Source organism: Nyctereutes procyonoides, unplaced genomic scaffold, assembly GCF_905146905.1.
Source record: "Nyctereutes procyonoides isolate TBG_1078 unplaced genomic scaffold, NYPRO_anot_genome, whole genome shotgun sequence".
NCBI lineage: Eukaryota > Metazoa > Chordata > Mammalia > Carnivora > Canidae > Nyctereutes > Nyctereutes procyonoides.
Window position 1 is genome coordinate 71,927,011 of NW_026575052.1, and position 576,716 is coordinate 72,503,726.

General features: G+C 38.0%; 4 protein-coding genes, 1 non-coding gene and 1 pseudogene across 17 annotated transcripts; 4 read left to right on the forward strand and 2 right to left on the reverse strand.

Annotated features, from left to right (window-relative positions):
• Positions 1–1,134: 1,134 nt before the first annotated feature.
• On the forward strand, positions 1,135–204,040 carry DNAJC1 (DnaJ heat shock protein family (Hsp40) member C1). Its single transcript, XM_055332364.1, has 12 exons — positions 1,135–1,638; positions 72,873–72,974; positions 73,458–73,504; positions 79,793–79,958; positions 80,836–80,933; positions 81,909–82,002; positions 92,026–92,116; positions 107,824–107,987; positions 176,748–176,867; positions 199,250–199,298; positions 200,889–201,349; positions 203,843–204,040. The coding sequence occupies exons 1-12, from the start codon at positions 1,426–1,428 to the stop codon at positions 203,909–203,911; spliced, it is 1,674 nt and encodes a 557-aa protein (XP_055188339.1). The 5' UTR covers positions 1,135–1,425; the 3' UTR covers positions 203,912–204,040.
• Positions 162,646–168,043, forward strand: LOC129513562 (Y-box-binding protein 1-like; annotated as a pseudogene).
• A 16,638-nt stretch (positions 204,041–220,678) lies between the features above and the next one.
• On the reverse strand, positions 220,679–470,445 carry MLLT10 (MLLT10 histone lysine methyltransferase DOT1L cofactor). Of its 13 annotated transcripts, none has more exons than XM_055331277.1 (24): positions 470,377–470,445; positions 469,396–469,555; positions 464,713–464,792; positions 406,351–406,405; positions 370,630–370,739; positions 341,660–341,763; positions 339,793–339,886; positions 337,845–337,940; positions 312,355–312,450; positions 292,775–293,027; positions 289,108–289,677; positions 282,745–282,789; positions 281,863–281,895; positions 266,880–266,927; positions 248,717–248,895; positions 237,792–237,909; positions 236,349–236,421; positions 233,641–233,795; positions 231,484–231,672; positions 230,645–230,733; positions 230,147–230,508; positions 229,037–229,133; positions 224,163–224,372; positions 220,679–221,426 (listed from the first exon to the last, which is right to left on the reverse strand). In XM_055331277.1, exons 2-24 carry the CDS (start codon positions 469,553–469,555, stop codon positions 221,382–221,384), a joined length of 3,261 nt encoding a protein of 1,086 aa, XP_055187252.1. In that variant the 5' UTR covers positions 470,377–470,445; the 3' UTR covers positions 220,679–221,381. The 13 variants fall into 13 exon arrangements, with proteins under 13 accessions (XP_055187252.1, XP_055187253.1, XP_055187251.1 ...); XM_055331278.1 differs by lacking the exon at positions 470,377–470,445 and adding an exon at positions 469,824–470,133; XM_055331276.1 differs by lacking the exon at positions 470,377–470,445 and adding an exon at positions 469,713–469,799.
• Positions 350,963–351,247, reverse strand: LOC129513410 (NADH dehydrogenase [ubiquinone] 1 alpha subcomplex subunit 5-like). Its single transcript, XM_055331288.1, has one exon. The coding sequence runs from the start codon at positions 351,245–351,247 to the stop codon at positions 350,963–350,965; it is 285 nt and encodes a 94-aa protein (XP_055187263.1).
• Positions 433,613–433,677, forward strand: LOC129514312 (small nucleolar RNA SNORD42). Its single transcript, XR_008665384.1, has one exon. It is a non-coding gene; the product is annotated as a small nucleolar RNA SNORD42 (small nucleolar RNA).
• A 16,088-nt stretch (positions 470,446–486,533) lies between the features above and the next one.
• On the forward strand, positions 486,534–489,678 carry SKIDA1 (SKI/DACH domain containing 1). Its single transcript, XM_055332239.1, is given in 3 exon segments — positions 486,534–486,546; positions 486,662–488,034; positions 488,036–489,678. Coding segments are annotated over 2 exon segments (2,751 nt in total). The 5' UTR covers positions 486,534–486,546; positions 486,662–486,771; the 3' UTR covers positions 489,524–489,678.
• The last annotated feature ends 87,038 nt before the right edge of the window (positions 489,679–576,716 follow it).

Consider the following 576,716-nt stretch of genomic DNA (forward strand, 5'->3'; position numbering starts at 1 on the left):
GATTTAAGATTTACTTCCTAGTTACTTTCCTAACCTTGATCAAATGTATGCTTTTATAATAAGAGTGAAAGTAGTTTTATCCCCTATTAAGCTTAATTTAACTGGCAAGGTCCAAGATGGGAAAAGCATAATGCAAAATTTTCAAAACTGGGCAAGCACCCTGAGTTAATACAAATATATATATATATATATATATATATGGTATATGTATGTGTATGTATATATTCCCTTCTACTTCCTCAACAAGAGTAGGGGGTCGGGGGGGGAGAAGTGTGAGAAGCATACAAAGAAAATTAAGTTTATGCAAGAGAAAGCAACAGTGGTAGAGGAAAAAAACTTAGAAGGTACTGCACAGAAGCAATGCAGGAGTAGGAGGTAAGACATCGGTGGGAAAGAGAAAGGAGGTTTTAAGCCTGTATATTTCTTTAAAAACATCTCACTTGGGAAAGGAGCCCCAATTAGAAATGGGTTAAGGAAAAGAAAGAAAGAAAGAAAGAAAGAAAGAAAGAAAGAAAGAAAGAAAGAAAGAATGGGTTAAGGTGGATAAACTGCACTTCCCTTGAGACTGTGACTGAGTCACCATTATTCATTCTACCAGGCTGCCTATGGCATGTGGTATTATATCTATAAATCTTATTTATACTTATACTTTTTGTGTTGGTCCGAATTCCATTTCTGCTTCACCTCGGCCACAAAGGACGCTCTATTCACTAGAACTGCCCCCCCCCCCCCCCCGCTTTCAGGCCGTGGGTTCAATTTCTCCCGTATCTTCATGCAGACAGTATAATGAAACGTCTGTTAAACAGAGGCCATAATCAAATCAGTCTTCAAATACGCTGGTTTTCCAAACGGCGGGCGGGGAAGATCGTAAGAAGGTAGACGTTTCCGAGGAAGATTTATACGTGGGCTGTTCAGGTACACGTGTGCTTCCATGTGCCTTAATCTGTGTAAATAAACGCACAGCTTCTCAGGGTGCGCGAGCGAGCGACAAAAAAGGCGTTTCTCAGAGGCCCGGATCCCCGCCGCCCGACTGCCCTACTTCCGGCCCCGCCCACGGCCCCGCGGTTGCTAGGAGACGTGATGTCACCGGAAGCGGGGACTGGGATAGGCTGAGGCGAAGGGAAGCCGCTCCCCCTCTGCAACCTCAGCGCCCGGCGCTGGCTGTGCAGCTGTTTGTAGGCCTGGGGGTGAGGGTCTGCGGAAGGTAGAGCCGCTGCGGCCCCGCCCGGCCACCCACCCGCCGCTGCGTCCTCCCGCTCCCGCCCGCTCCCGCCGCCCTCGCCCTGCCGCCGGCGCGGGCGCCTCCCGTGCGGCTGTCGGTGCTTCTGACTGACAGGCGCTGTTCGCACAGCCCGCGCTGCCCGCCACGTCCCCGGTCGCGGCCGACGGCACAGCGTGGCGGCTGACCTTTCCGAGCCCAGTGCGATGACGGCTACCTGCTCCCGGCCGGCCCGGCCACCTCGGCCACCTCGGCGCCGCTGGCGTCGGCTTGTGCGGTTCCCGCCGCCGCCGCTGCTGTTGCTGCTGCTCCTGGCGGCGGTGGGGCCGGCGCACGGCTGGGAGAGCGGGGACCTGGAGTTATTTGACTTGGTGGAGGAGGTGCAGCTCAACTTCTACCAGTTCCTCGGGGTGCAGCAGGTAAGCGGGGCCGCCGGCCGCCCGAGGGCTGCGCCTCTTCGGCGACTCCCGGGGCCGAAACGTACGGCTCCCGGCAGAAAGGAGGGGGTGGGGCGGGCTTGCACCCGGTTTCCTCGGAGGGAGCCGGCGCCGCGGCCCGGACGTGGGCATCCTGGGCTCTGGCGGCGCTGCTCCCCGGGGCCCGCCGGGGTCTCCTGGTCACCCCAGCCTCAGGGTTGGTCCCCCTCCCCGCGCTCCTCGCCGCTGTGCTCCCCTTCTCCGGTTCCGGTCTCGGTGACAGGTCGGACGGTGCCTCCAGCATGGGGTGTCGATACCTCGCCTTCCCTCAGCCATTCTGGGGGCGATCCCTGCACCCAGCTGAGCTGGGGGAAGAAGGAGAAGAGTAGCGTGGGCAGACCTTTTACATCTTCGCTTTGCTGCCTCCTGAGTGTGGAGAGAATAGTCATGGCTTCCCCTAAATTTTCACCTACCCGGTTACACTTGCCATTTTAGCTGCTTTCTTGCCTCTCTTCCTTTCCGGGAAGATAGGCGTTTTGGTCGGCGTCTGTGTTGCAGAAGTTTTCCTCTCGGTGTACCTTGGACTTGTTAGCCTGTTGGATAGGGCTTCGTATCACAGTTTTGAAATCTGGAGGATCTTGAAGCCTCCACCGTATTGGTCCTGGAATTAAAAATAGAAGTTTTCTGGGTAGGGGAGGCACTTGGGGGTGTTACAGGAAGAGAAGCCCAACCAGTAGCACAGGAGAGTTTTCTTTCTTTTTGTTTTCCTTCCATTTCTTTTCTTTAACTTTCTTTTCTGAGCTTGAGGCTAACTTGTAATGTCAGTTTGTTGCTCTTTACTCCTACTTCGGGAGCGGTACCGGAGGGTAGATATCCAGTCCATCTGCTGCCTCGGAAAAGATGACATTTCACTGATTTAAGGATTATGGGATAAAGACAGAATTTCACACGATCCGATTCAGCCCTTCAGAAAATGCTTTGAATAGTTATGTGGGTAAAAAAAAAAAAAAAATTAAGGTTTACCAACAATTGTCATCCTAGACAAGATATGAATATGGTATGTCGTTCATGACTAGATATGAAATGAAATGTACATTTCCCCCCATAGGTTATCATAAATTTGTACAAACTATTGAGTTTAACACTAAATGGAAATTTACATTCAGCGAAAAAGAATGGAATATAAAATTGCTTTTGCCCCGGCCCCATGATTTTAACAATTTCATTTTTGTAAGAGTTATACAGTGTAAGCATTTCACACTTAAGATTCTTACATGCAAACAATTGTGTGGTATCTGTCTATATTCATTATCTTCACCTGGTGCCACTTGCTACTCATGGAGACAAAATATACCTCATTTTTGGAGTAAATGATATAAATGTGTAAAAATCATTAGTGAAGGGGCAGCCCCCGTGGCCCAGCAGCTTAGCGCCGCCTGCAGCCCGGGGTCTGATCCTGGAGACCTGGAATCGAGTCCCACGTCCGGCTCCCTGCATGGAGCCTGCTTCTCTCTCTGCCTCTTTCTCTCTATGAATAAATAAATAAAATCTCTAAAAATATAAAAATAAAAAAATAAAAATCATTAGTGAAAATATAACTCTGAGGACACTTAAGAATGCCTTTAATATATAGAATTTATCATGATTGAATAAACTCTGTAGCTAGAAAGTCCTTTAAAAAAAGATTTAAAAAAATAAAAATAAAAAAGATTTTATTTATTTGAGAGAGATTGAGAGCATGGGGAAGGACAGAGGGAGAGGGAGAAGCAGACTCCCTGCCCAGCAGGGACCCGGATACAGGCTTGATCCCAGGAGCCCAGGATCATGACCTGAGCTGAAGGCAGATGCTTAGCCGACTGAGCCACCCAGGTGCTCCTGGTAAAAGCCTATACATAACCTGTCCAAAGATCTTGAAGATACTTTCCAGTTATTCATGGAATTTTAAGGTCCTTTAAAGGAATATAGAAATTTAGTAGCAGTAGTTTAAAATTTCGATTATGTAGTCTGGCTTGCATGAGAACCCTCATAAAATTTTCATTTATAATTTCACGCAGTTTAATTTCAGAGTTAATTAGGCAGTAAAACAATCAGAGCACTTAACTGTAGGAGCAAAGATAGAGAATAAAGAAGCATAATTGAGAAGATTCTATGTCAAAGAATTTGAAAAGAAGGATCCAGAAAATTATTTTAATCTGTGTTTCTCTACCTAGCAGTGTTGAAATTGGAAGGAATCCAGAAGCAATTTTATTCTACCCAAGCAGAGACACTGAATGGAACAAGGTCTTCACATTACATCGAAACTTAACTTTTTGGAACACTTTCAGGGGACCAGAAATTTGGTAGAGACAAATGTAGCCTCTTTCCGTTTCTTAATGTTTAATTTTCAGGCCAGAGCCAATAATCTTTTGGTGACTAGCCAGACATGAGGGACTAGGACAAATTAGATAGGTTATTCAGAGTTGTAAATTGGCTCTATGCATCCATCAGTTTTGTTGTTAATTTAGCAGAGATTTATTTTGTGCCTGCTGAAGTTTAAGCACTGGGAATTGGCTGGCATATAAAACAAACCCCCTAGCCTTGTGAAACTCGCATTTTACTTGGGGGAGGTAATAGGAAACAATCAAACAAGTAAATATAAATGTCAGGTGGTCAGAAAAGACCTCCAAAGGAAGTATGTGAGTCATGTGGACAAGTTGGGGAAGGTATTCAAGAAAGGCAGACAGTAAATACTAAGGCCTTGAGGCAAGAGTTTGCTTAATGTTTGAGGAATAGCAGGGCAGCTAGTGGGGCTGGAGAAGGGTGAACCAGGAGGACGGTAATAGATGAGATCAGAGTCATGGACTTTGGCTATTACGTATGTGTAAGTTGGGATCCATGTTGGGTTAAACTGAAGAGGTACCTGATTTGACTTAAATTTCAGAATGATTATTGTGTTGAGGACTGTATGTATGTCCTTAGTTACTTAGTGGGATAATTGTGTAAAATGTAGAGTGGATCTGGTCAAATTCTGGATATAATTGAAACAAAAGCTGACAGAATTTTACTGTTTGTTTGAATGTATCATATGAGGGGGGTGAGGTTGAGAATAATTCTAAAGCTTTTGGCCTCGGTAATTAAATACTTGTTTAATTGCAGTTGTTACCTAATGAGATGGAGAAGCTAGTATAGACGCAGGTCTGGTTGGGGGAAAATCAGAAATTTGGCTTTGGTTGTGCCGAATTTAAGTATCTGTTAAACATTCAAGTGGATCTGGCATATCGACATTGATTATATAATTCTGGAGTTACAAGGAGAAAGATTTGAGCTGTAGATATAAATTTGGGAGTCCTTGGCACTTAGAAGGCAATTTAAGACCACAAAACTGGATAAGTTCACCTGGAGGGGTGGATGGTGAAAGTAAGAGGGAAAACAGAGGCCTGGGAGGTAAGCCATGGGCATTCCAAACTTCCAGAGAAAGGGAGATGTGGAAGAACCAGCAAAGGAAATGGAGAAGGAGCAGCCAGTGAAGTAGGAGGCAAACCAAGAGAAAGTTGGTCTCTTTCAAGTCAAGAAAGAATTTTATTTTATTTTATTTTATTTTATTTTATTTATTTTTTTAAGAAAGAATTTTAAAGAGGAGAAAGTGATCAGGTGGGGAAAATGCTGATGATAACTAAAATGAAGGTTCTGAGAATTGACTGTTGAATATAACAACGTGGAGGTCATTGATTACCTAAGCAGGAGCTGTTTCGGGGGTGGTGAGATCAATGGTCTGGTTAGATTGGGCTCAGGAGAGAAGGGGAAGAATTAGAGACAATATAAAATTTTTTTTGTGATATCCTTATGCTAAACTAGAAACCAGGGATGATGGAGACTGAACGTAGCATCCATTTTATCCTTTTCCACTTGATCTAAAATAATTAGGTTGGTCACTCTCTAAACACTTTAATTGGAATGATCGATGACCTTTAGAACTTGGACCAGGCCATCTTCTGACTTATAATTTTGGGCAAGTTAGTTGCCTCATTTTTTGGACAAATAGTATCTTTATTTACTTCATTGTTAAGTACATTGCAGATATTTAAATATTATCTTGTATAGACATGTGAGCAGAGATGGAAGGAGAGGAGCTATAGTGAAGAGAGGGACTTTTGATTAGGAGAACCAGGACCCTGGCCCCATTTTATAATGAAAGTATAGTCATAAATATCTTTTAAAACCTTTATTTTCATCAAAGCACTTATTTGTGAAAGTGGGTTCTATATTAATGAATGTAAGACATCATTACTATGTTTTTTTTAAGTTTTTATTTAAATTCCAGATTAACATACACTGTAATATTTATTTCAGGTATACAGTTTAGTGATTGGACACTTCCATACAACACCCTGTGTTCATCACAAGTGCTCTCAATCCCCATCACCTGTTTAACCCATCCCTCCACCCACCTCCCTTCTATAACCATCAGTTTGTTCTATATAGTTAAGAGTCTTTTTCTTAAATTACCCCTCTATGTTCCCCCCTGAACAATTGTTTCTTAAATTCCACATATGTGAAATCATATGGCATTTGTCTTTCTGACTTATTTCATTTTGCATGATGCTCACTAGCTCCATCCACATTATTGGAAATGGTAAGATTTAATTCTTTTTTGATGCAAGATTTAATTCTTTTTTTGATGACTGAGTAATATTCCACTGTATATATATCACATCTTCTTTATCCATTCCTCAGTCAATAGACATTTGGGCTCTTTCCATATTTAGGCTATTATAGATAATGCTGAGATAAACATTAGGGTGCACATATCCCTTTGAATTAGGATTTTTGTATCTTTGGATAAATACCTAGTAGTACAATTGCTGGATCATAGGGTAGTTCTATTTATAACTTTTTGAGAAAACTCCATACTGTTTTCCAGAGTGACTGTACCAGTTTGCATTCCCACCAATAGTATAGGAGAGAGAATTCCCCATTCTCTATATCCTCACCAACACCCGTTTTTTCTTGTGTTGTTAATTTTAGCCATTCTGACAGGTGTGAGGTGATATATCTAATTGTAGTTTTGATTTGTACTTCACTGATGAATAGTGATGTTAAGCATCTTTTCATGTGTCTCTTGGCCATCTGTATGTCTTTTTTTGAAAAGTGTCTGTTCATGTCTTCTGACCATTTTTAATTGGATTATTTGTTTTTGGATGTAGAGTTTGGTAATAAGTTCTTTATAGATTTTGGATACTAGTCCTTTATCAGACATGTCATTTGCAAATATCTTCTCCCATTTGGTAGGCTGCTTTTTAGTTTTATGGATTGTTTCCTTTACTATGTAGAAGCTTTTTATCTTGATGAAGTTCCAGTAATTTATTTTTGCTTTTATTTCCCTTCCTCAGGAGACATATCTAGTAAGAAGTTGCTACAGCCAATGTCAGAGGTTACTGCCTGTGTTCTGCTCTACGATTTTAATGGTTTCAGGCCTCATATTTAGGTCTTTAATCCATTTTGAGTTTATGTTTGTGTATGGTGAAAGAAAGTGGTCAAGTTTCATTCATCTGCATGTTGCTGTCCAGTTTTCCCAACACCATTTGTTGAAACGATTGTCTTTTTTCCATTGGATATTCTTTCCTGCTCTTTTGATGATTTGCCCATATGGTTGTGGATTCATTCCTGGGATTTCTGTTCTGTTTCATAAATCTATGTGTTTATTTTTGTGCCGGTACTATACTGTCTTGATTACTGCAGCTTTGTAATATAACTTGAAGCCCAGAATTCTGATGCCTCCAGCTTTGCTTTTTCAAGTTTGCTTTGGCTATTCAAGGTTTTTTTTGTGTGTGTGTGTGGTTCCATACAAATTTTAGGATTGTTTGTTCTAGTTCTGTGAAAAATGCTGTCAATATTTTTTTAAATATTTTATTTATTCATGAGACAGAGGCAGAGACATAGGCAGAAGGAGAAGTAGGCTCCCTGTGGGAGCCTGATACAGGACTCAGTTGCAGAACCCCAGGATCACAACCTGAGCCAAAGGCACATGCTCAGCCACTGAGCCACCCAGGTGCCCCTGCTGTTGGTATTCCAAAAGAGATTACATTAAATATGTAGATTGCTTTGAGTTGTATAGACATTTTAACAATATTTGTTCTTCCAGTCCATGAGCATGGTATGTCTTTCCATTTCTTTTTTTTTTTTTAAGATTATTTATCTATTCATGATAGACACAGACTGAGAGAGAGAGAGAGGCAGAGACACAGGCAGAGGGAGAAGCAGGCTCCTCGCAGGGAGTCTGATGTGGGACTCGATCCCGTATCCTGGGATCAGACCTGAACCAAAGGCAGGTGCCCAACCACTGAGCCACCCAGGCATCCTTGTCTTTCCATTTCTTTGTGTCATCTTCAGTTTCTTTCATCAGTATTTTATAGGTTTCAGGATATAGGTCTTTCACCTCTTTGCTTAGATTTAGTTCTAGGTATCTTATGGTTTTTGGTGCAGTTGTAATTGAGGTTTGATTCCTTGTTATTTCTTTCTGCTGCTTCATTATTGGTGTATAGAAATGCAACTGATTTTTGTATGTTGATTTTGTTTACTGTTGACTTTACTGAATTCATGTATTGGTTCTAGCAGTTTTTTGGTGGAGTCTTTTGGATTTTCTACAGAGTCATGTTGTCAGCAAATAGTGAAAATTCTACTTCTTTCTTACCGATTTGGATGCTTTTTCTTTTTGTCGTCTGATTGCTGTGGTTAGAATTTCCAATACTGTGTTAAATAACAGTGGTGAGAGTGGACATTCTTGTCTTTTTCCTGACCATAGAGGAAAGCTCTCAGTTTTTCCCCATTGAGAATGATATTAGGTGTAGGTTCTTCATGTATGGCCTTTATTATGTTGAGGTATGTTTCCTCTAAACCTACTTTGTTGACGGTTTTTATCATGAATAGATGTACTTTGTCAGATGCTTTTTCTGCATTTACTGAAAGGATCATAGGGTTCTTGTCCTTTCTTTTATGAATGTAGTGTATCATGTTGATTGATTTGAGGATATTGAACTCAGTGATTCCATCAAACATAATAACATTCATATCAGAGAAGTCCCAGAAGAAGGAGACAAAGGGGGCAGAAAATTTACTTGAGGAAATAATAGTTGAAAAATTCCCTAAGCTGGAGAAGGAAACTGATATCAAGATCCATGAGGCACAGAGAACTCACATCAAAATCAAACAAAAGTAGGCCAACACCAAGACATATTGTAATTACATTTGCAAAATATAATGATATGGAAAAAAAAACTTAAAAAGAGCAAACAAAGTCCTTAACTCACAAAGGAAGACCCATAAGGCTAGCTGCAGATTTCTCAACAGAAATTTGGCAAGCCAGAAGGGAGTAGCATGATATATTCAAAGTGCTGAGTGTGAGAAATCTGCAGCCAAGAACACTCTATCCAGCAAGGCTATTCTTATGTTCCATGATTTTTCTTTCTTTTGTTCAACTTCATGATTGTCCATTTTTTTTTGTCATCTGTGTCACATATTTGTTCTCTGCTTCTTCCAACTTTGTGTTCATTGCATCAAGCCTGTTTTCAATCTCAGTTACTGCGTTTTTCATTTCAGTTTTTTAACTCTTTTATCTCCATGGTAAGGGTCTCTCAGAAGTCTTCCATTCTTTTCTCAAGCCCAGCTGAAATGATTACAGTGTTTTAAGTAACATCACAGTATTTTATTTTAGGAGCTAAATATTTTGTTTTTGTTTTTTTTTTTTTACTTATATTTACTGAAATTTTTGTTGAAGAGTGTCATTAGGACATAATTAGAAATTTAATATAGAATTTGGGTCTCCGTTCCCATCCTTGTTAATACTAAAGTAAGGTTAGGATTCATTCACTTAGTGTTTCTGATTAATGTCATCAACCAACTGAAATCTCATATGTAATTGGGCATGTTGCAAAAGCAAGGGTATGCCATAGTCTACATTTCTGGTTGGAGAGAATGTGTTTAAAACAATGTTTCATTATTAGATAGACACCCATTTTAGTGCCAGTGAGGCAGTAAACATAAAGCCCTGTGCAGGTACACAGCTAATAGAATTTGAATTATTAAAGATTAATTGTTGAAGATCAGAGCCTAAAATCAAGAATTAAGTGTATGTCATAGTCTAAATAGCAGTATTAAAATGTCACTGAAAGCAAACACTAGAATTCTAAAAGGAATAATTTCCTTAGTTAGACAACTCCTGGTTTTAGAAGGCACAAGAATTTTTAAAAGCTACATGAGACTCTACTGTCGGACGTGTAATGAATGAGTAGTAGTCAAAACAAGTTAAGATCAGAAAGATCATTGTCATTTACTGGGAAGATCTGAACAGATCTTAGGGAAATCATGGGGCCCATATGCATGCGACTAAGGAAGGTAGAGACTTCTTATTTCTAGTCAGTTTTTGAGGACTTTATTCATACCACATCAAAATGGGTCAAGTTAAGTAGGCTATCCCATGACCAATTGAAGTTATACATTACCAAGAAGCCTCTGACTTTTTGAAATAAGAAAAAAATTGCAAATCTTATTAGTTATTTTCAATGACCTTTTAGTTAAGAGATAAAAGATTAGTACTTAGGTTATTTTCTGACTTTAAGTGGTGTTTTGTGTTAATAGTTTCTAAATTTGATTTAAGAAAGTTAACATGTATGTATAATGTAGGATAGCTAAAAATTGTGATTTTACTTGTAGTTGATTATATACTATCTTGTATTTTTAGTGGGTGTTTTATCTATGGTAGGAAATAGACTTCTTGTGTTTAAAGAATTTTGGTTCAGACATTTAATAAAGTTCAAATGATTGCCATGCTGTACAATTCTATAGTAGTTATATAGAATTAATGTGTGCCTTTTGTATCACACCTTTCAAAGTAGTATGAGGTTCAACTTAGTGTAAATTAGATTGATCTTGAAATTAGTTATTGTGGAAAGTGTCAGAGGTTTTCAACAATACTGACATCTCTCAAACTGTTGTTGAAACTTATTATTTTGAATCACCTTCAAAGCCTGCAGCATATTTGGCAGATTATTCTTATTAATAGTAAATCTTTAAGATGGATTTTATTTTCAGTTTAGCTAATAGTCATTTGGAGCTAAATTTGGTGACTAAATTGGGTTAGTAAGCTTGGGTAAATACAGTGGGAACTGATAAAGTGACCTGAATATAAATTTAATGTAAGGTTCATAAACTGGTTTAAGACCTGTTCTTAAGAGTTCTGGAGAAGTTTAGAGCAATATCAACATGAAGTAAATCTATAGCCTTACAAAGTAATGTATACTAGTAAACGACTTTTGGAATGCTTATTACATTGTGGGTAGCAAATTTTTAAAAGATTTTTTACCTACAGGGGAACAATATATAAAGATTATCTTAATTTGAGAGAGGTAGAAAAATACTGAGCTAGAATAAAATAATTAATTTGCTTGCTTTAATATTAAAAACAAGCATTCAGGGGATCCCTGGGTGGCGCAGCGGTTTGGCGCCTGCCTTTGGCCCAGGGCGCGATCCTGGAGACCCAGGATCGAATCCCATGTCGGGCTCCCGGTGCATGGAGCCTGCTTCTCCCTCTGCCTGTGTCTCTGCCTCTCTCTCTCTCATTCTGTGTGACTATCATAAATAAATAAAAATTAAAAAAAAAAAACAAGCATTCATTATATAATACTTTTATAATAAAGCTGGTTAAAGCAGAGTGGGAGAGGAATCAGTCTGTTTGTGATAGGGACAGTAGCTGAGAATACCACTGAGAGGCAAAAATAGGAAATATGTAAGGAGAGGGGAAATGTGGAAAAATGCATCAATTACAAATAAAAATGGTAATAGAGTAATATCTCCATCTTGTGGCCTTCTTTGGATATTGTCTTTAAAAATGTTGAGGGGTTGTATTTTCACAACTGTAGGCATAAGTAAAAATAAATATATATCAGGTAAAAATAAAATATGGGTCAGGGATTTTTGCAGTATTTTGTATTTGGACCTTTAAAACCAAGCTTCCCAATTGGTGTGCTACAAGTAAGTGTGCTTAAATAGTGATGTCCTTTCTTGGGTGGACTTAACCATTTATTCCAGTGTGTCTTTTCAAATACAATTCTCTATGAAATGCCATAGTATGAAAAAGGTTGGAAAAACACTATAAAGGCGTACAGGTCTGATATTTTTCTTCCAGGGAAAATTTTATAAGCATATATATATATATATGCCTGCAGATACACACATATATATAGATATAATTGTCTTAAAATTAGTCTTAATAAAATTTTTGCTATAGTAATGATCTTGTTTAGCTCTTATATATGAAAAAGCATTATTTACCATATCAGTGGGAGAATCTGAATATAAAAAGAGTCAATAAGTCTTTTTTTTTTTTAATTTTTTTATTTACTTATGATAGTGAGAGAGAGAGAGAGAGAGAGAGGCAGAGACACAGGCTCCATGCACCGGGAGCCCGATGTGGGATTCGATCCCGGGTCTCCAGGATCGCGCCCCGGGCCAAAGACAGGCGCCAAACCGCTGCGCCACCCAGGGATCCCCAGAGTCAATAAGTCTTTGATGAATCAGTGTCCTTCAGATACTTGATTATTCATTCTGGTTGAAATAACCATTAAACATTACCATAGTTCGGACCTCAGAGGACTGCCTTAATGATTTGTACCAATCTTCTGTGTGAAGAGTATACAAATGACTTTGGAATATATAAATATACAAATTCTGAGTAGCCTAAAGTAATATTTGTGACATTAGGAGATAGATAATATTTTACTTAGAAATCCTGACTGACATAGATTTCAAATTTGGGGCATTTAACACTTTTTCAACCCATTGATCCCTTAGAGCAACACTGTGCAATAGATGTATAATACAAGCCACAAACATAATTTTAAATTTTCTAAAAGCTACATTTAAAAAGTAAAAAAGGAAGATTAAATTAATTTTAATAATATATTTAATCCAGTGTATCAAAAGTATTTCAACATTTAATCACATTTTAAATAATTATTAATGGTTCACATTCTAGCTTTTACTGTCATTAAAATCTGGTATGTATTTTACATTTATACTTCTAGTATACTTTGATTCAGAAGTACAATTAATGTAAATTAATCAAATACAATTAAAAAATTGGTTTCTGAATTGTATTAGCACATTTCAAGTGCTCAAATATGGCAGATGGCTACGACTTTAGAAAGCACAGGTTTAGGAAATCAACATTTCTGTGTTGTATACATATACCTAAATATTTTTGGGTAAAATCACTAACTGCTATTTCCATTTTGTCAGGGATCATTGCCATCTTTTTTTTGCCTTTTGTATTTTAACTCAGCATAGTTTTTGTTGCTTTTTTTTTTGTTTTTAGATTGTTTCAGTTATGCTAGATATCATCTTCCTAGTTATCTGTACATTTTCCATTCTTTTCTTTGACCTATAAAAGCTGTTAGTATAGTGCATGCTACTCTTCTAGGGACAGTGGGTCTCAATGTCCATGCATACAGAGCTCAACGTCCATGCATACAGAGCTAATAAGGGTGTTTTCAGATAATCAGCTTAATTTAAATGGGTTATTTGCTTTTGCTGACTTGACTGTTATATTTGATAATTCTTAAAGTCTTATTAATATGTTAAGTTTTCAGTGTTGCTTCAGTGTTGTGTATCAGTGTTCCTAGTTTGTAATTTTAACTTTGAGGTTTTCCATTCTTTCTATTTATTTTGAAACTCATCCATCAAATATATTGCTAGCTATGAAATAGTTGCTATATTCTTTACTGTCATCTATTTTGAGTATTATATATTTAAATGACTTTATTGTTTTATGATTTTTTTTATTTGAGAGACAGAGAGAGAAGCATGAGGAGTGGGCAGAGGGAGAAGCAGACTCCCTGCTTAGCAGGGAGTCCATGCTGGGCTCTATCCCAGGACACTGGGATCATGACCTGAGTTGAAGGCAGACACTTAACTGACTGATCCACCCAGGAGCCCCTAATTAAATGATTTTAAGGGAGATTTCTATGTCCATTTCTATTTGTGTGCCAGTATTTTAGCTCTTAATCAGGGGTACCAAGTCATCCATTTTTACTAGTTGTCTCTGCCACCTCTATATAGCTCCTAGTAAGTATTGCTTTCCTTTAGACTCAATAATTAATTGCTGATCTTTTTGACTCTACCTTTTGTAATTTCATACACAACTGAGGAAAAGAAGTAGATATTAATGATGATTTTTATATGTAGCTATTGTTGTTTTAAGTAATCTTGGTACAGGGGCACCTGGGTGGCTTAGTCAGTTGAGTGTCCCAACTCTTGATTTCAGCTCAGGTCATGATTTCAGGATTGTGAGATGGACTCTGGTGTCAGGCTCCCTGCCTAGTGCAGAGTCTGCTTGAGATTCTCTCTCCCTTTCCTTTACCCTTTACCCTGCATGTTCTCTCTCTCCCTCTCTCTCTCTCCCTCTCTCAAGTAAATAAATAAATTAACTAAAAAAAAAAAAATCCTGGTACAAGAAAGAAATTGCACTGGGGTCAGAAATGTAAAAAATTCTATGTTGAGTGAAAAAAAGAAACAAAACAAAAATTTAAAAACCAGTAATAGAATCCTGAAGTTGGAAAAGATCTCACCAATATCTAACCTATTTTCTCATATAGGAATCCTGAATCTCTCTATAGTTCTTTGGCAGATGGTCATCCACTCTGTTTTATTTACCTCTAACAATGAGTTTATGAAGCAGCCTATTGAGTTTTTGGATTGTAGTACTCAGTGGAAATGTTATTCTTATGTAAAGCTAAAATCATAGTTCTTATCTACTTCCAGCTTCATTTGCAATCTTATTTTGGAGTACCCCTAAATATATATTCCCTAAAATTATTGCTCTGAAATGCCTTAAAATAAAATGCACAAAGGAAATAGTTACTTGTTGATTCTCTCTACGGTAGTAGGGTTACTTAAAAACAACAACTACAACCCACAATTCTTTGTGTATCAGTTATACCTCAATAAAGCTATTAAAAATAAAATATACAGGCAACTTGAGAGGCCTTCTTGTTTTCATGGTCTTTAGAAATGTACTAAATCCACCCTAGAGAAGACCCAAGCCACCGTAGTTACAGTTGTCTTAGAATTACACTGAGCATGATTTGAGATTACTATAAATGATTCCCTGAGGTCATCAAAGTCAGCAACAGGAAATTTCTAGGAAATGAAAACAAGATGATTTGGGGTATATCAGCTTTGATAATATGGGCCACAAGAGTAATTTAATTAAAATTGTACCCAGAAGTTGTTATAGACTCTTAAAGCAGAATGCACGTGTGCAGTTGTACAGGTTGTGTGTCTACTAAAAACCTCTTTTCATTATACTATGAAAATATCGTAGACTTTGAGATTATTAAAGAACTGCACATAGGTGTTTCAACTTAAAGGAAATAATTACTCCTTTATAACTAAAATGTCAGTAAAATTTTAGTTCACAAGTTCATCTTGAGTTGGAGTTTCTCTACCCCCTTTTATGCAGCCCTCCCTAGAGACTTCACAGTGGCTTTTACTCATATAGGCAGCTTAGGGCTCCCTCCTGAGGTTATATTGGGGCCACTGCAGATCCAGCTACCAAGCCTGCAGATCCCTTGGCCTGGTCTCAGCTGTGGGGCTGAAACCATGGCCTCTTACCATCCCGGATACATAATATTTTATAAGCTATAGCCTCAGGTAGTGAGTGGCATTTTTGCTTTATATGTTTTTCCCTCCCCTGCAGGTGGTAGAGTCCTACTTCAACTGTTGGTTTCAAGCACTTAGTCTGGCTCTGATCCCAGGCCTTTTGTAGAGTACTTTTAGCCCTCATTACTTTGTGAGAGTCATACTTCTCAATTACTGCCTACTTGTAGGTGTAGAGTCCAGTAGGCCTATACCTTAAGCTCTAATTAGGGCTACAAGTTTCCTTTTTTTTTTTTGTCTACTGAGATACTTAACTAGTGTTTTTCATAGCTAGGTGTTTGTGATTTTTCTCTTTAAATTTTATCTTTGGTATGTGTTTGGAGGAGGTTAGGGAGGAAGTCCCTCAGTGCTTGCAGTGCTACTGTAACCCTAGAATGTTTTTAAAAGCTGCATTTTTTAATAATAATTATTATTTTTAATCCTAGTTTTCCTGTTATCTAAGAACATTTTACCATTTATCATCGAGAAATATATTTAGGCCTATTATTCACAGCAATATAAGAGATTAATTAGGTATTAAAAGGGACAGTAGGCCATCCACTTTCTGACCACTATTCCTAGACTTTATCCAGGTCTGGGTGCTAAAACAGTCAAGTAACATTTCTGAAATAATTGGATCCCGCAAAGTTTTGAATATGAATGTAATAAGTAGATCCTCTTACCTCAGAGTGATGTATATGGCCCCATTGTTGGAGACCCACAGAGGAGGGTTTTGATTTTTGTCTTGAACCTAGTTAGAAAAATATGGTAGGTGGGGAGAAAGACAGTGAAACTCAAGATACATGTCATAAAAACCATTGCTGGGGGAAATTAATGGTCCTAACATTAAGTTCTATGCAGGTAGTGTCATGTCAGCTGTAAATATATGCTATACTTGCAAACCTCTTAAAAATACCTTCTCTTTCTGAGCCTAAATAACATTATGTTCTCTCATATTCAGTCTTTAAAGATGTACAAAACAAAACATAGTACAGTGAAGGTTAACCTCACTGAAAACTGTTTTAGTAATAAACTTGATGACACTACTAAAATCCTAGAATTTCAATGGATATTAGCTTCATGGAATTGGATGATCCTTAATTGAAGCTTCAACAAATGATTTAAAGAAAGAAGTATACACTTCAGATTTATAAGGAAAGATAAAAAGTTCTTTCATTCTAGATTTGTAGGAATTAAATATCAGTTTACATACAATCTGAGGAACATATTTGTTTTGTAACAAATTTAATATTTAAATATTTACATTTAATTTACATTTTATATTTAGTTGTTACATTTAATATTTAATGTACATTTAATATTTAGTTGTTAATCTCTGGAAAGTCTTTAAAGATACTAACATGGAAGAGAACAGTGGTATAATCTTTTTAAAAGACATTTCACGGGAATCCCTGGGTGGCTCAGGGGTTTAGCGTCTGCCTTCAGCCCAGGGTGTGATCCTGGAGTCCTGGGATCAAGTCCTGAGTCAGGCTCCCTCATGGAGCCTGCTTCTCCCTCTGCCTGTGTCTCTGCGTGTCTCTCTGTGTCTTTCATGAATAAATAAGTAAAATCGTTTAAAAAAAAAAAAAGACACTTCACTTGCAGATAGTCATTGTTGGTTTTCTAATGTGGATAACAATACTATCTCTGCAGCAGTTCTCTCCAGTAATGTTTCTAACCTTTGTTTTTGTGACAGAATAGAATTGCAAAGCTATCTAGATTGTTATGAAACTTATAACAAAGCCTGTTTTTCATAGTTGTTAATTCATTAGTTCTTTTGATAATACTACTAATAATAAAGAATTAGAAACAAATTTTAACAGGGGACTTTCAGTAAATTATGACATATCCTTGGCCTGATGTGTAATCATTAATAATACTGTATGGGAAAGTATACAGCAACATGGAAAAATATTTACGATGTAAGTGAAAAAAGCCAAATATCAAGTTGTATTCACATTGGTTATAATTTTGTATGAGTTTTATATGTGCACAAAGGTAAAAAAGTAACATGGAGTAATGGGAACAGTTTGAATTGTGGGATTAGTAGAATTATTTTATTTAGCAGTGAATGTTTCCTTTTAGAGTTCTGTTAGTATTAATAATACATATTCATGTAAATTCTTTTATTTTGGGAAAAAGAATGTCATATAATTAAATCACAATTTATTGTGTTTTATTAGATAAATTGAACAGATATTTAAGTTGCCTTTAACTTATAACTTATAGAGTTGTAAATGGGAAATTAGACAAACAACTTTAGACTTAAAAAACCCATCTATATATTTTGTTATTGTAAAAATATTAAGTAACTTCTAATAATTATTTCAGTGAATCAGAACCTATTTTATCAAATTCCAGATGTTAATCACTTGAGAAATTAATAGCATAGGTCAAATGAAGTAGCTTTATGGTTGTAAATATACTTAGGATATGCTATAGATATAATTTTTCTTTCCGGCAAACAAACACAATGGTATCCTGGCCAAGAAAGCCAACTAATAGGTCTTGAGGGTAAGACCATACTTCAGTGCTTCTTAACTTTGTATTATTTTTCTGAAATTTTTAATATATGTATATAGTGTATTATAGATTCAACTGAACAACCAGCTACATTATAGGCTTATTTATAACTTCTTCAGTCCTCGCAGTGCATATATAGTTTAGAGGTGTGCTGTCCAGTATTGTAGCTTCTAGCCACATATGACTGACTGTCAGGCAACTGAAAAGTGGCTGGACTAAGAACATTAATTTTACATTTTATTTGATTTTAATTAACTTAAAATTTTAAAACTGAAGGAGTACAAAATACTTTTCCATTGAATACAACTTTACTCTTTGGTTAGGACTACATTTCACTTTAACCATAAAAAATTTGGCTTATTCATTGAGATTTGTTGTACATATAAAACATACACTAGATTTTGAAGACTTTGTATAAAAAATAGTGTAAAATATCTCAGTAACTTTTAATATTACATGCTGAAAATATTTTTATAAGTTGATTTAAATAAAATATTAAAATTAATTTTACATATTTTTCCTTTTTTATAATGTGACTACTAGAAAATGTAGTTACACATGTGGCTTGCATTATATTGTATTGGACAGTGCTGGCTTACAGCAGGCATCAGCAAAGTATGACCTGTCCCTGGTTTAGATTTCTGGGTAGAGGAGCAAGTACTTACTTTGCCTAGGGTGCAAAAGATAATTGTTGGGCTCAGGAAAAATGTTTATAACATACCATATATTAGTACAGTAATAGGCTACATATGAGTTAATGAAGAAAGAGATATCTAAAATCCAAATATAAATACAAAAAATTTAAAAAAATTTTTAAGATTTATTTATTTATTCATGGGGGGATGGGTGGGAGCAGAGACACAGATAGAGGGAGAAGCAGGCTCCATGCCGGGAGCCCGACGTGGGACTCGATCCCGGGACTCCAGGATCGCGCCCCGGGCCAAAGGCAGGCGCCAAACTGCTGAGCCACCCAGGGATCCCCCAAAATTTAAAAATTTTTAATGAATAGTTTATACAATCAAAAATATTTGGAAGTCATAATATAGAAGGTGCTATAAAAGAGAAAGAGAGTGAAAGACAAGGCTTTTCGACTAATGGAGTAAGGAGCTCAGTAAATCTGCTCCTCCTCCCCCAAAATGATGAAACTTCACAAAATTGTCAAAACAACTATTTCAGGGTAACATCCTACATGTCCATTATAATCTAGAAGGCTATGGAGGGAATGGAGAAAACCCTAGGTATTCACACATTCCTGGCTGAACAAGAGGTCTTGTGTATGTACAGATGAGACCCAAGAGGGTTGAACAGAAAATAAGAGCCTCAAAAGACTTATAAAATGCCTAAACTGTGAATATGTACCCCTGCTGGCACACAGACCCATCATCACAAAGTAGAAGCTTTACTGGCCCAAGATATTTGAGCACAATCTCTAGCTAATGATTGACTAATCATTAAACTATGCAGAGCAAGTTTAAAGATAAAAACGAAGGAAAAAAAAAATACCTGAGCACAGATTTCAGCAGCTACACAACACACAGAAGACAGACTCCATAGACTAATCCCTGTCAGGTCATTAAACAAACAAAAACAGAAGAGTAAGCTCCAGTGCAAGGAAGCAATTAGAATACTAAGGTTGCTCCAATATATTATCAAATATCCAGTGTTCAACAAAATCTGTGATACATACAAAGGAACAAGAATGTGGTCTGTACTCAGGGAAAAAATGGAAATCGATAGAAATTTTGTTTAAATGGGCCCAGCTGTTATATTTAGCAGGCAAACTTTGAAGTTCAAAAAAAAAAAAAAAACTTTGAAGTTCAAAGAAATAAAGGAAGTCATTTTAAAGAAAAATATGATAATTGATTCAACAAATAGAGAACATAAAAAAATAGAAATTTAAAAAATAAAACCAAATCAAAATTCTGGAGTTGAAAAAGGTATTAACTTTTTACTAAATGGGATCAACTGCATAATTGAGATGACAAAAGAATCCACAAACTTGAAGACAGATTAGTAGAAATGATTCAGTTTGTAAAATAGAAAAAAGAATAAGAAAAATGAATAGACTCAAAAACCTGGGGGACACAATCAAGCATATCATCATGCATGTAATGAAAATCTCAGAAGGACAAGAGAAAGAAAAAGAGGGAAAAAAAATATTAATCTATACATCCAGGAAGTTCAAGAAACTCCAAGTAGAATCAACACAAAGATATCCTTACCTAAGCAAATCACAAATTGTAAAATTTTAAAAATAAAGAGAAAATCTTGAAAGTAAAATTTAAAAATCATATAGGATGGTGACATGATTAAAAACTGACCTCTCATCAGAAACAATGGAAGCTAGAAAATACTGGGCTTGCATATTCAAAGTTTTGAAAGAAAAAATTGTAACCAGGAATTTAATGTCCTACAAACTTACCTTTCAAGAAGAAGGTAAAATAAAGACATTTCCAGATAAGCAGAGATTAAAGAAATTCATTGCTGGTAGACCTGTCTTACAAGAAATACTAAAGGAAGGGGTACCTGGGTGGCTCAGTTGGTTAAGCAACTGCCTTTAGCTCCAGTCATGATATCAGGGTCCTGGGATTGAGCCCAACATCCCCGCTGAGCAGGGAGCCCACTTCTCCCTCTGTCCTTTTCCCTGCTTGTGCTTCTTCTCTCTCTCAAATAAATAAATCTTAAAAAAAAAAAATACTAAAGTTCTTTAAACTGAAAGAAAATGATACCAGAGAGTAATTCAAATCTATGTAAAGGAGGGAAAAAAAAAAGAAAAAAGAAAATATGTAGGAAAAAAAACAGAAAAAAAATTACATAAAACAATGATAAAACTCTTTTGTTGAACTTATAACATATAAAGATTACTATATATGATGATAACACAAAGAGGGAAGAAATGGAGCTGTAATAGAATAGTGTTTATTTTTTCAGTAAAAGGTGAATATTAATCTGAAGTACATCTTGATAAGTTATATATTATAATCCTTAGAGCAACCACTAAGAAAATAAACAATTTATGTGGTGAAAATTCTAACAAAGTAAAATGGAACACTAAAATATATCTGAAGCTATGTAACTAAAAAGAGAGCAATAAAGGAGAAATGGAGGGGAGGATACAAGATGCATAGAAAACAAATAGCAAAATGGCAGACATAAATCTAACCATATCAGTAACTAAATTAAATATGAGTAGATTAAACATTCCAATAAAGGAGTAGAGAATGTCAGACTGGATTTTAAAAAGATCCAACTGTATTCTTTCTATAAGAGACACTTTAGATTCAAAGACACAAATAGGTTGAATGTAAAAGGATGGTACAAGCATTATACTATATTGGCAATATAATAATATTAGGCAGTATACCAATATACTAATAAATATACTGTTATGCAAATATCCTGTTAGGCAAAATTGACGTGAAGAATTTACTATAGAAAATGAGGGACATTTCATAGTGATAAGAAGGATAATTCATCAAGAATATACAACAGTTATATACATCTAACAATAGGACTCCAAGATACATGAAGCAAAAACACAGAATTGAAAGGAGAAATAGATAATCAGCAATAATAATTTAATACATAGCTCTCAATAAATGATGGAATACTTAGACTGAAAATCAAGAAGAATATACAGGACCAGAATAACTCTGTCAACCAACTTGACATTACTAACATCTATAGAACACACCACCTAAGAACAATGGAATACACTTTTTTTTTCAAGTTCACATAGAACATTTGCAGGATAGTTCATATACCAGGTCATAAATCAAGCCTCAGTATATTTAAAAGTATTAAAATCATACAAAGTATGTTCTCTTATTACAATGGAGTTAAATTAGAAATGGACAACAGAAACAAATCTGGGAATCCCCAAATATTTGGACCTTAACACATTTCTTTTTTTTTTTTTCTTAACACATTTCTAAATTGCCCATGAGTCAAAGAAAAAAATCACAAGGGAAATTAGAAAATATTTTGAACTGAATGAAAATGAAAACAGAACATATCACATTTAGAGAATGCAGTTAAAACAATACCTAAGTGGAATTTGTAGCTTTAAATACCTATTATCAGCAAAGAAGACAGATTTCACATCAATAGCCTTAAGCATTTACCTTAAGACACAAAGAAGGAAAAAAGAGCAAATTAAACTTAAAGCAAGAAAAATGAAGGAAATTATAAGATTAGAGCAGAAACCGATGAAATAAAAACAGGAAAACAATGGAAGAACCAAATGAAACCAAAAGTTTGCCCTTTGAAAAGATTACTACTCTTTTTCAGGACACTTTTTAATTTTCTGGCACCATAAGATGTTCCAGACTTATCATGTAATTCTCACTGCCCCAGCTCTGAAATCAGTCATTTCTGCAAGTAGCATTGGTTCTTTTCATTGAAGTATAGCATTTAGAAACCAAAATATGTGTGCCTGTTACTTCTGTGGTATCATTGCATGTAGTATTTCCCAATGGAAAGAACTAGAAAATATGTTTATATAGTTTCTTTAGTATTTGGATTTTTATCTTTTGTTGTTTGCTGCCACGTTTCTTTCATATATCTAGCACAATGTTTAGCATTTGACTCTCCAAACATGTAAGTCTGTTACGTTTTGATTCTGAGAAAGAATGATTAGCTGGGGAACTAGACAAAACATCAGAATGAAGAAAATCGAAAACCATGGGAGAATAAAGTTTTGATTATTACTAAAAACAGTGAAGGCATTGAAGGCCTAGAACAGATTGCTCGGAGTAGGTAAGCAAGAAAAGATTGATAGTCTTTTTATTCATTATAACTTAATCTGACTGACTTGAAAGTTTTACCAGTAAGCCATGGTGAAAGAAGTAAATAAGGATATCTCTCCTACTGGAATTCTGTCTTTAATTTGCTTTCCATTATTTTCTACTTTATCTAGATAGACCAGATCCAAGAACAGTTATTTCTGCTATAACTCAATGTGTGACTTTCTTGTTCCTCAAAATAACACTGTCAAGAAAAATAGAATTTATAGGAGAAAAGGATTTAATGCAACCCTCTGTGGAATTTTATAAGCATTGACTGAAACAATACTTTAAAAATTTTAATTAAACGTCCGTCAGCATTTTTACCTGGCATTGTAGTCAGTCAATTCTTAGAATCCTTTAAACTCGTGCTCATGCTTCCTTATTTGAGATAATAGGTTTTTAAGGTCATTTGAATAAAAATTTTAAGTATGAATCAGAGTAGAACCCATTTCACTGATCTGTAAGTTTAAAAATGGAGGAAATGTTTTTGCTGTGACTTTAGCTGTATTCATGGCTTCAACAGATAACTTTGCATAATGGAAACCATAGATGTTCTTGATGTCTGTAAACCAGCTACTACTTACATTGAACGAAGAAATTTCTGTAGATTTTTAACTGTTTTCTAAGGTCTTCATATATTGCTAAGACTTTCTTTAATTGTGAGAAATCTTGTCTAGTAGGATCCCTTACTAAAATGAGTGTGCTGGGAGAAAACCATGTTGTGCTAACACAACTTTTGCATTATAAGGACCTCATTCCTTTGTTTACTAATCACATACAAGATAGTTCAAGTTAAGGAAGTACATGTCGCAGCACTAATTAAGCTGCAATATGCTGAGTAACTGATTGCTATTATGTGTGGGCCTCACGAGAGTGGTTAACCAGAGTTGATATTGGTATTTTTTATAGGCTTAGATGTTTCTGATAACATCAAACGAACATATACATGCTGAAGTTACCGAGAGCCTTGTGATATAGTTTTGTTTTGTTTTGTTTTTAGTTTTTTAAAAGTATTTTAGCCTTTGGATCCTTGGGTCTTGTAGGGGCCCCTTTGGGTAGTGATTTTGCATAGGTTTCAATTGTCTTAAAATCTTTGCCTTTTTTCCTGTGCCTCTTTATATTCCTTCATCTATTCTATAGTTAGTCTCCAGCACCGTGTTAGGTTTTATGAATCCTTGAAGGCAGTATATGATATGATTCCTGTTCTTTATAGATAGGAAATATTTTGGTAGCACTGCATGACAAAATCAAGTCAATTGATAGACTGCTATGTGAATCCTTGAAGGCAGTATATGATATGATTCCTGTTCTTTATAGATAGGAAATATTTTGGTAGCACTGCATGACAAAATCAAGTCAATTGATAGACTGCTATGTGTTGTCTGTAAACAGTCCACCTGTCTGTGCCTTAATATTGCCTAGTTCTGCTGAATGCACTTGAAGCTTAAGAAGTTGCTGACCCCAGGCAGCCCTTCCTGCCCACTGCTCCAGTCCTCTTGCTTTAATTAAACCACCTTTAAAAAAAGAAGTTGCTGACCCCAGTCTCACCAGATTCTGAGCCAATCTTTTCACTTGCTAATTGACTTTCTCACTTTACTTCAAGGCTGGTTTTCTGAATTGTATACATTACTTTATCAGTATACAAGTACTACAAAATCTTGCTTCAAGAAATAATGAAAATTCTTTCACAGTTTGCATTTGTGTTTCTCTCTTGCTCTTTCTCTCCTTCCCTTGTTAAGATTTCCCTCTTGTTGTTGTTGTGTGTGCTTATTTTAAGATACTTATTTTTAAGCCATCTCTACACCCAATGTGGGGCCTGAATTTACAAACCGGAGATCAAGAGTCACTTGCTCCACTGGCAGAGCCAATCAGGTGCGCCAAGATTTCCCTCTCTTGATGGAGATGTGCTTGCAAGTGGCTAGTGCTGTTTATGTTTTATATTCTTTAGTACTTCTTAAATACTATATTAAATATTAAAAGAGTTAATCAAGAAAAATCTGACTATCAATATGTATTTTGTTGATGAGGAGAGAGAAAGGTGGGAGGACTTTTGAAGAGAAGATCTTTAAGAAAAAAACTACTGAAGCTAATTCAAATTACAAAGTAAGCCAATTGTTCCTATATACAAACTAGACATCCTCATTTAAAATTTAAAAAAAAAAGTTTTTGCAGTTAAATATCATCTAACTGTTGGCTTAATGTACAGAATGTACCAAAATAATTTGGGAATGGGTTTTTCCCCTTGTTACTTTGAAATTTTTTTTATTTATTACTTTTTTAAAAAAGATTTTATTTATTTATTTATTCATGAAAGACACAGAGAGGCAGACACAAGCAGAGGGAGAAGCAGGCTCCATGCAGGGAGCCTGTTGCGGGACTCGATTCCTGGTCTTCAGGATCACGCCCTGGGCTGAAGGCAGCCCTAAGCCGCAGAGCTACCCGGGCTGCCCTATTTATTACTTTATTGTAGACTTTTCAAAGAATGTTTATATTAGACAATCTAATCAGCTTTCCAAAAGAGAAAAAAGACCTATTATCAACTTTTATTATCCAGAGTGATCTATGATGATTTATGTAGGGTCAGCATGAGAACATAAGCCTCTTGACTTTTAACTTAAATGTTATGTTAGATATATTAGGATGTATTTGTTTTATTTAATGTAAAAAGAATCATGGCAATTGACTGCTTGCTCTTGGGCATGTGTATTTTGGTGCTCTGCACTGGGATTCAATTCTAAACTCAATTCTAAACTTCAACTCTAAACTTAGTCCAAAATTGGCTGTAGGACTAGAATGTTCAGAAGGGAACTAGGAAGAAATATCTGTACTTATATACATCCTTACTTGGGTTAAATTAATAATCATTACTTTTAGAAATTATTTCTCCTTTAGAATGATTTTGATTTGTATTATGGTTGGTAAACACATCTACAAAAAAAGGCAGTGAATTCCTAAAGAAGACCTTGTAATAAGTGCTTTAGAGAAACTGAGCTTTGTAAATTAATTAATTGCACTATTTATATTGTAACTTTTAGGTAAATAACCTATGTTTACTTGTCATAGTCTATCATTGTATTTGTCTTTATATTTTTGAAATTCAGTAGTTTTCTTTTTTAAAACTCACTTAGATAAAATCTTAAGTTTTGGGAGGCATTTAAGTAGTAAGTGCTGAGATTTGCTTTTGTGCTTGAGTGTCCACAGTACTCTATCACTTACAAAGAAGCATCAATACTATCCTCAGGCTCATTCATGAGAGCAGATTTGGAATTATCACTGTTTCTTCTGTTGCTCATTGGTCCTACCATTGGTCTTCACTGATGCTGCTTGTTTTGATTGGTTGCTTTTGCAGTGGTTTTGCTGATGTTATTATGGAGGAAAAGAGTAATAGGGGAACCTAGTGGGTGACCTGCATTCAAAAAGAGACTTCAATAAAGGCAGAAGCTATCTCCTTCTCTTCATCCACTGATTTTAATTTACCTGTAGAGGTCAATAAACATAATCTCTGTAGCATGATGTAAGCCAAATTCTCCATCTCTCTTGTCTTTTGTTAACCATTGGGAAGAACTGAGAAAAGCCAAAACTAGGAAAAGTCCCTTGCTCCTAAAAGCAAGTGTTACTTTTTCAGACTGGGATTAATCTTTATTAGGTTAGGAAATACAAGGTGTATTCCTTTAAAACCCACCTCAAAAAAGTCTGTTGGCATTTTCCCCAGTATTTGATTAGCATTTTAACAAGTGTTGCTATTGGAGTATCTGGGTGGCTCAGTTGGTTAAGCAGCTGCCTTTGGCTTAGGTCATGATCTCAGGGTTCTGGGATAGAGCCCTGTGTTGGGTTCCCTGCTCCATAGGAAGTCTACTTCTCCTTCTCCCACTGCCCCTCCCCCCCTCTTGTGCTTGTTCTCACTCTCAAATCAGTGAAATCTTTTAAAAAAAAAAAAAGGAAGTATTGCTATTAAGATTAAATGATGGCCAGAAGAAGATTTGACATGGAATTTTAGCCAATAATGGAATGATACTGGAAAACTTTGGGAGCTGTGGATAGTAGGGAAAAGAGTGTTAGGATTAAAGAATAATAAAAAAAAGGATTAAGGAATAAATGTTTATGTGGATTGCCTTAATTTACTATTGAACAATACAAGCTTTTATTATTGGCCCTCCTGCATCACAGAAACAAGCCTTTCATATATGCCACCATTTCTCATTGGTTATTACCAATTATTTTCATGCCTATATATAAAGTGTATGATACTTTTTTAGGTTTGATAGAATGCATGTAACGTGTGATCCTTGCTCTCAAATATAGATGGTTCTAATAAGATACATGACTATATTTTGGAATCAAGACAATGAATACAATTTTCAACAATAAATGTATTTACTGTCTTTTTTTAAAAATTGTATTATATAGCCTTCAAGATGCAAAGTTCTCAGAAGTAGTAAATCATGAGTATAGACATAACTGCTTATACAGCAGCTAGTTGGTTTACAGACCTCTTCAATGCATTTTAGGATTTCCCTATTATATTTTTGTTCATTCAAATGTGTTTTTCTTTCCCTAATTTTCCCCTGACTATCTAGAAGAAATTTGAGGTGAATTTAACTGGAAAAAAAAAATCCTTTAGGCCAGAAAACTTGAGTAGTAATCAATTCATAGTTTAATAAAGGACATGTGTAGTTTGAGTTTTTGGATAACCTTTCTTCCTTTCAAAGCATTCTTAATTAAAACCAGATGAGAGGAGCAAAGAAGGTATTCAGAACACTAAATAAAATAGATATGCTTCATGGAATTTGCAGAATTCATCAGTACATGTAACAATGATTTATAATTACATTTGGTTCTAACACATCAGTGTAGATCTAACAGAGGCACATTAAGTAAGATAGCTAGTATAAAACACTAAGGTGAAAGGGTTAATTGGCCTTGCACAGTTCAATTTGCCACTCTAGTGGCACTTTCTGTTGTCTGTGTAAACAGAGTTGCTAAGTACTTTCCCACTAAGCTGCCACCCTTTTATTTATACAGTTGAACCACCAATGAGGAATGGATCAGTTTACCAGTTGTTAGGCCTTTTCTTCCTGTCTTTTCAATCCACTTCATGCTTTTTGCCCCCAGCTGTTGCTACATACCTCCCTAATCTTCCCTTAGTCCTTATGATTTTGGTCCTCCCACACCACCACCCCCAGCTTTTTTCTCTCTTACTCATTGATGTAAGTGTATGGAAATGTACACCTAGTCCTACTCTTCTATACCTTATTCTTTCTCACATCCACTTCCATTCATTCATTCTACTCCTATTCCTATCTCAAAACTTGCTGCAACTATTTCCAAATATTTTTCAAGTAACATTTAAATATTCTTTAAAGGGATCCCTGGGTGGCGCAGTGGTTTAGCGCCTGCCTTTGGCCCAGGGCACGATCCTGGAGACCCAGGATCAGATCCCACGTCGGGCTCCCGGTGCATGGAGCCTGCTTCTCCCTCTGCCTATGTCTCTGCTTCTCTCTCTCACTGTGTGCCTATCATAAATAAATAAAAATTTAAAAAAAAATTATAAATATTCTTTAAAAATTAAAACATGACTTATATCACTAAAGGTCTCTCAAACCTGTCTTTACTACTGTCTGAGAACCTCCTACTTCTCTGTGAATTGATATATTTATGTTTATATATATATATATACACACACGCGTGCACACACATATACACACGTACATACATACACACTGGCCATTTTAATAATTTTATATATGTATGTATGTATAAACATATTCGTAATCATAATATATTGCTGGAAATCTATATAATTCTGAAACTATTGTTCTTTTTTCACTATATTTTTAAGATCTGTGTATATTATATAGCTAAACTGTTAACTGCTTCATAATATTACATTGTATTTTACATTTTAATTATCTACATATCAATGGACATATAAATTGTATCTAGCTTTTTCTCTATTTTAAACAATGCCACAGTTAACAGTCTTACAGATATTGTCTTGTACGTATTGCTATAGTTTCTTAGGGCAGTGTTTTTCATGAAGCAGGTGGTGAAATAAATTTAGATAGGTTGGAATCTGCATATTAAAAAAATAATAGAATGTAGTAGAAAGAGTCAGAGTAAAGGGCATTTATTTTTTTCATGAGACATCACAACTCCAGAACACAATTACATAAAATGTATTTCCTACTGCACATCTCAATCAAAAATTTTATAGTTTGATACAGAATATATTTTGTACTTTATATCTAAATCTGTTTTGGATTTTATACCCAGATGTGGATTAACTAGATCATAGGCTACATAATATTTTGAAGTTTGTTGTACACAGCCAAATTACCTTCCATAGTGACTACATTACTAATTTACCTTCCCTATGCTCTACTCAATATTTGATATTCTAGTCAGACTTTATTGTTTTCTATGTTCTTAGGGTGAAAATTTCCATTTTATTTTAATTTTCATTAACTAGTGACGTTGAGCATAATTTCCTTTTACTAAAAAGAAAGTTGTCAGGAACATCTGGTTGGTGGAATTGCTGTTGTTGCAAATCCTGCTTCACTAGAGAAAACTTTACTTCTACAATCTTTGCCAATAATACATTGCTTTTTTTTTTAATAGCATACAATTGTGTGGCCTTATGAAATAATTACTAAAAATAACTTTGTTAACCATGCCACATTATATTATATTTAGGTTTGTGTCAAATTTGTTTTTAAACACAATTTTCAGGACACCTGGGTGGCTCAGCGGTTTAGAGCCTGCCTTAAGCCCAGGGTGTGATCTTGGGGTCCTGGGATCGGGTCCCACATCGGGCTCCCTGAATGGAGCCTGATTCTCCCTCTGCCTGTGTCTCTGCCTCTCTCTCTGTGTCTCTCATGAATAAATAAATTAAAAATATTAAAAAAAACCAAACAATTTTCTTACTGTAAATAACTTTAGGTACAATAGCACATTTGAGGAATACTGACATCCCTCAATATATGAATTTAGATTCATTTCAGCAGAATCCCATCTATCATGCCTATTTCTTCTATTGTAGGGAAGGAGTTCTAACCATATGTGAGGAAATGTTTCATTCTGTTGTTACGACCATTATGTATGGATAGAATCTTAGTATTGAGCAGGACATTAGAAAATAATTTTGGCTTAATTATTGGTTATCTACCATTAAAAAAAAAGACATAAGAAATATATACTTAGTTATTTAGGGATCCCTGGGTGGCGCAGCGGTTTGACGCCTGCCTTTGGCCCAGGGCGCGATCCTGGAGACCTGGGATCGAATCCCACGTCGGGCTCCTGGTGCATGGAGCCTGCTTCTCCCTCTGCCTATGTCTCTGCCTCTCTCTCTCTCTCTGTGACTGTCATAAATAAAAACAAACAAAAATTAAAAAATAAGATTTAAAAAAAATATACTTAGTTATTTAAATGACCAAAATAGGGACGCCTGAGTGGCTTAGTGGTTGAGCGTCTACTTCGGCTCAGGGCGTGATCAGGTTCGTGATCGGGTGTCCTGGGTTCCAGTCCCTCAACAGGCTCCCCATAGGGAGCCTGCTTCTCCCTCTGGCTATGTCTCTGCCTCTCTCTGTGTGTCTCTCATGAATAAATTAAAGTTTTAAAAAGAAAAAGGATAAATTAATAACCAAAATATATTTCTCAGTTATATTTAGTCTTTATCCACAGCCCCTGAAAATACTCTGGAGCCATAAAGGTGACATGGGTATCTTTTTTTTTTTTTAAGATTTATTTAGGGATCCCTGGGTGGCGCAGTGGTTTGGCGCCTGCCTTTGGCCCAGGGCGCGATCCTGGAGACCCGGGATCGAATCCCATGTCCGGCTCCTGGTGCATGGAGCCTGCTTCTCCCTCTGCCTATGTCTCTGCCTCTCTCTCTCTCTCTCTCTCTCTCTCTCTGACTATCATAAATTAAAAAAAATTAAGATTTATTTATTCATTCATTCATTCATTCATTCATGATAGACATAGAGAGAGACAGAGGCAGAGACACAGGCGGGGGGAGAAGCAGACTCCATGCAGGGAGCCCGACGTGGGACTTGATCCGGGGACTCCAGGATCGTGCCCTGGGCCAAAGTCAGGCACTAAACCGCTGAGCCACCCAGGGATCCCCAGTATCTTTTTATTAATGAAGGTGACTCTTGGACCCTGCCCATAGGTAGGACCTGGTTGCCAAGAGGACTGACCATGTGATTAGAAGGTTGGAACTTGGGACGCCTGGGTGACTTAGTTGTTGAGCCTCTGCCTTCTGCTCAGGGCATGATCCTGGGGTCCAGGATCGAGTCCTACAACAGGCTCCTTGCAGGGATCCTGCTTCTCCCTCTGCCTATGTCTCTGTCTCTGTATCTCTGTATCTCTCATGAATAAATAAATAGAATCTTTAAAAAAAAGAAGGTTGGAACTTTCAGTCCCACCCCCTGACTAGAGAAGGGAGAGGAACTATAGGTTGAATCAGCAATGGCCAATGACTTAGTAAATCATGATGTCAGTGAAGCCCCCAATAAAAACCCAAAAGGATTGGATTTAGGGAGATTCTTGGTTGGCGAATAGTACATGAAGGTGCTGGGAGGGTAGAGTGCATGAAGAAGGCATGGAAGCCCTGCCTCCTTTCCCCACACTTTGCTCTATGTACCTCTTCATCTGACTGTGTTGATTCATATCCTTTATCAAATTATAATCTGGTAAACAAATATGTTTCCCTGAATTCTATGAGTCACTATAGCAAATTAAAAGAACATAAGGAGGAGGTGGTTGGGACCTCCAATCTGAGGCTGGTAGGCTAGAAGCACAGTTAACAGCCTGGGCTGTGACTGGTATCTGAAGTGAGGGATTGGAAGACAGTCTTATAGGACTGAGCCCTTAACCTGTGGAATCTATTTACTATCTTCCAGTAGATAGTGTCAGAATAGAGTTGAATTCTTAGACACCAGTGAGGTGTCCAAGAATTGCCTGGTGTTATGGCAGGAGGAACCCCACTCCACCCCCGCCAACACATTGAAATTAGATCTGGGAAGTTGCTGCCCATATATTTGCCTTCTGTTTGATTTTCTCTGGTAATAGAGATATAGTCACTTTTTTCCCTAATCTTTATCATTATTAGTGTCGATTATTAACATTTAACCTGATAAATTTTAATAATAATTTATTTCATTGATGTTATATTTGCCTTCAGAAGTCACATAGGAAAGAGTATACTTCTTTAATTATGGCAGTTTAGTATTGGAAAGAACAAGACTTCCTTGTTATGGGAATTTTTATTTTTAGAGAACTGAGAAAGCAGAACACATACGCAGTAATACAGCCAACAACAAATAGCCCAAATAGATTATGCATACTAATAATTTCTGGATTTATTACTTTGTAAGGCTTATTCTATAAGTTGCCAGGTTTTAATATTACCTTCAATTAACTATATGGTTTATAAAGCTGTTAACAAAGTTGGAAGCTAACTTGAAAAATGACATCATCTTTTGAAGAGCCTTTCAGCTTTCTATTTTATTGAAGCAAAGACTTTCTACTGGAATGATCATGATATTTAGGCACTGTGTTTCTGTTTTCAGCCTAAAATTACCCTATTTCCATTTTCTTGATGTAGAACGTGAATTATACCAGCAACTATTCTCAAGTAGTAGAAATAGAGCAGAAGTAGTTCTGGATTAAAACCAGTGGATGATCATTAGTCCAGTTTATGCTGCCTGTAGCTATCCTCCAGACCTCTCATTTATTAAGTAATATTTTATACCAGACAAGTAGGAATTTGTTACAGGACTGCTTTGACAACCAGTGTTACTCTTGAGGAAAAATAGATTAAATTAACTTGTAGTTTCTTTTATTTTCAAGATCCAAGTTTTTTTTTTTTTTTAATTTAAATTAATTGCATACTCAGATGTCAAGCTCTGAACTTGACTTCAAATGTGATAAAGCTGGGTGGCCCCGGTGGCTCAGCAGTTTAGCGCTGCCTTTGGCCTGGGGCCTGATCCTGGAGACCCAGGATCAGGTCCCAGGTCGGGCTCCCTATGTGGAGCCTGCTTCTCCTTCTGCCTCTCTCTCTCTCTCTCTCTCTCTGTGTGTGTCTCTCATAAATGAATAAATACAAAATCTTAAAAAAAAAGTTTAATTATAAAAAAATGTGATAAAGCTACTTCTTAACAAAGAAGGAAGTTCTATTTAGCACGTTTATTTTAGATTTAAATACATATTCTTCAACATCAAACTTGCTAAGTACTTAGCACTTGAATAAAGCTTTAGCCACTAATTTCTAATTATTATTTTTGTGTGTGTTATGTTCTTTCTTGGTCTCTGAGATAATGCTACTCAAAGTGTGATCTGGGGACTGGTGCTTATTTGCAAATTGTTAACCTGTTTGTAGTGTGATAAACACAGAAAATTTAGAAATTTTATGGCAGTTTGGCAAAGATATATATGCCTCTTGAACCTAATAACAAATTTGGGAGTTATATTTGGTATGTCCTTGTTTCAAAACTTATTTTTCCAATAATTCATTTATATTGCATTTTACATAAGTCTCCTTGAAAGCAAAACAAAGACTGGGTCATGCTCCATATTAGTAAACGGCTACATCAAAGTTGAGTTCCTAATTTTATATAAGATTAAGGGAAAACAGAAGATGGTGAACTTAAATTATAGAGTCCAATTCTTGGAAGTTCTTTGGAGAACAGATTTTTTGTATTTGAAATCTGTTTACATGACATAATTATTCCTGTTGTTTTGTCTTCCCTCAGTATGCTCTTGTTACTCTATGCAGTTACAATACTATCCAGGTTGCTCTAAAATTCTAAAGTTCTGTCAATGACAAGTATCTTTTATGCTATACATTTATCTGTACCATTTCCTCTTTAGTTTTATTTATTTTTTTTAATTTTTTTTAATTTATTTATGATAGTCACAGAGAGAGAGAGAGAGAGAGGCAGAGACACAGGCAGAGGGAGAAGCAGGCTCCATGCACTGGGAGCCCGATGTGGGATTCGATCCCGGGTCTCCAGGATCGCGCCCTGGGCCAAAGGCAGGCGCCAAACCGCTGCGCCACCCAGGGATCCCTTCCTCTTTAGTTTTAATGATTAATTTCAGTAGAAGTAATTTGAACTATGATGTCAAACTCTTCAAGACATAAATTTTAGAGTTTTGTCTTGAGCAGAGTTTCTGACATGAGAAGTCGGTTGTGACAAGTTATTAAAAAAAAAAGTACAGCGTATCTTATGTTTCTCAAGGAAGAGGCTATAAAAACAACTCATGTTTTTCTTTTAGTTTTTTTTTTTAAGATTTCATTTATTTATTTGACAGAAAAAGAAAGCATAAGCAGAGGAAGTGCAAGAGGGAGAAAGCAGGTTTCCCACTGAGCAGGGAGCCTGATGCAGGGCTCGATCCCAGGACCCTGGGATCATGACCTGAGCCAAAAAAAGAAGCTTAACCAACTGAGCCATCCAGGCACCCTGGGCTAGTATTTCTTATTTAAAAGTTCATATTGTATTTTCAGATGTCCTTTTCTTTTGATTTCTACTAGAACTTAAAAATTTCTCTTAAGCTGGTCCTTATAAATACATAGCAAAGAGGAAGACAAAATGTAAATCACCGAGATGATTTTAGCTTCTGAAAGTGAAATATATTAAAATAACTCATTGTTTGACATTAACAAAAGATATTCAAATAAATTATTTCTTTCACCCCTAGTTATTATTGAATTATTAATGAGTCAAATCTAATGTTTAAAGGGAAACATTTATTAGTAGTTGTTGATTTTCTGCATATATCTAAATAAATTATAAAACTGATGACATATCACATGTATGTTATGACAGGTATTATGTATACTTGCATGTATTATATGTGGTATAGTATATATTATATGTAGTATGTATACAATACATGCTATATATACATAATACATATACTATAGAGTCCTATCAAGACAAACTTAAATACCCTAATAGGTATAGAATAAAAGTTTAGAAGCTATTTTTCAAAATTTTACTGTGATATGAAATGTAAATGAGAGATTAACAATATAGAAACATTTGGATATGATTGGAAAAACATCTTGAAATATTCAGGATAAGATACCAGACTCTTGATAATTTTATCTCTTTTTCCTACCATAACCAGTGATCACTAACCATCTCTGAGAATATTAGGAATAGTTTTGTGGCAGTAGCACAGCAGAAATCAAATCAACTTCAATTTATTGTGGTCCATGTTTAAAAATAAATCTTAGGTCTATCAACTTAAAAAAGAAATGCTGACACAGGAGGGAGTCTTGTCAAGCTCTACAAAGGAAAGCATTCATTATGGAAGGACAGGAACAAATATTTGAATAGAATCACGAGTATTTACTCCCCTCTTGATAAATTTCAAGTCTTTTATTTTAAAGTGTTTATTAGCGTATTTTGTTACTCAGAATTTCCTGCTTCTATTTGTTTTCTTGCTCCACTGCTATTTCTCCATTTTCCTTTTTAAAAATTTTTATATTTTAATACCTACTAAGAAATGGGGAATTTTTTGTTTTTTTATACTGACCTCCTTTAAAGAACTTAGTATGAGAGGAAAAGGAGACTTAATTAGTTAACTGTCAGAATAATAAAATTTGGAGAGCACGCAAAAAAAAAGAATTTGCCTAATAATTCATAGTGTTCATCACATTTTTATTTGATAGTATAAAATTACACTTACGTAGCTTTGAATTACATTAATTTTTACTCTGAATCTGTAATAAATTTGCCCAATTAGGAAAACGTAGAAGCATCACAATGTTGAGTAGCCCAAAGTACTAACAAAATCAATGAATTTGTTAATAATTTTTCATGGTAATGATAATTTAAGAAAGTAGCTTACATGCCTAAAATACTTTTAGTTGTTACCCCAGCCTTAAAATTTATATGTAGGCTAAAATATAAAGAAAATCAGGAACTGAATAAATTGGAAACTCAGTGGAAAAATATTATATTTTATGAACCTGAAAAAACTGAGAAAGTGTCAGTGCTATGATATTGATTAATTATCAGATTATCAGATTTTTGTCCTATGTGGTGCATAAGCTCCTGGTCAGAAGGTGAAGTTGGGACAAAGGGACATGATTTCATTGGTGTTATATCTGAAGCTCTGTTAAGATGTCCTGTAGTAAATTATATAGTAAACACTCTTTTTTGCTATCATAGCAAATTGTACCATGATTTTATATACTACTTAAAAGGAAACGTACTGTTGAGGCTTTTTACCATTTAGAATTTTTCACATTTATCAAAATAACTCTATCAGAATTAATGAGACATAGATTTTATTTATAACTTTTGCACATACCTGAAAATAAAAATAGATATGAAATAAATTGGTTAAAGAATTGCTAAAGTTCTTTACATTCAGACTCCCAATTCTTGAATCACTTTTTGACTCAGTAATGTTCTGTTTTTTTCACATGGAATCTTTGGGCAGCATTTCTAAAAAAGAATCAAGAACCACTGCTGCTCAGTTCTTAAACCAGTTTTGCAATTATGTGGAGCTAACTTACTTTTGATTCCCACTTTGGAAATGTTGCTTGGAAGTATTGCTAAATAGATCTTCTTACCTCTTTCCACAGCAATTTTTTGGTTCTTAAGAATTAAAAAAAATGTTCCAGTATCATCTCTAGGATTTTCTTTCAATTCAAATTCTGCAGGTTTGGCACTAGTGTTGTGGAGATTTGTGCGTGCACAGGGAGTGACAGCTGCCACATTATTGTTGCTTCAATAGCAATCATAGTACATCAACAATTTTAAGATGCATCTTGAAGTTAAAGAACTTAAAGTATGGGGAAAATGTTCATTTTAAAGCATAGTGACTAGGATCTCAGAGATAGGTTGCTGTAATACTTGCTCATTGTATCATGTTGGATAAGTGCATTAAGATCTTTATTTATTTATTTTTAAGATTTTATTTATTTATTCGTGAGAGAGAGAGAGAGAGAGAGAGAGAGGCAGAGACACAGAGGGAGAAGCAGGTTCCATGCAGGCAGCCCAGTACGGGACTCGATCCGGGGACCGTGGGATCAAGCCCTGAGCCAAAGGCAGATGCTCAACCGCTGAGCCACCCAGACGTTCCGCATTGAGATTTTTAAATCTTCATTTCCTCAAGTGTGAGATAAGCAGTCCTTACCTTTTAAGACGACTGTGAGGCTTCTATATTACGATACATGTAAAATATACTGCCTAATAAACATCAGCTATTTATCTTAGTTTTCTATAAGAATATACTTTTATTGGGCATCTTGGGTTTTTTTTTTTTTTATGTATGCTTTTTTTCTTTAAAGATAGCTGTAACCTGTAGGGGAAAAAATACAAATTTAGGAGTCAAATGGCTGAGTGAAAATTCTGGAAAAATGTTTTAACTGAACTTTAATTACTGATGCAATGTAAATATCCATTTACAGTTAGAGGATGGTGTTGTATATCATGGAAATTTGACACTAAATTATTTATGTTGTTTAGAAGGTAATTTTTTTTTCAGATTTTTATTTATTTGTTCATGAGAGACACACAGAGAGAGAGAGGCAGAGACACAGGCAAAGGAAGAAGCAGGCTCCATGCAGGGAGCCTGACGTGGGACTCGATCCTGGGTCTCCAGCATCATGTCCCGGGCTGAAGGTGGCGCTAAACCACTGAGCCACCCAATTAATTGGCAGCCCGCCCAATTAATTATTTTTAATTGATAATTTTAAATTGTAGATTCTGAAATGATATATTCAGATATTGTAACCATTATAAGAAATAAAGATTAGAGCTTTGGCATATTTTGTGATCTTTGTTTTGGTTCTTGAACTGTGATCATTCAGTGAATTATTGCCACCTTGCACAGCTTAAAAGAGGAAGAGAGCATATCGTTCGTATGTGGTGGGATGATCCTCTCAATTGAAACAATTAAAATACTGATTGCCATACGAAAGAGGAAAGTTAAATGCATTAGTCAGCTAGCATAAATGTTAGCATTTCATAGAACATCAGAACTTGGCTGTCTCAACCTGTTGCTCTGTAAACAGGCAAAAACATCTCCCCAGAGATTTTGCATGTATAAGTAAGTCTTCAGGTAAGTTGGTCCTGCATTATGTTACTTATATAAGACAAAACCTCAAGTAGGGAATTTAATTTGAAGTGGACTCTAATTGGCACGAGTCACTAGTGCTAGTTATCCACCAAGATTACGTAGGTTATAAATGAATATGTACTGCTTATGGCTGCCAAACTGAAAACTACATTTAACTGACTTCTCTTCAAAGTTGGTGTGGCCAAGGCTAATTTTGGTGGTGGATTATGAATGGAGGTCATGTGTGGCACTTCTCTGTCTTGCCTTAAGAAGGAATGTCTATGTATACCCCCTTCTTGCATACTGGCAATTAATGAACTCTAGTCAGCAGGATTTGGACACGGAGATTGAAGAAGTATATGTTGAGCTGCCCTGCCAGCCAACTTATATTTAGACTATGACATGAGAAGGAAACGATCTTCTATCTTATATAAGCCACTGTTTTAGAATCTCTTTGTTATGGAGCTTAGACTATATCCTAATTAATGCCCTTTAAAAAAAAAACCAAGCATAAAAGACAAAAAAAATAAAATAAAATAGCCAAGCAGATTTGAAAAGGACCAATTAGGTACTAATATAAATGAAAAAGAAAATTGAAATAAAAACTCAATGAGTGAATAAAAAGAATCAAGGCTACATGAAATTATTGTTTGCAGGACTGAGACGAGGAAAATAGATGAACCTAGAATACTATGTGTGAGAAAATAAGGAAGTGCCAGGGCACCTGGGTGGCTCAGTCAGTTAAGCATCCTACTCTTGATTTCAGCTCAGGTCTCCATCTCGGAGTTATGAGTTCAAGCCCCAAGTTGGGCTCCATGCTGGACGTAGAGCCTACTTAAAAAATAATAATAATAAAGAAGTGCTTAAAATATATTGTTGGAATACTGCTCAGTAATTTTTTTAAAAATGAAAAAAATGGTACATGTAACTACATGTATGAGCCTCTAAAACATTGTGCGAAGTGAATGAAACCCGCCAGATACATAAGACTACATATTGGATGATTCTGTTTGTATGAAATTTCCAGAGAAGATAAAATTAAAGAAATGGAAAGTGAATTGGTGATTGTAATAATTTACTATGCATTCACCCAGCAATGATTTATTGTCTGCTTCCTATGTGCCTAGCACTATTTTAGGGACACAGAACTGAATAAAACAGACAAAATTCTGCCCTTAAGGCATTTACATTCTGGTGGAACAGAATGACAATAAATAAATGATATATAATATACTAGATACCATAAACGCTATGTAGAAAAATAAAGCAGAGGAGGCAGGAAGTGTCAGGGAAGAGGTTGCAGTTTTAGGTGGAGTGGCCAGCGAAGCCCTTACTTAAAGGATGATGTTTAAGCAAAGAACTGAAAGAGGAAGGATGTGAGCCATGAAGATGAGGAGGAAGTCCATTTCAGGCAGAGGGATCAGCAGGTGCAAAGGCTCTGAGCAGGATTGTGCCCTGTGTGCATTTAAGGAACATCAAGGAGGCATGAATGTGGAAAAGCCAGAGGAAAAATGGAGATGAGATCAGAGAGATAATGAGACAGCTGGTCATGGTGAGTTGGTAGGCCATTTTGAAGGACTTTGGAAATTTTAATATGATTGTGAAGACTTTGGCTTTTTTTTTTAAAGTGTGGTAAAATATATATGATGAAAAGCTTGCTATTTTAACTATTTTTAGGTTTACAATTCAGTAGCATGAGGTACCTTCACAATGTTCTAAACCCCTAATCACCGTATGTTTTCTTTTTTTTTTTTTAAAGATTCATTTATTTATTTATTGAGAGAGAGACAGAGAGAGAGAGAGAGAGAGAGGCACAGGGAGAAGCAGGCTCCATGGAGGAAGCCCGACGTGGAACTCGATCCCAGGTCTCCAGGATCACACCCCGGGCTTCAGGCGGTGCTAAACCGCTGCGTCACTGGGGTTGCCCTCACCGTATGTTTTCAAATATTTTTCGTCATTCCAAACTAAAACTCTGTACCCTTTAGGCAATAACTTCATGTCCATCCTTCCCTCAGCCCCTGGTAACCTCTAATCTGTTTCCTGTCTAATGCATTTGCCTCTCCCAGGTACCTCATATAAATGGAATCATACATTATTTGTGCTTCTGTAGCTGGCTTATTTCATTTTAGCTTAATGTTTTTTCAAGGTTCATTCATGCCGTAGCATGTATCATTACCTCATTGGGTTTTTTTGGCTGAATAATATTCCTCTGTATATGGTTTCATCTGTTGGTGAACTTGTGTTGATTCTACCTCTTGGCTATTGTGAATAATCTTGCTATGGACATTGGTGTACAAGTATCTGTTTGCATCCATTTTCAATTCTTTGGGGGATATACTGAGAAGTGGAATTGCTAATCATTATCATGTGACACCTAACTTCTTGAGAAACTGTCATACTGTTTTCCATGCTGACTGTACCATTTTACTTTTTCATGAGCAATGTACAAGGGTTCCAATTTCTCTACAGTGTTTTCTATACTTACTGTTTTCCATTTTTTAAAAACTATATCCAGTAGTTCTGAAGTGGTATCTATTATGGTTTTGATTTACCCTTCCCTAATTATTAGTGATGTTGAGCATCTTTTCATGTACTTATTGGCCATGTCATCTTTAAGGAAATATGTCTGTTCAAATCCTTTGCCCATATTTTAACAGTATTGTTTGTCTTTTTGCTGTTGACTTCTTTATGTATTCTGGATTTTTCACCTCTTATCAGATATATAATTTGCTAATATTTTTCCTCTTCTGTCTTTTCACACTTTTGATAGTGTCCTTTGAAGCTATTTGCTTCTATATCCTGTATGTTTTTTTTGTTCCTCACTTTCTCCCTTATTGCCTTTATTTTGTATTTAGTTGATTCTTTGTACTATACTGTTTCTACTCTATTTCCTTTTATAAAACTTCTTTTTTAGTTATTTCTTGATAGCTACATAGGTTGTTACAAGTTCAAGCATTAATTGTAATTCCTGAGATAACCATTAAGGACTTTGACTTTTGATCTGAGTAAAATGGAAAGCTGTTGAATGAAGGTTTTCGACTAGATCTGCTTTTTGTTTTAATCTGGCTGCTGTGCTGAAAACAGACAGTTCAGGGAAGGGGCCAGGCAAGGGCTGAAGTCAGACAGTATGTTAGCTGATTTTGTAATGATCCAAGCAAAAAGAGGTAGTAGCTTGGCCATTGTGGTAATGATAGAGATGTTAAGATTCAGATATTGATACAGTTTTGATAGTAGAAACAGGACTTGCTAGTGAATTGGATCTGGACTGTGAGAAAAAGAGCGGTCAAGGGTGACACCAGAAGTTTTTGAAAGGTGGAATTCTACTTGGCAATAAAATTGCATTTGGAGACAATTCCAAATTTTAGAAGACCTGTGTTAAATGGCTTTCTAAACAGTGTTGTTTTTTGTCTTGTTTTGGTTTTGGGTTTGGGAGTTTTTTTGCAAAAGTATTTCATGTTTAGGAGAAACTAAAATATCTCAAGGATATACGTGCTGTTTTCTTTGGCTTTTCTCTCAGCTATCAAGATACATAATGGATTCAAAATAAAAAGGTCCATTCCTTATACCTCCCATGTATACAATACTAAAAAATTGTGGCTTTTTGAGAGTGATGATCATTAGATACTACAGAGTAAAAATTGTTAAAAGGAAGAAAGGAAGGAAAGAAGAGGGGGAGGGAAATAAAGCAAAGGAGTTCAGTTAAGTTATGTACTGTCCTTACCAAATAAGCAACACATGTTTATAACTTTTAGAAAGAACTTCAAGGGCAGCTCTGGTGGCTCAGCAGGTTAGTGCCACCTTCAGCCCAGGGCTTGATCCTGGAGACCCACATCGAGTCCCACAACGGGCTCCCTGCATGGAGCCTGCTTCTCCCTCTGCCTGTGTCTCTGCCTCTCTCGCTCTCTCTCTCTCTTTCTGTGTGTCTCATGAATAAATACATTTTAAAAAAATCTTTAAAAAAAAAAAAAGAACTTCAAGTGCAAAATCTTTATGCAAAAAAAATTTTTTTTTTTTGCTACTAAATCTGATATTTAAATTTATCAGAAAAACTTCATCCCTTCCATATAAATGAAATTTCCAGAAGAGGCCAGTAAATTCATAGAGATGGGTAGGAGAGATCTTTATGGGGTGTTGGAAATATTTTAAAACTAGATTGTGATAATGTTACACAACTCTATAAATTTACTAAAAAATCATTGTATACTTAAAACAGGTGACTTTTATGGTTTGTAAATTATATTTAAATAAAAATGTTACAAACATAAGTGTACCAGAAAGAAAGAAGAAATTATATTTAAATAAAAATGTTACAAACATAAGTGTACCAGAAAGAAAGAAAATAAAACTCTCATTCTTCCATCATTCTCATTAATATTTTAGTACTTAAATGGACAATATTTTGGTTAAACTTTAATCCAATTAGAGTTTTAGTTTCCCATCCCTATATTTTATGTGTTAAAATAACTATGTTTTTCATAATGTATTCTCAATTAAATGTTTCTAATAATAAATCCTTGGTAAGACTAGTATTAAGTAGCATAACTTGTATGAAATGAAGAATACAACAAAGCCCAGCCAAGGAATATGTGAATGGACAGAAGCAGGTGTTAATTATGAATTTTCTCTTTTTTTTATTATAAGAAAAATCCTTTGCATAATGATGGTATAGTATAAAGTGGACTTTTCCTACAGGTACACATGTATGGAAGTAAATACATTAAGAAAAAAAAAAAGGTACAGAAGTATATGTACCAAACTGGTAGCCATAGTTATTTCTGTTGGAGTAGGCTTAGGTGGGGAGGATAATTAGTAGGATGTTTTACTCTGTTATTTAAATTTTAATAAGATGTATGAATTTGTTTCATCAGTATTACTAATTTAGCTAATAGAAAACAAAAGTATAAAGGGACTAAAAACTAGAGAAAAGGGCAAAGGGCAGCTTGGGTGGCTCAGAAGTTTGGCACCGCCTCCAGTCCAGGGTGTGGTCCTGGAGATCTGGGATCGAGTCCCATGTCAGGTTCCCTGCATGGAGCCTGCTTCTCCCTCTGCCTGTGTCTCTGCCTCTCTCTCTGTGTGCGTCTCTCATGAGTAAACAAATAAAATCTTTAAAAAAAAAGGTGGGGGGGACAAAAGGTCAGAGCCTAAAGTAAAGGCAGTGAGGATAGAGAAAAAGGTAAAAATATGAAAAATATTTAGTTGCCAAAGCGATATAATACAAAATCATTGCAGAGATCAACAGAGAATTGATACGTGGATTATATGAAATTAACTAAATGGTGCAATATTGCTTGAACATAAACATTATAAACATTGCTTTATTAAATTTATGGAACAAAATGGAAAATTGTTACACATACCAACTAAAAGATAAGGATGCAATGTAATATGTACAATTTAGTTTACAACAGTAAAAATAAGTACCAAAATTGAGAAGAAATAAAGATGACAATGAGAGTATTTAAAGTTAAACCAACAGAAGAGCCCTTATTAATCTTTCTTTAAAGGATTTTTGAACAATCAGAAATAATTGGGAAGAAACTTTGCTCTAATTGAGGATTGGCAAAATGCATATGGTTAAAGTTATTGCAAAAATTTTTGGAAATAATTGTTTGAAAAGAAAAATTTATACACACTTTCATACACATCTTTAAGCAGCTGTTTTGAAATCTTATATCTCTAGAGTTCTTAATTATTATTCAGTTTTGCTAGTTTTCAAATCTATGGTTGACTAATTTATATTTTTTGCCTGGTTAGGTAAAAATTTTTATGATGAATTTTATCATGAATATGTTATATTTCCTACATTCACATATAAGATAGAACATAACAGGAGCAAATATGGGAAAATGAATGAAAACAGCTTAAATAAGCATAACTAAAATGCTAATTTTAGAAAGTTTTTCCTAAATCTAGTTTCAAAAAAACTTCATAAAAAAACAGTATGTTGTTTGAAAAAATTTAATGCACTACAAAAATATATAAAGTAAAAGGTGATATTTCCATACTTTGTCCCTTATTAGTTCCATTTGCCAGAGGGTAGCTACTTATATATATTTGGATGAAATTTATAACTCTCCACTATTTTCATGTTTGCCTCTACGAGTCTTGCATTATGAGGTTTGCCCTTCATATTATGGCTTTTAATTATATAACGTTATTCTCTACACTGTAAGAGTATTACTATCCTAACCCATCTATAGATTTAAAATTTTCTGTATTGTGATAAATAATTTAAAATTAGGGAAAACTAATTTCAGATAAATTGGTCATCATTTGTATCTGCAATGTTATAACAGATTAAATTATCATCTTATGTCAGTGATTCTCAACTGGAGTAATCTCCCAGTCTCTCTCCCCTAGACATTTGGCATTGTCATTTTAGATTATTGCAACTTGGGGGGTGAAGTGATGCTAATGGCATCTGGTGGTAGAGGTCAGAGGTGCTGCTAAACATCCTGCAATGCACCAAACAGCCTCCCCCGCCATAAAGAATTATTTTAGGGATGCCTGGTGGCTCAGTCAATTGAGGATCCAACTCTTGATTTCAGCTCAGGTCTTGATCCTGCGGTCATGGGTACAGGCCCCACATTGGGCTCAGTGCTAGACATGGAGCCTACTTTAAAAATAATAGTAAATAAAGAATTACCTAGTCCAAAATGTCAGTAGTGCTAAGATTGAGAAAACCCTGCCTTATATGAAAGTGGGTAAGAATAAGGACCCAGGGAGACTGATTAGGTTCATATCCTCTTCCCACCACTTAAACTGTGTGACTTTAAACTGTGTGACTGGGGATGGTTATTTAACCTCTCTGGGCTTCAATTTCCTTATCTCTATAATATTCATAGTGTCTATGATAAGATTGTTGAGAAATTATTTAATACATGTGAAACATTTAGAATAGTGGAAAATCCAAAAATATTGTCTGCTATTGTTTTTTGTTAAATAGGAATTCATACCCACAATCAAAGTTACAGATTTTTCCAGTTCTCTTTGATTTTAAGCAGTGTCATGGTAAAAATTAAAATATAATCAAAAAAATAAAATCCAAGCATTCAGCAATTTTCATGTTACAAATATATAAGACAAAAAGAGTGGCTCATTAATACATATTTTAACAATTTGGAGGGATTTCTAAACATGATTATAAGACTAAGTTAACTATTCTCTTTCATACACAATTTTTTTTTAATATTTTAAAGTTATGCACAAGTGATGGTGCATTTCACAGAGCAGTATCCCTTGAACTGAGACATTATTTCATTGGTCTTTTCTCTTAGATTCTGTAGTTTTGTTTCTTTCAAAATCCTAAGTCCTGTAATGTAATTTAGGGAGTATGTGTTCATAAAAGGAAGGAAAGATATTAAATAATTTTGATTTGAATTGAATCGTTGACTTGTTTCCTCATTGGTAATTTTTTTTTTTGTCTTTTCTTAGTATTGAATCCCTTATTCTGATCTTTCTCTTTTCATAGGCAGTAAATGATATTTTGGGAGGTAGGTAGTGTCATGAGCACATCTTGAGAGTACAATGAGAGTGTTCAATTTTTTAAAATCTAGATTATTTTTATTTTTAGATTATTTTTAGAGATAATAGAAAATGCTTATTTTAGTTACATCATGGTTTTGTTCTTTTCATAACTGTTATACAACAAAATCATTATTCACAATTTTTTTGTTTTTCACTGCTATCCCTATTGGTGAAGTAACTTATGAACTCCACTTATATTAAATATATCATTAAATTACCTAATGATTTAATTCAAAGTATTTTTATATATCTTGCAAATAGAATATCCAGAAAAGTTCAGATTCACAGGGAATGTATAGTGCTGCTATTTTCTGGAAACAGATGGCAAATTAATTTTCTCCTTAATTTGACCAAGACTATAAACGGCACAGGAAAAAAACACAGACTCATTTCTTGAACCAAAAAAGAAGGTGTGTAAGTGGTATAAGAGGACATACATTTTTTTTGTCTTTTTTTTTTCTTTCTTTATTCCTTCCCCCTACCCCCCCCCCCCAGTTCAATTTTAGTTTTTTACCACTTGATGGCAGTGATGGAGCTAGAGCTACCCTAAGAAGGTTAGGGCAAGAACTCATTATGAATAACAAGAAGGTAGATACAAAAGAAATCTCTGACATTTTAATATTATTCATATTTCTAGGTGATATTACTTATATTGCAAGTGACAGTAATAGGGGGAAAAGCCTCTAGATGGAGCTTCAGTACTTTCTAAGGGAGAATATATTCTGTATCTTTCCAAATATATGCTTTATATTTTAGATAATATGTTGAATCCAGAATGGATTTTTAAAAATAATATTTAAGAATTAATATATCACTTGTAATAGAGAAATTAGGTCACCAAGTCCACCAATAATTTGAAAAAATGACTATTTAGGTATCTTAGAATTTTATTTCATTGTTAATATGTGTTGAAAAAAGTATGTTAAAAGTGTTCATCAAATGTTCCTAACCTAGTATTAATTAGAATGATTTTACAAGTTACTAAAAGACACTTTATTAGTAGGAAATCAGATCCTTACAATCAATATTGCACCTTAATTAAACATTACTATCTATACTGTTGTTATAGTCTTTTAACAAAACATTTTTTCCAATTCAATTCCTCAAGTTTTAAAAAGCTAAAATTAATTTAACCAAAATTTAGTACATTTTATGTTAAATATTCCTACTCTCATCAGAAATGTTTTCCTTCTAGAGTCAAATAAAAAATCCATTATCACTGTATATATCTTGAACTGAAACATTATATGGGAGTAAATTTGTCATTTTTATTAGGGAAAAAAACATGTCTGTTCTCAGTACACTGTTGTTTTAGTGTCTAATTCTTTTAAAATAACAAGAAAACTTGACAAGAATAGTAAGTTTTCTTACTTTCCTGCTGTTAAACCATTACTTAGTAATTTTAATGTCTTATAAAGCGTTTTAGTAAGTATGTACCATTGGTTTACAATTGGTATTTTTATCATTCAAAATATTAGAGGGAAACTATGAGTAATATTTGGTCTGGCATTAACTTGAGATAATAGTTTTGTGTTGAAAGAGAATGTGTAATTGGAAAATCATAGGAGAAGCATGAAAAATGGTTTGCAGTGGTTATACTTTTCTTGTTTCTCGATGAAATACTTATTCTCGATGAAATACTTTATCGAGATAAAAAAGAAAACTCACCAGTAACTTTTTATAATTACATTTAATGTTATAGTTTGTAAAAGGTTGGTTTCTGTTTTGTTCTATTTTGTTTGGCAAAATATGGTATACATTCATTTCAGGTTGTGTATAAAATCATCTAAATTTGTAACATAATTTGCTTATTAATCACCTTAATGGCAACAATCTTCCAGAAAGACATGAATTGCTTTGTTTATCTTACTAAGTTTTGGGACTCTAGTAAGAAGGAAACACATTTCAGAAACATCTCATAATTTTTCAAGCATCTCCATTTATTAGTAATGCCTTCTAAACCAATAAAATTGCATTAAATGAGTTCTCAATTGTGTAATAAAATGAACTTTGAAAGATATAGTCTGTTTCTCAGAGATAGGAAAACTCCAAGAAATTGTTAAGCTACTACAAATATCTATAAATGGTATCTTATAATTGTAGTTACTAACAAAAAAGATCCATTTAAAATAGTTATGTTTAAATTTAAACTTAAATTTTAGCTCGAGCAATCTCTCTTGACAAAAGGTAACTGAAATATTCTCCGTTTCTCTGAAGCTCTTGCCCTGTGAAAGAAATCAGTTATGTATCAATTTCACAGTTAAACCTTTTTAAAGGGAAAAAGAATAAAGGTGTACTGTCATTATTTGCTACAGTCCAACAAGTTTAAAATTATCTTTAATTTGGTGGAAGAAAAGTTCCTTTATTTTACATTGAGGTCGCAGAGTTGCATTTTCTCCTTTTGAACCAGTATGTTGGCATTATGTAGCATCATCTTTAGTGTTTGAAGTTAATTATATTACTTTTTAATCTTGCTGGTTATAGTGCCAAAACCTACAGGTTAGCATTCTTTTTGACTAACACTTAGCATTATATCTAGAGTATTCCACCCACTTTCAATGTTAGTACTATACACATTGTTAACAGTAAATTTTATCAACGTCAGTAAAATAAAAATTAACCAAGTAGAAAAGGATAATCAAACTTCTCATTTCTTTTTGTAAACTGTTTTTTTTAATAAATTTTCCTGAAATATGGAATACTTAACATATTTTTATTAAACTATATGTTGCAAGTATAATTAGCACAAATAAATCTGTAACTGTTACTGTAGTGCTTAATAAAAATCTTTTGATTTGTCAAAACATTATATTAATATAACAACAAAAACATATATCTCCTGCTATTAATACAGACTGAAAAATATAGCTTATGTTTGACAGTTCTTAAAATGTGTCTGGACAACTCTGTATTCTGTTAGATATGTGTTCTAATATTGTTTGTCTTCACTCTGTGTTCAAGTTTTGATTTTACATTAATATTTGATAGCTCTGTTACCTAAAATATCAAACCACAGCTAGAAAAACTGACTCTCCAGTTGTTACTTAATTTTAATTAAAATTTTATTTATCCTTCTCATTCTGACATTAAATAATTCCTATTTTATTTTACTTTTTAAAATAAATTATATATACAATGAAATAATTTGATTCATTTTATCTTGTATCATCAGACTACCTAAATAGCTATTGAAATACTTGCCAGGGATCCCTGGGTGGCGCAGCGGTTTGGCGCCTGCCTTTGGCCCAGGGAGCGATCCTGGAGACCCAGGATCAAATCCCACGTCAGGCTCCCGGTGCATGGAGCCTGCTTCTCCCTCTGCCTGCCTGCCTCTCTCTCTCTCTCTCTCTCTCTCTCTCTCTCTCTCTCTCTGTGACTATCATAAAAAAATTAAAAGAAAAAAAAAGAAATACTTTCCAAAGCTCACTATCTTCTGAAAAAAGTTCTTTAATGAAGCTGTACTACAAAAATGATTTATTTGGGTTGTCCCTCACCCTGTATCCATTCTCTTACCCTAAAATTTTCATTGTTAAGCAGGAAAAAAAAGATATGATTGCTTATGTAATAGCACCATGACTTTTTATTTAAACTAAAAAGCAAAAGAAATCAATAAGCAAACCCTCTGAATTTAGTCTTTTCTCTCCTTTAAATATTTATGAAGGGAAATAATACTGAGGGAAAGGCCATATTAATGTAATTATATATAATTTTTGTACTAAAGGTATTATTTTAACTTCTTTAAAATATTTTATTTATTTGAGAGAGAGCATGAGTGGAGGGGGAGGGGCAGAGGGAAAGGGAGAAGCGGGCTCCCCACTGAGCAGGGAGCCAGACGTGGGGTTTGATCCCAGGACCCCAAGATCGTGACCTGAGCCAAAGGCAGACTTAACCAACCAAGCCAACCAGGCACTCCTTAATTTACTTTTAAATAGAAATCTTTTGTTAATACTCTTAAATAAAAGTAGCCCTGATTTATGAATAAATTTATTTGCATCCAAATACTGGTGTGATGGTATGTAAAACTTGTAGCCTTATATTTCCAAATTCATTGATACTTAAAAAAAATTAGTTGATATCTAGAAAAGAAACTACACTATGAATTAGCTTACTGATGAAGGTGAATAAAGTCATGACATGTGACACAAAGTGTATATAAAGTCTGTAGAGTGGATTATATATTATATAATTATAATATGTATGTTTGTAAGATATATTTTATAGCATACTGATAATAAAATAATTAGTTATTGATGAGAAATAATAGTAAACATTAGGAACTGCATAGAAAATTTGTGCCTTTTCTATTTGTTCTATAAATGTCAGCTAGATAATATTTTAATTTTTAAAATATTTTGATAATTTAAATCCGTGTTTTTAGTCCTCTTGGTAACATTAATTAAATAGAATAAAAATAATAATAACTAACTTAAGTCATGTAACTAAAGACCTGTGAACAGAAAATTTTAATAGACACAATGGTATATGTGTGTTAGACTGTTGTATTATGAAAATGCATGATATTTTATTATTTAAATTTTCATCCCATTTTATTATTGGGATTATTGTATTATTAATATTAATAATATAATATATTATTATATCCCAATTTATTATTTAAATTTCAGACCTGATACATAGACTGATTTAACAAAATATTGAAGTTGAAATATTTAATTTGTTTTTTAAGTATCATCTTAAATTTTATGTTAGACATTTGAATCGACAATGGATTTTTAATTTTTTTTATGTTTTTTAATTCTTTCTTTTGTTTCCAATACTCATCAGTTCATTGGGAATGTATCTTTGTGTGTAAAATAAATTTCTAAGTTTACTTTGAATGTCACCTATTTTAGGATAAAAAATATGTCTATTTTTAAAACTTTCTTAGCCTTATAATGTTTGCTAATATTTTCTCAATTTTGAAAATATAATTAACGAGGAGGAGTATTTTATATATTGAATGGACATGTATGTATGTAAAGTAATGAAATAACTTTTAGGGTCATTTCATAAAGTTAACTTTTTTATAGGTTAGCCTAAATACTGCATTTAAAAGTAAATTTTATCCTAGTCAGTGTAATATTTTGATTTGAAAAGCTGTAAAAATTTTAATATGTCAAAGTGTATGAATTAATTTGAGTAATTAATCAGTTATAATTATTTGAATAACTCACAACATTACATAAAATTATTAGTTCCAGAATTATAATTTAAAAATATAATGAAACTTAAATTAGCCAGTAAATTTAAGAATATGGGGTACCTTGGGTATAAATTTTGACATTCAGCTTTTGTTCATGGGCTTAAGAATTTGGAGAGGATATTTAAATTTGGATATCCTTTTATTTAACATAGACCTAAGTGGCTAAATGTCTTTAATTAATATGTACTTTTTAGAAAGTTTGTTTGATATGCTTTTTTTTTGTATTTAGAATAGTCACGATTGTTAAAAGACCTTGAAAGAGTAGTAGAGGATTAAGGAAAAGTTTTCATCTGAATTCCTGACTTCTTGATCATGGGTAGTTTTCTTTGTAAATACTAGTTTCTTTTGATTATTACATATATATGAACATTTTGAGGTTTTAGAAGAAGAGTGTTTTGATACCAATGTAAGTTATTTATCTTTAAAAAATCTATTTGATTTGACTTAAAAAATTTTTTTTAAATTTATTTATTAATGAGACAGAGAGAGGCAGAGACACAGGCAGAGGGAGAAGCAGGCTCCATTCAGGGAGCCCGATGCAGGACTCGATCCTGGAACTCCAGGATCAAGCCCTGGGCCAAAGGCAGGCACTAAAATGCTGAGCCACCCAGGGATACCCAGACTTAAAAATTTTTGATTCAAATTATTTAATGAAGTTCCCTGCAAAACCATGTGGCCTCACAGAGCTGGATATGTTACAGTTAACAAAGTCTAAATTATTCAGATAGAGAACTGTGAATGTAATTAATTATGGTCATTCATAGTTTGGTTAGCTTATCAATTAAGTTGTTTTCCAGGTAACATTGTTTTAATCCATAATAATATCCAAAGATATGTTTTGTTTGTTTTTAAGTACAACGTTTTAAATCTATTCTGTGTTGGAGTGGAAGTGTGTTTACCTTTTGAAGACTAGTTTGATTTCTTAGATACCGCTAATGTTGTAGTTCAAAGAAATGGGATGTAATACACATGATAATACTAACCAGTCTTTATTTCCTTACCAGCTTGAGGTCTTTGATGTTTAAGAAAAACCGTGAACATTTTAAGTTTTGCATATTTACTGCTTTTCAAAAATATCAGAAACCATTGCATATAATAATTTTGGGAACAAAATAAATGGCAGACTACTCACTCAAAGAAGCACTCGTAGTATCCCAGTGATTTCCAAGTCAGTACTGATGGACTCAACATGGAAGATTTCTAATTCCAGGCAGATCGTGTTTGGTGACCTGTAGTGTACATTGGAATCAGTTCAAAAGAAACTTAGGGGCAGCCTGGGTGGCTCAGCAGTTTAGCGTCGCCTTGTGCCCAGAGCCTGATCCTGGAGACCGGGGATTGAGTCCCAAGTCAGGCTCCCTGCATGGAGCCTGCTTCTCCCTCTGCCTGTGTCTCTGCCTCTCTCTCTCTTTCTCTCTCTCTGTCTCTCATGAATAAGTAAATAAAATCTTTAAAAACAAAAGAAACTTAGGACAAGCTAAGAGCACCTCTTTAAAATGCTTGCCACAGGGTGCCTGAGTAGGTCAATCAGTTAAGCAGTTAAATGTCTCTCTTTGGCTCAGGTCCTGATCCCAGGGTCCTCGGATGGAGCCCCGCATCAGGCTCCCTGATTCTACTCCCAGGCCCCTTGCTTGTGCACTTTCTCTCTCTCTCTTTTTCTCTCTCTCTGTATTAGATAGATGATAGATAGATAGATAGATAGATAGATAGATAGATAGATAGATAAAAATGCTTACCATTTGGAGTGCCTCTGTTGGGCATCTGCCTTCAGCTTAGGTCATGATCCCAGAGTCCTGGAATTGAGTCCTACGTCAGGCTCTCCGCTTACTGAGGAGCCTGCTTCTCCCTCTCCACAGTCCCCCTCCCAACAGCCGCTCAGTGCTTGCTCTCTCTAGTGTTGTCTCTCTCTCTCTCTCTCTCTCTCTCAAATAAATAAATAAAATCTTAAAAAAAAATACTTGCCACTTATCCACAGCTTCATCCTCCACTCCTTTTCAAATTAGAGACTTTCTAGGAAATTAATGTTACTAAAACCTTTAATTAATCTGGAAGAGTAGCTCAAAGAAATATTATCTGTCCAGTGAGAGGTTAGATTCCACCAGTTACATTGCAGGCAATATGTGTTTAAACCTTTGCTCACCTTTAAGTAGTTAAAAGTTTTAAAATCTAGTTGTCTATTCCAGTTTTTCTTTCGGTCTTTTCTGTCTACTACTTAAAAACAAACAAAAACAAAAAACAGAAATAAGATTCCTATTCCCGAAAGAGAAGTAAATAGAACCAGGAATAGATTTCAGAAGTGATTTCTGGATTTGCATATAGTTTTTTTTTTCATTCTCTACTTTTAACTGATTTGATAGATATAAAATCATTTCCAGATATAAAATGATATCCTATTCTGTTTTGAAGTATCCACGTTTCAAGAAGTGATTGCTTTCTAACACCAAACTAGATTAATCAGTCTTTTAACCTTTGGGGTTACCTTGGTAATTAGGAGAGTTAAGGAGAAATATAGTTCTATGGAATAATACATAGTATACTTTTAATCTGGTTTTGTCTTTGTGTGTGATTTTGCTTATTGACCAGTGTTTAGAACAAAGCTGATTTTGTCCAAATTTGCTTATAGTTTTGCTTAAGTAAGTGTTCATTGCAATAGCCTTTTTTTTCTTACCTGTTCTTTCTTCCTAGGAACCAGCATTACTAAATTCTTCAATCTCATAGATACCTCTAGCATCCATTTGTTTTTACTTTGCTTCTCAGATCACATTAAATTCGCAGTCTTCTCTGTCTACATACCACTGAGACACATTCTCCTTGTCTTTTACAACCATTTTCTACTTCAATCACTGCCATAATCTCCCCAACCCATTCAGGCCATGTACTAATTCTTGGAAATATAGATGAAATAGAATTTAGAATTTAATAATCTATATTTGCTTTGTTTCTTTTGTAATCTCTGCAAAGGTGGATTTATTGCAAATCGATGAAAATTCAGTGTGTGAGTGACGTGTTGACAAATACACTAAAGTCAAATACTTTAGAGATTTTTTTCAGAGGTAAGAACTATCAGACACTTTCTAGAGCATAACGATCATGAAATAATCTATAAGAAGCTCTCAGGTAATAAAATGTCCCTGGGTGCCTGGGTGGCCCAGTCAGTTAAGCATCTGCCTTCAGTTTAGGTCATAATCCCAGGGTTTTGGGATTAATCCCTGCATCAAACTCCCTGCTCAGTGGGGAGCCTGCTTCTGCTTCACTCCACTTGTGCACCCGCTCTCTCTCTCTCTCTCTCTCTCAAATGAGTAAATTTTTAAAAATCTTTAATTAAAAGTAAATAAATAAAATGCCCCCGAGGAAACAAGAGTCTTAAAATTGTTAGCTTCAGGAGCTGGTAAAATGTATAGAAAAGATACATGGTAAGAAAGTATATACTATAATACCGATTTTCTTTTATTAATTGCTGATTTGCTTCTTAAATCAGAGAAATTAGACCTACCCTGCAGCAGGGAAAAGAAATTATTGCAAATCTTCTCTCTGATTATAGTCCTAACTAATCACAGAGCAAAGAGGAAGAATAAATTAGGACTTTATCCTTTCATATAGTTGTATCTCTTGGAAGGCTACAAGTTTCTTCCTTTTTTGGTTTATTCATGATGAGGAAAGGGAGGAAGACCCGCATAATGCTATGGAATGAAGCCGGTTGGTGGCAACTTTTTGTTTAATTTGCATGTGATTTTTGTTTGTTTTTCCTTGGAAAAGAAGTTGCTTAAATGCATAGGTTATATATTTTATTTTCTATTGGATTGTTGGTATTTCTGGAAGGAGCTCATTTGTAGAGTCAGATCTACCAAGGTAGTGTAAGAAATACAGTTTTCTGAAGTCAAGTTTTTACTGAAATGTACAAATTCTTACATTCAGAAATATGCAAAAATCGTAAGTATTTAGTTGGATGAATTTTCACAACCACATCCCTTTGTGTAATGACCAAGGTCAGGAAATAGAATATTACCAGCACTTCAGAATGCCCCCACGTGTGCTCCCTCTTAATTACTCTCCTTCTAAGGACAGTTGTTTTCATGCTTTATAACACCATAAATTAGTTTTTTCTTTAAAAATATGTATATACTCAGACTCATATAGTATATAGTCTGGTTGCTTGGCTTGTTTTGCTCAACATGCTCATGAAATTCATCCATATTATTGTATAGAACAAAAGTTCCCTTGTGTTCATTGCTGCTTATATATTTCCACTGTAGAAATGTACCTCAATTTATCTATCCATTCTACTATTGATGGATATTTAGTTTGTTTCCGATTTGAAGCTATTATGAACAGTTCATCTATAAACATTCTTGTACATGTCTTTTGATGAGCATATATATGCATTTCTGTTAGACAAGTACCTAGAAATGAAGTTGTTCGATCATAGGGTGAGTGTATATGCATCTCTAGTAGATACTGCCAGTTTTCAAATGATTATACTAGTTTATACTCCCTCTAGCTGTGCTGTGTGATGGTGTCGTTGCTCTATATTTTAGTGACGATTTGGTGTTATCTTTTTTATAAAGAAAAAGTCTTGTTAAAATTTTCATTTTACATGATTAAAAACTTACCTTTTAATTTTGAACATTCTGGTAGATATGTTGTGGTATCTCACTGTGGTTTTAATTTGCTTTTTTCCAGTGATAAATAGAATACTTTTTCATATGTTTGTTGGCCATTTGGATATAAAATATATAGATTGTAAAGCATTACCTATTTGTTTGTAATATTCTTACATAGGGAGAAAAGCTAGGAATTTGAATTTACTGATATTTTCTTCAGTGATTGTCTAGTATAATTTTGATTTTTTCTTAGGTCACTTCTAAAATTAATAAATTATCAGTTATTTTTGCCTAAAAATAAAAATATAAGAAACAATGTAGGAAAAGGGTTAAGTTAAAATGTAAACTTATCACAACATCAGATCTTCTTTTAAAGAACAGGTAGACAAAATTTACATACCATTAGGAATTCTATCTCCCCTCTATCAACCTGTCCATTTTTCCCCCTTAGTATGACTTTCCTAACTACCTCTGATGAAGAGTTCAAAGCTAAAAGAACTCTTACCATCAGCTCTTTTACCCTCATTCCTGTTAATTCAAGCAAAGAATTCCACTCCCAACTTTTATTAGCAATGGCATTTATATATCGTCAAGATGTATATCATTTACATTCAGAGGCTTTCAGCTGCCCATTACCCACCTACAAACTTACTGCTATATCTGTTCTCTCCTTCTTGCTGTTGGAGATGTCCCTGCTTTAAAAGCCAGTTTTTCTCTCATAATTTGAATTTTATCCTTCTCTCTGCCCCACCTGTCTGGAAGCATACTATCAATAATCCTCTATTCACCTGTGTTTAAATTCTTCTCTCAAATGGATCCTTCTCAACAGCATAAAAAGGAAAGAAAATTTATCTCAATCCCACATCTCTAAATTTTAGCAGTCAGATTTCTTGAATTTCTTCATTTCCTTTCTTCACACTCTCCTTATCCCACTCTGCCCTGGCATCTGTACCGAAAGAGCATCTGAACCAAGGTCACCAGTGATCTTCAAAATCCAGTCAATATATTTCAGTACTCATTTTACTTAACAGTAGCAGGCAGTATTGATACTGCTAACCATTCTTTTATTTTTTTAATAACTTTTTTTAAGATTTTTTATTTATTTATTCATGAGAGACACAGAGAGAGAGGCAAAGACATAGGTAGAGGGAGAAACAGGCTCCCTGTGGGGAGTCGGATGTGGGACTCCATCCCGGGACTCCAGGATCACACCCTGAGCCAAAGGCAGATGCTCAACTGCTGAGCCACCCAGGCGTCCCGCCATTCTTTTATTCTTGAAATAAAACTACGTTCTTCTGATTCTCTATCTACCTCTGGTTCTCTGCCATTAATTATTTACATTTTTTATATTTATTTAGGCTTTCATATCTTACAACTCCATGCTTTCTTCTTTAAGCATTGTTATTCATGGTTTGGTTTTTCTTCACATACCAACTAAATTTATATATCTAGCACAAACTACTTCTTTGAGCTTCAGTCCAGGGTATCCAGATTCCACTTGACTGTTTCAAAGGCACTGCCTGTGTGGCAAACTCTAGCCTTCTCTGCCCTTCCAATCCTCTTCCAGTATTCCCTATTGCTACTAATGGTACCAGTATTCTTACTTGTGCAAGTCTGACACCTACAAGTCATCTATCATTTATGCCCTTAACTTCAATCTAATTTATCAACGGAAGTTCTTCTAATATTTCTTACAGATTCTTCTTTCTCTTTCCCACACAAGTTACCCAAGATAAACTCCTTGCCTATTTCCCATATCTCTTACTTTTTTTTTTAACATTTATTTTTTTAAATATTTTTTTTTAATTTTTATTTATTTATGATAGTCACACAGAGAGAGAGAGAGAGAGAGAGAAGCAGAGACACAGGCAGAGGGAGAAGCAGGCTCCATGCACCGGGAGCCCGACGTGGGATTCGATCCCAGGTCTCCAGGATCGCGCCCTGGGCCAAAGGCAGGCGCCAAACCGCTGCGCCACCCAGGGATCCCCCCATATCTCTTACTTAAATCACACTATAACTGCTCCAATTAGGAATCACGGTCAGGAACCTTCCATGACCACTTAGCCACTGCCGCTTCTGCCAGCTCCAGAACTACGCCCACCTCCTACAAGGAAGTGCCCAACATTCTCAAAGCTAGTGGTTAAATGCTAGGACCTTTACTAACACTATCAGAGAAAAACCTTTGACCTTGTTTGCCAGCAAAAGTGGCCTGTACCTCATTTCTGCATTCTGTATCAGAGTGCATCTGCTGGCCAAACCCAGCTCACTTCTTAGTTTTTTGTAATATGGGAATTTCTACCTCTAGAAATGCATTGCCAAGCAGTTAGCTGATAGAGCCACATGTGGCTAAATGCCAACCTGTCTCTGAAAGGGAATAAATGCAAAATTGCATTAGGTAAACAACAGATTTTAAATGTTCCCTGTATCGTATCTAGAACTTGTCTGGGCTGAGCTTTCAGATGAGATCATTCAGCCCTACTGTTGAAAGGAAGGTTAAAGTTGATATGTGACCATTTTTGAGACAGAGAAACTGTGGTTTTAAGTGACTACTGAGGCACTCTCTGGTAGCTTTTTTCCTATTTTGTTTCACTGCTTTCAGCTTTTATAATTATTCCTATTTCTTTTGAGTATTTTCTTTTGTGTTTTTTTTTTCTACTTTGTTAGTCTGGGCACTTAACTCGTTTATTTTCAGTTTGTCCTGTTAATAATAGCATTTTTAAAATAACAATAATAGCATTTATAGTTGCATTTGTTTCCCTGTAAGTAGAGCTTTAGCCCTCAGAGGTTTTTGGGTTTTTTCCCTCAGAGGTTTTGATGTCATTATTTTCCTTTTATTAATTTCTAAGCAATTTGTATGTAATTTCAACTTTTAATTCTGCTTTCATAAATCCTTTTTTAAAAAGTCTGTAAGCAAAGAGTTTTTTTTGCTACTTTTGACACTGATAGTTATTTATTATTTTAAAATGTGAGCTCTAAAATCACTACTTTTTAGAATTAAGACTTTTCTTTTTGACCAAATTCATTATTGACTGTTTTGAATGATCTCTGAACTTAGACTTTGGTATGTTGTGCTGTTTATATATTTGTTTGTACATTTCTGTCTATGTAAAGTATAAGCATCTTAAAGGTCTTTTAATTAAAATTCCTTGTAACTGCTTATTTTTCATTTACTTATGTCAAATTCTGTAAAAGACATATCAAAGTTTTTGACCATTATTATGTTTATGAAGTTCTTATATTTAGGAGTTTTTGCTGTTATGTATATATGAGTTTTGGGTCATTTGAGCATTAAAGTTTATGACTATTTTAACTTTTCAATGGATTACATACCCTTTATCATTACCTATCACAACTCTTTGTGGTTAATTTTGACCTTAAATTCCCATTCATCTGGTAATAATGTCAACCCTTGTGCTTTACTTTTGTTTACTTTTGTCTTTGTTCATCTCCTTGTTTTCAGTCTTTTGGGTTTTGTTTTTAATCCAATTTAGTGATCATTTGTATTTTGATAAGCGGATTCAATATATGTTTATATTTACTGAGAAATTAATGTGTTTGATTTTATTCCTATTGTGTCTATAGTATTTATGATACGTTTTTGTTGTCTTTTACTTGCTGTTGGCTTGGCAAAATTTCTTTTTCTGTAATTTGGAAATTTTCAGTGGCTACCTTCTCATCTTTAAAAATGATAATATCTATATTTCTCTAATGGATCATCAAATAGCTTTTGCTTTACTACTTATCCTTTTTCTCTTTACTCTTCCTTTTTTTTGATTCTTGGCTGTTATTAGGTTGTCTCATGACATACCTCTTCTATTTCAAGAACATTTACTAAAAATACATGTAACAACCAATTATAATAGATTTAACTATATATTACACGATTTATTGCTTACCATTGTGATTTTTGGGGGGTTATTAATATTTAAAAATGTACACAAAAGCAGAATAATTTAATCTCCCATATACCTTCACTAAGATTTAACAGTTACCAATATTTGCCACATTATCCTTTTTTTCCTGAAATACTTAAAAATGAGTATCAGCTATTATGATCTGTTACTCATCTTTTAGACAAAGGCATTTTTAAAAATAATTATGATGTAATTATCAATAAAGTTAATAATTCTGGAATAGCCCCTAGAACCTAGTTCTTATTTAGATATTTCCAGTTGTTTCAAAATGCCTTTTCACCTTGGTTTTGTTTGAACCAGACACCAAAGTCCATACTTTACAATTGGTTGTTCTGTGCCTCAAATCTCTTTAATATGGAACTGTCCTTCACACTTTTTTCACCTGCCATTGACTTGTTAAAAAGACCTTCTTTTCAAGAGGAATTAGTTGTAAAATGTAGTCTAAGATAACTAATCCGGTTACTAGAAATGATGATTCTGTTTTGTGAAGAGTTGATCTGGTGTTCCTGCCAAGTCAGTCCCCTAGCAATTAGATATCAAAAGTAGCTGTTTCTTGAAGGTACGATCTTTTTTTTTTTTTTTTTTTTAATCTGCGTTCTGGAGAATGCTTACTTTTTTAATTTTATGGGGAGAGCAGAGATCTGTCCTACTTAAATAAACATGTCATTAACCAAATTTATTTAGATACAATTTAAAAATGAGGGGCCGAATTCCTTTCTCTATACTAGAAATTATCTGATTTGTCAACAGATCATTTTTACTGACCTTGACTCTCAAAAAATAATAAGGTAAATATTCTGTATGAGCATTATTAATGAGGATTTCTATACAGGCAAACCTTTCATTGGTTCCTATATATGGTTTAATGCTAAGAAAAGTCTATTAAATCTATCCTCTTATATAAATTTCAGTAGATTTCTCTAAAGGCAATGACTTTACAGTGATTTGTAACAGAAGAACCCAAAGCTTTCCCTTGCTTCTTTTGTAGAAGATTAGCCATAGAAGCCCAGACTTAATATTTATCATGAAGAAAACTACTTTATTCTGTTATTTATGTATTTTTGCCATGGAAATCATTATTTATTTTTAAAACATTTTCCTTTTTCAAGTTATTTTGAATTTTACATACCTGTTATAAAATCCCATGGTCCTGAAATATGATGAATACATTTCTTTTTATTTTTTTTTTAAGATTTTATTTATTTATTCATGAGAGACACAGAACATCAGAGACATAGGCAGAGGGAGAAGCAGGCTCCCTGGAGGGGAGCCTGACTTAGGACTCCATCCCAGGACCCCGGGATCACGATCTGAGCCAAAGGCAGACGCTCAAACACTGAGCCACCCAGGTGTCCCATGATGAATACATTTCTTACTGTGTATGAATTTAAGTTACCTGCCTTATCCAGTCCATTGACCAGAGACACTTCTTTTCAATGTCTATTTAGTTCTTCTAGTGGTACATGCATTTGTGTCTGGGCATATGATTTTTGTTTGTTTTGTTTGATGGCGTTTGGGGGGAACTAGATGGGGAGAATGGACTCTTTTGACTGATAAGTTTAAGTGCAAAAGCCAGAACAAAGAGGACAAAGTTATTATTAAGAGTTTATTTAGTTTGAGCTTTTAAGCAGTAAACCAAATGTGAAAATTCCAAGTCAGAAGGATTATATGGAATTATTAACTTTGAGGCAGTTGGTCTTACGTAGTAACGCTACACAAATTAAGATACCTAGATGTCAACCAGAGTTTAAAATTCCTCAGTTTTGTGCCTAACTATACAGTTTGAGTAATTCTATTCTATTCTTCCTTGCTGAATCTGATACCAAATATGTTCTTCTCTTGGATTTAATATCTTTGAGGTTTTCCAAGACAACAGAAAGCTTTATTAAGAAGACTTTTACTTGGATAAGGTCTTCTGATTTTTGCTTTGATTAAACTAGTCATGTGTTTTCCACCACTTGGCAGACCTAAAAAAATGTAGGTCTCACATTTGCAGGATGAGCATAAATAAAATGAGCTTTAAATTATTGGCAATCCTTTGGTATAATTTAGAGGTTAACAAATTACAGTCCAGAAGCCAGCCACTACCTGTTTTTGAAAATGAAATTTTATTGAAACACCACCATACCCATTTGTTTATGTATTGTCTGTGATTGCTTTCTCACTAAAGTGACATAGTTAAATAATTGCAGTCGAGACTCTGTGGCCTGCAAAGCCTCAAATATTTAGTATCTGACCTTTATATAAAAAGTTTGTCTATCTCTGATAGAAAGTAAAATAAGAGGGATGCCTCAGTGGTTGAGTGTCTGCCTTTGGCTCAGGGCATGATCCCGGAGTTCCGGGATCGAGTCCCTCATCAGGCTCCTTGCATGGAGCCTGCTTCTCCCTCTGCCTGTGTCCCTGCCTCTCTCTCTGTGTCTCTGTCATGAATAAATAAATAAAATCTTTAATAAAATAAAATAAATCTCTCTTAGGTTACCTAAGGAAGAGACTTCAGTGCTCTTTGTAAAACATTTATGAGGATAGAGGTTGTCCTTTTTGTTTACCTATCTCCTCAATACTTACACATAGTAGGAACTCAGTAAATGTCAAATCGATATATAAAAAATCTCCAAATCCATTTTACTTTCCTCAGCTCTCTAGTCTGTGTGGTTTAAAGCACAAATACACCCGAAAGAAAGGAAAAAAAGGAAGGAAGGAAGGAACCAAATAAACTTCAAGTCAGAATTCCCAAGTGTTGAAATAGTGACTTTCTAGCCTATATGTTGTAATAGTAATTTTCATCTATCGAGCACTACTACCATGTGGTATAATTAGCACATCATTCATTTGCATCTAATTTAAATATTACAGCTAGGTGTCGTAGCATTATCATCCCCATTTTACAGATGAAAATTTGTATTTAGAGAGAGCAGGTAATTTGTCCAAAATCACATAACTTGTGAATAACTTAGTTATGTTCAAACTCATCATCATCATAAACATTTTAATAAGTGGAAAGGGGCTAACTCTAATATGATCTAGAATATAAGTAAAATTTCTCTGTGGTCGCAATCTAACAGCCTTACCAGGTCTATATATAGTAAATTAAATGAGTACTTATTCTTTTACATTAATATGCATGTCTCTAGAGTAGATCACAGGGAGCAAGCTATACATTTTACACATCTCTGGGTTGAGCTGTATCCGATTATGAGTAATCCTGCTTTTCAGATTCCCAGAGATAACTGGCTCCATTTTGAAGTTTATAGCATATCTTACAATAGAAGATAAACATGGAGTAGCCATGGAATATGCAGAAAATAGTCTTTAATTCTAGAAGAGATAACAGGATGTGAGACCAAATTTCTGGCAGAAAATTTTTGCCACTTACTACCTGTGTAACATTGGGCAGATTACTCAGCCTCAGTTTGAGCCCCAGTGTCCTCAAATAGAGATAATAGTTATCACAAAGGGTTGTAGGAATCAAGGCAGTTAATAAGTGGCTAGAATAGCTAATACATAGCATGCAATAAAGATATTTCTGTATTCTTTCAACTTTTTAAAAGATAAAATGCATGAAACATAAGATTCACCATTTTAAAGTATACAGTTCAGTGATTTCCAGTATATTCACAATGTTGTGCAGTCATCATTTTCCAGAATATTTTCATCACCCCAGCAGAAGTGTACATGAAGCTTCTGTGTACATGAAGCAGTCACTCTCTCATTCCTCCTCCTTCTCAGTCTGTGGGAACTATTGATTTGTATTCTCTTTCAATGGATTTGTCCATTAAGTACAAATGTACAGTTAAAATGGAATCGTATAATATATGGCTTTTGTGTCTAGCTCTTTTTGCTTAGTATAGTGTTCTCAAGGTTTATTTGTGTTGTAGCATATATCAATACCTTATTCTTTTTTATGTCTGAATCATATTCATTGTATGTATAGACCTTTACCACATTTTGTCTATCCAGGCAGAGTTGGTGGACATTTGAGTTGTTTTCACTTTTTGGCTATTGTGAATAATACTGTTATGAACATTTGGATACAAGTTTTTGATTAAACACCCCTTCTCATTCTTTTCAATAAATATCTAGGAGTGTAATAATTGGTCATATGGTAATTCTATCTTTATTTTTTTAAGGAACCACCAAACATTTGCTCAGTGGCTGCAAAGTTTTAAATTTTGATGAAGTGTAATTCTCTATCTTTTGTTTCCTATTCGATTTACCTCTATGTTTTCTTCTAAGGGTCTTATCATTTTGACTCTTACGTTTAGGATTTTAATTCATTTCCAGTTATCTGTGTTTATAATGTGAGGTAAGAATTCAAGTTCAGTCTTTTGCATGTGTATATCCAGTTGTCCCACCATCATTTGTTGAAAAGACTATTCTCTCCCTATTGAATGATCTTGGCATCCTTGTTGAAAATCAGCTGACCATAGATGAGTAAGTTTATTTCTGGACTCTGAATTCTTTTATTGAGCTTTATGTCTATCTTTATGCCATGACCACACTTTTTTTTTTAAGATTTTATTTATTTATTCATGAGAGACACACACACACAGAGAGAGAGAGAGGCAGAGACATAGGCAGAGGGAGAAGCAGGCTCCATGAAGGGAGCCTGATGTGGGACTTGATCCCGGGACTCCAGGATCACGCCCTGAGCCAAAGGCAGACTATCAACCACTGAGCCACCCAGCCGTCCTGTGGCCACACTGTCTTAATGAAATATAGCTTTATAGACAGTTTTGAAATCAAGACTTGAAAATTCTCCCATTTTGTTGTTTATTTTCAAGGTGTAGCTGTTCTGGGTCTCTGGCATTTCCCTATGAGTTTTAAGTTATGCATATACATATCTGCAAAATGCCAGGTAGGATTTTCATAGGGATTGTATTGAATCTGTAGATCAACTTGAGAAATATTAGCATCTTAACAATATTAAGTCTTCCCATCATGAAACGGATGTCTCTCCATTTCTTTCAGCAATGTTTTATAATTCAAATATTCTTTTTTTTAATATTTTTAAATTTTTATTTATGATAGCCACAGAGAGAGAGAGAGAGGCAGAGACACAGGCAGAGGGAGAAGCAGGCTCCATGCACCGGGAGCCCGACGTGGGATTCGATCCCGGGTCTCCAGGATCACGCCCTGGGCCAAAGGCAGGCGCCAAACTGCTGCACCACCCAGGGATCCCTGTTTTATAATTCAGTGTACAAATGTTATACTTTTTTTGTTAAATTTATTCATAAGTATTCTTTTTTTAAGATTTTATTTATTTGTTCATGAGAGACACAGAGAGACAAAAACATAGGCAGAGGTAGGCTTCCTGCAGGGAGCCTGATTTGGGCTTGATCCCAGGACCCCAGGATCATGATCTGAGCCAAAGGCAGGCATTAAACCACTGAGCCACCCAGCTGCCCCCATCAGTATTTTATTCTTTTTGATGCTATTGTAAAAGATTTGTCTTAATTTCATTTTCAGATTTTCTTATTGCTAGTGTATGGAAATAGAATTGATTTTTAAGATACCCATCTTTAAATTTTTTTTATTTATGATAGTCACACACACACAGAGAGAGGCAGAGACACAGCAGCAGAGGGAGAAGCAGGCTCCATGCACCGGGAGCCCGACGTGGGATTCGATCCCGGGTCTTCAGGATCGCTCCCTGGGGCAAAGGCAGGCGCCAAACCGCTGCGCCACCCAGGGATCCCCAATAGAATTGATTTTTAGATGTTGATCTGGTGTCCTACAACTTGTTAAATTTATTAGCTCTGACACTTGTTCTTTCTGCTTTAGTATTTTTTTTTAAGATTTTATTTTAAAATAATCTCTATACCCAATGTGGGGCTTAAACTCACAATCCCGAGATCGAGAGTCACATCCTCTTCCAACTGAGCCAGCCTGGTGCCCTGTGCTTTAGGATTTTCAATGTATAGAATCATGTCATCTGTTAATGGAGATGGTATTAATTCTTCCAATTTAGGTGTCTTTTATTTCTTTATCTTGACTAGTTGCTTGGGCTAGATCTTCCAAAAAAGGTGAGAGCAGGTGTCCCTCTTATTACTAATCTTGGGGGAAAACTTTCAGACTCCTACCCTTAAGTCTGAGATCAGCTGTAGGTTTTTCATAGATGCCCTTTATAAACTTGAGAAACTTCCCTTTCTTAGTGTTTCTTATCAAACAGTGTTGTATTTTACTACATGCTTTTTCCATCAATTGAAATGAGTATGTGATTTTTGTCCTTAATTTTATTGAAATGATATATAATATTTTCTTACACTGATCCACCGTTGCATCATGGTATATAATCCTTTTTATGTGCTGCTGAATTTGGGTTACTACAGCTTTGTTGAGGAGTTTTTTATCAATATTCATATGGGATATTGGTCTATAGTTTTCTTTTTTGTGGCATTTGTCTGGCTTTTGGTTATTAGGGTCCCATAGGATGAGTTAGGAAGCGTCTTCCTCTATTTTTTGGAAAAGTTTGTAGAGAACTAGTGGTTTCTTTGAACGTTTACTATAATTCACTAGTGAAGTCATCTGGGTTTGAGGTTTAGGGCTTTTCTTTGTTCGATGTTGTTTTTTATTTAGTTTTTTATTTTAATGGATCAATTGCTTTGGTATTATAAGTATCTTGTTTTTCTATTCTTCTTTAGTCAATTTGTGTGTTTCTAGGAATTTGTCTATTTCTAGTTTTCTATTTGCTTGGCAAACAATTACACATAGTATTTTTTTTTATTTTATTATTCATGAGAGACAGAGAAAGAGAGAGAGGTGCAGAGACACAGGCAGAGGGAAAATCAGGCTCCATGCAGGGAGCCTGAAGTGGGACTTGATCCTGGGTCTCCAGGATCAGGTCCTGGGCTGAAGATGGCACTAAACTGCTGAGCCACCCCGGCTGCCCGCATAGTATTTTTTTACAGTTGTTTTTATTTCTGTAAAATTGGGAATGATGTCCCCACTTCTATTCCTGATTTTAGCAACTTGAATCCCCTCTCTCACTCCTACCCTAGTAGAGGTTTATCGATTTTGTTGACATTTTCAGAGAACCAACTTTTGGTTTTATGGAGTCTCTGTTGTTCTGTTCTCTATTTCACTTAGATAAGTACTTTTTAATTTTTATAGTGATTTCTTTCTTTATACAGAATTGAATATCATGATTCAATTTAGTTCTTGCTTAATCCTTAGTCATGTTAAGTTAAAAAAAATGGTTATAATTATTTACATTAATGAATTAAAACTTCCCAGAATGCATAAATCCAAAAGGAAATGATATGATCCTGTAATTTAATGACCTTTTCTTATTTCAGTCTTAATCTAAGCAGTGTCATTGAAAAAAAATTCTCCAGAGCTTTTAAGTTTTATTTCAAGAGCACAGTTTTCAAATTTGTTTCAACTTACACTGTGTCCTAAAATCTGGCCTATTCTGGAGAATGTTCTATGTGTATTTTGCTAGTATTGAGAGGCATGTTCTATGGATATCTGTTAGGTAGGTCCAGTTGGTTTAACAGTATAAACTGTAATTCAAGTCTTCTGTTTCTTGGTAATGTTCTGCCTAATTTCTCTAAGCATTATTGAAACTAGAGTGTTGAAGTTTCTATTATCACTGTACACCTATTATAATATTACTGTACAAGTGATCTATTTCTCCCTTTAATTCTGTTAAGTCTTCACTTTATGTGTTTTGGAGCTCTGTTATTAGGTGCATATATGTTTATAATTTTTATATCCTTTTGATGCATGCACCTTTTGTCATTATGTAATGTTCTTTTTTGTCTCTTGTAACAATTTTTGTCTTAGAGTCCATTTTGCATGGTATTAATATAGCCATCCCAGCTCTCTTTTGATTACTGTTTGCATTGATTAAATGACCACCTACAAAAAAAAAAAAAAAAGACCATCTACACACTTTTAATCACTTTGGTTCTAAAATGAGTCACTTGTAGAGACCATATCATTGGAGCATGTTTGTTTATAACCTATTTTGCTAGTTTCTGCCTTTTACTTGGAGAATTTAATCTATTTTTTAAAATATTTATTTATTTTAGAGAGCAAAGCAGGGGTGAGGGACAGAAGGGGAGGGGAAGGATAAGCAGACTCTGTGCTGAGCATGGAGCCTGACACAGGGCTTGATCTCATGACCCTGAGATCATGACCTGAGCTGAAATCAAGAGTCAGCCACTTAACTGACTGAGCCACCTAGGCACCCTAATCCATTTATATTTTAAGTAATTACTGATAAGAAAAGACTTACTTTTGCCACTTTGTTGTTTGTTTTTTATATGTTTTGTATCTTCTCTTTACCTCATTCATCCTTTACTGCCTTTTTTTTTTTTTTTAAGATTTTATTTATTCATTCATGAGAGACACAGGGAGAGAGAGAGGCAGAGACACAGGCAGAGGGAGAAGCAGGCTCCATGCAGGGCGCCCGATTGTGGGACTTGATCCTGGGACTCCAGGATCACGCCCTGGGCCCAAGGCAGGGGCTAAACTGCTGAGCCACCCAGGGATCCCTTTACTGCCTTTTTTTGTGTTAGTTTTTTTTTTTTTCTAATGTATCATTTGATCCACTTTTTGTTTCTTTTGCTATAGATCTTTATTTTCTTTCTGTTTGCCATGGGGATTACAATTAACCCATTAATTTATAGCAATCTAGTTTGAATTAATACCTATTTAGTTTAAATCATATTTAAAAATTTGTCTTTACAAAGCCTGTTCTTATTCCTTATGTAGTTATTGTCACAGATTACATCTTTATACATGTATACCCATAGACATAGATTTATATTATTGTTTTATTTAACATAGGTTTATAATTATTGTTTAAATAGTTGTCCTTTAAATGGTGTAGAAAAAAGTTGAATTATTAACCAAAAATACACAAATGTTGATTTTTGTATTTATCTGTATATTATCTTATCAGTGTTTATTTCATCATATAGATTTGAGTTACTGTCTAGTATTTTTCTTTCACTCTGTAGCATTTCTTCTAGAGCAAATCTAGTAATGAATTCTAGGTTTTGTTTAACTAGAATATTTTTATTTCTCTTTCATTTTTGAGGGATAGTTTTGTTAGATATACAATTCTTTTTTTTTTTTTTTTTACAATTCTTGAATAAAAGTATTTCATAGTATTTAATACTTTAATTATGTCATTCCTCTTCCTTCTGGCCTCCATGGTTTCTTCTCTTGCTGCTTTCAGGATTCTCTTTCTTGGTCTTTGTGTTTGAACAATTTGATTATGTTTCAAGGTGTGCCTCTCTTTGAGTTGATCCTACTTAGGGTTGTTGAGATTCTTGGATGCATATATTTATGTATTGCATCAAATTTTGGCTATTATCAGGCATCTTTCTTCAAAAACAAATTTTTCCTGTCATTTTTTCCCTTCTTGCCCTAGGACTCTCATTTCGTGTAGGTTGGAACTCTGTGGTTTTGCACAGGTCTCTTAAGCTCTGTTTTTTTTTTGTTGTTTGTTTGTTTGTTTATTCTTTCTGTTCCTCATATTGGATAATCTCAACTTGACCTGTGTTCAAGTTCACAGATTCTTTCTTCTCAGTTTTTGAGTTCCTCTCGTGAATTTTTATTTTTAGTTACCGTATTTTTCAAGTCCAGAATTTCCTTTGGTTTTAAAATTTCTGTCTCTTTGTTGATATTTCAGCATGGTAAGACATTACTTTCATACATTAGTTCTTTGTGCTCTTGAGCATATTTAAAATAGTTGACTTAAAGTCTTTAGTAAGTTCAATGTCTAGGCTTCTTCAAGGACAATTTCTATTAATTTATTTTTTCCCCATAATTTCTTGTTTCTTAGCATCCTTCACAATTTTTAATGAATACTAGACTAATCAAGTTCTCCCACCCCACCGGGGATTTTTTTTTTATTTGTTTTTGTTTTTTGCTGCTTATGGTTTTGTCTGGTGACTTTTTTGAACCAATTTTGTAAAGTGTATATTCTTTGTTGTGTGTATCCACTGACATTTCTGTTTGATATGCATAGTGGTCAGCTAATGATTGAACAGATTTCCTTAATGGCTTGGAAGGGGAAGAAAACCTTAGTCTTTGCCAATGGGTTCTGTGTATATGTTGCAGCATGCCTACAGCACTCAGCTAGGTTTACAAGCTCTCTCATAGCCTTCACTTTCTGCTATATTCAGGCTAAAGATCAGTCAGAAGTGAGAATTTAGGGCCTTTACAGGTCTTTCTGAGTATGTACTCCACCTTGGGCATGCATGGTCTTCTGGCTTCCAAGGAATATGTGGGAGCTTTTCAAAGTTTATATTCCTCAAAGCATCTCACTAGTTTTTCCTCCCAAGTTTTTGATGTTTCTGTTGTATGGCCCAACTGCTATCCCTTGCCCCATTTGGCACTGGCTAATAAATTTCTCTTTAAATATTTTTAACAAATGTCCTAGATAACTAGTTGCCTCTCTGCCTTGGGAGAGTACTGAGTTTGGTAAAATAAAGGTAAACCCTTTACACAATCCATTAGGGAACCAACAGACAGACCAAACAGCCACAGTTCTTTAAGAACTTTGCTTTTCCTTCAGTGCTAGGAACCCACACCAAGAACTCAGATTGGTGTCTTTAAGACCCTAAGTGAGAATCAGCTGCCTTTCTCTTGATTAACTAATTGCGTGGTTTGAGAAATTTACATAGTTTGGATTGGTTTGATTCTTTCTGTTTTTTCTAGATTATTTGCTGTTTCTATGCAGGGACAGGCCCTTGGAGCCTGTCCCTACTCTGCTATTTTTGCTGACACCTCATTGCATTGTTTTAATTTACTTTTAAGGTTTTATTTATTTATTCATGAGAGACACACACAGAGAGAGAGGCAGAGACACAGGCAGAGGGAAAAGCAGGAGCCCGACGTGGGACTTGATCCTGGGTCTCCAGGATCACACCCTGGGCTGAAGGCAGCGCTAAACCGCTGAGCCATTTGGCCTGCCCGTGTTGTTTTAATTTTGACAAACATATGTTACTTTCATAATTGGGTTTGGGGTGCTTTTTTGTTTATTTTTTGGTGGTTTTTTTTTATTTTTTATTTTTTTTGCTTCTTTAGAATGACCATATGTATCTTCTTTACAAAGGTCGTTCAAATATTAAGATAATTATGTCCCAAGTTGCCAAGGAACTTTTAGAAAGAACATTTACAAAGAGAAGAATTCTGGCAGTTGAACCCTGTAGATCTGATGTCAACAGTGTTAAAGATAGGCAATTCACCCACAGCCCTATCAAAAACTTTTCTCTGCATGTCAGAGAAATAAAAGGCTCATCTAGGGAGTATGGGAGGTAAATGTTCTAACATTCAGGTCTCTTGTAGAAATATGATATAAAATGTTAGAAAAGGGGACACATGGGTGGCTCAGCGATTGAGTGTCTGCCTTCAACTCAGGACATGATCCCAATCCGGGGATCAAGTCTCACATCAGGCTCCCTGTGAGAAGCCTGCTCTCCCTCTGCCTATGTTTTGCCTCTCTTCTCTGTATCTCATGAATAAAAAATGTTATAAAAGTTAATATATATCAAGGTCTTTAACCTTTAAAATTTCACTTGAACATTCACATTGTAGTTTTCCATATGGTTTATCAGATTAACATAAATACAATTGTTCTCACTGCCTTCCCAAAGCTGTTGCCTCTTGTGAAGTGATTCAATCCAAATCTACTAACTGAATCTTAAAAGCTAACAGGGATCCCTGATTCTGATGCAACATTTTTGGGATTTGAATTCTATGTTCATCTATTTACCAACAGGATGAACTTGAGCAAGTTATTTAACCTCTCTTTGCCTCACTTGCTGTATCAGCAAAATGGGCCTAATAACTATACTTACCTCATAGCTTTGTTATGAGGCTAAAATATGGTTCTTTGAGTACTTTACTAAAATTAAGTACATATATAAGCTAGTTTGAGGTGAAGCTTATCTAGAGTATGTCTTTTAGATAGGGTAATTCTCAAGGTTTTTAGTTCTGTATACTTAGAGTGGATCTAATTGGTGAAATAACCATATTGGGCATATTCTCAAAAGGAAAACGGTAATATTTATGTGTAGCCTAAGATGCTCATTCTTTAGTCAGGAGAGAATTGTCTGTATCTACAGCTGGGTGCAAAACAAAAACATGAGGTTGGGGAACAGCATCCTAATATGTAATGATATGGGGGACCAGGAGGATAGGCCAAGATAGTGGGAGATAAAACTAAAAAGATTGGAAAAGACAGATGATGAAGGCACTTGGGAGTTACTGAAGGGTTTGAAATAAGAGAGCCATCTGGCTACATTTATATTTAGGGCACATATTGTGGCAGAAAACTGGAGAATTAGAATCAGCATGGCAAGACTGGAAGGGAAATGCCTTAGATCACTATTATTTTTATTTTTAAGTAGGTCATAGGTATTGCATAACACGCATGCATTAATCTTGTACCACAAGAAAACACATAAGCTTTATTTTGTAAAAAATCTACTTTAGGAATTTTTCTATGATATAGTCCTAATTTAGTAAAATCCAAAATTAAAATCCCAATTGAGAACAGTTATTCATGTGACACTTTACCTCTTCACTCAACAAAATCTCCATCACAGATTTTCAGTAAATAATCATCCTTTTCTACTGCATGTTACCTATTAAGTATAGGGAACCCATCAATTCTACCTAGCAAATTAGAATGAAATTTTAACCATATTACCTGAAAAATTTACTCTGCTAACTTTATATCTTCTCAGTCCTCTGTAAGTTACAAAAATATTCACTCCTAAGTTGACATTTTTAACTAGAATGACACCCTGGAGCAGTAAGCCCCAGAAAATTGATAATGAAAATAATGGTTCATAAGGAAAGCTTGAGAGACAAATTATAGTCTCACTTTGCTTCTCTTCAGCTCTATTTCTTTAACAACTATTTAGTCCCAAGTACACAGATTTTTGTTCGGCTTTGGTTTGGTTTGGGTGTTTTAGTCATTTGAACTTTACCAATTAAGTAGTTCTCAGAGTTAATTGGACAAATTTTTGGTTATAAAACAAAATTTAATAAACAGTTTTATTTTGTACCACTCTGAATATGCTACTTATTGGAATAATTTTTTAACTTACTGGAGATAAAGTTTTAAGCCCAATTTGACATCGTGTTCTTTGTTATTGTCATATATCTTATGCTGGCTGTGTAAAACCATGTTTTCTGGATTTATCTGTACACACAGGATTACATAGAATGTAATTTTAACCTCCACTTAATCCAACGTACTCTTACTGAACTATTGTAACTTTTTAAAGATATTTAAACTATATTAATAATATATAAATAGTGGGCAAATTTAATTCTGCAAACTAGACTGTGGAAACCGGACACCACTGAAAACACCCTTGGAAGTACTAAGAAAATGTTAAGTACAATATACACAACTATTTCTAATTATAGTTATTTTGGATAAATGCAAATGTAACTGCCTTCAAATAAGCATACTTTTGACATGGGAAATTGAGATTCCATAGATTGTGGCTCAGTGGTAAATTCAATATAAATAACAATGAAGAAACCACATATGGTAAGCCTGGGATTCAGAAATTGGCTTCACGATTCTCAAATAAATAAAGACCTTCTTTGAAAGCACATGGATGTATTAATTTTTAATTTGTTTCTTTTTGATCTCTTAATTACTGAAAAAGATTTATTGGTTAATTTTAGGAAGGCAAGTGTTTGAAAAGTTTTGCCAAATACTGTCTTCTTTAAATGACTGTATGGTAATGAAAAGTTAAGAGGAGAGCCAAATTAGATTGAATAATTGTTCAGTCATGTGGGTCAGGCTAGTTGCATAGCCTGGTTGTTAGACTGATTGCTCAAATTACATTGCCTGGGGTCCTGCACTTGGTTGGCTGTCTTCTCAGATCTTAACAAGGTTCTGGGAATTTCTTTTTCTGACAACGTTTGCTTTGTGTTTTTCCCCTCCCCCTACCACCTCCAGGATGCTTCATCTGCAGACATTAGAAAAGCATATCGTAAGCTTTCACTGACTTTGCATCCAGACAAGAATAAAGATGAAAATGCAGAAACTCAATTTAGACAAGTAAGTGAAGTGTGCTGTTATTATATATACTTTGTAACAAATTTATAAATAAATGTTTTCTAGTAGAAACAGTAACTTATATGTAGAATATTTGTTTGAAAGTGAGCTTGTACTTTTGAAATATTATGTCATGTTCATTCCATTTTTTCAAAATAATCATTTTTTATATTAGAATCTACATTTTTGGAGGGTCATAATTGTCATAATTTTCTTATCTAAATTACAGCTTTTGCTTTTAAAAAGCACATTTTAACGTAATTATTATGTTTGCATCTTTCACGATTTATTTTGGCATCAAGCATTTTATAACCTCTTAAGGTTCTACTAAAAACATAAAATGTTACATATAGTTAAAATTGTATCTATTCATTGTATATATGAGCACATAGGGTTTTCTGCTTGTGCACTATTGTGTGTTCACCTTCCTAAGTGATTTCTTATAGCTGAGAGTATTTTTATTTTAAAGTAATGCTTTTATTTTAGTTGGTGGCCATATATGAAGTTTTAAAGGATGATGAACGAAGGCAGAGGTGAGTGTTCATTTCTGGTTTTGAATTAAGATGTTACAGTTTGATGTCTCAGTTTATAAGGGAAAGAATTGTCTCACTAAACATTTATTATAAGTTAGTATTTTATTTTTGTTCTGGTGTTTAAAGCAGAGTTAATTTCTATTGAAAATATTCACTAGGTTGATTCAATACTTATACACTTCAGGATCATGAGTCATAATGTTAGCAAGTCATAACTGCATTAGATATGATTTTTTAACATGAGTGTCTATGCTCTGGAAAATACAGATACAACTTGACTTCAAACAAATGTCCGATCATTTTTGATATATCAGTAATAGCTCCTATCTGTGCTTGGAGGTCTTTTTTTTTTTTTTTCCTATTCCTTAAATGTTTTGGAATTAGACTGTTTGTGATGCTTATGTTATCACAATTTCTTGATATTTCCTCACTCTCAAAATAGCTCTGATATTTGTGAATGAGAGAACAGACTTATATTCATATAAGTCTATAGAAAATGGTTGTGGAAGAAAAATATTTGTTGCTTCATCCTATTTCTTTTGCCTCCTTCCCTTCCCTTACTCTCCTCTGGTGATTCTGCATTTAGAGTTAAACTTCAGAGTGGAGGCAGCCCCCTCTCTTCCAGGCTTCTCTGTGCCCCTTTCAGAAGAGTAGTGATATATTTATACAGCAGTTTGTAGTGCCAGTGACTTAAGAGAAGATTGCTGAAAGACTCCTTTCCTATGCTCCTTCATAATGTGTGGAGTGTGTAGACACTATTGCGCTGGCCTCCAAAGTTTCTGTCAGACCCATAGTAAGAAGTATCTTTGGAGGGAAAAAAAAGTATATCATGCCTCAGAACACATATACACATACACAACACCTGAAGCAAAAATTTCGCAAAACACTTTATAGTGTGTGATACAGACTGATATTTTCTATTCTAGGCTAGTCTAGACTAGTCTTTCTTTAAAAAAAAAATTTTTTTTTCTTCAAATGTATTATCTGGAATTATTCTATATCCTAAAATGTTAGCTATTACTCTTGCTTCTCATCTTAACTCTTTAATTTGAATACCTCAGTTTGTCAGATTGCAAAGCAAGGACTCAAGATATTCTCTACAAGTGTTCTTTGCTTTATAACAAGGGCTGGCATTGGTCCAGATACCATAGCAGACATTCCTCTGGTTTGAGATAATCCATAGTGTTGAAAGAGTCCTAGAAGTGTGTTGAAAGAAGTGTTGGTCATTCTGTGCATATTTTCTAGTTGCTTTCTCTCCCTGAGCCCCTAGTTTTATTTCACACATCAAGAATGTGTCTGTAAAGATAGCTTTATTTAGTCTCCCTACGTCTTTGGCATCAGGTTTTGTCTATTTGTTTGTTGTTATCTTAAAAGTCAGTAAACTTGGTAACAATTTCTTTCAGTTCCTGAAAAATCATTTATATCTTTACAGAAAAAATCACTTCTGTATAAAATGTTTCTTCATTAACATAGACACATCTAACATTTTCTTTTTAGGATTCATTCCCCTTTGCAATTTTTTCTTACAGTGTTAGTAGAAAATAATGGTTCTGACAGTTATACAAACAGCTGTAGTATTTATACCCCTTGAGGCACAAGTAACTCTTTGGTAACTGGTTTTCCTTGAGGCAAAAGTCTTAACTAATCAAGCTGGGAATCACTTCTCTAAAGCTTGCGCCTGAGGCCAGGTGACCTATGTGTATTTAAACATATAGGAGAAATTCTCCTCTCCACACAATTACCTGATATTTCTAATTCCTTTAGGAAGAAAAGCCCAGTAGTCATTTGTATCTTCTAAAAAAAGATTGTCTTATACTGGTATTAAAAAATGCTCTATGGTATCACAGTTACTTATAAATATTTATTAAATAGGTAACTTTTAAATGTGTACCCTCCCAGGAATTTGCAATTTGGAAAATTGTTGTATGTTTTCCTATTTATTTCCCTTACAAGTAATTGTGTTTTCACTGAAATCAAGTGCATTCTTTAATTTTGATAGGAAAGAGAATAGCAATGAAGTTGATAAAATAAACTAGATAAACTTGTATTTTTCTTTTTAAGGAAAAAACAAATTTTTGTTTTTAAACTGCATATTTAGGTATAATTTGCATACCATGGAAGTCAGCTATTTTAAGTACATAAGTCAATAAATTTTAGTAAATTTACAGAGTTGTGCAAACACCACAATCCTATTTTAGAATATTTCCATCACCTCCCTATATTCCCTCAAGCCTTTTTGCAGGGAGTCCTCACTCTGATCCCAGACCCAAACAATCACTCATCTCCTTTCTGTGTTTATAAATTTGTCTTTTCTGGGTCTTTCCTATTAATGAAATCATGTAATATATACTCTTTTGCATCTGGCTTCTTTCTGTTATACTCTTTTTGAGCTATATCCACATTGTAGCATATTCCAGTAGTTCATTCTTTTTTATTGCTGAGTAATATTCCATATCTTTTGTTGGTATCACCAAGTAATAGACATTTAAGTTGTTTCTACTTTGGTGCTGTGAAACAAGGATGCTACGAATATTCACATACAAGTCTTTGAACAGATTTTTTTTTTAATTTCTCTTTAATAGATTCCTAGGAATAAGATTGTGAATAAACTTTTAAGCCCCCCCCTTTTTTTTTGTCCTCAAACATATAGTATGAAAATAACAAGTTTGTCTTGTTAGTGTAAGGAAGCCTAGTTTCTAAACTCCCAGGTAACTTGTTTATTTTGGGGAATAGCAGCTCAGCTATATTCTAACATAAATTTCTGTACAAGTGTCCTGAGTATTAGCTGAAAAAAGTACTGAGTGGATACCAGTCATTACATATATATACTAGATTGTGCTTTAGTAATATTAGTATATTACTTTAAAAAAATTATTATAAATTTTCAGTCAGTATTATTTTGCTAACCCAGTTGTGCAACTTTAAATTTTGGGGGATTGTTGATCTATTTTATGATACAATATTTGTAAAAGTTGAATGTGTTTTTTTGGTTTACAAGATAAAATCATGTTTTATTTCCAAATCTGGTGAAAAGTATAGTTATCTCAGCCTTAATATGCTAAACATTTACAAATCCATTACTCATTATTCCAAATTTGATTATAGGTATGTTTGAAGAAAAATAAACATTAACCTGAGAATAAGAAATCTTAGTACCTTCTCTAGTTAGAAGATACAAGATACCTGTTAGATGCAATATATAAAGTGCTATTACCATAAGTAATAATAATAATTTTATAAAGGAGAGTAAGATCAATTAATTTAGATGTGTTTCCTCTTCATGATCTTTGTGTAATTGATTTTTACTCTCAGATTCAAAATATCACTTGAATGGATGTTGTTATTGTTTTAAACTAAAATTTCAAACTTTGTGTGATGGCAAATTCACAATTTAGGCAAATGATAGAATTTTGTTTTCATAATAGATATGTTTTCTATTTTAGTTTCATAGTTGCTGTTTTATATTTCAAACTGTGAGAATATTTTATATTTACATAAATGTTTTTCTGTTGATAATTTAGACATTTTTAGATTTGCTTTCTAATGTTTAAGCTAAATATATTTGATAAATTGAGATTGTAGAATGAAACTCACTAATGATTATTTAACCATTATTTTGTTTATAATGTACTTTTTAAGAAAATCAAAGTAAACGTGTTAAGTCATATGTTGAATGTAGAATTGATTATTCAGTGTTTTAATTTCTAAGATACTGGCCTTTATAATTCCATATCATTTTTTGCATTAGTAGTATTTTTATGACACACATTTACTTTTTTATTTTCTTATATTCATACATGTGCACATTCTTAATCTGGTTTTAACAGATTATTCAGAGCAGTTTATATGAGCTGAATTATAGAACATTTTAACAGTGTTACATGTTAAATATAGAAAAAGCAAACCATAGTGATATTTAAAATTTTATGTGTTGTCAACACATTTTTTTAAATAGCTATGAATACAGTCTCTGTACATTTTAAGAAATATCTTTATTTTTCAGTGTTTCAGGAAAGCAGTGATTTATCTTTTAACAGCATATATTCTAAAAAAGTGAACTATAATAGAAGCTATCTTCCCTTAAAATGGCCAGTCGTGTGAGCCATAATGTTCATTGATAGTAAAATCAATAGAGCATTGATTCTAAGCTTAATCCTTGGAGACTGTTGTTTAGAGTGGCAGACATAGCTTAGTAAATATCTGGTTCTGTTTAATGTGTTCAGTGCATGAGTTTTTGCTGTCTTGAATTTGGCTGTACGCTAACTACAACTTGTATGTGCGGTAGAAAAGAATAGCTATTAATAGATACCATTTCAACAATAATGGTGATAAAATATGTGGTAAGAGATTTATGAGTTTAGTTATGTTTTCTTCTAATACAGTTTAGATCTAAAACAAATTTAATACTTCGTAATGCTCTTACGGGAATTGTTACCACTTCCTTAGATGTTCTTTATTAGTAACTACTTTTTACATGAAGTTATTTCATGGGACAGATAGCTGAAAATAGTGATTTTTATATTTACCTCTTTTTCCCTGAACAAATCTGAAGTAGAGTATAGATTTAGAATAAATTCAGGATTTAACATTCATTGGCCTTTCAAATGTAGTCTTAAACCTTTTTGTCAATCCATTTCTAATTTAAACTGAGTCAGTTTATACAAAGATAAATTTAAATAAACTTTTGAGGACAGGAATGATAGTTTTTTTTATTAAATTATATTATATCTCGATATTATCATGTTCAAGAATTGCTATGCGTATTCAAAAAGGAGAATATTTATCATCAAATTTTGTCTGGTCCAGCTACTATACAGCCATATTTTAATTTGTACACTTCTATGCACTATACAATTTGCCTTTTAAGAGTTTAGTACTAATTAATGTCTTTGGTTTGAACACTGGTTATTCTGATCTGGCATTATTATTAATAATCTAAGTTGATCTAAATGTCAGGCTTTCCAGATTTGCTAATAAAATATATTTTGAATTTGTAACCAATATTTTTCTACTGAAAAAGAAGTCGCCTATAATAAATCCTCTGCTTATTTTTTTAAGCATATCTCCAAGGTATCAATTTAATAACTATCAAAGTAGCTACTGCAGTTGTTGCATTTAAATTGATTTACATGTCAAGACTGGCAGTTTAGCAGCTGCGCTATTATTCCTAGATCGGTCAATTTACTTGAGAAAAACCTACTACTGAGTTCTACTGACCTGCCTGACAATATAGGCCCTATTTCTATTCCTGTAATTAGGCCTGCGACTAACTCAGAATATTTTTAATTAAAATATTTTGGTCAATGTGTTGCACCAAATTAGGCCTTTCAGTGAAGATTTAATTCAAGAAATAGTGTGATTAGAATATTTAATGAGTTGTGTTCAATTAAGATTAACAGGTTGTGTGTTTTGAACATACAGTGTTTGTGTGTGACCATTTTGAGCTTTACAATCATAAATGTTACTCCTGATTTTTAACCTTAAATATATTTGTCTTAATCATGGTCTGACAGATAAATTTCAACTCAGTTGAAATTTTATTCTAAAGAAAGCTGATTTAAATGCATTACTAGGAAAGCTTTTTGTGTGTTATGTTCTTTCCCTCCAGCAAAGCCAAAAATGAGGAAATTGCCACTTAAATGTTTACAAATAAACAGTTTTATTGAGAAATCTGACATAAACACTGGTTGTTTCCCATTTCTTTCTAATTTGGAAACTTTTATTTGAGCAATATAAAATTAAAAGGTGCTGATAGGCTTTTAATCATAAAGAAACTTTGATAAAATAATATATATAAATATTTCAATCTTGAACTATAGTACAGGGTTGAAAATAATAGCACTGACTAGAAAATATATCCTGAATTTGGTTCAATTAATATATAATTCATGGTAACAGAGCTCTTATCTTGATTTTTCTTCCATTGAGATCTTTCCTTTTGTTGCTAACTTTTATGGTGGAAGTCTTTACTGCAGACTGTGATAAAGAGGTAGACTATGTGGCTCCTTTAGTTTAGATGTCATTCCAGAAGTCACATCATTGGGTTGCTGTTAAACACAAGGTCTGGTATCCACAGTATATTACTGTGTATCTTTTTGAAGATTGTCTGTGACTGTACTATATACAGTGTTTTGAATTTATAGGCCATTGTAATGCTAATAATCTACATAAATGCTATATATATTGGAGAAATTCTTTTCTTTCTTCTTTATAAATATAAATATGAATTAATTTTTTGGTTTTTATTTTTGAACTCCCCATGAAAGACTGTTATATTTGCCACTGTAGGTATGATGATATTCTGATCAATGGACTTCCAGATTGGCGACAGCCTGTATTCTACTACAGGCGGGTGAGAAAAATGAGCAATGCTGAGCTGGCATTACTTTTGTTCATTATTCTCACAGTGGGTCATTATGCTGTGGTTTGGTCAATCTACCTGGAAAAACAACTGGTAAGTATTGGTAATAAATCAAATGACCTAGCCTCCTTAATTTTATATGGAATTTCAGACATTTTCTTTTACAACTGATAAAAATTTCAATTTTTCTAAAATACTCCTTATCCTAAAAGTTCTGTACTTAATATTCAGTGTTTGATGTGTTTCTAAGTCAAGAAGAACTCATGATATGAGAAAAAAATTCTTCTTTTTAAAAAATGTGACATTTGAGTTTGTCATAAAATTTTGTAAAGGCCCAAATATCTAGCTGAAAATTAGAAGGTAGAACCAGGTTTTCTTAATTGTCACCTTCCAAACAAAAATATTTTTTATGTAAAAATTTTAGAAATTTTTGTGTCATAGCCTTTTATATAAAGAATGTTTACTTTAAAAGGTTTTAACTAAATGTTAGACTTGAAATGAGTATAATTTTATAATTTCAGAGATCAGTTAGTTAAAAAATTATACTTTCCTTAATTTAACATTCCACTACATAGTTTATTCAGCTCTGGATTTTTATTTATGTGCTAAGGATAATCAAACATATTTATCAGTATTCATAAATTAGCATCTGTTTACTCAGTCTTTTTGAAGTGACATTATTAAAGTTGGATGAATGAGAAAAAGTAAGTTGAATGCTTTCTTTTAGAAAACTTTGATTGCTATGGAGATACACATGACTGACAGTGCTGAACTTCATGTGTGTTTAAGGACTGGATGCCATGGCAACAGTTATTGTTAAAGATTGATGATTTTACTTAATCATGTTGGACCCTACATACATTTGCATAAATGTTCTTCTATAATGTTTACCCTTCACAGAAGACTCTTGATAACATTTGAAGAGTACATGTTAATGATAACCTGTAACCATAATTCTTTCCATATTAAGGATGAACTGCTTAGTAGAAAAAAAAGAGAAAAGAAAAAAAAGACAGGCAGCAAGAGTGTGGATGCATCAAAACTTGGTGCTTCAGAAAAAAATGAAAGGTGGGAGCATATAATAATATTTTGTAATTTGAAACTATTTTAAAATGTCTTTAATATAATTGAACTTCATATATATTCATTTCAAATATGTAACATTTGTATCTATAGTAGGTTTATAAAAGATTAGTGCTGTGCCATATAGTTTATGAGACAAGTTCTAATCTTAGGCAAAAGTTGTACAGGGTTTTTTCCCCTTGTAAAATGTTAATATATATTTAAGTAATCAAAACCCCAAATTCTTGTTGTTTGGAATTTTTATACTGAACTTTAGAAATAAAGTATTCATAAACGAATCTATCACTTTAGTGTTTAGCTCAGAAATGACAATATGTAGAAAGGCAGTGATATGCAGTACACTCAAAAAGATACCATTTCTAATATCGATTCATAAAAAGAAATAAAGGGTTTAAATAGTTCACACAGCAGGGCAGGAATTGGATCAATGTGAGATGGAGATCAGAGACTATTCTGCTTGTCTTCTGTTCTGATGACATCAGTGAGTAATGCTTCAGTGAACTGCAAATGACATTAATTTTTATGTATTGGTTTGTTTATGCTACAGTCTTCATATCTGCTTGTCAGCACTTGGGAACACTCTGATGATGTTTAGTCTTTTATAGCTGAAGTAATCATAAGGTTTAAGAATTCATTTTGCAGAACTGATGAAAAGTCCAAGTTAGAAAGAGGGCTTTTGTTTCTTTATCTTTGTAACTTGTTTAGGAGTCTCCTTCCCCAAAATTTTATCTTAGATTCTCTTAGTTGCTATACATATTGCATTTGTTGTAACTAATGTATTTCATGATAGAATATATCAAATGTAGTGATAAATGTCATAAATATCTCACTGAAAAATATCTTCATACTTTTGTTGAAATAGACATTCATAACAGAATTCATGATCCTTATCAAAATATTTGTCTCCCAACTTTCTTTCTGTATTTTGCTTCTTTGTTTTTTTTTGTGTATTCCCTTTAGATTACTGATGAAACCACAGTGGCATGATTTGCTTCCATGCAAGCTGGGAATTTGGTTTTGCCTTACACTAAAAGCATTGCCTCATCTAATCCAGGTAAAGTGTACCTCTTTCATATAATATTAGATGCTTTCATTTTAATTATTCATGAAATAATTTATGCCCATGTCTGTATCTGAGTGCTGATATACAGTGGATGCTTTATAATGCTGATTGAATTGATATAAGTGTAAACCTATGTAGAACAGTTCTAAAATTACTTAGGTATCTATTCCTATAACTGTTTCTTACATTGCTTTTATAATACCTAAGAATTCCAAGATGTTAGAAACAGGAAAAAAAATACTATGCTTAGGACAGATACAAGAGCAATGAAAATTTAATTCACTGTAATCATTTAAGGTGTATCCAGAAAAAAAGAACAGGACTCAAATAGCCTGTCACCCATTATTTTAATAGCATTTAAGTATACAGTATAAAAAAAACTGTACATGAACATTTGTCTAATTATGCAAAAATATATATTGCTTTCCATTTTATTTGCGACTTTAAAAGGAGTGAGGTATTGGTCTTATATCGGTAATCAGTTTCTGTTGTTAGTCAGTCTTGATCAAACAATAGAGTGTGGATCTATATCATATTACTATGGCAATTTCTCTTATTTTTTTAATATCTAGTATACCAAAACATTTTATTAAATTATTGTTTTGCTAGTTTCAATTATTGCACTTGGTTAAAAAATTCCCAACACATAAACATAACATTTTAAAGTATATGTAATAGTTTGGGTGTATAAATTTTGAGGTACTTTTAAGTTGTAATTTGGGGAAGGAAGTATTTCATTTCATAAAATAAATGTTTAGAAAAAACAAGAGAGCTAGATAATTCCTACCCAGTTAAATCCACTTTTCATGTATCAGAGCTGTTCTTCCTAATCATTTAAGGGAATGAATCACTCCAACTTCTGCATTTTATTCTTTTTTCCTCTTATAACAAAAATTTTATGTTAGAAGGGAAAATGAAATAAAAATCACTAGTGTGTTTTTTCTAGCCTTTGTGAAATTATTTACCAATTCTTCCATCAAATAGTGCATGATAATAGTTATTGCTTATAGAATCATATATTTTGTTTACAGTTAATAGAGAAAATTGGGGTATTTTGGTAATCTAAAGATTCTTGTTTATAAGTTGTTTAGCATATTATCTTATTTGAATAAAACCCCACAATCCTTGTATGCTATACGTATGTAAGTCTTAATAAGAGAGAGGTATATTTACCTTGCCAATATGTATATGAGAAGATGTAACCAAAAGATATTTTAGAACATGTATTTTCTTGTGTTTTTTTTAAGAGTATTTTTTGTTTTTTGGGTTTTTTTTGCTTCAGAATCTGCAGTAGGCAAACCAGAGTGTAGATACATTTATAGTCATGAGGCAGAGTAAATAGAGTATCACATAAAATTTCAGTTGAAACACTTCTTTGTAATTTTAAACTAATCCATTTGAAACAATGTTGATTTGATAAAATTAACATATTTCCTGGTTAGCATGCAGAGTAATTTGCAAAAATAGAACCAATATATAAGATGGCTTAGATTTATACGTTATTATTTTAAGTTATCTCCTGTGGCATCTAGAGCTAACCTTGCGTTGCCTTGCCATAAATTTTTTTTAAGTTATAGAAATTAGTAATTTCACAAAAAAAATTTTAGTCTCTTTAGAAACTTTGCTTTTTTTTTTTTTTTTTTTTTTTTTATGATAGTCACACACAGAGAGAGAGAGGCAGAGACATAGGCAGAGGGAGAAGCAGGCTCCATGCACCGGGAGCCCGACATGGGACTCGATCCCGGGTCTCCAGGATCGCACCCTGGGCCAAAGGCAGGCGCTAAATTGCTGCGCCACCCAGGGATCCCGAAACTTTGCTTTCTTAAGCTGTTGGATCAGTTTAAATTTTGAAATTTTTACTTACTTGGTGGTACCTGTTGCTTTCAGTTTTGAGATGCTAGACATAAGGTTTTAAAACCTTTGTAAATCTAACTTTTAAATTTTGTTCTAATTATTTCTTTATGATAAATTAATTCCGAGAAGAAAAATAAGACAATTTTCCCTTTGTTTTAAACAAATAGTTAGTATTTTAATTCTGCTTCAAGGACATAAGACTCTTTTTTTTTCTTAGTGTTCACTAAGAAAATAATTTTATATATTAGACTCTGATACAAACAGTGAAAGTGAAACTATTGCAGATTGATAAACATAGAAGACATTAGCAATGCAGTCCTTAGTAGTTGCTGTTGGATTAGATTTTTGTCTGCTTTTTTTTCCTTCAGTCTACCATAACCTTTATATTAATTTAACATCCATAAAATTGTGTAATGTGAATACGTATGCCTTATCCACAATATAAAAGTTTTGAAGTGATACTTCTGTGAGATCTTAAATAAGATTATTTACGAAATTGAGAAGAAGCTGTCCTTACCTAAAGCAGTCTGGATTGATAATTGGTACAGTGGTCAAAAAAAAGAGCCTTACTAGTCTAGCTCTAAGTATAAAAAATGATACATAAGACCTTAAACATTTAAGCCTTGTACTTTATATTTATTCACCTCTTCTGTGATTAGGGCCATTGTTTCTTTTTTCTTCTTGCATATACCTCATCTATAATCTTGGTTTCTTTAGGGACAAACTTTCATTTGATTTCTTTAAAGAAAAGTTAAACTAGACTCTTACAAAGCAATGTAACTGTATAATCCTTACAGATTTTTATGATTTCTCCCTTCTTTCATAATTGACTTATATCTAGTTAACAGCATTTTTAGCAACTCCTTTATTGAGTTTCCGAAAGCATCTACTTAGGTTTCATAGAAACAAGTCTTTTTCTACTTACTTTTCACCTTTTTTTATATATATATTTAAATTGAATCCTATAATTACAATAGGAAGTATCATCGACACAGCTTTAAGAGCTGATATATCTAGTGTCCATAAGCATGCATAAATAAGTTAAGCAGACATCAGTTAAGAGGATTTTACTTCTGTGTGTGAATCTCTTGAATTTCGTGAAATTCATTAAAACTGATCTGCAAGTATTCTGTGTAAGTATGTAACTATTGGATAAGGAGGGTCCAAACTAAAAATGGGATATTCAGAGACTTGCAGCAAATGGCCTTTTACACTAGCCAAATCTGTGCTCAAATTTTGTCCTTGTCATATCAACAGCTGTTCATCTCCAACTTCTTTCCTCCTGTTCTTCCTCAAAATACCCAATTCCTTTATTGTACTTCATATACATAAATGGTTATCCAGTGGGAGGTGGAAAAGTGGCAATTCTGATTCAGCTTATGCTCCTAAGTTCACTGTTTATTACTTGGCATCTAAGATCCCTAAGAAAACTTATTACCTGATTAATTTACCTTAATTATTTTTTATCCCTCCCAGAAACATAGCAAATGAGACTAGTTACATCAGTATTTGATGTGTAAAACTTTTTCTGAGCTACATATTTAGAGAAACAGGTTAGCCAGTTCAATAAAAATTTATTAAATGTATCAAAACAAGGCACTCTTGGAGCCATTGAGAAGAATATGCCTTCTGGGACCTTATAGTCAGGTAGAGATTATAATACATGAATTAAAATAATTGTGATACAATATGGTGTATAAGCTTCACATATGTAATATAAACAAAAGACTTCTGTTGATCAGGCAAGTAAGATTGTCTCTATTTAGAATTACCAAGGAAAACTACAAAGAGGAGCCACTTGAATTGAGTCTTGAAAGATGGATAGATCATTGACAGTGAAGTGCCCACTTTGTGTAATAGATAGTATGCAAAAATAATTTCATAGATAAGTAATTCCCATACAATCATTCCGTGTTAAGGCTGAAAGAGAGCTAAGAAAAACATTATACAACTGCTTTTTATTAAAAAAAAAAAAAAAAAGAAGATAGCATATAGCACATTATTGTTACCTAAGCCTATATCCCAGCTCTTGAAACTCTGTATATACCCATTTAGGAATTTATACTCTAATAGATAAATCTGATATGGGGGATCTATAAAGGATAGTTAGAATAAAGCTTATTGATTAGATAGCAAAGTGTTTCTATCACACTCATCTGACAAAGACACCTACAAAATGTTAGGAGTGGAAAAGTTACAGTACATAATGGACAAAAAAGACTCAAAGTTGTTCTGTGATCAGACTGGGTGGAGATAAAGGTATATCTTTGATAACTTCCTTTGCTTTTCAAGAAGGTTCTTATTACCTCCAGCTCTGGGGTTTTTTCCTTTCCTTTGTTCTGAAAAAGATAATGGGAAATAAGAATTGATAGAAGAATGAGACCAAAAAACTAAAAACTTATACTTGATACATACAAAATATTTGATAATATTAAATTGATATCAAATATTTCCCAGATTGGAAAATATCCAAGGAAAGGTGTATATATTTAGCAAAATGTATAATTCATATCATTCATGTACCCACAATATGCAGAAAAGTAAAAAGTTAAATGAGAAACCAAAGTAAAAAATGTGGAGAATGTTTGTAAATTGATGAGTAGAAAGAAGGTTAATGTGTGCATAGAGCAATGAGAGAACATTAGAGAAGAATTAAATGCATGACCATATGTGAGAAGTTGGGAAAATGAGAAAATGTGTTTAGGTAATGTGCAAAGCAAATGGAATGATCAACAGAAGACATGGAATATGAATTAAAATATGACAAGAAACTTGGACCATATCAAGAGAGGCATTGTATACTTGAGCCTAGAATTTAATTTTAACATTAAAAGTTTAGCCCTAGTGATAAATGTATCTCAGTTTGTTTTCGTTCTCATGGTAGTTTCAGATTCTCTTAGAATCTGACTAAAGTAGTCTTCTGTGTTGGCTAATTTCAGCCTATAATCCCAAGAAAATTTTCTGGCTTCCAAAATGCCCTTCTTGGATATTTTTTTATTTCTCATATATGTTCTGAAGTATATTCATAGCCATGAGATTAGCAATTATTGAAATATGTACAATGTGCGTGTTTTCAGTTTAACCCTTATAACTTAGTTTATTTTGTGACTGCCTGTCTATGTTAGAGACAGTAAAGGGAATATTATATTTTACAAAACTATCTGTAAGTGGAGGCATCCTCCCTCCCAAGAAGCTTCTCCCATGGAAACTACAATTGTGGACAAGCCTGGAGGTCAGCCTCTGTACAGTCAGTGCCCTTCCTTTCTAGCCCCTTTGCTTCTGCTTGCTGAGGCTCTGTCAGAAACCAAATAAACAAAACATTCACAGCTAATTAGCAGCGGAAAAAAGCTTCTAAAAGGCTTTGAGGCAATTGTAGCAAGCTGAGTTGCCTGTTCTACTCAGTGTTAAACACAGATTCTCTAAGGGATGAAAAAGTTTACTTTTAGTACTCTAAGTTTACTTTTTAGTACTCTAAGAACTTTTTTAAAAAAAACTTTGCAGGCAAATATACTTTATGTAGGGAGTATACAAACAAATGAAAAGAGATGAAAAAGTGCATCTGAATTTTTGTAAGGCTGAGACTCTACTATTGCAGAAGGACAGAGAAAGAAAAGAAATTGGAATGACCACCAAACAGAAGACAAAGATTCCATTCCTTCTGCCCTCTAAAAGGGGAGCATAAGATGCAAGTACTAAGAGGTCCAAGGATAGAACATAAAGTAGAGTTATTGCTAGGTGTAGAAAAAATTTAAAAAACAAAATGTTAGATAGGATATTAGAGATATATAGTCTCATGATTCCATATTTTATTAGATAAAAAATAAGACTCAGATTAAATAAGGCTGTTTGCTCGAAGTGATGTAACTACTAAATGATAGAAATGAAACTTAAAGCAAATTAAAATAAATATTAAAATATGAGAAATGTAAAACCTGAGAAAGAATAAATTTTCCCAATAGGGAGATAACTAGCTAGATAACTACTTTATACTGAATGAATAAGATGTCTGATCTTAAAGTCCCTACCAGATGGGATACCTGGGTGGCTCAGCAGTAAAGCGTCTGCCTTTGGCTCAGGTTGTGATCCCGGGGTCCTGTGATCAAATCTTGCATCAGGCTCCCTATGAGGAGCCTGCTTCTCCCTTTATGTCTCTGCCTATGTCTCTGCCTCTCTCTCTGTGTGTCTCTCATGAATAAATAAATAAAATCTTAAAAAAAAAAGTCCCTACCAGAGTATTTAGGCTGGTTGTAATTATTATAAAAGTTATGGAAGGAGTCTTGCATTGAGTTGGACCTGAGTAGATGACTTCTGTAGTCTTTTTTGTTTCCTAGCCCAAGTAGAAAAAAAGAGCCCTCAGGCTTTAACGTCTATGGCATTTTCCTATGCTAAAGGTTATATGTAAGCTTCAAACAAAAGAGAAGTACTATCAAACTGTCAAAAAAAGAAATGGAACATCCTTCATCTCTTTTGTAGTTACTCGTCCTCAGAGCTCTTCCATGTTCTTTATTCCCAAGTAGCATTTTGCTGCTTGTACCACTCTAGATCATTTCTCCTCTTTCCTAAGTTTTCCTATGATTGTTTAATATTTTGAAGTTTATATGGAGAAGTAAAAGTAAACCAAAACATGGCAGATAGCACCAACTCAGCATGTTATTTTATCACTTAGATGAACTGTGTCAATAATGTTAAAAGAAAAGCTTTTGATATGGATATCCTCCATCTCATAACTCACTAATCTTGGAAATATTACATATTCAAGGCTTATATAAATGGTATCTCATTAGGAAGCTTTTCCTGATAAGGCCAGTTGAAAACCTCCCATCGTATATTCTCTGTATTAACTTCATACCACATATTATTGGTATTATAACAAGAATAGACTGATAGACTATGGCAAGGTACAGATCATCCTGAAAGTCCAGTGACTTAAATTTTTTTTCTGGTTCATGTCACTTGCCTACCACTGGTTGATAGGAAAGAAGGCATTCTGCTCTAACTAGCCATTCAGGGACTCCGACCTTTTTACCATCTTCCAATTTCACCCACCCGGAACATGTGGCCTCCTTACTCATTATGGATGAGTAGAGAGCTGGAGGATTGCATGAACTTTTTGATGTTTTGGTTTGAAATGACACATGATATTTCCATCCACAGCCCATTTAGAACTAGACCCATGACCCCACCTAATCTCAAGAGGACAAGGAAATGTGGGGAAACAGAATGTTGGGTGAGCGTCATTCTTTCTTCCAGTAATTCATTCAACAAATATTTACTGAATGCTTAGTATGAACCAGGTTCTCTTCAAGGCCCTGGAAATACCAAAAAAAAAAAAAAAAAAGCGTGTGTGTATATATACACATACATACACACACACATAAAACACAAAAATCCCTGTTCTCACATAGGTTACATTCCAAATTTTGGGTTATTCAGGTATTTCTACATATGCCTTAAGGGCAACTGCTTGTCTTATCATATAATCTCCATATGTCCTAACAAGGTACAACATATGTGATAGTGGTTCAGTATATAAGCATAAGTAAATATAATCGCTTAGTGCCTTTCTTTGCGAGAGCTGTGCTCTACAATTATATACATAAGAATACTCCTAACGTGCAAATTCTATAAGTTGGCTGTAGTTCTGCAATGTAAAGTCAGTTCCCTGCTATATGATATTTTGAAGCTTTGAGCCCTTCAAAAATTTTTGTTAAGTGCTAGGAGAGTTGCTTCGAAAGTAAAAACTTTTGCTTATGTTCCATCCATAATAATTATAATACAAGCTCCTGGAGAATAGGAACTCTTTCTGTTCGGAACCGTGTAAATCCCATAGTTTTTATACAGTATTACAGAGCTAACCCTCAGCAGGGGCTTAGCTGATTGATTAAAGTAGAGCCCTGATTGATTAAAGTAAGCATTCATTCATTCATTGAATATTTATTTAAGCTTCTCTTATGTTTCAGGCAGTGTCCACAAAGATGAATAAGAAGATTATAAGAAATTCTAATTTTTTGTGTGTGGGTAAACTGGGGCTTATTCTGGACTCCAAATGAGACTGTTTTCTCTACTTGACAATTATATTGATGTGAATTAGCCACTCATGAAGAATGGTAGGGGGAAAAGTTTGAAAACAACTGTTCTTATTCAATCCCTTAGAATGTACCTTAAGTAATAGCCTCCTGGTCTCTTCTTGATTACTTCTGAAGTCAGTCTCTTTCATTTTTAAGGTAATTTTAATTATTAGAAAGCTATTCTTTATATTTATCCAAAATCCTTCCTGACCTTATCTTTTCCCTACTATTAAAAACTGTCTAAAAAGAAGCTAATAAGTGCATTCATTCATTCATGTCAAGGAATAAATGACTAATATGACTTAGGGAAAATAATAGTATTCCAGGGTTGAGTGTTTTAGCAGTACAGGGAATGGTAAGGGGCCATAAATCCTTAACCCAAAAGTATATATGGGCTGGGAGGATAAGTATGCTGGATGCATGACTTTTCAAATAATAAGTCAAATAACCTTCAAATGATACCATTATTTCACTGACTTAGGGCTTCTGGAATCCTTCTGATAGAAATGAGGGAGGAATATAAAAGTGAGAAGGGGAGAATAAGAGATACATCTTTATTATATTGATACAGTGATTTTAGAAATACCTTTTGTTTACCTAATTTATTGTTGGGTGGAAGAGTTCTGATATAACCCCGAGAGATATAGACTGTAAGAAAAGCTCTGACTCTGGGACAGTCATAGATGAAAAGAGAAAACTCCATTCTAGGGTTTAAGTGTTCATACATTTCCATTTGAATCAAGATAAAGCCAAGAATTGATTTGGTTCCTTTATTTCCTTAAAAAATAAAACCCTCTTAACTGTGTCTATGATTTATCTGCCCTGGGAATCTTAAAATCTGGAATGTTACCCCCTAGGAATCCTCAATTCTTCTCTTTTTCTTATTCCATATCTATCATCAAGCCCTTTCATTTCTTTACAAGATTTCTCATATACTTTGATCTAGTTCAGTTCAATGAATATTTATTGTGTACATGCTTTATGCCAGATACTGGGCTCTGGTCATACAAGTACCCCTATCTCAAATTTCTCATTTTCTAGGAGACAACATAGCATGATACAAGCAATCCTAGAAGTGTGCTTAAATACAGAAAGAGATATACTGTATCTCTACAGTATACAGTAGAGAATTACTCTGCCAGGAAAAGTCAGAAAAACTTGCAAAGGTGGTGATGCTTGAATAGGGTTTACAAGGATGCATAGAGCTCATCAGAATGATGGCAAAATATTCTAGTTAGAGAGCAAAGCATAGGCAAAGACATTAAAAAAGCACAATGTGATCTGGCAGCTCCAAGTATCTTGCTATATATAATGGATGAAATTTGAGTTGAGGTAGTGGGAAATTACCTATTCTGTTTTTCTCATTGTCAGAATCTTCATATGCCTAGAGCATCAACTTGTTTATTTCCATGTTTGTGATTATTGAAGGCCTAGTCTTTTTTTTTTCAATACTCTGCTAGAGTCTTATCTGTGTGCCAGCCACTCTTAGAGACTCTTGCCACTTTATTTTGACACAGAAGTGTTTGTTCTCAGTCCTCAAGTCTCTGTAATAGGAACTAATCTCTAAATGTGGTGGAAGGAAGAATGACAGTTTCACTTGTATCTACATAATTGTATAGGTTTCACAATCAGATTTGCGTATTATAACTTTGAAAATCTTTTGAAGTTAAGGGACTAATATGAAAATAATGTTAGTACCTTGTTAGTTATAGTAATATAATTTACTGTGCAAAATAATTTAATTTAATTCAGCGAGTATGTTTTTCTGCTCTCTGCCCATGCAACAGCACAATATTGAGAAAATAAGCCAGCGGTAGAAAACAGGAAGAGGAGTCCTCTCTTCCATATCTAAAAGAAAAGACTTTACTTAAATTTACACACATGCAGTTTCTGACCTTAATAAACTCTAAGAGCTAAAAATGATAAAGAAACATGTATTTAGTTTTTTCTGTTCATCATAAAATTTAAAAACAAACCGAAAGGAAGACTACTTGTTAAATTGAATATACTGCTTTAAAACGAAGTCATGTGGAAAATAGTGTCAAAGCAAACTGATTTTCACGTTAATGTATTTTGTAACTTATTTTTCAAGGATGCTGGGGAGTTTTATGCTAAATACAAAGAAACAAGATTAAAGAAAAAGGAAGATGCATTGACTAGAGCTGAACTTGAAACACTTCAAAGTGAGTTTTAAACATTGTCTTACTGTGTTAACAATATCATATAAAACTGATTATTTAAATTTGAATTCTCCCTTAAAGTCAGCAGTAATTAAATTTCCTATGCTTTCTTGGGTCGCCTGGGTGGCTCAGTCAGTTAAGCATCTGTCTTCAACTCAGTCATGATCCTGGGGTCCTGGGATCAAGCCCCATGTTGGACTCCCCACTCAGTGGAGAGTCTGCTTCTCCCTCTGCCCCTCCTCCTGCTCCTTATCTCTCTCTCTCTTTCCATCTTTCTCTCTCTCTCTGTCTCTGTCTCTCCGTCTTTCAAATAAATAACTAAAATCTTTTTAAAGAAATTAAAAAATAAAGAAGTGTATGATGTCATAATACCAACCTGGGCACAGGAGACAATACAAAGGTAATTAATAACTGGTCACCTCACACCCATAAATGCACACACATGCAGAGCAAGCATAGTGTTACAAAACAACTCGAGGAGGATGTGCAGTAAAAGCAGTTCCTGTAGCGTATATAAGTGTAGTTGACCCTTGAACAATGCAGGGTTTAGGAGCACTAACCATCCCACACTGAGAAAAATCCATGTATAACTTTGACTCCCCCAAAACAGAACTATTAATAGCCTACTGTTGACCAGGAATCTTACCGAGAACACAGTTGATTAATACATATTTTGTATGTTTTACTTATTATATGCTGTATTCTTACAATAAAGTAACCTAGAGAAAAAATGTTATTAAGAAAATCATAGGGTACAGAAAATACTTTTATAGCACTGTACTGTATATATTGAAAATAATCTGCATTTAAGTGGACCCACACAGTTCAAACCTGCATTAAGAGTCAACTGTAATTTAGCCAAAGCAAACTGGTGGTATTACTATACCATACATCCAGTCCACACACTTAATACATAGAAAAATGGTGAAAACAATTTCACATCAGAAGGTCCTCCCTCACTTTCTGCCTTTCCTCTGGCACCAGACAATGGTTTGAGACAAGAGAAGAAGATTATGTTCTCTCTAAACTCAAAGAGTGCATTGCCACTACCCAAATGTGTGACTTTGGTGTTTGTTTTTGTTTTTGTTTAAGATTTATTATTTATTTATTTATTTATTTATTTATTTATTTATTTATTTATTTATTTATGTATGAGAGAGAGAGAGAGAGAGAGAGGCAGGCAGAGACACAGGAGGAGGGAGAAGCAGGCTCCATGCCAGGTGCCTGACGTGGGACTTGATCCCGGGACTCCAGGATTGCACCCTGGGCCAAAGGCAGGCGCTAAACCGCTGAGCCACCCAGGGATCCCCAAATGTGTGACTTTGAAGATTTTAGTTTCCTATCTGTCAAAAAACATGTTGGACTAGATGGTCTACTATTAGTTTTCTAAAACTGCTCTCACAAATGGCCACAAATTTAGTGGCTTAAACACAAATATATTATCTCACCGTTGTGTAAGTCAGAAGTCGAGCATGAGTCTTACTGGGCCAAAATCAAGGTTTACCAAACAGGGCAGCATTCTTTTTCCAGCTTCTAGGCTTCCCCCCCGCCCCCACCATATACCTTAGATCTTCCTCCATCTTCAGAGGCAGCATTGTGATGTCTGACATTTTTTCTATAGTCACATCTTTCTCTGACGATAACTGGGAAAAGTTCTCTTACTTTTAAGACCCATGGGATTAGATTGGGCAAACTTGGATAATTTGAAATTATCTCCTGTCTCAGGGTGCTCAACCTTATGCACATTTGCTAAGCCCCTTTTGCCATATAAGGTAAAATATTGCCAGATTCTGGGAATAGAATGAACATCTTTTAGGGTCCATATTTCACCCTATTACAATCCCTCAGGTGTCTGGGTAACTTTAGAACAGGGGCTGTTTCTTTTTCATCTTTATGTCTGCAATATTGACTATGATGTCCTGGCACATAATAAATGGATATATTGGATGACTATATGAATTAATGTAATTCCATAAATATTAATGAGCGCCTATCCTATATACAACACTGTTTCAAGGAGCACATAATTTAATTCAAAATCTTCAACAATTATAAATGCTAAACAATACTCATGGGTGCCTGGGTGGCTCAATCCACTCAGCATCCAGCTCTTGCTTTCAGCTCAGGTCATGATCTCAGAGTCCTAGTTTGGAGTCTGCTTCCTTTCTCCCTCTCCCTCCTGCCTTTCACCTTTCCCTTTCCCCCTCCCCCTGCTCAAGCTAGCTTTCTCTTTCAAATAAATAAATAATAATAATCAAGTCAACTATGTCATTGTTGAAAGCAGATTTCTATTAAGAGGGAAGAGTTTAAGATGATAGAGGATTACTTACTAAGGTATGTGTTGGGGAGGAAGGTTGTGCAAATGATTATTATTGTTATATTAAACCTAAGATTGAAACAGAAGCTTATAGTAATTGTTGAGATATTTTAATTATATTGAGTAAATCAATCAATAAATGAAACTCAGTAAGTGTACTATTTATGTAATTGTTTTTAAGTATAATTGTTAGATAAAATTTTTCTGAGCTTTTCAAGACAAATCAAAAGGAGGGGGGAAGTCACATTTACAGGAAAAGAGAAAAATATCAAAGTAACCCAAAATTTACCTGTAGAGTCAAGGTGAACATATATTTTATTGCTTTTATAAACACAGTTTATTATTTTTATGTAACTTTTGTAATAAATCACTTGTTATAATTTTGATATATATATTAGAATTCTGTAATAATAATGGGTTAAGTATGTACACTACAACTTAGAAAGTAGGGGTTAGGCATAAAATATTTATCACAGTATAAGATTAATTTATCACAACATAAAAATTCCTTTTAAAATTTGTGATCATTTTCCCAAAATGGCTCAAAGATTTTTGTTCTTAGCATTTGATAGAAATTTTCAAACAGATTAATAATTCTTATTGTTATTGTCTAATAAAAAGATGTTGTAAAGAAACATATTTTCAAATACATAAATATCTAAAATCTAAAAACTGTTTGCCAGTAAAAATATGTAGTAATCCTTTAAGAAGTTTGAAAATTCACTAGTTTATTAGTTATTAAAACTCAGAATGGAAAAAATAAATACGAGAAAGCATATTAAAAAAAATACCAGCTGTGAGTAATAAGACTACTAATGCTCATATTTTTTATATCAGTGGTATATTAGGGAAAGGTGATGGTATCAACATTAGGAATGTTAAAGAACAGTCACATTATTAATAATGTCAGAAACTGTCATGTATTTTTTAATGTAGTCTCTAATGGTTACATGCAAAGAATCTTTTAATTAATTTTGTTAACTTCATTACAGTGTTCTGTATTGTATACTTTAGAATTAATATATAAAGACCCCAAATTCCCCAGTGTGTATTTCATTTGCCCCTATCCTTCTTAATTTTAAAGACCATCATTGGAATACTGAGTTCATAATAACGTTTCCATCTGCTTAATTGAGTAAATGCATCTCATGCAGATTAGCAGCAGCTATTTTATGCTGCCTGTTTTTCATGACCTAATTGTTAATCTGCCCTCAAGTCTATCTGCACTACTGCTGAGATTGTGTAGTATCCTCGGAGGGCCATACCAGAATATACATTGAGTAAGGTGTGGTGGTCTTATTAAAATGGTATGTTAGAGGGGGAAATAGGAAAAGGATGATTTCTTAAAAATAAATATCATTGATCTGGAAGTCTATGCAAAAAATGTACCTATTTGGAAAATTTGAGCACTTATTTCTTTATTACAAATTGAATCAATTATATGTTTTAGGTTTAAATAAGTTGAATATTTATAATAAGACTTTTTCATTGTTATATGTGTATTATACATTCTTTACTTATGTGATTTTTTTTCTATTCTAAGTCAATAGATGTGAATTCTAAGTACAATAATGAAACAGCCCATATCATGAATTGGAAAAATGAGTAATTTCATAAAGAAATTGGTTGTAGGGGTGCCTTGGTGCCTCAGTCATTTAAGCGTCTACCTCTGGCATAGATCATGACCTAAGAGTTCTGGATCGAGCCTGCATTCAGCTCCCTGCTCAGTGGAGAGTCTACTTCTCCCTCTCTGCCCCTCCCCGCCACTTGTGTGCACATGCTCATGCTCTGTGTCTCAAATCAAATAAATAAAATCTTAAAAAGAAAGAGATAGATTGAAAAGGTGAAATTTTGAATAGAAAAAATTGGAGGAAGAAGTAAAATTTAGTATTTTCCTTATCTTTTTCTCTGTACCTTATATGATTTAAAACCGAAACAAGGGATCCGTGGGTGGCGCAGTGGTTTAGCGCCGGTCTTTGGCCCAGGGCGCGATCCTGGAGACCCGGGATCGAATCCCACGTCAGGCTCCCGGTGCATGGAGCCTGCTTCTCCCTCTGCCTGTGTCTCTGCCTCTCTCTCTCTCTCTGTGACTGTCATAAATAAATAAAAAAAAAATTAAAAAAAAAAAAATAAAACCGAAACAAAAGCAAGTTAATCAGACCTTTATTGTCAAGTTCTCCTTTTTTTATCTGCAGAATAATAGTTCCAGATACATTTTTTATATTTTTATATTTTTCTTGTTTCATGGTCCCTGTTGCATACCCCAGTGATGGACCTAAGTAGGAGAGTGCCAAGAGAAAAGTATGTGGGTGGAGGACGGTGTATGCCTTTTTTGGGGTGGCAGGATGGGAAAACATTCACTTTCCCTAGGGTAAAGGAAGACTCATTTTTGGAAAACTCGGTTTTATGAAGAAAGGAGATCTTAAGTTGATTCAGAGGTTGATAGTGAAGAGGACAAGGGAGATAGGGCAGAGGTAGCCCCAGTTTAGGTTAGATCATTTATGCTGTCGTAATATAATGTGCTCATGGATGGAGAATACTGTCTGAGATAACTTATGAAAAAGCATATACCAGTCACTAGCTCCAGTACATTTGCAAACATGACCAAATAGAAATTCTACCTTAACTTCTGAATCATATTATATATAGTAAAACCTTTTAGCTATTATGAATAATTCTGCCATAAACATGGGTATACAAATAACTCTTTGAGTCCCTGGTTTAGTTATTTTGATACATACCCAAAAGTGGAATTGCTGGATCATAATATAATTCTATTTTTAATATTTTTTAAAGTAGGCTCCACACCAAATGTGGAGCCCAACCTGAGGCTCGAAATCACAACCCTGAGGTGAAGACCTGAGCTGAGATCAAGAGTCAGATACTTAACCGACTGAGCCACCCAGGACCCCAATTCTATTTTTAGTTTTTTGAGGAACCAACATACTGTTTTCCGTAAAAGCTGTACCATTTTATATTCACCAACAGTACACAATGGTTCCAGTTTTTCCACGTCTTTGCCAACACTGATTTTCTGAGTTTTTTAATTGTAGCCATCCTGACGGGTGTTTCTTTGGAGAAATGTCTGTTCAAGTCCTGTACTCAGTTTTTTTTTCTTTTTTTCTTTTTTTTAATTTATTTTTTATTTATTTATGATAGTCACAGAGAGAGAGAGGCAGAGACACAGGCAGAGGGGGAAGCAGGCTCCATGCACCGGGAGCCCGATGTGGGATTCGATCCTGGGTCTCCAGGATCGCACCCTGGGCCAAAGGCAGGCGCCAAACCGCTGCGCCACCCAGGGATCCCCTGTACTCAGTTTTGAATTGTATTATTTTTTGTTGTTACTTAGGAGTTCTCTATGTATTCTGGATATTATCACTTATCAGATATGTGATTTGCAAATATTTTCTCCCACTTTGTGGGTTGCCTTTTTACTCAGTTGACATTGTCTTTTGATGCACAGAATTTAATTTTTATGAAGTCTAATTTGTTTTCTCTTTTGCTATGTCTTTGTTGTCATATCAAAGAAATCATTGCCAAATCCAGTGTCATATAGCTTTTGCCCTGTATTTTCTTCAAAGAAGAGTTTTACATTAGGTCTTTGATCCCTTTGGACTTCATTCTTAGTGGGAAAGGGCCCAACTTAATTATTTTGCACATGGATATCTAGTTTTCCCATCAATATTTGTTGAATTATTGTTTATTTAACTTTTTACTTTGAAATAATTATAGATTCATAGGAAGTTGCAAAAATAATATAGAGAAGGTCCCACGTACGCTCCTGAATACCAGGAACTTGACACTGATACAAAGTGTGTATATAATTCTCTACCATTTTATCACTCAAGTGTTTTTTATGTAACCACCATCTCAATCAGCCACCACTCCTTTATGATCACACCCATATCTTCCCATTCCCCCCATTATCCCTAATGTCTGCCAACTACTAATCTATTTTTCATCTCTCTAACTTTGTCATTTTGACTATATGATTTAGAGAATAGGATTTTGAGAATCAGTGTTTGACCTTTTTTTAAATATTTGACCTTTTGATATTGGCTCTTTTCACTCAGCATAATGCTCTTGAGATCCATTCAAGTTATTCCGTTTATCAGTAGTTCATTCTTATTTATTCTGTGTATGATTGTACCATAATCTGTTTAACCATGCACCAATTGTAGGACATTTTGGTTGTTTACAGTTTTTGACTCTTACAAGTAAGACTGCTGTAAATAATCAGGTGTAAGTTTTTTTGTAAACCTGGTTTTTATTTATTTGGGATAAATGTACAATTGCTGGGTCATAGGATAGGTTTATGGTTAGAGTTTTAAGAAACTATTTGGTTTTTTTCCAGAGTGCCTATGTAACTTTACATTCCTAATAGCAACATATGAGATATTTAGTCTCTCTACCTTTTACCAGCACTTGGGATTCTCACTGTTTTTTTATTTTAGATGTTCTAATACATTGGTAGAGTTATCTCATCATGACCTTAATTTGCATATCCTTAATGGCCAGTGATGTTGAAACATTCATGTGCTTATTTGCCATCTGCATGTCCTCTACAGTAAACTCTTTATGCCTTTGGCTTATTTTCAAATTGGATTTTTTTTTTTACTGTTAAGTTTGAGAGTCCTTTATATAACCTAGATATGTTCCTTTTTCAGATATGTGGCTTACAGATGTTCTTCCAATTTGTCGCTTTTCGTCTTCTTAATATTCACGAAGCAAAAACTTTTAATTATGATGAAGTCCAATTTGTTGTTGCTATTTTTTTGTTGTTGTTGCTATTTTTTTTTAATCAGGCTTTTTATGTTATTTTAAAAAACTCTTCACCAAGCCATATTCTAAATACTTTCTCCCATATTTTCTTGTAAAAGTTTTATAGTTTTGTTTTACATTTAAATCTATGATCCATTTTGAGTTAATTTTCTATAAGGAGATTTAGGTTAAAGGGTTTTTTTTGCCTATGGATGTATAGCCAGTTTTTCTAACACTATTTTTTTTTAAACTATTCAAAAAGTAAATTGCGTCTGCATCTTTTGTCAAAAATCAGTTGGCCTTATTGCATAGGGTTCTAAATTTTCTATTCTGTTCTATTCATCTACATCTCTCTCCTTTTGCCACTGTGACAGTCTTGATTATTGTGGCTCTACAGTAAGTCTTAAAATCCGGGACGCCTGGGTGACTCATCAGTTGAGCATCTGCCTTTGGCTCAGGGCATGATCCCTGGATTCCAGGATCAAGTCCCACATCGGGCTTCCTGCATGGAGCCTGCTTCTCCCTCTGCCTGTGTCTCTGCCTCTCTCTCTGTGTCTCTCATGAATAAATAAATAAAATCTTTTTAAAAAAATCAGAGTGATTCTTCTCACATTCCTATTCTTTTTCAAAATGTTTTAGTTATTCTAGTTCCTTTGCATTTATATGTAAATTTTAGAATAATCTTGTATATATCTACAGTGTTGCTGAAATTTTGATAAGAATTATTATGTCAAACTTGTATATCAATTTGTAGAAAATTGATATGTCAAACTTGTATATCAATTTGTAGAGAATTGATATTTACTATCTGGAGTCCTTTAATCTATGAACACTGTCTCTTCATCCATTTATATCTTCTTGGTCTCTTTCTTCAGTGCTTTACAGTTTTTAGCATACCAATCCTGTGCATGTCTTGTTAGATACTGAATTTTGTTAATTTTTTTGTTTCCATTAATATGATCATGTGATATTTCCTTGCTTGTTAATTTGGCGGACTATATTGATTGAATTTTGAATATTGAACTAGAATTGCATCCCTGCAGTAAGTACCATGTAGCCATAGTATATAATTATTTTTATATATTGCTAAATTCTATTTACTAATATTTTACTAAAGATTTTTGCACCTATATGAGAGAAATTGGTCTATAGTTTTCTCTTTTTGTACCGTCTTTGTTTGATTTTGGTATCAAAGTAACATCATATAAGGAATTGGGAAGCATTCTCCTGTTTTCTGAAAGAGACTGTTGGTGTTAATTTGGTAGAATTCTCTGGTGGGACCATTTAAGATGGGATATTTCTATTTTAGGAGTTTTAAATTACAAAGTAAATTTCCTTTGTAATTACAGGGCTATTCAATACCTATTTTACATATCTGTTTTAAGAGTGAGTTGAGATAGTTTGTATTTTTTCAAGCAATTGATCAATTCCATCTAAATTGTCAAATTTGGGCAGGCCAAGTGGCTCAGCAGTTTAGTGCTGCCTTCAGCCCAGGGCGTGATCCTGGAGACCCGGAATCGAGTCCCACATCGGGCTCCCTGCATGGAGCCTGCTTCTCCCTCTGCCTGTGTCTCTGCCTCTCTCTCTGTGTGTGTGTGTCTCTCATGAATAAATAAATAAAATCTTAAAAAAAATAAATTGTCAAATTTATGTTTGTATAGTTGTTTCTCATACTAATTTATACTTGCAATGTCTGTATGGCTTGTAGTGATTTCTCCTGTTTTGGTGCTAAGACTGGTAATTTCTCTTTTTTTGTCAGTTTTGCCAGGTGTTTGTCAACTTTATTGATCTTTTCAAAGAACTAGTTCTTTGTTTCACTGATTTTTTATCTATTGCTTTTTGTTTTCTATTTTGTTTCTTTCTGCTCTTATTATTTTCCTTCTGCTTTCTTGAGCTTGTTTTGTTTTTGATGTGGATTATGGTCTTGAGGCTTTTCATCTTTTCTAATGTAAGTTTTTAGTGCTTTAAATTCCTCTCTCAGCACTGTTTTGGCTGTGTCCAACATATTTTGATACATCATATTTTCATTGATTCAGTTCAGTATTTGATTCCTGAATTATTTAAGTATGCTGTTTAGTTTCCAAGTATTTGGGGATTTTCCTGTTATCTTTCTGTTATTGATTTTTTATTTGATTTTATTTTTGTCAGAAAACTCATTCTTTATGATCTCAATTCATTTAAATCTGTTGAGGTGTGTTTTATGGTCTAGCTTAGCATATATCTCATGGGCATTTGAAGAGAATGTGTATTCTGCTGTTGTGTAATGGAGTGTTGTTCCTAAAGTTCCCTAAAGTTTCCAACGCTCTTTTTTTTTTTTTAATTTTTTAAATTTATTTTCTCTGTTTTTCAGATTCGGCAATTTCTTTCATTCTGTCTCCAAGTTAACTACTTTCTCTATTCCATTTTTCTTTTGAGTTCTCAATCATTAAATTTTTAATTTTATATGGCACATTTTCGGTTCTGATATTTCCATTAGTATTTTGGTATGTCTTCTGTGTCTTTGCTATTGACTTTTTATTTCTTCATTTGTTTTGAGAATGCCCATTATTACTTACCAAACTATTTTTGTATGGTTGCTCTAAAAGTCTATCAGATACTTTGGATCTCCCTTTCATCTTATTAATTATCTTTTTCATTCAAATTGAGATACTCTTGGTTTTTGGTATGATGAGGGATTTTTTTTAATTTAAACTTGGACATTAGGGGGGCGCCTGGGTGATTCAGTCAGTTAAGTGTCTGCCTTCTGGTCACTTCATGATCACAGGGCCCTGGGATGGAGCCCAGAGTCTTAGGCTCCCTGCTGAGCAGGAGCCTTCTCCGTCTCCCTCTGCCCCTCCCCCTGCTCATGTTCACACTCTTTCTCTCTCTCAAATAAATAAAAATCTTAAAAAACAAAACAAAACAAAACAAAAACCTTGGACTTTTGGAGTATTATACTCTGAATCTTGATTAAGTGATGTTTTCTGACAGTGCTGTAGTTGAGTTGAGAAAGGGGAGAGTTGCTGCCCTCAGGTAGGGGTGGACGTCCATGTCCTGTTTTATAGCTGAAAGAAAGGGTGCTTGTGGATCTTGTTAGGGTTGGGCAGGTATGGGTGTTCTCGCTTGCCAGACTGATGACACTCAGCTGATATCCCTTTGCTGGGATAGGCAAGAATGCCTACTTACAGCTCCCCACCTCACCTCTGCTGACATTGTAGGGGATTGGTCTCTTTACCATTGTGGACATTAAAATGCAAAAGTAGTAAAATCAACTATATCTACAAAAACTAATCAAGGGATACACAAATAAAAAGATATAAAATATGACATAATCTACATAAAATGTGGAAGGGTGTATAAAATTTTAGTGGTTTTAACCCACATAGAAAGAATCAACAAGATAAGTAATGATAAATGACCAATACTGAAATAAAAAGTAACAAGGAAGAATGATGCGGAGTACATATATGTATGTATATATGGATGTGGCAGGCCTGTTGCAATTTAAATAAGGTGGACAAGGAAGGATTCAGTAATAAAGAGACATTTGAGCAAAGCCCTCAAGGGAGATGAGGCAATGGATTGCCTCAAGTAGAGGCAATGGATGAAAGTTTTATGTTCTTGAGGAATAGTAAGGAGTCTGGAGAGTATTAAAATGAGGTTAGAGAAATGATGAATGGGGTGGAGATAGGAGGCATAAATCACTGAGAGCCTTATACTGTAAGAATTTGACTTTTAGTCTGACATGGGAAGTCCTAGGAAGATCGAGCAGAGGAGTGACATGATTTGATACATGTTCTAAGAAGTCTGACTGTGAGGCTAAGAACACACTGAAACAAGGACTTGAAACAAGGAGACCAACCAGTTGGGAGCTGTTTTAGTAATCCAGACAAGAGGTGGTGATAGCTTGGATCAGGGTGATAAAAGTGAAGAAATGGAATTCTTAATGTATTTTGAAATTAGCGACAAGATTTCCTACTAGATTTCTTACAGGATGTAAGGGAGAAAGGGGAGTTGATGACTCCAAGGTTTAGGACCCCAGTAGGTCAAAGGAATGGGAGCTACACTAGAAGAAGCAGGTGGAAGTGAAGGGAGTTTTATCAAGAGCTTAGTTTAGCACATAGTTCCCTCTCTCCTTAATATTTAGAGCACATTGGGCTGCCCAGGTGGCCCAGCAGTTTAGTGCTGCCTTTGGCCCAGGGTGTGATCCTGGGGACCCGGGATTGAGTCTCACGTAGGGCTCCCTGCATGGAGCCTGCTTCTCCCTCTGCCTGTGTCTCTGCCTCTCTCTCTCTCTCTCTCTCTCTCTGTGTGTGTGTCTCTCATGAATAAATAGATAAAATCTTTAAAAAAAAATATTTAGAGCACATTCCTGTATAAGTCAAGATTTAATTTCTGCACCTGTGCTGTGAGTTAGGTAGAGCAGATATTTCATTTTATAGGTGGAGACTTAGTGATAAATCATGTGAAGTAAATACTAATGTATTGGCAAGTGACAAAAGATACAGAATCTAGTTTTTCTGACTTGTTTTCTCACTTTTCTACCAGTATTCATATTAATGACATGATTTCAAAACTCCTTACCATTCTGATAACTTTTCTGATATAATCTAGTTTTTCAGTTCCATATTTTAAGTATAGTACTCAAAACTGATTTAAAAACTTCCTTCCTTTTCCTCTTCCAAGTTCGATTTCATTAATATCTGTTGCACTATTGTCTGAGCATTTCCAAAGAGAAATTCTCTGTGTCTGCTAGAAAAAGAAGGTAATAAGTTAAGATGTTATGACTTTGCTCAGTTTAAACTCTTCTCCACTGTTTTCAAAACCATAGAGGTACAAGTGTTAATCAAGACCTGAAGAATATCTGCAGGTTCATGATCAAAGAGCCCAAATTACTATTCAGCAAATGTGTCTTAGCATAATAAACACTTTTGCAATGTGTGACAGGAAGTATTTGATCTAAGTAGCTAACTCATTAGTTGAATTGTTTATTGTCAGTTTCCAAGTATATGAAAAGGCAGGCTACTTATGCCAGAGTTTTTTGTTTTTTTGGTTTTTGTTCCTCTACCCGAACTCTTTTGTTGAATGAAAGCATCAAATGGAAGGACTCCCTTAGGATGATATTTGGCTCATTTCTTATTCCTTTGACAATCATGTTGAATAAATTTTTCTTTTGAAAGGAAACCATTTCTCTCTTCAGTCACTAGACACTTAATGTGTTATGGGTTTGTTTTACTTCCCTTTTTAAATTTATTTTGGATTTTGTTGTTTGGTTGGTCAGTTAGTTTTTGTTTCTAGCCTTGGTCAGGCTTGTCATTAAGAATCAACCTATCAAAAAAAATAAAATAAAAAATAAATAAAAAAAAAAGAAATCAACCTATCTTGGGACACCTGGGTGACTCAGTGGTTGAGCCCCTGCCTTTGGCCCAGGAGTCTTAGAGTCCCAGGATCGAGTCCCACATCAGGCTCCCTGGAGCCTGCTTCTCTCTCTGCCTATGTTTCTCTCTCTCTCTCATGGATAAATAAAATCTTAAAAAAAAAAAAAATCAATCTATCTTAACCTGAAGCCCATAACTTACCAAATTTCAATAATAATTACTTTTCTAGCAAAAATACTCTGTATTCTTTATTTAACTCAAAATTTTCCTTATAAGATTAATCATGCTGCTAAAATAAAAATCTTAGATTTGTTTTTCTTGGATGAACTATATATAAGGATATGTTTATTAACACCAAAATTCATAGCTGGGCCCATACTAATAACATGCAGTTTATTAAAACTAGAAATTTGCAGGAAAGATGAGGGTAGTTAACAAATAGAGGTCTTCTTTTTCACTTACACATGTTTTGAAAACATGTTTTTATTTTTAATATATATGAAAAATTTTGTCAAGTGCAAAATGTTGAATGCTACAGTCTTAGCCCTATATTATTAAAGTAGCGAGAAATCAATGAATATTTTAAGCTGTGGTTTGTTTATTGGTTTCAAAAATTGTATTTTCAGATTTATGTTTTATAATGTTTAGATTTTGTTTTATATTTATATCTACAACTTTGTAAACCTATACATTCATTTTTATTATTTATTTTTTACTGAGATGTTCCTTCTCTTTTTTAAAAAAACTTTATTAGAGGGAGGAGGGAGCATGAGGTAGGGGAAGGGACAAAAGGAGAGGAAGAAGCAGACATCCCACTGAGCAGGAAGTCCAGTACAGGACTCCATCCCAAGAGATCATGACCTGAGCTGAAGACAGACTCTTAACTGAGGGAGCCATCCAGGCGACCCCCATCTCTTTTGCTTCATTGTCTCTATGCTTTTATTTCTGGGGGAATTGCTGGAGAGAAGATTTTTTTTTTTTTAATTTTAGTAGGTTCTCTTAGATCACTTCCCAAAAGGCTATAATGTAATGTAACATTTCTACCACCAATGTAGAGATGGCCCTTTCCCTACCAACAGTATCTTTTATTAGATTTTTAGATTTCTGCTCATATAATAGTATAAAATCATATCATGTTATTACTTCAGTTTGCATTTCTTTAAGCTTTTTTTTAAAAAAAGATTTTATTTATTTATTCACGAGAGACACAGAGAGAGAGAGAGGCAGAGACACAGGCAGAGGGAGAAGCAGGCTCCACGAAGGGAGCCCAATGCGGGACTCTATCCTGAGACCCCAAGATCACACCCTGAGCCAAAAGCAGACAGACGCTCAACTGCTGAGCCCCCCAAGCATCCCAATTTCTTTAAACTTTAGAGGGTGTATCTTGTTTCCTGGCCACTTGGATTTGTTCTTTTGTGAACTTTGCCCATTTTTTTTTTTTTGGTGGGTGTTTATCCTCTCAATTTATAACATCTCTTTAAATGTTCTGTATTATCAGTCTTCTGTTTGTATTCTAAATTGTAAATATCCTTTTCAAATGTATTAATTCTCTCATGATTTGTTTATTCTCTCCTTTATCTTTTATAGCATCTGTGTTTCAGTCTCAGGATTTCCTTATCCTGTAAATAATACATGGAGTATTTTAGATTTTTTTCACAAGATGTTTATTGTTTGGACTTTTTAAGTCAAGGGTTTCTTTTTAAGATTTTATTTATTTAAGAGAGAGAGAGAAAAAAAAAACTACAAGCAAGAGGAGGGGCAGAGAGAGAGGAAGAATCAGGCTCCCCACTGGGCAGGGAGCCCAACATGGGGCTTGATCCCAGAACGCTGGGATCATGACCTGAGCCTAAGGCAGATGCTTAACCGACTGAGCCACCCAGGTTCCCCCTCAAGGCTCTTATCCAACTGGGATTTATTTTTGTGTATTGTGTAAGATTATGTCCAGTTTTCTTTCAAATGTATATTCAGTTGTGCCAGCATAATTTATTAAATCCTTTTCCCATTGAATTGAAATGTTTATGGATTCTTTGTTCTAGAAATTATTCCTATGACAATATTGTATTAATTTTACTACATCAGCATTATAGAATATGTGAACACACATGCACAACAATGGTGAAATATGGTTATAAGAAATTTGACTATATGGAATTTGACTATAGCAATTAAGAATGGAGTAGCTTCTTAATACTGACCCTGTATTCAAAACAGATTTAATGAAGGGGCCATTTGATAGCCATCTATTGATAACTACCCCCGATGCCATCAGATTACATTTTGCGCTTGTTAAAATATTGAAAAGATGAATGTATATACTATTTACCAGAAGCCACTTTTGCACCAAGTAGTATGTTAGGGTTTATAGTTTTCTGCACATCAATTTTATAAGATTAGATTTAGCTTCCTTTTACAAATGAGAAAATAGACATTTGTTCTAAGGGTTAAGTTACTTACCCAATATTATGTCACTATTATGACTGAGTTCTTTTCATGTAAGAAATGTTTCATAAAAAGTACTTTGAAAACTAAAGATATATACAAACTGATAGAGTGGTTATATTGTGATCATCATCTCATTGTGAGTATCTGTGAGTTTCATTTAAAAACAATGCAGTAGCTAATGTACAATAAAACACCTAGCTATTTATAGCAAAACAATTGTAATTTTTTGTAATGTCCTCACCCACTTCTTCACTCCCACACCTGCCTCTGACAACCACCAATCTGTTCTCTGTATCTATAAGCTGGGTTTTTGGCGGGGGGGATTGTTTGGTTTTTGTTTGGCTTTGTTAAGGTTCCCCATATGAGAGAGATCACATATTTGTCTTTCTCTGACTTATTTCACGTAGCATGATGCCCTTGAGGTCCATCCATATTGTTGCAAGTAGCAAGATTTCATTCCATTTTATGACTGAGTTTTATATCCCATTGTATATAATTCTGTTTTGGGGAACCCCCGGTGGTGCAGTGGTTTAGCGCCGCCTGCAGCCCGGGGTCTGATCCTGGAGACCCAGGATCAAGTCCCGTGTCGGGCTCCCTGCATGGAGCCCGCTTCTCCCTCTGCCTGTGTCTCTGCCTCTCAGTCTCTCTCTCTCTCTCTCTCTCTCTCTCTGAATAAATAAATTTAAAAAAAAATACTTATATAAAAAAAATTCTGTTTTGATGAAAGAACAATATTTATGTTTTTTCTAGATACAGTGTATGAATAAAATGTTAAAAATTCTTTTTTTATTCTTAAGAAATCCCAATAATTCTCTTAAACATTTTTTTTTTAGAACAGAAGAAAGTTAAAGTAAAAAAACCAAAACCTGAATTTCCTGTATATACGCCTTTAGAAAGTGCATATATTCAATCTTATGATCATGGAACTTCTATAGAAGAAATTGAGGAACAAATGGATAATTGGCTGGAAAACAGAAACAAAACACAGAAAAAACAGGTAAATAAACTTTTAAAAGTCTCTTTTACTTAAGTAAAATACAGAAAAGGACATAAAATGTAAAAATATACAGCTCAGTGAATTGTCACAAGGTGAACCAAGTTAACTATTGCGAAGATCAAGAAGATATGTAGAACATTGCCATTGTCCAGAAGCCTCCCTCATTCTTCTTCCTGGTTTCTACCTTCCTTTCCTTCCACAAAGATAAAAATATCCTAACTTCTAACATCATAGATTAGTTTTACCTGCTGTTTGAAGTTTCTTAATGGAATCTCCTGTTTTAGTCCATTCAGGCTGCTAGAACAAAAATATAATAGACTGGGTGGCTTAAACAACAAACATTTATTTCTCACAGTTCTGAAGACTGGGAAGTCCAAGATCAAGACGCCGGCAGATTCGGTGTCTGGTGAGGGCACTCTTCCTAATTCATAGACAGCAGTCTTCTCGCTGTGTCCTCACATGGCAGAAGAGGTGAGAGAGCTCTCTGGGGTCTCTTTTATAAGGGCACTAATCCCATTCATGAGGGCTCCACCCTCATGACCTAATCATCTTCCAAAGGCCCTACCTCCTAATATCATCACATTGGGGGTTAGGATTTCAACATGATTTGGGGGGAACACAAACATTCAGTCCATAACACATTCCATGTGTACTCTTTTGCATCTCCTTCCCTCCATTTAGCATTGTATTTGTAAGATTTGTCCGTTATTGTGTATAGCAGTAGGTTGTTCATTTTCATTAATATGTACTAGTTCATTTAGAAATATAGCAGAATTTTTTTGTTAAAAGTTTGTATTTTTTCCAGTTTTTGGCTACCATAAATAATTTTCCCGTGAACGTTATTGTACTTTTAGTATACATATGTGTAAATTTCTATTTTGGGAGTTAAGTTGCAGGTCATTGCTCAACTTTACTTGTAAACAGTTTTTTTAAATGTTGTTATCAATTTATACTTCAGCAGCAGGATATGAAAATTCCAGTTACTCTACATTCTTGCCAACACTTGGTCAAGTCTTTTATATTTTAACCATTCTGGTAGGTATAAAGTGATATCTAATTATGAATTAATTTGCATATTCTTTGATCAATAAGATTGAATGAACACCTTTGCTTACATTTATTGGACACTGATATTCTCCTATGTGAAGTATCTTTTCAAGTCTTTTTTTATTGAGTTGCCCATGTTTTCTCATATTGATTTGTAAAGAGTTCTTTATATATTTCATAAACAGATCTTCTGCACATATTTTATCTCATTCTGGCTTGCCCTTTCACTCACTTAATGGTATCTATTGATGACCAGAGTTACTAATTTCAATCATACTTTTCCTTTCCTTTCCCATATTTGGTGTTTTTGTGTTTTGTTTAAGAAATCTTTTCCTACCTCAAAGTCATAAAGATAATACTACAAACCTTCATGTTCTGTTTCTCACATTTAGATCAATAATCTCCTGGAATTTATTTTTGTGTTTGGGGTGAAATAATGTTTAAGTGTAATTTTTCTTCAAAAGTTTTCCAAATCAGTTGACTCACTTAATAAAAATACTGCTTCCTGCAGCTCTGCAAATACTGTCTTTATCACAAAACAAGTGTTTATAACTGTGTGGGTCTGTTTTCAGGCTTTCTACTTTGTTCTGTTAATCTACTTGTGCATCTTATACCAATACCATATAGTACTAATTACTGTAACTTTATAATAAGTACCTGGTGCAATAATTTTCCAGCTCAGTTTCCCTTCTATAAGGTTGCCAATTTGTGTTTTCATATAAATTTTTAAAGTAGCTTGTCATTTTCCACAGATTATTCAGCTGAAATACTCAACTTGGAGTATATTGAATATATATACATTAGTTTTGGAAGAATTGACATCCAGACAGGATTGATCCTAAAAACCATTAATAAATCCATTCATTTACATTTTTAAAAAAATATAATAATGTGATACAACTTTTCGTATTCTCTATACGTTATACATTTTTTTTCTTTTGTGCTATTTAGAATCTCTAATACATATAGAATAAAAGTGATGATAACAATTTCCAAAATCAAAAACTTCCATCACTAGGGCAGCCTGGGTGGCTCAGCGTTTTAGCACCGCCTTTGGCCCGGGGTGTGATCCTGGAGACCTGGGATCGAGTCCCATGTCAGGTTCCCTGCATAGAGCTCGCTTCTACCTCTGCCTGTGTCTCTGCCTCTCTGTCTGTCATGAATAAATAAATAAAATCTTTAAAAAAAAAATCCATCACTGAAACCTTTTATTTCATCATTGAAATTATTTATTAAAATTTTATTTCATTATTAAATATGATGTATGTTGCCAGCTTTTTATACAATTTTTGAGATATATTTCACATAAAATTCACCATTTAAAAGTGAAGCATACACTTTAGTGGTTACTTAGTCTCTTTTCTATGTTGTGCAACCATAACTGGTATCTAATTTGAGAACTTTTTCATCACACCAAAAAAAGTAAAATAACCGTCTCCCTGTTAGCAGTTAGTTCCAATTCTCAGCTTTCCTCTTCCATGACAACCACTGATCTACATTCTGTCCCTATGGTTTTGCTTCTTGTAGACATTCCATGTAATTAGAATCATGCAATATATGCTCTTTTGTGTTTGGCTTCATATAATGTTTTCAAGGTTCATCCATGCTGTAGCATTTAACAGTATTTCATTTCTTCTTATAGTTGAATAATATTCCATTGTATCGATCTATCACATACTGTTTATCCACTCAACAGCTAATATACTGGTTGATTTTTGGTTGGCTTTTTGGCTATGATAAACAAAGATGTGGACATCCACATATGGGTCTTTGTGTAAACATTTTCTTTTCTTTTGTTTTCCTTAGTTTGTTGAACATATTTAAAATAGATTCAGAGCTATCATCTAGAAAGTACATTGGTCTTCCTCAGGCACGGTTTCTGTTTCTTTATTCCTTTGTATGGCACATACTCCCTTTTTTTCTTTACAGGCCTTGTAATTTTTGTTGTTGCTATTGAAGATACTATGAATATTATAAGCTGGCAACTTTGGAAACCAGATTCTCTCTCCTTTCTAGGATTTGTTGTTATTTGGTCTAATTGTAGCTGTTTGTTTAGTGGTGTTTTTTTTTTTAACTAGTTTTATGAAGTCTGTATTTTTTTTTTTTTGTCATATGTGGCTGCTGAATTCTGTTTCATTAGCATAGTGATCAGCTAGTAATTGGACAGAGTTTCCTTAAATGCCTAGAGCCCAAAATTCTTCCAGTCTTTGCCATTATTTCTGTGTATGTATTGGATATTGCCTTCCATACTCAGCCAAGCAGTTTACAACTCTGCCTTACGCTTTACCTTCTGTTTCCAAAGACATTCAAGGTCATCAGCTAGTGAGAACCTTTATTGTTTTCAGGTCTTTTCTGAGCATCTCACAGCCCTGAACATGGCACATGGAATTCTAGATTCCCGGGAATGTCAGAGCATCTCATTCCTCAGCCTTTCCTTCCAAGCTTTTTGATTAATCTGTTGTTTTCCCAACTGTTTTCTGTCACCTCAGTCAGCAGTAGTTAATATACTAGCTTGTAAGAGGTTTCAACAAATGCCTCCAGGGAAGCAGCTTTAGAATTAGACCAGCTTTGATTTAGGAAAAATAAAGACAAGCTTTTTGAACCAGTAATCCAGGGAGCCCCACCAGACAGGTTAGAACAAATAATTGTAATTCTTCGCAAATTAGCTCACTCTGCTCCTGCCTGGATTAGAAATCAGTTATTATTTTTACAGGCAGTGAGGAGCTGTGGAATAGGGGGTAATAGGGGGTACAGGCAGTGAGGAGCTGTGGAATAGGGGGTAATAGGGGGTACAGGCAGTGAGGAGCTGTGGAATAGGGGGTAATAGGGGGTACAGGCAGTGAGGAGCTGTGGAATAGGGGGTAATAGGGGGTACAGGCAGTGAGGAGCTGTGGAATAGGGGGTAATAGGGGGTACATAGAGGCAGTGAGGAGCTGTGGTCCATGCCGCAGTTTGCTGTGCTTTTTTTTAATTGAAGTATAATTGATATACAATGTTATATGTTATGTAAACATAGTATCATGTCATGCACAAATAATGAGTTTTACTTATTACCTATTTGGATGCCTTTTATTTCTTTATATTGTCTGATTGCTGCAGCAGGGACTTCCAGGACTATGTTGAATGAAAGAAGTGAGAGAAGCTCCTATTTAGGGTGGTACATATATATATTTACATTGGCTATAACCTCTCATTGGGTTGATTCTTTTATCTTTATGTAATGCCCTTCTTTGTCACTTGCTGCAGTCTTTGTTTTAAAGACTATTTTGTCTGATATAAACATTGTTATCCCAGCTTTTCTTCACTTCCATTTGTATAGTATATATTTTTCTGTCCCTTCACTTTCAGTCTGTTAAGTCTGAAGTGAGTCTCTTATAGGCAGCATCTAGCTGAGTCTTGTTTTTTAATCCATATGGTCACCCTAGGTCTTCTTATTGGAACATTTAGTCTATTTACATTTAAAATAATTATTGATAAGTATGTATTGCTGTTTTGTTAATTGTTTTCTGATTGTTTTTTGTAGTCTTTCGCTTCCTTCTTTCTCTCTTCCTTATAATTTGATGGCCTTTAATTCTTTTCCTTTATTTTTTGTGTATCTCTTATGAGTTTACAGATTTCTGGTTACTATCAGGTTCATATATAGTATCTTATATATATTGCAGTGTATATTAAATTGATGGTGGCGGGCACCTGGGTGGCTCAGTGGTCGAGCATCTGCCTTTGGCTCAAGTTGTGATCCCAGGATTCCTGGGATCGAGTCCCACACCAGGCTCCCTATGGGGAGCCTGATTCTCCCTCTACCTATGTCTCTGCCCCTCTCTCTCACTCTCTCTCTGTCTCTCATGAATAAATAAATGAAATCTTTAAAAATTAATTAATTAATTAATTGGCTTAAGTTTGTACATGTTCTAAAATCACTAAATTTTTATACTCCCACATTTTATGTATATGATGTCATATTTTATTTACATCTTTTTATTTTGTGTATCCCTTGATTAGTTTTTGTAGATATAGTTAATTTTACTACTTTTGCATTTTAACCTCTGTACTGGCTTTATAAAATGATTGATCTATTATATTTACTATATGTTTGCTTTTACCTGTGAAATTTTTTCCTTTCATAAATTTCTTCTAGTTATGGCCATTTCTTTCCATTTAAAGATTTCTTTAACATTTCTTTTAAGGCTGGTTTAGTGGTGATGAACTTAAACTTTTGTCTGGCAAACTATCTCTCCTTCTGTTGTGAATGATAACCTTACAAGATAGAGTATTCTTGGTTGTAGGTCTTTTTGCTTTTCAGCACCTGAATATATCATACCACTCTCTTCTGGCCTGCAAAGTTTCTGCTAAAAAAATCAGCTGGTAAACTTATGGGGTTGTTTTTTGTTTGTTTGTTTGTTTGTTTGTTTCGGTGCAGGGTGGCGGGGGGCTGGTGGGAAGCACATGGTATGTAACTGTTTTACTGCTTTAAAATTTTCCTCTTTATGACAGAACATGAGAGACTCCTAACTCTGGGAAACAAACAAGGGGAGGTGGAAAGGGAGGTGGGCGGGGCGTTGGGGTGACTGGGTGACGGGCACTGAGGGGGGCACTTGATGGGATGAGCACTGGGTGTTATGCTATATGTTGGCAAATTGAACTCCAATAAGAAGAAATTTTTAAAAATCCCTCTTTAAACAACAAATGTTGGAGAAGATGTGGAGAAAGGGGAACCCTCTTGTACTGTTGGTGGGAATGTGAACTGGTGCAGCCACTGTGGAAAACTCTGTGGAGGTTCCTCAAAGAGTTAAAAATAGAGCTACCCTATGACCCAGCAATTACTGGGGATTTTCCCCAAAGATACAGATGCAGTGAAAAACTGAGACACCTGCACCCCAATGTTTATAGCAGCAATGTCCACAACAGCCAAACTGTGGAAGGAGCCTTGGTGTCCATCGAAAGATGAATGGATAAAGAAGATGTGGTATATGTATACCATGGAATATTACTCAGCCATTAGGAACAACAGATACCCACCATTTGCTTCAATGTGGATAGAATTGGAGGGTATTATACTGAGTGAAGAAGGACAAACATTATATGGTTTCATTCATTCGGGGAATATAAATAGTGAAAGGGATTAAAGGGGAAAGGAGAGAAGATTAATGGGGAATATCAGAGAGGGTGACAGAACATGAGAGACTCCTAACTCTGGGAAATGAAGGGGGTAGTGGAAGGGAAGGTGGGTGGGGGTATGGGGTGACTGGGTGACAGGCACTGAGGGGGAGCACTTGACAGGATGAGCACTAGGTGTTATATGTTGGCAAATCGAACTCCAATAAAAAATATTTAAAAAAAAATAATAAAACAAAAATACCCTCTTTTAAAAATTAAAATAAAAAAAATTCCCTCTTTAACATTACTTTTTTCCATTTTCATAATATGTCTTGGTATGAGCCTCCTTGGGTTAATCTTCCTGTGGGCTTTGTGCTTTCCAGACCTAGACATCTGTTTCCTTCCCAGATTAGGGAAATTTTCAGATATTATTTCTTTTTTAAAAATTTATTTTATTTACTTATTTGAGAGAGAGCACAAGTAGAGGGAAGGAGCAGAGGAAGAGGGGGAAGCAGACTCCACACTGTGCCCAACATGGGGCTTGATCCCAGGATCCTGGAATCATGACCTGACCCAAAGGCAGCCACTTAACCAACTGAGCCACCCAGGCGCCCTTAGCTATTATTTCTTTAAATAAGTTCTCTGCCCTCTTTTCTTTCTCTTTTCCTCCTGAGGTTCCTATGAGTGTTATTCTGCTTGATGATATTGAAGCATTCCCTTAGCCTATTCTTATTTTTTATTATTTTTTCTTTTTCCTGCTCAGTTTGGTTGCTTTCTATTACCTTTTCCAAATTAATGAACCATTCTATATCTTCTAGTTGGTTTTTGTTTGGGGGATTTCTTTTGTGTGTGTGTGTGTGTGTGTGAGAGAGAGAGAGAGAGAGAGAGAATCTCAAGCCGGCTCCATGCCCAGTGTGGAGCCTTACTTGAGGCTAATCTCATGACCCTGACCCAGAATCAAGAGTTCAATGCTTTACCAACTGAGCCACCCAGGGACCCCTACATCCTCCGATCTGTTGTTGATTATCTCTAGTGAGTTTTTAATTTCAGTTATTGAATTCTTCAGCTCTGACTGGTTCTTTTTTAATATTTTTTATCTCTTTATTGAAGTTCTCACTGAGTATGTCCACTCTTTTATCAAGTCCAGTATCTTTATGTTCATTACATTAAATTCTGTATAGAAAGATTGTTGTTCTTATCAAGAAATAGCTCATTTGGGGCACCCCGGGTGGCTCAGTTGGTTAAACCTGATTTCAGTTCAGGTCAATGACTCAGGGTCCTGAGATCAAGTCCCCCCATTGGGCTCCACACTCAGCAGGGAGTCTGCTTGAGATTCTCTCTCTCTCTCTCTCTCTCTCTCTCTCTCCCTTCCTCCCTCCCTCCCTCCCCCCTTCCTCTTCCTCTTCCCCTTCTTCCCACACTCATTCTCTCTCTCTAAAATTAATTAATTAATTAATTTTTAAAAAAGAGTCAGTTGATTTTCCTGAAATGGTCCTGGAAAGCCTTTGGCTAATTTCCAGAGTTCAGAAAAAGTTGATTCTCATAGTTTTTCCCCACTTTTTTCTTACTTTTATGGAGAAATGGTATTTGGAGTTTCTTACTATGCTATTTTTATTGACATCATTCTAAGTTTTTTAGAAATCTAAGGTCTCTTCCTAGTTTTGTTAAGAGTTTTTATTCATTAAAAATGAATGTTATCAATATTTCTGTGTTAAGGTGATCATGTGATTTTTTTCTCCTTTATTTTGTTAATGAGATGATTTCTATAGATTGATTTTCTAATATTAAACTACCTTACTTTCCTGAAGTGAATCCATTTAATTGTTTTGATTTGACAGTACTTTGTTTTAGGTTTTTGTTCTTATGTTTATGAGAGAGATTGGCCTTCTCCTACAAGAAAGAGTGATTTTTTTATATCTTTGCCAGGTTTGATGTCAATCATGCTGGACTTACATGAAATGCTTCTTCTTTTTAAATTTTTTTTTATTTGAAATAATTTCAGATTCATGGGAAGTTGCAAAGACAGTAACAGTTATTTACCTTTCATCTATTTTTCACTAATGGTTATATCTTCTGTACCCACAGTTTAATATCAAAACGTGGAAATTGACATTAGTGCAGTGGTTTGTGTATACTTGTATGCCGTTTATCACATATATAGATTTATATATATAAAGATACAGAACTGTTCAAGATACAGATCATAAAGATAACTCTCATGCTTCCTTCAATCACTCCTATCCCCTCTGCTTTTTGGATTTAAAATATTTAACTACATTTCTCTTGGGTACCTAGAAGTGGAGTTGCTGGGTCATGTAGTAGTTCTAAGTTTACATTTTGAGAAACTACCAAACTCTTTTCCAGAGTGGTTGCACCATTTTACATTTCCCCAGCAATATATGAGAGATGCTGTTTTTTTCATCTTTACCAGCACTTGATGTCCTCACTATTTTTTTTATTTTAGCTATACTAATAAGTGTATAGTGATACCTCATCGTGATTTTGTTTCCCTAATGATTGTTTATGTTGAATATCTTTTCACTTATTTGTTATCTGTATATCCTCCTAGAATGAAATCTTTGTCTTTTGCCTCTTTTTCTAATTCAGTTGGCTGTTTTTTTGTTTTTAAAGTTTGAAAGTTCCTTATATGTTCTTAATATATGTCGTTTATCAGAAGCTGGGTTGGAAATATTTTCTCCTAGTCTACAACTTTTCATTTTCTTAACGGTATCTTTGGCAAAGCAAAAGTGTTTAATTTTGATAAAGCTCAATTTATTATTTTGGTTCTTTTATGTATTGTGCTTTAGTGCCATGCTCGAAAACTTTTTACTATGCCATAGGTTACAGAGTTTCTCTTGGGTTTTCTTCTGAAAGTTTTATAGTGCTACAGTTTACATTATATATATGATCCACTTTTTTATATTAGGTATGAGATTTAGGCAAATGTTCTTTTTCTTTTACAATGTCTAATCTGCTTATTTCCTTAAAAGACTATCCTTTGTTCTTTATTTCTTGGAAGAGTTACATAAGATTAGAATTATTTCTTCCACAAATATTTAGAAAAAATCACTGGTAAAGTTACCTGGAGGTTCTTGCAGGGATGCTTTTTGAGATCCAACTTTTTAATACTTATACACTCATTTAGGTTTTATATTTCTTGTGTCAGCTTAAGGTGTATTTTTTCCAAGAATTTGTCTATTTGTTTAACTTACAAAATTTGTCACTATAAAGTTGTTTGCTCATTTGCTGTGTAAAGCAGTGCTGTCCAACTGAACTCTTTGTGATTATATGTTCAGTATCTGTGCTGTCCAGGATGGTATGTAGCTTTTGAGCACTTGAAATTCTGCTAGTGTGATTAAGAAACTGGATTTTTAATTTAATTACATTGTAAATAATTTATATTTTACTTAATAGCTTCAATGCAATATTATCACACATCTGTAGGGCCTATAATAATTATCTACTTTTCTTTGCTACTATTAGATAGTTGTGTGTTCTTGGTCTCTCAGTCTTTCTCATTATTCTTTTCAGATTTTTGTTATTAGTCTTTAAAAAAAATCTTTTGCATTTTTTTAATATATTGTATGCCTATTTTCTGCATCATTATTACTCTTATTATTTCTTTCATTTTATTTCCTCTAATTTGTTATTCTTATCTAACCTGTAAAGATGAAGAGTTACCATATTTTCAATCTTGTAAAATATGCATTAAAGGCTATAAATGCCCCTCATGATGGCTTTAGCTACAAAGTAACACATTTTAACATTTTGTATTTTCATTTATCATTCAGTTAAAAATATTTCTAATTCTCGTTGTGATTGCTTTGTTGACCATGGACTCTTTAGGACTGTATTTCTTAATTTACAAACACTTGAAAATGTTTTAGTTATCATTTTATTAATTTCTTGCTTAATTGTTTTGAGATAAGAAAAGATACTCAATTTCAGTCCTTTGAAATATGTTGAGACTTGCTTTATGGATTACCCCATGGTCAATTATTACAAATACTCCGTGTATTCAAGAAGTTGTGAAATTGTGGATAAGTATTTTATATATGTCCCTTAAAGTTTGTTAATTATGTTTTTAAAACATTTGATGATTATTATTAGGTTTTATTATGCTTGTTTAACCAATTTTAGTGAGAGTTATGCTCATATCTTCCAATGAGATTGTGCATTTATCAATTTTTCCTTGGAGCTCTTTCAGATTTGACTTTATATATATATTGAGCCTATTGTTGTCTTTGAATTTTGAATAATTATATCTTTTTGATAAATCAAACCTTTACCATATGAAATATTTCAACCTATCTCTAGTAATGCTTTTTTTAATTTTTAAATTTTCTTTGTCTCATGTTAATATGGCTATAGCTTTTTTTCTGCTTTATGTTTACCAGGTACATAGTTTTTCCATCCTGTTACACTTTTGTTTCCTTATACATTAGATATGCCCCCCGTTTTTTGTTTGTTTGTTTGTTTTTTGTTTTTAAAGGTTTTATTTATTTATTCATGATAGAGAGAGACAGAGACACAGGCAGAGGGAGAAGCAGGCTCCATGCAGGGATCCTGATCTGGGACTTGATCCCAGGTCTCCAGGATCACGCCCTGGGCCAAAGACAGGTGCTTAAACCGCTGAGCCACCCAGGCTGCCCTGCCCCCCATTTTTAAAAATTATTTATTTAAGCAATCTCTACATCCAACATGAGTCTCGAACTCATGACCCCAAGATCAAGAGTCACATGCTCTTCAGATTGAGCCAGCCAGGTACCCCATGATCCTATTACTGTGAAATTTTAAAAATCTAGTCTCACAGTACTAAATTTCTTTGAAGTATTTATATCATTTTTTATTTAATAAAATCACTGACGCCATTTAATTTACATCTTCTATCTTACTATTTGTTTTCTATGTCTTTCCTGGTTTATGTTCTTTTTCTTTCTCAAATCTTGACTTTATGATTTTTGAGTTATTTTTTATTCCATTTGTCCTTTATATTCTAAGTTCTTTTTTCTCGATTCTATTTTCTTTTGTGTTAATAATTTTTTACATTCTATCTCTCCTTTTTAGCAGTTTTATTATTGATATGCAAATGACAAACCACATATTTTCCATTTCATCCATTTTATGATATATATTTACCCGTGAAAGCATCAGAATCAAGATATTTAACAAATCTATCACCCCTAAAGGTTTCTTCATGCCTGTTTATAATCTTAACTCTACATCTGTCTCCTAGCAACTTGTCTCTGCTTTCTATTACTATAGATTAGTTTGCATATAATCCAACATTATTTATATGGAAGCATTCAGTATGTACTTTATTTTGTCTGATTTCTTTCACTAAGCATGTTAAGATTTAACCATGTTTCTTCATGTTTCAATCGTTTTTCCTTTTTAGTGCTAAATATTTTATTGTATACATAACACTATATATAGTTGGGGTCTTTTTTAATTAAGTCTGTTTACCAATTGAGGGACATTTGATTTGTTTCTAGTTTATGGTCAGTGTAAATAAACCTGTGGTAGAGTGCCTGGGTGGTTCAGTCACTTAGGCATCGGACTCTTGATTTGGGCTCAAGCTTGTAAGATCAAGTACCATGTTGAGCTCTGCATTAGGCATGGAGCTTGCTTAGGATTCTCTCTCTCCTTCTCCTTCTGCCCCCCCTCCCCACACACACATGCATACTCGAAATAAATAAACAAACAAACAAACCTGCCGTGAAGAATCATGTACAAGTCTTTGTGTGACCATATACTTATGTTTCTCCTGGGTAAATGCCTTATAGTGGAATGACTGGAACATGAAATGGGTGTATATTTAAATACTTAAGAAGCTGCCAAACTTTTCCAGAGTGGCTATTCATTTTACATTCCCACAAGAAATGTGTGAGAGTTGCAGTTGTTCCACATCCTAGCCAGACCTTGCTATCATCATTCTTTTTCATTTTAGCCTTTTTGTCTCATGGTGATTTTAATTTGCAGTTCATAAACGATTAATAATGCCCTGCACCTTTTCATGTCTTTATTTTCCATTCATATATCTTCTTTTGCAAAGTGTCTGTTCAAATCTATTGTCCATGTTTGTCATATTATTGAGTTTGAAGTTCTTTATGTATTTTAGATACATGTGATGGGTCCTATATGCTCTGCCGATATCTTCTGTTGGTTCATGATTTGCTTTTTATTTTAGAAATGGTGTCTTTCCAAAAGCAAAAAATTTTTAGATGTTTAGTTTATACAGTTTTTTTCTTTTATACTAAATTGCTTTTATGAACTAATTTAGAAATCTTTGTCAAACCCAGAGTCTCTAAGAGCTTCTCCAATGTTTCCATCCAGGAGTTTTATAGTTGTAGCATTTATATTTAAGTCTGTGATCCTTTTTAGTTAATTTGTTATATTCTATAGGGTAAAGGTTGCATTTCATACACTTTTTACATATGGCTAGCATCATTTGTTAAAATGTTATTTTTCCTCCATTGGATTGCCATGGTACCTTTGTTGAGTCAGTTGTGTTGGTTTATTACTGGTCTCTCTGTTCTGTTATTTAATCTATATGTCTGTATTTACATCAGTACAATGTTGTCTTGATTACTTTAGCTATATAATAAGTCTTGAGATCAAATACTATAAATCCTCCAACTTTGTTCTTTTTTTTCAAGATTGTATTGGCTATTCTAGTTTCTTCACATTTCTGTAAAATGTGGAATCAAGTTCTCAATTTATACCAAAAAGATCTAAACTTTTTATTGGAATTGCATTGAATCTGTAGATCAATTTGGGGAGAATTGACATCTTAGGACCTTGAGTCTTTTGATCTGTGAACATGGTATATCTCTCATTTTATTCAAGTCTCTCTCAGAATATTTATACCTAAGTATTTCATACCAACAATACCAATATTTATACCAACAGTATCTCAAATATTATTGATACTCTTCTGAATTGGTGCCTTTAATTTCCAAATCTGATGGCCTGAGAATATAGAAATACAATTGATTTTTGTATATGGACCTTTTTAAATTTTTTTTAAATTTATTTATGCATGAGAGACAGAGAGGGTGCAGGGGGTGGGCAGAGACACAGGCAGAAGGAGAAGCAGGCTCCATGCAGGGAGCCCGACATGGAACTCCATCCCGGGTCTCCAGGATCACACCCTGGGCCGAAGGTGGCGCTAAACGCCTGAGCCACTGGGGCTGCCCTGTATATTGACCTTTTTTTAAAAAAAATAAGGTTTTGGGATCCCTGGGTGGCGCAGCGATTTGGCGCCTGCCTTTGGCCCAGGGCGCGATCCTGGAGACCCGGGATCGAATCCCACGTCGGGCTCACGGTGCATGGAGCCTGCTTCTCCCTCTGCCTATGTCTCTGTCTCTCTCTCTCTCTCTCTCTCTGTGACTATCATAAATAAATAAAAAAATAAAAAAAAAATTAAAAAAAAAATAAGGTTTTATTCATCCATTCATGAAAGACAGAGGCAGAGACACAGTCAGAGGGACAAGCAGGCCCCCTGCAGGGAGCCTGACGTGGGACTCGATCCCAGGTCTCCAGGATCACGCCCTGGACCAAAGGCAGGCACTAAATCGCTGAGCCACCCAGGCGTCCCTATATTGACCTTTTTATCCTGAAACTTGCTAACTTCACTTATTAGTCTTAGTACCTTTTTCTTTATTTATTTATTTTGGTACATTCCTTGTGATTTTTCTACATAGATAATTATGTTGTCTGCAAATACAGTTTTACTTCTTCCTTTCTAATTTTGAGGCTTTAAATATTTGTTTTTGTTGCCTTTTTGGTTAGCTAAGACCTTCAGTTTTAAGTGATGAGAGAAGAGATCTATGTATTTAAGAATGATGCTAGTTCTAGCTTTTTAACAAGTTCTCATTATCAAGATGAGGAAAGTCCCTTTTATTTCTAGTTTTTTAATAGTTTTTATTGTAAACAAATGTTAGATTTTGTAAGAAAATTTTTTTCTTTATTAAATAAGATAATATGGCCTTTCTCTTTTCTGTGTTAAAACAGTGAATTCTACTAATTTTTTAAAAAATGTTACACAAGCCTTATATTCCAGGGATAAACCCCACTTTGTCATTAAGTATTATCATTTTTATATATTGCGGATTTGTAGGAGAATTTGTTTTTTAAGTAGGGTCCATTCTGGATCTTGAATTCATGACCCCGAGATAAAGACCTGAGCTGACATCAAGATTAATATAACCTACTAAGCCACCCAGGTGCCCCTTGTATGAAAATTTTTAAAAATTATGTCTGTTTTGGGGGGCTATTGGTCTGTAATTTGTTTTGTTTTAGTATTTGTCTCTGCTTTTCATATCAGGTAAATTAGCCACATAGAATGCACTGGGAACTATTCTTTTCTCCTCTTGTTCCTACAAGTATTTGTGTAGAATTTCATCTCTCTTAAGTGAGCCAGTAGTTTGTGTCTTTGAAGGGATTTGACCATTTCCTCTAAGTTTTTGAGTATACTGGAATAAAGTTGCTTGTAATATTCCTTTATTATTTTAGTATCTGTAGTAGCTGTAGTGGTGTCTTCTCTTGTTTCTGATACTGGTCATTTGTGTCCTCTGTTTTATCTCTGGCCAGGGTCTCCATAAGGACATGCATTTTACTGATGTTTCTTTAAAAATCAACTTTCAGCTTTACTGATTTTCTTTGTTGTTTTTTTGGTTTCGTATTTCATTAATTCTACTCTTCCACAGATTTTTTTCCCCGTCTTCTCATTTAGGTTTACTTTGCTATTTTTCTAGTTTCTTAAGGTGGAAGCTGATTTGACAACTTCTTCTTTTCTGTGTTATTGCTGTAAATTTCCTCTGAACACTGCTTAACTTAAATGTAATTTTATATCTTTATGTTACATTTTAGCTGTATCCCACAAATTTTGATGTCATGTTTCATTTTTATTCAGTTCAAAGTATTCTATTTCTCTTTTGATTTTTTTAACTCATGTTTAGTTTACCTAGTTGTGGGTATTTTCCAAAGATCTTTCTGTTATTGCCTCCTTTTTGCATACACTTTTATTTTTTAAGACTTAAGTGTTACAGTTTTTGAAATCTTGGGCAAGCATTTAATGCATTTAAATTTAGTATTATTTTTAAAATAATAAATAAATAAATTTAGTATTATTGACATTTTGTGATTTAAATTTATTATCTCAGTGTTTGCTTTCTGTTTGTCCTTGTTTTATGGGGGAGAAGGGGTTGTCATTCTTTTCTCTCTTGCTTTCTTTTGAGTTTCTTAATTTTTAAATTTCCATTTCTCCCCTCTATGAACTTGGTATAGCCACATACTATTTTATTCTTCTCTTACTGGTTAATCTAGAATATTCAAATGCATCTTAACTCTTGTATGACTTTGTTTTTGCCAGATCCCAGACAGTGAAATGATCTTAGACCCTTAATGTCATCTGTCTTCTTCCTGAATTTTTTGTGTTATCATATGTTATGAGTTGAATTGTGTCACTACCAAAATTCAAATGGGAACTCCCAGTATCTCTGCATATTTAGTTAATTAAAATGAGGTCATACTGGAGTTTTTGTATGTAGAACTTTGTGATTATGCAGCATTTACTTTCCTGGACTTCTTTGTTTCAAAGCTTATAAATTCTTATTAGAATTTTTATCTATGGTTTCTATGGTTGAACTGACCATAGAAATGTATACACATTAGGCTCTTGTTATTTGTTAACTTAATCAAGTGTCTGCAGTAACTTATCATGGTGACTTCTGCTGAGAAAGCATAATAATGAGGAGAGTGGGTGACAAAATACTGGATTTTTTTTTTTTTTTTTTTCGCCCGAACAGGGACTTGAAAAAATACTGGATTTTTAAGGTTGGGAGAACTGAATTCTAGTTTTAGCATCACTGTTTATTACCTACTTGATCTGGATTTTAATTTTCTTATTACTTAACACCATACAAAAAGTGTGAAGTTATCTACTTTTTCACCTTAGAAATAAGAATATATATGTTAAAATATTTTATAAGCTGAGAAACCTTTTATTCTAGCCTTGAGATCCTGCTATAATTTTCGAAGTTTTTTTAATCTACAGTTTCATTTTTCTTTTGTTTTTGTATTAGTAGAAACCAAATGAAGATAAATATATTCTCAGTTGACCACTCTGCCTTTTGTTTTAAGAAGTTGACTTTTTTTCCAAGAGTTTCTTTAATATTCTCCCTAGTTTTGGTTTTGTCCAGTATATATTTGGGAAGGTTTTAAATACCATATATGTAAGTTCTTACAAAATATTGATGTAAAATGACGTAATTGAGAGATGTGCTTCTAAGAGGAAAGGGTGTTCTGAGCACATGACGTGTTGGTGAATGACCATAGACAAAGAGGTTAATGTATCTGTGTATAGTTCACATAGACAAATTGCATAGTAGAAAACTAGCTGTTTATTTTACCGATAATTCCATGTCAAATAGGGGAAATATAGAATTTTTATCATTATCATTCATATTATCTTTTGAGCGCAAGATATTGTTCTATGTATGTACTGTATATGGAGTAGCTCATTTAATCCTCACAAGAACCCTAAGTGAACAATGTCTTCTCCATTTTGCGGAGGCCACTGTGGTATATTTCCTTGAATCATACTCAGTTGCTACTTTTTTAGAGGAAAAACATACAAGTATCTAGAACTTTACATCACTCAAACAATATAAATTAAGCACTAGTCCATTCCTGGAATTTCTCAACCTTCTTAAGCTCATGGAAGGGTCAAACCCAGGTAATTTCTCCCTGAATTTGCCAGGGTTTTCATTAATGAAGTGCCTAGAGCACTTTGTAGCAATAAGCAAAAGATGAAAAATATCCAGATAGTAGGAATATGTACCAAAAAGTGATATTTTAAAAGGTATTTCAGATTATTTTATAATGATTTAGCATTATAAATTAAGTTGGTTATACGCATTTTTTTCTAATTTCTGAAACCACTATCGTGAAATATTTTAAACCCAAAAAGCAGGTGTCAAACTTTTTTTTGTTAAAACAGTCATTCAAATGTATTATTAATAAAAGTGAGGTTTTAATGAGTCATTGGCAAAGTGAAACCAAATAATTTTCCGCCATAAATATTATAACAAATAAACTCTTTTAAAAAATAAAATAGTTCCTTCTCCCTACCCCCAACCCTCGCCCCGACCTAGTAGTAATGTTCTTCAGTGTTTTATGTAGGAGACCTGGATTTCATTCCTGTTCTCGTTATCTCTCTCCCTGGGGCTGCAATGAATAAAATAAGAAAGAAAATCACTATCCTGCATCCTTATTGCCATGGGCTGTACCCTTGTCAGATTTCATAAGCTAAGCTAGATGGGCCTGGTTAGTATTGGAATGGGAGACCTCAAAGAAAACAAAGTCTGTGGAACAAACATCTTCCGTGCAGCCAGTATTTCATCTTTCTTGAACTCTTGTCTTACAGTTATTATTGCACTTTACTCCTTACTATTTGATTGATTTAGTTGCTTTAGGAAAAAAAAAAAATAAAAGGTCTTTAAAAGTAAATGCATTCCTAGTAATTTAAATCAATGCATTTATTTATTTTCCCTTTTCAAATTTGAAAGTCTATTTAGTTTGAAAGGTGTTTGGCTATATTCTTGAAAAGACAGTATTTCAACCAGCTGTCTTTTTATTGTCTAAAAATTTACTTTTTCAGGGACTTCTGATTTTATTTCTGTCTATAAAGCTTTCTCTATTTCTATTTGTTTTGAGAGTGTTGCCCTTCTTTTACAAATGATATAATACCATACATAAAATTATTTTTAAACAATTTACACATATAATGTAACTGTGAAAATTCAAAACTTAGAATTGTTTTCTTTCTCCCTTTAAAATAGATGAATAAATATAGGCTGTAATTTTAATTTTTAATTTAGAAGTCTCGAATGACAGTTTTAATTAGATATATATGTGTATATATAATACACAGGGTATAATTCAATTTAAAATGCCCTAATGTTTATCCATGAATGACCCAATCTATCTACAGCTATTCATTGTAAAAAATACAAACATACCTTTATAAGCACATGCATAAACACATGCTCATTTCTACATTTTCTACAACACTGGATTGTTCCTTTCTTCTTCTTTTCCTCCTATCTTCCCTTTTTCCTTATGATATTTTACATAGAACTTTAGTATATGCAAGATACAGAAAGCAGAGCTCCACTGGTATTTAATCTCAAAATGAGGGAAGCTAGTCCCATTCATTCGTCCTCTTCCTCACCCCATGGAGGCAAAGCACCTAGGAAAACCCCTATAAGATATATGTCTGCCCTCCTCAGTTTCACATTAATCCATATACACAAATATTTAGTGTTTTGAAAAAGAATAAAGAAAAATGAGTAAACAAAAAAGTAGAACAAAGTCTGGTCATAACAATCAGTTAAAGATGAATGGCTTATCCGTCTTTATGAAATAAGAATGGTCATTTATTTATATTATGTAGTATTCTAGAATTTATCTAATTTATAATTTAGTTCCATTTAAGGTAATATTCCCTATATGTCATTAATGATTTTTCAGGGAGTAGTTTTTCAATTATTTTACAGTATTACTCATTTTAAGCCAGCCCTCTTCATCAAAATTTTAGGATGGATCCATGGGATTGGTGGGTGATAAATTTTTAAAAATTGATTCTTTAGAGAGAGAAAGCCTCAATTTGTAGCATTTGCCAATTTCAGTGATAATTACTCCCATTATGGCTGATTTGAAATTTATCAATGTGAAATCACTTGAAAGTGGAGTTACGTTTATATAATTTAATTTTTAGTGATGGATTTAACAGATGGCTGCATTTAAAATTCTTAGTAGCTCATCTTCTTATAGAAGTTTTCTCTGAATGGGAAAAGGTAAAATAATCACAGTCTTGACTTGAGAGTTTTCAGACTAAGATAAAGTGAAAACAAAAAATAAGACACTTACCTCTGTGTGAACTAAAATATGTACATGAGATTTATATATCAGTTTGTATATATCTCATTCATGCATACATTCAAGTTTGTGTAAATTATATAAAATGCATAGACAAAAAATACTATGAGTATTAAATGAAATATATATGAAACGCTGCAGACATATTGTAGCCCTTTAGTAAATTAGTTTCATCTTAAGTAGATAATTTTGAATTAATGGATTTGTGGCTAAAATGAGTGTTTATCAACATGTTTTATTCTAGATAACCTGTAACATCTTTAGTTTCATTTTGTCTTCTTTCAAAGACCATATTTCACAGTTAGCTGAGGGATTTTTTTTCAATCATTTTTCATGATGACTATTTAACTTTTTAGTTATAAATGTAATTTCTTCTTAGAAACTTTCTATAATGGAAACAGTTTACAATCATTTTGAAGAATACCAAGATATTATTGATAATTAAGTCTTTAAGGCAGGTCTTTTGTTAAGCCTGGGCATTTTATAATTAATGACTGCTACCACACCACCTGCTCTCTTCTGCCTCAGATCTTATCACATTGATGTTGCTTTGATATCTGAGAATGTTTTCCATTTGCTAACAACTAATATATTACTTGTTCTAGTCAGACATGATATTACTGATTATTACTGATTATTAAAAGTGAGTAGGAATACTATTTCCTATTTTTTTCATTTTATCTCTAAATAAACTATATCTGTCTTAGTAGGATTATGATGTTACATAAAATACTTAAATAAATTAGGATTTTTTTTTGCATATAAAAGGATAATAGAAAAGACCAATCATAGTATACTAATTGCTTTCCAAAAGTAAAATTTTGAAAAAAAAAAAGTAAAATTTTGATGATATTTGAAATATAATTAGGTATACCTATGGAGAGAGAGCTTTTAAAAATCCACATTTGTTTCTGGTTTTCCTTTATAATGTAATGAGTATGGAGTTTAAGTTTTATGTTTTATGTTGTTTCTCTTACATCCAGTCTTAATAATATAACAATTTTTTTAGGAAAGAACTGAAATAGAATTCTGGTATTAGAATTACCTGGTCACTTATTTCCTCCTTTATTCCACCATAAACCACCTGATAGTTGAGCTCATACCCTTCTTATATTCATGGTAGTATTTGTCTATAGGGTAAATGTTAATTGAATTCAATTCAATTTTCAATTAAACTGATCCCACTCGTTTACTTACTCCATCACTGAGTATCCATTACCTGTTCTTACGCTTTATGTATTTACCTTTCAAAGGGCAATCTTATTTACATAATTTTAAAGTTCTTGAAGTCTCATCACATTCTCAACTAGAAATCACAGGGGCAGAGCTAACTTATTTTGACTCTGAATTAGATTCAGATTGATGGATCAGAAAAGCAGCTTTCCAGTGTCAGTATCAGAAGTGATACAACAATATAGTTATTTTTTTTTAAAGATTTTTTATTTATTCATGAGAGACAGAGAGACAGAGACCCAGGCAGTAAGAGAAGCAGGCTCCATGCAGGGAGCCTGATGTGGGACTCGATCCTGCGTCTCCAGGATCACACCCTGGGCCTAAGGCAGGCGCTAAACTGCTGAACCTTCCAGGGATCCCCAACAATATAGTTATTAAAGAGCAAATAATAACTACCTTTACCTAAATAAAATGCCCAGGAGGCCAAAGTATGCTTCTAAATGTTTTGTTTTGTTTTGTTTGTTTTAAGATTTTATTTATTTATTCATGAGAGATACAGAGAGAGGGAGAGGCAGAGACACAGGCAGAGGGAGAAGCGAGCTCTATGCAGGGAGCTCGACATGGGACTCAATCCCAGGTCTCCAGGATCACACCTTAGGCTGCGGGCGGCGCTAAGCCGCTGCTCCACCGGGGCCGCCCTGCTTCTAAATGTTAATTTATTCATCATATGGATCAGACTACTCTCTAAATGTGATCGTTTATTATCAGTATACCGTGAAATCCGTATACCATCACTTTCTCATGACCCACAGATACTCAAAGAGAAGACAGTGAATTCTTAGAAGTAGGACATGTTGGGCAAAGAAAGATACAAAGGAAAGACATTTCAAAGCATGTTCAAGAGAGATGATAGGCCATTGTATCTAAAACATGGTGGGAGTATACTATAAAGAAGATTAGAAAGACAGGTAGGTCACAAAAATGTAGAAGTTTTTTAATGCGAGGCTAAGAAATTTGGATACTTTTTTTTTTTTTTTTACATAGTAGGGAAATTGGATTGTGAGCTAAAAGGAGTAGGGTGATGTACTATTTCATAAATATGACTGTAGCAGCAATAGACGAAACTAGAATGAAAGTAGAAAGGAAAGAAATTCCAGAAATGATACAGAAATGAAATTCAGACTTGCCTATAATCCTAGGTAACTAGTAAATCATGGAGCCAGGACTCAAATGGTCTGATTCCAAATCAATAGAGTCTACCCTTCTCATATTTAAATATATTGTATTATAATTATGTGTCTATTTATTAGGAGAAAAAAGACTGTATCTTTTTATTTTTATGCTCCAGTGCCTAAAAAATGAGTGGGTACTTCGTTAGTTCAATCAATGAATATTTATTGATCACATTCTAGGCATTGTGCTAGGGTGTATATATGGTTAAGCTCTAGCAGATATTCCCAATTTTCTTAAGCATAACAATATAACTTAACACATCCACCATTAGTTTATGACTGTTTCTGTTGCTTCATATCGCTGCCAGCGCTTGGTAGGTATGTCATCTCCTCATTTTAGCTCTTCTAACAGATACCCCAATGTGGGGGGAGGGGGGGTAATAATTTTTTAAATTGAGGTGAAATTTACATAACATAAAATTAGCCTTTTAAAAGTGAAAAATTCGGGCTGCTTGGGTGACTCAGTGGTTGAGTGTCTGCCTTCAGCTCAGGGCGTGATCCCAGGGTCCAGGGATCAAGTCCCATATCAGGCTCCCTTCAGGGAGCCTACTTCTCCCTTTGCCTATGTCTTTGCCTCTCTCTGTGCACCTCTCATGAATAAATAAAGAAATACAGAATGAAAAATTCGTTAGCATTTAGTACATTAGCAGTGATGTACAACCACCACCTCTGTTTACCTTCAAAACATTTTATCACCTCAGAGGGAGACTCTGTACCCATTAAGCAGTTTCTCTGCATTTCCCTGCTCCTATCCGCATCAGCCCATAGCAACCAATAATCTGCATTCTGTGTCTATGGATTTACCTATTTTGGATATTTCCTAGAAATGGAATTATATATTATGTGACCAATTACTTATGGCTTCTTTCATATAGCATGTTTCAGTACTTTACTTTTTGTGACTAAATAATACTCCATTTTATACTATACACACACCGCAATTTGTTTATCCATTCATCAATTGATAGACATTTGGGCTGATTCTACCTTTTGGATATTGTGAATGGTGCTGCTTTGAACATGTCTATACATGTATTTGTTTGAGTACCTGTTTTCAATTTCTTTAAGTATATATATCCAAGAATTGCTAAGACAAATGATAATTATATGTTTAGCTTTTTGTGGACTCCCCAACCTGTTTTCCACAACAACTGGAGAATTTTACATTCCCACCACCAAGAATGAAGATTCCATTTTCACATATCCTCATCAACACTTGTTATTTTCTATTCTTATTGTTGTTATACCTGTCCTATGGTCAGTGATATCTCATTGTGGTTTTGATTTGCATTCTTTTAATGATTATTGATATTGAGCATCTTTTCATTTACTTGTTGGCATTTGTGTGTCCTCTTTGGAGAAATGCCCTTTTTTGAATCAGATTGTTTATTTTTTGTTATTAAGTGTATTATGTATTCTGCATGCTAGACCCTTCTCCTATACTGTAGGTTTTGTTTACTTTCTTTAAAATGTCTTTATGAACAAAAGTTTTTAATTTTCAAGTCTAGTTTATTTCTTTTTTTTTCAATATTTTATTTATTCATAGAGACACACAGAGAGAGGCAGAGACACAGGCAGAGGGAGAAGCAGGCATCACACAGAGAGCCTGATGTGGGACTCCATCCAGGGTCTCCAGGATCACGCCCTGGGCTGCAGGCGGCGCTAAACCGCTGCACCACGGGGGCTGCCCTATTTCTTTTTTCATTTGTTGCTTTTGGAACACTAGGTGTAATTTGTTGTCAAATTCAAGTTCATGAATTTTACCCATTTGTTTTCTTCTACGAATTTTATGGTTTTAGTTCTTATAATTAAGTTGTTGATCCAATTACATTAATGTGTTTATGTTGTGTGAGTTAGGAGTACTTCTCCATTCTTTTGCACGTGATGTGTACTATCAGCACAATTTGTTGTAAAGTCTGTCCTTTCCACAAGGATGTCTTAGCATCTTTGTCAAAAATCATTTGACCATATATGTGAGGATTTGTTCCTGGCTCTCTATTCAATTGGTGTAATCTATTATGCCTGTCTTTTGCCAGTACTCCACACTATTTTGATTACTACAGCTTTAGAGTAAGTTTTGAAATCAGGAAGTGTGAATCCTCCAGCTTTCTTCATGTTTTCCCAATTATTTTGGGTATTTGGGTTCCCTTGAGATTCCATGTAAGTTTTAGAATGGATTTTCCTATTTCTGCACAACATGTAATTGGGATTTTGCTGTAGATTAGACTGAGTCTTAGATTGCTTTTGGTAATATTCACATCTAACAGTATTGAGTCTTACAGTCCATAAACATGGGATGTTTATGTCTTCTCTAATTTCTTTCAACAATGTTTTGTACTTTTCATTGTACAAGACTTTCACTTGTTTAATTAAGTTAATTTCTAATATTTTCTTTTTGTTGCTTTTGTAAATGGAATTGCTTTCATAATATCCTTTCCAGGCTGTTCATTATTACTGCATAGAAATACAACTGAATTTGTGTGTTGATTTCATATCCTGCAACATAGGTGAATTTACTTACTAGTTCTAACAGTTTTTTGGTGGGGTCTTTACAGTTTTCTACATATAAGATGATGTCATCTGCAAACAGAGATCATTTTACTTCCTCTTTTATAATTTGGATGTCTTTAACTTTTTTTTCTTACCTAATTGCTCTAGAACTTCTAGTACTAGATTGAATAGAAATGGCAAAAGTGAGTATCCTTGTCTTTTTTTCCTGATTTTAGAGGGGAAAACTTTAGTCTTACCATAAAATCTGATACTAGCTGTGGTTTTTTTCTATATATGACCTTTATTACATTGAAGTAATTTCCTACTATTTCTAGCCTGTTTTGTCTTGAAAGGGTGTTGAATTTTGTCAGATGCAGGGTACCTGGGTGGCTCAGTGAGTTAAGCATTTTCCTTCCGCTCAGGTCATGATCTCAGGGTTCTGGGATCAAGCCCCACATCAGGCTCTCTGCTCAGCAGGGAGTCAGCTTCTCCCTTTCCCTCTGTTCTCATTTGTTCTCTCTCTCAAATAAATAAATGAAATCTAAAAAAAAAAAAAAAAAAAAACTTCGTCAGATGCCTTTTCTGCATCAATTGAGATATGATCATGCATTTTTTTCCCCCTTTTGGAGTTGGTTCTCTTGTATTTCATTGAAGGTTTCTTCATCAATATTCAAAAGGCATATTGGTCTATGATTTTCTTGTGATATCTTTGTCTGGCTTTGGAATCAGGGCAATATTGGCCTTACAGAATGTGTTAGGAAGCATTTCCTTTATGTGTTTTGGAACAGTTTGAGAAGTATTGATGATATGTTTTCTTTAGTAGAATTTAAAAAGTGAAATCATCTGATCCTGGACTTACTTAGTGTGGATTTTTGTTTTTAACTGATTCAATACCTTTATTGTTATAAGTCTGTTCAGATTTTCTATTTCTTCTTCAGTCTGTTTTAGAAACGTGTATTTCTAGGATTTTGTCATTTCATCTAGTTTAATTTGCTAACAATTATTCTTAGTAATCTCTAAAAATTGTTTTGATTTCTGAAAGGTAGTTGGTCCGCGGGCTGTGGGTTATTGTTAAGCTGATTTCTGAAAGGTTGGTAGCAATGTCACCACTTTCATTTCTGACTTTATTCTCATTGCCTCTTTTTTCTTTTCCAGCCCAGCTAAGTAAGGCTTTTTCAATTTTGCTGATGTTTTAAAGAACCAGTTTTTTGTTTCAGTGATTCTGTTGCTCTTCTGTTCTGTTTCATTTTAATTATTACTTTTGCTAGCTTTGGGTTAAATTCTAGCTTCTTTTTCTAGCCCTCAGATATAAACTTTAAATTATTGATTTGAGATTTTTTTTCTTCATCGATGTAGGCATTCACTGCTATAAATTTCCTTCAAAGCATATTATTCCATCCCATAAGTTTTAGCACATTTTGTTTTCATTTTCATTAATTTCTAAGAATTTTCTAATTTCTCTTGTAATTCTTTGACCCAGTTTGTTGTTTAATTTCTATACATTTGTAAGTTTCCTAGTTTTCCTTCTGTTATTGATTTCTACTTTCATTCCTTATAATTGAAGAAGATACTTTGTATCATTTCAATATTTTAAAATCTATTGAGGGATCCCTGGTGGCGCAGCGGTTTGGCGCCTGCCTTTGGCCCAGGGCGTGATCCTGGAGACCCGGGATCGAATCCCACGTCGGGCCCCCAGTACATGGAGCCTGCTTCTCCCTCTGCCTGTGTCTCTGCCTCTCTCTCTCTCACTGTGTGCCTATCATAAATAAATAAATAAATAAATAAATAAATAAATAAATAATAATAAATAAATAAATAAATAAATTTAAAAAAATTTAAAATCTATTGACAGTTTTATGGCCTAACATAACTTTATCCTGGAGAATATTCCATGTGCACTTGAGAAGAATGTGTATTCTGTTGTTGGGTGGAGCGTTCTATAGATATCTATAGTCTAGATAGTTTACAGTGTTGTTCAAGTTGTCTATTCCCCTATTGATCTTTTGCATATGTTGGGCTCTGTTGTTTGGGTTATATATAAGTGTCACCTTGATGAATTGACTATAAATATATAGCTTTTCTTTGTCTCTTAAAGTCTATTTTGTTCAATGTTAGGATAGCCACCCAGTTCTCTTTTGGTTACTCTTTATATCAAATATCTTTTTCCATTCTTTCATTTTCAGCCTATTTATGTCTTATGAAAAAGACAAGTACTTTGTATATTTTTCATGTAGCCCTAGACAGGTTGAAGAGATTAGCATAGTGATTTGCAAATAAAGTCTACTCTGTTTTCTCTTTAGCCAAGGACTAGGGTCCCATTTGGGGAATGCAGATTTCCATGTTCAAGATTGCCACCAACCTGGGCTGGGGCAAGGGCAGGTAAAAATGCCTCAAATCTTGCTACCATTTTTAAGTTGTCTTTTCTTTAATGCAGCATTTGCTGAGTTTCTACAAGTCTTTATTTTCCAGTGTATTGACAAAGTTGGTTCGGTTAGTTTCGGTGTTTCTCTGGAAGGGTGGGTGGTTGGGGGCTGTTTTTGTTACCATTTTTGTTGGTGTCACTCCCCTAAAGGGAATTTATAGACATAGTTTTTAGTACCAAGCAGAAAGAGTAAAGGAAGAAATACACATCGAAGCTACTAAAAGGGGATGATTGGAGGCTAAGACCTTAAAGGAAATAATAGAAGATAATGATAAAGCCATTGTACAAGAAGCATTGGTTTTGGAAAAGTAGAGAAAGAAGGGAAAAATAAGGGATTATTCAGAGGAAATTTTAAGTGAATGGGTGGAAAGAAAAGCCATAATCATTATTTAAAAGGTTTTTTTTTTAAATTCAGTAAACAGTTATTGAATTCTAACTCTAATAATACACCTATACAAAGGAACACCTAAGGAAAGGAATGACATGAGTTGAACATTAAGGATGTGGAGTCAGCCAAACAGAAAAGGGAAAGTGACCTAAGAATAGTATGTATTTATTTCTGGTGACGATATTGTACCAAACACTGTTACCTCTTTATCAAAGGAGCCTCCTATTTGTTTGTTCTTGGCACCTTCAAGCAGCATTCTCTTTCTTATTAACTCTGCTAAATAAATGGGAGCTCAAGACACAGAATTACAAAACAATCATGATCCAGTTTTTTATCATCTTTAATTTGGAAATTTTTATTTTTTTTAATTTTTAATTTTTTAAAAGATTTCATTTATTTACTCATGAGAGACACAGAAAGAGAGAGAGAGGCAGAGACACAGCAGAGGGAGAAGCAGGCTCCATGCAGGGAGCCCAATCTGGGACTCAATCCCCATCTCCAGGATCATGCCCTGGGCCAAAGGCAGACAGACGCTCTGAGCGTCTGAGCCACTCAAGTGTCCCAAGAAATTTTTATTTTTTAAAATGGAGATAATGTTTCATCATGTTTTTATAAAACGGGTATAATAAGAGTTGTTGTGAGGATTAATTCAGTTAATATATGTAAAACACTTTTGATACTTGACATGTAAAAAAGTATTTAATTCTAACCTCTATACAGAGATTAGAGGACCTCTAAATGGGAGACAGAGATTCAGCTTGACAGTGACAAAACTCTGGCATAAACTATCATCAACCAAAATTTTGCTTAAGAATTAATATTTCTTTTTTTTTCTCTTTTTAACATTTGTATTGGATATTTTGAAATAGCTGATAAGGAAGGTCTTGGAAAGTTTTTGTAGAACTATTATTTGTCCCTCTGTTATGATATAGGAAATAATGGAAGATACTTATTTTATACTATTCTTTAATGTTAACATTGCCTATTATTTTACAGCATTTAACATCCTCTGAATCTTTAATTATATCCCTTTAGTCTTATTTATTATGTGTCTGATTTTGTTATTTTATCATTCTTGGCAAAGAACTAGCTCATGACTTGATTTAACAAGCCATTTTTTGTTGTTTTAAATTTCATTAATTTATGCCTTTGTGTTTATTGTTCATTCATTTGATTTTTTTAGCCTTCTTCCAATTTTTACACTTGAATTTTCATCTCAATATTTTAATAAATGCATTTGAGGCCATATTTTTTCCTCTGAGTACAGTTTTGGCTATACACATAGGTTTTTTTTTTTTTTTGATTGAGGTATAATGACATATAACATTATAATACTTCCAGTTGTACAACATAATGGTTTGATCTTTATACATAATGAAAATGATTCCCACATTAACATTCATCACCACACATAGTTTTTTTCTTGTCATGAGAACCTTTTTTAAAAGTTTTTATTTAAATTCCAGTTAGTTAACATACAGTAAGTATTAGTTTCAGGTGTACAATTTAGTGATTCAACACTTACATACAATACCAGTGCTCATCAAAAGTGCCCTCTTTAATCCCCATCACCTATTTAACCCATCCCTCTACCCACGTCCTCTCCAGTAACTCTCAGTTTGTTCTCTTAAGGGTCTGTTTCTTGGTTTGCATATCTTTTTCTTTTTTTCCCCTGTGCTCTTTTGTTTGGTTTCTTAAATTCCACATACAAGTGAAATGGTATTTGTCTTTCTCTAATTTTGCTTAGCATAATACTCTCTAGCTCCATCCATGTCATTGCAAATGATAAGATTTCATTCTTTTTATGGCTGGGTGGTATTCTATTCTATATATTTACTACATCATCTTTATACATTCATCAGTCGATGCACACTTGGTCTGTGTCTATAATTTGGCTATTGTAGATAATGCTGCTATAAACATCAGGGTGCATGTATCCCTTTAAATCAGTATTTTTGTATCCTTTGGAGGAATACCTACTAGTGCAATTGCTGGATCTTAGGGTAGCTCTATTTTTAACTTTTTGAGGAAATTCCGTACTGTTTCCCAGAGCAACTGCCCCAGAATACATTCCCATCAACAGTGCAAGAGGAGGGTTCCCCTTTCTCCACTTCCTCACCAACACTTATTGTTTCTTGTGTTATTGATTTTAGCCATTCTGACAGGTGTGAGATTATCTATTGTAGTTTTGATGATCAATGATGATGATCAGTGATGTTGAGCATCTTTTCATGTATCTGTTGGCTATCTTTATGTCTTCTTTGGAAAAATATTCATGTCTTCTGCCCATTTTTTAATTAGATATTTGGTTTTTGGGTGTTGAGTTTTGATAAGTTGAGAAGTTCTTTTTAGGTTTTGGATACTAACCCTTTATCAGATATGTCATTTGCAAGTATCTCTTCCCATTCTGGACGTTGCCTTTAGTTTTGTTCATTGTTTCCTTTGCTACATATAGAAGCTTTTAATTTTGATGAAGTCCCAATAGTTTATTTTTGCTTTTGTTTCCTTTGCCTCATATCTAGTAAGAAGTTGCTACAGCCAATGTCAGAGAGGTTACTTTAATCCATTTTGAGTTAATTCTTGTGTGGTGTAAGATAGTGGTCCAGAGGCACCTGGGTGGCTTAGTTGGTTAAATTTCTGTCTTCAGCTCAGGTCACAATCCCAGGATCGTGGGATGGGGACCCACATTGGATTCCCTGCTCAGCGGGGAGCCTGCATCTTCCTCTCCTGCCCCCAACTTGTGCGGTCCCTCTTTCTCTCAAATAAATAAAATCCGCAAAAAAAAAAAAAAGAGAGAGAGAGAGAGAGAGAGAGACAGAGAGTAGTACTTTCCCAGTACTATTTATTGAAAGAGATTGTTCTTTCCCTGTTGTACATTCTTGACCCCTTTATTGTATATTAACTGATCATATATACATGTGTTTATTCCTAGGTTGTCTATTCCATTGATCTACATGTCTGCTTTCCTATAGATTTTTATGTAGTGTGTTCTCAATCTTTATTTCTAAATAGTGTTTAAATTTTGTATAAAAAAAATAAATTTTGTATTATTTGCTTTGATTAATTTGGAATGTTTTATAAAATTTCAAACTGAGGGATGCATGGGTGGCTCAGTGGTTGAGTGTCTACTTTCAGCTTGGGGCCTTATCCCAGGATCCCAGGGTCAAGTCCCACATCGGGCTCCCTATAGGAAGCCTGCTTCTCCCTCTGCCTATGTCTCTGCCTCTCTCTGTGTGTCTCTCATGAATAAATAAAATCATTTAAAAAATTTTTCAAAATGATTTATTTTATTGTTATTGGCTGTCCTTTTATTATGAATACCTTTTTCATTACTGTATAGTCAGAATATGACTTAGATGGTTTCTGTGTCTTTGAGATTTTTCTCTTTGTGGCCTATTACTTGATCAATTTGAGGGAAATAATCCATATTTTTTAAAGTATTATTATACAGAGTTCATAGCCCCAATGTATCTTTTAAAATCAGAGTTATTAATTATTCTTCCTCATATCCTCACCTCTAAATGTTGGAGTCCCCAAGAGCTTTATCTTTGGACTTCTCTTTTCTATCCCACTCACTTCCAGAGTGATCTTATTAAATCTCTTGGCTTTAAATCCAATTTTTATGCTGATGCCTCCCAAATTTATATCTACATGGTACTTCCTCCTGAACTCCAGACCTATTTATTTCTACTTATGTATTTCCACTTTTGTGTCTGATAGGCATCTCCAATTTCATGTCCTTTTGTTTTTTTTCTCTTTTTTTGACTAATGGTTTTCTCATTCCAATTTTTCCCTTCTAATAGTTCTTAAGTTAGACACTGTTTCTATTCTTTTAGTGGTTACTATGGTAATTACAATATTCATTATTATCCTTTTCCTGAATACTATGAAGACCTTGGAATGTTATAACTCTTTTTATTCTTCCTCTTTTTTAAATTCTTCTTCCTTGATTGTTATATTATTAATGTATTTTAATTATTTTTTAAAACCATTTCAAGATATCTTTATTATATTTACTATTTGTTGTGTGTTTTGTTGATTCTTCTCATTCTTCAAATTTTCTTTTGGGAGTCCTTTTTTTTTTCCTGAGCTTCACCCTTTAGATTTTGCTATAGCTAAGGAATATTAGTGTGAAAAGTTAGCTTTGTGTTTGTGTGAATGTATCTTTATTTTCATTCTTGAAAGATATTTTTGCTTGGGAGTTCTATGTTGACAATTATCTTATTCTAGTGATAATAGTAAATAATAAAGAGCAATCATAATATTTCAGTGTCTTCTAACTTACATTTTTACTGTCAACTGTCTAATCGTTACTTCTTTGGAGATAGTCTTCTTTTACTGCTTCTGACTTTTTAATTTATTATAATCTTTTGTCAGCACAGAGTTATTAATCAAACCAAAACTATGTTGAAGTAGATTTGGGCAATGACATGTAGCTATGGTATGGGAACTATGCACATTTAGTCATCATTACCATCTTCATCATCACGTTTTGGATGCTTGATCTTATTGTGCTGCTCAGCATCTACAGTTGCTTAATCTCCTTTATACATTAAGTGGTCTCATCTTCATGGTGTTCCTTCAGACTGCTAGTGTTCTCTAGTGCACCCTCAGAGGTATCCTTCCTTTTCAGCTTGCTGTCTTCCCAAAGACCCCACGGAACTCCCCCATGGAGCCTGTACCAGAGTCCGATGACCTTAGGAGCTGCAGCCTCAGGCTTGGGTGGTCCTTAGGCCCCACACACCCAGCTGCACCTACAACAGGAATGTTGTGACAGCTGATGTTAGAGCAGCACTTATCCAGGCCCACTTCTGGGTTTAAAAAAAAAAAAACAAAAAAAAAAACTTTGCTTTGATTTTCTCCATTACCTGCCTAGGTATCACTGTTTTTTCTTATGCCTTTCTTTGGAGTTTTTGGGCTTACTGAATAGGAGATTGGTGCTTTTTTGTTGTAGGAACAGTTATCATCTCCTTACATAATTGCCTTATGCCATTTCTGCTGCATTCTGAGGCTCAGGTTAGATATTTGCTAGACTTTCTCTCTTTATATCCCATATCTCATAACCTCACTTTCATATTTTTCCTACTTTCATTTCTTGGGGCCTCATTCTGGATGGCTTTTTATTTCCTATGTCCCATTTCAATAATTCTCTTTACGGCTATGTCTAATCTGATGTTCAGTTTATCCACTGAGTTTATATTTCAACTTGAATTATATTTCAACTTTGAATTTATATTTCAACTTAAAGAATTTTAATCTGATAGGTACTACATGATACTCTCTCACTTCTTTTTAGTAAATAATTACAGTTTTCTAATTCTTGTGGATATTTTCACACTAATTTTTTTTTAAGATTTTTTATTTATTTGAGAGCAAGCAAGCGAGTGACCATGAGTGGCCAAGGGAGAGGGAGAAACAGACTCCCTGCTGATCAGGGAGCCCAAGGCAGGACTCAACCTTGGGATGATGACCTGAGTCAGATACTTAACCAACTGAGCCACCCGCATGCCCTTATTTATTTCTTTAAACATACTGTACATGGTTCTATAATCTTTGTATGACAATTATAATCTGATATTCTGATGTACAAACGTCTTGTGGGTTTTTACTTTCTTGTGTTGCTTCTGCAAGTTCTCACTCATGCCTACTGGTTTTCTTCATTATTCTTTTACTGGGAGTTCATCTTTCTTTAAAAAGGTATTTGAACTCTCCAAGACCTTGGATGAATGTACTTCCTTCCAGACACCTGGTGGTGGTGACACCACTAACACAGTACCACTTTAAACTGAATTCAAGATTTTGGGCTATAAATCCTTGTGAGAGAGCCAGCTCATGGTAACAAATTCTCAGGAATTTATTTTTATCCCCCTAAGGTGCTCAGCCTTTTATTTTTTTTAAATATTTATGTATTTATTATTTATGATAGACACAGAGAGAGAGGGGCAGAGACACAGAAAGAGGGAGATGCAGGCTCCATGCCAGGAGCCTGACGTGAGACTCGATCCCAGGACTCCAGGATCGCGCCCTGGGCCAAAGGCAAGCGCTAAACCACTGAGCCACCCAGGGATCCCCACGTGCTCAGCCTTTTAGAAATACCTTTCCTTACAATCCCATGTGGATGGGAGATGCATGGTGAATTTTTTTCTTACCTGTCTTAAACTGAGGCTGTAGTACTTAATAGAAATCCCAGTTCTACTGTGAGGATGAGAAGATTCTATTAGATTTCCCACCTTGTGTAGATTCTGGAGTTTCTGTTTCCGAAAGCTTCAGGCACTTGTTAGACTCCGTTTTTGCCTTCAGTTATATTATAGATTGAAAAATCCCTTATTATCTTGTGAGTTTTTCAAAGCTTTTATATATACATATATAATTGCTATTTTCCAGGTACAGTGATGATCCAGATACCTAGTCACCTATTTTAAGGAAACCCTAAATTTTTTACATTCATTTGCTATACTAAAGTATTTTTTCCAGGGCCCAAAATTATATTCTGTCAATTAAAGCAGTTTCAATAAAGTAGCAGGTAGCTCCCTTCAAAATGATATTATAGTAATAGCAGCTAATATTTGTTGACCATTATATAACAAGAATTATACACAAACTACCTCAGTTAAGCCTCACATTAACTATATGAGGTACTATTATTATCCTCCATTTCTTGATGAGTTAACTGAAGCTTAAAGTAGTTATATTTTTTGCCCAAGTTTCCAAAGTGAGTAACTAGGTGAACTTAGAATCAAAAGGCAGCCTATCTGACCACAAAACTTTTACTCTTGACCATTATACCATACTGCCTTTAATGGATCATGGCCATTATATTATAGATCTTTCATAACTAAATTTGATTAAACTCTGCGTGCTATACTTAATAAGTACAATTTAACCTGGAGCTGGCTAAAGGAATCTGAAGGTCAAACAGTTCTTTTTTTAATTTTTAAAATTCTAGAAGTATTTCTATTTTATCATTCATATATTCAGAGCATACTTTTCTTTCTTTGACATTTTATGTAAGATTGCTTTTATCAAAGAAAAATCATTTCCCCAAAATTATAACAATGTAATAGCTATATAACTTATAAAAGTTTTTAATAGGCATTAGTATACTTCTTTCTTTTGGTGTATTAATCTACATGCCTGATTGTCTTATTAATCAAATTACCAGAGCAGCCCCAGCTCTCATGGAATTTGCATTCTGAATAGAGAGACAAGTTTTACTGGGTGTTCCCAATTACTAAATTTACATATATCCCCCATCAGAACATTCTCTGACAGTTTTTGATAACTGGATTGTTAATTTTGTTAGAGACATTCAAAATAACGTAAAAGCAGTAATGAATTTCCTCCCAACTGTACCAGTAGTTCTCTGCTCATCTCTCATCTTTATTTGATGCCTACATTTTCAGCCATCAACTCTATTCCTTGGATTTCCCAATTTACATCTTTAAAACCTCTCACCTTTCTTTTATGGCTACCTCTGTTCAATGTATCTAAAACAGAACTTAAGCCTCCCAACTTCCTCAAATCTGTACTTCCAGCCAGCACCATAGACTCAGGATTTTATATGTTTTCTTTAACTTTTTCCTATTTTTATTAACCAGTTTATTCTGGCTTTGTTATCTGGTTTTTGTTTTTGTTTTTTTTGTTTTTTTTTTTAATTTTTATTTATTTATGATAGTCACAGAGAGAGAGAGAGAGAGAGAGAGAGAGAGAGAGAGAGTCAGACACAGGCAGAGGGAGAAGCAGGCTCCATGCACCGGGAGCCTGACGTGGGATTCGATCCCGGGTCTCCAGGATCGCGCCCTGGGCCAAAGGCAGGCGCCAAACCGCTGCGCCACCCAGGGATCCCTGTTTTTGTTTTTTTTTTTTTTTTTTTAATCCTTTCTTTGAAATCCCTCTTTGCTGGAGTACCTGGGTGGCTCAATAGTTTTCCAACTCTTGATTTTGGCTCGTCTTGATCTCAGGGTTGTAAGTTCCAGCTCTGTGTTGGGCTCTGTGCTGGGGGTGGAACCTATTAAAAAAAAATCCCTCATCACTAATAATCGTAGTCCAGTATCTCATTATTTCATGACTGCTAATAGTTTATTGGTTATTATCTTATCAGTTCATTCTGTTGGCTTTTCTCAGATTAAATCTTTTATTTTAAAAGATTTAAAAGACTCTCATTGGAGAGTCACTCTTTCCTAAAGTATTTTCTTACAAAATCATCTTACTGTGATCTTTTCTTATCTGAATTCTCATAGCATGATTTCTGTACTGCTCATACTTAGCTATTATAGTACCTGGAATTATCTAGTTCAATTATTTGGTTATAATTTTTTCAATTAAGAAAAAAACTTGCTGATTGCCTGCTCTGGAAGATAGTATGACTTGGTGATACAGTAATAAATAAGACATGCCCAATTTTGTCCTTAATATTAACTAACATTTATTAAGTGGCTACTATGTGTCTGGTACTGTTCTGTGCACTCATTTAATCCTCACAGCAACCCCATGTGGTATATGCTATTATTTCCTCATATTACACAGGAGAGAACTGAAGTACAGAGAAATAAAATAACTTTTTCCAAATTAGTTAGCTAATAAATGACATAGCCATGATTCAGACCCACTTCACTAGCTTCCAAATGCATGCTCTTAGCCACTGCCACTACTATATCATTTAGTTGAAAAGGTAAGACAGAGTCTTAAATAAGCACATTTTGAGGTGTACTGTAAGAGCTTTGTGAGAGGTTTAAAGTACTTTTGCAGTTCAGCAGATGGCAAGATTACTTCCTAGGGAAAAAAAAGCTTTATGAGGGATTTGGAAGTGGGGTGGGGAGAAACATTCCAGAGAGAGGAATTTGCATGATATAAAGCACTCTTGAGACAGACTATTCAGAGCATATTACAAGGAATTGTGAGTAATGTAGTTTAGCTGGGACAAAGGATACTTGAAATGGTAAAAGGAAATAAGTTTATAAAAGTAGGTTGCAGCCAAATTGTAGGTCTTGAATATGAAATTAAGATGTTTAAATCATATTTTATAGGTTGTGGAGTGATATTATTAAGTCTGTATCTTAGAAATGTTCGACTACAATAATGTTTAAGGCCAAAGGGAAGAGAGAAGGACCAGTTAGAAAGTTATTGCAATAGTCTAAGAAATAATAAAACCTTGAATTAGGTAATTAGAGAGACTGTAGGAGTCTTCTTGAATTTTCAACATTTGCCAACTGATTGGCTACCAGGCGATTGGAAGAGGCAGGTACCATTGACTAAGATAAGGGAGCACAGTTAGGAGATTACAGGTAGAGAAAGGCGATATATTCAGTTTGAGACATATGCCAAATTTATGATGATGCCAGTAGAAGGAAACATTCAGCAGACAGTAATGAAGAATTTAAGAGATCAGAATTAGAGATGTAACTATTGGAGACCTTGGCATACACATCTGATATAGCTAAAACCAGGGGAGTGTGTAGAGGGAAAAACATCTAGGGGACAGATGGAGGAATCAGAACTACCACAGGAATATTCCCAAAGTAAAGAGAACCAGAAGGATTAAATAGGAAGTGAGAGAGTGGAATGTTGCAGAGAGGTAAAACAAATGTGGCGAATTTCTTGGCCACATTTATGAAATCTAGGTTGTGAGATCATGAGTATTTAGGCTTATATACACTTATGCCTTATATATGCTATTTTATTTCTTTCTCTTAGACGTTTGTTTGTTTTGCTTCCTGTCATTGGCTATTCTACTTCAAAACATTTTCTAGTCCTTACATCATAAGTCAATTCTAGATTCGCTCACAGCACCTGGAAATCATAGATTAACTCTGGTATCTATTCATGTTATATATAATAATATGTTACATATTGTTATATATAATATATGTGGATAAAGTAAATATTATGTTATAGACATAAAAGTAAATGTAGACTAGTCCTTAAGAATGTTCCTTTGGGAGATTTCTAGCAACATGAAAGATGTAAGATATGAATGAACCCTGTCCTTCCAATATAAGATGAAGTATTAAGAACAAAAAGATGTAATCATAGCCTTGATTAATAAGAGAATAAAAGAGAAATCCAGTTTTGCTTTAGTGCCAGTAACAACAATTCAAAACCATAGTCATAAGTAGAACTGACACCACAGAGTATAAGCCTTGGTGCCTGGTGTTTTAATACCTACTTGAGGCAGAAATTGTGCCTTTGGGTCCGCAGGCAGCTGGAATTGAGCCTCTTGGAAAAAGCCTGGTCTCAAATGGCTAGTTCCCTGTGAAAGGGGAATGAGCAAAATTCAGTGGTCCAAAGCCATTAAAAACTGTAGGATCCTGACAAAAGTTAGTGCAAAAATATTCTCTACCATGAAACTTAGGGCTTTAGGAACTTCTGTTGAAGGAGTTAAAAAAAAAAAGGATCAGTAAGGATGTGCTCACAATAAAAATATAAATTTTAAGGGTAATCATCCAATCCAACAAGGAAGAAAATTGTAATTCCAAGAACAGAAGAAAACCAACTTGAAAGAGATTATAAAACTACTTATATTAAAATAAGTAATGTCAGAGGTTTAAAAAAAGAAATAAAACCATAGTGAAAAAACATGACAGGAATAACAGGATAAGAAAAAAAAAAAACAAGAGATGGGACACCTGGGTAGCTCAGCAGTTGAGCATCTGCCTTTGGCTCAGGGCATGATTCTGGGGTCTGGAATTGAGTCCCACATCAGGCCCCTCGCAGGGAGCCTGCTTCTCCCTCTGCCTATGTCTCTGCTTCTCTCTCTCTCTCTCTGTGTCTCTCATACTCTTTCTGCTTACAATTCAAAGAATTGTATTTAAGATAAATACAATCTTAAAAAAAAAAAGGAAAAAACAATGTCTTGAAATGAAATGTTCATTTTGTTGTTCTTTATTTTTAATGGCTGAATTAAACTGCTGAGATGAGAATTGGTGAATTAGATGATTTGGTCAAATCAACCAGAATGTAGAATGAAGAGAGAAGGATGGGGAAATATAAGAATGAGAGATATGGAAGGTAAAATGGGAAAGCATAGATATATTTAGTAGTTTCAGAAGGAGAGAATGGGAGATGTAATTCTCAATAAAATAATGGCTGAGATTTTTCAGAATTGACAAAAGAAACAGTCCTGATATTCCTGGAATATACAATGCCCTGGAGAAGAGAAACAAAAACAATCCATATCAAAACAAACCATGGAGACACTGTTGAACAGTAAAGCAAATAGAACATGTTAAAACTAATTATGGTGAGAAAACCAAGGAACACCAGCTGTACTAACAATTGACATCTCATCTACAGCAACAGGTATCAGAAAAAGTCAGGGCACCTCAATGGTCAGTTGGTTAAGGATCTGCCATCAGCTCAGGTCAGGATCCCAGGGTCTTGGGATTGAGCCCCACATTGGGGCTCCCTACTCAGGGGGGAGTCTGCTTCTCCTTCTCCCTCTGTCTGACACTCCCCCTACTTGTGCTCACTCTCTCAAATAAATAAATAAAATCTTTTTTTAAAAAAAGTAGAAGGGATCCCTGGGTGGCGCAGCAGTTTGGCGCCTGCCTTTGGCCCAGGGCGCGATTCTGGAGACCCCGGATCGAAGCCCACGTCGGGCTCCCGGTGCATGGAGCCTGCTTCTCCCTCTGCCTATGTCTCTGCCTCTCTCTCTCTCTCTCTCTCTCTCTCTGTGTGTGTGTGTATGACTATCATAAAATAAATAAAAATTAAAAAAAATAAAAATAAAAATAAAAAAAAGTAGAAAAATACCTTCTAAGTACTGAAAGAAAATTACTGTCATCTTAGCATTTTATGCCTAATTAAAGTATTGGTTGAGAGTAAGATATTTTCAGACAAATTAAGATTTAACAGCTTGCCATTCCCCAATCCTTACTATAAGACTAGTAAAGGATATGCCTCAGCTAAAAGAAAACTAAACATAGAAGAAAGGAGAGAGCAGGAAAAAAAAAAAAAAAGCTGTGACCAAAAGAAAAATAAATATGTTGATAAATCTTAAGTGTTGGCTATAAAAGAAACTATTGTGATAATGAGGACTAATTTTAAATGACTAATTAAGAACAAGCTGAAACTAAAATATGTGACTGCAATACTTAAAAAACTGAAGAAGGAAATCAGAAACATTTTAGGATCCTTGTATTGGTAGGAGAAAGATAGAAAAACTGATTATGGACTTTGTTAGTGATTTTTTTTTTAAGATTTTATTTATTCATGAGAGACAGAGAGAGAGGCAGAGACAGGCAAAGGGAGAGGCCGCCTCCTCACAGGGAGCCCCATGTGGGACTCAAACCCCAGACCCAGAATCATACCCTGAGCCAAAGGCAGATGCTCAATAACTGAACTACCCAGGTTGTCCCTTTTAGTGATTATTTTAAAGGTACGGGGGCGTATTCATTAATTAAACTAGGATGTACAATTTCAAACCAACCAAATGGAGGAAAAGAAAATAAGAAAACTTGATCAATAGAATGAAAAGAGAAAGAGCAAAAGGTAACACATGATAAACTTACCTTATTTTTGTGTCCTAAATTTCTGGTCTGTTAAATGAGTGTAATTATATCTACCTAAGAACATGGAATATAGGTGATCCAGCTGAGCTATCTGAGCCAAATCCAGCCTAGATTCGTCATCTCTAAGTCCCACAGACTCATGCCAGAAATAAATGTCTGTTGTTTTAAACACTGATATTTGCATTTGCAACAATAACAAACTAATAAACCTGGCAAAGTTAAAAATTAAATGTTGGCAAGTGTTTAGAGGAAAAACAGGGGCTCTCAATTGCTATCAATGGGAAAGTAAATTAATACAATCCCTTTGGGGAATATGGCAATAGTTCATTTTAAAGTTGAAATTACCCATATCCTATTAACAGGGACCAGAAATTCTATTTCTAAATATATACACTAATGGGGTGCCTGGGTGGTTGGTTAAGTATCTGCCTTTGGCTCAGGTCATGATTCCATGGTCCTGGAATCAAGCCCCTGTCAGGCTCCCTGCTCAGCGGGGAGTCGGCTTCTCCCTCTGCTTCTCTCCCCTGCTTGTGTATTCTCTTTCTCAAATAAATAAATAAAATATTTTAAAATAAATAAATATATTTATTACACTAGAGAAATACACATATAGGTAAAGAGTCCTCTAAAAGATGTTTATTACAGCATTCTAATAGTAAAAATTGGAAATAGCCTAAATGCCTATCAATAAGGAAAATTAATGGATAAATAAATTATATATTACAGTCCTACAATGTGCCCTACAACGAGGGTTGAATTGTGCCTTCCAAAAATTCATATCTACCCAGAAGTTTAGGATATGATTTTATGTGGAAAGAAGTTTTAGTTAAGATACGGTCATATTGCATCCAGATGGGCCTTAAATCTAATAATGAGTATCATTATAAAAATAGAAGACTCACAGAAACCCCCAGGGAAGAATCATGCAACACAGCAGAGACAGAAGTGATGCAGCTACAAGCCAAGGAACCCCAAAGATTGCTAGCAGCCACCAGAAATGAGGAGAGGGGCATGGAATAGATTCTCCTTTAGAGCTTCCAAGAGGAACCTGCCTTGCTAACACCTTGATTTGCCACTTCTAGCCTCCTCATGCCTAAGCCACACAGTTTGTGGCAATATTTTTTGGCAGCCCAAGGAGCTAGTATACAATGAATACTACATTCCAGTTAAAAGAAATGAACTCTGCAGCAGTTCTTATGTGTGTGTGTGTGTGTGTGTGTGTGTGTATCTTAAACTCAATTATCAATGTGGAATCAATGTCAGATGTGGAAACAGTATATAGAGAAGTGAGCTGCCTTTCCATTTATTCATGTCTCCTTGGCTATATGCGGGAACTGTTTAGTGGCAAATTACTGCCCCTCTCAGAATGGCCAGAATCTTTCTGTATCTTTCCCTCATTCATTCTGCTGGTCAGACAGTCATTCAACATAACTATTATAAGCCTGCCAGCGTGGTAAAGTATGCTAAGATAATCAAGGAATTTCTCCCCATGTTTTCACCTGTTGATACATTTATTATATCTCATTTTTACTCTCAAGACCAAAAACACATGAAGTAGTAACAAAGCACTTTATATATTATTATTGTTGTTCAAACTAAAAATCTGTTGACTGATACTATTTATATGTAAGTGGAAAGCATATCAAAAGCCATAAATTTTTAAGACTAAATAAGTAAGGAAGAAAGTATAAGGACAGTTGAGTAGCTTTTCTCAAGAGAGGAAAATAAACGATGGAAAAATCATGACAAATGTTAAGTTAGGAGGAAAAAAAACAGCCTAAACTTACCTGTATAAAAATGCAGTTAGAAATATGGTGACCAAAAAAAAAAAAAAAAGAAAGAAAGAAAAGAAATATGGTGACATAGTGGGATGCCTGGGTGGCTCAGTGGTTGAGCATCTGCCTTTGGCTCAGGGCATGATCCTGGAGTCCTGGGATCAAGTCCCACATCAAATCGGGCTTCCTGCATGGTGCCTGCTTCTCCCTCTGCCTGTGTCTCTGCCTCTGTCTCTCTCTCTGTGTCTCTCATAAATAAATAAAATTAAATCTTAAAAAAAAAAAAGAAATATGGTGAACATATGGGTAACCTGGAAGGGATTATGCTGCTATTTGATCCTGGCATGATGGTGATTTTTATATTTTTCACATTCATTTCCTCATCCTAGGAATCATCTTACCAGATGTATAGCACTGGTCATGAGGAAATCTAAATAAAATATGAAAATTTACTACTATAACTTTATGAAGCAGCAGTTCTTAAGTGCATACCTCCTCTAAGTTTTTGTTTTCACTTAAAAATCTAATGGATTATTTGTGGTTTTCTAGATTTAAGTCTCTGAATTTACAGAAAATAAAAATACCTAAATAACATCTATTTTTTAATTATCCTGATTTTATAAATTATTTCTCTTTATTATGTTTTTTCTACCTATATTCTTATTCCTATCCCCTTTCTGCAAGTTTCACAGGCCCTCTCTTATTAATGATTAATACTCGACACTACTATACGGTATTTTCCATCGATTCAACAAGGGTTTTCGGAGCACCTAGTATGTTTCTAGGACTTTATAATCAGATGATATAACAAAACAAGAGGAAACTATATTCATCCTCATCTATAGACTTTGCAAGTCTTATCATGACTATGATGCTTTTTAAAATTATCGGGATGCCTGGGTGGCTCAGTGGTTGAGCGTCTGCCTTCGGCTTGGCATGATCCTGGAATGCCTGGATCAAGTCCCACATCAGGCTCTGCATGGAGCCTGCTTCTCCCACTGCCTACGTCTCTGCCTCTCTCTCTCTGTCTCTCATGAATGAATAAATAAACTCTTTTTAAAAATAAAATTATAATACTACATTAAGTTTGTAGAAACATTGAAAAGGTGTCCCTCACTTAAGGGATTTAAGCAGTTTGGCTTGATGTATGTTTAAGATATTCCATGGTACAATATATATGCCCATTGTCAGTGACAGTTTAACATTCACACTGGTAACTTTTTTTTTTAAGATTTCATTTATTCATGAGAGACAAAGAGAGAGAGAAGCAGAGACACAGGCAGGGGGACAAGAGGCTCCATGCAGGAAGCCTGATGTGGGACTTGATCCCGGGATTCCAGGATCAGGCCCTGGGCTGAAGGCAAGTGCCAAACTGCTGAGCCACCCAGGGATCCCCTACGTTGGTAGCTTATACCCCTGACAGTGGGTTACTGGGCTACAATGGGAAACGTCAAGTCTTAACCTGGCTCTGCCACTGATTGCCCCATGAGCCTGAGGAAGCTTTTTCAATTTCTGTAGGCTTTAGTTTCTTCTATCTTAAATTGTCTCTGAAATCCTTCTAATTCTGAAAATCTTGGTAAATATTATAGCATATATACTATTGAAGTACTGCTTTTCTAAGGGGCATATAACTACTAAAAATGTTGCCCTCAGTGCTTTAAAAAAACTAGATTCCAGTGTACATGTGTAATACTTAATATTATGACTTTGACAAATACTGGATGGACCATAGTTGAACAGAATGGAAAGAATATTGTAGATTTCTCATTTCCCCGGTACCATTTACAATCCTAAATCCTGATTTTTTAGATCCCTTCAATTTCTTTTTGTTTGTTATTAATTCCCAAAGAGAATTAATATGGGAAATTTTTTTGCTGGAGACAAAATACCTGTTCCCTTGAGCTTACATTTAACTTTAAAAGCTGTAAATACAGGGCAGCCCAGGTGGCTGCGCTAGCGCTGCCTTCGGCCCAGGGCATGATCCTGGAGACCGGGGATCAATTCCTACATCAAGCTATCTGCCTGGAGCCTGCTTCTCCCTCTGCCTGTGTCTCTGCCTCTCTTTCTCTCTTTGTGTCTCTCATGAATAAATAAATAAAATTTAAAATATATATAGTGATTCTACATTTGTATACGTGAAATGTTCAGCACAATAAGTATAGTTACCTTCTGTGTGTCTCTCATGAATAAATAAAATATTTTTTTAAAAAGGCTGTAAATACATAAATAAAAATATTCCCTGAAACATAAAACATATCTTTGGTAGACTACTTTCTGAGCCAAGAGATCTACATTTTGAACCTCACTAATCCTGGGAGAAATCTATAATTATTGTTACTTCCCATTTGTGTATATTATTCACTTCTAATAATTCATCTAGAAATTATTTTTCTACCTCCAAAGGGGCCTGATAGACTTCCTATCTATTTCTCCTACAGCTTCTTCTTCCTTTCCACCACAATACTCATTCAGCACTCATTGACTCAAATAATGTGCTACAGGCATTAAGGATTAAGGATCATGAAAGGCATGATCCCAAAACTTTAGATTATCATACGCAAGTAATGTGAAGAGACCATCATAATATAAAACAGTGATTTTTGTAAAAGGATATTGATGGTATGGAGTACTTCAGTATCTTGGGAGTTAGAAAGGCTTCACTGAGAACTATTATTCCTTTTTGTTTTTTAATTGAAGTATAGTTATCATATATTAGTTTCGGGAATACAATATAGCAGCCCTGCTGGCTCAGCAGTGTAGCGCTGCCTTCAGCCCAGGGTGTGATCCTGGAGACCCAGGATCGAGTCCCACATCGGGCTCCCTGCGTGGAGCCTGCTTCTCCCTCTGCCTGTGTCTCTGCCTCTCTCTCTCTGTGTGTCTCTCATGAATAAATAAATAAAATTTAAAATATATATATATATAGCGATTCTACATTTGTATACGTGAAATGCTCAGCACAATAAGTATAGTTACCTTCTGTCACCATACAAAGTTATTACATATTATTGACTATATTCCCTATGCTGTACTTTTCATCCTCATGACTTCTTTTACAACTCAGAGTTTGTATTCCTTAAACTCTTTCACCTATTTTGCCTGACCACCCTACCGGCAATCATCAGTTTATTGTCTACATTTAGTAGCCAGTTTCTGGTTTTTTGGTTGTTTAGGTTTTGATTCTACATAGAAATAAGATCATGTAGCTTTTGTCTTTTTTCTGTCTGACTTCAGCATATTCAGCATACTTATACTGAGAATAATACACCCTAGGTCCTTCCATGTTGTTGCAAATGGCAGTAGTTCATTCTTTCTTATGTCTGAGTAATATTTCTTTGTAGATATATATACCATATCTTTATCATCTAGTGATGGACACTTGAATTGCTTCCATATCTTGGCTGTTGTAAATAATGCTGCAGTTAACATAGGGGAGCATATATCTTTTTTACTCAATGTTTTGTTTTCTTTGAGTAAATACCCAGTAGTGGGATTACTGGATCATATGGCATTTCTATTTTTAATTTCTTATTGAACCTCCATACTGTTTTCCACAACAGCTGCACCAATTTACATTTCCAACAGCAGTGCACAACAGTTCATTTTTCTCCACATCCTTGCCAACACTTTTTATGTCTTTTTGATTCTAGCCATTCTGACAGGTGCAAGGTGATATCTCATTGTAGTTTTGATTTGCATTTCCCTGATGATGAGTGATTTTGAGCATCTTTTCATGTGTCTGTTGGCCATCTGTGTGTCTTCTTTGGAAAAATGTCTATTCAAGTCCTCTGCCTACTTTTAATGGATTATTAGGTTTTTTTGCATTGAGTTGTGTAAGTTCTTTATATATTTTGGATATTAACCCCTTATCAGATACATCATTTATAGATATCGTCTCTCATTAATAGGTTCCCTTGTTTTGTTGATGGTTTCCTTTGCTGTGCAAAAAAATATCTTTTTATTTTGATGTAGTTTCAGTAGTTAATTTTTTATTTTGTTTCGCTTGCCTGAGGAGATATGTCTAGAAAAACGTTGCTATACCCAATATCAAATAATGTCTGTGTTTTCTTCTAGAATTTTTATGATTTTAAGTCTCATATTTAGGTCTTGATTGCACTGTGAGTGTAATTTTGTGTATGGTGTAAGACGATGGCCTAGTTTCATTCTTTTGCATGCAGCTATGCAGTTTTCCCAAAATTATTTCCCCATTGTATATTCTTGCTGCCTTTTCATATATTAATTGGCCATGTAATTGTAGATTTATTTCTGGGCTCTCTATTCTGTTGATCTGTGTATCTGTTTTGGGGGTCCACTGCCATACTGTTTTGATTACTCTAGCCTTATAGTATAGTTTGGAATCTGGGGTGATGATGCCTCTAGCTTTGTTCTTTCAAGACTGCTTTGGTTATTCAGGGTCTTTTGTCGTTCCATACAAATTACAAATTTTAGGATTATTTGTTCTGGTTCAATGAAAAAATACCATTGGTATTTTGATAGGGATTGCACAGACTCTGTAGAATGCTTTCTGTAGTATGGCCATTTTAACAATATTAATTCTTCTAATGCATGAACATGATATATCTTTTCATTTGTTTCATCTTTTGTTTCTTTCATCAATGTCTTACAGTTTCAAAATATAGGTCTTCACCTCCTTGGTTAACTTTATTCCTTGGTATTTTTTTCTTTTTGATGCATTTGTAAATCAGATTGTTTTCCTTCTTTTTCTGGTAGTTCATTATTAGTGTGTGGAAATGACACAAATTTCTGCATATTAATTTTGTATCCTGCAACTTACTGAATTCACTTATCCTACTAGTTTTTTGGTAGAGTCTTTAGGGTTTTCTATATGCCATCTACAAAGAGTGAAAGTTTCACTTCTTCCTTACCAATGTGGACGCCTTTAATTTCTTTTTCTTTTCTGATTGCTGCAGTGAGGACTTCCAGTGCTACATGGAATAAAAGTGATGATAATAGACATCCACAGAGGAAATCTTCAGCTTTTTACCATTGAGTATATTGTTAGCTGTGGGTTTGTTTTATATGGACTTTATTATGTTGAGAGATGTTCCCTCTAAACCCATTTTGTTGAAAGTTATCACAAATGGATGTTGAATTTTGTCAGCTGCTTTTTCTTCATCTATTGAGATGACCATATGATTTTTATCATTCATTTTTTTAATGTGGTGGATCACATTGACTGATTTGCACATGGTGAACCATCCTTGTATCCCTGTAATAAATTCCACTTGGTTATGGTGAATGATCCTTTTTTTAATGTATTATTGATTTCAGTTTACTAATATTTTGTTGAGGATTTTTGCATTTGTGTTTATGAGGGATAGTAAACTATAATTTTCTTTTTTTATAGTGTCTCAGTCTGGTTTTGGTATCAGGGTAATGATGGCTTCATAGGATGAATGTGAAAGCATTCCTCCCTCTTAAAATTTTTGGAATAGTTTGAGAAGAATAGGTCTTAATCTTCTTTAAATATTTGGTAGAATTCACCAGGAGAGCCATCTGATCCTAGACTTTTGTTTGTTGGAAGTTTTTGATTACCAACTCAACTTCGTTACTAGTAATTGATCTGTTCAAATTTTCTGTCTTCCTGACTCAGTTTTAGAAGATTGTATGTATGTTTCCAGGAATTTATTCATTTCATATAGGTTGTTCAGTTTGTTTGCCATGGAATTTTTTGTAGTTGCTTAGCATTCTTTATATTTCTGTGGTTGCAGTTGTAACTTACTCTCCTTCATTTCTGGTTTCATTTGAGTCCACTCTTTTTCTTGATGAGTTGACTAAAAGTGTATCAGTTTATCTTTTGAAACAACAGCATAGTTTTATTGATCATTTCTGGGTTTTTTAGTTTCTATTTCATTTATTTCCACTTTTATCTTTATTATTTTCTCCTACTAACTTATGGCTTCATTTGTTTATTTTCTCATTCCTTTAGGTTTGTAAGAGATTTCTCTTCTTTCTTGAAGTAGGCAGCTATCACTATAAATTTCCCTTTTATTTTTTTAAATTTCCCTTTTAATACTGCTTTTGCTATAACCCAAAGATCTTGAAACATTGTGTTCCCATTTTCATTTATCTCAAAGTATTTTTTGATTTCATCTTTAATGTCTTCATTGACCTATTGGTTGTTTAGTAACATGTTGTTTAGCCTCCATGTTTTGTGTTTTCTCTAGTTTTTTTTTTCTTAATTGATTTCTAGTTTCATACTGTTGTGTTTAGACAAGATGACTGATTATTTCAATCTTCTTAAATTTATTGGGACTTATTTTGTGGCCTATTATGTGATCTATTCTAGAGAATGTTTCGTATGCACTTGAAAAGAATGTATATTCTGGTTTTGGGTGGAATGTCCTTTATATATCTATTAAGGCCATCTAGTCTAATTTGTCATTCACAGCCACTGTTTCCTTATTGGTTTTCTGTCTGGATGATCTATCCATTGATGTAAAGAGGGTGTTAAGGTCCTCTACCATTACTGTATTACTGTCAATTTCTCGCTTTATGTCTGTTCATATTTGCTGTACATATTTGCTGTGTATATTTATGCTTCCATTTGCGTTCCTATGCTGTGCTCCTAGCACAGATTTGCAATTGTTTTATCCTCTTGTTGGATTGATATTTTATTATTATGTAATGCCTTTCTTTGTCTCTTGTTATACAGTCTTTGTTTTAAAGTCTATTTTGTCTGATATAAATATTGCTATCCCAGCTTTTTTTTTTCACTCTCATTTGCATGGTATATATTTTTTCAGCCCTTCACTTTAAATCTGTAAATATCTTTAGGTCTCTGTGCCTCCTACCCTTCTTGATGTGACTTTTTCTTTATATCTTCAGCTGTGGGAGAGATCTTCTGCTAGTCTTCAGGTCATTTTCAGAGTGAGTTGTAATATAGTGAATTGCAGCCTTGATATGTCTGTGGGAGGAGTTGAGCTCAAGTTTCTTCTATTCTGCCATCTTCCTAAGCTCCAAAGCCAGTAAAATCCTGTTCAGTTTTATATATGATGATTTTAAATCCAGAGCTTGCAAGTGATTTTGGAGGCTGAGAAGAAGTCCCATGATCTGCTGTCTGCAAGCTAGATACCCAGAAAGGCCTGTAGTATAGTTTGAAGGCCTGAAAGAGAGTGATGGTATAGATCCCAGTCTAAAACTGAAGGCTTAAGAATCAGGAGTCCTTGAGAGGTTTTCCAATGAGGATAGACTATGTCTGCCTCTCTGAGGAAACTTATTTAATAAAGGAGAGTTAGGCAGACCATGCAGAATAATGCATTCTGGGTGGAAGGAAAATATTCAGAAAGGCACAGAGTTAACAGAGTTAAGTAATAGCCTGAATGTTCAGCCAGTAGTTTTGAATATCTGAGGCATAAAGTATGAAGCAGAGATTAAGATGAAGTAAAACTGGAATAGTAGGCAAGGACCAGATGCCAAGTCTTTAGATGTCATGCATAGGAGCCTCAATTTTTTTTCCTATAGAAAATGAGGAACATTGGTAGATTTTTAATGCTGGTTCAAATTTGTGAGCTCTTAGACAACTTATATAATAGCTCAATGCTCTGTGATACACTCATTGATTGTTTAGTGTTAAGTGATTAAATACACGTGAAGCACTTAAAGATGATTACTATGTACCTGGCACTCGCTAAGAATGCCATTAAAGCCTTGTATGATCTAATCCTTGAATTCTTGAGCCTGTGTCTCAAAATCTTATCCAGTATTTATTGGACCCGAGATTCAGGTTCATTGTAGTTTTGATTTACATCTCCCTGGTAGCTAATGATATTGAGTGTATTTTCATATGCCTGTTGGTCATTTGTATATCTTCTTTGGAAAAATGACTATTAAGGTATTTTGCCCACTTGCCTATTTAAGGATTATTTGGCTTTTTTGTTGTTGAGTAAGAATTCTTCATGTATGCTGAATACCAGACTCTTATCAGATATATATCTAGAACATATACCTCACATTAGGGAAATGCAAACCAGTGATATATCACTTTATACCTAGTAGGTCGGCTATAATAGAAAAAATAGAGGAATGCCTGGGTGGCTCAGTGGTTGAACGTCTGCCTTCCCCTGGGGAGTGGTCTTAGAGTCCTGGGATTGAGTCCCACATTGGGCTCCCATCAAGGAGTCTGCTTTTCCCTCTGCCTATGTCTCTGCTTCTTGCTGCGTGTCTCTCATGAGTAAATAAATAAAATCTTTTTTAAAAAAGATAATTAAAATTCTTGGCAAAGACATGGGGAAATTAGAACTCTTGTGAATGGCTGGTGAGAAGTAAAATGGTACAACTGCTTTAGAAAGCTGTCTAGCAGTTCCTCAAGAAATTAAAGAGTTATATGATTCAGCAATCTCATTCCTAGGTATCTAATCAAGGGAATGAAACATGTCTACACAAAAGCTTATACATGAAATGTCTATAGTGGTTTTATTCATAATAGTCAAGAAGTGGAAACAATCCAAATATCCATCAGATGATGGGTAAGTTCCCAGAAACATTTGACTGGCCAAGACTGAATCATGAAGAGATAGAAAATCTGAAGGATGCCTGGCTGGCTCAGTCAGTAGAACATGTGACGCTTGATCTTAGAGTTGTGAGTTCAAGCCCCATGTTGGGCATAGAGCTTGCTTAAAAAAAAAAAAAGAAAGAAATAGAAAATCTGAAGAGACTGATTACCAGTAAGGACATTGAATCAGTAATCAAATATCTGCCAACAAACAGAAGTCTAGGACTCAATGGCTTCATTGGTGAATTTACCAGAAATTCAAAGAGGAATTAATACCAATCCTTCTTTTTCTTTTCTTTTTTCTTTCTTTCCTTTTTTTAGATTTTACTTATTCATGAGAGAGAGATAGGGGCATAGACACAGGCAGAGGGAGAAGCAGGCTCCAGGCAGGGAGCCCGATGCAGGACTCGATCCCAGGTCTCCAGGATCACGCCCTGGCTGAAGGCAGCACTAAACCACTGAGCCACTCAGGCTACCCAATACCAATACTTCTTAAACTTTTCAAAAAAATAAAATGCCCTGATACCAAAACCAGACAAGGATAGCACAAGAAGAAATTACAAGCCAGTATCCCTCATGAACATAGATGCAAAAATCCTCTAAGAATATTAGTAAACCAGATTCAACAATATATTAAAAGTATCATACACCATGATCAGGTGTGATTTATTCCAGGGATACGAGGACAGTTCAACATCTGCAAATCAATCCAAGTGATATACCACATTAACAAAATGAGATTAAAGTTATACATACACTGGGTGTTATTCTGTATGTTGGCAAATTGAACACCAATAAAAAATAAATTTACAAAAAAAAAAAGAGAGAGATTAAAGTTATATTATCACAAGGCACCCAGATGGCTCAGTGGTTTGAGCATCTACCTTTGACTTAGGTCATGATCCCAGGATTCCTGGAATCGAGTCCCACATCAGGCTCCCCACAGGGAGTCTGCTTCTCCCTCTGCGTATGTCTCTGCCTCCCTCTGTGTGTCCCTCATGAATAAATAAAATCTTTTTTTAAAAAGTTATCACAACAGATGCAGAGAAAACCTTTTGACAAAATGCAGCATCCATTCCTGATAAAAATTCTCAACCAAGTAGGTATAGAGGGATATACCTCAACATAACAAAGCCCATATATGACAAGCCCACAGCTAATACTCATACTCAACAGTGAAAGCTTTTCCTCTAAGGAATAAGATTAGGATGCCAACATTTGCCATTCTTATTCAGCATAACATTGGAAGTACTTTCAGAGCAATTAGGGGAGAAAAAGAAATAAAAGGCATCCAAATTAGAAAGGAAGAAGTAAAACTGTCACTTTTGTAGATGACATAATATTATATATATTTTTAAACCCTAAAGATGCCACCAAACAACTATTAGAACCAATCAACAAATTTAATAAGGTTTCAGGACACAAAAATCAGTTATACAAAAAGAATAAAATCCCTAAGAATAAATTTAACCACAGAGGTAAAAGATCTATATACTATCTGTTAACAATGATGAAAGAAACTGAAAAAGACACAAATAAATGCAAAGATATACCATGCTCGTATTGTTTAAATGTCCATACTATGCAAAGCAATCTAGATTCAATGCAATCATATTAACATTCCAATGGCATTTTTCACAGAAATAGAACAGACAGTTGTGGCGTGTATATGGAACTACAGAAGACTCTCAATAGCCAAAGCAGTCTTGAGAAAGCCAGAGGCATCACACTAATTTCAAACTATATTACACAACTGTAGTAACCAAAACAGTATGGTATCGACATGAAAATAGACACATAAAACAATGGAACAAAATAGCCCAGAAATAAACCCACACATATATGGTCAGTTAATTTACCATAAAAGAGCCAAGATTGTATAATGAAGGAAAGTCTCTTCAGTAAATGGTGTTGGGAAAACTGGACAGCCACATGCAAAAGAATGAATCTGGACTACCATCTTACATCATACACAAAATTAATTCAAAATGGATTAAAGAAGGGATTCCCTGGGTGGCTCAGCAGTTTAGTGCCTGCCTTCGGCCCAGGGCATGATCCTGGAGTCCCAGGATCGAGTCCCACATTGGGCTCCCTGCATGGAGCCTGCTTCTCCCTCCGCCTGTGTCTTTGCCTCTCTCTCTCTCTCTCTCTCTCTCATGAATGAATAAATAAACAAATAAATAAATAAATCTATCTTTAGGGGGAAAAAAGACAAAATGGATTAAAGATTTGAACATAAAACTTGAAACCATAAAACTCCTTAGAAGAAAACATAGACGGTGAGCTCCAAGACAAGGCACATAGATATAGAGAACAAACAGGTGGTTGCCAGAAGTAGGGGATGGGCAAAGTGGGTTAAGGGAGTCAAAAGGTACAAACTTCCAGTTTAAAATAAATAAGTTATAGAGATGTAATATACAACATAGTGACTATCGTTAGTATAGCATTGCATATTTGAAAGTTGCTAAGAGAATAGATCTTAAAACTTTGTATCAAAAGAAAAAAATTTGTAACTATGTATGGTGACGATTTAACTAGACTTATGGTGACCAATTTGCAGTATACACAAATAGTGAATTGTTATGTTATACACCTGAAACTAATATAATGTTATATGCCAATTATACTTCAATAAAAGTGTATTTACATCTTAGGTAGCTGGAATAAGAGCATATGGGAACTCCATACTATTTTTACAACTTTTCTATGAGTCTGAAATGATTTCAAACTAAAAGGTAAAGGACTTTAAATAAAAATATAAGTTACAGAATGGAAGAAAACGTATCTAACAAAGATCTTGTGTCCACAAAACATAACGAACTCTTATCCAATTAACAAATAAGAAAAAGACATAAACACATACTTAATAAAAGTAGCTACTCAGTTGGTCAATAACCACATAAAGATACTCAAGAACATTTGTAATCTGGGAAATACAAATTATTACCAAAATAAAACACATTTCATTCCCACCAGGATGGTCAAAACTGATATTAAGTGTGGGTGAGGACCTGGAGGGACCCTTTATACATTGCTGGTTAAAATGTAAAACAGTACAATTTGTTTATAAAAATACTTATATAGTTTCTTATAAAATAGAATGTATACTTTCCCTGTGACCTAGCAATTCCACCACCAGGTATTTATCCAAGAGGAATTTAAACACATACAGCCATTAAGAAGACAGGTATACATAAATATCCATAGCAGCTGTATTCATAATACATGATAACCAACAGCTGGCAGCTACCCAAATGTCCATCAGTAGGAGAATGGATAAACATTGGGATATGAATCTTTCTTCTGATATGTGTTGTGGAATATTTGCTCCCTTTTCAAATATGGATTTGAAATTTATGGATTTCCTTTTCTTTTTTTTTTAAGATTTTATTTATTTATTCATGAGAATACACAGGAGAGAGAGAGAGGCAGAGACACAGGCAGAGGGAGAAGCAGGCTCCATGCAGGAAGCCCAATGTGGGACTCTATCCCGGGTCTCCAGGATCACACCCCAGGCCAAAGGTGGTGCTAAACTGCTGAGCCACCCGGGCTGCCCCCCATTTTTTTTTAAGATTTTATTTATCTATTCATGAGAGACACAGAGGCAGAGACATAGGCAGAGGGAGAGGCAGGCTTCCTGCAGGGAGCCTGATGTGGGACTTGATCCTGGGACTCCACAATCATGCCCTGAGCCAAAGGCAGACGCTCAACCACTGAGCCACCCAGGGGTCCATCCTTTTCATTTATAAACAGTTTCTTTGAAAGGTCAAAAGTTTAATTTTAGCAAGATCCAAATATTTGTGATTTTACCATTTTAAAGTTATTACTTAAAAATAAATGGTATTCTGATGCTGACATAAAGTTGCCCAAACTTCTACAGTGGACTCTCAGGAGGGAGGGGTGGAGGCACTAACAGGAGTTTCTGTTATTTTGCAACTTGGGTAGATTCTACAGCCTTTTATTAAAAGAGGGACCCCCCCACTCAAGGAGAGCCTGTTTGCAAGTAACAGCATAAAAGGACTTAAGTACAGTATATAAAGGGGAAATGTGTTTCCTATAGAACCCAAAAAGACCTAAAAGGAGTTGTGAGTTCTGAGAGAATCAATAGCTGTTTCTTGATAGCATCATGAGTGGAACAGCTTTCTGTTTACCAGTTAATTTTCAGGTCTTTAAGGTGGCAGGAACTTACACCAACTATAAGGCAGTGGCCCATTTTCTTTCTGTGAGCTTCTGAATGAATAGGTCAAATGAATCTCCTCAGGGGAAGAAGTCACCAGTGTAATACCTGTCTTCCTGGAGAAAGCAAGATTTAGTTAATATCTTGACCTTAAAGACTGTGTGACAACAAGGCTGTTGAGTTTCCCCATAGTAGCTGGGTAAGAAGTAGCTCATATTTTGGAGGTGAGGTAGACTGTAGTCAAAGGGCACTGGATGGATGGCATAGTTGGTTAAGTGTCCAGCTCTTGGTTTTGGCTCAGGTCATGATCTCAGGATCATAAGATTGAGCCCTGCATCAGGCTCCATGCTCAGCACAGAGTCTGCTTGGGTTTCTTTCCCTCCTCTCCTTCTGCCTACCCCTGGCTCACTCACTGTCGTTAACATAAATAAATCTTTAAAAAAAGATTTTTTAAAAAAAGAAGCTGTTGAATTAGTCACTGAACATTTGATTTCACCAAATCTATAATGGCAAAATATTTACCATTGCTGATTGGATGAAGTCAGTAACTGCAATAATACTGGCTATGGGAACCTTAATGAGGCCCCCAGCATGAAGCTTGAGGTAATCCACTGTGAGGCACCATTCATTCTTCCCAAGTTTAAGAGCGAGCCAAATTGAGCTGTTAAATGGCAAAGCAGTGGGGATAATCACCTCTTCTCTAAATATGTCTTGTATAGTAGGTTTCAATCATTAAGGCCATGTTTTAATATACATTGGACCATATTAACTATTTTAATGGGGGAGAAGGTCCATGGGGTTCCATTTTATCAAGATAATTTGTAGTGCCAACTATTTAATTTTATTACTCATCTAGTCAGAGAGTCCATGACCACTATGGGATATTTTAGGACGATGGATACTGTGACCATGAACAAAGTAGGCAAGAAGAGTAGTTCCTGTAGTTAAGGTGAGGCATACCTGTTTGTCCTCTCATCATGTTCAGTAGTTCTTCTAATATTATTGTTTAAACTTAGCGGTATCCCCAGTATAACTATAATTTGAGCCCCTATATTAAAGCCAAACTTTGGCAATTGGTATATTTTAGCAGATTTTAAATTAATTCAGAACCAGTATTATAGAGGCACAAAAGCCAGTATATGCCCTTTTGTCTTTATGTTGTGTGAATTGTTTTAGTAAATTTCAGGTTACCAACTGGCCCTAATTTGTGAACTTTTAGTTTTTGTTTCCTCCTTATTGTGGACTGAATTATGCTTCCCCATCCTCACACATTGAAACTCTAACCCCAATGTGACTATTCGGAAATAGGGCCTTTATGGAGGTAATTAAGGCTAAATGAGGTCATAAGAGTAGAGCTGGAATCTGATAGAACTGGTGTCTTTATAAGAAGAGGAAGAGAAAAAAAAAAAAAGAAGAGGAAGAGAGACCAAGGATCTCTCTCTTTTCCTCCCACATACAGAGGAAGGGCCATGTGAAGATACAGTTAGAGGAAGACCATCTACAAGCCAGGAAGAGAGCCCTCACCAGAAACAACTCTTATGGCATCTTTTTTTTTTTTAATTTATTTATGATAGTCACACACACAGAGAGAGAGAGAGGCAGAGACATAAGCAGAGGGAGAAGCAGGCTCCATGCACCGGGAGCCCGACGTGGGATTCGATCCCGGGTCTCCAGGATCGCGCCCTGGGCCAAAGGCAGGCGCCAAACCGCTGCGCCACCCAGGGATCCCCTCTTATGGCATCTTAATCTTGGACTTCTAACTCTGGAACTATGGGAAAATAGATTTCTATTGTCTGAGCCTCTCCACCTATGGTGCTTTATTATAGCCACCCTAACAGACCAATGGACTCCCCCTGTATCTAGGTTTCTTTTTTTCCTGCTATTGGTGGTGGTTACTAGATATATTTCAAGAAGCTATTCTCTATATACTGCTTATATTTATAAATTTCCTCCGTTAGAGAGACTCAAATCAGTATCTGAGTCTTCCTCGTGACAGTGGTTGAATTAATGCCTTGGCTCTCCACTGGTATTCATGGGTGATTTTCCCTATAACCCTAAGAATCAAGATCTTTCTGGGGTTAGAGAAATAGGCAGCAGAAGCTACAGAAGAATTTTGTAGGGTCCTACAGAGCCATGTGGCTTTAGAATAAATCTCAGTAATTCAACTCTTCAAATAATGCCTGCTGTTCTTCCACATACAAATGACCACCCAGTGGACCTATATATTGTAGAAGCTGCAAGTCTTTTCCCCAGGCCCTCCATGGAATAGGGGCTGACACCTGATTGAGACACGCAACCAGTCAGACACAGGATGAGTCTTTCCTGAATCTAGTGTTAGTCATGGTTTATGATGGAATCATAACACACAATTCAATATAAGACGCATAAGACAGGTTTGAGCTGGGACACATGACTCAAGGCAACCCAAAGGAGAACCCAATCCCATACTCCTCTCCCTATACACCAGTTATTGAAACTTCCACCTTAAATTGGTTCAGTCTATAACAGGCTTGGTAAAATTCAGCAAATGTAGCACCAAGCCACAGAGCCAGCTAACAAACTAAAGCAAGAGAACAAAGTCCCTTAGCCAGCAGTAGTAGTCCTCCTCTATCTGTCCTGCTTCCAATACCAGTTGTGTGGCTGCCTTGCAGGGACATGATGGACCTCCTCCACACCCAAAATCTGGTTCAGATACTTAAGACTGATGATGTCATGTACGCAAACACACACACACATGCACACACACAAGAGTATACAAAAATCGGCTTATTATATAATAAAGCTCTCTGAGGCAAACAGGGTAGACTTCCCATATTAGCCCAAAATTGCTTGAGAGAACAAGGTAGAGACTGACTTAGAGTTTTTCATTGTGCTTGAGAGTGGGGCTGAGGGTTCTTGGGCACAGGGAGGGGTTTGCAAGGTTTCAGTCTCCTGGACTTTCTCAACAGCTTTCCCAGATATAGGGTACGAGGGGAAGAGGGAAGAGTGAGACTTCAAAGCTACCACCAAATATCATAAAATGGAGTCAGCTCTTCGTTACATTACTAAATTACCATGAATGGATTATTCTAGTACATACTATTTAGGTTAGAATTTGAATATAATGTGTGTTTCACCATTTTAAATAAGACTTAACAAATTTTTTCATATAAAATTATATTCTTGGTAAATAGATCACCTTGACCACATTTGTTTATCATTAGTCCTTTCTAAATCCCCACAAAATGAGAATAAAGTAATAAAACAGGCATAAATAAACCCTGGAACAAAGAATAGAGGAGACAATAATAGCTGTCAGGGAATGTTAATGAAATTTTATTAGATGGGGAGCAGTAGATAATTACCAGCATGTTAGGCCTTATCTTTCACCACTCTGTCCTTGCAGGGACCTGTCTCATGTGACAGAAGCCCAGAAGAGTTCAGGAATTAAAGGTGTTGGGTAAGATAAAGGACTGAGATAAAAGACTATGCAAGGAGTAGTTTGACACCTTCCTCCAGATCTTTTCCCTATCCTGAATTTGTTATTTAACAGTGTTCTAAGGAAAGGAATAAAAATGGGCAGAAAGCTTTATTGAAAAATAGCCTGAGGAGCACCAATCCAAGAATTCAATTATGCAAACCTTCAGTAACTACTCCCTCAGCCTTTCTCAAGCAGGATTTAAGGAGAGAATTATGTCCTACTGCCCTATGCATCTATTGTGTGTAATGAACTAACTTTTCTCCTGTGCTAGTTAGGTACCATCCTTGGGAGAATTTAAAAAATGTCATTTGAATAGTTTTCTGTACCTTATGGTTCAGACAAAGAACACCAGTTAAGGAAGAGTACTCCCAAATGCTAAATCAAAAATATTATTGCTTTCCTAGGAAAATCACAGAGATTAATACTTTGATTAGAGATTTAAGAAAGTCTTATCACATCCCCATATTACTCCATATCACAAATTTTTTAAAAGATTTTATTTGTTTATTCATGAGAGATACAGAGAGAGAGAGGCAGAGACACAGGCAGAGGGAGAAGCAGGCTCCATGAAGGGAAGCCCGACATGGGACTTGATCTCTGGTCTCCAGAATCACACCCCAGGCTAAAGGTGGCGCTAAACCGCTGAGCCACCAGGATTGCCCTCCATATCACAAATCTAATTAGAAATTGATGCCAGGGGTGCCTGGGTGACTCAGTCAGGTAAACATCCAACTCTTTGTTTCGGCTCAGCTCATGATCTTGGGCCATGGTGTTGAGCCTCACATCTACCTCCATGCTCTGTTCAGACTCTGCTTGAAATTTTTTCTCTCTCCTTCTGCCCACCCCCCTGCTTGAGTATGTGTGCACTTTCTCTCTCTCTAAAATAGGTAGGTAAGTAAATAGACTCTTTAAAAAAAAGAAAAAGAAATTGATGCCAGTCCCAACTATGGTTCTGGATGTGGTCATCTTGGGCCAGCTTTGTCCCTCCATTTGATTTCACTATTACCTCATAAGGACACCAGCTCTTTGGAAGACTTCTCTTCCAGGTTTTAGCTATCAACATTGTTAATAACACTGCACTAGCTCTTTAGTCCTCCTCCACCCTTTGTAAATAAACTCTCAACAAACAAAATAAAGTACACAATCAACTTAAGGGGAAAAAAATCCTTCTAGAAATCAATCCCATTTAACAATTGCATCAAAAGAATAAAATTCCTAGGAATAAATTTAGCCAAGAAAGTAAAAGTGAAGTGAAAGATTGAAAACTTTAAAACATTCATGAAAAAAAAAACTGAAGACAACACAAATAAATGGAAAGATACTCTGTGCTCATGGATTAGAAGAATTAATATTGCTAAAATGACCATACTACACAAAGCAATCTACAAATTCACTGCAATCCCCATCAAAATTTCAGTGCCATTTTTCAGGGAACTAGAACAAACAATTTTAAAATTGCATGAAACTACAAAGACCCTGAAGGGCCAAAGCAGTCTTGAGAAAGAACAATGCTAAAGGCTTCATCTTCCTGGTTTCAAACTGTATTACAAAGCTAGAATAATGCAGTATTGGTATTGGCATAAAAACAGACACACAAATAAAGGGCCCTGAAATAAGCCTACACATATATGGTCAATTAATTTATGAGAGAGAAGCCACTGGGGAAAGGATTGACCCTTCAATAAATGTTGGGAAAACTGGACAGCCATATGCAAAACAATGAATCTGGGCCACTATCTTATACCACTTACACTTAAAAATTAAAATGGATTAAAGACTTGAACTTAGAGTTCCACAGTGGAATAGAGAGGACCCCAGAGAGCCCTGAGCAACCCCACCAATTCCAGTGGCCCAGTTCCCATCACACCCAGGAGGAGCCACAGCTGGCCCCAGTCACCGTCACCACATCCACAAGCAGCCATCCGCCACCCCTACCCTCAGCACTGCAGACACCAAGTCCTACCCCACCAGCAGTGGCATAGCTGGCACCTGCCAGTGGGGACAACAAGATATCTCAAGGAAGGTTGTGGGAACAGTAAAATGGTTCAATGTAAGAAATGGATATGGTTTCATCAACAAGAATGACACCAAGGAAGAAGTATTTGTGTACCAGTCTACCATAAAGAAGAATAACCCCAGGAAGTACCTTCACAGTGTACAAGATGAAGAGACTATGGAGTCTGATGTTGAGTGAAAAAAGGTTTGGGAGGCAGTAAATGTGAGAGGCCCTGATGGAGCTCCAGTGTAAAGCAGTAAATATGAAGCAGACCATAACCATTATAGATGCTACCCACATCACAGGGGTCTTCCACACAATTCCCAGCAGAATTACCAGAATAATAAGAGTAGGGAAAAGAGGGGTGGATAGATCAGAGTGTGCCCCTGAAGGCCAGGCCCAACAGTGCTGCCTTTCCACAGGCAAGGGTTCCCACCTTACTACATCCCAAACCCACATGGGTGTGGACCACATGTGGACCAGTCTTCCAACCCTTCTGTGCAGGGAGAGGTGATGGAAGATACTGACAAACAGGGTGCAGGAGAACAAGGTAGATAAGTGAGACAGAATATGCATTAGGGTCACACACCACAATTCTGCAGCAGTCCTCCTTGCCAAAGACAGCCTAGAGAGAAGGGCAAAGAAGGAAATAAGGAAAATCAAAGCAATGAGGCTGAAGGTCAGCAGCCACCCCAATATGGGTACGTCCACAACTTCAGTACCATCACAGACTCCCAGCAAACCCTAAATCACAAGATGGCAAAGAGACAAAAGCAGCCAGTCCACTGGCTGAGAATTTATCCACTCCTTAGGCTAAGCAAGGCAGGGCTGAGTAAGTGTCAGCTTACCATCTCTACCATCATCGAGTTTGGTCCAACAAGAAGAAATGAATATGGAATTCCAGCAATAAGAAATGAACAAACGTTCGGAGCTGAAGACTTTTAAGTGCTTGCTTTTTGCCCATTGATCAGATAAATAGAACTATCTGCATTATCTATGCAGCATGGGGTTTTTTATTTTTTAAATCTTGTTACTATTTTTATCTAAGGATGTCTCTTTCTGGTAATGACAGACATGGTCTTTATAAAAAGGAAAAAAAAACTGGTTTTTCTCAATTACCATTAAAGGTTTTTAAATTGTTTCATATTTGGTCTAGTTGAGATTTAAGAACCTCAGTTTTAATTTGTAATAAAAATTTACAACTTGGGATGCCTGGTAGCTCAGTAGTTGAGCATCTGCCTTCGGCTCAGGGTGTAATACCAGGTATGGGGATCAAGTCCCACATTGGGCTCCCTGTGAGGAGCCTGCTTCTCCCTCTGTCTATGTCTCTACCTCTCTCTGTGGGTCTCTCATGAATAAATAAATAAATCTTAAAAAGAAAAGTTTATAACTCGATTTTTTTTTAAGATTTTCTTTATTTGAGAGAGAGGCAGCATGAGCTATGGGAAGGATAGAGGGAGAGAGAGAAGTAGACTCTCCACTGAGTAGGGAGCCTGATGCAGGACTCAACCCCAGGACCCTGGGATCATGACCTGAGCCAACGACAGATGTTTAACTGACTGAGCTACCCAGGCACCCCACAACTTGATTTTAAAAAAGTGAACAAGTGGCAAGCACCAGTTAATAAAGGTCTTAGATAATTTAAAAAGAAAAAAACTCCTAGATGAAAAAAAGATGGTAATATTCTTAACAGAGGTCTTAGCAATGACTTTCTTGATCTGACATCAAAAGTAAAGGCAACAAAAGTAAAAATAAACAAGTGGAACTGTATCAAACTAAAAGAGTTCTGCAAAGCAAAGGAAACCATCAACAAAATGAAAAGGCAGTGCACTGAATGGGAAAAAATATTTGCAAATCCTATATCTGATAAGGGGTTACTATAAAGAACTTAGTACAACTCAATAGCAGAAAAACAATTTGATTAAAAAATGGACAGAGGATGTAAATAGATATTTTTCCAGAGAAGACATATAAATGGCCAACAGATACATGAAAAGATGCTCAAGATTACTAATCATCAGGGAAATGCAAGTCAAAACCATAATGAGATATCACCTCATATTTGTTAGAATGGCTAGCATCAAAAGAAAAAAAAGAACAAATGTTGGCAAGAATGTGAAGGAAAGGGAACCCCTGTGCACACTGTTGGTGGGAAGGTAGATTGGTGCAGCCACTATGGAAGACACTATGGAAGATTCCTCAAGAAATTAAAAATAGAACTACCATATGATCTAGCAATTCCGTTTCTGAGAACTTACTGAAGGAAGCTGGAAATACTAAACTCAGAAAGATATGTGCACCTCTATTTTCCCTGCAGCATTATTTACAGTAGCCAAGATACCGAAACAATTTAAGAGTCCATTGACAGATGAATGGATATAGAAAATACACTCTGTGTGTGTGTGTATACATAACTATGCAACCATAAAAAAAGAAGGAATTCTTGCCATTTTGACAACAAGGATGGACCTTGAGGGCATTATGCTAAGTGAAATAAGTCAGTAGGGCAAATACCATATGATCTCATTTGTATTAGAATCCAAAACCAAATGAAAAACCATGCTCCTAGATACAAAGAACAGATTGGTAGTTGCCAGAGGGGGAGAGTGAGGGGTAGGTGAAATGGATGGAGTTCAAAAGGTACAAACTAGTTATGAAATAAGTCATGGGATGTAATTTACAGCATGACAACTATAGTTATTTCTGTATTGCATATTTAAAAATTGCTGAGAGTAAATCTTAAAAGTTCTCATCAGATACCACCTCATACCTGTCAGAATGGCTAAATTAACACAAAAAACAACAGGTGTTAGGATGTGGAGAAAGAGGAACCCTCTTGCACTGTTGATGAGAATGCAAACTGGTGCAGCTACTCTGAAAAATAGTATGGAGGTCCCTCAAAAAGTTAAAAATAGAACTACCCTATTATCCAGCAATTGCACTATTAGGTATTTACCCAAAGGATACAAAAATATTGATTCGAAGGGGTACATGGACCCCCAGTGTTTATAGCAGCATTGTCAACAATAAGCAAGCTATGGAGAGCCCAAATGTCCATAAGAAGATGTGATAGATGATAGATAGATAGATAGATAGATAGATAGATAGATAGATAGATAGATAGAGGCATATTATGTATATATTATGTATACTATATATATGTTATATATATTATATAATGGAATATTTCTCAGTCATCAAAAGAATGAAATCTTACTATTTGCAATGATGTGGATGGAGCTACAGTATATTATCCTAAGTGAAATAAGTCAGAGAAAGAGAAATACCAAATGATTTCAATCATACTTAGAATTTACAAAACAAAACAGATGAACATATGGGAAGAGAAAAGAAAAGAGGGGGACAAACCATAAGAGGCTCTTAAAGATAGAAAACAAAGGGGTGATGGAGGGAAGTGGGTGGGGGATGGGCTAGATGAAGGGTGATTACTAAGGAGGGCACTTGTTATGATGAGCACCGGGTGGTTTATGTAAGTGATGAATCACTGAATTCTGCTCCTGAAACCAATAGTGCACTGTTTGTTAACTAACAAAAAAATTTATTTAAATTCTAATCACAACAAAACAAAATTCTGTAACTGTTTATGGTGACTAGACTTATTGTGATCATTTCTTAATACAGTCGACTCTTGAACAACGTGGGGTTAAGAGGTGCCAATGCACTCTCCCCACACCTTGTGCTGAGTTGAAAACTGTATAACTTTGACTCCTCAAAAACTACTAATAGCCTACTGTTGCCCAGAAACCTAATAACATAACCAGTCGATTAACACATATTTTGTGTGGTATATATTATATATTCTTGCAATAAAGTAGGCTAGAGAACAAATATTACTAAAATCATAAGGAAAAGAAAATACATTTACAGTACTGTATTTATTTAAAAAGAAAAAAAATCTATGTGAGGAGGACCCATGCAGTTCAAATCCATGTTTTCAAGCAAGGGTCAACCATATATACAAATATCAAATCATTATGTTGTACATCTGATATAGGTACAATATATAATGTTGAATTATACCTCAATTAAAAAAAAAATCCCTCCAGGAACACCTGGGTGGCTCAGTTGGTTCAGTGTCCGACTCTTAGTTTCTGTTCAAGTCATAATCTCAGGGTCGGGTTCAAGCTCCACCCTCCGTGGGGAATCTGCTTGAGTTTCTCTCCCTCTGATCCTCCCCTACAGTGCTTATGCTCACTCTCTCTCTCTCTAATAAATAAATCTTTAAAAAAAAAAAATCCATCCAGTAGCTTTATGTGACATGCAAAATAAAGAAGCTAGAATCCTTGCAATGGCCTCTAAGTTCTTATGTGATTTCACCTTCTTACCTCTCCAGCCTCCTTTCCTCTCCCTGCCTTTCTTGCTTAGCTTTGCTGATGCCACTCTGGTCATCTCATTATTCCTCAAACATCCTAGACATGATCCCCACCTCAAGCCCTTTATAACTTACTGTTTCCTATCCCAGAGTAATCTTACTGTGTTATTATTATTATTTTATTTATTTGAGATAAAGAGAGACCATGAGCAGGGAGCAAAGGAAGAGGGAGCAGACTCCCCACTGAGCAGGGAGCCCGATGCAGGGCTTGATCCCAGGACCCTGGGATCATGACTTGAGCTTAAAGGCAGACATTTAACTGAGCCACCCAGATGCCCACTGTATTATCTTTTACTATGTATCAAATCACCACAACACTTAGTGGCATGAAATATTTTTAAAGCAATGGATCAAACATCCTTGTGTCCATTTCTTCAGAGGGATTTATTTATTGTTGCTCCCAAAGAAGCAGTAAAAAGGAATTTGAACTATATGCATTATCTTAAGCAAAGTTTCTCAAACTCTGTAGTAAAGAACCAGGTTTAAAATATTTTTATTTTTGGGATCCCTGGGTGGCACAGCAGTTTGGCGCCTGCCTTTGGCCCAGGGCGCGATCCTGGAGACCCGGGATCGAATCCCATATCGGGCTCCCGGTGCATGGAGCCTGCTTCTCCCTCTGCCTGTGTCTCTGCCTCTCTCTCTCTCTCTCTCTCTCTCTCTCTCTCATAAATAAATAAATTAAAAAATTAAAAATAAAATAAAATAAAATATTTTTATTTTTTAAGGCAGGGGTAGAAAATATGCAATTTGGAGGAGGGTGGTAGGGAGAGGGAGAAAAGTCTCAAGGAGACTCCCCACTAAGGGCTGAGCTCAATGTGGGGCTCGATCTCATGACCCATGAGATCATTATGATGTGAGCCAAAATCAAGAGTCAGTCATTCAATCCAATGAGCCACCCAGGCACCTCAGTTTAGAATATTTTTATTTCCATCTGTTGCTGACCAATCTGTAGTCCTGTTGTGCTTAATAAGAATGCAACTCACACTTAATGTGACCCACCATAGTAGTTTAACATCTCATTTGTTTATATTCTTTTTAAAAGAAGAGTTTAAGGGCACCTAGGTGGCTCAGTCAGTTAAGCATCTACCTTAGCCTCAGGTCATGATCCTAGGGTACTGGGATCAAGCCCCACATTGAGCTCTGCTCAGCAGAGAGCCTGCTTCTCCCTCTTCCTCTGCCTACTGTTCTGTCTACTTATGCGTGTGTGCTCTTTCAATCTCTCTCTCTCATAAATAAATAAAATATTTTTTTAAATAGAAATAAATAAGAGTTTACTGCTTACATAGTTGTTGTGGCAGTTTTAATTTGCTGTTTCTAACCCTTTAAGTTTCTGGACTTACTTTGTCCCAGATGGGTAACAAACTATTGGCCAGTTGGCACCAGCCCATGGACCATACCTTAGGGTCACTGGTCCAGAGAAGATTTCTCTTTGGGAAGGTAGCTAACTCATAGATGGAGGAGATCTTTCTGGGCACACATGAAATGATTGCTGCTGAAGGGTCACAACCTTAGAACAACAGTTTGGGATCAGTTAAAAGCTTTTCTCTAAACTTTCTTTTACTCTTAAGAGTAAAAGGAAAAATGATTTGTTTTTAATTTTGTTGTTTGGTTGTTTTTACATACAGTTTGTCCACAAATATAATCAAGGGCACTTAATTGCTCAGTTTTTAAATTGGAAAGGAAAACTGTAGAGATGAAAGTCAAATATACATTCTGAAACACAAAGTCATTATAGAACATGGATTTGGAAAGTAGCTGATTATTAGCTATACCATCCACGTTATTAAGTATACATTATTAGATATATCTCATATATCTAATATTTTAACTGGGTGATGCTATTTGCAAGGACATTATGTCTTAGGTAAAATTTCTGAGAATTTCTGAGTTAAGCTGAATCTACTAAAAATTGTTGAATCCAAAATTGTAACTTTTGTAATTATATAAAATAATGGTCACTTCAGTAGAAATATTCATTAGGGAGTTTCAATAACTATTTAATACAAATGGATCTTTTGTCCTTCAAGTAAGAAAATACAATAAACACATATAAAATTTCTTCTAATTTGGTAAGTTTTCAGTACCAAATAAATTGCATGATACTTAGGAATTAACATTTTATGGTCTACAGCTGTGAGGAGTAAGGTATGTATATATTACTGAAAAAAGAGTGTGCTTTCCCATGCAGCCTCCAACTCCTATCCCCCAAGAATAGTAAGGATTTTCAAAGGCATCAAATCTTTGAACATATGTGGTTTTATGACAAAAATCTATCCCAAAGGGATACTATTTGGGAATACAATTTAAATTTTTATATCAGCTCTTACTTTAGTAGATATATTTTGAGGTCGTTACATAAAAATATTGAATAATTTGAAAACTTACTTTTTATTTTTTATTCAGTATGGAGATTTATTCCCAGAGCGGGGCTTTTCTGATGCAAAATTGGAATGCTTGTATAGTCACAACAGCTGTCCCCACACCATGTGGTGTCTTCCATTACTTTACTGTAGAGATGGATTTTTGGCCCAGTGTCTCAGTAATATTGGACACACATGGTTTTAAGTGGCAAAGCAGTATGCTTATGCATTCATTTGACTTTCACAGCTACAGTTGGCTCTAGATTAGAACAAGGAGAATACATTCACACCATGGCCACCCTCATGGCTGCTGTAGTAGCTGGATCACAGTAGGCTCTGTTGCTTCTAAAGACACAACTAACTATTGCTGAGGAATTACACATTCACCAAAGTGCCTTACAGCTGTAGGAGAGAGAATAATGAATTGCTAAAAGGATTCTTTCAAAGATTTAGATTATGGGCCTAGTTATTATTGATCCAGGTTTTTTTAATATTAATAATGAAAATCACAGCCATGAAATAACTATGAAGCTAAAAGACTGTCATAGCAATAGATGATTTTTCAGAATATCAGTCCAATACTTAAAATTTTTCCTTCCCAGAAAAAGGTGGCAACTTACTTTAAGACTCATTAACAAAGAATTACAATCTGATCGGTCTTTAATGCCCATTATTCATAAATGCAGCATATTTGGAAAGCCAATCTATTAAAAATAGGAATTGCTTTAAAGAATTAGTTTACTTATGTGAAACAATGGCTTATATTATTGATGTTTTAGACAACTGTTTGCTAAAAATGTATTATTAATACAGAAATAAGATGATTTGATTTAATGTGAAATTGCATTGTTATATTATATAGTGTGAATATTATATCTCTGTGCAGTGTCAACCTAATACTTCTCATGATATGACTTTTACTATCAATTTAAATTCTTAATAACTCTCACATTTCTGAAGCCAACTGGTATGGTTATTAAAGTTTCAGCTTTTTAAAAATAAAGTATTTCCTTGGAAATCCACTTTATCCCTCTAATGTCTGAATAATTTTTCCCCAAATAAAGTTAAAACAAACAAGCAAAAAGAAAAAACTTTTCAGTGTAAATTTTCAAATTATCTAATATGGAGCATTAGATTTCCAATATTCATTAAATATCAAAGAAATTCTGACCATACCCTATGTAGACTACCTTATTATAGAAGTGAATTTATGCATGTATCGTAGGGGTTGTACTGATGAATATGTTTGAGGCTTTCAGCTTTTAGTGGATACAAAATAGAATGATTGATAAAATCCTCCCAACTATTGGCTATTATTTACTGACTCTTAAGTGGCAGGTTGTATTTATGCCAATTTATCTGCTTCAGGGAACATTCTTGATAGCAGAACAAAGTGAATAAAAGTAGTTTGCTTTGCAAATGAATGCAAATGGGAGAGCCTTTCGGAAAGCCCTTTAACAGGGGCAGTGCACTTTGATTATGAGTGAAGCTGCCATTTGGACATGGTGAAAAGAGCACGCTTGAACCATTGATTGGGGAAGACAGTAAAAAGTCAGGAAGGGCCCCGTTAAGCTTGCAGTGAGGCAGGCGGATGTCAGTGTGGTTAGAGCACAGTGGGAGAATGACAGGGAGGATTAGTGTCAGGGAGCAGCTTTGCTGTAGCTGTGGAGATAGTCCCTAGGGTCACTCACCTCTGACTGTTGTTCTGTGCTGATGGTTCTGTAATGCAAACGGCCTGATGTATGCCTGTTCATTATCGGAAATGGTGATTAGAAAAGGTATTTGTCTCAAAGGTTTCCTTTTTTCTTTTTTTTCTTTCTTTTTAATTAAAGAAAATAAGGTGGGCTTCCTCCATTTCTCTGCTGACTCCTAGAGTATTGTTTAATACCAGAGGGGTTGGTGCCTCTGGTAGGGAATAGTTTAGTACTAAAATCTAATGTAAAATTATTGTAACATGGTTACTTGTTATTAAGTAATAGCTTCTTTTCCTCTGCTCAGCTTTGGGTTTGACCAAGTAGCAGTGCTGAATAAAATGCAGAGAATATGCTTGCTGTTAGAATTTTTGTGTTTGCAAAAAATTTTATAATCTTTAAGGTATTTTTTTAATTCAATTTAACAACCTCTTAGAGGCAATTTACCTTCTCAAAAATGAAGTGTTTCTTTGCATGGACTTGATGGTTTAAGTCTTGGCTGTAAACATTTCTAGTTTTATTTCTGTTCCAAGTTTTATAAAATGCTAACGTTTGATAAGTTAAACTTTTTGAAAGTACATGAGTTTTAGAATTAAATATTACATAGAATGAACAAAAAGCATCTCTTTGTTTCAGTTCTGATTCTAAATCAGTACATGTACTTGTTCACATTTTCATTTTTACTTGTAAGGTGTTTTGTTTTCTTTAAAGTATAATTTTTCTTAAAACTTTAAGACCTTTTATAACAGCCTTATAGGAAACATCTGTGAGAGCATGGTGGCACACAATGCATTTCATAGGCTTTGAGAGTGGTGCCTCACTTTAATGCAAAACTGAATTTTTTTTTTAATGTCTTAAAAAGTCTGGCTTCACAATATTTCTGCTTTCTTATTTGGTACACACAGGAAAATTTAAAAGGCTTGCTGGAGCTTTGCATTCGGAGTTAAATATGCAGATCAAAGCTTTATCTAAACTACTGGATTCATGCTCATAGTATTTTTTGCTAGAAAGCAAATTGCCAATAGTTTGTTTCACAAGCTTATTAAATGTTTTAGCAAACATTCTCTGAATTATCTTTTTCTATAATGTTTTGCAGGCACCTGAATGGACAGAAGAGGACCTCAGCCAGCTGACAAGAAGTATGGTTAAGTTCCCAGGAGGGACCCCAGGTCGATGGGAAAAGATTGCCCACGAATTGGGTCGATCGGTGACAGATGTGAGTTCACTCAGATTTGCATTGTATGGAGAGTGACAAACCAGAACAAGCCAACTATGTAGAAGACAGACATAGATGCATCCAACATTCTCTTTGGAGAAAGGCTACAATCCTTTTAGGACCTGGAAGTGAACCATTAACGAAATAAGCAAGAAGCAGATGTCAGCCAGTCCCCTGGTCCACAATTAACAGCTGTGTGAGGAATTCTAGTGTTTAGAGACTTAAGCTACAGTAACCTAATCACAGAAAACAATGCTGGTTTTTGTGTTTAAAGTGACCCCTTTAGCTGTGGAAAAAATAGTTCTCAGACTGATCAGAATTAGAGAAGTTATATTTCAGCTGGAGCTCTTTAACGTTGAAGTACAGATTGCTCTAGGTACTTAATCAGGTAGCTTGGATTAATTAAATCAGCAATATTCTTATATATGCCTTTTTATCTCAAAGATAGTACCTACCGTCCATTTTGACCAGTTGTTTGACCAAAAAAAATTATATACATGAACGAATATATAATCTATATGTGTGCGTGAATGAATATATATATGAGTGACTGGCTGTATCCAACTTTTAAAAGACTAAATATTTACCTGGAAAGTTTTTGATTTGACACTTTATTCAGGAAATTTAGGGCAGAGAACTTTATAAAAGCACCAACCACAGTATCTGACATGTTCTAAATAGTAAATGTTCACTTAAAATCCAGAGAAATAGGGATCCCTGGGTGGCGCAGCGGTTTGGCGCCTGCCTTTGGCCCAGGGCACGATCCTGGAGACCTGGGATCGAATCCCACGTCGGGCTCCCGGTGCATGGAGCCTGCTTCTCCCTCTACCTGTGTCTCTACCTCTCTCTCCCTCTCTCTGTGACTATCATAAATAAATAAAAATTAAAAAAAAAAATCCAGAGAAATATATTTTAATCAATATGAGCCTCCACTTCAAAAATGGTAGTAAATATTCTTTACTAAATGAATCAGTTATTTACTGAATTTAATTTAAATAAATCCTATAAACCTATAATATTTCAGAGGTTACTGAAAGCAAAGATTCAAATGTCCAATTCTTTAAGTATGCCCTTGAGCTCGTTTTGATAATGAACAATTTTAAAACATTGCCAAATGATTAACACAGCCCCCCCCCAAAAAAAATCCAGGTTTTTACCTAAATGGTATAAATTTTTCATAGTAAACTTCCATTTTTTATTTTATAAACAAACATACAAAATATTGCTGTCAATTTTTTTCTTTTTTTGTTTTTGGATAAGAATTGCCTTGAGAATTTTAAATTATAGTAATGAATGTTTTTACTACCATATAGGTCTTTTAAAAATCACATTTAAAAGACTATTATTTGAATTTTTATATGATGTTTTGCATTATTTTGGCTTCAGAGTTAAAGTCTCATCATGTGAAAAAATAGCTTTTGTATCTTGTAATTTTTCTTTTCCTTTTTTATGAAGAGACCCATTATCTTAGGTGACTGGAGAAGAACCATAAGAATGCCTTTTCTTCTGCTAAGAATGTTACTGGGATGTGCATTTTATTACCTTGTTTTTAGGTTGTTCATAAAAGATAAATTAATGCCTTATCAGTAAATGTCTGACCACAATAAAGACATTCCATGGTTATTGATGTTTTAAGTACTGTGACCCTCTAATTATACAACTACTGTTACTATATGATTAACAAAAATTACTGAAATAATTTTTAGAAAGTTATCAAGCTGGTGTAAAAGAGCCTTAAAAGTTTTAGTTTTAATGGGAAAGAATAGTTCATTAATTTAGTGTCGCCTTTCAAAGCAGCACTGCCTTTAACTTTTTAAATAATATTTCTGTGAGACCTCATAGTTAATAATATCAAAGACAGAAAATTGAATAGAGCAATATTTTAAATTGTCATTAACTGGTTAAATTTTTACCTATATTTTTAAAAGGAGAGATGAAAGTTTATATGCTAAGAGTATACATGCAGCAGAGCCTTGAGAATGGCTACCTAGTTCATATCATAGATCTAGAAAACCTATACATTATATAGTAGTCTTAGTTCTGTCTTTGTATAAGCAAAGACATCTTTGCAAACTTTTGCAAATTCATCCCGTATGTTTCAGTTGTTTTTCTTCTAGATTTACCCAAGGGAGACTGACTCCATGTCTGCAATAGATATTTTTTCCTTTTACATGGAAATAGCAAACATGACTTCTTGAGATTTTTTTTCCTCCAAATATTCTATTTTCATAATACAAAAGTACCTTGAAAATAAATATTTAGAAACCCTAAACTTTTTTTGGCACCAAAAAAATGCTACTGTAACTTTTTTTCTATATACAGCAGGCACACTGTGTTTTTATTCTGCGAGCATCGTCTCCATAGCTAGACTCTACATTTCATTTCAGTAACCCCAGACAGAGGCGCATACACACACAAATCACTCTCTAAAAGAGAGCAGGTGTCTGAAGACTCAGATAACTTGTTTTAGTGAACACGCAGTGAATTACATTGAGGCAGCTAAAGTGAGTTCAGCTAATATAGTTCCTGTTAAGTGAAAGTTGACCTCACTTTAGATCATTTATACCTTTTGGCATTAATTAGATTTGTTTTCATTAAGTATTTAATTATGGTGAAAAAAATAAGTTCAGCTTGCTGTCATCAGAACCTCTGCTTACTGACCTGATCACCTGTACCAATTCTCCATGGTCTGCACATCTGTTCCTTGAGCCGTTTTTTGTTTTTTTGTTTTGCTAACTTTCTAACTTCAGGTTTAGTTCTCTTTCCTTCAAGAAACAATTGACCTTTTGTGGGGAACAATAAGAGTATACTCGTGGTGGGATCTATATGTCCTTTATTTGGGTTGACACATTACAATGAAAGACCCATTTTATTACTCATTTTAAAAAGGAGTTTTTGGTGTATTAATTGCCACAATCAACAAGTTGCTAAATTCTACTCTGGATAAATATAAGCAATGTGATTCCCATTGTAAAAAATTCAAAGTATATTTTAACTCAGATATATCAAAACTATAAGACCTACTTTATTATAGAATAAGTATTTTAAATGTTAATATATGCCTTTCAGCAAATAATTTTGGTAACCACAAAGGACACTCAAATTGTAAAAACAACAAAGGAAACAAAAACTGGCACATAAAACCAACTTTAATGTGATTATTAACTGCAGGTTTTCTCAATTAAGGTCAGGGAGCCTCAGATTTCTTTCTTCTGAAGTAATACTCTCTTGCCTGAAAGGATGTAAACTGATGCTGCTTCTCTCCTGGTCACTAATCTCTTGCATTCTGGTTGTGATAACAGACTGATTGGAGATTTTCTGCCTGCTTGGAAAAGGCCCAGGTAGGCAGCAAAACAAGACAGGTGAATAGATTTAAACAGACTTTTATAATTAGCTTAGTGCCACAGTGAGATGTGGAGGTGTGTAGTTAGATAAGCGTCCTCATGTGCAAGTGAAAAAGAGGAGGGAAAATCATAAAATTCCCAATTGTGTTTTATGTAGCTACAGCTAGAGAGGAGATACTCTTGGAGGAATTTATATGTTATGGTAGTCGTTTCAAAAGGATTTTATTCAATAGAAGATAAACTTTATGGTTTATCAGTGAATTAAATATATAGTAATTATTTTGGCCAGTATATTACTGCTATTATTTTTAGAGTTAGACTAGACCTATGTGAGTTGTAAAGATGACAAGGACTGTCTCGCTGTCCTCTTAACCAGGCTTCCTGCTAAAGCACTTCTCTTGGTCTGAGCCTGACTCATACTCTCCCTCTCTCCTCCCTCACTTCTCCTCCTCTCCTCCCTCACTTCCTCAATCTCAAGACCTTTTAAGATATTTAAATTTTAGAAAGGAATAGGTCTTTAATCTCATCCTTCTTGTTAGATGAGTCACTGGCTAATCTAATAACCAATTTTCAAACTAATATTAATAGGTGATAAAGATGTGTTACCAAAGTCTCAATCTCTCTGTCTCTCTTTTTTTTTTTCTCTCTCTCTCTCTCATATACACACACACACACACTTACTTGTATTTGAATAGGAGGCTTTAGGTTCTTACCCTGAGTATACATATGAATGATTGAGCTAAAAATTTCAGGCAACTTGACTGCTTGTTTAAAGAAAAGAGAAGACAGTAATATTAGGATCTTTTGGTGTCCATCAGAGAAAATTGCATAATTGTTTAATCTGTCTACTGATTTGGTTAGAGTTTTGCTATAATATCACTTCTGAGGCAAAAGTTTATAGACCTGCCTTCCATGTCACCATTTTTCTCTCAAAATTGAGCAATATCACACATGCAGCAGGATGATAAACTATATATTTCCTATATAAGAATAACATTGTGGGGGGATCCCTGGGTGGCTCAGTGGTTTAAGCCTGCCTTCGGCCCAGAGCGTGATCCTGGAGTCCCGGGATCGAGTCCCGCATCAGGCTCCCTGCATGGAGCCTGTCTCTCTCTCTGTCTCTGTATCTTTTGTGAATAAATAAATAAAATCTTTAAAAAAAAAAAAAAGAATAACATTGCAAAAGTCAGATCAAACCAACATTTTTAACTGTTTTAATTGATAATATTATTCCATCATTCATTTTTGTAGTATATTTTTCAAAACCTGTAAATATTCATTGTTTTACTTGATCTTCACAACAGCATGGGTGAGACAGATAGGCAGCATTATTTATCCCCATTTTACAGTTGAGTACACTGCTACTGAGATGTTTGTTCAAAGTGACACAACTACCAGTAAAGTTGGGACAACACCAGGTATTTTGGTACCTCATCTAATATGTTCCTATTCCTACTTAACGCTGTTTTATTGCTGTGTGTATGAAAAACATTTTAAAAGTGTCTAGACACTTTTTATCATTAGACCTTTTTTGTTAAAACTATGTTCATAGAAAAAAATAAACTTTTAAAAATACATTCAAGTAAAAAATTTTTCTCATCAGCCATAATAAAAAATTACTTGTATAAACATTTTGTCATATATCATCTAGACTTTAGTCCTTAAGCAAGAATATATATAATCTTAACAGTATCAATCAGTATCCTGTCCTTTTCACTTCACTATGAAACATGAGCTACTCTTCATGACAGTGAAATCCACTTCATTTTTCTAAACACAGAATACTTTTGGTGTCTTAATATAATTAAGGAGTGTCCTACTGATTATCATTTAAATTGCTTCCTGTTTTGCTATTTTACTGGATTTTCTAATTTTTTTTTTCCATCCACCTTTCCACTTATTTCTATGTTCTTAGCTTGTATTCCTAGAAGAACTGCTTGGTTCAAGAATATGGATGTTTCTAGAACTTTTGATGGCTCTAAAACTGGCCTCCAGAGAAGTCATAACAATATGCAATGCCATTGATAGTGTAAGGAGAGGTCATTCGTCATAATTCACAAACACTGAATATTATTTTTTGCTTTTCATCATTGCCTGTCAAATAAGTGAAAAGTGTTACAGCACTGATTTTTGTGACTTGCTTCCTTACATATTGATTTTCTATCAGAAGCTTGTGTTAATTCATTAGAATTTTAGGATAGAGTCTTATTGCCTGCAAATACTTTGCAATTTTCTTTATATCTTGTGTTCTTTTTTATTTATGTATTTTTAGTAATCTCTACACCCAGCATGGATTCAAACTCACAGCACTGAGATTAAGAGTCACATGCTGTATCGACTAAGCCAGCCAGGTGCCCCTTTATCTTATTTTCTTATTTGATTGTATTACCTGGCTCTTCCAGAGAGGTTATAATATTACAGTAATAGTGATTAGTGCAGACTTTTTACTCAACATTATAATAAGAAAACCTGATTTTTGGCCATTAATTTTAATATTAGACTTTGATACGAGAGATATGTTATTGTGCTAGAGAAATTTTTTTCAGATTTTCCAATTCTAATTCATTACTGTTGTGCTCAGGAATAGATACAAAATTTAACAATGATTTTTTTAAACATATATCAACATGATCATATAATTTTTCTCATATGACCTAATGAGGATAAATATATTATCAGGGCCTCTCCTTTGTTTTTGTTTTTGTTTTTTAAGATTTTATTTATTTATTCATGAGAGACAGAGAGAGAGAGAGAGAGAGAGGCAGAGACACAGGCAGAGGGAGAAGCAGGCTCCATGCAGGGAGCCCAACACGGGACTCGATCCCAGGTCTCCAGGATCAGGCCCTGGGCTGAAGGCAGGTGTTAAACCGCTGAGCCACCCGGGCTACCCAGGGCCTCTCCTTTGTTTTTCCAAGACAAACTTCACTTGGTCATATAATACTATTCCTTAATAAACAGCTGGATTTGTTAATAATTTAAGATTCTTGCATTTATATATAAATATATTGTCTATATTATAGAATCTTTGATGTTTTGTTAATTGGATATCTTTAGATAGGGTTATACCAACCTTCTAGAATTAGTTTATTATACCAGCATTCTGAGGATGGTATTTAGAGAGTCAATACAGTATTGAATTTATAAAATGAGGGGAAAAGGAAAGGATCTGTGAAAAAAAAGATTCAGAACAAAAATACGTATCCATGAAGTAGAATGGTTGAAAGTTATCAGGAAAATGTCCTACGGAGCAGAATTTTTTAAAAAGTTACAATACTATAGAAAAGATAAATACAGGGAATCAGTCCAAGAGTCCAAACCTGATTGAAAGTTCTAGTGAGAGAGAGAAACAGAAAACAAATCTAAGAACATTATTCACTAAATAATACAAATGAAGTTTTGTAAAACTTGTAAAAGCCTGAGACCAATTTATAAGAACCTTCCAAAGTCAAGTGGGATACATAGAAAAGATCCTGGAAAATTTTATGAACACTGACTACACAGAAGATCTTTAAAGCTTCTAGAAAGAAGAAACATCCAAATAAGGCCAATCAGAGTGACAGCAGATTGCTTAGCAACACTAGGTTCTGTGAGGAGAAATGGTTCTGAATCTACAGCAAACTAAGTGTGATGGTAAATACATGAGGCAGGGATGCACCCTCTTTCTTATAAAGTTCCCTGAGAGTGTACTCTAGCAAAACAAACAAAACTGAATAAAATTTAAAAAGAGAAAGACATGGGATCCAGTCCAATTGAACAGAAATCCCAAGACTCCAGAGTGATACAATAGGCCAAGAGTGCAATATATCTACCTTGAAGTAAGAGAATGAGAGGTTGTGTGAGAGCAATTCCTAAAGAAAGGAAGGTTGTTTTTTTTTTTTTTCCTTTTTTAAAGATTTAATTTACTTATTCATGAGCGGCACAGAGAAAAAGGTAGAGACACAGGCAGGGGGAGAAGCAGGCTCCGTGCAGGGAGCCGGATGCAGGACTCAATCCCAGGACCCCAGGATCACGCCCTGAGCTGAAGGCAGATGCCCAACCACTGAGCCACCCAGGCATCCCAGAAAGGGAGATTTTATAGATTAGATAATATGGCTGAAAACTTCTAAAAATCTATATGTACAAAAAAGCAACTAGAAACTCTATAAACAATAGAAAACCATTCAAAAAAGGCATAGTCCAAATTTAAGTATACTAGAAAGTAGAATAATAGAGCAAAATAATTTGATATTGAAAACATTCTCCTTTGAGGGTGCAAGAAGTGTGTCCATAGCATAGTACTTTTCTCTACAGTGAGTAATATTTACCAGATCATAATTTGTAAGATCTTACAAAATGACTTTTCATATTTTAAACAATTTTATGTATTTTACAGATGGTTTTTCAATTTTTAAAATCAACAAATTGTAGAAGACTATGGCAAGTTGCCCAGCAACGATTCATCCAAGTTCCCCAAAGCTCTGCTCTGGTTAGGTTACTAATTTCTTTTCAGGGGAATATAATTGAAATAATATGAGTTCATAGGAACTCTTATGCACTTTTCCCTTCCACTGAGCTGGAATACCAAATTTGCCTGCATCCAAGTTACAACCATGCAGGTAAAGACAGTTGCCCTCAAGATGGTGGAGACGCACACAGAGGAAAGAGCCTGAGTGTATGGAGTAAAAGCAAAATTGTAGGTAGTGACAAGCTGTAAAGAAAAACAAAGCAAAGTAAGAAGTTAGAGACTGAAGGGAACTGCAATTAAAAATGGGTTCTAGGGGCACCTGGGGATTACAGAAGATGAGGGCGAGAGGCAGTGGAGAACCAGACTATATATGACCTTGCTGGCCACAATAAAGATTTTGGATTTTACCCTGAGTGAGATGGTTAAAGCACTAGAAAATTTTGAGCACAAGGAGAGCAAGTTTTAAAGGAGTCATTTCTGATTGCTTTTTGGAGAAGACACTGTAGTGGCGAAAGTATGCAAGCAGGAAGGCAGTCCAAATAAGGTGCTATTTCAGTTGTTCTTGCAAAAGATGATGGTATATGGACCAAGGGTTATTGGGGGAGGTGGGGGAAAAAAGGTTGAACTCAAGATATAATATACCAAAAGCAGATTATTTAATTATATGTACACTGGAAACTGTAACTATCAGAAGAACTGTGAGCAGAAATTACTGCCTCTGGATGTAGGGTATGTTGCTTTTCATAATAAGCTCTGGTATACTGCTTTTTCTTTAAGCTATGAACATATATTGATTTTTTTAACTACTTTTAAAAATCTAAGGAAACAGAATATACTATCTTTAATATTTTTCCATGTCAGTATATCTAGGCCTACCTCATTCTTCATTTTTTTATTATAAAAGCTTTATTGATTTACAGAAATAGGAAAATCAATCCTAAAATTTGTATGGAACTACAAAGGACACCAAATAGCAAAACAATCTTGAGAAAGAACAAAGCTGGATGTGTCACACTTCCTCACTTCAAAATATATTATAAAGCTACAGTAATCAAAACAGTATGGCACTAGCATAAAGAAGACAAGTAGACAATGGAATAGAATAGAGAGCCCTGAAGTAAATACACACAAATACGGTCAACTGATCTTCAAACAAGGGTGCAAACTATACACAATAAGAAAAGGATAGGCTTTTCAGCAATGATGTTGGGAAAACTGGATATCCATATGCAGAAGAATGAAATTGGACTCTTACACCATGCAAAAACTCAGCTCAAACTGGATTAAACAACAACAACAAAAACTGGATTAAACAGTTAAACATAAGACCTGAAACCAAAACTCCTAAAAGAAAATAGGAGAAAGCATCTTGACATTGGTCTTGAAATGATTTCATTGATAGGACACCAAAAGCACGGACAATAAAAACAAAAATAAACAAGTGGGACCCAATCAAACCTAAAAGTTCTGCACAGCAAAGAAAACAGTCAACAGAATGAAAAGGTAACCTATGGAGTGGGAGAAAATATTTGCAAACCTTTTATCTGATATGGGCAACCCCGGTGGCGCAGTGGTTTAGTGTCACCTGCAGTCTGGGGTGTGATCCTGGAGACCCGGGATCGAGTCCCACATCAGGCTCCCTGAGTTGAACCTGCTTCTCCCTCTGCCTGTGTTTCTGCCTCTCTTTCTCTGTGTGTGTCTCAAACCTTATATCTGATAAATCATTAATCTGGAACTATAAAACTCCTAGAAGAAAATAAAGGGGATAAGCCCTTTGACAATCAATCTTAGTGATGATTTTTTGGGTTTAACACCAGAAGGCAGCAAAAGCAAACAGAAAGGACTACATCAAACTACAAAGCTTCTACATAGCAAGGAAACCATCAACAACATAAAAAGGAAACTGTGGAATAGGAAAAAATATCTGCGAACCACAAATCCAATAATGAGTTAATATTTAAATATATAAGGAACTCCTATAATACAGTAGCAAAGACCCCACAAATAACAAAAAATTGAGCAAAAGAATTAGACATTTTTCCAAAGAAGATATATAAATGGCTAACAAGTATATGAAGAGGTGCTCAATATGCTAATCATCAAGGAAATACAAATCAAACCACAATGAGATATCACACCTGGTAGGATGGCTATTTATCAGAAAGACCAAAGATAATGCTGGTGATGATGTGCAGAAAAGTGAATGTCTGTACAGTGTTGGTGGGAATGTAAACTATCAGATGAATAGATCATGAAAATGTGAATTCATATCTATATATCTAATTATATATATAAAGACACACACACACTGAAATATCATTCAGCGAGAAAATGTCAAACTCAGGATGCAAGGAAAGGGAACTCTCTTATATTGTTCGTGGCAATGCAAATTGGTGCAGCCATCCTGAAAAACAGTATGGAAGTTCCTAAAAAAGTTAAAAATAGAGCTGCCATAGGACAGATGCTCTACTGCTCTACCACCAATTACACTACTAGGTATTTATCCAAAGCATACAAACATAGTGATTGGAAGGGGCACATGCACTCTAGTGTTTATAGCAGCAATGTCCACAATAGCCAAAATATGGAAAGAACCCAGATGTCCATCGAAAGATGAATGGATAATGAAGATGTGGTGTGTGTGTGTGTGTGTGTGTGTGTATACACACAGATATACACACATGTATATACATATATACACACACAATGGAATATTACTGTCATTAAATAATGAAATCTTGCCATTTGCAACAACGTGGTTGGAACTAGAGGGTATTATGCTAAGTGAAATAAGTCAGAGAAAAATACCATATGATTTCACTCACGTGGAATTTAAGAAACAAAACAGATGAAAATTGGTAAGGGAAGGAAAAATAAAATGAGAACTGAGAGGCAAACCGTAAAAGACGCTGATCTCTAGGAATTAAAAAGGGTTGCTGGAGGGGAGGTGGGAGGAAGGGATAATTAAACGATGGGCATTAAAGAGGGCACTTCACGTAATGAACACCAGGTGTTATATGCAACTGATGAATCACTAAAGCCTACCTCTGAAACTATTTAAAAAAAAAAAAACTTTAGAAAAAGTCAAACTCATAGAAACAAATCATAGAAAAGTAGTTGCCAGGGGCTGGGGGAAAATGGGAAGAGGTTGATAAAAGGATATAAACTTTGAGTTATAAACTGAATAAGGTCTGAGAATCTAAAGTATAACATGATGACTATAGTTGATAACACCGTGGTATATAATTGAAATTTGCTAAGAGAATAGAACTTAAATGTTCTTATCAAAATGAATGTATGAAGTGATACATGTTAAGTAACTCAATAGGGGAAATTCTTTCACAGTGTGTATAAATATAAAATTATGTTGTGCACTTTAAACATCTTACAGTTGTATTAAAATTTTGTCAACTATACCTAAAAAACAAAACAGTAAATTGACACCCATGTAATGGAAGTCTTCTAGATCCATAGGAAAAAATTGGATTTGGTGATGACCATACTCACTGAAAGGTGATTTTCATTTCCTAGAGTGACATACCATCATACTCAAGGACACCCTGGCCATTAAGCTTTATATTAGACCACCACTTGTTTAGAAATATCTTTATCTACTTAGAATCATAAATAATATGCTGAGGATACAAACTTGCCCCCAAAACAAATATTTTGTGATTAATGCTATATACATCCTTTCTCTTGAGACAAAAAAAGAAATGAAAAGAAATTCTCAAGGAAAAAAGGATCATTTGGAGCTCTCATTGTGATACAACCATTTTATGACACTAGGAAATATGAAATTGACAAAGAGGCTAAATATTAAAAGAATTGCTTTACCACATAGAATTGGAAAATTAGCCAGTTGTACTTTGCTTTTTTCTAATAGGTTCTAAGTTGCCTCTTAAGTGAGACAAAAATATGGTTCAGAGAGGACTATGGTGACATCCCCTTAGTTTCCCTGTTTGACCCTGAGAATCTGAAGGACTCAGATTGTAGCAGCTATTTGTTTTGTATGATAGACCAGATTTTTATATACATTGTATTCAGACTTCTCTATCAGTACAAGAAGTAAACCAGGTATTCTCAAACAAATTCACCAAAACCTTCTCTGGGAGGAGCCCTCCTGAAGTCAAAACAAATATCAAACCCTGACCTCAGAAACTTTCCTTCAAAGGAGCCACAATTTGATTTGACTTGTTTGTTGAGCAATTTATGCCCCAGGGCATTTTGTAAACAGTAGAGCATCTGTCAGCAATTAGTGGTGTTTAACACTCTGTGTGGTCAGGTAAGGAGAGAAAGAGAGTCCTGCAAATACCACTATCATCCAAAATTACCGAGCCCATGCATACCTGCACCTCCCTGAGGAGCAACATCAGAGAATTTAACATTTTAGGAGACAGAGGGGCTTAGACTTCACTAAAATAATCGAGCCATTTACTGAACAAACATGCAAATAACGATAAGTGTGATGGGGTGTGGGGTACAGGAAGGGAAAACCAGTAACCAGAAGTGCTGCCATACATTATCTAAATGTTCAGTTTACAACACAAATAATGAGTCCTGAGGGCTTCTGGCTGGCTCAGTTGAAAGCACATGTGACTCTTGATCTTAGGTCTTGAGTTTGAGCCCCACATAGGGTGTAGAGATTACCCCCCTCCCAAAAAAATAAATAAATGACAAGCCCTGTAAAGAACTAAGAAACCATGAACTACCACTAGAAAAAAAGAAGGCAACAGAAACTGCCTATGAGAATGACAGATTTAGATTTAACAAAAAGAATTTAGTCAATACAAATATGTTTACAGAACTAAAGGAAAGCATGAATAAAGAAATGAAGGTATGATGAAAGTGTTACATGATACAGAGAATATCAATAAAGAGATTATTTTGAAATAGACACAAGTGGTAATTCTAGAGTTGTACAATAATTTAAATTTTTAAAAATTCACTAGAGAGGCTCCACAGTAAATCTGAACTGACAGGGAAAAGAATTAGCAAACTTGAAAATAGGTCCATGTAGATATTCAAGCTGAAAAACGAGGGGAAAAATAAAAATCAACATCTTTGAAAAATAAATAAATTAATTAATTAATTAAAAAAAATAAACATCTTCTGAGAAATATGAGATACCATTAAACACACCAACATATGCATAATGGGAGTACTGGAAGGACAGAAAGAAAAAGTATCCAAGGAATACATGGGTAAAAACTTCAAACTTTTTGAAAAACACTAGCCTATATATCAGGCAGCTTAGTGAATTTGAGTAGGAAAACCTCAGATACCACAAAAGGCACATATAATTAAAATGCTGAAAGCCAAAAATAAGGGGGAAATCTTGAAAGCAGTAAGAGAAAAATGACTCATCACTTACAAGGGAACCTCCCCAGTAAGATTAACAGCTGACTTCTCAGCAGAAGCAATAGAGGCCAGAATGTGGGGAATAACATATTCAGAGTTGGCAGAGAAAAACCTGCCAACCAAGAATCCTATATCTAACAAAACTATTTTTCAAAAATGAGAGCCAAACAAAAACATTTCAAGATAAAAATGGAAACAATGATCCAACAAGCAAATGATCCAACAAGGTAATTCAAATCCACATAAAAAAATGAAAAGCACCAGTAAAAGTAATTAGGTAATTATAAAAAAGATAATCAGAAATGCATATTTTGCTCCTCCTAAGTAATTTAAAAAGCAATTGTATAATAGATATGTAATGCTTTGCCCTATTACATATAGAAAAATAATATATGTATTTGCCAGTAAGAGCACAGAGGAGGTAAATGAGAGCAAAGCTATGTTGGGCTGAGTAAACTACTACAGATGATAGTGTAATAATTGTGACTATTGTTGGATTTTTAACATGGATACCATATATAGAATGATTATACCACAGTTTGAGGGAGAAAAGGAATAGAGCTATGTAGAACAAATGTTTATTTTTATCACTGGAATTAAGCTATTGTAGATCTGAGGCTGATTTTCATAAGTTAAGATGTATATGGTAAATCCTAGGATATCTTTAAAAAATGCAAAAATATAGTAAAAAAAATCATTAAAGAAATTAAAATGCTACACTAGAAAATATTCACTTACACAAAAGAAAGGAATAATGGGAGTTGGGCAGCCCCAGTGGCGCAGCAGTTCAGCACCACCTGCAGCCCAGGGCGTGATCCTGGAGACCCTGGATCGAGTCCCACGTCAGGCTCTCTGCATGGAGCCTGCTTCTCCCTCTGCCTGTGTGTCTGCCTCTCATTCTCTCTCTGTGTCTCTATGAATAAATAAATAAAATCTTTAAAAAAAAAAAAGAAAAAAAGGAATAATGGAGGACTAGAGGAAAAAAAAAGTTATAAGAAAAAAGCAAAAGGGGGTAGCCTGGGTGGCTCAGCAGTTTAAGCACCTGACTTCAGCCCAGGGCGTGATCCTGGTGTCCCGGGATCGAGTCCCACATCGGGCTCCCTGCATGGAGCTTGCTTCTCCCTCTGCCTGTGTCTCTGCCCCTTTCTCTCTCTCTCTCTCTCTCTCTCTCTCTCTCATGAATATATAAATATTTAAAAAAAAGGAAAGAAAAAGGTAAAATGACAGACATAAATCCAGCTATATCAATAATAACATTAAATGTGAATGGATTAAACAACCCAAAGAGAGATCATGATCCATCTGTATACAATCTACATGAGACATGCTTTTTTTTTAATATTTATTTATTCATGAGAGATACACAGAGAGAGGCAGAGACATATGCAGAGGGAGAAGTAGGAGTAAGCTCCCCACAGGGAGCCCAATGCGGGACTCAATCCTAGATCCCAGGATCACGCCCTGAGCCGTAGGCAGATGCTTGACCACTGAGCCACCCAGGCATCCCGAGACACACTTTAGATTCAAAGAGAAATAAAATGAAAGGATGGAAAAAGATAATATGCAAACAGCAACCATAAGAAAACTATGGTGGCTCTACTAATATCAGACAAAATATGCTTTAAAACAAAAAGTTACCAGAGATAAAGAGGGACATTTTTTTAAACATTAAAAGGCCAACCTAGAAAAATATAACAGTGGTAAACATATGTACCTAACAACTGAGCACCAAAATACATTAAGCAAAACCTGATATAAATGAAAAGAGGGGTGTCTGGCTGGCTTGGTCAGGAGAGCATACAACACTTGATCTCAGGGTCGTGAGTTTGAGTCCCATGTTGGGTGGAGAAATTAAAAATAATGAAAGTCTGAAAGAAAGGAAGGAAGGAAAAGTATTCAATAATAATGGTTGGAAGCATCAATACCCCCACTTTCAATACTGTGTAGAACTAGACAGAAGATCAAAAGGAAGACTTGAATAAATACAATATATGTTCAACATTTTATCTATCAAGAGAATGTATGTTCTTCTTAAGTACCAATGAGACATATTCTAGGATAGACCATATGCTAGGCCAAACAAACTTCAATAATATTAAAAGGATGGAAATAATACAAAGTATGTTCTCTCATGCCAAAGGAATGAAATTAGAAATAAGTTAACAGGGGGGACACCTGGGTGGCTCAGCAGTTTAGCATCTGCCTTTGGCCTAGGGCATGATCCTGGAGTCCTGGGATCGAGTCCCATGTCAGGCTCCCTGCAGGGAGCCTGCTTCTTCCTCTGCCTGTGTCTCTGCCTCTCTCTCTCTCTCTCTCTCTCTCTCTCTCTCTCTCTCTTTCTGGTCTCTCATGAATAAATAAATTAATTAATTAAATATTTAAAAAATAAGTTAACGGAAAAACACTGGGAAAATCAACAAATATGTTAAAATTAAACAGCAGACTACTAAATGAGTCAAGAAATTACAAGAGGAATCAAAATTCTTAAACATGAGTGAAAATGAAGACATAACACACCAAAACTTAAGGAATGCAGCTAATGCAGTTCCTAAAGGGAAATTTATAGCTTTAAATGCCTTTATTAAGAAAGAAGAAGGTGGGGGGCCCCTGGGTGGCTCAGTCAGTTAAGTGTCCAACTCCTGATTCCAGCTCAGGTCATGATCTCAGGGTCATAAACTAGAGCCCCAGGTTGCCTCTGCAGTGGCCATGGAGTTTGGTTAAGATTCTCTCCCTTCCCTCTAAAAAAAGAAAAAGAAAAAGAAAGAGGGGCACCTGAGTGGCTCAGATGGTTAAGCAAATAACTAGTTAGCTCAGGTCTTAATCTGAGAGTCATGGAATTCAAGGCCTACATTGAGCTTCATTCATGTAGGCATGGAGCCTACTTTAAAAAAAGAAGAAAGATCGTAAGTCAGTAATATGACCTCTACCTTAAAGCAAGGTGGGCGGGGGGGGGGGGGGTAAAAACAAGGAGAGAAAAGGAACAAATAGAGCAGAAATTAATGAAATAGAGACTAGAAAGTCAGTAAAGTCAATGGATTCAAAATCTGATGCTTTGTAAACATCAATAAAATTCACATTTAGCTAGATTGACCAGTCTTTTCCCAAGGGAGAAAAAGGACTCAAATTGCTATAATCAGAAATGAAAAAAAAAAGGACATTACTACCAACCTTATAGAAATAAAAAGGGCTGTAAAAGAATACTCTGCCAGGAAATATGCCAAGAAATTAAAGAGCTATTTTTCTAATAGATATAAATGAAATGAACAAATACCTTGAAAAACAAACTACTAAAACTGAATCAAGAAGAAATAGAAAATTGAAACAGACTTGTAATAGGTGTAGAGATTGAATTAGTAATAAAAGAATCTACCTACAAAGAAAAGCACAAATCTAGATGGCTTCACCACTGAATTCTACCAAACCTTTAAAGAAAAGTACCAGTACTTCACAAAATCTTCCAAAAAATAGAAGAGAGTGACTACTTCCCAACTCATTTTATGAAGCCAGTATTGTCCTTATACCAAACCAGAAAATGACAAGAAAACTACAGACTAATATTTTTTTATGAGTAGGAATACAACAAAATATAGCAAACTGTATCTGGCAACTTATAAAAATAATACTATACCCTGATCAACTGGATTTAGCCCAAGAATGCAAAGCTGATTCAACATCTGAAAATCAATTACAGTAAATACATTGTATCAATAATAAAAAAATAAACATCACAAGATCATCTCAATAGAACCATATGACAAAATCCAGCACCCTTGCATGATAAAAATATTCAACAAACTAGGAATAAAAGGGAAGTGCCTTGACCTAATAAAGATCATCTACTAAAAACCACAGTTAACATCATGCTTACTAGGATAAAAGGGGATGTTTTCCTGATGAGATAATTCAATGTTTTTAACACTGTACTAGAAGTTCTAGTCAAGGAAATTAGCAAGAAAGGCAAGAAAAATAAGATTGAAAAGAATGAAGTAAACAGTCTCTATCTGCAGATATATATATATATATATATATATATATATATATATCTGAAGGAATTCATTTAAAAAACTGTTGAAACTAATGAGTTCAGTAAGATTGGAGGATACATATCGGTATACAAAAATCAGTTTGGGACGCCTGGGTGGCTCAGAGGTTGAGCATATGCCTTCGGCCTAGGGCGTAATCCTGGAGACCCGGGATCGAGTCCCACATCGGGCTCCCTGCACAGAGCTTGCTTCTCCTTCTGCCTGTGTCTCTGCCTCTCTCTCTCTCTCTCTCTCTCTCTCTCTCTCTCTCTCTGTCTCTCATGAATGAATAAATGAAATCTTTAAAAAAAATTAGTTTTATAAATCTACAGTGAAGAATCTGAAAATTAAATTCAGAAAATAATTTCATTCATAATAGCATCAAAAAGAATAAAATACTTAAGAATTAGTTTAACAAAAGAAGTACAAACTTTGTGAAAACTACAAAACAGTGTTGGAAGAAATTGAAGATCAAAATAAATGGAAAAATATCCCCTGTTCGTGGATCAGAAGTCTTAATCATTAAGATGGCAATATTCCCCTAACTGTAAGAGCTAAAACTATAAATAGATCAATTGAACTTCATCGGATTTAAAAACTTCCATTTTTCACAGGATACCATTAAGAAAGTGAAAAGACAACCCACAGAAGGGGGATAATATTTGTAAATCGTTTATTTGATAAAGGGCTTATATCCAGAATATATAAAGAGCTCTTACAACTCAATAATAAATCACCCAAATAAAAAAGAAGAAAGGATCTGAATAGACATTTCTCCAAAGAAGTTACACCAATGCCAATAAAACACATGGAAGAATGTTCAATATCCTCAGTCTTTAGGGAAATGCAAATCAAAACCACAAGATCCTACTTCACACCCACCAAAATGGCTAGAATCAAAAAGTTTGATAACAAACTTTTTTCCATAACAAATGTTTGCCAAGATGTAGAGAAATCAGAAGCCTCATGCATTGCTAGTGTAAATATAAGATGGTGCAGCCATATTGGAAAACAGTATGGCAGTTCCTCAAAAAGTTAAACATAGAGTTACCATATGTCTCTGCAGTTTCACTCCTAGGTGTATACCCAAGATAAATGAAAACATTTTGCCCAAACAAAAACTTATACACATATGTTTATAGAAGTATTATCTGTAATAGCCAAAAGATTGAAACAATGCAAATGATTATCAACTAATGAATGGATAAACAAAATGTGGTATATTCATATAGTGCAATATTATTCAGCAAAAAGGAATGAAGTACTGATATATACAACTTGGATAAACCTGGAAAATATTACTAAGGGAAAGAGGTCAGCCACAAAAATCCATATATTGTATGATTCCATTCATATGGAAGTCCAGAACAGGAAAATCTAGAGACAAAAGGTAGATTTCTGATTGTTTATTGATCAGTGAGGGATTGAGTGAGATGGGGAGGGTGATAGCTAAAGGGTGTAAGTTTTCTTTCTGAAGTGATGAAAATGTTCTAAAGTTGGCCATGATGATGGTTGTACGTATCGATATAGTAAAAACCATTGAATTGTTGATTTTAAGTGGGTGAATTGTTGGGAAAGTGAATTACATTTCAGTTAAGCTATTTTTTAATTCTCTAAATAATTTAACTCTCCAAAATATTTTGTTAAATAAGAAAACAAGATGCAAGAAAAAAAATAAATATCTCACATCCTCTATGTGATGGTAGTTGAAAATTCATAGAACTATATGACAAAAGGGAAAAGATAATTTTATTGCATGATAATATTTAAAAACTAAATTCTAAAAAACACAAAGAAATTGAGAAAGAAGAGAGATTGTCACCAGAATTGGTCACCTGGTAGTGAACATTAGGGAAGTCTTCAAGAAGAAAGTCACACCTGACGGTACTTTGAAGGATGGTTTGGCTCTAGACAGATATTTAAGAAGAGGTTTGATGAAGAAAGGAAAATCATTTCAGGCAGTGTTAACAATGAGCAAAAGTACAGGGTAGGGAATTTCTATCTGGGGGAGCATTAATTATTCAGTTCTGCTCAAAGGAAAGCTACCTACAAGAAAGAGAATAGATGAAATTGTGGATCTCTTGCATGTCAGGTTAAGAATTAAGGGATGTTTGGGTGGCTCAGTCAGTTAAGCATCTGCCTTCAGCCCAGGTCATGATCTCAGTGTCCTGGAATCAAGCCCCAGGGGCTCCCTGCTCAACAAGGAGTCTGCTTCTCCCTTTCCCTCTGCCTCTCCCCACCCTGCCCATGCTCTCTCTCTCTGAAATAAATAAAATCCTTTTGGGGGGGTGGGGCAGCCTGGGTGGCTCAGCAGTTTAGCGCTGCCTTCGGCCCAGGGCATGATCCTGGAAACCTGGGATCGAGTCCCACATTGGGCTCCCTGCATGGAGCCTGCTTCTCTCTCTGCCTCTCTCTCTCTCTCTCTCTCTCTCTCTGTGTCTGTGTGTCTCATGAATAAATAAAATCTTTTTTTTTAATCCTTTTTTTTTTTTAAGAATTTAACATTACACAATCAGTGATGAGCCATGAAAGGAATCTGATCAGAACTCTGCCTTACAGGTGTTGTTCTATAAAAATTAATAGTAAGTAAGTAGGAGTCTATTCGAAGACTGTTCTACTGGCTCAATCAAGTGAGAATGAAGAACTAACACAGGAGGTGGTGATCTGTGAGGGAAGGGAACAGATGGGGTTGGCATTGTGAAGCATGTGGCAGCTGGCTGGGGAGCGAGAGGAAAGTCCAAAACCTGACTATTAGGTTGTGAGCCTAGGTGACTGTGATGATAGCACTACCAAGGAAAGGAAGCAAAAGCAGAGAAGTTGATGAGTTTGGCTTGAGGAACTAGGAGACCTCTAAATAGGAGTTTTAGTGACAGTTACAAAGGGAAGCCACATAGCATAGCAGAAAGAGAACATAGTCCATTTTTTCATCTATAAAATAAAAGATTTGGATTCCAAAGGCAGTTTGCTAAAGTGATTGAGAGCAAAGATTTAGAACCCAGCTTGCCTTGGTTCAGCTACTCATTAGCCTTTTAATCTTGGACATGTTATTTATGCCCCTTGGGCCTCAGATTCTGTAAAATGAGGATAATAATTGCATCCTACTTAATATGGCTGCTGTGGTGAATATGTGTACAGACAGGTATCTTAGAGCAATGCTCAGGACAAAGCATCTATATTGTTATAAAGATGAAATCCTTTTCGATCTGATGGTCCATTGTTGCTATATGGTCAATTTTTGTGACACTGACATTCCAAGATTTCAGGGCCAGAGATACAAGTTAGTCATTCCTTTTCTAAAGTATTATTGAACAGTAGTTTGAGATACCAAAGGAGAAAATGTAAAGGACAGATGAATGGCAAGGACAGAGTGTTGGGGAGCATTATATTTGGGGGTGGGGGTAGTAGGCAGTGAAGGAATATTTGGAGAAAGACAAAGCCAAGTGGAGTAGAAGAAACAACATAAGGGAAGATCATCTTTTAGAGTGGAGGCCACTTAATTAAGCTCAATGTGAAGAATTAGGAGACATAGCTGATGGAAGGGGAAAAGCCGAAGATGAAAGCAAAGGAAATTCATAGGTGTAGCATAGTTCTGTGAAAATTCAAGAGGAAGGAAGATAATTTCTTTCTTTGAGTTGGGATAAAAGCTAGGAAGGATATATAACAATCCAATCGGAATTCTGAGTTGGGAAAGTTGGAATGCAAGGAAGCTCATGTTGGAGAACTTCCTTTTTTCTTACATTAAATAAGAAACAAAGTCATCTGGAAAAAGAGAGGAAGGTAGGAAATAAAACTGAAGAGTGTTTCTAAGCAGCTTTAAATATTTTCTCTAATTCTGTCCTTTGTATGAAGGAGTAACAAATGATCCATGTCAATTATAATAGGTAGTATTTACTGAGCCTTTAATATCCGCTCGGTATCAGTCTAAGAGCTTATTTCAAATTTAGAACCAGTAGGCAAATGGTATTACTAGTATTATCCACATATTACAGAGGGTAATGCATGATACAGAGAAAGGATTGGAAATTGCTTAGATTACCCAGCTAATAAGAGGTGGGCCCAAGATAAGTCCACCTGAGTTCTTAACAGTCATGCTTTCTGAGGTTTTACTTTCAAATTTCATTAAAGCAGTGAAACATTGGTTCAAGAATATGCATGCATTAATGGGATAGAATACAAAGTATAGAAAAATAGTTCTTGTATACAGTGGAACATTTCATAAAGTCAACATTTCAAATAAGTGGGGAAAGGATGGCTTGATTGATAAATTCATTGAGCAATTAACTGTTTTTACATTTTTTTGAATTCATTTTGACCCTGTGTTTTAAAATATGTGTAATAGAAGTCAGAACAGTGGTTGTCAGTAGCAAAGTAGAGACTAACTTAGGGACACAAGAGAACTTTCTGGAATAATAGGAATGTTCTATAATTTGATTAGAATTAGATTGGATACATAGGTCCCTTTTTTTGGCTAAAACTCTGAATTGCACATTTAAAATCTGTACAAAATCTGTATGTAAATTTTATCTCAATTTTAAAAAGGGAAATCTATATGTAGATCTTTAAGACATCATTAAATGAAAAAAGCAAGGTATGATGATGATGTGATACCATTTGTATAGAGAAAAAAGAAATAATTACCACCAAACAAAACTATTTCTGTGGATCCACACTCATATATGTAAATGGGTCATGGGTCTAACTGCCCTACTCTACCAAGAGATTCTTCCTCTAGTGTCAATCTTCTGTGTTCTTACGGTTTCTTGAATGCAAAGAAAAGACAGACATTTATGTTCTAACATTAGTTAAGAATAAATTTCTCTGCTGTTTATAATACTCACTGGTTTAGGATTCTCTGATGAAGAAAGATATTCTTTCAGCAAATCCTAACTAAAAAACATGACCTGTTTATATAGTATATTTTTAAAAGCAGCCTAGAAATAATACAACTGGCATTGAACTAGAAGCTGTCAGGTGATCAAGTTCTTGTTCTGACTGCTGCCGAACAGGAGGCTCTTCTGGAGCAAGCCATTTAATCTTCCTGGGCTTCAATTTCCCCGTTGGTTAAATAAATGAGTGGATGGATAACTGAGGGTCCCTCCAGTCCTCAGATTCCATAAACCTGATTCATTCACATGAACTTTATATGAAATAGGTCACCTACAAGAGATAGGTGGAAAGTAAGGTTTTCTTTGCTTTTATACTTTGGAACAGGTGACAACCAAAGCCAAGCAACTGAAGGATTCAGTTACCTGCTCCTCAGGTGAGTTTTCAAGCACCCACTTCATCCCACTAATCTAAAGTGATTTCCTCAAAATAAATACCTCTTAATAATAACTTTTAAATACAAAGGTATAGTAGTTTTGGCCAATGAACTCTACTGGTCATTTCCTTAAAAGGGGTCGCAAATCACAGGCACCAACATAACAATCCAGTCATGCCCCCCCCCCCAATCTCCATCCGTGGGTGCTAAGATGGATTTAATAAGTTTTTAAAAACTATAAAAAACCTTGTTTGGGCAGCCCCGGTGGCGCAGCGGTTTAGCGCCGCCTGCAGCCCAGGGTGTGATCCTGGAGACCAGGGATCGAGTCCCACATCGGGCTCCCTGCATGGAGCCTGCTTCTCCCTCTGCCTGTGTCTCTGCCTCTCTAAATAAATAAATAAATAAATATCTTTAAAAAAAAAAAAAAAAACCTTGTTCTTTGCTAATATTGGGTGGATGGGGCACACAGAGGAAAGCCATTCTGCACACCACACAAATGCATTGCAGTTCCCCTACACTGCCCATGCTGTCATCACCATGCACACAGGGCAGTCTTTCAAACTAGACAAGCAGCTTTCCCAAGAATCTACGTCTCTCAAAGTAGGTTTCCTCCAGAGTAACTGGAATTTTGCTAGACTCTCCATATGTTTGCTCAGAACCAGGAAGAAAATACTTCCTAAAACCTCCCAACTTGACTTAAATACAGGTCCCAAAGAGAGCAATGCAGGTGAGCAAACCCAGAGATCTTGAAAAGTCATCCCCAATAAGCCTTCACGTTGGGCTCTGCAGGCCTCAGGAAGGAGGGTATTCCCAGATTCCTTTTCCACTACTACAGTTATTTGTCGGCACAGAGGCTGAAATGGGCAGTGAGAGGCGATGTGAAAGAAGCCTGCGTCCAAGACATTCCAAAAATGTGTTCTTGAAAAGGCGGTGTGGCGTAGACTATTACACAGATACTAGAGCATTGGTGGAGGGGGTGAAAAGTGTGAACAGAATGAGAGATGTGTGGTTGAACATTCAGGGCTATCTCTGAGACGGTACATGTGACCGGGAGACAGTCTTTGCCCGGTACTGTCCAGCATGGTGGCACAGTGGCACCGGAAGCGGCTTGGGGCCTAGAGCGGGCCCCCTGGTGTTGGTGGCTCACCTGCAGATGGTGAGATAGCACAAGGTTTGACAAATTCAATTTAGCTTTGCTAATGGAATTAACAATTCCAGATGGTAAAGAACATTCTTCCCTACCTAAAAAGCAGCAGGTTGTTGCCTCTCAAAGAGCTCTTTGCATTCTTTGGTCACAACCTGACTCTGTACGTCACTCCACTGTCCCTCAAAGTTCCAGAAAGGACAGAAATTTGGAATCAGGCAGGACTGGGTTCCAATCCCGCCTTTGCTGCTTTCTGGGTCTGATTTGCGTCCTGTGTAGAATTAGGATATAACAACACCTATCTTTCTAGACTACTGTGAAAATTAAGTAAAACACTCTATGCAGAATGCCTCACCACTATCTGTGGTGTTGGGGGCAGTGCTGTTCTTCTTGTCACCTGACCTGCCCCTGCCCTTCCCAACTGTGTGATGTGTCCTTCCTCGCAGGAATGGTCAGACTCTCTGAACTCAAGTCTACAGCTCAGAACTCCCGGCCCACCAAGGCCCCCACGGCCTTGCCAGATGACATCATCACGCAGCGAGAAGATGCCAAACAGGCTGGGGAGGAGGACGAGGAGGATGAGCAGGAGGAGGACGAGGAGGGCGAACAGGAGGCAGTGGTTCCAGAAAGCCGGCCGCGGAGGCGAAGGCCAACGAGGCCGCCTGAGGCAGCAGCAAAGGTGGAACCAGAAGAGAAGTTCAGAGGAAAGAGGCAGAAGGACTTTGATATATCAGAACAAAAGGAGTCCAGCGATGAGGAGAGCCAGAAGAAGGACAGAACACGTGCTGCTGAGGAGCCGTGGACTCAGAGTCAACAGAAACTTCTGGAATTAGCATTACAGCAGTACCCGAAGGGATCCTCTGACCGCTGGGACAAAATAGCCAAATGTGTCCCGTCTAAGAGTAAGGTGGGTGAGGCGGGGAAAGAAAGAGGCCTCTGCGCTGGTTTTAGAACACCACTGAAGTGGCTGCGGCCAGCTCCCCCTAATTCTTCACCTGACTCCTACCCTTCCCCCTACAGCTGTCCACATGATTCTCATTTACCAGTGGTCTTCCAGTGTAGTTCTCCCGACATTACGGTGAATCTGGGCCCTGGATTGATTATTGTGTTTAAATGAGGTCAGGATTCTCAGGTAATTCTACAGACCAGTTGGTTTTTCTCAGAGAAGATTCCAGGTAGAGAATATAACTTTCACCCCCAACAAGTCTGCCAACTTTCTAGAGCATTCGCCCCAGTCTGGCAGTCTGAAAGCAGCAGCACGGGTTGACTTGGCCGCACCCTCCTCCACACGGGCAGGGGAGCGGCTGTGGCAGGCCCTCCCTCACGGGGAGAAGCTCTCTGGAACCAGGGTCACAGGAGGTTTCCCTCTCGCTCCTTAATGAGCCTTCACCGAGAGTGTATGTGTGGTGGATGACAGTGTCCTGATGGTCACGGGCCTGCAGTGCACAGCACTCAGGCCTTTACAGTCACCCCCAGGCTGACTTGAGATTCTGGAGGTGGGGTTGGGGCCCAGGTAAGGTCGACATTTAGGACTCAACCCACCCGGGAGCCTTGATGTTTATACTTAGCTCTTTTCCCTGTTTAAGCTCTTAGGGTCTGTTTCAATACACCTGCAAACCATTCTCACACACTCGGGCGGGCAGATGGGGCGCCCCCAGGAGAGCCAGCCCTTCACCCCAGTCTCTGCCTACCGTCTGCCGTTTCGGGGTTGGGAGCTCCCCGTGTGAGCCTTCCCATTTGGGCCTTTCTTTCTCCTGAGTTTTTTTTCCTTGTCGCTAGCCTCTTAGTCTGAGGCACCAGGAACACAGAGAAATCCGAGTCTCCTCTGCCTTCTGTGCCTGGATCGCTCGGTAGCCTCTGGGCACATTGATGTTCATTTACATTCTTTTTTTTTTTTAATTGAAATTCTATGTTGGAAAATCTAGCTCGTGGCCATGAATGTCCCCGTGTGTACAGGTCTAGTTATCTATCACCTACTTGAAAATGATGAAGTTGAGAATTCCTGGGGAGAAAAATAAACCATTAGCAGTTGATCTATTTGAGAAACACAGTCTCCCAGCCTCTCCAACTGGTTTGCCAGAAGTAATTATTTTCCTTGAATTTCTCTAGCATCTGTCAGGACACAGGCATCTACATGTGTGATGAATTGACATTGGCTTAAAATGAAGGAGCTGGAACTGTGGATTCCTAAGGATAGAACATTCAGAAATTCATTGCCTCAGGGTTTGGAAACCCTGCTGTTTGAACCAGAGATAAGCAGCACTTGTATTGTCCTGCAAGTGTTCCCTTTAAGCCTTGACATTAGAACCAGCTCCAGGAGGGGTTGCCTGCTGGCTGGCCTGCTCTGGAGTGACTCCCTGTAAGTGGCATATAAGCCACTGGGAATTCTGGGCTGGAAGGAGGAGCCTTTGCCTGAGGCGCATTCCAGGGCAAGCGCACTGGAAAGCCTGCTGCTCAGAGCTCAGGTCCTGCGTGCTGTCGGGTGAAACGCTGGGGCTGGCATTGGTGCCATGTGTGAGAAAAGGCCCATATTTTTAAAGACTATGCAAGTAGTCTTTGGGGATCCAGAAAAGGCACTTATTAGAAGAAACTCTCACACCACTCCTAAGCTAGAATCCTAGGAAAAGAATGGACATCTGTTCTCTGTCCATGGCTGATAAAACCATCTACAATAGAGCAGAAATCATTTTGCACTAGACCTTAAGTTCGTGAAGTACTCCAGTGCCATTGAGGTATTTTTTTTTAACAGAAACAGAAATGGATTCTGGAAAGTACCTTATGACAAACGAGTGAAATGAGGCCCCTCCCTAGCATCACCTCACCCCAAGGGGTGACAGCGACAGGCAGCTGGGATCTGAAGCTAGGAGTTCAGTGGGAACAGGCTGGCTCATCTGGGTGGGGCTGGGACAAGCAGGGGGTAGAGTCTAGCACACTCCCTACCCTGGTCCTATGGGCCAACAAGGCCACCACAGGCCCAGCAGCCCCTGACGGAGAGGGAAACCCAAATGAGAATGGATAGTGTGGATACCTGGCCTCAAGTTTTTGTTTCCTCTGAGGGGACATGTGATGATATAGTAAAATATTAGAAATGATCATTATCATTAGTTGAGAGTCATAATCATGATAACACTGGTGAGTCTCTCACACACTGGCCATTCAGCCCAGGGTCTCATGCTTCACCTCTGCTGGCCTTCTCCTGGCTCCTGTGTGGCTTTGTCTGCCCGTGAGCAGCTGGACCATCCAGCCCGTGGCGGTCAGGCTCCGTGCAGAGCAAGCAGACATGAGCCCGCCCCACTCACCCAGGTCGTAGCCAGCAGGCCAGCCACGGCGGGCTCAGCCCACGGTGCTCACAGCAGCCTGTGAAAATAACTGTCTCACCTCTCTCTTTCTCTTCCTACAGGAAGACTGTATCGCTAGATACAAGTTGCTGGTTGAACTGGTCCAAAAGAAAAAACAAGCTAAAAGCTGAATATTCTGGAAGATGATGTTCACCCTCATTTTCCAAAATGGTTATTTTAAAAGTCTTATGCAGAAATTTGCATTTTGTACCTCAGTATTTCTATACGTCATGTGCCTTAGTAAAAAAAAAAAAAAATTAAAAAATTTTTTAAAATGTTGTGCTATATTGTTTAAACAGGGACTGTGTTAAAGGGGAAAAGGATTTGGGCATTTTACTTTTTTTTTTTTGTTTCTCATCATTGCAAAGTTTACTTTCCTGCCAACAAACTGAATAGTGCTGACACTCAGCAAATAGGAGATTTTGAAGGAACTCAGGAGTGAATTAACATGTAACAATTAAAACTGTGTCTCTTTGACCAAAGAGCCCCCCCCAACCCCCACCCTGGGTCAGGAGCTTATTGGTAGTGGATGATGCAGGTGCTGGGAGCCAGCTGGCTGGCTAAGAATGCTGTGAGGCTGTCTTAGTTATTTCTATCTAGGAAAAAATAAGGAGTGTACTTGAACAAGGATATGAGGTGATAAAGGTGATCGACTCCCAAGTTTGGGTCATTTGTTAGAAATGCGTTCGCAACTGCTAGAGCTTCCAGAGGACATGCAGGACAGGCATGTGGCTACTGAGGAAGCTCACCACTGCCTCCCGAACCGAGAGGCCCTGGCTGTCCTGCTGGCGGCCACTGCCCCACCACCAGCGGCTGAGCCGCCCTTCTACATCTCCCATCACTTGCTCAGGGCTTGTGCGTCCTTTGCTGAGGGCAAATCACCTATCCTTGAAAAACAAGATGGCCAGGACACATTTAAGGGGAGTGACCTGGTAAAATATGTACGAAGACATCACTCTTCTCTAAAGATGGAAATGAGATTAGTTTCATGGAGAAAACTCGGGGGGCAGTGGCTGCTGTCACAGCTGACCACGGTGGGGGACGCAGCCCTAGGGGAACCCTGAGCCCTTTCCCTCCACGCACCACCCCCCTCCCCAGGAGGACCCCATGGGCAACGCGCCACCTCAGGGAACCTCCGAAGGAGCAGCTGAAGATGAAAAAGGAGATCTCCCACTGCCTGGCCCCGCCATCATTTGGTTTTCACGAACAGAGCCGCCAGGCAGCGGTCCCGTCCCGTGAGAAAGGGGAGGCGGCCTGGCCAGGGGGCCACTGCTCTGTCCTGGGTGGGAAACAGCTGGGTGCAGGGCCACGTGCTGTGTCGTCTTCGGCTGGGCCGCTGCCCTTCCAACAGCAAACCAGAGCTGAGGCAGGGACGGCCTGGCCAAAGCTGCTCCCTCAGAGCTTTCTCCTGAAGCCAGTGGGGCTGGTGCCTCCCGGTCATTCAGGGGCTGAGGGCCGGAAACAGAGACTTCGGTCCTGGCTTCATTCCTGCCCTGGGACCCCCAGCTCCAGCCCACCTCATGCAGCTGGGTGGTCCAGCTTGTGACCTTCGGGGAGTCTATGAGCACCCTTCTGTTAAAATACCCTTTTCTCTTGCAGTACGTTGAAGTGGGTTCCCATCACACAAACCCCCAACCTGGACAACACGAGTCCGGGGCTTCCAGCCTGGGGAGGGCCCCACCGGGGTCCAGAGATGCCCTGGGAAGTACAGTCGAGGGTCCAAGTCCCTGATTTGGTTCCCTCCTATCTGTTCTGGGCTCCGGAAGACCCCGAGGCCCTCGCACGGCTTTCTACCCATTCCTTTGCCCATCGACCTCTTGAAAAAGAAGTCAGGGGCCCTTTCCTCAGGGGATCAGAGAGCCGCCCGTTCTGTGGAAGTGGGTAGGCCAGTGGACGGGGTCGCAGAGCTCAGCCACACTGTAGAGCCCCGTGGGGTCAGCGTGAGGAGCCTTGGAGAGGAGCGCACCCCACAGACCCGGGCGGCTCCCCTTCTCGGAGCCACTGTGGGCAGCTGCTAGGCCGAGCTGTGGGCCCTGGGGCACCTTGGCCTACCTCTTCGTCTCCATTCCTCGGCCCGAGAAACAGGAAATGATGGTAGCTACCGGGCAGCTGGTTAGGACAATAAAGCGAGATCATCTGCGTGAAACCTCTGCCCTGGAGCCGGACGTGTGCGAAATGACGGCGCTCCCTACCCGACCTTCAGGCTTCCCGGCCGCGTCATTTCACAGGCCGCTGAGCCTCAGAGGGCTGGGGGGGCTCCCTGGAGGGACCCCCGGTGTCCGGGAGCCCTGCCCAGCATCTGCAGCAGGATTTATCCTGTCCCGGCCCAGGGACAAGGAAGCCCGGAGACGCGGCCTCTGACCCCAAGGGGCGCGGGCCCGGCTCTGCTGCTCGTGCCCTGGGGCCCGGACGAGGCTCCCTCAGCCTCTCCTCCACGCTCCCCTCCTGCCCCTGAGAAGACCTGAGGGCGTCAGCGAGCAGCCTCACCCCGAGGAAAAGGCCTTCCCGCCCGGCCCCGGCCAGCCTCCCCCTCAGATACGGTGGAAGGAGGTAGGAGGAAAGGGCAGAGAGTTGGCGTCCAGAGACGCACATCGGAACCTTGGATCCAGCGTGGTGAGGGTGGCACAGGAACCGAGCCCCGAAAAGGTCTTGAACGCTTGGGGTTTGGGAGCAGGCGGGGAGGGCCCGGCAGGGAGCGGGAGGCAAGGCCTGAGGCACCGGATCCCGTCTCCACTCTTTTTTAATTTTTTTTTAAGGATTTTATTTATTTATTCATGAGAGACAGAGGTTGAGAAAGGCAGAGACACAGGCAGAGGGGGGAAGCAGGCTCCACGCAGGGAGCCCGACGTGGGACTCGATCCGGGGCTCCAGGGTCAGGCCCGGGCTGAAGACGGCGCTAAACCTCTGGGCCACCTGCGCATCCCGGTCTCCACTTTTCAAGGTCCGCACCCCAGTCAGACCCCAGCAGGACGCAGCGCTGCCCACACTCCGTTTCTGCTACATGTGGAAAGCCCTGGGCGGGCGACGTTCTGCACCCCGCCAGGTGCACAGCAGGGGGCCCGGGGCTTTGGGGCCTTCGCCCTCACCTTCTGGGAGGACGGGTCTTTGGTCGCCTAGTGAGTTAGGCTTCCTTTCTCCAGCGGACAAAAATCTCCCAGCTTCCATTTCCTGAAACCCTTCAGAGCACCCGTCTTCCTAGCCCGCTCATGTGTTCTCTGACTGGGCCTCCCGGAACCTCCACCTGGCTGAGCCGAGTTCCTTCTCAGCAATGCGCATCCAGCTGCTTGGTGGGAACAAGAGGATGGGCCACTCGGCCTGGCTTCCAGCGGAGCCTGCTGCTCTGTGGGTCCTGAACCACCCGGCAGCCCCCACCAGCCTCTCACCCCATCAATCCCACACGCTCGCCAGACCCCCAACCCTGCCAGGGGATGAGCCCCTCCCATGGCACATTGCAGCCAGTGGGTTTACTCTGTGGCACCTGAACTCTGTGTTCAAATTACCTGCTCAGGTTTAGAATAAGATCATAATCAACTTTCCACTGTAACTGTCTTTGGATAACACCACCACACCTCACCTCCTCTGCACATTTTCTTGTCTATACTAGTCCCACCCCCAAACCACATCCATCAACCCCTTGGAAAGCAGAGAACTAATCCCTTTAAAGTACCGGCCATTTCATGCCTACCTATGTCTGTAGGGTAGTTGTTTATAGTTGTTTGAGCAATTCTGTTTTTTCTTATGAATTTAAAGGGCACAGTTTAAATTGTGATATTCTGTACCTGTGGGCTGGACGGCTACTGTCCAGGACAGTCCCAGTTCACACCTGTCTCAATACACCACTTGGACAGTATTAGGTGGTGTCCATGGCGGGGCCCTGTGGAATTGCTAGTGGATGGCAGGTCCCAGAGGCCCTGGAGAAGTTCCCAGTGTCCACCAAGAAGACAGACAGCTGGGAGACCTCCACAGGCATTCGGTTTGCCTTTGCCTTAGAAGGCTGGAGAGTTGAGGGTTTGTGTCCATCCTGACCCCCAGCTCCTCCTGAGGGACCCCACCCCAGTGGGGAAACTGAAGCACAGGACATGCTTGAATCTGAGCCCAGTCTGACCAGGGGCTCGTGCAATGGGCCCTTCCCCTTCCTGGCACCAGTGCTCACGGCCTTCCACACACCCATCACAGGCCGCCAGTGTGGCCCCAGCGCCCTCCAGAGCGGGTGGAGGCTGTCTGGAGGCCGAGGTCCCGCGAGGCCCTGGGGTGGACCCCGGCAGCTTCAATTAGGATTAGTCCTTGGCAAAGGCAGAGTTGCACATCCAGTCCCCGATTTTAAAGTTCCTTCTCGGGATCCCTGGGTGGCGCAGCGGTTTGGCGCCTGCCTTTGGCCCAGGGCGCGATCCTGGAGACCCGGGATCGAATCCCACGTCGGGCTCCCGGTGCATGGAGCCTGCCTCTCCCTCTGCCTGTGTCTCTGCCTCTCTCTCTCTCTCTGTGACTATCATAAATAAATAAAAATTTAAAAAAATTATAAAAAAAATAAAGTTCCTTCTCGTCAAACAGTCCTAAGACAAAGGCAGCTTTCCAAGTAACAGGCTGGAGAGAAGCGCGGGGGCCTCGGGTCGCAGTGTCCCGTGTCACCTCAGCCCCGGCGGGCTCAGTGTGGCCGGCCCAGCAGGGAGGGGGTGGGGGGGCGGGACACCTCGGGGCGCCGGGGCCTCTGTGCCCTCCAGCCTTCCCAGGCCCTAGGATCCCAGGTAAGGGTGGTGGGTGGTAGGTGGTGGCGTGGCTCTGGCACGCGGACTGGGGAAGAGGCTTGCTTTTCAGCCATTTGTGGCCATAAACCGCCCGCGTCCCCTGCGGGGCCCCTGTGGGCTCCCCCTGTAGCTGGTGGGAGCACGGCGGGGCCTGGAAGCCGCCCCCCCCCCCCCGGGCTTGGCAACAGTCCCAGCCTCCTGTCTGAGGAAACCACTTGGCCTTCAGCCTTAGACTTTATCCACCCGGGAGCTAAATTGACACCCCGTAAAACGGAGCCGCTACAATTATGTTCCTCTGGTCTGGTGGGGGAAAAAAGAACGGCTTCATGTCGAACAGAAAAAGGGAAATCACTTCATCAATCTGATTCCCCGTGTCGGAAAGAGCGGGGTCCCTCAGCAAGCTGGGGCCGGTCCCCGCGGCCCCCGGCCCGCCCGCCCCCAGATCGAAACCCAACAGGCTTCTCCCGTCCAGCAAGTGCCCAGCCCGTGGGCCCCTCGCGCCGCCGCTGCCTGCGACGCGCCGGGAGCGTGAGGGGCCTGGTCCGGGGCTCCTGGCTCACTCCCTGAGGGGAACTCGGCCGAGTCCACCTCCGTTACCGCCGCTTAGAAAGGAGCCCAGGTTCACTAAGTCAACTGGATGGAGATGCGAGTGGCAGTGAGGGCCTCGCTCACTCCGTAGGTCTTGAGTTTTAAAGGAAAACGAACAATCTGTCAGGTTTTGTTTTGCGTCATCACTCAAAACATTTCTTAAAAGAATGGTAAAATTCGAGCTGAAACCTCACACTGATTATCCCAAACGATCTTGGCTCCCATCTGTTTCACGAAGGAAGATGCGGAGGCTTCCAGACATTAGATCAGGGGTCGCCCGGCTCGCAGGCTCGGCTTAAGGGCCCACCGCAAATCTGCCCTTGGGCTCAAGCGCCAACAATCCTGTCGGCGAAAACCGGAATTGCAGGAGGAGACGCGGCCGTTCCTGCCAGAGGCGGGCGGTCTGACCGCGCGGCCGGGGCCCTGGCAGCGGCGGCCCGGCGGGCCCTGGGGAGGCGACCGGCTGCCGCGCACCCAAGCTGCTGGAACCCCGAGGCCCGTCCGCCCCGCGGTGACGCCGGGCCCCGGGCCGCTCCCTGCCGACGGCGCGTCCGCAAGCCTCTCGGGCGGCACGTGGCTTCCACGAGTCACACCTCAAGCGGAGCCGCAGCGGCGGCGGCAGGAGGCTGCTCCGATGGCGGAGTCGCTGAAGGTCACAAAGGAAGGAGCCTCCGGGAATCGAGGGCCCGGCGGCGCTGTGAGAGTGGCGGGCCGGAGAGGGAGGCCCGGCTTCTCCGTCGGTCCCGCCGCCACAGAGCCCGAGCTGGAGCGACGCCCGAGGCCGAGCCTCGGCGCCTGCGATTCCGACCGAAGCTTCGCGCCGCGCCGGCGAGCGACAAGAGCCCGAGGCCCCGCGGGGCGGACAGGCCCGCGGCGCAGGATTTCCCGCCTCGCGGCTTCCGGCCCGGGCAGGGGCGGTTCTTCCGGGGCAGGGGCTTCCGGGGGGCGGGGCGGGGCGGGGGCCGGGGGCCACGGGGCGGGCCAGGCCCACAGGACGACCCCTCGGGGCGGCTGCTGGGAGGCGGCCGTGGAACCGGGGCGCGCTGCCGGTCCCCGCAAGCCAAGTGACAAAAACACCAGATGCATCAATCAGAATATGAGGGAAATCAAATTAACTTCATCAGCAAAAAAGCGCGTTTCTTTTTTTTTTAATTTTTTATTTCTTTATGATAGTCACATAGAGAGAGAGAGAGAGAGAGGCAGAGACACAGGCAGAGGGAGAAGCAGGCTCCATGCACCGAGAGCCCGACGTGGGATTCGATCCCGGGTCTCCAGGATCGCGCCCTGGGCCAAAGGCAGGCGCCAAACCGCTGCGCCACCCAGGGATCCCAAAAAAGTGCGTTTCTTCAAACTTCAGAAGACCCTATCAGAGTGCGAGTGCTGTGCGCCGGGCCTCACCCCTTCCCACGCGGGGGACCCGAGGCCTCCGCACGGGCTCCGGGCTCCTGGCCGGCCGGACCCGGGGGCCGACTGGGGATCCCGGGCCCCCCACGGAACCAGGGGCCCCGCCGAGCGACAGACGGTGCGGCTCAAGCTCGGCCCGGACCCCGCGCCAAGGTCCATTAGCGCTTTGGCCCCAGAACCTCCCCCTCGCTGCCACGGGCCCTCTGCCTGGCCCGTCCCCCCAACAAGAGACCCAGCGGGCCCGTCCTCCCGGTCCAGCCCTGGGACCTGACCCGGGTCCCCCCAAGCGGTTCGCTTCCCAGGCCGGCAGGTGCTCCCGGCCCCTCCTCGGCGTCGGGGGCGCCCTGAGCCCGAGGAGGGGGCTCGGCCCCGGGCCCGCGGGGGCCACACACCCGCAGGGGCCGGCGAGCGGGCCTGCGGGGCGCGGGGAGCCCTCGGCGAGGGGTGAGGGGGGCGCTGTGCCAGGAGCCACCGCGGACACCCGAGCCGGGCCCAGACCCGCTCACCTCGGGCCGTCGCCGGGTAGGCCGCGGTGGAGACGGGGGGGGGGGGGGGCGCTCGGCGGGGCGGAGTTGGCCGCCGGGCTCGCGGGTGGCCTCGCTGCAGCTCGCCTGCCCTCAAAGAACCCCTGGCAAACACCGTGTCCCAAAGCCCACGAGTGACCTCGAGTCACTTGAAGCCACTCAGGGGTTCGAGGATCTTCAGTGAAGACCCGGCCCCCGAAGGGGCAACACACCGGGAGAGGTTACCCGGCGGCTGTCTTTGGCCCCCGGATCTGGAGAATAGACCTGCCCTCTGACTCCCCTCCCCGCCTGCCTCCCCTGGGAGCAGGCCTGTGGGGCCTTGCCACCTGCCCCGGCACTCAGGGACCCGCCTCCCAGGACCGCCTGCCCCTCCCGTCCTCTCACGGACCCACCGCACCCTTCCCACCTCGTGTCCTGGGGCCACCCATACCAGTGTTAAACCTCACACCCCGCTCACACCCCCGAGACCTGTCCCCACAGCGCTGTGCGGCTCCCGCAGCATGCCTCTCGCTGTCCTGCCTTCTCCCCACCCCCCAATTTCCGGGGACCCTTCCCCTGAAACAAAGGAGATGACACCTATGGAGCTGCTGCGGGGACAACCACTTGGGCAAGGCTTCTCCCCCCGGCAACGGTACACAGATACCTGGATGGTGTCAGGAGTAGGCCTTGGCCAAAAGCGCGGCTTTCCTTTGGAAGATTTGCTGGTAATAATGAGGGTTTCAAGCTGTGGGCCCAAAAAACTGGTCATCAAAAAATATCCTTTGTAGAAGAGGCCAGGCTCCTATAAAGATGACTCCCTGACCTGACACTTGAACAGGTCAGGACTCAGGAAAACTGCGCATCTGACCCAGACAATCGCTGAGTTACAGCAGGTACCAGGTTCAGTTTCTAAAATGTTTCAAGTATTTGTCACTTTATATTTAAGTGACAAAAGCAGGGCATAAAATTATGTGTCTACCAGGATTCACCTCTATAGGAAGAGTACACATAGAAATAGGAATATTGGCTGTGTATATTTTAATATAAAAATTGCCGGTAGAATTATGGGAGTAAATGAGACATTTCCTTTCTTTTTCTAGATTTCAAACATTTAGAAAAGTGGCCATGATAACTGGTAATTTAAAAACTACATGCAGGGGATCCCTGGGTGGCACAGCGGTTTGGCGCCTGCCTTTGGCCCAGGGCGCGATCCTGGAGACCTGGGATCGAATCCCACATCGGGCTCCCGGTGTATGGAGCCTGCTTCTCCCTCTGCCTGTGTCTCTGCCTCTCTCTCTCTCTGTGACTATCATAAGTAAATAAAAAAATAAAAATAAAAAAAAATAAAAACTACATGCAGGCCAACACTTAACAGTGTCCCCAGCAGCCCACAGGGGCTGAGTGTAGTGACACTCAGATACACTATACACATACACGGCTGCGGTGAATGGCACACCTTTCAGGAAGGAAAATCTGCATGGCCACGTAGGGTTTTGGAGATTCCTCCAAGAGTGAGAAATGGAGGCAGGAGTTGACCAATCATCCATCATTTTAGAGGAGTGACATTCCTCAGTGCTATCAGAGACGAGACTTTCCAGAATCAGGTGTTTTCCATTTGTGGATAGACAAGGAAGTCTCTCCAAGAACCTAAACTGAACAAAAAGACAAGAACCAGTGTTCCTTGACTCAACTCTTGATGACCCAGAGCCCATCGCACCGGCCCGGGCACTCGGGGCACCAGCCGAGCACCACAGCCGATTCCATGCAGGCCGGCACCCTGCACACTAAGTACTAAGTACATTTAAATTTCTCTTGCATCTAAATGACTCTGGTTAAGGCTAACTACATCAAGAGGAATTCAGTCTTTACCCAGTATGAACGCTACCTTATTAATGTGCTAGAATTAATGATCTCATCTGGAATTTATTTCCCTTTTAGCTCCACTGTAATTATTTTCCTCTCCTTTACATTATGGCAATTTTCCGCGTGCACCCGAGGTAATGGTTCTCCAGATGTAAACACGAGGTCAGTTTGCGCTGCAGAATTTCCAACTTTGTATCAAGTTTATTGTGAGCAAAACCAGTTAACTCCAAGATGAATCCCCCAAAGCACAAAGCACACCCAAGACGTGGGGAACAAACTGGCCCAGGAGGCACCGACACTCCTCAGGGCCCTCATTCCCTCCCAACCAGAGTGACACACACCACTGTCACCCAGCTGGTGCCCTAGGCCCTGCCTGACTTCACCTCTCATAAAACAACTAACAATTATTCAAGAATAAGAAACCGGGGAGAGCATCGTAGAATGTGGGGCGGGGGCGGAGGGGGGGTTGGTGCCCAGGTCAGCCCTGCCCCGGAGGCCGAGGAGGCCGCGGGGAGGCAGGAGAAGCGCCCCCCCGCGTGGCCTCGCTCAGGCCTGCACGGCCGCTCACAGGTCTCCCCGGAGCCCCTGGCCCTCCGGGTGGAAGAGCCCAGGGCAAGCGTCAGTGGGGCCGGGAAGCACTGCGGGCACCTCCCGGAAACCCCTACTCCGCTTCCAGCCCAAGGGACCTGCAGAGGAGTTCGCGGGCTCAACCACCGGCCGTCAGTCTCAGAGGTGCGGCCGCACTTGCAGACCCAGCACCTGGGCCCCCACACACTTACCTGCAGCCCCTGAACAGAAGCCCCGGAGGCCTCTCTGCCGCGCTCAGGCTTCACCGCTGCCCAGTACAGCCCCCGGTCTCTCGATGCCAGGTAGGGGAGCTCACTCACAGGCTCACCCACCCCTGCGTGCGGCTCCCAATCACCTGAGCCGAGAGAGTCTGGCCAGGACACCCAGAAGCTGTGTGGCCCAGAAATGCTCAAGCCGAGAGTACAGCAGGCGGAGTGGACCATCCATAAAAAGTGGCACCTCGGGAGTGTACTGGCTGGAGAGACCACACACAGCTCTGCCTGGCTTGCAGTCAGGTCCCCCACTCGGCCCAGGCAGGGGAGCTTTTTCTTAGCCCCCCCCCTCCCCCCATGGTTGAGAGTAGTAGCTCCTAGCCCTTCCCAACCATACAGCCTGGCGGGAACACCCGGGAGGGTGACTGGGACAGGCACTCCAGGTCCACCCAGGCAGGGGAGTGCAGCCCACAGGCCGGCCCACAGCGAAGCACAGCTCCCGGCCCCACCAGAACAGAAAGCCTGGTCACAACACCTGGAAAGCAGCATGGCACAGCAACCCTCCAGTAGGCAGAGCCAACTGTCTACAGGACAAACCCAGTAGCCCCCTTTGATCAGAGAACTTGGGGCACCAGATGACTTAAGTCAAGACCAGAGTCTTCCTCACATGGGAATTCCAGAAGAAGAGAAAGTATATGGTAATGGCGGAAACTTACCAAACCTGGGGAGACAAATGATACCCAGATCCACGAGTCCCAAAGGATCCCAAATCCTTGATTCAGTTGAACCTGAATCAGGCTACACCAAAACACATTATGATTAAATCATTAGAAGACAAACGCAAAGAATTCTGAAAGCAATAAAAGGAAAGACGGAGAGGTGGTACATAAGAGAGAAGTTATATACAGAAACCCTATTAGACTCTAGGCAGATTTCTCAAAGGAAACATTTCAGGCCAGGAGAGAATAGGATGACATATACAAAATATTGAAACAAAATAACCATCAACCAAGAATTCTACATTTGGTGAAGCTCTCCTTCAAAAATGAAGGAGATAATAAAGACTTTTCACAACCAAAGCAGATGGAACACCACTTGCCTTCCAACAAATACTAAAGGGAGTTCTGTGAGCGCAAAAGGATACTAATGAACATCATAAAAACATTAAAAGGTAGAAAGCTCATTGGTAATGGTAAATCTATAATGAAAGATTCCATAATATGGTGTGAAATTCACTTACAACTCAAGTTTAAAAGTTAAAAAGCAAACAGTGAAAGTAACTGTGACTACAATAATCTTGTTACTTAATAAACAATATTGCAATAGAATACAATAGAATAAATCAAACTATAACATCAATAACCTTAAATGGATTAAATTCTCCAATTGAAGTAAGTAGGTAGAATGGCTGAATGGACTAAAAAAGATACAATTGCATGCTGTTTATGAGAGACTCACTTTAGCCTTAAAGACATACACACAAAGACTGCGTGAAGAAATAGAAAAGGTATTTCAAGAAACAATAACCAAAACCAAAGAAAGCAAGAGTAGCTATAGATTCATCAGACAAAACAGACATTAAAAATGGTAATAACAGGAATGTCTGGGTGGTTCAGTGGTTGAGCATCTGCCTTCAGCTCAGGTCGTGATCCCAAGGACCTGCTTCTCTCCTGCCTACGTCTCTCTCCGTGTGTCTTTTATGAATAAATAAAATCTTTTTTTTAAAATGGTAATAAGAAACAAAGAAGATCATTATAGTGACAAAGGGATCAATCCATCAAGTAGATGTAACAACTGTAAATATTTATGTACCTAACATCAGAGCACCTAAAAATGTAAAGCAAAAGCTAACAGACTAAAAGGAGAAACAAACAGCAGTACAATAATTGGATCTTTAATATCCCACTCTCAACATAGAAAATTCCTACAGAGAATCAATAAGGAAAACAACAGATAAGAACAACACGAGAGAACAAATGGACCTAACAGACATATAAATTTCTGACAACAGCAGAATATACATTCTTCTCAAGCACACATGGAACATTTTCTAGGACACATTATATGTTGGGCCACAAAACAAGTGTTAGCAAATTTAAGAAGACTGAAATAATACCAAGTATATCCTCTTATCACAATGGTATGAAACTAGAAATTAACAGGAAAAAACTAGAAAACTCACAAATAAATGGAAATTTATAACAGTCTCCTGAACAATGATTCAAGAGAATTTTTTTTTTTTTTGAGTAGGCTCCATGCCCAGCATGGAGCCCAACATGGAGGCTTGACCACACAACCCCAAGATCAAGACCTGAGCCAAGATGAGTCAGATGCTTAACAGACTGAGCCACCCAAGCACCCCCAAAGGAGAGATTTAAGTTGCTTGAAATAAAAAAGGAAACAAAATATAACCAAACTTACAGGATGCAGCAAAAGGAGTTCTAAGAGGTAAGTTCATAGCAATAAACACCTACATTAGGAAACAAAGATCTCAAACAACCTAACTCTAGTTCCTCAAGGAACTAGAAAAAGAACAAACTGAGCCCAAAGTTAGGAGAAGGAAGGAAATAATAAAGATTAGAGCAAAAATAAATGAAACAGAGAACAGGAAAGCAAGAGAAAAAAAATGAACTAAACTACAAGTTGTTTCTTTGAAAAGATAAATCTCCCAACAAAGAAAAGTCCGAGGCCAGATAGCTTCACTGGTGAATTTTACCAAATATTTAAAAGAATTAACAATAATCCTTCTCAAACTCTTACCAAAAAAATCAAAGAGGAAGGAATACTCCCAAACTCACCTCACCTTGAGGCCAGCATCACCCCACTACTGAAGTCTGAAAGGACACTTCAAGAAAATACAACTACAGGCCAATATCCCTGATGAATTCAGATGCAAATACTGGCAAATCTAATTCAGCATCATTCACCATGATCAAGTGGGATTTATACCTAGGATGGTTCAACATATACCCATAAGTCAAGGTGATACATCCCATTAATAGAATGAAAGAAAAAAAATCATAGGACCATATCAATAGAGGCAAAAAAAGCATCTGACAAAATTTAACATCCATTCATGATAAAAACTCTTAACCAATTCACCATAGAGGAAATGTACCTCAACTTAATAAAGGCCATAAATGACAAGTCCACAGCTAAAATCATATTCAATGGGAACAAGTTGAAAGCTTTTCTTCTAAGATTAGGAACAGGACAAAGATGCTCTTACCACTCCTATTCAAGATAGTATTGTGCATCCTAGATTCCACCAAAAACTATTAGATCAAATCAATGAATTCAGTAAAGTTAAAGGATGCAAAATTAACATACAAAAATCAGTAGGCTTTCAGGGTGTCTGAGGGGCTCAGTCAGTTAGGTGTCTGACTCTTGATTTCAGCTTAGGGTCATTAGATCAAGGTTGAGCATCAGGCTCAACCCTGTGCATGGGAGTTGGAGTCTGCTTAAGATTCTCTCTCCCCTTCTGTCCCCTCCCTACTTGCATGCACACATACTTTCAATTAAAAAAAAAGGTCAATAGCATTTCTACACAGTAACAACAAACTATATGAAAAAGAAATAAAATGATCCCATTTACAATAGCATCAAAATCTTAAGTACTTATGCCTAAATACTTAGGTATAAATTTATACTTAGGTATAAATTTAACGAAGTAAAAGTTCTCTACACTTAGGTCTCTCTAAACTATAAGACACTGATGAAAGAAATTAAAGAAATTAAAGAAGACAAAAGTTCTCTACACTTAGGTCTCTCTAAACTATAAGACACTGATGAAAGAAATTAAAGAAATTAAAGAAGACTAAATAAATGGAAAGGTATCCCATATTCATGGATTGGAAGAATATTGTTAAAATGTCCATACTACCCAAAGCCATATATAGATTTAGTATAATCTTTATCAAGATTCCAATGGCATTTTTTCTATAGAAGCAGAAAAAAAAATTCTAAAATCCATTATTTAACCACAAGGACCCTGAACAGCCAAAGTAATCTTGACAAGGAACAAAATGGGAAGCATCATACTTCCTGATTTCAAGCTATATTATTATTTTTTAAAGATTTTATTTATTTATTTGAGAGAGAGTATGAAAGTGAGCATGAGCAAGGAGAGGGAGAAGCAGGTTCCCCACTGAGCTGGGATCCTGATGCGGGGCTTGATCCCAGGACCCTGGGATCATGACCCGAACCAAAGGCAGATGTTTAACACACTGAGCCACCCAGGTGCCTCTCAAGCTATATTATTAAGCTATACTCATCAAAACAATACGGCTGGCCTAAAAACAGATACATTGACCAGTGGAACAGAATGAAGAGCCCACTAATAAAACCAAGAATATATAATTAACTAGTATTTCACAAAGGAACCAAGCATACTGCATGAAGAAAAGAGTCTCTTAAATAACAGTGCTAGGAAAATTGGATATTCGCATGTAAAAGAGTAAAGCTGAATGCCTACCTTACACAACTCACAATAAGTAACTTGAAATGAATTAAAGACTTATTAATTGTAACACCTGAAACTATAAAACTCCTAGAAGAAAACACAGGGAGAAAACTCCTTGACGTGGGCCTTGGCAATGATTTTTTGGATATGAAACCAGAAGTAAGTACAAGCAACAAAATTTTTAAAAGTGAGACTATATCAAATTTAAAAGCTTTTGCAGAGCAAAAAAACCCCATTAGTAAACTGAAAAGATAACCTATGGAATGAAAGAACATACTTGCAAGCCATGTATCAGATAAGGTTAGTAATATCCAAAGTATATAAAGAACTCATACCACTCAATAGAAGACACAAACACAAAAACAAAAAAATAACCTCCCCAAACAATCCAATTAAAAAATGGGCAAAGGAAAAAAAAATGGGCAAAGGACTCAGACATATTTCTCAAGATGATACACATGGCCAACAGGTACATGAAAAGGTGTTCAATGTCACTAACCATCAGGGAAACGCAAAACAAAACCACAATGAAATATCACCTCATACCTGTCAGAATGGACACTATTAAGAAGACAAGAACAAATGCTGCTGAGGAAGTAGAAAAAAGGAAACCCTTGTGCACTGTTGGTGGGAGTGTAAACTGGTGTAGTCAAAAAAAAAAATTGGTATAGTCACTATGGAGAGCCACGTAGAGGTTCCTCAAAAAGTTAAAAATAGAACTACTCTACGGTCCAGCAATCCTACCTTTGGTAACATCTCTGAAGGAAATAAAAACATTATGTCAGAGAAATAGGTGCACCCCCATGTTCCCTGTAACATTATTCACAATAGCCAAGACATGGAAATAACGTAAATGTCCACGGAAACATGAATGGATAAAGAGATTGGGCCATACACGCATACACACTCCACATATGGTATATAATATATATATCATACATATGTATAACATGGAATAGTGCCCAACCATAAAGAAAAAGGAAACTGTGCTGTGACAACATGGATGGAACTTGAGGGCATTACACTAAGTGCAATAAGTCAGACAGATATAGTCAAATACTCATGATCTCACATGTGCAACCTATTAAAAAAGAGAGATTAAGAAAAACTAACACCTAAATATCAGATTTGCAGTTACCAAAGGACAGGGCTGGGATGAGAGAGAATTGGATGAATGTGGTCAAAAGGTAAAAATGTTCAATTATGAAATAAATTAGTTATGAAGACAGTTAACACTGCTGTATGATAATTTGAAAGTTGTTAATTAGAGTAAATACTGAGTTCTCATCACAAGGGAGAAAATTTTTTTCATTCTCTTGTTTTTGTATCTGCATGAGATGATGGATGTTGACTAAATTTACTGTGGTAATCATTTCATAATACATGTAAGTCCAATCATTATGTATACCTTAAGCTTACATGGTACTGTATGTCAATTATATCTTAAACTGGAAAAAGGAATAGCACAGAGTTATAAACATTATTAAATTTTATTAACAAAAACTTTGTACATTTTCTTTAATACATGTGGAATTTTACATCTAGGTAAAATAACAACACATTCAAAATTTACCATTTATACAAATTGTTACAGAATAATAACCAGTGGGTTAAATACGTAAAATAAACCACACCGATTTTTTTTAATTATCTACAAAAGATTTGACTTTCTTTAAAATTCCCCTGAACATATAAAAATAAATTAATTTTACTTTTCAATTAAATCTACCAATTAGAAATATTACAAATCAAAATATCAATGTTATCTTATGAATTTTTCACAATACAAAACAGATTCACAAAACCTTATTTACAGAAATGAGGTAAGAACTGTGCAATGTTTAACCAAGAGACATATTGCAGAATTAACATGTTCTTCCAGCTAAGTACACAGTGGAGGTCTAATTACAGCTGGGTCTTTTCCACTAATAATTCACACATTTAAGAACAGTTCAATGATTACATCTCCAATTGTTCAATTTATACTCTGTCATACTGTCACACCAGGAGTGTGGCTACCCAAAGTGTAAGGTCTGTAAATACAGATTTCACCTGTTTCAGGAACTGTAGTCGTTTTGCTTGTTTGTTTGAAATCTCTGTCAGTAAATGGGAAGTTGTTTAAATAAAACAAAACACAAAAAACAAAAAACAAAACAAAAAACAAAAAAACACCTTACCAAATCCACTCATTTTTCTTGTGACTCATTAGTGGATAAATACCCAGGTAATAGTTTTGCCTGAGCTATCTACAGTGGCATAGAAAGTTTTTAATAAAGGCAGAACCATGGGGAAGGCTGCTGGTGCAACACTGACTATCCCTACTACGTACTTACAAGGACTGACGATAGTGCAAGCTCAGCTGTCTAGAGCCATTTCAACACAATGGAGGTACTACTAACAGGCACTTGATTCAGGCCAAACCCTACCAGCAGTTTCCAGAGTGGCCCCTCTTTCTGAAAGAAATCTTTCACTTTGAATTGATCTGGTTCCCCCAGCAGCCTTAGAACTCACTTAAATCAAAATATGAATAGTTACTTTAAAATATGAGTAGGTCTTAGCACTTTTATAAAAAAAAAAAAAAAGTATTTAGCAAAAGAAAATTACCTTTAGCAGAAGCAGACATTACCATCCTAACTTGATTACCAAAACTGGCCAAATCCCATTATATAAAAAAAATTTATAACAAAGATTGCCAAATCCCAGTTGATGACCTATTAATTTGCAATACTTAACCAATAAAACTCCAATAGAAGAAATAGGACAGTTCCTTAAAATTTGTCTTAAGATCTGACTCACAGAGCAAGCATACTGTAACCCAAATGAAAAGATTATATTTCATATTCCAACTTGTACAACAAAATCAAAGTTTATAAATGGAACAAGTCTTTAGTTTTGCTGTTTGTCTCTCCAATTTATAACAAAATTAGTTGTGCACCAACTATATTAAATTCCTCTTAGGTTGATAAATTCATTGCATGTAAATTATTTCATTGACAAAAGTTAGTTATTAAATTTTTTTTTTCAAAGTTCAAAAAAATCTGGTTTGAGGGATGGGGGATATACGGGAATTCCATTTCAGTGCAACAAAGCAACAAGAAAATTAATCAAAGCCTTACAAGAAAGTCCTTGTGGCAATTAATCCTTTGTTGTGCAGTTCATTTCTTGTCGCATTTCTTCATAGGTGTAGGAGGCTGCAATGGCAGCCAGATGAAGTGCTAGAGCAGCAGGAGAGGCCGTTTCTAGAGGTTTCTCAAGTGTCAACTTTTCTCTTGAGTGACAGGCCCAGTTTTATCACTAAGTCTCTGCAGTTAAACAAAATCGAAGGCATTAGGTAAATGAATGTGTGGCCCACACTTGTAATCTTCCCCTAAACTGGCATTATAACAGAGACAAAAGGGGCACATAGTTATTCAATTGTTTTCTACAAGTTTGCACAACTACTCTTCAGTACAATATAAAGATGTGAGTTTACTAGTAAACATCATCAGCTGCTTTATATTAATTTGAGCAGTTTATGAAGACAGATGTGCCCATCTGGAGGACAGAACTCATGGAGAACAGGCATAGACATCATCCCCCAGATTGATATTTCCACAGAAGCAGTAACGTGGTATTGTGGAAAATGAATTTTTAGCGGACTAAGAAAGTCCCACATGAGTTCAGTCCCACATGAGGGAGTTTAACCTCTTTGAGTCTCCTTTTACTAATCTATAAAAAAACTTTAAAGTCCTTTAAAGACTGAAATCATGTCTACTATTGTTATCTAAAGAAGATGCCTGATATATAGTGGGGTACCTATAAATATTATTTCCCAGCCTTGCTTTTCTCCCATTATAGTTAATACTGCTTGTTTTTTTATATTTGTTATTGTAGTTTTCCATTTAAAAACATATTGCAAAAAAAAAAAAACAAAAAACATATTGCATACTGTATAACTCAGGAAGAGGTAGTTTGTAAGTATGGCAGACCTTGTCTTATTGTGCTTCACTTTATTGCATTCCCCCCCAAACTGAATGAAGGTTGGTGGCAACCTTGTGTCAAGCAAGTCTACTGGTACGACTTTTCCAACAGCATTTGCTCAATTCGTATCTCCATGTCACATTTTAGTCATTCTTGCAATATTGCAAACTTTTTCATTATTATTATATTTGTTATGGGGATCTGTGATCAGTGATTAGAACTCACTGAAAGTTCAGATGATGGTTAGCATTTTTTTAGCAATAAAAAGCATTTTTTAATTCAGCTATATACTTTGTTTTTTTAGACCTAATTCTTTTGCACACTTAGGCTACAGGATGTGTACATGTAATTTCTATATGCACTGGGAAACAAACATTCACTTGACTTGCTTTATTACAGTATTTACTTTATTGCAATAGTGTGGACCTGAACCCACACTATCTCCCAGGTATGCCTGTAATTTGGTTTTAACACAAGAAAACATTTTGAGAAAGAGGAAAAAGCAATATAAAAAAGTTCCTAAATTAATACAGACTCACTGAAATTTCCCATGTCTTTAAAACACTGCAGAGGGGACGAGGTTTCTGATAGTGACAGTGTTCAGAATTAGGAAGTCAAGAGACAGTGTGGCAAACAAAGCCATTGAAGAGTTGATGAAAACCAATAACCCTGTATTTTGTTTTTGTTTTTTTTTTATAACCCTGTATTTTGAACCAATACAAACTAAAGTTTCTGAAGACTAACAGCACAATAAAAAGCAAGCTTTCAAATAATGGGAAATCGCAAACATTGTGACTTTTCACACAGTGATTTGCCAAGTCTCCCACCTCATTCTTTCCCTTCTTCCTTTTCCTGACGTCCAGTCTCCATTCTATATCCCAATATCCTTCCTCTAACAGGGTTCTGCCCTGAACTCGAATTTAGGGGAAACACTTATACTCCAGTAAAGTAGACCTAATTGAAGGGGAGAATTAACAGAAAGAAACAGCCTTAAAATGTGCACTATTAGATATATAGTACACTGTTCCTGCATCCATTTTTATTGTATCTTAACTGGTACATTAAAAGGGTAAGAGGCTAGCACTTAAATGAAATTAATAATTTAAATTATTATTTACTTCCTTTTTAAAATTAATCCAGCAGAGTAACTGGAGTGCCCTAAAATTTATATATTAATTTTTTTTTAAATTTTTATTTATTTATGATAGTCACAGATTGAGAGAGAGAGAGGCAGAGACACAGGCAGAGGGAGAAGCAGGCTCCATGCACCGGGAGCCCGACGTGGGATTCGATCCCGGGTCTCCAGGATCACGCCCTGGGCCAAAGGCAGGCGCCAAACCGCTGCGCCACCCAGGGATCCCCTATATATTAATTTTATTATAACTATAATTCAGTTTTACAAAGTACTTTAAAGCAAAATAATGAAATATACCAAAATTATCTAGACTGGTTCTAATAATTAAATTAATTGAACAAAGTTCCTCACAAAGCACCAACTATTATCTTTTGAATGGACTGTCCTATCCACTATATAACTAAAATACATTTTCACTTCCAATGTGGTGAATTATAAAACATCTCCCAGGGCAGCCCCGGTGGTACAGCGGTTTAGCGCCGCCTGCAGCCCAGGGCATGATCCTGGAGACCCTGGATCGGGTCCCACATCGGGCTCCCTGCATGGAGCCTGCTTCTCCCTCTGCCTGGGTCTCTGCCTCTCTCTGTGTGTTTCTATGAATAAATAAATAAAATCTTAAAAAAATATAAATAAAATCTTAAAAAAAAAATCTCCCAAACCATATACACAAATTTAAACTAATATACTTAGGGGATATATAAAATTGGCTTGGGTCCTTCATGTTTACAATATCCAGCTGCTGAAACAACTGGTTTTTAAGAAGAAATTAACAGGGGAATAATATTAAAAATAAATAAAATAACTTAGTCACAGGTGATTAATCACTAAGTTGTTAACAAAGTCTTAAAAAAAATAAGAAAAAGCTAAAGAGACAGTCATCTCTGATAAATCAATAAAATTCTTTTTATTATTTCACTAGATAAAATAAAGCCAAGATACTTACTGTTACTTTCTGACTTGCATTATCGCCATGGATGGTGAGAAATGGGTTGGTGGTAGCTGGGTGAAGTGGTGGCGCCTGAGTACCTGCGAGGAGGTTGTTGATCGGTATCTGTGTTGGCCCAGAGATCTGTAGCTGCTGGAGTTCAGGCTGGTGGTGCTGCTGGTGGTGATGCTGCTGCATTAGCTGATACAGAAGGGCCTGATGCTGTTCCTTAGGGAGAAGCATGTGGGAGAAGATGAGTGCCCAGTCACAGAACTTGGCAGTGAGTAAAGCCTGACTTCTCTATTTTCTCCTTTAGTTTAATATTAGGTATATAAATATAAATCACACTAAGAAGGAAAAACCAGTATCTTATCTGGAAAAATACATGGCACTACATAATAACCATCACTAGTGAATGGCTTATTTTCAAAACATGGCAAACAATAGGACCCTCTATTCAAATTAGGTTTTCATGATAATTAAGGGCAACAGCAACTTAGAAGTCCCAAGTTATCTGGATCTGCCATTAGAATGTGGGCCATTCTCATTCCCAGTTCTGGGAACTTAATTAATTAAAAGTAACTTTTAAAGCTCTCATCACACAGGGGCACCTGGGTGGTTCAATGGGTGAGCATGTGCCTTTGGCTCAGGTTGTGATCCCGGGGTCCTGGGATCGAGTCCTACACATTGGGCTCCCTGCAAGGAGCCTGCTTCTCTCTGCCTACGTCTTTGCCTCTCTGTGTCTCTCATGAATAAATATAATTTTAAAAATAAAGTTCTCATTCATGCCAATAAAGAGTGCTTCCTTGGTGTAGTTATAAGACTATTCTTTTTTTTTTTAAGATTTTATTTACTCATTCATGAGAGACAGAGAGAAAGAGGCAGAGACACAGGCAGAGGGAGAAGCAGGCTCCATGCAGGGAGCCCAATGTGGGACTCGATCCGGGGTCTCCAGGGGTCTTTTCTTAAGTTGGGAGATATAGGTATGGCTTAGAAGAAAATGCAATGCTTGTAAAAATGAACAAACTTCACCCTACAACCTTGGCTGACAAAAAGGTAGAATTTTAAGCCACTTCAATTCTTGCAGTCTCTGAGCAACAATGTGTTTGCTGCAACCTTTTTAATGAATCATGTTCTAGAAAGGAGTCATTTGTATGTACTACTACTAATAATAATCTTTATTAAGAGGAAGAACTCCACATAAAATGAACTTTAGTATTTCACATTAAGATGAGAAAGAGATAAGAAAACAAGATCACATTTTAGTGTAAGCATTAGAATTTATATATAATCTATCTTTATACCAGTATAAGAACAGTAACAGTGAGAACAATGATCCACAATCAAAACAAGTATTTTCAGGATATTTTTTACTAAAGTAAAAAGTAAAAAAAAAAAAAAAAAAAAAAAGGTAGATATATTTTATTTATTTATAAAGTTTTTTTTTTTAAGATTTTATTTTTAAGTAATCTCTACACCCAACATGGGATTCCACCTCACGACTCCAAGATTGGGAGTCAAACACTACACAGAATGAGTCTGTCAAGCGCCCTGGGGAGATACTGAGAAAGAAATTATGAACAAAGGCTGAAACTCTGAGCTAATTAAATGGTGCATTATCCAGGCAGTCTAACTCAATGAGGTACACCAGGGAAATGGAGCTGGAGAAAGTTGCACAACCACAGCAACCCATCTGGTTTTAAGTTTATGATTACACAGGGCCAACCAGTGTCCCCTGGGACACTGGCTGGCCCTGCATGTAAGCCACACACAACCAATCTTTTTTTTTTTTTTAAGATTTTTATTTATTTATTCATGAGAGACACAGAGAGGCAGAGACATAGGCAGAGGGAGAAGCAGGCTCCATGCAGGGAGCCTGACGTGGGACTCGATCCCGGGAATCCAGGATCATGCCCTGGGCCGAAGGCAGGCGCTAAACCCCTAAGCCAACTGAGCTGCCCTTTTATTTTTATCTTTTTAAGATTTTATTTATTTACGAGAGACACAGAGAGAGAGAGGCAGAGACACAGGCAGAGAGAGAAGCAGGCTCCCAGCAGTGAGCCCGATTCAGGACTCGATCCCAGAACCCCAGGATCATAACCCCAGCCAAAGTCAGATGCTCAACTACCGAGCCACCCAGGTGTCCCTAATCTTAATCAATTCTTTCTCTCTTCTCCAAGATATCTATTCTACATTTTCTTCTCTCTCCTCTAATCGGCCAATATCCTTATTTCCCTCAGCCAATGCCTTTATTTCTAATTTTAAAAATCAAAAACAGGGCAGCCTGGGTGGCTCAGCGGTTCGGTGCCACCTGTAGCCCAGGGCATGATGCTGGAGACCCAGGATCGAGTCCCACGTCGGGCTCCCTGCATGGAGCATTTTTCTCTCTCTGCCTGTGTCTCTGCCTCTCTCTCTCTCTCTCTCTCTCTCTCTCGGTCTCTCATGAATAAATAAAATCTTAAAAAAAATTAAAAACATTAAAAGTGGGTTTCTTCCACCTTCTGTCATAAAAACCTTCTGACAGCTGCTCTTCCTGGCTCTCTTCGTTGGAATGCTGCCTTGCCCTCCCCGCTGAAGAACTTTGCTGTTTTTCTTCCTCTCTTCTGCACCATAAATGTTCCCACCAACATATATGTATGCTGTCATATTCAAAATGAATAAAAACTTCGCTCTTAGACCATGTCTTTCTTTCATTAGCTGCTTATTTCTCTGCTCTTTTTACAGTGAAGTATCTGGAGCTGCCAATACTCCACATGCACTTTCTCTCCTGCCATTTTCTTCTGAACCATTCATGGAGGTTTTTACTTCTCACCAAAACTACAACTGTCAAAACCTCCAGACGCCCAAATCCAATGGCCAACCCTTATTTGTCCTCCCAGAAGCATGTTACACAGCTGAGTTCCTCTTTCGCTGAAACACTCTCTTCATATGGACCCAAGGACACTACTCTCTCAGTCTTCCTCTTAAACTCACTGGCCACTTTTTTCCCATATTCTTTACTAGATTATTTCCTCTTCCAGACATCAGTCTTCATTCCCTACTGATCTCATAAAATTTTATAAATCTAAGTATTACATATGCAGCAATGACCCCAAATTTTTATTTCCAACTACATCCTTTCCTTGGACTTGTCTCATACAATGATCTGGGCCACATGTCATCTGAACATTTATACACACATCTCACACACAGTATGTCTGTGACAGAACTTTTTTTTTAAGATTTTATTTATTCATGAAAGAGAGAGAGAGAGAGAGAGAGAGAGAGAGAGAGAGAGAGGCAGAGACACAGGCAGAAGGAGAAGCAGGCTCCATGCAGGGAGCCCGACACGGGACTCGATCCCAGGGCTCTAGGATCACACCCTGGCTGAAGGCGGGGCTAAACCACTGAGCACCCCCCCCCCCCGCCGGGTTACCCCAGAACTGTTTTTCTAATCTCAGTAAAACTCAACATCCAATTGTTTAGGGCTCTTCTTCTTCTTCCTCTTTTTTTTTTTTTTTAACAGATTTTATTTATTTATTCATGAGAAAGAGAGAGGGAGGGAGAGAGAGGCAGAGACACAGGCAGAGGGAGAAGCAGGCTCCCTGTGGGAAGCCCAGTGTGGGACTTGATCCCAGGACCCCAGGATCACAACCTGGGCCAAAGGCAGATGCTCAACCGCTGAGCCACCCAGGTGTCCCTGAATGTCTGAAAAACAAGTCTTGTTGGTTCCATTTTCAAAATACACAATCCCAGACAGTTTCCCCCACATTTATCATGCTATTTAAGACACCACATCTTCTACCTCGACTATTCCAACAGCCTCCCTGTTTCTCCTTTTGCTACCATCTCCCCTCCCAACACATACAATTTCCCATACAACAGCCAAGCCAATCTTTAAAAAATGTGAATTGTCATCATGTCACTATTCTGTTCAAATCTTCCAATTAATTCTTTAAAATAATCCTGAAAGCAAAAGTGAGGATATATGAAACAAGATTTTTACAATTAAGAAAGTTATTAAAACTAGCATACTAGGGACACCTGGGTGGCTTAGTGGTTAAGTGCCTCCCTTCAGCCCAGGGCGTGATCCTGGAGTCCCAAGATCAAGTCCCACAACAGGCTTCCTGCATGGAACCTGCTTCTCCCCCTGCCTATGTCTCTGCCTCTCTGTGTCTCTCATGAATAAATAAAATCTTTAAAAACAAACAAAAAAACAGTATACTATACACTATTTTGATACATTTTAAAATTTCCACAATAGAAGTGTTTTTAAAAAATCACTAACGGCATCATACTTAAAATCTACTTTCATCATACTTAAAATCTAAATTTCCTGCCACAGACAGTCAAACAAGGCCCACCTGTGACTTTCTCTCCTCTGCATCACCCTCTCTCTTATTCTATAGTCATGTCGACCTTCTTTCTAGCATTCACAACACACACACAGGCAGTCTTTGCCAATCTGCTCTTCCATTCCCCCAGGTCAAAAATTTGTGTTCCTTCTTTTATTCAAGTCGGTGTTCAAAAGTCACCTATTCAAAGAGGCAAGACTCTCTTCTCCAAAAAGGCCTCCATCCCACTGTTCCTCTATTCCCTTATCCTCCTGTTATTTTTCTTCTCAGTACCAGACATTTGTTTACTGTCCACCTCCACTGTCAGAATGAAACACCATGAAAATACAAAGTCTTATATGTCACCACATTACCAGAGTCTGCAAGAGTACCACAGTATGTGTTCTAATATTTGTGAATATTGTAGGTGTTGTGGACTATGCCAAATGGCAAGACAAACTATTTTTGGGTTATGCTATTTCACAAAGTGGGTAAGTCTATACCCATGCTGAATGTCTATCACGGCTTAGATCACTTGCTCCTAATAAAAATCAAATATTATCAAAAGGAAGAACTTACTGGTGTGAGCTGTTGAGAATTTAACAACTGCTGAAATTGCTGTTGGTGAAGAAATATTTGTCTTTGCTGGTCAGAAAGTAATCCTAGTCCTGAGGCACTGAAAAACGATTAAAATTCTTACTTTCTACTATATATCTTTACTGTTTTTTAAAATGTAAAATGAAAGACAACTTTTCAATTTAGTGTTTCATGAGTTAACCAAACTTTAAATATAATACTGATAACAATCACATACAAATTTCTTATTTCTCTTTGTGTATACAGGTAATTAAGAATTCACATTGTCAAGAAATGTTTTGCTTTCCTTTTTATTATAAACTAAGAAGGCACTAAGTATTTTATGGAATAGAAATTTAAATGTGTTTATAATGTGCATGTATGTATATTTTTAATTATTCAAGGATAATTTAACCCACACTAAGTAACACATATGTAAACCAAGGAAAAATCCAACGGCTAATTGACTTGACCTAACCTTTTTTAATGGTCCCAATGGTCAGTAAAATTGAGCACCAAAGAAAAGGGAGCCAGAAAAATGGTTGACTACTGTCCGCTTCAAATCCATTTAAAATGATTTATTCCTCAAATGTATGTTCAGTAACAACATGGCTTTAGTCCCCTTATTTTGAACAAACAGTCACATGAAACTCCCATGTAACAAAGTTTCACTCACTGAAAATTCAAGATAAATTATTTGGTCTTCATCCTATATCAAAATCTTTAATGATAAAACTAGCAAAATTGCATAGCTGAATTTTAAGATATCAATATTCAATCATATGTAATCTTCATTACAATATTGTTTTTCTTCAGAATTTATGATACATGAAGACAATATACAAGGGGAGATCAAGACAAATTTTTAGCACAGGATATATTTAATGCCTATTACTAAGAGTGCTTTAATTTTGTTTTAGTTCCAATTACTTAAAATTTCAAAAATAAATGGCTCTCAGAATAATAGACTTAAAGTCTAGAAGTTTGCTAGATTTTAATTTTTTATACATTACATCTACAAGAAGCACATTAAAAATCCCAATCTGAAAGCATGGACAACTCTGGTACTATGTTGCACTAAAAAACCCCAAATATATTAAGTTAGTTCCTTACCTGTTAGCCAGTGTAGCTGGCATTGGATGTGTTGCATTAGGTGGTACAGTTGTGTGGGTGAGGGGGGTAGGGTTCTGGGATATTGTGACAGGGGTCTGAATAACCCCATTTAAAGCTCCTACAATGCCATTAATTGCCAGTTGGTTACCTGGCAAAGCTCCAATTATTCCACCCACTCCAGGCACTGCAGGAATGGTGGATGTTACAGTCTGCATTCCACTAGCCAGTGCCCCTACTGTCACACCATTGACCTGCTGAACTCCACTAACGCCCGAGCCCTGCTGAGCTGGACTCTGCCCAGCAGGAGGTGGAGTAGAAAGAGCAGAAGAGCTGCTGGTGCTTTGTCCACTGGAGGTTAAGTCCTAATGTAAAAGAGAATAGAAACTTAAGTTAGAAAGAACAGAGCAAAGCTGTTTAAAATCATTTTAAACTATTTAATGTGATATACTATTGTTCATAAGAAAAACACAGAAATGAAACTAACCACACCAAAATTACCTGATTTAATACAGGAAGAGAATTATCAGGTAAAAAACTGTTTCCTAGATGAGGGCTCTTACTGCTGTTCAAGGAATCAGTAGCAGGAGCTAGAAAAAATAAAAAGACAAAAAGAAACCTATTTACCCTGTTAAATTATATTATGTGTAAGGTTAAAGGCTTATCTAAAAGCTTATCCTGAATCAACTCACATTGAAAACACTTAAATATTAAGTCGTGCTATGCCTAATACCAGTTTAAAGGGAAAAAAATCTATAACTCTATTGAATACTATGGCTTTAAATCAATAAAGAGATCATTACGCATTTAAATAACTATTACAGTTAAATTATGTACTAAAGAAGTTAGAGCAAATTCAAGTTGATCATTTAACAGATTCTTCATGTTCTTTGAAAATAACCTAACAGGAGCACCTAGGCACCTCAGTGGTTGGGTGTCCACCTTTGGCTCAGGGCGTGATTCCGGACTCCTGGGATCAAGTCCCGCATCGGGCTCCTTGCATGGATCCTGCTTCTCTTCCCTCGGCCTGTGTCTCTGACTCTCTTACTCTGTGTCCCTCATGAATAAATAAATAAAATCTTAAAAAAAAAAAAAAGAAAGGAAAGAAAGGAAAGAAAGGAAAGAAAGAAAGAAGAAAGAAAGAAAGAAAGAAAGAAAGAAAGAAAGAAAGAAAGAAAGAAAGAAAGAAAGAAAGAAAGAAAGAAAGAAAGAAAATAACCTATCATTCCTTTTCTACGTCTTCATGTAACTGGGAATCAGTTATTATTCACTTATGAAAAAGATATTGCAAGTCTATCCTACTTTCCCCTTAGATACATAATAAATATTTTCAAACTTACCATTCTGTGCTGAAAATGCATGGATTTGATGAGATGGACTAGGATTTGTTGTTATTGTTGGAAAAGGCACTGAGAGCTGTGCATTCAATAACTGAAGACGTTCCTTTTTGGCTGTCAAATTTTTAATCTGTTCTTCCAATCTTCGATTTTCAACTTGAAGCTGGTGTAATGATTTCAGCATTCCTAAAACTAGCAAACATTTGGTTGGTTTTAATAAAGACAAGTTCCTACAAAGAACAAAGTATTTTATAGACTTAAGTGTCAATAACTTTAAAAGTTAAAATAGGAAAGTAGAAATTCTGTAAAATATTTTTAAATTACTATGTTTTATTTCTAATTTTGTATGTAGACATATATTATGTGTGTATATATGCATAAAGGGATACTGGTCCTACATATACCTTCTGGAAACTTTGTTGCCACATATCACCCACCTGGTCCAGGTGTCATTTCATTTTCACCAAAATAAAAACCTAATTAAAAATTCAAAGTACCTGCCATAATTTTTCACTAAAATCATAATTAAAATTTAAAAGAATCACACCAATATCCTTCACCACAATAGAGTACAAGGTTTTGTGTGCTGCTCAGTAAAGCGAGCATGCCACCAGACCCGGAGTGAGAAAGCTCCAAGCCCAGCTGCTCGGGATGCTGATCCACATATCCCCCAGCAGGGAGCAGTGTATACGCACCACAGCCCCCACTCCCAGCTCCCAGAGAAAAAGTGGATCATCATCTGTAAACAGGCTGTTTCTGTCCTGCCTCATCACCTCAGATACAGTTTCAATTCCTTCCACAACTCGGACCTCTGAACTGACAACACTGAGTAGTTATGCCAGGGTGATGGACACCTTGAAAGTTCTACGTACTTATTAAAAAGTTGTATTTGTTTAACGTGCCCTCAGGGCCTTCAAAAGACACAAGTGTAGTGGTACAGACATATTTGGTCATTTCCTAAGGATTTAACTTTTATCCCTCCTCTTCAAGATCCTACAAAGAAACCCTCAGTGTACCCAAATGAGATGCAATAAGACTAAGCTAAACCTGTCCTCCAGCTATCATATTTAAAGGATTATCCCAGCATGAACTTCCTCACAATTAGGAGTTTTTGTCAAGGCACCATTCATTAAAAAAAAAAAAAATTATGGCACTTGTCTAACAACAAGCAAAATGTTTTGTTTTGATAAAGCAGCAAAAGCCTAGATCCCAAAATGATAAAAACCACCTATTTTTCCCCCAAAAATATATATCCTTATTATGAGGCCACTTCTCCAGCTACCACTTATAAGAACTTTTGCTTTTTTTGGCATTTTTCACCCACTGTCTTTCCTAATACTTTAACATTGAAAAATACTAAATATGTATATAAAATACCTATGTTACATAACTATATGTAATTTATATACAAATTATATATAATTTAGTAATCCTTATTCTTTCTCATCCAAATTATAAAATTAAGAAGACAGTTGGCCATACAGGACTATATGCATTTTTATTTTTTTAAATTAATTTCTAGCGGTTGAGGGGGAAGGAGAGCCTGACGCAGGACTCAATCTCATGACCCTGAAATCATGACCTGAGCCAAAACCAGGAGTCGCACACTCAATCGACTGAACCACCCAGGCGCCCCTGACTATATGCATTTGTTAAAATGAATTCTCCAGAGGTAAGCCAAGTTTTCTTCACACAATTAAATAAGCTAAGAGAAGATATAACTCATGTATTTTAGTTAAAATTTACAAATTGGTAAGAATAAAGTACCAATATTAAAATAATTCAAAAACAGTAACAATAACAACTAACAGGTTAAGTGCTTACTATGAGCTAGGCAATGTTCTTTACTTTTTTTATACTCCTTAATACTCAAAACAACGCTGTGATACAGGTACATTATTATTCCCACTCTACAAATGGGAGATAAAGTACACCAACATTAAGAAACTTGCCCAAGATCATACTGTTAATAACAGGTAAAGACAGTTGACTCAAGCCCAGCAGTAAAAGTGTAGAATCTATTAAACCACTACACTACACCTTCTTGCCGTATCATATAGAACATGTTTCATAGTTTCACTGCCATTGATGAAATGTGACTGTTGTATCTATCCATCTGTCTGTCCATCCATCTTTTAAAGACACGAAAAGAATACTTACTGTCACTAGGAGTACCCTGTTCTAACAAAAACTGCTGTCCTTCACTCCACTGCCTCTCCAAAAGCTGTTCTATGCTGGCTGCTACTGGAGGCAGATTTTCCAAACTACTGTTGACTGGTTGATCATAGCGAATCTGTAAGCTGCTTACAGGAGATCTGTTGAAAATATTAATTCTCAGGTTAAACAGAAAGACAGTGCATTCACATTTCTTACCTTATGCTGACCCTTTCCCTGTATGAGTTTTCTAACTCCAGACTGTCTATATTGGAAGAATGATAAAACCATAATCCACCCTAAAATTGAGTATTACCATTCTTTCTCCCCCAAATTATAAAATCACGGGACTAGCTGGCTATACTCAGTAATTAAAAACCACTAGAAAATATAAACACACCCCCAATAATCTCTGAAATAGGCTGTACAAGAATTTGATAGCTTTAGACAAAAGGGGGAAAGTATGAGAAAATTTTAAAATAATTAGCCAGAAGAGTTCCACCATTCTGCTTAAATATGCAAAATACCAGAGTAACACTAGACAATTATAATAATGTAGAAAGCATATTAATTTACAACCAACAGAATCTCAAATTTCAGTAAAAAGATATTTCTAATAATTTTGAGGGAGCCTTTTGTTATATAGTCAAAAATACAGATTTTCTAGTATTTACAGGATTAAGGAGCATTAGCAAGACCAAAGCAATTTTTATTTGAGCAAATTATACAAATTTTTCTAAAATGCCTTGGATCTGTACTTCAAATGGTAACAACTTAAGTCTTCAAAAATAAGTATTACTTAACATGAACATGTAATGTCCTCTCATTCACTTTCTTGTTTCCAATTAGTAAACATGGCCATCTCTGCCTCCAGCCCCCACACTAAAATAGTACATTAGTAAAGGGCTTCGCAAGTGTTTCCACATAATTACATGATCTTCATAACAATCGAGTGAGAAGTCAAAACCTGGCTTACTGGTTCCATTTCTACATGAGGGAACAGGAAGGGGCTTTAGTAACTCGTGCAAAGGGCAGAGCTGGGGTCAGCTCGGGTCTTCCAAAAAGCTCTAGTGCTCTGCCACTGCCTCAGTGTGCTTCTCTACCAAATCTCTGAACAAGTTAAACAAATGGTTTTTTTTCCACATGTAAACATCACATACTACATACAGATAACCATCTCTCTCTAAATAGTACATTACACCAGGATAATTTAGGTTATTAAATTTCAGGCTGATTTTTAAAGGGTAATATAAAGTTGGAAATATATGCTAAAAATAATTTGGTATAATTTATTGTTTTAATGTTTTATCCACTTGGCCACTAAAAACCTAAGAACTATGCTAAGCAGAATAGGACTAAGGGATCTTGTAAAATTTCTGAGTAGCTTCTAGGATATTTTAAGAGGGGAACACAGAAATGTTTCCTTCCACTAAACACATGAGCAAAAGTCCATTCGTTTTCTTCTTTGAAAATAAGAATAAAACAGTACAGAAGTAGTCACAGCATAAAATTACAGATTAGTCAGCTGATGCTATCATTGTGTCCTTCAGAGTCCTAATTTGAAAAGAAAGCATATTTCCTCCAGAGTTCAGTTAGAAGTCAGTTAGGTGTCCAGACTTTTAGGTCACCCAGGAATTTTAAAGGAAAAAGACACTACTAGATGTACCACTAGGAAATAGCAAAATTAGAGGTTACTGAATTAATTCTAATGATAAAGATGTTCCTTAAGACATTACCAGTATATCAGCAAAATAACAACAGATATTCATGGTATCACTGCATAAAAAATTCTAAATTTTTAATAGAATTTGTAAGTTCCCACAGTTCAAATGCAATTAATAAAAAAAAAGAGCCATAGCCTAAAGTTCCATTGTTTTCTACAAATTGATACAATATTCCTTTCTGCCATACTTCCTATAGAGAACAGAAGATGTAGGGCACTTAGACTGTGTCAGAGAAATTCAACCCTTTCAGTAGAACTCTGGTAAAAACTCTGCTAACAAGAATAACTTCATATACATTAAATAAGGTACCTATTCTATCATGTAGTATCTATGACAATTTCAGAGAACAAGGTAAAAATTTGTTATACTTTGATTCAAACAATTTTAGAAACTAGAAAGATTTTTTCTTCAGAAGTTTATTCTTTTTTTTTTTTAAGTAATCTCTACACCTAATGTAGGACTTAAACTTATGATCCCAAGATCAAGAGTGGCATATTCTTCCAAGTGAGTCAACCCCAAGGTACCCCAAGAATTAGAGGAATTTTTAGATATGAGCCCCTAGAACTAGGAAACTAGAGATGAAAGGGTTACGTGCAAGGCCCACAACAGGGCTAAAACTGGAACCCAAAGTTGAAAGCCTTGAGCCTCTAGCTTTAAGAGATTTAAAGACTATTTCGTGACCAAGAAAAATTAGCCAAATTAATGTATTTAGTAGAACCAGCAGCTAAATATACAAATGATAAAAACAAGAGAGTTGAAATTGATCGGAAATCTAAGAAAGGGATGTCTTCTTAAAAGCTTAGAAATCTAACCATGTGGTTAAATTAATATTCAAATTAATTTAGAATCATTTTTCTTGACAGTCCAGACATGCTTATCTACAAAATGCTTTTACAGCCTCACAAATGTTCGCTCTGATAGGAGATAAAGAAGTTTCCAAATCTCAAAATGTTTCCTTTGCCTATACTCTGCAGAGTAAATAATGCTTACCGTGGTGAGAGACTTCCTCGGGGTGAGCTTCCTCTGCCAACAAGGCTGCGGCTATTGTCTCCAAGATCTTGATCTGCAGTGTAAATATTTCATAGCTGATAAAGTGACTCTCACTAGATAAGAGGTTTTAAGCTCTTGCCCTGATTTTTCCTAAATCGTACATAAAACCTTTACCACTATCTTTGCAGTTACTATGAAAGTAGAAGATCTAGTATATTGCTAGTTCAGAATTGCTGAACTGTGGCATGTTAAGGCGTTGTCCCTACATGTTTTTGTGGGTGTAGAAGGCCATGGATTATGTTCCGTTCTTTCATTCCTTTCAATTTTACAGCACAGAAGCGTGGTTTGCATTTGCAGTACCCTCCCCTCAGCCACTTTTAATTTCTACGGTTAAAGTAATGAATCACAGCTGTGGACAGCTAATCTGTATGCTTATCACAGCAAATCCTTATGCTTTGTATTTTTTAACACTTTGCATCCCAAGACAAGTCATAAAATACATAATGTATTACATACAGCCACACACGGTAACTAAAATTACATATATTACATGGACCCCCACACCAAGAATAAAATTAAATATAACGCTACAAATTTAAAGTTGACAAAATTCAAAATTTAAAGTTGACAAAAATAAGTAGGAATATAGCATTCTATCCTTAATTTCTTCAAAATAATTCTTTGGTAACACTGAATATCTCCCCTTGAAAAGTAACTTGTATTTCCCCTACAAGTCAGTTCCTTCTAAAATCACCCTATCTGGCCTCTTTCAAGGTTGTCCTCCCCTTATTCTGAGTCAGGTAACCTCTGACCCTTAAAGGGTAAAGACATGACTGATCCATTCTTGGTGAACTGCTAAACCCATTCCCTTCCCCCAAACAGGCATGACTACTTGGACATGTCAACAAATCCTTAAGGATGGAATGAAACAAAGCAAATCCAGTGGCTCATTAAAACAGTACAAGAGGCAAATGCTACAAAATGTCAACTGGTAAAAATTCACAGGATTACTAAACACTGTAGAAATTCTCTAACAGGATTTTTTTTTTTAAACCAAGTTTGTGTAATGCTATTTCATGAATTATGCAAATAAAGGTTTAGGCTATTCACAGAAAAGCCCAGTGTTATGTTACTTTCATTGCACAGAACTGAGAACTGAACACATCAATCACAAAAGTCACAGGAGACATTGTTGCATTCCTGCCTGCTGATGGCTCTTGCTTAAACATTTACATTTCAGACAGTAAAAAAAGCACATCACTATTTTGCAGCACAGCACACTATTTACTTCCAACTGTGACTCTTTTGGTTAAGGTGGAGGTGTGTGTGTGCAGCACAATCCTGTATTAACCACACCTTTAGATTTTTCAAATAAAATAAGCCAATGGCGGGAGGAGGGTGGATTTACATTGGGGGAGAATTTAAAAATTCTTGAAAACTTACCTGTTTGATTGTTTTCAGACTGAACTATAAGAGCTGCCATTGATGAACTTGGATTTAATCTATTGCCATACATATGAGATGGTGCCTGACTAAGAGAAGATCCAGAGAGGGTATTTGCCTAAATGAAAAGAATGACAAAGATAAATGAATTATATTTGAAAATACCTTCATATTCTTCCTCCTCATTGACCTAGTAACTATTTTTTCCAACCTAAAAATGTAAGCAAACATTCCTGACTTTCTGAAGAGCAAATTTCATTCTTTCTTGTTTTACCATTACAATATTTCAATTTTTGAAAAGTTACATAATTCCAAATTAAAAAAAAAAAGACTGGCACAAAGTTATTTTTGCTTCACTAACAAAACTCAATGGAATGGTAACCATGTGAACATATGACTAATTATTTAATCTTATTAAACCATTTACAAAATAAGGGCAGGTAGACAACAGATGTCTAACAAATGCTTCAGTCTCTTACATCACAGTCTGGCGAAGGAGGTCAAAAGGTCCAATTTCTACTTTTAGTATTTTAACTATACAGAGCGATATGTCCATTGCTTAAACTCTGTCATTAGTAAAACCTGCACACTATTCTGTTACTTCCTATTTTGATAGACTTGGAAGCCTGCTGCTTTTTCTGTTTTGTTTTGTTTTTATTTTAAAAGAAAGCAAACAGGCATCACAAGTATGTTTTCTATACAATGCAGAGCTCAACGAATCACAGCTTTGCCCTGACCCCATATAAGGCACTGTCTTTTTGGCAGGAAGCCAGCTCCACTAACTGGAGAGCTGGTCCAAAGTTTGTAATTCATTCATGTTGCTAACCACAATTCTGAAGGCCTGTACTGGGACTTGTGCCAAACAAGCGAAAATGAACCCTTAAACAGATGAAGCTAAGGAGGCTGGCCAAAGTCTTGCGTAATCCAATGTAATAAAAATGCCTTCTTTGATGTGAATACTTTCTCCCACTTTCTAAGAATATTACAACCTTAAAATGTGGCATTTGGGGAGCAAATCTCTTGTACACAAAATACTGTTACTCAAAGGCGGCTATTACTAGCCTGAAATACTTTTCAGATTTAACAGAACCACAAATTTTAAAGTAGATGTCATATTCTTTTTTATGAATGAAATCAAACTTAAGCTTTTATAAAATGATACCATTCTATATTATTTCTGAACAGAATTCTGGAAGATAATTTCCAAGGACTGAAGCACTTCTTCTAATATAAAGAAGCCAAGTAACAGCAAAACAAAAGATGGAGGCATTCTAACATGTGCAATGGCACACAAGAGACCAAGACAACATAGTAGTTATAACAAGCAAAATATTACAGAAAATAAACTGTGTTTCTGGAAAGAGTCAGACCCTGACATTATATGTGGCCTCTAGCCAACTTACTGGGCATGAAAATTGGACTTTACAATTCACAGAAATACTCTGTGATGTGGAATCCTGTCCTTGTTTTCCATTGTTTCAAAGTGTGTACTTCCTAGCTCATTCTTTCATGTTCAAGTTTAATTGGTCAATTTTCGGTTTCATTTTTTCCTCTTATTAAAGATGTGTATTGAAAGCCAGTAAGCTTGTACTATAAAGTCTTTTTTAACAATCAATTAGCCCTCAGTAAAAGCTACCTAATTTTAACCTCAAGATCATACTAGACATTTACCATGTATTTAGTAGTATGGCATACTAAAATATATAATTCATAAATGGAAATATAGTAAGATTTTTTTATATCTCCAGAAGTCAACGACCTGGAAATCTTGGCTACTCATAAAATAAGTTAGGATAAGAAAAACCACCAAACAGACAAACAGAAAGAGCAGACATCATCAGTCCCATGTGTTAACGTCTCAGGTACCACATACTTAAAAATACCCCTTTGCAGAACCAATTTGCTCTTACTCTAGATATAATTCTAAAAAGACCACTAAGCATATAAAAGATTAGAAGTGAAAAATTTATTAGAAAGAGGAAGAAAAGTCATTTATTGAGACATTCGTTGGCAGCAGGAATCAACAGCTAACAGTGTAAGAAGAAAGAGGAACATGAACAAGAGTGAGCGCATATATTACAGAGTGCTGCTGAGGTGGTGCTCAAAGAACATGGACATCTAAATGCCTTAGCGTCTGTATCTTAGCCTTCTTGCTCTCCTTTACCACGAACTCATCTACAATGGTTGAAACATAACTAATATTCTATCAGTTGGGACTACTTTATTAATTCCAATTAACAGTTTTATGCGTTGCCTTCATCTTTTAATAAGAATCAAAAGATCTGGGAAGCCTGGGTGGCTCAGTGGTTGAGCATTGCCTTTGGCTCAGGGCATGATCCCGGAGTCTTGGGATCGAGTCCGGCATCAGGCTCCACGCAGAGAGCCTGCTTCTCCCTCTGCCTGTGTCACTGCCTTTCTCTCTGTGTCTCTCATGAATAAATAAAATCTTAAAAAAAAAAAAATCAAAAGATCCTACTCCTCAGAAGTACACTTTTTCAGGAAGGGCACTTTCTGCAAGGGCTTTATATTTATTCCTTATTAGTTTCGCATTTTTTGATGCAGTCTTCAAATTATCTCAGTTTCTCTATCATACATTAGCCCACCATGCTAAAAAAGATCAAAATGCAAAGCAGTACTGCATAATAACTGATTTACATAATCATTATCATCAAGAAGAAGATAAATCATCTTTAGCATAATTTCAAGAGGAAAGTATATATTTTATAAAGGTGACAGGCAAAAGCAAAATTAATAACAAAAACCTAAAATGGGAATACATTCTTTGTTATTCTAAATGACCAATTTCCCAAATTCCCTAAATGAGTAAAAATTATCTGGTAGTTTGCTTTTTAAAAATATTGCAATTACTGAAACTAGAAATTTTGGAAAAGAGATTAAAAGTTACTAATTTTATCAAGCTGCATTCTATGGTATATTAAAACATCTCAATCACTCTACATTAAAACTCAAGAACCCACAAATGTCTAACAACTGCTTAGCCAATGCTTCTGAAATGATGTTTAGAATGGTGAATGTTGGGAACCCACAATAACTCTGTTCCACCTCAGGGCCAAGAAACTCCCATCAGTTCTGTTTTTTTGTTTGTTTGGGTTTTTTTTTAGATTTATTTATTTATTTATTATTATTTATTCATGAGAGAGACACAGAGAGAGAGGCAGAGACACAGGCAGAAGGAGAAGCGGGCTCCATGCAGGGAGCCCGATATGAATCCCAGGAATTCAGGATCATGCCCTGAGCCAAAGACAGACGCTCAACCACTGAACCACCCAGCTGTCCCAACTCCCATCAGTTTAGTGAAGAGATTTACAACTTAGGAGCAATGAAGAAGGGTAAGGGAGAATGGCGAGAAGGCAACTTCCTGAGGAGAGCATACACATAATGTCAGACATTGTGTAGACTCAAAAGTTCCTATTGATTATAAAACAAACTGGTTACTTGACTTCATAGTGTCCCACTGAAATCATATCATCTATTCAACATGTGTAAATAGATTAGACCAAGATAAAAATATTTAATAAATCCTGTAAGTTCATATTGCCATAATTAACTTCTGCTTTAAATTCCAATATATGATCTTAGACTTTGTTTCCTTCCCAAGATTAACAATTAAAAGGAACTACTTCCACTCCAGACGTTATATGATACTCACTCTAATACTTTAGTAAAAGCCTCACTAAGAGAAGTATAGGGTATAGGGCAGCCTGGAGTGTGAGCCTGGAGACCCAGGATCGAGTCCCACATCAGGCTCCCTGCATGGAGCCTGCTTTTCCCTCTGCCTGTGTCTCTGCCTCTCTGTGTGTCTCTCATGAATAAATAAATAAAATCTTAAAAAAAAAAAAAAAGATCCAAAGGCAAGATGAGTAAGAATAAATTGAATAATTCCTGAGGTAAATTTAAGCCACTTTGAAAAAAAAATCCATGTTTAGGTGCCTGAGTCAAATAACCCTAAGGAAATTTGGAATAAGTTATTATGCTAAAATATCTAGAAATATACTAAGACAATATTCAAACTCAAATCAATTTAGTGTTTCCTAAGTAGATTCACGGACCATATTAAAATATTAACAAGATTAAAATGACATTTCAGCTTGAAATTTCCCCTGTTGGTAACAGTTCACCTTCCATATTCCAAATACCTGCTTATGACCATAGAGAAATTTTAAAAGATCTCTGGTAAAGTAACTTTACCAAATTCATAGGCACTTGGTTCCTTCTAAAAGAGTCAGCTGTGGAGGAAAAAAATGCTAAAGCCTTCTCAGTTATTTGAATAGCAAACTTAAAGTAGATGATAGTTTTTGTTAGGTTTTTTTTTTTTCTCTCTAATGTTGGTAAAGGCAGAATAATAAAGAATAAACAACAGAAATTAAGTTTGAGAGAACAAAACCTATAAAAACTTCACCTTTGGAAAGTATCACAGCAATACATCATCTAGAGGTGGATATGAAACTTAATACCTTCCATCATACAGGAAGGGGTTATAGCAAGCATTTTTTAAATGTACAATTAACCTGTCAATAAACATTGAAGTCAAACAAACTCTAAAACACATTAGAGCTGCTTCTTCAAGCGTTCCAACCCTGACATACGATTTAAAAATACATTCTTCTAATATCCTGTCAGACTCACTAAACTGAATATTACTTTTAAAATTTCTATTTCACATACATTCTTAGGAGAAAAAACTTTTCATCATCACTGTATCTGCAGTAAATCAAGCTCTCTCACCTGGGCAAGGTGCTAACCCTCTCTGTCCTTCAATTTCCAAGGGTAAAAATGGAACTAATAATAGCACCTACCTTATAAGAAAATTGCCAGAATTAACTGAGCTAGTATACAGGGCTTATAAAGAATCCTTTGCCACATGGTAAGCACTCAAATTTTAGCTTATTTTAGAAATTATTTTCATATGCTATTATGACATCCATATTTTCCATAAACTTCATTAGAGAATATCATTTATTGATTATATTTTTATATTAACACAGCTATATTTCAAAGATTAAAACCTATTTCCTTAAGAAAAACTAGATGGTATAAATGTCTCATTATGCAATGATATTTTAATAGATGTATTCTATATAACAAAGCAATAGTGCAAATATAATATAGGGATTCAAATATTTTAATGATTATATATATTTTTCAGTTTGCAAACACAATTTGACTAGAAAAGTTTTCAGGAAAAAATTAGAGAACAATGGAAAGTTTCATATATTCTCCAACTCAATTCAAACTTTGCACTATGAAACATATTCTGATAACAGACCCCATTTCTGTGTCAGCTCCCACCAGTAAGGCTTTAATACTCAGCGTGTGATGAGAGATGAAACCAAGTGTGAACAACTTTCAGGTCCCATGAGTAGGCTGACTGTTAAAGCTGTCAGGTTCAATTGCATCATTCCACATTATTCAATGCCCCAAACTGCTCCCTAATTGTTAGGAGCTTAACGTATTCAAAACCATTGTTTAGGCTAATGCTGAAATGCCCCACAATTGAGTTTCTATAAAGTAGTGGGAGGGATTAAATTGTTGTTAAACCATCACTGAACACTCATGATTGGACAACAGGACTGTATAGAATAACCAACCAATTCTAAGCAGGTTTCCTAATTGGTTAATACCTAATCAATATATCACCCATCTTTTTCAGAAAAAATTAAGTCCCTTAAAATTAAAGCAGCTATTGAAATAATTTAAGAACTGGAAAGACCTCAGTCAACAGCTAAATCTAAAAATAGCTAAAATTCATATATCTATGTTAACATAAAATGATATATTTTAACAGAAAATGTTTTAATACTATTTTTAAGAAGAGAAGTGCTGGGGATCCCTGGGTGGCGCAGCGGTTTGGCGCCTGCCTTTGGCCCAGGGCGCGATCCTGGAGACCCGGGATCGAATCCCACATCGGGCTCTGGTGCATGGAGCCTGCTTCTCCCTCTGCCTGTGTCTCTGCCTCTCTTTCTCTCTCTCTGTGACTATCATAAATAAATAAAAATTTAAAAAAAAAAAAAAAAGAAGAGAAGTGCTTCTGTACAATTTATCTCACTGATAAACAGGCTGTTTCTGTAACAGCTGAAACTAAGAGTCCTATAATAATTGTAACACCAGTATAATAACCATTAAATTCAAAATACTTTATGGTCTACAATGTACTTACTCTCATTTGAAGTTCATAACATATCAGTCCTCATAAGAGAGAGGACAGGTATTTTTATAAGTATTTTATCTTACACACAAAAAGAATCGACACCCACAAATTAAGATCTGCCCACAGTCACACTAGTTAGTAGCAAAGCTCCAAGAATTCAAGATTTCTGACTCAAATTTCTATTTGGCATTGTGTCACACAAATGAACACAGTAAAATTCCTAATAATGCTTTTCAAAGAGATACCTCTTGACGCAGAGGCACATCACTGGGAAATTCATTTTATGGTAATGATTAGTAAACTTGGAGATCAGACTCTGGAGTCAGACTGCCTTGTTTCCAAAACTTAGTTCCACCACTTATTAAACATGTGATGTTGCATAGTTACTTAACTTTTTCATCACCCAATAGTGACATTACAAAGCACTTTATAAAAACTTATTTTGCACAAAATGTTAACATCTTTAAAATTACAAGTTATTATGAAATTACTTAAAACATAAAAGAAACATTCAGTCTGACCAATCAAGTCAGAGATCCTCTGAAGTCAGGTCTATCTGCCTAGGAAATGGAACCGTGTTCTCTAACAGAATGGAAGTGCAGACATTATCTGAAAGGAACAGAATGGAAGTGCAGACTGTATCTGAAAGGAAATTGAGGACTACGAAATCTAAAGACAACTCCCTCCACACACCCACGTATACCAAAGTTATCATACTGGAAAAAGAAACAGTCAAAGCTGATGGAAGTAAAAGTCTCACAGACATGTGCAAAACATTAGTCACTAAACTAATTGTACCTTAAAAATATTAAACATCTGCAATTACTGAATATCACATAAATAAACCCTGAAAGTTCCTTCATTTATTTTTAAATTCATTTTTTATAATAGTAACACAGAGTAAACAAAGAATCAGGTTATCTACATGAAGACTATGCCCAAAAGCAAAACCCAGAATGCAGAATATAATACAACCATTTTTCATTACATTTGGTCTTAAATTCTTCTATTAAGGGAATCATCCTTCAAAAAAAAGCACCTGAATTTTTCCCAAAAGACAAACAGAATTAACGGAGAACTAGAAGACTGAGTGGAATTTGAAAGGTAAAATGAAAAATTAATGACACACCTACAGAAACTAATTTATACCTCTACTCATGATACAAGAACAGAGCACATCATTAAAAAAACAAACAAACAAACCCGCACGGACAGTAGTTCTATCTTCCAATAATGTTAAGAAACTATTAATTATATTGCTGTTTTCTGTGAAAGAATAATTACTCTAAAAACAAATAAAAGGATTTAACACTGAAGAATATAAAACTAGATTATCAAACATTTTTTAAAGGTTTTTTCAAATTAGGGCTGCTAAGCATTACTTTTTTCCCTAGAATTTTACAAGTGTCTCCTTTTTCCTCCATTAAAAGCACAATTCTGTTCTCAGTTTTTAATTTCTATTAAGCTCTTCCTGATCTTACCTCCCTGACCACTTTCCAGGGAACAATTCTTAAGACAACAAATAAGCTAAACAAGAGGCCTGTCTATCTTACTTAAAAAACCAAGGCCAGAAAGATCAAGAATGACCTCTGGATTTTCATACTGGCACCAAGCCAGTCACTAAAATCTACTACTTTCAAGTTTTTTTGGGAGGAAAAAAGTAAGAGAGACAAAAATATTATTCAAATTTAGCATTTCTGTTCTCTGATTTATATTTTTTAAAACATTTGTTTGCTGGTGTGATGATTTTTTTAAATAACTGTAACAAGACTCCTATAATTACATTTTAAATATTAGTAATTTTAATTAACTCAATTATAGCATTGCTAATCAACTACCTATAAAGAAACTCTAAATAACAGATTACCATTTGATTACCTAAACACAATGCCTTGTGCAATCTGAAAACAAACAGGGCCTATATTAAAGTTAAACAGAAATAAACTTGTCATTTTTGAAGATTCAATTACCAAGTACATCATAATCTTAAGAGTCCCAATTAAACATTCAATTTCTTCTAAATATTTTTGTATTGTTTCCCCCGCACATTGCCTAGAAAATTCACATTTTGCACATTCAATACCAATACTATTGTCTCCGGCAGCTAAATTGAAGTAGTTCTGCACTCAGTTCAACAGAGAGGTCAACGTGCCTCAGTTGCCTGGAGACTGATGGTTGCTACAGCAGCACCAGATAAGCCAGGCTAAATCAGCTTCAGCTTGAAGGCAGAAAGCAGTGACTGCTAGACAGAATCATAGATGCTGTTGTCTCAGCATGCAGCATGAGTCTAACTAGATGATCATATTTATAAGAAACCCATCTTACTGAAACAGGGAAAGAGGATAAACACTAAGGATTTTAATTGGACTGAATCCTGGATTACTTGCAACTATGATTTCTTTGTTCTTTGGTTGAGTCATATGTTAAGTGGAATTCTCCCTCTAGCTATAAATTTCTCCTCACCACCACTTCCCCCACCCACCTCCCTAATGCCAACCCCCAAAACCACAAACATAATGAATGAGAAGAAATGAGATTTTTTCTTAATTCAGCCTGGAATTAACCAGAGAGTAATTAAAACAGAGTTTTATAAAGAAAGAAAAGAAAAATGCACGCTGAAAATGTTCATGTGAGACTTTGTCCAAGGATAGAAAGCTATCAACAGCATATGGCTACATTTAATTAAAAGAGATGAAACTATTTACAAGAACCATTCTCTCATTTATCCTTTCACCTTCTCTAACCCCACACCCCTGGTATGCTGGCTACCTCACCAGGGCTAGTGAAAAGAGCTACAAAAAAAACTCTTCTAAATTAGTCAAACTCCCCTTATTCAGGTGAGAGGTTCACCACATAGTTAACTTTCATTTTCAAACATGATACCACTAATCACGCCATTGGTTTTCTGTGCCGAACTGTTATTTATTCTAATACCTGACCTAATTATAATGGTGACTATTTGCATTGCACCATTACATACTTTAAAAATAACTAATACTGCACTTTGATGTACAGCTTACAGTAAATACTAAAAAGCGTGTACATATTCTAAAGGCCTGTACAATGGAAATTATGAACACACACATAGAGCATAAATTTACAGCAACCTACAAACAACCTACTTAACTAACTGTAATTAGAAATTTGTCTCCAGTGGAGTCCCAGGATCGAGTCCCTCGTCGGGCTCCCGGCATGGAGCCTGTTTCTCCCTCCTCCTGTGTCTCTGCCTGCCTCTCTCTCTCTCTCTCTCTCTCTCTCTCTCTCTCTCTCTCTCTCCTATGTCTATCATAAATAAATAAATAAATAAACAAATAACAAACAAACAAACAAATAAATAAATAATCTTTTAAAAAAAAGAAATTTGTCTCCATTATAAATTTCTCCTGGGGCATCTGAAGTGGCTCACTCAATTAAGCATCCAACTCTGGATCTTGGCTCAGGGCATCATCTTGTGGGTCGTGAGATCAAGCCTTGAGACTGACTGCACTCAACACAAAGTTTGTCTGTCCCTCTTCCTCTCCCTGCTTGCACATTCCCTTTCTCTTTCTCTGTCTCAAATAAATAAATAAATAAAATCTTTAAAAATTTCTCTAAACACTAAGAGATTTATTACTAGAGGTTTGGGTAAAATTATAAAGAATTCTAAACAGATAAAAAATATACTTTAGGAATTTTAATGTATTACCTTTGGTAAAGTGTGTGTGCGCGTGCAAACGCAGCTTTGCCTACTTACTGCCTTATTTATATAATGCAAAATTATGATTTTTCTGATTTAAAAAGCAAGATATGATTTTCTTGCTTTGTTTTTAAAGGATTCCTGAAAACTAGTAACCTTACAGATCTAAAAGTAAAGGGATAAATGCACAATCACCAACACAGTCACTTATTTACAGTATTTATGTACATTCTTTCTCTTCGACTAGAAGGAAAACAATACAGTATTTGTAGGGATCAATCCCACTCTTACACTGGTTTTTGAAAATTTAGATAGCAGATAATCATATAGCACTTCTGTGATTTTTTAAATTATAAAAAGAATGTTTAAAACTAAAGAAGTCCAAAATTAGTTCACACTTTCTAAGTCCTACTCTTTATTTTATTTTTAAAGATTTTAAATTTTTTTTTTTTTTAAATTTATGATAGTCACGGGGGGGAGGGGGGGGGGGCAGAGACACAGGCAGAGGGAGAAGCAGGCTCCATGCACCGGGAGCCCGACGTGGGATTCGATCCCGGGTCTCCAGGATCGCGCCCTGGGCCAAAGGCAGGCGCCAAACCGCTGCGCCACCCAGGGATCCCATTTTTAAAGTAATCTCTACACCACCCAACTTGGAGCTTGAACCCACAACCCTGAGATTGAGAGTCACAAGCTCTACGAACTGGGCCAGCCAGTCACCCAACTAAGTCCTATTTTTTGAAAGAAAGAATAAAAGTAGGGGCACCTAGGTGGCTCTGTTGGTTAAGAAAGAATAAAAGTTCCCACCAAATTATTAGTTTACATCATCAGGAAAAATTAGAAACTCAGAAACTGAAAAGAATCAGTTAATGACAATGTATTCTTTTGTCCTTTCTCATGAATATCACATAAAAATGTCTATTATTTACACTAACGTGTCAAAACAAATGGAGATACTTATAAATTCCTATAGGAATTTATATAGGAAGGTTTCTATACAAGGTTTCTTTCTTCTCCAATCAAACTCACTTTCAAAAACGACAAAGCCATCTACAGGTTACTTCATAGCACTGTAATGATTACCTGAGTTGTAGCAACAGCAGGGGTTGCAGATGATGCTGCTGATGGGGAGAGTGCTCCCACTTGTTGCAAATGCCCAGAAGACTGCTGAGGTAAATGAGAACTGGAGACAGGAGTGCTAGATCCTGAGCCAGATACCACATTTGGAAATGATACTGCTACATCATTGCTGTTATAAATACCTGCAAGAAAAAATTTTTAAAATATTTTATAACTTAGCCGTCACATTTGTTATAGACACATATTATTAATCATTAGGTTAGAATGCCCACATTTCCTCCTGATCCCTCCCCTCAGTGATAAATTTTATGGGTGGTGTATCAATAACTAGATGACCAAATACTGACTTGTCACTAAACACTTATTTAAAAGAATTTAAATCATTTTTTGTTAACAAAAATGGCTTTGCCAAAAGCCTGCAATCACATCAGGAAGTGCCATATAAAAACAACAGTAAGGGTTTTAGGAATTCCTAAAAGCAAAGAAATATTTCTTAATAGGAAAATGAAGCGATTATAGAGTTGCATAAAAATCACCTACTAAGCTTTTCAAAATGCAGATACTAGAGCCCCAGAACTCATGATTAAGAAGTTCTGGGGCAACCCCAGTGGCTCAGCAGTTTAGTGCCTGCCTTCAACCCAGGGCGTGATCCTGGAGGCCCGGGATCGAATCCTGCGTCGGGCTCCCTGCATGGAGCCTGCTTCTCCCTCTGCCTGTGTGTCTCTGCCTCTCTCTCTCTGTGTCTCTCATGAATAAGTAAATAAAATCTTTAAAAAAAAAAAAAAGAAGGTCTGACATGGGAAGAGACTATTTTAGAAAAGTCATCCAAGTTATAATATAGAAAATAAAATGGAACTGAACAAGACTTGAGATCCAAAGACTAACAAGTGGATTTTAGAGATATTCAGGAGGTGGAATAAAAAGATTTTATGACTGAATGGGGTGGATGAGGAGGAGCAGGGATGTAGGGGGACAGAGGATTAAGAACAACAACGTGAACTACTAGGTGATGGTAATATTCACTTCCAGGAACACAGGAAAAGAGGATGGAAGGCTTGAAAGCATTTTCAGAGGTACCATGGAATTAAAAGCCAGAAAGAAAGGGAGAAATAAGTGAAATAATTCATTCTAAAAAGTAGATGGGAAGAAGAAGGCGAGAGATGATGAGCAAAAGTTAAGATGAAAGAGGAATTACCAAAAAAAAAAAAAAAGTTGTTTGTTTTTTGTAAAGATGGGAGATCATGCTTATATGCTTGACAGAGAATAGGCTCCTTATGGATAAAAATGAGAGATGGGAATATCTATAAACCAGTAGGGTTCTCAATCAGGGATGATTCTGCTCCACAAAGACGTGTGACAATGTCTGAAGACATTTTTAGTTGTCAAAACTAAGAGGCACTATGGACACACAGTAACAAAGGCCTGGGATGATGCTAAACATCTTAAAATGCACATGACAGCTCCTCACAACTAAGAATTATCTGGCTCATAGTGCCAAGAACGTGGAAGCTGAGAAATCTTGATATAAACCAAGGCTCCTGGGAGGGTAGGAAACGGTAAGATCCTAAGAACTAGACACTATAACAAGAGGAAAGCAAGAAAAATGAACCTAAGTGGGTTGCAATAAAAATCAATCAATCTGAGAAACTACAGCTCTTGAAGGCAACAGTAATTATTTATATTAATAGTATGATTTACTTTGTTCTAAACAACATAAATGTTATTGATTCATAATAAATAAAAGTACCCATAATCTTCAAACATGGGAAATAAAGGAATTGGGACATTTTTAAAGGTCTTACAACCATAATTAAGGGTCCTAAGATCCTTTTTATATCTACAATTTCTCCAGAAAAAAAGATAATTTATTCACTCAACAAATGCATCCATCGCGCAAACATCTGAGCACTCACTGTTTGCCAGACATTATTCTAAGCCCTGGAGATACAAAGCCACTCAAGATATGTGGTCTCCGCCTTCAAGAAGCTTAGTAGAAAAAAGAGACTATTACAAAAGACTGTGAAGAGTGCTATGATAGAGACATCCTCAGGGGCTCTGAGCACATAAAAAGGGGTATCTAACCCAGACCTGGGGTAAGAGGATGAGGGTCAAAAAACTTACCGGAAGAAATGGATGCCTTTAGAGCTACTTCTAAAGGAGCTGTAGAACTGAGGTGAAGGATGGTTTGAGGAAGAAACATAAGAACATATAAGTACTATCCACAGCTTATGCATGAAATGAGGCTAATAAATAAGCAGGAATTAGATCAAGAACATTAAAAGCCAAAACATTAAAAATTTACACAACCGGAAGCCACTGAACAGGATTGTAAACAGAAGCTTGGTGTGATCAGACTGATGTTTAAGCAAGACATCAATCATTGGCACAACGCTAGGACTAGATTGGGGAGGAGATTTATTAGAGACTGAGAAAGCTGTTGAAGGGTTGCTATAATAATACTGAAGAGCAAAAACAGAGATTAAGCTAAAGTAACAGTAGTCAAGAGATAACCTAAAAGCAAAGTTCATAGGACTGGTGCCTAATAGGACCTGAAGAATAAATAAAAAGGAGTCAAGGATGACTGTTAAATATCAGTTAAGTGGGCATTGGAGTGGTGATATACCAGTCACTGAAGCAGGAATAGCAAATGGGAGCATCCAGTATTTGATTACTATATGTAGGTCACCATGCTAGCATAATAGGCCAATGAAGTAAACATTACTGTTTACTTCACAAGAGCAAACAGAAGTTTAAAGAAATAATTTGCTTAGTGGCCCAATAGATGGTAGAATCAGGATTCATACTCATAGCTACTGAAATCAATTCCTAACACAAGTTTGAAGTTCAGGTTAATCATCATGGTCTTTGAGATGCCAGTGGAACATAGAACTCCTATATAGTCTAGAACTTCTATATAGTCTAGAACAGAACAGGATCAGCCTGAAGCTCAGAAAAATCAGGTGTGGAGATATAAATCCAGGAGTCAGAAGAATAATAAAGTTAGCAGAAACTCGTGAAAACTCAAGAAGGCTTTCTGTTGACCTATCCTGTGTTGAAATCTTAAATTTATTCATATTTAGAAACATTGAAACTTCACTTAAAAAAACTAATTTGGAAATATTCCTTAAAGATTTATTTATATGAGAGAGATCATATGCCTGAGCTGGTGGAGGGGGAGAGGAGTGGGGAGGAGGGGGAAAAGGGGTGGGGGAGAAGGGGGTGGAGGGAGAGAGGGGGAGGGAGGGAGAGAGAGAGAATCTCAAGCAGATTCCCTGCTGAGCACACTGAGTGAAGAGCCCAATGAAGGGCTTGATATCAAGGGTCATGAGACCCTGAGCCACCCAGGGGCCCTCAAACTTCACATTTAAAAGTGAATTCTAATTTCTTGTCAATATTGGGTTCTATATTCTGAAACAGCAATAATCTGCTGGAGCTTTGGCTAGGATATAGATTCTTAAATCCACCAGAGTCCTGTCATTCTTTTTTTTTTAAGATTTATTCATTCATTCATTCATTCATTCATTCATTCATTCATTCATAGACACAGAGAGAGAGAGGCAGAGGGAGAAGCAGGCTCCATGCAGGAATCCCAACGCGGGACTCGAGGATCCCGGGTCTCCAGGATCACACCCCGGGCTGCAGGCGGTGCCAAACCGCTGCGCCACCAGGGCTGCCCAGTCCTGTCATTCCTTATTTTTCACCTCGTCACTCATTTATGTTACCTATCTGGTCCCTATAAATATGTGACTTACAACTCCTAATGTGGAAGCTGGTCAAAGCCAAGGAACGGTAAAATGAGATCAACCAGGGAAAGTTTTCAGCATGATCAAGAAGCCCAAAGACAGAATCCTACAGAATGTTACCACTTAAAGACAAACATCACAAAGAACAAAATAAGAAAAGAGAGTCTCAAAAAAAAATCACTTAGAAAATTTCAAAGAAACAGATCAAATAATTCCATTGGTATTTAAGGTCAGTCCATAAAAGGGGAGTCACTAAATGAGAGAATGAATCTTGGCAAGATGAACTCTTTTAAGAATTTTGGCTGTGAAGGACAGAAAAGAGACAGCATGTAAATGAAACAAGTATTTATAAACCTTATATTCCAAGGGACAGACATACTCCTGAGAAAAATTCATTTTTTTTTAAAAGTTCATTACCTCATAGTTCATTCAATAAATATTTATTGAGGTTCTTATTATAAAAAAGGCACTGAAGATAACGAAGAACAGAAACGAGTTCTGCCTTCAAAGAACTAATAGTCTCACAGCAGAGCTAATATGTATTCATAAGCTACTATGATATTGGAGGGAAATACTGGTACCATAAGGACACATGACATGAAGGACAACTTAAGTTCAGAGGAAGAGACAGAGGAGTTCCAGAGAAAAGCACTAAAACTCAGCTTCTGCAGCAAAAGTACCTTAAAAAGTAGACTGCTAATAATCTAAGTCTTTCCTTTTTTTTTTAATTTTTAAGATTTTATTTACTTATTCATAAGAGACACACAGAGAGAGGCAGAGACACAGGCAGAAGGAGAAGCAGGCTCTTTGCAAGAAGTCCCATGAGGGACTTGATCCCAGGACCCTGGGATCACACCCTGAGCTGAAGGCAGACGCTCAACCACTGAGCCACCCAGGCGTCCCATAATCTAAGTTTTTAATGGTGGAGAACATACATGGAATCTCTAACTCTTAAAACTAAAAGTTAGCTGGAGACACTATGCTGGAAAAAAAGGAAAAACAACACAACTTTTTTGGACTGAAACAAAAATCCTGGTTCTCCCACCTAGGTGATCTTAATCAAATTACATAAACTTTCTGAGCCTCCATATTGTTCTTCTCTATAAAAGCAAGTAAGAGCTATCCTAAAGGCTTTTAATTGAGAACAACCATGTAGCAGTGCCTAATACACACTAAGTTTTCATAATGGTAGCCATTGCTACTTCAGAGTTATTGCTGTAATTAAAGTTTTATCTTTAAGTCAGGAATGTACAGTATTATAATTATTAGGTTCTCTAATGTCCCTAATACTCCTTCAAAACAGAAAATACCATTGCCACATGTAATAATATACATAAAAGTGTAACACTGAAAAGCAAAAAACTGGTGACTGAGGATCTCCAATCTCTAAACTTGTTTTATATTGCATTAGAGCATAAACAGGAAACTGCACAGATAAATGTTCAATGTGGTTATCACACTTTGAAACTGTCTGGTATACAGGTTACTACTATAAGTAGAACAAATAAAATCTTTTCCTATCAAGATAAGGCAGTATAAATATCTAAATCTTTTTTGAAGATAACAATCACTGACTCTCCTAAACTCCCTCATACCTCAGGGTATGATTGGTACAGCATGAAAAAATAATTTACTAAGACCTCCAGAACTTTATTCAAAAGGTAAATAATCCTCCTTAGGTTGTTCTGTAACTGCTTTCTATTTAACTTACTCTATTTCCACAAGGTATATGTTGTTTTATGCATAAACTCTAGGAAAATACCTGAAAGTCATCTGTTCAGGATAGAAGGTAGAAACAGAGATATAGAAGGATATAAAGGGTAGCAATGATGCACTAATTCATCCATCCATCCAATATTTATTGTGTCTACTAGAAGACAGGTACTATGCTAGGAGTAGGGAATAAAGTGGGGAACAAGATAGACAAAATCTCTGTTCTCCAATAATTTATAAGTTAATTAGGGAAGCAAACATTAAAACAAACAGGTAACCATATATTGTGACAAATGCTATGACTGAAGAGAAAGAGTACCATGAGTGACAAGTTAGGAAGAAGAAAATATCTGTCTGAAAAAATGATACTTAAACGAAGACCTAAAGTCTAGACAGGCAGGTGTTAAGTGAACAGAGTAAAGCAGAAAGGCTTGTTCAAAAGACAATGAAACAGTAAAGAAAAATTAGGTAATATGGGTAAAGCACAGTGGAGAGAGTAGTAGAACAAACTGGAGAGAAGGGAAGGAACAGATCACACAGGACCTTGCAAACCATGTAGAGGTGCTTAGAGATTCTACTAAGACCCATGGGAAGATACCTAAGGCAAATACAGCATGACAGTTTTCTAGAAGATCATCCTCTTAACTGCTATGTGGCAAATGAACTGAAAAAGAGGAATAGTGGAAACAAAAAGGTCATTTAGAAGGCTATTCTGCAGTCTAGGTAAAAGATTATGTCCCTCAGAACTAAAGTGGTAGTGTTATGGAAAAGCTTAGAAAAAGATGAATCTGAAAGTGCATCTAAGAAGTCAGATGCACTCAACTTAATGATAAGCTATATTTGGTAGATAAAGAAAAGTATTATGAATGAATTGGCTAGTGATTAGAAGCATCATTTACTGAGGTGGTGAAAAAAGGAACAGAAAGAGTGCATTTTTGCTTGTAAAAGAGAAAATGTCAGTCTAGGACTAAGTCCTGAAGACCCCCAACTTTTCAAGGATGGTTAGTGTGGAAAAGGAATCTGCAAAGAAAATTGAGATCAGTGAGGTTAAAAAAAAAAAAAAAACAAACATGAGTATGGTGTCAACAAAGCTGAGAAAAGAAAGGGCATATCAACTGTATCAAATGATGCTTAAAGACTAGTTAAAAGACACAGAATGAAAATGCCCACTGCATTTGGAAAAATGAAGACAAATGGTGATCTTAGGAAAAGCAGTATAAGGTAGATAGGGCCAAGAAAACATTGTTGAGACCTAAGCTTTTACTAGTATGCCATGGCAATTACATAAAAACAATACACAATATACGTGACCAATGACATAAATATTAGTGTTCACCAACAAGAGTTCCTGCTTCCCAGTTTCAAACTGCCTGGAAGGCCAAATCAGTACCACATCAAGTTGTTTGTTCAGCAGTGAACCATAATAAATGAATGGGATAGTCCTGAGGAATATTTAACCTAGTAAATGACTAAACTTATTAAGTCATCCCTAATCTACATCCTAAGACTGAATATTCTCTTCTGGAGGTTAATATGGTATAAAAATAGTTAAGAGGATCCAAATCCTGCCCCTTCATGCAAATAACCTCTCTGAATCTAATACACTTCAACTTAAAAGGAAGATGGCACCAATGATTTCACAGGGCTGGTGCCAAGATTGACTAATATATGTAAGGCATAATCTAATGTTATTAGTATACTGTCTACTACATATTAAGCTTTTTTAAATATTCTTTTAATTTTTATTTATTTATGATAGGCACACAGTGAGAGAGAGAGAGGCAGAGATACAGGCAGAGGGAGAAGCAGGCTCCATGCACCGGGAGCCCGACGTGGGATTCGATCCCCGGGTCTCCAGGATCGCGCCCTGGGTCAAAGGCAGGCGCCAAACCACTGCGCCACCTAGGGATCCCTTAAGCTTTTGATAAATAGTTAACTATATTATAAAATATAAAGGAGGAACAAAATCTATTAATGTTGAAAAAAGTAAACAGAGTAATATATGCAATAGAAAGATTCCATTATTAATGTTGCCTTAATTTCCTTTCCCTCTGATGACTGATGAAGAATAGGATTATTCTGGCTTCCCCTTTCTAGATAGTGGAATATGTCTCTATACGATCAACACATTCATTACTCAAAGAGGGTAAAATAAAATTTAGAGAAAGTTAGAGCTTTCTCTCCTGAGACTCTTGGCCATCCTGATGGAATACAGGTGTTCCTAAATCTCGTTAGGCAAGCATTAACAATTTCTTAGGCTGCTCTACTTTTACAAAGATATGGACAATTCTGTATTGTTTCTTTTTTATTTTACCTATAAAAATAATACACACTAATTATTAAAAATCTTAAATAGATGGGAAAACAGGGAAAAAATCATCCACACACACTGTTGACATTCTTATGTATCCTCAAACTTTTTGGTATGTAAGTTCATGGTTTTGTTTAGCTTCATACAGCTGCCTATATATTAAAAAATTTTAATCCTTTTATACTTAACATGTTTTCCTATTTCATTATAAAATTTCTAAAAATATTTTTAATGTTATTTTGACATAATCAATTAAACATTGCATAGCTGACTCTGTTTTCTACAACATTCTACAAATATTATGTGCCTAATATACCCAGATAAAACACTAGACAAAGATACTACAAACAAGAAAATAGATATCATCCTTCCATTTATGGTTTTTAAAGTGAAGAAGTCAGACATTAAATAATCACACAAATACTATGCTATAATGAAAAAACAGACTATGCGGTGACAGAATATAAGGGGTACTTAATTAAAATGAGCAGAGTAGGCCTCTGTGAAGAAGTAACACAAACTAAAAGGAAGAGAGATCCATTTCTTTTGTTTTTATCTGCCCAGAATTCTCTCCTATTTCATGTCCAAATAACATCCTATTTTCTCTCAAGAAAGTACCCCTCCCCCATTTCATCTGCTCTCAGCCCAGGGATAAATATGCAACCCAAGCTGAAATGGTCTCTCCTGGGAATTTAAATCTTGAAGGCATACACACAAGGGCAGAAAATGGTCAGACCTGTTAATCTAATGGCAGTAATACAAGGATTCTATTAATTCTTATTTACCTAGCCCTTGAATCTACCCTATTTCTCTCCTCTCAGAGGTCTGGGATAGGGTATTTCCTTTAATTTTCTAAAATAACTGTACATATCCAATAAATTCCTTTTTTTGCTTAAATTTGAGAGAGTTCACTTCTGTGGCTTAAATATAATGAACCCTAACTGATACAGCCAATGGAGTATAATATGCAAAGAAATAAAATGCTTAAGATGAAGCTAGAAGTCACCCTAAGAGCCAGCTCATGTAGAACCTTGCAGGTCATAAAGGACTTTTCAGTTTCATTCTAACGGGAAGCCATTAAAGCATTTTAACCAAGATAGTGGTATGATCAGAACTGTATTTTTAAGAGATCATCTTGGATACAATGTAAACAATGCCCTGAAAGACAATGGGAGACCAGAATCAGAGAGATAATTTAAGTATTGAAATAGTTTGGACACAAGATTTTAAGTTCTTAAATTTGGTTAAAATTTTGGAGTGAGAAAAGCAAAGGCTCAAGACTGAGCCTTAAAGAATTTCAAACTAGCTAGGATAAAGGAGAAGCCAAAAGAACACTAGTAAGAAATGGTCAAAACAATAGGACAGCCAAGTTAAGTATAGTGTTAGAAGAGAACAGGTAAGGGAAAGAACAAGACAGGAGAGTACCAGAAAGGGAGAGAGAAAGGAAAGGAGAGGAGGTTCCAGTAGCTGGAAGTCTCAACAAAAACAAATATGCTAAGATATCATCTAGGATAATGACTGAAGAACATCCACTAGACTTGGCAATGTGAAAACTATTTCTGACCTGAGTACAGCAGTAATTGCAGAGCCAGCATAAAGTGGTTTGAAAAATAAATCAATGGGAGAATTTCTATTTCTGGCAATGAGGTAATCCAGGCAACCCCAAAACCTCCCTACTTAAAATGACCTAAAAATAAACAATTAAGCCCGTAAGACAGTAAGGGAAATCCTAAGGAAAGTACAAGAAAAAGCTTTAATAGGTTGCTCCTAAAGAAGCCAACTTGTGTCAGTGACCTAGGAGCTTTGGCTTTAATGCCCACAAGGAAAAGAGGACACCTTGGGCCTCCAAATGGATGAAAAATTAAGCCTGGTAAGATCCTGTTTATATAGATTAGACTTTACAGGGCAGCCAAGGTGGCTCAGCGGTTTAGCTCCACCTTCAGCCCAGGGTGTGATCTGGAGACCCGGGATCGAGTCCCACATCGGGCTCCCTGCATGGAGCCTGCTTCTCCCTCTGCCTGTGTCTCTGCCTCTCTCTCTCTGTGTCTCTCATAAATAAATAAATAAAATATTAAAAAAGAAAAAGAAAAGATTAGACTTTACAAGAGCTATATTTCTGGGGAAAGACAGACCAGCCCTTGCACCTGCAACACCACTCCCCCACCAAAGACCTACAAAACACAAAACACAAATATTCACAGCATAGGGAAAGGACAAGGGAGTCGGTCCAATTAGCTTTGAGCTCTGGATAGAAGATGAAAAGTCTGCCCTTAGAATTTATTGCCACAATCTTTCCTTCAAACAGGGGCTGGGTCTGAATTTACATTATGTGCCTGGTCTGGTAAATCCCAAAATTTAAATTAAGACGGGGGCCAGGTGATACTGTCACTTGAGTATCCAATAGAAGCAAATACACAACCTCTCTGAAGGGATAAATCCTCGACCCAGGCTATAAAATGAGTTCACAGTACAAAGTTAGAAAACACAGAAGAAAATAATCCCCTTAATCACAAATTAGCACACACAAACACTATTATTTTACTGTCCTCCAAAAACCTTAGAAAATAGAGCAAATAAAGGTTATGAGATGAATATTTTAAATGATTAAGAACCTACACAGAGGAATTAAAAGTGTAAGAAAGAAACAACAGTCTGTATAAAAAAGAGGAACCTGGCATATCTTGCTGAGGTAGACAGAATTCTAGTGATACCCACTCACCAGCCCATACTTCCCTTCCCCAAATTATTCAAACACTAATCAAAGTACTACTTGTGAAGAAACTTGGCAGACTGAATTAAGGTACTGATTAGATGACCTTAAAATAGGTGGAAAATCTTGGGTTATATAGGTAGGCCCAGTGTAATCACATGAACCCATAAAAACAGAAGACAAAAGGCAAAAGAGTCAGTGGGAGATTAACAGAAGAGAAAACGAGAGATCTCACCTTGGAAGGGGAAGTCAGAGGATTCAACTCACCTCTGCTGGCTCTAAGATGTAGGGACATGTGAAAGGATGGGATAGAAGCCTTGGGCAGCCCCCGTGGCGCAGCGGTTTAGCGCCGCCTGCAGCCCAGGGCATGATCCTGGAGATCCGGGATCGAGTCCCACGTCAGGCTCTCTGTGTGGTGCCTGCTTCTCCCTCTGCCTGTGTCTCTGCCTCACTGTCTCGCTCTCTCTCTGTCTCTATGAATAAATAAAATAAAATCTTTAAAAAAAAAAAAAAAAGAAGAAGAAGAAGCCTTGAGGAGCTAAGGGAGACCCCTCAGCCATCAGCCAGAAAGGAAATGATGACCTTCAGTCCTTCAATTGCAAGGAACAAACTGAATTCTGCCAACAACCTAAAAGAGCTTGGAAGTGAATTAATCCTAGAGTCTCCTAATACTAAGAGCCCAGGGAGTCAACACCTTGATCCTAGCCTTGTGAGACTAAGCAGAGAAACCAGCTAATCCAACACAGACTCCTGACTGTGTGCTAATAAACTTGAGTGCTTTTAAGTTGCTAATTTTGTGGTAATTTGCTATGGCAGCAATAGAAAACGAATATATTTGTAATACCAGAAAATAAGGAAGGCTTCAAATAATGAGAATATGTCAAAAGGACACACTGCCAGCTTAAAGCGGCTCCCACTAGCTATTCTGTGAACAATCTGAGCATCACAATAAATAGATCATAACCTACACAAATCTGTAAGTCCATACTGACAAACTGAAAGTCTGATGAGGAATGGGATATTTATATAGTTTCACAGTTAATTCCACAATATATATACTAATTATAAAGGGGAAAAGAAAACCTTTTCATTGGAAATGCTGGATTATGTGCCATGTGATACATGCAATGGATCGTGTGTGTGGTATCTTGCTCCAAAAAAAACATAACATGACACTAATAATGAAAAAAAATTAACCAAATCCAAAAATATCCTATAAAATTCTGAAACTGCCAAAATTTGAACAGCATCTTAAGAGTGGATGGTAGAACTATAGTGATGTTATTTTCCTTTTATTGATCATTGTACTGTGAATAGGAAAATGTCCTTATCTGTAAAGATTACTTAAGTATTCATGGCTGATATCTGCACTTAAGTATTCATGGCACTATATCTGCAACTTAGACTCAAATGACTTGCGCAGATACAGTTCTGTATACTATACTCTTAAGTTTGGGACTATTTCAAAATACGAGTATTTTTAGATATGAGAAAAGGGCTACACATTCTTAAAACAAGAGAAGAAAAAGAAAAACAAACCAGACCACAAAGAATTCCAAAAATTTGGAAAAACATGTTCACTAAAAATCTTTACTCATTAATAAGCAGGTAAAACAATAAATTAATAGAGCTAAAGAGATGATGAGTTTGGGACCAAAAAAAGATGAAAAGAAACTACCCAGATACAGCACAGAGAGATTAGGAAATGGAAATTATAAAAGCAAGGTTAAGGGACATAAAGGACAGAATGAAAGTCCAAATATGGCTAACAAATATTACTGAAGAATAGGAAGAATATTGATCTATTGATTTTAAAATATAATGGCTACAGTCCCGAATTGATAAAAGACATGAATTCACTCAATCAGGAAGCAAAGAGGTCTTAAGAAGAATAAAGTCACATTCAGACATATCACCAAAAACAAAGAGAAAAATCTTAAATGAGGGAGTGGAGGTAGAACAGTTTGAGGGGTAGGTACATGAATAGGAATGTGGGATCAAAGGAAGCTTTGGGTTCTTTCGTGCCTTTTCAAGAGGAAAAACACTAGAGCATGTAGATGGGAAAAGAAAAGTGATGGTGAGAGGGTAAAGCAACTAAAATGACAAGGTCTCTGAGAGGGCACAGAAGGCGGAGATCTAGAGCACAAGACTAGCCTTGGATTACAAGCAGGACTGGAGAAAAAGAAAAGAGGACAGATGCGTATCAAGTAGGTTTGCAGAACTGGGTGATGAAAAGATGAAATTTTCACTGGCAGTAAACGTTAAAACAAACAAAACCAATTGTGGCAAAAGAGAGTTTCTTAGAGATGTACATTAATATTACCAAGCAATTTATATGTCAGTTAAGGCTAGTATCACAAATCTATAATGATGAGTGTGCACATGGTGTGATTTTTTTTTTCCTAAAAACGCTTAGCTCAGATGAAGTATTGAAATACAGGTGGTCAGAAATACAGGTAGTCAGATTAACGAAGGAAAGTATTTCAACTAAGAAGGAGACTTACCTAAAGTATCAATCATATACCTAGATCTAGATGACAAATATCATGAAGTACATTACACAGTGATTTTTTTTCCTGTTTCTTTGGCTTAAGGAAATTAAAAGGAAGGTGTAGTAGGAAAAAAAATTGCCAATGAAAATGAAGAACGTACTCTTACTCAGTGTGGCAGCTATTAAAACAATTTGCCATTCTTCATTAAAAGTTTTCTATGATTTAAATAAAAACACATAAGCAATGACCACAATCAATTTTTAAAAATGAAGACAAGAAAAAAACTACTCCCTGGGCACCTGAGTGGCTCTGCGGTTGAGCGTCTGCTTTTGCCTCAGGTCATGATCCCAGGGTCCTGGGATCTAGTTCTGCATCAGGCTCCCGACAGGGAGTCTGCTTCTCCCTCTCCCTATATGTTTCTGTCTCTCTCTCTCTGTCTCTCTCATGAAACTTTTTTTTTTATTTTTATTTTTTAAAAGATTTTATTTATTTATTCATGAAAGACACACGGAGAGAGAGGCAGAGATATAGGCAGAGGGAGAAGCAGACTCCTTGCAAGGAGCCCGATGTGGGACCCGATCCTGGATCGCAGGATCATGCTCTGAGCCGAAGGCAGACACCCAACCACTGAGCCACTCAGACGCCCCAATAAGCAAAATCTTTTAAAAAAAAGTACTCTCAAATCTATTATTTTAAATAGCCATCATAATTTGTCTAATGTTTTATTCTGCAATTACTCATTTATATTTCTTACTCTTCCAATAAGAGTAAGAACATGAGCACCATGAAAACAGAATATAATAATAAATTGATAATCCTCTATTTTATGCATTATATATACTTTGTTGTTCTGGATTTGGTGTCAGGGAAAATATACCACAGATATATTTCCAAGTTGCTACGTAAGCTACCTAAATATCATTTGATAATTGAATTCTGGAGATGCTATAAGAAATACAACTCTAGGGCAGCTCCGGTGGCGCAGGGGTTTAGTGCTGCCTGCGGCCTGGGGTGTGATCCTGGAGACCCGGGATCGAGTCCCACGTCGGGCTCCCTGCATGGAGCCTGCTTCTCCCTCTGTCTGTGTCTCTGCCTCTAGCTCTCTCTGTGTCTCTCATGAATAAATAAATAAATAAATAAATAAATAAATAAATAAATAAATAAATAAAATCTTTTAAAAAATTAAAAAAAAAAGAAATACAACTCTAATTGTTATATTCCTAATACTTCCAATTTTGCTATGATAATTACCTCTGTTAACTCTCAAATGATTTAAATCTAGCCTTTCATATCTTAGAACTGAACTTACTTCTATATAGTCCTTATAGATCTCTCTCCAAAAAGAATTTCATCTTAATATAATAGTCCATGTTTTAGAATTCTTTCCCTGTCTCTGATATTTTAAAACGTCCCCTATAATAGGTGTAGACAAGGATTTTTTTTCCTACACTTTTTTTTTCCTTTGGCACTCTATGGGCCACTTTAATCTAAGATCTCTCATCTTTTTTTAAGGAATTTTATTTTTTCAGATTATTTCCTCCCGTCCATTTTCTCTCTCCCTTTCTGGGGTTCCTTTGATCTAAAGTCTTAATTTTATCCTCTGTATCATATTGTGTTTATTTTAAATATATATAAAACCCATTAATTATTTTTGTTCCTCACTGTATCCATTGTTATTTATCTATTGCATTTTTCAATTTGACAATTACAGTTTTGTATACCTAAAATTTCTACTTGTTTCTCTTAAATATTTTGTTTCAAATTATTATTTTCCCTCATGTCTTTTATGTTCAATGCACTGGTTTATTTTCTCTTCATAGTTTCTTTAGGACTGATTTGGGTAGAAAATTAGATTTTATAGCACTGCCAACATGAATTAATTACTTTTGGTCTTGGGGCACCTGGGTAGCTCAGTCAGTTAAACGTCTGCCTTTGGCTCAAGTCATGATCCAACAGTTCTGGGAAGGAACCCCACATCGGGCTTTTCTGCTCAGTGGGGTGTCTGTTTCTCCCTCTCCCTCTGTGTGCTCCCTCTCTAATGCTTTCAAATAAATAATAATAAATAAAATCTTTAAAAAAAATGGGGGGGCACCTCGGTGGCTCAGTTGGTTAAGCACTTGCTTTGGCTCAGGTTATGACCTCAGGGTTGTGGGATCGAGCCCTGCATTGGGCTCCCTGCTCAGTAGGGAGCCTGCTTCTCCCTCTCCCTCTGCCTGCTGTTCCCCCTGCTTGTGTTCTGTCAAATAAATAAATAAATAAGATCTTTAAAAAATAAGATCTTGGTCTCCTAAATCTTGACACATCCAGAAACAACTCTGAATATGTTTTTGATACACACCTTTTGAATGAATATATTAGTTGCTCCAAATACTACAAGCATAATGACAAAAATGTCTGAGAAGCATAATTCCAAATACCTAGCTATTATTATATAAAAATACTGTTTCTGCTGTCAGGAGTATGCACATACACATATCCAGAGATCCTGAAATGCTACTTAAGAAAGCAATCAACTGCATTATACAGAGAAAAAAGAACATTATTGAGATGGTGATAATCTTTAAACATGATCTAACTAATTGTCCTTATTCTGATGTCAGGTTCACCAACCAAGTAACCTCCCAATTATAACTCATTTTCCCAAGATTACTTTAAGAAGAATAAGATAAGCAGCATTTGGCATTCTTGATAGTAACGTTTTCATCACAAATGATTGTCATTCTTCACTTCTCCCATATTGGCTTGAGTAAGCCCACCTAATCAACTCCAGCTATACTGACAAAACCGTAAGGAGACTAATACAACAATCTGTGCAAGAGATGATAAGGATCTGAGCCAACCCACAGCTGTGAGAGATCGGAATTTTGAAAATAATAAATTAAATGTAAAAAGTCATGTCTAGGAAACTTCAAATTAATTAGAAAAAATATTTAGAAGGTATACTTGGTGACTGATTCAGTTAGGAGTAGGCAGAGAACAGAATAAAAGACACAGTCTTGATAAAGAATACAGGAAGAGAGGAGATAACTTCTCAGGAAACACTGAGGATTACAAAAGAAAGTACTTGAGAAGTACAGTCTTTACACATTTAGGTATCATTATTTATCACTAGTTTATAATCATTCAAATATTTTTCTCAAGTACACTAACAGGACAACACTTTTGTAAACACACTCAAGTTATCAATGTATACCTGAAAGTAATCATTTCTTTTGGGGGGAAACCTACTTCTAAAGTTTCTACTAATTTAAACATTAACCCCAAATAGGGACGTTAAAAAAACTCATTTTTTATTTTATACTGAATGTTACCACAGTTATTTCCTCTGTCTTCCTTTAAGTTAAAATTTTCTACTTGTCTCTCTCATCTGTCCAGTTTCTTTGGTTCATCAAAAAAAAAAAAATTTTTTTTGCATCTTATCCTTTTATCTTTCCAGAGTCCTCCTGTCCACCTATTAAGACTTTCCTATCTTAAAATAAACCTGATCTAACCTCTTTGTCTTCTCCACCAACCTTGCTCACCCATGACCAACCTCACAGTTTGTTATTTAACCCCTATATGGATTTATTTCCAATTCTCCTTCATGCCCAAACTCTAACCTCATCTATTCATTTGCACGCTAAACATCTCTACCTGAACAGCTTGTTGGCAAATGAATATCCATCCTCTCCAGCCATAGCCATTCAATTTATTGACAAATACTACCAGTTCTTCTTGGGTAATATATGTCCCACTAGTCTGACTTCCATTACCCTCATTCAGGCCTTCAATACATTTGGCTAGATTACAACAAAAATCTAGGTTTTCTGTTCTCTAGCTCTTTCAATAATCTTTTTCTTTTCTTTCAATAATCTTATATGCTAGAGCCAGATGTACCTTACTAACTACATGTTTTATTTTTTTCCCCAATTCAAACTATTTCCCAACTACCAACTATTTCCAACTCCTTTGGCTAGTATCTAAGGCTATTATTTTCGTATATTTCATGTCAAATACCAATATCCCATCATTTCACACACCTATGTGTCACAAATTGTGCTACTTTTATTCCAGGGACTTTGAGTCTAGCCCTGATCCCAATTTCCAACTTGCTCAATTTTACTCATTTCTTTAAGCATCAGGTAAAATGTTATAGTCTCTGGGCAGCATACTCCCTCAGCTAAAAGTAAGCTTCTCTGACCTTGAACTCTTTTTATACTATAGATCATTAAGGAAGTTATAACTATATGTCTTAAAATTATTTATATACATATTTATCCTTTTTTGATTTTATGTTCCTGAAAGGATGCACTTGCAATACAACTATTTCCCCAAAGTGAATGACTGTGATTTTAGATACAGAAAGAACTTTATACTTTCCTAATGAGAAAAGGCTAAAACACTGTTGAGAAGGAAAAGCTCCACGTGCATGTCTTCATAGGCTGCAACATTAATCTGATTAAGATGTGAAACTGAGGATTTTAGGGGAGGAAAAGAGGTGCAGCAGATGCATACATGAACTGGTTAAGATGAGTGGATTCAGAATATACACACTCTCAACTGATCCAAAAGTATTTGAAAAATACTCAATTAGAAAATTATTATAAATCATAGAGTATGGTTTCAGATTCTTCTTTTCCTTAATGAGAGAGAAGGGTCATAGATGTAGAAAGTGGTCTTAAATATCAAACACCTAGGCATCTAGACCCTTGACAGGCAAGTAATTTTAGAAATCCTAAAACCTACCCTGCAGTGTCTTACTTAGGAAATATAACAAGTCCAAACAAGTATAATATAATCAAAGTATAATCAAAGTATAATAATACAAGTATAATATAATCAAAGAATATAATTAATAGTTCATCCCAGAATTATGGAGACCATCCAGAATTATGGAGAATTTCTTTCAGTTATTATTTTTGGGACGAAAGATCCCTACTACTGCTTTATATGGGAAGGTTTCTATGCTACATTAAGATTAACACTATTACAGGGATCCCTGGGTGGCTCAGTGGTTTGGCACCTGAGTTCCAAGCCCAGGGCGTGATCCTGGAGTCCCGGGATCGAGTCCTGCATTGGGCTGCCTGCATGGGGCCTGCTTCTCCCTCTGCCTATATCTCTGCCTCTCTCTCTGTCTCTCATGAATGGATAAATAAAATCTTTAAAAAAAAAAAAAAGATTAACACTATTACTCTTAAAGTTTGAATTTGGTACATACCTATGAATTTAAGTTCCTGCTTTGTTAGTGTAGAATTGTCATCTCTGTCTAAAGAAAAGACACACTTTAATTTTGAATTTTTAATAACCAGTTTCTAAAAACTACCATGACAGGTATAAATTGAGAAATTTAAGACATTATAGGGGGTTAAAGTAAAGCAAACAAAAAACTATGGAAAATATAAAAATCATAAATTTGTTTTCACTAAAATAAAAAAAGGCAACATTCTAAATAGATTGCTAATGGCATTACCATTTAATTAATTTAAAAGTAATTCTCATAAATTCATTTCCATTTATACTAATCCCTTCACTTTTCAGGTTCTTCCTCTCTTGCAGTTTCAATGAGACACTCACAAATTCATTTTGCTTTGTAGTAGTTAACATGCATACTGAAAATTACTTTTCTCCCGAGTGGCTGATTCACCATCCAAATGTTAATATCTTTCTGTGTTTATGACTTAAGTCTCTGAAGCCTATCTTCCAGAAACTTAGAGTGATCCAATAGACAAATAGCTTGGCTGATTTGAAATGGAATAAGTCTTACGGTCTTATCTATTGTACATGTCTTATACTACTTAGCAAGGCTATATATTATTAGTCAAATTAGTTCCTGCACAGAAACAAACATTTCAACAAACAGTAGCATTTTTTGCATCCTGGGATGTAACAATGTATAAAAATAAAGAATACTCCCAAGTATATAGCAAGAAGGAAAATCAAGTCTATTGTGATTAAAAAGATATTAGATCTAGCATGATCTAGATCAATGGTTCTCAATCTCCACACTGATCACAGCAACAACTTCTCCTATCAGTAATAACTCATTATGTATGGTGAATCTCAAAAGATTAATAGGCTGTGATTATGCCTATGATTATTGCTCATCTCTGTTCTTAGACCCTACCTTCTTAATGCTTCCCTGAAATGAAGAGGGGTCACATGTAAAGAACAAAGATCTAGTTTCCTACAAACTGTTATGACAAACATGAGTAGGATTCCATTCTTGAAAAACATTCATCCCTAAAATCAATTAGTATTCATACTTATCCTCAATCCTATAGCAGATATTTATGAATAATTGGTTGACATCACTTTGCCTCCTCCATCAAATGAGATTTGTTTCATGAGCATGATCGTGACAAACTGTAAGTACCATAATTAAAGAAAATTTAAAAGCATACTAAATGGGACACAAATCAATTAGCAATATATTACTGGTGAAAACAGATCTAAGCTCCTTAGCTTTTAATCTACTATTTCAAAATTATATAAAAATGAGAATTGCCAAGACAAACAAATGAACCAATTCCATTATTACAGCAAAGAACCAAGTTACCACTTTGAGAGAAATAAGAATCACCCAATGCAAAGTTTAATTCCCAAAGAAAATGAATGTATGTCCCAAAATATATGAAACCTCTCCCAGGACTGTGTAGCAACTGACAATCAGTGATTTACTCATTCAGCACTTATGGAAGATCAAGTAGATGATAAGCTAAATACCAATAAAATAAAGGTGAATAAAACCCAACCCCTACTCTAAATGAGCTTATAATCTAGTAAGAAGAACTACTAAATAAATAAATTGTTAAACAACCTAAAAAGCACTAAAGTCATACCTGAAACAGAACAATGAAAACCAGGCAGATGATATGTTAGTTTTCAAATGGACTATATAAAAGCAAATTATAGGGGCACCTGGATGGCTCAGTAGGGTAAGTGTCTAACTCTTGATTTTGGTTCAGGTCATGAGATCAAGCCCTGTTGGGCTCTGTGCTGGGCATGGAGTCTGCTTAAGATTCTTTCCCTTTCTTTCTCTCTCTCTCCCCCCTCCTCTCCCTCTGTTCTTCCCCCAAGCCCTCCCCCACTCATGCTCATGCTGTCTTAAAAATGTACATATATGTACATATATGTACATCTTCATATATAGGGATTGTAGTTTGCTTTTAGATGTACATATATAGGGATTGTAGTTTGCTTTTTTAATATGTATATAAAATATTTGTTTTATATTATTTGTTTATTATATATATTATTATTTTGTGTGTGTATATATATATATATATAATTTGTTTTATCATTATAAGCATTTTAATCATACCTACTAAATGAAGCCAAAAAGTCATATTTAAAGTTTAGCAGCATCATGAAATCTAAAATCACTTAGTCAAGCTGGGTAGTTCTAAGGCACTACCATAAAACAAAATGCCATGAAATGCAAGGCACTACACTTCACGGGCATCTATTTAAAAGCTTTCTCTCCATATGCTTTGTTTTGTTTTGTTTTAAAGATACCATTTATTTATTTGAGAGAGAGAGAGCACACACACAAGTGGGGGGAGGGGCAACAGGTAAGGGAGGAGTAGATCCCTACTGAGTAGGGAGCCCAAAGAGGGGGCTTGACCCCAGGATCCAAAGATCTCACCAAAGCCAAAGTCAGATGCTTAACCAAATGAGCCACCCAGGTGCCCCTCCATATATTATTCTTCAAAAAACTTAAATGAAGGGAGCCTGGATGGCTCAGTCGATTAACTTTCTGACTTGATTTCAGCTCAGGTCATGATCTCAGGGTCTTGAGACTGAGCCCCACATCAAGCTCTGTGCTCAGCGAAGAGTCAGCTTGAAATTCTCTCTTTCTCCCTGTGTCCCTTCCTCAGCTTACACATGGGCTCTCTCTAAAATAAATAAATAAATATTTAAGATATTTAAATGATTACTCTGTCTTTCCTAATTGCCTTAGAAGTTTCTAAATTCTACCACAAGATTTTTACATTGTATCTTTCTCCTAACTGTTCTCTTTTTCCTTTACTGAGATAATAATCTTAGTATTATTTCTCTTAACTTTTAAATTACCTTAATTTTCTCTGGTCACAAAAAATTCATCACACTACACCTAATTTTTTTTTTTTTTAAGATTGAAGGGTTTTCCCAAAAGCATTTCTTTGTATTGATGATAATCTTATTTCCTTATCAGAAAGCACCAATTTCAAAAGTTTATGGAATATTATATGCACACACCCAGAAGAACAACTGCCTATTAAGTTCTTAGATCCTTTATGAGAAATATCAAGTTAGGATGTATGCTTAAAACTCTCAACACCTATGACTATTAATACATGATATTTCCTTGGTTCTTATACCTTCATTAGATTCTTAAAACACGTCTCACTAAAATAAAAGATTTTCATTTTATGAAGGTCTATATAATAAAACATTTTGCATTACATTCTAGAGAATAAATGAGTATAATCCAGTCTTTCAAACTTTTCAGAGCCTCAAATGTGTAATGGAAAACTTTTTTATTGTTGTTTCATAAAGGTGAGACAAATATAACTAAGATATAAATCACAAAAGCAAAAAAAATTGTCTAGAGAAGCAGTAGATATAAACTAAAGAAAGAACATTAGAACACTGCATATGAGAATCCAGAAGTCAAAAAAACAAAAAAACCTAGGGGATCCCTGGGTGGCTCAGCAGTTGAGTGTCCGCCTTCCACCTAGGGCGTGATTCTGGAGTCTCAGGATCAAGTCCCACATCAGGCTCCCTGAAGGGAGCCTCCTTCTCCCTCTGCCTCTGTCTCCCTCTCTTATGAATAAATATAATCTTAAAAAAAAAAAAAAAACTAGAGAGAGAAAGAGAACATCCTGAAGTCTTTGGCATTTGGTTTTGGGTTTTTATTTGAGTTATAAGTCTATCAAAAAGTATCAGAAAAAAATTTGCAGGAGCACAACTATGCTTACTTTTAAAATCTTTTAGTAGATTAAGAAGGAAGATCATATCAGCAGACACTACTAGAGTCTAAATCATAGATTTAAGTTATACTAATGCACCATAAAGTTGAAAAGATGAGACTGGAGAGTCTGGTAAGTGGCATATTATGAAAAACTCCACATGCTATACTAAAAAGATATTAATTTCATCTCATAAATACCATACAATCCTAAAAGGATTTAAGTAAGACAGTGACACGGTCTGATTTGCATTTTTAAATAGGCCACTGATTCTGGTAGCGCTAGAGAATGAACTAGATAATGAAATGAAGGTTTGAAGGTTGCAGAAAGAGTTCATATGACAAATTATGTTGGAATACCCAAGTAGGGGCAGTGAAAATATAAAGGAGAAAACAAGTGATGAATAACAGGAAAAACCTCTAAAAATAATAATAACCAAGAAAATGAGAAGGCAGAGTTTAGTTTAACTCCTTAGCATAACTGAGTTAGGTGACTAAATCACCACAGAGATAAGGAACACAAGAAAAGAAGCAGGCTTTAAATGGGAAAAATAAGGGTAACTGAGATTTATTAGATTGTTGGAAATGAGCCTGGAACTCAAGAGAGAATTCTACATTGGATGCACAGATTTGGGGATCTAATAAGCATCAATGATAGCTACAGGCATGTGTAAGATATTTTCCAAGGGACTATGTGCAGGAGAAGTAAAAAAAAGTATAGGAGAGAATACTGGGAATAAAACAATATTCAAAATCATAAAAGATACTGAAATACTCTCATAAAGTAAAGGCCTACTTAAAAAAAAATCTAAAATCAATAATCTAGTTCCCCATTTTAGAAACTAGAGAAAGAGCAAACTAAACCCAAAGCAAACAGAAGGAAGAAAATAGTAACTGAAGAAATAAATAAAAATAGAAACATTTTAGAAATAATGTTAAATGTTAAAAGTTAATTTAAAAGATGAGCAAAACTGACCACTCTTCACCTCTTCACTTCAATGACAAAAAAAAAAAAGAAGACAAATTATTAAAATCAGGAATGAAAGGAGATTTGGTAAAGACATCAACCTTACCAAATTAGATTATAAAGAGAAAGAGAATACTATGAATAACTGTACACCAACAAATTAAAAATTGCAGGTGAAACTTGCAAATTCTTAAAAACATAAAAACTATAAGAACTGACATGCAGAAAATGTAAATAGATATTTCTCCAAAGAAAGACATATGAATGGTCAGTAAAAACATGAAAAGATGCTGGTATCATTATCATCAAGAAAAAGCCAAACAAAATCACAATGAGACATCATTTCATATCAGGTTGGATGGATATGATTTAAAAAAAGAAAAAAGAAGGAAAGAAAATGACAAGTCTTGGTGAAGATGTAAAGAAGCTGGAACCCTCATATACTGCTAATAGGAATATAAAATAGTAAAAATGCTATGGAAAACTGAATGGTAGTTCCTCATAAAAGTTAGATAGAGAGTTACCATATGACCCAGAAAGTCTATTCCTAAGTGTATTCTCAAAACAAATAAAAACATATGTTCACACAAAACCTTGTACATGAATCTTCACAGCTTTCATACGAAGAAGTACAAACAATCCAAACGTCCAACAACCAGTAAACAAACAAAATGTGGTATATTTATACAATGTGTTATTCAGCCATTAAAAAAAAATAATAAAGTATTGATTGATACATGCTATAGGATAAACCTTATGCTTAAAAAACACGAGCACATTATGCTAAGTAAAACACAACATAAAAGACCACATGTTGTATGATTCTCTATATATGAAACATCCAAAATAGGCAAATCCATAAAGACCTGAGGTAGATTAGTGGTTCTTGGGTGATTTAGCAGGGAGGGAAGCTTGGGATGATGGCTTGATGAAAATGTTCTGGAAATAGTGGTGACAGGAACGTTGTAAATATACTAAAAATGTCTAAATCATATACTTTTAAATAGTTTAAAAGGGTAACCTCTATGTTTTGTGAATTTTATCTCATTAAATATTTTAGGGGGTAGAGATACTGGATAAGTAGAAGAATACCATTTACTCTGGAAAAGAGAAGAATGAAAATAGGATAAAGGGGTGTACTTTTAGACACACCTTCAGAACAAAGCAAAGGATGTAAAATTCAGGTAGTAGTTAAACTTTGGGGAATACAATGGTGAAGACCATGCACTAGATGCAACAACATTAAAAATGTTCTATTTCTTTTTTTTTTTTTTTTTAATTTTTATTTATTTATGATAGTCACACACAGAGAGAGAGAGAGAGAGAGAGAGAGAGAGAGGCAGAGACACAGGCAGAGGGAGAAGCAGGCTCCATGCACCGGGAGCCCGACATGGGATTCGATCCCGGGTCTCCAGGATCGGGCCCTGGGCCAAAGACCGGCGCTAAACCACTGCGCCACCCAGGGATCCCAAAATGTTCTATTTCTTAAATTGGTATTAGGTTCCTTGGTATTATTTTATTATTGTGTGCTACAGTGCACATATGAATTGCTTAAAATGTATTCGATATTTCATAAATTGGAAAAGGATCTACAAAAATATGGCAAAATATTACTAGGTGTTAAATCAGTAATAAGTTCGTGATGGTTGTTTTGGTCTGTATTTTCTGTAATTCTGAAATATTTTATTTCATAAAAAAGAGAATTGTTTTAGTATAATACAAAAAGCTTCAAAACAGAGCGGTCGACAATTTCTCTGCAAGGAATTGGCAGCCAGAACTAGTCACCAGCAGTTTATGAAAAGTTAACTAAGAAAGGCACTAGAGCCAAAATTATTTAATAAATGCTAACTTTGGAAATGATTTAAGTGATACCTTCTGGTGTATTGATTTTGCATCCTGCAACACTACTGAATTTGTTAGCTAATGCTAACACTTTTATGATGAAGTCTTCAGGGTTTTCTATATATAATATGCCATCTGCAAGTAATGAGTTTACTATTTCCTAATGTGGATGCCTTTTATTTATTTTTCTTGCTTAATTGCTTTGGCTAGGACTTCTAACACTATGTTGAATAAAAGTGTAAGTGTTGTTTTGTTCCTGATCTTAGAGAAAAATACTTTGGCTTTTCACTGTCAAGTATAATATTAGTTGTGGACTTGCTACATACGGCCTTTATAATATTGAGGTATGTTCCCCTCTACAGCCATTTAGTTGAAAGTTTTTATCATAAAACTGAACTTTTTAAGTACTTTTTATCTACTGAGATAATCATGTAATTTTTATCCTTCATTTTGCAATTGTGGTATATCTCACATTGACTGGCTTGCAGATATTGAACCATCCTTGTATCCCTGGAATAAATCCCATTTGATCAAGGATACATGACACTTTTAATATTACTGAATTTGTTTTGCTAATATTTTGTTGAGGATTCTTGCATCTATGCTCATCAAGAGGATACTGGCTATAATTTCCTTTTTGTGGTGTCCTCATCTGGTTCTGGTATCAGGGTAATGCTGACCTAGTAAAATGTGTTTGGAAGAGTTTTCCCACTTCTGATTTTTGGAAGAGTTTGAGAAGGACTGATATTAACCCTACTTTGAATGTCTGGTAGAATTTACTGTGAAGCCACCTGCCCCTGGAACTTCTGTTTGTTGGGAGGTTTCTGATTACTGATTCAATTTCATTACAGTTATCAGTCTGTTCAGATTTTTCATTTCATCATGATTCACGTATGTTTCTAGGATTCATCCATTTCTTCAGATTGTCTGTTTTGTTAGAATATGCATTTGTTCACAGTACTCTCTTATGATCCTCTCTATTTATACAGTATCAGTTATAATTTCCTCTTCCATTTCTTACTTGAGTACTCCATTCTCTTGGTGAGTCTAAAGGTTTGTCAAATTTTGTTTATCTTTTCAAAGAAGCAGGTCTTAGTTTCATTGATCTATACTGACCACTCTTCACTTAGAATAACAAAGTCTTCTAATTAATTGTTCTAATCTTTGTTATTCCCCTCCTTCTACCAACTCTGGACTTCATATTTTCTTTTTTTTTTTTTCTAGTTTCTTGAGGAGTAAAGTTACATTGAGATTTTTCTTGTTTCCTGAGGTAGGCATGAACTGCTATGAACTTTCCTCTTAAAACCATTTTTCCTGCATCCAATAAATTTTGGTGTATTACATATTCATTTTTATCTCAAGCTATCTTTATTTCTCTTTTGATTTTTTCTTTGTCCCATTAACTATTCAGTAGCAATGCTGTTCAATATTGACATAATTATGAATTTTCCAGTTTTCTTCCTATAATTAACTTCTAGTTTCATATCATTGTGGTCAGAAAAGATGTGATATAATTTTAATCTTCTTAAATTTATTAAGATTTGTTTAATGGCCTAACATATGATCTATCTTGGATGTTTCACGTGCACTTGAGAAGAATGTACACTCTTTTTTTTTTAATGGAATGTTCTATAAATTATCTGTTCAAGTCCATCCAGTCTAATATGTTGTTTAAGGCTGATGTTTCCTTACTCAATTTCTATCTCAATGATCTATTCAATGATTTAAATAAGTGTTAAAAGTCCCATACTATTATTGTATTGCTATCTACTTCTCCCTTTAAGTATTATTATTTCTCTATATACTTGGGTGTTCCTATTTTGGGTGTATAAATATTTACAAATGTTGTTTCTTTTTGTTAGATTAACCAGTAATGCCTTCTTGTGATATGGCAGTTAAACAACCATGAAGCAGATATGGTAGGCAGAATAATGACTCCCTCCCTCTCAAAGATGCTCATGCCTTAATCCCACACCTGTGAATATATTACTTTAAATGCAAAAAGGACTAAATGTATTTAAACTAAGAGCCCTGAGACAGAAAGACTGTTCTGGACTATCTGGGAGAGCCTAATCAAATCATCCAAATTGTCATAAACTTTGAATCTGAGAATTAGACAGGCAGAAGCATAGAGAAACTCCACCCAACACTGTTGCCTTTGAAGGCGGAGGATGGGGTCACTGGGGTGGGAGGGTGGGGGGAAAAGCAGGCAGACTCTAGAAGTTGGAAATGGTAAGGAAACAGATTCTCCCCTAGCACCTTAAAAAAGGAAAAAAGCCTGCCAACACCTTGATTTTAATCCAATGAGTCCATGTCTGACTTCTATTCTGTAGACTGCATGATAATAAATCTATACTGTTTGAAGTTTGTGATAATGTTACAGCAACCATAGAAAATTAATATAGAAGAATAAGATGAAATGTAAATTCTTTTTCTTCCTCTCTAAGTTTTTTTTTCACTGACAAGTTTTAAGCTTTTTATTGCTTAATGCTCAATATAAAAAGAAAAAATGTAAAATCTAACACTTAACACATCATAACCAATAGGATGGTTATAACAAAAACAAACAAATGAAAAAATAAGTATTGGCAAGGATGTGGAAATACTGGAATCCTTGTGCCCTGTTGGCAGGAATGTAAAATGGTGCAACCACTTTGAAAAAGAGCATGACACTCTCTTTTAAAATAGACTTACCATATGATCCAGCAATTACATTTCTGGGTAAAATGGAGATTCAACTAGATATTTGCACATCTACATTCAAAGCAGCTTATTCTCAATGATCAAAAGGTGGAAGCAACTCAAGTATCTCTCAACAGATAAAAGAATTTTTAAAAAATGATGGTATATACATGGTATATACATACAATGGCATATTATTCAGCCTTAATAAGGAAGGAAATTCTAGGGGCACCTGGGTAGCTCAGTCAGTTAAGTGTCCGCCTTTAGCTCAGGTCATGATCCCAAAGGCCTGGGAGTGAGCCTTGCATGAGGCTCCCTGTTCGATGGGGAGTCTGCTCCTCCCTCTGCTCTTCCACCTGCCCATGTTCCCCCCATCTCTCTCTCCCTCAAACAAATAAATAAAAAATCTTAAGAAAAAGAAGAAAGGACATTCTTATTCATGCTATAACATTATGGGAAGTGAAATAAGCCATGCACAGAAAAACAAATACTGTAAGATTCTATTCATACGAAGTATCTAGAACAGTCAAATTCATACAAACAGAAGTAGAGTGGTAATTGCCCTGGGCAGGGGGCAGGGAGAAATGGGGAGCTGTTGTTTAATAACTATAGAGTGCCAGTTTTATAAGATGAAAAAGACCTAGTCCTTGAGACTGTACAACAATGTGAGTATATATAACACTATTGAACTGTATGCACACTTAAAAATGGTTAAAATGGCAAATTTTAAGTTATATGTATTCTACAACAATTTATAAAAAGAAGCTAACACTTGACAAAAAGAGAAAACACAATCATGGATTTTTTCCAACTAAGTCCAAGTGATTCTCCCCCAATCCCCACCACAGGCAAAATATCACTACACCAGGTAACATTCCTATGCTTGTCTATGCAATTAAAATTATAAGTACAGGGGCACCTGGATGGCATAGTCAGATGAGTACCTGATTCTTGGTTTTGGCTCAGGTAGTCATCTTAGGGTCATGAGATCAAACCCCACATAGGGCTCCAAGCTCAGCAAGGAGTTAGCTTGGTATTCTCTCTCCCCTTCCATTTGTTCCTCCTGCTCATGCTCTCTCTTGAATAAATAAATGAATATTTAAAATGAAATAAAATGGGGATCCCTGGGTGGTGCAGCGGTTTGGCGCCTGCCTGTGGCCCAGGGCGTGATCCTGGAGATCCGGGATCAAATCCCACGTCGGGCTCCCGGTGCATGGAGCCTGCTTCTCCCTCTGCCTGTGTCTCTGCCTCTCTCTCTCTTTCTCTCTCTCTCTCTCTCTCTCTCTCTGACTATCATAAATAAATAAAAAATGAAATGAAATGAAATGAAATGAAATAAAATAAAATAAAATAAAATAAAATAAAATAAAATAAAATAAAATAAAATAAAATAAAATAAAATAAAATAAAAATAAGGGCACCTAGTTGGCTCAGTTAAGTGTCTGCCTCCAGCTCAGGTCACAAATCTCAGGGTCCTTGGAATCAAGACCCGCATAGGACTCCCTGCTCTGCAAGGAGTCTGCTTCTCCCTCTGCCTCTGCTCCTCCTCCCTCTCGTTCTCTCTCACTTGCTCTCTCTCTCTCAAATAAATAAAATCTTCAATAAGAAAGTTTAAAAAATAAAAAATAAAATAAGAATATACAAGTTCAGAGGAATTATCAAGAAATTAAAAGCACTCAAATTGAAACAGAAGAAGTAAAACTGTCACTACAAATTTAGTAAAGTTGCAGAATACAAAATTAATATACAAAAATCTACTGTGTTTTTAAACACTAAAAACAAACTACCAGAAAGAGAAATTAAGAAAACAATCCTTACTCTTGTTTTTGGCTCAGGTCATGATCTCAGGGGCCTGGGCTAGAGCCCTGCATTGGGCTCTGAGCTCAGAGGAGAGTTTGCTTGATTATTTTCTCTCCCTTTCCCTTTGCCCCTCTCTTCACTTGCACACTCTGTCTCAAATAATAAATAAATATTTTTCAAAAATCCATTTACAATTACATTAAAACATAAAATGCCTAGGAATAAATTTAATCAAGGAGGTGAAAGATCTGTATGTTGAAAACTATAAGACATCAATGAAAAAAACTAAAGATACAAATAAATAGAAAGATATATTCATGGATTAGAATAACTAATATTGTTTAAATGTCCATACTACTCAAAGCATTCCAGAGATTCAATGCAACCCCCTATCAAAATTCCAGTACTACTTTTCCACAAAAATAAAATAATCCCCAAATCCGTATGAAACTATAAAAGATCCTGAATAGCCAAAGCAATCTTAAGAACAAAGAACATACCTGGAGGCTTCCTACTCCCTGATTTCAAACTACATTACAAAGCCATAATAATCAAAACAGTATGATAGCAGCACAAAAACAGATACATAGAATGAAACACAATGGAGAGCTCAGAAAAAAAAAAACATGCATATAGGGTCAATTTGTTTACAAGAGCCAAGAATATACACAGGACAGTCTTTTCAATAAATGGTGATAGGAAAACTGAACAACTACATACAAAAGAATGAAACTGGACCACTGCCTTACACTGTACATAAAAATTAACTCGAAATTGAAGACTTGAAAAATGTAAGACCACAAAACTAGAGGAAAACATAGGCAGTAAGTTCCCTGACATCAGTCACGATATTTTGGAATTAACCAAAACCAAACCAAACCAAACCAAACCAAGACCAAAACAAACAAAAAACCCCCCCAAAAAATAAAACAAAACAACCCAAACAAAAAATACAAGTATACCAAACTAATAGGTATTACATAAGAAAATAGTAAATAAGTAAATAATAAAAAAATGTAAACCATCAACAAATAAAAAGGCAATGCACTGAGTGGGGGGAAATATTTACCAATTATGTATCTGATAAGGCATTAATATCCAAAATACATTTTAAAACCTCATATAACTTGAGGCTCCTGGGTGGCTCAGTTGGTTAAGTGTCTTCTTTCCACTCAGGTCATGACTGAAGTCTTGGGATTAAACCTTGAATCAGGCTCCCTGCTCAGGGGTAGTCTGCTTCTCCTTCTGCACCTCCCTGCCTCACTAATGCTTTCTTTCTTTTTTTTTATAATACTTTCATCTGTTCTGCAAATAAATAAAATCCTTTAAAAAATTTAAAAAGCTCATATAACCCAATAGCAAGAAAAAACTCCAAACAATCTGATTAAAAAATACGTGGAGGACCGGAATGGATATTTTTCCAAAGAAGACATACAGATGACCAACATCAAAATCACACTGAGATATTACCTCACATCTGTTAGAATAGCTATTATCAAAAAGTCAAGAAACAGTTAAGTGTTGGCCAGGATGTGGAGAAAAGGGAACTTTTGTGTGGTGCTAGTGGGAATGTAAAATGGTACAGTCACTATGGAAAAGTCTAGATGTGGGGAATCCTTGGGTGGCTCAGAGGTTTAGCGCCTGCCTTTAGCCTAGGGCGTGACCCAGGAGTCCCGAGATAGAGTCCCACATCAGGCTGCTGCATGGAGCCTGCTTCTCCCTCTGCCTGTGTCTCTGCTTCATTGTGTGTCTTTCATGAATGAATGAATGAATGAATGAATGAATGAATGAATAAATAAATAAAATCTTAAAAAAAAAAAAGAAAAGAAAAGTCTAGATGTTCCTCAAAAAATTAAAAGTTGAACTACCATATGATCCAGCAATTCCACTTCTGGGTATTTATCTGAAGAAAATGAAAATACTAACTTGGGAAAATATATGCACATATGTTCACTGCAGCATTACTGACTATAATCAACACACGGAAATAACCTTTCAATGGCTATCAATGGGTGAATGATAATTAAAATATCATGAATAAATAAATCTTTAAAAAATAAAATATGCTATATATGCAAACAATAGAATATTATTCAGCTATAAAAATGAACAAAATCTTGTCATTTGTGACATGAATGGACCTTGAGGGTATTATGCTAAATGAAATGTCAGACAGAAAAGAAAAAGATAAATACCATATAATCTCATCCATGGAATCTAAAATTTAAAAAAATTAAAAAAATACTTCCAAGCTCATGAATATAGAGAACAGACTGGTCTGGTGGCTGCCTGGGAAAAGGTGAGAGGAGGCAAAATGGGTGAAGGAGATCAAAAGGTACACACTTCTAAATATAATATAAAATATAAAAAGTCCATTATTTATTTCATTTTTATAGGTTATGTTACTAAGAACACACAAGTATCTACTGTACACACAAGTACACTACTCTAGTGTTTTCTCCCAATCCCATAAAACACAAATATTAAAGAAAATCTGTGTTCACTGTATTAATCCAATGACATTTAATTTACCCATACAGAAAAAATGACAACTGTCCCATTAAATTGACACAATCCAGTACTTTGCCAGCTAATAATGGTACAGGATTTATATAGCAATTCATTTATAATTGCTCCCTCCACTATCTACTTTCCTTTTATTCCAAGTATATGCTTTGTTCAAACTTTCAGCATGTCTTTAAATTCTAATACCCCAAAATTAAAGAGTAAAATTTACCTATGCAAACTGAAAAAGATGTAAAAACCTCTTCTGTTTTTATATTTGCCTACCAAAGAATGGTAACATATTTAGTTTATTTTCAAGAATGCTTCCAATCCCTTTTCTTCTAAATACCTAAAGTTCAAAAGCTCCACATTATCTGGAAAACTGATTATCTGAGACTCTGCAATTCAGGTTACACAGGGAAGCAAGAATTAAAAATAAATGTACTCATTAATAAAATGATCATTTGTAAAATAGGTTTCCCACTTTGACCTCACCACCACCCTTAAAATCAACACAAGTGTCTATGCCTGCTATAGATTTGTAAACATCCGACAATGTAATACAAACACAACACAGATCGACTACACTGAACCACATTATCATAATATGCAAGATTTCATTAAGTTAATAAAAATGAGCTCTGAACTTTTTGAGATCACATAAACCATCCTAAACAGATAAGTTATGTCAGTTAATAACAGAAAACCATCAACAAAGAAGACACTAAATTTTTAAAGTTTTTTTGAAAACTAAAGTATTAAAGAAAGTTCTTTAAAACTGAAGAAATACTCAAACATTTCTACAAAAATAAATTTCATTATATTGTAAAATTGAAAAAAGCTAGCATTTTTGTCTCATATCCTGATTTTAGAACCCAACTCTGCAGAAGATGCAACTCCCCTGGAAAAACCCAGTTCCAAATTATACACGTTATCTAAAAAGCTATCTTCCATTTATTCAGTATATAAAATATAGGAACAAAATAATAAAATTATTCAACATATAGGGACAAAATAATAAAACTATTCAACACATTAATTTTTTAAAACATTAATTTTTTTAATCCCCAAAACAAAATGCATATATGAAGTTGTGGAAGAAACAGCTAATTCCTGACGTAGGTACCAATTACTAACTGCACGCACTGCCACAGAGAGCTCAAGAGAACTACAAAACTATTTACAGAAATAGAAAAAAAAGACTTTCATAAAGTTAGAACACTAATCATTTTGCCTTACAAAGGACAATTAAAGCTAAACTGATGAACTATAGTGATCTATTATCCTCCTGCAGGCAATCTACAAAAAGTTTTCACTAAGGGGCTGAACAACTGACTCACTGCAGAGCTGGATTTCATCTTATCAACAGAACATGCAAGCTTTCAATCGGGGTTCTCTATAAAAGGCAACCTTTGTGATAAATGAACTACCAGAGAAGATTCTAATAAAACTTACCATTGTGTATTGCATTCAGCAACTCTGAGAAAGCTTTTAAGTAAGGAAAAAAGGACTTCAGGTTAAGATCATTCTCAAACACACAAAAGAAATACACACACATAGACTGAAACAGTATAATAAAATCTCAGTAAGTCGATTATGTATCATTGTTTGGATCATTAAAACTTCAAGCTTGGCTCAGTTTTTACATGGTATAAATTTCTAAATATTGTATTTCATTTGCCAATCTATCACCTAATAAATATAAGTAAAATGTCAGATGTATTGTCATAGTGGTGACAAACTTTCTTAGTAATAAATATATATGTAAAATTACTCTTAAAAATACGTTTAATAGTCTATGTAATGTCTTTCTTGGTAAAAGTATTGATAGGATGCAATTATGTATAGGTAACTCTACCTCAACAAATTCTACACTCAGTAATATTTATTATAAAGAAAAACTTCATTTTATTATCTAACCCGATCATTCTCATTTCCTAGACTTCAGCATAATAGTCTCAACATATATAGAGATCGAAACAAGAAAGCTAATGCCAACATACAAATATTGAAAAATTACATTCCATTAAGATTAGTAGCAACCAAATTCTGAAAATATTACTTCAACAGGAAACAGAAGTCACAATTCTATAACGGAACACCGTATTAAAAAGCCAAAAATAATTAAAATTTGATCACAATTTGACTAACATGGATCCTGAACACAGGACAAGCAGCAAGTTATCTCTGTAGAAGAAAAAAATTCTATTCAATTAAAAACCAATCACATCTCAGAAAACTGAAATTTAGAGGTTCAGGGGTGGCATAATATAATAGAAAAAAATACTGAAGTAGAAGTCAAAAAGCCTGGGTTACCAACCCAGTTCGACAACTTACTAGTTGTTGGGCAAGCTCCATCATGCCGATACTGCATGGAAATTTCTGTTGGGAGGGAGGAGAAAGGAAATCAGCAAAGAAGTTGCCAGTGACTCAAGGACAGAAAAAGAAACAGGCCAGAAAAATAGGGAAACATTCATTTAAAAGACTGACTGAGAAGGGCAAACAGAATGGTAGGCATAGAATTACAAACTAGTACCTAGGACGTGATGGGTAGAGGGATCAAACAGGATGGAATTCTCACAAATCTTTAAATGGGAATGTGTATGTGTGTGTGTGTCTGTGTGTGTGTGTGTGTTCAAAGCGTGAGGAAAAGACATAAGGGCTTAACAAATAAATATGGGAGACAAGTGTCTAATGAAAAATGGATTCGTAGTAAGAGGGAGCATAGTTAGCAACATGATAAACTAATGTATTTATTTCATTAGCTGAGAACAATTTATCAAAAATATCTGAATTCTGGTCAATTAAATTACTGTTCAAGTATAAAACTTATTTAGTTTATATCTGAGCAGAGATCTATGACTTATATAACAGTATAAAACTTGTTAAGCTACACTCCGCTTACTTTCGTGTACCTTTCATTTTTGATGAGGATAATGAATGAATAAGCCTTTACTCTTACTCTTTTGCTCCACCCAAATGAGGAAAACAAGCAGAGGATGACATGAAGAAATAAAACACTGCTAAAAGCAAAAGCTGCTGAGAAAATGAAAAATAAATCTCTATATGATATTACAAAGGAAAAGATAACTAATAAAACCAGAACTAGTCTGTGAATCAGAGGACCTGGACAGCAAATCCTGGAAAGAACAGGCATTCCTTTGTGGCTAATACTGTTGGTCCAATTTTTCTTGAAAGAAGAATATTTGGAAATACTCTGGATACTACTTAACCAAAAACATGACTTTAGGAAACCATGTGCACAACAGAGTCTTCGAGGCAACCATAACTCACACATCTACCCCATATGCATATCTCAGAAGTTGAGTCCGATCACGGGCCCACTCCATATGACTTGAAGTAAGAAAGACAAAAGCAAGGCAGAGCAAGCCAGTACTCACTTTTAATCATTTTAATTATTTTTTTAAAAACATTACATTAGATACTCTTGAAGAATCAAACCTTGAAACCAGTTTAATATAAGTCCTTTCCAGATGGCATTCAAAACTGAGACGTGGTGGGAGAATCTGCCACCCTTAATGGTTATTAACAAATTCAAGTGATATTTTAAAAAGGGAGTGAGGGCTACTGAAGAGACTGACATGGTACATTACAGAGAAACGGTAACTGTTTGGAATGGTGCCAAAAAATAATCAAAGGACACTCATAGTAACAGAAGGATTTTCTCAATAGGGAAAAAATTGGAATATGGCTATTCTGCCTTTTTATCTGGTACTTTTGTAGAAAGACATCTATGGTATAGGGCCAGCAAATGTTTAAATCATCAAAAACAACAAAAATCAGAGGATCTTCCGAGGAAGCAAATTGCAAGATATATTCTGGTCTTAGCAGCACCCAATATCCTATATGATAGGATATTTCATTTATGACCCAATATTTATATAATATTTATATAAAATCACGAACCTGAGTAAGTTGGGTTTAGAGTATGGTGAATAACTGTATCTATCCTTGGTTGACAATACTGTATTAGTTACTCTTGTGAGCTTATTAGATTAATCCTTATATCTTTATGATTCCCTGATTTCTTTACAGAATCAGTCAATTCCTAATTAAAATATTTTATCAAGGAAAGATGTCTCAATTTCATTTTATTAACCTAAGCAGATATGACATAAATAAAGATACATTTTATAAGAACCTGTTCATAGTCACATGAGCTCAAGTTAAACTTCATTAACCTTTCTATTTCAGTAGAAGCCAGAACAAACTTCTCTTGAAGTGACCTATTCATATTAATAATTCATCACCATGAAATCTTTAAGACTTATAACTAAATACTTAGGGTCAGAATCAAACAACTACCTTCCCAGAATCTCCTTTTATAGCATTTATCACCACTAAAGAATTCCATCACTGAAACAGATTTCAAGTATATTAGCATTATATTAAAGAATTAGAGGCTAATAAGATTTTAAAAAACAGGGAAACTTCAAAAGGACATATTACACTCAAAGAAAATAAGTTAATGCTAACTATCATTTAAGGAATACCAGATTTTTCTCAGAGAAAATAACAAGATATTGATTTTTATGAAGAAAAAAATCTTCATCAACTTTCACTTTAGTAAATCATAAATTCTTATAATGTGGGGTTGAGATAAATAGGAAAAAGGAAAAGGACAAATACAACATGTCAACTCTTCCAAATGCTGTACTAATTTTCAATGTTTCAGAAGTCCTACTTGTTTAAGATCTCAAAAGAATACATAGGAAAGAATTCAATTAAAAGCTTAACACGGGGCAGCCTGGAGGCTCAGTGGTTTAGTGCCGCCTTTGGCCCAGGGTGTGATCTTGGAGACCCGGGATTGAGTCCCACATCGAGCTCCCTGCATGGAACCTGCTTCTCCCTCTGCCTGTGTCTCTGCCTCTCTCCTCTCTCTGTGTCTCATAAATAAATTAAAAAAATCTTAAAAAAAAAAAAAAGCTTAACAATTTATACACCGAAATTTATAATTTTTAGTAGCCACTTAAAACAACACACTGATTTCTCATTTTGTACAAGTCACTGTAACAGTATATCACTTACCGGGATGTACTTCAACCTATTACAGTAAAAATCTTAAAATCCAAACCCTTGATCAGACAAGGGTTTATAGATTTTTCTGGGTTTCTATTGTGACAGGATCTGAGATTCCTAGGGTATCTTCTACATACATGCTATTATAATTTGAATATGTCATGACAGAATCTTGATTACTGTAAGTTGATGCTTCTAACAATTTTAAGGCAATCACATCATAAGGACCTGATTTTACTTGTACTGTATATCCTAGCTGTGGTAAAACTGGAGAAATTACAACAACAGTAATAGTAATTGTCCTGCCTATTTCACAAGGTTGTTTATAGCAACAAGTAAGATAGTCATTAAGAGTTCTTTAGAAACTGTTAGGAGCTCTCAAATATAAGATATTACCATTACTGCAAGCTGATGGAAGTAACATGTTTTTTTCCATTGATGAAATTCTTTTAATACTAAGTTGCCAGAATCAAGTACAGGATGCTTATTCAAAGACAAGTTGCCTGTAAGTCTGATTTCTTCAGCCTGACATTCAACTTTCTATAAACCCACTGCCCTACTTAATCAACATTATCTTCAATTATCCTGTATATCAGATTTCCCTACTAGTTTTATCCCTCAACTATAACCTTACTTTCTTTTCTGATAATATTGTTGGCCTTTTTCTGCCTACTCCAAAGTATAATTCAAATTCCAACTTCTCCATGATCTTTTCCAACTTAACACATCTTTAACTGCTCTGTAATACTACATAAAAAGTTTCACAAATAATTTCACTTGCAATCTGGCTGTAAACATTTGGAAGTCAAGTATAAAAATCACACAGGATATTATGAACTACATGATATGCTCTCAGTGATTACTAAAATTTTCATTTGTTTTAGAAAAAAGATGTTTGGCATTTATTACATACAAAGCACTGTGCTGGCAGTGAGGAGACAATGATGAACATGACACACACACACAGCCCCTAGCCCCATGAAGCTAGAATTATATAGTATAGTACATTAGTTGTAGTCTAACATCATAGCCAACAAGTGCTTACAAAAGTCACCTTCAATCTTACTAAATTAACCAACCTGTCATGAAAGCAAACAATCTTTGGAAAAGGGCATCATGCAAAGACAATTCTTGATGGCAGTACCTAGCATACATTTCTTCATCCTACTTATTTATGTGGGAAGAAAGTTTCCTGGTTTTATGACTAAAATCAGTTGAAAGAAAACAGCATTTTCAAACTAATAGGAGATACTACTGCTGCAAGTGAAATTATTGGTTCACATTTTCTCACTGATCCCATTGCTTAAAGTATGACTGACATACAGTGTGGTTGTAGACCTTCATCAGCAAACACCCCTTGAATTTTATAATTGAAGGTCTCTGGAATCAAAGAAAATGCATTGTTCCACCACTTAGAGCAGTGAGAATTCTATCTCTGTTTCTTCATCTGTACAATGAGTAATAAATATCCAATGCTTTTCAAGTGCTTAAGACAGTTGTAGTACTTACTATGTTTCAACAGCAGTTAGCAATTCCTAACTAATGAGTAAGAAGGCATAATTCCTAAAAACCCATGGCATTTAGCCAGTTTCTTCTAAGTAAGAATAGATTTTTTAGTACTAAGTTATCAATAAGGGTGTGCTCTGATCTAGTCATAAAACTTTTATTAAGATGTATAAAATTAAAGAATGTATTATCTCAAATAGTTTTTTAAGTAACTAATCTTATGCATAATTATGGCTTTAACAAAATATAAGATTTTCAGTTATCTTTAAACCTACTTTTAAGGGAAAAAAAGCCTAGGAAGTCTAAATTGAAGTCATTTACTTCCACAAAATAATAATATTATGAGTTTTTCTCTAAATTTCTTTAGCTAGGGATCCCTGGTTGGATCAGCAGTTTAGCACCTGCCTTCCGCTCAGGGTGTGATACATAAAATGTATATCCAAGTGTACAATGTGTTTTACGTTTTTTTAAGTGGATTCATTTCTCATTACAGTTTGTATTACTCTCCCTCTAAAACAATGGTTGTGATTTTGCACACAGTTTTTGTCACCCCCAACAGTTTTTGTCACCACCACTGTGGAGTGAAAGGGAATTTTGGGTGCTTCTGGCATCTAGTGAGTAGAGGCTGGAAATCTTGATAAATGTCCTACAATGCACAGGACAGGATTGCACAACAAGTAACTATCCCAACCAAAATTTCAATAATGCCAAGACTGAGAAATCATGGTCTAGTCTAAACTCATTCCTTAACACTTTTAATAAAAGAATCTTGTCACAGTTTCCACTCATTTCTCAAAAACAAGCAAATAAACAACTTATCAACAGGTCCAACATGGCACTGAAGCTAGCTAGAAAAAAAAAAAAAAAAGACAGAGAAAGAAATCCCTGGCTGTGATCTTAGGCAGCTTATTTTACCTAAGGCTCAAGTTTTATCAGCTGTAAAAAGGGGGAATAAATAGCCCTTACTTCATAAAACTGGTGTGGGGATTAAGCAGGATAATAAATATAAAGCATCAACAGACCTTGGCATAAATGATAGCTATGGTTAATAATTTTCACATCTGACCTTTACATATGCTCTTTTCTCCCTTGGAATAATATTTATGTTTACCTCCTGAAATTAATGTCTGCATAACTATAAAAACACCCAAAAGTCTGTATTTATAAAATACACATGAACATTCTTCATTTAAATTGTGTTTATTTTATTTCCATACCATTTCCTACCTATCCTCTCCACAAACTAGCAGAACTGATAAAATCTGTAATAGTTTATTTTAGCCAAAATCTCATCATTTCTACAATCAGGAAATCTAAAATCAAAATGGGTGAAGTTTACAACACTTATTTAAAATCATTTATCCCAAATTCAAGATCAATTTAAAGGACAAATGTTGAAATTCAGCCAACATTCAGCCATGTTTTTTGTCTAAAAACATGCAACTTCAAAAGTTTAAGAATTGACAATAAATATTCATAATATAAAGTATGGGTTAAAGAAGCATCCCAATGATGTGAATAACAACATATATAAATTCATCCCTACTATAATAAAGATAATGGTAAAAAACTGCTAAACAAACATACTTGAAAATGAAACGAACATAAATCATTCAGGTATCTTCTGAAATAAAATATGACTGTTAAGTCCATATATTTAAATCATTTTATTACTGATTGAAAACTATTCCAGATGAAGTAATTCAAGTAGAACTTGTGTGAGGAAGTATTAAGAAAACGTTGACTAATTAAACTTTAGAGAATGAAAGCTCAAAAAACAAGCACCAATCAAAAACAAAGTGCAAAGCTATGCAAAACTCACACCTCAATTGTGATTTCTGAGTTGGGTTTAAAATCCTGTATGGGCAAATCAAAAATAAAAATGGAAAATTAATTCCAGGTATTTCATAAGAAATGAATGACCAATAAACCACTTAGCCTATATTTAAATGATCAGATTAGTGCCAAACATCTTGTCCAAATACCGAATCATCTTTCTGAGATCTTAACACATTTCTTCCATTGAGACAAGGAAATGTCATTTAGCAACTCAACATTATCAACATAACAATAGTTTAAAATGAATTTCCCTTTTAGGGTAAAGGAAGGGTGGTGGTGGTGAGAATAAGTAAGAAAAAATGGGCAAACCCCTACCTGAACCAACTGGAGATGAGCCAACACTAAGACTTTGTAAACTTCCATTCCTGAGCAATGTAGGAGATTTCTGAAGACTAGAGCTTGTTACACTTCCTGCAGCTGATGCTACAGATGATGTTGGTGAAGCAGAAGAAACTGAGAGATGAGAAACATTCTCTTGATTTTTGTTTCCTTTAGGTCTACCAGGCCCATGCTTACTTTGTTTATTTCCTTTTCTTTTCTTTTCCTTTACAGTTTCTTCTTCTATGCCAGAAGTTTGAGCCCGCTTATATCCTGCTGTTGGAAGGCTGGAATTACCCAAATCTCCAGGTGAATTTTCAAAGCTTTTAGGCTGTGAAATAACAGCTGAGGTCGAAGGGAGACCCATTATGGAACTAAAACTATTTACCCCCCCTTCCTGGCTTCCAGACTCTCCTTTATGTACATCTTTGGTTGATGATGACTGTTGGGAGTGAGTATAACTGTCATTACGCAGATCTGAGTCTGTAAAGCTCAAGAAATCCTGGGGAGACTGTACTGAACTTCCCGAAGATGATTTTACACTGCCTGGAGTTCCTGAAAAACTGCCTGTAGTAAAATAAAAAAAAAGGGAGGGGGGGGTAGGAAAAGAAAAGAATTGGATGCAAAAGTTCCCACGAGCAGTAGAAATGATACAATCATCAAAAAGAGATGGAGAAAAAAAACTAACTATAAAACTTAGGACATCACTATGTAACAGACTGTTTAAAAGACTATTTTATTATTGAAATCAAGTTGATCTATAAAATTATCTTTAAAAAATATTTGTCATTTCACAGCTATTAAACTGCATATTAACTCTTGAGCTGTCAGCTATTAGTTCTACAATGACCAAGAGGTCAGATGTGCTTTATTTAACCTACCTTTACTATGGCAACATTCCTCAATGTTCCCCAAAATACCTGTGTGTGCTTGAGGAAAGACTGAGGAACAGCAAAGTCTCAGAGAGTTTAACAAGATTACTACTGTATTCTAAATAGTTGGGAGAACTTCCTCTTTTTCAATTACTGAAGATTTGATTTAAATGTTCCCAACACACACCCAGAACCAAAAGATGTTGCTTAGGTTTTAAGTTCTGAGTTTTAACTTCAAGATAATGTTAATGAATATGACTTACTCAGTTAAATCTATCCTACCAAAACATGGATTTAATAAAATAATAATGTTTACATGGAACCTAATCTATATACCTAACATTCTCCTATGGAGCTGCATAAAGAAACCAGCCACTAACATTCTTCTATTGCTTTTATGAAAGTAAAATCATAGGAGAGGCACTTCATGATCTCATTCACAACTGCTTATTGTCTCCTCACCTTTAAAGAACATTAGTAGCCCACTATGTCATTATGAGATTTAAAGGTTGTTATCTACTTGGTAGAAAAATAAGATGGCTGGGACGAAACAATAGATTGGTCCACCATCCCAATTCACCAAACCGTCTTTTCATGCTCGCCAAATGAAGTGACAAGTGTTTAGACTCAGTTTTGACCACAAGTCTAATATGTTTCATAAAACTCAAACTGTATCATATTTTAACTAATATATTTAAAAACCAAAGCTCAAAATAAAGTGTTTCATCAGAATGGAAGGGAAATTCCAAGCTAAGGGTTAAATTTTACTGCAGAGCACATTCAAAAGTAACCACACATAAATCCACCTAAATATTTACAACAGTAGTTTTTCCTCACACACAAGAAAGAATTTTTTTTTTAACTAAAGTCTCAAGGCTTTGAATTTTAAATTTTAAGCTTTTCTGAAATGGCTAATTATGCAAGAACATTAATAGGTCTAAAATTTAACTCTTTGAAGAGAATATCCGTTTTATTCATTTACAAAATTATTTGTACCTATATGAGCATTTTCAAGTTATGTCTATATAGAAAAACATAAATATTAAGAACCCATTTACGTTACATCAATCATTTAAGGATAACTGTAATTTGCCACTTAATTAGCAACTATAAAGAAGTTCTTTATTATCCATTCTAATCTGTCACCATCTGTCTTTTTTCCACACATTTTTGTTTTTACAGCTGGTGTTAAAAGCTCTCTACAGTGTAGCAAATACTTTCAAACATTTAGTATATGCAATACTTTAAACATATATTTTCTAAAATTCACATACTGCCTGCAATGAAAAAAATAAAATCAAGCATCTTAAACATCCTACCTTTAAATTTCAACTTTTAAAACTATTTTAGAGTATTATCTCAGATATGAAAACATAACACATTCTATACCATGTCTCAACAGAGGCAGGAAAAGACAATTCAATGTTGTGAATGTCAAAAAATGAGGGATTTCTTTTCTAAATAGATTAGTACTTCAAAGATTAAAAATTGAAAAATGCAATTTTAACAGTGGAAAATAAGATCTTGATTATAGAAAGGAATAACTGAATTCTGCTAATATTCAAAATGCAAATAAAGTTACATTAAAAATAATTACGGTTTTACTATTAATTTTCCACGGTGGCATAAAAATAACAAATATAAGGTAGATTTATTAAAATAAAACAGCGAATTTGGTTGGCATTTTATTTCTTATTACTTGCCTAATTCTTTGTAATTTTTTTTATAAAAATAAGAAATCTAGGACTTAAAAATCTTGAAGCCCAAAATAACCTAGTTTAAAATACACAAATAAACTTTTTAGTATGAGATTAGCAGACGACAAAATCTCTCTACATATTCAAATTTTTATTATCAGCAAAAGCTTAAAGGAAAAAAAAAGACAATTTATTCCCCTCATTTATTCCTAGAGGGCAAAAAAAAAAAAAAAATGGGGAAGGAGGCATTTATTGTATACTTTACTAATATATTTATATCCAAGAGTCTTTAACATTTACATTTCTCAAAATATTCGTGTTCAAGTTAAAAAGACAAAGTGAAAACCTAGAACACAGGGCTAATAGATTATAAATTCACTGAGTTATTCTATTCTCCATAAAATAGGGTTGCCATATAAAATCAGCATACCCAGTTAATGTAACTTTAAATTTTAGTTAAACAATAGATTATTTTTTCAGTATAAATATGTCCCATGCATTTATTTGGAAAATACTTATAGTGAAAAACAATTTGTTGTTAAACTGAAATTCAAAATTAAATGGTCATCATGAGTAGCCTTACAAAAGATATGTAAGCTTATCACAATCCTACTTTAAACTTCAAGCTTTATAATAAATGTATTAATAATCAACAACTATTATTTACTGAGAACTATTTATATTCCCTACAAATTACCTACTACTTGTTTACTTACTAAGAATATATGCATTAACTGTTTTAGTGTTTAATTAGGAAAGGTAAATAATTTATTAAAAAGAAAGACTGTTCTATAAAGCAGAAAGGAAACTCCAGCTTTTATTGTTTTTTCTCCCCAAACTTAAACTTTATTCCACATCTATTTAAACATTAAAATTACAGTTCAGCTTTGGAGGCACATGTGATAACATAAAAGGTCCCAGAAACATTTTAACAAGGAACACTAATCTTTAGGTAATCTTACTATAGCAACTAATCATAAAATAATCTCCAATGATCCATTAGTTATGAATAAGAAATAAATTCTTTTTACAAAACTTAACTGCTATTCATCATTGCAAGAACAATTATTTTAACTAAAACATCATAATTAATACCTTGCTGGAAAGGACTAGCTGCTGACACAGTGGTTCCTGGGTTTCTTCCACCAGGCTTTCTTCCCCTTTGACCTGAGCTGTGAGCTGAAGACTTCTTCCCTTTGCCCTCTGACCCTCTAGCCTCTGAAACATCTTTTCCACTAGTTGTGTGCGCAGAGACTTCTTGGAAGTTTGCATTTGTAAATCGAGCTGCAGTATCTTCCAAGCGCTTCAATGATCCAGATATAGAGTTGCTGCTAGTGCTCGTATAAGTCTAACATTTTCATTGAGAAAGGAAGTTGAAAAAGAATTGATTAGATTTTGCTATGGGGGGGAAGCATATTAATAAGTAATTACTAGACTTGTAAGATAAACATATGAATGTTTCAGTTACAAAAGTAAGTGAGCCCACCTAAGAAAATCATGTAAAACCAATTATTTGAGTCTACTGCAAAGGCTTTTAAATTGCAGCAATTAGTAAAAGTGCTTATTAGTCATAGTTACTCAGCAACACACAGTAAGTAGTGTTGAAGGAACTTATTTCTCAAGCAACATCAATTTCACCAAGAAAAAACTACATCCTAGTCATGAAATTAAAATCAGCTTTAATGTTCAGCACAAAAGCAAAAATGAGGGAGAAGTAAGATGCTACAAATTCATTAGAGGACTATATCCATGAGATTGTAAGCACAGGTCAGAGAGCAAGAATTTTAAAAATTAAGGTGAATGCTGCCTTTACAAAACAGCAAGATTAAACCCTTTAAAACAAAAATCATTTCTTCCAAGTTAATACTTGGAAAAAAGTTATGCTTTACAGTTAAGATTTTTAAAAATTAGAAGTATAATTATGCCCTAAAATGGATTCTCAGTCATTCTCCTGATCTAGATATGTTAGGGGAAAATGCAAAATAAAGATGCTTAATTAGTTTCCAATTTTTAATAATCATTTTATTTAAGAGGAGGTATATGCAAATAATGATAAACTAAATAACTGTGAAAATGTGTTCTAAGAGATGTACATTAATCAACATGCTTTAGGGTGCCTGGGTGGTTCAGTCGGTTAAGCGTCTACCTTTAGCTCAGGTCATGGTTTCAGGGTCCTGGAATCAGCCCTGCATCTGGCTCCCTGCTCAGTGGGGAGCCTGCTTCTCCCCCTCCCTCAGCCACTTCCTCTGCATGTACACTCTCTCTCTCAAATAAATAAAATCTTAAAAAAAAAAAATCAACGTTTCAAAATAAAAGATTTATAATAAGGTCCATTGGGTGTGGGATTTTTGTTGCCACTGTTTTAGTTCACTAAATGCCTGAAAGACAAACAGACTTCAATTTCTGTTGAATAAATACATGAATATTTTTCTGATACATCTATCTAAAATCTCTCGTGTAATACAAATAAAACTGACATTTCCCACACAAAACCACCACAAACCATCAGATAAATGTGAAAATTGAGAAAGAAAAAAAAAAGAAAAATGAGAAAGAAACAGTAAAACCAGGTTTCAAAATGGCTGGAATTTTTAGAAAAATCAATGTTCAAAATGAGGAATGAAAGAAGACTCCAAATGTTTTGAAAACCAAGTATTAGTTACTATTATTTTTCTGCTACTCGCCCCCCATACAATCTTTCCCAATACTCTACCCATTATTTCACTGCTGAACCGATTTTAACCATCAAATACAAAAGACAGTATCTCATAAAAAACAAATTACTACTTTAATAAGTCAGAATCCACAAAAGGAAACAAAGTTCTCAAAGTAAGTTCTAGGAAAAAACCAATCATGTTTAAGTTGATTAAACTTTGTAGATTACTTCAGAAACATGAACCTTTTCCATGCTGGCCAGGGTCACTTTGGAAACCACACCACTTCACTTTTCAAATATTTTTTTCGAAGAACTCGAGATCCTGAGATTCTCCATATCACTCACATACAAGACTCGAGAAGTCTGAAAGTCATCTGGGGTGCCTGGGGGCACAGTTAAAACACCCAACTCTTGGTTTCATCTTGGGTCATGATCTCAGTGTCTTGAGATCAAGCCCTGTGTTGGGCTCCATTCTCAGCTGGGAACTTGCTGGAGATTCTCTCTCCCTTTCCCTGTTTCTCCCATGTGCATGCACGCAAGCGTGTGCGCACACACACAAGCGCTCTCTAAGATAAATAAATCTTATAAATAAATAAATAAATAAATAAATAAATAAATAAATAAATAAATAAAGTCATCTAAGAAGAACACAGTGAAGTTCTTCATTCAGGTACTTTGTTCACTTATCAAATAAGCAAAGAAGAAAAACTAGGCGGAAAACCAAACAGAAATATACTATCCATTTCCACATACCAATCTAAATTAGGGTTGGTCAATTTTCCCATTCACTTAATAGAATGTCCTTGCTTATTACCCTTAAGTATAAATATGTTCATAAATCCAATAAAAATATGGCATATGGAAGAGAAAGTATTATAAGAAAGCAATGAATGACAGTTAAGCAAATTTCAGTGACAAAAGTCATATTAAATAAGACCATAGCATTTTCTTTTTAAAAAAACTTAGACATCTTCTAAGCAGCAAAAGATATCAGAGATTTCTTATTAAGAAAAAAAAAAAAAACTCTAGCTGAAGATTCTAACAGTTCTCCTAAAATATTACACCTAATAAGGGAAAAATGTCTATATGGTTTTACTAAAAGAGAGACCTCCAACATTTACTCCACCTCTAAGTTAATTTAAGAGTATCTGTTCCAGGGCAGCCTGGGTGGCTCAGCGGTTTAGCGCCACCTTCGGCCTAGGGTGTGATCCTGGAGACCCAGAATCGAGTCCCATGTTGGGCTCCCTGAATGGAGCCTGCTTCTCCCTCTGCCTGTGTTCTCTGCCTCTCTCTCTCTCTGTGTGTGTCTTTCATGAATAAATAAATAAATTCTTTAAAAAAAAAATCAAGAGGTAGAAAAGCTGAGACACAATGAGTAACCTAATGCCACAGATCTGCTCTTTCCTCAGTTTAACAACCTAAATAACTCATAGTATGAACATCTCACTGCTCTGACAGCAATTCTAGTGCTTAAAAATACACATTTTTCCATGTAAATTAGCCCAAAAAATACAAACTAGTTACTTCATTTGGTATTTGACTGAATACAGTCTTTTTTTCACCCTTTTCCACTGGAGATAAAACTGCATATTCCACCATATTGAGAATCTCTAAGGAAATGTATATATATTTTGGCTTATACTTATTTACAGGCAACTTAATGAATCTCTTAAAATAAATATTTATGTATGATTTTTGTTTTGAGACTAGCTACAATTATTAGTCTCAGATAAGACGCAATGCCAATATACCTACTGAATAACATTCACTGGAGAAAAAACTACATTCGATTAAAAAAAAAAAATCAGACTCAGAATTTAACAATGGCTCTATGATAGGCTAACCAAAGAAAGAGATGTTTTCAAAAGTATGCCTGCCTTATTCTACAAAGCTCTGTAATCCACATTCAGGAGAAAGAGGCAGAGGGAAGAGAAATAACTAACAGTGTCTTCCACCAGCATGATGAAATATAATAATGCTGGCTAAAATATGTTTTTAATTATGTAATATTCAAGTGTCTCATAAAAGCCACAAATTTTTTAATCAGTCAACTCTCAAAACTGAAGCACAGAAGGAATGAAGTCTTTAAAAGGGAGTTTGAGGTGGATCAGTTAGCTGTGGGACAATGTTCAGCAGCTTAATTTACATGTTATTTTCCGAAGGACAGAAAAGATATATAAGAAATTTTAAAATCACAAAATTTGATGAAAACTATAAACCTACCAATCAACTAACCTCAAGTATAAGAAACATGAAGAAAAATCCATGACTATACATCACAATCAACTGCTTATCATTAAAAACCAGTAATAAAGAAAAAATGATATACTGATAGCAGCCAGGGAGCTAAAAAAAAAAAGGAAAAAAGGATGCCTTATGTGCTAAGAAACAAAGATGAAAATGAAAGATTTCTCGTGGAAACAATCCATGTTGGAAAACAAGAAGACAATGAAAAACAAACCATTAATCTAGAATTCTATACCGAGCTAAAATATCTTATAAAGCAAAGGCAAAATATAGTTGACCTGTAAACAATACCAGTCTTAACTGTATGGGCTCCATTTATACATGGCTTTTTTTCAACAAATACAGAACAGCACTGTAAGTGTATTTTCTTTTCGACTGTCTAATACCATTTTTTCCAGCTTATTGTATTTTAAGAACACAGAATATAAAAATACACATAACACGCAGAATATGTGTTAATTCACTGTTTATCTTATCAGTAAAACTTCTCAGTCAACAGAAGTTAAGTTGTTGGGGAGTCAAAAGTTATATGCAGATTTTTCTACTGTGCAGTGGTCCTAACCCCTACATTCCTCAAAGGTCAACTGTAATTGCTGTTCAGATAAAAGAGCTAAAAGTACTAACCACCAGCAAATCAATGCTACTATAAATGCTAAAGGTTGTCTTTTAGCAGAAGGAAACAACAAAGGAAATGTAGATCTAGACAAAGTAATTTGAAACACTAGAAACAGTAATTACATGGGTAAATATAAAGGACTTTTATAATTAATCTCTTTATGAGATAATTGATGACTTAGAACAAATTAGTAACAACTGTGAGGTTTAAAAAATATGTAAAAAATTAATTATGACAAAAATAGTACAAAACCCAAAAAGGTGGAATTGCAAGTATGTAAACTGCATACATATTGTTATACAATATGGAAAATGGCATAAGATAAAAATAAGCATATAATGACCTTCAAAAGTATAAATCAGCTTGACCTAATGACATTTACAGAATAACTCCATATAATAGGAGCAGAGTGAACACACATTCTTTTCAGAAGCACACAGAAAATTAAACAAGATAATCTTTGTCTTTTTTTAATCTCAAAAATTTAAAAGAAACTATATAACACAAAGATATTAAATTAGAAATCAGTAACTTGAAGATATATGAAAAGTCCCCAAATGTTTCAAAAGTAAATAATACATTTCTAAGTAACCCATGGATCAGAGAAATCAAAAGGAAACTACAAGGTATTTGTTCAATTAAATAAAAATGAAAATACAATGTATCAAAATTCAGAAGTGGAGCTTAGAGCAAAGTTTGAAGTATTAAATGTCTATGTTAACACTTTAAGGACTCTGGTCCAGCATATAAAAACCTTAGCAGAGAAGAGATGAAGGGAAGGGTAGGGGGAGGGGTAAGAATGGGATGGGGAAAGAGATGCAACATTAGTATCAAGAATAACTGAATTTCCCAAATTAGTGTCAGAAACCATACCACAGATAGAGAAGATGCAAGAAGCTCTGAGAATACTAAATAAGACAAATGTCAAAAACCTAAACAAAACAAAAAACCTAACCCAGATATACCTAGGCAGATCATAGTCAAACTATACAAAATGAAAAATATAAGAAAAAAATCCTGACAGAGGCTAGAAGGAAAAAAGCCTTGCCCATGAAGTAGCAAAGATAAGAATTATATCTGACTTCGCTTAAGAAATAATGCAAGCAAGAACAAAACTGATGTGAAATAAAGTTTTGAGAGGATAAAAAAGAACTAGCATTCTGTACACACTGTAAAAGTACCCTTCAAAAGTAAAAAACAAACACTTTCTCAGATAAATAAAAATTGAGGGAATTTGATGCCAGTAGGCCTACCTTGCAAGGAATGTGAAAAGAAGTTCCTCAGAGAGATGGAAATGACAGAGGTCAGAAACATGGATTTACACTAAGTATCAGAGAATGAATCAATAAAGGTAAAATAAAAACTCTGATTTTTTTCTTTTACTTCCTTAATCTAACAATGTTCAAAATAATAACAATATATTTGATTATTATCTAGTCTTATGTATATATACTTTTATGTATGCTTCTGTAATGATGGTTTTTTTTTTTATTTTATTTATTAATGAGATGTGGGACTCGATCCTAGGTCCCTAGGATCAGGTCCTGGGACGCAAGTGGTGCTAAACCGCTGAGCCACCCGGGCTGCCCTGTATGCTTCTGTAATGAAATGAACAACCACACTGACAGAAAAGATGGAAGGGAAGAATTAGGAATATTTTGTCATTGTATGGTACTTGTAATGTGGGATAATATTTGAAAGTGAACTTGGATTAGCTATAAACATGTACAGTAGGGCAACTATGGAAAAAAGTATAATTGATATGTTAAGAAATGAGAGAAAACAGAATCATAAAAAAAAAAAACCCTCAATTAAAACCCTAGAGGGAGCCTCACTTCTCCCCTTCCACCCACTGCTAGGCACCCTGGAAGCTGTACTTGTTTTGCTGCTTTCCCTCTCCCACAATACCTTGTACTCTTCCCTTTCCAACCAAGGCCCAGCAGAATGGCTCCTGCAAAAGAGGGTGGCAAGACGAAGGGCCATTCTTTCAGCAATAAGGTAGTGACCAGAAAACACACCATCAACATTCATAAGCACATCCGAAAGTGAGTTACAAGAAATGTATCCCTCATGCACTCAAAGTGATTCTGAAATTTGCCATGAAGGGGATGTGAACTCCACATGTACCCGTTGACATCAGGATCAACGAACCCGTCTGGGCCAAAGGAATAAGGAATGTTCCATACTGAATTTGTGTGCAGTTGTCCAGAAAATGGTAATGAGGATGAAGATTCACCAAACAAGTTCTATACACTGATTACCTACATACCAGTTACCACTTTCAAAAATCTACGGATAGTTAATGTGGGAAGGCGCACCTGGCTGGCAGTTGGTTGAGCATCTGAATATCGGGTTCAGCTCAGATCGTGATCTCAGGGTCATGGGATTGAGCCCCATGTCAGGGCCCGTGCTCAATGCAGAGTCTGCATGAGTTTCTCTCTCCTTCTGCTCCACCTGGTGTGCACTAGTGCATATTCTCTCTCTCTCTCTCAAATAAATAAATAAATAAACAAATCTATTTTTAAAAATCGAGGGAAAAAAATAAAAAATAAAAAAAATTGAGGGGAGCCTGGCTGACTCAGTCAGTAGAACATGTGACTCTTGCTCTCTGGGTTGGGAGTTCAAGCCCCACACTGGGTGTAGAGATTACTTAAAAATACAATCTTTTAAAAAAATTGAATCAATCATTAATAATCCCCCCAAACAGAAAACACCAGGCCCAGATGGGCTCACTGGTAAATTCTACCACACATTTAAGGAAGAAATCATACCAATTTTCTACAATCTTGTTCAAAGGATATAAGCTGAGGAAATACTTCCTAATTCATGCCAGGAGGCCAATATTACTCTAATACCAAAACAGACAAAGAGATTATAGGAAAGAAAACAGCAGAACAACATCTCTCAAGAAATAGATGAAAACATCTATAGATTATTAGAAAATCATATCCAACAATTTATAAGAATTATATACCAAAACCAAGTGGGATTTATCCCAGGAATGCAAGGCTAGATCAACATTCAAAAACCAATTAACGTAATTGATCACATCCACAAGGTAAAGAAGAAAAATTGTATGTCATATGAATAGTTGCAAAAGAAAGCATTTGGGGCACCTGCGTAACTCATTTGGTTCAGTGTCCAACTCTTGCTTTCAGCTTAGGTCATGATTTCAGGGTCCTGAGACTGAGCTCTACATTGGGTGGTTCTGCACTCAGCATGTAGTCTCCTTGGGATTCTCTCTCCTTCTACTTCTGCCCTTCCTCCCACTTGCACACTCTCTCTCTAAATTAATTAATTAAAACCTTTTTTTAAAAAAAGAAAAAGCATTTGAAAAAGTATAATATCCACTCAAAATAAAAACTCTCAGCAAACTAGGAATAAAAGGAACTTCCTCAACTTGGTAATGAACATGTACACAAAACTTAAAAGAGTTAACATCATGCTTATTAACGGTGAGAAACTCTTCTCTTACCACTGCATTTCAACATCATACTGAAAGCCCTAGTTTATATAAAAAGACAAGAAATTAAAATAAAATATACACTGATTAGGAGGGAAGAAATAAAAGTTTATTTTTTCAGAGAGGACATAATTGTCTACATAGAAAATCCAAAATTACTGACCAAAGACCTCTTGGAAATAGTGATTATGTAAAAACAGAAGAATAAAATATTATCATAAAAAAGAAAAATTGAGGCATCTCAGTGGTTCAGTCAGTTAAGTGTCCATCTCTTGACTTCGGCTCAGTTCATGATCTCAGGGTTCTGAGATCAAGCCCCATGTCACGCTGGTCGTGGAACCTGCTTAAGAATCCCTTTCTTGGGGCAGCCTTGGGGGGCTCAGTGGTTTAGCACCGCCTTCGGTCCAGGGCATGATGCTGGAGACCCAGGATGGAGTCCCATGTCAGGCTCCCTGCATGGAGCCTGCTTCTCCCTCTGCCTGTGTGTGTGTCTCTCTGTGTCTCTCATAAATAAATAAAATCTTTAAAATAGAAAAAAAAAATCCCTTTCTTGGGATGCCTGAGTGGCTCAGTGGTTGAGTGATCCCAGGGTCCCTGGATCAAGTCCTGCATCAGGCTCCCCTCGAAGAGCCTGCTTCTCCTTCTGCCTATGTCTCTGCCTCTGTGTGTTTTTCATGAATAAATAAAATCTTAAAAAAAAAAAACAAAACATTTCCCTCTCCCTCCCTATTCCCCTCTGCCTTAAAAAGAAAAGAAAAAAATTGCTTTCACATATACTAACAAGGAACAAGTGGAATTTTAAATTAAAAACACAGTACCATTTACAATACCACTTCCAAAAATTAAGTACTTAAAGTTTAAATCTAACAGAATATGTATAAGGTCTATATGAGAAAAAGAAGAACAAAAGTTCTATGAACAAAAATCAAAGAACTAAATAAATGAAGAGATATTCCAACTTCATAGCAAAACTTAATATTGTCAAGATGTCAGTTCCTCCCAACTTGATCTGCAGATTCAATACAATTTTTTAAATTATTTATTTGAGAAAGAATGCACAAGTGGGAGGAAGGGCAGAGTAAGAGAGAGAACCCTGAAGCAGACTCCCTGCTGAGTGCGGAGCCTAGTGCAAGGCTTGATCCAGGGACACTGAGATCATGACCAAATTCGAAATTAAAGAGTTGACCATTCAACCAACTAAGCCACTCAGGCATCCCAAGATTCAATACAATTTCAATCAAAATTCCAGGAAATTATTTATGGATACTGAGAAACTGATTCTAAAACATATATGAGGGCACCCCGGGTGGCTTAGCAGTTTCATGCCGCCTTCAGCCCAGGGCCTGATCCTGAAGACCCGGGATCGAGTCCCACGTCAGGCTCCCTGCATGGAGCCTGCTTCTCCCTCTGCCTGTCTCTCTCTCTCTGTCTCTCTGTGTGTCTCTCATGAATAAATAAATAAAATCTATAAAAAATAAAATAAAATAAAATAAATAAAATAAAATAATAAAATATATATGAAAAAGCAAAAGACAAAGAATAGCCATCACAATATTAAAGTTCAAAAATAAAAGTATTGACATTATTCGATTTCAAACTTCCTTTAAAACTACAGTAATTTAAAAAAACTACAGTAATTAAGATATAGTGCTGTTGAAATAATAGATAAACAAATCAATGGAACCAATAAGAAACATAAACAGACCCACATAAATATAATCAATTGATTTTTTTTTTTTAAGATTTACTTATTTATTTTGGAGAAAGAGAGAACAGCAGTGGAAGGGGTACAAGGAAAGAGAGAATCTTGAAGCATACTTTCCTGCTGAGCACAGAGTCTAACACAGGGCTCAATCCCAGGTCCCTGAGATCATGACTTGAGCTTAAATCAAGAGTTGGCCACTTAACCAAACTGAGCCACCCAGGCACCCCAACTGACTTTTGACAAAGGTACAAAAGTAAAATGATGAAACTAAGATAGGCTTTTTAATAAAGAATGCCAGAATTGGATATCCACATACAAAAAAATGAATCTCGACACAGAATTTATTTATGGCCTTCACAAAAATTAACTCAAAATGGGTCACAGATCTAAGTGCAAAACACAAAACTATAAATCTCCTAGAGAATAATTTGAGAAAAATAGAGTGAATCTTGGGTTTGGCAATGACTTTCCAGATTTAACACCAAAAGCACAATTCATGAAAGAAAGAATTAGTAAGCTGAACTTAATTAAAATTACAAACTTCTGCTCTGTCAAAGGCAGAGTAAAGAAAATGAAAAGATAAAAAACAAGGTTCTTAGAAAATATTTGAAAAAGACCTATCTGACCAATTTTGCACAAAAACTACGACAAATAGTAAGATTTGTATAGAACCACAAAATACCCCAAACAGCCAAAGCAATCTTTAAAAAGTACAAGGCTGGAAGTATCACAATTCCAGATCTCAAGATATACTACAAAGCTGTTGTAATCAAAATGCTGTGGTACTGGTATAAAAACAGACACATACATCAATAGAACAGAACAGAACAGAGAACACAGAAATAAACCCATGCCTCCATGGTCAATTAATCTATGGAAAAGGAGGCAAGAATATACAATGGGGAAAAGACAGTTACTTCAATAAATGGTGCTAAAGGGGCACCTGGGTGGCTCAGTGGGTTAAGCATCTGCCTTTAGCTCAGGTCCTGGGATGGAGCCCCAGGGGAGTCTGTCTGTCCCTCTCCTTCCACCCCTCCCCCTGCTCATACACATTGTCTCTCACTCTCAAATAAATAAAATCTAAATAAGTAAATAAATAAGTAAATGGTGCTAAAACTGGATGGGTACAGGCAAAAGGATGAAACTGGACCACTTCCTTACACCATACACAAAAATAAACTTAACACAGATTAAAAACCTAAATGTAAGACCTGAAACCAGAAAACTCTCAAAAGAAAAGATAGGCCATAGAAACATTTTTCTAGGTATGTCTCTTCAGGCAAGGGAAATAAAAGCAAAAATCAACTATTGGGGCTACATCAAAATAAAAAGCTTTTGCACAGCAAAGGGAATCGTCAACAAAAGGGTAACCTCTACTGAAATATATGTGACAAGTGGTTAATATACTAAATATATTAAGAAGTTATTCAACTCAATACCAAAACAAAGTAACTGAAAAAATGGACAGATGATCTGAAAAAGGATTTTTCCAAAGAAGACATACAGATGCCCAACAGACACATGAAAAGATGACAAATGTCAACCAAAAACAATGAGGTACCACCTCACACCTATCAGAATCACTAAAATCAAAAGGAGAAGAAATAAGTGTTAGCAAAGATGTGGAGAAGAAGGAATCTTTATGCACTGCTGGTGAGAATATAAATTGTTACAACCCCAGTGGAAAGCAGTATGGAAGTTCCTCGAAAAATTAAAAATAGAATTCAGAAGACAACTAAATAATGCTTTTATTTACATACAATAAAGTTTTCTATTCCTCAAAAAAAATTAAAAATAGAAATACCACATGACCCAATAATTCCACTACTGGGTATATGGTACCCAAAGAAAACAAAAAAATGCTAATTGAAAAAGATACATGTACATCTTAAACTTATACCAGCTTTACTTATGATAGCCAAGATATGGAAGCAACCAAGTGTCCACTGATACATGAATAAAGAAGATGGGGGTGGATGTATGTATGTGTGTAGATAGGTAGATAGAAATGGAATAAGATGGAATACACAATGAAATATTATGCAGCCATATAAAAGGATGAACGCTTATTGTTTCCAACAACATGGATGAACCTACAGTATATTACACTAAGTGAAATAGGTCAGACAAAGACAAATACCATATGATTTCCTTATGTGTAAAATCTAAAAAGCAAATGAATAAAAAGCAAAGGGCAGAATCAGACCTATAAATGTATTTTTTTTAATTTTTATTTATTTATGATAGTCACACACACAGAGAGAGAGAGAGAGGCAGAGACACAGGCAGAGGGAGAAGCAGGCTCCATGCACCGGGAGCCCGACGTGGGATTCGATCCCGGGTCTCCAGGATCGCGCCCTGGGCCAAAGGCAGGCGCCAAACCGCTGCGCCACCCAGGGATCCTGAATCAGACCTATAAATACAGAGAACAAACTTATGGTTGCCAAAGAGGAGGGGCAGGGGAAGATGAGCAAAATGGGTAAAGAGGAACGGGAAATACAGCCTTCCAATTACAGAAAGAATAAGTGATGGGAATTAAAAGATACAGCATAGAGAATATAGTCAATAGTATCATAATAATGTTATATGGTAACAGATGGTAGCTAGACTTGTAGTGAGCAGACCATGACATACAGAGTTGTTGAATCACTAGTTTGTACAGCTGAATCTTACATAACATTGTGTACAGCAGTACTCAAAAAAAAAAAGACTTTAATATATAAAGGACTCTTAAGAGTCATGAACTGATTTTAAAAAGGGCCAGAAACACCTCACCAAAGGATATATACATATAGCAAGTAAGCACAAGAAAGGAAGCTCCACATCCTAGGTCAGCAGCAGAATGAAAATTTAAACAATGTGGGGGACACCTGGGTTACTCAGCAGTTGAGCATCTGCCTTCGGCCCAGGGTGTAATCCTGAAGTCCCGGGATCGAGTCCCACATCAGGCTCCCTGCATGAAGCCTGCTTCTCCCTCTGCCTGTGTCTCTGCCTCTCTACCCCTCTGTGTCTCTCATGAATAAATAAAATCTTTAAAAAGAAAGAAACAAAAGAAGGAAGGAAGGAAGGAAGGAAGGAAGGAAGGAAGGAAGGAAGGAAGGAAAGAAAGAAAGAAAGAAAGAAAGAAAGAAAGAAAGAAAGAAAGAAAGAAAGAAAGAAAGAAAGAAAGAAAGAAAGAAAGAAAGAAAATTAAAAAAAAATGAGATACTGCTACACACCTAGTAGGATATTCTGGCCAATATCCAGAATGCTGACAATACCAAATGCTGGTGAGGATGGAGAGAAAAAGGAACTCTCAAATCATTGCTGGTGGGAATGCCAAGTGATTTAGCCACTTTGGAAGACAGTTTGGCACGTTTATACAAAATTAAACATAGTCCTACCATATTATCCTGAAATTACACTCTTTGGTATTTATCCAAAGGAAGTAAAAAATTACATCGGCACAAAAACCTGTACATAGATGTTTATAGAAGCTTTATTATTTATTGCCAAAACTTGGAAGAAACCAAGATATCCTTTTGTAGGTAAATGTATAAATAAATTGTAGTATATCCAGTGAACGAAGTATTCCTCAGCCCTAGAAGAAATCAGTTATCAAGCCTTGAAAAGACACAGAAGAATCTTAAATGCATACTACTAAGTGAAAAAAGCCAGCCAGAAAAGGTTACATACTATATGATTCCAACTATATGACATTTTGAAAAAGGTGAAAGTGTAGACACGGTAAAAACATCAATGGCTGCTAGGGGATGGAGGGTGAGAGGGAAGAAGTTGGAAAACAGATAATATCTAGGGCAGTGCTATTCTACAGGAAATTACCATGGTGGATACATGGCATTCCACATGTGTCCAACACATAGAATACAACACCAAGAGTGAATCCTAATATGAACTATGAACTTTGGGTGATTATGTGTCAATGAAGGTAGCAAAAAATTTACCACTTTGTTGAAGGGTGCTGATAATAGGGGAGGCTATATACGTATGGCAACAGGGGATATATGGGATATCTCAGTACCTTTCTCTCAATTTTGCTGGGAACCTAGAACTGCTCTAAAAAATGTCTTAAGATGTTTAAAAAAAAAAAGACATGAAGAAAACTTCAAAGCATATTACTATGTTACAGAAGTCAACCTGAATAAGCTACATAGTGTATGATTCCAATCATCTGTGACATTTTGGAAAAGGTAGAACTGGACACAGCAAAAAGATTACTGGTTGTTGGGCTTAAAAGGAAGGGGGAATAAATAGAGCACAGAGATTTGCAGGGTAGTGAAACTATTCTGTAAGACACTATAGTGATGGATACATATCATTAAATATTTGTAAAAACACACACAAAAAAATACAACATACAATACAAAGAATGAACCCTAATGTCAACTATAGACTTTGGGCAATAATGATGTTTCAGTGTAGGTTCACAGATTGTAGTAAATATACCACTCTGATAGTGGGAAAAGATGTTTATGTGTGGTGACAGAGGGTACACTGGAAATCTTTGTACTTTTCCACTCAATCTTGCTGTGAATCTAAAACTGCTCTGAAAAACAAAAGATTACTGGTTGCCAAAGGCAGGAGTGGAGGTGGGGAGTGGGAAAAAAAATAGATGAACTAGTTTTGTTTTTAAGTTCAAATAAGCTGCACTGAAATAGAGAGAGAGAGAGCACGCGTGATAGTTGCCTGCCACTTGATTGCCAGGGAAAATTTCCCCATCCACACATCACTTAAATCTACCCATTTACCTATCACTTCTTTAATTTTTATGCGTGAGAACTTCTTTTGGGTGTTCACTTCCCAAAAGTGGAAATGCATAAATTTACTTGCAAATTTTCAAAGTTGAGTAATTATGAAAATGTCAGTGCAAAACATGCATTATTTGCAGGTTCCAAACTAGAAAGTATGATTCTATTCTTACTGAACAGATAAGACCTTTAAAAATTCATGTTAAAGTTCATTAATTTTTTTAAACTGCCTATATTGGAAAAAAAGGAAGGCCTCAAATAAATTCTATCATCTTATACATTAAAAAATTAGAAAAAAAAGAATGAAGTAAATCCCAAAGTAAGCAGTAGAAAGGAAAAAATAAAATCAGAGCTAAAACTACTGAAAACTAAAATACAAAACATTAATATCAGTAGAAAAAAAAATCAATGAATCCAAAAGCTAATAATTTAAGATTAATAAAATTCATAAATGTCTAGCCAGCCTAGATTAGGAAAAAAGATACAAATGTCAAAAGTTCCTCAAGGAGAAACAAGTAACCTAAATACCCCTCTATTAAAGAAATGGTATTATAGTTTAAAAACCTTCCCAAGGAAAACTCTACGCCCAGATGCTTTTAAAAGTAAATTCTGCCAAACATTAATACAAAATCTAGACAAACTTCCAGAAAACTGAACAAGACTGAAACATTTGGCAACTAACTCTGAGGCCAGCATTATTTTTGTAACCAAATCCAATGACATTCTAAGAAAAACTACAAGGGTGACTGGGTGGCTCAGTCGTTTAAGCAACCCACCCTTGACTTTGGCTCAGGTCATGATCTCAAGGTCGTGAGATCAAGCCCTTCCCTACACTTAAACTCTATCTTTCTCTCTCTCTCTCTCTCAAAATAAATGAATGAATGAGAGAGAGAGAGAGAGAGAGAGAGAGAGAAAGAAAGAAAGAAAGAAAGAAAGAAAGAAAGAAAGAAAGAAAGAAAGAAAGAAAACTACAGACCAAAAGCTGAATTAATAATATACAAAAATGGCAATATATCAAGGCCAAGTGAGATTTATCTCAGGAATGAAAGTTTGACTCAAAGGGGGGGGGGTGATGGGACGACGGACACAACCAATCAATATTCACCATATAATGAAATATGTAGAAAAATTATTTGACAAAATCTAATATCCATGGCTGATTAAAAATCCTCAGCACATTAGGAAGAGAAGGCAACTTCCTAAACATCATATATATTATCAGAAGATTACTTTCCCTTTGGGACACCTGGGACTCTGATTTCAGATCAGGTCACGCTCTCAGGGTCATGAGATCAAGGCCCTCACGTGGGGCTCCACATCCAGCATGGATTCTCTCCTCTCCCTCTATACATCCCCCACCCACATTCTCCCTATCCTAAAATAAATAAAATCTGGGGGGAAAAAAAAAGATTATCAAGAACAAAAGCAAAGATGCTCACTCTCACGACTTATATTTAACGATATAATAAGAAATAAAGAGTAGATCAGAAAAGATAAAGTACAACTATCTTATTTGTAGTTGCCATGATCATCTATGAAGAAAATCCCATGGAATCAATTAAGCTACTCAAAATAAATTTTCAGCAAGTTTACAAGACACCAAATATTAAATAATTTTTAAATGTATTTTTATATACTAGAATGGAACAATCAGAAACTAGAACTGAAAAAAGATGTATAAAATCTGCACACTTGTTGCTAACAAGTGTACAAAGACTTAAATAAAAGATGTACTCTGTTCATGAATCAGAAAACTCAATATTGTTAAGACATCGATTCTCCCTCAAAATGATTTGTAGACTCAATGCAGTTTGAATCAAAATAATACAGGCAGTTTTATTTCTACAACTTGACAGTCTGATTCTAAAATTCATATAAAAACCTAGAAGAGCCACAACAATTTTCAAAGAGAAGAAAAAAGTTGGAAAATGGATCCTATCTGACCTAAGGTATTATAAAGCTACAGTAATCCAGATAGTGTGGAATTGAATGTAAAAGCAAACAGATCAAGGGAGAACAGAGTCCAAAAATACACTGATACATATATGGTCAAATGGGTTTCAACAAATGTGGCTAAAGGCAAGTCAGTGGAGAAAGGATAATATGTTCCACATGTGGGTCAAGAAAAACTGGATATCTATAATTCAGTAGAAAAGTCATTCAATAAGTGGACTTTGATGTATAACTCACATTATATGCAAAAATTAACACAAAATGGACCATAGACCTAAAGGCAAAACATAAAAATACAGAACTTCCAGAAGAAAACATTTACACACACACACACACACACACACACACACACACACACACACATTTAATTAATGTTAGGGTTGTGGATTCAGGCCCTGCACTGGGGCTCCACGCTGGGGTAAAAAAAAATTGTCTGCTTAAGCCACTGAATGGGAAAAATACTTGCAAAAATAATGTATCTGGTAAAGGAGTTGCCCCCCCAGAACATATAATGGGTCACAAAATGCAGTATTAAGAAAGCAAGCCAATTAAAAAGGGCAGGTAATTGAAAGATCTAAGCAGACTTTCACCAAAGAAAATTTATAAAATATCAAATATGCACATGGAAAGACGTTCAACACAATACTGTCATTAAAGAAATGCAAACTGAATGAGGAACTGGTGCATATCCACTAGAAATGCTAAAACTGAAATGACTGATCATACCAAATGTTGCAGAGAAGGCAGAGGAACAGGAACTCTGGTTTACCACTCACAGAGTAAGTTGAATGGTACAACTATCTTGAAAATAGTGGGGTAGTGTCTTAAAAAATTAAGGATGCACTTATCATGTGACCCCAGTTACTCCAGTTCCTGGTATTTATTCAAGAAAAATCTGTCTATATAAAGTAGGCTTTATTTGTAATAGCCAAAAACTGGAAAACAATCTGAATGTTCATCAATTACTGAATGGATATCAATTTGGCATGTCCATATAATAGAAAGTAAGCAATAAAAAGAAATAAGCTACTGATACACACAACATGGAAAAAATCTCAAAATACTTATGGTTATTGAAAGGAATCAGATTTTTTAAAGTGTACATACTATATGTTACCATTTTTACCATTCTAAAAAGTTCAAACTAGAACTTTTATGTCACCATATGACTAAACATGATAGCTAATCCTCATATTATTATGACACAGTTAACTTTTTTTTCTTTTCTTTAATTTGGCTACCAGCATATTCGCATCCTCTTGGTTTTCTACCAAACCCAGGCCTCCTCTTCTCAGTCTTGTTTACTAGTTTTCCCTCTTCTCCCAGATCTTTCCACACTGGCAGCCCTGGGGCTTTCTAAGACCTCTTCTCCTTCCTACCTGCACTCACTCCTTCACTGGCACCCACACTTATGGCTTTAAGTAAACTCTATACAGATACAACTCCCAAATTTATATTTCAAGTCTGGACCCCTTTCCCAAATGCCAGACTATGCATGCCACTGGCTATTAACATTCCTACCTGGATGTCTCATAAATATCTCAACCCTAATGTAGGCAGAAGAGCCCTGCCAAGACGTCCACATCCTAACGCCTGAAACCTGTGATATGTTATGTTACATGGCAAAAGGGCCTTTGCTGATATAACTAAATTATATACTTTATAACAAGAAAATTATCCAGGATTTTTCAGGTAGGCTCAATCTAACCTCATTAACCCTTAAAAGAAGGGAACTGTCTTTGGCCAGAGCAGAAGAGATGCAGAAGTCAGAGAGATTCCAAGGGTGAGAAGATTCAAGCCATTGAGGGCTCTGAAATGGAGGGACCCATGTGCAAGAACTGAAGAGAGCCTCTAGAACCTAAGAACAGACCCCAACTGAAGGCCTGAAAGGAAATGGGCATAAATCTAACCACCTGAATGAGCTCAGAAGCACTTGCTCCAAAGTGAACCTGGGGCATCCAACACCTTGGTTTCACGTTTTGAGAGTAACCAGCCGAGTTCACTCAGTCTTCTAGCCTCCAGAACAGGAAGATTAATAGGTTTAAACTGTTTTTAACTGCTAAATTTCTTCTGACAGCAGAATACAAATACCATATCCAAAACTGAATTTCTCATCTTACCTTCAACCTACCACACCTGTAGTCTTTCCCATCTTTGTTAACAGCAATTACATTCCTTCTAGTTATCTGGCCCAATACGCTTGGACTCCTCTTTAGATCCTCTCTCTCACAACCTCTCATATTCTTTTTTTTTTTTTAATTTTTATTTATTTATGATAGTCTCAGAGAGAGAAAGAGAGAGAGGCAGAGACATAGGCAGAGGGAGAAGCAGGCTCCATGCACTGGGAGCCCGATGTGGGATTCGATCCTGGGTCTCCAGGATCGCGCCCTGGGCCAAAGGCAGGCGCCAAACGGCTGCGCCACCCAGGGATCCCACCTCTCATATTCTCTATGAGAAAGTTACACAGGTTCTACTTCCTGATAACCTCTCACCATCTCCACTGTTAACACCATCTCTCTCTGCGTTATTGTAATAATTTAATGGCCTCCTTGCTTCTTTCATCCTTGACTTTCTACAGTCCATCCACAACAAAGCAGCCAGAAAACCTTACAAAACCCAAATCAGAGCATATTGTATCTCAGTTCAGAATGCACCAGTGGCTTACTTTTTACTCAAACTAAAAAAAACAAGTCCTTCCACTGTTTATAGAGCCCTGCATGACTATGATTGGCCCCTTGCCCAGCCTCATCTCCTACTGTATCTTCTTCATTCCCTTGCTAACTATGTCCCCACTCTTTCCCTGTCTCCATTTATTTTCATATTAGGCACATAATGATCTTAATAATATTTAACATTTACTCTGCTTCCTATGAATTAGATAATGTAATTGCTTTACATATATTACTCAATTCTAGTAATTATTTCACCCACTTTATAGATGATGAAACTGAGTTACAAAGAGGTTAATTAACCTAAGAGCTCATTAAGTTTTGAAGCCAGAACTCAAAATCACAGGTGGACAAAACCCATTTTACAGTCCAAATTCTTAAACTCAATGATCCCCCTCAAGTTGTTAGCCTTACTTAATATTTTTCAAAAACAAATGTAGAATGAACAGAAGGTAGGATAAAGGACTAAGAAATGGGAATCCTAAAGTGCTTATTTTAGGGTTAAAGAGGTAGGAAAAGTTAAAGGGAACCAGGACTGAGAATGACAATAGTTCTTAAAGGTAAAAGCCAGCACATAACTAGTTCTTATAAAAAACAAAATTGGCACTTAAAACTTACTTTCTCTGTCGTAACAGTCAAAGAAGGAACCAATGCAGGTGATGGTTCTGGTTGCTTCTTGTGTTTTTGTTTGTGTTTGTCCTTTTCTTTATATTTCTAGAAATAAATAGAAATAAAATCCTATTTAAATTTAAATCATAAACCATACACACACACACACACACAAATACACACAATAAAAATGAGTTTCTTTCATAATTGTTTAGTAATTCAAAATGTTAATGGATACTTGTCCAAAAATAAAAAGATCATTCCTTCTGATCATATTCTTATTTTATAAATAATACTAGTAATATAGCATTACTAGTATGTTATTTTAAAGTGACTTCAGCATACTTATTCTTAACTAACCTAAAATTTTATATAAACTTAAAATTTTATATAAACTGAAGTCTATAATTATTAGCTACATTTATATATGGCAAACTATATTTTTTCTTGTTAAAAAGACCAAATACATTGGTGAACATTTTATAAATCATGCTTTAAAACGTACATAGCACTTTGACATCCATTATCATATTAGAATAGTATCAGATTCTACAACACTATATATAAAATTCTATGGCCCACAAACTAGAAACTGAGGCACAGGAACTCCAGCAAGAAACTCTTTCCTACATTTACTCAGAAAATGAATGAACTGAGGTGCCTGAGTGGCTCAGTTGGTTAAGCATCTGACTTGTTTTTATTTGGGCTGAGGTCATGATCTCAGGATCATTAGATTAAGTCCCAAGTCAGGCTATGTGCTCCGGCAAGAGTTTCCCTCCCTCTACCCCACCCTTCATCAAACTCACACACTCTCTTTCTCTCTCTAAAAAAAAATAAATAAATCTTTAAAAAGGAATTAGCTATCTCTAACAAAAATAATTTAAAGTTGTGGTGTGCTTTCACTTTGAAGTACGAAAACTGATAAACAATATAAAAAAGAATTCAATTAATTAAGAACTTAATAACATATTAGGAGTCCAGCTTTCTTTCATGACAAAAAATTTTAACCAGATTGTTTTCAATTGTGTGAATCGGTAGGTAAGAATCAGTATGGGTGTGAAATTTACTATCATATAAAGAGTTACATTTCAATTGCAACAGATCTTAATAATAATCCACAATCATGCCTCTGTTTTTTTGTAGTAGGATGTCACTGCTCCTCCCATCGTTAAGATGTCCTCTTCTCCACCCACATGAACCTGGGTTAGCTCTGTAACTTGCTTTGGCCAAAAGGATGTGGCACAGTGAGGTACAAATTCAGAAGCTCAAGGCTTTAAGAACCTAGATGGCTTCTACCTTTGCCCTGTGGATTCCTGCCACCATGTAAATAAGGAGTTGAGACCCTATGGAGAAGAATCGAGGTACGCCAACCTACAGCCAGTACCAGACAGGTGAATAAGACTATTTTACTAGAATTATTTAGTAAAACAACTTAAAATGTCAAAAGAATACAAAAAACTTTTTTAAAGATTTTATTTATTTATTCATGAGAGAGACACAGAGAAAAGGAGGCAGAGACACAGGCAGAGGGAGAAGCAGGCTCCATGCAGGGAGCCCAATGTGGGACTCGATCCCGCGTCTCCAGGATCAGGCCCTGGGCCGAAGGTGGCGCTAAACCACTGACCCACCTGGGCTCCCCCCAAAAAATTTGTTTTAAAGCCTATCTTACACTACTCCACCAGCCACCAGCTAAACCCAGCTGATACCACACGGAAGAAAAATGAATTGTTCCTGCTGAGCTCTACCTGCTATAAGCCACAGTAAGTTGTGGGGTGGTTTACCAAACAACAGTAGCTAAGTGAAACAGAACTAGAATCCACAACTGGACAATGACAGTTAAAGTATAAATTACAGGGCAGCCCCGGTGGCTCAGTGGTTTACTGCCGCCTTTGGCCCAGGGCATGATCCTGGAGACCCAGGATTGAGTCCCACGTCGGGTTCCTGGCATGGAGCCTGCTTCTCCCCCTCCCTATGTCTCTGCCTCACTCGCTTGCTCTCTCTCTCTGCCTCTCATGAATAAATAAAATCTTTAAAAAAAAAGTATAAATTATAATCTAGTTTATAAATATGAGGTTCAAATGATCCTGGATTTGTAAATTCTATATTAATATTTTTCTCCCATAACAATAATAAAGAAGGCTTTTCTATCTGTCATGTTCTACCTCCCATAATGGGTTTTATTCATCAAGGGTGGAAGAGCTGGGATGATTTAATAGTAAATGACCCAACAATGTAAACAAACACTTAAAACATGGAAACTACTGAGAGTAAAAGGCAAAGCATGTACATGTACATATATGAAAATATGAACATACAGAAATCATCATGGAATTATACAGAACTCTGGTCCTAAGTAATACATCAAGAAATCTATCTTGAGATGAGGACTGCAAATGTTCAGTGGAAACAGGCTGAGCAGATTATATTATTCTATACAAAATGAATCAGAGCAGACTGATTACCTTCACTAAAGAGAAATGCTGATTTTATTCTGGAAACAGTATGGAGGTTCCTCAAAAAGTTAAAAATAGAATTACCCTATGATCCAGCAATTGCACTACTGGATATTTACCCAAAGGATACAGAAATTATGATCTGAAGGGATATGTGCACCCTGATGTTTATAGCAACATTATCAACAAACTATGGAAAGAGCCCAAATGTCCACAGACTAATGAATGGATATACATGTGGTATATATATACAATGGAATATTACTCAGCTACAAAAAAGAATAAAATCCTAACATTTGCAACCAATTTAAGAAATGAAGATGGGGGGGACAAACCAAGAAACAGACTCTTCGAGAACAAATTGAGGATTACTAAAGGGGATTTGGGTGGGGGACGTATTTAAATAGGTAATGGGGATTAATAGAATAAATAAAATCTTTTTTTAAATAAAATAAAAATAAATAAGAATAAAAATAAATTGGGGGAAAATATCTTATTCAAAGTAAAACCAAACCCAGATGGATGATTTTAAAGCATTAAATGACAAAATAAAAGACTGGAAGAAAATACTTTTGAAATCTGTAACTTTTAGGAAGAAAAAAACTCTTCTAAGTATAAAAACAACAACAAAAAAAAAACTAGAAAGGAAAAAAGCAATTTTAGTTATTCAAATTTACAATGCTTCTATATTAATTTAAAAACCATTAAAAAGTAAAATCTTGGGGCAGCCAAGCCCCAAGTAGCTCAGCAGTTAGCGCTGCCTTCAGTCCAGGGCGTGATCCTGGAGACCCAGGATCAAGTCCCATGTCGAGCCCCCTTCCTGGAGCCTGCTCTTCCGTCTGCCTGTGTCTCTGCCTCTCTGTATGTGTGTGTGGGTCTCTCATGAATAAATAAAATCTTAAAAAAAAAAAGTAAAATCTTGGAAAATGAATAAAATTATTATGTCCTATTATGTTTAAACTTTTAACAAATCAACAAAATATATATATATATAAATGCCATTGAACTGTGCACAAAGGACAATTCATGAGTCACTAAACAACAGCAAAAAATGTGCAACTCAACCATTAAAGAACTAAAGGTAATATTTTTCTCTAGTCACCTAGTGTTCAAAATTGTTGAGTTTTGTTTTTCATGATAAGACCCAATATTGCCCAGGTTATAGTGAAATGAGCACTTGCATACATCATTAGAGAGATTAAATATGTGAAGGACAATTTTAAAAGAATTAAAAACCATAAAAATGTTCTCTGTTCTAGTAATTTCACCTTTAGGAGGTAAACAAAGGTTTAAATACAGTTTTAGTACTATTTATAATGAGAAAATACTTGAAAACAATCTGAATATGCAACAACAGGGATGTGACTGAAAAAATTATTATAAAATTAGATAATGATCATTAGTTCTGAAGGAATACTTAGAGATTTAGAAAAATGGTCAATATGAGTTTGTTTTTAAAATGTATTATGCATGGAGATAAAATAATCAGAAGGAAATAAACCAATACTGGATTTTTTTAATGTAAAGCCATAGGTCAGGACATCCAGTATCACTCCCAAATGAATCGGTGTGCACAATTAACAATAAAAATAATCAGAAGTGCACAAACACAAAAATTATCTCATTCAATCCTTAAAAAGAGCCCTGCAAGGACACACTTTTATAGATCAGAAACACATTGCTTAAACAACCACAAAGTAGACTTTTATCCACATCTCCAAAAAAGCTTAACCAGAACTTTTTAAAAGCAGTTTTTTTTTTTTTTTAATTTAAAAATAATCACTGAACCACTGACAGAAATGTTTAGGGTAGGGACGCCTGGGTGGCTCAGTTGGTTAAGAATCTGCCTTCAGCTCAGGTCATGTTCTCAGGGTTCTGGGATTGAACTCCACATCAGGTTCCCTGCTCAGGAATCTGCTTTTCCTTCTCCCTCTGCCCCTCCCTCTTGCTCCTGCACGTGCCTGCAGGCACTTTCTCCCTCAAATAAATAAATAAAATCTTTTAAAAAAAAATGTTTAGGGTAAATTAGAAAGTGAATCCTAGAAAGAATGCAATCTCAAGTTTGAGCTTACTTCCCAGAAAAATTCTAGAGTAAATCTTTATCAAAGGTTTTCTAGTATGTAGTAAAGAATTTTGTTATCACGATGCGCCAAGAAGAGTTCATCAGAAAGCCCAATATTAGAAATATGAGGCCATACATAGGAAAGAAAATGAGTTATTTTAATATAATTCAATTCTGTGTTGGAATTGAGTGAATTTCCAAAAATGAAAGAATGCCTATGTTCAAATAATTCTCAGTGTGTAAAAAGGTGATGTGTAACCACATATTTTTCCAATGTTAAACATAGTAAAAAACAAATGAAAACCAGCAAAACAAAAAAATAAAACAACAAATACAACAGCAAGCAAAATTGGGGAGATGGAAAAAGCAGGTAATAATGCTTTAAACAAAAACTGGCAACTAGGCAATGAAATAGATTTTAGAAATCGGGCAGAAATTGTCCCGGTGTGAGCTATAGGTTTCAGCTATCTTTTTTTTTTTTTTTTTTACGATTGTATTTATTTATTCATAGAGCGAGAGAGAGAGGCAGAGACACAGGCAGAGGGAGAAGCACGCTCCATGCAGGGAGCCCGACGTGGGACTCGATCCCGGGTCTCCAGGATCACAGCTCGAGCTGCAGGCAGCGCTAAACCGCTGCACCACCAGGGCTGCCCTAGGTTTCAGCTATTAATCCTATTTCCAATTCCTTAAAATTCTGAGAATACTACAATAATTCCCAAATCTGAAAAGAAGAAATCTTTTATCTTTCTATTATCCTGCCTCCATAATTTGTTCTTTTACTGCCTAAAGAGTAGGACTAGCTTCAGGGCAGAAAAAGGAAAAACTAGGAGATGAAAGACATGAAGAGTAACGAGGTCCTGACTCTTTGGAAGTCCAGGATCTAGGCTAAGAATGAATTATATAAAATCTTAGGGTATTCTCCCATAGGAATGAGATACCCCACACACAGTTGAATGATTAAAACCTAGTATAAGACATTTAATCAAGTATTTAAAAAGAGAGCTAAGCCTGGGGTTTTACCAAAAACTCCTATTGTCCTAACCCGAGCTTTTTATATTGCACCTTTGCCATTCCCTCTGGCTTCAGAAAGAGGGAAACATACTTATTAGCCTTCATATACCTCAACATAATAAAGACCTTATATGAAAAACCTACAACCAACATCACACTGAATGGTGAAAAACAGAGCTTTTCCCCTAAGGTCAGGAAGAAGACAAGATGTCCACTCTCAAAACTTTTATTCAACACAGTCCTGGAAGTCCTAGCCACAGCAATCAGACAACATAAAAAAAGAAATGACACCCAGATTGGTAAAGAAGGAGTAAACTCTTTATAGATGACATGATGCTATATACATAGTGAAAACCTGAAAAGACTCCACCAAAAAACTACCAGGATCTGACAAATGAATTCAGGATACATAATCAATGTACAGAAATCTACTGCATTCCTATACCCTAATAATGAAGTAGGAGAAAGTGAAACTAAGAAAACAATTACACTCACAATTGTACCAAAAATAATAGGATATCTAGGAATAAACTTAGTAAAAGAGGTGAAAGACCTGTACTCTGAAAACTATAAAACACTGACAAAAGTCAAAAGAATGCAAAAAAAAAAAATGAAAAGACATTCCGTGTTCATGAGTTGGAAGAAAAAATGTTAAAATGTCTATACTACCCAAAGCAGTCTAAACATTTAATGCAATCCCTAACAAAATATCAACATTTTTATAGAACTAGAAAAAATCCTAAAATTTATAGGGAACCACAAAAGACTTAGAATAGCCAGAGCGATCTTGAAAAGGAAAAACTGGAGGTATCATAATTCCAGATTTCATGTTATATTACAAAGCACTTAGTGATTAAAATAGTATGGTACTGGCATTAAAAACAGATACACAGATCAATGGAATAGGACACAAAACCCGAAGATAAATCCACAATTAGATGGTCAATTAATAACTGACAAAGGAGGAATGAACATACAATGGAGAAAAAACAGCCTCTTTGACAAATGGTGTTAGGAAAATTGGAGTGCCACATGCAAAAGAATGAAATGGGACCACTTTCTTTCACCATATACAAACAAAACTTAAGATCTAAATGTGAGACCTGAAACCTTAAAAATCCTTGAAGAGAGCACAAGCAGAAATCTCTGTGACATCAGCCATATCAACATTTTTCTAGATATGTCTCCCGAGGCAACAGAAATAAAAGCAAAAAATCAACTACTAGGACTACATCAAAATAAAAAGCTTCTGAACAGTGAAGGAAACAACCGAAACTAAAAAGCAACCTACAGAATGGGAGAAGATATTTGCGAATGACATATCTGATAAAAGTTTAGTATCCAAAATATATAAAGAACTGATACAGCTTAACACCCAAAAACCAAATAATTCAACTAAAAAAGACACAAAAGACATGAAAAGACACTACCAAAGAAGAAATACAGGTGACCAACAGACACATGAAAAGATGCTCAACATTACTCACATCAAGAAAATGCAAATCAAAACTACAATATCACCTCATACCTGTCAGAATGGCTGAAATCAGAAACATACCAAACAACAAATTTTGGCAAGGATATGGGAAAAAAGGAACCCTCTTACCCTGTTGGTGGGAATACAAACTGGTGCACCTACTCTGGAAAAACAGTATGGAGATTCCACAAAAATTAAAAATAGTACTACTATATGATTCAGTAATTACATTATTGGGTATTTACCCAAAAAATACAAAACACTAATCCAGAGATACATGCTCCCCTATGTTCACTGAAGCATCATTTACACTAGCCAAACTATGCAAGGAGCCCAAGAATCCATCAATAGATGAATGGATAAAGAAGATATGGTATATATACACAATGGAATACCATTCAGTCATAAAAAAAGAATGAAATCTTACCATTTGCAACAACATGAATGGAGAGTATAATGCCAGAGTACAATGCTAATAGGCAAAATAAGGAAGTCAGAGAAGGACAAAAACCATATCCTCTAACTCACATGTAGAATTTAAGAAAAAAACAGGCAAAGAGGGGAAGAAAAAGCAAGACATCAAGAAATAGATTATTCACTACAGAGAACAAATTGATGGTTACTAGAGAGGAGGTAAGTGGGGGTGGGGGGATGGGTAAAATAGGGGATGGGATTAAAGAGTATACTTATCATGATGAAAAATAATAATAATACTTCGCCCTCAAACCCTGGTCTCAAAAATGGTGAGAAGAGATTCAAGAAATTACCTAAATTATAGTGGAGCAAATGACTAAAAGGAGCCTCCCAAGCATGAGTAAGATGAAAAACTATTGCACAGCCATGTGTGCACAGACTACAGCCAAAAAACAACCTATTTTTTTTAAGATGTTATTTATTTATTCATGAGAGACACAGAGAAACAGAGGCAGAGACACAGGCAGAGGGAGAAACAGGTTCCACGCAGGCAGCCCGATGTGAGACCTGATACCGGGACCGCAGGATCACGCCTTGAGCTGAAGGCAGACGTTCAACCACTGAGCCACCCAGGTGTCCCAAAACAAACAATTTAAAAAACATAACATGCATCATAAGATAACCAAAACTCTCAATCTAGGAGTAAACATAACTCAGCATAAAGTTATTTTTCAAAACTGCCCCATGCTATGGGCACCAGGGTGGCTCAGCCAGTTAAGTATCTCCCTTTGGCTCAGGTCATGATCTTATAGTCCTGAAATGGAGCTCAGCATGAAGTTCTCTGCTCTGGGGGAGCCTGCTTCTCCCTCCCACTGTGCCTGCCGCTCCCCCTTGCTTGTGTGCTCTCTCATTCTGTCAAATAAATAAAATCTCAAAAGAACAAAAACCTTGCCCCATGCTAAATAAAACTTACTTTGAACATAAATTCATACAAAACTCAAGAAGAATGACAAAACAGGGGGGAAAAAAAGATAAAATATCAGGGATTGAGAACCAAAGTAATTTATTTTTTTTTTAATTTTTTAATTTTTTATTTTATTTTATTTTTTAAGATTTTATTTATTGATTCATAGAGACACACACACAGAGAGAGAGGCAGAGACACAGGCAGAGGGACAAGCAGGCTCCATGCAGAGAGCCTGACGTGGGACTTGATCCCGGGTCTCCAGGATCACGCCCTGGGCTGCAGGCGGTGCTAAACCGCTGCGCCACCGGGGCTGCTGCGAACCAAAGTAATTTAAAAACTAAAAGAAAACAGGTAAACAAACATTAAGGAAAAGAGTATACATTGTTGAAAATAAAAACACTACTAAAAGGCATGAAATAATCACAGTATACAAATGAAAAACAGATATTAAAGCAGTTGAGAGGAACTAATAGTGAGGATGCAAAGAAAGGGGACTCTTACACTGTTGGTAGAAATGCAAGCTGGTATAGCCACTCTGGAGAACAGTATGGTGGTTCCTTAAAAAGTTGAAAATAGAGCTATCCTACAACCTAGCAATTGCACTACTAGGTATTGACCCCAAAGATACAAATGCAGTGATCCAAAGGGACACCTGCACCCCAATGTTCATAGCAAAAATGTCCACTATAGCCAAACTATGGATAGAGTCCAGATGTCAATCAACAGATGAATGGATAAAGAAGATGTGGTGTGTATACACACACACACACACATTATACTAAGCCAAATAAGTCAGTCAGAGAAAGACTATTATCATATGATTTCACTCATATGTGAAATATAAGAAACAAAACAAGAGCACAGAGGAAGGAAGGAAGGAAGGAAGGAAGGAAGGAAGGAAGGAAGGAAGGAAGGAAGGAAGGAAGGAAGGAAGGAAGGAAATGATGAAACCAGAGAGGGAGACAAACCATAATAGACTCTTAATCACAGAAAATAAACTGAGGGCTGCTGGAGGGGAAAGGGTTGGGAGGATGGGGCAACTGGGTGATGGACATTAAGAGGGCACAGGATGTAATGAGCACTGGTGTTATTTTTTTTTTTAAGATTTTATTTATTTATTCATGAGAGACAGAGAGAGAAAGAGACACAGGCAGGGAGAGGCAGGCTCCCCAGGGGGAGCCCAATATGGAACTCAATCCCAGGACCCCAGGATCTAGACCTGAGCCGAAGGCAGATGCTCAACCAGTGAGTCACCCAGATGCCCTGAGCATGGGTATTACATAAGACTGATGAATCACTGGACCTTTACCTCTGAAACTATTAATACACTATATTAATTAATTGAAAGCAAATTAAATTAAAATTTTTTTAAGAGAGGGACGCCTGGGTGGCTCAGTGGTTGAGCCTCTGCCTTTGGCTCAGGGTATGATCCCAGATCCAGGGATTGAGTCCTGCATCCAGCTCCCTGCAAGGAGCCTGCTTCTCCCTCTGCCTATGTCTCTGCCTCTCTCCGTGTGTCTTTCATGAATAAATAAAATCTTTAAAAAGAGAGAGAGAAAAAAACTAATAACTATAAAAAAACAAAGATAATCAAACATAAGGATAATTCATGTCCCTAAAGTAGAGAATCCAAGGAACGGGGAACAAAAGATGTATTCAAACATAAAAGCTGATAAAATAAACTGAAACTGCATTCTGAAAAACTGCCACAGAACGTATTAACAGCCAGGCTTACTGTAATTAAACTTAGTAGAATGGAAGGGGGAAGGGGCAGGAAGGTGAATCTATGGCTATCTTTGGTCATCTCCACAGCAATATTCCAAGCCCACTATTTAAATTCTTAGGGGAAAGAGACTGTGACTCAACGATATTATATACAGCCAAGACAGACGAATTCAAAAATTAAGGCAAGAAAGATTTTCCATTATGAAAAAAGTCAAGAGAAGGTCCCCTAAGAACTTAGTCTTGAAAAAAAAAAAAAAAACTTGACAATAAAATTCAGTCAATTTTAGAGATGATATAAAAGAACTTACTGGAGAAGCTATGGTAAAAGTACTGGTAGTGGCCATCTAAAAATTTAAATTACATACAAAACAAACCTAAAAGAAGCTCTGAGGAAATAATGGTTTACAAACCTGAAAAATGTAACATAAACATCTTAAAAAACAACAAATTGGATAGCAGGAAATGAGAACAGCACAGGGATGCTAAATCTTTCACAGCAGGCCGATACAGATTTTGAAGCATTTAGTTAATAACAGAACATAATAGTTTGCCACTAAACAGTAATTACACATAAATCCCTTTCTTGTAGATAAAGTTCTTCATTTTCTTTGGCTAATCACTTGCTCACATCCTCATGAAAGTAGCATCATTCTCCAACCCAGGGGTGAACAAGGGTGTGTCTGAGTCCATTAAGATGCGTATATTCTCCTTGGTGTGGGACAGGTTTAGGTTGAGATAATAAAATAAAAGGGGACAATTCCTATGATATGGCCATGAACATTTTCTTTTTTAAGATTGATTGATTGATTGATTGATTGATTGACTGATTGATTTGAGAAAGAACATGAGCACTCACACACAGGTGGGGGGAGAAGCAGAGGGAGAGAATCTTCAAGCAGTCCCCCTGCTGAGTGCACAGCCCCATATGGGACTTGACCTGGGGCTCAATCTCATCTCATGACCCTGAGATCATGACCTGAGTCGAAACCAAGAGTCAGTCGCTAAACCAACTACACTACCCAGGTGCCTCCGGTCTTGTTTCTCTAGAAGGTTCTCCCTTTCTGACTTCAGATGTTCAAGTATCAGGCTAAGACCCTTGAAACAACCGCAGTGACCGGGCAATGCCTAGAAAAGTCAAGAGAACCATAAAAGAGACAACAATGCCCTGCCACTCTTAGATTGGCTATTGTTAAATTAACTGATCTTAGAAAAATCTAACCGCTGAACTTCTTATGCAAAACAGCAAATTCCCTATTACTTTAGCAATATTCTGTTATAACTGAGAGCATCTGAATTGGAAAGGCCATTTTGTGTTTGGCTTTGTAATCTCTGTTATTAAATTTCAAGTTATCTTTGGTTATAGCTTATAAGAAAATTTTATTTGAAGTTCAAAAACGTTGCCTATTTTACTTCACTTTTTCTTCTATACAACCAACTAAATCTGACTTTAATATTTAAATATTAATAGCATTATATCATCTTAACTAAGTAACTTTTATCAATCTAACCATCTCTTTTAATCTATCTATAATATGTATGTATAAAAATGACATCTAGGGCAGCCCGGGTGGCTCAGCGGTTTAGCGCCTCCTACGGCCTGGGGGGTGATCCTGGAAATCCAGGATGGAGTCCCGCGTGGGGGTCCCTGCATGGAGCCTGCTTCTCCCTCTGCCTGTGTCTCCGCCTCCCTCTCTCCTGTGTATTCTCATGAATAAATAAGTAAAATCTTAAAAAAAAAAAAATGACATCTAGATGCTTACTTAGTAGTAATGATGGTTATTTCTGGATGGTGGATTCTGTAATGGATGTTTTTTTTTCCTCAATTAATTTGCAATTCTTAGAATGCTTTGCCCTGTTTGAATTTTTTATAATTACATATGACTTAACAAAATGAATGGCTAAAATGAAGTATGCTAGCTATTCACCAAACCCATTTCTTTTTCTTACTCAGCATATAGCTAGATACTTCCCAGCTTCCTTTGCAGTTATGTGGTCTTTGGGTTCCAGCAAAATGCAACCTGAATAAAAAATGATGTCTATCACTTCTGGGCATAGCCCTTAAACAGCCCAACCACTTAGTGTCCATGCTCCTTCCTCCTCCAGAGATTAAGGCAAATGACCATCACAGCCATAGAAGCAACACTGCAGGGCAGCCCAGGTGGCTCAGCGGTTTAGCACCATCTTCGGCTCAGGGTGTGATCCTGGAGACCCGGGATCGAGTTCTGCGTCGGGCTCCCTGCATGGAGCCTGCTTCTCCCTCTGCCTGTGTCTCTGCCTCTCTTTCTCTGTGTCTCTCATGAATAAATAAATAAAATCTTAAAAAAAAAAAAAAGAAGAAGAAGAAGCAACACTGCAAAGAAGGCTCAGTCATAATATGGAAGAAACCTAGTTTCCTGATTCATAACTTGGAAGAAAGCTGCCGGCCAATCAAGAACACCTGTTTCAGATTTAGCTGCGAATTAAAAATAAACACTGTATTAAGCCAACTCATAATTTAAAAATTGTTATGTTGGGAGACAACGCTGTGTGAGTCCCATTGTTTTTTCTGTATGTCTTGCAAAGGAGACAACGATTTACCCCTTGCTTTAGACTATCTTTTCAAGGTTGTATAATGAACAGACTCAGAAGACAGAATATCTATTTTAGGACCAAAGGGCAGCCATGCTTACCGTCCGTTACAAAAGATTCAGATGCCCTAAGCTTGTGGTTCTTCTCCTACAATGCAATAGACTGCATGAACACATGGCCCTGTGTTGCCCTATGGAAACTGGGTCTTGGGGAAACGGTGCAAAAAGACTGGCTACTCTGGCTACTGTGACTAAGTAATAAACTGTCCATCTCTGACTCAGAATTCTCCTCTGTCTCCTAACTAGTTACAAGTAGAGTATTTATGGACCTCTTTCACAGTTCCTGACAAGTAGTGATGAGAACATGATGCTGTTAGAGATATAGCTTTCTGGAAGAGGAAGGATAAGGGCATCACAGACCAATGAATGAAATCTGAGGAAAGTCTATGGAAACAGTAACAAACATATTAAATACACTGTATGGTCAATCAGGCAGTAAATAAATGGTCCTCCATTTTATTGTTTTATAAGGAGAAGGACTTGAGATGGTTCCAGGCTGAGAACTGGGAAATACATTCAAAGATAGCTATCCAAATGATGTCCTGGTGGTTGCTAACCCTTCTCCAGGTAGGAGGACCTCCTTCACAATCTGGCAGTTGGCCTCAGTTCCATCCACTTGTAATAGATTATCAATATAGATTTGTCATTGGTGGACAAAGGTTCCAACCTTCTTCAGAGAATTGTTATAGAGACATTGACCTCTACTAAACATGAAAGGAGGAAAACTGGCAAGCAACCATAATGGGCAGACACGAGACAGATCATAAGAACTCTCAATTAAGGATAAACTAGTATTACATTCATAATATTTCAGCACAGTTTTCCAGTCTACCTATTACACGAAAGACTTGGTACAAAGTAATTCCGTATCTATTATTGGTTGATCTAAAACTTATTAGTGCCCATTTCTCATATTTGAGTAATGCACTTCATGATGAAGTAAATGGTTAACTAAAGTAAGAAACCAAATAAAAGGGGTGCCTGGGTGGTTCAGTTGAGTAAGCATCTGCCTTCGGCTCAGGTCATGATCCCAGGATCCTGGGGTCAAGCCCCCCATGAGCCTCTCTGAATCCCTACATAAAGAGAAACAACTTGAACAGGAAAACCAAAACCTATGGAATAATATTTACAACAAACCACGTGTTCAAAATATTGCCAAGAACCCTGAAATACAAGCAGGTTGGGGACAAAACACCACAAGACTGTATGATAACAGTATTTGTGAGGAGTGAAGGAAGCAACAAGTAAACCCCCAAATCATCAACAGTCTCTACTGGAAAGCACTAGAGGCCAACTTGAAAAGAGCATCTGAAACAAAGAAGGGTTTGGGGGAAGGAACAGAGGGAAAAGGAGAGAGGGAGAGAGAGCCCTCTCTTGCCAATACTAGATACATGCAAAGAGGCCTAATGGGAAGAAAGACTGATATAACATCTCAAATTAACTGTCTAGGCAGGGGTCCATTGTAAAACAGGGACCCACTCCAAAATACATTTGGTTTCTAAATACCATCCCCACTAAAAGGACGTGACACAATGATCCTTTTTTTTCTTTTTTAAGGATATGATGCACTGTGAACAGGAACCACTTATGTGGTAATTCTACCAAATATGTTTAACATGGATCTAATCAGGAGGTTTAAATAAATAATACAAATCCCAGGAGAGGAACATTTGTAAAACAACTGATCTGGATTCTTCAAAAATGTCAATGTCGTGAAAGGTAGAAAAGCCTACAGACTGTTTTAGATTAAAGAAGATTAAAGAAAAATACCTAATGCAGTATTTGATACTTCACTGAATTCTGGATCAATTGTTTTTCAAATCAGCTATTAAAGGACATTATTGGGACAAAAGGAGATATTTGGATATAGACTGTGTGTTAGACAGTAGTCACATTTCCTAAGTAAAATGTTTACATAATGTTATGTTAATGTTACATATTAATTTTATGTATTAATATATTATAGCTAATTATATTAATATCAAACCATATTATGACTAATGATATTAATGATTAATATAGTACATGATTTCATATTATATTAATATTCTATTTCCTAAGTAAGACAATTACATTGCAGCAATATAGAAGAATGTTCTTAGAAGATGTTCCTGTTTAGAGATAAAGTGTCTCAATGTGAGCAATTAATTCTCAAATGGATGTATTATAGATCTTTTTTAATGTCTCTGTATTTTACGTAGATGTATAAAGATGAAGAGAAATCAGATGTGGTAAAATGTCAACAACTCCTGAATCTAGGTTAAGCCTACGTAGTTATTCATTGTACTACCCATTCAAATTTCCTGTAATATTAAAATCTTTTATTTTTTTAAAGATTCATCTATTTTTATTTGAGAGAGAGAGAGAGAGAGAGCGAGCGCCTCAGCAAGGTGGGGGGAAGGAACAGAGGGAAAAGGAGAGAGAGAGAGAGAGAGAGAGAGAGAGAGAGAGCCTTCAAGCAGACTCCCTGCTGAGCACATAGCCCATTGCAGGGCTTGATCCCAGGACTCTGAAATCATGACCTGAGCAGAAATCAAGATTTGGACACAGCCAATTGAGCCACCCAGGTCCCCCTGAAAATATTTTTAAATAGAAAGGTAAAAATATTTTTAAAATATTTAGAAAATACAGTTTTTTAAAAAGGCTAAATATGGTATAGCCATAATTGTTAACACCCTGCTGAGTTTTCTTCAGCCTTTCATAAGTAAAATCCTTAAGCAGGGCAGCCCAGTGGCTTAGCGGTTTAGCGCTGCCTTCAGCCCAGGGCATGATCCTGGAGACCTGGGGTCAAGTCTCACGTCAGGCTCCCCACACAGAGCCTGCTTCTCCCTCTGCCTGTCTCTCTCTCTCTCTCTCTCTGTCTCTAATAAATAAAGTCTTTAAAAAAAATCCTTAAGCAAAATTATATTTCTCATAAAAAAAATTTAAAGCATACACTTTTATATACTGTATCTTTTATTTATATTAAAAACCCATTCACCCATTTGTGCTTTAAATCATGATTTTAAAAGTAATAATAATATTAGGACCTAAGATACTACTGAGTTGTCTGGAACCAGATTTTCAATTAGCACTTTAAGAAGTACAAAGTCATTTTACATATATGAACTCAATTTTTACAAGCACCTTATGAGATTTAATACTAGTATCACCGAGATCCAAGGAGAAAACTGAGGCACAACATATCCCATTCCAGAATTAGGTCAAAACTTTTCATCTATTATTAACTATTTTATCATTTCTAAACATTAGCTACTATAAGTATAAAAAATGACAACCATACATATATGGAAATATATATATGATAACTCTATATACATAAACTTTCAAGTATTTATCAAGTATGTAGCTAATACTTATTAAGGGAAAAGAATATGAACCTCAAGCTCTCTGACATGCCATGTGGAACAGATTCTAAGTAACTTATTTAAATCTGTAAAATAGATGCATATATTACAATGATCCTATGTCACAGTTTACTTGGCATCCTTTTTTCATTCTTATTGGTATGTATACATCAGTGGCAAATCAAATTAGATGAAATACAGTAAACAGCTTTTCAGAAACTTCTACCTATTTACTGATAACACTTTCACTGCTTGTAGCTACATACTGAAATATATAAAAGAAAAACCAAATGAATACAAAAGTTTAAAAATACAAACTAGGTTTTCTCACTGTTATGCTCCCAAATACGTAACTTTGGACAAATTGTTTAATGTTAATGTGACTCTCTAGATTTTTAATTTGTTTTCCTAGGAAATGAACATGGTGTCTTGAATTCAGTGAATGTTTCATGAACATTTATCAATATCAATTAAACATTCATGTCCTTATTTCTTCATCCATGAAAAAGGAAATTAGATAGTTTAATATATATTATCTATATCAAAATATATATAATATTCTAATAACATACTTAATTTCCATATTGCTAGGGTTTTAGATAGCTGGAATATAATTCTAAACATCTAAATGCATTTAAGTATTTGAGTCTTGGGCAGCCCAGGTGGCTCAGCGGTTTAGCGCCACCTTCAGCCCAGGGCCTAATCCTGGAGATCCAGGATCGAGTCCCATGTCGGGCTCCCAGCATGAAGCCTGCTTCTCCCTCTGCCTGTGTGTCTCTGTCTCTCTCTCTCTCTCTGTATATCTCATGAATAAATAAATAAAATCTTAAAAAAAAAAAAAGTATTTGAGTCTTAATATTTTGTGCAATCTTAACCTAACAAAAAATGGTAACTATAGACTAAAGAACTTAGCCCTCAGCCAATTCAATTAGTCATAAAATCTCTTTCATGGACAAGCCATTTAACTGATGCACACTGTATTAATTCTTGTCTTCAACATCTGAATTCAAGAAAAATTTCAAAAAGGTTATCCACACCAACTTGTAATTTTTACTTTTCATCCTCTTTGACGACATATCTATCCCTTCTAAGTACAAGCTCTTCATAAAATCTCTTCTCTCAAACATTCACCAGTCTAATACATTTTTAAAATATTTTATCTTTAAAAGTAGGCTCCATGCCCAATGTGAGGCTCGAACTCACAACCCTGACACATGCTCTGCTGACTGAGCCAGCCAGGCGCCCTCAAACATTCACCTGCCTAATAAGAACATCCAGGAACACTGTATAAGATTCATAAGAAAAAGGAAAAAAAAGATTCATTTAAAGATTTTTTGTATTATTCTTTTTAGAATATGCAAAAACTTCACCATTTGTACAATACAAAAGTTAAATTTTGTAATATATCTGATTTATCTAACTTTTAAAGAACTGTGATTATTAAGCCTCCAAGTAAAAGTCAGAAAGACATATGAAAAATAATCCATGAACTTTGGAATCAGGCATACTTGGTCTTGAATCCTGGCTCTGTCATTTACTAATAGATATCTCTTGTTTTTGTCTGCCCATTATTTTTCTTTAGGTAATTAATTCTTCCCTACTCTATGTGATCTTAGTAAGACCTTCAACTATATTATCTATCCCCAAAGCCCTGACCACAAGAATGGGTGTGTTACCAAACTAAGGCTAATCCTAAATGGACAAATCTCCCAATCCCCAAAAATCCTAATTCCAATGGTTTTCACTTAAAATCCCTCTTCATCAATATGCCTATAAATATATCTTGTACCAAAAATTATGAAGGGTCGAGTATACCTGCAATCTAAAAAGTTAGCCTGCTAGTTTCAAGGATGCTGGAAGAAGACACAAGACTCCTGCGTTGTACACAAAGGGCTTTATTACTTACAGCAACAGCTTGCCAGAACATCAGCATTTCCATCAGTCTCCCAGGCCCCAATTCTGACAGGATAACTTGAAAAGGGCCAAATGACACTTGCACACATGGTAGGTTGTATTACAGGAGAGGAACCTTGTTGGGCTTAGGGAACCTATTCCAAATAGTAAGCAGATCTGCTGTCAATTATCCCAGAAAGAGATATTATCTCTGTATTTTTCATGCCTGTGAGCAAATCTGCCCTTTGCTCTTAATGATGCTGCCTCCATTTTTCCAAGGCTGTTAATTACATAAACAACTTTGAAAAGATAATCTGGAACAAAAGCAGTCAAGGCCTCTATTCATAAGAGATGTACAAATCTGAGACCCATGGAGATTTGTCTCACAACAGCTGAAGCCAGAACAGCCTAGTGAAATACTGAACCACAAGGATCTACACTTTTTCCATACCTTGCAGTTGATTCATACTCTTACTTATTCTTGAACATCACTCAGTCTTCCAGGCCCTTGCTCTAACATTTTGTCCAAATCTATATGACCTTGTTTCTCAGTTTGATTTACATCCATTACCCAACCTTGGTTCTCATGATCCACTACTTTATTTTTTTTTAACTTTTTTTTTAATTTTTTTTTTAAATTTATTTACGATAGTCACACACACAGAGAGAGAGAGAGAGAGAGAGAGAGGCAGAGACACAGGCAGAGGGAGAAGCAGGCTCCATGCACCAGGAGTCCGACGTGGGATTCAATCCCGGGTGTCCAGGATCACGCCCTGGGCCAAAGGCAGGAGCCCAACCGCTGCGCCACCCAGGGATCCCGATCCACTACTTTAAACACTAGTGAAAACAAATGGTTTCCTTTTCCTTATCTTCATATCCAATCTGCCTAGCAATATCTCCCTGAGGATCCTGTCCATACCTATTTTCTCTGCCTCGTTATCCTGGTGACCAAGTTATTCACCTAGATGCCTCTTTCTTTCTCCCTCCAACAACAGAGGAAGACACAGTATTTTTCTTATGGTCTACTACGCCTTAATATCATATATTCCTCCACTTATTGCCCTATTTCCCCCCTTTTCTTGACAACCAAGGTTCTTTGAAAGAGCTAAATACTCTCACTATTTACATTTCCTCATACCTACCGTACTCATTTACCAACTTCAATAAGCTTCTCCTCTGACCATGACACTGAGACTCCTTCTCAACTTCTTTAACATTAAATCCAAAGAACATATATTGTGCCTTGTGTAGTTGATCTTTTGTATGCAATCTAATTGCTGAGCACTAACTTTTTTGAAATAATCACTTCTCCTGGATTCCAAAACCTATTAGATCTCTCTTAATTTTCCTCATGTATCTATGGCTACTTCTGATTTCCTCTATAGAATCTTCTCTTCCCCATTACTGACAAAGAAATTGAAAAAGGAAGGGAAGCTCTAATTTACAGCAGAATGCCAACTAATAGATGTAGAATGAATTATGGAAAATCACTTTTGTCAAACACTATTTCAGGGAGAATCATCAATAAATGCTAAAACCTGTGGGTGAAAATTTAATAGGGAACAGGGTACCTACCCAATTCTCAGGGTGTGGTAGCCAGCCTCCAAGAGTTTCCCATGATCTTTACTCCCCCAGGTAATATCCAACTACACTGAACAGGTTATTCTGTGTAACCAACAGAATACTGCAAAAATGAATGTCTTAAGAGTGGTTAAAAATGGAAAATGATATTTTATATATATTTTAACCACCAAAAAATGTTTTTTAAAAAAGCAATGCAATAAGGAAAAAAAGATAATGTATAACATAAGGGATAGATCACAAAAAAGCTGCAGCTTTCACCTTGCCCTATCTTGGATCACTCATTCTGGGGAAAGCTTGGTACCATGTCATAAGGATACTTACTCAGCCCTATGGAAAAATCCATGCAGCTAGAAAATGAGGATCTTACTCACCCAGAACCAACATGCTAGCCTGTGAATAAGCCATCGAGGAAGAACATCTTCCATCTCACAGTCATCTTCAATTGACTGTATTCCTGCCAAAACCTGGACTATAATCAGATGAGAGATCCTGAGCTAGAAATACATGAAGTCCAAATTCTGGACCCACAGAAACTGAGACAATAAATGTTTATTTTAATTAAGGCACTAAACTAGGAAAATTTGCTATGCTGCAAAAGGTAAATGATTCAGAATTTCTTACAAGGAGTGGGATGCTACCATAATAAAAAAACTAAAAATGTGGAAGTTGCATGGAATTAAGCAATAGACAAAAGGTAGAAGGACTTTCAGGAGATTATGAATGGAAGCCTAATAAACACTGAAGATACTATTACTAGAAACCTTGTAAACTTTCAGGAGGCTGCTATCTAAAGCATAAAAGAAAATGAAAGAAATTTAATTAAAAATTAGCAGAAAAGGGGTCCTTGTTATATAGAAGCTAGTAGTTTAGCAACATTGTTGCCTATGGTAACACAAAAAATAGAAAGTGTATTTAATGAATTGGATGACTTCACTAAGGCAATTTTTTAGGTAGTATGTTGAAAATGCAATCTGATTTTTTACTTAAAAAAAAATACCAGAGCATAAACTAAATTAGGAAAGGCTACTTGCTGGTTCTGAAAATTCATACACTCTACAAAAGCAAATATAAAACTAAGGAATGGCTTCCAGACAAAGACAAAACCCAGGCCACTATCAGAAAACCATTCCAAGAAGAGTGAAACAAGGGTGTGATTGTAAAATCCATTGTTAAGATGAAGGCAGGGGTAGTGACTCAGTCAGATAAGCATTCAACTCTCAACTCAAGTCCTGATCTCAGGGTCTTAGGATCCAGCCCTACTTTAGGTTCCACACTCAGCAGAGAGTCGGCTTGAGATCCTTTCCCTCTGCTCCTCCCCCAACATGCATGCATGCATGCTCTCTCAAGGAAATAAATGGATCCTTAAAAAAAAAAAAAAAATCAAGGCAATGTCTCCCAAGAACCTAAAACAAGGCTTCAGAGACATCAAGGTCTTTAAAGACAAGGCAAGAATGAGGAAATATTCCAGAACGAACAGACTGAAAAACTGAAGAGACAGGACAACTAAATGGAGTGTGTGATCCTGGCCTAGATTCTGGACTAGAAAAAGTTTCCCTCTTCAGTATGGAGAATATTGAGTGAAATTTGAATATGATCTGCAGATTAACTAACAGCTCTGTGAAAAATGTTAATTTACTAATTTTGATCATTGTACTATAATCATGTAGGAAATTTCATTTTTTTTTAAATTAAAACTACACATTAAATATTGTAGTACACTCAGGCTAAACTGGTACTATGTTTCTAATTCATTCTCTAATAATTCAGAAAAAGATTACACAGAGAGTGAGAAAGTGGGGAGCAAAAAGGGGAAGGGGAGGGAGGACAAGCTTAAAATGTCAACATTTTAAAAATTTAGGTGAGTGGTATAGAGAAATAAAGTGTAGTATTTTTCAAATTCTCTCAAAATCTAAAATTATTACAAAATCAAAAGTTAAAAAAAAAAAACCTAATCTTTCTGGCTGGCTGCCCAACACCTCAGGATGAAGAATCAAAACTGGCACCACTTTAAAAAATTCCTTAGAAATTGGCCCCTTTTTAACTAAGTAGTCTCCTGACACTCCTCAGCCCCAACACACACACATCCCAGGCATCCTAAACTGCTGTTCCTGGAAAGCCCTGCCCTCTTCTTAACTCTTTGCACATGTAGAAGCTTAAAGCTTTAACTTGAGCAGAAGATTTCCAAAAGGAAAGTATGCAAAAAACGGAAGGGGATGACAGGTAACTCTCAATGCTGAAAAATTTTAAAAAGATACAAAGAAGTAATGACAACTCGGTGAAATGAGAGTTTTACTCCCCTGAGGGCCACAGAAGCAGCCCAGTTCTCTTCAAAAAGATGAGTACTCCTAAACAAAAGGAAGTCCAGTCAATCCCTGAAGTTCACAAAACACGGACTGAAAAACTTCCCTCCCACAAACACCCACCCAAAATCAACTAACATTATTTATACTGGTAAGAGCTCCTTTATCTATTGCCATTTATTAGTAACAGAAAAAAAATCAAGAGCAAGTAAGGGGGTGGGGAACACAGAGGGGAGATAAATCCCTCTACTACAGTAGGGGACAGTTTTCTGGCAAACCTACTTGGAAATGAATGCATTTCTACATAATACTGTCACTAATGGGAACTTTGCTGTAAAGTAATGGAAGTATAGTACTATACTTTTAATACATTATGGATTAGTTAACATTAATGAGTGGGAGGAGGATGTGTCTGAAGATCAACTGAACTGGTAGCAGATTATCTCAATGTAATAAATAACCACTGATTTCTAAATAAAGACCTACAAATTAGCCTTCAGAAAAAAATCCTTTCTGAAGCTGAGAACATCCCAATTACAACCACATATTGCCATGTCTGATACGTCTCTGCATTTCCTAACCCTGGCCCACATCTCACTCCGTGGCAGTGCTTCTATAACACAAAGATACTAGGCTTAAAAGAAAATTCTATTTTACAATGAACATTAATAGTCTTAGAAGATATTCTTCTTAAACAATACCTAATGATACAAATTAATAAATTAAACCTTTCCTCTATATAGCTTCAATTCATTTCAAACATGTACTTTGATTCCTTTAAAAATATATACATGCCAATTTTTCAATTTTCATGGCAACTGTCCTTTATTCAAAGTCGTATCTCAGGGGATCCCTGGGTGGCTCAGCGGTTTGGCGCTTGCCTTTGCCCCAGGGCGCGATTCTGGAGTCCCGGGATCCAGTCTCACGTCAGGCTCCCTGTGTGGAGCCTGCTTCTCCCTCTGCCTGTCTCTGCCTCTCTGTCTCTCTCTCTAGGTCTATCATAAATAAATAAATAAATCTTAAAAAAAAAAAGTCATATCTCACTATTGAATTTTCCTCTCTCTCCTTGCTGGGATTTCCCAGTTAATATCTAACCAGTATTTTTTAAAAGATTTTATTTATTTATTCATGAGAGACACAGAGAAGAGAGAGAGAGAGAGAGAGGCACAGACACAGACAGAGGGAGAAGCAGGCTCCATGCAGGGAGCCTGACGTGGGACTTGATCCCAAGTCTCCAGGATCACACCCTGGGCTGAATACGGCGCTAAACTGCTGAGCCACCCAGGCTGCCCAATATCTAACCAGTATTAATAATATACCTTGGGTCACACAGAAATTCTCTGAAAAGCAAAACCTATGTATTTTTTCATTTTCTCATAAATAAAAAGCTAACATAAATCATTGATTTCATTTTTTAAATAAGCATACTATTTAGTATGAAATATTCTTTATCGTCACTTACTTATAATACAAGATATTTTAAAATATCTGCCAGTATGAAGGTAGATAAAAAAAATTCAGAGGGAGAGTGACTCCAACTTATTTTATGAACAATATCATCAAAACTTAGCTTGCAATATATAGTATTTTGAAATTCTAAAGTCTGAATGAATTGTGAGTGCTGTGCTTCAGTGCAACATTTTATAATTTGATAAGTGTATCTGAGACAAACCTACTAGATGTTAAAATCTTAAAAGAGGTAAAGAGGGATGGAAAGAATGATAGTCCATAACATCTGATCTTTTCAGCTATATTATCACTTATACCATAACAAAAAAAAAAAAAATCCCTTCCCAAATATTCCCAAGGCAAGCAAACAAATCTAACAATAATAAATTTATACATTTACCTCACAGCCTTTATAAATGATCAGAAAAACGGTTACCAAACAAAATGTACAAACGGATTTTAAGTTTGACAACAAAATCAAATTATATTAAACTTATATATGCAAAAGTAAAATGTAAATAGTGTTTATTGACATACTAATGAAAATATTAACTGCTAAAATTTATAGTTAAACAGGTTTGACTGGGCAGCCCGGGTGGTTCAGCGGTTTAGCGCCGCCTTCAGCTCAGGGCGTGATCCTGGAGACCCGGGATCGAGTCCCACGTCAGGCTCCCTGCATGGAACCTGCTTCTCCCTCTGCCTGTGTCTCTGCCTCTCTCCCTCTGTGTCTCTCATAAAGAAATAAATAAAATCTTTTAAAAAAAATAAATAAAATAAACAGGTTTGACTAAACACAATGTTTTTATCTAATATTCAACAACTGCAATAAACACCTAAAATGAAAACTCTCATTCCTAGAGAAAAAAAAAATCAATAAATGTAATCAACAGCATTGTATTTACTGAACACTATACTACATTTAATAACTGTCCATTAAAAATATGACAGGGCATGTATGAAGATAAATACGATCATATCATAAATACTTCTTTAAATAAGGTAATGTTCATGAAATGGCTGAAGAGAAGAATATCATCAGTGAGTCCGTACCTGTATCCCTCATTCATGAATCCAAAGGTTACATAAAATATCACAGTGCTTCTTAGTAAAACTGCTAATTACCCAATCTGCCCTTTTCCCATCAGCAATCCAAACAGACAGAACTCTGTAATTGTCACTATCACAAAACCACCTCATTAAAGAGATAAATATGTATACTTGCTGCCTAAGACCTCAAAAGCATATATATAACCTAACAAATATTCTAAAGGTGAATATAAAGTTGTAATTATTATTTCACTCACAATTTGGAATTTAATTTCAAAATCAAAATTTTAAGCTTTTAAAATGTTTACCCCCCAAAAAAGGGCACAGATTCAAACCAAATCTATTCCCAAATCCTAAGTATTTATAAACATGAAAATGTTCCAAACTAGTTTATAACAACTGTTCAAGAGTAAAATTATTTTCTAATTGAAGAGGTCTTTTTTATCCTTAGTTTCTTAAAAACAATTCATAGTGTTATCCTTTTCCTATATTCAATATGTTTCTATGTTTGATATGAAGTATGAATGATTCTACAGTACTTATTATTCATTCACTAAAAGTTACTCATAACCTTTAAACAAATAAAAATGTAAGTGGAAAACAGGTTAAGTCAGAAGAAGACAGATTAGTATTAGGCAAGCATTTAGTGCTTTATTAAAAGACAAAACATTCTCAAACAAATGGTATGATATTTGGCCATTAAAAAAAAACATTATTAGCACCACTAGGCGGAAAAACAATCAAGAATATATAGAATTTCAAAACTGTTCCATTATAAAGTGAAAAGGCTGATGTGATTTTTCCTTACATGTGAAATAATCCGTTAATAATCTATAGCCACAAACTATTACTGAAGTCACCTGAAGATTTCACAGGATGACCACAGTGACACATGCAAAAAATCTCTCACGATTTCAGTCAAGTTCTATTTCAAATTTTCAGCTGAAATAGGTACATACAAACATACTCACAAATATGGCATTATTTTAGATCTACTCTTTGACTTTATACTCTCAATTAGTCAAAAATTTTCAGTATTTCAATGTCTCCATCCAGCTATCAAGAACTTAATTTTATCTAAAAAAGGAAAAAAAAACTATTAAGTAGATGTGCTACATATAGAGCAACAACAAATCCACTTACTTTTTTCTCTTTCTCATGATGTTTATCCTGAGAGTGAGAGGAAGAATCACTTAAACTTTGATCATATGACCTATTAGATCCCCGTTTGCTCTTTTTCTAAAAAAGAAAATATATATACATACATATATATGTATATAAAAATTTTTTAAATAACCTTTTTAGGCTTAACCAATTCAAGTGTGTAATATTTTAAAATGTCTATTGAAGTAAAAAAAAAAACTCTCACTATTTCAAACTATATAATCTAGTTCAGACACCATCCATATATTGTCTATTGCATTCATTATAAAAGAAAATCTAAACTTAAATTTAACATTAATGCCATATTTTTGTACATTCATTAAAATGTGTGAAAATAGGCTACATTTTCAAATAGGCAGTAGCTTGTCACTTTATCACAAAACCATCTCTTAAAGAAATCCACTATAATTTTCACTGTCTTCTTTAAAAAAGGAGTTTCAACCAAAATAGAGAATGCCATACTGAGGAAGGATGCCAAGACTACAAGAAAAGAAAAGAAAATATTTGAAGAGTTACTTCTGCCACATTAGGAAAAGCAAGAAGCCTTTTAATCTCATATTTTCTTTTAAGGCATAGTTTTCTAAAAACTCATCTCTGCAGTTCATTAAGAAAAAAATTAAAGGAAATGTCAGCATTAGACCCATGCATTTTTCAAAGCATTTCTAAAAGTATTGCACATTTCTATTTGAAATACTTACACAAGATCATAAATAAAGGATGCCAGTGAGAGTTATTTGAGGTGTTTAAAACTTGGTGGTACCATAACTAGTTTAAATTAGATAAAAATGAGAATGAAAGATATTCAAATTCCATGCAAATGTAGAGCTTATACAATCTTATTAAATTATTAGACTTTTCCTAACTATCAAATGGGATAATATGTCAATATGTAGCAGTGAGAAAATCCTATTTACACAAACTCAAAATCCATTTTCATTATTTCTAGATTTTATCTTTATTATCTTCCATTTAGTAAATTAAGATTCCAATACACTTTTTACATCTAGAAAGTAAAATTTTCAATTTTACTATCTCAAAATTTCTCTTAAAAGACGTCAATATTCTTTGTCAGCCCTTACACTAATCAAAGTCTTTAATATCAAACAATATATTTATATAACCTTAAGTATTTTAATATGCATGAACCAGAATAGTCGAGCTGCTTTCATGAGAAAGGGGCCCCTAATTATATATCATTTATTTAAAAGAAAGAAAGAAAAAATTAGCCCTACTCACAAAGGAAAGGTAGTAAGAGGAAAAGAAAGACACTTGTAAGAGGAAAAAAAAGGCTTAAACTCTGTGTACATGTCGAGTTGTTACCATTAAAGACTAAAAAATAGACACTTAGGACATTTAATATTGATCCTTCAAAGGAACATGTATGAAACAGCTACTCAAATTTTACCAACTCAATCATCCATTCAACATAGGCAAAAACCTAAAATAATTCCAAAGTTGTATTCAAATAATTGTTCTCAAGATCGTCAACCAAGAAGTTACAAAACAGCTTTGTTTCAGTTTTACTATCTCCTAGTAAATAAAAATGAAAATAAAGAAATAGTAATTAGCTAAAAGATGAGAAACACGTGATAGAAAATCACAAAATGTATAATCAAATGTCAAAAAACAGTATTAGGTCAGAGTCCTCTATACGTGCTTCGTCTACTAAATGTATCCTAACATTTACTACTATTAATAGAACTTGTTTTACAATATTTACCTTTATAAATGAACCTAAGCAAAGCAAAATCTTTAAAATTTATTCGATCTTTTAATTCCCAGTAAAGAACATTCAAAGCAAACAATCTCATGTAAAAATCAAGAGAAAGGGAGTAGCTATTATGCCTTTTTTTTTATAAACAGGGTTAATTCTATTCTTAAAACTATGTGTTATCATTTTAATGTTAAGTTCAAGATAAATTCTTACCAGCTTACTAAAATGGTATTTACAGTAGCCACAGTATTGGACATTATCTGCACCATTACCTTCTTCTTCACAAAGTAATCCAGCAAACTGAGCACTAAAAATAAAGCCAAATATATATATAAGTATATATATAGAAATGTGTAAATATATATATATAAGTATATATATAGAAATATACACATAAACACGTTAAATTTCAAACTACAATATATATAAATTAAAATTCACTTAAGCATGTAGGATTTGTAATTAAACCATACACATCTCTTAAGAGAAAAGGAGAAAATGAAAGGCTTTACTCTCACTGCGACCAAGTACATGTCACCTCAACTTTTAATTGATGTTTTTTAAAGTTATACTTATAGTTTATAATAAACTTCTGACCCAGCCATCTCTAATAAGGATGAAGACTTATATAGTTCTATGTCACCAAATAGACATTAAATTGCTTTAAGATACCCTCCCTCCCTCATAATTAACACTTCATCTTACTTTTTCTATCTGTATCACAGGTACAAATAGTAAGTAAGGTCAGGCTTTTGAAGAGCTGAAATGACTTGTGATGGGATGAACCCAGAGATGCAAATTACATACTGTTACAAGGAAAATGCTTCAATGCTTTAATAGGATTAAATTTAATCACTGTACACACTGTGTACACAGCACTGTACAGCAGGTAAGAAAAACATAAACTATGTTTTCCAGTCATAAACAATGGAAGAAATTGAATCGAAACCTAAAGTTATGATATTCATTTTTTTAAAAAAACACAAAGCACTAAAATTTACAATCATCTTGTCAATTTGTCATCAGTTTCAATTTCCACTTTTAACATTTCAAAACTACATTTCAAAATCTTTTTGGGGGAGAGATAATATCTGCCTCAAAGAACTTTCATCTTTTGAAAAATTATTAACAGAATTTATAAAATCAAAGATTTTTTCCATTCCCAAAAGTAACATAAAATGGACTTCTTTAATCCATACACTGAAAGCTCAGGAAATAAAGCATGTGCCTATACTGGCTGCTAGATACAGACTATTTCTTGAAAGTAACAAGAACATGGATTATTCCCAAACTTTAATTTTGAACTGTTGTCTATTATGTTGAATATTATAAGATAACTTTTGCTCTTGAAACTTTATGCCAGGGGATCCCTGGGCGGCGCAGCGGTTTGGCGCCTGCCTTTGGCCCAGGGCGCGATCCTGGAGACCCAGGATCGAATCCCACGTCGGGCTCCTGGTGCATGGAGCCTGCTTCTCCCTCTGCCTGTGTCTCTGCCTCTCTCTCTCTCTCTCTGTGCGACTATCATAAATAAATAAAAATTAATAAAAAAAAAAATCTTTAAAAAAAAAAAAAAAAAAAAGAAACTTTATGCCAAAAAAAGTATAGAAGTAATTTTTAGGAAGTAGCCACTGTTATACTGAGAATATGATAGTGATTGCTTTTTCCAACCCTCTTCAAACACAAAGTGAAGAAACACAATCATTCATTAAATCCTTACTAATATTTCAGGTGTTACACTAACCTATTATCAGCTCTTTTATTATTAACTATTATCAGCTCTTTTAATCCTAACAACAAATCAAATATTAGGTAACCAATACCCAGTATTATACACAAAAGTCAACTAAAAAAAAAAAAAAAAAAAAAAAACATAAGAACCAGAGTCCACCTATTTAAAATTGACTCTGGTAAATTCAATTATTAGAATCATCTTTATTATAAATAAGAAAATTGAAACATAGAAACTATCCCAATAAAATTTACTGTAAATATTTGGGTACCTAAACCTTCAACTTACAAAGTGTTCCCTTGAACAAAGTAAAAGAATTTCAGTTCTGTACAAGGACAGAAACATACTTACCATGTCACATGGAAAGCCTGTCGACATCCATGTTTATTACAGGTCATGCAAGCACCAGTGGCTGCTTTGCTTTCTCTTCCTTGTTCATCACAAATGTAGCAAGTCTTAGGATAGAGAAAATAAATAAAATGAAGCAAAAACCTTAAAGCGCTTTACAGGAATGAATTTCACAATTATCTTCAGAAGTCAAAATTGGGTTAACTGTCTAACCTACTTTACTTCAAAACATAAATTCATTTTTCTGACGGTAATCTAATTTTTATAAACATGAAAACATAAACAAGAACATGGAAGCAGTCCCTGTAGTATCTCACAAAGGCTCAAACATCTTACACAATAAGAAGAATCTTCATAGGCCCTGAGAGGTCAAGGGCCAGAACACAGCCTGTAATACCTTGGTCTTAAAACTTCCTCACCAGTATTCAACTGATTTCTGTAACAAGAGTGTAAAAAGAGGTTTGTGTTTCCTTTCTGCTCTAAGTAAGCATATCTAAGGAATTTAAACACAGGGAATTAGGAGATAAAAGATGAAGGATGACCCTATGTGAGCAAAATTTAGGCCATTTTAACTGTTCACAAGAATCGCACATGAGCTGTCATTCAGCCTGCTAACCTGACATATTGAGCCTGAGAGAAAGATACTTTAGTAGCTTAGGAGGTCAGAGATGTCTCCAGGAGGAACTGGCCAATGAACACTCCCAACAACTTTAACTGACATGTGGTCCTCTTCCCAGGTAAAAATTGCTGATTAATATAGTACTACCTTTACAATTATCAGTGTCTAGTGAATACAATTATCAGCAGACTAGACGCTGAGTATACAAAAGTTAATGCCTACATAAAATCAGGTGATACACTTCTAAAAAGAAACCAACTTCTGTGTTGTTGTTTTTTTTAAGATTTTATTTTTATTTATTCATGAGAGAGAGAGAGAGAGAGAGAGGCAGGCAGAGGGAGAAGTAGGCTCCATACCAGGAGCCTGACGCTGGACTTGATTCCGGGTCTCCAGGATCACATCCTGGGCCAAAGGCGGTGCTAAACCGCTGAGCCACCCAGGTTGCCCCAGAAACCAACTTCTTAACACTAATACGGTATAACCTAGCTAACCTATCGTAGCCAATAGGACCACACATTTTTTAAACCTAGAGACATTTCCTCCACTATGTACTGTGATGCCAAATAATACTATTCAGCAATATTTTTTTACAAGGACACAGTTCTCAAAAAAGCCTCGTACCAAGTCAGGTAAATTAATTTAAATGCAGGATTCAGAGTGATTTGAATTAAAAAATTATTTTATATATCTCTAACAAGTAAAAATCCCAAGTTAAAACAAACCAATTGAGACACACTGAATGAGAGCATCTCTACCCATTCAAATAACAAAAAGAAAGTCCAAACAATTACAATGAAGAATGTAACATATATTTTTTAACCTACAAATGATCAAGAAGATTTAAAAAAAAAAGACAGAAACAATAGCCAAACTGTGGAAGAAGCCTCGGTGTCCATCGAAAGATGAATGGATAAAGAAGATGTGGTTTATGGATACAATGGAATATTACTCAGCCATTAGAAATGACAAATACCCACCATTTACTTCAACGTGGATGGAACTGGAGGGTATTATGCTGAGTGAAGTAAGTCAATCGGAGAAGGACAAACATTATATGTTCTCATTCATTTGGGGAATATAAATAATAGTGAAAGGGAATAGAAGGGAAGGGAGAAGAAATGTGTGGGAAATATCAGAAAGGGAGACAGAACATAAAGCCTCCTAACTCTGGGAAACGAACTAGGGGTGGTGGAAGGGGAGGAGGGCGGGGGGTGGGGGTGAATGGGTGACGGGCACTGAGGGGGGCACTTGACGGGATGAGCACTGGGTGTTATTCTGTATGTTGGCAAATTGAACACCAATAAAAAATAAATTTATTTAAAAATAATAATAAAAATAAAATATGAAATAAAAAAAAGACAGAAGACTGAAACAGTAACACTTTATATAGCAAAATTCAGGGAAAATATGCAAATATGCTTTAAAGAATCTCTCAGGAACTTTCAAAGCAGACAGTGAAAAGACACCACCATTTGACCATTCAATAAAACTAAAACTTATGATGGTATTAAGAAGAAAGAAAAGGTAGTGCTTTCAGATTTCTGGAATGCAGAAGAACTCTGTGGATCCCCTCCCCAGTGAATTAATCACTTCACAGTTTAAAAAAAAAAAAAGGTCTGAAAATTATCCTAAAAACATGAGGCAAACAGTGGAAAATTTATTCAAAAAACCTACAAAATTTCAATAAGAACAGTGAGAGTCTGTGGAATTTGAATCATGATTTGCTCCCATCACACCGCACCACATACACAGCTTGCTCTGATGGAAGTTCCCCTCTGGGTGGATGTGGTTTGAGAAGGTTCCCTCTCTCCCCAGCTCTCAGTCTAAAGCTATAGCTTTACTAGAAGAACTAGTCTCTATTGACTCTCAACCTTCTCAGTGCTGTTAGCTCTCACTCATAAAAATCCCACCCTAACAACAGGCCTAGAATTCTGAGGCCATAGCATCCCTACCCCAGCTCGCTAGTCAAATGAAGTCCCAATGGTAGGGGAATGATTTGAGAAAACCAGGGGCTACTACACCCTTCTCTCCTCCTAGCACCCTGTTGGAGTACATATTTTTCTCTTCAGAGTAGCAGACTGCTGTCACCATCCCCAGTTCCAGAGCAGTAATGTAGAGGTTCTCAGAAGGGGGGTGAGGGGGACAAAAGCTCAACAGCTCTGCCTAAATGGACGAACTTTATTTGGAACAAGACCTGGAGAAGTTTAAGGGCACTGTCCAAAACACTCTGGTGGTGGGATACCCGGGTGGCTCAGTGGTTGAGCGTCTGCCTTCGGCTCAGGGCATGATCAGTCCCAGGATTGAGTCCCACATACAGCTCCTACATGAGGCCTGCTTCTCCCTCTGCCTGTGTCTCTGCCTCCCTCTCTCTCTCTCTCTCTCTCATGAATAAATAAATCTTAAAAAAAAAAAAAACACTCTGGTGGCAAACAATTAAGACAGGACCAGTAGCTCCAAGATACTAGTAAAAACAAGCAAAACTAGACTGAAGATTAAAAGAGGGAATGAAAGAAAGACAACAAATAAGGGCCTTCCTAGAATCTACTCATCCCTGGGGTGCAGATGGCCATGTACATGAACTAGGTTGCACTCAACTGGGAAAAATCATAGTGGGACTTGGGGAAGGCTTAAAAGCATTCACCAAAGCCACACACAAATCCATCAGCCAATAAGGTTCAGAGGGTTCTAGTACAAACTATGATCAAAACCTGGCTGAAAAATAAATTACTGTGACCCAGGGGCAACTCCTCAAAATCCAGACTTGAAAATAAAATCACACATATACATATGGTCTGAAAGATTGTGTACGTGCTTAAGACTGCACCCTCTCAGGAACAACTAAAAAGAGAACCTCACATCTTCTTAGAAAATAATCTTTAGGGGCACCTGGGTAGCTCATTCAAACTAAGTGTCTGCCTTTGGCTCAGGTTATGATCTCTGCTCAGCAGGAAGCCTGCTTCTCACTCTCCCTCTGCCTTTGGCTCCCCCCGCTTATGCTCACCCATATGCCCACTCTCTCAAATAAATAAAAACTTAGAAAACAAAAAGAATCTCTAAATCACACACATACTAAATGAAAAAGGGTGAAAATCTAACCTAAAAGGGCTTAAGCACAATCTCTGACTGAATCATTAAGTGGTTTATGTTGACCTACAGACAATCCTAAAAGTCAGGCCTGTTTTTTAAGGAAGTCATGTTAGCAGTGCCACCTGAAATTATACGCTGTTGGGAAAAGAGACATGAGAAAATTAGCCCAGCCAAGTCATTAAGCAGATAAATGACCAAACAATAGGACCCACGAAAAGAAGGAAAGATCATCTTCTAGAGTGGCTATATTATCTAAAATATTCAGTTTCACCCAAAAAATGTAAGACATGCAAGGAAACAGGGCAGTGTGACCTATATACAAGGAAAAAAAAGTAGACATTAGAAACTACCTTTGAGGAGGGGCCCAGATGTTGGACTTAAAAGACAAAGACTTTAACAAAGTAGAAATTTTAAAGTTTAAATTCACTAGAGGGGCTAAACAGTAGATTTGAGTTGGCAATAGGAATCAAGAAACTTAAAAATAGATCAATAAAGGGGCACCTGGCTGACTCAGTTGGGAGAGCATGTGAGTACTGATCTCAGGATCATGAGTTCAAGCCCCACACTGGGTATAAAGATTACTTAAAAATAAATAAACTTTGGGACACCTGGGTGGCTCAGTCGGTTGAGGTCCAACTTGATTTCAGCTCAGCTCATGAGATTGAGCCCCACATTAGTCTCTGTGCTGGGTGTGGAGTCTGCTTAAGATTCTCTCTCCCCCCTCCTCCCTCTTCACCCCCTCCATCCCTAAAAAAAAAATAAACTTAAAAAAATAGATCAATAAAGATTATGCAGTATAAAGAAGAGACATCTTGAGGTTAACTACCTAAAATACAATTTTCAGAAGATGTAGGACACCAACCTATGTATGAGAAAACCAGGAGAGGAAAGAAAGGGACAGAAATTGTATCTAAAGAAATAATGGCTGAAGACTTTCCAAATTTGATGAAAAACAATAATCTACAAACCTAAGAAGTTTGATAAACACTAAAAGACCCACACTCAAAATGATGAAAGCCAAACAAAACAAAGTCTTGAAAGCAACACGAGGGGCACCTGGGTGGCAGAATCCATTGAATATCCAACTCTTGTAGTATACCTAGGTCGTTCAGTGGCTGAACACCTGCTTTTGGCTCAGAGCATGATCCTAGGGTCCTGGGATCGAATGCTGCATCAGGCTCCCCAAAGAGAGCCTGCTTCTCCCTGTGCCTATGTCTCTGCCTCTCTCTATATGTCTCTCATCAATAAATAAAATCTTTAAAAAATAAAATAAAAATAAATTAGAAAAGTAAACATTCTGACTCTTGCTTTCGACTCAGGTTGTGATCTCACAGTTGTGAGAGTAGTCCCACAGGCTCTGTACTCAGTGGGGAGGCTGCATTAGACTCTAATTCTCCCCTCCTCTCTAAAATAAATAAATCTTTTTTTTTAAAGATTTTATTTATTTATTCATAGAGACAGAGAGAGGCAGAGACACAGGCAGAGGGAGAAACAGGCATCATACAGAGAGCCCAACGTGGGACTCGATCCAGGGTCTCCAGGATCACGCCCCGGGCTGCAGGCAGCACCAAACCACTGTGCCACCAGGGCTGCCCTAAAATAAATAAATCTTAAAGAAAAGAAAGAGAAGAGAAGAGAAGAGAAGAGAAGAGAAGAGAAGAGAAGAGAAGAGAAGAGAAGAGAAGAGAAGAGAAGAGAAGAGAAGAGAAGGAAGAGAAAGAGAAAGAGAAAGAGAAAGAGAAAGAGAAGAAAAGAAAAGGAAGGAAAAGAAAAGAAAAGAAAAGAAAAGAAAAGAAAAGAAAAGAAAAGAAAAGAAAAGAAAAGAAAAAATGGCTCATCATAAACATAGAAACTACAATAAAATTAATACCTGAGGTCTCAACAGAAATAATGGAGAAGAGAAGGCAGTAGAGGCATTTAAGATATTCAAAATGCTTAAAACACAAAACTATCAACCAAGAATCCTATATTCACCAAAGCTATGTTGCAGAAATAAAGATGCAATAAAGATGTTCCCAAACAAAAACTAAGATACTTTTGGAGCTCCTCGGTGGCTTAGTCAGTTAAGCAGCCTACTCACTGACTCTTGGTGTTGTTGGTTCAGGTCATGATCTCAGGGTCATGAAATAGAGCTACACATCATTCTCTGCACTCAGCACAGAGTCTGCTTGTCCCTCTCTTTCCCCCTCTGCCTTTCTCCCTGCTTGCACTCTCTCTCTCTAAAATAATTTTTTTTTAAATCCTAGGGAAAAAAAACAAAACTAAGATACTTTGTTGCTCCAACCCCAACTAACAAGAAATACTAAAGGAAATTATTTGGGCTAAAATCAAGTGACATGAAAAAATAACTGCAATAGACACACATACACACACAAGAAGTTCCACAGTTTTATCTCAATAAAGCAAATCTTTTTTTTTTAATTTTTTTTTAATTTTTATTTATTTATGATAGTCACACAGAGAGAGAGAGAGAGGCAGAGACACAGGCAGAGGGCGAAGCAGGCTCCATGCACCAGGAGCCCGATGTGGGATTCGATCCCGGGTCTCCAGGATCGGGCCCTGGGCCAAAGGCAGGCGCCAAACCACTGTGCCACCCAGGGATCCCCTCAATAAAGCAAATCTTAAATGTAACAGGCCAATTAAAAATCACATGTAAAATATCTCTTACAAGGGGAATTATACAGGAAATTTTAGTAACAAGACAGCATGATTGGGTATTTCTTTCTCATTCTTCTCTTCATTTAAAAGGCATTAAATAGCACTGGGGCAACTGGGTGGCTCAGTCAAGCATCTGCCTTTGGCTCAGGTCATGATCCCAGGGTCCTGGGATTGGGCCCCATATTGGGTGCTATGCTCAGCAGGGAGACTGCTTCTCCCTCTCCCTCTGCCCCTTCATCCTGCTCCTGCTCTTTAGATAGACAGATAGACAGATAGATAAATGGCAATAGCATAAAACAATGTCCATAAGTTGTATTGCTGCAACTATAACATGCAGAAATGTAATATTTTTGACAATGAAAACACAATGAAAGAGGATGCGAATAAAGCTATATTGGGACTTAGGCAGTAACACCAGATGGTAACTTGAAGCCATAGGAAGAAATGAAGAGAAACACAAATGGTAACTACGAATACCTGCACACACACAAACAAGCTGTGTAAATATATTTGTGGTTTCCTCCTCTTAGCTTTAGAAGACTTAAGATTAAATAGAGCAATAATTTTTACAATATATTGTTGAGTTTATAGTGTGTGTGTGTGTGTGTGTGTGTGTGTATATATATATATATATAGACATAATGTATTCAATAGTAACAGCATGAAAAGGGAGAAGGGGATGCAGACCTTTGGGAATGAATTTCCTAACTTACTGCAGTTAAATAGATTCCAATAAGGTAAACATAAAGCCTAGAGCAACCACTAAGAAAATAACTGAGGGTACCTGGGTGGCTCAGTTAGGCATCGACTCCTGATCTCAGCCTGGGTCATGATATTAGGTTGAGTTTGAGCCCTACTTCAGGCTCCCCACTCAGCATAGAGTCGGCTTAGGATTTTCTCTTTCTTTCTCCCTCTTCCCCTGCCCCTCCCCTCACTCACTGGAACTAAATAAAATCTTAAAAAAGAAAAGGCCCCAAGAGTATAATTTAAAAATGATGAAGGAATGAAAGGGTACACTAGAAAATACCCACTTGAGAAAGGGTACTCTAAGAGGAAAAGAGAGGTAACAAAGTAGTCATAAGACAATGCAAACAAAAAGTAAATGTCAGGGGACACCTGGGTGGCTCAGTCAGTTAAGTGTCTTACTTCAGTTCACATCATGATCTCAGGGTCCTGGGATTGAGCCCCCCCCCCTGCCGCAATGGGCACCCTGCTCAGTAAGAGTCTGCTTGTCCCTCTGACTCTCCCCCTGCTGTAACTCTCTCTCAAATAAATTAAAATTTTAAGAAGTAGAATAGCAGGCATAAATCCAACCATATTAATAATACCATTTAATGTGAATATACTCCAATCAAAAGGCAGAAATTAAGAAGCTAAACTAAAAAAAAAAAAAAAGGGTTCCATATAGTATCTACTGTTTTTGAAAGTAAAACTGAGGAGGAGCCTGGTGGCACAGTCAGTTAAGTGACTGACTCTTTGTCCTGGCTTTGCTTTTGGTAAGATCAATCCCCACATCAGGCTCCATGCTCAGCATGCTCAGCATGCTCTCCTTCTGCCCCTCCCACTTATGACCTCTAAAATAAATTATTTTATTTTATTTATTTATTAAATTTTTATTTTATAAATTTATTAAAGATTTTATTTATTTACTCATGAGAGAGAGAGAGGCAGAAACATAAGCAAAGGGAGAAGCAAACTCCATGCAGGGATCCTGATGTGGGACTCAATCCAGGGACTCCAGGATCACACCCTGAGACCAAGGTAGGTGCTTAACTGCTGACCCACCCAGGCGTCCCAATAAATTTTATTTTAAATCTTATTTAAGTACAAATAACTTAAAAATATAAGAAAAAGATATACCATGCAAATGGCAACCGTAGGATGGCTAGGTGGCTATCACTGTATCAGACAAAAACAGACTCTTGAAACAAAACATTTTTATAAAAGAGGGGCACCTGGGTGGCATATTCAGTTAAGCATCCAACTCCCAATTTTGGCTCAGGTCATGAGTTTGATCTCTGCCTCAGGCTCAGCACTACACATAGAGCCTACTTAAGATTCTCTCTCCCTATCCCTCTGCCCTTCCTCACCTCCACTCATGATATCTCTCTTAAAAAAAAAAAAATTAGGGATCCCTGGGTGGCGCAGCGGTTTGGCGCCTGCCTTTGGCCCAGGGCGCGATCCTGGAGACCTGGGATCGAATCCCACGTCAGGCTCCCGGTGCATGGAGCCTGCTTCTCCTTCTGCCTATGTCTCTGCCTCTCTCTCTCTGTGTGTGTGTGTGACTATCATAAATAAATAATAAAAAATTTTTTAAAAAATTAAAGAGGAGTATTTTATAATAATAAAAAAGGTTAATACATCAGGAAGATAAAACAATTATAACTGTGTGTATATACATATATACATACTAAAAGAGAGACCAAAAGAACCCCAAGACATATCAAAGTAGAAATAATTTGATAATTTTTAAATCTTAGCTACTAGATCGAGGAGGGAAAAAATGTAAAGTAACTGAGGATTATTGAGGAAATGCTCCCAAACAACAAAAATCGTATCTAAATAAAATGTTAAGTATGTGAATAAAGCTATACTCAAGAGGCAAATTCATAGCCTGAAAGTTTTCACTTAAGGAAAATAAAAGTTGTATTTTAACCTAATTTTTATTTTTTTAATATAACAGAATATTTAATTACACTAGTTTCTCATCAACACACTAGTGATTTAATAATGATTATACCGGGGAAGAATCCCTGGGTGGCTCAGCGGTTCAGCACCTGCTTTTGTATGTCTCTGCCCGCCCCTCTCTCTCTCTCTCTATCCCCCTCTCTCTATCATGAATAAATAAAATCTTTAAAAAGTAAAAATAAAAATAATGATTATACTAGCCATTTCCATTGGTTGGCAGGAGGTTCTTCCACTAAAGGCTTCCATGGTTTTCATTATATCATTTTTCTTGCCAGACTTAGTTCATTTTCCACCTGAAGAATCACCTCTTCAAGTTGGCCACCCTGAAGTTGATCTAATTGCTTATCGTCTGATTCTATTTTAACCATACTCAGTTTCTTATTTGTAATCTGTTTTGTATACTTTCTATATGCTGCATTTTTAGGAATTTGCTCAAGAACATCAAGACTCTTTGTGTACAATATTCTTAGCCTCTCATGTGGATTCTCACATACAGCCAATCCCACAAAGTCGGTGGTTTTCTTCAACAAGCCCACCATGAAAGCGCGGATAGGCTGGGGAAACATAGCCCTCTTAACCTAATTTTTTAATAAAACAAACAGGGCTCATATCAAAAGGATTCAGGGACCAAATTTCAACTCCACCTAAGAAGCAGTTGAAAACATCATTCCAAACCTAACAAGTCACTTAAACCACAAAAACATAGCTCTTCTTATACCTGAAAGGTGCAGTAGTGAGGCAACTAAGTAGCCTGAAATCCAAAGAGACACACACTCTTTCCACAACTCCCTAAGCACCACAAGGTGTTCAGACTATCCATCAATGGTAGAGAGCAAGGAGAAAGATATGCAGATAAGAAGAAATCAGTCAAAATTTTAACACACTGCTAAAGTTGATTGTGGGTTAGTATGACAATGTAGAACCACTGGAGCCATTGACAGAGAGTTCTTACCCACTCTTACCCACTCATAGACTCTACTACTCCATGAACTTTTATAGGATGCTCATGGGGAAGACTGACAAAAGGAGACAAAAGCATCCAAAATAATCTCCCTTGGTGGTGCAGGCATGTAGAAGCAAATCAGTTACTACTGATGGTAAGATATGAAATTCCACCTCTTGTCCAGACACTCCTTTCAGAGCCTTAAGCATTCAGGGGACTGGCAGGAAACTCTGTCACCTCCAAGGCATGGGTAAAGACCCACCATGATTAGGAATACAAAGGGAAAAAATCTTTACAGGTAGGCAAGGGACAGGAAAAATTCCCTAACCCAAATTCCCACAATACTATTAGAGTTTTTCCAGTGCTGGAGGGAAGCCAAGAAGCGCTCTTCCTTACGAGTCTTTCCAAAGAGACAAATATAAGTTTGACACTGGTGAGGAGGAAAGGAATGGTGAAACTCCTAAGGCCCAGATATACAGGGCCTACTTAGCATGTCTGACAAAACATCAACTCTTAAATTCATAATTTAATCTAGATACTATAATCCCAAAAGTTCCAAATCTCATCTTCTGCATCATCTAAATCAGATATGGGTGACTCTGGTTGGCCCTGCGGCAAAATTCCTTCCCATCTATACCCTATGAAATAGGGAAATGTTATCTGCCTCCAAGATACAGCGGTAGGATAAGTATAGTATAGACAGTCCCGTTTTAAAGGGAGAAGTTAGAAGAAAAAAGGGGTTTACTGAACAAAAAGCAGGTCTGTAACTCAATAGGACATATTTCATTAGGTTCTAAGACCAAGAATAATTCTCTGTAGCATGATGTTCTATCTTCTGAGCCCATTGGGGTAGCTTTGTCCCTTGGTCTTCCCCTAATAATACCTTATGTTTAGGTTGAGGGCTAGAGCATTAGATATTTTACTTCCACAATATTTGTGTTCTACCCCTAGCTTTTAGCCATATCTATTCACCAGTGCCAAAGTGGCTCATTGCTCTCCATGCTCTTTACTTTACCACACGTTTTTTCCCCCGCAAGTCCCAAGTTTGTTCTGCTTACTGTATGACAGGCCAGTATGTCAAGACATGCTCTTGGGGTAGGAAAGGGTCCTTATTCTGAAATCCAGCCCATCAAAGAGGTGGCAGACTACTGTCCGAAAAAACCATCTCCCCAAGCATGGGATTTGAGATTTTTCTGTTAGGAAGGGGGGAAGTGGGAGGGGTTGGAGACAAAAGGTGGCTGATGTTTGTAGACATCAAGGAAGGTTGAGTAACTTCTTTGTTCTTGATCAGTTGGTCTTTGCGTACAGGATGATGTTGTGCCTGTAAATCTTAAATAAAGCACAGTCATTTGTGTACATATTTCCTTATCTCCTTGGGTGAGGCAGAGTTGAAGTAAAAAGCAGTTTTTGCAAATCTTAGCTATAATATGCCTACAGGCAGGGCTAGTCAGAAGTTTCTAAGTTTAGGTTACAACAGAAAGGGACAAAGAAGCAATAGGGAGTCAGATATTGATACAGGAATGGATTAAGACTTCGAGAGATGCTGGGATGAAATAAAAGTATTTTGCACGTAGTAAGAACACGAATTGCGGGGGGGGGGGGCGTAATAGATTACTATGTGTTGGACTGTGTCCCTCAAGAAAACTATGTAAAGTCCTAATAACCTCCAGTAACTCAGAATGTGGCCTTATTTGGGAAAAGGATCACTGCAGATGTGATTAGTTAAGATGAGGTCACAGTGAGGTAGAGAAGGCCTCTAATTCAATAGATAGACCTGGTCCTTCCAAGAAGATGGCCAGTTGAGGACACAGAGACAAAAGAAAAGGAAGAACACTGGGGTGAAAAAGCAGAGACCAGGGTGAGAAATCCATAAGCAACAGAATGCCAAAGATTGCCAGCCACCACCAGAGACTGGGAGAGAAGCCTTGAACAGATTCTCCCTCATAATCCTCAGAAGGAACCAATGCCAATACCTAAATTTCAGACTCTTACAGCTTCTCTAACTGGGAAAGAATAAAGCGCTTTAGGTAAAAATTCCAATGAAATGTTCATGTGAAGAAAATCCAAGAGAAATGCGGTGACACAAAAAGTATTCAACACCTTCAAAAAAGTACAATTTATAAAGAAAGCATCAAGCTTATCTTTATACTCTCATAAAGATCTATATGCACCCCATGACATAGAGCACACCAATCCAGTAGCTTACTTTAAACCTGACTTTTTGCAGCTAAGATGCATCCCTTTGTTACCTTGTCCTTGTGGAGAAGAAAGGTACCTGGCTTATCTCCTTAAAAAAAATAAATAGATAAAAATTCCCTGTGTTAACTGGGAATTTGGGTGGTCACAGTTTCAGAGCAGGCCAATGCTTTGAACTTTCAAAGAGAAAAACTTAGACCTATAATAGATTTTCTTAAAAAAAAATAGCAAACTACATTCTACAACTATGTACCTTGAAAAAAATAGTAACCTGATCAAACTTAGAATTTGTTGCTAAGTGCTCTACTTCAACTTGACATTATTTCATGGTTTTCTATTACCTGGTGCTGCTGAACATTAGTTGGATAATGAAGTTTCATTACTCCAATTTCAGACCCAAACCATATCCTTATCATTTTTCTTTTATCTGGCATCTCTGATCATCTTATTAGTCCTTGTAATTACAAATATAGACATTTTATTTATACAACCCTGTAAAATAAAACTTCAAATTTTCTTTGGAAATTTGGAAAATTTAACTTCCCCATCCCCATCCCCTCTCTCCAAACCTGCATGTTCTATTTGTAACCTTGCCATTTCCCTTTCTGACTAGTTAATAAATTTTGACTTACATTCAATATAATTTGGTCTAAGAGAAAAAAAAATTGACAGAACAGAATACCTAATCCAGTAGTATGGAAGATAACGGTGAAGAAAGCTCCAAGCTACAGGATTAATGAAAGCAGAGACCTAGCCTGCTTTCCATTGTTGTGGAAAAGCTCACTCTTTCAACATATCCAGATACACAGTTCAACCATTATTTTCTTCATGAAAAAAGAATGGACCATGTGTGTACTCTTGCACAAAATACATTCACTTCTGACAATCCTTACATGTTTAATTTCAACACTGATTTTTAGTGCTACAGATATAACCATTATGGCAAACAGATTTTCCCTCTTAAAAGAAGTAATAATAATTGTCTTTGACAATGAATATCATTTTCATCTTTCACGTGACTTGGAAAACTCCAAGAGAAGTTTTATCATTTTGCCTTTATGTCTCACTACAGCATGCAGAAAATATCAGATTTTAGCCACCTGTGGAGAAAGAGCCAGAGTAAGCGTTATAGCTATTATTGTGTCAATTTTCTGGACCTTGCTGAAATATTTTGTGAATGTGATGTACAACTTCCTTAGTCCCATGTAACTGCTCTGTGTTCTATGTGTACAGATTTGTGTAATATAAAGAATAATTTCTGCATTAGAAAAGTAAGAGTAACACTATAATTTGGTGCGTAAAATACACATTTGACCCTTGAACAACATGGTTAGAAGCTTTGATCCCCATGCAGTTGAAAATCCAAGTGTAGGGGCACCAGGGTGACTCAGTCAGTTAACTGGCTGACTCTTGATTTCCTCAGGTCATGAGGTCAGGGTCATGAGATCTAGCCCTGCATGTGGCTCCATGCTCAGCCAGGAGTCTGCTTCTCTCCCTCTCTCTCTGCCACTCCCCTGCTCACAAGTGCACATGTGTGCTCTCTCTTTCTCTCTCTCAAATAAACAAAAAAATCTTTAAAAAAGAAAAAGAATCCAGGTGTAATTTTTGACTCCTCAAAAACTTTACTAATAGCCTACTGTTAATAGCTTAACACATATTTTGCATTTTATATGTATTATATGCAGTATTCTTATAATTACATAAGCTATACAAAAAATATTATTTAAAAATATTGTAAGGGGAAAAAAAATAATGTAAGAGGGACACCTGGGTATCTCGGCAGTTGAGTGTCTGTCTTTGGCTCAGGGCGTGATCCCGGATCTGGGCACCAAGTCCTGCATCAGGTTCCATGCGAGAAGCCTGCTTCTCCCTCTGCCTATGTCTCCACCTCTCTCTCTCTCTCTCTGTCTCTCACAAATAAATAAAATCTTTAAAAAATATTGTAAGAGAAAATACAATGAGGTACTGTACTGACCAGAAAAAATCTGCATGTAAGTGGACCTGCACAGTTCATACCTCTGATATTCAAGGAGTGACTGTAATCCTATATAACCTAATTACTTTATAAAGATTCAATTTTTTAATCACCCTGTATATTGTCACCCCCCCAAAAAAAACTATAAAGTTTAACTGTGTCTGCAAATATTTTCTCATTCTCATGTTACCAAAATGAAAAAGACAAAGTAAAAAAGTACCCTTGGTACATTCAAACAAAAAACTCATTATCATTAAAGAGCTCTTAACTTTAGAAAACCTAACTATTTAAAAGAGAAATGGGGGAATGCCTGGGTGGGTCAGCAGTTGAGCATCTGCCTTCAGCTTAGGGCGTGATCCTGGAGTCCCACATCAGCTCCCTGCATGGAGCCTGCTTCTCTCTCTGCCTAGGTCTCTGCCTCTCTCTCTCTGTGTCTTTCATGAGTAAATAAAATCTTTAAAAAAAGAAATAAAAAAGAGAAATGAGCAAAAAACAGACACAAAAAGAATTATCATCCTGATAACCTAACAAGAAATCAAATAAAATTAAAATAACTGGACATCATTTATTATTAAATTAACAAATATTAAAAATGATTTTTTAAAAAACAGGATGCCTGGGTGGCTCAGTCCCTAAAGCCTCCAACTCGTGATTTGGGATCAGGTCATGATCTCATATCAGTCCAGGGATTGAGACCCACCTTAGGCTCCACACTCAGTGAAGAGTCTACTTAAAGATTCTCAAAAAAAAAAAAAAAAAAAAAAAGATTCTCTCCCACTCCTGCATGCATGTTCGTGCTCTTTCTTTCTTTCTTTCTCTCTTTCTGTCTCTCTCAAATCATGAATCTTTATGAAAACACCATTGCCTATATTGTTTTTTTTAAAATATTTTATTTATTTATTCATGAGAGGCACAGACAGAGAGAGAGAGGCAGAGACACAGGTAGAGGGAGAAGCAGGCTCCATACAGGGAGCCCGATGTGGGACTTGATCCCGGGTCTCCAGGATCACGCCCTGGACCAAAGGCAAGCACCACACCGCTGAGCCACTCAGGTATCCTCCTATCTATATTGGTCTTTAATCATTTTTTAAGAAATTAACAGCTATATAAATTTGGAAAGTAATCAGGCAATCTTATCAGAACTTTAGAAACAGGTATAGTCAGTCTATAACACAGTAATTCTAACTCTAGAGTTCTAGTCAAAAGAAATGATCCATGGGGATATATAGGTGGCTCCACAGTTGAGCACCTGCCTTCGGTTCAGGGCGTGATCCCAGGATCCGGAATTCAGTCCCACATTGGGCTCCCTGTGGGGAGCCTGCTCCTCGCTCTGCCTATGTCTCTGCCTCTCTCTCTCTCATGAATAAATAAATCTTTTTTAAAAAAAAATGATCCAAAACAGAGAAAACTGGGCTTGGTGAAGCAAGATTCTTGTCATGCTTTAATTTATAACAGAAAAATACCTCTGTAATATGAAAATAGTTAGGCATATTATGACATAAACACTATGGTTAGAGTCATCCAAAGTAAAGAGCCAGGAATAAAATCTGTACATGTGGCATTATTTTAACTCCTACTTCGAGATTTTTAAAATGCCAAATATTAAAAATGTTTATACATTTTATTTAAAATGTATTATTTTTCAGGATAGAATCCTACAACAGGTTCCATGTTCAGCACTCAGCTCTGCTGGAGATTCTCTCTCTCTCCCTCTATCCCTCCTCTGCCATGAGCACACACTCTAAGATGAATAAACTTTTGTAAAAATAATATATTGTTTTTAAATACATCAAATATTCAATTATTATTGGATGTCATCTAAATTTGGTAATCCTCATCATGCCTAAGAAGCAGAGAATTTGAAGATGTTTCAAGGAGTATTCTTGTAATCCTCCGGAAGTGTATGTAAAATATTTTGTCATATTTTGGGTGTATATTATTCTGTAGAAAGAATTCTTAGTTTTATCATAATCTTGCAGACCCAAAAAATGTAGAGATTAGTTCAGAAAAATCTGACATGCCTTCAAAGTATGTGTCTTCCTGAACACCTCATACACTCTGCTAAGACTTACTGCTTTAAAATCAAAGAACTCGGAGGATCCCTGGGTGGTTCAGCAGTTTAGTGCCTGCCTTTGGCCCAGAGCGTGATCCTGGAGTCCAGGATCAGGTCCTGCATCAGGCTCCCTGCATGGAGCCTGCTTCTCCCTCTGCCTATGTCTCTGCAACCCCCCCTTCTCTCTCTCTCATGAATAAATAAAATCTTTTATAAATAAATAAATAAACAAACAAATAAATAAATAAATAAATCGAGCAACTCAAAGAAATCAGTTTACTCAATCTTATTCAGCATGATTCCATGCTGTAATAACATATATTAATAGTTAATACTCTAATTCAACATGCTAGTTTTATATAATGAGAAAAAAAGAAGTCCCAACATACAATTATCCCTGGGTCTGTTTTTCATGAAGTCATCAAGTGACCTTAAATCTTTTTTTTTTTTAAAGATTTATTTATTCACTTCGGGGAGGGGGGCAAGCAGTAGGGGAGGGGCAGAGGGAGAGAACCTCAAGCAGACTCACTGCTGAGCATGGAGCCAGACAAAGGGTTTGATCTCATGACCCAGAAATCATGACCTGAGCCAAAATCAAGAGTTGGACACTGTAGGAACTGAGCCACCCAGCCACCCCTTAAATCACTTGTTTTAAAAGTTGGCCAAAAACTCCTTTGTGAATTATTAAATATAATTTTAATTGCAAAAAAAAGGACAAATTGTCAAGATTATGCAGAAGACATTTTATAAAAATTAAAGAAATGGCAGGTGCAATTTGGTATATGGGCATCAAGAACAGTTTATAGGCTTTACATAGTTGAAACAGGACATTTATGAGACAGAAGATAAGGAAAAGCATCTAAACAACTCCTGCCTCTTGTAAAATTGTCCGAATCTATGTCTAATTTCTAATGATGCAATGGTAACCAGGTATCCATGTTTTGCTATGTGAAAATGTCGTCTAAGCCCAAGTATCTAGACCAGACTTGCTCTGTTAAAAATTCAGAACTTGGAAACTGAGTCAAATTACCTGTAGGGAACTCATAAAATGAGAAGAAAAATTATAGACTATGTGGAAACAAGAATAGACCACAGACAGAAAAGAGACTGTAGAATTTCCATCAAAGATGGAACAAACTATATTCAGTCTGACTTTCTAGTTCCAGGTCCAAATCTTCCTGTATGTTGTGAAACTGCCTATTGTAGCCTTTCAGCCAATCCTATTTGCACTTTAGCTAATTTCAGTACATTTAATTTCCGACTAGGATAAAGTCTTTAGACTTAATTCTAACCCCATTATAGTATCTTTTCTAGGATAAATAAAATTTGTCAAGTATGACTTCTCTTAAAATATTGCCTAGTAATCTCCCCTTTAAGTATAGATTTTGAGGAACACATGGGTGGCTCAGTTGTTGGGCACTGCCTTTGGCTCAGGGCATGATCTTGGAGTCACAGGATCGAGTCCCACATCGAACTCCCTTCATGGAACCTGCTTCTCCCTCTGCCTATGTCTCTCTGCCCCTCTCTCTTTCTGTGTCTCTCATGAATAAATAATAAAATCTTAAAAAAAAAAGTACAGGTTTTGATAAAATTTTGTCTCTTAATTACACTTAGCAAATTATACCATAAAAAAATTTATTGTCTAGGAGTGCCCAAGACACCAAGCAAACATGAAAAAAAAACTGATACTGGTAATTTGTATATGTTAGTGAGAATATTAAGTTTACTCCTATGAACAATTTTAAGTTAACCACTGTGTATTGGCATTTCTGATTTAGACTACACTGCTGCCTTTAAAAGTAAAAGGAAGGGGACACCTGGGTGGCTCAGCAGTTGAGCATCTGCCTTTGGCTCAGGTCGTGATCCTAGAGTCCCCAGATTGAGTCCCACATCGGGCTCCCTGCATGAAGCCTGCTTCTCCCTCTGTCTGTGTCTCTGCTTCTCTCTCTCCCTCTCTCTGTCTCTCTCATGAATAAATAAATAAAATCTTTAAAGATTAAAAAATTTTTAAAAAATAAAAGTAAGAGGAGGAAAGAAATAACATGAAGGAGAGGAGGGAAATTATACTGCCATTCTTCACAGTCCTCAGTAAACCCTACTTACTTAATAAAATTGCCTCTGAGCTTTAGAGTTGAGAGAAAGAAGGCAATCAGAAGTAAAGTTGAATATAGAAGCACAAAATACACAGAAAATAAATATGAAGAAAAATAATTTACTATTCCCTGAGAAAAAGAGAAACACCACCAAACAAAACACATGTGTACATGTATGTACTGGCGGGTAGAGGAGGGATGCAAATACAACAGAGAAAAGGTGAACAGGGCAAGGGAGAATCAGCTGAGGTACAAAAAAGCACAGAAAGATTTTTCTACAGATACAGGTGCAAGACTGTTTTCATTTGCCAAATGACTCAACTGTGCAGAAAAGAAAAAAAGAACTAAGTGTTCATTTGAATAACTAGGATAAAATGCCAAGCAAAACAAACATATATTAGATATATATTTTAAAGCAAATATTCAATGCTGCAGCAGAAATCTGAATTTTATCTTGGGGCCTTATCATCATATTGCTAATATACACTGGCAACAGGTTGTAAACACAAGATTTGTTTCACAAACAAGGTAGTAAGTATCATCAACAATTGCGAAGAATTTAAAGCTAGTATCTTTGTTCTAAGAAATGAGTCAATTAACTTGATGACTCTATATATATACTCAATTTCAAGTGTTGATGATGTGTCTTATCTTTTTTTTTTTTTAAGATTTTATTCATTTATCTGAAAGAGTGAGAGCGAGCACGTGTGCACAAGCCGGGGAAGAGGCAGAAGAGAGGGCAAAGTAGACTGCCCACTGAGCAGGGAATTTGATGTGGGGCTGCATCCCAGGACCCCTGGGATCATGACCTGAGCCAAAACTGCACGCCCAACTGACTGAGCCACCTAGGCACCCCCGTACTTCTCTTCTTGAAGCTATAAAGCCATTCTGATTTTTCTTCCTCCCTCATCTTATGTCATACTAAAGTGATCCCAATGCCTGGTCAATTGAACCTCTCATTTATTACCTAAATATCTGTGCCTTCATTCCTAATATAACTCTCCTACTCAAGACCCTCATTATTACCTCTGGAACACTGCAAAAGCCTAAATAGTGTCTAAGTAACTACTCTCGTCTCTTCTATCTTCCCTCTCCTAACTCTCCTTTCACTATACTTCAGAATGGTAAAACTGAGGAGTACCTGGGTGGCTTAGTCAGTTCAGTGTCCAACTCTTAATTTCAGCTCAGGTCATGATCTAAGGTTTGTGAGATCAGCCAGCAGCGGCACTGCTCTTAGCAGGGAGTCGACTTGAAGATTCTTTCCCTATGCACCCCCCCCCACACACACACACACTCTCTCTCTCAAATAAATAAATCTTAAAAAAAAAAGGTAGACCTGAGCACATACCTTCCAAGTAAATATAAAAACTCTTCAATAGAAATAAAATTCAAACTCCTTAACATGATACATGAGGCCCTTGAAAACCTGGTCCATGACAACCTCTCTCAGCATTCTAACATCACATTCAAACTCCTAGCAATATTGCCCCTCCCCTTCACCACTACCCCTTCCATCTCTCCCTCTCACCCTTTTTTCCTACTTCAAACCTTTTGATCCTTCAGTCTGTAAAATTAATAGCTACTAATGTGCTCCTCTTTCCTCTCCTCATAACCAGCACCTAGAGGTTTTTCACTCTTCAAAATTCAGAGAAACTACAACCTTTTCTAAGATACCTTGCTTCTCTTCAGCCCTGTAAACACAAACAGCCCAAAGTACGTTATACTATATTAAGTAAACATTCTCTGTATTCTAGAATCCTTGTACATACTGCACTACCTAACAATCAATAATTTGTACATATCTATCTACCACTTAGGATCTTTATGTATTCCTCATGCTTCCAATAATGCCTGATATATAATAGGACATGCCATACATAAACGTTGGCCAGATGAACAGGTAGATACATGAAACCTAGCTTTTTAAAAAAAAAAATTTATGTATTTATTCATGAGAGACACAGAGAGAGAGAGAGAGAGGCAGAGACACAGGCAAAGGGAGAAGCAGGCTCCATGCAAGGAGCCCGACGTGGAACTCGATCCCAGGTCTCCAGGATCAGGCCCCAGGCTGAAAGCAGTGCTAAACTGCTGAGCCACTGGGGCTGTCCCGAAATCTAGCTTTTTAAATGACACTAATGAGAAATTCCAAAATCAGAATATTTAGTACTTTCAAGCTTCTCCACTCAGATGCTAAATATATTATTGATAAACACTTCTAATAGCTACCCTACACTAGTACCTTCAGAAAAAAATTGAAGGAAAGTTGGGCTAGCAATTCCTCTACCTTGAAGCCTTTACAGTTAAATGACACCAAAACACTTGTTCCTTCATTGCTATGAACAAATACTCTTCAAAGCATAAATACAGAACACATACATCATCTACCAACTACTCTCTGAAAATTGTAGCTTTCTAAAATAAATGTTTCCTGGGGAGTCTGGCTGACTCAGTTGGTGGATCATGTGACTCTTGATCCAAGGGTTGCAAGTTCAAGCTGCATGTTGGGTGCAGAGATTACTTAAAAATAAAATCTTTAAAAATAAAAATAATTAAATGCTTCCTTGACTCTGAAGAATACAAGTCTCCATCACCAAAAAACTTCAAAATACAATCTTTTTGTTGCCCCAGTCTTCACAATTCTTAAAAATTATTAAACAGGAACTAAAGGGGTGCCTGGGTGGCACATCCAACTCAGTTTTGGCTCTCATCATGCATGATCTCAGGGTCCTGAGACATAGCCCCATAGTTCCACAGTCAACTCAGAGTCTGCTTGAGACTCTTTCCCTTTCCCTCTCCTTCTCCCCCTCCCACCCCAGGTTTGCACATTCTCTCTTTCTTTCTATCTCTCTCTCTCTCTCTCTCAAACAAAATCTTTTTTAAAATAGTAACTTAAAAAATAGGTAATTTAAAGGTAATATATGCTGCTCATTATATTTATTAACAAAATGTACATGTGAAATGAATTGATTGATATGAGAGGTCAAAAAATAAAAACAAGAATCCAGTTACAAATGGTACAAAAACTGGCTATTATAGGGCAGTCCGGATGGCTCAGCAGTTTAGTGCTGCCTTCAGTCCAGGGTGTGATCCTGGAGACCCAGGATCGAGTCCCACGTCAGGCTCCCTGCATGGAGCCTGCTTCTCCCTCTGCCTGTGTTTCTGCATCTCTCTCTCTTTCCCTGTCTCTCATAAATAAATAAAATCTTTAAAAAAAAACTGGCTATTATATATTTAGTGACATGTAGAAAACTTCACAACATAGTAAGTCAACACAGTGAGTTTTCTGCAATTTAGATATACTACACAGATATTCTAGAAAATTTGTCTCCTATCACTCACAAAATTTCCTTCTTTCCCCACCCCCCTAAATTCCACTATGTGCCAGCCACACAGGATTATTTATTTTTCTATGAACTGGCTACCACCTTCCCTTTGTAGTTACTACACTAGTTTATGTTACTTTCTCTGTCTGGAATTATTATTTGATCCTTTTTCCACAGGTCAAATTCCTAGTTATTCCACAAAGTCCTTATAATCTCTTTGTATGCTTTATTCAATTCCTTAGGCAAAAGTAATCCCTCCTTTCATTATGTTCCATAACACTCCATTCAGATTTTTTATTATTACAGGTATCCCCCATTTTTCAAAAGTTCGTGTTATGCCACTTCAATTTTACAAGACTTAAATTTATATCTATTTTTGTTAACTGAAAAAATGCAAAAAGGATTTTCACTTTTATGAAAAAAGGCAAAAAGTGAAAGTGGTGTTCAACCTTTGCTTTGCATTGACCCATTATAGAAGCAGCATGCACCCAGAGCAGCAAGAATAGCACCGCCCAACTCCCTCCTAAGAAACTACACTGAGCACCTCAGCATAAAGCCTCCAGAGATCTGAACTATGTCTGTGAACATTTGTGCTTTGTCTGGGCTTATTTTGTGCATTTGGTAGTTTGATGAGTCCTAAGGTATCAGAAAAGCCTAAGAAAGGTTATTTTTTCAGTCTGGGAACACTCAAAACTTTTTCCATATAAATTAATGGTAACTGCTTCCTCAAAGTTATACCAATTTCAGCTTATGAAAGGTTTCACAGGAATGCTTTGATAGTTACAGAAATGTATACTTATATATTATTACTATTTTCATACATTATAATTATATATTTACTTGCAATCTTTCTAATTGAGAGTGTCATATGGGGGGAAAAAATCTTGCATTTTATGCATCTTTGAATTCCCAGCATCGAGCACAATGTTTAAAACAAAGTAGGCCCATGGTAAAAGCCCAATATGTTAATAAATCTCTTCAGTACTCTTTACTACCATCTATTAAAAAAATGATGTCTTCCAAAACTCAACAATCCATCTTCCAATTGTTCCTATCATTTCAGAATTACATGTCTCCTATTAGCTACCCTGAATAATCATGAACAGAATATTATTAAGCTTTTAAGGTTAACTATCAAATGAACAACCATAAAAATCCAAGAAAGAGAAAACAGTTGACCCATGAGTCATGAACACCATGAGTTTGAACTGTGCAGGCCTACCTACATGTAGAAAACAGTACAGTACTGTAAATATATTATCTCTAATGACTTTTTAATAATATTTTCTTTTCTCTAGCTTACTTTACTATAAGAAAACAATATATAACATATAAAATATGTGCTTATCAACTTTATTTTTTGGTAAGGTGTCTGGTTAACAGTAGGCTACTGGGAGTTAAGTTTTGGGGGAGTAGGGATGCCTGGATGGCTCAGCAGCTAAGCATCTGCCTTTGGCTCAGGGAGTGATCCCAGAGTTCCAGGATCCAGTCCCACATTGGGTTCCCTGCATGGGTGTGTCTCTGCCTCTCTCTCTCTCTCTGTGTCTCTCATGAATAAATACATAAAATCTTTAAAAAACAAAAACAACATCTATTTAAAAAAAAAGTTTGGGGGGAGTCAAAAGTTATACATGGATTTTTGACTATGCAATCTCACACTGTTCAAGGGTCAACTATATAGCACCTTCATATAAGGAAAACTATACAAAGAACTACACCATATCTCTAGAAGTGAAGATTCAATATTTATAATCAATCAATTATTTCTTAAAATAATATTTCATTGTAATATTAATATTACCAAAACTGTATGCTGTTAGTTCTAATGTTATTCTGGGAAAACACATAACAATATTTATTCTACCATGTACTAAGATAAGATGTACATAAAGCCATAATACTTCAGAATAGGTACTAAGGTAAGAATAGACAGACACAACAATGAAACAGAAAAATGTCAACAGCCAAGAATGTGGGATGCCTGGGTGTCTCAGTGGTTGAGCATCTGCCTTGGCTCAGGTAGTGATCCCAGGGTTCTATGATCGAGTTCCCCATCAGGCTCCCCATGGGGAGTCTACTTCTCCCTCTGCCTAGGTCTCTGCCTCTTTGTGTCTCTCATTAATACATAAGTAAAATCTTTAAAAAATGAAAAGAAAGAACAGCAAGAATTTAATAGCAATCCAAACAGTATTTCATTTCCCTTTTTTTTTTTTAAAGTAATCTCTACACCCAACATGGTGCTCAAACTCACAACCCTGAGATCAAGAGTGGCATGGTCTTCAAATCACTATGTAAAACATAGATTAGTGAACACTGTTGAAAAAGTTGACTATGTGGGAGGGAAAAAGACACATATCTCACCATATTATAAAATGAACTCTAAATAGATAAAAGATTTTTAGCAAAGTAATCCATTCTTCCTTCTTCCCTTACTCCTGGACTACATTAGTCTTAAAGCCAGAAGGATGGATCCAAGCATGGTAGCATCTATGGTGGGGAAGTCCAACACAGGTGTCAAAGCCCCAGCAGAGTTGGCTCCCATGAGGGTGCTGAGGGTAGGAGTGGAGTTAGTGCGAAAGCCCAAGCAAGCGAGGAGACCAACCATTTGAAAGAAGATAGAGGGAGTAGTGACTGAAGCTGAGTATCAAATCCCAAAAATGATGAAAAGGGCAGCCAATGCAGGGAAGCAGTAGCAGCAACTCAGAGTAAAGTGTGGAATCCTAATCCAAGGTTAGGGTGATTGCTGCTTTAGGGGATGGCAGCAATCCATCTATTAATACAACAGAGATTGATCAAATAAGTAAACATATTGAAGATAATAGGAGCCAAGTTCCTTTCTGTTGGGATGAGAGTTATAAACATGAAAAGAAAAAATTTTTTATTTTTTTATTTTTTATGATAGTCACAGAGAGAGAGAGAGAGAAGCAGAGACACAAGCAGAGGGAGAAGCAAGCTCCATGCACCGGGAGCCCGACGTGGGACTCGATCCCGGGTCTCCAGGATCACGCCCCGGGCCAAAGGCAGGCGCCAAACCGCTATGCCACCCAGGGATCCCGAAAAGAAAAAATTTAAAGTAAACCATGCATTGTTGGGTTCAATTTGGAGAAATCACTAAGAGTTTATGGTTCTCTCTCTCTACATATAAAAATACATAGATATGTATAATATATACTGAATCAGAAGTATCACTGTGACCTCACAGTCTTCAATATATAGAGATAAGCACTGAAAACATATTGATGTGAATGTGTATACATCTCTGTATCTATATATAACACATCTATTTCCTAGCTATTCCCACTGAGATAGCATTGGGAGTAGCAATATCCCAGTAACAATAATCACACTTAGTGCTGACTTTGGTTTCTCAAAGGAATCAAGACTCCTTGAAGGAATGGGTGATGATTCCAGGGCTAGTTCAGGAAAGATCCAAGATGAGCTTAGGAACATGCTGTGTTGTACCAGAAGTAAAGAGCTCACAACATATCAAAACACACAGAAGCCAGCTTGAAGGTGTCCCACTAGCCAAATGTCAGACAAAATGATCATCAAAATACATGACAGTAATGGAGAATGACCATGAAAATAAAACAGTAACACCTAAGTCCATATTAGTCTATGCTAATATAAATGGGACGTGGAAAAAGTTATTCCTTCAAGTGTAATGCCATCTGATGAATGTAAAACAAGTGATAGAAGCAGAAAACCATCACTTACTATCAATCACAGTAATGAACAAAGCCAAGAAACAAAAATAGATGCCAAAGTTAGTAGGTAAAAAGCACAAGGAACAAGATATTTACACACAAAGTACTTCTCCATAAAATGCTTCATTATTATAAAGGGAAAAAAGATTAACTTCCCAGTGAAGAAATCTTACAGATACCACCTTAACCAAGTGATCAAGGTAAATCACCAAGCAATGGGAAAAGCAGAAATCATGCACCACCTGATTGGATGGAATGAGAACACAGCATCATTTCTGTGATATTTCTGCCAAAATACAAGATCTAAATTTAATCATGAGAAAACTTCAAAAAAATCCAAATGGCAGAGCATTCTACAAAGACACAGGCAGAGGAAGAAGCAGGCTCCCTGCAAGCAGCCCCATTTAGAACTAGATCCCAGATCGTGGGATCACACCCTGAACCATAGGCAGACACTCAACCGCTGAGCCACCCAGGCATCCCACTGTTTGAGATTAAAGGAGACTTACAAGACAAAGTATAATTTGTGATCTTTTTGTTATAAAAGGCATTACTTAAAAAAAAAAAAAGGGCATTACTAGGAAAATGGGGGAAATATAAGTGAAAAATAAGGAAATGATGAGGTCTGTGCATTAGACAGTAATAATGGATGAATGTTAATTTCCTCTTTTCACTGGCTGTATTTTGGTGATGCAGGAGAAAGTCCTTTCTTAAAGGAAATGCACATTAAGCATGCTGGGGGCACCTAGTTAAGTGTCTACCTTTGCCTCAGGTCATGATCTTGGGGTCCTGGGATTGAGTCCCACATCAGGCTCCCTATTCAGTGGAGAGTCTGCTTCTCCCTCTCCCTCTGCACCTCCCCCTCGCTAATGCTCACTCATTCTCTCAAATAAATAAATAAAACCTTTTTAAAATAAATAAAGCATTCTGGGATGTCAGTATATATTGATAAATGACCCTGAAAAGGTTTACAAGAGGAAAAGTTCTTTGTACTATTAATGCAACCTTTATGCAAGTTTGAAATTACTTCTAAATTGAAAGGAAAAACAAGTACTTAAAAATATGAACCTGATGAACAATAAAGGAACTTAAAAATATGAACTGGGAAGTACTAAAAAAACTTCACTAGCACTGAGAAAAATTTTCTTTGCATGGTATCAAAAGCAAGAACAATAGAAAACAGTTGTATAAATTATATAAAAATGTTAAACTTCCCAACTAGAAAAAAAGAACCTAAAAAAAAAAAAAAGAAAAAAGAAAAAAGAACCTGCTAGAATACCAACAACAATAAAAACCATGAAGACATAACGAAAGTTAAATAGCAAGTGTTAAATTATGGACAAAAGCAGACACAGCAAGTATACATGATAAAAGAAAAAACCTCTAATATAAAAAAAACACTTTGTAAGAAAAATTCTAAAAATACAGTAATAAAATGAACAAAGACCTATTTAGAAGTCAATTAACAGAGTAATGAGTAACCTTTTTTTTTTTTAACCGTAAAATAGAGACACCTTGGATGACTCAGTGGGTCAAGCATCTGCCTTCAACTCATGTCATCCATCATCTTGGGATCCTGAGATTGAGCCTCCCACAGAGCTCCCTGCTCAACAGGAGGAAGTTGCTTCTCCCTCTCCCTTTGACCCTCTCCCTGCTTGTGCACGTGTGCTCTCTCTTTCTCTCAAATGAATCTTTTAAAAATAAATAAAACTGTAAAATATTTAACCTAATATTTCCCTAAAAAGAACAGTGAAGATTGTTTTAATGGTAATACACACTACACTTAACAGGATATAAGGTTATGAGCAACTTCACATAGTACTCCTGTAGTATAAATTAGAAACTGCATTCCCAAGGACAATTTCACACAATATATTTACTGAAGCTTCCAAAATATTTATACCCTTTTACACAGAGATTCTGTTGGTATGTACAAACCAAAACCAAAGCCAAACGAGACCCTTCAACAGTAAGGATATCCTAATTAGTTTATCAAAACTAGTAACACTCTGAATTACAGCTAAGTATCCAATAAAAATAATGGTAAAAAAATATAACTGATACAAAAAGATGTTCAAGGTTACTAAGTTTCAAAAACAGACAAAACGGTATAAGCAATATAATCCATTTTTTACAAATATATATTAGGTACAAAAATGCAGACACAAAATAAAACAAAAAAATGTACACACAAAAAATCCAAAAGACTCAGAAAAGAGAAGATTTAGGATAATTTCTGTCTTGCATTTTTCTATTTGTTTCCTATATTTTTAATTTTTAAAAATAAATATTCAATAATCTGCATTATAAAATACTTAACACAAAAATATTTGAAACTTTGGAATTGGTGACAGTGATACTTTCTCCCTACAGACGAAATAAATCAACAGGTACCTTCTGTTAAATGGCAACACTATATTTAAAGACACATTGGATAAAAGAAAGGTCATCTAATCATGCAAAAGAGAATGAAGCAATAATAAACATTACTAATCAAGAAAAAGATATAGGGTGAAAAAAAAAGCAAAGAAAACATTAGGTTTTTAAGAAAAAGCTAACAACAAACATCCTACTCTAGGAGTAGAAAATAATTAGGGAAAGGAAAAGAAGCAAGTAATATTCTATAACTGGATTAATTTTTAAGAAAGGATGATATAATAAATATTATACTAAATAATTAATTCAAATTTAATAGAATCTTTGAAAGAACATAAAAAGCCAGTAATTCTTTTTTTAAAAAAAAATTATTTATTTATTCATGAGAGAGAGAGGGCACAGAGACAAAGGCAGAGGGAGAAGCAGGCTCCATGCAGGGAGCCCGGCCTGGGACTCGATCCTGGGTCTCCAGGATCACACCCTGGGCCGAAGGCAGTGTTAAACCGCTGAGCCACTGGAGCTGCCCCCTTTTTTTTTTTTTTTAAGATTTATTTATTTATTCATGACAGACACAGAGAGAGAGAGGCAGAGACACAGGCAGAGGGAGAAGCAGGCTCCCCGCAGGGAGCCCAATGTGGCACTGGATCCCGGATTCCAGGATCATGCCCTGAGCTGAAGATGGAGACACTCAACCACTGACCCACCCAGGTGTCCCAAAACCATAATTCTTAAAGGACAAAGCTATGAGGAATGAAATGTCATTTAAATGTCAAAATACAGGGCACCTGGGTAGCTCAGTCAGTTAAGTATCCACCTTCACCTAGAGTCATGATCCCACAGTGCTGGGATTGAGCCCCGGGTCAGGCTCCTTGCTCAGTGGGGAGTCTGCTTTTCCCTCTCCCACCCCTGGCTCATGCTCTCTTTCTTGCTCTCTCAAATAAATAAAAAATTTTAAAAATTAAAAAAATAAACATTAAAATACTAAATATCTAGGTTAACATAAAAGGTAATACAGTTTTGTTTTGTACTCCTATGACTTTATAACTTTTATGTTTTAATGACTTTTAATAACCATAGTTTACCACTTAATAATTATAATTTTTTCAAATCTCTCTAGAATCTGATGGAGGCATATAATTTAAAATTTTTAATGAAGGCCTAAAATAAAACAAAATACAAAAAAATCTTTTACATTTCCCAGTTTTAGAAGAAAAAAAATTATATTCAAACATCAATAAAATAATATCCATTGTACCTTATTGTAACGATCATGTGGAACAGATTGTAAAACGATTGGTTCCATTGTAGAAACATTGGCAAACTGTACCTCTGGAATATACAGGGCACAAACCACATGAGCCCAACCTAAAAATAAATAAAAGTAATGTCATTTTCCAGTTTTTAATAAACATTTTCAAAGATAAATAAAATCATTAACTTCCTAAAGAGATCTTTAAGCAAATGAACAATACAACATAAATGCTCATTACTTACTGAACAAACCACTCCTGATAAAGCACTCAATCATTTCTCTGCATAGTAACACAGATAAAACATTTTTAAAATTTAAATGCACTTACACTTCTTATGAGAGCACACTAAATAATTCAAATCAATATTATTTCTGAAAACCACTTTAAAAATAAGATAAAACAAGGCATGCATGGGTGGCTCAGTCACTTGAGCATCTGACTCTTGATCTGCGCTCAGGTCATGATCAGGGTCATGGAATGGAGCCCTGCATCAGGTTCCATGCTGGGCATGCAGCTTGCTTGGATTCTCTCTCCCTCCCTCTCTGCCCCAGGCCCTTTCTCAAAAAAAAAAGGAGGGGAGGGGGGGTAAAATAAAAATTTTATTATTTTAATCTTAAATGTCAATATTAAAATTTTTTAACTTTTGGGGCAGCCCCAGTGGCTCAGTGGTTTAGTACCAACTTTGGCCCAGGGCGTGATCCTGGAGACCTAGGATCGAGTCCCATGTCGGGCTCCCTGCGTGGAGCCTGCTTCTCCTTCTGCCTGTGTCTCGGCCTCTCTTTCTGTCTCTCATGATAAAATAAATAAAATCTTAAAAAAAAAAAAAAGTTTAAGTTTTGTTAATGTTGACACTTAATTTTTTTAAGGTTTATTTATTCATGAGAGACACAGAGGGGCAGAGTCATAAGCAGAGGGAGAAGCAGGCTCTATGCAGGGAGCCTTGTGCAGGACTCGATCCCATGACCCTGGGATCATGACCTGAGCCAAGGTGGATGCTCAACCACTGAGCCACCCAGGTGCCCCAATGTTGACACTTTAAATAGTAGTACTAACATTATTTTACCATTTCAATATTATTTTTAAAAATATTTTAACAATTTATTTAACAATTGATATTAAATATTATTTTTTAAAATGTGACTGAAGGTATCAAAAAGCTATTATAATGAGTTACTAAGCCAAAACTGGAAAAGATGAAAGTCCAGGGAAGTGAGTACAGCTTGTGGCCACTTCTGCCACCCATGGGACATTTGCCTATTTCAGAGAATGCAGGTAAAAAGGGTGAAAGGTGGTTTTGACGAACTCAGAAGGCCAAAAAACAGGGATCTAGGTCCTAGACAAGTGAGGGAGAAGGGAAACTAGTAAGCCCCTACCCCCCTTCCAGCTGAGAAACTGAAGGGCTGCAAGCCAGAACAATAAACTAAAAGTACATAGAGACTGGACCTGGGCTTTGGATAATTTCAAACTCTGAAACTGGATTCATGTAATACTAGATTACAAGTGCCCACAGGCACCAGGTAGAAGCAATATACATCCTCTGTAGAGAAAAACAATGTAATCTAAAAATAATTTCTAGGGATCCCTGGGTGGCTCAGCGGTTTGGCGCCTGCCTTTGGCCGGGCGCGCGATCCTGGAGTCCCGGGACTCGATCCCCAAGTCCCGCGTCGGGCTCCCGGCATGGAGCCTGCTTCTCCCTCTGCCTGTGTCTCTGCCTCTCTCTATCATAAATAAATAAATCTTAAAATAAAATAAAAAAAATAAAATAATAAAATAAAATAAAATAAAAATAACTTCTACTACTGGTTCATTAACATTTTCAGCAGAATAAAAAGTACCAAACACAGGAGATAATACAACATAAATGAAAACCAGCAGAAACAAGAAAACCAAAACAGATCTATATTTTGGAGTTTCACCCATCGACACATTAGAATGAGTATCCTTATTACATTCAGATACATACAACACAAAGTTGAAAATTTCTTCAAAGAACTGAAAATTACAATAACAAATCAAAATCCCCAGAAGTAAAAACAAAAACCTGCTAAAATCAATAAGCGGGGGGGGGGGGGGGGCTGCCTAGGCTCAGTGAAGTGTCTCACTCTTGATTTCAGCTCAGGTCATCATCTCAGGGTCATGAGATGTAGCCCTGCATCAGGCTCTGTGATGCGCATGGAGCCTGCTTAAGATTCTCTCTCTCACGCTCTCTGCACTCACAGGCATGCATGCTCTCCCCCTCCCCTTTAAAAAAAAAAAAGAATCAATGGGTGGGATTAACAATGTTTAAACATGGGTGAAAACAAAATTATAGGGCAACAATAAAATTGGTCTGAAGAAAATATCCTAAGGCCAAGACACAGGGAGAAGAACTAAGGCCAAGCCCAGGACACTCCCAAAGTTCAGAAGATCTGATGAGACCAAGGTAACTAAAACCAGCAGGACAAAGTACCAGAAATGAAAGTTCTTCACATAAAGAAGAAACACTCATAGAAAGAGATATACAGAGAACATGACCTGAATATTAAGGAAGAGAACATATGAATGAAGAAATTCCCTGAAGTTGGAAAAAGAACCATCCAAAAGAATTTAAGGAAAGAATGTCCAACAGACAAAAAGAGCCAGGAACATAGCCTGGTCCAGCTAGTCAGACTGGAAAAACTCGACTCACAGGGCACTGGGTATTTGAATACTCAGAAAAATCTTGCCTCAGTAGTGAGGAATAATTACCCTTAGACCAAACACTGCTCTAGACCCATCTAATAAACCATAGAGTAGAACTTGAAAGAATCTATTTCCAAGGAACTTAAACTGTATTTCAGAACAAACCTGAATAAGATTTAAAGGAAAGCAAAAGTATCCAGATTTATGTCAGCAAAAATAGTGGAGTAGGCAGCTCCAAGAACACATTCCACTAAGGAAATATCAAAAAAATCAAGCAGGAACTATCAGAACCAACATTGTTAAGACTCTGGACTTAACTAAGCGAACAATAAGCAACTAAGCGAACAATAAAAGTAAGAAAAAGGCAACTTAAAAATAGTAGGAAAGCTTCAGAAACCCATGCTCTTCCCTTAACCCATGCCCACCCTAAGTTCAACATAAGTCTTAAAGATAGCACTCACTGAGCACTCACTGAGTTTCCAATGTGGAACCCTGGTTCAGAAAATCAAGTACAGACACAGAAGATATAAAACCCACAGTAAACAACTGTTTAAACAAAAATGTAAGAATTCATTGTGGGGTTTATAAAAAAGATAAATGCATGATAATAACTGCATAAAGGCCAAAAAAAAAAAAAGAAATGGAATTATATTGAGGATCTTATACTATATGAGAAGTACTATAATACCGCTTGCTGGTAAACTATGAGAAAAAGATGTAAATTTTAAGTCCTAAGACAATGACTAACACAACACAACAAAATGTATAGCTAATAACACAACAAATTAGACAAGATGAAATCACAGACATCTCAAAAGAAGGCCATAAAAGAAAAAAAAAGAGAACAAAAAACAAATGGAGCAAATAAAAACAACTATCAGGGCACCTGGCTGGCTCAGTCAGTAGAGAACGTGACTCTTGATCATGGGGTTGTGAGTTCAAGCCCCATAATGGGTATAAAGACTATTTTAAAAAATAAAATATTTTTTAAAAATAAAAATAAAAAATACCAAGATAGTAGATTTAAATCTAATCTTATCATTAATAACATTAAATGTAAATTAACCATCCCAGTTAAAAGATACAAACTGTTGAAATGAAGATAAACAAATGATCAATAAGCACATGAAAAGATGCTCAACATCACTAGTCACTAGAGAAATAAAAATGAAAAGTAAAAACAAAATGAAATACCACTTCATATTCACCATGATGGCTAAAACCAGAAAGACAAACTTTACCTGGTATTAATACAGATGAGAAGTAAAAAATTAGGACACCTACTGCACTACAAACGTAAATGTAAAACGGCACTTCCACTTTGGAAAACAGACTGGTAATTTCTCAAAAGGATAACAGAGTTATTAACACATGACCCAGCAAATAAACTCCCAAGAATAATCCAAAGAATTAAAAAAATTGTAAACAAATGTTCATAGCAGTACTACTTGTTCATAGCGATATTGTTCAAAAGAGCCAAATGAAAACAACCCAAATATCCATCAACTGTTGAATGGTTAAGGAAAATATGGTATATCCATACACTGGAATATCATTTGGCAATTAAATGAATTACTCAGACATGTTGCAACACAGACAAATCTAGAAAATAGTATGCTATGTTAAAGAACCCAGTCACAAAAGACCACATACTGTATGATTCTAGTTAAATGAAATGTCCAGGATAGGGCAAATGGACATAGAAATAGTTAATAGTTGCCAGGGTAGAAGTGTTCAAGGGATATAGAAAGTGAATGTTAATGATGGTGACAGTACCTCTTTTTGGCTTGGTGAAAATGTTCTAAAATTGACTGTGGTGATGGCTGCACAAGTCTTTGAATATTTTTAAAACCACAAAATTGTATATTTTAAATCAATCATTTATATGATATGTAAATAAGGCTGTTACATAAAAAATTTAATAAGAAAAATAATTTTTTAAATTGGCAAAAGATTTTTAAACACATCACCAAATAAAAATGTAAGAATGGCAAATAACCACATGAAGAGCTCAAATTTACTACTCACTAATAAAATGAAAATTAAAAGCCAGAGGTATGATACCACTCTGCACCTATTAGAATGGCAAAAACTAAAAAGAGTGACCATACCAAGTGCTGAAGTGGATGTAAAGCAACTGGAACTCTCATATGCTGCTGATGGGAATATAAAATGTCCTAACTGCTTTAAAAAAGTTTGTCAGCTCCTTATAGAATTAAACATGCACCTATCATTATAAACTAGCCATTTCATGCCTAAGTATTTATCTAAGGACCAAAAAAGACTGTGATTATAAAAAACATAGTTTTTTATAAAGTTTTAATAGTTAACAGTAGCTTAATTTGCAACACCTAAAAACTATAAACAGTCTATACAGATAAATAAACTGGTATATACATACAAAAGAAAAGCTGTGAACAGAAAAAAGGAATAAACTATTGATGCATGTAACAACAAAAGTAATCTCTAAATATTTATACTCATGGAAATAAGCAAGACAAAAATAGTGTCTGTACATACTGTATACATATTTGAGTGTCTAGACACACATGCGTATATATACATATACATTCACTTAAATAGAATACCACAAAAATACAAGTTAATCTATAGTAATAGAAAGCAGATGAATCGATACCTGGGACAAGACTGGGGAGAGAAGGGGTGGTATAGATATAATACAAAAGAGTAAGAAGAAGGTTTTAGGAGTGATGGATACATTCACTACCTTTATCATGATGATGATTTCATGGGTATATACGTTAGTGAGAACTTAACAAGCTGTACATTTTACATATATACAGTATACTGAATGCCTATCACATCTGTATAAAGTTGTTTAAAAATTTTTTAAAGAACAAAAATCTTAAAAAAGATCTCAATCCAAATTTTAACTTATATTAAATGTTAGTCCTTTACACACAACAGCTAAGGCAGAGATTGAGGACAAAGCTGATGAAAAAAATCCATACTACCATATGCTGCCTATACAACACACACTGGTTTAATAAAGACTGTTAAGTGTAAAACAAAGCAAATGGATGGAAAATGATATATGATGCTGACATAAGAATATTAAGGCTGAAGTGACTGTTTTGATGTCATAACACCTAGGAGACAAATATTCCATAGCTTAAAAAAGGGACATTTCCTAATGATAAAGGTATAATTCAGTAAAAGATCAACAATTTAAAAAGTGTCTACACCTAATAATGACACCTGAAAATACATAACACAACATTTGACATTATTAAAGAAACAGACATAACAGATTTTTAACACACCATACTCAGTAACTAACAGATGAAGTAGTTTCCCCTCAAAAACTCAGTAGAGACATAAAAGAGGTTGGGGTGCTTGGGTGGCTCAATTGGTTAAGTGTCTGACTCTTGATTTTGGCTCAGATCTTGATCTCAGGGCTGTGTAATCCAGCCCCATGTCCAGCTCCACACTCACTGGGAAGTCAGCTTGAGATCCTCCCTCTCCCTCTTTCTCTGCTCCTCACCTTCCCCAAAATAAATAAATTTTTTTTAAAGGTATATAAAAGAGTTCAGAGAGGAATCCCTGGGTGGCTCAGTGGTTTAGCGCCTGCCTTCGGCCCAGGGCGTGGTCCTGGAGACCTGGGATCAAGTCCCGTGTCGGGCTCCCTGCATGGAGCCTGCTTCTCCCTCTGCCTGTGTCTCTTTGCCCCCCCCCTCTCTGTTTCTTTCATGAATAAATAAAATATTTAAAAAAAAAAAAAGAGCTCAGTATCGGCTTCCTTGATCTAATTGACATTCATAGAATACTATATTCAGGGATCCCTGGGTGGCGCAGCAGTTTGGCGCCTGCCTTTGGCCCAGGGCGCGATCCTGGAGACCCGGGGTCGAATCCCACATCGGGCTCCCGGTGCATGGAGCCTGCTTCTCCCTCTCCCTCTGCCTATGTCTCTGCCTCTCTCTCTCTCTGTGACTATCATAAATAAAAAAAAAAAAAAAAAAAAGAATACTATATTCAACTGCAGAATATACATTCTTTTTCAAATGCATACAGTACAGTCAACACAAACTATATGCCAAGCCCTAAAATAAGTCTCATTGAATTCTAAAGGACTAAAATCTTCTAGAGTGTAATCAGTGGCCACAATGAAATTAAATTAGCAACCAATAATAACTAGGTATCTAAGAAAATCCCTAATAAATAGAAAATAATATACTTCTAAATAATTTATGAGTCAAAGAGAAAATCACAAAGGAAATTGGAAAACATTTTTAACTGAATGGCAACAAATATACAACATACCAAATTTTGTGACATGTTGCAAACAAAAGCGGTACTAGCAAAGGAATTTACATCTTTATATACTTTTATTAAAAAAGAAGATCTAAATTCAAAGACCTAAGCTGCTACTTTAACAAGTTATAAGAGTAAAATATACACAAATTAAAAGGAAGAAAACAGTAAAGATAAAATGAGAAATCTATAAAATAGAAAATAGGCAGGTAATTTTAAAAAGTAATGAAGTTATGTGGTTTCCTTAAAAGAGTAAACAAAGCTGACAAGTTCTATAAATACTGGTCAAGGAAAAAATAAAAAACTGAAAATACAAATCACCAGTATCAACAATAAAAATGGGGTTACCACTACCCACTCTATTGATCCAACAAACATTAATGGGATGATAATAATAATAATAATACTGCAAACAAATTTACTCCAACAAATTTGACAAGTTACATGAAACAGTCAACTTTCTTGACACAAGAATGTAGAATCATCTCTATACCTACTTTTCAAAACTATATTTATCAAATTCCCAGAAAGATTTCACTCTAACATCAGGTTTCACTGATAGATTCTATCAAATATTCAAGTCAAAAATAACACCTTTTACATAACTTTAATCTTTTAAAAACTTCATAGCCCTTTCATAAGAAATCTGACAAAAACATTATAATTTTTAAAGAAATGGAGAATTAAAGTACCTGACAAGAAGAAGATATAAGTCACGAGCTTGAAAAATGAATTTAGTTCCCTAAGAGTTTTACAAGGATCAGAAAGTAAAAGCATCTGTTAATACTCAATTTTATCAACCTAACAGAGAGGAAAGAACAGAATGATAAAAAATAATCCAAGAGAAACCTCTACACATCTATTAAAATGACCAAAATCCAGAACACTGACAACAAATGCTGGGAAGGATGCAAAGGAACAGGAACTCTCATTCAATGCTAATAGGAATGCAAATGGTATATCCACTTGGAAAACACTTTGGTGGTTTCTTACAAAAAGTAAAAGTACTCTTACCATATGATCAAGCTTGTGCTTCATATTATTTACTTAACCTAAACGAGCTAAAAACTTATATCCACACAAAACCCTGCAGGTGGATGTTTACAGCAGCTTTATTCATGACAGCCAAAACTCAAAAGCAACCAAGATGTCCTCCTAGAGGAGAACAGATAAAGTATGGTACAGTACATCCAGACAGACAACAAATCAGCACTAACTATCAATGTGCTATCAAGCTATAAAAAAGACATGGAGGAAAAAAAAAAGACATGGAGGAAACTTTTTTTTTTTAAGATTTTATTTATTTGAGCAAGAGAAGACAGTGAGAAAGAGCATGAGGGGAGGGGAGGGGCAGAGGAAGAGGGAGAAGCAGGCTCCCCACTGAGCCAGGAGCTCTCCTGGTTTGATCCCAGGACCCTGAGATCAAGATCTGAGCAGAAGGCAGGCGCTCAACCGAGTCACTCAGGGGGCCCCAATATGGAAGAAACTTAAAAGTGTATTTCTGAATGAAAGAAAAAAAATTTTTTTAAGATTTTATTTATTCATTCATGAGAAACAGAGAAAAAGAGAGGCAGAAACACAGGCAAAGGAAGAAGCAGGCTCCATGCAGGAAGCCCAATGTGAGACTCGATCCTGGGACTCTGGGATCATGCCCTGAGCTAAAGGCAGATGCTCAACCGCTGAGCCACCCAGGGGTCCCTAAATGAAAGAAATTAATCAGTAAAGGCTATACACTGTCTACAGCTACATATAGGACATTCTGGAAAATGCAAAACTGCATTTTCTGCAAAACTATGGAAAAAAAAAAAAAAAGATCAGTGGTTGCCAGGGATTACCAGGGAAGGAGGGATGAATAGGCAGAGCACAGAGGATTTTTAGGGCACTGAAAATGATGCCCTAAACTGTAAGATATTATAATTATAATACTCTGTGTGATGTTATAGGTCATTATAAATTTGTCTAAACATACAGAATTTACAACACCAAGAGAGAACTCTAAAGTAAATAATAGACTTTAGATAATGTATCATTATAGATTCATCAGTAATAAATGTTCCGATCTGGTAGAAGATGTTGATAATGAGGAGTCTATACATGTGCAGGAACAAAGGGTATACAGAAACCTAACTTCTGCTCATATTACTGGGAACCTAAAACTACTCTAAAAAATAAAGTCCATTATTTAAAAAGTAATCCAAAAGAAGATAAGAATGAAGAGAAAAATAACACAGAAGTAAAACGACAGGGACACCTGGTGGCTCAGCTGTTAAGCAGCTTTCTTGACTCCCCTCATGATCCCAGGGGGGATAGTGTTCTGAATAGGGCTTCCTGCTCTCAGAGAGTCTGCTTCTTCCTCTGCCCCTCCTCTCACTTATTTTCTCTCTCTCTCTCTCTCTCTCTCCTTTTTCTCAAACAAATCTTTTTAAAAAATTCATAAAAAGATATAGTCATTCTAAATGTGCAAGCACCTAATAACATCATCAAAATACATAAGGCAAAAACTGAGGCTACACAATGACAGTGTGAAATAGTAACATAACTTCCAGTAAAAGAATAAACATTCAACACATCTGCAAGGATACAGATGATCTTAACCCAAATACTAGCTTCAACCTTATAGATATATATAAAACACTACAAGACTACACAATTTTTTAAAGCATATATAGCAAGTTCCTTTAAAAACCACTTCCTAAAAAAAATAAAAATAAAAATAAAAAAAACACTTCCTAAATAAAATTAAATTAAAAAATAAAAACCACTTCCTAAGGGATCCCTGAGTGGCTCAGCGGTTTGGCGCCTGCCTTTGGCTCAAGGCGTGATCCTGGAGTCCTGGGATCGAGTCCCACGTCAGGCTTCCCCGCGTGGGGTCTGCTCTGCCTGTATCTCTGCCTCTCTCTCTCTCTCTCTCTATCATGAATAAATAAATAAATCTTAAAAAACACTTCCTAGCTATAAATCAAGTCTCATTTAAGATCCCATACTACTGAAATCAAAGACTGTATATTCTGATGAGATTAAACTCAAAACTGATAATAGAAAGAAAAATCCTCATGTATTTAGAAATTAAGAAACCAACCTCAATTATCATTGGGCCAAAGTAGTTATTAGAAAGGAACTTATATGACTTCTTTTTTTTTTAAGATTTTATTTATTTATTCATGATAGACATAGGGGGAGAAAGAGGCAGAGACACAGGCAGAGGGAGAAGCAGGCTCCATGCAGGGAGCCTGACGTGGGACTCGAACCCGGGACTCCAGGATCGCGCCCTGGGCCAAAGGCAGGCGCTAAACCGCTGAGCCACCCAGGGATCCCCAAAGTTATAGGACTTCTAATTAAAGTAAAAATTATAGGGATCCCTGGGTGGCGCAGCGGTTTGGCGCCTGCCTTTGGCCCAGGGCGCGATCCTGGAGACCCGGGATCGAATCCCACGTCGGGCTCCTGGTGCATGGAGCCTGCTTCTCCCTCTATGTCTCTGCCTCTCTCTCTCTCTCTCTCTATCATAAATAAATAAATAAAATTAAAAAAAAAAAAGCAAAAACCATGAGGTTACATAACTTATTTTAAAAAATAAAATAAAATAGGGATCCCTGGGTGGCGCAGCGGTTTGGCGCCTGCCTTTGGCCCAGGGCGCGATCCTGGAGACCCGGGATCGAATCCCACGTCAGGCTCCCGGTGCATGGAGCCTGCTTCTCCCTCTGCCTGTGTCTCTGCCTCTCTCTCTCTGTGTGTGACTATCATAAATAAATAAAAATTAAAAATAAAATAAAATAAAAATTATATCTAAGTTATACAATAAATTTCTCCCCAGAAATTTAGAAGTATACAATGGAAAGCCTGCAAACTAATGATTTAAATAAATTTTCATCTTAAAATTTAGGAAGAGAGCCAAATAAACCTCCCAAAAAAGTAGAAGGAAGGAAATAAAAATATATTTGGAAATACTAACAAGAAGCAACAAGCCAAATGAGACTAATTTAAGAAAAACAAGATGACCCAAATAACCAAGGTCATTTTATTTTTTTTTAAAGATTTTATTTAAAATCTCTCCCAAGAGACACAGAGAGACAGAGACACAGGAAGAGGGAGAAGCAGCCTCCATGCAGGGAGCCCAATGTGGGACTGGATCCTGGGTCTCCAGGATCACGCCCAGGGCTGAAGGCAGCACTAAACCCCTGAGCCATCCAGGCTGCCCCCAAGGCCACTTTAAACTCTACAGATACTTAATAGATTAGAAAGAAAATGAAGAACTTTTTGCCAACAAATTTTATACTTTAGATGAAATGGATAGAAAGAGAAAGGAAAGAAAAGGAAAGGAAAAGGAAAAGGAAAAGGAAAAGGAAAAGGAAAAGGAAAGGAAAGGGGAAAGGAAAAAGGAAAAGAAAAAGGAAAGGATAAAGGAAAGGAAAAAGGAAAAAGGAAAGGAAGAAACGGATAGATTCCCCAACACTACAACTTACTAAATATAATCACAGGGGCACCTGGGTCTAAGTGACTCAGACTGTGATCCCGGGGTCCTGGTATCAAGTCCTGCATCAGGCTCCCTTTGGGGAGCCTGCTTCTCCCTCTGTCTATGTCTCCTCTCCACCTGTCTCTCATGAATGAATTAAATGTTTAAATAAATAAATTGAAATGAAATAAACCTAATCACAATAAAAATGGAAATTTTAAATAGTCCTTTAATTACTAAAGACAACAAATGCATAATTATAATCTTTAAATAACTCCAGACAGACACCTGTTTTATCAGAGAATCCTACCAACACTTAAAGATAAAATAATGCCAACCTTCCACAAATGCTTCTAGAAAACAGAAAAGGAATGCTTTCAAACTTATTATGACATCTGCATAACATTGAAAGCAAAATCTGACAAGGCTATAGTAAGAAGATTATAACCTAATCTTCCTCATAAACATAGATGCCAAAATGCTAAAGAAAATAGCCATACATAACTGAATCCCACAGTAACAATCTGGGTTTACTCTGGGAAAACAAGGTAGATTTAATATTCAAAAATGAATCAATTTAATTCCTAACACAAAAAGAACTATATGACTATCTCAACAGAGGCTGAAAGGCAACTCCACTGCTGACTTGGTGGGGGGGACGGGATCAAACTCCTGTCAAGGAAGGAATAAAATGTAATTTCCTTAATCTGTGTAAGTATAGTTACCCAAGAAACAAATAAAAAACCAAAACTATAGCTATCTACATAATTAAAGGTAAAATGTTCAACACAATCCCTCTCAAGCAGGGAAGAAATAATGGCTTGCTATCACCACTTCTATTTAGTGTTGTGCTGTAAGACTCAGTGAATGTAGGTAAGGCAAAAATTTAAAAAAGGGGAAGAGATACAGATTTCTTTTTATTTTGAATTTTTTTTAAAGATTTATTTATTTATTTATTCATGAGAGAGAGAGAGAGGCAGAGACACAGGAGGGGGGAGAAGCAGGCTCCATGCCAGGAGCCCAACGCGGGTCTCGACCCCGGAACTCCAGGATCGCGCCCTGGGCCAAAGGCAGGCGCCAAACCGCTGAGCCACCCAGGGATCCCCTTACTGTGAATTTTTTAAAAAGCACGTAAGAGGGCAGCCCCGGTGGCGCATCGGTGTAGCACCGCCTGAAGCCCGGGGTGTGATCCTGGAGACCTCGGATCGAGTCCCGCGTCAGGCTCCCTGCATGGAACCTGCTTCTCCCTCTGCCTGTGTCTCTGCCTCTCTCTCTCTATCTCTATGAATAAATAAATAAAATCTTTAAAAATAAATAAATAAATTTTAAAAAGCACATAAGGTAAAATCCACTACTGTAACCATTTAAATGTACAGTTCACATTTTTGTGAAAGAGAACTCCAGAACTTTCTTCATCCTGCAATCTGAAACTATATATCCAACAAACAACCACTCCCTTTTATCCCATCGTCCCAGTCCCTGTAATCACCACTACACTTTCTCTATGAATCTGACCATTCTAATTATCTCCTTTGAGTGGAATCATATAGTATTTGCCCTTTTGTGACTGGCTTATTTCACTGTAATGTCCTCAAGATTCAACCTTGTGGCATACTGCAAGATTTCCTCCCTAAGACCGAACATATTCCATTATATGTATAAACAACATTTATCCATTCATCCACTGATTAAGACATTTGGTTTGCTTACACTTCTTGGCCAGTGTGAATAGTGCTGCTGTAAACATGAGTGTACAAATATCTTTTGGAGATCCTGCTTTCAATTTCTTGGGATACATACCTGGAAATGGAATTGCTGGAATATATGTTTGGTTGTTTTTAATTTTTTGAGGAATCTCCATACTGCTTTCCAGAGCAGCTACACCATTTTCAATCCCACCAACTGTATACAAGGGTTCCATTTATCTTCTGGGGTGGTTTTTGTTTATTCGGGTGGGGGGGGGTGTTGATAGTAGCCCTTGGTTTTGATTTGCATTTCTATGATTAAGCATCTTTTCGTGTGCCTATTGGTCATCTGTATATCATCTTTGAAGCAATGTTTATTCGTGTTCTTTCCCCATTTTTAAATCAGGTTATTATTTTTGTTGTTGAATACTAAGAGTTATTTATATATTATCTCCCATTCTACTGCCTTTTCAATCTGTTGATTGGGTTCTCTGATGCACAAAAGTTTGTAAGTTTGTGTGGTCCCACTTTGTCTCTTTTTTCTTTTTCTATGTTTATCTTTTTTTTCTTTTTTGGTTCATGTATTTGGTGTCATATCCCAGAAATCCTTCTCAAGTCCAACTTTTCCCATATGTTTTCCTCTAGAAATTTCATAATTTTGAGTCTTTGTACCTAAATCATTGATCTACTATGAGTTGATATTTGTATATAGTGTAAGATAAGGGCCTAAATTCATTCTTTGGCATGCTGATATCCCATTTTGTCAATATCATTTGTTGAAGAGACTGTCCTTTCCTCATTGAGTAGTCTTGGCACTCTTATCAAGGATCATCTGACCAATATACAGAAGAGTTTATTTCTGGGTTCTCTATTCTACACCAATGGTCTATTTGTCATCATGCCAGTATCACACTGTCTTGATTACTGTGGTTGTGTATGTTCTGAAATCCAGAAGTATGAGTCTGGAGTATGCTCTTCATTTTCAAAATTGTTTTAGCTATTTGGGGACCTTCGAGATTCCCTATGAATTTTAAGATGAATTTTTGCATTTGCACAAAAAAAGCTGTCAGGATTTTGATAGGGATTGTGTTCAATATGTAGGTCACTTTAAGTACTACAGACACATAACAGCTTTCCATTTAATTATGCTTTCATTTATCTCAGCAATGTTTTATAATTTTCACTGTATCTTTCCCTCCTTGATTAGGTTTATTATTCCTCAGTGTTTTATTTTTTTTATACTTTATAAAGGAATTCACTATCTTCTGAATTTCCTCTTCTAATTATGCATTGTCACTATATAAACACAACTAATTTTGGGGGTGCCTGGCTGACTCAGTCAGTGGACTGTGCAACTCTTTATCCCAGGGCTGTGGGTTTGAGCCCCATTTTGGATGTAGGGATTACTTAAAGATAAAACCTTTAAAATTATACATTTAAAATAAATAAATAAAAACAACTCAAAGGCAATTTTACATCTTCTTTTTCAGACTGGGTGTTTTTGATTTCCTTTTCTTCCCTAAGTACCCTAAGAGTCCAATAATTTGTTGAATAGTCATGAAAAGAGCAAGCATTCTTGCCCTATTTCTTGTATTACAAGAAACATTTTGTCTTTTAATGCCTGAGTATGATATTAGCTATGGGTTTTTCATATATAGCCTCTGTATGTATGTTAAGGTACTTTCCATCCATCCAAGTTTGATGGGTTCATTTACCATGAAAGGGTATTGAATTTCACCAACTGTTTTTTCTGCATCAATGGAAACAACATGATCACGTGGGTTTTCTCCTTCATTCTGTTAATATGGTGTAGTACACATTGACTGACTTTCCCATGCTGAACTATTCTTGCATTCCAGGAATAAACAAAGTGTATATGATCCTTTTAATGTGCTACTGAATTCAGTTTCACAGTATTTTGCTGAGGACCTTTACATCTGTATTTATCAGGGATACTGGTGTGTAGTTTTCTGCTTGTAATGTCTTTGTCTGGTTTTTGTTCTCAGAATAATGCTGGCCTCATAAAATGAGCTTCAATGACCTCCTCTTCAATTTTTTGGAAGAGTTTCCAGAGAATCAATTCTCTGATGAAGCCATCTGGTTCTAGACTTTTCTGTGTTGGGTTTTTAAATACTAATTCAATCTCCCTACTAGTTGTTGGTTTGTTCAGATTTTTATTTCTTCGTGACTCAGTCTTGGTAGGTTGTGTATTTCTAGGACTCCATCCATTCTTCTAGGCTATTCAATTGTTATCAAATTATAAAATTCTCTAATAATTCTTTTTATTTCTGTGGCATCAGCTGTAATATCCCACTTTTTCATTTCTAATTTTAATCGTTTGTATAGTCTCTTTTTCCTTAATTTAGCTAAGAGTGTGGAATCTGAAGATATAAAACAAATGAATAAACAACCAAAAAAAGCAGAATCAGACCTATAAATACAGAGAACGGACAGATGCCAGAGGGAAAGGAGGTGGGGGAATGGGCAAAACGGGTGAAGGGGAATGGGCAATACAGGCTTCCAGTTATGGAATGAATAAGTCACAAGAATAAGGAGTACAGCATAGGGAATATGGTCAGTTATATGGTGACAGAGGGTAATAACACCTGCAGTAGGCACAATATAACTTACACAGAAGTTGAATTACTAAGTTGTACACCTGGAATTGATGAAATACTGTATATCAACTATTCTCAAATAATAAAATGACACCTATGCCATAAAAAATATCTAGCTAAGAACTAATTTTTCTTTTCCCGAAAAAACACCTTTAATCACACTGATTTTTCTGTTGACTTTCTATTCTCTATTTATTTCCTTCTTTCAGTTTGTTTGGTGTTTGTTCTTTTTTATCTCGTGTTTTAAGGAGTTAAATTAAGTTGTTGATTTGAGATCTTTATGTCATATCCAAGAAGAAGGTAAAGGGGCATAAGGTACAAAAAGGGAACAAATGTTGTAAGATTAATTATGGAGGAGAGCCTGGATGGTACAGTAAGTTGGGTGTCCAACCCTTTGTTGTGGCTTGGGTCATGATCTCAAGGTCATGAAATCAAGCCCAACATCAGGCTTCGTGCTCAGCACAGAATCTGCTTCAGATTCTCTCTCCCTTTACCTTTGCCCCTCCCCATTACACTCTAATAAATAAATCTTAAAAAAAAAAAAAAGATTCATTGTGGAGGGTTTGGCAGGGTCACTTAGTTCTGTAGAGAATTTGGACTGATAAATCTGCCTTTAACTGAAATAAGGCAAGGTAACTAAATGGAATGAGAAAGTAGAGTGAAAGATGTAGTGACTTTTTAACTGAAATACAGTTGACACATAATGTTACATTAGTTTTAGATGTACAACATGATTCCACAACTCTATACTAAATGTCCAAGATAAGTTTATGTACCTATCACACAAGCAGATGATGTGACAAGCAACTAGATATTTATGAATCCAGCGTTCAAGAGAAAAGAAAAGGTTGGAGATTTTAGTTTGGGTGCTATCAATGTATATACCATAGGTTATTCAAAGCCATAATACTCAATTAAGTTCATTCTGGAAGTAAGTATAGAAGGCCTATACCCTGAAACACTCTAATATCTAGAGGTCAGTGTCTGCAAGAGGAGAGTCCGGAAAAATAAAAGGGGCAATCAATAAGGTCGAAGGACAAGGTCTCAGTAACAAAATGAAGTAAGCACTCAAGAAAGAATGATCAAAATTGTCAAATGTTGGTAAAGATCAACTAACATGGGACTTGAGAACTGGTTCAGCCACATGGAGATCATGGATTACTTAGAACAGGCCTTGGTGGCATGGTAGGGAAAAGCCTAACTGGAGTAAACTCAAAAATGAAAGAAAAAAGAAATGAAGTAGAAGAAACTGTCATTTATATACATTATCATTGTATAAAAATGGAGTAACTCAAAAATGAAAGAGATGAAAAGGAAATGAAGTAAAAGAAACTCATTTTACACATTATCATTGTATAAAAAATACAGAATGCCAATTTCAACAATTTGTATAGAACACAACTAGTTATTTTATGTTTTTCTTTTCATTTTATTTTTAAACTCTAAATATAGAGCTTACTATGCACAGGCCGTGTTCTACACACTTCACATAACTTATTTAGCTCTCATAACCCAACAGAGTACATAATATTAAACACACCTTACAGATTTGGAGAAAATTGGACCATAAAGAAATGAATACAATTCTAAAATTTATATATAAGAATGATGTTCCAAGACTACTCAAGTTCCATCTGAAGAAAAACAAAGCTTACCCTCCCAGACTTGAAAGCTTATCATAAAGTTGACTTTCAACAGAGCAGCCACCATGATCATGTTAAACAACTTGCTTTAATCAAGTCATCCCTCAGCTCAAACCACCCTAATGATTTAGCAACTTGTCCTATGTAACACCAAGTTATTAGAGTGATTTTGTAAACCCTACAGGACCTATGTCCACCCCATCCTCCAATTCATTAATCTCACGTCTTCTCAAATGTCATCTCTTCAGTGGAATCTTCCCCACTTTACTTAAAATTTCAAAAGCACATTTCAGATTTCGTTCTGCATCCTCTTTTTATCTTTCTCCATAATACATGACATACTATACATTTTATTTACCTATTTCATTTATTATCCAATTTCCCTCTCCAAAATGTAAGTAAACCCTGAAAGGGCATGGATTTTTGGTCTGTTTTGTTCAAAGCTACCTAGAAAATTGCCTGTAGCACATAGGAGACAACACAATAAATATACTGTTGAAAGAATGTCAATTTTCCCTAAGTTAATCTATAAATTTAAGAAAAGCATCATAAAAATACCAAAGGGATTTGTAAAAATTAAATAGCCTGATAATATCAGTGATAGCTTATGGATTTTTTGTACTTCTTGATGTGACAAGATGAGAAGTAGACTTACCTTCCGTGATACTTTTTCCCAAAATCTATCAACCCAAGCTAATTATGAGAAAACAGGAGACAAACCCAAACAGGGGAGTGGGGTGGGGGGCACTGAAACAGGTACCTGGCCGCCAGTATTCCCCAAGACTGCTATGGTAATGAAAAACAAGAGAAGACTGAGAAACTCTTACAGAGGAGACATGAAGACATGGCTAATAAATGCAAAAGAACATTAAGGGGGAAAATGGTTTTAAAAAAAGAAATCCCCATACACACACACAAAACACAAAAAAACGAAAACTAACCATCTGGTAAGGGAAAACTTCAGCAATTCATACCACAAAGGACTGATTTCCCTAATATATCAAAAACTCCTACTTAGTGTAAAAATATACCTCAGGGAATTTACCAAGAGAAAACTGAGGTAAGAATATGAACAAATACTTCACATAGGGGCGCCTGGGTGGCTCAGTTGATTAAGCATCTGTCTTCAGCTCAGGTCATGATCCCAAGGTCATGGGATTGAGTCCCATGTGGGGCTCCCTACTTAGCAAAGAATCTGCTTCTCCCTCTCCTCCCCACTCATGCTCTCTCTCTCTCAAATAAATAAATAAATCTTTAAAAAAAATACTTCACATAAAGGAAATAAAACTAGCTTTAAAGCATATTTTTCATATGAGAAGAAAGTTGATATTGATAAACTTCTCTCACAATAACAGAAATACAAATTAAAGCTACAATGATATAATTTTCATCTACCAGATTGGCAAATATAAAAAGATTCTTAATAATGATGGTTAGAAAGCGTTAAGAGTGGGACTCAGAATCTCACCTTCAGGCTCTAGGGGAGAATATAGTTTAACTTCTTACAATACCAACCCTGAAGATTAGATCACAGTACTGTAGGGTCTGCCATATACTAGTAATTTATTTGAGAGTGTGCTTTATTTTAAGCCTGTTGTACTTGGTTGTCAGGAGTCTATACTGTATGACTTACATAATTTAGAGTCCACAGCTACATTAAAATAGGATAGCTAGCCACTTACAAAGACAGAGCCGGTATGACTAGTAGGCATTTTTAAGCTGAGGGTAACTAAATCTGGTGGCTTCCCCACACTTGCATTCACATTAGCTTCTTGTCAACCTTACAGCCAAAACAATGAAGACATTAAGACTAGCATCAGGGCAGCATGGGTGGTTCAGTGGTTTAGTGCCACTTTCAGCCCAGGGTGTGATCCTGGAGACCCAGGATCAAGTCCCACATCAGCCTCCCTGCACAGAGCCTGCTTTTCCCTCTGCCTGTGTCTCTGCCCTTCTTTCTCTCTGTCTCTCATGAATAAATAAATAAAATCTTTAGAAAAAAAAGACTTGCATCAAACTTTGGAGGTCTCTCTACTACTACAACTATATATACTTTTCTTTTATTAACTGTATTTTGTGTTGGATAAACCAGTTGTGACTTGTCAGTTTGATGAATAATACAAAACTGAAACTCACTCAGATGGTTATGTAATTGCTGAAGTAAGTATGATAAAAGCAGTTTCTTCTCATGTATTGCGAATGAAGTGTGAATTACTACAATCTCAACAGAGGAGGATTTGGCAAAAGCCACTGAAATTACAGATGTTCATACCCTCTGATCCAGCAATTCTACTTATAGGAATTGTCACTGTAATAATGTTGAAAAAAAAAATAGGAGCGGGGATGTGCCTGGGTAATTCAGTTAAGTGTCCGACTCTAAATTTCAGCTCAGGTCATGATCTCAGGGTCATGAGATCTGAGCCCCAAGTCAGGCTCCCCACTGGGCTCCCTCTCTCCCCTCCCATGTGTGCACACTCTCTTTAAAAAAAAAGGGGGGGGGCACAGACAGAACAGAGAAACCCAACTTGAGAAGAAAAGGATGAAGCCCTTGATACCCTTCAAAAGCAGAAAAGAAGCTCCCTGGCAAATGACACATATGCCTTGAGAGCAAATCTGCTCTGGAAATACATGGCACACCCTCTGGATTCATGAAATAAATGGAAGATGCTGGTCATAATGGGAACCATGATCTCTGCTTTATACCTGGTGTATTCCCAGAGCTTCCATTTCCATGTGGCACGTCCTTGTTTGTTTTGGGTATCGCACTTCCCAGCTTATTATTGTCAGAGATTCCCAAAAGGAGCCGATGTGGCAAAGGATAAAGAGATGACAATACACTGGTTTAGACAAGCCTCCAAGCAGGACCATCCCTGCGCTTTCTTTAACCTTGCAGTGGGAAAAATGAAAAACATAACTGGGTCCACTGAAGTAGGCCTTTTGTTTCAGGAACCCAGTATCACCGTAAACACAAGATGAAGAAAGCAGGTAGCACAATTCCTGTCAAAACCAGCCAGATCCGGGTAGCCCTAGGCGGTTTAGCGCCGCCTGCAGCCCGGGGTGTGATCCTGGAGATCAGGGATCGAGTCCCGCATCGGGCTTCCTGCAGGGAGCCTGCTTCTCCCTCTGCCTGTGTCTCTGCCTCTCTCTCACTCTCTCTGAATGAATAAATAAATAAATAAATCTTAAAAAAAAAAAAAAAGCCAGATCCTGCATTTCCCTATAAAACCTCCCAGCCCCTTCATTCAGGAGGGCTTGCAGTTTGTGAAGGCCATAGCCTGTTGCAGCCTCCTTTGTCCAGAAAAGCAATAAAGCCATTGTTCCTCTTTATCCCACCTCCTTCTCAAAAGACGGTAACTAAATTTCCATCAATAGACTTGTGAAATAAATTATAGTTCATTCAAACATTTAAATATCATGAAAATGTACATGAGATAAAGAGGTCTTCATTACTTATGCCCATGATCTCCAATACATATTATTAAATAAAGCAATTCATAAAGCATTATACCTTATATTTGCGTAAAAGAGTGTTTATGCATGCAAAAAATAACTGTGGACAGGTATCAAAAATGTGGTAGCCTCCCAGAAAGGAAACTACATGGCGAAGATGCAGGAAAGAGCTAAAAGCTGGTACTATATATAATTCCTACAGATATACAGAGTATTTGTCTACCTCACTATCATCTTAAACTCAACACATTACAAGTACCTCTCAACATTCTTAACTCCCAAAACAACTCTGCATCCAACATCCTCTAACTCCAGTTAGGACCAGATACAGTCAACTGTCCACACAGAAATCTGAGCAACTTTTCTCCATCATCTCAGCCTACATCCATTAAGTCATAGGACAGGACACTATTGTAGGTAGCTAAGATTTAAGCATGTTCAGTAATCATCTTATCTTCTTGCTGCTAGAAGACAATCAATTACTGGTTCTAGTTACTCCAAGAAGCTAGCTGTTTGATTTTCCCCTTTAAGTCTCTGAGTTTTGTCATACCCCTCCATATATTTTTTTTTTAATTTTTATTTATGATAGTCAGAGAGAGAGAGAGAGAAAGACAGAGACAGAGACACAGGCAGAGGGAGAAGCAGGCTCCATGCACCGGGAGCCCGACATGGGATTCAATCCCGGGTCTCCAGGATCGCGCCCTGGGCCAAAGGCAGTCGCTAAACTGCTGCGCCACCCAGGGATCCCCTCTCCATATATTCTTTTTGCTTATCCACTTTGCTTAACAGATCTACTTCTGTTACTGACAACCAAATAACAGCATCAATAGATAATGAACGAAATGTCTTCATTTTGATAAATGGTAAATAAAAGTTAAGAACAAAGCATATGGGGGTGCCTGGGTGGCTCAGTCGGTAAAGTGTCTGCCTTCAGCTCAGATCATGATCCCAGGGTCCTCGTATGGAGCCCCACATCAGGCTCCCTACTCAGTGGGGAGCCTGCTTCTCCCTCTCCCACTCCCTTTGTCATTCCCCCTGCTTGTGCTCTCTCTCAACTCTAGGTCTCTCTCTAATATACAAATTAAATTAAATAAATAAAATATTTTTAAGAAATAAAAAATAAAACATATAGAAAGTAACTGTAAGAGATAAGTAACTATAGAATCCCTGCTCTATTACAGAAACACTGAAACAGAGTAGAAAATACCAAAATCAACCATGTCAGAACTATGAAAAAGAATCAAAAGATCACGGCAACCTCAAAAAATTAACTTTACACCTAAAGAGAACTAGAAAAACAGAAAAAGCATAAAGTTAGTAGAAGAAATGATATTTAAAACCATAAAGATTCCACAAAGAAACTATTATAATAAATGAATTCAATAAAGTCACAATATACAGAATTAACATAAAAAAATCAGTTGCCTCTCTATACACTTTAAGAGAAATTAATAAAATCACATTTATAACTACATCAAAAAAATGAAATACCTAGGAACAGGGATACCTGAGTGGCTCAGTGGCTGAGCGTTGGCCTTCAGCTCAGGGCATGATCCTGGGTCCAGGAATGGAGTCCCAAATTGGGCTCCCTGCAGGGAACCGGCTTCTCCCTCTGCCTACATCTCTGCCCCTCTCTCTGTCTCTCTCATGAATAAATAAATAAAATCTTTTAAAAGGATGTCTCTCATGGTTTGTCTTCCTCTCTAATTTTTCCCACTCAGTTCCTAACTGCAGGAAACAAAGGGTTGTGGAAGGGGAGGTGGATGGGGGGATGGGCACTGATGAGGGCACTTGATGGGATGAGCACTCAGTGTTATCCTATATGTTGACAGATCGAACTTAAATAAAAACAAAAGTTAAAAAAATGAAATAAATTTTGCACGCAATAAAACGAAAAAAAAATCTTTAAAAAAAATCAAGGAAGTGAAAGACCTGTAACTCTGAAAATTGTAATACATTCATTAAAGAAACTGAAGACAACATAAAGAAATGGCAAGATATACCATAATCCTGGATTACAAGAATACTGATAAAATGTCTATAATACCCAAAGCAATCTATAGAGTCATCATAATCCCAATCAAAATAGTAATTAGAATTTGGGTGCCTGGGTGGCTCAGTAGTTAAGTGTCCAACTCCTGACTTCAGCTGAGGTAATGATCTCAGGCTTAAGATTGAGTCTTAAATCGAGCTCCATGCTGAGTGTGGAATCTGCTTAAGATTCTCTTTCTCCCTCGCCCTTTGCCCCTCTCCCTCTCATGCATGGGAGTGAGCTCTCCCCACTTGACCCCTCCAAAAAAGTAAAAAGTAATGGAGTTTTTCACAAAACTAGAACTAAGACTCCTAAAATTCAAATGGAAGTACAAAGTGCCTGAATAATGAAACCAATATTGAGGAAAAAGAACAAAGCAGGAAGTAATCACCTTTTGCTTTCAAACAATATGACAAAGCTAGAGGAATCAACTACAGTATGCTACCAGCACAAAAACAGACACACAGATCAGTGGAATACAAATGGCAGCTCAGAAATAAACCCATATATATATATAATCAATTAACCTATGACAAAAAGAGACAAGAATATACAATGGCAATGGGAAAACTGGACAATGATATGCAAAAGAATGAAATGGACTACTATTTTACACTGTCTACAGAAATTCAAAACGATTAGAGAATACAGGCAGTAATCTCTGTCATAGAAACATTTTTCTAGGGATCTCTGGGTGGCGCAGTGGTTTGGCGCCTGCCTTTGGCCCAGGGCGCAATCCTGGAGACCCGGGATCGAATCCCACATCGGGCTCCCAGTGCATGGAGCCTGCTTCTCCCTCTGCCTGTGTCTCTGCCTCTCTCTCTCTCTCTCTCTCTCTCTCTCTCTCTCTCTGTGACTATCATAAATAAATAAAAATGTATAAAAAAAAAGAAGCATTTTTCTAGATCAGTCTCCTCAGGCAAAAAACAAAAAAACAAAAGGCAAAAATAAACTAGTGGGACAACAAAAATAAAAAGGCTTTTGCATGACAAAGAAAACTATGAACAAGATGACAAGGCAACCTACTAAGAGAATATATTTGCAAATGGCATGTCTAGTAAAGGGTTAATATTCAAAATATACAAACAAATTATGCAACTCAACGCCAAAAATCAAATAATCCCATTAAAAAGCCGGCAGAGAACCTGAATAGACATTTTCCCAAAGAAGATATACAGATGGAGATGCATGAAAATATGTTCAGTATCACTAATCATCAGGAATATGCAACTCAAAAATCACAATAAAGTATCATCTCACACATGTCATGATGGCTGTTACCAGAAAGACAAAAAATAACTGTGTTCACAAGGATGTGGAGAAAAGAGAACACTCCTATGCTATTAGTGTGAATGTAAAGAGGTGCAACCACTAAGGAAAATAGCATGGAGGGGATCCCTGGGTGGCTCAGCGGTTTAGCGCCTGCCTTTGGCCCAGGGCGCAATCCTGGAGTTGCAGGATTGAGTCCTGCGATGGGCTCCCGGCATGGAGCCTGCTTCTTCCTCTGCCTGTCTCTCTCTCTCTCTCATGAATGAATGAATGAATAAATAAATAAATAAATAAATAAATAAATAAATAAATAAATAAATAAATAAATCTTTTTAAAAAAATAGTATGGAAGTTCCTCAAAAACTTAAAAATAGAATTATTACATACAGTCCAGCAAGTCCACTTCTGAGTATTTATTCAAAGAAAAGGAAAACATCAATTCAAAGAGATAACTGCAACTCTATTATCTTTTTGGTGTTAATTATAATAGCCAAGGTATGGAAGCAACCTAAGTGATCCTGGATAGATGAATGAACAAAGATGTGGTGTACACACATACACCTCTCTGCAACAGACTATTATTTAGCTACACATAAGAATGGAATCTTGCCATCTGTGACAACATGCATGGACCTAAAGGGTATTCTGCCAAGAAAACTAAGACAGACAAAGACAAATACTGTATGATTTCACTTACATGTAGAAACTAAAAACAAACCAAACACAACAGCAACAGGTTCAGAGATACAGGAAAAAAACTGTTGATTACCTGTGGGGAAAAAGGCTGAGGAAGAGATTGGACAAAATACATGAAAGAGATTAACAGGTACAAAATTCCATTTATAAAATAAATGTCATGGTGATATAATGTACAGCATAGGAATAACAATGTAGGGATCCCTGGGTGGCGCAGCGGTTTAGCGCCTGCCTTTGGCCCAGGGCGCGATCCTGGAGACCCGGGATCGAATCCCACATCAGGCTCCCGGTGCATGGAGCCTGCTTCTCACTCTGCCTGTGTCTCTGCCTCTCTCTCTCTCTCTCTCTCTCTGTGTGACTATCATAAATAAATAAAAATTAAAAAAAAAAAAGGAATAACAATGTAGGGACGCCTGGGTGCGTTAGCAGTTGAGCATCTGCCTTTGGCTCAGAGTGTTATTCCAGGGTCCTGGGATCAAGTCTGCATCGGGCTCCCCGCGGAGAGTCTGCTTCTCTCTCTGCCTGTGCCTCTGCCTCTCTCTCTCTCTCTCTCTCTCTGTCTCTCATGAATAAATAAAATCTTTATTAAATAAAAAGTAGTGGGTATGTGTGTATGTGTGTATATGTATATACATACACACACACGCATACATATACTAAGGATCATTACTCCGCCACAAAAAAGAATGAAGTCTTACCAGTTGCAACAACAAAGAGGGATTTTTTTGAAATAAAGTGAAAAAAAAGTGAGATAAGTCAGAAAAAGACAAATAAAATATGATTTTACTCACGTGGAATTTAAGAAACAAAACAAATGAACAAAAAAAAAAAAGACAAACCAAGAAACACATTCTTAGCTATAGAGAATAAACTGATGCTTACAAGAAAGGAGGCGGGGGGGGGTAAGGGAGATTAAGAATACACTTATTGTGATGAACACTAATATACAGAATTGTCAGATCATTATGTCATGCACCTGAAATTAATATAACACTGTACATTACCTACACAGGAATTAAATTTTTTTTAAATTGAAGACAAAAAAGTTCTTAAAACCAAAAAGTTTATAGCAACCAAATAAATACTCAGTAAGAGACAGTATTTTTTTAAAGATTTTATTTATTATTTATTTGTGAGAGACACACAAAGAGAGGCAGAGACATAGGCAGAGGGAGAAGCAGGCTCCCTGCAGGGAGCCTAGTATGGGACTCAATCCCAGGACCCAGGATCATGCCCTGAGCCAAAGGGAGATGCCCAACCACTGAGCCACCCAGGTGTCTCAGAGGAAACATTTATTTTTTATTTTTTACTTTTTATTTTTTATGATAGTCACACAGAGAGAGAGGCAGGCGCCAAACTGCTGTGCCACCCAGGGATCCCCCCTTTTTTTTTAAATAAACTCTACGCACAACATGGACTCAAAGTCACCCCAAGATCAAGAGTCACATACTCGGGATGCCTGGATGGCTCAGCAGTTGAGCGCCTGTTTTTGGCTCAGGGTGTAATCCCAGAATCCAGGATCAAGTTCCACATCGGGCTTCTTGTGGGGAGCCTGCTTCTCGCTTTGCCTGTGTCTCTGCCTCTCTCTCTCTCTCTCTCTCTCTCTCTCTCTGTCTGTCTCTCTCTCTCTCATGAATAAATACATAAAATCTTTAAAAAAAAAAAAAAAGTCACATACTCTACCAACTGAGCATACCTGTAAACCCCTCTGTTGAAAATGAAGATGCTCAGGTGAGGTGGGGTGGGGTCGGGTAAACAAATAAGGGGATGAAAGTTTAAAAACACAGGCTTAAAACACACACACACACACAGGCTTTTCCAGGCACCTGGGTGGCTCAGTCCGTTAAGCAACTAACATTTGGGGCAGCCGCAGTGGCGCAGTGATTTAGCGCCGCCTGCAGCCCAGGGCATGGTCCCGGAGACCCGGGTTCAAGTCCCATGTCGGGCTCCCTGCATGGAGCCCACTTCTCCCTCTGCCTGTGTCTCTGCCTCCCTCCCTCTCTCTCTCTCTCTCTGTGTGTGTGTGTGTCTCTGTCTCTGAACAAATAAATAAAATCTTTTAAAAAAAGCAACTAACATTTGATTTCGGCTCACTCAGGGTCCTGAGATCAAGCCTGGCCAGAGCTCTGTGCTCAGCAGAAATCTTCTCTCCTTTTCCCTCTCTCCCTACTCACATGCACTGTGTGTGCATCCACACGCATGCACACTCTCCCTCTCTCAAATATATAAATCTTTTTTTTTTTTAAGATTTTATTTACTTATTCATGAGAGACACAGAGAGAGGCAGAGACACAGGCAGAGGGAGAAGCAGGCTCCTCACTGGGAGCCCGAGGTGGGACTTGATCCCAGGACCCAAGGATCACACCCCAGGCCAAAAGGAGGTGCTCAACCACTGAGCCACGGAGGCGTCCCTAAATAAATCTTTTTTAAAAGAGGACTCCACGAAGGGGCGCCTGGGTGGCTCAGTGGTTGAGCGTCTGCCTTCCACTCTCAGGGCATGAGGAGCCCCTGCTCCCCTGGTCAGCAACTGATTTTCAACAAGGCACCAAGACCATTCAATAGGGAAAGAACAGTCTCTTCAACAAATGGTGCTGGGACATCTGGATTTCCACATGCAAAAAAAAAAAAAAAAAAAAAACAGGAGAGAGAGAATGAGAGAGAGAGAGAGAGAGGTTGGACCTTAACTCATATCATATACTAAATTTAACTCAAAATGGGTCAACAACTAAAAAAAGTCCTTAAAAAATAAAGTCAGAATGAAACATAGATATAAATCTTAATGACTTTGATTAGCAATGATTCTTAGATACCAAAAGCATGAGCAACAAAGAAAAATTAAATAAACAGATCCTCATCAAATTAATAATTACTGTGAATCAAAGGACATTATCAAGAAATGAGAAGACAATGTAGACAGAGAGAGAAAAGCTGTGCAAATCATGTATCAGTCTAGAAAATATAAAGAATCCTTATAGGTCAACAACAAAAAGACAAACAACCCAATTACAAAAAAGACAAAGAATATGAATAGATTTCTCTCCAAAGAAGATTCACAAATGACCAATAGGTTCATGAAAAAATGCTCAATATATCATTATCTTTAGGGAAATAAATCAAAACCACAGTGAGGTACTACTTCATACTCAATAGGATGGCTATAACTTAAAATTTCAGAAAATAGTGTTGGTGAGAATGAAAAGGAATTAGATCTCTCACACACTGCTTGTGAGAATGTAAAACTGGTGCAGGCACTATGAAAAAGTTTGGTGGTTCCTCAAAAAGTTAAACCCAGAATCACTAAATGTCCCATCATGCCACTCCTAGTATATACTCCCCACAAAACTGAAAAGAGAGAATAAAACACATTTGTACAACCATGTTCACAGCAGCCCTATTCACAACAATCAAAAGGCAGAAATACAAATGTCCAACAAATGAAAGGACCAACACAATGTAATCAATCTCCACCCCCCTTTCGTGCTCACAGATACTCTCACACTCTCTCTCACACACACACACACACACACACACACACACACACACACACACGGAGAATTATTCAACCATAAAGAGGACTGAAGTACTAATACAGGCTACAACACTGATGAACCTGAAAAACATTATCCTGAGAAAGAAGCCAAACTTCAACAGTCATACTGTATGATTATTATAGTTACATAAAATATACAGAAGTAAATCCATAGAGACAAAAAGAAGCTTGGTGATTGCCAAGGGCTGGGGGAGAAAGGATAGATGGTAGAATGTATAGTTTCTGCTTATGAAAGCATACTTTCTTTTAGGGTGGTAAAAATGTTTTGGAAATTGACAGAGATGATAATTGCACAACGTTGTGAAAGTAGTAAATGTCACTGAACTATATATCTTAAGCTGGTCAATGTTATGCTATACAAATTTTATCTCAATTTTAAGAAAGAAGAATATGGTATCCTGTCCTTCCTTCACAAACTGCACTTCAGGGTAATAAGTAGTTGAGAAATGATCGATTGTCTGTATATGACAATATATGACAGAATATCACAATTTTATTCACTTTCTATTTAATAAAATAATGGTCTATATATTGGTCATCAGCTGCTAATATCACAAAAAAAGAAAACAACCAAATATCATATGTCTCATGAACGAAGCATACAACACCATGAAGTCTTTTTAACTGCCCCCACAATAAACTGACTATAATCGAGCTTCTGAATACATCTAACTACCAACATACAGAAAATATATAAGACAAAGTAACATGCTCACACACTCACACCCCATATGAGATACAATCAATAAAATCTCTATTGTGGGAAACTATACAGTGCAAATGTCCCAATTTTCTCCATAAGTAAAGTGACAAGGAAATGGTTTGGAGGGGTTACAAAGAGACCTAAGAGACATATCAAGCAATTACACTCTATGCACTTCATGGATCCAGCTTATGGATCTTATTTGGACACTGATTCATTCAAATATAAAAAGAAAACATTTAGGGAGACAACCAGGAAAATCTGAGTAACTGAATAGTTGATGGCTTTAAAAAATCTTTGACCTTTTTTTAATATGTGATAATATGTTGTGTATTTGTTAAATACCAACGTATGTTATGATCACAAAATTCAAAATAATCAAAATGGCATAAGGAAAAGTTTAAATGAAACAAGTCTAGCCATAACTTGATCACTATTAAAGCTAGGTACCTGGGGAGTCTCTCTACTTTTATGTATACTCAAAATTTCCCATAGTGAAATAGGTACATTTTAAAAAATATACCTGCAAAATTTTACCATTTAATATCTCTGATATCCATTCCCTCATGTTTACACTCCTACTACTGCTGTCTTCAACCAGTCCCTCATCAATCTGCCGCTTAGACTTACTGCAATAATGCAGAGTCTCATCTTTGTGGGTTTAGATTCTAAAGCAAAAACAAGCATAATCAAAACTGTCCTTGGGGCACCTCGGTGGCTCAATCAGTTAAGTGTCTGCCTTCAACTCAGGTTATGATTCCAGAATCTTGGGATCAAGCCTCACATCAGGCTCCCTGCTCAGTTGAAAGCCTGCTTCTCGTCTCCCTCTCATATCATATCTCCCTCTCTATCTCAAATAAATAAATAAAATCTTAAAAAAAAAACTGTCCTTAAAATTCGAATTTTGAGACCACATCTGGGTGGCTCAACAGTTAAGCATCTGCCTTCATCCCAGGGTGTGATTCCAGGGTCCAGGATCAAGTCCCGCATCGGGCTCCTTGCAGGGAGCCTGCTTCTCCCATGGCCTGTGTAACTACCTCTCTGTTTCTTTCATGAATAAATAAATCATTTTTTAAAACCCCAATTTTTAATATATAACCCTGTGAGATTTTGTAAGTTATTTTCTTGTCAGATTGTTATCTATCAATGAGCCTCAATTCTTTCTGAAATTTCTTCAAAAATGTAAGTAACAAATAATCCAATTAAAAGTGGGAAGACAGGGATGGCGGTGTGGCTCAGCGGTTGAGCATCTGCCTTGGGCTCAGGGCATGATCCCGGGGTCTGGGATCCGGTCCCACATCGGGCTCCCCACGGGGAGCCTGCTTCTCCCTCTGCCTGTGTCTCTGCCTTTCTGTGTCTCTCATGAATAAATAAATAAAATCTTATTTTAAAAATGGGAAGACATGGACATTCTTCCAAAGAAGACGTACAGATGGCCAACGAATACATGAAAAGATGCTCAACATCACTCATCAGGGCAATACAAATCAAAACCACATGACATATCACCTCACACCTGTAAGAATGGCTAAAATCAAAAACAGAAGAAACAACAAGTGTTGGTGAGGATGTTGAGAAAAAGGGAACCCCTGTGTACTGTTGGTGAATATGCAAACTGGTGTAGCAACTGTGGAAAACAGTATAGAGGCTACATTAAAAAAAAAAAATCAGAAACATAACTGCCATATGATCCAGTAATCACACTACTGGTACAAAAAATACTAATTTGAAAAGATATATGCACCTCTATATTATTGCAGAATTATTTACAAAAGCCAACTTAGGGAAGCTGCCCAAGTGTCCACCAATAGGTGAATGGATAAAGACATGGAAGCACCTGGCTTGCTCAGTCAGAAAAGCATGCAACTCTTGATCTTGGGGCCATGAGTTTGAGCCCCACGTTAGGTGTAGAGATTACTTAAAATAAGTAAACCTAAAAAAAAAAAAAAAAAAAAAAGATGTAATACATATATACACACACAGTCACACACACACCCTGGAATGAATATTATTAATATTATTCAGCCATTAAAAGGAATGCAAGCTTGCCATTTACAAAAGTATGGATGGATCTAGAGTTGTTGTAATGTTAAGTGAAATAAGTCAGAAAGACAAATACCACATTATTTCACTCATAATTGGAATATAAGAAAAAACAAAGAAAAAAGAGACAAACCAAAAAAACAGACACTTAACTATAGACAACAAACTGATGGTTACCAGAGGGGAGATAAGGGTGTGTGAAATAGTTGAAGGGGATGAAGAGTAACACTTATCTTGATGAGCACTGAGTATTATATAGAATTGCTGAATAACTATACTGTACACCCGAAACTAATATAACAGTATATGTTAACTCTACTGGAATATAATTTTTTTTTAGTTTTAAAAAACCATAGAATGTAACTGACATCACCATCTCTTGCTTGACCCCTCGCTAATATATTTCATATCTTTGTCAATGATGGCTGCGAAAGCCTTACAATCATTCACAGGGATTTCCATATGTTTGCCTAGAATGTATGCTGACTGAGTAAAATGGCAAACTGAATTATCTCTGCAATTTATTTCTTTTTCTGTATCTCCTCCCACTGCCCAGGCTATATAGCTGATTTCAAGTATGTTAAATGCACTTATGATCCAGCTCTACTATTCTTTTTTATAGCTGGCAATCATATTCTTTCAATCCATTCACCACATTGCTGTCAGAGTTACCTTTCTAAAATAGAAATCTCATGTTATTCCTCAGCTTCAGTGGCTCCCCAAATCAACAGGATCAAGTCCTCAGTACAGAAAAGGGAAGAGGGAAGAGGGAGAAGGAAGGGAATGGAAGGAGATGAGCAGGGGAGAAGAGAAGGAATGACAACTTTGCCTTTATCATCAGTTTCACCTCTCAGAGGGCCTGCCATTCAAACCTTACAGTCTAACTCCCATTTTCAATTCTTCAATATACTTGTGTCTTTTATCGTTTGCTTCTCCTTCTGCTGTAATACCCCAACCCCACTTCTCATACACCAATCTATATTAAACTTGTTAAGTTTTACTTACCTTTAACAACTGAGAACTGTAGAGCAGATGAGATTGAGAAAATTAAAAGTTGCATTGAGAAATTCCACATCCTGACTACCAAAACTTCTAACGTATTTTCCAGCATGAAAAGGGAGTATTGGGTATTAAAAATTAAGTATTATAAAAAAAATTTATCATCAATATTGTACCACCAGGTACATTGTGGGGTTTTGTTAACTACTCAAGAAATATAATTAGTATTTCAATAGGAAAATGAATTCAAATCTATTTACAAATAGATTTGTAAATCTATTTTGGAACACAATTTAGTCAGAATGTTTTAAATATACATCAAACTTAAGACTCTAATAAAGATGGTGTTTCAGATCATTGAAGAAAAAAGATGAACTGCTCAACAGATGATGATAGGACAAATGGAAGCATTTTTAGCAACTACAAAAAAATAAAGATGGATCCATACTCCATATTGTCTTACATGGATACATTCCAAATGTATCAAAGATTAAACTGTAAAAAAAAAGAAACCATAAAAAAAACTAGAGGACATTGTGAAAGAATCTTTTTATTAATTTTGGTGTAAGGAAGGCCTTTCTAACTATGGTTCATAATACAGAACCCATGAAAGATAAGATTAATAAATTCACTTAAATAAAAATCAAACTTCTGCATGGTACAAAGCCCCATAAGCAAAGACTGAACAACTGGACAAAAATACTAACCCAACTCAATCACAAAAGCCTAATGAATAAAGAGGCTCCTATGAAAGCTTCAACAATCAAAAAGAAAATGATCAGGGATGCCTGGGTGGCTTGGTGTTTGAGTGCCTGCCTTTGACCCAGAGCGTGATCCTGAAGTCCAGGGATCGAGTCCCACATCTGGCTTCCTACATGGAGCCTGCTTCTCCCTCTGCCTAGGTCTCTCCCTTCTCTCTGTCTCTCATGAATAAATAAATAAAATCTTTAAAAAAAAAAAAAAAAAAGATCAACAACCAAAGAGAAAAAACATATTAACAAACCAGAAAGAAAAATACAAATTGCTTGGAACACCTGGGTGGCTCAGAAGTTAAGCATCTGCCTTTGGCTCAGAACGTGATCCTGAAGTCCTGGGATCGAGTCCCACATCAGGCTCCCTGCATGGAGCCTGCTTCTTCCTCTGTCTATGTCTCAGCCTCTCTTTCTCTGTGTCTCTAATGAATAAATAAAAAATCCAAAGAAAGAAAAATACGAATTGTTTTTAAAAAATATAAGATGGTGGGGCACCTGGGTAACTCAGAGGTTGAGCATCTGACTTTGGCTCAAGTCGTGATCCCAGGGTCCTGGGATTGAGTCCCACATCAGGCTTCCTGCAAGGAGCCTAACTCATCCTTTGCCTATGTCTCTGCCTCTCTCTCTGTCTCTCTCATGAATAAATAAAATCTTAAAAAAAAAAAACACACACACACACACACACAATAAGATGGGGGGGGCCCTAAGTGGCTCAGTCAGTTACCTGACTACAAAGGCTACCTTTGGCTCAGGTCATGATCTCAGGGTCCTAGGATGGAGCCCTGCATCAGGCTCCCTGCTCAGTGGGCAGTCTATTTCTCCTTCACCCTTTGCTGCTCCCCCTGCTTGTACTCTCTTCACTTGCACTCTCTAATAAATCAATCTTTAAAAATAAAAATTGTAAAATAAAAGTGTAAGATGCTCAGCTTCACTCATAAAAGAAATACAGGGGCAGCCTTGGTGGCCCAGCGGTTTAGTGCTGCCTTCATCCCAGGGTGTGATCCTGGAGACCCAGGATTAAGTCCCGCATCAGGCTCCCTGCATGGAGCCTGCTTCTCCCTCTGCCTGTGTCTCTGTTTCTCTCTCTCTCTCTCTCTCTCTCTCTCTCTGTGTGTGTGTGTCTGTCATGAATAAATAAATACAATCTTTAAAAAAAAATGCAAAATAACTGCTCTGAGATACCAATTTTCACCTACTGGATTATCAAAGGATACAGAGAATAAGTTATTCATTCAAGGCTGCTGGAAACATAAATAAGTACAACCACAAGGGAAAATAATTTGGGAATATCTATCAAATTAACTACAAAATCCCTTTGACCCAATAGTTCCACCCGTGGGAATTAATAATCCTAGAGAGGCACACATGACATGTATACAAGGACTAGTCATAAAAGCAGAATATCAGAAAGTCTATCAACAGGTGACTGATTATATAAAAAAGAAAGCTTTATACTAGTAATAAACTATTAAGTGAAAAAATTAAGATGCAAAGAGTATGTAAAATATTCATCCATCCGTATAAAAATTAGGGAGAAAATATTTCTTTATTCATATTTATTTGTATATAAAGAAAAAACCCTAGAAGGAGATGCAAATAAGTAATAAGAGAAGTTTACCAACAGCAGGAAAGTTATTGAGAAACTAGACAGATGGTGAACAGGAATAGGAGCAAGGGTTTCTAATATTTTAAAAATTCTGTAAAATGTGGCTGTATATCAGTCTAAATATTAAATTTGTATATAAATAAACCTATGTAGAGCTACACTAAAACATTTTATTATTTCCTTTTATTTACCCATGTCATTCCTCTATTCTATGCCAAAAATGCCTTAGAGGTAGCTGCTCAAAATGGAAGAGTACTAATAGGAGTTACAATCTCTACTTTTATGAGTTTCTTCATCAATTAATTTTCACAGTATGCCACAGTTTAATAAATTCATGTCTACATATTTAAGAATGGTACTGAGCTGAATAAATAAATAAAAATTTTTAAAAGGGGAGGAACGCCTCGGTGCCTCAGTGGTTGAGCATCTGCCTTCAGCTCAGGGCGTGATCCCAAGGTCCTAGGATCAAGTTCCGCATCAGGCTCCCTGTGGAGAGCCTGCTTCTCCCTCTACCTGTGTCTCTGCCTCTCTCTCATGAATAAATAAAATATTTTTTAAAAAATAGAATGGTACTGAGCTATAAAGAAACATGGATTTCTCAGGGGAAAGCAACTAAAAATGGAGATGCAAATGAGAAATTCACAAGGGTCCTCAGGAAAGCACAGCAAAATTTAAAGACAGAAGTCAGCATTTCTCTATATTCAAGCAACAAAAATCCTCAGGGTGTTAAAATTAACATTTACTACAAATATCATCTGTCCAGCAATACACAAAAGAGAGGGGAAAAAAGACTCTAAAAACATCAGAGTGTAGCTCTAACAACAAAAAAGAAGCTAATTTTTCCCAAAATAATTTCTAATATAAGAAAATTATACCCATTTTAAAAAATCAAGATTTTAATTAGAAGTATGTGCCCATTCTACATTATAAAAACAATGCTTGGGGCACCTGGGTGGCTCACTCAATTAAGAGTCTGACTCGTGATTTCATCTCAGGTCATGATCTCAGGATCATGAGATCAAGCCCGGATTTGGGCTCTGTGTAGGCACTGAGCCCTTTCTCTCTCTCTCTCTCTCTCTCTCTCCCTCTCCCGCTGCCCCTCCCTCACCCACACTCTCTCTCCAAAAAAAAAAAAAGTTTGTCCCTAAGGTAGCAAAAAAGATTCATAAATTATATTACTATTAAAAATATGAATGATAAATTTAATTTGATATTATAATATGAACCAGATATTTTTAAATACTCCCCCACTCCAGTTTTCAATAAAAAAAAAACTTTTTTAATTCTCTGTACTTACCCCCATTATCTGTTCTTTTTAAAGCTCCATCCTTATGAGGACACAGTTCACATCTCTATTTAAAAAAATAAAAAAGAAGAAGAGGAGAAATCAAAGAGATATTTCAAATTACCAAAGTATAACAACTTCCCCAAAACCTCAAAACTATTAAAAATGTGGGAGCAGGGGCACCTGGGTGGCTCAGTCAGTTAAGCGTCAGGCCATGATCCTGGGGTCCTGGGATCCAGCCCCACGTTGGGCTCCCTGCTCAGCGAGGAGTCTGCTTCTCCTTCTGCCTCTGCCACTCCTCCTGGAGTGTCTCAAATGAGTAATAAAAAAAATTTTTTTTTAATCTGGGAGCAGCATTTGTACTAGCTGCCACCAAAAGTATCTCATAACATTCCTCACAAAGTCATTCCCGACATGTGATCTTCCTCAAAACACCAACTACCAACTTTATTTCATATGCATGTGTGTGCATGTGTACTTTTTTTAAGTAACTCTTCTTCCTCAACATGGTCTTGAACTCATGACCCTAAGATCAAGAGTCACATGCTCAAGGGGCACCTGGGTGGTGCAGCTGGTAAAGCGTCTGAGTCTTGGTTTTGGTTCCAGTCATGACCTCAGGGCTATGACATCAAGCCCCACAATGGGCTCCAAGCTTAGCCATCATGAAGTGTGCTTGGGTAACTCTCCCTCTGCTTCTCACCAAAATAAATCTTAAAAAAAAATGAGAGAGTCACATGCTCTGCCAACTTCAGACAGCCAGGCACCTCATCAGATAACTTTAAAAAGAATATTACTTAACTTCCACATACCTGCCATGACTTTTGTTAACTGTAACAATAACAAAAAGAGTCCAGGGCACAGTTTTTAACATTTGCCTCTATTCCTTCACTTTATTTTTTTTTTAAGATTTTATTTTTTATTTATTCATGAGAGATAGAGAGAGAGAGAGAGACAAAGACGTAGGCAGAGGGAGAAGCAGGCTCCAAGCAGGGAGCCCGATGTGGGACTCAATCCCGGGACTCCAGGATCCAAAGGCAGATGCTCAACCACTGAGCCACCCAGGTGCCTCCTATTCCTTCACTTTCTGTCTAGGATCAGCTAGTATTGTTATAGTCAGTTAGGTCTGGTTTCTCCTAAAATAAAGAGCCAAACTCAAAAATTCAGAATTTTGACTTAAATGAGAAAACATGATCTCATATATGCGAACATGCTTTCTAGAAGGAAGGAATTGCTCTAATTATTCTAGTTACTCTTAATCACAAACAATGATACTAAGTATTTGTTATGTATCACTATCCCTACCACCCCTAGAAATTAAAACCAGAAATAAACCTAGGTAGAGATAATATAATCATTTCTTTTCACTACTGATGAGAGAAAGATATTATAAAAATAATAAACAGAGTAAGTTTCAATGACATTGTCTTACTATGAAGAATATATTCCTGGAGCTCATATTTGAGTATTTATTATTTGTACCCTACCTTGCTGCTCTCCAAAGAGATTTTGCAACTTATAATATGGTAATATAAACAAGTTACAAAAGAAAATAGGAGATGGAAATTAAGATAAAATAGTGAAAAAATAATGAAATGTAAGCTATTAGATCCTGTACCTTATTTTCCTCTAACCTCTTTGGCAACACCTTTCTGATAACCTTATGTAACCTTTAAATAAGGTAGTTCCTCAGGGCTCCAGCTTAAGATGCCTTCTCATTTCATGTTAAATACTAAGCAATCTTTATTTTCCATTCATCTGTTAACAACTAAATTAAGGGATCCCTGGGTGGTCCAGCGGTTTAGCGCCTGCCTTTGGCCCAGGGCGCGATCCTGGAGACCCGGGATCGAATCCCACGTCGGTTCCCGGTGCATGGAGCCTGCTTCTCCCTCTGCCTATGTCTCCGCCTCTCTCTCTCTCTCTGTGTGTGACTATCATAATTAAAAAAAAAAAAAAACTAAATTAAAAGTATGCCAGTGACTCTCAAATTATACCTCCTATTCAGATCTGTCTTTAGATCCATATATAAAACTTCCTACAATTGCAATGGCACTTTCCAGACGGTCCAAATCTATGCAATACTTGCTTTGTTCAGTATTCCCTATCTTTTTTAAAGTTTATTAATTTTTTTTTAGTAATCTCAGCAACAAACCAGAGGCTTGTTGAACTCACGACCCCACAATCAAGAGTCACATGCTCTGACTGAGCAAGCCAGAAGCTCCTTCCCCTATGTTCATAATGGTACTCTCAACCACATATTTCCCATACAAAACACCTAGACATCATCTTTTGACAGTTTCACCCTATGCTCTAACTCATATTTAATCAAACAGCATATTTTGCCCATTCCTCCTCCTAAGAACTGGTGAGATTTGTCTACCTATCTCCATCTATACTACTATTAGCCAACTGCAAGCCAAAATCAACTTTCATCGGGACCACTTCAGGGACCCCAACTCAATACTGTCCCATGCTTACTCTTGCCTATATACCACCAATCTAGAGCAAACTTCAAAAATGCAGGTACAAGTTATTACTGCACCACTGAATAAACATTTTAATAGTTTTACTACATGATCTAGCCCCTACTTAGCTTCACAACTTTCTCTTTTCAATATCTCACATCTAGGCAATACTGTCTTTTCATTTTCACTTCTGTTTTTTTGTTTTTAAAGTAAACTCTACACCCAACATGGGGCTCGAACTCACAATCAAGACTTGCATGCTGTACTGACTGAGCCATCCAGGTGCCCCTCTTCTTTCAATTCTATAAATACTCCTAAATTCATTCTTGCTTCATAGACTCTAAATGTGTTACTTTTACTTTCTACCTGTAACACCTATCCTATATCCCAACCCTCTTTCACAGCTGGATAACTTCTATTCACCCAACGAGTTCTTGCTTAAAGTCACTTCCTCAAAGGTTTCTCTGATTCCCTATAGTAGATAGGTACCATATTATAAATTACTTATACTTACTTCTTGTCATACATTGCAATCACAATTAACTATGCAATTATGTTTATTTTCTCTGCTAGGGTATATATATACTCCATTTCATGGCTGTAGCCCTAGCATCTATCCATCTCCTAACATGGTAACTCAAAAAATATATGACAAATGGATAGAAGAAGTAAAAATACAAGCACACTTATGAAAGGCAGGCAATAATTTGGTTCTAAACAATACAGCAACCTCTCTTACAGAAAGAACCATTATTAGTTGAGTGATTTATATCTTGTCAGAAAGAAAAAAATTCTTCTAGAAGAACTAAATTTAATAATTTATTTTTTTTATTTTTATTTATTTATGATAGTCACACACAGAGAGAGAGAGAGGCAGAGACATAGGCAGAGGGAGAAGCAGGCTCCATGCACTGGGAGCTCGACGTGGGATTCGATCTCGGGTCTCCAGGATCGCGCCCTGGGCCAAAGGCAGGCACCAAACTGCTGCGCCACCCAGGGATCCCTAAATTTAATAATTTAAAGACTACACAGAACCAGAGATAATTACTCTTTGGGATGACTGGGTATAAGAATAATTGTTTAGCAACTGGAGAAGAAAAAATTTAGATTAAACCCTTAAACATTACTGATCAATAATGCAAATTCAAAATGTTTTTAAAAACTACTATTTTTCTTTAAGATTTTATTTATTAGATAGAAGAACACAAGTGGGCTGGGGGAGGGGCTGAGGAAGACAAGAGACAGAGAATTTCAAGTGAACTCCCCACTGAGCTCAGAGCCCAACTCAGGGCTTGACCTCACAACCCCGAGGTCATGAACTGAGCAAAATCAAGAGCTGGACATTTAATCAACTCAGTCAACCAGGCACCGCATGAAAAACAATTTCAATATAAGAACTAAAAACAGTAATTAATCAAATGTAAGGAATTAAGAATCTATGGGCACCTGGGTGGCTCAATCAGAAGGCATGCAACTCTTGGTTTCAGCTCAGGTCATGATCTCGGGGTCCTGGGATCAAGCTCCACAGTGGGCTCCATGAGTAGTAGTATAGAGCCTGCTTGTCCCTATCTCTCTGCTCCTCCATACGCTTTCTCAAATAATCTTTTTTAAAAAATTAGAGGAGTACCAGGCTGGCTCAGTCAGTAGAGTATGCAACTCTCGAACTCTTGAGCTTGTCTGGTTTTTTTTTTTTTTAAGTAATCTCTATACCCACTATGTGGCTTGAACTCACAAACTCAAGACCAAATGTCACATGCTTTCTTGACTTTCATCCCTTTTACCAGCCCTAGTAAATTTTTTCTAAAAGTTAATTCCTAACAATCTTTTTTTTTTAATTCCTAACAATCTAAGTGCAGTGAATTTTAATTTTTAAATATTGTTGATGGCACTATAATCCAATTCTTTTGGAAAGCAATTTAGCAACATGATTCAAGAAAAATACTAATTCAATTACTTCATTTCTAGAGAGCCAAAGGAAATATGATAGAAATAGCACTTATTAGGGGATCCCTGGGTGGCTCAGCGGTTTAGCGCCTGCCTTCAGCCCAGGGCATGATCCTGTACACCCGGGATCAAGTCCCACATCAGACTCCCTGCATGGAGTCTGCTTCTTCCTCTGCCTGTGTCTCTGCCTGTCTCTCTGTGTGTGTGTGTCTCATGAATAAATAAAAATCTTTAAAAAAAAAAAAAAGAAATAGCACTTATTAAGTACTATTTCATTTTTATATCATTTATGTACCTTATTTTTTGTGTGTATCATTTATGTACTTTAATTTCAAGACATGAAAAAATATATATGCAAAGATACTTTATATAGCTGTTTATAATTATAAAAATTGTATACAGGTGCCTAGGTGGCTCAGTCAAATGACCAACTCTTGGTTTCTGCTCAAGTCATGATCCCATGATCATGAGATCAAGCCCTGCATTGGGCTCCATGTTCAGCACAGAGTCCGCTCGAGATTCTCACTCTCTCTCTCGGCCCCTCTCTCCACCTGTGCTTCTGCACACACACACTCTTTGTCTCTCAAAAGTAAATAAAAGTAAAATCTTCTTAAAAATTGTATTAAAAAGTTGGGCCACCTGGGTGGCTCAGTCAGTGTCTGCCTTCAGCTCAGGTCATGATCCCAGGGTCCTAGGATCAAGCTGCAGATTGGACTCTGTGCTCAGCAAGCAGCTGCTTTTCCCTCTTCCTATGCCCATCCCCCCCCACACACTCATGCTCTCATTCTCAAATAAGCAAAATCTTTTTAAAAATTTGTATAAGGGATCCCTGGGTGGCGCAGCGGTTTGGCGCCTGCCTTTGGCCCAGGGCGCGATCCTGGAGACCTGGGATCGAATCCCACGTCGGGCTCCCGGTGCATGGAGCCTGCTTCTCCTTCTGCCTGTGTCTCTGCCTCTCTCTCTCTCTCTCTGTGACTATCATAAATAAATAAAAACTTAAAAAAAATTAAAATAAAAATAAAAATTTGTATAAAAAGTATGACTAACTGTATTTCAATGAGAAATAATGGTATATTTACAAAGATTTATGCATAGAAATAATTCTAAAATACACAATACATATTAACAGGCTGATGATGAAGATAGTAAGATAATGAATGAATTTATTTCTTTATTCCAAAATACTTTCTTTTATATTTTAAACTTTTGTAGAGATACATTACTATATGCCATGTCTCCTTACTAAAGACAAAAATAGATATATGGAGACTTCAGAGAAAAAAAGTACAGGAAAAGAAAAGATTAAGTTCTAGGTAGAAAACTATGACCTAACTCAGGAAGAAAGGATCTGGTATGAGAGACCTTGGACCACAGAGACTCCAGATCCTACAGTAAACTAATACAACAAGGAGGCACAGAGAAACTCTCTTAAAATCAATAAAAAGAGGTCAACACCCTGATATATAATAGTGAAACTTGCAAATCTGAGAGACAAAGAGAAAGTCCTGAAAGCAGCTCAGGACATGAGGTCCTTAACTAAAAGGGTAGAAACATTAGACTGGCAGCAGTCCTATCAACAGACACCTGGCAGGCCAGAGAGGCCTAGCATCATACATTCAGGATGTTAAGTGAAAAAAATATGCAGCCAAGAATACTTCATCCAACTAGGATGCCATTCAAAACATAAGGAGAGATAAAAAAGGGTCCAGGACAAACAGAAACTAAGAGAATTTGTGATCACCAAACCCACACTGGAAGAAATATTAAAAGGGATCCTTTAAGCAAAGAGAGAGGAAAAAAGTAACAAAGACTTGAAAGAAACAGAGACAATCTGTAGAAACAGTAACTTCACACGTCATAAAATGGCACTAAATCTGTACCTTTCAGTAGTTAATCTGAACACAAATGGGCTAAATGCCCCAATCAAAAGATACAAGGTATCAGATTGGATAAAAAAGCAAGACCCATCAATATATATGCTGCCTGCAAGAGACTCATTTTGGACCCAAAGAAACCTCCAGATTTAAAGTAAGGGGGTAGAAAACCATTTATCATGGTAATGGACATCAATAGAAAGCTGGAATGGCAATATATATGACAAAATTAAAATTTTTTTAAAGATTTTATTTATTTAATCATGACAGAGAGAGAGGCAGAGACACAGACAAGAGGGAGAAGCAGGCTCCACATAGGGAGCCCAACGTGGGACTTGATCCTGGGTCTCCAGGATCACATCCCGGGCTGAATGCGGCTCCAAACCGCTGAGCCATCGGGGCTGCCCCAAAATTAGATTTTAAACCAAGGACTATTAATATGAGAGAAGGAAGCACACTATATCATAATCAAGGGGGCTATACAATAAGAAGATCTAATGATTGTAAATATTTATGCCCATAACACAGGAACAGTCAATTCTATAAGGCAGTTAATAACAAAATTAAAGAAACCCACTGACAATAACACAGTAATACTAGAGAACTTGAACACCCTACTCACTGCAATGGACAGATCATCTAAGCTGAAGATCAGTAAGGAAACAAGTATTTTCAGAATGACACACTGGACCAGATGGACTTCACAGATATATTCTGAGCATGCCATCCTAAAGCAACAGAATACACATTCTTCTTGATTGTACATGGAACATTCTCTAGATGAGATCACATACTGGGACACAAATCAGGTCTAAATCAGTACCAGAAGACTGGGATAATTTCCTGCATATTTTCAGACCACAATGCTTTGAAACTGGAACTCAATCACAACAGGAAATTTGGAAAGAACTCAAATACATAGATGCTAAAGAGCATCCTACTAAAGAATGAATGGGTCAGCCAGGAAAATTAAAGAAGAAATTTAAAAATTCATGTAAACAAATGAAAATGAAAACACAACTGTTCCAAACCTTTGGGATGCAGCAAAGGTGGTCCTATGAGGGAAGTATATAGCAATATAAGACTTTCTCAAGAAACAAGAAAGGTCTCAAATATACAACTGAACCTTACACCTAAAGGAGCTGGAGAAAGAATATCAAACAAAGCCTAAGCCCAGCAAGAGAAGAGAAATGATTAAGATTTGAGCAGAAACCAATGATATAGAAACCAAATGAATAACAGATCAATGAAACCAAGAGCTGGTTCTTTGAAAGAATTAATAAGACTAAGAAAAACAAAACAAAACAAAAAGAAGTAATAAGACTGATAAACCCCTCATCAGACTTATCAAAAAGAGAAAGGACCCAAATAAATAAAATCATGAATCAAAGAGGAGAGACCACAGCCAACACCAAAGAAATACAAACAATTCTAAGAACATATTATGAGCCAACAAATTAGGCAATCTGGAAGAAATGGATGCATTCCTAGAGACATATATACACCAAAACTAAAACAAGAAGAAATAGAAAATCTGAACAAACCCATAAACAGCAAGGAAATTGAAGCAGTCATTAAAAATCCCCCCCCCAAAAAAAATAAAAATAAAAAAGTAAAAATCTCCCCCAAAACCTACAGAATGGGAGAAGATATTTGCAAATGACATATCAGATAAAGGGCTAGGGATCCCTGGGTGGCGCAGCGGTTTGGCGCCTGCCTTTGGCCCAGGGCGCGATCCTGGAGACCCAGGATCGAAACCCACATCGGGCTCCCGGTGCATGGAGCCTGCTTCTCCCTCTGCCTGTGTCTCTGCCTCTCTCTCTCTCTCTCTCTCTCTCTCTCTCTGTGTGTGACTATCATAAATAAATAAATAAATAAATAAATAAATAAATAAATAAATAAATAAATAAATAAATAAATACAGATAAAGGGCTAATATCCAAGATCTATAAAGAACTCATTAAACTCAACAGCAAAGAAACAAACAATCCAATCATGAAATGGGCAAAAGACATGAACAGAAATTTCACCAAAGAAGACATTCACATGGCCAACAAGCACAAGAGAAAATGCTCCGCATCACTTGCCATCAGGGAAATGCAAATCAAAACCGCAATGAGATACCACCTCACACCAGTGAGAGTGGGGAAAATTAACATGACAGGAAACAACAAACATTGGAGAGGATGTGGAGAAAGGGGAACCCTCTTGCACAGTTGGTGGGAATGTGAACTGGTGCAGCCACTCTGGAAAACTGTGTGGAGGTTCCTCAAAGAGTTAAAAATAGACCTTCACTACGACCCAGCAATAGCACTACTGGGAATTCACCCCAAAGATACAGTGCAGTGAAAAACTGAGACACCTGAACCCCAATGTTTACAGCAGCAATGTCCACAACAGCCAAACTGTGGAAGGAGCCTCAGTGTCCACTGAAAGATGAATGAAGAAGATGTGGTCTATGTATACAATGGAATATTACTCAGCCATTAGAAACAAGGAATATCCACCATTTGCTTCGACGTGGATGGAACTGGAGGGTATTTTGCTGAGTGAAGTAAGTCAATCGGAGAAAGACAAACATGGTCTCATTCATTTGGGGAATATAAAAAATAGTGAAAGGGAATAAAGGGGAAAGGAGAGAAAATGAGTGGGAAATATCAGAGAGACAGAACATGAGAGACGCCTAACTCTGGAAAACGAACAAGGGGTAGCAGAAGGGGAGGTCGGCAGGGGGTTAGGGTGACTGGGTGACGAGCACTGAGCAGGGCACTTGATGGGATAAGCACTGGGTGTTATGCTATATGTTGGCAAATCGAACTCCAATAAAAAAAATACCCAAAAAATAAATAAATTTCTAAGTCAAATAAATAAATACATACATACATACATAAATTTCTTTAAATAAATAACTATCTCCCCCAAGAGTCTAGGACTTGATGGCTTCCTGGGGGGAATTCTACTAAACATTTAAAGAAGAATTAATACCTATTCTTATGAAGCTGTTTCACAAAATAGAAATGGAAGGAAAACTTCCAAACTCTTTCTATGAGGCCAGCATTACCTTGATCCCAAAAGCAGAAAAAGACCTCACCAAAAAAGAGAATTACAGACCAATATCACTGATGAACATGAATGCAAATATTCTCACCAAAATACTAGCTAATGGAATCCAACAGTACATTAACAGGATTATTCACCACGACCAAGTGGGATTTATTCCTGGGCTGCAAGGGTGGTTCAACATCTGCAAATCAAACAATATGATACACTACACTAATAAAAAAAATAAATAAATAAAGGACAAGACCCATATCCTGACAAAGGACAGCATCCTTTCTTGACTAAAACTCTTCACAGTGTGGGGAGATACAGGGAACATTGCTCCATATCATAAAAGCCATTGACAAAAAGCCCACAGGGAATATCATTTTCAATGGGGAAAAACTGAGAGCTTTTCCCCTAAGGTGAGGAACATGTAGGGATGTCCACAACGTAGTGCTAGTTCTAGCCTCAGCAATCAGACAACAAAAAAGAAATAAAAGGCATCTGATTCGGCAAAGAAGTCAAAGTCTTACTCTTTGTAGATGACATTATAAACTACATGGAAAACCCAAAAGAATCCACCCCCAAATTGCTAGAACTCATACAGAAATTCAGCAAAGTATGTCAGGAAATCAAATTAATGCACAGAAATCAGTTGCATTTTTATACACTAACAATGAGATAGAAGAAAGAAAAATCAAGGGCACCTGGGTGGCTCAATCAATTAGCTGTCCACCTTTGGCTCAGGTCCTAGGATAAAGTACCGCATTGGGCTCCCTGATTAGCGGCAAGTCTGTGTCTCCCTCTACCCCTGCCTGTGATCTCTCTTTCATGCTCTCTAATAAATAAAATCATTTTCTTAAAAAAAGATTTATCTCTTACTTATTCATGAGAGATACAGAAAGAGAGGCAGAGACAGACAGCAGGCTCCCTGCAGGGAGCCAGATACAGAATTCAATCCCAGGACCTCGGGATTGCAACCTGAGCAAAAATCAGACGCTCAACCACTGAGTCACCCATGTGTCTCTCAAATAAATAAAATCTTAAAACAAAAGAGAGAGAGAGAGAGAAATTAAGGAGTCAATTCCATTTGCAGTTGCACCCAAAACCATAAGATACCTAACAATTATCCCAACCAAAGCAGAAAAGGATCTGTATTCAGAATACTATAGGAGAACACCCATGAAAAATTGAGGAAGACATAAAGAAATGGGAAAATGTGCTATGCTCATAGATTAGAAGAACAAATATTGTTAAAATGTCTGTTACTTAGAGCAATCTATACATTCAAAGCAATCCCTATCAAAATGCCATCAATTTATTTCAAAGAGCTGGAACAAAGAATCCTTAAATTTGTATGGAACTAGAAAAGGCCTCAAATAGCCAAAGGAATGTTGAAAAAGAAAACCAAAGGGACACCTGGGTGGCTCAGCGGTTGAGCATCTGCCTTCAGCTCAGGACATGATCCCACAGTCCCGGGATCGAGTCCCACATCAGGCTCCCTGCATGGAGACTGCTTCTTCCTCTGCCTATGTCTCTGCCTGCCTCTCTCTCTATCGGTCTCTCATGAATAAATAAAATCTTTAAAAAAAAAAAAAAAAGAAATAAAAGAAAGCCAAAAGTTGTGGCATCACAATTCCAGACTTCAAGCTCTATTACAAAGTTGTAAGCATCAAGACAGTATGGTACTGACACAAAAACAGATACATGGATTCACTGGATCAGAGGGCCCAGAAATGGACCCTCAATTCTATGGCCAACTAATCTTCAACAAAGCAGGAAAGAAGATCCAATGGAAAAAAGACAGTCTCTTCAAGAAATGGTGTTGGGAAAATTGGACAGCCACATACAGAAGAATGAAACTGGACCATTTCCTCACACCATAAACAAAAATAGACTCAAAATGGATGAAAGACCTAAAATGTGAGACAGGAACCACCAAAATCCTAGAAAAGAATATAGGCAACAACCTTTGTGACCCTGGCTGCAGCAACTTTTATTAGACAGGTCTCCAAAAGCAAGGGAAACAAAGGCAAAAATGGAACTATTGTGACTTCATCAAGACAAAAAGGCATTTGCACAGCAAAGGAAACAGTCCACAAAACCAAAAGACAACCTACAGAATGGGAGGCGGTATTTGCAAATGACATATCACTTAAAGAGCTAGTATCCAAAATCTATAAAGAACTTATCAAACTCAACATCCAAAGAACAAATAATCCAAATCCAATTATTTAAATAGAATAAAATAAAAAGGGGTGCCTGGGTGGACAGATGGCTAAGCATCAGTTCAGGCCATGATCCCAGAGTCCTGGGATCAATCCCCATGTGGGGCTCCCTGCTCAGCAAGGAGATTGCTTCTCCCTCGCCCTCTGCCCCTCCCCAGCACTTGTATGTTTCCTCTCTCTCTTAAATAAATAAATAAAATCTTAATAAAAAAAAAAAACTTGTGAGAAATCTAAGATGTATAATTGATGGTCTGAAAAAGGAGGAGGAAAAGGGGTGAGAAGAAAGAAAATATGGAATATGAGAATACAGCAAAATGTAAGTTTTGAAAAACGGAATAAAATTTTGATTTGAAGAAAGAGAACTTTATAAATTCAAAAAGCTCAGTGGGCCTCAAGAACCCCAAGTACTAAAAAAAAAAAAAAAAAAAAAGAACCCCAACTACTTGCTAAAAAGCAAAGGAGAATGTCATCAAGGAGCCAAGAGAAAAATGGCACAGCAAATAAAGGGGAACAGTTACTAAATAAATGGCTGATTTCTCATCATAAACTATGGAAGTCAAAAGAGAATAAAAGAAGCTTCAAAAAAAAACAACTGTAGTTCAATGCAGAATTTTCTATCCAACTAATATACCCTTCAAAAATGAAGCTGAAACAGGTATTTTCACATAAAAGGCAGCAAACAAAATTCATTAGCAGGAGGCATGGACTACAACAAATGCTAACAGAAATTCTTCAAAATGAAGGGAAATGGTACTAAATGAGAATGCAAATCTTTAGGAAGCAAAAAAAAGAGGACCACAAATGTTAAATATCTAGAAAATATAAAAATTTTAGTTCTTAAATTCTTAAAAATACATAGGATTACTGAAAACAAAAGTTGTCATATTGTTTTCTGGGGTCTGTAACATAGATCTAATACACATGGCAATAACATAACTGAGCAGACAGAGGTTATGTCAAAGAATCTCTACGATTGCAAGATTTCTACAGATTTAAAATGTAGTACAATATTTTTTTTGTAATACAATATTAACCGTAAGTGGTACACTATATAAATACACAACAAAAAGGAAATATATTGAAATTACTAGTGGAATGCTAAGAAACTAATACAAGGGATCCCTGGGTGGCGCCGCGGTTTAGCGCCTGCCTTTGACCCAGGGCACGATCCTGGAGACCCGGGATCGAATCCCATGTCGGGCTCCCGGTGCATGGAGCCTGCTTCTCCCTCTGCCTATGTCTCTGCCTCTCTCTCTCTCTCTGTGTGACTATCATAAATAAAAATTTAAAAAATAAAATAAAATAAAATAAAAAAATAAAAAGATTTAAAAAAAACTAATACAAACAGCTTTATAAAGCTGATATATTAACAATTCTAATCTACAAACAAAAAATATTAAGTTGGACTCCTTATTCATATCATATATAAAAATAACTCAAAATGGATCATATACTTAAATATAAGAGCTAACTGTATAAAACTCTTCGAAAGAAACAGGAATAAATCTTCATGACCTAGGGGTGAACAGTGATTTCTTAGATACAAGTCAAAGCTGGCCCTTGGGAAAGATAACAAAATTGATAAACTTCAAGCTCAATGGATTTAAACATAAATTACCAGTATGAAGAAAAAAGAAGGAATTATCACTACAAAACCCACAGATAGTAAAAGGACAAGACTATCAACTTCATGTTAATGAATTTAACAACTTAGGTGGAATGGAAAAATTACTGGAAAAACACAACAAAAACTGACGAGATGAAACAAAAATCTGAAGAGGCCTTTAAATTGAATTCATCCTTAAAACCTGTTCCCAAAATAAAACTCTGGCTCAAACTTTTACACTAGTATATTCCTTCAAACATCACCAAAGAGGGGTGCCTGGATGCTCAGTGGTTGAGCACCTGCCTCCATCCCAGGGCATGATCTTGGAGTTCTGGAATCAAGTCCTGCATTGGGCTCCCTGCATAGAGTCTGCTTCTCTCTCTGCCTGTGTCTCTGCCTCTCTCTGTGTGTCTCTCAGGAGCCAATAAAGTCTTTAAAAATATACATATCAAGGAAAAAAACAGCATCAACTTAACAAAAACACTTACAGAATACAGAAAACAATCCTGAAGTTATTTTCTAAGCTCAGCATGGATAATACTAATAAATATGCCTAATAATATTAATAATACCAAAACCTGAACAGAAAATACAAAAAAATTACAGACTAACATCCCTTATGTACATAGATGTAAAAATATTTAACAAAGTATTAGCAATTTCAATACAGAAATATAAAAAAGGATAATACACAATAACCAAGCAAAAATTATCCCAAGAATACAAGACTGATAAAACATTTGAAAATAAAACAATGAAATTCACCATATTTTTTTTCCAAAGATTTTATTTATTCATGAGAGACACACACAGAGAGAGAGAGAGAAAGGCAGAGACACAGGCAGAGGGAGAAGCAGGCTCCTTGCAGGGCGCCCAATGTGGGACTCTGTCCTGGGACTCTAGGATCACACCCTGAGCCAAAGGCAGATGCTTAATCGCTGAGCCACCCAGGTGTCCCTGAAATTTACCATATTAATTTTACAGTAATATATAATCATCTCTATAGGGCACCCCAGGTGGCTCAGCGGTTTAGCGCCGCCTTCAGCCCAGGGTGTGATCCTGGAGACCCAGGATCAAGTCCCGCGTCGGGCTCCCTGCCTGGAGCCTGCTTCTTTCTCCCTCTGCCTGTGAATCTGCCTCTTTCTCTCTCCATGTCTGTCATGAATGAATAAATAAAATTTTAAAAAAAATCATCTCTATAGATGTGGAAAAAAACATTACACAAAACTCAATACCCATTTATGCTATAAACTGTCAGAAAACTAGCAATAGACTCTTACATAACCTGTTTATTAATCATATCTTTTCATTCTGTATTTTTGATACTTTGGGCCTTGGTGACTCTGGAGGGACTGCCCTTCTCAGAGCTATCTAATTCCTTAAGATAGCTAACAATGCTCCAGAGCTAGATTTCATATGCAAACCAACCAATCCAGAGCCCATAGCCCCAAACATCTTTATTTTATACTCTGGCCACAATATTCCCCCCTACCCTCATCACCCAAGGGAAAGGTACCAGACAACTATGGACAGCCCCTAAACCCCAAACCCTCTCAAATTACTCAAACTAGATAATCCTAAACCTGATTCCTATTCTTTGACTATTCCTTTCCATGGAAACCAAAATAAAGGATCTTGCCTTTATTTTCATAATTGATAATTTCTAATGGAAGTCCTCTACTATTCTGTCAGCCTTACTGCCATACTTAGATAATAATAAAACCTGTATTTTTAAACAGCCTAATAAAAGTCATTAATAAAAAGCCTACAGCTGACATTATAACTAATGGTATGAATCTGAACGGAATCAGGATTTAAATACATGCAATAAGAGAAGAAAATAAAAAGAATGCAAATTAGAAAAAGGTAAAAGTTATAATATGATCATCTCCTACAAAAAATCTGATTTATCTACCAAAAATACTCATAGAATCAATGAGTTACATAAGGTTGTAAGACAGAAGTGAATATGCAGAAGTCAATTCTGTTTTCATATACTAAGAACAAATAATAAGGAAACTGAATTGTTTAAAATACCACTTATGGTAACATTGTAATAGGAAAAATCTAAAAAAAAAATTTTTTAAACAAAAGATTTGCAATACCAAAGACTGAAAACTACAAATATTGTTGAGGAAACAAGGATGATCTAAGTAAACGGAGATATAGCATGATAATGGAAGGGAAGACTCAACACTGTTAACATGTCAATTATCCTCAAACTGATCTATGGATTGAAAGCCAAAGGTAATCAGAATCCAATGAGCCTTTTTGAAGCAATAGAAAAGCTAGTTGTTGTTTTAAGATTTTACTTATTTATTTGAAAGGGAGACAAGGAGCACAGATGGAAAGAGAGAAGCAGACTCTCCACTGACCAGAAAGCCCAACATGGGGCTCAATCCCAGGACCCTGGGATCATGACCTGAGTTGAAGGCAGACACTTAACTGACTGAGCCACCTAAGCGCCCCTGGAAAAGCTAATACTGAAATTTATATGGAAGTGCTAAAAACTTAGAATATACAAAGCAATCTTGAAAAAAATAAAGAAGGTTGCAAAATGGCCCTCAAGAGTTACTATAAAATACAAATAAACTAGTATTGTAATGATGAAAGGATAGACAAATAGATCAATGGAACAGAATGAATATTTCTAAAATAGAGCTCACTTAGGCAGGTTGGTGCTATTTCACCAAAGCAAGCCAGTAAGGAATGGAGACTCTTTTCAACAAAGATACAGAAACTACTGGTTATCCAGATGCAAAAAAAAAAAAAAAAAAATCAAACAAAAAAAACAAAAAACACACTTACAAAACTTAATTTGAGATGCATTAGAGACCTAAATATAAATTAGCAAAATCAAAGTTTTAGAAAAAACAAAAGAAATTACCTTCATGATTTCAGGGTTAGACAAAAGTATCTTCGCTTACACATAATAGGCAACAAAGAAAAAAAAAACTGACAAAATACTTTTTTTTTCAAATTAGACTTCTTTAGACACAAAAACCTCTGCTCATCGAAAGCAGTTAAGTAAAAAACTACAACCTTCAAGAAACAACTTACCAAAAACATTTGTCTAACAAAGGACTAGTATCCAGAACACGTAAGAACCTTTTGCAATTAAAAAAAAAAAAAAAAAGACAATGATTAAAAAAAAAAAAGAAAGAAGGAAAAGGGTGAAAGGCTTGAGCAAACTCTCCACAAAAGAAAACACATGAATGGTCAATAAGCAAATTAAAATGTGCTCAATATCACTAGTCATAATGAAAATAAAAAGCAATAATAATAATAAAAAGCACAATAATATCACTTATGATACTCAAGATCGGGTAAAAGGAACCAAATTCAGCCTTCTGCATGAAATAATAAAAACCTAACAAAATGTATGAACAATAGACCTGAAGATTTTGCCAAGTAATGAAAGACAGTAATCCTGGGAAACAAGAAAGAAACTACAGAGGCCATACATTTGCCCCACTTAATGCCTTCAGAGTTTCCAGGCCATGGAACAGGGAAAAGCAACCCAGGCAGAGCATGTGGTCTCCTCAAACTGAAGAAATGGAGCTGGGAGTCCAAGGAAGCCAGGGTGGCTACAGGTCACAAGGGAGACCAACACTGAGAAGAGGTGAAGAGAGAGAGAAAAATGAAAATATCTACACAGACTTACCTAGAAACTGTTGAGTGAGCAGTAATCAGCACATGCAGGTGAGAGGACTAACTATTCAAAGTCAGGAAGAGAACCACCAGATAAATCAGAGATAACAGAACCAGAACTCCCACAAAGATGCAAATAACGCTTGTTCCCAAAAGCCAGAATAAAAAAAAAAAAACCTAATAATTAATACCACATCAGAATACTAAGACAGATTATGCCTCAGAAAGAAGGAAAAGGTAACCCTGGACTAAACAGAGTTCTGGTCTATCCAAACAAAACATAAAAGCAAGATCCAAAAGGGAAAAACTTTTCTAATAACTTAACCATGTCACAGAACAAAGTACAATAGTATTTTTAGGCATACTAAAATGAAGAAATAACAAGATAAAATTCACAATGACTAAAAATCAAAAGTATAAAAGACAAACACAAAAGCAATAAATTACACCCAATAATGAAACAAAAACCAGCTGTTCAAATCAATCTTGACATAACAGATAACAGAACTGATGCACAAGTTCTATAAAATAACTACAGTGAATACATTCCATATGTTCAAAAAGCTAGAAAAAAACATTAAACATGTTAAGCAGAAATATGAATAAAAATTTTTAAAACTTTAAACTTCTAGAAATGAAAACTACAAAGATGAAAAACATACTATGAGATTTACAGCACAAGAAGTCAAATGAAGAGCTACTAACTAAAATGAAACAAATAGAAAAACTACTTTAAAAAATGAAGAGTGGGAAAAAAAAAAAATGAGTGTGGGTAGCCCAGGTGGCTCAGCGGTTTATAGCACCACCTTCAGCCCAGGGCCTGATCCTGGAGACCCGGGATCGAGTCCCACACGTCAGGCTCCCTGCATGGAGCCTGCTTCTCCCTCTGCCTGTGTCTCTGCCTCTGTGTGTGTGTGCGTGTGTGTGTGTGTGTGTGTGTGTGTGATGAATAAATGAATAAAATCTTAAAAAAAAAAATGAAGAGTGTGGGGCACCAGGCTAGCTTAGTCAATAGAGCATGAAACTCTACCTTAGGGTCATGAATTTAAACCCCTAGCTGAACATACAATTTACTAAAAAAAAAAAAAAAAAATAGAGTATAAGTTAGCTTTAAGATAACTTCAAAAGGCCAAATATACTTGTATTTGAGCCACTAAAGAGGAGAAATTGCAGTAAAAAAACAATCAGAAAATGTCAACAAATCACCATATTTAATATTATAAACGCAACAGAATGAAGCAACTCTGTAAATGAACACCAAGCAACAGAAATATTAAGAAATGTTAACTGTGTCAATATAGACAATAAAAGAAATGTAAACGAAGATATATGATTAAATTGCCAAAAATCATAGATAAAGAAAAAAATCTCTAAGAAAGCATCCAGGAAAAAAAGGTCATTATTATATCATGGAGAATCAAAAGAAAGTTAAAATTGTTTTATTAATATCACATAAAATAAATTTAAAAATAAATATTACCAAGAAAAAAAGAAGGGATGCCTGGGTGCCTCAGCAGTTAAGTGTCTTTTGGCTCAGGGCTGATCCCATGATCCAGGATCAAGTCCCACATCAGGTTCCCGGGAGGGCGCCTGCTTCTCCCTCTGCCTACGTCTCTGCCTCTCTCTGTATCTCTCATGAATAAATTTTTTAAAAATCTTAAAAAAAAAAAAGTAAAGTAAAAAAGAAGATGAGGGTTCCTGGGTGGCTCAGTCAGTTAAGTGTCAGCCTTCAGCTCAGGTCATGACCCCAGGGTCCTGGAATTGAGCCATGCACTGGCTCCCTGCTCAGTGGAGAGTCTGCTTCTACCTCTCTGCCTCTCTCCCTGCTCCTGTGCACTCTCCCTCTCCAATTAAAAAAGGAGAAAAGAAAAAGAAAGGAAAAAGAGGGTCATTTCATAAAGATAAAAGGATTTAATGCAGGTGAATTCTATCTAACATTTAAAGAGTTTGATATGTATTCTTCTAAAACTATTACAGGGATCCCTGGGTGGCGAGTGGTTTGGCGCCTGCCTTTGGCCCAGGGCGCGATCCTGGAGACCCGGGATCGAGTCCCACGTCGGGCTCCCGGTGCATGGAGCCTGCTTCTCCCTCTGCTGTGTCTCTGCCTCTCTCTCTCTCTCTCTCTATCATAAATAAATAAAAAATAAATAAATAAAACTATTACAAAACTACAAAAAAAAAAGTGGAAGGAAAATTCTAAGAAGCCAGCATTACTGATAATAAAACCAGATAAGGACTACCAGAAAAGAGGACAACCCAGTATCTCTAATGTATACAGATGTAAAAATCCTCAACAAAATATTAGTAAACTAAACCCAACAATATATTAAAAAGAAGCATTCACCACAACCAAGTGGGATTTATTCCTGGGATGCAAGTGTAATTCAGTATTTGCTAATAAATCAACCTGATATATAAACAGGAGAAAGGATAAAAAACATGATCATCTCAATAAATGCAGAAAAAGTATTGGAAAAAGTAGAACATCCATTCATGATAAAAATCCCTTCAACAAAGTAGTTGTTAAGGGAATATATCCCAGCAAATGAAGATCATGAAAAACCCACAGCTGACATCATAGTCCATGGTGGTGAACTACTGAGAGTTTTTCCTATAAGATCAGGGACTGAGACAAGGATGCTCACTGTAACCACTTTTATTTAACATAGTACCTAAACTCCTAGCTATAGCAATCAGATAACAAAAAGAAATAAAAAGCATCTTCAGGGCACTTAGGGAGCCCAGTCGGTTAAGTGGCTGCCTTTAGCTCAGATCATGATCCTGGAGTGCTGGGATCCAGTGTCGAATCAGGCTCCCTGCTCAGCTCCTCCCCTTGCTTGCTCTCTCTCTCATTCACTCTCAAATAAATTAAATGTTTAAAAAATAATAAGGAAATAAAAAGCATCCAAATTGGTAAGGAAGAAGTAAAACTGTCACTATTTGTAGATGACATGATCCTATACATAGAAAATTCTAAAGGCTCTACCAAAAAACTGTTTGAATTGATAAACAAATTCAGTAAAGTCAGAAGATAAAAAATTTATAGAACTCTGTTGCATTTCTATACATTAATAACAAAGTAGCAGAAACAGAAATTTTAAAAATCATCCCATTTACAATTACACCAAGGAGGTGAAAGACCTGTACTCTGAAAGCTATAAATCACTGACTGAAAAACTTGAAAACAGGGCAGCCCGGGTGGCTCAGAGGTTTAGCACCGCCTTCAGCCCAGGACGTGATTCTGGAGATCCGAGATCAAGTCCCGCATCAGGCTCCCTTGATGGAGCCTGCTTCTCCCTCTGCCTGTGTCTCTGCCTCTCTCTCTCTCTCTCTCTCATAAATAAATAAAATCTTAAAAAAAAAAAAAACAGTATAGTAATGGCATAAAAACACATACCAGTGGAACAAAATAGAGAGCTCAGAAATAACCCTATGCTTTTATAGTCAATTAATCTATGACAAAAGAAGCAAGAACATATAATGGGGAAAAGACAGTCTCTTCAACAAACGGTGCTGGGAAAACTGGATAATTACATGCAAAAAAAAAAAAACAACAACAACAAAACTGGACCATTTTCTCAGTTATACAAAAAAAAAAAAAAAAAAAACTCAAAATAGATTAAAGACCTAAATGTGAGACATGAAACCAAAAACTCCTAGAAGAAAACATTGGTAGTTAATATCTTTGACATCAGCCATAGAAACATAGATATGTCTCCTCAGGCAAATAAAACCATATAAAAATAAAATAAAAGCAAAAATAAACTTTGGGACTACATCAAAAAAAAAAAAAAAGCTTTGCATAGCTAAAGAAATCTTCAACAAAATGAAAAGGCAACCCCAAGGAGTGTAAGAAAATATTTGTAAATTATATGTCTTGATAAGGGGCTAATATCCAAAATATATAAAGAACTTATACAACTCAACACCAAAAAAGTCTGATTAAAAAGTGGGCAGAAGCCTTGAATAGATACACACAGATAGATGGTCGACAGACACATGAAAAGATGCTCACCATCATTCATTATCAGGGAAATAGAAATCAAAACCACAATGAGGTATCACCTCACACCTGTCAGAACAGCTAAAAACAAAAATACAAGAAACAAGTGTTGGTAAACATGTGGAAGGAAAAAAACACCCTCATGCACTGTTTGTGGGAATGCAAATTGATGCAGCTGTGGAAAAAAAAACAGTATAAAGGCCTCTCAAAAAATCAGAAACAAAACAAAACAAAAAAAGATTAGAAACAGAAGTATCAGACAATTCACTAATTCCACTTCTGAGTATTTACCTAAATAAAATAAAAACACTAATTCAAAAATACATATGCATCTCTCTATGTTTACCGCAGCATTATTTACCACAGCCAAATAGGGAGGTAACCCAAGTGTCTACGGATAGATGAATGTATAAAAGGGTGTGTGTTTGTGTGCAATGGAATATTATTGCTCAGCCAAAAAAAAAAAAAAAGAAAAATGACTCTTTCCATTTGTGACATGAATGAACCTAGTGAGTATAATGCTAACTAAAATAAGTCAGACTGGGAAAGACAAATGCCATATGATTTTGCTTACATGTGGATCCTAAAAAATAAATGAACAAAAAGCTGAAACAGACCCATAAAACAGACACATAGAAAACTGGTGGTTGCCAGAGGGGAAGTGGGTGGGGGATGGGTAAAACAGGTAAGATTAATAGTAAAATGGATTAAAAGTACACTTTTTTTTTTAAGATTTTATTATTTTGAGGAGAGAGAGAAAGCGAGGGAATGAAAAGCACAAGAGCAGAGAGAGGGAGAAGCAGATTCCTCACTGAGTAGGGAGCAAGACTTAGGACTCAATTCCAGGACTCTGGGATCATGATCTGAGCTGAAGGAAGACACTTAACTGACTGAGCCACTCAGGCACCCCCAAAAGTACACCTATTTTGATAAGCACTGAGAAATACATAAAATTGCTGAGTTATACTGTACACCTGAAATTTATAATAACGCTTTATGTTAATGATACCACAGTAAAAAGTAAAAATCAACAAAATTATCAGGAAAAAAAGAGGATCATTTTACAAACATAAAGGGTTTCACTCATTAAGAAAATACATAAATCCTCAACATCTTCAAAATACATGAAGCAATAATAACATAACAACAACAAAAAAAAGGGAAAACCCACAATTGTATTTGGAGATTTCAACAAACCTCTGTCAATTGACAGAACCAGAAAACAGAAAATCAGGAAGAATACAATAACCCTTGGGACACCTGGGTGGCTCAGTCGTTGAGCATCTGCCTTTGACTCAGGTTGTGATCTTGGGGTCCTGGAATCAAGTCCCACATTGTGCTCCCCCCAAGGAGCCTACCTCTCCCTCTGCTTATGTCTCTGCCTTTCTCTCTGTGTCTCTCATGAATACATAAAATCTTTAAAAATAATGTAAAGGTTTTTAAAATCTTTAAAAAAATATTTTAATTATTTATTCATAGAGGCTCGGAGAGCAAGGCAGAGAGACATAGGCAGAGGGAGAAGCAGGCTCCATGCAAGAAGCCCAATGCAGAACTCGATCCGGGGGACACAGGATCGCAACCTGAGCCAAAGGCAAATGCTCAACCGCTGAAACACCCAGGCGTCCCAATAAATAAAACCTTTAAAAAACAAAAAACCTGTGGACATTTTAAATAAAACAAACATATTCCGAAACATATTAAGGCAAATTAGCTAGAAACCACGGGACCCAAGGAATAACATGCTAGTGACGTTATCAAGAGTTTTTTTTTTTTTTTTGCCTACTATATCCCACTCTTGGAATGGAATAAGTCAGCAATGCAGAAGCACCAAAAAGCACAGAACCCTCACCCTCCCCAAAAAGCTCAAACAAAAGGCTTCCTGTCTCTTTCTCTCTCTGTCTCTGTAGACAAACAGCCAGGAAGGGATCATATTAGTAAGGAAAGAAAACTTTTAGATAGTACTCTACCCAGCTTAACATCACAGAAAAACTAATCCTACCCACTCTTACAATTGGTCAAGTAGGGAACTTAACAACCACCCTTGTGAGACTGAATCCTCCCAAGACTACCACTGGGGTAGTATAAGAGCAGGTCAGGTAGGTAACCAGAATTTTCAGCCTCACTAGATGGTAAACAGCATGTCCCTCAATGGTGATAAGGGAAGGATGGACTTCTACTTTCATCTGGCAGTAACAAGGAAACAAAACCTATCCCGTGGAGTGGTGTCAGAAGGTACAGCAAGGAGTTAGGAGTTTTACCAATACACAGTGGTAAGTGAGGCCACATTCACTGTGGAAATCAGGTAGAGAGTCATAATTTGCCAATACTGTTCAGCATTAACAAGCAGCCTCCCTCAAGTGTCAACAAAGGCCCAATGGGGAACATGAACTTCATCTCATACCTGGCATAAGGAGATGACACTCACAACTCCTCTTGTCAGGCAAGTTAGAGAAACCTAGCTAAAACAGGTTTATGTAAGATGCAAAGTCCCATAGCATAACACACAAAAAAATATTTTTTTTAAGATTTTATTTATTTGACAGAAAGAGCATAAGCAGGGGGAGGAGCAGCAGGCAGGGGGAGAAGGAGCAGGCTCCCCGCAGGAAGCCCAATAAAGGGCTCGATCCCAAGATGCTGGTCATGACCTGAGCCAAGGGCAGACATTTAACCAAGTCACCTAGGTACTCCAAAAAATGTTCATGTTTCAATCAAACATCATTTGTCATAACAAGACCAGAAGACCTCAAACTGAATGAAAAAAATAATTAATAGGTGCCAACACTGAGATATTTATAATTTTAACATCTGACCAACGTTAGAATTATCTGATGAAGATTTTATGGCAGGGGGATCCCTGGGTGGCACAGCGGTTTAGTGCCTGCCTTTGGTCCAGGGCATGATCCTGGCGAGCCGGGATCGAATCCCACGTCAGGCTTCCGGTGCATGGAGCCTGCTTCTCCCTCTGCCTGTGTCTCTGCCTCTCTCTCTCTGTGACTATCATAAATAAAAAATAAAAAATTAAAAAAAAAGGTTTTATGGCAGTCATAATAAAAATGACTCTGAGGGGCACCTAACTGGCTCCGTCAGTAGATTATGCTACTCTGCATCGCAGGGTTGTAAATTCAAGCCCTATGTTAAAATTTTTTTAAAAAAAGGATTCCATGATGGGGCCCTTGGGTGGCTCAATGGTTGAGTATCTGCCTTGGGGTTCAGGGCATGACCCTGGGGTCTTAGGATTGAGTTGGAGTTTGGCAACAGGCTCCCCGCAAGGAGCCTGCTTCTACCTCTGCCTAAGTCTCTGCCTCTCTCTGTGTGTCTCTCATGAATAAATAAATAAAATCTTTAGGGGGAAAAAAAGGATTCCATGAGCACAGAAATATAAAAAGCCTTAGCAGAAACTGAAAATATAAAGAAAAAATGGAAATTTTTAGAACTGAAAAGTACGATATTCAAGATAAAGAGCTCAATGCATGACCTCAACAGTAGAATTAAGGAAAGAGAGTAAAAGAATTCATGAACTAGAAGATGTAACCATGAAAATTACTCAATGTAAGCACCAGAGAGTGGAGAAAAAACAAAAATGAACAGACTCTCAGAGATCTTTGGGAATATAACAAATAATCTTAACATTTATGTCATCAGAGTCTCAGGAAGAAGAGGAGAAATAAAGTGGAACTGAAAAAGTACTCAAATAAATAACAGCTAGAAAAACTACCATTTTGGTAAGCCATAAAACCACAGAATGAAGCAGCTGAGCAAATGTCCAAAGGGATAATTCTAAAGGCATCTACCTCTAAACACAACCTAATTCAACTTCTGAAGTCTAAACACAGGAAACATCTTGAAAGTAGCAAAAGAAAAACATTTTATTTATAGAAGAAAAATAATTTGGGAACAAATTTTTTTTTAAGATTTTTTATTTATTCATAGAGACAGAGAGAGAGGCAGAGACACAGGCAAAGGGAGAAGCAGGCATCATACAGAGAGCCTGATGTGGGACTCGATCCAGGGTCCCTAGGATCACGCCCTGGACTGCAGGCGGCGCTAAACCGCTGCGCCACTGGGGCTGCCCTGGGAACAAATTTCTTATCAGAAACCACACAGGCCAGAAGAAAGTGACACAATAATAAAGAGGAAGCTGCAACGAAAATGAAAAAATATAATAAACTGAATTAAAATGAAAATAAAATATAATAAAATTTGTGGGACCCAGCTAAACCAGTGATAAGGGGAAAATCTCTAACAATGCACAAAGTGGAAGAGTCCCAAATCAATAATCTAAGCTTCACCTCGGGAAACTAAAAAAAGAACAAAATAAACTCAAAGCAAGCAGAAAGCAGATAAAAATAAATATAAGAGCAGAAATCAAAGAAATTTAAAATAGAAAAAATAAAGTCAACAAAACAAGGAGTTGTTTCTTTCAAAAGATCAATAAAATTGATAAACCTCTAGCAACACTGACAAAGAAAAGGAGAGAAGACAAATCACCAATATCAAAAATGAAAGAGGGGATATCAGTACAGATCCCGCAGACATCAAAAGAGTAATAAGGGAATGCGATGAACAACTCCACACATAACTGACAGCTTATATGAGATGAATTCCTTCCTTAAAAAATATAACTTACTCCAATTCACCCATTACAAAACTGGTCATAGCCCTTAACTTTTTAATTTTTTTAATTTTTTGAATTTTATTTATTTATTTTATTGGAGTTCAATTTGCCAACATACAGCATAACACCCAGTGCTCACCCCACCAAGTGTCCCCCTCAGTGCCCATCACCCAGTCACCCCAACACCCGCCCACCTCCCTTTCCACTACCCCCTTGTTCGTTAGGTGTCTCTCATGTTTTGTCCCCCTCACTGATATTTTCACTCATTTTCTCTCCTTTCCCCTTTACTCCTTTTCACTATTTTTTTATATTCCCCAAGTGAACGAGACCATATAATGTTTGTCCTTCACCGATTGACTTATTTCACTCAGCAGAATACCCTCCAGTTCCATCCACATGGAAGCAAATGGTGGGTATTTGTCATTTCTATGGCTGAGTAATATTCCATTGTATACATAAACCACATCTTCTTTATTCATTCATCTTTTGATGGACACCGAGGCTCCTAAATTTTTTCTTAAAGTTACTTAATTTTTGTTTAGTAATCTCTACACTCAAAATGGAACTTGAACTCACAACTCCAAGATCAACAGTCATATGCTCTTCCAAATGACCCACCCAGCCAATGCTAGCCCTGTAACTATTTTCAAATTTTAATTTGTACTTTAAAAACTACCAAAAAGGGGGATCCCTGGGTGGCGCAGTGGTTTGGCGCCTGCCTTTGGCCCAGGGCGCGATCCTGGAGACCCGGGATCGAATCCCATGTCGGGCTCCCGGTGCATGGAGCCTGCTTCTCCCTCTGCCTGTGTCTCTCTGCCTCTCTCTCTCTCACTGTGTGCCTATCATAAATAAATAAAAATTAAAAAAAAAAAAAAACTACCAAAAAGGGGGATGCTTGGGTTGGCTTAGCGGTTGAGCATCTGCCTTCAGCCCAGGGCCTGATCTTGGAGACCCAGGATCAAGTCCCACGTCAGGCTCCCTGCATGGAACCTGCTTCTCCCTCTGCCTGTATCTCTGCCTGTGTGTGTGTGTGTGTGTGTGTGTGTGTGTGTGTGTCTCATGAATAAATAAAATCTTTAAAAAAAATAAAATAAAATATATATTTAAAAACCAACAACACAAAGAAACTAGATAATGAAAATAATTTTGTGAAAGAATAAAGTAGAATCATCCATGTGACTGAAAAATCATCATGTACTATAATTAAGACACCTGGTACTGCCAGCCAGAGACAAAGATGCAAAGATCAACGTAACAGAACAGAAAACCCAGAAATACATCCAAAGATGCCCAGCTGATTTTGGACAAAGGTGCAAGAGCAATTCAATGGAAGAAGACAGACTTTTCAAAAAAAAAAAAAAAAAAAAGACAGACTTTTCAACAAATGGTTGGCATGGAGCATTTGGAAATCCACAGGCAAAGAGACAAGGTAAAAAAAAAAAGTCTTACCCTTTATATAAAAATTAACTCAAAATGAATCAGAGATTTAAAAGTAAAACATAAAACTATAATATTTTTAAAAGAGGGGCATCTGGCTGGCTAAGTCAATAGAACATGAAACTCTTAATCTCACAATCAGGTTCAAGCCCCATATTGGGCATAGAGCTCACTTAAAAACTAAATAAATAACAAGAAAACACAGGAAAAAAATCTTTGGGATTTAAGATTGGGTACAGGGTTATTAAGTTTGATAACAAAAGTATGATCCATAAAAGAATAAATTTATAAATTGTACTTCATCAAAAATAAAAACTTTGCTCCAATTTGGGATAAAATAAGAGCAAATCATGTACTTGGCAAAGAGCACATAGAATATATACAGAACTGTCAAACTCTACAATAAAAAAATAAGCAAATGATGAAAAAATCAATATCTGAATGAGAACAACATTAACAAAGAAACCACTGATGTGCCAGAAGAAACCAGAGGAGAGAAAGACAGCGTGAGAGCAGCAGGGTGTAAAGGCATCCTTCTCCACAACAGGCCTCAAGGAGAAAAAAAAAGTCTATGTTCACCTTGCTCCTATTATGCTTTGAATGTTGCCAACAAAGTTGCGATCATCTAAACTGAGTCCAGGGGCACCTGGGTGGCTCAGTTGGTTGAGCATCTACCTTCAGCTTAGGTCATGATCTCAGAGTCCTGGGATCAAGCCCCACATTGGGCAGGCGGGCGGGGGGGCGGGGATATGTCATCACTGCTCAGTGAGGAGTCAGCTTCTCCCCCTGCTCATGTTCTCTCTCCTTTTCTCTCAAATAAGATTTAAAAAAAAAAAAAAAAAAAAAACCCTACAACAAAACAAAAACAAAAACGGAGTCCAGCTAGCTAATTCTAAATATAAATATTTTCAGGATCAGTTGGCTGGTTCAGTCAATGGAGCATGTAACTCTTGATCATTGGGTCATGAGTCTGAGCCTCATGCTGGGTGTAGAGATTTTTTTTTAATTAATTAATTTTCACAATAATTGGAAAATAGGCAAAAGTCACAAATAGACATTTGCTCAAAAGATAAGACATATGACCTAAAAAGGATATATAAACAGCAAATACATAAAAAGATAAAAGATGGTCAACATCATTAGCCATTAGGCAAATACAAATTAAAATCACAATAGGGGTGCCTGGGTGGCTCAGTCAGTTAAGCATCTCCCTTTGGCTCAGGTCACAATCCCAAGGTCCTGGGATCAAGCCCCACATTACATTCCCCATTCAGCGGAGAATTTGCTTCTCCCACTCCCTCTGCTGATTTCCCCTGCTTGTGCATGCATGCTCACTCACTCTCTGTCAAAATAAATTTTTTTGAAGATTTATTTATTTATTTATTCAGAGAGAGAGGCAGAGACACAGGCAGAGGGAGGAGCAGGTTCCACGCAGGGAGCCCGACGCGAGATCCCGGGTCTCCAGGATCACACCCCGGGGCCGAAGGTGGCACTAAACCACTGCGCCACCGGGGCTGCCCAAAATAATTGGCTTTTTTTTAAATCACAATATGGTATCACTATATGCCTACCAAAACTACTAAATAAAAAGAATGACCAAAAAAAAAAAAAAAGTGAAAATGCCACATGCTAGCAACGATGCCAAAAAACTGGCTTGCTCAGACTTCTAATGGAAATGGAAATGGTACAGTCACTCCGGAAAACACTTTAGGAATTTTTTTCCTTAAGATTTTATTTACCCACCATTTGCTTCAACGTGGATGGAACTGGAGGGTATTATGCTGAGTGAAGTAAGTCAGTTGGAGAAGGACAAACATTATATGTTCTCATTCATTTGGGGAATATAAATAATAGTGAAAGGGAATATAAGGGAAGGGAGAAGAAATGTGTGGGAAATATCAGAAAGGGAGACAGAACATGAAGACTCCTAACTCTGGGAAACGAACTAGGGGTGGTGAAAGGGGAGGAGGGCGGGGGGTGGGGGAGAATTGGTGACGGGCACTGAGGGGGGCACTTGACGGGATGAGCACTGGGTGTTACTCTGTATGTTGGTAAATTGAACACCAATAAAAAATAAATTTATTATTAAAAATAAATAAAGGGCAGCAAAACAGAAAAAAAAAGATTTTATTTGACAGAAAGAGAGAGTACACAAGCAAGCGGAGAGGCAGAGGGAGAAGTAGGCTCACCACTGAGCTGAGAGCCCAAAGCAGGGCTCAAACCCAAGGGCCTGAGATCATGACCTGAACCAAAGGCAGACACTTAACCGACTGAGCTGCGTAGGCACCTCGGCAATTTCTTCTAAGAAACTACACATGCAGCCCTCATACAACTCAGCAATTGCACAAATGGACATTCATCCCAGAGAAATGGAGACCTATGTTCACACAGAAATCTACACAAGAGTAGTTTAATCAGCTTTATTCATGATAGCCCCAAACCAGAAATACCTGAAGTATCTTGCATCAGATGAATAATTAAACAAACTGTGGTATACCCATAACATAAAACACTAAGAAAAAGCAACGGAGCTACTGATACACATTCAACAAACTGGATGAATCTCCAAAGAATCTTGTTACATGAGGGAAAAAAAAAACAATCTCAAAAAGTTACATGTTCTTTGCTTCCATTTATATAGCATCCCTGAAATGGCAAAATTACAGAACTGGTTGATACATCAGTGCTTGCCAGGAACTAAGCCTGGAAGGAATTAGTAATGAAGTAGGTATAGCTATAAAAAAGGTACTATGGAAAAAAAAAAAAGGCACCATGAGTGATCCTTCTGATGGAATTATTCTGTTAACCATATCAAATTCAATAACCTGATGCTGATATTATCCTGTAACTTAAAAATACCAACATAGGGGAAACTGAGTAGATGGTATACGAACTCTCTTTGTATTATTTTTTACACCTGCATGTGACTCTATATTTGACTCAAAATAAATCTAAAAAAAAAAAAATTAAGCCTTTTATTTACTCATGAGAGACAGAGAGAGAGAGAGAGGCAGAGGGAGAAGTAGGCTCCATACAGGAAGCAGGACTTGATCCTGGGACTCGAGAATCATGATCCAAACCAAAGGCAGACGCCCAATCACTGAGCCACCCAGGCGTCCCAAAAGATTAAAAAAATAACAACAACAACAACTATAAATGAACAATCTTAATAGGAAATTAAAACAATTGCATTTATCAGGGGGCCTAGGTGGCTCAGTCAGTCAAGCATCCAACTCTTGATCTCAGCTCAGGTCTTATCTCAGGGTTGTGAGTTTAAGCCCCATACTAGGGTTCACACTGCGTGCGGAGTCTTCTAAAAAATAAATAAATAACTGCATGTATAACAGCATCAAAAAAAGAAATTTTAGGAATACACTTATGCAGGGGCACTAGGCTGGCTCACTGTTGAGCGTCTGCCTGTGATTCTAGAGTCCTGGGGTCGAGTCCTGCATCCAGCTCCTCACGGGGAGCCTGCTTCTCCCTCTGCTTATGTCTCTGCCTCTCTGTGTCTCTCATGAATAAATAAATATAATCTTTAAAACAAAAACAAGGAATACACTTATCCAAAGAAGCAAAGAACTTGTACACTGAAAACTACAAAATGTGGCTGAAACAAAATTGGCAAAAAAGGTGCTCAGCATCACTACAGGTAGAAAGAAATCAAAACCACAAGGAGATACCACTTCACACTAATAGCATGGCTATAATTTCGAAGAGAAAAGAAACCAAAAATAAGAGTTGGAGAAGATGTGGAGAAACTGGAACCCTCGTGTATTGCTGATAGGAATGTAAAATAGTGCAGCCACTGTGAAAAATATTTTGGCACTTCCTCAAAAAGTGGAACACATGGGCAGCCGGGGTGGCTCTGCAGTTAAGCACTGCCTTCAGCCCAGGGCCTGATCCTGGAGACCCAGGATTGAGTCCCACACATCAAGCTCCCTGCTTCTCCCTCTGCCTGTGTCTCTGCCTCTCTCTCTCTCTCTCTCTCAATCTCTGTGTCTCTCATGAATAAATAAATAATTTTTTTTTTTAAAAAAGTGGAGGGCAGCCCGGGTGGCTCAGCAGTTTAGCGCCGCCTTCCACCCAGGGCCTGATCTTGGAGACCCGGGATCGAGTCCAACGTCAGGCTCCCTGCATGGAGCCTGGTTCTCCCTCTGCCTGTGTCTCTGCCTCTCTCTCTCTCTCTCTCTCTCTCTCTCTCTCTCTCTCTCTATGTGTGTCTCTCATGAATAAATAAATAAAATCTCTACCAAAAAAAAAAAAAACTTTTTTTAAAGTGGAACACAATATTATCATATGACCTAGCAATTTCAACCCCAATATGTTACCAAAAAAAAAAGAGGACTCAAAAAGGTACTTATACACCAATGTTCATAGCAGCATTATTCACAATCGTCAAAAGGTTAAAAACAATCCAAGTCCATCAATAAATAAATTCACAAAGTGTATATATTTACAATGGAACACTATACAGTCATAAAAAGAAAGTAAATTCTGACACAACTACAACATGAAAGAACATTAAAACATTAAGCTAAGTGAAATAAGCTAGATACAAATGAAAATATTTTATGATCTCACTTATATGAGATATCTATAGTAAACAAATTCATAAAGGTAGAAAGTAGAACAGAAGTTACCAGGGATTAGAGAAAGGATAGAAAAGAGACTTATTGGGGGAGTCTCTAGGTGGCTCAGTGGTTTAGCACCTGCCTTTGGCCCAGGGCATGATCCTGGAGACCCAGGATTGAGTCCAACATCAGGCTCCCCGCATGGAGCCTGCTTCTCCCTCTACCTGTATCTCTGCCTCTCTCTCTCTCTCTCTCTGTGTGTGTGTGTGTGTCTTTCATGAATAAACAAAATCTTAAAAAAGAGAGAGTTATTGTTTAATGGGTACAGAGTTCTGTTTGATGATGATGAAAATAGATACTGGTGGTTACACAACACTGAATATTCTTAATGCCACTGAGTAGCATACTCAAAAATAGTTAAAATGGTAGATTTTATGTAATAATTGTAAATTATCATATTCACAGATTAAAAGATTCATAAATGTAAGATGTCGCAAGGTGATTTATAAAATCAATGCAAAACTAATCAAAACAGGGATCCCTGGGTGGCGCAGCGGTTTGGTGCCTGCCTTTGGCCCAGGGCGCGATCCTGGAGACCCGGGATCGAATCCCACATCGGGCTCCCGGTGCATGGAGCCTGCTTCTCCCTCTGCCTATGTCTCTGCCTCTCTCTCTCTCTCTGTGACTATCATAAATAAATAAAAATTTAAAAAAAGAAAAAAAAACTAATCAAAACACTGAAAGGATTTGTTATGGAACAATAGGATTCTGAATGACAATCAAATACAAAAAGCAGTAAGCAAAATGTAATAAAATAAAGTAGATGAAGAAGAAGAGACGTGGGAAGGACTAATTTTATCTGATATCAGTTATTGATCATCTGACTCTTGCTGTTGGTTCAGGTCATGATCAAGGGTTCTGGGATAGAGTCCCACATCAGGCTTAGCCCTCACTGGAGAGTCTGCTTGAGATTCTCTCTCTCCCTTCCTCTGCTCGCACACATGTGCTTTCTCTCTCTCAAATAAATACACCTTAAAAAAAAAAAACTGGATCTTCCTACTTAATGTTACGTTACACATATATCTAAAATACATAATATATATACCAGTTAATATATATGGAGGCACCTGAGTGGTATAGTCACTTAAGCATCTTACTCTTGGTTTTGGCTCAAGTCAAGATTTCAGGTTCATGAGATTGAGCCCCACAATCAGGTTCCAAGCTCAGCACAGGGTCTGCTTAAGACTCTTTCCCTGCCCCTCCACCTTGTACTAGGGCTCTCTTTCTCTCTCAAATAAATAAATACATCTTAAAAAAAGATAACTTAAGAAGTTAACATATATTTCCCCACATTTTACCTATACACAGTATCAAATTCAGACAAGTTGGTTATAGACCAAAATATAAGGAGCAAGGGAAAAAATTCCTTCAGAAAATTATAGAGGAAAATAATTTCAGGACCTCAAGTCAGAAAAAAAATTAACAGGTCACAAAAAGCACTATCCACAAAATTTGACTAACCTGAAAATTTCTGACTACATTGAAATTAAGAACTTCTCTTTCAAAGAATAAAATAAATGAAATGGCCAACCAGGTGGCTGGTTAGCTCAATTGAATCACAATGTGGCACTAACTTCATCAAAAGTTTGCACCCCAAACAAGCCAAAAGAGGCATTAGTTTTCATATTTACCCAAAAACTCAATTTTTAGGGGAATAAAATAAAGGAAAAAAAATAAAATAAAATAAAATAATAAAGGAACCACTAACACGGAGAAGCCATATGCAAGTCACTAGTGAGAAAATCCATATGGCCTATAAATATACAAAAAGGGACTCATCATCATTAGTAATCTGAAAATTGCAAATTAGAAACCACAATGAGATACTACCATACAACTATGAAAATGACTAGTTAAAAAGACTGACAGGGCAGCCCGGGTGGCTCAGCGGTTTAGTACCGCCTTCAGCCCAGGGTGTGATCCTGGAGACCTGGGATCAAGTCCCATGTCAGGCTCCCTGCATGGAGCTTGCTTCTCTCTCTGCCTGTGTCTCTGCCTCTCTCTCTCTCTGTCTATCTCTCATGAATAAATAAATAAAATCTTAAAAAAAAAAAACTGACATACTAAGCATTGATTAAGCACTGACAGAAGAAACCAATCTATAGTACAAAAGTAAAGTGAAACAACCACTTCTGAAAATGAACTGACCTTCCTAACAACCTCACACCTGCACTTCTAAGTATATACCTGAAGCAGTGTTTCTCAAACTTTTCTGACCATGAACCACTTTAAGAAATATGTTTTTATTAAAAAGATATATATATATATATATGTTTTATATTGCAAGCCTGTATATATACACAGGATACTGAAAATGCACTATGAATGTTTTTCTGCTCTATTTTTTTAAGTTAGTTGCTCCCTACTAATCTGATCTCATGACCCTTTTGGGAGCACATCCAACAGTTTGAAGAGTAGTAACCTAGATAAATTCCTGCACATGTACAAAAATATTCATGAAGATGTTCATAATGCAAAACACTGACAAAAATCTGTATGTCTGTCAACAGCAGCATGGACAGTATGTAATCCATATCCTAAAATATTATACAACAATGAAACTGAATCAACTATAGGTACATGCACCAAATAGATAAATTTCAAAAGCATACTGTGAATTAAAAAAAAATCATTTAAGTATTATTTCATTTACTTAAAACACAAAACTCTCACAACTAATATGTTGTATAGAAATAAAACTAAAGAGGAGCGCCTGGATGGTTCACTCAATTAAGAGTTTGCCTTCCAAGCAGCCCCAGTGGCCCAGCGGTTTAGTGCTGCCTTCAGCCTGGGGTGTGATCCTGGAGACCGGGGATCAAGTCCCACGTCAGGCTCCCTGTACGGAGCCTGCTTCTTCCTCTGCCTCTCTCTCGATCTCTCTCTCTCTCTCTCTGTCACGAATAAATAAAATCTTAAAAAAAAAAAAAAAGAGTTTGCCTTCCTCAGGTCATGACCTCAGGGTCCTGGAATCAAGCCCACCAGGCTCCCTGCTCAGTGGGGAGTCTGCTTCTCCATATGCCTCTCTCCACCACTCATGCGCTCTCTCTCAGTTTCAAATAAATAAAAAATAAAATCTTTAAAAAAAAAAAAGAAAACCGAAGAACAATTAATACAAAACTCAGAGGACTCAGGAAAGTGTTTCCTTCAGGAAAAGTGGAAATGTGATGAGGGAGAGACATACAGAGGTCAAAGGTATGGGCAATGCTCTGCTTATTAAGCTTTGTTAATAAGTACATGTATATTCATTTTATTATTTAGTTTTAAATGTCCATCTACTAGCTACACTCTTTTCTTTGAACCTTATGTCTTACAACTAAAAAGAAGTTAAAATCAGAAAACTTGGGGATCCCTGGGTGGCGCAGCGGTTTGGCGCCTGCCTTTGGCCCAGGGCGCGATCTTGGAGACCCGGGATCGAATCCCACGTCGGGCTCCCGGTGCATGGAGCCTGCTTCTCCCTCTGCCTGTGTCTCTGCCTCTCTCTCTCTCTCTCTCTGTAACTATCATAAATAAATAAAAATTTAAAAAAAAAAAATCAGAAAACTTAGGGTAGCCCTGGTGGCTCAGCGGTTTAGCGCCACCTGCAGCCCAGGATGTGATCCTGGAGACCCGGGACTGAGTCCCGCGACGGGCTCCGTGCCTGGAGCCTGCTTCTCCCTCTGCCTGTGTCTCTGCCTCTCTCTCTCTCTCTGAATAAATAAAAAGTCTTTTAAAAAAATCAGAAAAATTAAAACTAAAAATAAATAAAAATATGTTAAAATCCTACACACACACACACACACACACACACGCACAAGTAAATTAAAATCCGTAAGATTGGGTGCATGGAAAAAAAAAAAAAGATTGGGTGCATGGGTGGCTCAGTCAGTTAAGCATCTGACTCCATTTCGGCTCCAGTCATGATCTCAGGGTCGTAAGTTGGGCGCCACACTCACCATGGAATCTGCCTGAGATTCTCTTCATATCCCTCTGCCCCTCTGCCCCCTATTCAAAGGTACATGCTCTCTCTCTCAAATAAAATAAATAAATAAATAAAATATTTAAACAAATATAATACATAAGGTTAGTCCAAAAAAATGAAAAGTGTTTGTTTGGTTAAGAGTGAAACCTTGGGCAGCCCGGGTGGCTCAGCGGTTTAGGACCGCCTTCAGCCCAGGGCCTGATCCTGGAGACCGGGGATCGAGTCCCACATCTGGCTCCCTGCATGGAGCCTGCTTCTCCCCCTGCCTGTGTCTCTGCCTCTCCTTCTCTCTCTCTCTCTCTGTGTCTCTCATGAATAAATAAATAAATAAAATCTTTTTTAAAAAAAAGAAAGAAAACTCAACACTTTCCAAAAATATCAGTTACCAAAAGCAGTTAAACATCCATAAAATTAATGTTGCCAAAAAAGTGAAGATAAAAAAATTCTGGGCACACCTGGGTGGCTCAGTTAAGCATGTGAATCTTGATTTCAGTTCAGGTCATGATCTCAGGGTTGTGAGATCGAGCTTCACTCTGGCGGTGGAGCCTGTTTAAGAGTAAGTCTCTCTCTCTCTCCCTGTCCTTCTGCCCCTCCCCATCTCCTTCTCTAAAAACAAATAAACAAACAAAACCTTCTGGAACATCTAAAAAAAAAACTTTCGTAAACAGAGAAATAGCTCATAGAAATAGCGCTTTTTTTTTTTTTTTTTTTTTTTATTTACCTAGGATAGTCACAGAGAGAGAGAGAGGCAGAGACACAGGCAGAGGGAGAAGCAGGCTCCATGCACTGGGAGCCCGATATGGGATTCGATCCCGGGTCTCCAGGATCGCGCCCTGGGCCAAAGGCAGGCGCCAAACCGCTGCGCCACCCAGGGATCCCCTTAAAAAAGATTTATTTATTTATTCATTCAGAGAGAGCGAGAGAGAGGCAGAGACACAGGCAAAGGGAGAAAGCAGGCTCCATGCAGGAAGCCCGATGTGGGACTCGATCCTGGGTCCCCAGGATCACACCCGGGGCTGCAGGCGGCGCCAAACCGTTGCACCACTAGGGCTGCCCCGAAATAGCGCTTTTTTTTTAAAGATTCATTTATTCATTTGACACACAAACACACATACACACACACACACACACACAGAGAGACATAGGCAGAGGGAGAAGTAGTAGGCTCTCTGCAGGTGCCTGATACAGGACTCGATCCCAGAACGCTGGGATCATGACCTGAGCCAAAGGCAGACGCTCAACCACTGAACCACCCAGGTACCCCTAAATATATTTCCTAACTTTAATGACAAAGGGACTAAAGTAGTAACAACAGGTTAAAATATACACATATAATGGCAGAAACTAAAAAACCTCAAGAAAAAAAATCCAACCATGAAAGACTAACATCTTTATAACTAATAATATACAGCTGACCCTTGAACAACATGGAGGTTATGGGTGTCAACTCTTGCATCAAAACTCGACACTCAAACCTGTAAGTCCCCAAGAATTTAACTAGTAATGGCCTACTGTTGATCAGAAGCCTTACCATAATAGTCAACATATATTTTATATGTCTTAAATACTGTATTCTCAAAATAAAATAAGTTAGTAAAAAAGAATGATTGGGTTTTTTTTTGTTTTTTTGTTTTTTTTCACAAGAAACAGAGAGAGAGGCAGAGACATAGGCGGAGGAAGAAGCAGGCTCCATGCAGGAAGCCCGATGTGGGACTCGATCCCAGGACCCCAGAATTATGCCCTGAGCCAAAGGCAGACGCTCAACCACTGAGCCACCCAGGTGTCCCAGAAAAAAGAAGTATTAAGAAAAGCTTAAGGAGGGGTGTCTAGGTGGCTCAGTCAGTTTGGCTCCATTCTGGACATGGAGCCTACTTTAAAAAGAAAAAGGAAGTAAGAAAAGTGTTAGGGAAATAAAATACATTTATAGTACTGTACTGTATTTATTTTATAAGTCTGAATATTAATGGACCCAGACGACTCAAACCCAGTGCTCCTGGGTAAGCTGTACTTCCTAATCTCACCACATTGATGTTATTTCATTTTTCTCCAATTCTAAAATAACATCAAGATGAAGATATTCACATACACATATGTATTAACACTTCTGGTTACCTGCTTGAAGTAGAATTTATAGTGTAGCGTAACATCATCTCTGGAGTGCCCAGGGTTCAAAACCTGGTGTACCCATTGAACAAATTACTAACCTGCTCTAGGACCCAAGCTGCCTCATTATTGAAAAACAATACATATAAGGGCACCAGGCTGGCTCAGTTGGGTTAAATGACTGCCTTCAGCTCGGGTCATGATCCCAGGGTCCTGGGTTCCAGCCTCACATCAGGCTTCCTGCTCAGTAGGGAGTCTGCTTCACCCTCTCCCTCTATGTACACGCTCTCTCTCAAATAAATAAATCTTAAAAAATAAAAAATAAAAATCCCACATACAAATAATACCAATTTCATTGTCCTGCTTAGAGGGTAAAACATATTCCTTCATATAAAGTACCTTAGAGGGATGCCTGTGTGGCTCAGCGGTTGGGCTCCTGCCTTTGGCTCAGGTCGTGATCCTGGAATCCAGGAGTGAGTCCTGCATTGGGCTCCCTGTGAGGAGCCTGCTTCTCCCTCTGCCTATGTCTCTGCCTCTATGTGTGTGTGTGTGTGTGTGTGTGTGTGTGTGTGTGTATGTATGTATCCCTCATGAATAAATAAATAAATCTTAAAAAAAAAAAAAGCACCTGAGAGTACTGGACACATAAGCAGAACTCCATGCTATTCTGCAGAGGAAGAAACTGCAGCTTAGAAGATAAACCTACCCAGTCACAGATCTAGTCCATCTAACTTCAAGCCTGTGATCTTAACCTTACTACTATACTGCCTGATGTCTATGGGCAAAATTATGGATTTTTTTTCTCTACTTATCTTTATTTCCTCAATTATCCAAAAATAAGCATGCCTGCACTTAGTATACAAAAATAAGAGCCAATTTTCTTAAGATGGAAAATAACAGTTTGCACTTTGGGACTTAGAGAACAGAAAAGCACTGATGACATCTGAGAGTAGTAACACACAGAAAGTCATCTTTTGGAGTTATTTGTCTGCTCCTAGCTATGTAGGAGATAGAGTAGAGAAAATGGTAATAAGAGAGGCGGTGACCATACAGAGAAAAAACAGTTTGCATCTTGTTAGGGCAACTACAATCCCTACTCGGCTCTAGAACAATACTATAATTTTCTTTCTTTCTTTTACTTAGGTAATCTCTACACCCAACGTGGGGCTCAAACTCATGACCCTGAAATCAAGAGTTGCATGCTCTTTCAACTGAGCCAGCCAGATGCCCAATACCATAATTTTCTAACCCTACTCCATAACTGCAGACGTAGACTTTTTAAAGTAAATTCTGCACCAATGTTGGGCTCAAGCTCACAATCCTGAGATCAAAAATTGCATGCTCTGCCAACCAAGCTAGTCAGGTGCCCCTAGACTTTTATTATTGCTGGGTACAAGGGGGTTGGGGACCAGTGTTTCCCCAGCCATACTCCACACATAAATTAAATGTGTCAGGGATGCCTGGCCAGCTCAGTCAATACAGCATGTAACTTGGGGTCATGAGTTCAAGCCCCATGCAGAGAGATTACTTAAAAAAAGTGTCACTGTAAAATACAATCCTTTGGCTCCACCAACAGTTAAGAAACACTACAGAAGTTGGAAATGACAACCACACTTGTTTTGTAGGAGATAATCTTCAAACAGAAGTGGACTGTACTAAAAAGGAGAGAAGAAAAGGGAGAAGTCTGCTATATGTGTAATGTGCTCCATTTTACCAAAAAAAGAGGAATAAAAATAAGAATCTATATATTTAAAGCATCACATATATAAATTAGGAAAATGAATAAAAAACAGTAACAACTGGAAGTTTAAAAGCAAACCTAGGCAAATAAGAGGTTTAGAAGGAAAACCTCACTGTTTATCTTTTGTGTTATATATTTTTTTAATTTTATTTTTAAGTGATCTCTACACCCAATGTGGGGCTTAAACTCACAACCCCAAGATCAAGAGTCTCACATTCCACCAACTGAGCCAGCCAGGCACATCTACTGTTTATCTTTTTCTTTCTTTTTTTTTTTTTTTTTTTTAAGATTTTATTTCTTTGAAAGAGAATCTAAGGTGGGGGAGAGGACAGAAGGAGAAGCAGATTCCACACTGAGCAGGAAGCCCAATGCAGGGTTTGATCCAGGACCCTGATATCATGACCTAAACCAAAGTCAGATGCTTACCTGACTGAGCTATCCAGCTGCCCTGTTGTTTATTTTATTAAACTTTTGAAACATGTCAGTATGTCACCTTACCAAAAACTAAGTTGATTTAAGCTGTTATAATAATCTCAACAAAACACTAAAGCTTAAATTATGCCAGTGACTACCTGTAGAGAAATCAAATTTAAGATCCGTAGGATATCTTAATAGACATATCCAGAAGGTAATTGCAAACATGGATCTGAAGGAATAAAACTTTTCAAGTAATATTGATGCTTAGAAGATCCCCAAGCATGCATCCTAAGTTTTCATAGGGTAAGGTAATCAAATAAATAACCCAGAAAAACATCATGTAACTTAAATTTTAAAGAAGGAACTAATACCAAACAGGAAATCAAAAGGAAATGTTTGAAGAGGTAAGAGAAGAAAGCAGCTTCCCAAAAGTCATGAGAAAAGAAAGTTGCAATGGAGAGATCATAGTTTTTGCAATGGCACTAGTGATCAGAGAGCAATGGAGTGATCATAGCTTTAAATGCTGAAACTGGATCAAATAGAATGAAAACTGAAAAAATACTGGATTTGCCCCCTGACGTTAACATCAAAAATCAATAGCGGTGGACTTAAGAGCCAAATGTAACGGTATCAAAGGTGTTTGTGGTATCTTATGCGTTTATTTATAGCCAAACAAATTTTTCAGAAAAGGATTTGAGGCAGCCTACAAATAAACAACCTGTATTATAACAACAAAAAATAGAAAAATGAACATTCAAAGTCAATATGAAGGACATCCCCCTGATTTAGGGAAACTGCTCTTACCCCTGACTCCAACTATGTGGTTCTAGTGAGGGTTGCCATTCATAGTACCCTCCCCACTCCAGCCACAGGGATGGTGGGTACATGATCCAAGACAGGCCAATCAGAGTCCTTCCCAGGATTCTTCAAGAGAGCCCCTTCTTCTGGTAGAAGGGGCTGGGAAGATGAGAGCCAAGAGCTGCCAGCAGTCATGGTTCCAGCCTCATGAAGTAGAGAGTCTGTAGTATGAGAGAATGAAATCAACACGCAGAGAAACAGAGATAAGAGGTGAAGTCCTACACCCCACAGGAGGAGGAGGAAGAAACAAATATACTAATAATCAGATTAATATTACTGATGTAACTAAAGACCAGATTTGGTTCTGGGCTGCCTGGTAGCCAGAACAAAAAGAAAAATAGAATGTGTATCAGTGAGCTATCAAAAAGGAGGAAATATACCAAGATCCTCGAGGGAGTCAATTTTCCTGACACGTTATTAAGTTATTAAAAGAATTTATTGTACACAGACTTCTATGTAAGGGTCACTGAAAGACAAAAATGGACAACTGTCCATGATGAGAGTATTATAGTAAATGCAGATTTCATAGGCTATTGCTTTAAAAGACAACTAAGTTGTATCTCAATCATTATGCAAACTAAGAGGCTAGACTATTATAGACAAGTGAAGTGGAGTTATCAACTACAGTTTTATTCTTCCAGGAAGCTTGCTAGTGAAGAGAAAAGACAAAAAAAAACGAAAGGTGAAAAATACAAAGGGAAAGCAGAATTCATGGGAAAATTCAAAAATGTCTGTGAAGTAGTGGAGGAAAAAAATCAAGTAGAAAGAACACACGAAAACATAAAACAAGACCCTGGGAGAAATGGTAAAAGACCACATCACAAGCACAGATAGTTCTACTTAAAAATTACCTCCTCTCCTTCCTAGAACTCCAGGAAATGAGATAAAAGGACATAAAGCTACAAACAGAAAAAGAACATAAGAGAAGACAACAGCTATAAAATTTTGGAAGCTACAAGGGAGACAAGTAGTAAATGACTCAACAAATCAGAAAAGGTTGTTGTAGTAAGATAAGCCCAAAGCAATATATCTTAGATTACATAGCACTAGCAACTGGAAGAACTTTAGGTACCAAGCAACAGGGACAAGGGAGTCACAAATGCACATAGCAGTATATATATCCAAAAGGAATGTGTTCAGGTGAAGCTAACAACAGGAGAGACAGGATATACTCTGGAAAACAACCACGTTCCCCGCTAATCTCCTCAACTACCCCCAATCCTGGAAAACTGCAGAAAGGGTAAACAAGGAAATTTGAATTCAGGGATACCAAGCATAGCTGAGGAAAGGGGTACCATACCAAACATGAAGAATTAACTGAAAACCTAACTCCGTATAGAGAAATTCCAGCAAACATCTGGCTCAAAGAATACTGGTAACCAGGTTAGTCAATCCCAAAAAGATGACTGGAATATTTCCCTCTCAATACACTAACCAGCTGGTGGTCTCCTAATAAAAGAATCCGCTCAGATCACCTATAAGGAAGCCAACTTGCAACAATCCCTGCCACACACACACAGAACTTCCAATCAACTCATCAGAAGTTTGTCTTTAATTCAAATAGGTGGCTAAGAGTCACCACCTTTTTAAACAAGGTCTCCAGCAAGACAATGGTACAAATGAATTCTGACTGAGGAAAAAAGTCCCAGGAGCAGATGAAAAGTTCAGAAAACTGAAACAAAACAAAACAAAACAAAACCCCTCTGACTAATATCCTCACAGTTAAGAGAAAAATTGCATCCAAAAGATATTCCATGGGACGCCTGGGTAGCTCAGTGGTTGAGAGTCAGCCTTCAGTTCAGGGCATGATCCCAGGGTCCAGGATGGAGTCCCACATCGGCCTTCTTGCAGGGAGCCTGCTTCTCCCTCTGCCTATGTCTCTGTCTCTGTGTATATCTCTCATTAATAAATAAAATCTTTTTAAAAATAAAAAAATAAAGACATTATCCCATACTCATGCAATGGAAGAATAGGTATTATTAAAATGTCCTTACAACCCAAAGCAGGCTGCAATCCCTAACAAAACACAAACATTATTCACATAAGTACAATAAAACTAAAATTTGTGGGGAACCTGGGTGGCTGAGTGGTTGAGCATCTACCTTTAGCTCAGGTCATGATCCTGGTCCACAGGATCCACATCAAGATTCCCACAGGATCCTGCTTCTCCCTCTACCTGTTTCTGCCTCTGTGTCTCTCATGAATAAATAAGTAAAAAAAAAAATTTTAAAAACATTAGGGGGGATCCCTGGATGGCTCAGCGGTTGAGCGTCTGCCTTCGGCCCACGGCATGGTCCTGGGGTCCCCGGATCGAGTCCTACATTGGGCTCCCTACATGGAGCCTGCTTCTCCAGACTCTGCCTGTGTCTCTGGCTCGCTCTCTCTCTCTCTCTCTCTCTCTCTCTCTGTCTCATGAATAAATAAAATCTTAAAAAAAAATACCCTAAAATTTGTATGGAACCACAAAAGACTCCAAATGGTCAAAGCAATCATGAGACAGAAGACCAACGCTGGAGGTATCACAAGCCCAGATTTCAAGATATACTATACTATAATAATCAAAACGGTATGGTACTGGCACAAAAACAAACCCATAGATCAGTGGAAGAGAATTGAGAGCTCAGAAATAACCCCACACTTTTATGGTCAATTAATCTGGAACAAAAGAAGCAAAAATGTACAATGGAGAAAAGACCGCCTCTTCAACAAATGGTACTGGGAAAACTAGATCACTTTCTTAGTCGCACACAAAAATAAATTCAGAGGCACCTGGGTGGCTCAGTGGTTGAGCATCTGTCTTTGGCTCAGCTAGTGATCCCAGGGGTCCTGGGATCAAGCCCCACATCAGGATCCCCACAAGGAGCCTGCTTTTCCCTCTGCCTATGTCTCTGCCTGTCTCTCTTATGAATAAATAAAATCATAAAAAAAAAAGCCCTCAAAAATGGATTAAAGACCTAAAATGTTTGACAGGAAACCAGAAAACTCCTAGAAGAAAATACTAGCAGTTTAATATCTTTGACATAAACCATCGAAACATTTTTCTAGATATGTCTCCTCAGGCAAGGGAAACAAAAGCAAAAATAAATCACTGGGACTACATCAAAATAAAACACTTTTGCACAGCAAAAGAAACCCTCAACAAAATGAAAAGGCAACTCATTGAATGGGAGAAAATCTCTGAAAATGATCTGATAAGTGATTAATATCCAAAATAAATAAAGAGGGCAGCCCGGGTGGCTCAGCTAAACTGCGCCGCCTTCAGCCCAGGGCGTGATCTTTGAGACCTGGGATCAAGTCCCACGTCGAGCTCCCTGCATGGAGCCTGCTTCTCCCTCTGCCTGTCTCTGCCTCTCTCTCTCTCTCTCTCTCTGTCTCTCGTAAATAAATAAATAAAATCTTTAAAATACAATTTTTTTAAGTAAACTTTAGAAAACAATAGCTGCTTATACATTCCTTTCAGAAATATTCTGTAACTACAAGAGCCAAAATGTAACAGCCAAAAAGAGATTGCTTTTGGGGAATGAGATGAATATTCAAGATCCAGAAGCAAGGTTCTATTTTGTTTGTGTGAGAGAAGTTTTAGTTAATACCTGACTTTGACTATGCATTTACCACTTTGATAAACATTGAAATTAAATCTAAAACTAAAAAAAAAAGGGGGGGGGAACAAATAGATACAATATGCTGGGCAAGATAACAATATACTCCTATGATTTAATTTCTCTTACTAGTTGCATAGGTAGGTTAGAAAAGGATACAAACAAGTATTAAGCACCTACTTGTCAGCCATTATTTTAGGCTTTTCTCATACTAAAAGAAGAATCAAGAGAGACAACAGAAATTGGCCACTTACTATTTTATCTATAATGGTAAGCACTACATGTTAACTTTCTAAAAAGCACCTTTTAACGCTATAAGAATTTAATGTACTATGAGAAATTTAAAGGCAAATATTAGATATGATTCATCAATAGGAGAAAAATGCTAACATATGTCTACCTCTAAAGACATTCTATTTAAAATATATAAGCTAAGGAGCTTGTACAGAAATAAAGTTATATATGAAATTTTGAAACTGTACCTGCCTTCCTGTACTCAGAAATCAACAATAGATAAATTCGAAAACAATTTTAATTATGTAGATAAAGGTTAATCTCCAGGTGGCAGAAATAAAAAAGAAAAGCTAGGGACACCTGGGTGGCTCAGCAGTTGAGCTGGGTCCCACATCAGGCTCCCTGCATGGAGCCTGCTTCTCTGCCTCTCTCTGTGTCTCTCATGAATAAATAAATAAAAATCTTAAAAAAAAAAAAAAAAAAACAGCTAAAAGAATTAACATTAGTTCAATCTGAGGTAGTCAATGACAGTATCAGATCTAATATATACCCTATAGATTGGAGTTGACTATGACACAAGCACAGACCCTAGACACGCAACAACAAAAAAAAGTTCTAACTGGGTTACCTGCATAAGGGCAGGAGCTGTTAAGGGCCTTTTTTACACAACCAAATAGGAATCATAGAAAAACATGGCCTAGACCAGAGAAGCACTGAAGTGAGATGCTGGTTCTGGACATGAGTAAAGGAGTCACTCTAATAAAACCAGAAACTCTGGGCAGCTCCGGTGGCCCAGCAGTTTAGCGCTGCCTTCAGCCCAGGATGTGATCCTGGAGATCTGGGATCGAGTCCCACGGTGGGCTCCCTGCGTGGAGCCTGCTTCTTCTCTGCCTGTGTCTCTGCCTCTCTCTGTGTGTGTGTCTCTCATGAATAAATAAAATCTTTAAAAAAAATAAAACCAGAAACTCAAGCCTATGGAGCCCAAAATCCATTATCAAAAGGGTACCCAAGTCAAGAAACAAACTTAACAATCACTCTGGAGGAGGACTCCTGGGTAGCTCAGTGGTTGAGCATCTGCCTTTGGCTCAGGGCGTGATCCCGGGGTCCTGGGATCAAGTCTTGCATCAGGCTCCCCAAAGGAAGCCTTGCTTCTCCCTCTGCCTATGTCTCTGCCTCCTTCTCTGTGTCTCTCATGAATAAATAAAATATTTTTTAAAATCAGTCTGGAGCAGTGAACTCCAGTAGGCAAACTCTGACAGAGTCTGATTTAAGTTGGGAATCCAACTTAAATCCATTCTACCATTCTCCCCTCTTAACAAAATGCCAATTTTATTCAGCTGACCCATATTTTGAAGTCTAACAATTAAAAGCCAGTAAAATTAAGCATAATTTGTTGACTAGGACTTCAGGAAAACTTAAGAGAAGTCAGCTGGGAAGGAAACCACTTTTAACTCTACCATCTCCCCACTTCTGCCAAGAACTTCTTTCTGCAGGTCACAATGACTGCAGTTCCATCTGCCATGTTCTGACTGTGCAACAACCCTGAAAATGAAAACCAGGTGCTAAGGTTGGTATAAGAGGAGGACAGAAAAAGCCTGACCCCTAATAATGTTACAGAGTTGCCAAAAAAGCTTTAAAAAGTCTTCTTAACTCCTTTTAAATGAAAGAATTTGTAAATTTGTAAAGTCCTACTTTGCAGAAGCTACTGTAATCTAGTCTGTCTTAGGGGCCAAACATGGTTCTTCAGAAACAGCAAATGCACAAATTCCCCATAGAAACATCTTTCCGATATTCCCAGAAGAACAGGAATCCACAGAGAACAACTCCTGAGGAATAGCTCATAGCCAAAAATTACAAAGTATCTGAAGATGTCTACCACCAGAGTTAACAAATGAAAGATCCAAAATCTCTGAGAAGTATTAAAATAAGTATTTTTTAAGTGAGTTCTATGCCAAAATGTGGGACTTGAATTCACGACTGTGAGATCAAGAGTTACATGCCCTGGGCAGCCCGGGTGGCTCAGCAGTTTAGCGCCACCTTCGGCCCAGGGCATGATCCTGGAGACCGGGGATCAAGTCCCACATCAGGCTCCCTGCATGGAGCCTGCTTCTCCCTCTGCCTGTGTCTGTGTCTCTGCCTCTCTCTCTCTCTCTCTCTCTGTCTCTCATGAATAATTTAAAAAAAAAAAAAAGAGTCACATACCCTACTGACTGTCCCAGCCAGATGCCCTAAAAGAAGTATGTTTTAAATGTTCAAATAAGGGGATCCCTGGGTGGCTCAGCGGTTTGGCGCCTGCCTTTGGCCCAGGGCGCGGTCCTGGAGTCCCGGGATCGAGTCCCGAGTCGGGCTCCTGGCATGGAGCCTGCTTCTCCCACTGCCTGTGTCTCTGCCTGCCTCTCTCTCTATCATTAATAAATAAATCTTAAAAAAAATAAATAAATAAGTAAATAAATGTTCAAATAATAAAAGGATTATAATCCATAAGGCAATAATAACAAAACACTATGGAAAAAAAGCAAATTGAAAAATAAAATAGAAACCGTAGATATGGTTTACTAAAAGAAAATTTCACTAACTGAATAAGCATAAATTTTAAGACAAAAACTTAAGACTAATTTAAAGACAAAATTTAAGACTGAAGAGACAGCAGCCCCGGTGGCTCAGCAGTTTGGCGCAGCCTTCAGCCCAGGGTGTGATCCTGGAGACCCAGGATCTAATCCCACATCAGGCTCCCTGCATGGACCCTGCTTCTCCCTCTGCCTGTGTCTCTGCCTCTCCCTCTCTGTGTGTCTCTCATGAATAAATAAATAAAATATTTAAAAAAAAGACTGAAGAGATTATCCATAATGGAAAAATAAAATAGAAAATATGAAAAATTAAGACATGAAGAAAACAACAAGAATCCCAAGCGTATACCTAAATAACAGATCCAGAAGAGAATCAAATGGGAAGGTGATACCTGAAGAAAGAGCAGAAAATTTTCCAAGATAGAAAAAAACATGGAGTCTACAGAATGAAAAAGCAAATCAATTCTGAAGAAGGATAAACAGTCAACAGATTTTCTATTTACCACAATTAGATACCAAAAGGCAAACTAGAATAAAACCTTTACTTACAGGAAAACCACTATTACTCTAGAACTCAAACTACCATACAAGAGAGTGAACTAATAATATTCTTAGACATAAAAGGACATATAGCTTACTTACTATTTACTAGACAGACGCTGGAAGGAAACCCTAGAACTGTGCATTAATTACCAAAAAAAAAAAAGGAAATGACCCATAAAGCAGCAAGAAAAACAAAAAACTAAGTTGAGTAAAACTTCAGTAATGTAACATCTAAATTACAAACACCTATTTAAAAAACACAGCTTGGGGCACCTGAGTGGCTCAGTCAGTTGGGCATCTGCCCTCACCTCGGGTCATGATCCCCAGGGTCCTGGCATCAAGTCCCACATCAGGTTCCCCCCTCAGGGAGCCTGCTTCTCCCTCTGCCTATGTCTTAAATAAATGTTTAAAATCCTTAAAATGGGCAGCCCGGGTGGCTCCGGTTTAGCGCTGCCTTCAGCCCAGGGCCTGATCCTGGAGACCTGGGATCAAGTCCCGCATCTGGCTCCCTGCATGGAGCCTGCTTCTCCCTTTGCCTGTGTCTTCCGCCCCCCTCGCCCCCCTCTGTCTCTCTAATGAATAAATAAAATCTTTAAAATAAAATAAAATCCTTAAAAAAGGGACGCCTGAGTGGCTCAGCAGTTGAGCGTCTGCCTTCAGCTCAGGGCATAATCATGGGTCCAGGGATCAAGTCCTGCAGTGGGCTCCAGGATTTTTTTTAAATCTAAAAAAATTAAATTTAAAAATTAAAAAAAATTTTAAACACACACTACTAATTTGGGAGATTAAAAGTAAGGTGGAACTTGGGACACCTGATGGCTCAGTTGGTCAAGCATCTGACTCCTGATTTCAGCTCAGGTCACGATCTCAGCGTTGTAAAATCGAGCCCCACATCGAGCTAGAGCTGGGCTCAGGGCCTAGCTAGGATTCTCTCTCTCCCCCTCTCCCCCATCAATGAATGAATGAATGAATGAATGAATGAACGAACGAATGGGGAATTAAAATACAACAATAATACAAATTTTGCAAGGGAAAGAGAAGAAACACAACGCATCCTGAGACCTTTGGCTATTACTTTTTGAGTAATGCTCAAAAAGCATTACTTTTTGACTCGTTGAAAATACAAAGTATACACATTAAAATTTTAAGGAAAAAACAAATTTAAGGAAATCACTAACAAGAAACCCACCCAACTTGGGTGGCTCAGCGGTTGAGTGTCTGCCTTTGGCTCAGGGCATGATCCCAGTTCAGGGATCGAGTCCCACATCAGGATCCCTGTGAGGAGAGGATCCCTGGGTGGCACAGCGGTTTAGCGCCTGCCTTTGGCCCAGGGCGCGATCCTGGGGACCCGAGATCGAATCCCGCGTCGGGCTCCCTGCATGGAGCCTGCTTCTCTCTCTGCCTATGTCTCTGCCTCTGTGTGTGTGTGTGTGTGTGACTATCATGAATAATAAAATTAAAAAAAAAAAAAAGATCCCTGTGAGGAGCCTGCTTCTCCCTCTGCCTATGTCTCTGCCTCTGTGTCTCTCATGAATAAATAAATAAAATATTAAAAAGAAGAAAGAAAAGAAATAATATACTCTCCAAATCAACACAGTATTTTTAAGTATAATCTCAAATGTACCACTACTATAAATGTAAACGAATTAAAACCTATTAATAGACTCTCAGACTATATTTTTTAAAAACACCAAGCTTCATGGGGCACGTGGGTGGCTCAGCTGGTTTTAAACATCTGACACCTGGGATCCCTGAGTGGCTCAGCAGTTTAGCACCACCTTTGGCCCAGGGTGTGATACTGGAGACCCGGGATCAAGTCCCATATCAGGCTCCCTGCATAAACCTGCTTCTTCCTCTGCCTGTGTCTCAGCCTCTGTGTGTATGTGTGTGTGTGTGTGTGTGTGTGTGTCTCACGAATAAATAAAATCTTTTAAAAATAAAATAAATATCATGGATTTAAAAAAAGAAAAAAAAATCTGACACCTGATTTCAGTTCAGTCAGGATCTCAGGATTGTGAGATCAAGGCCCGCATCAGGTTCCACATTGGGCATGGAGCCCGCTTAAGATTCTCTCTCCCTCTCCCTTGCCCCTCCCCCACTATCTCTTTAAAAAAAATAACACCAAGCTTTACCATGTCTACAAATACGTTCATTGCAGAACTATCTGTGATTGTGAAAAATCAGAAACCTAAATGATGATGAACAAGGAAATTAAATTTAAAAACATAAAAATTTAAAAAGGATTTTAAATTTTGGTATATTCTGTAACAAAATATAAACTAGCTGATAAAAAGGATGATCTAAATCAGTATGTATTAATGCAGTATATCACAAGTTGCAAAACACATATACAATATGATACCATTCCTATAAAATAACACTAGATGACATTTATGGATACATAATGTAGTATAAATATTAAAACATTGACAATGAGAATACACACACAGGAATATTATTCAGCCATAAAAAAGAAGGAAATCTTGCTGTTAGCAACAACACAGATGGACTTTGTGGGCATTATGTTAAGTGAAACAAAATCACATCTTTCTCCATGTACAATGGAGTTATGCTCCAATAAGCCCTTAAATTGAAAATATCCTAAGTTGGGACGCCTGGGTGGCTTAGTGGTTAAGCATCTGCCTTTGGCTCAGGGCATAATCCTGGAGTCCCAGGATCAAGTCCCACATTGGGCTCCCTGCATGGAGCCTGCTTCTCTCTCTGCCTGTGTCTCTGCCTCTCTCTGTCTCTCTCATGAATAAATAAAATCTTAAAAAAAAAAAAAAAGAATGGTTGTAAGTGCATCTATTTACCCTCTTGATCAAGTTGGCAGCTGAGTGGCAGCGTTGGCTAGCTGCTGCTTCCCAGCATCACAAGTGTATTGTACTATTATGTATCACTAGCCTGGAAAAAGATCAAAACACAAGATCTGGGATCCCTGGGTGGCTCAGTGGTTTAGCACCTGCATTTGGCCCAGGGCGTGATCCTGGAGTCCCAGGATCGAGTCCCACATCAGGCTCCCTGCATGGAGGCTGCTTCTCCCTCTGCCTATGTCTCTGCCTCTTTCTCTCTCTCTTTCTGTGTCTCTCATGAATAAATAAAAATAAAATAAAAAAAAATCTGAAATACAATTTCTACTGAATACATACTGCTTTCACACCACTGTAAAGTCAAAAAATCCTAAATCAGGGATCCCTGGGTGGCGCAGCGGTTTAGCGCCACCTTTGGCCCAGGGCGCGATCCTCGAGACCTGGGATCGAATCCCACGTCGGGCTCCCGGTGCATGGAGCCTGCTTCTCCCTCTGCCTGTGTCTCTGCCTCTGTGTGTGTGTGTGTGTGTGTGTGTGTGTGACTATCATAAATAAATAAAAATTAAAAAAAAAAAAAAGAAAAAAGAAAATTGCAGGGGCCCCTGGGTGGCTCAGGTGGTTGTCAAATTCCTTTGGCTCAGGTCATGATCAAGCCCTATGTTGGGCTCAGAGGGAACCCTGCTTTTCCCTCTGCCTCTGCCCCTAATCCCCACCCCACCCCACCCCGTTTCTTATCTAATAAATAAAATCTTAAAAAAAAAAAAAAAGGAAATTTGCAAGAATGTGAGGTGATAGATGTTAACTTAAACTCACTGTGGTAATCATTTTGAAAGATATATGTATATATCTCTCAAATCATTACATTGTATACCTTAAATCAATACAATGTTATAGGGCAATTATATCCCAAAGAAACTGCAAAAAAACAAAAGGGGGGGTGAGGGGGAGAGAGATGGTTCCAACAGACACTAAAAGGATAATGGATGACTCAGACTAGGGAGCGTATAAAAAGTATTTCAACTTAATTTTTTTATTTATTATTTTAAGGAAGGCAAGATTTGAAGTAAATATGATGAATCCACCTTAGTTCATTCTGGGTGGAGAATATGTTCTATATTCATAACTATAATATATTAATGTATCTTTACTTCATAAAATTAAACATAAATACATAATTATTATAATTAAGTTTATAGTCTAGATAGTTTTATAGATTTACAATGACTTTTTTGCATTACATATCTTCATTAAGCAAAAATTAAAAAATAAAATGTGCGGGACGCCTGGGTAGCTCAGTGGTTGAACATCTGCCTTTGACTCAGGGCGTGATCCCAGGGTCCTGGGATAGAGTCCCACAGTGGACTCCCTGGATGGAGCCTGCTTCTTCTCCCTCTGCCTGTGTCTCTGCCTCTCTCTCTCTCTCTCATGAATAATAAAATCTTTAAAAAAAAAAAAAAAGTGCCACCCTAGGTCAATCCCTAAAATCTTGATTTACATTACATCCAGCAGTTCTTTCCTGACAATGTTAAGAAGCCAGGAAGAATTAAAATTTTAAAAGGCAGAACAGTAGGAAAAAGTTACATCTCACTTCCTGTAGAAATAGTCTTCATTTAGAGCTAGAATAGCAAAACCTAAATAACGCAAATTCTTAATGGGCTTTTGGCCATTTTATTTTTTTGCACAATCCACTCTCATCATGTTTCCAAAAGTAGAATATTTAAAATCAAACATATCGGGATCCCTGGGTGGCGCAGCGGTTTAGCGCCTGCCTTTGGCCCAGGGCGCGATCCTGGAGACCCAGGATCGAATCCCACGTCAGGCTCCCGGTGCATGGAGCCTGCTTCTCCATCTGCCTGTGTCTCTGCCTCTCTCTCTCTCTCTGTCTCTCTGTGACTATCGTAAATAAATAAAAATTTAAAAAATAAAATAAAATAAAACATATCCTCTATTCCATTAAAATCATATAAATAGATAATATTTCTAATAAGTCTCTTCAGCCTATGGTTATTAAGAACAGATGTCCATTAAAAACAAAATAGTCATCAATGTTTTAACCTCTAACTGCCAGACAGTAGTTACTAAACAGTGTTAATTCTAATCAAAATTCTTCACCAAAAATACACGTTCACTTGAGATAAAGCAATTCAAGTGCTTTTTCTGAACAATCAATGCCTACCTACAAAGAGTTTCCCTTAAAAACCAACAAAACTCTCCCTCAGTCTTTACCTTATACTTTCCCCTTTCCTTCCTTTTTTCAACATTCAGTCTAACCCTACAACCTCTGCTCTCCTCAGTGCCCTATAAGGAGAGTTCTGCCCAAACCAGGCAACCACAGCTTTGGTCTCAGAAACTCTTCTCTCTCAGTCCTCCAGAATCCTTACAGCCAATTGTCACTACCAATTCCCTCCTGAAAAACCAACTGTCTGTTCCTTTCCTGATACTTCGTTATCCATCCTTGGTAACTTGTTCTCTTACTCTTCCCAAAAGTGGATACTCACCACGGCCAGCGGTCTTCATTTTTTAACCCTCTAACCAAAAAAAAAAAAAAAAAAAAAAATGTCATTTGGTTCCCAGTCTTCCTTCTACGCAGCTCCAATTCTAACTTGACTCCATTACTTAATCCTTAATTTTCAATGAAAAATCCTAGCAGCATCAAAACCAACATGCCCAAAACAGAACTTTCCTTACTTTTCAAATTTGCTGTTCTTTCTCGATTACCATTACTCTGTGACTATTAACGGTATCACCATTCCAGTAATTAACCTTGAACTAAGAACTGTCTCTGATTATTCCCTTTTATCCAATATCCATTTGTCATTTTATGCTTCAAAATGCCCTCCTTTTCTACTCCCTGCTTTCTACTCTCACACTTTTACTGCAGTATCATCTCTTTCAGTTTCTAACCTCCCTTCCCAAATACACTGCATATTCTACCAAACCACTTGTCTGAAATTACAACTTTATTATTTCGGTTTTTACTCTTCATTATCTGCCAAGGTTCTATCAGCTCACATATCCCTTGTCTGAGAAGTGAGCTATCCCAAACCCAGAGACCCCTCCCTGTGTCTAAGCAACCCTAGGGTCTAGCCATGGTCCAGAGCTAGGCACCTTATCCAAGCCAACTCAGTTTTTTTTTTTTACCCAAAGGCACATGAGACTAAGCCTGAGATTTAGTCTTCTGAGACAGAAAATAGAAAATATTAAGAGCTGAAGTATGTCCGCTTTTCACCACAGGAGGCAATACAGAATATGATGCTTGAGAGCTTTCCAACTGGATCTCTCTTTCTCTTAAAACTGAGGTCTTTATCCATAAAATGAGCAACAAAATAACTCAAAGGTTTGATAAGATGATTAACCCAGATACTTGTTATACAACATTTAACATAGAATCTGACAATAAACAGCCAGTAGCAGAGAAAACCTGCAGAAAGGAAAAGAATAAAACAGACACATAGATTAAAGCAGAAAAACGATTAAGACTAATTCAATTCAGGATGCCTGGGTGGCTCAGTAGTTGAGCACCTGCCTTTGGCTTGGGTCCTGGGATCCAGTCTTGCATCAGGTTCCCCACAGGGAGCCTGCTTCTTCTCTCTCTGCCTATGTCTCTGCCTGTGTCTCTCATGAACAAATACATCTTTTGTAAAAAACGAATTTAATTCTTGAGATGCCTGGTTGACAGTCTACTGAACACCTGACTTCTAATCTCAGAGTCATGAGTTCATTACTTTAAAAACAAAGTAATAATTACTGAAAGGGAAGGCTTTACTTCTTAAAAAAAAAAAAAAAAAAAGACTAATTTGGGGCACCTGGGTGAGTCAAGTAGGTTAAGCATTCGATTCTTGCTTTCAGCTCAATTTATGATCTAATGGGCTATGGGATACAGCCCTTTATCTGGTTCCTTGCTAAGTGGGGAGTCTACTTGGAAGATTCTCTCCCCTGGCCCTCCTCCAGCTCATACTCTGCCTCTAAAAAAAAATAGATAAATCTTAAAAAAAAATAATAATTCAATTCCCTTTTGTTTTTTTTTAAGATTTTATTTATTTATTCGTGACAGAGAGACTCTCATACACACAGGCAGAGGGAGAAGCAGGCTCCGTGCAGGGAGCCGGACGTGGGACTCGATCCCAGGTCTCCAGGATCACACCCAGGGCTGAAGGCGGCCCTAAACCTCTGGGCCCCGGGGGGCTGCCCAATTCCCTTTCTAAGTTATGGATACATTTCCATGTTAGGCTTCTTGGCTACCATATCCTTATATTAAAATGCCCCTGGGGGGACACCTGGGTGACTCAGCAGTTCAATGTCTGCCTTCAGCTCAAAGTGTGATCCCAGAGTCCTGGGATCAAGTCCCACATCAGGCTCCCTGCAGGGAGCCTGCTTCTTCTATGCCTCTCCCTCTCTGTGTCCCTCATGAATAAATAGGCAAATAAAACCTTTAAAATAAAAATTCCCTTGGGCAGCCCGGGTGGCTCAGCAGTTTAGCGCCTGCCTTCAGCCCAGGGTATGATCCTGGAGACCCGGGATCCAGTCCCATAGTGGGCTTCCTGCATGGAGCCTGCTTCTCCCTCTGCCTGTGTCTCTGTCTCTCTCTCTCTATCTCTCATGAATAAATAAATAAAATATTTTAAAAAATAAAATAAAAATAAATAAAAATCCCCTTGGGGTGCCTGACTGCCTCAGTCAGTAGAACATGAGACTCTGGATCTCAGGGTTGTGGTTCAAGCCTCTTGTTGGGTATAGATATTACTTAAAAATAAAAATTTCTTTAAAGACTTATTTATTTGAGAGTCCACACACATACACAGGAGCACAAGCAAGCAAGAGACAAAGAGGGAGAATTTTTCTCTTTTTAAAGATTTCACTGGTGGGGGGAGGGTGCTTCGGTGGCTCAGCAATTGAGCCTCTACTTCAGTTCAAGGCCAGGGCGTGATCCCACAGGCTCAAGTCCCACACTGGAGTCCCTGCATAGAGCCTACGTCTCCCTCTGCCTCTGTCTCTGCCTCTGTGTGTCTCTCATGAATAAATAAATCTTTAAAAAAAATGAAAAGATTTTATTGGGGCACCTGTGTGGCTCAATGGTTGATCATCTGCCTTTGGCTCAGGTCATGATCCCAGGGTCCTGAGATCAAGTCCCACATCAGGCTCCCCACAGGGAGCCTGCTTCTGCCTCTCTCTCTCATGAATGAATAAATAAAATCATTTTTAAAAAATAAAATAAGGGGATCCCTGGGTGGCTCAGCAGTTTAGCGCCACCTTCGGCCCAGGGCATGATCCTGGAGACCGGGGATCAAGTCCCACATCGGGCTCCTTGCATGGAGCCTGCTTCTCCTTCTGCCTGTGTCTCTGCCTCTCTCTCCCTGTCTCTTATGAATAAATAAAATATTTTTAAAAATAAATATAAAAAATAAAAATAAAATAAAGATTTTATTTATTTATTTGAGAGAAAGCCTGAGCAGCGGAGGAGCAGGAGGCAGAGCAGACTCCCTACTGAGCAGAGAGCCCAACGCAGGGCTAGATCCCAAGATCTGGGACTGTGACCTGAGCAGAAGGCAGAGACGCTCAACCAACTGAGCCACCTAAGAGCCCTGAGAGAGAATCTTGAACAGACTCCACGCTTCATGAATGCAGAGCCCAATGCTGAACATATAACCCGCTGTGGAACTCCATCCCAGAAACCTAAGAACACAATCTGAGACAAAACCAAGGGTCAGTTGCTTAACCAAATGGACCAGGCACCCCTTAAAAATAAAATCTTAAAAAAAAATTAAAAATATAACCTGCCCTTTCTCTCTCTGCTTATTTAAGCTTATAATCACTTTTTGTTTCTTACAAGGGATCTTATCTAACTGTACACTATAGGAAATTAAAGGATGTTGTGTCTTTTCTTTAAAACTTCGAATGTGGGGGATCCCTGGATGGCTCAGTGGTTTAGCGCCTGCCATGGGCCCAGGGCGTGATCCTGGAGACCCGGGATCGAGTCCCACATCAGGCTCCCTGCATGGAGCCTGCTTCTCCCTCTGCCTGTGTCTCTGCCTCTCTCTCTCTCTCTCTCTCATGAATAAATAAATAAAATCTTTAAAAAAATAAAATAAAACTTTGAATGTGGGACGCCTGGGTGGCTCAGCAGTTGAGCATCTGCCTTTGGCTCAGGGCGTGATCCTAGAGTCCTGGGATCAAGTCTCACACTGGGGCCCCGCATGGAGCCTGCTTCTCCCTCTGCCTGCGTCTTGATCTCTCTCTGTCTCTCATGAATAATAAATAAATAAATAAATAAATAAATAAATAAATAAATAAATAAATAAATAAATAAATAAATAAATCCTCAAATGTCCCCCACATCCCACCAAATAAAGCTAAAATAAAATGTGTTCTTCAATATACCTTGTAAGGTAACCACCTCAATTCACCTTGGTATCTTAACCATACCCTCAGAAAGAATAAACGAATTAAAAACAGGCAACAAGGGACGCCTAGGTGGCTCAGCAGTTGAGCATCTCCCTTAGGCCCAGGGTGTGATCAGGTCCCACATCCGGCTCCCTGCATGGAGCCTGCTTCTCCCTCTGCCTGTGTCTCTGCCCCTCTCTGTGTCTTCTAATGAATAAATAAATAAGATCTTTAAAAAAAAAAAAAAAACAGGCAACAAGTGGCATTTAAGGCAAATAATACTGGCATTCTACCACTCCCCATTCTCACCACTTTATCTCCCCGCTTGATACCTATCTTCCTATTTTCTAATCTTTCTCTGACTTTGAATCTACTGTGACACTCCCGGGAGCTTCATCTTACAATCAGTGTTTACTAATGAATAACAGCGTAACTTCCTTAGCTTGGTTAGCTCCCATCAACTCCAAAACCATAACATGCTACAAAGAGGAAAAAACAAAAGGAGACCTATGCATACATCAAATCCCAGAATTTATATTACGGATTTTGTCCTCTCCTTGCTCTTTCCCATTATTGCAAAGCTAATATAGCTATAATTCTGCCACAGTGCATTCTCACACACAAACGAAACATATGAACAGAACACTGCTCTGAATTTCACAAACCTAGATAGGCTACTCACTCATTACTTCTGATCAAAAATTGCCTAGGCAAAAATAAAAAGCTTCCATGCTACATATGTAGGTAGATAAGACAAAATGCTTAAATGTTTTCTACCTTCTGTCAAATTCTCTAGTCAACACAAAAAAGAAGGAACTATCACATTGCAAATGGTAATACTTCTATATGATTAATGAAGATTAAATGTATTTCTTCCTGATATTTCCAGAAGTTCAATTGAAAAAAATGCTTTGGGCCATAAAGAATAAACATACCTCCTTTATGATTACAAGTTTACAAAAATGTTCAGAAAGAAGGTAGCCAGCTAAGTAAAAAAAAAGATTTGTATATTGCTTTGCCAAAGGGACTGAATGTCTAAAAATACTGAGAGTTCAACGTTAAACTATACACATGCAGATACAGTTAAAAAAAAAAAAAAGGTAGGAGGGGTTAAATTAAACTCGTCTTTTTTTTATTCATTAATAAAATCTAGCAGATTTATCACCTTAACTTTCTTGTGTTCTACTATCATTACATTCTATAATTACCAATTTAACCCTTTAAAACAGTAGGCAAAGCTAAAGCCCAAATACAACTTTGTTTTATCCATTCAAAATATCCCTCAATGTATACTTATATGGTTCGATTTGTTTTTCACAGTTTATAAAATTGATTTAAAACTATTAAGTCAGGGATCCCTGGGTGGCGCAGCGGTTTAGCGCCTGCCTTTGGCCCAGGGCACGATCCTGGAGACCCGGGATCGAATCCCACGTCAGGCTCCCAGTGCATGGAGCCTGCCTCTCCCTCTGCCTGTGTCTCTGCCTCTCTCTCTATCTCTGACTATCATAAATAAATAAAAATTTAAAAAAAAATAAAACTATTAAGTCAATATTTGGCCCAAATTAAATATTTGAACAAAAGGCTGAAAAACATTCAAACTGTAACATAAGTGTGTAGCATTCTAAGCTACTTGTTAAAGTATTTTAATGTTTTTGATAAACAGTTCTTACCACTCTGGCTGCTCTCTCCTGAGATTCACATTTCCTGCAAAACCATGGTCCAGTGGGTACTTGAACAATGCCATAGCAAGCTATTGAGAAACAAAAGATTTTAAAATATGTTAAAATTTTTTAAATTATGGAAAATCAAATACCCTTTCAAAACCCTCCTTTTTTTATCTTTAAAGATTTTACTTATTCATGAGAGACAGAGAGACAGAGAGACAGAGAGAGAGAGAGAGAGAGAGAGAGACAGAGGCAGAGGCAGAGGCAGAGGCAGAGGCAGAGGAAGAAGCAGGCTCCATGCAGGAAGCCCAATGTGGGACTCCATCCCGAGACCCCAGGATCACATCCTGAGCCAAAGGCAGACACTCAACCGCTGAGCCACCCAGGCGTCCCTCAAAGCCCTCTTAAAATAACTACCTCTCAGACCATTCACATAAAACAAAAATGAAAACATTTTGTATTTTTGTTTAGCACATACATTACCACCTAATAAAAATTGGCTGAGATTTTAGAAAACCGTTAAGATCAGCCTTTTGTTATTTTAAATAAGTATAAGCAATACAAATTGTACATATTCTTTTAGGATAATATTGAGAATTTAACAGATTTTTTACAAATAACTCAGAAATTCATTCTATATCCTACAACAGTAAGCATTTTAGATAATCTAACAAAACTATTTCCAAATCACCTGTCAAAATGAGCAACAAATACTGAAGAAAATGAAATATATTATTAAACGTGACATGTTTCCATTTGTATAAATTGTCCAGTATAGGCAAATCAGTAGACGGAAAGTATCCTAGTAGTTACCTAGGGTTGAGAGAGTTGGGGAGAAATGGAGAGTAACTGTTAATGGGTCCAAGTTTTTTTGTGAGGCTGATGAAAATTAGGGCATCTGGGTGGCTCAGTCAGTAAAGAGTCTGACTCTTGGGATGCCTGGATGGCTCAGTGGTTGAGCACCTGCCTTTAGCCCAGGGCAGGATCCTGGAGTCCTGGGATCAAGTCCCACATCAGGCTCCCTGCATGGAGTCTGCTTCTCCCTCTGCCTCTGTCTCTGCCTCTCTGTGTGTCTCTCATGACTAAATAAATAAAATATTAAAAAAAAAAAAAAAAAGAGTCTGACTCTTGATTTATGCTCAGGTCATGATGTCAGGAGTTGTGAGACTGAGTCCTGCTACCAGCTCAGTGCTAGGAATGGAGTCTGCTTAAAATTCTTTTTCCCCAGGATCCCTGGATGGCTTAGTGGTTTGGCGCCCGCCTTTGGCCCAGGGCGTGATCCTGGGGTCCCGGGATCAAGTCCCATGTTGGGCTCCCTGCGTGGGGCCTGCTTCTCCCTCTGCCTGTGTCTCTCTGCCTCTCTCTCTGTCTCTCATGAATAAATAAATCTTTAAAAAAAATTATTAAAAAAAAATTATTTCTCCCCCTCTGACCCTTCTCCTCTTCCTCTCTTCCTCTCCTTTCTTCCTCTCCTCCCCTTTCCTTTTTGTTTAAAAAAAAAAAAGTTCTAGAATTGTGTGGTAATAGATGCAAAATTCTGTGAATGTACTAAAACCAGTGAGTTGTACACAGGTGCCCCTCACTCTAGTTTTTAAAAAAAAAGTTTTGGGACACTTGGGTGGCTCAGTGGTTTGAACATCTGCCTTTGGCCCAGGATCAAGTCCCATGTTGGGCTCCCTGCATGGAGCCTGCTTCTCCCTCTGCCTATGTCTCTGCCTCTCTCCGTGTCTCTCATAAATAAATGAATAAACTCTTTAAAAAAAAAATTTTTATTTTAGGGCAGCCCCGGTGGCTCAGCGGTTTACTACCACCTTCAGCCCAGGGCCTGATCTTGGAGACCCAGGACTGGGTCCCACGTCGGGCTCCCTGCATGGAGCCTGCTTCTCCCTCTGCCTCTCTCTTTCATGAATAAATAAATAAAATCATAAATAAAATAAAAGATAAAAAAAAATGTAGTGGGACGCCTAGGTGGCTCAGCAGCTGAGCATCTGTCTTTGGCTCAGGATATGATCCTGGGATCCGAGATCTAGTCCCACATCTGGCTCCTTGTGGAGAGCCTGCTTCTCCCTCTTCCTGTGTCTCTTCCTATGTCTCTCATAAATAAAATCTTTTTTACAATTTAAAATAGGGCAGCCCCAGTGGTGCAATGGTTTAGCACTGCCTGCAGCCCAGGGTGTGATCCTGGAGATCCGAGATGGAGTCCTGCATGGAGCCTGCTTCTCCCTCTGCCTGTGTCTGTGTCTCTGTCTCTCTCTCTCTCTCTGAATAAATCATCTTAAAGAAAAAATAAAAAATAAAAAAATTTAAAATAATTTTAGATATTCAATTAACTCAAAGTTGACATTTTCCCAAAAACCTAGAACACTAATAACCAACTAACATTTTCCCATGAGCTTGCACAGAGGAAGCTTGAAAAGTCTTAAGTAGGGCAGCCCTGGTGGCTCAGTGGTTTAGCACCGCCTTCCGCCCAGGGCATGATCCTGGAGACCTGGGATTGAGGCCCACATCGGGCTCCCTGCATGGAGCCTGCTTCTCCCTCTGCCTGTGTCTCTGCCTCTCTCTCTCTCTCTCTCTCTCTCTCTGCCTCTCATGAATAAATAAATAAAATCTTAAAAAAAAAAAAAAGAAAAAAGAAAAGAAAAGTCTTAACTATTGGAAAGCACTAAAGGGATATAAAATCATCACAGGGCAGCCCCGGTGGCACAGCGGTTTAGCGCCGCCTGCAGCCCGGGGTGTGATTCTGGAGACCCGGACCCAGGATCCAGTCCCATGCTGGGCTCCCTGCATGGAGCCTGCATCTCCCTCTGCCTGTGTCTCTGCCCCTCTCTCTCTCTCTCCCTCTGAATAAATAAATAAAAAATCTTAAAAAAAAAAAAAATCAGCACGAATTTTTAAAACTGCCAAAGCTAAGCTTAAAATCCCTTTTAAAATTTGTAAAAGGGGTGCCTGGGTGGCTCAATGGTTAAGCATCTGCCTGCCTTTGGCTCAGGTTGTGATCCCAGGGTCCTGGGATGGAGTCCCGCATCAGGCTCCCCATGTGGAGCCTGCTGCTCGCTCCGCCTATGTCTGTGTCCCTCATGAATGAATAAATATCTTAAAAAATAATAAAATAAAATTTGTAAATATGTCAGTGTAAAAAAGTCCTATCAGTCAAGAAACACTGCATCAATGTTCAAAAACTTTTATTTTAATGTAATCGAGAAGTACTACTTCTAGACAAAAAAAAAAAAAAAACTATGTTTAAATGAATGTTTTCTATACTGGGAGATGACATTAATCAAACTTGATAATTTAGCATCCAATTCGTTAAGAAATACCTTCACGAAATGCCAATGAACACTGTGTTGGAAAAGCTTTGTATCAGCTCTAAAAGCCTTAAAATCAGTATCAATATACATACATTGCTCTCACTCCTTAAAAAAAGGGAAGGTATCCAACTTTTTGACGAAGGTGTTCATCCAAACACAAATGGGAATAACTGCACTGTGGTGATGAACCCACTATCACCTAAGCCTCCCTTACCCATTCTGGGATTTCATTTTATAAAGAATAAACTTTCGCCCCTTATGTTCAGTTTTTCTCGTTCGATAATATCTTTCCCAATACACTACTAAATCTCTGCATCACTCAATGCCAAATTCAGAAATGGTAAGCAGGGTGGGTTAATGAGTAAAAGGGAAAGCAGAAGAGCCACCCCAGAACTATCTAAGTTGTTTCCTTACCACCTGACATAGAAAAAGAAACTTCAATGGCCAGAAAACTCTTACTGGTGTCCTCCGGCTTTTCTGTAGTATCCCGAAAGCTCACCGAATGGGTACACCCAGAAATAAGCTAAAGTGCTCCCCCAAGTCCCTGGCCGCTCCACCACCTCCTCTTCTCTTCAGTCACTTGGGCTGAGGAAGTCGCCAGACGCAGCCTCCACAGCCTCATCCAGCAGCCCAGGGCAGCTCGGCCAAGCCACTCCTGCAGCAGCAACCTCGCGGCGACCGAAGGCCACCACCGTCTTCTCCGCAGCAAACTCCCAATCCGCAGCAGCAGGGTCTCCGCCAGAAAGCTTGGGGTGCAGCAGCGGCGCTTCCCCTCCCTAACCTGAAGCGCCCCGGCAACCCCCTCCGCCCCCCACCCCCGCCCCCCGACTCGGCGACCCGCCCCGGCGCCGTGAGCGGCATTCCCGAGCCAGACTCGATGCCACAGGAAGTCTCCAGACACACTGCGGCAGACGGGAGCAGCCAGGGAAGGGGGAGGGGCCTCCACGATCCCAAGCCCGGACCCACGGCCACCGTGACAGCACCGAGGGGCGCACCCCCACGCCCCCGCCGCCCCAGCAGCGCAGGCCGCCACCCCGCACCCCCCACCCCACCCCCACCCCCGGCCTCCACCGCCTCGGAAAGTCTCCAGCCCCAAGGCTCCCGGGCGCAGGCGGCGGCCAAATGACACTTGAGAGAGTGAGCGCAGAATCACATGACAGTCCAGGCCACACGCACTTTCTCCCACATGCACAGCGCACACCCCCTCCGCCCCGCCGCGGACCCTCCGAGTCAATCCCGGGCCGCAGAGCGGGGCGGGGGCGGGGGCGGGGCGGGGCGGGGGGAGGGGCGGAAGGGGAACTGGCAGTTGCTGCCAAGGTGGGGGAAGCGGTGACGGTTGGGAGCAGGCCGGGTTCGGCCCGGCGGGCGGTTGGGTGTTTACCTTGATGCACCGCGACGCTGCAGCCGTGCCCGTCGCAATAAACCAGCGGGTTCTCGGCCCAGCCTCTCTCGTCTGAGCAAACGCAACAGCCTCCAATCATCTCCTTCATACTATGGGAGACCTCGTCCTCCAGTGACACGGGCCGGTCGCTAGAGACCATCTAAGAGGGAGTTGGGGGGACCATTAAAAAACACATGCAAGCCAATTAGTGCTTCCCCCCCGCACGGCCACCCCACCCCCGCTCCCTTCCCTGCGCCCCGGCCCCCGCCCGCCGCTCGGCCGCTCGCTCACTCGGGCTTTGCCGCTCAGTCACTCACGTTCCGCACAGGAGTCAGGAGCCATGTCCTTGCTGACTCCCCCCACCTCCCCTCCACCGCCTCCTCCGCCTCCTCCGCCTCCTCCGCCTCCTCGTCTTCTTCCCTCCCCACCTCCACCCGGCCGCTAACGCTGGAGCCCGGAGAGGGCACACATAATCAAGTAGGCCTCCGCACAGGCGCACTGGGGGGGCTCCCGCTGGGCCAGGGGCAGCCGGGGAGGGGAAGGGGGCTGCGCTTCCTCCTCCGAGCGTCACTCGGCGTGCGCGCCCGCCCCGCAGCCGGCGTGAGGGAGAAGGCCCGGGAGAGGCCCGGCCTGCGTGCGCGCCGCCGCGCCCGGCCCGCAGCCCCGGCCTACCTCCCGGCCCCTTCCCCTCCCCCGCGCCGCTCGCAGCCGCCGAGGTGTGCTAGGCGGTGGGGGCAGGCGGCGCCGGCGGCGCGCCGAGGCCGGAACGAGCCGGCGAGGGGTGGCGGGGGCGCGCACGCGGGGGCGGGGACGTAGGGCCGCCTTCTGCAGCGCCGGCCGCGCGGGCCGAGCGTGCGCGGCTCGGAGGGGCCTGCCTGGGAGGGAGGAGGGCGCCGGGGACCCGGAGGGAGGGGTTTTTTCTGCGAGTGGCCGGAGGGGGCTGACTCCCCGCGAGCGTCTCCCTGCGCGTTGAGGACCTACCTGCGGGCTCTTCCCTGGCCCGTGGGCAGCAGGGGTAGGGCCAGTATGCCAGCCTCCGCGAAGGGCGCAGTGAAGCATGGCTTCCTGCAGTTGGCCGCGCTCACTTCGCAGTGCTGCCGCAGCTTCTCCACCCATTACGTCCACATATCCTGGACTCTACCCAAAGTTCACGCAGTGCAAGTTGCCACCAGAATCCGCAGCCCATTCACACACCACACTGGCCCCAATGACAAATGAAAGTGCATCACCGACTGAAGGTCAAAAGCCTGGGTTAGGGGAACACTCCAAGAGGGAACAGCAACCACCAAGGATACCTTCAGGTTGCTGTGTGGGAGTACAAATGGTTGTTAAGCAAGAATTAGCAGTATAATGTGAGGCCAAAGGATGAAGGAACCCAAGTTCCAGTCAGTCACCAAATGATAAAAGATAAAACCCTGAGACAGGGAAGTCCAGGTTTGACTGAGGGAGTTCTCTGATTTGGCTTGTACTCCACAAATTTACTCTTGAAAATTTAAGGTCACTTTTTTTTTTTTAAGGTGACTTAAGTGGCAAAAAGATGGGAGCTCTCTCCTCACATACGAATAGAAAATGGATTAGGCCTATCTGAATAGATTAATTAACCAGATACTGTGCACTTTGGAGCTGTAAAATCTTCCACTGTTGCCCTATCCCCTATGTATCTATCCTTGTAAGCCCAACATCGATTTTAGGCAAAAAGTGTAGAATTATGAAAGTTTGGCATGAAATAGGAATATGCATTGTTTAAATGACAGGCATACTTACAAGGTGAATTCATGGCTTTGGTTAATAACTTGCAGGTACAAAATGGTTGTTTATCAGGAATTAGCAATATAATGTGAAGATGTGGAAAATACAGTTATTCCGTGCTAAAGGATGATGGAACCCGAGTTCTCCTAGTCAGTCACCAAAAGATGACTGGTATAATCTTTAAAAACATCCCAAATGTTCTCATAAAGAAAAAAGAATGGTAGCATGGCTGTTTTTTTCCATTTCTAATAAATTAACTGCTAGAAATCTGCTTAATAATTAGATATTATACAATGCAAGCATATGTTAGCAGATATACTCAAACATTCTAAAAGCTAAATGAGATATCTAGAGTAATGGAAATCTAAAGGTGTAAGGGAAAGTATGCACTAAAGAGACACAAAAATGGGAATTCTCTTGTAGCTGTCAGTTCATTGAGAGAACAGGACTAAAAGATTACATACTTATACAATGCAAATTCTTTTTTGGAGAATGGCAACAATTAATTTCTGAACATACAATAATGTTCTTAAAAGGCATCGATATGTATAAAATTAAAGCCACCTTCAAATAAAACTGTATTGTTTTATGTGTCTGAACCGTATATTTTATCTTTACCCTTTTAAAAGGGATACCAGTTCATTTGACATCCAATTCCTGCTCAGGTTCAGACTTCTAATGAAGAGTAATTTTGAGTTAAAATCAATGTGAAACTTCCCTTCCTAAACAAAGCAGTCAAACCTTAATGCACTAAATTATTCAAACATACATTCATTTTATTTTTAATGCATTGGAGCCTAGTTCTTATAATAGAATTAATTTATATGTAAAGAAGATGGGTACTTTATCCTATTCTGTAACACTTAATAAAAGAAATATAGGTAAACATTCGCTCTTTTCAAAATAAAACAAATTCATCATTCATACGAGATTCTTAAAATTTAGAAAAATAGAGAAAATATACTATTTCATAAGAACAGGCCTATATATAAAAAACAGCATCTGAAGCAGAAATTTTATTAAAGATGTACATATAAATGTTGACAAAATATGTCAAGTTATTTAAAAGTAATATTTAACATATTTAACAAATGTTGAATTATGAAAATTATAAGAAAAAAACATAATGGGTGTAAATAGGCCACTCTAATTTCAACTCATAACAGATATAGAACATTTCTTATATATATCAAAAGTGTAATATTTCATCTATTTCTATAGAATATTAAATGAAAAGGAAACTAACACATTATAAAATGGTTCAGATATACAGTTAATTATTTATTCATGCCATAAATATTTATTGAACATTTACTGTGAGCCAGGGACTGTTTTTGATACAGGAAATATAGCAATGACCAAGTTATATTTGTCCTTTGTGTGAGGTATATACTCATTCACACATATCGTATCTATCTATCTACTATATATACGTGTATATGACAATTGACTCAATATGCTAATTCTCATATCTTAGGATGGATAAAATGTATAAATTGCCATCCTTGTTAAAGTTCAAGTAAGTTTTTAAAAATACATGGTAATGGGGGGAAAAAGTCCATGGGATTTACAGAATAACTTCATACAAAAGGACTATTTCAATCTTAAAAAATAATGTTACCCTTTAAATCTGATTCCTCATTCTTGAAATATCCTTTGAAAAAGTATATCTAGTACCTGTAGAACAAAACAAAAGCCTGTTGTCTCCAGTATTCTTCACATAACAGCAGCTAACTCAGTACTGGCTCATCTATTTCTCTGAACTAATCATCTGAGGCAAACCACAAAAAACTCAAGTAAAGTATTTTATGATGTAACCTCTAACCCTACTATAATGGGAAACTGTATTTTTTTTCTTTATAGGTAATATATCTTCTTATAATTTTCTTTATTCCTCAACCTAGGCACCAAATTTTCCTTTTCAATTATCATTTACGTAAGTAGATACTATGAAAGAAATACTTAAAATCAAATTTGGTTCATAGGTTGATATTGCTTATATTTATCTCCTTTTTAAATTAAAGTTTTTTTCCCCTTCTGTTTGTGCACATTATGTTTGGTCTATTCTACTCATTGTTGAGGTACATTTCTATAATGAGGTATAGAAATTGAGGAATATTTCTATAATGCTAAGACTAAATGCATTTTATTTGACTCAGATTCTGGACTTCCGCTAAGTGTTTAAAATTCTGTATTGGCTCTGATACTAAGCTTTTAAAACAAAAAGCAGTTGATACTACGGCTTTAAAACAAAAAGCAATTATTAGATTTCATTCATCTACTAAACCTCACCAGATACTATAGTCTTGTTTCTAAATAAATTATTTGGAGAATGCAAAAGGCAATTTCTTATATCTGTAAAAACTATCAGATATATGCTCTTGTATATAAAGGAATCCCTGGATAAAATTTTCCTTTGCTCAGTTGGTTTCCTACCTTTTACATGAAAAGTTTATTATGAGCCATATGTTTATGCTAGTATGATAAAAATATTGAGGTGCTTCTGAAACTAGTTTTATTAATCTCACAATAAGTGAGTATTGTGTCTTTATACTAGATATACACACATGGCACCTATATTTTGAAGACTATTAGAAATTTCATTAAAAGTTATTCATTTCACTTATGTTTTCAATTGATATTCTGTTAATTGCTTTGGGGAAATTCCATTTAATGAAGCATGTTGATCTTACCAGGTGATTTTTTTTTAATTCACCATACCACCTAGCAAGACTCTTGCACTTAGTAGGCCCACAATAAATACTCATTTAACGTATGATTCTTAAGTTTAAAAGCTCTTTGCAATCTGAGCTTCATTCTTCAGAGTAAAGCAAGACTTTATTTTGTGTGTACAACTGAACTGAAATTTCTAAGTAATGTTTAATTTTCAGATAAATTAGAAATTTTCAGATAAATTAGACTCCTTAAAGATTTTCGAAAGTTGAAATTAATATTGGTGAAGAGTTTTTATTTACCGGGTAGTTTAGAATTGTCTATATTTAAGTAGCCTTTGAATGTTAACCACCTTTTCATGTAAAAGTCACCATTTTCTTACAAAACAAACTAAGAATCAATCACAATTAATATTATTGTGAGATACACGTAACTGTTGGAAAGTTTAGGTAGGTAATTCTGAAATTTAAATTGTATGTAATCTAAATTTTTAAATATTTTTAAGAATCAAGGCCTAATATTTACTTTAAAAGGTTTGGCTTGGTTAATCTTGTGTTTGGCTTCAGAGCTACTCCTTCTGCTATAAAATTGATATATATTGGTTGTATTTACATTTTGGGCTAAAACACCATGTAATTACTAGTAGAAAATTAGTATCTAAAAGATGCCTTTAGATTTCCTAGGCATTGCATAAACCTCAATAACATTTCAGAGTTGGACTGTTTTTCTTCCATGATCCAACAATACTTAAGGGTGTTAAGTGTCTGACTTTTCAGAGAATCATCAATGTAATGTAAGAAGTGTGAGGTCCATGTTCCCATTTTTTTTTTTTACTAACACTGAAGATATGTATTTCTGTTATAATTAAAGTGTGATTAAAGTGAACTTTTTAGGTGTCTGTTTATAGGAGACAATAAGGTTAGGTAGGTGAAAAGATTCTGGACACAGAAAAGAGGAAAATCAGTTTTTACAATGGAAGAGACCTTGAAAGAAATGAAACAAATCTAGAACCTAAAAAAAGAAGAAGAAATTAAACTGAGTTGCTAACTGCTATTTGGACCAAAGAAGATAACTTTTTTAGGATTTAAATGTTTTCCTCTCTGAAAGGAGCCACTGCTTAGCAAATCCAGAAACAAGCCCAAGAATATGTTAATTAACTGCATTGTGTCCCAGAAAGAATGAGGTTGACAAATTCATTTTTTTATTCCTTCAATTAATAAACTGCGTATCACATCTTAGATTTTTTTTAATCTATCATGTGTATATTTATCTCTTGAAATTGTACAGTAACAGTGCCAAGGTCCAACATGGCCCCATAGGGTGAATCTTATGAAGCTTAACATTCTTGGCGAATTAAACACACAAGCCTCCGATCACTTTTTGTCAGTCTTACTTTACTGTGGCGCTTAAGAGCCAGAATGTAGGCAATTTTTATATGGTGGCCCTTTTCTCCAATTAAAAAAGCAATGATCTTTGATACAAGCCCAAGTGGAAAACATAATGACATAATATTAAAGAAAAAAGTATTACGAAGCCTGACCAGGAATGCTACATATCCCTCTGCATACCCACCCCCATCCAAGCCCTTTTTTCCACCCATTTGTTGTTTTTTCTCACAAGTGTATCATGACTTGTAACACATTTTTTTTTAATTTTAAATGAAACCAAAAAAGGTGTCTGAAACACTAAGAGATGTAAAAAGATTCACCTTCTACGATCAACTGCATAGAGGATAAACTTCTAAAGCTATTCTAAATAGTCAAAGACTTATAAGTAAAAAAATGTAAATTGAATCCAAGTAGTTGGGGAGGGGGACCATGGGAGGATGAGTGTGGAAGGAATGAACAGATTGAGAATACCTCATTTTCAACACCAATGTTTTCTCTGTTCAAACCTTTCCATAGTTACACTTCAAATGATTTCTTATAGAAGAATTTCTCCGGCTACCTCGAAATAACTGAATGATTTCCATGAGGAATTGCAAGTTTAAGGAAGAAGATCTGCAAAATGAAAGTGTTCAAAAGCAAAAAAACAAACAAACAAACAAAAAACCCACTTCTATTGCTATTTCAGATGCAAAATCACAATCACCACTACCTTTAACTGACTCTTAAGGGTTCTTTTCAAACAGATGCTATTTAGTAACGTCATCTGTTAACTTCTTTCTTGTAATTCAAAACTCTTGTCAAATGATGTTTTCATGATGACGCGTAAATATAATATTCCATTAGAGATCAATTCTAATTGTTTTTTTAAAATCCACCTTGGGAAACAGTGCTGCATCATACACAGACTAGTAATGGGTATGTTAGAAGGAATTTCCGCAAAGCCTATTATAAATCTAAGTTAAAATTACCCCCTAGCCCTAGAAAGGTTTGGGCCAAAGGATTGAAATTATTTCTTCCTGAGTTTTCACGCACGATGACTTTGGTCTCGTCTTCAAGACTCGCAAGCACTTGTTGGAAATCTTCATTTTTTAGAACTATGACGTTTGCCAGAAATATTTTTTCCACACGTCTCACAAAGGAAAACAGGCAGAGTTTCTTAGGTGGGTTGCAATTGTTTCCAAAACGTGCTTTAAAAGCAAATGACACGTTTTTCCCTCTTGAATTTCACTGTGATTTTGAAAATGCTTTTCAGGTTAAGAAATCAAGCCTGTTTTTGTTAAGGTTAGCTCAGCCCCTGCTTTTAAATTTTACTTTGTATACAACAAAGAGCTGAATAATAACAAATACAGCGAAACATGCTTTTTCTGAACTCCTTTGAACCCCGACATTCACTTTCCTATCCATACATGAAAGGTATTCAAAATGATAGAATCTGCTCTAACTTTCCGGATCCCGAAAAAAAGGAAAATGCCCACATTCGTCGCTATCTGGTTATCACTTTATAAACATATCTGTGCGGCTTTCCCTCTTCTTTTAATGTGTCAGTTGCAGGCTTGCCCAGCTTCCTCCAATTTAGCGGCACGTTGCAAAGCCTCCTTTTTCTGCAGGGTCTCGAGTTGGAAACCCCTCGCTGGCCGAGTCTGATAATAAAACTTGCGGCGGCGCCGGCCCGGCCCGGCCCGGCCCGGCCCAAGCGATGCAGTTCGGGGAGGAGGGGGTGGGGGTCGAATTGGGCCGCGGGACACCCCCCCCCGCCCACCTGGCGAGGGACGCGCTCGGAGAACAGCGAAGTGCGGCGAAGAGGGCTGAACAATGGGGGCGGCCCGGCGAGAGGAGCCGGGCTCCCGCTTCCCCGGCGGCGCCGGCCGCGCGCCCGGCCCCCGCCCGGCGCCGCCCTCCCCTCCCGCGTTTTCGCGCTCGCCCGGCCCGCCGCCGTCTTCCTCCCGGGCGCCGCGGCTCGCGGCCCGGCCCGGCGCCCGCCCAGCGCCGCGCCGCCTCTGCGCGCCTCCTTCCCCTTCCCCTTCCCGTTCCCGGGCCGGCCCCGCTCGCCTCCCTCCCCTCCCGCTCCTCCCGCTCCTCCCGCTCCTCCAGCCTGCGGCACCGCGCCGCTTCCTCCGGCGACTCCAGCTTTGCTGCGGCCGCCTTCCCGCTATCTCGTTACTGTACTTGAATTTTTTTTCCCCTTTATTTTCAGAAGTGGTCGCAACGCCTCACTTCCACCTTAACTTTAATTTGCCATTTCCCTCCGGAAAATACTCCTCAGGAAATCCAACACCTACAAGGAAATACAGCAAATCCAATAAAACCCTTGAACTCTAAATACGTTTCGCATTTCGTTAAATTTTAACGCATTTAGGCCGTCGAAACTGGCAAAAGCACTCTTCCCTTCTCCCTCTTTTTATTTCCTCCTTTAAGTACTGTTGTTCTCAACTCTCCATCAAACGCGTTTGGACGAGAGGGCAGAGAATGTGTCCGGCAGCACGCGGCAAGTCAGAGGTTTTATCTTACGCCTCCTGGGACGGAAAAATAGTGGAACGTGGACGAGGGAGCTTCTGGGGAAGAAAAGCAACACACTTCGCTGGGGACGGAGCCGGGCCGGGCCGGGCCGGGCCGGGCCGGGCCGGGGGAGCCCAGCGGGGGCGTCCAAGGCCCGCGGGCTCGGGGCGCAGAAGCCGGCCAGGAGCGGAGAGGAGGTTTTAAATAGCGGGGGCCGGGAGGGCGGTGGGCCCGCGCATGACGGTACTTTATGAGAAAGGATGGGGCCGCGGATGAGATTACTTTGCTTTCTCATCCCCCGAGAAGAAAATAAAGTTAGAGGGAGGCGGAGAGAACAGCCATCCTTATTTCCTCCCCACGTTTCCGCGGAAGGGCCGGGGCTGCGGCGGGCAGGGAGAGGGCGCGGGACGGGCGGACCAATAGCAGTCAACAGGTCCAGGCCTCGGCGGGGCAGCGGGGCCGCCCCCCCCCCCGCCCCTCGGGTCTCCTCCCCATCTTCCCCTTCCCCCCTCCCGCGCAGGCCCGGCCCGGCAGGGGAGGCCGGCTCTGCGCTCCCCGCCCCGCGCGGCCTCCCTGCGGCCGAGCGGCCGGGGCTCTCGGGGAGGGGGTGGGGTGGGGGTGGGGGTGGGGCGGGGGTTCCCAGCCGGAGAATCCTCCCCCGGGGCTGGCGGCGCGGGGCGGGGGGGGCGCGGGCGGGGGGAGGGGATGGAAATCGGGGAATGGAGGATTAAGAAGGACTCGAGCTCGGCACGAGCGCGGCCCGCGCGAGGGATCCTGGGTAAAAAGTGGCCGCGCGGCACCGGGAGAGCGCGGAGAGGAGCCGGGGTCAGAGGTCAGGGCCCCGGAGCCCCGCGTGCAGAGCCCCCCACGTGAACGCAGCGAGCAGGAGGAACCTTTTTGTTTTCGACCGCGCCTGCATGCTCCCCTATTGACCGAGCTGCTTTTCCCGGGCCGCGGGAGAGAGTAGCTCCCTCCCGGATCTCCTAACCCCACCCCACCCCCGCCTTCCACCGCCAGCACGCTACCCAACTCTATCTACCCTTCCTCTCAACTCCCTTCCCAGCCCCCCGTCCCGGGCTTGCAAGAACGCAGTAAATTTGCCTTAACAACAAGTGGGGGTGGTTGCATTTACTCCTCCCTCTCCCCCCTCCTCCCCCTCCTCTTGCTGCGGCTCTTGACACTACTACAAACCAGGACTATAAACATAAACATGTGTCACTGTAACTGGGCAGGTAATATACGGATTTGGGGTGGGGTGGAGGGGGGCTTGGTCGCCGCTGGGGGGGGCAGTAAAAAAATGTATGTTTCGCGTGCTCGACCGCTTTGGGGGCTCCCCCCACACACCAACCCATTTATATAATGCCGTCGGCACTCGGTCACTCATTCAGCCACAGAGACCCACAAAGGCGGACTTGCCCGGAGCACCACCGTACCCCAAAGCAAATACATTTAAATACGAATCTCTCTCCTTTCCCAGCCACCGCCTCCACTCCTACTAGCAAGCTGTAGCGTCAGGACTTGAATCCCCTTTCCTTCTTACAAATTCTTTTCCACATAGCAATAGAGAACATTTTCCCAACAGCACACTACACCACCCCCTTGCCATGGACGGCACCTAAAGATTTCGTACGCAGAAATCCCTTCAAACGGCAAGAAGGGCTATTCAAGTAACCGACTTCGAAATCTGTAATGTAAAGGTTATTTCCTCTAGGCTTTGCCTCCATGCATTTAGCAACTTCTGCTATAAGTTGCTGCGACTGGCGCTGGGGAGATCCGCCACAGCGAGCCTTTATTATTATTATTTAGTCTGTATTTACACTGCCGCTCAACTTTTTTCTCTCCTCCTTGGTTCAGCAAGCCTGGCAACGACTACCTAAGGGTAGGGTAAGGCGAATCCCCTCACGAGCTTTTTGGCTTGGAACCGAGCAAGATGCAGAAAATGTTCAGATGGAGAAGTGGTTCCCTTTGTTCTTTCATTGTTTCTCTACGAACTGGTGGATACAAGGACAAACACTTACCTTCTCTTCTTTTTGCTCCAAAAACCAGACGTTCCCATCAGCCTTAAAATACACAATCCACCTTGAAAGTAACTACGAATGTCCGGAGAGTTTGTATTCCATTCTTTTTCGCTCTCTGCCCTCTTTTAGCGTAGGATTAAGTTGCCGAGCACGTTGCTGCAAGCTGTAGCCCCCCGCCTTAGTGAATCGGTCACGTTTAGGACCCTCTAGGTCCATCCTAATTCTGCCAGTAGAATTGAGGGTATTGGAGCTCTAAACTTTCAAAAGGAAAGGGGCCTGCAACTACCCAGAAAACTTATGGATACCCTGAAATTTTTTACCACTGTATCTTTGTACCACATCACCAGTAGGATTTGCCAAGATATATTAGATATTTCTTCGAGTAAAGTTTTGTTTTTTGTTTTTTTTTTTTAAGTTTACACTTAGCAATGTGCTACTTAGACAGATGGAGTTAAAAGGCAGGTCTGTAAGGGCATTTAACTGAACCAGTGTGTTCACTCCACGATGTTTTTTATGTCCTGTGTTTTTCAAAAACACAAACAAAACACCACCAGAAATGAAAAAGGAAGGAAATAGAAGTTTGAATTATAATGTTGTGGAATGACGTCAAAAGAGGCATTTATTTGAAATCTGTTAGTGTAAAAATTGGCCTCAAAAGCGAAAAATAAGCTTTTCAAAGTTGAAAGACTTAATTTTCATTCTGATTCCAAAATTTAAAAAACAAAAAAACAAAAACAAAAACAAAAACAAAGCAAGTTTTCCAGTTAGTGGATGATACTTGTCAGTGTTTAGTGCCCAGCCCGGTGGGCATTACTGCCCAAACCTTGTTTAAATCTGATTATGATGTGATTTGTTGAAGTCATGAATATGAAATGATCCTTGTGTATCTATAAATGCGAACTTGGGATTTTTTGATCTCCCGCTTTTTTGTGTGCGCCCAGTAGCTGCCGCAGTGGAAGACAGTGATTGGCTCCAGTGCTCCTAGAAGGATTTGGGCTGAAGCCAGGGGAACAGAACCAGAGGATTCCCTTTCCAGAGACCATCAGGCCCCACATGTCTTATGTTTCCCTTCTCCCCTCATGGGTGCTCAGACTTTCAGTATGGCTTCAGCAGTCTATAGGTAGGCCTCAACACTCGGTGTCATCACTTCAGTTTCTATACATTTGACCCTTGTGCAAAATAAACAAAAATTTGGGCCACACAAATAAATTGTAGGTCTTGATATTTGTGTATTATTTAATATATCAACATTGAACTCTATTTTCTCAGATTTTTTTCCCTCTACATTCAGGATCAATTGTGAGAAGCCCTGGTGTCTCATAGGAAAATATTGCAACAAAACAAGATAATTGGGGGGAAAGGCTGTTGCAGTAGGAAAAGTGGCTTTTCGTTGATAGCGTTTAATTGGAATTAAAAGATTCTTTAGCTGTAAACATTCTTTATTTATTCAGCACACATAAGCAGGCATTGTTTTATCACCATCATAATTATGGTGTCCTTTAAACTGGCTGATAGCAGGAAAGATAAGGGAATGTGCCTGTAGATTCAGATCAGTTTTCGCTCCTCTCTTTCTTTTCCTTCCTCCCTCCCTCCCCTCTCTCTCTGTACCCTTCCCCCCACCCCCATTCCTTCCTTGGTCACTAGGGTCCCCCACAGCCTTGAGATGAGGAGAGCAGGAAGATTGTGGCCTAACCATTTCTTACATCATGAAAGAGATTTGTACCACACTCTAATTTAATGCATTGTATAACCTTCTTCTCTCCTGTGTTTATAACTCCTTTTTAGCTTGCAATATATGTTATCTAAAGAGTTGTCTATTGCTCACCTGTATAAAATCTTGTCCACTAGGCTTTGTTGTTTTACCTTTGTCTAATTTAGAAAGTACACTCTTAGGGCTTTTTTCAGAACAAAGCCTCACAAAAACCCCTTTACCTCCAAGGATTTGCAAATTTATAAAGCCTGCATTGAATTCAAGATGGGTCAGGGGGCAAAAAAAGGGTAGAAGGTCACTGCATTTTGATTATGGGTCAGTAGACAACATGGCATATACTCTGTGTCCCAAACTTCTGTTAAAAACAGGATTTTAAAATGCCTCAGAACAGAAGGATGGCCCCTTTTGGAGACATGCTTTGATTTGTTTGGATGAGACAAAAAAGAAAAAAATTAAGCAAAATATACTAAGTTATAATTTAAGCTATTCCTTGATTTAGCATTTCCTCCTCCATTCTCATTTCCCCTCCCCAAAAAAGTAAAGAACATGTGAAATTAGATAAATTTAGGTGAGGAACTGTTGATTATCACAAGATTTTATTGTCTTATATCCTAAATTAATTCAGCCATGTGAGGCTTTATATTATTATTTTAGATTGTGTTATATGTGTTATAATTACTTTTGGCTAACAGTACAAGGGGCTTCTTTTATTCTTCTAACCAGTATACTTACATTGTTGAGGCCTTTGTGATGTCCCTTAGTCTTTTCTGCCTGAATTCTCTTTGAACAAAATGTGCCCAGCAATCAGTAAAACAAATGTATATGGTGAAGAGTTAGGTGGTGGTGATGGTGATGTGGGGGGATGATCCTCATTTAAATTATATGTGTATGGGTGAAAGCTTGGAAGGAAAAGGATTATTTTAATGCTCTTCAATACTTTAATTATATGACAGTTGTAGTGTAGAAATGCAAAAGTACTCTTAGGTTTTCCTTCAGGTTTTCAAAAGAACTTTCCCCATTAGTAAACTACTCCTGCAAATTGCTACTGCATTTCCTAGCTAACCATTTAAAAGACTGTAAATGCCGTGTGCATTACTTCGCTCCAGAGGAAAGAGGTCAGACTGAATTGCAATGGTATTTAAACATAAAATACAGTGAAAATAAATCAAAATAGAACATCCAAAGGTAAATTTAGCACATCCATACAGGATAAGTAAAGACAAATATGTTCATATCTTCATAGCCCCTCACTTTAAAAACTGAAAGTACTGATTTTTTTTTTCACAACAAATGCAGAAGTGGACATTAAGAATATACTTCTATCTGTATTTGCCAGAGGATTTTCCTGGAGCAAGCAGCTTTGTTTTCAAAGCTAAAATACTTTTTATGATAGTGAGTAGACTGCATTCCTCACTGAATAAATAATTACATGTAATTAACAAACTCAATGCTTATCATATATATGCCTAAATTCTCAATAAGTAATTCTCTATGCTCTCAGAGACAGATACACACATAAATGTTAATTTGGGCATATCTGCCCACATATGTATATACATTTGAGAAACATAGAAGTTGATATATCTTTTCTTAAAAAAGAATTTGAATACAGTCCATCATCTGAATTGGGTTCATCTTTGATTGTTGAGGCGGCTGACATGGTCAACAAATTTATCAAAGAAACCCCCTGGCTTTTGAAGAATAGTACTTTATACATCTGGATCTGCACATCCAGGCAAAGTAAGTAAATTATTGCATAACTTTAAGCATAATTGATAACAGACACCTTTAATTTTTCATCCCCATTCTTTTGGCCAGCTTTCACATTAATAATCTAAGCCATAAATGTTGGTAGCTATTGATCGAAATCCCCTGTGTGCATGCAAATCCATCTTAAAGTCCCCTGCCTTTCATGTGTGAGCGCTCAGGGGCCTCTGCTAGATCTTTTTATCGGGATCGACCCCCAATGTGCCTGGAGAAGACCCCGGATATGCAACGTGTGCTGATGGCCACAAGAAAGCTGTCTGTCACATTCTGTGTGTGTGTGTGTGTGTGTGTGTGTGTGCATGCGTGCGAATGCGTGCACTCACGCCTTAACACATACACACACAATAATGAGGAAGTTAAAGGAACAAAAGAATGTATTAGACAAGAAGAAAGAGATGTAATAAGAGTATTAAAAATGTATAAATGTAAAGGTGTCTAAGTGTACATATAAAAATACTTGCATAAATTGTGTATATAGACACATTTCCCAAGTCCTCAGGTCTTTATTTTTCCCTATTTGACCCAAAAGATTGTACCTTCAGTTTTTTTTAATATGTAATATTCTACTGGTTTTAAGAACCATCTAGGTTACCAGTATTTTAAAAGTGGAAAGAAAGGAAGAGCAAAAAAAGGTAATTTTGAAAAGGTTACTAAATCATGTTGCCATGTGCAGGAGTAGGAGTGTGTGTGTGTGTGTGTGTGTGTGTGTGTGTGTGTGTGTGTATAAATCTAAATAGGAATGGAGAAGAACTAGAACTACCTGGCCAAAAAAAAAAAAAAAAAAAAAGGTTGTTCTAGCCAACCTTTTGTAATGTCTTCTCAAAGGCTTTTTCAGAGTTTACTATTTCTTGGCTGTTGGACTCTTCGGTAGAAATCTGAAAGCTGGAGGAGGGGAATTGGACGGGGGTGGGGTGGGAGGAAGAGAGCTGCCAGTATATAAGTGAATCAGGAGGAATTTTAAAACGACATTATTGTCGCTGGCAATGGAAAGACTCTGGTCATTCTACTTTAAAAAACAAACACCAGCATCTGCTTTTTCTGGAAACTTTGCTCTCTGCTTAAACCTTTTGCATTTTGCCTCCTGTGAAAGTGAAAGAGAAAAACGCGGTGTGATAGATCCAGATGCAAAAGAAAGCCAACTCGGTGGATGGTATTAGCTGTGACGAGGCATTGTTCATTGCTGCCTCTCGGTTACGTTTAAAGCCTGAAATATCACGAGATCCATTCAATGATCCTTCTCTCATTCAAGGGACAAAAATGTAATTTGCTGTAGCTCTGATTTCTTGGATGGAAATGCTAGCCTTAGATTTCAAAGGCAAGAACTAGACATCGTGGTTTGTACACACATTGATTAAGTTGAAGAACGGCGATTACATCTGTGCTGAGTGCAACAGTAGTCCGGGGCTGGCTTTTCAAATCCCAACCTCTGAGTTACAGACTCTCTTAAATAGACTTCCTTAATTTCCGGATGCACTTCTTGAAATTCCCAATTCTCTTGAAAATTCCTGGGAAATTACTAGGGAGATGAGGGTGGGGGTGGGGAACTATGGCCGAGATTTCATGCAAACTACCTTTTTGTATGTCTGATTCCTCTGTTTTTATCTTTTTTTTTTTTTTCTTTTGAGCCATACCTGCTTGTGTTAGCCAGACCAGAGCAGGGGAAACTGGAACTTTTGAATGGGAAGGAAGAAATTATTGTACAATTCTTTTCTTGCAGGCTCAGAAATATCCGTTTATTCTTTTAACCACACGGATGTGTCTATTTTTGGAGGAACAAGGAAATATATAAATGCCTGGGTTGCATTTATGCTGTAGTTGCAAACACCAAACAGTTAAGAAGATTTTGCCGAATTTTGCAAAGGAGCCAACAAATCACCTTGGGATCCTGGTAATGCAGCTAGGAAGACCCTTGCTCTCATTTGGCAATATTTTGGATATCCTTGGAAATGACACCAAAATATGCTTTAACTTGACTAAGAAGAGGTTAAACAACATTGATATTCATCCAAAGTGATTTTTTTTTTTTTTAAAGCAGATGCTTGGCTTTCATGGAAAAAATGAGAGTTGTGGAAGATTCATTTAAACTACCAAGCGAAAGCATCATGGACCACTGAAATGGTCTGTGTCGTACATCAGCACTTTCTTTTCATCGTTATTACGTAAAACCTCTGGAAGCACCTTGGGCGTTTTACATTTTCTTTTCTTTGCTGCAGAAACAATCTTCTCCCTGGAATTCTGACCTGTCGTGAACAGGACCCTGGCAAAGACTGTGCTGGGGACTCTAGGACGATCCCGCCTCCAATCCAGCCTGGTTAATTGTGAAAAGTGTACACATTTCTGGCTTATCTATGCTTTGTTATGGGTCTGACGTGAAACTACCTCCTCCCCACCCCACCCCCCAGCAGAGAACCAAAATCCAGTTGAATTGTTACAGTGTTTCGGAGCTGGAGCTTTGAACTGCTTCCTTGGTCAAATAACTTTGTTTCTGGTTGTAAAAGGCATTTCAGGAAAAAAAAAAAAAAAAAGGAAAATCGAGAGAAATTCAAAACGTAAGTCTGTACTGGGGTGGTTCACTTGCGCGGGTTTAACTTTGGAGCTCCCAGCCGGTCTCCTTCTCCACTCCCATAAGGGAAATACCAAGCTATTCTGCACATTTTCGCTTAAGCTCCATTTTCCAAAGGAAAAAGGGGGTGGGGTATGTCTATTTAGGCTTGATAATGTTTTTAAAATGCTTTTCTTTGAAATGATAATAGCTGCAGCGGTAAAATGCAAATAAAGGGGAAAATAGGCAATATTCCTTTAAAGGCGAATATACAGGTTTTTTTTTTTTTTTTTTTTTTTTTTTTTAAAAGCGTACACACACTGGTTCAGATGAAGTCTGTGAGTCAGGCTGTTTCTGAGCTCCGATAGTTTAATGGAAAGATTTATATACCGACTGTATTATTTACTTTGGGAGGGGAGGTGGCAGTATAAGGGTATGCTAATTAGTGGGAGATTTTGGGGGGAAGGGGTGGAATATCAATTTTTATTGCATCACCTGTCAGGAGTGTCCAATCAGCGCTGGCTTTAGGGGAATTAATTGATGAAGGTGTCTCCGGACGAGCTCACTTCACTCTGTCATTTTATTTGTAGCTAAAGCAGCGGCGGGAATAGCAGCTGCATTTCTTTTCTCTTTCTCCCTTCACATTCCATTATCATAGTGCTCCAATGGAGAAGGAAGGAATAGAGGGGCCCAGGTACTGATCTGCATCGGGGACTTAGACCAACACACTCGCAGATCAGAAACCGGATGGTTTTTTCCCTCTTTTTTAAAAAATACGAAAACCAAAAAAAAAAAAGCAAGAATCAAGTCAGTGTAATTTCATGTTGTTTTTTGCTTTTTGTTTTTCTTTTTTCCAATAATTTCGCCTAGAGTTTGGCACTCCCTTCGCCGGGAATAACAGTCTTTGTTATTTTATTAGCAGGATGCCTTGAGACACATGCAGCATCTGGTGGAGGATTAACATACATACATGTGTATGTATGCGTCACGTATATATTTGCTGCAAATGGTGGGGATCATTTAGTGCCCGAGATGGGAGACCTGAAGTCAGGTTTTGAAGAGGTGGATGGCGTGAGGCTCGGCTACCTCATCATTAAAGGAAAGCAAATGTTTGCCCTCTCCCAAGTCTTCACGGATCTGCTGAAAAACATCCCGAGGACGACCGTGCACAAGCGCATGGATCATTTGAAAGTGAAAAAGCACCACTGCGACCTGGAGGAGTTGCGGAAACTCAAGGCAATCAACAGCATCGCCTTCCACGCCGCCAAATGCACGCTCATCTCTCGGGAAGACGTGGAAGCGCTGTACACCTCCTGCAAAACCGAGCGCGTCCTCAAGACCAAGCGCAGGAGAGTCGGCCGGGCCCTGGCCACAAAGGCGCCGCCGCCAGAGCGCGCCGCCGCCGCCGCCGCCGCCGCCAGCCCCCGCCCGGGTTTTTGGAAGGACAAGCACCAACTTTGGCGGGGCCTGAGCGGAGCCGCGCGGCCCCTGCCAATCAGCGCGCAGTCCCCGCGCCCGGGCGCCGCCGCCGCACGCCCCGCCGCCCATCTACCTCAGATTTTTAGCAAATACCCGGGCTCGCACTACCCGGAAATCGTGCGCTCGCCTTGCAAACCCCCTCTAAACTATGAAACTGCCCCGCTCCAGGGAAACTACGTTGCTTTCCACTCGGACCCCGCTTATTTTCGGAGCCTGCTGTGCAGCAAGCATCCGGCCGCCGCCGCCGCCGCCGCCGCTGCCGCCGCCGCCGCCGCCGCCGCCGCCGCCGCCTACTACCAGGCGTCGGCGGCCGGGCCCCAGCCCAAGGCGGCGGCGGGCGCGGGCGGCCCGGTGAGCCTGACCTACCGGTGCAAGCGCAAGCGCGGGGGCGCCAAGGACTGCCTGCTCGCGCCCCACGCCGGCGCCCGCCGCCTGCTGCTGCTGCCCAGGTCCTACAAAGCCAAGGCGGCGGCGGCGGCGGCGGCAGCGGCGGCGGCGGCGGCCGCCGGGGCCACTTGCCTGGAGAGGTTTCATCTGGTCAACGGCTTCTGCGCGCCTCCCCACCACCACCACCATCACCACCACCACCACCACCACCACCACCACCGGGCCCAGCAGCCGCAGCCGAACCACCACCCCCCACATCACCACCGGCCTCATCCCCATCTCGGCGGCTTTCCCGAGAGTTGTAGCAGCGACTCGGAGTCCAGCTCCTACTCGGACCATGCAGCCAACGACTCAGATTTTGGCTCCAGTCTGTCCAGCTCCAGCAACTCTGTGTCCTCGGAGGAAGAGGAGGAGGAGGGAGAAGAGGAGGAGGAGGAGGAGGAGAGAGGAGGAGGAGGAGGAGGAGGGGGGCAGTGGGGCCTCGGATTCCAGCGAAGTCAGCTCGGAGGAGGAGGACTCATCCACGGAGTCGGACTCCAGCTCCGGCTCCAGCCAAGTGTCAGTGCAGAGCATCCGTTTCAGACGCACCAGCTTCTGCAAGCCTCCCAGTGTGCAGGCTCAGGCCAACTTCTTGTACCATCTGGCCTCCGCCGCCGCTGCAACCAAACCCGCTGCTTTCGAGGATGCCGGCAGACTTCCCGACCTCAAGAGTAGTGTCAAAGCGGAGTCGCCGGAGGAGTGGAATCTGCCGGGCTGGGCCCCCAAAGCGTCTCCGGTGTACTGCCCGGCCAGCCTGGGGAGTTGTTTCGCAGAGATAAGGAACGATAGGGTATCTGAGATTACATTCCCACACTCTGAAATTTCCAGTACTGTAAAGAGAACTGACCTGACAATTAACTGCCTGGCGGAGGGGGCCTCTTCACCTAGCCCAAAGACAAACAATGCATTTCCACAACAAAGAATACTCCGAGAGGCTAGGAAATGCCTACAAGCAACTCCTACTACACACTGTGCAGATAACAACACAATAGCCGCTAGGTTCTTAAATAATGATTCTTCAGGAGCAGCAGCAAATTCTGAAAAAGATTCCAAAATCCCTCATTGTGCTGAATTTGCTACGGATTTGTCCTCTTCACAAACTGACTCCGAGGTGGATGCAGCAGCAGGAGCAGCAGCAGCCACCAGAGCTGAGAATCCCTGCACTAAGACAGGAGACAAAACCTTGCCATTTCTGCACAATATTAAAATCAAAGTAGAAGACAGTAGTGCTAATGAAGAATATGAACCTGACCTTATTACAAATAAGCTTAAGTGCGAGTGCAATGATACAAAGGGTGAGTTTTACAGTGTGATTGAAAGTAAAGAGGAGGACGCCTTGTTAACTACAGCCAAGGAAGAAGGTTTTGCATGCCCTGAAAAAGAAACTCCTTCCTTAAATCCACTGGCTCAGAGTCAGGGCCTTTCATGCACTTTAGGTTCTCCAAAACCTGAGGATGGGGAATATAAATTTGGTGCCAGGGTGAGAAAGAATTACCGGACACTAGTACTGGGAAAGCGACCTGTACTTCAGACACCTCCAGTCAAACCAAATTTGAAATCAGCTAGAAGTCCTCGTCCTACAGGTAAAACTGAGACACATGAAGGAACACTGGATGATTTTACAGTTATAAACAGACGCAAAAAGGTAGCCAGCAATGTAGCATCAGCAGTGAAAAGGCCATTTAATTTCATGGCAAATTTTCCTTGTCCACCATCACTCATTATTGGGAAGGATGGGGATTTGTGGCCGGCGTATTCCTTAAACACCACTAAGGATTCCCAACCTCCTCACAAGGCCCATCCTATATGGAAATGGCAGCTGGGCGGTTCTGCAATACCTCTTCCACCTAGTCACAAATTCAGGAAATTTAATTCATAAAAGTGTTTTTGGAAGATATTTTCTTGAACCCTATTACCTTCCTTTTGTTGTAAACTGCACAGGATGGTTTGTACGAGTCCATTAATGTGTTACACCCCTCTCGGAGCCCTGGTTTATCGCATTTTGAAGACAGAAATCGGATTACTTTTTTCCCATTGCGGGGCTGGGTTTTTTTTTTTTTTTTTTTTTTTTTTTTTGAGTAGGGTGGGGGCGGGGTGGGAGAGGGGTTGGTTTACATTCCACAGACTACTTCAGGCTAAAGACTCAAGTAAAACTCAGTTATTAAGGTAGAGCTGGAACACTTTACTGTTTCAATGCTAATAATGCACCCGGTACCTCAATTCAACTGCTACAAATAAATGTCAAAAGGTTGAATAATAAATATTACAATGAGCCATTAAGTTTATGCACTAGATTTCAGACCTGAAAGTGTAACTGTTAATTCAGTGAAAGTTTGTTAGGTTACATGGTTACACAGTGAGGTAGAAAGAAGTTTCTGGGAGCCCAAATGTTCTTTTCTGGAGCTCTTGTTTGTGGGATACCTTTTCCTTTTTCTCCCCTCATTCCTTTTCCAAGAGTAGTTGCACTTCATTTTCCTTCCTTCTTCCTTCCTTTCTTCTTTCTTTCTTTCCTTCTTTTCTTTTTTTGAGTGGAAAGATTGGGGAGTCCTGCTTGAATGCTGATAAAAGCTGCCTCATATATACTGAGTAAAATAAATATGAGTTGTTTTTTTTTTTTTTTTTTTTTTTTTGGTAAATGGTGTGATTTTAGTTTTACAGTCACTCCTAGCAATTGGAAAAGTCCTTTTTGTGTTCTCACCCAAAGGTTTTAAATAAGATGACTCTTTCTCACTATTGTCCTGCTTACCTTACCTTGTGGTCTGACTCCTCAAGTTTGACTCCTCAAACTTGCAAAACAATTAAAAGAGTTCTCTTAATAGCAGGATATTTTATGGTCTGACTCTTCATAGTGACAAAGCAGTAAATACAACCAAGAGAAGTAAAATGGGTCAGAGTTGTAAGAATACCCCATATGAAAAAATAAGTTCTTTCAGGGCTCTTTGGTACCAGAACTCAGGCACTTGGATTTTATTACCTTTTACTTTTTCTGCATCTCTCTAAACTTCTGTTTTCAGACCATCCTGTGAATAAAGCAGGAGAGTTTCTACTGCAAGTGACAATCAGAGGTGACTATCTATATTTGCACTTAAAATCAAAGTAGTTCAACATGCAAATGGCTAGGGTCTAGCCCTTGGTAAGGGCCATGCTGGTGTACTATGTTGTGATGATGGAAGCAGTAAATCAAAATTATGGAAATTTGCACTGTTGAAAAGCATGCTTTAGCTTTATTTTCAATTAAAAACACTGTTTAAAATTCCTGGTTCCATACATTTCTACTTATTCCAGATTGAAGAACGGTTAACAGGAATGAATGGTTTTGTTGACATTTTCATTTGTAATGTTTTTGCCTGAAAGAAATGCATTTATTGGGTGTAGTGTTTTGTTGTAATGCCATGTGATGAGGCCAGTCAGGTTCTGTGCAGAACACTGGATTCCTTTCTAAATAACAACAAAACTGTACAAACTTGTTACAAATCAAGTGCAAAAGTTTCAGGTTTAAGAAAGTGAAGCAAAGATCAATTGCTATTTTTAATGAAAGTTAAATCTAATAATTTTTGATCTACTTCCCTTAGTCTGTCCAATTAGTTATGTAGCTCAGATCTTTGCCATCTTAAACCTAAGAAGTTGCATCTAATGACCATAAATCAGAATACAAAACAAAACATCAAGGAGATGTTTACTGTGTGAATTTAGTCACTATTTCTCATGGAAATTCAGTCTTTTTTTTTTTTCCCCCTTCCCTTAACCTTCTAATTCCTACTCCATTTGAAATTTTTTCTTTTGTCTCTAAATGTTTCAGATAGATCTGGATGGTCTCAGCTCTAATTGCTGTATATGCTCTGTGGTTTTACTCTTACTGTAAAGGACAGAGGCTCAGAATACCTGCATCCAAATACATTTGGATGGAGTAAACAGATGCTTTGAACTGTCTCCCTTCCTTTCTTTCTTGAATGTTGCCAGATGTAGGTTCACTGGATCCTTTTTTATTGGGATGCTAGATATGGTCAAAACAAAAATTGAGGGATGTTATCCTTGAATTCCTGTTTGTATATAATTCCAAAGACCAGTACAAGTTGCAGTTAAAGCCCCCCAGAAAGCTGAACAATTGGCTTCTCAGTCTGAGTTCTTTCCTCTTTGGAAGGTCATACAGAATTTGGGTGCAGTGATTTGTCCTGCAAAAATCAATCTGTTAAAAAGGGTGACATGCACACACGGGAAATCTGTAATTTCTATTCTTTAATTACTGTTAAGTCAAGAGAGTTCAAAGTATGATGACCACTCCTCATTTAGACCAGCACTTCTCTTGCTGGCTATGGAATCATTGTTCCTATATTATAAATTGAGAATATATTTGAAGCCTACAGATCTTGGGTGTGGGAGGACTGCTAGATGGAATAAGCACGATTTAAAACAAATATACCCTATGGAATTTCTGACATAAAATATCGGCTTCCAGCTTTGACACTTGGTCTCTAGCCCTCAGAGAATCAATAGTTTCAGTTTATAGGAGCTGGAGAATGAGCAGCATGGAGGCCGAGGCATTCCAGAGTGATACCATCAAAAGGAAAGAAATTAAATAGTCAACACAAATTTCACCCCACAGTACTACAACAAGCCAGCCAACCACAGCAAAATCTGAGTTGGGGCTTCTGTTAGAAGAGTGTACCAAATAGTATTCAGTAACTTACAAAAAAAAGGTATTCTTTCAATTTCTGGTAGTCCCTTAGCTGTTTTCCCATTCTGTTGTGGGAATTATTCTCAGTTCAGTTTATTTCATTTTGGTTGTTTAATGATTAATGACAACATCTAGATTTTCTAAGATGCTATAAATGTCCCATTTGTTCAAAAAGTTAAGCCTTATTGAGGGAAAAACAAAGTTACCTCCATTGATAGATTGCATTTTTACATTTAACTGTTTTCAGGTGATGGCATTTTTTTCTTAAAGGCACTACATGGTTCCAGGGTCACTTAGTCCTGTGTCTAAAGCTCAACACTCACAAAATGCAGGAAAGGGCTCCTTCTCTGACTTTTTTGGGTAAACAAGCTTATTTTTGGTTTCCTATAAAAATAGTTTCCTGATAAGACTCTGAAATGAAGATTTAATTATTTTTTTAAAAAGATGTATGTACGCTGTCTTCCATAGTCAGGTTATCTGCCTTCTTAGAAAATACAGCTTGCTCTTTTTCAACTATTTACTTTTTAAAGTGGGTGTTCTTTTCTACTGGCTTACTTGATTACAGTGCAGTAATCTCAATAATGGCTGTTTATTTTAAAATCAACAACAAGGAGCCACCACTAAACAGCAATAACACAAACTAGATGGGCTGGTGTGTGGATTTTTATCTTATCTGTGTTTGGGTGACTTTCAATGGTCTAGAAATTTTTCAAAGTTCCGGTCACAAGAATTGGAAGTTTCTGCTTGATATGAGAATGATAGTTTTGTTTGAATGCAGGAAAAGATATAGACTAATTCCTCAAAAGCATTTTTTTTCCCTTTCAGAAAAAAAACAGAAACAAAAATCCTCCATGGTAAAAAGCAAAAACAAAGTCCTCACATTAAAAATAATAATAATAAAGCATTAGTATCTACAAAAGATAGAAAATGTGAGTTTTGCTTCACCTTGAAAATAACTTCCTGCTGCTAAAGGATGTGAAAAGGGAGTTTCCAAGAGCCAAAGTGGCGGGGGTGGGGGGGGTGGGGGGTGGAATTAAAGGTTCCTCATCAACTAACCTCAGGAAATTGACAAGGAGGAACAGGGCATCCACCTTAGGGAGTCCACCCGGTCACCCAGGTCTTCCCTGGGACTTTTCCCTTCCCTGGAAGAAAGAACTATTTTTAACGCTAGCTTTGGTTTTGGTTTGCTCCCTAGGCCAAAGGGCATTTTTGCAAACTAGCCTGGGGGGTAGGGACGTAGGGAAGATCCAGGAGGTTGGGGGAGGGCTGCATTTTACCTGTTTGGCAGGCCCTCTTTTGCAAAAAAAAAAAAAAAGAGGAGGGGGCCCAGCTATCATTCTTTGCCCATGCCCTAGGCCCCCGCTCTTCTCTCGCTCCTTTTCAAACTGTGGCGGCCTCACAAGCTCCTACTTTAAAAGGCCTGAGATGTTTTGCATGAAGCCCTCACAATAGGGGTTGAGAGAATTGACAGTTTCAAAAACAAGGCGTTCAGTCCTTTCCAGCTGCCGGGCCCGCTCTCTCGCACCAACTCCTCGCTCCTCTCTGCTGGTGGCGTCCTCGACCGCGAGCGCCGGCCCCCACCCCGCCAGCCCGGATCCGGCCGCCCCACCCCGCCCCCGGGCTGTGTTTGTAAACAGGGGTCAGTGTCCGGGGGCTGCCGGCGCGGGGCTCGGCCTGGCGGGCTGGGAGGAAGGCGGGGACGGCCGAGCTGGCGCAGGGCCGGCCCGGGGGACGTGGGGGTCCCGGGGACCCCTTGCCCCTCGCTTTCCACCCAGGTGCCGAGGTGTGACCGCTGTGCTGACCCGGGGCAGCTCCTAGCTCTGTGGCCTGGGCCACCAGCACCAGAAAGATGTTTAAATGCCGCCATTTTGCATGGTGGCAAACAAATTTCTTTGTGACTTTTTTTCCCCGCCCAGATCTTGCTCTCCTCTGAATTTGTCACCTACTAGCTCCCGGGGCGGAAGGGCCCGGACCCCTGTGCGCCCGGCCCTCAGCTCCTGTCTACGCAGCCTCAGGTCCCAGTGGCCTCAAGGACAGGCCCACGGGGAGCAGGGGCGACAGGGCGCGCGGCCGGTCCTCGGGGACCAGACCGCCTCCTCTCCCTTGGCGTTCCTTTTGTGTGCTCTGAGGTCAGCTCCCACCCCGGCACACGCACACACCGCCTAGCCATTTCTCACCTTCTCGCCCAGGCCTTATATCTCTCTGTCCCAGGCAAATGGGGACCAGCCTTTTTTTTTTTTTTTTTTTGCTTTGGGCGGAGGGCTGGCCAAGGTCTCCAAAATGCATGTGTGGAACGCAAGTGGCAAAGAGATGAGGCTTCACACTGGGCCAGCCAGCATGGCTGTGAACGCCTTCTGGGAAGTGGCCCAAGACCTGCGGCCGGGGGGGAGTCAGGGGAGGCCCCTGCAGAACTCCCAAAGAGGGGGTTAAATGTGATGGGGCAAGGCTTGCTTTCTTTGGCGGTCGTGGTTCCTGTCCTTGGAACCTCTCAGTGCCTCTGAAAGTGGAATGATGACCTGGAAACGGGAAGCGTGAGACAGTGACCTGGAAAACCACCCTGGGTTGGGGAGGTTGGAGTGCAGCGATGCAAACAAAGCTGCTCCCAGAAGAAGAGGGGAAACAGAGGTGCGCCACAGATAGGTCACAGGAAAGTGCAACAAGCTTGTTTTCCCGGGTGTTTAAAATGCAGCCCCAGTTGTAAAGTGTGTGAAATTACGCACTGGTCTCTTAAAGAGTGCCTAATTTATAGTAAATAGCAAGGTCTTTGTAAATGGCTTTATTATGTTGTTTCTTGTTAATTGTTGAGAAAATCCCCATTGTTGAGTGTGAAAGGCTTTATGAGCTAACCTGGTCCTCGGCGCAATCAGAGGGCAGTAAATGGCCGCTCGGCCTCCAAGGCCCAGCGCGGAAGCTGACACGGCCCGAGAGCGGCCCGGGCGACCCCTGGAGACGGTGCCTCGGCCTGGGAAGAAAGTGGCGAGGGCTTCCCGGCTTTAATTAATGAGAAGGCGTGTTTTGAACTCGCGGGCCCCCAAGAGCAGCTTGCTAAGTGGGACGGGGAGCGTGGAGAGCGCCGGGGCGACCCAGGCGGGTAGGGCGGCGGGGAGGCGGAGCGGGGCCCGGGCGCCCCTCTCCGGCCCCACAGCCCCGGCCCCAGGCCCGCCGGCCCGGCGCCCGCTGCAGCCGCGCTGGGGTGGAACTGGTGCTTGGGCATTGTCTCCAGGTCTCCGGCCGCGTGGAGCGCGCGCTCAGGCCCGCCTGGCCAAGCCTCCTAAGACCCGAACACCCCGGATGGGGGGGGTGGGGTGGCTGGAGGGGCTACGGACCGAGCAGCCCCCCCGAAGGAGAGCTCCAGACCCCGGCCTGCGCCTCCTCGTCTTTTGTTTGAAAGCTGTCTCTCTCCCTCTCTCTCCCTCTCTCTTTCTTCCTTTCTCTCTCCACGCGATCTCTCTCTCTCTAACCTGAAATGGACTCAGAAGACAGGAGAAATCAGAGGCAAGGCTTTGGGGTGTGTGTGTGTGTGTGTGTGAGAGAGAGAGAGAGAGAGAGAATTTCTTCTTTAGGATAAGATAGTCTTCTCTCGGGATCCCTCGGTGGCGCAGCGGTTTGGCGCCTGCCTTTGGCCCAGGGCGCGATCCTGGAGACCCAGGATCGAGTCCCACGTCGGGCTCCCGGTGCATGGAGCCTGCTTCTCCATCTGCCTATGTCTCTGCCTCTCTCTCCTTCTCTCTCTGTGACTGTCATAAATAAATAAAAAAAAAAAAAAAAAAAAAAAAAAAAAAAAAAAAGATAGTCTTCTCTCCTTTTCCCATCTTCTCCAGTTGTCTCTCCAGCCAGTTGCGACCCAGGAAGGGTTTGGGCAAAACCAGGCAGGCGCTGGGTTCGTTCCATTAACTTTGGGGTGAGGACCCCACCGGATCCTGCAGGCCTGGAGAGGGGCAGACGGAGAGCGCCTCCCCGGGCTTGGCCCCGCGGCCTTCCCAGGAGTTAAGATCCGGCGGTGGATCGGGGGGAAAAGCAGCAACCGCCTCTCTGCAGCCTTTGAGCTCAAGCAGGGCGGCCAGAGGGAAGAGAATTTCTTCCTGAGCCTACGTGGGCCGGGGGAGGGGGGGGGGCGAGTTAGGTGGCCGGGGCTAAGGGTTCGGACATTAGCAAATGCAAATCACAAGGAAATGTTCATTCCGGTCAGAAAAACCTGTATCTTTCCCCATCCTTCGGGCCTTCTAAGATGGCCCTCCGCTTGCGCACACTCGCTTTCTCACCAAATTAGCTATTACGTGAAATCCCCCTGGGTTTAAAGCACTTGTTTCGCGGATTCGCGTACAACCCATATTAACTATGCACTTTCTGCTATTCCTCTTGTGACTGTCCCTGCCTCTTCCTTCTTTGAGGAGCGTAGGATGCATTTTATTTTAGTCCAATCAATGCCTTGCGAATACTGGGGATAACACAACCCACACTGCTGCGATGGAGGCTGTTTTCAAAATTGAGTTTAGGGATCAATACTAAGTCGAAAAGCTCCAAATTGCACGAATGCGCCAAATTCAAGCCTTGGGCTCCCAAGCCCCTTTGCTGACTGAGTGACGCACTCGTGGGCAGTGGCTGTGGTTCGGTTGTTCCTGCTTCTCAAAAAACAGGATGTTTTCATCATATGTATTTGGCTTTCCCTAAAGATCACTCCAGTTTGTTTGGAAAAACGCGACCCCAAAATGTGTGGAATTAAACTCCAGTCAACGGCTTCCATGCGGGGCTCCTCTCCTACTTGCACTGCTGACTGCCATTCCTCTTTTTTTTCTCTTCCTAGGACCTAACAGCAGCACCTGAAATTGCCATAGTGGGTGCTCTCGGAAAACCTTTGCCCAGTTGAATAAATGTGTCTCTGGTCGGTCGGGGGCAGCCCTCTCCTGGACCACCACTTGACTCCCGCCACTTCTGCGCCCAGAGCCGAGCTGTTTGGCACAGCGAGCTGTCTATTCTTCTGCTGCTGCCGCCATGGCTGCGGGGCTGACTGGTGTCTAACTGGGGGAAGGGCAGTGGTTGTCCCCTTGGAAGGGACATTAAGGCCAGAGAGGTGGAGGGAGAGATATTTTGAAAAAGAATTAGGAGAGCCTGCAGCCAGCAGATGTGTGTGTGTGTGTGTGTGGGGGTGTCTCCCCGGGGAATCTGAAAAGAACATCTACAGGAGAAACAGACCAAGTGCTTAGGATGCTAGGGTATCCCTATTTCTTAGCTCCTGCTGTTGGGATCATCCTTTACTTGAGAGACTAGAGCAAAGACAGAAGGAGGTGGAGACAGAGTGGCAGGCAGCCTAGAGGCTCTCCTGTAAGATCCAGTTATTCATCTAATAAGTGCCATCAATATGTCTGTGTTTGACCCTTTTGGATGGAAGAGGCTTAGCAGTCAATAGACTTAGACCCTAAAATATCACCAGTCTAGCAGAGAGAAACTGCTCACAGGTCTGCAAGGGCCTTCTCTGGTCAGGATGCTCAGAATGAAGGGGAGAGAAACAGAAGGGAAACTGTCTGAGTCACTGCCTGCCCTCTTCCCCAAGCTATCAAAACAAACAAACAGACAGACAAACAAACTCAGATCTCCTGGAGCCTGGACTATTGGGCGAGTATATGTTGGGCACCAAAGTTGGAATATAATTTCCATTGTTAGCACTCGTCCTCTTTCAAATCAGTTTAAGTTAGCTCTGGGAATAACACAATACTTGTGATAAGTGATGAGCAATAGAGAGGAAAAACAGTATAGAAGAGAGACTACTGCACTAAGGTTAGGCAATAGCCTTCCTTCTTTCCTGTGAAAAGTTAGAAACAACAAACATTAAGAGATTTTTAAAGCCACCACTTAATGGGTTTGGCTTTCTGTCTCTCTGAAATGACTGGAGAGGACCTGATTCTTGGATCTCTCAGGAATAAAAGGCACATTTTACATTCATATCCCCCCCCCATGTCTCTCGCCCTCTCTCTTTTTCCCTTCTGTTCAAATGAATACCCTGATTGTCGGTGGGGGCCAATGTGAAAGATTAGTTTTCTGCCCCTACATTGGACCTGAATATGCAGACCAGTGCATGGTTAAGCTTTCAAGTGCCTGGATATTAGATCCATTCAAAGCAAAACCTGCCTGGTATGGTAGAAATTGCCATGACCAGGTTTATTTACCTTTTCCCTTTATCTTCTCTTTTTTTCTCTTCTCCCACCTCTCAGCTTTTCCTTTTCTTCCCCGCCTCCTACCTAACCTTTGCACCCAGTAGTTAGCAATACTTTCTCCAGAGGTGGAAGGAGGGTAAGATCTGGCCTTAAACCAATGCTGATGGAGGCAGCATGGGAGCCTGCAGTGACCCTGAGTTTCCTTGCTGGGTGAGAGGCCAAGGCTTTCCAGCCTCTTGTCCCGCATGTGCTGAGCTATTCCTGTTAGGCCATAAAAAATAGAGTGTATCTCAAGACCAGGAGAGCTCAATACCATAAACACATGGCTATGGCTCTAACATGTAGTACATTGCCAGATGCAAATGCAGAGATGCTTTTAATTTGGTTCCAAGTGTTATACATCATGTGGCAAATTGGTCTTCAGAAAGCTAATTTTGATATTTTCTGTTAATAATAAAGATTTTTTTAAAAGAACAACCTTAACCATATACGATTGATAATTAAAAGGGTATACACCACTACCACCAGTGTGTTCCTTATCTGAATTTAAAAAGAGAGGTAGTGCTTTTTTCCCCCCTTCTTTCCCCCTTTTCCCCCCTATTTTTAAGTAGAACTTGGTTAACATTTGGATAGTCCAATTGTTTTGCTGCACATGCAATTTTTGGAAAATAAAAAGATTTAAATCTTTGTGTGTGTGTGTTTAAATCCTTTTACATCTTTATGTATTGTAAATTTAAAAGTCAATTAGGAAATTAGTTATACACTCCTGCCATCTCCTATAGAAAAATGACCTCAGAAACATCTGTTTCCCCTAAAATATCAAAATTTCATATTATCTTATACAGTTTCAGTCTGCCATTTGTAATTTAATGTTACAATTAAATGGGAGGAAAATAGAAGTTATTTTGTATAAATTAAGTGGGAGGGAAATATAACTAATTTGTAGATTTAGAGATGTTGCCAGAGCTTCTAAAATCTTGTTCTTTGTATCAATCTCTAGCTGGTTTATCTGAATAGGATCTGATCCTACATAACATGTGAACTACATGTAATATTCTGACACAATGGAAGATTTCTAGATGAATCGAAGCATCCTGATTGTGAGTTTCCTATCTCTTAACTGTTTTGAACCAATACTTTAGTGTATACTCCAACGTTGATTTTAACTGTGATCTCCTTAAAGGAAAAAAATGCAAAAATAATTAAGGGGGAAAAAACTCACAGAAAAATTTTTTTTATAAATAGTGTTAGGACCATTGATCCCTGTTACCTGCTATAATGTGAATGGAATCATTATGGCTGTTCCATTGACACACTTTCTTCATTCAGGATTCCGGCCAAAGGAATAGCATGTCAATGTGTAAAATTCTAGCCAAAGATAAGCCATTACAATGGAAATCGCGATGTGCAAAGTCTCATTGAAGCCAATGAAATTGAGTGTAATATCCATACCGCATTCTCATCTGCTTGCCCCAGGATTTAGTATGCGGCTCTGCACTGAAATGAGATTATGCATATAAAATGCCAATATAGAATACAATGCCCAATAAAACATTAGAAAAGCAACTTACAGCCCATATACATGGGCTTTACTTAAATTTGAACTTCATGTGCAAAATAAAGCACAGTACCATCGAAACACTAAATCTATGAAATGTCCTCACTCTGGTTTTTCATGCTTCTTTCTGCATGATTCCCCCACACCCCCTCTTATCCAAACACAATTCTTTTAAGGGCACTCTTCAAATCATCTAACAATTCCCAAAGGGTATTCCAGGAGTCTCTTAAAGTGTCTTTCTAAATTAAAAAGCCCCAAACAATTTAAGTGCATTTTTGAACCCAAAATATCAGCAAGTATTTGGACTTGCAAACCTAAGGGTGTGTAAAAAAGAAGAAAGGGACCAAAGGGAAAAAAAAAAAAAAAAAAAAAAAAAAACGCCCCCACAGTGGATTACAAGGTTATGGGACAGGTCACTAGGAAAGGGAAATAAAACTGAATGTTAGGTTGGGCTTGTAAATTATGTACCTTTCAGGGAAAGCGGTTTTAAGGTCTCTTCACTCAAGGGCTCCCCCCCCCCATCCATTTTGCTATTAATTCTTAACTCTTGGTAGGCAGCTCTTTAATGAGGTTGTTTGTGGCAGGTTAATTTTCTCCAATCTACTGAGCTCCTCATTTTCCCTTTTAAGTGCAGTGCTGCCTAGAGCTTTCAGTACTTTCCATACCAGAAAACAAAATACACGTGAAGTTGCCGGGCTGGGCTGAGAATTAAAGACGTTATGTGGATGGAAAAATAGAAGGCCTGGATAGATGGGAGTGGGAGGGTAGCAACCCGAGGTGAGGGCACCAGGGAGAGAAAATTCGGTCTTAGGGAAGCAATGACCCTGGGAGTGTTATATATTAAATATTGCAGCGATCGATTTCAATACCCCAAGTGGACACGGGAATAAAAATTCACCAACAAGCCGAAGTGATTAGGAATGCTTTGTTGGGAAGGGGGGGTGGGGGGTGGGAAGCGATTTTCTTCAGATCCTTTTTGTTCAGGTTAGAAGAGGCCTAGACAATCCAAGTCTAAGTCCGGACTCTCAGTTTGGGATAGAACTCTAAAGGCTGGTCATATCTCAGTGGTGCTTCTGCAGAGTGAAAAGATGGGCCTTTGTACTAAGGAGGATTAAATATCAACCACGATTATGGCGGGTCACTCTAGGAGCTTTCCTCCCAAGTCAGAGAAGAGTACATCTTGGAAGGGCTGCTCCTTTGCTCTGTATTAGTCTTTGTTTCAGCTCTGGGACAAAGCAGTAGCTTTTGCACAGTTCTTGTTTCATTAAGATCCAAGAGAAAATGCACAATATGGTTTACAGAAGGTAGATTCAGAAGAGCAGGACATAAAGCAGCCTTTGGTGCTACGTAGGGGAGAAATATTTTTGAAACATCATTTCTTCCTCGGCCAAAAGTATGAAACTGTCATATATGCACCATACATGCACCAATACCACACATTATTTCATGAGCGATTTCAGAATTGGGTGGGTGGTGGTGGTGGTGGTGGTGGATTTTCTGTTCTTTTTCCCTACCAAATCTAGTTGTGTAGAACGTTCGTGCTATGAACTGTGTTTCTCTCAGTCCAGGAATCTGCTTAGGGATTTGGGGTAGTCACTGCAAAGGCTGCTTGGAGCAGGGGGATTGTTTGCAGTCACAGCCTAATGGGCCAGGCCTGGGCTCTTCACACTGGGGATACCGAGTCTGCTGTGAGAGACACACTGCTGGATGCCTGCATGCGGCTGCCTGCTGCCTCTTTCCGTGTGGTCGCCACAAATCTGGGAAAGAAATGCAGCATCATACAAAGGATTTCTTTAATGAGGATGAGTTCCTCAGCGTGACTGGGGGTTGTGGCTGCTGCTCAGGCCTCTCTTTTCCTACCCATTATATCCTTCCTTATACGCTAGCCTGGGGTTGGAAAGGGCAGGCATCGCTCCCCTGCCCCCCACATTCTCTGATAACCCAGAGACTGATTTCTCTTTTACCCTGGTGACTGAGTGAGGATGGACTGGAAGGTCTGAGTAGGAGTCTCAAAGTCAGGCAAAAGTAAATATATGTGCCTATATCTCTAGTGCCCCCTCCGTTCTCGTTCTCTGCCATAAGTCTTCCAGTCCTCTCCCATCCTGGTTATCACTTATCATGACTAGCTGCCACTTGGAGCATGGTCTCAGGGACTAGCTTTATTTCTGTATGAAGATCTTTCCAGGGAACGTTCAAGGCAAGAGAAGGAACCCCAAGCCTCCCCGTTTCCTTTGAATCTAAGTTGGGCTGGCCAGAGCAGGTTAAGGCTGAGGCTGCTTGTGTACCAGGCTGTTCCTGCAGCCTGGAGCTCCCAGGCTCTCTGTGGTGTGACTTTGGGCTACAGGGAGGCCATTCTGCCCTCTACAGCTATTTATCTTCCTAAACCCACCTGGCTCCTTCTTCAGGTTGGGGAGATAGAGACAGGTCCAGGATCAAAATATCACTTGAAAAAGTTACTTGGAGAAGTTAAGAGTTATGGAAACCACTTCTCTCTTAAGTGTGGGAAAGACTCAGGGATTTAGACGGGAAGGGGATTGCTCAGTTTTTGCTGTGGTCCCCTCTTTGGACTTTTATTCTGTCTTTTGCATCTCCCGGACTTTCATCTTCTTCTTCTTCCTCTTTGGCTTCTCCTTGACCTTCTCCTCAAGTCATGTCAGAAAGAACCAGCAGGTTGAAAGCATCAATGGACTTATACCAGGAGGGACTGCTGAGGTGGGAATGAAGCCTGGCCTTGTGTGGGCAGGTGGTTCAGAGTTCAGAGATTCTTGTGTGATTGAGGGGTAATCTGGAGAGAAGGAAGTTCTGGGGGGAAAAAGATGCAGGTGGAGACTCCGTCTCAGGTCAGGGAGGAGCAGATTCTGCATCCAGAGCCTAAGCTCTGGGATCCTGAAAGGCTGCCTTGCTGTAGGGTACCTGTTGCATGAGGCTGCTCAGGGAGCTTTGGGGCCCCTGCCCTATTGTAAGTCTTGGAGGTTAGGCCTGGCTTCCCCTGGGGCTGCTGGATTCACCTGTCACTACGCTCACTGCCCAGGGACCCTGACAAACCTCCACAATGTGGGCCTGGGAAAAGGCCGCTTAAGGTTCACTGATCTGTGTGTAGAACTTTGCAAAACTGCAAATAAGCGAGAAAATTTGTCTATTCTTGTGAAGGGAAATACAAGTTTGCACTTAACATGGAAGCCTGAGAAAAAAAAAGGGGGGGGGGCTTCTTCTGGCCAACAGCCCCACTGTAATCTCCAGAACAATTTCATTTCCTCTGCAGCACCCTGGCTACCCTAGCTGAGGCCTTGGAAAGGTCAGGGAAGAGACGGAGCTTAGGAGGAGGGGTGGGGTGGGGGGAGTGGGGGAGCAAAGCGGGGACTAGGCCCTTGGCCAGGTCTCAGGTGAGGGCCAGGCGGGTAGTGAGGAGGGGACAGGATGGAAGGCCACAGAGGAGGGACGCAGCCATGTCTTTGGGGGAGGCTGTGGTGTTTTGGAGAGGGGCTTTCCTGAGGAATCCGCAGGGCCCGCCTCCGGGACAGCTTGCTGGCGCCCCCGCTCCCCCCGCCCCTTCTTGCAGGGCAGGTTGCAGGGAGCTCGACTGCGCCAGCCCCGGCGTACAGGCCTTTCCCGCTTGCTGAGAAAGGGAAAAGCGCACGCTCGGGGCTCGCGGGCCGGGAGCCTGTCGGTGCGGAGGGAGAGGCGCTCCTCCACGCTAGCCACAGCGCGGCCGCCTCCCGGCTCCCTGCACCTGGCCCGGCCGCGCGGGCGGCAGACCGTGTCCCGGGAAGCGGCTCCCGCGGAGGGCGGCCGGGCTCCCCCCGCCGTCGCGCGGCTGCTGGGAACCCGCGGGCTGCAGAGTGAAGCAGGCCCCGGGGAGCTCGTTCTCTCCCCTCCAAAGGGGAGGCTGGAACTTTTGAACCCTTTGCTTTTAAAGTGATTGATCGCGTCCCACCAGAGAGCGGCTCCACCCCCTCTCCCCACCTCCGCCGCCTCCCCTGGCCACCTCGGCCCGAAGTGTGCGCGGAATCCGCGCGGGGCGCAGGCTGGGTGCCTTCGGAGATGCGCGCGGCGAAGGCGAGCGCCTGAGTGAGATGCACGTCAAGCAGCCAGAGCCACGGCTGCGGCTGCGATTCTGGAGGAATCCCTCGTGAGAACCCACAACGCGAGGCTTGGCTCGTGCCTCCTTCCGCGCAGCCCTCCAAGTGAAAGACGCAAACGACAGCTTTCCCCATGAAACCGTCCCTGCACGCCGGCCTCCCTACGAGGAGGTCCTCGCAGGAGCCGGGCTCCGCGCTGGGAACCTCCAGGGAACTCTGGACGGAGGCTCGAGGCCTCCACGAGTTAAGCTGATTACTAATTTGGGCTGCTCGGAGCGAGTAACACACTTAACGCCTTTGGCTTTGGGGATGGTCCCGGAGCGGAGACCCAAGTCCAGATGCCCCCAGGGCTGCGGATGCGAAAGGCGAGTGGCGGAGACTCCCGGACGTCTCTGGTAGAGCTCCCCGGGCAAAGGTTGGCTCTTCCTCGCCCCCAAATAAATTCTTGGCTAAGTAGCGCAGTCTAAATACATTAGTATTACTAAATGGGCTAAAACAGACGGGGTTGAAAGTGAGGGCATGTCAACTGGACCCAGACCCGGTCATACTTCTCCTCCGGTGACAAGTCAGGGTGCTTCCAACACGAAAATAGAAATGTAACATTCGACTGGACGAATTAATTTTTGACGGATTTACGGTATGATTTTCTTTCAAGCGGTATTCATTGGTTCTTTCGATCCGTAGTGCGGTCCAAAGACAGAAATATAAACAAGCACTCTCTGCTTTGCGGAAACCCCTGAACAGTATCTCCCAAAGAAAGATCAAGACACTTTGTGAATTTTCCCCAGATAATGCCTCATATTCCGAATGACTGATCAGAGAACTCCGGTATTGTTAAATAAAATGAGAGGAAGGCGAGTGACGTGGGCGTCGAACAATGGCATTTCTGAATCAGTTTGCTTGATTGACATTTGGGAGCTTCATGACCCCAGGGAATAGGACTCATTACGGTGAATACACCAAAACATCAACCAAGATTAGAACTCTAGATCCTGTTTTAATCCCATTTCAGTCTAAATTATAGTGGGAAAATATAAAATCCAAGAGGGGAGAATTACTCCATCATATATTGACCGAAAGTCTTAATTGTTCAAAGGGGGGAATAAAAGTGGAAAACCGATATACTTTTCATCACTTTAGAAATAGCACTGACTATTAAGTCAAGTGTAAAGGTTTGGGAGGGTAGATACTAAGAATATTTATGTGGCATAAAATATACTCATTTGAGAGACATACCGAAGAAATACACAGGGAGCGTTTCTTGCGTGTATGAGAAAAATATAATCCTCCTCCACTGGAGTAAAAAGAGGATCATCAGCAAATTGATGCTGAGAAGTAATTAGATATCTTAAAGGTGGAGTCTAAATTTCCATTATTATTTGGAAGACTTCTTTTTCTTGGGAGAGGATTTTTTTTTTTTTTAATGACAAAAGTTGTGCAAATTTAACCCAGGAAACTGTTGAGAGCAGATCTTCAATTCAGGTTGAAGAAACAGAATGTGTGTGAGCAAAGTCTATTTTTAGCCATAGAAAAGTGTGAGATACTGTGGGCTGTGTTAGATGGGAGTATAATCTATGGCAACTTCGCTATACAAAAAAAATTTGATTCCTCATTGGAGCTTACCCTCAATTCTCAGAAACTCGAAAGATTGGAAATCTTTTTTTTTTTTTTGAAAGATTGGAAATCTTAATTGAGTAGTATATACTAAATTGAACCAATGGCACCCAGAAGGACGGAGCTGTGGTAAAACATATTATAGTTATATTCTATTTTTTTAGTAGGCAAATTACACCAAGGGGGAATATAACAGGAAGATATAAAAATAGAGCATATGTATGTTATGAGAAATGGAATAGAAAGGGTAGCTGCACAATATACTTTCACATCTTTTATTTTGAGGGGTAGATTTTAATGAGAAGCCTCTGTGTTGCATGGGAACTGGGAATCATAGAAATTATTTATGCAGCAAGAAGGAACGAAAATTAATTATTAGGAGCTCAGTAATCACCAAATAAACTCTGAGCTTTGAGGTTAAAAATAGACGACTATCTTCATGTTCAATTATACAGTATCAATTACTAATACAACTGATGTTTCAGCGTCTCAGTGAGACCAGATACCATCTTCTATGGAGGTATCTTGGTATTAATTAATGACTGCTTTATTCTCATTATTCACAAGGAAAAATAGGGGTCGTGTCACATTAAAATTAAGATTATCTTAGTTTATCTGGGCTCTTAAACAAAGATCATTCAAAGTAATTATATTTTGAATTAACAGAGGTAGGCAATTTATCTCGTTATTTTTTTGTTCAAAGACAGAAAATAAAGATCAGAAATAAGCAAAGTTTCATTCTGAGGATAGGAAGAACCAAACAAACATGTCTCGACTTTTGCAATATTTCCCTTGCTAAAGGGGGAATGAGGGAACCGTAAAAGACGTGACTTTGCAAAGTCAAGTCCTTTTTAAAAGACTCGGATCGAAATTCTTGCTATGCAACAAGGATTCAGGTTTGATTAATTTTCTGCAAGCGACGTGACAGCGGTGTTTTAAAAGATTAATTAAAATTGAAGTGTTACGGAGCAGGAATTCAACCTGCAGAGGCGTCCCTGGCGCCTTGGGGGGCTTTGCAAGCGAGTCCCAAGCCCAAACTGCGGGCTTTCCCGAGCCTGGGACGCAACTCCCCGTCTCCTGGAGAGGAACGCGGAATTTGGCAGGGCGCCCGCCTGGCCGCCTGGCATCCCGAGCTGGCCGCCAGCTCTCGGGGGTGGGGACGGGGTGTGTCCCGGGGAACCCGCTGCCGAGAGAACTGCTGGCGCGGCTCTCGAAGCGCCAGTGAGGTCCAGGGTCACGCCAGAGGCCGGAGGGGACTCCAGGAAGCCGGGAGCTGACGGCCCCAGGCCGCGTCCCCTTCTGGGGGGAGGGGCGGGGGGGCACCCACTCTGTGCCCGGCTCCTCCCGAGCCCCCTCCAGGGTCGCGAGCGCGCGGGGCGCGCGGATGGCACTGTGAGAGGGCGCCTCCCCGAGCCTAGGGCGTGCAGGGCTCCGCGGCTGGGCTGCTGCGGCCCCGGCCGGGGCGCGGGCCTGCCCCGGGCTGCCCCGCCTCGGCTCGGACTCGGGACCCCGGAAGGCCACCGAGCCGCGCCCTCCCACCTCGCCGCTCACTTTCCCGCCCCAGCTTCGTTCCCCGGCATCCCGGTCCCCTCGCCTCACTTTGCGACGCCTGGGTCCAAGCAAGAGCTGCAGCTGAGCGCAATTGTAACTGTGCTCAAGAAGACACAATCGCGGGAGCCCTCCGGGTCGCGCGCGGCGGAAAAGCGACGCGGGTGGCGCCCGAGAGGGTGGCTGGGGGAGGAAGGGGCGTTGGTTCGCAGCTCGCCTCCCCAGGGCGCAAATGCAGGGTCCCCCTCTCTCCGACCGTGGGGCTCGGGGGCCGAGCGGGAGGCCGCGCACCGCGGGGCCCTCGCCCCAGGGCTCGGGCGGGCGGGGCTGCGCACCCCCGGGCTCGCTCCCCCGGCCTCCGCGCTGGGGCTGTCCCTTCGCCCTGCGGCGGCGCCGGGAAACCCCTTCCTCCGCGGCGGGTCCCCGGGGTCGGGGCCTAAAGGGCTCCCCGGGGATTCTCCGCGCCGGGGAGGCGACTTGGTTCCTCCTCCCCGTCCCGTCTGCCTCTCCCACCCTCTTCCGAGCGACCTTGGAGGTGGCAGGGGAGCGGGAAGGGAGGCGGGCCCACGGACGGTGGAGGCCCGGGAGCGGGAGCTGGGGGAGTCCGGGTCGGAGAGGAAGCTCTGGGGAGCAGAGGAAGGGGCCGCGGGCGAGGAGGACGCAACTGGCAAGGGGGAGGGGGGGGCGAGGCGCGAGTCCCTCTCCTTCCGAGTGGCGCAGGGGGACCTCCTCCCCGGGGAGCCCCCACCCAGCAGCTCCCAACCTTGAGAACAAAGGGTCTGGGAAGCACGGTCGGGGTCGGGGAGCGGAGGTGGAGGGAAGCAGGAAGGCAGGCGGTGGGGGCAGGGGAGGGCGCTTCCCCACGTTTCCTCTCGCGGCCGAATGACGGAAAGCTCCCTCCAGCTAACGCCTCACTGAGGTCGCTTCGAAATCCGGGAGGGCTCGGGTTCCTTACCTAACGGACGCACTCGCTCCCTTCCTCCCCCAGCGTCCCCACCCCCTCCGGGGACCGAGGCCCGCGAGCCGCGAGGCTGGCTGCGCGCCGCGGCGCGGGCGGAACCGCGGGGCAGCAGCGCCTCCTGCAGGTGCCTGGCGCCGCCGCAGCCTCCGCAGCCGCCGCGCCGCGCGGCCTCTTAAGGTGGAACCCGCCTCATCCCCCCCCCCCGCCCGCGCTCTCCGCGCTTCCGCACCCCGGCGCCCACGCGCCGCAAGTCACCCTCGCGGAGTGGGCCCACTGTCCAGAATGGTCGGAGTCTCTTGGTCCCTGCTGCGATTCCCTTGATCCCTTGGCCCCGCGACCTGCAGCGCTTCCGTGGAAGCCCCGGTATCGATTTGGACAATCACGATTGATACTTCGCTGCAGGTATAAAAGGGTGCGAGAGTCGCATTTCAGGGCGGAGGAAAGATCCGAACAGCATTTCTCTAGCCGGAAAGCAAACTTTTATTTTTCGTCTATTAAAAGCAGAAGCCAAGCGGGAAAGGGTCGCCGAGAGCTGAGCTTCTCGTGGGTCTTTGGGATCTAAGTGTCCAGGGTGAGGCTGGCGGGTCGGAGAACCCCGCTCCGCGCCCACACCCCGCAGACTCGTGGGCGGCTGCGGGCGCGGCGGGCCGGGGAGGGGCGGCGGGGCCGCGGGGAGCCCCCCCTTCCGCGTCGCGGGCGTCCCGGTTTTCAGCCCAGTCTCGCCTGGATTCTTTGTTTAGCGAACGTGGAGAGGCTAGAACACCAGTTTCTGTTTCTTTCTTTTTCTTTTCTTTCCTAACTAACTGTGCGTGTGCGTGTGCACGTGAGTCCATGGTTTCCGGAACGTGAGTGTCCTCGGTGAGCTCGAGGTTCTTGGGGGAAAACCTAAGAGCCGCGAGCAGGACGAACGAGCCGACTCCGGTTCCGCTGCCATCTGCAGCAAATCCCTTTCCCTTGCTCTTCCCTCCTCCGCGTCCAGGAGAGGGGCCCCCGCACCCCCAGGGCCTGGGGCCGCAGAGCGCGGGCGCCGGGAGCCATCGGGGCGGGGAGGCAGGCTGCCGGCCCGGGCCGCGAGGCTCACCTGCGCCTCGGGAACCTCCTTTCCCCCTCGCCCTGGGCCGCGCGGCCTTGGCTCCGCCCCGACGGGCTCCGCCCCAGGGAAGCCCGGCCGCGGGGGGGGGCGCGGGGGGGGGGCCGCGGGGGCAGCTCCCAGGGGCAGGTGCCGCAGGGTCACACTCGCCCCGGGGGCTGCAAACCGCAGGCGAAAGTCGAGAGGGGCTGGAGCGTTTCCTCTAATCCGTTTTACACTGTGAAAACCGCAAAGCTGTCGCCTAGGCGGCCACTTTTTAATTGGGAGGCAAACAGACGAAAAACCCAAACACACGCGCAAGCTGACTTTCTTTCCCTCTGTTTTCTCCTCGACAAAAAAAAAAAAAAAAAAAAAAAAAAAGCCCGCTCTCGGGCGGACAGGGAACCCGACGACCGGCGCTCGCGCTTGCTGCTGCGGGGCCTGGACCGCGCTGGGCCCACGGCTGCTCCGCGCCTGCATCTCCGACCGCGCGCCGGGTCCCGCGGGGCCGCCGAGGCAGTACGCCCCTTGCAAGCCCCTCCTCGCGCTTTCTCGCTCGTGCTGAAGGGCGGATGTGGGAACGTGGGGGAGGCAGGCTCCGAGCCCGGAAAATCGGCCCCGGGCCCAGCTTCTTCCGAAGCGCGGGGCTGGGAGAGCAGGGGCTGGGGCGTGCAGGCGGGGCGGGGGGACGACTCCGAGCCGAACCCAAGGAGCACCTGCAGGGAGCACCTGCAGACGCTCTTGGAGTCGCGCGGCTTCCCCTGGGGGAAAGCATAAGTTGGTAGACACCCTGCGCGGCGCCAGGGCTAACTCTCAACTTACCGCGCGCCCCGCGGGGTGCTCAGCCCCTTGGGGGGACCCCCCTACCCCGAGGAGCGAGGAGAGCGGAGGGCGCGGGAGACCGGGGGGGGGGGTGCGGGCGGGCGGGCGTGGACCCGCGTCCTCACGACAGTGGAGCTCTCCTTCCTACCGGGATGTGCCGAGGGTCCCGCGTGGACAATCACTTTTATTTTATTTTTGAGAATCATTTTTAGGGAAACTTGTGGTCGTGGAGGTAGGAAAAGGAAAAAAAAAAGTCAAAAGAAAGGAGGAGGCTTTATTGAAAAAGCAAAACCAGGAAAATTGGCGTGGTCGAATCGTGGAGAGGGAGGGAGGGAAGGAAGGATGGAGAAGACTTTTCCTTCTTTGTTCTCAAAAACCCGAGCACTCCCCCCCCCCCTTTTCCCAAAATAAAAATACAGAGAGGCACTTCTTCTTGGAGCATGTTTATGGAATTGAAAGATAAAAACTGCTCATTATTGGTTCACTTTTAAAATATTTGCTGGGTTGAGCAAAGTTTTTAGAAGGCCCTTTCTCACCCAGTCCGAGTGTGAGACTCATTTTGATTTAAAGTAGATTGAGGATAAAAATTGCAGAAGAGAAAAATGTATACATTCGTCTGTACATATGTACACAATGCGGCAGAGTTGGTTTTCCCTCCAGTCTAAGACAAGAGATTCTATAGTAAATTATGTGTGATGGCTTAGTTTTTCCTGGTATTCTCTTGTCACCAGAGAGGAGTACTGAATTATCTTTCTCTCCACTCCCAATTAATAAATCTACCGAGAGAGAGAACTCTCATTATGAGAATGTGACTTTTTTTCCCTCTCCTGGTTTTCTTTCTTTCCCACACATGAACCACACACAGACTATACATCATGCGCAGACTTCTCCCTAATCAGCCTGTAATGTATGATCTATAAATCCATGTTCATGTTTTAAGTTTCCACTGAAGTTCGGAACACTGTTGAGGACCTACTTTGTTCTTCACCACGTGTGCACTTCATTAGGGATCTTTGGTAAACCAATAAAATGATTATCTTTGCTTTGGATTTCCTTGTGATTAAATGGAAAATGACATCAACGCACAATTTAAACAATATTTTTTATATCAAATGTCAACGAGTAAAAACTGGACCATCATTCTTTCAAATATTCAGAATGATGGCTTCTCACTTGCAGTAATATTTTGGCAAAACTATATTAATGGAAATTTACTAAAAACTGCATGCATTCTGTATAGAGAGGCTTATTCGCTGAGCTTTACCTCCAACAACTTAAGCTATCTGGTTCAAATTACTTAAGTAATTTCAAGTGAAGGAAGGGCTTGGAAAATTAGGGACTGTGGAATAATTTGTGTTTTGGTCTTTTCATGAAACTTTAATCAAATCTGATTTTTGTGAAAACTAAAACAATGCAATAATCCCTTAAGTGATTTTGTAGAATAATGTGTGATTGTTTAAAAAAAAAAGTGTGCCCCAAGGATATTTTAATGAAACTAGATGAATACAAATATAACTATTCTGAAGTTGTTTTTCTATTTATTTTTCTCTGTCTCAAATGTAAGACACATAGGACTCCAGAATATGTACTTTAATGTGTTCCGATAATAAGAAAACTATGGCTGCTTTTCTCAGAGGAGCACAGTTATCTAGGGGCAGTGCCAAAATCATTAGATAAGCATCATCTTTCCTATCACATCATTGTCTACATGAAATTCCATCTTAGGAAATATGCAGGAATATTATATTTCAGAAGCTTGAAAATACAATAGAATTTGAAATATTGAAAATATGATTCTTAGTTGACAGTATCTTAGAAGTTGCAGAGGTATCTCTTTTTGAGATGACTAATAATGACTGACTTTAATAATGTTGGAACATAAGGAAAGATTTCAATAGCAGGCAAGATGTGATGAATGGACACTAGGAACAACGGAAGCTAATGACAAAACATGCCAACTTTTAGAATTCTATTTAAATCATTATTTTTCCTTCCATTGTAGAGGAAGATGCCCAAGTGCATCAATGTTCATCAGATGCAGGGTAATAAAAATGTGAGCGACAGTCAATGGACCGTGACTGTAATATGATTGTTAGCGTAGGTGGGTGAGCACACCGGAACATTTGTTCCTGTCTAAAGAAGGTTCGTGGTCCTCAGTGGAGGTAGGGGAAGTTTGTAGAAAATTGAGGCCAGGAGGAGAAGAGGGAAAGAAGGTTCTACAAAGAATAAAGCAAATTCAATAATTAAAAAACTACTTGTTTTCTGTTTTAGATTCGACTTGAGTCGATAGTTCCTGCCAGCTATTTAGATGAAAATAAAAGGAATATCACTTAATAAGCAGATGCTCTGATACATTTTCCTCTTAAAGGGTCTGATTCCTGGCATCCAAAGGAAACTGGAATACAAGTTAGTATGAGAACTTGAATTTGTTCTGCCAGAGTGAAAATTGGTTCCATTAGGCGTCAGTCACAGAACTCTTATAGACCTGGCGAGGGCCGTAGATATGATATATCCAACTAGCTGAAATAATAAAGTCTTAAGTAATGCTAGATGTGCTTTGGGAAACCATCCAGTGGGTTTTAATTTTTTTTTTTTAATGAAAGTTTCCTAATTTTACAATCCTCATAAATCTGGGCCAAGCCTAAATTAGGTCATCAGGGTGAGTGAAAACTTAATGCCTGACCCTTTGGAGATAACATGATAGAAAGAACTTAAAATGTGAAATATTTGATTGTGCGCAATCTCTAGCAAGGATTCATTCCTGGACATTTTTCGTACTCTCTTGCCCATGCTTCCTTCTCATTATAGATTTATAGTGCTCTGGAGAAACCCTTGGAAGAAGTGATATATCAGACAGACATACTGTCTAAAAGCTTACAAGTTCGTGTCTGACTACATAAATAAAATTCTAAACAACAACAGCAACAAAAGAAAATCAACTGTATCTTAGAGGAATAATTATATCCAATATATTAAGAGGAATGAGAAAAATGTGCACGTTATCCAAAAGTTCACGGTTTATTAAATATAGAAGGCTTTCAAATAAATTCATAACGCACATGGATTTATATACATAAATGTAATGATCTTTCTTTTTTTAAAAAAAAGATTTTATGTATTTATTTGAGACAGAGAGAAAGAGCACAAGCAGAGGGAGAGGCAGGGAAGTAGAGGGAGGAAACAGGCTCCCTGCTGAGTGAGGAGCAGGATTTGGGGCTCAATCCCAGGACCCTGGTATTATGACCTGAGCTGGAGTTAGATGCTTTTTTTTTTTTTTTAATTTCTTTTTTAATTTTTTTTTTTTTTTGGAGTTAGATGCTTAACCTACTGAGCCACCCTAGGTGCCCCATAATGATCTTTCATAAATAAAATTGATTGGAATTCCTGGCATGTTTGTTATATGAAAATATTTTATAGCTTTCATTAAATGATTAGTTACACATTACTAGAATTTAAAAATTACTAATGAGAAATAGAATATCGGGCAATAGAAAAATTAAAATAAGTTTAAGTTCTGTTAAATTTGTCATAGAAACCTCTTTTTTATTACTTTTTATTTTGAGCAGAAAACTTGTCAACTTATTCTTTGGCATCAATTTCTCCTTTTACGTATTTTGCTGTATCTACTTGTGAACAGATGTTATTAGCTAAGTTAACAGTACTGAATACAGTAATCATAAAATCTCAGAAGTAATGTTTTGCCATGAAAAGTAATTCAAATTTAGATTTATGGACAACTCAGAAAGCTTACTTACTTTAGTTAATTATTTTCTTATTCTTGACATGCCACCAGATTAACTTCTTTTGTCTACAAATGGCAGATACCAACATTTTCAAGACATGTAAAAACAAATGTTATCTTCCACAATTTTTGTAATTTGAGACTTGAACTGAGCCTGTCCGAGTTCTTTAACAAATGATTAAAAGTAGGTGAGGGGGGATCCCTGGGTGGCGCAGCGGTTTGGCGCCTGCCTTTGGCCCAGGGCGCGATCCTGGAGACCCTGGATTGAATCCCACGTCGGGCTCCTGGTGCATGGAGCCTGCTTCTCCCTCTGCCTGTGTCTCTGCCTCTCTCTCTCTCTCTCTCTCTGTGTGACTATCATAAATAAATAAAAATTTATAAAAAAAAAAGTAGGTGAGGGAAGAAGTTTGCATTTTCTTTCCTTCCTTCCTTCCTTCCTTCCTTCCTTCCTTCCTTCCTTCCTTCCTTCCTTTCTTTCTTCTTCTTTCTTTTTTTAGGATTTTATTTATTTATTCATGAGAGACACACAGAGAGAGCCAAAGACATAGGCAGAGGGAGAAGCAGGCTACCTGCAAGGCCCAATGTGGGACTCAATCCTGGACCCTGGGATCACGACCTGGGATGCAGGCAGATGCTCAACCACTGAGCCTCTCAAGTGACCCCCAAGTTTACATTTCTTTTGCCACTTAAGGAAAACACTGAGGAATATTCCTCAGAATAAATATAAATGTAAGCTTTTTAAAAATTTTTTAGTTTTTTTTTTTTTTTTTTTTTAGTTCTTACAAAATATCTCTTGGCTCCAAAAATCGTTGAGCAGCAAAAAAGTCTCCATTAGGGGTGCCTGGGTGGCTCAGTCGATTGGACATCTGTCTTTGGCTCAGATCATGGTCTTGGGGTCCTGGGACTCAGCCCTGCATTAAGCTCCCTGCTCAGTGGGGAGTGTGCCTCTCCCTCTGCTCCTCCCCCTCCTCTCTCTCTTTCTCAAATGAATAAATAGAATCTTTTTTAAAAAGTCCCCATTAAAAGTTAATGCCACCTGGCTATTGAAAAGCAATTCTGGAGGCTTTACCAGAAGCTGCATGTCAGAGCCTAGTTCTTCCTGGGTTTTCTCTCCTCCTGCATTTCATAGGAGATTGCTTTGCCCTGTGGGAGTGTTGCTCTTCCCAAAAGCGTGGAAAAAAATTGCAATAGTCAGTTTTAGGAGTGTTGCCTTTGACAGCGTGTCTCAGGGGACTTAATATTCTAGGTGGCAACTGGCCAAAATAAGTAGGAAACTGAGGGGAACTGCCAAGCTCTACTGCTGCTAAAAGTGCTGCCATAACTAAGAAGAAAGTGGAAGGAAAGTTTTTCTATTAAAAAGAACTAGAAACTGAAAGGCTAGTGGCGAGGAAGAACTACTCCCCGTGTGGGTGTCTAGGGGGAAGGATGAACATTTGTAGATTTTTTTTTTAAGATTTTTATTTATTCATTCATGAGAGACACAGAGAGGGGGCAGAGACATTGGCAGAGGGAGAAGCAGGCTTCATGCAGGAGGAGCCCAATGTGGGACTCGATCTCAGGACCCAGGCACCCCCCAGGCATCCCCAACATTTATAGATCTTTATAACAATCTTATAAAAAAGCTTTTTGAGGGATGCCTGGGTGGCTCAGCAGTTGAGCACCTGCCTTCAGCCCAGGGAGTGATCCTGGAGTCCCAGGATTGAGTCCCAGGATCGAGTCCCATGTCGGGCTCCCTGCGTGGAGCCTGCTTCTCCCTCTGCCTGTGTCTCTGCCTCTCTCTCTGTGTATCTCTCATGAATAAATAAAATAAAAATAAATAAATAAAATCTACTCTCAAATAGCTTTTTTTTTTTCTTGTAAAGATTTTATTTATTTATTCATGAGAGACACAGAGAGAGACACAGAGAAGCAGAAAGAGAGACATAGGCAGAAAGAGAAGCCGGCTCCATGCAGGAAGCCCAATGTGGGACTTGATCCTGGAACCCTGGGATCACATCCTGAGCCAAAGGCAGGCACTTCAACCACTGAGCCATCCCAGAGAGTAGGTTTTATTTTAAAAAATCTTATAACAAAGCTATTTGAAGATAGTTTTGGTGATTTGAATATTGCTTTCCTTCGTGCTTGAGACAATGGAGTCTTGTCACTAACAATACTCACATTTGCCTGAGCTGTGAAAATAATATGATGTGGAATCCCAACAGTTGCTTCAATGGCCACAAATCTAGGCCAGTCCAGAATGCGCAGCCCTTTGTAATGTGACTTTGCTGCTCCCATCCAGAAGCAGAATCCCTTCTCTAGCCCCTGTAATACTGTAGGCTGGCCTTTGTGATTTACTTTGACAAATGTGATAGGGTGAAAGTGATGTTGGGCCAGTTCTAGAATGTAGGCCTCGAAGAGCTTTGCAGCTTCCACCTTTGTTCTCTTGCAACTTCATGGCACCAAGAAGCCTGGGATGAAAGATCACAAAAAGAGGGGCCCAGTTGTCTCAGCAATTCCCACTGAGCCCAGCCCCCAGCACACCCACCAGCTGAATGCAGCTACATGAGTGAACCCAGGCACTCAAGCAGCAGCAGAACCACACAGCCAACAGAATCATGAAAAATAATAAATCATTGCAGGCTTAAGCCACTAAGCTTTGAGGTGGGTTGTTACACAGCAATAGATAACCATATTTGTCTTGTTGTCTGTAATTATCCTGATCACACAAAGTTGAGAGAGAATTTGTTGACACAGCAAGTGTTTAAATCAAGAGCTCTCGCTTGTTTTTTTTTTTTTTTTTTTTTTTAAGGGCCCGAGTTAGCCTATGTGAAGTTGTCACAGGCCTAAGGTTACTATCTCTGATTGTTATCGTGACATTTGATTGTCCTCCGTGAAGTTGGTGAGATTGAGGAAAATCACATTATTTTGTATCATCCACAGAGTGACTGGGTGAAGCAGGCAGGGGGCTTGTTACCTACATGTTAAGGTTGAATGCACAGGTCCAGGAATGCAACGAAAGTGTACAGACCAATGTGTGGCTTGAGAAGGGATGTCCCTGAGGAGATGTCAATGAGCCTCTTTTTTCCTTTTTGGAGAATGAAGGGGTTGATACTAGAGGATTTCGGAAGTTTGCTTTCATCACGGCAGAAGTGTCAGACTGAGCCACATTAATCAGAGCCAGTGGAGAGGACAACAGAGCTGACACCAACAGGAACAGAAGCTGAGAGAAACCAGCCTGCATGAGGCCTAGGCATCCGGATTTAATGGAAAGCCATTTATCCACTCCATTCATTCAACAATAATTTGCTGAGTGTCTTTTATCTGTTCTAGGCACTGGAGACTCAGTGGTGGATAAATCCTACAAAGCCTCTGCCTCCATGGGAGTTATTCTGGGAGGGGGCTTATGACAACAAGTAAACGAACACTGTGATAATAGAGAGGAGTGCTATGAGAAAAATGAAAGAGTAACGTAATAACGAGTGATGGTGGTAAGTGTGGAGGGCACTTTAGAGTAGGTGGTCAGGGAAGGTTTCTCTGAGATGACCTTTGACGGACATGGGCTTAAGTCCTGGCACTGCTTCTTAGTAGCTATGTGACATGAGATAGCCAAGTAACCCCTCTGAGTCTCACTTTTCTTATCTGTTAGGTGGGGATAAGGATAGGAAGTTGGTGTGTAGGATGAATGAAGTCATGCAGGTAAAATGTCTCATACAGTTAAGGCTCTCAAGTAATTATCAATTGCTTTGAACTCTTCTTTCTTCCAAGTGGTGTGACAAGCTTAGGCATGGTTCTAGCATTCCTCATTGGGGGCAGGTGGCAATTGGGTGGAATAATTCTTCATTGTGCAAGACTGCATGTATGCATTGCTGGACATTTGACAAGCCTGGTTCCCACCAACTAAATGCCAGGAGAATTTCTCCAGTCATTTTGACGACTCTAAAACCACCCTGTATGGGTTAGCTTTCGCAAAGTAACAAATCATCCAAAATGTAGTGGCTTAAAACAAAAACCATGCATTATTCCTCATGAGCTACTGGGTTGGGCTATGGGTCTTCTAGTTGGAGCCAGACTGAATGGTCCAGATTAGTCTCCTTTACATGTCCGGAGCCTGAGATAGCCGGGATGGCTAGGTCTCTCCCCATAGTGTCTCTCATATTCTAGGGGGCTAACCTGAACTTCTTTACATAGTGGTGACAGCGTTATCGGCAGTGAGAGGAGGCAAGCCCCAATACATAAGCATTTTTCAAGCCTCTGCTTAGTTAATCTGTGCTAACAACCTGTTGGCCAAGGTAAACCACATGGCCAAGCCTAGAGGCAAAAGGTAGAAAAATAGGTTCCAACTCTTTATGGGAGGAATTACAAAGTCACATAGTAAAGGGACATGCATCCAGCAATGAGAAGAATTTGTGCCCATTTTTCATTTTTGCAGTTCATCAAAGTCCTGCTCTGGCTACAAATTATTCACCTTCCTCCCAGGTGTGAAACATGCTTATCCATGCCCCAAGACCCTCAAACTCTTTTTTTTTTTTTTTAAGATTTTATTTATTTATTCATGAGAGACACACATAGAGAGGCAGAGACACAGGCAGAGGGAGAACCAGGCTCCATGCAGGGAGCCGGATGTAGGACTTGATTCCCAGGTCTCCGGGATCACACCCTGGGCTGAAGGTGGCGCTAAACCGCTGAGCCACCAGGGCTGCCCAAGACCCTCAAACTCTGTGTCAATTCAGTTCACTATCTTTTGACCTGCACCAGATCTGAATGTGGATAAGAGTGCACTGTTGGGTGAAACTATTATTTTTTTTATTTTTTTAAATTATTTATTTATTTATGATAGTCACAGAGAGAGAGAGAGAGAGGCAGAGACACAGGCAGAGGGAGAAGCAGGCTCCATGCACTGGGAGCCCGATGTGGGATTCGATCCCGGGTCTCCAGGATCGCGCCCTGGGCCAAAGGCAGGCGCCAAACCGCTGCGCCACCCAGGGATCCCTGAAACTATTATTTTTTTTTTAAATTGTGATAAAATATACATTACAAAAAATTTACCATGTTAGCCATTTTTAAGTGTATAGTTCAGTAGCATTAAGTACATTCACGCTGTTGTCAACCATCCTTCTCTAGAACTTTTTTCATCTTGCAAAACTAAAACTCCACACCTGGGACACTGACTGGCTGGCTCAGCTGGTAGAGTGAGCAACTCTTGATTTTGAGATTGTGGGTTTGAGCCCCATGTTGGGTGTAGAGATTACTTAAGCAATACAAAATCTTTTTTTTTTTTAAATTTATGATAGTCACACACAGAGAGAGAGAGAGAGAGAGGCAGAGACACAGGCAGAGGGAGAAGCAGGCTCCATGCACCGGGAGCCCGACGTGGGATTCGATCCCGGGTCTCCAGGATCGTGCCCTGGGCCAAAGGCAGGCGCTAAACCATTGCGCCACCCAGGGATCCCCAGCAATACAAAATCTTAAAAAAAAAAAAACCCACAACTCTGTGCCCGTTAAACAATAACTTCCTATCTCCCTTCCCCCAGCCCTTTGATCATCCCCTAGCAACCACCATTTTACTGTCTCTGCTTATTTGACCATCTTAAGTACCTCACATATGTGGAAACCTACAGTATTTATCCTCTTGTGACTGTTTTATTTTATTTAGCATAGTGTCTTCAAGTTTCAACCACAATTGAAGCATGTAGCTGAATTTTCTTCCTATTTTTAATTTCTATTTGAGTATAGCTGACATACAATGTTACAAAACTTCACAGATTTGTGCATTATCCTTTTCTAGGGTCCAGGCTAATCTTCTCTATCGTACCCTAATTTTATTCTTTTAAGATTTATTTATTTATTTTGAATATTTTATTTATTTATTCATGAGAGACAGAGAGGCAGAGACATAGGAAGAGGGAGGAGAAGCGCAGAGAGCCCGATTCAGGACTCGATTCCAGGACTTCGGGATCATACCCTGGGCCAAAGGCAGACACTCAACCGCTGAGCCACCCAGGTGTCCCAAAGGATTTATTTATTTATAACAATTTCATTTATTTATTTGAGAAGGGGCAGGAGTGGGGGTTGGGCTGGGACAGAGGGAGAGCGGGAAGCAGACTCCCTGCTGAGCATGGAGCCAGACTCAGGGCTCCATTCCAGGACCCTGAGATCATGACCTGAGCTGAAGTTAGACACTTAACTGACTGACCCATCCAGGCACCCCTAAAGATTTTTTTATCTATTTGAGAAAGAAAGAGAGAGACAGAAAAAGAGCAACAGAGAGACAGAGAGAGAGAAGGGGGCAGGGGCAGAGGGAGAGGGAGAGAGAGAAAAATCTCAAGCAGATCCCCCATGGAGCATGGAGCCTGATGGGGCTTTACCTCATGACCCTGAGATCACTACTGGAGCTGAAATCTCTCAGAGTCAGATGCCCAACCCACTGAGCCACCCAGGTGCCTCTTATTCCAATTTTAGTATAGGCACTATCAAAGTCAGCATTTTCCTCTTTAAAGCTGAATTGTGTTCCTTTTTTTTTCTTTTTTCTTTTGCTGAATTGTGTTCCATTGTATGTATATACCACATTTTATTTACCCATTCTTTGGTTGAAAGACATCTGAGCGGCTTCCACCTTTCAGCTATTGTGAGTAGTGTGGCTATGAATATGGGAGTGCAAATATCTGTATCACTGCTTTTAATTATTTTATACCCAGAAGTAGAATTGCTGGATCATATGGTAATCCTATTTTTAATTTTTTGAAGAACTGTTGCATCTGGCTATTCTTAATCCAAAGGACTGTGAGTTAGAAAGGCATGTTATCAGACACTTAATGAACACTTTCGTTCAAAAAGAGGAAGTACAGGGGCACCTGTGTGGCTCAGTTGGTTAAGCACCTGCCTTTGGCTCAGGTCATGACCTCAGGGTCCTGGGATCAGGCCCCACATTGGGCTCTTGCTTGGCAGGGAGCCTGCTTCTCCCTCTCCCTCTGCTGCACCCCTTGCTTATGCTCTCTCTTTATCTATCTATCATCTATCAAATAAATAAATAAATAAATAAATAAATAAATAAATAAATAAAAATCTTAAAAAAAGAGGAGGTACAACAATGATGAGGAGGTATAGGAGGTACATAGCAATCATTGATTCATAATATTTCTTTCTTTTTTTAAACAAGATTTTTGATTTTTTTTAATTTATTTATTCATGAGAGACAGAGAGAGAGAGAGAGAGAGAGAGAGAGAGAAGCAGAGATATAGGCAGAGGGAGAAGCAGGCTCCATGCAGGGAGCCTGACGTGGGAATTGATCCTGGGACTCCAGGATCATGCCCTGAGCTGAAGGCAGCAGTAACTACTGATCTCCCTAGGCATGCGTTTCTTTCTTTCTTTCTTTCTTTCTTTCTTTCTTTCTTTCTTTCTTTCTTTCTTTCTTTCTTTCTTTCTTCTTTCTTCTTTCTTTCCTTCCTTTCTTCCTTCCTTCCTTCCTTCCTTCCTTCCTTCCTTCCTTCCTTCCTCCTTTCCTTTCCTTTCCTTTCCTTTCCTTTCCTTTCCTTTCCTTTCCTTTCCTTTCCTTTCCTTTCCTTTCCTTTCCTTTCCTTTCCTTTCCTTTCCTTTCCTTTCCTTTCCTTTTTTAAAAAGATTTTATTTATTTATTCATGAGAGACACAGAGAGGGAGAGAGGCAGAGACACAGGCAGAGGGAGAAGCAGGCCAATGCGGGACTCAATCCCGGGACCCCAGGAACACGCCCTGGGCTCAAGGCAAACGCTCAACCGTTGTGCCACCCAGGCGTCCTTTCTTTCTTTTTTTTAAAAAGTAATCTCTACACTGAATGTGGGGGTCAAACTTACAACCTTGAGATCAAGAGTTGCATGCTCTACTGACTGAGCCAGCCAGGTGCTCCTGGTTCATAGCACTTCTGAAGCCCAGCTAGGCACGTTTCACCAGATCCCCTTCCTTTGGGGATAGAGAATGTTCCTTAATTATGGCCTGCTCTGAAAAGTACATGCTAATTCACTGTTCTTTGAGGCTTTTTGTTCCACTCTCAGGGATCTTGGCTCTACTTTCTGAGATACCCTAGTTTCCATAGAAATGGCTTGTGTTTGCAGCTGATCAGTTTCCTCAGCCTGCTTCCTGTCCATGGAGACTTGGGAGCTGAGAGGGCTGGTTGGAATTTGGACAATCTCAGTCTCTTTCCAACTGAGCTGATGTAAGTCTCTTAAAAAATGTTGTAGGCTTTCTGTATGTCAGATTTATAGTCTACTCCATGAGATAAAAGTCATATCTACAATTCTTTTCGAGACAGGCCCAGCCTTTAGACTTGTTCATTGCTGTTTTGCAATTAGGTCTCTTTGGGACCATGTCCTTAGGATTCCCAGAAGCTGTTTTTTTTCTAACGAGAGGTGTCTACTAGCTACCACCGTTTAACAAAGGGTCCTCTAGCCAAACCCTCAATTTGATCTTTACCCTGAAGCTATTTTTTACTCAGAGAATCTTTTGCTTCCTGGATCAGCCAGAGATGTAAAATAGTTTTGTTTTCCAACATAAGCAAGTCCTGGATTTTCTGTTTCTTCTAAATTCCAATTGCAGACTCTTGTTCCTTCTTTTGCTCCCCTCTCTCTGGAAGTTCTTTATCGTGTGCAGCTAGGATTAACCAACTGGGACTTCCAACATTCTGCTTGGAAATCATTGTAGCTAGATCCAAAAGTTTATCAGTCACATTTTTCTGTCTTTTGTGTTACCACAGACGACGGTGTTGCCAACTGTTTCACCGCTCTATGACACAAAGCATCTTCTACCTTTGCACTGCTTTTCCAGTCTACATTGATGATCCTTTCACTGTTTTTCCAGCCTTGGCTAACAGTTTCCTTCTGCTTTTCCAGCCTCTACCCATTGCCCGTCCCCAACCCTAACCCGCATATTGCAAGCTTTGTTCTGACTGCACTTCACTCACAGGTCTGTAACTGTAACTGTATCAGTGAGAGTTCAGTAAAGGAAGCAGAGCCATCAAAAGCATTATGGAGAGGAGGCATTAGGAATTCAAGACAGGGATCCCTGGGTGGCGTAGCAGTTTGGCGCCTGCCTTTGGCCCAGGGCGCGATCCTGGAGACCCGGGATCGAATCCCACGTCGGGCTCCCAGTGCATGGAGCCTGCTTCTCCCTCTGCCTGTGTCTCTGCCTCTCTCTCTCTCTCTCTCTCTCTCTCTCTCTCTCTCTCTCTGTGACTATCATAAATAAATTAAAAACAAAATTAAAAAAAAAAAAGGAATTCGAGACATTACACAAATGTAAGAGAAACCGGAAGTGGAAGTTGGGGAAGGCAATTGAAGGATCAAAAGAAGAACCATTACCCGTCTGCCTGTAGTTGGACAAGTTGGAGCTGCAGAGATATCTGAGAGGCCAGCCAACCACTCAGGCCCTGATATGGGACCACAGAGGGAGAGCTCACGGACAGGTCTTTAGAAGCTGTTGCCTCTGTGAGTCCGCAACCGTACATCTCTCTGGTGGTATACCTAGGGCTGCTGTTGTTCTCAGGGCCAGTGGTTGAGAAGATGATCTGAATGCAGAGTGAAGGTCAATGAGGACAAGCTGAGGCCTGCTAAACACCTCTGAGCCCATCCTTTGCCTTATCTGACTATAGACCTCCTGATGATAATAGCTGTTGCCTCACTTCTGCCTTCCAAATTTCACTCAAGTTCCTCTTCTGGACAGTTCTAACTTGGAATGCACAGGGAAGGGGATTCTGGGGACTGTACTTAACAAGCTGGTAATAGTTCAATCCAGCGCACATGGCATGCATTTTTCCATGCCTCATGGGAAATGGTACCACTTTATTGGGGTCTGTTGCAAGAAGTATAAAGGTACAGAGATCTAGGCATTTACGTGTGTGGGGGAGGTGGAATGAGGGGGTGAAGGGTAGTGCCCTCATGGTTTTGAGTGATCAGTCTGATTCTATTTTTTTTTTAAGATTTTATTTATTTATTCATAAAAGAGAGAGAGAGACAGAGACAGACAGAGAAAGGCAGAAACACAGGCAGAGAGAGAAGCAGGCTCCATGCAGGGATCTCAATGTGGGACTCGATCCCTCCTCTCCAGGATCACGCCCCAGGCTGAAGGCGGCGTTAAACCACTGGGCCACCGGGGCTGCCCTGATTCTATTTTCTGTTGGAAAACAAAATCCAGAGCACCAGGGTGGCTCAGTGGTTGAGCATCTGCCTTTGTCTCAGGTTGTGATCCTTGAGTCCAGGGACCGAGTCCGGCATTGGGCTCCCTGCAGGGAGCCTGTTTCTCCCTCTGCTTATGTCTCCACCTCTGCCTATTCTCATGAATAAATAGATAAGATCTTTAAAAAAAAAAAGAAAACAAGACAAAATCCAGCCTACTGTTCCTGGTGTCTAAGGTTTATCTACAGCTGTGGTTGCCAACACTCAATTTACAATAACCTCTAGGCCCACTGTCATCTGTCTCCACTAAAACTGATCTTATGAAGACTAGTAATGACCTCCTTGATGCTAAATCCAATGCACATTTTTTTGGTTTTTATCATATTTAATTGGGGGAAAGGGCAGGGGGATATGAATTGCCAACCATTTCCTCTTTCATGTTCTTTCTTTCTCTGTTCTTAGGATGGATTATTCTTTTGAGATTTCTTCCATCCATCCCTTCAATATTTGTGTTCGGTTTGTATGCAGGGCTCTCTTCTACTCAGTGGTGTGTTGGAGCAGGCTTGCTGCAGCTCTCAAGAACCAATTGGGTACATCCCTTCACAGTTCCACATTGAGCGATGACAAGTTGGTAGTTTGAAATTGACCACAGTGGGATTATTTACACCACAGACATCAGCAAATGCTACAATCAGAGCTTCTCTTACTGGAGAGCTGATTGGGAAACACTTAACAGCAGCCCATCACTGCTTCTATTCCGGCTTTTCACACTCTCCCTAGATAATCCACAGTTATAGTTTCAAGCACCATCTCTGTATTGATGACTATCACATCTTTCATCTCCAGTTAAGATCTGTCTTTAGGCCCAGCTTTTCAAATACCTTCTGGCTTCCCCTAGCTATTCCACAAGCATATCATATTTCCACTTAAAATAGCTCTTTAAAAAAAAATGTCTCTAAGTGAATGGCACTATCCTTGCCCTGTTTTTCACCCCTCATCTCCCCACCCCTTATTCAAACAATGACCAAATATTCATCAAATATGCTCAAGTACTACTCCAACTCTTTCTAAAATTCAACTAACTTCCTTCCTTCCTTCCTTCCTTCCTTCCTTCCTTCCTTCCTTCCTTCCTTTCTTTTTTTTTTTTTTAAGATTTTATTTATGTGTTTGAGAGAGAATGAGAGAGATAGCAAGAGAGAGAGCTCGAGCAGGTGACAGAGGGAGAAGCACACTCCCTGCTGAGCAGAGAGCCTGACGTGGGGCAACATCCCAGGACCCTGGGATCATGACCTGAGCCGAAGGCAGACACTTAACTGACTGGGTCACCCAGGTGCCCCCAGCTGCTCTTCCTGGTACCCACTGCAACACCCTGCATCAGAGTTTCTATTCCAGATTACTGCAATGACTTCCAAACTGACTTTCCTGCCTTTGTTCTTACCTCCTCTCAGTCTGTTCTCTGTGCTGCAGCCAGAATGAGCTTCAAAAGCACAGATATGCTCATGTGACTCTCTTATTTAAAATCCATCAGTGGCTTCCCACTGCTGTCAGGATAAAAGTCCACTTTAATTTACATGATGCACAAATTCTTTATGATGAGACCTTGCTTACCTGTTCAACCTCATGGCTTATTATGACTTCCCCAGACATTTTTTTAAAGATTTTATTTATTTATTCATGAGAGAGAGAGAGAGAAAGAGAGAGAGAGACAGGCAGAGGGAGAAGCAGGCTCCATGCAGGGAGCCCGATGTGGGACTCGATCCTGGGTATCCAGGATCAGATCATGCCCTGGGCTGAAGGTGGTGCTAAGCTGCGGAGCCACCTGGACTGCCCTTCCCCAGACATTTTTCTTTTCTTTCTTAAGTAAATTTTTTTATGTATTTATTTGAGGGGGGGGGACGACGAGCAAGAGCAGGGGAGGGGCAGAAGGAGAGGGAGAGAGACCAGCAGACTCCCCACTGAGCATGGAGCCTGACTCTGGGACTCTGGCTTGGCACTACACCAGGACCCTGAGGTCATGACCAGAGCCAAAGTCATATGCTCAACTGACTGAGCCACCCAGGTGACCCATCCTATACATTTTTCATTCCAGTCACTTCACGCCAAGATTTTTCACCTCTGGGATTTTTATTTATTGTTGTTGTTGTTGCTGTTGTTGTTGTTGTTAATTGGGGCTTGAATTCACAGCCTTGAAATCAAGACCTGAGCTAAGACAAGAGATGGATGCTATCTGACTGAGCCACCCAGGCACCCCCACCTCTGGGGTTTTTAATGTACAGTGCCCTTTATCTGGACCATGCCTCCTCTCTGCTCTCACTTTCTCTTTTCATTCCCCCAATCCTTTAACTTAGAAATCACCTCTTCTGTGTGGCAGAGACAATTCTATGTGTTCACCAAATCATTTCATTTTCTTTCTTGGGTGCTGGAAACCTGCCTGACCCATCCCTCTTTCATCTAGGCAGGGCCATGTGGCTAGTCCTGGCTATTGGAGTGTAAATGAAAGTGATGTGTGTTTTCCAGCCATAAGTTGTTAAGTAACTGATGTGTTTTTCCCTAACACATCACCATTCCCACCCCACTCCATCCTTGCCCTCTATGCCAGCTGGATGCAGGCGCAACCTTGAAGCTCTAAGTTTGTGTAGTCACAGCATAGAAACTGCCTGGGACCCTGAGACACCTTTGGAGGAGAGCACCAAGAAATCTGCCCTAGCTGAACAGAAAATATTTATTGTATTAAATCACAGACATTTGGGGGTTGTTTTTACCAGGTAACAATAAAGGTCCTGATTAATGCAGTTTGGGAATCTGTCACTATATCCCCTTAGAGACTCGGTCAAGTACTTCTCTATCTGTTCCCATAGCACTCTGTTCTTCATTCCTCATATAGAACCTCTTTCTGTGTAACATAAATGCTGATTCTCTGGTTTCTTCCTGGCAGCTCTAAGCTCTTTGAGGCCAGGGATTGTGTCTTGTTCATGGCTGCCTAGCACAGCATCCAGTACAACCATAACTGGTTTGTTTGCCAGCTTGCTACAGGAATCCTTTCCTCTCCTCTTTATTAATCAGTAAAGGCCTCATATGTGTATAAAGTGCAGAATTTCTAGAAGGTGTCCCCCCCCCCCCCCCCCAGTCATCCAAGAATAAGGGCTTATTTAGTCCCAAGCAGTAAGTTCTGCTTTCAAGTATCAGGCAGAGAAACAGCTAGAGAATTGAATCAGTTCACCACAGGCTCTGGTCCAAGGGCTTTTGCCCCTTAGAGAGCTGCTCTGTGATATCACACTAGTCAAGGCCTGTGCCCTTTGCTGGTCCTCGTCTGTGGCCTTCTAGGCCTGATATAGGACCTGGATCACCTGTGTGCAATTTTCCATCATCATGCATTCCCTTTTGAAACCTTTGATGTTCTTTGTTACTGTCCTGAGTCAAGCCTTTGGAGTGGTTGCCGAGACATGGAATATTACAGGGAAGGGGTCAGGATTTCATCACTCTCCTCCCAGGATGCTTCTTCGTCCCCATGCAAATTTGCAGTGACCATCTCTGTGTACCAGGCTTTGAGAGACAACCTTTTTCAGGCCACAATAGGTACTCTTATCCTTTCTCCACAAGCAGCAGGTGCCTATTTATCACATACCTACATAACTACTAAAGGCCACTCATGGATCCCCTGCCCTCCCACATCAACAAAGAGCAGATACATTCTGAATGACTTCCTCTGTTTAGCTAAACTAACAGTTCCCAAACTTTCTGGTCTCAGGATCCAATAATTTTCCTCAAAAATGATTGAACTTTTATTTTGGGGGTTCTGGCTATCTATATTTACAATATTAGAAATTAAAATAGAGACATTTGAAAAAATATACTAATTCATTTAAAAATCATAATAAACCCTATACATGTTAATGCAAATAAGATGTATTTTATGAAAATAGATATATTTTCAAAAATAAAAAGCTTTAGTGAGAAGATTGATGTCGTTTCACATTTTTGTAAATATCTTTACTATCTGGCTTAACAAAAGACACCGGATTCTCATGTTTGCTTCTGCATTCAGTCTGTTGCAATATGTAGTTTTGGTTGAAGTACTTGGAAAATGGAGGAGTATTTTAGTAACCTTTTTAGATAAACATGATATTATTCTTTGATATCACACCAAAACTTGACAAGTGGTAATTTCCTAAAACTTATTTGCAATGTAGAATCTGAAATCATACCATATCTACTGACCTATTTTTGCAGTTTGAATGGATCTTTTACCCCTACACAACTTTGTCATATCATGCATTGGTCATGTGGAAAATACTAGTCCACTGAAATATGTAGATCTTTTGAATGTTGACACAATTCATTGAACAATATTAAAAGAATCACATTTGTTATTTTCACTATTGATCTCATCAGAATACCTTAAAATATTGAGAAGCTGTTAAACTCACAGTGGCAGATACAAGTTTTCCAAAATTCTAATTTTCCCTTAAAAGATCACATTTTATCACTGGCAACCACTACTGTCAGTTGTTTTCCTTGAAGTGACAGGCTCACTTCATTTATGTTTGAGAAAATGTGCCAGGTATCCAAGTCAAAATAATCATAGTATGTCTGTCAGTTCTTTCAAGTAAAAATGGTATTCCATGAAAAAGCTGCTAGTTCAGCTCAGAACTCAAGCAATCACACAAATGCTTTCCCATGGGGCAACCATGCTACTTTGGTATGCAGCAGAAATGTTTTGTTTCCATTTTGGCAGATAGAGTATTAAAAAGATGCATAATGTGGGTTGAGATTTAACATAGTTAATGATTTTAAGTAAAAGTGGCTTTATTTTTATCCTTCATTTATCTATCTCTCTATCAGTCATTTTTTGTTTGTTTCTTGATTTTATTGTGAATGTATGATTATAAAGAACACAAAGAGTACCAGTACAGTTTGGTGTCACTGCCTTGTGCTAAGTGGCCAGCCTTTATACCCACGTTTGCTTTGTAGCATCAGTGCAAATGTAAGTAGTAGAAAAAGGCAAATGACAGCTTAGTCATATTTGAAAGTACCCTGACCTTTCAGATCCCTTGAAAGGATGTTGGGTCTCCCAAGATTTTCAGACCACACTCTAAGAAATGTTGAGTTAGACAGTTCTTCTTCTTCCTAATTAAAACAAACAAACCCACAAAAAAGCATATTAAGGTATAATTGATATACAATAAGCTGCACATATGCGGTTTGCTTCTTTACTTAGGAATTTTCTTGAATTCTATCTTTTCAGGCACCCAGCATACGGAAACACTTATTCCACCCTAACCATGTATTCCCTGTCTCTGACTTGGAATTGGCTATTTCTCCAAGGAGCCTTACTTACTTTAGTAAGGGATTGTGTTTAGAACATAGAATCTGGGTGCATGGTCTGCTTATTGCCACTGATTTAAGATTGCTTCTAGGTCTTCTGAATGGTTAGAGCTAGGAGATATAATTCTCTCTCTCTCTCTCTCTCTCTCTCTCTCTCCAGATATTGTCTATATACAATAGACACTGTGGGGGAGAAAAAATAATTTCCCCTCTACCCTCTGAGTAATTGGCTGACACTCCTGTAATAAAAGACAGATTAACAAGGGAAGAACAAAGAAAAGTTTATTAACATGTATACCTCATGTATACATGACAGAAGCCTAGAGAAAAATGAGTAGCTCTCAGAGGTGGCTTAGAACTTTAGCTTAAATACCATCTTCAGCTAAAGACAAAAGAAAGGTGTGGGGGAGACCAGTTCTGGGGAAGTTTCCAGAAAAAGCATAGTAAACAAGAGTAAAATTTGTTATGTAGATATAAGTCAGTGCCTTCTTCATTGACAAGGGTCTAAAGTTGTCTCCAGCATTAACTTTTGTCCTTCTTGGTAGAAAAGGAGAGAAGGGACACCTTTATAAATGTATGTCTTGCTTTAGAGGGAAGGTACAGAGCTTTTCTTGAAACTACTTCTTCTTACTTGCTTTCAGCTCAAAATAATGCTTATGTCAGAGTGGCTTATTTGTGACCCTTCAATAGATAGATTTAAAAATCAAACTCATATTAATATTTCCAATTCAAATTTAATAACTTCAGGGTATTTATTTACTTCTTTTATTTTATGTTTCTGTCTCTTTTATGCTGAAAATCTTGGTACCAAACAACAGTAATGTAATTATTTATATTCTTGACCTATAATATATATAAAATAGTTTATGAGCATTTTTATAGTATTACATTCATGTTCTCATTGCGGCGTGAGATAAGGTTATCAGCTCAGAGTGAAGGGTGTTGGAGGTGTGAGCATAGAGGAGAAGCTCTAAAGTAGTCCTTTTCTTTTCTTTTTTTAAAAAAGATTTTATTTATTTATTTATTTAAATTAATTTTTTCTTGGTGTTCAATTTACCAACATACAGAATAACACCCAGTGCTCATCCCATCAAGTGCCCCCCTCAGTGCCCGTCACCCATTAATCCCCACCCTCCCGCCCTCCTCCCCTTCCACCACCCTTAGTTCGTTTCCCAGAGTTAGGAGTCTTTATGTTCTGTCTCCCTTTCTGATATTTCCCACACATTTCTTCTCCCTTCCCTTATATTCCCTTTCACTATTATTTATATTCCCCAAATGAATGAGAACATACACTGTTTGTCCTTCTCCGATTGACTTACTTCGCTCAGCATAATACCCTCCAGTTCCATCCACGTTGAAGCAAATGGTGAGTATTTGTCGTTTCTAATGGCTGAGGAATATTCCATTGTATACATAGACCACATCTTCTTTATCCATTCATCTTTCAATGGACACCGAGGCTCCTTCCACAGTTTGGCTATTGTGGACATGGCTGCTAGAAACATCGGGGTGCAGGTGTCCCGGCGTTTCATTGCATCTGAATCTTTGGGGTAAATCCCCAACAGTGCAATTGCTGGGTCGTAAGGCAGGTCTATTTTTAACTCTTTGAGGAACCTCCACACAGTTTTCCAGAGTGGCTGCACCAGTTTACATTCCCACCAAAAGTGTAAGAGGGTTCCCTTTTCTCCGCATCCTCTCCAACATTTGTTGTTTCCTGCCTTGTTAATTTTCCCCATTCTCACTGGTTGGAGGTGGTATCTCATTGTGGTTTTGATTTATATTTCCCTGATGGCAAGTGATGCAGAGCATTTTCTCATGTGCATGTTGGCCATGTCTATGTCTTCCTCTGTGAGATTTCTCTTCAAGTCTTTTGCCCATTTCATGATTGGATTGTTTGTTTCTTTGGTGTTGAGTTTAATAAGTTCTTTATAGATCTTGGAAACTAGCCCTTTATCTGATAAGTCATTTGCAAATATCTTCTCCCATTCTGTAGGTTGTCTTTTAGTTTTGTTGACTGTATCCTTTGCTGTGCAAAAGCTTCTTATCTTGATGAAGTCCCAATAGTTCATTTTTGCTTTTGTTTCTTTTGCCTTCGTGGATGTATCTTGCAAGAAGTTACTGTGGCCGAGTTCAAAAGGGGTGTTGCCTGTGTTCTCCTCTAGGATTTTGATGGAATCTTGTCTCACATTTAGATCTTTCATCCATTTTGAGTTTATCTTTGTGTATGGTGAAAGAGAATGGACTAGTTTCATTCTTCTGCATGTGGATGTCCAATTTTCCCAGCACCATTTATTGAAGAGACTGTCTTTCTTCCAGTGGATCGTCTTTCCTCCTTTATCGAATATTAGTTGACCATAAAGTTCAGGGTCCACTTCTGGGTTTTCTATTCTGTTCCATTGATCTATGTGTCTGTTTTTGTGCCAGTACCACACTGTCTTGATGACCACAGCTTTGTAGTACAACCTGACATCTGGCATTGTGATGCCCCCAGCTATGGTTTTCTTTTTTGAAATTCCCCTGGCTATTCGGGGTCTTTTCTGATTCCACACAAATCTTAAAATAATTTGTTCTAACTCTCTGAAGAAAGTCCATGGTATTTTGATAGGGATTGGATTAAACGTGTAAATTGCCCTGGGTAACATTGACATTTTCACAATGTTAATTCTGCCAATCCATGAGCATGGAATATTTTTCCATCTCTTTGTGTCTTCCTCAATTTCTTTCAGAAGTGTTCTATAGTTTTTAGGGTATAGATCCTTTACCTCTTTGGTTAGGTTTATTCCTAGGTATCTTATGCTTTTGGGTGCAATTGTAAATGGGATTGACTCCTTAATTTCTCTTTCTTCAGCCTCATTGTTAGTGTATAGGAATGCCATTGATTTCTGGGCATTGATTTTGTATCCTGCCACGCTACCAAATTGCTGTATGAGTTCTAGCAATCTTTGAGTGGAGGCTTTTGGGTTTTCTTTCTTTTTTTTAATTTTTTAAATTTATTTATGATAGTCACACAGAATGAGAGAGAGAGGCAGAGACATAGGCAGAGGGAGAAGCAGGCTCCATGCACTGGGAGCCTGACGTGGGATTCGATCCTGGGTCTCCAGGATCGTGCCCTGGGCCAAAGGCAGGCGCTAAACCGCTGCGCCACCCAGGGATCCCGGCTTTTGGGTTTTCTATGTAGAGTATCATGTCATTGGCGAAGAGGGAGAGTTTGACTTCTTCTTTGCCAATTTGAATGCCTTTAATGTCTTTTTGTTGTCTGATTGCTGAGGCTAGGACTTCCAGTACTATGTTGAATAGCAGTGGTGAGAGTGGACATCCCTGTCTTGTTCCTGATCTTAGGGGAAAGGCTCCCAGTGCTTCCCCATTGAGAATGATATTTGCTGTGGGCTTTTCATAGATGGCTTTTAAGATGTCGAGGAATGTTCCCTCTATCCCTACACTCTGAAGAGTTTTGATCAGGAATGAATGCTGTATTTTGTCAAATGCTTTCTCTGCATCTAATGAGAGGATCATATGGTTTCTGGTTTTTCTTTTGCTGATATGATGAATCACACTGATTGTTTTACGAGTGTTGAACCAGCCTTGTGTCCCGGAGATAAATCCTACTTGGTCATGGTGAATAATTTTCTTAATGTATTGTTGGATCCTATTGGCTAGTATCTTGTTGAGAATTTTTGCATCCATGTTCATCAGGGATATTGGTCTGTAGTTCTCCTTTTTGGTGGGGTCTTTGTCTGGTTTTGGAATTAAGGTGATGCTGGCCTCATAGAATGAATTTGGAAGTACTCCATCTCTTTCTATCTTTCCAAACAGCTTTAGTAGAATAGGTATGGTTTCTTCTTTAAACGTTTGATAGAATTCCCCTGGGAAACCATCAGGCCCTGGACTCTTGTGTCTTGGGATTTTATTATTTATTATTATTTATTTTATTTTATTTATTTTTTAAAAGATTTTATTTATTTATTCGTAGAGACAGAGAGAGAGAGAGGCAGAGACACAGGCAGAGGGAGAAGCAGGCACCATACAGAGAGCCTGACGTGGGACTCGATCCAGGGTCTCCAGGATCACGCCCTGGGCTGCAGGCGGTGCTAAACCACTGCGCCACTGGGGCTGCCCCTATTTATTTATTTTTAAAAAGATTTTATTTATTCATGAGAGACACAGAGAGAGAGAGAGAGAGAGAGAGAGAGAGAGAGAGGCAGAGACACAGGCAGAGGGAGAAACAGGCTCCATGCAGGAAGCCTGATGCAGGACTTGATCCCAGGTTTCCAGGATCATGCCCTGAGCCAAAGACAGATGCTCAACTGCTGAGCCACCCAGGTATCCCAGGTATCCCAAGAATTTGGTTCTTGAACAAGACTTCAAGGTCACAGAACTTGCTGAAACTAGTTTAGATGGTCCTTGAAATTATACTTCAAGAAGGGAGCTTTTAGGCAGAGGGAGCCTTGTGTACATGTGAGTTCCCTAGAGTGATCAAGTCTAAGAAATTCCAGAAATATCACATGAGAGAGAATCCTGGAAATTAGTGTGTGAATCTATGGCCATAGAGTTCCAAAAGAGGAAAGGAGCTCCTTGGTAGGTGTGCTGTGATTGATCCAATGTTCTTATCTTGCTGCATTTGCTAGGAGTGGATCCCTACAGAATGGGACTATACCATAGGGCAAGCAACTAGACAAGTGGTGGAGACCCTGGAGGTCACATACTGCCAACAACTGTGGGTATTGGATTAGGGCAAGAGTTGAGGACTTTTATTTGTGATTTGGCCACATCTTAGAGATGTTTGTTTGTTTGTTTGTTTATTTATTTATTTTTAAAGATTTTATTTATTCATGAGAGACAGAGAGAGAGGGGCACAGACACAGGCAGAGGGAGAAGCAAGCTCCATGAAGGGAGCCTGTTATGGGACTCGATCTCGGGTCTCCAGGATCACGCCCTGGGGGCGCTAAACCACTGAGCCACCCAGGCTGCCCTTAGAGATGTTTAATAGTGACAAATCTCTGGGAAAGGGTAGTGAAGGACAATGACAAGATACTGATAGAAGTCACATGTAGTTTCAAAACTTTAGATGCCTCAGTGGCAATGGCTGACTTCTGGGAAGACTATTTCCTATTGTGGATGTAACCAGAACTCACACATCAAAGGTTTGATTATGCACTAACTGGAGAATAAAATCCTTATGCATTTGTGTTATCATTACAGAGTTCTGTAAAGAACTCTAAGACCTGGATGGGAGAGATTTTTTTTTTAAATTTTTTTTATTTTTTATGATAGTCACAGAGAGAGAGAGAGAGAGAGAGAGAGGCAGAGACACAGGCAGAGGGAGAAGCAGGCTCCATGCACCGGGAGCCTGACGTGGGATTCGATCCCGGGTCTCCAGGATCGCGCCCTGGGCCAAAGGCAGGCGCCAAATCGCTGCGCCACCCAGGGATCCCGGATGGGAGAGATTTGAAGGAAAAAAATAGGCTGAATTAGAGGCAGTGATTGCCATTTCCATTCTCAGTGACTTATAGTATATACAGGAGGTAAGACTCAGAGTTAAGCCAGAATCCAGTAAAATCAAGATAGAGGTATATGTCAGAGATATGGTGAAGTTCAGCTCTAGCAAAAATCACAATAAAGTGAGTCAAATGAATTGTTTTGTTTCCTGGTGCATATTAATGTTTACATTACACTATAGTCTATTAGTAGAATTGTATCTAAAAAAATGTTCCTATCTTAATTTTAAAATACTTTATTGTAGGGTGCCTGGGTGGCCCAGTTGGTTAAGCATCTGACCCTTGATTTCAGCTCATATCATGATCTCAGGGTTATGAGGATCTCAGGCTCTGAGGTCAGTATGCAGTCTGCTTGAGATTGTCTCTCTCCCTCTCCCTCTCCCTCTCCCTCTCCCCTGCTTCCACACACTCTTTTTCTCTCTCTAAATAAACAAAAATTTGAAAAATACCTTATTGCTAAAAATGCTAAACATCATCCAAGATTGCAACAAATCACAATCTTTTTTTCTGGTGGAGGGTCTTGCTTTGATGTTGATGGCTACTGGTTGATCAGGGTGGTGGTTTCTTTTCTTTCTTTTTTTTTTTTTTAAAGATTTTATTTATTCATGAGATACACACACACACACAGAGGCAGAGACACAGGCAGAGGGAGAAGCAGGCTCCCCATAGGGAACCTGATGCGGGACTCAATCCTGGGTCTCCTGGATCAGGCCCTGGGCTGACAGCGATGCTAAACCACTGAGCACCCTTGACTGCCCCAAGGGTGATGGTTTCTGAAGGCTAGGGTGGCTGTGGCAATTTCAAAGACAACAGTGAAGTTTGCTGCATTGACTCTTCTTTTCATGAGTGATTTCTCTGTCACACACAATGCTGTTTGATACCATTTTACCCCACAGTAGACTTCTTTCCTTTTTTTTTAAATAAAGATTTTATTTTTAAGCAATCTCTACACCCAATGTGGGGTTCAAACTCACAGCCCTTAGATCAAGAGCTGCATGCCCCACCAACTGAGCCAGCTAGGTGCTCCAGTAGAACTTTCAAAATTGGAGTCAATGCTGTTAAAGAATTGTCACTGCTTTATCAACTAAGTTTATATAATAGTCTAAATTCTTTGTTGTCATTTCAACAATCTTCACAGCATTTTCACCAAGGGTAGATTCCATTGCAAGAAACCACTTTCTTGGATCCCTGGGTGGCTCAGCGGTTTAGCGCCTGCCTTCAGTCCAGGGCATGATCCTGGGGTCCCGGGATCGAGTCCTGCATCGGGCTCCCTGCATGAAGCCTACTTCTCCCTCTGCCTGTGTCTCTGCCTCTCTCTCTGTGTGTCTCTCATGAATAAATTAAAAAAAGAAAAGAACCACTTTCTTTGCTCATCCATGAGAAGCAACTAGTCATCCACTTAAGTTTGATCATGAAATTGCAGCAACTCACATCTTCAGGCTTCACTTCTTCTTTTGTTTTAAAGATTTATTTATTTATGACACACACACACACACACACACAGGCAGAGACACAGGCAGAGGGAGAAGGAGGCTCCCTACAGGGAGCCCGATGGGACTCGATCCCTGGTCTCCAGGATCACTCCCTGGGCCAAAGACAGGCCCTCAACCACTGAGCCACCCAAGTGTCCCAGAGGCTTCACTTCTAATACTAGTTCTCTTGCTATTTCTACCCCATCTGCAGTTACTTTCCTCTCTAGAGTCTTGAATTCCTCAAAGTCATTCACAAGGTTTGGAATCAGCTGCTCTCAAATTCCTGTTAATGTTGATCTTTTGACCTCTTCCCATGAATCACAAATGTTCTTAATGGCATCTAAAATGGTGAATCATTTCCAGAAGGTTTTCAATGTACTTTGCCCAGATCCATCAGAGGAATCACTCTCTATGGCAGCTATAGCTGTATGAAATGCATTTCTTGAATAATAAGACTTGAAAGTCAGAATTACACCTTGATCCACAGGCTGCAAATGAATGTTGTGTTAGCAGGCATGAATACAATGTTTATCTCACTGTAGATCTCCATCAGAGCCCTTGGGTGATCAGGTGCCTTGTCAATGAGCAGTCATATTTTGAAAGGAATCTTTTTTTCTGTGGAGTAGATCGCAACAGTGAGCTTAAAATATTCATTCATAAACCATGTTATCAACAGATGTGCTGTCATCCAGGCTTTATAGTTCCATTTATAGAGCACAGGCAAAGTAGACTTAACATAATTCTTAAGGGCCCTAGGATTTTCAGAATGGTAAGTGAGCATTGCTTTTTACTTAAAGCCAGCTACATTAGCCCCTGACAAGTCAGCTTGTCCTTTGAAGCTTTGAAGTCAGGCATTGACTTCTCTCTAGCTATGAAAGTCCTAGATGGCTTCTTCTTCCCATAGAAGGCTGTTTTCTTTACATTAAACATCTATTGTTTGTTATCTTAGCTGGATCTTAACTTATTGTAGCTTCTATATCAGCACTTGATGCTTTATCTCGTACTTTTATGTCACGGAGACAGGCTTCTTTACTTAAACCTCATGAACTAACTCTGCTAGCTTCAAACTTTTCTTCTGAAGCTTCCTTCCCTCTCTCAGCCTTCATAGAATTGAAGAGAGTTAGCACCTTGCTCTGGATGAGGCTTTGGCTTAGGGGAGTGTTGTGGCCGGTTTGATCTTCTGTTCGGACCACACAAACTTTCTCCATATGGGCAATGAAGCCCATTCATCAAAATGGTGAACTAAATTGATAAATACACGTGTTCTGACTGCCCCACTGACCAGCCATTCCCATATCTCTCCCTTTTCTCTGGCCTCCCTATACCCTGAGACACAACAGTATTGAGATTAGGAAAGTTGGGACACCTGGGTGGCTCAATGGTTGAGCGCCTGCCTTCTGCCCAGGGCATGATCCTGAGGTCCTGGGATCGAGTCCCACATCAGACTCCCCACACAGAGCCTGCTTCTCCCTCTGCCTGTGTCTCTGCCTCTCTCTGTGCCTCTCATGAAAAAATAAATGAAATCTTTAAAAACTTTTTAAAAATCTCACTATAATTAACATACAGCATTATACTAGTTTCAGGCATACAATATAGTGATTCAACAATTCAACAATATATTAAGTGCTTATCATGATAAATGTACTCTTAATCCCCTTCCCCCTTTTCACCCATCCCCCCCACCTCCCCTCTGGTAACCACCATTTTGTTCCCTATGAAAACTCTTTTATTTGAGAGCAAGAAAGAGAGAGACCTGGGGGAGGGGGAGAAGGAGAGGGAGAGGGAGAGAGAGAGAGAGAGTCTCAAGCAGACTCCATGCTGAGGAGCCTTGATCTCATGACCCTAAGATCATGACCTGAACTGAAATCAAGAGTTGGACACTCAAGCCACCAAACCAGCCAGGTGGCTTCTATGAGAACTTTTAAGATTTACTCTCTTGGGGTGCCTGGGTAGCTCCAGTCAGAGTGTACGACCCTTGGTTTTGGCACAGGTCACCGTCAGGGTCATGAGATCCAGCCCTGTGTCAGGCTCTGCGCTCAGAATGGAGTCTGCTTGAGATTCTTTCTCTTTCCCTCTGCCCCTCCCCACTGTTGTTTCTCTCTTTCTCTAATAAATAAATAAATAAATAAGTAAAATCTTTTAAAAAGATTTACTCTCTTAGCAACTTTTCAAGTATAGCTATTGTCAAATTACCCTCCAGTCAGATGCACCAGTTTTCACTTCCACAGGCTAATCCTAACCTTGAAGTGTGTGTGGACCCTAGATGACCTAAGGACTTGGAGACAGATAGGCAATTGAATTTTGTTTTTGTTTTTGAATATTTTATTTATTTATTAGAGAGCACATATGAAAGAGAGAGTGAGTGAGAAAGAGAGAGAGAGAGAGAGAGAGAGAGAGAGAGAGAGCAGGGGCAGAGGGTGAAGCAGACTTCCTACTGAGTAGGGAGCTCAATGCGGGACTTGATACCAGGACCCCGAGATCATGACCTGGCTGAGCCACTCAGGTGCCCCAAGACAACTGAATTTTGGGTTACATACAAGTAACTGTATTGCATACAGTATCTGTTTGGCATAGCTTTAGGAGCTTTCATAACTGCGACTATCCTTGTGGTTTATGTGGGCCTTGGTTATCTTTTTTTAAACTTTTAAAAAATATATTTTATTTATTTATTCATGAGAGACACAGATCGAGAGGCAGAGACACAGGCAGAGGGAGAAGCAGGCTCTATGCAGGGAACCTGATATGGGACTTGATTCCAAGGCTCCAGGATCATGCCCTGGGCTGAAGGCAGATGCTCAGCTGCTGAGCCACCCAGGCGTCCCTTTTTAAAATTTTTAACAAAGATTTATTGGGACACCTGGGTGGCTCAGCAGTTAAGCATCTGCCTTTGGCTTAGGGTATGATCCCGGGGTCCTGGGATCGAGTCCAACATCGGGCTTCCTGCATGGAGCCTGTTTCTCCCTCTGCCTATGTCTCTGCCTCTCTCAATGTGTCTCTCATAAATAAATACAATCTTTTTTAAAAAATAAAAAAGACTTATTTATTTATATTGGAGAGACTGGGCAAGAGTAGGGGGAGGGAGAAGGAGAGAATCTGCAGCAGACTTTCCACTGAGCAAGGAGCCTAACTAGTGCTAGATCCCCGTATCCTAAGGTCCTCAGATCATGACCTGAGCCAAAATCAAGAGTTGGATGCTCAAAGGACTGAGCCACCCAGGTGCCCCAGGGGCCTTGGTTATCTTGCTATGCTCCTCATTAGTTTTTTTTTTGTTGGTTTCATATCCTCTTTCCACCCTTTAAGCTTTTTTCTTCCTTGCTTTGTATATTTCCCTGAGTACTGATTCTTTCTGTGGCTTCCAGCTTCACCTGCCAGATGTATACATTTGGATGCAAACCCATGTATTCTTTGTTGCCATTTGTATACTATTGTAAACACACTAGCAGTGCCCAGGGTGGAGACAGGAGTAAATATTGATATATCTGAGGGAAAATGAAAGAAATGTTCTGTCCTCCAGGAGGACAGAGTGGTAGTATAAGCTTCAAGAGAAGCCAGTGACTGGTCAAGGTTGAAGAGCAACAATAGTTGTCACAGTCTGAGATCTCCACGCCACTGTACTGGAGTATGAAAAAAACATAACCCAAATTCCTTAGCTGGAAAAAGGAAACAAAAGTAACAATTTGGCCACAGCTGTACTTCTGTGATGGGCCTCCCAGGCTCCAGTTTCTTCTTTTATAATCCATCCTCCAGCTCACTGTGGGTGAGAATTATCTTTTTAAATGCAAACCCCATCCCCAACTTGATCAAGCCTTACATTTGTGGCTCCCAGAATAAAATCTGAGTGATTTAGCACAAGGTCATTAGACATCTGGAATCCTATGTGCCTGAGTGCTTCATGGTTTTCCCTTCCTCCCACACGCTCCCAGGTGCCCTATCCTTGAGTGCGGCAGCTACACTGAACTTCTTACCATCTGACACCTCCTTTTCCTTCTTGGCTTACTTATTAAATAGGGATCTGGTTAAAGGGTAACCTCTTTTACAAATTCTTTCCTACTCTTTCTCCTAAAGAACCTTTGAGACAGGGATAATCAGTCTCAGTCTCTTGTGTTATTGTCCTCATCACACTGGACTATGGGTCATCTGACTACATTGCTTAACAGGCACTCCCATGGGGTCCAAGCATCCTGGTCACTTTCATAGTCCCGACAACTCACAATGCCTGGCACATAATGGGCACTAAATACAAATTTGTTGACTCAGTGATTGACACCCACAGTCTGGGGTAGCATATGTGACCTGGGGAAAGTCCTTTATTCTTGCCTAGGATCAGTATTCTTTATTCGTAAAAAATGGTCCCTTCCTTTTTAAAAATTTAATGCTCCTAGGGCATAGATATGTCTCAAATTTCTTTTTTCCCTTTTTTTCTTTTTAGATTTTATTTATTTATTTGTGAGAGACAGGGGGAGAAGCAGGCTCCATGCAGGGGGCCTGATGTGGGACTCGATCCCTGGACTCCAGGAGTACGCCCTCGGCCGAAGGCAGGTGCTCAACCGCTGAGCCACCCAGGAGTCCCTGTCTCAAATTTCTTGAAATTAAGAATTATAGAGTATTATGTTTGCTCTTTAAGTGACGATAATCACACTTCATTCGTATGAAATCTGATGTGTGGCCTGATTTCTTTTCTACACTGTGTGACCGTTTCAGGTTTGTTATATTATTGCTGAGCATCAGGCATACAGATTCACCATATTATAATCAAAGAACTTGCTGCAATTGCATTATTTATTCAAGGCACTTTCAGAACTCCTTCAATGTATGTGAATCTTTGATCCTATTTTCCTGGTACTTTCCCCCAGGAAAATTTTTTCCCAGTGGGATATCTGGGTGACTCAGTGCTTGAGCATCTGCCTTTGGCTCAGGGCGTGATCCTGGGGTCCTGGGATTGAGTCCCATACTGGGCTCCCTGCAGGGAGTTTGCTTCTCCCTCTGCCTGTGTCTCTGCCTCATTCTCTGCATCTCTCATGAATAAATAAATAAAATCTTAAAAAAAAATTTTCCCCTAGCTTTGTTAAAATATGGTTGGCAAATAAAAATTATATGTATTTAGGTTTTATAAACATAATTTTTTGAGGAAATTTTTTATTGTGGTAAAATATGCATAACATAAAATTTACCATTTTAACCATTTTTTAAGTACTCCCCCTTTAAATTTTATTGGAAAATAACTCAAAGACATTATTCCAATTCCCCCTTACCGCAACTTTCAATAATATATTGCATATCTATCTACATCAATATATGGATTTCCCTATACTGGTGGACATCTGCATATTGTCTGAGAGATTCATCACTTAAAATAAGCAAGTATAGGGGCATCTGACTGGCTCAGTTGGAAGAACATGTGACTTTTTTTAAATGATTTTATTTACTTGAGAGAGATAGAGCATGAGCAAGGGGAGGTAGGCAGCAGAGGGAGAGGGACAAGCAGACTCTGCTGAGCAAGGAGCCCAATCTGGGGCTTATCCCAGGACCTAGAGATCATGATCTGAGCCTAAGTCAGATGCTTAACCGACTCCACCAACTAGGCACCCCTCATGTGGAGATTACTTAAATAAAAACTTGGGGGCAGCCCGGGTGGCTCAGCAGTTTAGCGCTGCCTTCGGCCCACGGCGTGATCCTGGAGACCGGAGACTGAGTCCTGTGTCGGGCTCCCTGCATGGAGCCTGCTTCTCTCTCTGCCTGTGTCTCTGCCTCTCTCTCTCTCTTTCTCTGTATCTCTCATGAATAAATAAATAAAATATTAAAAAAAAAAACAAAACAAAACTTGGGCACCTGGATGACTCATTTGGTTAAGCATACAACTCTTGGTTTTAGCTTGGGTCATGATCTCAGTGTCTTGGGATGAGCCCCGAGTGGGCTCTGGGCTCAGGGTGGAGTTGGCTTGAGACTCTCCCTTTCCCCCTCCCCCAGCTCGTGCTCTCTCTTTTTCTCTCTAAAAATAAGTAAACTAATTAATCTTTAAATAAGTGAAGCAACAACAATAAAATTAAAAAGGAATGAGGGCAGCCCGAGTGGCTCAGCGGTTTAGCACTGCCTTCAGCCCAGGGCGTGATCCTGGAGACGGGGGATCGAGTCCCACGTCAGGCTCCCTGCATGGAGCCTGCTTCTCCCTCTGCCTGTGTCTCTGCCTCTCTCTCTCTCTGTGTGTGTGTCTCTCATGAATAAATAAATAAAATCTTAAAAAAAAAAAGAATAAGTAAGTATACCATGTTTCAGATCATTTTGTTTGTGAGAGTGTGGTAACAATGCACAGCCAAACCATTATAAAGGCTTAAATACCTTAGAAGGAGGTCTCTACTCAAAGCCATACTAAATATTTTGGTGAAGAATAAAAGATTAACTTTAATATGCATTGGAATACTTTGAACCTTAATTGGGCTTTAGAAATAGTCTTTTAGCTTCTTTCTCTGCATTTCACTCTGAGTTTCTATATATACATATAGACTGGTAGGAAAAGTAAATGTACTAATTAAGTCATGATGTTTTGAATTTCTGTTTTCTCTCTTACTTAGTATAATCCAAATTTCAGAAAAAAATTTTCTTAATCAGTTTTATTTATCACGAGAAGTCACATTCTTTAGAGTGAAAACAGCTTTAATAGATAACAGCCAATGATCAAATCTGAGAAAGCATTCCAATGTAAAAATATTCTTGCTCTCTTTCTGAAGTGGTGCCATGCTGTTCAGGTTTAAGCAAGGCAGGTTTCTTTCCATTTCATAGTCGGGGGATGTCAGAGGAGGCCAGTTCAGCTGTTTTTGTATAAAATGATTTTTAAAAATCCTGGTGACCTTTTTCTGCCCTCAAATAACTTTAAGAACAGTTGGACATAAAAACTTCAAACTTTACATATTCACAGCTCCCTGAGGAATACAATCATTGTTAGTTTGAGAAAAAGCTTACTTTTTTTTTTTTTTTTTTAAGCTGGAAAGATCTAATATTACATGTTTGCACATGCTTGGTACGTAACTCCTACTCTGCTGATGAAAAGTGATATGAGACTTTTATAGCATATGTGTAGATGCAGGTTTTTTACTTTATTTACCATGTCATAGAACTTATAAAGGCATATGGAATGTATGCTATAACCTTTCTATTGAAGTTAAAACTTTGCATCTGTTCAGCAATATCAAAACAGAGATCCTACTACGACGTTGCAGAAGTCATGTAGAAAATCTTACCATGGTGACTCCAGAGAACTGATGTCTTTGTTCATGTTCCCATCAAGGAGGCCTGAGTGTGTTCGGCACTCCATAGGAAAGGGGTGTTTTTTTTGTTTTGTTTTGAGGATCCATATGCAAAATTTTCACACACATTCTTGACAGAGCCCTAAGCAAAGATTGTTGATTGCTGGTGAGGTCAGGCTTCTGACACCTAGGGTTTAAAATAACTTACATCAGGGTCCCTTCTAGAACACTGAAGATGGGCAGCCTGAGTGGCTCAGTGGTTTAGCGCCCTCTTGGCCCAGGGCGTGATCCCGGGGTCCTGGGATCGAGTCCCGGGTCGGGCTCCCTGTGTGGAGCCTGCTTCTCCCTCTGCCTGTGTCTCTGCCTCTCTCTCTCTCTGTGTCTCTCATGAATAAATAAAGAAAATCTTAAAAAAAAAAACAAACTTCTTTCTTTTTTTAAGTAAACTCTATGGACAACATGGAACTTGAACTCACCACCCAAGATCAAGAGTCGCATGTTCTACTGACTGAGTCAGCCAAGGGCCCCTAAAAAATTTCATAGTAGCAAAGTAAGAAAAAAAAAAAAAAGAAAATAAAAACTTTCCTTAACCCTCAACCAGGAGATAAATATTGTTTTATATATATATATTATTTATTTTTTATTATATTTTTTAATTTTTAAAAGATTTAATTTATTTATTCATGAGAGACACAGAGAGAGGCAGAGACATACGCAGAGGGAGGAGAAGCAGGCTCCGTGCAAGGAGCCTGATGTGGGACTCAATCCCTGGACTCCAGGATCATGCCCTGAACCAAAGGCAGATGATCAACTGCTGAGACACCCAGGCGTCCCAGATTATTGTATTTTTTTTTTAAGATTTTATTTATTTATTCATGAGAAACAGAGAGAGAGAGGCAGAGACACAGGCAGAGGGAGAAGCAGTCTCCATGCAGGGAGCCTGATGTGGGACTCGATCCCAGGACTCCAGGATCACACCCTGGGCCGAAGGCAGGCGCTGAACTGCTGAGCCACCCAGGGATTATGTTGTATTTTTGAGTATATCCTTCAAAACCTGTGTAGTGGTTATACTGTGTGTATTTTCCCCCCACATAACACATAAACTGTAAATTTCTCTTAAAATGTTTACTGTGAATTATTTCAAATATATAGAGAAAAATAAAAATATAAGGAACTCTTAAAAATCCACTAACTGGTTTTATGGATTTTAATAGGCAATACATTGGATATCTTCTGGTTACCTCCAGATTCATTCTTTACCCTTTTGCACCCTGCAAAGTGCCCCGAGAGGCCGGCTCATGTGGACTGACCTACTGCCTTGCTCTTTGGTTTCCAGTTGGCCCAGGGGAAGACCTATGGGAGGAACCAAGAAGAGGAGATGGAAGGGGAGGAGGTGAGTAAATCAGGGCATTTATTCCTTCTACATTCAGGCTCCAGTCCTGCCAGGTTGCATCTTGTGGGCTGAATCCTTTTACTGAAAGCCCTGGTTCCTGTATGACAGCTGGCTTCCCATGGCTGTGCCCTTTCTGGGTTCTGAGGAGCTCTTCCTACCTACAGCAGAAACAGCTCCCTGGTGCTATTAGGATACTGTGCTATCTCTTATGGTTTCCTCAAATGCTATCTATAGGTGTTATGGGCTCAGTTATGTTCTCTCCTTCCCCCCACCATTCATGGAATCTTTACAGAGGGGATCAAATTAAAGTGAGGTCAGTAGGGTGGGCCCTCATTCATTATGACTGTTGTTCTTCTCAAAAGGAGAAATTTGGACACAGACACAGAGGGAAGACATCACAAAGGCACAGTAAGAAGAGGGCCATTGACAAGCCAAGGAGAGAGACCCTTCCCTCACAGCCCTCAGAAGAAATCAACCTGCCAACACCTTCATTTGGGACTTGAGTCCCAGAACTGAGTGACAATAAAATTCCAGTTGTTTAAGCCACCCAATCTGTGGTATTTTGTAATGGAAGCCCTAGCAAAGTAATACAACACCTTTATAAGTAGTCTCTTCTTTTAATAATGTTTAATTATCTTGTTTCACTGTGTTATCTGTTTCCTGTTGAAACTGGGTTGACTTAGGTCTATAACTATCGACTTATCTATGCCTTATTGACTTCAGATTTTTTTTTTCTTCTGTTAAGAAATTGACTGCTGCAGGGGCACCTGAGTGGCTCAGTAGTTTAAGGATCTAACTCTTGGTTTTGGCTCAGGTCATGATCTCAGGGTCATTGGATTGAATGTTGGGAGTGGCTCAGCACTCAGTGCAGAGTCTGCTTGAGATTCTCTCTCTCCTTCTCTTCTGCCCTTCCCCCCACTGGCACACATGCTCTCTTTAAATAAAAGTGTTAGCAAAAAAAAAAAAATCGAACACTGTAGATTCATGAACTGCTTTCATGACACACATGTTTGCACACCATTCTGAACATACTGAGGAAGTCTGATCCAGAATACCCCTCTAATATCAACCCACATCTAGACTTTTCCATCCACGTGGAAGTAGGATTCCTCTGGAGCTGTTCATCCCACCAAGATGCTGTTACTCTTTGGTTATCTTGATCAAAATCAACCACAGAATCATTCGGTAACAGTACTATTTCTGTGCATATAATTGTTTTAATCACCCCCAAAATTAGACCAGTAAAGAATTGTTGACTTACTGACAACCCATACATCTGTTTTGTGGAAATCTCTTTTACTATAAAGACGCAATATAGTTGTCTGAGCATTTCACTTCAAGCCTTTTAATTTCCAAATTATTTCTTTATTTCTAGTAACTCATTAAATCAACTTTTTTATTTTTTAAAAGATTTATTTATTTATTCATGATAGACATAGAGAGAGAGAGAGAGGCAGAGACACAGGAAGCGGGAGAAGCAGGCTCCATGCCGGGAGCCCCATGTGGGACTGGATCCCGGGACTCCAGGATCAGGCCCTGGGCCAAAGGCAGGTGCCAAACCGCTGAGCCACCCAGGGTTCCCCTAAATCAACTTTTTTAAAGAACACCACTAAAAAAAAAGTAAACTTTTATTTCTATTTATTTTTTAAAGATTATTTATTTATTTATTCATGAGAGACACAGAGAGAGAGAGAGAGAGAGAGAGAGTCAGAGACACAGGCAGAGGGAGAAGCAGGCTCCATGCAGGGAGCACAACGTGGGACTCGATCCCAGGTCTCCAGGATCAGGCCCTGGACTGAAGGCGGCGCTAAACCACTGAGCCACCCAGGCTGCCCAAAAAAGTAAACTTTTAGTACTCGTGATTTTTATTTTTATTTTTTTAAAGATTTATTTATTTATTTGAGAGGAGATGGGGGCACAGAGGGAGATGGAGAGAAAAGAGAGAATCTCAAACAGACTGTCCACCGAGCATGGAGCCTAACATGGCATTCAATCCCATGGCCCTGAGATCATGACTCACGCTGAAGTGAGGAGTTGGATGTTCAACCACTGTGCCACTCAGGTTCCCTAACACTCCTGATTTTCAATAAAGGGAACAAGATGTGCCCAGCTATCTTAGTGATAGAGCATATGACTCTTGATCTTGGTGTTGTGAGTTCAAGCCCCATATCACTGGGAGTAGAGTAACTTTAAAAAACATGGGGATCTCAGGGTGGCTCAGCAGTTTAGTGCCTGCCTTTGGCCCAGGGCGTGATCCTGGAGTCCCGGGATCGAGTCCCGTGTCGGGCTCCCGGCATGGAGCCTGCTTCTCCCTCTGCCTGTGTCTCTGCCTCTCTCTCTCTCTCTATCATAAATAAATAAATAAATCTTTAAAAAAATTCCTTAAAAAAGTAAAAAGGGAACAAAAATGCCAAAAGCTTTTCACTGGAAATACCCTGCTAGAAAAATACAAACAAACAAAATGACCAAACCTCTCTCTGCCAAATTAAGTTTTAACAATGTCGAAGGTAGTGAAATCAAGCATTATGTTCTCTGGTCTATCTTGGATAATCAGCAAAGCAGGTCTTTCAAACAGAATTAACCAAAGAAGAATGAACAGTTTAGGAGAAAAAAAAATGTAACAGCCTTGGGGAAAATATAACTAGAAATTGAAAATTCAATCCATATTACATTTTGAGCCACTGAATGTGATTTGACTATATGGAAGAGTGCTCTGGTAAATCCCTCCAACCACCGTCCATCTTAAAACATGGCACAGAAAGCCATGCTTGTCACTTAGGTTAGTATTTCACTGTGGCTTTCAAGATAATATGCTGTCCATTTTTTAATAACATTTAAAATGTTCATCTCCCTTTGACTGAGCACTTATAGCAAAATTATTAGTGCTTATGGCTTACTGCAGACAGTATTTATGCTGCTTTCCAGAAGCCACTTTTATCTGTTGAAAAAAAAATCCCACTGTAGGATTTCCAACCTTTTAGGCTAACGTCTGACTCTATTAGCTCCTAAAGAGAAGAACCATAAATAATCTTCCCATTTTACATTCTATGCTTTTAGCAGAGCATTAATCACAGAGGCTTTTTTTTTTCTTTGCCTCATGAGAAAAGCCAGTCTTACAGTTTGAAAATTTGGTTTACAAAATATGGTTTTTAGGGTAGGCAGGCATGGGGGTTGGATGTAGAAAGAAGAAGGGGTCTTTGCTGGGTTTTATGAGTAGAAAACTTTGGGAACAAATGGGTTCTTTTCTTACTAGGACCAGGTAATATCTCAGAGATCTCCCTAGTAATACATGGTGGTGGGGGGCATCATATTAACTCTTTCAGGTCAGAAGGGTGCCATTTATCCATCATAGTAACAAGGCACTCAAGCCATCCCGTGGACCTGAGCAGTTGATGTGACTCCCAAAGGGCTTATAGTGTTTAAACCTACTGGGGCGGGTAATGTTAGAACAAGAGTAAGGCTGATTAATTGTGCTTTCTCCATGGGCTTTCTCTGAAATTCCACAAGCACACAATTTAATTATTATTATCATGATTTTTCTTGTCACCGAAGTGATGGGTATTCTTGGATGTACTTTGTTCAGTAAATAGGCATTTTTTTCCCTATAAGATGATCACAGGAGAGCAGTTTTTAACTGAATTCTCAATTCTCTCTCCCCCCCACTTTTTTTTTTTTTTTTCAAAAAGCACCTCATCATCCTTACAGTTAGCATGGCTAGGCATGATGGGACTAGTTCTGGTTCAACCATTAAATTCCCTGTGTCATTCGTTTCTTGAGCTAGGTTTATACCAGGTCAGTAATTCACTTCTGAGCCTTGAAAATTGCTTGTTTGATCTGATTTTACTTACTGACCAAATTTGCCTTTTTTTTTTCTTTTTTTTTAAATTTTTTATTTATTTATGATAGTCACAGAGAGAGAGAGAGAGGCAGAGACATAGGCAGAGGGAGAAGCAGGCTCCATGCACCGGGAGCCCGACGTGGGATTCGATCCTGGGTCTCCAGGATCGCGCCCTGGGCCAAAGGCAGGCGCTAAACCGCTGCGCCACCCAGGGATCCCCCAAATTTGCCTTTTAATTTTGTTAATGCTTTTATACTGTCTCTGATTTGACTTCGGTTAGCTCCAACTTTTAAGAAACAATTTCAGTTGATTTGGATTAATAGCAGTAATAATTTACTAAATGGCAGTGTTATTCATCCTTAAATATAGATTTGGTCTTGAAGTCTCCAATTTCTGTAATAGCTGTAAGTGGGAATAAAATGATTTACCACATACAAATTTTTCCCACACTCCTCAAAATCACTTTAGAGAAACAAATACATCAGATTTTCTTTTCATTTCTCGTGAATCTCGAAGAACTTTATTTATTTATTTATTTATTTATTTATTTATTTATTTATTGAAGAACTTTATCTGACTGTTTCAACTTCAGTGTCTCTCTTATCTCATTCTGCTCACCATTAAGCTGCTAGTCTCTCATTGTTTAAATATTGTTTCGAAGATACTCAACTTAATTGATAAGTAAAATGTCCATTAAAGAATAATGCATTTTTTCTTTTCTGATAAGGTAAACTATAGACTGCCAGTTTTCTTCCTTGCCTTGGCTATTTGGATGCTAAGAACAAAATGTTCTCAATTCTTAGAAACATTTTCTTCCTTCTTTTCTCTTGATTCATATTCCCTTTCTTCGTAACTTAAAACTTTATCATTAAAATCATTTACTCTTGGTAGTGGTGGATCATCTGCCTCCAGCTCAGGGCATGATCCCCGGGGTCCTGGGACCGAGTCCCGTATCACGTTCCCCACAGGGAGCCTGCTTCTCCTTATGCCTGTGTCTCTGTGTCTCTCGTGAATACATAAATTAAATCTCAAAAAAAAAATAATTTATTCTTTAACATGCTTCAATTTGTACTTTATTATGTATTTATTTATGTTTTTATGTATATATGTATTTATTTATTGATGTTATATTGAAGTATACTTGACACACAATGTAACATTAATTTCAATATACAACATAGTGATTTGATCACTCCAAATGTTATGCTGTGCTCAGAAGTGTAGCTCCCATCTGTCACCATACAGCACTATTAGAGTATCATTGACTAGATTCCCTACGATGTAGCTTTGATCCCCGTGACTTAATCACTCCATAATGGAAGCCTGTATCTCCCACTGCCCTTTGCTGATCTTGCCCATCCCCTCACCTGTTCCCTTCTGGCAACCACTAGTTTGTGCTCTGTATTTACGAGTCTATTTCTGCTTTGTTTGTTTGTTCATTCATTTGTTTTATTTTTTGGATTCCACATATAAGTGAAGTCATATGGTATTTGTCTTTCTTTGACTTATTTTGCTTGGTATAATATACTCTAGGTCCATCCATTGTTGTTGCAAATGGCAAGATCTCATTCTTTTCTTTCTTTCTTTCTTTCTTTTTTAAGATTTTATATATTTATTTGAGAGAGAGAGAGCACAAGCAGGGGGAAGGGCAGAGACAGAGAGAAAAGTAGACTCCTCGTGGAGCAGGGAGCCACCTGATGTGGGGCTCAATCCCAGAACCCTGACATCATGTCCAGAAGGCAGACACTTCTCTGACTGAGCCATCCAGGCTCCCCAATCTCATTCTCTCTCTCTCTTTTTTTTTTTATGATTGAGTATGTCAAATCATTTTAAGAATGGAATGGGTTACAGACAAAAACTTTTTCTATAAATACTTTTGTATTTTTCCAGAAGCAGTAGATCAAGTATTTATTGAGCAAATGCGAGATTTAAAAAACTGTTATTTGGTGTTCTGAGGAATCACTCACTTCTCTAATGTTTTGGTAGAAATTTCCCTGGCACTTTGACACAACGGGGAAGGGGATATGAAATTCTGAAAAGTTGATATTGCCTGTCAGAGTAGTAGAATGAGGAATCAAAATGAAAATTAAGTTAAAGTATAGAAAATAAAGAAAGTTATATTTCTTAATCACCTGAGATGATACATTAAGATTTGTGCCACCACATATAGAATCCAATGATATCAGTGTGAGAAGAAGGGATCATACAGTTCCAATAGTTCCCCTCCCTTCATTCTGCACTAATTCCCAGTAACAGAGTCCAAGATGTGCTACCCCTAAGCACAGCACCTTCACTTATTGAGTATTTTAAGATAAATGAGTTTGAGAATTGGCAGATGCAGGAAGGATTCTCAGATCTTCTGTGTCTCCCCTGAACCAGGTGATGAGATTCAGGTACGAGAAGGGCAGGTGCTCTGTCTTCCCTGGGGAAAGGAGCAACCTCACCTCTGAAGACCTTAGAGGAATTTGAAAGAATAGTCTTTAAGTTTCTCCCAGTTTACTGCCCTTAGCTTACATCCTTTTGTCCTATCACGTTCTCCCACGACTTTTCAGTCTAATGAGTGGAAAGTATAAAACTTAGTATAAAAATTCTCTATCTTCTTCAGATCTTCGTTTCTTGAGGAAGGCTCCTATGTCATAGAAAACTTACATTGAATACATTTGTTTGCAGGGGGTCTGGGTGGCTCAGTTGGCTAAGCATCTGCCTTCGGCTCAGCTTGTGATCTCAGGGTTCTGGGATCAAGTCCCGCATAGGGCTCCCTAATCAGTGCGGAGTCTGCTTCTCCCTCTCCCCTTTCTCCTGCTCATGCTTCCTCCCTCCCTCTCTCTCTCTCATTCACACTCTCTCAAATAAATAAATAAATAAATAAATAAATAAATAAATAAAATATTAAAAAAATACATTTTCTTTTCTCTTGTTAATCCCTTTCATCAGTCCAATTTACAGGGTCCCCAATGGGAGAACCTGTTATGGGGAAAGAAAGAGAATTTTCTTCCCCTGTACTACTTCTTCAAATATTTTTGAACATACTTATTTTCAACTCTCATTTATTTGTTTATAAATTTTTTTTTAAATACCACAAATTGGGCAGCTTTTATTTTTTTTAATTTTTATTTATTTATGATAGTCACAGAGAGAGAGAGAGAGAGAGAGAGAGGCAGAGACATAGGCAGAGGGAGAGGGAGAAGCAGGCTCCATGCACCGGGAGCCCGATGTGGGATTCGATCCCGGGTCTCCAGGATCGCGCCCTGGGCCAAAGGCAGGCACCAAACCGCTGCGCCACACAGGGATCCCCTGTTTATAAATTTTAATTCCAGTTAGTTAACATATAGGGTAATATTAGTTTCAGGTGCACAGTACGGTGCACTTCAACACTTCCATGCAATGCTCTGTGATCATCTTGGCAAGTGCGCTCCTTATTCCCCATCACCTGTTTCACCCATGCCCCCCCACCTCTCCATAACTCTCTTTTATTTTTATTTATTTATCTATATATATTTAAATATTTTGTTTCTTTCTTTATTCTAGAGAGAGGGAGGGAAAGGGACAAGCAAATTCCTCACTGAGCACGGAGCCTGACTCAGGGCTTGATTCCATGACCCAGAGATCATGACCTGAGGTGAAACCAAGAATCAGATGCCCAACCAACTGCACCATCCAGGTGTCCCTATATTTTTTTGTAAGTAGGCTCCACATCCAATGTGGAGCCAAACATGGGGCTTGAACTCATGACCCTGAGATCAAGACCTGAGCTGATAGCAAGAGTCAGGTGCTTAACCAACTGAGCCAACTCTCTTTTAAATTGTTTTACTAAAACCAGTTCTTGCGTATAAATGATAACCTTCGTCCTGTCTGCTGACTTTTCCTCATAGTGGTTTATTTCTTGATGTGGTTTCTGATTTTTTTACCGTAAAGTCATCTTCAGTAGAGGATGTTTTTTTTTCTAGGAAACTCATGCTAGATTGTTTTTACTGGAATAAGCACATAATTTGGAATCAATCAGGATTTGGTTCTGACTTCAGGTTTTCTACTTCTGGTTCTGTATATTTGGATTCATTGTTGGACCTTCTTAAACCTCACTTTTTTTCTAAATCTTAGGTGTTTCTTTTTTTTTTTTAAAGATTTTATTTGTTTATCCATGAGAGACACAGAGAGGGAAGCAGAGACATAGGCAGAGGGAGAAGCAGGCTCCTCACAGGGAGCCCAATGTGGGACTCGATCTCAGGACCCTGGGATCACGCCCTGAGCTGAAGGCAGATGCTCAACCACTGAGCCACCCAGATGCCCCATTTCAGTTGTTTCATGAGCAAAATGGGGATGATGCAGAATTGTTTTGGTGAGAATTAAATAAGGTGCCTGTCACCAATACTCTCAATAAATGATACTTATCATTACTTGGATAAATACTTCATAAAAGATGAGTGTCAATACTAAATGTCATGTCCTCAAAGAGATCATTCTTGGCCCTCAGTCTAAATTAGTTTCCTCTCTTAAATTCTTTCAAGCTGTGTGTTTCCCTTTGTAGCATTTGCTGCCATCAGTAACCATTCATTGATTATTTCTGTGGCTGTTCAACGCAGCAGTTGCAAACTCAGTGCTGAGTTGGGAAGATCACGTGTGGACTGGGAAGAACTCCGTGTCTCTGACCATGGCATTTCCCATTGGATCTGGTAGTTGTTCTTTTGAGGGAGTGGGGGGTTCAGTGCTACTGAATTTTCCAATTTTTCATATAACCCAAAATCTTCTTCTTTTTTTTTTTAAATAGGAGATGTCTTGGTTTTAAAATGCAAGGAAATAATTCAATTTAAAAAAGGCATTGTGGGACACCTGGTTGGCTCAGTCGGAAAGAGCATGCGACTCTTGATCTTGGGGTTGTGAGTTTGAGTCCCACGTTGGTGGTAGGGATTATGTTCAATAAATAAATTAATTAATTAAAAAAAAGACATTGTATGGGCCAACCAAATTCCTTAATGGTCACAATAGATCTGAGAGCTGCCAGTTTACAATCTCTGGTTTCTGTCTATCTCCATGATTAAACTGTTATGGTCACTACTGTTTGTACACTGCCTGGCACAGTAAAGGTACATAGAAGCCATTAAACATTTACTGAAAGAAAGAGAAAGAAGGAAGGAAGAAGGAGGGAAGAAGAAGGAAGAAAGGAAGGAAAAAAGACTGCAAGTGATTTATCTTTTCTCTCTCTAAAGAATTACATTTGAAAAATTGCCAATATTGAGAATATAAGACAGTCTGAGCAGGTGGATAGATTTCATATGTAAGAGTTCTAGTTAATATAAACTCAGAAAGAAAAAGTACTCACTGCTTATCTGTATAATTTTTTTTTTTTAATTTTTTTTTATTTATTTATGATAGTCACAGAGAGGGAGAGAGAGAGAGGCAGAGACATAGGCAGAGGAAGAAGCAGGCTCCATGCACTGGGAACCCGACGTGGGATTCGATCCCGGGTCTCCAGGATCGCGCCCTGGGCCAAAGGCAGGCGCCAAACCGCTGCGCCACCCAGGGATCCCTATCTGTATAATTTTTAGGGAAAAATAAATTATGAGTTTTGTTGCTTTTGTAATCAAACAATAAGATAAAAAATGTTTTGACTACCTTAGAAGCAAAATTTGCCATGTGTAAGTATTTTATTGAAAAGCTGGTTGGTTGCATATTGTCAGACCAATTTTTGTTTGCTGGGAAATAGAATTTAATCTCTGACCTCAAGTTTTATTGTATAATGAGCTCACCAAATACACTGAACTGCAGATTTCCATGGTAGTATGATTTGTGTACTGACATGAACTCTGGAAGTCATTGCAGCTGTCATTTGGTGAAAAATAGGAAAAGAGAGGCTTTGGAGAGCTTAGATTTCTAGAGCCAATGGAAGGGGGAAAACCTTAAATGCTAAATTATTTAGAAACAGTCTAAATTGAAATGGCTGTCTTTGACATATTTGTAAATTTAAGGATTCCTAGAGATTTGTCTTTGGAGACACAAAATATGCATCAGTAACTAGAGTGGTCTGCTGATCAGATTACTGAATTGCAAAACTGAAAATCAACAAATGTTCTTAACAGATATGTATGTATCCTGTACTACTTCAGGCTCTACCCAGAAAGTAAGTATTGAAAGTGATGGTGGAGGAAGCCATCTCTGTACTCAGGGAGTTTACAGACTAGTTGGGGAAACAAGACCAATAATTGGGGAAGGATGAAAGTCTAATTAAAGGCTAAGCCATGTGTTAGATTATAAGTGAACAGGAAATCAGAGGGTAAAAATCACAGCAGACTTCAAAGATTAGGTAAGACTGTTACTAGAGCTTCAGGAGAGTGTCATTAAGGGCAGCCCGGATGGCTCAGTGGTTTAGAGCCACCTTCAACCCAGGGTGTGATCCTGGAGACCTGGGATCAAGTCCCATGTCGGGCTCCCTGCATGGAGCCTGCTTCTCCCTCTGCCTCTCTCTGTCTATCATAAATAAATCTTTATTTTTAATTTTTTTTATATTTATTTATTTATTTATTTATTTATTTATTTATTTATTTATTTATGATAGTCACACAGAGAGAGAGAGAGAGAGAGAGAGAGAGAGAGGCAGAGACACAGGCAGAGGGAGAAGCAGGCTCCATGCACCGGGAGCCCGATGTGGGATTCGATCCCGGGTCTCCAGGATCGCGCCCTGGGCCAAAGGCAGGCGCCAAACTGCTGCGCCACCCAGGGATCCCCATAAATAAATCTTAAAAAAAAAAAGTATCATTATACTTCAGAGAAGGAAAGAATATACATCCCTATCATGGTCTTCTCTGCTTTTCCAAGTACGTTAATTTTGATCTTGGGCTTTTCGAAGAGAGAAAGAAAAAAAATCAAAGTTGTTTCATTGTTTACTAGCAATTTATATTTTATTTTATTTTATTTTTTAAAAGTTTATTTATTTATTCATGAGAGACGGAGATAGAGAGAGGCAGAGACACAGGCAGAGAGAGAAGCAGGCTCCTGCAGGGAGCCCGATGTGGAACTCGATCCCGGGACCCCGGGACCACGACCCGAGCCGAAGGCAGACGCTCAACCACTGAGCCGCCCAGGTGCCCTCAATTTATATTTTAAAAATATTTTTATGTAGTTCCCATGCTTAACCAGTCAACAAGCCCTATGATTTCTTTGTTCATATTGTGTTTCTTACTGTAAATACCCTAGTTTTTTGGGTATTGTAAAGGACGATAAAGGAGTTTGTAATTTCATGCATAAATTTTGATTTGTCCAAGTTCACTCAGCAAGTGGCAAGGTAAGAATAGAACCAAAGTCCTGTGCTTTGTCTTTGATCCCATATGGTATGGTCACCCTCTACAATCTTTTTTTTTTTTTTTTTTTTAAGATTTTACTTATTTATTCATGAGAGACACACACAGAGAGAGAGAGAGGCAGAGACACAGGCAGAGCGAGAAGCAGGCTCCATGCAGGGAGCCCGACGCGGGACTCGATCCCGAAGACTCCAGGATCACGCCTTGAGCCAAAGGCAGGTGCTAAACCACTGAGCCACCCAGGGATCCCCACCCTCTACAATCTTAAAATATTTTCTATTATTGCTTAAATAAATCATAGCACATTCTTAAGATAGAGTAGTATGCAGCTATCATAAATTATGAATTATACTTACATTTAAAAAAGATTTTATTTATTTATTCATGAGAGACACAGAGAGAGAGGCAGAGGGAGAAGCAGGTTCCAGGCAGGGAGCCCGATGTGGGACTCCACATCAATCCTGGGACTCCAGAATCACGCCCTGAGCCAAAGGCAGACACTCAGCTGCTGAGCCACCCAGGCGTCCCGAATTCTACATTTATTTATTTATTTATTTATTTATTTATTTATTCTACTTACATTTATTGTTGTGGAAGTTGTTTATAGTGTTTTAGGAAGTGGAAAAAATATTAGTAAATATGATCCCATTTTTGTAAACATATATTTTATATACATAAAGTAGATTTTTTTCTTTGTAATTTCTCATTTTTTGACATTGATGCATTATTTGTGTAATTAATAAATAATATGTTAACATCCCCTTTCCAATTTTTAATTTTATTTAAAAAATATTTATTTATTTGACAGAAAAAGAGAGCACAAGAAGGCAGAGTGACAGGCAGAGGGAGAGGGAGAAACAGGCTCCTCACTGAGCAGAGAGCCCGATGTGGAGCTTGATCCCAGGACCTTGGGGTCATGACTGAGTCACTCAGATGCTCCTCAGGTCCTACTTCAGATCAGTGAAATGAAAATCTCTCTGGGGTAAGACCCTGGCTTTGTTTTGTTTTTAAAGATTTATTTGTTTTTTTCAGAGAGAGAAAGTGTGAGCAGGGGGAGGGGCAGAGGAAGAGAGAGAGAATCTCCAGTAGACTCCTTGCTGAACATGGAGCTCACATGCAGAGATCTATCTCAGGATTCTGAAATCATGACCTGAGCTGAAATCAAGAGTCAGTCACCAACTGAGTAAGCTACCCAGCAGCCCCTGGCTCTGGCTTTTTAAAAAAGCTCTTTAGATGGTTCTCATGTGCATCCAGCCTTACCTGGGAACAAACTAGAACTACAAAATCTTGGGCCCAACCCCAGATGTACTAAGACAGAAACTCTGGGATGGGGTGGTGGTGGGGCAAGCTGTTTTAACAAATGTCCTGCCGAAATTTCAGAGCCACTACCATTGAGTAAAAGCTCAGTCTGACCATTATACTTCTTCATGTAGCCTCAACCTCCCCAAACATACTCTTTACGATTTTCCAACCTTCAACTTGCACTCCAACCAGGCAAGTTTACTGTATGTTTCCTGAAGCTACATGGCTGGATCCATCTCTTCTTTCATGCTCTTGACTCTTCCTGGCAGGCCTGCTTGCTCTTCCTGGGAGCTGCCCAAATTCTAGCCATTCTTCAAGGCTCAGTTCATATCTTACCACCCCCATGAAGGCTTTCTGCATCTCTCCAGCCCTCCCACTATTAGGTCTCCCTCTTCTTGAACATTGATTTATTTCTTCAATAAGTGTTCATTTCATGCTTGTTATTTGACATACTGAGTGAAATACAAAAGAATTACACCAGGGTCCCTTTAGAGGGTTTTTACTTGTTTATATATGGGATGAAAGGAGGAAAATTTGATGAGGAAGGAGATGAGATTAGTGCTGACAGGATGCAGAATTAGGAGGTGTGAGAAGGGTGGTTAGAGGATTGCAGAGGTAGTGGGGTTGAAAACCATAATGTGGATCATTTACTTCAGGAGACAACCATAAGAAGAAAGGAAAGGGTGATGTCTCCCACGCACCATATCTTTTAAAGGAACACTTTCCCCTCCTATTTACAAAAGTAATTGTTCATTGAGGAAATTTGGAAAATACAGAAAAACAACACTCACATTCCTACCACCTGAAGATAAACATTTAGTTCTTTGTATCTTTTTTCTTTAAAAAATGACTAAATGTACATAGCCATAGATAAAATATATTGTACAATAAGATCGCATTAAACATACTATCTTGGAATCTGAATGCCTTTTTTTGTTACATGAATTTTAAGTCAATACACTTTCATATATCTTCTTGTCATTAAGTTTTTTTTTTTTTTTTAAGATTTTATTTATTTGTTCATGAGAGACACAGAAAAAGAGAGGCAGAGACACAGGCAGAGAGAGAAGCAGGCTCCATGCAAGGGAGCCCGATGTGGGACTCAATCCTGGAACTCTGGGATCATGCCCTGGGCTGAAGGCAGATGTTCAACCGCTGAGCCACCCAGGTGTCCCTGTCATTAAATTTTAATAGTTACAGGATACTTCACGATTTAACCAGTCCTTCTGTTATTAGACTCCCCCCTATTTGTTCCTTTTCCTTTTTAAAATTTTTTTTAAATTTATTTTTATTTTATTTATTTTTTACTTTTTTTTTTTAAGATTTTATTTATCTATTTGATGGAGACAGACTGAGCACAAGTAGGCAGAGGGAGAAGGAGAAGCAGACTCCCTGCTGAGCAGGGAGCTGGATGCAGGGCTTGATCCCAGAACGTTGAGATCATGACCTGAGCCAAAGGCAGATGCTTAACCAACTAAGCCACCCAGGCACCTCATTCCTTTTTTCTATTTGTGGGTTACATTTGTTTTCCTAAAGTTCTCCTTTAAAATGCTCAGGCAAATGTTTATCATAAAATATTTTCTTTAACACTTTTCGGAACTGTACAGTTGTTTGGAAATCCAACTCTATAGCACCTTTCTTTATCTTTTGCTCTTCTTTCTGAGAAATGCCTTCAGTGTTTTCAATTCTTCTATTGAGTTTTTAGTTTCTGTTAACATATTCGTAATTTCTAAAAATTTTCTTTTCCCTGATACCTCATCTTTTTAGAATGTCCTATTCTTGTTTTGTGGTGCAATATCTTATCTCTTCGAGTTTTCTTTTTAAATTTCCTCCTCTGGACGCGTGGGTGGCTCAGCAGTTGAGCGTCTGTCTTTGGCTCAGGGCATGATTCTGGGGACCTGGGATCCAGTCCCACATTGGGCTCCCTACATGGAGCCTGCTTCTCCCTCTGCCTGTGTCTTTGCCTCTCTCTTTCTGTGTCTCTCATGAACAAATAAATAAAATCTTAAAAAAAAAAGAAACACAAAAACTTCCTTCTTTCTACTTTGTATTCTTCCAACTTGCTATTTTCCATTTGTTGTTTTGGGGTTTCTGAAGTTAGAGGAAATAGTGCACAAGACCACACTCATGTCTGAAACCAACTGCAATTTCAGGGGTTTCCAAGACCTCCTTAGGGTTAACAATTCCTGGAAAGGATTCACAGAACTCATGAAAGCTGTGTTTTGGGAAGAGGAAGCATGAGAGGTTGTGGAATGATGAACCTTTGATTCCTGGATGACTGCAGGGTCAACCACAGTATAGAACTGCACTTCTGCTGCCATCACTTACTGGAGGTAAAAGTTAACAATGGAATTTAGAAATTATGAATCCAGTTCTAAGTATCTGGCTCGCTAGATGCATACAGAAATGCAAAATAACAAGAAACAAGCTAAATATACAATTCCTTGGTTATTGCTATCTGAATCAGCCAAAATGAAAGTAAAGGAGGATGTCCTGACACTGGGCCAATCTTGGATTCTGATTTATAATCTGAATCTGGTTTGTAGGTGGGCCAAGCTTAGATTTTGAGCTACAGCAGCTAGCCTGTGGGAATTTACCAAAGAGAAGTTATGTTGAAATAACAGATAGTGAAGAAGATTAGAGTGACTCTTAAGAGAATGGGAAAGAGAAAGGAGAGAGTTAAAGAACTCATCCCAGCAGGGGAGGACTCTTTGAATGGTAAATAAGAAATGGGATGGGGCAGCCCGGGTGGCTCAGCAGTTTAGTGCCGCCTTCAGCCCAGGGCCTGATCCTGGAGACCCGGGATTGAGTCCCACATTGGGCTCCCTGCGTGAAGCCTGCTTCTCCCTCTGCCTGTGTCTCTGCCTCTCTCTCTCTCTATGTCTCTCATGAATAAATAAATAAAATCTTGAAAAAAAAAAAAGAAATGGGATGAATAAAGTAGACATCATAGAGTCAAAACAAAGGTCTTTATGCAACACTCTTGGAATCTGGATGGACTAATAGGTTCTGCTGGTCCCCTAACCCTGAAGGGTTCTAAACAAGTCTGCTCTATTTATCCTAATTTTGAAAAATTTAAAAGGCCAGAAGACAAAGACAACAAACAGAAGTCTGATCTCCAACCCCTCAGAGAGACAGTTCTACAATCTAATTAAGAGAGAGATTGACAGGGGGAATCCCTGGGTGGCTCAGCGGTTTTGTTCCTGCCTTTGGCCCAGGGCGTGATCCTGGAGTCCTGGGATCAAGTCCCACATGGGGCTCTCTGCATGGAGCCTGCTTCTCCCTCTGCCTGTGTCTCCACCTCTCTCTTTCTCTGTGTCTCTCATGGATAAATAAATAAAATCTTAAAAAAAAAAAAAAAGAAGATAGAGATTGACAAAAGGGCCTAGGTCCCTTGGCTTAATCCCTGTCTGAAGATTCAAGGTCAAATGCACTTGAGTAGGTAACATGGTGAGAGGATGAAGAAGAGAATTTTCTGGGATTCCTTGACATGGAAGCCCAACATACTGTGGTTCCAAATCTGTTGGTAAAATCCTAAGAGGGTTACACTTGCATTGGCAGGATATGGAAATGCAGTGTTTGATAGGATCAAGATGAAAATTGGGATAAAAATTAGAATGAACAATATTTATATAAAGTATTGAGTCTCCTTTACCTGAATGTATTAGGGGGATGGATATTGTGTCTGACAGAGGAACAATTCTACCTAGTATTGTAAAACAGAAGGCATCTGAATTTGCCCTTCAGCCAACATTGACTTGACATGCTCAATGAAAACCTGTAAGATTACCTTAGCACACATAGGGTGTTAATTTGAAACAATATAGAATATCTGGTGGACAAAGCATTATTTCTTTAATTAATTCCCTGTTAGAACCTGGAATGGTGGCACAGACAAATTCTCTATATGGTAACCGTATGTGGAGTGCAGATTGAGGCTTAAGGTAAAAGCCAGTGAGCACCACCCAGCAGTGACCACTGGAATTTGAGAACGTAAGATTCCCATTTGAGAGATTACTAACATTAATTGAAATTGCCTCTATGAATGAAGAACATAAAATAATCTTGAAACCTGAAATATCCAAAATGTCTTGGGTGATGTTGAAGAAATACTCTATTGGGGGGATAAGTTCGCAGAAGTATTTAATAATAAAATGGAAAGGGTTTGTGTGAGGACGTTACCATGAGAATGCTAAGGACTCACTGTTTTGTTGTAAGAAAGCTTGGTTTTGGCCAAAAACCAAGCAGTCGCTCATATAGTAAAGAATCTGGTCTCGCCCAGAGAGAGAGAATTCTGGGAGGTAATTTCAAAACTCAATATCATGGCAATAGGAATGTTTTTGTTTCCTGGGGGCTTTGACATGACCAATGACAAGACTTAGGGTGGGTGCATTTGGTCATGCCAAGCTATCTTGACCTCCTGAGGGGCTGGAAACGGAGATTAGCCATGTAGACAGTAGGCTATTCTTGTAAGATGGAGCCTCAATAAAAACTGGACTCAGGGTGAGCTTCTTTTTTTTTTTTTATTATAAATTAATTTTTATTGGTGTTCAATTTACCAACATACAGAATAACACCCAGTGCTCATCCCGTCAAGTGTCCCCCTCCATGCCCGTCACCCATTCACCCCCACCCCCCGCCCTCCTCCCCTTCCACCACCCCTAGTTCGTTTCCCAGAGTTAGGAGTCTTTATGTTCTGTGTCCCTTTCTGATATCTCCCACACATTTCTTCTCCCTTCCCTTATATTCCCCTTCACTATTATTCATATTCCCCAAATGAGTGAGAACATACACTGTTTGTCCTTCTCCGATTGACTTACTTCACTCAGCATAATACCCTCCAGTTCCATCCACGTTGAAGCAAATGGTGGGTATTTGTTGTTTCTAATGGCTGAGTAATATTCCATTGTATACATAAACCACATCTTCTTTATCCATTCATCTTTCGATGGGCACCGAGGCTCCTTCCACAGTTTGGCTATTGTGGACATGGCTGCTAGAAACATCGGGGTGCAGGTGCCCCGGCGTTTCATTGCATCTGAATCTTTGGGGTAAATCCCCAACAGTGCAATTGCTGGGTCGTAGGGCAGGTCTATTTTTAATTCTTTGAGGAACCTCCACACAGTTTTCCAGAGTGGCTGCACCAGTTCACATTCCCACCAACAGTGTAAGAGGGTTCTCAGGGTGAGCTTCTTTGGTTGGCAATACTCTGCGCATGTTGCCACATGTTGTCGCTAGGAGGAGTTAATGTGTCTCCATGACACCACAGGGAGAGGAGGAATGGAAAGCTCTGTGTTTAGACTCTGTCCTGTGCACTTCCTCCCTTGGCTGATTTTAATCTCTATCCTTTAGCTATAGTAAACCATAACTGTGAGTCTAACAACTTTTTTGTAAATTCTGTGAGTCCTTCTAACAAATTTTGTTACTTTGTTTCTCTCTGTTTATGAGCTTGATTTTTTTCAGTTGAAACCCTTTGGGTGAACAGGGTCACTTCTGTTGGGTTCAGCAAGAGCTGAGTTTAGGATTTCACTTAATTTGGCTTAACATTTTTATTACTGGGACCAGAAGCAAACCCTTTAAAAACTGGAAGGGGTGTGGGAGGTCATATATGGGATCTGCCCTCTCTTTTCCCACATGGTGAAATTGAGATGTCAAGATGGGAAGAGACAAGTGTGCTATCGTGCAGCTGGCCAGGGGCAGGGGCTGGGACTGGAGCCAGATCTGGTGTTTCCTGGGCCACCAGCTCTTGCTACTATGTCCACTATGTTCCTGGAGATAAGAAAGAAATCTGCTCAGCCCAAAGTTTTTAACCAGGGTGTATAGAGATTTTGGAAGTCTGTAAGTGCCTCAGGTTTCATTCTTAAAAAAGGATTCATTTATTTATTTGAGAGAGGAGAGCACATGTGCACATGTAAGTGGGGGAGGGAGAGAGGGAGAGGTAGAGAATCTCAAGTAGACTTCCCAGTGAGCATGGAGCCTGTTGAGGGGCTCAAACCCACCACCCTGAGATCACGACCTGAGCAGAAACCAAGGGTTGGACGCTTAACTGACTGAGCCATTTGGGTGCCTCAGATTTCATTTCGTTTATTTATTTATATTTAGTTTTTATTTTTATTATAATTTATTTATTTGACAAAGAGAGAAAGATAGAGAGAGAGAGAGAACACAAGCAGTTAGAGTGTCAGGCAGAGGGAGAGGGAGAAGGAGACTCCCCACTGAGCAGGGAGCCCAATGTGGAGCTTGATCCTGGGATCCTGGAATCATAACCTGAACAAAGGTAGATGCTTAACCAACTGAGACCCCCAGGAGCTCCTCAAATTTCATTTTAAAGCAGATTTAAAACATGAATGTTTATATTTTGCCAATTTATACAATAAAGCACTATTTTTATTGGATTAAAAAAAATCCCTTTACTGTTATTTTAGCATGATTTTAGGAGAGAGTGGAAGTAAACACACAGGCCCAATCTTCTATGTTTACCCAGAACAGAGTATTTTGTTTTCTGTATCTTTCCTCCTGCCCTCCACTATGATCTAGGATGGCACTGAGGAACTTCAGGGTAGATGACAACGTTCTCCACTAACTCCTTAGGAAGTAAGATAAAGGCGATCTATTAAAGTGATTCATTATTTCTTAGTTAAATGGGTGACTAGGTCTAAAATTTTTTATTGGACTTAAAAAAATTGAAGTATAGTTGATACACAGTGCTGCATTAGTTTCAGGCGTACAACATGGTGATTCGACAACTCTATATGTAATGCTATGCTCATCACCAGCATGGTTACCACCTGTCACCACACAATGCAATTACAGTACCATTGACTATATTCCCTGTGTTTCACCTTTCATCCCTGTGACGACGTATTTATCCCATAACTGGAAGTCTGAACCTCCTACTCCCCCTTCACCTGCTTTGCTCACCCAACCCCCCCCTTTGCTCTGGCAACGATCAGTTTGTTCTTTGTATTGTTAGGGTTTAAAATTTTATCCTTGATAATCTGGGTTTATGCTGTTTGATCACTCCTAACACGAACATGGAAAGTGGGATAGCAAAGTGTCCAGGGGGAAGAAATAACGGAAGATAACCATTGAAGAATGAATAGCTACAAGCAAAAAACAATAAAGAGAAAACAGAAGAGAGGAAATGTCCTTCTGGCTTTCTTTTCTTTCTCTTGCCTCCTCTCTTTTTCCCCTTCTCTCTCTCTCTCTCTCTCTCTCTCTCTTTTTTTTACTTGAAGAGTATAATCTAACTAAGGATTCATTCTTGGGATGCCTGGCTGGCTCAGTCAGTAGAGCATGCAGCTCTTGATGCCAGGGTTGTGAGTTCAAACCTCACATTGGGTATAGAGCTTACTTAAAAAAAAAAAGGAAAAAAAAACCTCGTTCTTTTTATTTTTAAGATTTTATTTATTTATTCATGAGAGAGAGAGAGAGAGGCAGAGACACAGGCAGAGGGAGAAGCAGGCTACATGCAGGGAGCCCAACGTGGGACTCAATCCCAGGACTCCAGGATCACGCCCTGGGCAGAAAGCAGATGCTCAACCGCTGAGCCACCCCGGTGTCCCGAAAAAAATTCATCTTAATGCTTAATAAGAATAAAAACAGGGATTCTTGGGTGGCGCAGTGGTTTGGCACCTGCTTTTGGCCCAGGGCGCGATCCTGGAGACCCGGGATCGAGTCCCAGTCGGGCTCCCAGCGTGGAGCCTGCTTCTCCCTCTTCCTGTGTCTCTGCTTTTCTCTCTCTATGCCTATCATAAATAAATAAATAAATCTTTAAAAAAATTTAAAAAAAAAACAACAAAAAGCCTCCATTTAAATTTTATAATAGATCTTTAAGGAAAATTAAAGTTTTGTGGTTATTCTGTATTACTGGTTAAAAAGACTTAAGAGGGCATGTTATATCACTTAAGTACATTGTTATATATTAAGAAGCACAGCAATTAGATAGAACATGTGGACCTTGTTTGAACCCTGGTTTAAGCAAACCAACCATAAAATGTCATTTTTTAAGCCAAATCAAAATATTTCATTCTGCAGCGGATATTGGATGACATTAGTTCTATTAGCAGAGCTAATAGAATATTGTGGTTATATACAGAAATGTCCTCATTTTTTTATAGGTGCATAGAGACAATGTATGAAATTTTCTTGACAATATTAAAACATCACTGAACAAACATAAAGGAGAAGAATGCAGAAGAGGAGCAGAGAAGCAAGAATGGCAAAATGGCCACACCTGAATTTGGGAAGGAGAGTTTGCTGTATTATTCTGTTTGTAATCTTTTATAACAAAATTTATTTTTTAAAGATTTTACTTATTTATTCATGAGAGACACAGAGAAAGAGGCAGAGACACAGGCAGAGGGAGAAGCAGGCTCCCTGCAGGAAGCCCAATGTGGGACTCGATCCCAGGACATCGGATTACACCCAATGCCAAAGGCAGGCGCTCAACCACTGAGCCTCCCAGGTATCTCCATAAAAAACACTTTAAAATGATATTTAGAGTTCTGGCAGTTACCTCTGCTGAAAAGATTGTTACTGTGCTTTCAATAAAGGAAAATTCAAAAGCATAAAAAAGGACAAAACAGGAAATGAAATTATGGATGCTGACTCCACTTGGTAAAGGGAGCTCTGGAACACACAAAATGAGCATGATAATGTTAGGAATAAAAATAACAGCCAACACTCACTGTGGCTGACTGCTACTCAACGATGACTGTGGCTTAGCAATCGTGCTGCTATGGATGGGGTACTGTGTTTATCTCACTTCTATGACCCCAGAAGTTTATGAGTTAGATACTGTTAATATTGCTTTTTTACAAATGTGGAAACTGAGGTACAGAACTTTCACTCAACTTTGTTAATGTCCCATGCCTGGAAAATTGGCAAGCCAGGATTTTTATCCTGCCCAGAGACAAGATTCTTTACTTTAAAAAACCTGGCCCATAGAAAAATAATTATTTTTGGAATGCACAAAGCCATGGCTGTTTTCACCCAGGAGCTTTTTGTTCAATGCTTTATGGATATAATCTATTCTACATTTGGGGGGCATCTGGTGCACAGCTGGTTGGTTAACTGTCTGACTCTTGATTTCAGCTTAGAGCATGATCTCAAGGTCATGGGATCGAGCTCCACGTCCAGCTCTATGCTTACTGCTAAGTCTGCTTGAGATTCTCTCTCTCCCTCCCTCTCCCCCTTCCCCCACTCGCACATGTTTTCTCTATAAATAAATAAATAAATAAATAAATAAATAAATAAATAACAAAATCTTGAAAAAAATTATTGCACATTTAAAAAATCAAAACGCACCTGCAGCCCATCTCCTGTGTGTGTAGTTTCTGGAAATTTATAGGATAATGGTGCTCAAATTTTTCATCCCTAGCACTTGTGATTTGATTTCTCCCAGGTGGCAAATATGTCCTTTGTCACACACTAGTGAGTGCCAGGTAAACTCAGTGCTCTTGTGCCGCCCAAAGGGACTTCTGGGAGAAGGGGAGGGGTTGGCTAGAACTGGAGAACTCGACACCAGCTGGCTCCCCTAAACGTAGGGCTTCGGTTACAAACATTTTAACACTATTTTTTCCCCATGGCAACAGAAATGATTACAGAAATCAGCTGCTTTCGAGTAAGACGACAGTGGATGAGACTGTTGGAAACTGAAATCTATTTGGGGAAAGTAGAAACAACCTATAAATGAGCTCTTCTGCTCATTCTGAGGTGTTCTGTCCACTGCACGTGTGGATGGGCCCATAGTTAACAAAGCTCTTCTCACATAAAAGAAGCAGCAAGTGCTCTTTTGCAAAAAAAAAAAAAAAAAAGAGGAAGAAGAAGAAGAAATATTAGTGATATTTAAAAATACCTGACTCGTAGATGTAGATGGCTAAGAACAATTCAGGTATGCACTCCACGCCTGTCTTTTCAACACTGGGACTTTTGCCTGAGTAGGAAGAGGAAGAACCAATTTTGTTGATATAAGATAAGAGATGTCCTCACACATAGTTAATGTCATAGGCTTCACTGGCCAGCATCTGAATTGTGAATATTGCAGCTGCAGAGAGAGAAGAAAATAAAAACAAGGAGAGAGGAAGATGGAGGAAGATTATAGGGTATGCCCACACCGTTTATGGCAAAGGAAAGTAGTGGAGTCTAGCTCAGGACAGGGGTGTGTGCAGGGTAGAGCTGCAGGTAGTAATTGAAATTTATATAGACTTTGGCTAAACTGTGACCACCACCCACATTATCCCCATAATCTCCCAGGCCAGACGTGCCATTAAGTGTGATACGATCACTCTCACAACAGGGGCTACTGGTTAGAGAGAACTCCAAGGTGCTTACTGAAAACCTGATGAAAACAAAGGACAAAAAGAACACTTGGATGCATAGGAAGAGCAATCAGAGTTGGCTTGCTGCAGGGCCTCTGGAAGCACTGCGTGGCCATGTAAAGAGTGTTCCACCCCCCCACCCCACCCCCACCCCCGGCCCCTACAGTCCTTCCTGGTCAGGATCTACAGGATGGGGAGCAGAGAGTGTTTTATGAGACTATGTGTCTGTGCCTGTATTTATCATGATTTTGCAGATTTTCTTTCCTTTTCAGTCACATTGGTATGTCCTATATGGCTACTAATCAATAAAAATGATCACTTCCTGAGTGATTACCGTGAATAAATGCATGGCTTGGGAAAGATGGGAATCTCCAAAGGAATGGATGCTGCTCAGACCAAAACGACAGAGGCACACCACGGTATTACTAGTCTCATTCAACAGAAAAAGAATCTGAGTCTCAGAGGGGTTAAGTGACTTGCCCAAGGTCACACAGCTGGTGTAGGAAGAAGCTCTCATCTGTCTGTTTTGTAAGCTCAGGCTCTTGACATGTCATACTTTGTGGACCATGAACAGACCTATCCAGGAGGCACCTGCTGCCTGATTTATGCTTTGCTTTCCATGGCCTCTTAAGGTACCTGGTCTTAGATTCCTGTCCTCACATTTGACCTGTCTGTAGGTCTCCCCATTAACCCATGCTGGACTTTTCCAACACTGGCCACTTGCCTAGATCACCCCATTTTCTCTATTGATAGGTGTTTGGACTATCAAGTATTGCATCCTGGGTGATATTCTCTAGGCCCCAGAAGCTTTTTCCTTCCTCAAATGTGGTCCTACCCAAATGCGCAAACTTATTTGGAGTCTTGCGACCTTCCTTTCTACCCTCCCTGGCAGCGGTTAACCAGGATCCTTGCAGCTGGGTTCCAAGTTGTGAAGTTTTCTCTTCTTAGACATGTTCTTTCTCATCTCCTCCATTTCTGCATATGCAAACCCAACTGATCAGTTAAGGAGCAGCTCGAAGGTTACACCTTTTTTGACATGTGATCCCACAACTGGCAATATTTCTTTTCTTTGTCATATAATATGATAGCATTTATGTTTTATCTCTTTGATAGTACTGATTACAGGCTCATATATATTGAATTTAATTCAACCCTAAGCTTCTTCTTCTTTTTTTTTTTTTTAAAGATTTTATTTATTTATTTGTGAGAGACACAGAGAGAAAGAGAGGCAGAGACACAGCAGTGGGAGAAGCAGGCTCCATGTAGGGAGCCTGATGTGGGACTTGATTCCGGGTCTCCAGGATCACGCCCAGGGCTGATGGTGGTGCTAAACCGCTAAGCCACTGGGGCTGCCCCAACCCCAAGCTTCTTGGTCAGGTAGCACTGCATAAGCATCTGTAAGTGAGCTGGCACCATGGTTGGCTATAGAAGTCATCTAATGTTGGTCAAATGAATATATAATTTGTATAGCTATTTTTCTCTTCTTCAATTTCAAGCAGTGGAAGAAACACAAGTAATGAGTCTCAAACTCTAGTCTTAGTGTGGCTACCTACTTAGTCCACCAACTTGACCAAACCACCACAAAATATCCATTGAAGAATTAGTAGTAAAAATACTTTTAGTGGAGGGTGCCTGGCTGACACAGTCGGTAGAGTGTGTGACTCTTGATCTTGCTGCTGTGAGTTTGAGCCCCACATTGGGTGTAGAGATTACTTAAAAATAAAATCTTAAAAAAAAATACTAATGGATCATGGCTAATGTGTATATAAGAATATAGATATCCTATATAGGCTTTGCAATAGGATAAAGTTTCTGCAAGTTGCCCTTGCCAAGACTGGAAATTAAATGAGGTCCAGAACAGGAGTGATATGAGGTTGGGTATAGAAGCATAGTGGAGGGATCCCTGGGTGGCGCAGCGGTTTGGCGCCTGCCTTTGGCCCAGGGTGCGATTCTGGAGACCCGGGATCGAGTCCCACATCGGGCTCCCAGTGCATGGAGCCTGCTTCTCCCTCTGCCGGTGTCTCTGCCTCTCTCTCTCTCTCTCCCTGTGTGACTATCATAAATAAAAAAAAAAAAAAAAAAAAAAAAGAAGCATAGTGGACTGAATGTTAATCTCCAGTCTATCATGTGAAACAAGAACTGGGTTGGGGGTCCAGACATCATTCTGTGTAGGGAAAGTGTTTTAATCAGATTCCATGGATTAATTAAACCAAAGTCATATGTATAGAAGAGGCAGAGAGGATGCAGCACTATGGATCTCCATCAATAGATGTAGACACGAAAAAAAAAAAAAGATGTGGACACAGTCCTATTGCAGAGAGGACATCTTTTGAAAGCCCCCAAACTGCTTCTGGGAGCCTCCTCAACTGGCTTTTGGTAAGGTTATGATATTGTGATTTATAGGGACACCTGGGTGGCTCAGTGGTTGGGCATCTGCCTTCGGCTCAGGGTGTGGTCCTGGAGTCCCAGGATTGGGTCTCGCATTGGGCTCCCCATGGGGAGCCTGCTTCTCCCTCTGCCTGTGTCTCTGCCTCTCTATACATATGACTTTGGTTTAATTAACTCTCTCTCTGTGTCTTTCTCTCATAAATGAATAAATAAAATATTAAAGAAATATTGTGATTTAAAATAAGAAGTATAGGGACATCTGAGTGTCTCAGTTGGTTAACCATTGGCCTTTGGCTCAGGTCATGATATTGGGGTCCCAGGATCAAGCCCTGCATTGGGCTCCTGCTCAGTGGGGAGCCAGCTTCTCCCTCTCCCCCTGCCTGCTGCTAGCACCTCCTGCTTGTGCTCTCTCTCTCTGTCAAATAAATGAATAAAATCTTAAAATTGCTTATAATAAGAAATATATGCTTAGTCTATGTCTCCATTTCTGGCACAGAGCTCCTAAAACCCTTGGAATTTCCTAAGCAATAAGAACTTAGTATCTTTTGTTATGTTAATGTGATGACTTTGGAGGACACCTAATGATGGGGGCTGGTTACCAGGGGAACCAACCATGTGACTAGAGGGTTAGAACCTTCAGTACTACCCTTGGCCTCTGGGAAGGCGAGATGGGCTGGAGGTAGAATCATTCTCCAATGGCCAATAATTTAATCAATCACAGCTATATCATAAAGTCTCCATAGAAAACCAAAAGGACAGGGTTTGGAGAGCTTCTGGGTTGGTAAACACATGGAGAGTTGGAGGAGAGTGGGACACATGGAAAGAGCATGTAAGGGATTCCTGGATGGCTCAGCGGTTTAGCGCCTGCCTTCAGCCCAGGGCCTGATCCTGGAGACCTGGGATTCCCACATCGGGCTCCTTGCATGGAGCCTGCTTCTCTCTGACTCTCTCTCTCTCTCTCTCTCTCTCTCTCTCTCTCTCTCTGTGTGTGTGTGTCTCTCATGAATAAATAAATAAAATCTTAAAAAAAAAAAAAGGAAAGAGCATGTAACTCCCCACCCCTTCCCCATACCTTACCCTATGCACCTCTTTCATCTGGCTGTTCCTATGCTATATTCTTTTATAATACACTGGTAATCTAGTAAGGAATACGCTTCTGTGAATTCCATGACCTGCTCTAGCAAATTAATCAAATCCCAAGATGGAGGAGGTCATGGGAACATGTTATTTATAGTCAGTCGGTAAGAAGCACAGGTAACAAACTGGGCTTATGATTGGTGTCTCAAGTAGGGGAGGGAGAGGGCTGGTCTTGCAGGACTAAACCCTTAACCTGTGGAGTCTAACTCTATCTCTCATTGACAGTGTCAGAATTGAGTTGAATTGTAGAACACCTAGTTGGATCCTTGCCAGTGCAGTGGAATCCTCCTACCCCATACATTAGGACCAAGTACACATGCTAGAGATCCTCTAAACATGCTCCCTGATAGGGGTGATAGCTCAATTAGTGTCAAAATATGTGAGTTCCAGTCAGCTATGTATCTGTGTCAAGTTACTTTGCTTTTCTTGGATATTTATCGTCTCATCTTTAAAAGGTGCTTGTCAAAAAAAAAAAAATTAAAAAAAGGTGCTTGTCCCTTTAAGAAATTTACAGTGATCAAATAATATCTGTGAATAAAAAGCACTTTGCAGAAATGTATAGTACAATTTAAGAAAAGTAGATTTCAGTTCTTTTGAAAATGAATGCCAATTAGGCAGAAAACAGGTAAGTAACACTTTGTGTGTTTGGCATCATTGGGGGATTCATAAAAGTGAATTTTCTGGGTTGGCTAAGCCCTAGAAATGTCAACATAAGAAAATTATACTATACACAACTGACCACACATTCACTAAGTGAAAATCTCCCAAAGGATCATGAGGTCACTTTATTCCCCTCCTACCACCCCTTGGGGCCAATTACCAATTAAGTTATAGTCGAATTTGCAACTTTGCATTATTGTGAGGTTTTATCATACATGATCTTCTGTGTTCTTTACTTGTATATACTGAAAATAATTAAAAATTTCTGAGGTCTTGGTTATGAATACAGTTGGGATATGATACAGTTCTGTCTCTACAGTACATGACCCCAGACTGTTAAGTTTTGTTGAATAATTGAATTTGCTTTTTATAGCTTTTCTGAACTCTCCCTTTCTGCCAGGCCTCCTATGGTCATTTTTGCTTTTGTCAGGGAACTGAGAATCAGTAGTTCTTTTGTTTCCCTTTTATTTGCTTCTTCTAATCTGTTATGGGTTAGAAAGCCAGGGAATCAAGCTTATTAGAATGATATGTGCTTCCCAGGTCACAAGCCAAGGGGAAAATAAAAGGTTATCAAAATAGGTTATATAACAAACAAACAAAAAATTAAAAGCAATCTAATACTGATACAGTTTTGATGTCTCCATCCTCACCTGCCTAACTGTAGGAACCCCAACTTGATTCAAATCCCCCACTTTGAGCTAGAAAAAGCAAAGAATTTTTCAATTACCATCCAAACTTCCTTCTTTATTCATCAGGCCATGGGCTCTTGCCTTGCATGTGGCTGATGTGGTGGTCCACCCATTCCAAGGGTACTGGGAGGTCTGAGACATGGCTGTGGCTGTCCTAGGAATTTATGCTCCATTGGACCTGTCAGACTAACCCCAAGGCCAGTAAAGAATGCCACCAAGATGGTGTGGCTATTACAATGATGACCTCAGTGAGCCATGCCTCCTGTGTCCACGGTCCCTATGCAATGTCACTCTGCTACTCCCTTCATCAAGAGTAGAGTCTAGGAATGCCTGAGTGGCTCAGTCAGTTAAGTGTCTGACTCTTGGTTTTGGCTCAGGTCCTCATATTAGGCTCATGAGATGGAGCCCCATATTGGGCTCTGCGCTCAATGCAAAGTCTGCTTGAGATTCTCTCTCTCCCTCTCCCTCCCTTTCTGCCCCTCCCTCCGCTTACGAGTATGCTCTCTCTCTTTCTCAATAAATAAATGAATAAAATCTTAAAAAAAAAGAGTAGAATCTACTACTCCATCTCTCTCTCTCCCTCTCTTTTTAAAAGATTTTATTTATCTATTCATGAGGGACACAGAGAGGGAATCAGAGACATAGGCAGAGGGAGAAGCAGGCTCCCTGCAGGGAGCCCAATACCGGTCTCAATCCCAGGACCCTGGGATCATGGCCTGAGCCAAAGGCAGACACTCAACCACTGAGTCACCCGGGTCCTGTGCTGGCACTTTTTAGAGGAAGTGCCATATGCTGTCATCCAACCCTCATTCTCATCAGAGCCTATGCATGATTTTCCTCTCTCTGGAGTGCTAACAGCATTCCTACTCCCCTGTAGCTGATGGTTCTTACTCCAACAGCTGCTGGTAGATCTCAAAAGACCCATAGGAATGTGTAGGACCATAGTAGTTACCCCAAAATACCCTTCCTGACACTGGTGAATTAGTCCATTAGAAATGGACCCAGTTTTTCTCTCTGTCCACTGGGACTCTATTCCATTTATCTAAAGCAAGAAAAAATTGATTGGTAGTAAGGCCTGAGTGGTTTGTTTTGTTTTTGTTTTTGTTTTAAAGATTTTATTAATTCATGAGAGACACACAGAGAGAGAGGCAGGCAGAGGGAGAAGCAGGCTCCATGCAGGGAGCCCAATGCAGGACCCGATCCCAGGTCTCCAGGATCAGGCCCCGGGCCGAAGGCAGGCACTAAACCGCTGAGCCACCGGGCTGCCCGAGTGGTTCGTTTTTGAGCAAGATATTTTGTCTTCTATTTTTTAGACTGATCAAAGACCTTTTTGGATTGTCAGGATACTTGGCACTATGCTGGTTAGTTAAGGTTGCTTGCTATGTGATGACCTCCAAATAAATTGTTTTCTATGTAAGAAGCACCTATTTTGTTTTTTGTTCTTTAATTTTTTTTTAAAAAAAGATTTTATTTATTTATTTGACAGAGAGAGCGAGAGAGAGACAGTGCAAGCAGCGGGAGTGGTAGGCAGAGAGAGAGGGAGAAGTGAGCTCCTTGCAGACCAGAGTAGGGAGCCCAACACAGAGCTCAACCCAGGACCCTGGGATCATGACCTGAGAGGAAGGCAGCTGCTTAACTGACTGAGCCACCCAGGCGCCCCTGTTTTTTGTTCTTTTATTTATTTTTATTTTTATTTTTTTAAAGATTTTATTGGGGATCCCTGGGTGGCTCAGCAGTTTAGCGCCTGCCTTCGGCCCAGGGTGCGATCCTGGAGTCCTGGGATCTAGTCCCACGTCGGGCTCCCGGCATGGAGCCTGCTTCTCCCTCTGCCTGTGTCTCTGCCTCTCTCTCTCTGTGTCTCTCCTGAATAAGTAAATAAAATCTTTAAAAAAATCACACGTATACTCTTAAGTATACAAAGGGCCACCTCTGGGAGGTGTCCATTCTGCTGTACTCCCTGCCCCCCCACCCCCGGCTTTTCTTCTTACCACATGAGACCCTTAGCTCAGATACTTCTTCACACCATAGGCCACATCTCCTTGCTATTTGAAGTTAAGGCTGATAGGGTTCAGGGCAGGCTACCCCAAAATACGGTACCTTAGCATATTGAATATTTGAGTTGAAGGAGTTTGGGAGATGCAGGTGCAGGAAGGATTCCGAAGGTCCCTGCTGCCAGAAGCAGGTCATAGACCGTCCTGCCACAGGTGCCATCCCTATATTTAAAGGAAAGGAGCATCCTATCTCAGCAGATGGAGGGACGCCAGGAGGAACCAAGTGAACCCGCCTTACTGTAAGTTTCCCCAGTTTCCTACCTTTAGCTCATACTCTTTTGTCCTATCACTTCTTTCCCACGACTTTCTGCTCTTTATCAAACCTAGGATGATAAAGCTCAGTTTGACTGCTTCTTGGGGTCCTCATTTCCTTATGAAGGCTCCTAGGTCACACAAAACTTCTAGTAAATGAAGTTGTAGATTTTCCTGTTATTAATCTGTCTTTTGTCAGGCTAATATGCATGGGCTCCTGCCAGGGACCCTAAGATGAGTAGAGGAAGAGACTTTCTTCCTCTTCCCTCCCTCCTCCCCGGCAGGCTGCCGGATTTATGCAGACAGAGATTACCATTCCTTGCTAGTTAGTGCTCAGCAGGGAGAGATTCCCCCCCCCACCCCCCCACCCCACTGTCATTTCATCCGTGTGGCTTCCCCCTGCCCTCTGACTGGTGGCTGGGGTGAAGTTTCACTCGTGCTTTCTGTTGCCCATCCCTGCCCTTAGGTATCTCACCCATGATTCAACCAACACAGTTTTTGAGTGAAGACTCCGTTCCAGGTGCTGTGCTATTATCAGAGGAAACCGGGGCCAGATTGTGTTTACAGCTGTAAAAACACATTTTATTCAGGAACTCTGGTGATGGTGGGGGGAAAAAGATACTTCAGGAAAGAACTGGCCTCGATACTGGATACAGCGAGGAAAAGTGGGGATTTCTAGACAAGGAGCAGGGTGGGGGGGCTGGGGATGGAAATGACCACAAGGAAACACCAGGAGTCAAGAGTGGTTACCGTCACACCAAACCGAGCAGGATTATTGCTGAGGGCAGACCTCGTGGTCAGACATTGTCCGGGGGAGGCTCCAGGAGACGTGGAATCAGATACTGAGGGTGGGGGATTCTCTGTCAACTGCCTTAGCAAGATTCTTGCTACCACTGGAAGTGCAGGCCCAAGGTGCAAGGGTTCCTGATGCCCGGGGTTGAGGCCTACTTGAGAAAGAGCTTGGAGGATCCTGTCTGGAGCTTGGCAAAGAGAGGGTCTTTGCCACTAGGCGCTGGGGAATGCGTGAGGGGAAAAGGAATCCAGGACACTCTCCCTTCCTCAAGGAGCAAACAGATGTGAGCAGATAATCACATTCTAACATGTGGTCAGTGTGAGTGAGGGAGGGGTGCTTTGCTGAGGAGGCAAATCATCTTGGGCCTGAGCACCATCTTTTTCTTCTTTTCAGAAGGGTCATTTCAAACACTGGTCCCTGGACCCCTGAGAAGTTTTTATTCCAACAGAGGAGCTGCAGAAAAGTGTCTCTCTCTCTCTCTCTCTGTGTGTGTGTGTGTGTGTGTGTGTGTGTGTGTGCCCAGGAAACAGTGCCAGGGCTCGCTGAGTTGCTTTGAAGTAAGTATAAATTCAGATCTTTCTGGCCAGTTGAATTTCCGACCGTTTCAAGTTTTTAAAACAGGAAGATTTTCAGATGTGGAACATGGCTTGCTCATTCTTACCTCTCCCCTTTAGCGGGCACTTTGCCTTTAAATGTTGTACAGATGCCTAGGGTATTCCCACTCTGAGAGTCGGAAAAGTGCACGGGCGCAGTTCTAGATGTGTTTGATGTGGAGTCTTGCTTTTGGATACTTGGCTTGGTGAGTTTATACATCTAGGGCCTCCTAAATCAGAAACCAATCGTTAACAGGGAAAAGGCAGGAAAATAACTTCCCAGGTTGGGAGGAAGAAATGTAAGAATTCCACTTGGCTTTCTTTCTTGTTCTACGGGTGACATTAAAATATGTTTTTATAAAAAAGATATCTGGGAACTAGAATAAGATTCCCGTTTCTGTTATCTCTGGTCAGGAAATAGCTTGTGGGTTTTTTTTTTTTTTCCTGTAGATTGGAGTTTTGTATGCTTTGGAGAGTCTCATGTGGACC

Coding starts and splice junctions, on each gene's coding strand:
- LOC129513410 (XM_055331288.1), bottom strand. CDS start 351,247: ATGGTGGGCTTGTTGAAGAAAACCACCGACTTTGTGGGATTGGCTGTA.
- MLLT10 (XM_055331277.1), bottom strand. CDS start 469,555: ATGGTCTCTAGCGACCGGCCCGTGTCACTGGAGGACGAGGTCTCCCAT. Junction 282,790..289,107: donor CTCATCTCCAGTTGGTTCAG/GTAGGGGTTTGC, acceptor CCCTCCCAACAG/AAATTTCCATGCAGTATCGG. Junction 266,928..281,862: donor GCTGAATGCAATACACAATG/GTAAGTTTTATT, acceptor TCTTTTCTTTAG/ACAGAGATGACAATTCTACA.
- DNAJC1 (XM_055332364.1), top strand. CDS start 1,426: ATGACGGCTACCTGCTCCCGGCCGGCCCGGCCACCTCGGCCACCTCGG. Junction 79,959..80,835: donor TCTACCTGGAAAAACAACTG/GTAAGTATTGGT, acceptor TTCCATATTAAG/GATGAACTGCTTAGTAGAAA. Junction 82,003..92,025: donor CATTGCCTCATCTAATCCAG/GTAAAGTGTACC, acceptor TTATTTTTCAAG/GATGCTGGGGAGTTTTATGC.